At 44.2% G+C, this 540973-nt stretch overlaps 10 protein-coding genes and 1 long non-coding RNA gene across 26 annotated transcripts; 7 read left to right on the top strand and 4 right to left on the bottom strand.

The window, feature by feature from the left end:
• The first annotated feature begins 11431 nt into the window (after positions 1-11431).
• On the top strand, positions 11432-252424 carry LOC129820063 (retinoic acid receptor beta-like). 2 transcript variants are annotated; one of them, XM_055876892.1, is made up of 9 exons: positions 11432-12040; positions 106110-106633; positions 167410-167558; positions 190187-190328; positions 218382-218542; positions 239211-239387; positions 245795-245999; positions 247350-247508; positions 247663-252424. In XM_055876892.1, exons 2-9 carry the CDS (start codon positions 106408-106410, stop codon positions 247902-247904), a joined length of 1461 nt encoding a protein of 486 aa, XP_055732867.1. In that variant the 5' UTR covers positions 11432-12040; positions 106110-106407; the 3' UTR covers positions 247905-252424. The 2 variants fall into 2 exon arrangements, with proteins under 2 accessions (XP_055732867.1, XP_055732868.1); XM_055876893.1 differs by lacking the exons at positions 11432-12040; positions 106110-106633 and adding an exon at positions 147379-148159.
• Positions 252425-252511: 87 nt separating this feature from the next.
• Positions 252512-283961, bottom strand: LOC129820061 (DNA topoisomerase 2-beta-like). 6 transcript variants are annotated; one of them, XM_055876889.1, is made up of 36 exons: positions 283443-283961; positions 278989-279210; positions 278615-278705; positions 273862-273925; positions 271021-271166; positions 270667-270764; positions 269989-270201; positions 269570-269743; positions 269219-269320; positions 268933-269070; positions 268558-268696; positions 268157-268314; positions 267718-267843; positions 267317-267427; positions 266974-267079; positions 266643-266752; positions 266274-266366; positions 265200-265314; positions 264742-264863; positions 263456-263604; positions 262982-263213; positions 262502-262636; positions 262059-262259; positions 261474-261669; positions 261278-261369; positions 261003-261158; positions 260640-260723; positions 260152-260349; positions 259729-259894; positions 259267-259428; positions 258041-258337; positions 257756-257848; positions 254457-254495; positions 253983-254123; positions 253509-253609; positions 252512-253390 (listed from the first exon to the last, which is right to left on the bottom strand). In XM_055876889.1, the coding sequence occupies exons 1-36, from the start codon at positions 283482-283484 to the stop codon at positions 253202-253204; spliced, it is 5001 nt and encodes a 1666-aa protein (XP_055732864.1). In that variant the 5' UTR covers positions 283485-283961; the 3' UTR covers positions 252512-253201. The 6 variants fall into 6 exon arrangements, with proteins under 6 accessions (XP_055732864.1, XP_055732863.1, XP_055732862.1 ...); XM_055876888.1 differs by having other exon boundaries at positions 278989-279213; XM_055876887.1 differs by having other exon boundaries at positions 253983-254120; positions 278989-279228.
• Positions 283962-284119: 158 nt separating this feature from the next.
• On the bottom strand, positions 284120-287913 carry LOC129820064 (uncharacterized). 3 transcript variants are annotated; one of them, XR_008754150.1, is made up of 4 exons: positions 287734-287913; positions 287343-287418; positions 286361-287040; positions 284120-286094 (listed from the first exon to the last, which is right to left on the bottom strand). It is a non-coding gene; the product is annotated as an uncharacterized LOC129820064 (long non-coding RNA). The 3 variants fall into 3 exon arrangements; XR_008754148.1 differs by having other exon boundaries at positions 287343-287912; XR_008754149.1 differs by having other exon boundaries at positions 286367-287040; positions 287343-287911.
• A 251-nt stretch (positions 287914-288164) lies between these two features.
• On the top strand, positions 288165-295812 carry oxsm (3-oxoacyl-ACP synthase, mitochondrial). 3 transcript variants are annotated; one of them, XM_055876896.1, is made up of 7 exons: positions 288165-288296; positions 292400-292481; positions 293140-293222; positions 293541-294116; positions 294318-294550; positions 294739-294966; positions 295218-295812. In XM_055876896.1, the coding sequence occupies exons 4-7, from the start codon at positions 293580-293582 to the stop codon at positions 295618-295620; spliced, it is 1401 nt and encodes a 466-aa protein (XP_055732871.1). In that variant the 5' UTR covers positions 288165-288296; positions 292400-292481; positions 293140-293222; positions 293541-293579; the 3' UTR covers positions 295621-295812. The 3 variants fall into 3 exon arrangements, with proteins under 3 accessions (XP_055732871.1, XP_055732870.1, XP_055732872.1); XM_055876895.1 differs by lacking the exon at positions 292400-292481; XM_055876897.1 differs by lacking the exon at positions 292400-292481 and having other exon boundaries at positions 288165-288243.
• Positions 295813-313398: 17586 nt separating this feature from the next.
• Positions 313399-330078, top strand: LOC129820066 (leucine-rich repeat-containing protein 3B-like). Its single transcript, XM_055876898.1, has 2 exons — positions 313399-313699; positions 325387-330078. The coding sequence occupies exon 2, from the start codon at positions 325586-325588 to the stop codon at positions 326405-326407; it is 822 nt and encodes a 273-aa protein (XP_055732873.1). The 5' UTR covers positions 313399-313699; positions 325387-325585; the 3' UTR covers positions 326408-330078.
• Positions 330079-365573: 35495 nt separating this feature from the next.
• Positions 365574-416321, top strand: LOC129820067 (septin-7). 3 transcript variants are annotated; one of them, XM_055876901.1, is made up of 14 exons: positions 365574-365780; positions 366328-366329; positions 373274-373376; positions 386967-387073; positions 399000-399100; positions 399242-399376; positions 404854-404971; positions 406140-406232; positions 407128-407224; positions 412136-412187; positions 412612-412737; positions 413692-413827; positions 414157-414302; positions 415186-416321. In XM_055876901.1, exons 1-14 carry the CDS (start codon positions 365726-365728, stop codon positions 415220-415222), a joined length of 1308 nt encoding a protein of 435 aa, XP_055732876.1. In that variant the 5' UTR covers positions 365574-365725; the 3' UTR covers positions 415223-416321. The 3 variants fall into 3 exon arrangements, with proteins under 3 accessions (XP_055732876.1, XP_055732874.1, XP_055732875.1); XM_055876899.1 differs by lacking the exons at positions 365574-365780; positions 366328-366329 and adding exons at positions 369608-369700; positions 413100-413120; XM_055876900.1 differs by lacking the exons at positions 365574-365780; positions 366328-366329 and adding an exon at positions 369610-369700.
• Positions 416322-423239: 6918 nt separating this feature from the next.
• LOC129820068 (endonuclease/exonuclease/phosphatase family domain-containing protein 1-like) lies at positions 423240-452622 on the top strand. 2 transcript variants are annotated; one of them, XM_055876903.1, is made up of 7 exons: positions 423240-424510; positions 439431-439482; positions 447666-447776; positions 451060-451188; positions 451364-451508; positions 451598-451861; positions 452101-452622. In XM_055876903.1, exons 1-7 carry the CDS (start codon positions 423660-423662, stop codon positions 452286-452288), a joined length of 1740 nt encoding a protein of 579 aa, XP_055732878.1. In that variant the 5' UTR covers positions 423240-423659; the 3' UTR covers positions 452289-452622. The 2 variants fall into 2 exon arrangements, with proteins under 2 accessions (XP_055732878.1, XP_055732879.1); XM_055876904.1 differs by having other exon boundaries at positions 423241-424510; positions 451667-451861.
• A 9486-nt stretch (positions 452623-462108) lies between these two features.
• On the bottom strand, positions 462109-472402 carry LOC129820069 (putative tyrosine carboxypeptidase MATCAP2). Its single transcript, XM_055876905.1, has 7 exons — positions 472022-472402; positions 469859-470619; positions 467186-467329; positions 466410-466542; positions 465672-465977; positions 464585-464682; positions 462109-463804 (listed from the first exon to the last, which is right to left on the bottom strand). Exons 1-7 carry the CDS (start codon positions 472044-472046, stop codon positions 463646-463648), a joined length of 1626 nt encoding a protein of 541 aa, XP_055732880.1. The 5' UTR covers positions 472047-472402; the 3' UTR covers positions 462109-463645.
• A 985-nt stretch (positions 472403-473387) lies between these two features.
• Positions 473388-499075, top strand: LOC129820070 (anillin-like). Of its 3 annotated transcripts, none has more exons than XM_055876906.1 (23): positions 473388-473574; positions 478218-478371; positions 478807-479298; positions 479500-479858; positions 480744-481332; positions 481544-481794; positions 486332-486439; positions 486565-486754; positions 486957-487171; positions 487373-487524; positions 487772-487919; positions 490322-490457; positions 490634-490813; positions 491096-491222; positions 491338-491386; positions 491491-491544; positions 492067-492093; positions 492351-492369; positions 492553-492665; positions 493427-493513; positions 495288-495395; positions 495616-495788; positions 496165-499075. In XM_055876906.1, the coding sequence occupies exons 1-23, from the start codon at positions 473557-473559 to the stop codon at positions 496277-496279; spliced, it is 3864 nt and encodes a 1287-aa protein (XP_055732881.1). In that variant the 5' UTR covers positions 473388-473556; the 3' UTR covers positions 496280-499075. The 3 variants fall into 3 exon arrangements, with proteins under 3 accessions (XP_055732881.1, XP_055732882.1, XP_055732883.1); XM_055876907.1 differs by having other exon boundaries at positions 480747-481332; XM_055876908.1 differs by lacking the exon at positions 492067-492093.
• A 4262-nt stretch (positions 499076-503337) lies between these two features.
• LOC129820071 (asparagine synthetase [glutamine-hydrolyzing]-like) lies at positions 503338-517790 on the top strand. The gene is made up of 12 exons (XM_055876909.1): positions 503338-503459; positions 504511-504766; positions 511478-511718; positions 512039-512224; positions 512615-512716; positions 512943-513070; positions 513893-514019; positions 514311-514417; positions 514654-514754; positions 514909-514990; positions 515264-515419; positions 515528-517790. The coding sequence occupies exons 2-12, from the start codon at positions 504518-504520 to the stop codon at positions 515735-515737; spliced, it is 1689 nt and encodes a 562-aa protein (XP_055732884.1). The 5' UTR covers positions 503338-503459; positions 504511-504517; the 3' UTR covers positions 515738-517790.
• A 281-nt stretch (positions 517791-518071) lies between these two features.
• Positions 518072-525557, bottom strand: LOC129820072 (protachykinin-like). Its single transcript, XM_055876911.1, has 5 exons — positions 524896-525557; positions 523870-523972; positions 523613-523636; positions 519069-519125; positions 518072-518909 (listed from the first exon to the last, which is right to left on the bottom strand). Exons 1-5 carry the CDS (start codon positions 525004-525006, stop codon positions 518863-518865), a joined length of 342 nt encoding a protein of 113 aa, XP_055732886.1. The 5' UTR covers positions 525007-525557; the 3' UTR covers positions 518072-518862.
• Positions 525558-540973: the final 15416 nt, after the last annotated feature.

Below are 540973 nucleotides of genomic sequence, written 5' to 3' on the forward strand. Positions count from 1 at the left end.
AGAACCATGCAGTTCATCAGGTGTGATGGAGTGCTGTTTTGTGAACTGATAAATTCCCTCATTTATTCAGGTCACCACACAAAGAAATGCTGGTTTAAAAATAACACTGCGCTGGGTAAATAATGGACAGAACACACTTAAGGTTATTTTTAGTTGGGTTATTGAGCTATGATCCACCAGTTCGGATCAGAAGACTGGAGGCGTGGCTTAGTAGAGGTGTAGCTTTCAGATATTATTTTTGACCACCCGTGAGAGTAAATATCATTCCGGTAAATATGTTGTGTTTTATTGTCAACACATCTTAAATGCGCACTGACACTTTGGTAGCAAAATTTTAATTTCTGGTGTAGAAACACAACATGATGAACAGGATTGACATTTACTCTCACGGGTGACCAAAAATACCTATCTGAAAGCCACGCCCCGATAGGCTTCGGCTCCTGAAAATAACCTATGTACTGTATTAAATTAAAAAAGACCCATCTGCTGTGTTAACCCAGCATGAAAGTAAATAAAAACCCAACTGATGGTTAAATTAACCCATGTTTGGGTAATCTAAAGGCATGGCCTATTGAAGGCATGGCTTTCAGATAGTTCTTTTTGGCCACCCATGAAAGTAAGTCTTCATTATGCTAGCAGATACCCATAGGCTTTCAGTCATTAAGCTAACGCTAGTTAGCATTGGCTCGCGAAACTACATCTAACTTCCTTTATAATGGACACAGAGACATAAAAACGAGTTCATCTGACTCTGGGGAGGTAGATAAAGGGCCCTTTAGGTTTGTACACTGCAAATTTAAAATTTCCTTCAATATTTGTGGACATTACATATTTTAATATGATACACTATATATACAAAAGTATGTAGACACCACTTCAAATTAGTGGATTCGGCTATTTCATGCTGACAGGTGTATAAAATTGAGCACACAGCCATGCAATCTCCATAGACAAACATTGGCAGTAGAATGGTCTTACTGAAGAGCTGTCATAAGACTGTCATAAGATGCCACCTTTCCAACAAGTCAGTTCATAACATTTCTGCCCTGCTGGAGCTGCCCCGCACAACTGTAAGTGCTGTTATTGTTAAGTGGAAACTTCTAGGAATGACAACGGCTCAGCCGTGAAGTGGTAGGCCACACAAGCTCACAGAATGGGACAGCTGAGTGCTAGCACCTGCAAAACACCAGTCTCAACGTCAACAGTGAAGAGGCGACTCCGGTGTTTTGCGGGTACTATTTAATGAAGCTGCGAGTTGAGGACTTGTGAGGTGTCTGTTTCTCAAACTAGACACTCTAATTTACTTGTCCTCTTGCGCAGTTGTGCACCAGGGCCTCCCACTCCTCTTTCTATTCTGGTTAGAGCCAGTTTGCGCTCTTCTGTGAAGGGAGTGGTACACAGCGTTGTAAGTGATCTTCAGTCTTCTGGCAATTTCTCGCATGGAATAGCCTTCATTTCTCAGAACAAGAATAGACTGATGAGTTCCAGAAGAAAGTTATTTGTTTCTGGTTATTTTGAGCCTGTAATTGAACCCACAAATGCTGATGCTCCAGATTCTCCAGATACTCAACTAGTCTAAAGAAGGTCAGTTTTATTGCTTCTTTAATCAACACAAGAGGTTTCAATCAATCAATCAATCAATTTTATTTTATATAGCCCTTCGTACATCAGATAATATCTCGAAGTGCTGTACAGAAACCCAGCCTAAAACCCCAAACAGCTAGAATGCAGGTGTAGAAGCACGGTGGCTAGGAAAAACTCCCTAGAAAGGCCAAAACCTAGGAAGAAACCTAGAGAGGAACCAGGCTATGAGGGGTGGCCAGTCCTCTTCTGGCTGTGCCGGGTGGAGATTATAACAGAACTTTGCCAAGATGTTCAAAAATGTTCATAAGTGACAAGCATGGTCAAATAATAATCATGAATAATTTTCAGTTGGCTTTTCATAGCTGATCATTAAGAGTTGAAAAACAACAGGTCTGGGACAGGTGGCGGTTCCATAACCGCAGGCAGAACAGCTGAAACTGGAATAGCAGCAAGGCCAGGCGGACTGGGGACAGCAAGGAGTCACCACGGGCGGCAGTCCCGACGCATGGTCCTAGGGCCCAGGTCCTCCGAGAGAAAGAAAGAGAGAAGGAGAAAATTAGAGAGAGCCAAGATTTTCAAAATGTTCATAAATGACAAGCATGGTCAAATAATAATCAGGAATAAATCTCAGTTGGCTTTTCATAGCCGATCATTAAGCTTCAGTTTCAGCTGTACTAACATAATTGCAAAAGGGTTTTCTAATGATCAATTAGCCTTTTAAAATTATAAACTTGGATTAGCTAACACAATGTGCCATTGGAACACAGGAGTGATGGTTGCTGATAATGGGCCTCTGTACACCTATGTAGATATTCCACAAAAAATCTGCCTTTTCTAGCTACAATAGTCATTTACAACATTAACAATGTCGACACTGTATTTCTGATAAATTTGATGTTATTTTAATGGACAAAAAAAAGAGCTAAAACAAGGACATTTCTATGTGACTGCAAACTTTTGAACAGTAGTGTATATATACAGTGCGTTCAGAAAGTATTCAGACCCCTTGACTTTTTCCACATTTTGTTATGTTACAGCCTTATTCTAAAATTTATTAAAAAACATGTCTCATCAATCTACACACAACAGCCCATAATCACAAAGCAAAAACAGGTTTTTAGAATTTTTTGCTAATTTATCAAATATATATATTTTAAATATTACATTTACATAAGTATTCAGACCCTTTACACAGTACTTTGTTGAAGCACCTTTGGCAAAGATTACAGCATCGAGTCTTCTTGGGTATGACACTACAAGCTTGGCAAACCTGTATTTGAGTAGTTTCTCCCATTCTTCTATGCATATCCTCTCAAGCTCTGTCAGGTTGGATGGGGAGCGTTGCTACACATCTATTTTCAGGTCTCTCCAGAGATGTTCGATCTGGTTCAAGTCCGGGCTCTGGCTGGGCCACTCAAGGACATTCAGAGACTTGTCCAGAAGCCACTCCTGCGTTTTCTTGGCTATGTGCTTAGGGTCGTTGTCCTGTTGGAAAAAGAACCTTCGCCCCAGTATGGAGAAGGTTTTCATCAAGGATCTTTCTGTACTTTGCTCCGTTCATCTTTGCCTCGATCTTACAAGTCTCCCAGTCCCTGACGCTGAAAAACATCCCCACAGCATGATGCTGCCACCATCATGCTTCACCGTAAGAATGGTGTCAGGTTTCCTCAGACGTGAGCCTTGGCACTCAGGTCAAAAAGTTCAATCTTGGTTTCATCAGACCAGAGAATCTTGTTTCTCATGGTCTGAGAGTCCTTTTGGTGCCTTTTGGCAAATTCCAAGCGGGCTGTCATGTGCTTTTTACTGAGGAGTGGCTTCTGTCTGGCCACTCTACCATAAAGGCCTGATTGGTGGAGTGATGCAGAGGTGGTTGTCCTTCTGTAAGGTTCTCCCATCTCCACAGAGGAACTCTAGAGCTCTGTCAGAGTGATCATCGAGATCTTGGTCACCTCCCTGACCAAGGCCCCTCATCCCTGATTTCTCAGTTTGGCCAGTCATCCAGCTCTAGGAAGACTCTTGGTCGTTCCAAACTTCTTCCATTTAAGAATGATGGAGGCCTCTGTGTTCTTGGGGACCTTGAATGCTGCAGACATTTTTTGGTACCCTTCCGCAGATCTGTGCATCAACACCATCCTGTCTCTGAGCTTTACGGTCAATTCCTGCAACCTCATGGCTTGGTCTTTGCTCTGACATGCATTGTCAACTGTGGGACTTTGTATAGACTGGTGTGTGCCTTTTCAAATCATGTCTAATCAATTGAATTTACCATAGGATGCACCTGAGCTCAATTTCGAATCTTATAGCAAAGGGTCTGAATAATGATGTAAATAAGGTATTGTACTTTTTTAGGGTGAATACATTTGCAAACATTTCTAAATACCTATTCTCACGTTGTCATTATGGTTGTATTGTGTGTAGATTGCTGAGGATTATTATTTATTTAATACATTTTCCAATAAAGCTGTAACGTAACAAAATGTGGAAAATGTCAAGGGGTCTGAATACTTTCCAAAGGCACTGTATATATATATGTACTGAACAAAAATATAAACGCAACGCATAAATGTAAAGTGTTGGTCCCGTGTTTCATGAGCTGAAATAAAAAATCCCAAACATATTCCATGTGCACAAAAAGCTTAATTCTCTCAAAATCAGTGTCAGTGCTCAACCTTAACATGTGTTGACAATACAACAGAACAGATTAACCGGAATGACATTTACCCTCACAGGTGGTCGAAAATAACTATCTGAAAGCCACGCTCCTACTAAGCCACACCTCCAGTCTTCAGATCTGACCTGGTGGATCATAACTCAATATGCCAGTGTCAACAACCAAATTTAGAGAAAACAATGTCCCAACAGGCTGAGTCAAAATAACCAAACGTGTATTCTGTTAAATATTTACCAAAAATATGCCGCTGAGTATTGTCCATAGAAATGCAATGACTAAAATGGAAGCATTACTAGTATGTCCTGGCATTTGTACACTCAATATGGCTGCCGGTCCATCCATAACAGAACATTTACTTGAAAGGGAAGCTACGTTCCAATGTCCAAACATTGCTTTATTCTGTGGTATGCTAGTATGGATATTGGAACAGAGCCGGAATGCTGTTCTAGTACTTCTATTTCTATGGTGTTGTTGTCTGCCTGAGGAGGAAGAGGCATGGAGGGATACAGGTAATCCGTCCAGGGTCTTAGAGCTTGTTAATTAAACTCGTACCCCAGATGGCTCACTTCTGTTACTCCCTCATTGTTCTATTGTTTCCCCTCTGTCCGATTTAGATATGTACCAGGATCTCTGGGACACATGGTATCCAACTCTTGTGAGCTGATCCAAGTGCAATGTATGAGTTCCGGCCCTGTACTTGCCAAACCGGGGCGCAAACCCTCGGCAACAACAACACTTGTACTCCCGAATACCTTGCCAAAACCATGGTCTTGGTTGGCCAAGGGTGACACTTTGTCAGATCTGCTACACTAGCACAATTCCCGACAGTCATTCACTCCATTTTGCCTTTGCACTTGTTGTCAATACGGCTGATTCCAGTACTAACTTAACTTCATAGTCTTCTTGGATGTCCTGGTCTCACATCTTCATATGAATGTTTTATTACCCATCAAGACAAGTACTAAATGGGAAATTCACAAGTAGCAGTAGTTGAGTCTTTGAGGCCCTGGGGTCCTTCATTACACACAGAGTGTCTACGAATCTAGACTCCCCACCCTTTCACCTCTTCACCAACGTCTGTCTGCCTAACACAATGTGACAAGTATGAGTTTGAGAGAGAAAGTAGAAGAAACATAAATTCTGCCTGCTGACAAAAACACCATCTCTCTACCCTGGAGACCCCTGACTCCGGTCTAGAAGAGCTTTCCTCTTTGTGTGTGTGTGTGTGTGTGTGTGTGTGTGTGTGTGTGTGTGTGTGTGTGTGTGTGTGTGTGTGTGTGTGTGTGTGTGTGTGTGTGTGTGTGTGTGTGTGTGTGTGTGTGTGCGTGTGTGCAGATTTCAGTCAAAGTGCCATGCAGTAATGTGAAATACAAATAGGCTAATGTGCTGGGGTAGGTGACCTTGTGAACTCTGCCTCTGCCTGATCCACAGTCCCCCTATGAATTAAGGATGGATGCTGCAGCAGCGGAGTACACACACACACACACACACACACACACACACACACACTGAGTGCCCTCTCCCTCTGGTGACCACAACGTTGTCCTGGGAGCTTTTGCCCACCGTTAAAATCAACATGGAGGCTTCTAGACCAATTCTCACACACACACACACACACACACACACACACACACACACACACACACACACACACACACACACACACACACACACACACACACACACACACACACACAATCAATAATGTACGGAGGCAATATACAGTTCACAGTTCACTTGGGTGACCCTACAGGTAAATGGCATCATTACTATATATAATATAATGTCTGCACTTAAAAATGCTATTGCTCACAGTACCTTGCCACAAGTACTATATCATGTCTACTACACTGTAATTACATTGCATGTGCGTATGTAACTACCATATAAATACATCGTTATACAATATTGGAGTACTGTAGTTTTGATATGATTAAAGACTATAAGCAGAGGACACACCCAGTCTTTAGGGCCAACAGAGCTTTGTTTTCAGCCTGGGTCAAGGCTTCTACAAACACACACGCACACACACACCCACTCCAAGTGGAGTTCTGTTCTGATAAGTGGTCACACTGTGAAGGAACTCAGAACACACAGGGCTGGCCGGTTGAGATGAAGAACCAGATCCAGTTTTGCTCTAGATGTCAAAGTCTTCCTCTTTCTCCACTCTGCTCTCCAGACCAAATCCCAATAGCTGGCCAGAGAGTTTCAACACACAAGCAGTCAATTCAGCATTCCACACCGCCTGCTACACTGTCACTAAGGACCTAGGAAGGGATCCTGGTTTTCGACCAGGTGTGTGTGTGTGTGTGTGCGTGTGTGTGTGTGTGTATGTGTGTGTGTGTGTGTGTGTGTGTGTGTGTGTGTGTGTGTGTGTGTGTGTGTGTGTGTGTGTGTGTGTGTGTGTGTGTGTGTGTGTGTGTGTGTGTGTGTGTGTGTGTGTGTTGCTGGCATTTGCTTACAATGGTGAGATGTACTGTAGGAGGGACACTTTATAGCAGAGTTCTACGGCAATGTCTTGTCCTCAAAGCTTGTATTGAGGATGTGAAGGCAGTTGTGAAACATTTGGTCCTGAAAGATTATTGGTAATTTCAACTGTATTATTTAATTGGTAGGGGGCTTTCCAAGGCTTGAAATCCAGCCAAATTATGTAACACGCAACCATCTACTCCCATCTAGTGCTGATATACAAGTACTGCGTCTTCAGTACAACGTGCCTGTGGAATATATTCACAAATATTTGATTCTGTATAACGCAAAACAACAATTTTTCTATAACAATTTCTAGAACGGAATACAACGTATCTATGTCAAGTTCTGGAATTCATACTGGGCCACTACTAACATAATTATTTAGATTTGACCTAACTGATGTCTTGAATGAAGTCGAATTCTTCCAGCTTGAGCTACATTACAGTAACAGCTGCATTCCCTGCTTTCCTGCAAATCCATCATTTAGATAACCTGTACTGTCCTCAGTGACTATATTAGTCTCATTTCATGGATACACCATTTCATCACTAGAGGGAGTGCTGGTATTTCATATGGATCCATCATCATCACAATATATCATTCCAACATGATGACCATGATGATTCTGTTATAATGCTAAAGCTACCGTTTACAGGGACTGTCTGTCTGGTATTATCTGTTCTGTGTTATTGTTCTTCACTCTGCCCTGAGTTTGACCTCAGTAGTACCTTCCAGCTGTGTGTGTGTGTGTGTGTGTGTGTGTGTGTGTGTGTGTGTGTGTGTGTGTGTGTGTGTGTGTGTGTGTGTGTGTGTGTGTGTGTGTGTGTGTGTGTGTGTGTGTGTGTGTGTGTGTGTGTGTGTACTCACAGATGGATTGAACTGTCTCAGGAAGCCTCATGAACATAAATTCAACACTGTCTGCTGTCACAGATAAGAAATCATAGACCTAAAGTACACACACACACACACACACACACACACACACACACACACACACACACACACACACACACACACACACACACACACACACACACACACACACACACACACACACACACACACACACACACACCCACTATGGTTGCTGAACATACAAAGTCATCCATCTTCAATGAGAGGTGTTGTTCTCATCAAAAAACGTTTGAACAATATCATCAACTAAAGGCAGTGTCGGGTATGAGGGAACCTCGCTATAGGGACCAATAGAAAATATAGAAAAAACATTCCTGAATGAATGGGGATGGCTGACGGATGGATGAATGTGTACGTCTAGATGATGAGAATGAAAGATAAATGATACCTGTTTGGAGGGAATATTCCCAGTCAATGCTTTAGCTTTTCTGATGAACTTCATGTTTTGGTCATTTATTGCAGTCCTAATCTCATGGGTTCTTCAGAGGGCGGGTAAGACGTGTGTGTGTGTGCGTGCATATATTGCATTCACTGAGAATGCACGTAGGTCCTAGGATATTCACCTGACCTACTCTCTACAAGACACTGACCCAGTAGGTCTTTCTGCTGACTCCTTACCATACTGTACTCTAACTATGTGTCTATGTTTTCATTTTCTCACAGAGAGAAACCAGCAAGACTCCCATTAACGTCTCACCATTAGACAGTGCTGCCATCCGTCCATCTGTCAACTGAGGTGTGAAATGGGGAAGATAACTTTGGTGTGGTTCCCAGGAGGGGTATGTCTGTCCAGTCGTGCTGCACCATTCCAATCACCAACATAATTACAGAAGGTCTATTTGGAGGGAGAAGATTTCCCTCAGACAGCAGTGGTTTTGATCGAGGTCTTCTGGTGCAGGTCCCCGTCCCCCCCACATGTTGTAAATATGAGTTTGAACACTTATCAGTCAATGTCAGCTCATCTGTTTTTTCTTCTTACTACAGCATATATTTATAAGATCACATCTTTTTTGATCCCTCTCAGAGTGTGAAGTCAGCAAGCTAGCTCTAATGTCTTTCATATTTCAACTTGATGGGCATCTATGGCACACACACACACACACACACACACACACACACACACACACACACACACACACACACACACACACACACACACACACACACACACACACACACACACACACACAGCAACAGAACACTCCCATTCACAGCCTTCTTCTTGATTATTGCACTGAGCCAGTTCCTGCAGATACAGCAACGATGCTGAGGGTTATTTGACACCTGGGGAGATGCTCTCGGTTTAGACCCACCTCCTCCCTCTATAGACCGACTCTCTTCCCTGGTATATGGTTCATTCTGGGCCTTATCTATCCTAACTCTGGACCGCTAACCGCTGAATGATTTACCTTATCTTGTTTGCATTAATGTGTTTATCCAAGCTTACTGTTGTAAGACCATTATGGAACGTGGAAGTAAAACTCATTTTCCTGTGTCTGTGTCTCTGAGGTGTACAGCGTAGTGTATAGAGGTGCCGCACAGTGTGCAGGTTGGTTAAATGATGAAGATAAAGGCACAAGAATGAATGACAGGCATGCATCGTCTACCCCTCCTCCCCCACCTCCCTCACCCCTACCTCTCTATTCCTTGTGGCGATGTTGATTGATCTTCTGAGGCACACACTTTTCTCAGGTTATCAGCTGATCAGGTTGAATCGAGGGGCTTGGCATGTTATTAATATGTTTACATCAGATACACTGCTCACGCACACACACACACAATATCAATGTGTTTGCGTCAGACACACTGTTCAGGATCAATGCCCACTCTGTCATGATGGAGCGCTGAGGGCTCTTATTCTACTCCATTGTAAATACTTCCCCCCCTTACTAGCTCTGACTTAGTTGATAGATACTTTATTAAGGAAAACATTTACTTAATATGACTGTGATATGTGGTTGTCCCACTAGCTATCTTAAGATGACTGCACTAACTGTAAATCGCTCTGGATTAGAGCGTCTGCTATATGACTAAAACTGTAAATGTAAATTGGTTGATGGAGAGGCCAGGACCTAATGGCTAGATGCTGCCAAAGACTCTGCACTCCACATGAGTAATTATTGAGCTCAGATGAGAGGATAAACTGGTGGCTCATCCTGGCTTAGTGAGTGTAGTGGATACTGTAGTGGCTTAGTGAGTGTAATGGATACTGTAGTGGAGGCATGCTATAATGATAACTGTCTGCTCTGACTACCGTAGGAGAACAAGATATACTAAGAGGGTTTTTGTTAAGGAAAGCTTGTATGTGCCAGAGACACCTAGCAGATTCTGTATTTCACACCCACACACACACACACACACACCCCCACCCCCACACACACACACACACACACACACACACCCACACACACACACACACACACACACACACACACACACACACACACACACACACACACACACACACACACACACACACACACACACACACACACACACACACACACACACACACTTTAAGAACCACAGCAATGCAATGGGTCCCCTGTTGGATATTTGGATCAATATAGACGATATACACACAAACACACACACTCTGGGTTGAAATATCACCTTAGTCTGCTCATCTGCATCCCCCAGCGTGTAATGAACCTGCACTGGTCCTGCTGCTGTGGTGTGTGTGTGACAGAGAGTCTAACTGAGTGTCAGGGCTGTGTGAATAAAGCCACTCTGGTAATTGTCTGGTTCAGTTGTGAATGGGAAAGATATAGAGCAGTGAGTTGATATGGTGTCAAAGAGAGGAGTTCCCCCACTTCTCTCTCTTTCCCTCTATCGCTCTCCCTGCTCTCTCTCTCCCTTCATCGCTCTTCCTCCTCACTCTCTATCGCTTTCCCTTTTATCCCTCTCTCCCCAGCAGGCCTCTCCCTCCATCGCTCTCTCTTTTCTCTGCCTGTCTGCAGAGGAGTCGAGAGACAATATCTATGTGAAGAAGAATGTACATTCAGCCCCCGGTGCTGCAGATAACATATTTTTCCACTGAATGAAGCAGGGTAGGGAGAGGTGGGGGAGGAGGCTAGAGGGAGGAGGAGAGGGGGAACCTTAACAAGATAACGAAACACGCTCCAATCTTTCAACCGGACTTCATAATAACGCCATAAGCTTCTTTGGGGGGCGTGTGATGCTGTTACTAAGTAGGATTCCCAGGTTACCCCCCTCTGCTGCAGGGTTAACCCAAACTGAGAATAATATATTACTTTCTGCCCTGCCCTGCAGTTGTTGAGTACACTATACTGTCTAATTCTCTTTGGGACAATGGCTTGTTGCCAGGAAGAAGTGTCTTGGTTCTGTAATTGAGTCAATAACTTATGCTGGTTAGACATGGATGGGCAAAGTTACTGAGGCATGAAATCAGTCTGGGCATCTCAAAATGGCCATCTTGGCAGAAAGATGAATGGCTTTTCTGATTCTAAAAAAGTTGGATAATGTGATTTTCTCATTTGACTTGTGATGGCTATACTATACTATATATAAAAGAATGAAAGCAGATTTATTTAGAACATTTCTGAGGTACACTTAGAAAAAAGGGTTCTAAAAGGGTTATTTGGCTTTCCCCTTAGGATAACTATTTTTGGTTCCAGGTAGAACCCTTTTACGTTCTAGATAGCACTTTTTTCTATGTAAGCTAACTGCCATTTCATACACAGTATGAAGTTTAACCGTTCCTTTGCAAAGTTTTCTGACAAAAACGTAGGAAGTACAGGTTTTCAGACGTATTCCTCCGTGTATCCTTTGGTCCATGGGTGTCCACAGAGGTCGGTGTTGGATAACCCTGCGCGTAAAAGTGTTTAAGCAGTTATTGTCAACAGCCTAACCTATTTTTGAATTGATGCGTTACATACTTTTACAGCCTTTGACTTGCCGCGGATTGAATAAACAGTTCGTAAGAGCCGAGCAACCGTTGTACGCTGTGTCTGGCTGCTGATGCAAGGCATCAGGGAAAGGCGATGAGCGTGCGATTTACAGTCATCTATATAAACGCCCGCGCCCCTAAATATTTATGTCTTAACCGTGTCAACTGAACAACCGCTTGAATCATTAAACTGGAGTTTCCTGTCTACCACGTACAGACTGACTCCAGACAACCTTGTGCACCTGCCCCTGACTCGCAGGAACTGCTGTCTCGCGCTCAACATCAGCAAACCGTCGATAGGTCGGTGCTCGCGCCAGAAATCATAAGCACCAGTTACCTCGTGCTCTAGACTGTGGCTGAACCGTAGGAAGGGTCTTGCTTTCAGGCAAAGGTGAGACCGGAGGTGAACAACGCGCCAACTGACAAAAACAGCCTATTACCCGGAGAATAAATGATACTAGGATGACAGCTGTGGCGGAGGGCTGCCGGTAAGTTATTTAAAACGATGTCAAATGTGCCTTTAGCCTGTGGTCAACGTTCTATAGACTACTATGTTTCTACCATAAATAGCCTTTGTGGACTTACCCCCCCCCCCCCCCCCCCCCCCAGCAAAGTGTCTTTAGAAGGTGAATTAAACAATTCTCTGAAGTTATTTACTGAGGTCATACTGTTTAACAGCGTGTCAGCTGTGAAGATGATGTCTAAATATGCCCGTCGTGGAGAAGTGTGAAGGTGGGTGCTCAGCCTGTCGTGTCCGTCCACACCCGTTGTAGGAAACTGTAGACTGAAGTAGGTCACTGTATGCTCTTGGGAGGCTTTCTTTGATATACCTGATGATATCTGACTTCGATAGTTGCTGCGTCTGGAATAGGCGAATAGCCTATGCCTGGTTTGAGTCCAAGTAGGCTAGTCTGACATTTCTGTTGTTCTTGTTGTTGACATCACATGCAGTTGCTTAGTGTTGTCTGCAGTATGGACATTTTTGTTATGATACAGTTTGTTTTGTTGATGATGATGATGATGATAAGACACAAAGTCTCTTCCAGTTCCTCAGCAGTGGCCAACTGTATAGTTACAGTCATAAATGAAAGAGTAATGATATAGTAATACCATGTAATAACATTGAATGTCTGGCTGACAGCTTCACTGCCTTCCCTTTTTACATGATTCCTGAGCTTTGGAAATCTCTATTGCAAATGTTCCATCTCTATTTGATCTGAGGAGCTTGTTAGATGTTAATCAATCAATCAAATGTATTTATAAAGCCTTTCTTACATCAGCTGATGTCACAAAGTGCTGTACAGAAACCCTGCCTCAAACTGCATCCATGTTATATAATACGACATTAATAAATGGATGTCAGAAAGATGAAAAAATATATCATTTTTGAGGTACTCTTCTAGGTGCTTATCATCAAAGTGTAACTGCCTGTATAAAGGATGCAACCGTGTTAGAAACACAGACATAGAACCCATGTGCGGCATTATCAAAACAGAACATGTGAGATCTCTGACCTGACACAATTCAGAGAGATGTAAAGGCACCTTTGCAACAAGCATCTCTCCCTCTCACCCCCCCTCCCTCTTTCTTTCTCTCACCCTCACTCTCTCTCCATCTCACCCCCCCTCTCTCCCTCTTTTTCTCAGTCTCTGTTGCTCTCCCTGTCTCTCTCTCAACCCCCCTCTATGCCTCTTTTTCGAGGGTCTCTGTTGCTCTCCCTGTCTCTCCCACCCCCCCCCCACCTCTCCCTCTTTTTCTCAGTCTCTGTTGCTCTCCCTGTCTCTCTCACTCTCCCTCTCTCTTTCTTTCACTTCTCTCTCTTTCTTTCTCTCATTTCCCCCTCATTTCTCATCCCCCTGCCTGCCTGCCTGCCTGCCTGCCTGCCTGCCGGGTAAAAACTTCATTTGAGGTAGCAGCATTACTGTACCTGTATCAGACAGCCAGGCAGTCTCTTCCCTCTCTCCCTCTACTCTCTTCCTCTCTTCCTCCTGCAGGCTAGGCATGGCTTGGCGCTAGCTGCTCTCCTTTTCAAAGCTCATTTCCAATGCCTTTCATGCCTGCTGCTGAAACCCTTTGATGTTTCTCTTACTGAAGTGGCACTGACCACACTCTGCAATATGTTAATGCTCTGATTGATTTAGGAATATTTTAATTAACACGCTAAAATGTTAGGATATCTTTCTCAACTGCAGTGTTCTCAGAGTATTGTATTCTGTGGAGTACAACAGAATTAAAGTTCAAAACTTTGGGCTCAAAGAATGATGTGAAATTCCATTCAAGGAGCTCCATGGTGGAATTCTTATTAGAATTCTTGTGTGGTATCATCCAACTTAGTTCTGTGAGCCAAGCAGATTGCAAACCTTGGCAGGTTGGTAATGAAGATATATTGTTTATCTGTGATAATGATTAAGACTTGAGCCATGCAATATTAATGAGATGAAGAAATATATCACAGGAGTAAACCTTGGAGATTAAAAAGACTGGAGTCCTCCCTAACATGAATAATGTTGTTCATTTTATTAGCAGTTCAATGATGGCTTGTTTTTTTTATTCATTACTTTTATGTGTAGCCTTGTACCTAAATCAAAGCTCTGTAATATTTACATTCCTCTTCATTATTTATTATTTACATTATTCAAATATATTCACACTGCATTTTTTATATTAGAGGTAGGGTGCATTTTTCAGACATGACTATATAAAAAAAAATTACGGGAAGAGAAATGTGACATGTATAGATTCTTCATTTTTGTATTCACTCCATATCCTCAATGTATCTCAAAGATACAAATAATAAGAGAGTTATATATTGGTTATAATCTACTACAATACGCATTTTGTCATGTGATAACCAGGAGCAGTCAGTAGGTGGCAAAGTGCTCTCAGGGATAAAAACTGATCCATCAAAAGTTCATGTTTTTCTTCATGACACTTTGTCAAAGGCACCTTTCATTTGTTACTCTGCTGCTCTCTCTCTCGGTCTTGGTTTCTCTTTCTCTCTCCTCTCTCTCTCTCTTTTTGTCTCTGTCTCTCTTTCTCTCTCTCCCCCCTCTCTCTCTCTCTTTTTGTCTCTCGGTCTCTGTCTCTCTTTCTCTCCCCTGACACTTTCTGACACTTTTGTTTTGTTCTGCAGCTTATGTGTTGCCTCTCCTCTGTTGTCTCTTTATGTTAACCTTTATACATATGCACGTGACTTAGACCTCATAAGGAATTTATGTCTCGTCTCTCACACACTACACCCAGGATTGTCAATGCACGAACACCAACTGTTTGTGTCCTTATCTGTAATATGTGTTTGTATTTGACCTTATGTTCATTTTACCTTATTTTGTTGGACGGTGGATCTGTTGTTCACCCACGAACAGGGTTGGATAGGTTACTTTCTAAATGTAATCCGTTACAGTTACTAGTTACCTGTCCAAAATTGTAATCAGTAACGTAACTTTTGGATCGCCCAAACTCAGTAACGTAATCTGATTACATTCAGTTGATTACTTTCCCCTTAAGAGGCATTAGAAGAAGACAGAAATGTATGTTACCAATTGAACAACATCTACTGCAGGATAAATCAATGGAAAAGTTTACATAGCTGGCCATATATGGATATTACATTTTACTTCATGGGTTGGATATGTTGGCTTCTTCTAACCCATCGCTTTCAACTACATATAATAACAAGATTAAATTATATCTTTACATTTAAAACCAAAGTCTATCAGAATTCCAGTCATTCCAATAAATGTTATATCGCTTGATGTTCAAGAATAGGACTTGGAAATATGGAAGTATAGATTAGCCTAAATGTTTATTTTACCTGAGCATGACCCCAAAACGAAGGATTTATTAGCCAGCCATACTCTGTTTATGATTTTGTTGTCATGGAGGACTGATTGGGCTCATTGATTCGTGTAGAAAAATAAATTCTGCGCTCATGGAATGGCATGCTTTGAGCACTACTAAAGAAAAAAAGGCCCACTTGTATTCCATAGGCGGCTTAGATTCACACTGTGCAGCTGTTGCAAGAGCGCAATTTTCACTGGCTGTCCAACTTGTTTCAAAAACAATGATTCATAGGCAGTTTAAACTTCTTGAATTCAACCATTATTGGATTGAAATACACATTTAGATTTGTGAACAGCCATCCACACAACCACAATCCATAAGGGGCAAATAGCTAAATGAGAGAGCAGCAGTGTGATTCACATCAATGCACTATTTAGATATCAATAATAAATCATGTCCGTATCGCCGTAGACTACATCACTGCTGTCATCCTTACCTCCAAGCGTTTATTCAAGTTGGATCATTTTTAGATGCCGACAGCAGTCGCACCATTGGAAGACACAGCTTGGACTGTAGCCTACAAAAGCCTATTCCTGCTCTTTTCCCGCGATCCATCAGTCTCAATCAGGTGGAACAAACTTAAACTTGTGCCTTTTTTCAGTACTGGTTTGAATGTCATTGAGAAAACAGAAGTGTCAAATATTTTTTTATGGATATAAAAGTAATCCTCGAAGTAATCATCTAGTTTTTCAATAGTACCTGTAATCTGATTACAATATTTTAGCTGTTATGTAACGGATTACAGTTAGCGCTTTTTGTAATCCCTTACATGTAACGGATTACATGTAATCCGTTACTCCCCAACCCTGCCCACGATCATAAAGTAAATGGCATAAGTATAATACTCGAAAGCACAATTTATAGTCCAATATTTAGGGGAAGTGGGATTGGGGGGCAAGTTTTTAAATTGTGCAGTATTTAGCATTAATAATAAGAGTCTGGTAGCAGCAGTTGTGATGAGTGTGTAGCATGAATGTGTGTGTGTGTGTGTGTGTGTGTGTGTGTGTATGTGTGTGTGTGTGTGCGTGCGTGCGTGCGTGCGTGCGCGTGTGCGCGTGCGTGTGTGTGCTAAGGTGCGGAGAATTAGAACAGGTGTTCAGTCCAATTCAAGTGTTCAGATGTCTGATGGCTTGTAGTTAGAAACTGTCTCTGAACCTGTTGGTATCAGACCTCATGCTCCGTCTGCCCAGTGGTAAGTGAGTGAACAGCCCGTGGCTGGGGTGTGCGGGGTCCTTGATGATGCTGCGGGCCTTCCTCAGGCATCGTTTCAAGTAGATGTCCTTGATGGGTGGCAGCACGGTCCCAGTGATGTACTGGGCCGTCTTCACCACGCGCTGACGGGCTTTGCGGTTGTGGATGGAGCAATTCCCATACCAGGCAGTGATGCAAACGGTCAGGACACTCTCGATGGTGCAGCGGTACTATTTGGGGAGGACCCGGGGTGGCATGCCAAATTTCTTCAGCCACCTTAGGATGTCCGCCTTAGGATGTAGAGACACTTTTGCGCCCTCTTAACAAGTGTGGTGGTGTTGTTGGTCCATGTCAAGTCCTTGTGATGTGGACAGCAAGAAACTTAAAACTGCTGACTCTGTCTACTGCAGTCCCGTTGATATGGATCGGGGCATGTTCCCTCCTCTGCTTCCTTAAGTCAACAATCAACTCCTTTGTTTTGCTGATGTTGAGGGAAAAGGTTGTTGTCCTGGCACCACAATGCCAGTTAACTTACCTCCTCCCTGTAGGCTGACGTTATAGCCTTATTCTAAAATGGATTTAAAAAAAACAAACACACAATACCCCATAATGACAAAGCAAAAACAGGTTTTTAGAAATGTTTGCAAATTTATAAAAAAACAAAACAGAAATACCTTATTTACATAGGTATTAAGACCCTTGCTATGAGACTCAAAATTGAGCTCAGGTGCATCCGGTTTCCATTGATCATCCCTGAGATGTTTTTACATCTCGATTGCAGTCCACCTGTGGTAAATTCTATTGATTGGACATGATTTGGAAAGGCACACACCTGTCTATATCAGGTCCCACAGTTGACAGTGCATGTCAGAGCAAAAACCAAGCCATGAGGTCGCAGGAATGGTCCGTTGAGCTCAGAGACAGGATTGTGTCGAGGCACAGATCTGGGGAAGGGTACCAAAAAATATCTGCAGCATTGAAGGTCCCCAAGAACACAAGAACACAGTGGCCTCATCATTCTTAAATGGAAGACGTTTGGAACCACCAAGAGTCTTCCTAGAGCTGGCCGCCCGGCCAAACTGAGCAATTGGGGGGAGAAGGACCTTGGTCAGGGAGGTAACCAAGAACCCGATGGTCACTTTGACAGAGCTCCAGAGTTCCTCTGTGGAGATGGGGGAACCTTCCAGAAGGACAACCATCTCTGCAGCACTCCACCAATCAGGCCTTTATGGTAGCGTGGCCAGACGGAAGCCACTCCTCAGTAAAAGGCACATGACAGCCCGCTTGGTGTTTGCCAAATGGCACCTAAAGACTCTGAGACCATGAGGAACAAGATTCTCTGGTCTGATGAAACCAAGATGGAACTCTTTGGCCTGAATGCCAAGCGTCATGTCTGGAGGAATCCTGGCACCATCCCTACGGTGAAGCATGGTGGTGGCAGCATTATGCTGTGGGGGTGTTTTTCAGCAGCAGGGACTGGGAGTCTAGTCAGGATCGAGGCAAAGATGTACAGAGAAAAGTACAGAGAGGCAATGCAGGAATGGCTTCGGGACAAGTCTCTGAATGTCCTTGAGTGGCCCAGCCAGAGCTCGGACTTGAACCCAATCAAACATCTGAAAATAGCTATGGATCGATGCTCCCCATCCAACCTGACAGCGTTTGAGAGGATCTGTAGAGAAGAATGGGAGAAACTCCCCATATACAGGTGTGCCAAGCTTGTAGCGTCATACCCAAGAAGACTCAAGGCTGTAATCGCTGCCAAAGGTGCTTCAACAAAGTACTGAGTAAAGGGTCTGAATACTCATGTAAATGGGGTATTTATTGTGTGTAGATTGTGTGTAGATTGATGAGGGGAAAAAACTATTTAATCAATTTTAGAATAAGGCTGTAACGTAATAAAATGTTGAAAAAGTCAATGGGTCTGAATACTTTCCAAATGCACTGTAGGTTTTCCTTTTGTCCAAATGTGTTACTGCCATGTGAATAGCGATGGAAATGGCATCTTCCATGGATCTGTTGGAGTGGTAGGTCAATTGGAGTGGCTCCAGCGTGCCTGGCATGCTGGCCTTAATGTGAGCCATGACCAGCCTCTCAAAGCGCTTCATCGAGTTGAGTGCAACGTGGTGATAGTCATTTGGGCATGTGGGGCGATGGTGGTCTCCTTGAAGCATGTGGGGACTACAACCTGGGACAGGGACCGGTTGAAGATGTCAGAGAAGACTCTTGCTAGCTGGTCAGCACACACTCTGAGGTTGGCCAGGGATGCCGCCTGGGCCGGCGAATTTGTGAGTATTCAGTCTTTTGAAAGTTTTCCTCCCAGAGATGTGAGAGTAACATGTTAATGTAACAGATTTTTACTGTCAGCCGTGGGATTTGAACCGAGGGGAGAGGAGGGAAGGGGGAGAAGAGGGGGGAGATGAGGGGGGAGGAGATGAGGGGGAGGGGAGGATAGGAGGGGGCGGAGAAAAGAGGAGGAGAGAGAGAATAGAGGGGAGAGGAGAGGGGGGAGGGGAGAGGATAGAATAGGAGAGGAGAGCTGGGGAGATGTTAGACAATGAGATGTCAAACATCAAAAGGTTTGAATTTAGATCTGTGATGGCTTCATCTCCGAACCTATTTCTGCCAGCAGAATGAAAGGAATAGACAAAAGCAATTTTTTGTTATCTTGTTCTGTATCCTAGTTTCCTAAATTAATCCCTTGCCACCTACTGTATAATGTAATGTATTAAAATCACGAGGAGAAGCATCGTTAAATATGGTTCAACTGAACATATATGGAACAGCTATAGATTTTACACTCCCAAGATATATTTGATTGTACATATGCTAATTCATCACCTTAATTACAAATTTTACAAATACCAACGATACTGCAACAGACAGCAAAATAACACTATAATTAAAATCGTAACGAGAAAGGAAAACTGAGTAAGATGAATCATGTAATATGGATAGTCAGTCAGTGAGTGAGCAGAGAGAGAGAGCAAGAGAGAGATGGAGAGAGAGGGAGAGAGAGAGAAAGAGAGAGGAGAGACGATGAGAAAGAGAGGAGAGCAGATTAGAGCGAAGGCTTTGATGCCAGTCCCAGCTCTGGGAATCCTCCTGTGCCTTGAGGGGAAAACTCCCCTCCCCTCCTCTCCTCCCTACCCCCCCCCCCCCCCATCTCACACAGCATCAATAATGAATGGTAGATATCTTGTTCAGTGGAATGCGGAACTGAGCTGGCATACTGATTTCTTTCTTTAACGTTGTCAGTGAGTGAACCTTATGTAAAAATTGCATCAGGGTTAGGGCTGTGGCGGTCACAAAGTTGTGTTCATTCTGTGATTGTCAAGCAAATAACTGCCGGTCTCACGGTAATTGACCGTTAATTAACATAAACACATTTAGCATTTCCTACAAGCCACTGATGCAGTCTAATAAATCCATGTAATATAGCCTACACCTTCACAATAAATCCATTATTTATTTTATACAAGTCTAGAGAAACATGAAGAAAATGTAGCCTATTTCAGAAGAACAGAATAGCATACCCTGAGTTGTCCTTATGTTAGGCCCTGATCAGGCCATGCCATATGGCTGTGGGCGACACTAGTTCATTTAGCAGACAAGATTTTCTTAGAATTCCGTGACATTATTTTATAGTATGAAGAATACAGTTGAACAAAGCTGAATAAAATAGAAAGGATATTTTCTCTAAACGATTTGAGGGAGTGCACACACATGCGGCTATTCTGTGTCAATCTACTTTCTCCCATAGTACAAAAGGTAGCCTATTCTATTCTGTGAAATAAATAAATATTCCAAACATAGTCTGGGACAGTTGTGGGATGCGATAGATCCCACATGAATAGAACCACTAGCATCAAAATAACGTTTTTACGTAATGAGGTTGAAGCAACAGATCAGAAGCTTAAAATGTTGATAAACTAATAGGCTATTTCTTCACATTATAAGAGCAGCAATGCCCACACGGCATTAGGCTATAAGCGCAAAGTGCATTATTATGGTGAAAATGATCTTCCCAAACTTGAAACTCACACGCTGCTTATGTTTGCCAGTTAGGCTCTACACCCATTGTAAAGCGGATTAATGTTATTTGGCCACTTTAGTTGTGATACAAACCTGATCAAAACATATAGGGCTATGGGCTAGGATATATGAGGTGTGCGAATATGAATAGAAAAAGTTGCAACAAAAATGCATTGTTTCTTGACTAATCCTGGGCATCATTTACAAGTCCTAATATATAATTCACAAGTGATAGGCAAATATTGTCACCCATCAGACTATTCTTGATTTAATCTTGTCTTTACATATACTAAATAATATATGTGTGACATTTGTTTTGATTTAGAATGGACCCTTATCCATGTACCTGTCTCGAAACAGGTGCAGGGGAAAAAATACATGTCATCTATGCACTTAAATAGCGAATGGAGGATGCTTTTCCTATGGATCATTTTCATGCCAGCCAGGTAGGCTATACTCCTGTTGTAAAGAGAAGCAATGTGTTTAATATTAGGAAAGTTGAGAAATAAATATAGAAGGCCTAGCATAGAAAGCTGATGGGATCCTCCTATTTTTAATAGAGGCCATCACTCTGTTTTCTCACGCAATTGCAAAGCCTTTAGAAATGTTGCGCAAGTTGAGTTCATGGCTCTCATGAAGTGTTTGATTAGAATTTCTGATTAATCACTCAGACATCAATGCAAATGTGTTTGCTTGGCTCGTTGGTGCATGAGTGTTGCCAATTTATGGAAATTGAACTATAAGAGTGTGTTAAACACAAATAATACACCTTCCGGCCTTGTTTTTTTTTCTCCACGTTTTTCTCAGATGTGTGTTTGTATCAGCTTGTTGACTGTTTCAATTACATAGTTATTATACTGTAATTACATAGTAATTATCAGTGTAAGTACATCATTATTACCATAGCCATTGCTGTGAAATTTAGTTTTTTCAAGGTCTCTGAATCCTCTCATGACCTGGAGGTCTTTCAGCGTTGACTTCTAAATTATTATAATCTACTTTATTTCAAGTGCTTATTGATGACACAAACCCTCTTCTTCAGTTCAGAGTGTAGTCTACACCAAACGATGTGGATGAATTAATCAAACATGTGAAGCATGTTTCTCACCTCTTTACAAAACCATCTATTAAACACTTATGACACGTTTCTCTGCATCTGAGGGGAGAAGAGAAACCAGAGTTAATTCAATGTGATGGTTATGTTAGACGTGGATCCACCACTGGCTCTTTCATGTTCCGCTACTGAGCTACACTCCCCCTCCTCCTGCCTTATAACTATTTTAACAGAGAAGAGAGTGAGAGTGAGGGTTGGGGGAAGGACAGAGAGAGAGAGAGAGAGAGAGGAGAGGAGGTGTGCTGGGATTTCTCCACTCAGCAGATGTTATTTGAAGGGCATGTTATTCTGCTTTAAATACAGTGTTCATTAGCAATGCAAATCATTTCCCATGCTCATCTGAATAATCCTCTGTTACCTAATGCTTTGGCATCGCCGCCACGTGCAACTGCGGTATGGGTACGGGCACGCCACTGGTACTATAGCAAGAGAGCGCTCAATTCCTTCTTTCGCTCCCATCTCTCTCAGCCTTCACCAAGTCTGTCCTGTTCTGTTCAACAAGCATCTTTTGAGAGGATGAGGTCCTCTCAGGTCCTTTTCACACTATAGAGCTGACCCAAACTGTTTGATTCTGGCTCAGCTATACAAGCCAGCACAGTACAGCTCTACTTGGCTTGGCTCAGTGGTTTGAAAAGGGTACACTCTTAGAAAAAAATATTCCAAAGGGGTTCTTCGGCTGTCCCCATAGGATAACTTTTTGGTTCCATGTAGAACCCTCTGTGGAAGGGTTCAAGATGGAACCCAAAAGGGTTCTAAGTGGAACCAAAAGAGTTCTACCTGGAACCATAAAGGGTTCATTTAAGGGTTTTCCTATGGGGAAAGTCGAATAACCCTTTTAGGTTCTAGATAGCAATTATTTTCCTACAAGTTTCTCTCTCTTCAGTCTGTCCTGTTCAACGTCTTTAAAGTTGATTCACCTTGCATGCACATTGATTTCGTCACATTTCACCGTTGTTGTGAGCACAGCGTTCAGTCTGGTTTAACCAGGCTACAAGTTAATGGGACAACAGTTGCAAATACTACTGTGCTGCTTGATGTTGGAACAACTGACTCCACAAATCCATATTTGAATCCCCCTCGCCTAAGGCCATGCATAGAAGGCAGAGAACCATCAATGGAGGAAAAGTAGAAAGAAAATAGTTTGATTTACTTTTCATGTTGTGTAACTGTTTTGATGAGAGAAACGGGATGTTTTTTATAATCAAAGTTTACTCTCAGCAGCAACCAATAGTATGTGAGTATTTAGTTTTGTAACCATGAGTCATATACTGTATTTATATTAGTACGCAAAATGTGTGCTATCTGAGTCATGCATACAGTAGCCTATATCCGTCAGTGGTTTGATTAACACCAAGGATTTACATGTAATACCTGTCACACAGAGGATGTGTGAGTGTGAGTTTGTCTGTGTGTTTGTGTGTGCATGTGTTGTGTGTGTGTGTGTGTTGTATAAAGGGCAGATTTTCTGGCCTAAACCGTATGCTCAGAGTATTTGAGAATATATAGGCCTATATACAGCATATAGATGTAACTTTGCAATCCTGTTCAGAGTGGTCACCCTCCTCTCTTCCTCATCCCTTCCTCCTGTCATCCTCCTCTCTGGGTGTGGAGGAAATTTGGATTCAGAGTTAGGCTAGTCTGATACTGCTGTTGGTGAGACATTCAGAGCAGTGGTGCAATACAGTACTTTAATTTGAAGACTTGCAAACTGAAGACCACTGCAAGAAACTGCTACCACAAACCTCTCTCTCTCCTACTCCCCCATTTCTCTTTTTCTAGAGGTAATTACAGACCTTGTTCAAACACCATCACTTCCCCTCCCCAAAACACACACACACACACACACACACACACACACACACACACACACACACACACACACACACACACACACACACACACACACACACACACACACACACACACACACACACACACACACACACACACACACACACACACAACAACATGCTTCCTTTATTAACCATTATGTAGGCGGCCAGCCTTAATGAACCGAACTGAATAAATCTCGTTAACAACACATTCATCCCACTCGCTCCTCACGCTCCAAAGGTGTTTTTCTCTCTTTGTGGAATAACTGTTTCTGTAGACACCTAGGAGACCGTTAATTACGGCGGGTCTAAGTGAAGCTCAGAGTTCAAACTCCTCTCCTCTTCCTGCTTCACCCTTAGAACTTAGAACTCAATGTTTTCATAATAATTACTGTTACTTGAGATGTTGAGTATCACTTGCATGTCTTTCACTATAATGACAATCACTCTCACAGTTACCTTTGATTTCCAGCGGATTATATTTCAGTCAAACCAGTGTTTTTTCTCCCCAGTTTGCAGTGTGTGTGTGTGTGTGTGTGTGTGTGTGTGTGTGTGAGACGTGTACATATGTGTGTGTGTGTACTGTTGCCTGCACATGTGTATGCGTTCTGTATGTGGGTTGTTGTGCGTGTTGAGAGTTTACTGGTGGCAGTATAAGTGGTGATTCACCTCTCTCTGAACTGCAGGAGTAGGTGGATGCCATTGAGGCTGTTGGTACATCCTCTTCTAGCCCGTGCCAAGCATTTGTACCCATCCACCATCATCCACGTCTGGCACCCAGCCCAGTACCCCCTCTCCTCTAGGCTCGCTCCCCAAAGAAGAGGGGGATGGAGAGAGAGAGAAAATCCTCTTCAGCGATAAATGAGCAGCCTTGTGCATGTGGAGCCAGATCCATTCAATGTGTTTCTGAAAATCTCCTCTTCATTCAGCCAGTCAATGAGGAAAAAACTGGCTGAACATTGCCACTGTATCATCAAGCCATTCTGTGAGCTCTCTCACCCACCCTCCTCTCTCTTGCGCTCTCTCTCTCTCTCTCTCTCTCTCTCTCTCTCTCTCTCTCTCGCTCTCTCTCTCTCGCTCTCTCTCTCTCTCTCTCTCTCTCTCTCTCTCTCTCTCTCTCTCTCTCTCTCTCTCTCTCGCACTCTCACTCTCACTCTCTGGCTTCTTCCTGTTCCCGCACCCGGCTGCTTCCTGTTGGACTTCCTGTATGGTCACATGGCAAGTTCATGTCAGTCTGTGGAAGAAGGCCAGGGTTACGTTCATTAGGGAACACAATGGAAAGCCTTTAACACATTTGCAACAGAAAACATTTGTTTTTGTTTTTTATCTGACAAGTTCAGGTGGTTCTTCCGTGTTTCAGTCTGATTTCTCCTGTTTGGTGCCTATTGAATAGGACTCTGCTTAGCATCCGACACAACTGAGACAGACCAGACCAGTCTTAAATTAGTTCTCATCAATCTGTACGCTGTCAAGTGAAATAGCTTGATTTTGAAAGGTCCAACCCAAAAACCTGAGACAAACAAGTTTGCGCAAATATTAGCAAGCATTGTCGTTGATTAAATAAGAACCTGTGCAGCAGATATACTCTTGCTACCTACATCCCATCAGCAAAACCCTCTCTCTAGTTCTCTGGATTGCTCCAGTTTCTTGGGAAAAGAGGAAAAAGGAGAGTGCCAGAGTCCTCCGTTCGGCTCGCAGAACTCTGGAATGTTAATTAGGCCTGGTCCCTCTAGTCTGGAAAGCCGGGGGAAGATTTGTAACATTCCGGATCATTCTGGCTCATTTTCCGAGAACGGATGGGTTTGAATATGAGGGTGTTATATCATTCAGCAGGAGTGGTCTGGTCAGTCACAGTTTCCGCTGTATGGCTGATTACAACTAACCCTTCCTTCTGGATTGAGCAGTAAATTGCAATATTCAAGAAACACCAACCAACTCTGCATGATTTAACTGCTGACCAGATCAGCTGGCACAGTAGTCTCCATTGACATCCATTGATCTGTTGGAATTGACCTTGATGCTGAAACATATTTGCTACAAACTGATTAACAGATGATGCTGATACAAACCATGGTTGAGGGTTATCACAATCTCATCAGATTATACTGCTGTTGGTGACGACTGGCTAGGAACTGTCTGTGCAGGCTTCCTACTAGGGAGTTTGAGAAATTCCATGCTATTACTTGGGTCTGTAAAGCACAGTATCCCTCCATTTATCTACAGCGCAAATCAAGAATGACGAGGATTTTGCATGAACTCGTTAGTTAAAATTGGTGACAGATCAGTCAACGGGGTGGCTAGTTCAAAGCAGGTCCGTCCCCCTAACTGAGACTGAGACAGCGTTTAGTTTCCAGCTGGGTTGATATCAGACAGACGTCTGAAGACTGTGTGTGTCTCTAGCTGATGAAGGGGTCGGTCATTTGTTTGACTGTGACTCGTAAAGCTGATGTATATTTTCTCTTCTAAGAAGGGTTGCTGCGATGATCAAGCGCGTTAGGAATGACAGAACGAATCGCCTTTGAACATCAGGAGGGAAAAAAACATCAGAGTTTTCAAAATGTCAAACAATTTGTGGAGAGAGAGAGAGAGATTATTTATACAATCTTCAGTCGCTTCTATACAGTATATGACCTGAATCACTCAACTTCCAAGTTAGATTTTATATTTAGTGCCACTCTGTTTAACTTGATGCTCATCAAAGCCAAGTAGATAAAGGAGGTTTTACCTTAGTAGCTTGACCCTGAATAATAGGTTTATGGTTTCCCCATACATTAGTTTAAATGTACAATATTTTCCTAATATTGCTGTGTAGCCAGACCTATACAATAAAATGCAATTCAACGAGCTGTTCTCCCTTTCCCCTTCCAATCAGTAAAAAGTGCTTTCTAGAACCTGTTTTTCGGCTGTCCCCAGGTAGAACCGTTTTGAGTTCGATAGAACTCAAAACGATAGAACTATTTTGGGTTCCATGTAGAACCCTCTTTATAAAGGGTTCTACATCGAACCCAAAATAGTTCTATCTGGAACCAAAATGGGTTTTCCTATGGCGACAGCTGAAGAACCCTGTTGGAACCCTTTTTTCGAGGTGTAGACTTTTGTACTACTAAATCTGTCATTGTAAACTGCCTGTGATAAACTCCATCACCTCTGCAGGTTATAGCTTGTAGCACACACACGCACGCACACACACACACACACACACACGCACACACACACACACACACACACACACACACACACACACACACACACAAACACACACACACACACACACACACACACACACACTCACATACACGGCAGGTAGGTGGGGCGGCAGGTAGCCTAGTGGCCAGGGCGTTTGGCCAGTAACCGAAAGGTTGCTAGATCAAATCCCCGAGCTGACATGGTAAAAATCTGTCATTCTGCCCCTGAACAAGGCAGTTAACCTTGTTCCTAGGCCGTCATTGAAAATAAGAATTTGTTCTTAACTGACTTGCCTAGTTAAATAAAATAAAAAATACACACACACTGCCTTTGACCAGATTTGAGCATTCTAGTCAGGTCTGCAGGCCCTGAGCTCTATCTAAAACGTTACACAGATCATCAGGCTTGATTCTCTTTGATCTCCAGCTCTCAGCCTCACAACCCATAGAGCAACTTCTCTTCTCATCACTGAAATCTATACTGGAGGCTTTGGACTCCACTACGTGTAGGAGGGGGAATCTCAGCAAAGGATACTCAGCTTTGAGAACTCTTTTAACACTGGGAGAGAGAGAAAGCTTCGAATGATGAGTCAAGAGCCGATGCACCCTGTGCTGTCAAAAGAATACAAATGACTTGTCTCATGTTGGCTCTGTGGAAATCTGCTCTCCGTGTGTATCATGCTGCTCTATGTAACCTACAGTATGTATACAGATCTATGTATTTATGGACACTTTGCATTTGCTTTGCTTTTGTCCTAAAGACACTTATCTATCCTTGCTTTTGTCCTATATATTATGTACACTTACATGTGTAGCTGTCCTATGCTTTCAGTGGGTCAGTGCCGCGGTATAAAGCCAGTGTAGCATCACTCAAAGAGGCCGACACACCTGTGCCCTTCTCCAGTGATCCTTTGAAGAAAATATGAGTACAAAGAGAGTGTGATGTGTGTGTTTGTGGGTGAATACATGCAATGTTCTTTTCAGAGGAATTCAGCAACAGAGAACGTCAAACCACCAAAGGTCAGGGTTACCCAGCAGCCTTGGAACAGGTTTCTTTGCTGTTGAATAAATGGTCCTCTGAACCTCTGTGATGACTGTATGCTTCAGTGGGGACATTACATTAACATACCATTGTCTTATACTATAGGGGTATTGAAATGCAATAGTAATTGAATCATATTCATCTCCCGTACACAGACCCTGCTGGGGGAGCACATAGCTACACACACACACACACACACACACACACACACACACACACACACACACACACACACACACACACACACACACACACACACACACACACACACACACACACACACACACACACACACACACACACACACACACACACACACACACACACACACACACACACACACACATACACACGCAAACACCACACACACACACACACACACACACATACACACGCAAACACACACACACACGCACACAGACACAGACACACACAGGCTCCCCCTCTTTCCTCTCTCCCTTCCCATCGCTCTCTCTGCTGTACAGGGTGATGGATTGTGACCTTACGTTCCCCTTAGGCGTTGTCATTGTGCCATACCATGAAGGATGGACATGAGAACACAAACCAATGATCTTTTTCACATCCAGCAGTAAGCCTGAAGTGTGAATAATTGAATTTCTATTGAACCAAAGATGTATTTGTCATACTTGGGCTGGCCGAGGCTGGGGCGCTCTTAGGGTGCGTTCCAAATGGCACCCCATTCGCTATATAGTGCACTACCTTTGACCAGAGCCCTATGGGCCCTGCAGGAAATGTACTTGTAGTGTATGTCACAATAGCATAAAGAGATTCGGGAGACAGACGCAGGAATGCGTAACAGGGATTTTTATTAAGCCAAAATAACGGCGTGCCGTGTAAAGGCACGGGGACAAAACCAAACAAACACGTAACAAAACACAGGGTAGGAACCCAAAACAAAAGAGCGAGGTGTACCTCGAATAAATCACACACACGCACAATGATTATCACACGGGATGAGACCTGTAATCATCTGTGAAATCCACAAGGGCACGAAAGCCCAAAACACACAGCACAGGTACTCACACGCACCAACGGACATAGTAACAATAATCGACCGCCCAATGGAAACCAAAGGGCACATATATACAAATACAATCAGTGGGAATAAGGGCCAGGTGAGCATAGTGAAAGTTCCGGGGGGATCCGTGACAGTGTATTTTAGGTTTAAAAAGGCATCTGAAGTTTAAAATTTCCATTTTTATATTTCAGACTTGTATGTATCAACCCCTACAAAATGTATCAACCCCTACAAACATGTCCATTAATTATAACCCACATAATAAATCACATTTCCTTTTTCGGCAGGATTATTTTCCTGCTGTAGACACCTGGCTCAAATCCTCAATATCCTACATATGTATATTATGTAGGGAATAGGGTGCCATTTGGGACGGAGCCTTTTACCCAGCATGCTCTGCTGTGTCGTGGATTGTGGCAAACGGGTCCTTTGTCTGGTTCTTCTTATATTCTGCCTCTGCAACTCAAAAGATACATTTTTGATGACAGGATGACGCTAGCAGGATGGCGCTAGCAGATGACGCTAGCAGGATAGCGCTAGCAGATGACGCTAGCAGGATGGCGCTAGCAGATGACGCTAGCAGGATAGCGCTAGCAGATGATGCTAGCAGGATGCTTGCATTATAGGGCTGATCAACAACTGTTACGACACAGTAACTTTTAGTCATTGCATTGTATTACTAGTAAAGGCAAATTAATAGCATAGTGCCCTCACCACTCTACATCTTGGCAAAGAGGGAAAAAGATTGAAGCAAAGCACACATATGGATATGGTTTTGTCAGGCTTATTCATTACTCTCTCTGCTTTGAATCTACCGGTTGATTATCTCTCAGAACATATATTCCTTTTATTTATTATAGGTCTAATATTTAGTGTGTAAGTCATTTTGTATAGCTTACTGTTAAAATGTTATTCTGGTCCATTCAACAGTGTGTTTTATCTATCTTTCATTTGTTCACTTTTTGTACCCTGTTAGTGTATGTTCAAAATAGTGAGAAAATAGAAATATAAAATGTAGGTATATAACACCATGGTGCCGTCAGATAACTGTGTGACTGATGGCTGTGACCTCTGTGTGAGCATTGTATGACATCCTATAAAAGGTAATTGTGATGAAAAACAGATCCAGGGACAGATGTTCTCTGTCCATCCATCCACTAAACCTAATAAACATGACCGCTCCATTCATTACTAGTACTCATTATGTAAGGAAAGGCACGTTTATAGAGAAAAAAAACCATGTTGGATGAAGAGATAGACCACAGATGGACACAGTCAGTCAGTCGTCGTCTGGAATCAAGAACTCCAGGGAAAACTGGTGGTGGCTGAACGAGACTGTGGGCGTGTGTGTATCTGTGTGTGCACTATCCATAAAATCTCTCTTTTTAGTTTTGTGTCCTTGTTGCCGACAGTCCCAGGAAGCGAAAGCCACAAACTCTCCATTTAGTCTCAACAGTGTAAAAGAGTTTCTGGATTTACAACTCCTTCAGTCCTTCTCTATATACATTGCCTTCGGAAAGTATTCAGACCCCTTGACTGTTTTCACATTTTGTTACATCCTTACGTTACAGACTTAATCTAAAATTCATGAAATTGTTTGTTTTCCTCATCAATCTACACACAATACCCCATAGCGACAAAGCAAAAACATAAATATATATTTTTTGCTCATTTGTAATAAAAATAAACTGAAATATCACATTTACATAAGCATTCAGAACCTTTACTCTGTATTTTTTTGAAGCACCTTTGGCACCGACTACTAACTACATCCACCGCTGAATACAAGACGTAGACATGGATTATACCTCTCTATCACTCATGTTATGGTGTCTGAGATCACTTTGGATATCTCCCGAATGGCACCCTATTCCCTTTATAGTGCACTACTTATAACCAGGGTCCATCGGGAATAGGGTGCCATTTGGGAAGCAGCCATTGAATAAATCACAACACACTGAGGGTTGGCAGTTCTGATTTGACATGACTACTACGTTCAATTACCCCACTAGGGGCAGTTATGTTTAATTGCCCACCCATGAGTGTCTCTGTTAGCAGCTTAGTGATTTGCGAAAGCAGCTTGGTAGGGTTCTGTTTGGTTGTGACCCCTGAGCTAGCTCAAGGTCAACCCTTGGTATGCCCTTTGTGCACCTTTTGGACATGGAGTTATACAGGTCTTTCAAGAAGTCAGTGCTTGTATTTACTTTCTGTTATTCAAGTAAAAAATGTTACTTGGCGTGTGACTGCAAAGGGCCTTGAGGCCCATCCTTTAGATCTTAGCTGCAGTACAACCAGACAGTTCTTCCCAGAGTTTCTCTGTGTGCGTGTTTGTGTGTGTGTGTGTGTGTTTATGGGTGTGCGCGAGTCGGTGTGTGTGTTGTGTGTGTATGTGAGGAGGTAGCTATCGCTCACACCAAGCAATTACAATTATACTTCTGTAATCGCTCAATTTCATATTTTCAATTCTAAATGTTTCACATGGATATTTTTTTTGTACTCTGCAATTATTATATACATTTTTTCGTTTGGTAAATGATTAACAGATGTAGTAGTTAGAGATATATACTTTTTTTCTACTGTATTATTGACTGTATGTTTGTTTATTCCATGTGAAACTCTATGTTGTTGTATGTGTCGAACTGCTTTGCTTTATCTTGGCCAGGTCGCAGTTGTAAATGAGAACTTGTTCTCAACTGGCATACCTGGCTAAATAAATGTGAAACAAAATAAAATAAAAAATGCACCAATATGACATTTTTTGGCCAATACCGATATCCAATATTTTCCTTGCCAAAAAACCCGATGCCAAATCCGATATAAAAAAAAATTGCGGCTTTTATGCATTCTAGTACAGTTAAATAGTTGAAACACACACACACACCAAAAAGTTATGTCCCCATTACCAGTAAAACATACACAATCAAACACAATCAAAACCTATTTATTTCACTTACTTGCTGTGCTGTTTCGTTCATTTGTTCAGTCGTTTCATTCTCAACCAGGATTTCATCATACATGTCAAGCAGTGAAGTTCAAATCAAATCAAATTCTATTTGTCACATGCGCCGAATACAACAGAAGTATAATTGCTTAGTGTCCTCCTCACACACACAACACACACACCGACTCGCACACACACACACACACACACACACACACACACACACACACACACACACACACACACACACACACACACACACACACACACACACACACACACACACACACACACAGAGAGTTATTCTGGGAAGAGAGTGAAATGACAGTGAAATGTGACTCACATGCCCTTAACCAATAATGCTTAAAGAAGTTAAGAAAAAAAAAAGTTCAGTAAAAAATAGAAAATTAAAGTATCAAATAAACAGCAGCAGTAAAATAACAAGCAAGGCTGTATACAGGGGGTACTGGTACAGAGTCAATGTGCGGGGTCACCGGTTAGTCAAGGTAATTGAGGTAATATGTACAGTTGAAGTTGGAAGTATACATACACTTAGGTTGGAGTCTTTAAAACGATTTTTTTAATCACTCCACACATTTCTTGTTAACAAATTATAGTTTTGGCAAGTCGGTTAGGACATCTACTTTGTGCATGACACTCGTCCTTTTTCCAACAATTGTTTACAGACAGATTATTTCACTTATAATTCACTGTATCACAATTCCAGTGGATCAGAAGTTTACATACACTAAGTTGACTGTGCCTTTAAACAGCTTGGAAAATTCCAGAAAATGATGTCATGGCTTCAGAAGCTTCTGATAAGCTAATTGACATAATTTGAGTCAGTTGGAGGTTTACCTGTGGATGTATTTCAAGGCCTACCTTCAAACTCAGTGCCTCTTTGCTTGACATCGTGGTGAAGGATTAAATTTGATCTTCTAAAGTCTTCTAAAGACCCCCACCATTGATTATGTTGTTATTAATTTGCTTACGTGCCATTGTACTTATACTCACTCTACAGCTGAATATTGAGGCTTCTCTGTGTCTAGCTCTCTGCCAAAACCCACAGCTGTGAGAAAAGGTGAGAAAAGGGACTGAGGGTGATAGCGAGACACAGAGAGACAACATCTGTTTTTCTCTGAAACAAGGGCAGATTTGCATACCGCTGAGACAGGTTCTCAGAAACATTGTGTTAAGAAAAACTTGTTCTTTTAGCTGCACATGCAGGTTTTGGACATAGGAGATCACACCAGAAGGTGTGGGGTATATAAGATCCTGTCTTTATTTTGTTCGAGGCAGAACTAAGGAGAGACATCAGTTGTATGTCAGATGTTTGATCGTTGACTTCTGTCTACAGCTGTATTTTGATTTAAATTGTTATGATTTATAAGTGCACATTTTGAGTGTTCCTTATTTGTTAAGTAAATAACGGAGCCCAAAAAAGTGGAACCAACAATGGGGAAATCAAAAGAAATTAGCCAAGACCTCAGAAAACAAATTATAGACCTCCACAAGTCTGGTTCATTCTTGGGAGCAATTTCCAAATGCCTGAAGGTACCACGTTCATCTGTACAAACAATAGTACGCAAGTATAAACACCATGGGACCACGCAGCCATCATACCACTCAGGAAGGAGACGTGTTCTGTCTCCTAGAGATGAACGGACTTTGGTGCAAAAAGTGCAAATCATTCCCAGAACAACAGCAAAGGAACTTGTGAAGATGCTGGAGGAAACATGTACAAAAGTATCTATATCCACAGTAAAACAAGACATAACCTGAAAGGCCGCTCAGCAAGGAATAAGCCACTGCTCCAAACCCGCCATAAGAAAGCACATGGGGATGGAGATCGTACTTTTTGGAGAAATGTCCTCTGGTCTGATGAAACAAAAATATAACTGTTTGGCCATAATGACCGTCGTTATGTTTGGAGGAAAAAGGGGGAGGCTTGCAAACTGAAGAACACCATCTCAACCGTGAAGCACGAGGGGGGCAGCATCATTTTGTGGGGGTGCTTTGCTGCAGGAGGGACGGGTGCACTTCACAAAATAGATGGCATCATGAGAAGGGGAAATTATGTGGATATATTGAAGCAACATCTCAAGACATCAGTCAGCAAGTTCAAGCTTGGTCGCAAATAGGTCTTCCAAATGGACAATGACCGCAATTAAACATCCAAAGTTGTGGCAAAATGGCTTAAGGCCAACAAAGTCAAGGTTTTGGAGTGGTCATCACTTAGCCCTGACCTCAATCCCATCTAAAATTTGTGGTCAGAACTGAAAAAGTGTGTGTGAGCAAGGAGGCCTACAAACCTGACTCAGTTACACCAGCTCTGTCAGGAGGAATGGGCCAAAATTCACCCAACTTGTGGAAGGCTACCCAAAATGTTTGACCCAAGTTAAACAATTTAATGACAATGCTACCGAATACTAATTGAGTGCATGTAAACTTCTGACCCACGGGGAACGTGATGAAAGAAATAAAAGCTGAAATAAATCATTCTCTCTACTATTATTCCGACATTTCACATTCTTAAAATAAAGTGGTGATCCTAACTGACCTAAGACAGGAATTTTTTGTAGGATTAAATGTCAGGAATTGTGAAAACCTGAGTTTAAATATATTTGGCTACGGTGTATGTTACGTCCGACGATAGACATAGACAGCTGCCTCTGATTGGGAACCATACCCGGCCAACAAAGAAATAGAAAACTAGAATGCCCACCCAAATCACACCATGACCTAACCAAATAGAGGAATAAAAAGGCTCTCTCAGGTCAGGGCGTGACAGTGTATGTAAACTTTCGACTTCAACTGTACATGTAGGTAGAGTTAAAGTGACTATGCATAGATAATAAAACAGAGAGTAGCAGCAGTGTAAAAGAGGGGTCTGGGTAGCCCTTTGATTAGCTGTTCAGGAGTCTTACAGCTTGGGGGTAAAAGCTGTTTCGAAGCCTTTTGGAACTCGACTTGACGCTCTGGTACAGCTTGCCGTGCGGTAGCAGAGAGAACAGTCTATGACTTGGGCGGCTGGAGTCTTTGACAATTTCTATGGCCTTCCTTTGACACCGCCTTATATATAGGTCCTCTATGGCTGGAAGCTTGGCCCCAGTGATGTACTGGGCCGTATGCACTACCCTCTGTATTGCCTTGCAGTCGGAGGCCAAGCAGTTGCCATACCAGGCAGTGATGCAACCTGTCAGGATGCTCTCGATGGTGCAGCTGTAGAACCTTTTGAGGATCTGAGGGGGAATAGGCTTTGTCATGCCTTCTTCCCAACTGTCTTAGTGTGTTTTCCCCATGTTAGTTTGTTGGTGATGTGGACACCAGGGAACTTGAAGCTCTCAACCTGTTCCACTACAGCCCCGTCGATGAGAATGGGGGTGTGCTCGGTCCTCCTTTTCCTGTAGTCCACAATCATCTCCTTTGTCTTGATCACATTGAGGGAGAGGTTGTTGTCCTGGCACCACACGACCAGGTCTCTGACCTCCCCCTATAAGCTGTTTCATCGTTGTCGCGACTGTTGTGTCATCGGCAAACTTGAGCTTTGAGGGCACTATGGTGTTGAACGCTGAGCTGTAGTCAATGAATAGCATTCTCACATAGGTGCTCCTTTTGTCCAGGTGTGAAAGGGCAGTGTGGAGTGCAATACAGATTGCATCATCTGTGGATCTGTTGGGGTGGTATGATGGAGTGGGTCTAGGGTTTCTAGCATAATGGTGTTGATGTGAGCCATGACCAGCCTTTCAAAGCACTTCATGGCTACAGATGTGAGTGCTATGGGTCGGTAGTCATTTAGGCAGGTTACCTTAGTGTTCTTGGGCATAGGGACTATGGTGGTCTGCTTGAAACATGTAGGTATTACAGACTCAGTCAGGGACAGGTTGATAATGTCAGTGAAGACACTTGCCAGTTGGTCAGCGCATGCTCGGAGTACATGTCCTGGTAATCCGTCTGGCCCTGCGGCCTTGTGAATGTTGACCTGTTTAAAGGTCTTACTCACATCAGCTACGGAGATCGTGATCACACAGTCGTCTTGAACAGCTAGTGCTCTCATGCATGTTTCAGTGTCACTTGCCTCGATGCGAGCATAGAAGTAGTTTAGCTTGTCTGGTAGGTTCGTGTCACTGGGCAGCTTGTGGTTGTGTTTCCCTTTGTAGTCTGTTATAGTTTGCAAGCCCTGACACATCTGACGAGTGTCGGAGCCAGTGTAGAACGATTCAATCTTAGTCCTGTATTGACGCTTTGCCTGTTTGATGTTTCGTCTGAGGGCATAGCGGGATTTCTTATCAGCTTCCAGGCTAGAGTCCCGCTCCTCAAAAGCGGCAGCTCAGTGCGGATGTTAGCGCCTACTTGGTAGTGTGTACTGAGGCTCGAGCTGCTCAACCAGTCGGCGAAAACCAACATCATCCACGACAGAGAACGGTTGATGTGTCACGGCCGTCGTAGGGAGGAGACCAAGGCGCAGCGTGGTAAGCGTACAAAACGAACCGTGAAGCTAATATGGATAGTGCAGACAGGCAACTAAACATAGAATAAGAACCCACAAAACCAAAAGGGAAATTGGCAACCTAAATATGATCCCCAATCAGAGACAACGATAAACAGCTGCGTCTGATTGGGAACCAATTCAGGCCACCATAAACATACATATACCTAGACTTCCCAAAACCCCTAAACATACAAAAAAAACTAGATAATACAAAACAAGCATACCCACCCTCATCACACCCTGACCTAACCAAAATAATAAAGAAAACATAGATAACTAAGGTCAGGGCGTGACAGTACCCCCCCCCCCCAAAGGTGCGGACTCCCGACCGCAAACCTGAACTTATAGGTGAGGGTCCGGGTGGGCATCTACCCTCAGTGGCGGCTCTGGTTCTGGACCCCCCTCTTTACACTGATCCCTCCGCCTTTGTAGATCCAGAACGCGGATCATCGCCAGAGGCTCCGGACTGTGGACCCTCGCTGGAAACCCTAGGCCGGGTACCCTCGCTGGAGACCACGGACCGGGGATCGTCGCCGGAGGCTCCGGACCGGGGATCGTCGCCGAAGGCTCCGGACTGGGACCCGCCGTTGGAGGCTCCAGACTGTGGCCCGCCGTTGGAGGTTCCGGACTGTGGCCCGTCGTAGGAGGTTTTGAACTGTGGCCTGTCGTAGGAGGTTCCGGACTGTGGCCCGTCGTTGGAGGTTCCGGACTGTGAAACATCGCCGGATGCTCTGGACTGGGTACTGTCGCCGAAAGCTCTGGACTGGGTACTGTCGCCAGAAGCTCTGGACTGGGTACTGTCGCCGGAAGGACTGGGTACTGTCGCCGGAAGCTCTGGACTATGGAAGCGCACTGGAAGCCTGATACGTGGTACCGGGCTGAGGACACGCACCTCAGGGCGAGTGCGGGGAAGAGGCACAGGCCGTACTGGACTGTGGAAGTGCACTGGAGGCCTGATGCGTGGTGCCGGAACTGGTGGCACCGGGCTGAGGACACGCACCTCAGGGCGAGTGCGGGGAAGAGGCACAGGCCGTACTGGATTGTGGAAGCGCACTGGAGGCCTGATGCGTGGTGCCGGAACTGGTGGTACCGGGCTGAGGACACGCACCTCAGGGCGAGTGCGGGGAAGAGGCACAGGCCGTACTGGACTGTGGAAGTGCACTGGAGGCCTGATGCGTGGTGCCGGAACTGGTGGCACCGGGCTGAGGACACGCACCTCAGGGCGAGTGCGGGGAAGAGGCACAGGCCGTACTGGATTGTGGAAGCGCACTGGAGGCCTGATGCGTGGTGCCGGAACTGGTGGTACCGGGCTGAGGACACGCACCTCAGGGCGAGTGCGGGGAGGAGGCACAGGATACACTGGGCCGTGGAGACGCATTGGAGATCAGGAACGTAGCTGGCTCATTGCGTCCTTGCTGGATGCCCATTCTAGCCCGGCAAATGCGAGGAGCTGGAGTAGAGCGCACCGGGCTATGAATGGGAACTGGAGACACTGTGCGCATTTCTGCAAAATACGGTGCCTCACCAGTCACACGCTCGCCACCGTAAGCACGAGGAGTTGGCTCAGGTCTCCAACCCGTCATCAGACTCACCTGGACTCCATCACTTCCCTGATTATGTCATGTCTGTGCATTGTTCGTGTTTCTTATTTTGTATTAATGTTGTGTTTTTTATTAAAACACTCACTCCCCGAACTTGCTTCCCCACTCTCAGCGCACATCGTTGCAGAATAACGCCTCACCTAAGGGAGCATCAGGAAGTGCTTTTTTGTGTCAGGTGGAATGACGTCGGGTCCGGGAGCCGCTACAGGCTTTCATGCCTCAGCCAGATCGCTAGGCTCCCCTGCCTCAGCCAGCTCGTCGGGCTTTCATGCCTTCGTCGGATCACCAGGCTCCCCTGCGTCCACCGACTCATCAGGCTTTCGTGCCTCAGCTGGATCGCCAGGCTCCCCTGCCTCAGCCGGTCTGTCAGGTTCCCATGTCCCAGCCGGCGACAGGTTCCCGCACATCAGCAGGGGTGACCGGGCCGCTCCTGATCCCCGGGATCGTCCCTTGGGTTGGCGTCCTGCGGCTGGAGCCGAACGCGCCGGGGAGGGGGTACCGTCAGGTATGCTCTCTCTCCAACGCTCTAGGTCGCCATGCTCCTGCGTCTCAGCCGTATTGACAGGTTTCCTGTGCCTCTGCAGAGGTGTCCGCTCCTGATCCCCGGGATCCTGATCCCCAGGTTCATGTCTGTGCGTTGTTTGTGTTTCTTGTTTTGTATTATGTTCCGTTTATTTATTAAAACACTCAGTCTCTGAACTTGCTTCCCGACTCTCAGCACACATTGTTACAGGCAGCCTACTCTGTATATATTTTTGACAAAAGTAGTGCTCTATGTAGGGATTAGGGTGCCATTTCAGGGAGACCCATGGCAGGGCTCCCCTCCAGACTTACATTCTACCCTACCACTACGTTTTTCAGTTGGTAGGACCAACCCATGATTTGGTCGCACCCAAAAAATGTGCACGGTCACGCGATTGGAAAAATGAGTAGGCCCATCATCTTAAAGTCATTCAGTGTAATAGACTACTGAAATGGTATTCAAGAAATAAGTTGCTTCATGTTGTGATTCAAAATATTTGTATTTGTAACCTAATCAAGTGAATGTCTTGCATTTTGGGTTGACAGTTAGGCTTATTATATTTTACTGCTAAAACAGGGCTCAAGAATTTCCAGATGTTTTTTTTTTACTAATATAATTTATTTGTGGCTAATTCACTACCTGGGTAAGTGGAAACTCAAAACACATTAGCTAGATCACTAACTCTAGATATAATACCCACTGCTAGTAGCCATGTATTAATCAAATTAACGGTACTTTTTTTATGTCCCAAAAAGCATTGCAGTTGTAGTCTACCGGCCAGTGAGGCCTATGCAATTACAATGACCAATGCGCATTTTGCAGATTTTAAATCCCATAGTCATTTGCCAGACCGACTCTTCCTTTTCAAGTCAGGCTGACATCACTGGTTCTGTCTACGATCTACGGTTAACCACTGTCTGTGTGTGTGTTTGTAGGTGGGTGTGTGTGTGTGTGTACGTGTCTACGGTTAACCACTGTACCTTTAGGGAACACCCACAGTGAGAGTCAGTCTCCATTTATTTGGACCAAAGAGAAGGACAGGAACTTTGATGTGCATTTCGGCACATATGGAAGCAATCTCGGACATTCCAGCTAGATTAAAGCATGCTTTGAGAAGGCATTTCACTAGCCCTATTTCTGGCCATGGTGAATAGAGTTTCAAAGAAGGTATAGATTCAGTTACTGTTAATACGGGCCTTGGAGAGGAGTGAAACGCAGGTCAGAAGAGAGAGAGCGGGAGACATGGGGAAAGTTAGAGAGAGGGATTCAGAGAGAAAGAGAAAAAGATAGTAATTGTGAAATAAGAGTTTGAAACAGAAAGGGAAAGAGAGTTTTAGTCGTTCGTTTTCTCTTGGGTGTTTTGTATGAATTGATTAAATGTGTCATTTGGGAAGATAATTATTTGCCTCTGACATGAGAATTCACAAAAACATGCTTACTTGCGGTTGGTTGGTTGGCGCCAAGAATGGATTGTGCTAGGAACATTAGAAAATAATAAATAAGAGAGAATGTTCTGAGACACACGTTCAACATGTGAGGTAAGGAAAAGTTCACAGAAACGTCCCGCTGTTTCGAAAATCGAGGATTTTTCTCCCCAAATCCCTCCGAGGTGTTGAGAGAAATATATTCACAGTATTTAAGGGCAGCGAGGACACAGTAGTCAAAAAACAAACAAAGAATTCATGAGTACCAGTATTTGTGTTTTTTGGGGGATATTTTGACCACCCTTCTGAGTATTCATCATTGACAGACATTATTTTACTGTTTACAGACACAGTTATCTTTCAATTTGGTCTGAGTTTCTAATGCATTGCATGGACATTTTGTTTTGTCTATGATCAATACTAACATATTTTTTAAATGCCTGTAAGCATGTTTAGTGCATTTGGAAAGTATAGACTTTTTCCACATTTTGTTACGTTTTAGCCTTATTTTTAAAAAATCCCCTCAATCTACACACAATACCCCATAAAGACAAAGTAAAAACTTATTTTTATAAAAATTTGAGCAAATTTATGCAAATAAATAACTGAAATATCACATTTACATAAGTATTCAGCCCCTTTAATCAGTACTTTGTTGAAGCACCTTTGGCAGTGATTACAGCCTTGAGTCTTCTAGGGTATGACGCTACAGGCTTGGCACACCTGTATTTGGAGAGTTTCTCCCATTATTCTCTGCAGATCCTCTCAAGCTATGTCAGGTTGGATGGGTACAGCTATCGCTGCACAGCTATTTTCAAGTCCGGGTTCTGGCTGTGCCCCTCCAGGACATTCAGAGCAGGTTTTCATCAAGGATCTCTCTGTACCGTTCATCTTTCCCTCAATCCTAACTAGTCTCCCAGTCCCTGCCGCTGAAAAACATCCCCACGGCATGATGCTTCCACCATCATGCTTCACCGTAGGGATGGTGCCAGGTTTCCTCCAGACATGACGCTTGGCATTCAGGCCAAAGAGTTCAATCTTGGTTTCATCAGACCAGGGAATCTTGTTTCTCATGGTCTGAGAGTCCTTTAGGTGCCTTTTGGCAAACTCCAAGCAGGCTGTCATGTGCCTTTTACTGAGGAGTTGCTTCCGTCTGGCCACTCTACCATAAAGGCCTGATTGGTGGATTGGTGTGCTGCAGAGATGGTTGTCCTTCTGGAAGGTTTTCCCATCTCCACAGAGGAACTGGAGCTCTGTCAGAGTGACCATCGGGTTCTTGGTCACCTCCCAGACCAAGGCCCTTCTCCCCTGATTGCTCAGTTTGGCTGGGCGGCCAGCTCTAGAAAGAGTCTTGGTGGTTCCAAACTTCTTCCATTTCAGAATAATGAAGGCCACTGTGTTCTTGGGGACCTTCAATGCTGCAGACATTTTTGGTACCCTTCCTCAGATCTGTGCTTCGACACAATCATGTCTCAGAGCTCTATGGACAATGTCTTTGACCTCATGGCTTGGTTTTTGCTCGGACATGCACTGTCAACTGTGGGACCTTATATAGACAGGTGCAGTTGAAGTCGGATGCACTTAGGTTGGAGTCATTAAAATTTGTTTTTCAACCACTCCACAAATTTCTTGTTAACAGTACTGAAAAAGCGTGTGCGAGCAAGGAGGCCTACAACCCTGACTCAGTTACACCAGCTCTGTCAGGAGGAATGGGCCAAAATTCACCCAACTTATTGTGGGAAGCTTGTGAAGGCTACCAAAAACGTTTGACCCAAGTTAAACAATTTAATGGCAATGCTACCGAATACTAATTAAGTGTATGTAAACTTCTGACCCACTGGGAATGTGATGAAAGAAATAGCTGAAATAAATCATTCTCTCTACTATTTTTCTGATATTTCACATTCTTAAAATTAGGTGGTGATCCTAACTGACCTAAGACAGGGAATTTTTACTAGGATTAAATGTCAGGAATTTTGGAAAAACTGAGTTTAAATGTATTTGGCTATGGTGTATGTAAACTTCCGACTTGAACTGTATGTGCCTTTCCAAATCATGTCAAATCAATTGATTTTACGACAGGTGGACTCCAATCAAGTTGTATAAACATCTCACGCTTGATCAATGGAAACACGGTTCACCTGCGCTCAATTTCGAGTCTCATAGCAAAGAGTAAATAAGGTATTTTATGTTTGTTTAAATGTCTAAAAACCTGTTTTCGCTTTGTCATTATGGGGTATTGTGTGTCGATTGATGAGGATTTTATTTATTTAATCAACTTTAGAATAAGGCTGTAACATAACAAAATGTGTAATAAGTCAAGGGGTTTGAATACTTCCCGAATGCACTGTATTATGCTATTATTTAAAAAGTCATTATGAAGATCAGTGAGTCTCCACTGGGATATTGACGTGCTGTACTGTTGAGAAGGAGGGAGGAGGAGGGAGGACAGACATACACACACACATTAAGGTCTTTAGACTCACAGCTATGCTAACACTTCGAAACAGCCAGTGAAATGGATCCCGTATCTGAACAAATTAGAAGCGTTATTGTCAGAGTATCAGTTCAAGGTTGTTTGAATGTCACATTTAATTGCTCTAGTACTTTACACTCTGAAATGAGTTGATAATGAAATAGCTGTTCATATTCTCAGGATATCTATAAATACTAAAACCCAGGTCTCCTGTGTTTCACAAGACTGCGTTAACCTGCTGAGTTTGGGGAGCTAACTTAAGTCTCTAGGTTTCAGGCAAGGTTACTCAGCGTGGTTCACAAAACATCGTAGGTTGGGTCCACATCATTAGTTCCTACATTGTGTTTGAGATCTTCCAAATCCCTTTCCCTTGCTGTCGTTTGTCTTCTCAGCGAGCTTCTTGTTTATTTGTTTATTTTATGTTTGTCTGAACGTTAGAGAAGAAGATATTTCTCTTTATTCACTTTCAAGATGAACACAGATCTCTGAAAACTCTCTGTCTCTCTTCCTCGCCCTCTCTAATTCACTCTCTCTCACCTTTTTTTACACTGTTCTCTCTCTCGTTCTCTCTCTCTCTCAAAGGCAATAGGAACAAAGGTGTTGAATGTTTAATTGTCCCTATCCTTCCTCTCTTACTTGAGTTAGCTAAAGTTGTAACTCTCTGACACGGGAAATCAGCCTCTTAATGACCCATGTCATCAGCTAGCCGACAAATGATCATTACACTGACATGCTACATAGATTATACAGTCATATCAAAACCACTTAGACCCAGTCACACTTCAATATTGACTAACTGTACATGAACGTCAGTAGCAGACATTTGCAGCTCTGCTCTCTATCATTTGATTTGCTTTTATGTGATGTGAATGAGTGGCCAAAACATTATGGCTCCATCATAGCGTTCTCTGCTCATATGAAATATAAGGTGATCAATAACATGTCAATAGAAATACAGTTGAATTATCTGTACCTGGTATGAGTGGGTGACTGGAAGAACTCTGATCTATTACTCTATGTGAGCTTTTAGATATTTGATGAACATGAATCACCGTTGCCCCTGACGATAAATGTCCTTGTGTGTGTGTGTGTGTGTGTGTGTGTGTGTGTGTGTGTGTGTGTGTGTGTGTGTGTGTGTGTGTGTGTGTGTGTGTGTGTGTGTGTGTGTGTGTGTGCGTGCGTGCGTGCGTGCGTGTGTGTCTGTGTGTGTGTGTGTGTGTCACGCGTGCGTGCGTGCGTTCGTGCGTGCGCGTGCGTGCGTGCGTGCGTGTATGACGTTGATTGTTTTTCCTTCTTCCTTTTCCTATAGATGGATTTCATTTTGACGGTCTCTTCACAATTAGTCTGTTCTTTGGGGTCAAAAAGAGTATAGACTTTTAAATAAATCATTTTTTTGACTGAAGGCCTTCTGATAAGTCACTGTACACCAGTAAACATATGAAGGCCTGGTCAGATTATATCTTGAACACCATCTTAATCACCAAGTCTAAATCATGACAATATACTGTATTACCACTATGTGTACTGAAGGTGATATGTATTTATTTCTGATGTAACTGTAACAAGCCCAAACTAAGTTATCCTGATTGAAATGGCATTGCTGAAAACCAAAACCAAACACAGAAAGAAAAACACAGCACCAATTGACAAAAATTTGCGTCAGAGACATGGGGAAACGAACATGTATATTACAGTAACCTACACCACCCTCCTGAACTGCTTCTGTTGTTACTAATGGACAGCCCCCCGTAAGCCATCTCTATTCAGCTGAGATGAGAGTATTGAAAAGTGGACAGCATATGCTCACCTGAGCCCTGCTTGTCAACGTGAGTCTTAATATTTAAGAGGCTGTGTGTGCGAAACTGCAAGCCACAGCACTTTCTATGGGCTTGTGTGTGTTACTTCAGGCAGCTGGAGCTTACTGGGGCTTCATGAGGGAGTGAAGACCCTTATCGTGTGTGTGTGTGTATTCATGCTTTGAATTTTTCATCAGTCTCTGGGAACAGCTGACAAGTCTTGAGGCATTGCGTATGAGCACTGTAGGAGTGTGTGTGCAGCTCTCTCAGAGATGGGATTTGAACCCCAACCCTCCAGCTGCTGGCTTGCCTCTCTAATCTATAGGCTACATGCCTCCACAGCAGACATTTATGTCCCATTGTATTTTCACACTTTGTATCAAACCAGTGGACTTCCTCTTTCCAAGTTATAAACCTATGACTTATTAATCCATTGTGAAATTCAAACATCTCCCCCAAAAATTATATTTGGAGGAGGATGAAACTGACTCATGATTTCTACTGTATGTGATTGTGCTTTCAATTGAGACAGCAGCTATTAATACATATTTATCTCTTTTAATTTATAATGATTATTATGAAAGCGTCTATCAGTAGCTATCTGGCGTTTTGTAGGAAAGATTACAGGCAAATGAAGGCGGCATTGAATCAATTATTTAGGCTGAAATAAAAAGTACAAAGCATCATACATAGCATGGCAGCAGCCTGCAGCGAGGGAGCGAGCAGCGAAGGAAAATTAGGTCAGTTTCAGAATATTCCAGTGGGATCTCTCCCAGCACTGCAGCTGCACAGTTAAAGGGTAGGTCTGAACAATTCAGAGCAATCAAACCCTATTTTTGCCTAAATAGATCAATGAATATTTTGAGTATTTTGAACAAAAGTGGCTATGAATATTCTCAAGTCTCAGATGGCTTTGTTGTTTATTTATTATTTGTCTGAGAATATTAAAAGTTGTATTTTATTCAAGTTTTGTTGAATGATTGATGATGTATTTCCCCCTCCCCTTTAAATCCAACTTTTTGTTGGCCTGCAGTTCATTTTGGGAGAAGGGTTGAACCAATCGGATGATCCTATGCGTTTAAATCTGGCAAAAATAAAGTTCTGGTTGGGAAGTGGGGGTAACCTCAAAATATAAATTGAACTCAAAATAAACCCACATTCACTAATGTACTGTATCAAAACAATGGTTACAAGAGCCCTACTTTAGTAACTGTCATTTGTACAGTATAATCAAATTTATTCAAGCACTGATTTGAAGATTTTACTGGTCTCAGGATAAAGATATATACAAAAGCATATTTATGACACTGTCTCCAGCATGTACAAGCTAGTCTGTATTGTACTGTATCATAAAGTAGTTGAGGTTTCAAAGTGACTGTCTGAGTGCCGTCAGGTGTGCCCTGCCTGCCCTGCCGTGGGCCCTGTGCTACCCTGTTGCTGAGTTTTAATGAACGCTTGAAGGGTGGATCAGCCTGGCAAAGCTCCAGGGTTCTATCAAAGAGAGGGGGATTTAAAGCATGATTATGCTGTCTGTGAGAGCTCCATCTCCCCTAGACTCCCTGAGACTACAGCCTGATACTCTGGAGCTTACTCAGCACACACATCATACTGCCTGACCTGCAGTATACAGTCTGCACACCGTCTGTCTCTATCTCTGTCTCTTTCTCAAAACTCTTCGGGGACTGATTGAGAACGGTGAGATGAGATGTGGTTAATTTCTCTACTTTTGCCTAAGCTGAAGCCATAACGGTATGACAAAGTTGATGTTTTTCTCGGAGTACAGTACACCCGCCGGCACTTTTGGATAGGTTAAGCCAAGGGAACCTAAAAATACACTGTTGCCTCTTCTTTACTGAATGCCCTGTGATTGTGGTCTACGGTCTTCTGAATGCTGTGTTTCTCATGTCTGAGATGACCGCGGTTCATTCTGTGGTGGAGGAAGTTCACATCTTTGTTTTTTGTTTACCTTTCCTTTATGACCTTGAGTCAGCCGGTCATGTGGTCCCTGTAGATCTCTAAATACATCAACACATGCACAATGTCTCAGTCTCCACCCCGCCTGCCCGGTCAGACAATGACAGACATTGTGGGTTTGTTATTGAAGGGAGACTTACGTAGACAAAGGGCAACCAGTCCCAGGAGAAATTGAAATTAGTTGCTGGTATTTTTTGAACATATACTTCCTTTTTGATTTTAAAGTGCTTTTATTACAATACATTTTACATTTACATTTAAGTCATTTAGCAGACGCTCTTATCCAGAGCGACTTACAAATTGGAATACTTAACCTACAGTCATTTAGCCTGGACCCACATCTGCCAACTTCTTTACAAATGACCAAAGGAGTTGGTAAGATGATATTAACAGATCTGGGTCAGTCATAAATATTTCACCAAAATTGAAAAGTCTTTTTGGGGAACAAAATTCCTCCAGAATAACTTTCTTTTTAAAAGTTGTTGTGGAACTGTCAGTGAAATGCCTCTCAACTCAGTGGAAAGTCTGGTTGGATGGAGTTATATCAACTATATGTTTCAGCCAGCCTGCCAATCCACTACAGGGCTTCATTTTCTTTCTCTCCCTCTCTGGGTTATGTTCAGCATTTTTCCTTGGGCCAATTTTCAAACGCCTGAGCTATTGACTGGTCCAGACAACTTGTAAAATGAATATTAGTTAGCTATCACGTTGATATGTTAAATGATAGTAGCATACTATAATATTGATGATATATCAGCAGACTCATTGGCTTTTGATGTTTACATTTCCTGGTTCAGTAGGAACTGTGCCTGTACTGCAGTCAGCAGTTTTCACTATCATGTATCACTTCATAGAATCATCTGATGTATAGTAGCTGTTTTGATATATCTACTACTGATGTAACCCAAAGTGTCGGATGAGAAGTGTTAACATATCTTTTAAAAGATTTATTTATTAATGTTTTATTTATGTAGCCTAGTTGTTAATGGTGTTAAATAAAATATACCCTACACACAACAGTTCTGTAGCTTTCTGTTAGGGATAGTGCAGGACCATTAGATCTTTTCATTGTAGACCTAATTTTCCCTCTTTGTTGAAGGCATTTTTGTAAGAGAAAATGATATCCATCCCTACCCACACACCTGCCACATCTACAGTTCACTTCCAGGTAGGCTAATTCTGCTGTGACTTCTAAATCACTCTGACAGAGCTGGATCAAATGTAGGAAGCAGATGAAAAGAAAAAGAGAGACAATGATCTTTTTCCTTTTTTTTGCATTTTCATTTCTCGTGTCCCCTCACTGCCTCCACCCCCTGCTGGTTCACCGTGAAAATGGACAAAATATATTGATTCTAGGCTAGCCAGGCGAGTTTGATAAACGGAGTGTATCGTGGTAGAGTGTTGGCAAATTTACCTTGAAGCATTGCTTCCATCCGGTTAATTTCCCTCTTCCTCCCATCCGGTCCTCACACCCGCTGAATGACAATAGCCTAATGTCGTCACCAGGAGAGACAACTCGTCTAACTAGGCGCTCACATCACCATGCCTGGTCAGGAACAGGGAAAGGAAGATGGAGCTTCTCTTCCCTCTGGGATTGATGCGTTTTCCTGGCGCAACGTCCCCTAAACACAATCAGCAAGGTTAGAGAGCAGTCAGAGCAGCCACCAGTATGTGTCTCCACCCCCAGGGCCAGGGGCAATTTACATGGAGATAACATTGATCAAAGCTTCCCATTCTCCCTCCCGGCTGCATCAATGGCAGAACACTTGAAAAGAGTATCATGGTGTTTTAGTGGTAGAGGAGCTATTCTATATCTGTGAAGGGGGGTTGGAGGAGGGTGACAGCCAATACTGAATCCTCTCAATGGGCTCGGTGGCATTTCACCGCATGAGAGGTCGCTACGGTCGCCACAGCCACGCTGTTGTGCTTTGAAGAGATGAAGACATCCAAGTATAAAAGCATCATATCTTAAGGTAGGGTTCGTCAACTAGGTTTGTCCTCGGGCCAAATCTTTTCTGAGCTATTAGTAAACAGGCAGAACGTAATTAGCATATAATATTAGCATAATTAATAGGCCTACACTACAAATTGAACAACAACAATTTTTAACACATCTGATTAGTACATAATACATTCAGTGACAATAACACAATTATTTCGATCTGATTACGCTCATAAAATCACCATTGTCTCTATTCAATTATATTTTTTTTGTCTATTTCTCTGTGCATTGATTGGTGGGGAAAAACAAGTCTACGTAGCCTACTGTAGTCTACACTACTTTTTTTATTGTCAACATTCGTTCAGAAATATTAGCTTGATAGCAAGAGAAAATGTCGCCCCATAGAAAAATGTAAGCATTAACTGCAAACTACACATGGTAGCAAAATCCTCCTTTGTGGGCTGACCCAACAACAGAAGGTTACAAGTGCCTCCCCAGAAGCGTCCTTTTCTCACCAAACACAGCATGCCCTTCACAGACGCGGAGGTATTTAAAAAGTGCATGGTGACAGTTTTGGAGGAATTGGCAACCGACAAGTCTATGGACAGCATAATTGTGTCTGTCAAACAGGTGACCCTGTCTCCCCCCCCCCCCCCCCACACACTTTTTCTCCCCAATTTCGTGGTATCCAATTGGTAGTTACAGTCTTGTCTCATCGCTGCAACTCCCGTACGGACTCGAGAGAGGCGAACGTCGAGAGAATCGTGTGTCCTCCGAAACACAACCCAACCAAGCGCACTGCTTCTTGACACAATGCCCACCTAACCCAGAAGCCAGCCGCACCAATGTGTCGGAGGAAACACCGTACACCTGGCAACCGTGTCAGTGTGCTCTGTGCCTGGCCCGCCACAGGAGTCGTTAGTGCACAATGGGATAAGGACATCCCTGCCGGCAAAACGCTCCCCTAACCCGGACGACGCTGAGCCAATTGTGCCCCGCCCCATGGGTCTCCCGGTCGCGGCCGGCTGCTACAGAGCCTGGACTTGAACCCAGAATCTCTAGTGGCAGAGCTAGCTCTTAGACCACATTGCCACTCAGGAGGTCCCAGGTACCCCTGTCTGCGTCAACAGCTGGCCGCCGCGTCCATGCACTGGCGGATGATGTGCATAGGATTGTTCTGGAGGGGCTCAGTCAGGCTGAGCATTTTTCCCTGGCTATTGGTGAGAGTACTGACAACACCGATGTAGCACAGTTGTGTATTTGTAATTTTTTAATGGAATTGACTTTAAAGAAGAGCAACTGGCACTGATTCCCCTCGAAGGACACACCACCAGGGACATCCTTTTCACAAAGCTGGAAGAATTGTTTACGCAGCATGGCCTGTCATTCGGAAAAGTCAACTTTGTGGTCACCGATGGGGTTCCTACTATGGTGGGCAGACACAGGGGACCTGGTCAGCAGCCCCCCAAATGAATGGCTTGCATTGTCTCATCCATCAGTGTGTGCCAAACTAAACGGTGAGCTAAAGGATGTGATGGATAAAGTAATGCGTATAATCAACTTTGTCAGGGGGACTTCAAACACACAACACCGCCTTTTCCGCAAGTTTGTGACAGAATCAGAGGCCACCAATGATGATCTCCTGTTTCACAACAACGTGCGCTGGCTGAGTAAAGGAAAAGCTCTAGAGTGTTTCTGTGAGCTGCATGACCAGGTTGTGGATTTTCTCAGAAAATGCTAAATGACGGCAGCAGCTGACCACCTTCGTATTCTGGAAATTGAGGAATTCCTCTCCAATGTTGCTTTTTTAGCTGACATATTCTGTCACTTAAGCAAGTTAAATCTGAAGTTACAAGGAAGAGTGACAACAGTCGATCATAGTCTGCTGCTGGAAGAAGGTATGTGTTGGCTTTACACCCCCTGCTATATTGTGGATATGGAGTTACCTGTCTAACAGAACACAGAGGGTGTTATGGCTTTACATCCCCTGCTATATTGTGGATATGGAGTTACCTGTCTAACAGAACACAGAGGGTGTTATGGCTTTACACCCCCTGCTATATTGTGGATATAGAGTTACCTGTCTAACAGAACACAGAGGGTGTTATGGCTTTACACCCCCTGCTATATTGTGGATATGGAGTTACCTGTCTAACAGAACACAGAGGGTGTTATGCCTTTACACCCCCTGCTATATTGTGGATATAGAGTTACCTGTCTAACAGAACACAGAGGGTGTTATGGCTTTACACCCCCTGCTATATTGTGGATATGGAGTTACCTGTCTAACAGAACACAGAGGGTGTTATGGCTTTACACCCCCTGCTATATTGTGGATATAGAGTTACCTGTCTAATAGAACACAGAGGGTGTTATGGCTTTACCCTCCCTGCTATATTGTGGATATGGAGTTACCTGTCTAACAGAACACAGAGGGTGTTATGGATTTACACCCCCTGCTATATTGTGGATATGGAGTTACCTGTCTAACAGAACACAGAGGGTGTTATGGCTTTACACTCCCTGCTATATTGTGGATATGGAGTTACCTGTCTAACAGAACACAGAGGGTGTTATGGCTTTACCCTCCCTGCTATATTGTGGATATGGAGTTACCTGTCTAACAGAACACAGAGGGTGTTATGGCTTTACACCCCCTGCTATACTGTGGATAAAGAGTTACCTGTCTAACAGAACACAGAGGGTGTTATGGCTTTACACCCCCTGCTATACTGTGGATATGGAGTTACCTGTCTAATAGAACACAGAGGGTGTTATGGCTTTACACCCCCTGCTATATTGTGGATATAGAGTTACCTGTCTAACAGAACACAGAGGGTGTTATGGATTTACACCCCCTGCTATATTGTGGATATGGAGTTACCTGTCTAACAGAACACAGAGGGTGTTATGGCTTTACACTCCCTGCTATATTGTGGATATGGAGTTACCTGTCTAACAGAACACAGAGGGTGTTATGGCTTTACCCTCCCTGCTATATTGTGGATATGGAGTTACCTGTCTAACAGAACACAGAGGGTGTTATGGCTTTACACCCCCTGCTATACTGTGGATAAAGAGTTACCTGTCTAACAGAACACAGAGGGTGTTATGGCTTTACACCCCCTGCTATACTGTGGATATGGAGTTACCTGTCTAATAGAACACAGAGGGTGTTATGGCTTTACACCCCCTGCTATATTGTGGATATGGAGTTACCTGTCTAACAGAACACAGAGGGTGTTATGGCTTTACACTCCCTGCTATATTGTGGATATGGAGTTACCTGTCTAACAGAACACAGAGGGTGTTATGGCTTTACACCCCCTGCTATACTGTGGATAAAGAGTTACCTGTCTAACAGAACACAGAGGGTGTTATGGCTTTACACCCCCTGCTATACTGTGGATATGGAGTTACCTGTCTAATAGAACACAGAGGGTGTTATGGCTTTACACCCCCTGCTATATTGTGGATATGGAGTTACCTGTCTAACAGAACACAGAGGGTGTTATGGCTTTACACCCCCTGCTATATTGTGGATATGGAGTTACCTGTCTAACAGAACACAGAGGGTGTTATGGCTTTACACCCCCTGCTATATTGTGGATATGGAGTTACCTGTCTAACAGAACACAGAGGGTGTTATGGCTTTACACCCCCTGCTATATTGTGGATATAGAGTTACCTGTCTAACAGAACACAGAGGGTGTTCTTTAATGGAACCTCTCCAACATAATCCAGGTAGAATCAGGAATTCCCAAGGACAGCTGTCTAGGCCTCTTACTTTTTTTCAATCTTCACCAACAACATGCCACTGGCTTTGAGTAAAACCAGTGTGTCTATGTATGCGGATGACTCAACACTATACATGTCAGCTACTACAGCAACTGAAATGTCTGCAACGCTTAACAAAGAGCTGCAGTTAGTTTCAGAAATGGTGGCAAGGAATAAGTTCTCCCTAAATATTTGACAAATCATTTACTAAACCCTAACCTCAACTAAAACCTGTAATAAATAATGTGGAAATTGAGCAAGTTGAGGTGACTAAAGTGCTTGGAGTAACCCTGGATTGTAAACTGTCATGATCAAAACATATTGATACAACAGTAGCTAAAATGGGGAGAAATCTGTCCATAATTAAGAGCTGCTCTTCATTCTTAACAGCACTATCAACAAGGCAGGTCCTACAGGCTCTATTTTTGTCGCACCTTGACTACTGTTCAGTACTGTGGTCAGGTGCCACAAAGAGGGACTTGCAATTGGCTCAGAACAGGGCAGCACGGCTGGCCCTTGGATGTACATAGAGAGCAAACATTAATAATATGCATGTCAATCTCTCCTGGCTCAAAGTAGAGGATATATTGACTTCATCACTACTTGTTTTTGTGAGAGGTATTGACATGTTGAATGAACCGAGCTGTCTGTTTAAACGACAGGCACACAGCTCAGACACTCATACATACCCCACAAGATATGCCACCAGAGGTCTCTTCACAGTCCCCAAGTCCAGAACAGACGATGGGAGGCGCACAGTACTACATAGAGCCATGATTACATGGAACTCTATTCCACCTCAGGTAACTGATGCAGGCAGTAGAGTCAGATTTTAAAAACTAATAAAAATACACCTTATGGGGACTGCAGGGACTGTAAAGCAACACAAACATAGTCACAGACACATGCATACACACACATGATAACATACGCACTATACACACACATACACATGGATTTTGTGTTGTAGATATGTGGTAGTGGAGTATGGGCCTGAGGGCAAACACTTAGTGTGTTGTGAATTCTGTTATGAATGTATTGTCTTGGCAGCAGCTAATGAGGATCCATAATAAATACAAATGGTGGAAAAACTTGAGGCCTTTACTAGGAAGCTTGAGTTGTTCGATTTGGACTTGTCATCTGGAAGCTAATGCACTTCAGCACACTGAAGAAACGACAGGCAGAGGAACCAGGTCGCAACATTGTCACAGAGGTGATGGAAGATTTCATCAAGCAGCTGAGGAACAACTTCTTCATCAGATTTCAAGACTACAGCATGCCCAAGGATATCATTGTGTTTGTACGTGATCCTTTCACAGTCCGCCCAGGTGTAGAATTTTCCTCTCTGCTAAGAAAACTAAGAAAACTATTCCCTCTCTGGATGAGGCCACAATTCAAACTGGGCTGATTGAATTCCAGATTTTGAGCCAAATCAGGGATGCGCTCAGGATTGCCGAGTCCTTGTGTGCGTTGTGGGTGTTATGCTCAGAGGAATACAGCACAATAAAGAAACTTGCATTTTATGTGCTAACAATGTTTGGATCGACAATGTTTGGATCGATTCCTCATTTTCCTTTATGAACGCAATCAAGACTCATAACAGGAACTGGCTTTCACATAAGTCAACGGAGGACTGCCTGCGCATCAAAATCACATCCATCTGACCCGACATCCACAAGATCGTGTCCGAGGGGAAATGCAACTTTTCCCATTGAGTAAATAACTTGGTATTTAATAATTAGTCATATAGGCTACTAATGTTATTGTGATTATTATTATTAGTGCTTATCCAGGGCTATTTTAGCTCTCATGCTGACAGTATTTTCAGTTTGTTTTGTTGTTACAGGAGCATGTTATCCTGAGAGTCCCGATGCAGACATTCAGACACAGACATCGTCTTTATTTCTTTAAATGATTGTTTTATGTAGGATGCTACCTTTTTGGCCAGTTGCAATTGTAAGTAGACTTTATATACAATTAATTTTTTACTGTGACAGATGCTGTTGAGACACTTTTAACCATTATTTAACTAGGAAAGTCAGTTAAGAACAAATTCTTATTTACAATGACAGCCTACACATTGCCTACATCAGCCAGTGAAGTATTTTTATATGGGCCTTGGCTCGGAAGAAATAGACTTCAGTTTAGCCCTCTTGTTGTTTGTAAAGTCAAATTAAAATGAAGATTATTGTTGAAATGAATTACTTGACTGATGTAGTTGTTCTCCATCTGTTGCTGGTTGCCCCTTGCATAACAAGTCAGCTATATTTTCAGCACCAGGCTCTGTTCATATCCTATTGATTGGTTGCAGCTTTACGTTTCAGCACCACAAAATGGTCCGCTGTCTGCTTTATTAGGTGACTGTCTCCTGTATTCTCACTCTTCATTAATAAAGTTAAAATGTAACTTTTGCATTATTTAGGTAGAATCACTTCATTTTTGGGACATTGCATTTGGGACTTTTTGCATCTCGGGTCCAAGATGATTTGTTATTTTTTTTACTGAAGAATTTATTCGGGTTGTTCCTTGTCATATGGTATGTCATTAACAACATTCTCCCAACCTATTTGCAATGTGGTGACAATGTGATATGTTAGTAGATAACTTGCTTATAATTTATTTTGTCTCATTAACCCCTTAACAAAATGTCCCTCTTTTACTCTCTCTCTCTCTCTGAATATCTAACCAGTAGTTCCTAGGCTACTACACTACCCATTTCATGTCTCTCACTCCAACCCCCCACCCTTCAAAATCTGTCAGCATCTGATATGAAGTCTTTACTTCAACCTAAAACCATCTTGATCAGCAGAAAGAGAGAGGGAGAGGGATTGTGAGCGAGAGAGTGAGAGAGAGAGAGAGAGAGGGGAGTGTGTGAGAGTCAGTCAAGTGGATCTAGCCCAGAAGCCTGTAGTGCTGGTAGCTGGTAGCCTCTGGTTGCTGGTTGTGTGAATCTGCTCCCCTGTGTGTCTGTATGAAATTTTAATGACGGCTGGCGATGGTTTGGTGGTGGGTATGACTGCTGAAATGTCTGTATTAGGAGGCTGGTGCACTCTGTGTGTGTGGCTCAGGGCCTGCCTAGCTTTGATCAGCTCCTCTCTTATTTCTCTCTGTCTCTCTCTCTTTCTACCCCTCGTTCTATCTTCCTTTCACTCTCTCTCTCTCTCTGTCTCTCTCTCTCTCTCTTTCTACCCCTCGTTCTCTCTTCCTTTCATTCTGTCTCTCTGTGTCTCTATGTCTCTCTCTTTTTTCTCTCTCTCTTTCTCTCTCCCTATCGCACTCCCCTCTATCTCTCTCTCTCCCTCTCTTCCCTCTCTCCCCCAGTCTCTCTCTCTTTATAGATAGCTTCTTACTCATCACCAACATCCAACAATATGCCAGCTCAGACTGATATTGTATGTGGTATTTTTGCCCATTGTTTCATTTTATGTTGAGAAGTTATTTAAAGATTTTTACCTTTTTGTGCAGAATACTTAAATACGGTAGATTATCAGATGTTGAAAGTGAACAGTGAACTCATCTAGCTTGCATCTGAAATAGCACCCTATTCCTTATGTAGTGCACTACTTTTGACCTGGGCTCATAGGGTTATGGTCAAAAGTAGTGCTCTTGTCACGGCCATCGAAAGAAGAGGACCAAAGTGCAGCGTGGTGAGTGTACATTTCCTTATCTTTTAGTAAATGTCGCCAACAAAATAAGAAACGTAAAAACAATCATGAAGCTCACAGGGCTTTAGTGCCACTAACAAAGATAACTTCCCACAATGACAAAAGAGGAAAAGGCTGCCTAAGTATGATTCCCTATCAGAGACAACAATAGACAGCTGTCCCTGACTGAGAACCATACCCGGCCAACACATAGAAATACAAAAACATAGAAATCAGAACATAGAATACCCACCCCAAATCACACCCTGACCAAACCAAAATAGAGACATAAAAAGGCTCTCTAAGGTCAGGGCGTGACAGCTCTACTGTATAGGGGATATGGTGCCATTTCTGACGCAGCCCCATAGGCTGTAATTGACTTGGCCTGCTCTCTCAGTTGCCCATGGAAACGTATACAATACCATAATTGATTACAGTGTTTGATATCATCATGATATTATTTTCCATCTATATGGGGTTTGTTTGTTATGATGAGGAGAAAGAAAAAGTGGGGGAGAACAAAGATAATAAGAAGTGGAGGAGTAAGAATGAAAGGTGAGAGAGAGGGACAGAGTTAAGAGTAGCGATAAACTAAGACCAAGCTCTGAAGATCATTTCAACTCATCTTGTGTGTTTAAGAAAATCCCAGTAATTCAGAAAGCCTATGGATTTATTTTCACATTATAGGCCTATCTACTCTTCTGCCAGCTGTGCCTTCAGCTCTATTTTTACATACTGGATATAATGTACTCCTCTAGCTGTGTACAGTATGCTACACACACAAACACACACATCCGGTACTCTTGTCTATATCTCTGTAGCGCATGCATCCTCCCCCCCCCTCTCTATATTAGATGAATTGGCCTCTCGTCTCTGTTGCATTATGTTAATCTTCTTCCTGCTGATTCTGTTTGACTTGTTATTGAGCTGATGCATACAGGCGCTAGCTAGCTATTCCTGGGGGCTTGAGCTTCACCATGCATTGTGTTGCTACTGGCATAAGAGGAAATAAAATAACAAAAGAAGAGAGGGGGAAAATTGCACTGCATGGAGATTGGAGAGGGGGGACAGAGAGAGAGTTAGAGAATTGGAGAGATAGAGTTAGAGACAGAGTTAGAGACAGAGTTAGAGAAATAGTTAGAGAGACAGAGAGAGAGAGAGAGAGATGCAGAGAGAGAGTTAGAGAGAGAGATAGTTAGAGCGTTAGAGATAGTTAGAGAGAGAGATAGTTAGAGATAGAGTTAGAGACAGGGTTAGACAGAGTTAGAGAGAGAGAGTTAGAGAGAGAAATAGTTATACATTTGGAGACAGAGTTAGAGAAATAGTTAGATATTTAGAGAGAGAGATAGAGAGAGAGAGATAGACACGAACCTGACACCCTCAGCACACAGGGGGACAAACACCTGCCTGCAGGGGACAGCATTCCCTCCCCCATATGCCCCCCTAGGCACAACTATGACAACATAACCAACAAAAACGGGTCACAACTCCTGCAGCTCTGTCGCACGCTGGGTATGTACATAGTCAATGGTAGGCTTCGAGGGGACTCCTATGGTAGGTACACCTATAGCTCATCTCTTGGCAGTAGCACTGTAGACTACTTTATCACTGACCTCAAGACTGAGTCTCTCAGAGCGTTCACAGTCAGCCCACTGACACCCCTATCAGATCACAGCAAAATTACAGTCTACTTGAACAGAGCAATACTCAATCATGAGGCATCAAAGCCAAAAGAACTGAGTAACATTAAGAAATGCTATAGATGGAAGGAATGCAGTTTGGAAACCTACCAAAAAACAATTAGGCAACAGCAAATCCAATCCCTTTTAGACAACTTCCTGGGTAAAACGTTCCACTGCAAAAGTGAAGGTGTAAACTTGGCAGTAGAAAATCTTAACAGTATATTTGACCTCTCAGCTTCCCTATCAAATCTAAAAATCTCAAATAGAAAACCGAAGAAAATGAACAACAATGACAAATGGTTTGATGAAGAATGCAAAAATCTAAGAAATAAATTAAGAAACCTGTCCAACCAAAAACATAGAGACCCGGAAAACCTGAGTCTACGCCTTCACTATGGTGAATCACTAAAACAATACAGAAATACACTACGGAAAAAGAAGGAACAGCATGTCATAAATCAGCTCGATGTAATTGAAGAATCCATAGACTCTAACCAGTTCTGGGAAAATTGGAAAACTCTAAACAAACAACAACACAAAGAATTATCTATCCAAAATGGAGATGTATGGGTAAACCACTTCTCCAATCTTTTTGGCTCTATAACAAAGAATAAAGAGCAAAAACATATACATGATCAAATACAAATCCTAGAATCAACTATTAAAGACTACCAAAACCCACTGGATTATCCAATTACCTTGAATTAGTTACAGGACAAAATAAAAACCCTCCAAACCAAAAAGGCCTGTGGTGTTGATGGTATCCTTAATGAAATTATCAAATATACAGACAACAAATTCCAATTGGCTATACTAAAACTCTTTAACATCGTCCTTAGCTCTGGCATCTTCCCCAATATTTGGAACCAAGGACTGATCACCCCAATCCACAAAAGTGGAGACAAATTTGACCCCAATAACTACCGTGGAATATGCGTCAAAAGTAACCTTGGTAAAATACTCTGCATTATCATTAACAGCAGACTCGTACATTTCCTCAATGAACACAATGTACTGAGCAAATGTCAAATTGGCTTTTTAACAAATTACCGTACAACAGACCATGTATTCACCCTACACACCCTAATTGACAACCAAACAAAACAAAACAAAGGCAAAGTCTTCTCATGCTTTGTTGATTTCAAAAAAGCTTTCGACTCAATTTGGCATGAGGGTCTGCTATACAAATTGATGGAAAGTGGTGTTGGGGGTAAAACATACGACATTATAAAATCCATGTACACAAACAACAAGTGTGCGGTTAAAATTGGCAAAAAAAACACACATTTCTTCACACAGGGTCGTGGGGTGAGACAGGGATGCAGCTTAAGCCACACCCTCTTCAACATATATATCAACGAATTGGCACGGGCACTAGAACAGTCTGCAGCACCCGGTCTCACCCTACTAGAATCCAAAGTCAAATGTCTACTGTTTGCTGATGATCTGGTGCTTCTGTCACCAACCAAGGAGGGCCTACAGCAGCACCTAGATCTTCTGCACAGATTCTGTCAGACCTGGGCCCTGACAGTAAATCTCAGTAAGACCAAAATAATGGTGTCCCAAAAAAGGTCCAGTCGCCAGGACCACAAATTCCATCTAGACACCGTTGCCCTAGAGCACACAAAAAACTATACATACCTCGGCCTAAACATCAGCACCACAGGTAACTTCCACAAAGCTGTGAACGACCTGAGAGACAAGGCAAGAAGGGCATTCTATGCCATCAAAAAGAACATAAATTTCAACATACCAATTAGGATCTGGCTAAAAATACTTGAATCAGTCATAGAGCACATTGCCCTTTACGGTTGTGAGGTCTGGGGTCCACTCACCAACCAAGATTTCACAAAATGGGGCAAACACCAAATTGAGACTCTGCATGCAGAATTCTGCAAAAATATCCTCAGTGTACAACGTAGAACACCAAAAATAATGCATGCAGAACAGAATTAGGCCGATACCCACTAATTATCAAAATCCAGAAAAGAGCCGTTAAATTCTATAACCACCTAAAAGGTAGCGATTCCCAAACCTTCCATAACAAAGCCATCACCTACAGAGAGATGAACCTGGAGAAGAGTCCCCTAAGCAAGCTGGTCCTAGGGCTCTGTTCACAAACACAAACACACCCCACAGAGCCCCAGGACAACAGCACAATTAGACCCAACCAAATCATGAGAAAACAAAAAGATAATTACTTGACACATTGGAAAGAATTAACAAAAAAACAGAGCAAACTAGAATGCTATTTGGCCCTAAACAGAGAGTACACAGTGGCAGAATACCTGACCACTGTGACTGACCAAAACTTAAGGAAAGCTTTGACTATGTACAGACTCAGTGAGCATAGCCTTGCTATTGAGAAAGGCCGCCGTAGGCAGACATGGCTCTCAAGAGAAGACAGGCTATGTGCACACTGCCCACAAAATGAGGTGGAAACTGAGCTGCACTTCCTAACCTCCTGCCCAATGTATGACCATATTAGAGACACATATTTCCCTCAGATCACACAGATCCACAAAGAATTCGAAAACAAATCCAATTTTGATAAACTCCCATATCTACTGGGTGAAATTCCACAGTGTGCCATCACAGCAGCAAGATTTGTGACCTGTTGCCACAAGAAAAGGGCAACCAGTGAAGAACAAACACCATTGTAAATACAACCCATATTTATGCTTATTTATTTTAACTTGTGTGCTTTAACCATTTGTACATTGTTACAACACTGTATATATATAATATGACATTTGTAATGTCTTTATTGTTTTGAAACTTCTGTATGTGTAATGTTTACTGTTAATTTGTATTGTTTGTTTCACTTTTGTGTATTGTCTACCTCACTTGCTTTGGCAATGTTAACACATGTTTCCCATGCCAATAAAGCCCCTTGAATTGAATTGAATTGAATTGAGAGAGTTAGCGATAGTTAGAAAGATAGTTCGCAAAATAGTTAGAGAGATAGTTCGCAAAATAGTTAGAGAGAGTTAGAGGGAGAGAGAGAGAGTGGGAGAGATAGAGAGATAGAGAGAGTTAGAGAGAGAGAGAGTTAGAGAAATAGTTAGAGAGAGACAGAGAGACAGAGAGAGAGAGAGAGAGAGAGTGTGTTTTAGAGAGAGAGAGAGTTAGAGAGAGACAGAGAGAGACAGAGAGAGAGAGAGAGAGAGTGTGTTTTAGAGAGAGAGAGAGTTAGAGAAATAGTTAGAGAGAGACAGAGAGAGAGAGAGAGAGTGATAGAGAGAGAGAGTTTGAGAGAGAGATAGACAGTTGGAGACAGAGTTAGAGAGACAGAGAGAGAGTTAGAGATAGTTAGAGTGAGTTAGAGGGAGAGAGAGTTAGAGACAGAGAGAGAGTTAGAGAGAGATACAGGGGGAGAGGGAGAAAGACAGCTGTGACAACTGGGTGACTTCTGCATTAGCAAAAATAGCAGTTAAGTGGCTCGTGTGCTGCAAACGCACACCCACAGCCTACACATTTCCTCCATCTTTGATCATCATGACTATTATTATCTATTACTCCTCTCTGCTGTGTACATTAGATCATGTTAATCTGCATCACATCATGTTCTATTTGTCTCTTAATAGGACAGAACAACAGAACGATGGAACGGAATCATTATCTTTATGTTCCCTCCTAATCTCTCCATGCTCTGACACCTTCAGAAGGATCCTTGCTATGGTTACGGTGCATGATGCTCATTGTCGCTGTGTTTCATCATCACCATCACACTTGGCCCAGTTTACTATGCATCACTAATCACTTACCTTGTTTGTTTGTTTGTTTAAAATGTTTGTGGCTATAATCATCTACTCAGGTGTGATAAATGTGGTAGGGCTAAAGATCATCAGTTGCTCGTTCAATGGGAGAATTAAGCTATTTAACATGATCATAGAAGACCCAGCAAATGTCCCTACCACTGGCCAATGTCATCATCTGCAATGTTAACCACTGTCCATCTGAAATACTTTAGGTCTGAATACCAGCTTTTTTGAGGGGGGGGAGGGGTAAAATCCAATACCACAAAGCACACTTCATAAATAATGGTCAGAATTTCAATATTATATCTAGCTATTGACATGGTTGAAATTGAAGGTGTTCTGGGGAAAATTGTGTTGGACAAAAACCTGGAGCTGTGTTCGAATACTCATACTAACCGCACTAACCATACTATTTGTGATGTCATTTGAGTATGTAGTATGATTATTGGTAATAGTATGGATACAGTTAATATGCCAAAAATAGTGGACACTATTTCCGTGATTTTAGGGCCCATAATGCAATTCTTCCCAAAAATGGGCGTGGTTTCACAACATTTTCAGATTTGAAGAAAATGGTACTAATTGGTACAGATACAAATTGATTGCTTTAACCAATTATGACAAATGTTAAGAAAATGTTAGCAATGTATAAAGTAATGACTTTTCAAGTAAGTTACATTACACGTTATGTTAGCTGACAATACGATATCCTTGCGAACAACATAGCTGTAAAAGGTCTGGGTGTAGCTGGTGCAGAGAAGTCAGGAACAGGACAGCAGAGAATTTTTTTTTTTTTTTTTTTTTTTTTTCACCTTTATTTAACCAGGTAGGCTAGTTGAGAACAAGTTCTCATTTGCAACTGCGACCTGGCCAAGATAAAGCATAGCAGTGTGAACAGATAACAACACAGAGTTACACATGGAGTAAACAATAGACAAGTCAATAACATGGTAGAAAAAAGAGAATCTATATACAATGTGTGCAAAAGGCATGAGGTAGGCAATAAATCGAATAATTACAATTTAGCAGATTAACACTGGAGTGATAAATCATCAGATGATCATGTGCAAGAAGAGATACTGGTGTGCAAAAGAGCAGAAAAGTAAATAAATAAAAGCAGTATGGGGGTGAGGTAGGTAAATTGGGTGGGTAGTTTACAGATGGACTATGTACAGCTGCAGCGATCGGTTAGCTGCTCGGATAGCAGATATTTAAAGTTGTTGAGGGAGATAAAAGTCTCCAACTTCAGAGATTTTTGCAATTCGTTCCAGTCGCAGGCAGCAGAGAACTGGAAGGAAAGGCGTCCAAATGAGGTTTTGGCTTTAGGGATGATCAGTGAGATACACCTGCTGGAGCGCGTGCTACGGGTGGGTGTAGCCATCGTGACCAGTGAACTGAGATAATGCGGCACTTTGCCTAGCATAGCCTTGTAGATGACCTGGAGCCAGTGGGTCTGACGACGAACATGTAGCGAGGGCCAGCCGACTAGGGCATACAGGTCGCAGTGGTGGGTCGTATAAGGTGCTTTAGTAACAAAACGGATGGCACTGTGATAAACTGCATCCAGTTTGCTGAGTAGAGTATTGGAAGCTATTTTGTAGATGACATCGCCGAAGTCGAGGATCGGTAGGATAGTCAGTTTTACTAGGGTAAGTTTGGCGGCGTGAGTGAAGGAGGCTTTGTTCCGGAATAGAAAGCCGACTCTAGATTTGATTTTGGATTGGAGATGTTTGATATGAGTCTGGAAGGAGAGTTTGCAGTCTAGCCAGACACCTAGGTACTTATAGATGTCCACATATTCTAGGTCAGAACCGTCCAGGGTGGTGATGCTAGTCGGGCGTGCGGGTGCAGGCAGCGAACGGTTGAAAAGCATGCATTTGGTTTTACTAGCGTTTAAGAGCAGTTGGAGGCCACGGAAGGAGTGTTGTATGGCATTGAAGCTCGTTTGGAGGTTAGATAGCACAGTGTCCAGGGAAGGGCCGGAAGTATACAGAATGGTGTCGTCTGCGTAGAGGTGGATCAGGGAATCGCCCGCAGCAAGAGCAACATCATTGATGTATACAGAGAAAAGAGTCGGCCCGAGAATTGAACCCTGTGGTACCCCCATAGAGACTGCCAGAGGACCGGACAACATGCCCTCCGATTTGACACACTGAACTCTGTCTGCAAAGTAGTTGGTGAACCAGGCAAGGCAGTCATTAGAAAAACCGAGGCTATTGAGTCTGCCGATAAGAATATGGTGATTGACAGAGTCGAAAGCCTTGGCCAGGTCGATGAAGACGGCTGCACAGTAATGTCTTTTATCGATGGCGGTTATGATATCGTTTAGTACCTTGAGCGTGGCTGAGGTGCACCCGTGACCGGCTCGGAAACCGGATTGCACAGCGGAGAAGGTACGGTGGGATTCGAGATGGTCAGTGATTTGTTTGTTGACTTGGCTTTCGAAGACCTTAGCTAGGCAGGGCAGGATGGATATAGGTCTGTAACAGTTTGGGTCCAGGGTGTCTCCCCATTTGAAGAGGGGGATGACAGCGGCAGCTTTCCAATCCTTGGGGATCTCAGATGATACGAAGGAGAGGTTGAACAGGCTGGTAATAGCGGGTGCGACAATGGCAGCGGACAGTTTCAGAAATAGGGGGCCCAGATTGTCAAGCCCAGCTGATTTGTATGGGTCCAGGTTTTCCAGCTCTTTCAGAACATCTGCTATCTGGATATGGGTAAAGGAGAAGCTGGGGAGGCATGGGCGAGTAGCAGCGGGGGGGGCGGGGCTGTTGGCCAAGGTTGGAGTCGCCAGGTGGAAGGCATGGCCAGCCATTGAGAAATGTTTGTTGAAGTTTTCGATTATCACGGACTTATCAGTGGTGACCGTGTTATCTAGCCTCAGTGCAGTGGGCAGCTGGGAGGAGGTGCTCTTGTTTTCCATGGACTTTACAGTATCCCAGAACTTTTTGGAGTTAGAGCTACAGGATGCAAATTTCTGCTTGAAAAAGCTGGCCTTTGCTTTCCTGACTGACTGCGTGTATTGGTTCCTGACTTCCCTGAACAGTTGCATATCACGGGGGCTCTTCGATGCTATTGCAGTTCGCCACAGGATGTTTTTGTGCTGGTCGAGGGCAGTCAGGTCTGGAGTGAACCAAGGGCTATATCTGTTCTTGGTTCTGCATTTTTTGAACGGAGCATGCTTGTCTAATATGGTGAGGAAGTAACTTTTAAAGAATGACCAGGCATCCTTAACTGACGGGATGAGGTCAATATCCTTCCAGGGTACCCGGGCCAGGTCGATTAGAAAGGCCTGCTCGCAGAAGTGTTTCAGGGAGCGTTTGACAGTGATGAGGGGTGGTCGTTTGACCGTGGACCCGTGGCGGATACAGGCAATGAGGCAGTGATCGCTGAGATCTTGATTGAAGACAGCAGAGGTGTATTTGGAGGGCAAGTTGGTCAGGATAATGTCTATTAGGGTGCCCATGTTTACGGATTTAGGGTTGTACCTGGTGGGTTCCTTGATGATTTGTGTGAGATTGAGGGCATCAAGCTTAGATTGTAGGACTGCCGGGGTGTTAAGCAGCGCTAGCTGCCAGATAAGCTAGCAGTTAGCAGACCGGGGCAGGCAAGTTAGCCTTTGGGGGACGTCGCGATGGGGGGGAAGTCTGTTTTTGCCTCTTCGTGCGGTGACGTCGATAGACCAGTCGTGGAATTAGTAGGGTTCCAGGTAGCTCTAGGTAGCTAACAGGCCTAGTAGGTTAGCAGAATGGGCCTTCAGCGGGCGTCACGCCTGAGGGGCCTGTTGGAGTCCCCGGGCAGATTATGTCGGTATTCCAGTCGTAGTGGATAGGCGGGGTTCCGTGCTCCGTACCGGCAGTAAATGGGTCCGGGTCTTGTAGCCCAGGAGTGGGCTTCAGTGGTAGCACAGGAGCCCTAGCCAATTAGCTTCAGGCTAATTGGTGCCTGCTCCGGTGCCTGCTCCGGGATGGAAACGCTAGCCAGGAGTGGTCACCCGGGATTGTGGTTAGCTAGTTACGAAGATCCAGATGAAAATGTTCAGAGTTTGCGGTAGGAATCCGGGGATATGGAGAGAAATAGGTCCGTTATGCTCTGGTTTTAGTCACGTTGTTCGAACTAGCGAGAGCTTTCCGAGCTAAAGGTTAGCTGATGACCGCTAGCAATGGTTTGCTAACTGATAGCTGGTAGGCAGTTAGCTGGCTATCTTCAGTAGATGGATTCCAGATCAGAAGTAAATAGAAATACTTTAGAAAAAAGCAGATCCACGCCACATTGGGTGAGGCGGGTTGCAGGAGAGTATTTAGAAGTTGAGGTTTAAGAAAGTATTTTTAAAAGATATGCGAAGAAAAAGATGTAAAAAGATATATACAAGGGACACGGGACACGACAGGACAAAGATGTCTACACTGCTACGCCGTCTTGGAAGATTGGGTGAGTAACACACGTAATTTTACTCAATACATGTCGATAATACCGAGCCCACAAAACGGACCGTAAATACAACAAACAAACATGCACAAAAACCATGGGGAAAACAGAGGGTTAAATAATGGACATGTAATTGGGGAATTGAAACCAGGTGTGTAAAACAAAGATAACATAAATGGAAAATGAAAAGTGGATCGGCGATGGCTAGAAGGCCCGAACAAGGAGCGGGACCGACTTCGGCGAAGGTCGTGACAATAGCATTACAGCAGTAGTATGTACTGGTATGTTATCTAGTTACCTGAAGTTAGTTGGCTACTAATACATCAAACTTGCAAGGGAGTATATTAACTACAGTGCCAGTCAAAAGTCTGGACACACCTACTCATTCTAGGGTTTTTCTTTATTTTTACTATTTTCTACATTGTAGTGAAGACATAAAATCTATGAAGTAACACATATTTGTGAGACGCAGGGTAGGTGAACAGATGATCTCTGCATGTGTGGTTTCCACTGTGAAGCATGGAGGAGGTGTGCTGGTTTGCTGGTGACACTGTCAGTGATTTATTTAGAATTCAAGGCACACTTAACCAGTATGGCTACCACAGCATTCCGCAGCGATACGCCATCCCATCTGGTTTGCGCTTAATGGGACTATCATTTGTTTTTCAACAGGACAATGACCCAACACACCTTCAGGCTGTGGAAGGGCTACTTGACCAAGAAGGAGAGTGATGGAGTGCTGCATCAGATGACCTGGCCTCCACAATGACACGACCTCAACCCAATTGAGATGGTTTGGGATGAGTTGGAACACAGAGTGAAGGAAAAGCAGCCAACAAGTGCTCAGCATATGTGGGAACTCCTTCAAGATTGTTGGAAAAGCATTCCTCATGAAGCTGGTTGAGAGAATGCCAAGAGTGTGGAAAGCTGTCATCAAGGCAAAGGGTGGCTACTTTGAAGAATCTAAAATATTTTTCGATTTGTTTAACACTTTTTTGGCTACTACATGATTCCATATGTGTTATTTCATAGTTTTGATGTCTTCACTATTATTATACAATGTAGAAAATAGTAAAAACAAAGAAAAACCCTTGAATGAGTAGGTGTGTCGAAACCTTTGACTGGTACTGTATATGCTATCTAACTAACTACCCAATGTTTATTGACTTGATTTATTTATTGACTTCACGTCATTCTTAGCTGTGCATTCTCAATGGACATTGTTAATTCTGGCTATCTACAACGATTTCAGAGCTCTCTCGTCTGAGTGTGCCAGAGAGCAGAATGACTGATGAATTTACAAACGCTCAACATCCATTGAATAGAGCCGTTGTCAGTAAACATTGTCAAAAAAAGTGTAGCTAAATTGTTGCCAGCAGCACAGTTACAGTCATCTGGATAACATACAAATTGCCTAACCAGCTCTGCTAGGGCGAGTAAAATGGTCAGAGTGAGGTGTTCTCTCATTTGTATCTGTAAGTAGCTAGCTAGCAGTTAGCTTGGGTGCTTGACTGCCATTGTGAGTTCAGAAAGCTCAGATCAACCCTACTCCCCGGCCAGAGCGTCCAGTGTGCTCTCTGAACGCTCTTAGAGCGAAACGCTCTGAATTTACAAGCTGACAATCTGACAACTCTGGATTTACTCTGGCACTCCAAATTGAATTTATGAACACATTTGTTATGTTAACAAGCTAGCAAGAGGTTGCATAGCAACATCATCAACTTCCGGAAGACAGGCTCAGTGCTAGTACGCTCAACTGAAACGGTAGTACTAAAATGAACTAATAGTTTATAGTATGTAATATATACTCATTAAGTATGTATCAGAGGTAGGACCAAGTCATTGTTTTACAAGTCACAAGTAAGTCTCAAGTCTTAGCACTCAATTCCCAAGACAAGTCCCAAGTCAAGACAGGCAAGTCTGAGTCAAGTCTCAAGTCAAGACCGTCAAGTATCAAGTCAAGTCTCAGGTCCTAAACTTTGAGTTTCGATTCCTTAAAACAAGTCATAATGTGCTCTTCACCAAATGTAATACAATTTCAGATTTTTAACAAGAGTAATATTATATTACATTTACGTAAATCATGAATGCTTTTAAAATTATCTATATATTTATTACTTTCCAAATAAACGTTATATTTCCATGGAAATGCATGGTTAGCCATGAGAAAGACCCCCTCCCCCCCAATAGTGATCAACTTCCGATGATCGCTATGGGGCGCAATCGGGCGATGTAGGCTTTTACATAATCGCCCAACCTTAACACACACACTCTCTCTGTGTGGTTACAGTATGTCAATGGTTTTAGGAACAGCAGTAACATCAGGCAGGATTTAGGCTACCAACTGCCTAGCCAGTTATAGCTCAATCTTGGGTGCAATTGTAATGCCTGTCGTCGGAAGGAGTGGACCAAAGCGCAGCGTGAAAAGTGTCATGATTTTATTTATTATCAAAAAACACTCAAACAAAGTAACAAAACGAAAGCGAACAGTTCTGTCAGGTAACAGAGACTAAACAGAAAATAACTACCCACAAAACACAGGTGGGGAAAAAGGCTACCTAAGTATGATTCCCAAGCAGAAACAACGATAGACAGCTGCCTCTGATTGGGAACCACACTCGGCCAAAAACAAAGAAATAGGAAACATAGAATGCCCCCCCTAATCACACCCCGACCTAACCAAATAGAGAAATAAAAAGGCTCTCTAAGGTCAGGGTGTGACAGTACCCCCCCCCCCCCCCCCCCACCCCAAAGGTGCGGACCCTCAGTCGCAAACTTGAACCTACAGGGGAGGGTCCGGGTGGGCATCTACCCTCGGTGGCAGCTCCGGTTCGGGACGTAGCCCCCGCTCCCTGCGCTTATACCTCCGCTTCTGTGGAACCGGACCGTGAATCAGCGCCGGAGGCTCTGAACTGGGAGCCACCACTGGAGCCTCCGGACTGCAGATTGTCGCCAGAGGCTCCGGACTGCAGATCGTTGCCGGAGGCTCTGGACTGGGAACCCCCGCTGGATGGTCTGGACTGAAGCTCGCCACTGAAGACTCTGGACTGCAGATCGTCACTGGAGGCTCTGGACTGTGGAACGTCGCTGAAGACTCCGGACTGCGGACCGCCGCTGGAGGCTCCGGACTGGGGACCGTCGCTAGAGACTCCGGAGTGGGGACCGTCGCTGGAGGCTCCTTGCCCTGGATTTTCACTGCAGGCTCCGGCCATGGATCATCACTGGAGGCTTCGTGCCATGGATTATCACTGGAGGCTTCGTGCCATGGATCATCACTACAGGCTCCGGGCCATGGATCATCACTACAGGCTCCGGGCCATGGATTATCACTGGAGACTTCGTGCCATGGATCATCACTAGAGGCTTCGTACGTGGAGCCGGAACAGGTCTCACATGACTGAGGAGACGTACTGGAGGCCTGGTGCGTGGAGCTGCCATAGGGCTCACCAGGCTGGGGATACATACTGGAGGCCTGGTACGTGGAACTGGAACAGGTCTCACCGGACTGAGGAGACGTACTGGAAGCCTGGTGCGTGGAGCTGCCACAGGGCTTACCAGGCTGGGGAGACATACTGGAGGCCTGGTACGTGGAACCGGAACAGGTCTCACCGGACTAGGAAGATGCACTGGAAGCCTGGTGCGTGGCACAGGCACCGGATACACTGGGCCGGGAAGGCGCACTGGAGGTCTCGAGCGTAGAGCTGGCACAACCCGTCCTGGCTGGATGCCTACTTCCTCCTGGCAAATGAGGGGCACTGTCACAGAGCGCACCGGCCTGTGAATGCTCACTGGAGACACCTTGCGCATCACCGCATAACACGGTGCCTGACCAGTCACACACTCCCCACGGTAAGCACGGGGAGTTGGCTCAGGTCTAAACCCTGACACCACCAAACTCCCCGTCTGCCTCTCGGGCTCCCGTTGTTGTCATGACTCCTGGTCTCATCGCCGTTCCTCTAATTCCTCGTATCTTCGCCGTTCCGCTCTTGCTGCTTCTATCTCTTCCCTTGGATGGCGATACTCTCCAGCCTGCGCCCAGGGCCCTTTTCCGTCCAGGATCTCCTACCATGTCCACTCGTCCTTTTTACCACGCTGCTTGGTCCTTTGGTGGTGGGCAGTTCGGTAACGCCTGTCGCCGGAAGGAGTGGACCAAAGCGCAGCGTGAAAAGTGTCATGATTTTATTTATTATCAAAAAACACTCAAACAAAGTAACAAAACGAAAGCGAACAGTTCTGTCAGGTAACAGAGACTAAACAGAAAATAACTACCCACAAAACACAGGTGGGGAAAAAGGCTACCTAAGTATGATTCCCAAGCAGAAACAACGATAGACAGCTGCCTCTGATTGGGAACCACACTCGGCCAAAAACAAAGAAATAGGAAACATAGAATGCCCCCCCTAATCACACCCCGACCTAACCAAATAGAGAAATAAAAAGGCTCTCTAAGGTCAGGGTGTGACAGTACCCCCCCCCCACCCCAAAGGTGCGGACCCTCAGTCGCAAACTTGAACCTACAGGGGAGGGTCCGGGTGGGCATCTACCCTCGGTGGCAGCTCCGGTTCGGGACGTAGCCCCCGCTCCCTGCGCTTATACCTCCGCTTCTGTGGAACCGGACCGTGAATCAGCGCCGGAGGCTCTGAACTGGGAGCCACCACTGGAGCCTCCGGACTGCAGATTGTCGCCAGAGGCTCCGGACTGCAGATCGTTGCCGGAGGCTCTGGACTGGGAACCCCCGCTGGATGGTCTGGACTGAAGCTCGCCACTGAAGACTCTGGACTGCAGATCGTCACTGGAGGCTCTGGACTGTGGAACGTCGCTGAAGACTCCGGACTGCGGACCGCCGCTGGAGGCTCCGGACTGGGGACCGTCGCTAGAGACTCCGGAGTGGGGACCGTCGCTGGAGGCTCCTTGCCCTGGATTTTCACTGCAGGCTCCGGCCATGGATCATCACTGGAGGCTTCGTGCCATGGATTATCACTGGAGGCTTCGTGCCATGGATCATCACTACAGGCTCCGGGCCATGGATCATCACTACAGGCTCCGGGCCATGGATTATCACTGGAGACTTCGTGCCATGGATCATCACTAGAGGCTTCGTACGTGGAGCCGGAACAGGTCTCACATGACTGAGGAGACGTACTGGAGGCCTGGTGCGTGGAGCTGCCACAGGGCTCACCAGGCTGGGGATACATACTGGAGGCCTGGTACGTGGAACTGGAACAGGTCTCACCGGACTGAGGAGACGTACTGGAAGCCTGGTGCGTGGAGCTGCCACAGGGCTTACCAGGCTGGGGAGACATACTGGAGGCCTGGTACGTGGAACCGGAACAGGTCTCACCGGACTAGGAAGATGCACTGGAAGCCTGGTGCGTGGCACAGGCACCGGATACACTGGGCCGGGAAGGCGCACTGGAGGTCTCGAGCGTAGAGCTGGCACAACCCGTCCTGGCTGGATGCCTACTTCCTCCTGGCAAATGAGGGGCACTGTCACAGAGCGCACCGGCCTGTGAATGCTCACTGGAGACACCTTGCGCATCACCGCATAACACGGTGCCTGACCAGTCACACACTCCCCACGGTAAGCACGGGGAGTTGGCTCAGGTCTAAACCCTGACACCACCAAACTCCCCGTCTGCCTCTCGGGCTCCCGTTGTTGTCATGACTCCTGGTCTCATCGCCGTTCCTCTAATTCCTCGTATCTTCGCCGTTCCGCTCTTGCTGCTTCTATCTCTTCCCTTGGATGGCGATACTCTCCAGCCTGCGCCCAGGGCCCTTTTCCGTCCAGGATCTCCTACCATGTCCACTCGTCCTTTTTACCACGCTGCTTGGTCCTTTGGTGGTGGGCAGTTCGGTAACGCCTGTCGCCGGAAGGAGTGGACCAAAGCGCAGCGTGAAAAGTGTCATGATTTTATTTATTATCAAAAAACACTAGAACAAAGTAACAAAACGAAAGCGAACAGTTCTGTCAGGTAACAGAGACTAAACAGAAAATAACTACCCACAAAACACAGGTGGGAAAAAGGCCACCTAAGTATGATTCCCAATCAGAGACAACGATAGGCAGCTGCCTCTGATTGGGAACCACACTTGGCCAAAAACAAAGAAATAGGAAACATAGAATACCCACCCTAATCACACCCTGACCTAACCAAATAGAGAAATCAAATGGCTCTCTAAGGTCAGGGCGTGACAGCATGATCACGTTCCCGCACTGACTGACTGTGTGGAGGCTCATTGATTTAACGTTACGTTAGCCTACATGATACACCAGTAAAGTAATACAATATATAGCTGTTGGCTATATTAGCCACGACTTACCGTTCTTTGTGCAGCTTCAAATGTCGAACAAAGTTGGAAATTGTTGCGCCGCCGTCTGTAATTTTCTTCCTGCATATTTTACAAGTTGCACTCCGTTTTTGTTGATACAGCGTTGTCTTTATATTCAAAAAGAATAATTTGGGGTATCATCTTTCCAAGGGCTACATCTGAATTCCCCTGCCGACGTTCTTCTGCACTGCCACGCACAACTTTTTCTCAGCTGGCACAATTTGATTGGCTGCTCTCCGATTCAAACTGTACTCCGTTAAATGAAGAGTTGATGCGCTGCACACTTTTTTTAATAGCATAATTTTTTATATTTGGGCTTGGGGAGGGTATCAAGTCTGGTCAAGTCATAAGGCTCAAGTCCAAGTCAAGTTACGAGTCAGTGGTGTTAAAGTCAAAGTGGTGTTGCAAGTCATCATATTTGTGACTCGAGTCCAAGTCATGTGACTCGAGTCCACACCTCTGGTATGTAGTATAGTGTATGTCAGTATGGGTATTTGAACACAAACTAGCACATTTGTTAATGTTGAAAAATAACTCCACACACACACACGCACGCACACACACACAAACACACACACACATACATACATCCTGGACACAGCTTGTTCTACCCACTCCCTCTCTCTCTGAAGCCCAAGCCTAGCTCAAAGCCAGGATGGCCATTAGCTGTCTTGCCAAGGTTGTCTTTTCCCAATTTAAGGTTAGACACTAAGCTCTCACCTCTGACCTAGCTACCTCAGTTAAATCTCTCTTAATATTAGCAGCCTGCTGAGTCCCTGGCTGGTTGGTGTAGGAGGGGTTGGAGGGCACACAGCCCTGCTAAACTGGGACTGAGACTGTGGCAGTATCTTTCTCTCTCTTCATTCTCTCTTCCACTATATTTCTCTTTATTTTTCTCTCCCTCTATCTTTCTCTCTTTCTCTCTTCCTTTATCTATGTCTCTCTTTCTCGATATTTCTCTCTCTTTCTCTCTTCCTGTATCTTTCTCTTTCTCTCTTCCTTTATCTATCTCTCTATTTCTCTATATTTCTCTCTCTTTCGCTCTTCCTGTATCTTTCTCTATCATTCTCTTTCTCTCTCCCTATCTTTTTCTCTTTCTTTCTCTATCTTTCTCTTTTCCTGTATCTTTGTCTTTCTCTCTTCCTATCTATTTATCTCTCACTCACTCACTCTCAATCTTTCTTTCTCTCCTTCCTCCTAGGGATCTCTCTAAGGTGACATGCTTTAGTTATCATAGGATCACCATCTGTTGTTTCAACCCCCTGCAGGGACCTAGCGGTCAACTGGCCAAGAGGACCTCTGGCCAACCATGAACTTCACTTAAAAATGTGCTTGAAAAAGTCAGTGTGTGTGCGTGTATGTGCATTTGTGCGTGCATAGTTGCATGTGTATTTGTTTTTATATTCAAAATCCTCAGGAGAATACAGTGTATTTAGAATTCAGCTGATGGCTTTTCATCTCCGTTAATTTATTTCCACGCTGGTCTCCTGATGATGATTGTGATGTCCTCTCACAGGACAAGACGGGGGGAAAAAAGGTTGGACAATAAGAGTTGTCTGAATAGACAAGCATTCCAGGTGACTACCTCATGAAGCTGGTTGAGAGAATGCAAAGCTGTCAAGGCAAAGGGTGGCTATTTGAAGAATCTCAAATATAAAATATATTTTGATTTGTTTAACACTTTTTTGATTACTACATGATTCCATATGTGTTATTTCATAGTTTTGATGTCTTCACTATTATTCTCCAATGTAGAAAATAGTGAAAATAAAGAAAAACCCTTGAATGAGTAGGTGTTCTAAAACTTTTGACCGGTAGGGTACATGAATAAAAAAGTCTACATAGTGAAGTACAGTGCCTGTTGCACACCACGCATCACCCACCTTGAATCTGAACATAGGCACATAGCATTTTGTGTCACGTTCTTTCAAAATCAAACCCAGAAGCAGACCAGGACAAGGAGCGTAGGAAGAAGGTGAGTATTTATTTACAAGTAAATGTGAATGGGTAGATATATCCAGATGGCGTAGCGGGCAGCGGTGGTGAATTGATGGGAGGAAATAGGTGAATCCAATGGAGTAGCGGAATCCTCCGTCAACCAGGCGGGAATGGGGTGAATGATCCGGGTGAGTAACTGAAGGCAAAACAAACGGATGTAAGTTCAAGGCAAGCAATACGTAAACAAAAACAACAAAACAAATACTATCCAACTTGAGTCTGATACTATGGCACAACATACTGTTCATGGCTAACGATCCGGCAGGGAATGGATGTCAGGTCAGAGCTTTTGAAAGGGAGAGGTGATGATCAGGACAGGTGTGCAGATTACTGATGGGATACAGGTGCGGGTGAACATCAATCTCCCAACAAGCTAATTCGCCCGGCAACCAGACAGGGTGCGTTCCAGGACACCGGAAACACACTCCAGGACAGAAACACAGGCAAACACAGACTCAGGAAGCGGGATTCGTGACAGTACCCCCCCTCCGACGAACGCCACCGGGCGGACTACCTGGAGCGCCAGGGTGGAGGCGGTAGAAGTCACGAAGCAGGTCGTCATCAAGGATCTGACGCCGAGGAATCCAACTCCTCTCCTCTGGCCCATATCCTTCCCAATCCACTAAATACTGGTACCCTCGACCCCGCCGTCTGGAGTCCATGATGCGGCGCACCGTGTAGACAGGACCACCTCCGATCATCCGAGGAGGAGGCAACAGAGGACTGAGGTGAACCGGCTTGAGGCAGGAGACATGAAAGGTGGGATGTACTCTAAGTGTTGCAGGCAACTTGAGTCGAACCACAACAGGATTAATGATTCTCTCCACTACAAACGGACCAATGAACTTCGGTGACAATTTCCTCGACTCAGTCCGTAGAGGAAGATCCCGTGTAGCCAACCAAACCTTATCTCCGACCGTATAAGCTGGGGCAGGAATACGGCGACGATTCGCCTGGATCTGATACCGGTCAGAAACCCTAAGGAGAGCCTTCCTGGCCCGATGCCAGGTCCGGTGGCAACGACGAATGTGGGTCTGGACAGAGGGAACCGAGAGATCCCTCTCCTGAGAAGGAAACAAAGGAGGTTGGTAACCGTACAGGCACTGGAAGGGAGACATCCCAGTAGCAGATGAAGGGAGAGTATTATGGGCATACTCGACCCAGGGTAATTGAGAGGACCAAGAGGTGGGATCAGAGGAAACAAGACAGCGCAGCGTGGACTCCATCTTCTGGTTGGCTCTCTCCGCCTGACCATTAGATTGAGGGTGAAATCCAGAAGTGAGACTGACTGTAGCTCCAATGGCCAAACAGAAGGATCTCCAGACAGCATAGGTAAACTGAGGACCACGGTCAGAAACAATGTCACAGGGCAACCCGTGGACCCTGAAAACCTCCCTAACCAGGATCTCGGACGTCTCAGTGGCAGAAAGCAGCTTGGAGAGGGGAACAAAGTGAGCAAACTTGCTGAATCTGTCCACAATGGTCAGAATAACCGTGTTACCATCAGAAGGGGGCAACCCCGTGACAAAGTCCAGGGCCAGATGCGACCAAGGTCGCCGGGGAATAGGAAGAGGGTGAAGAAGCCCAGAGCTGGGCCGATTGGTACTCTTATTCTGCGCACAAACAGGACAAGCGGCAACAAACCTCCGGGTATCTTCTCCCATAGCAGGCCACCAAAATCGTCTGCGCAGTAGCGCCATAGTCCGAGCAACGCCAGGGTGACAAGCTATCTTGCTGGCGTGGGACCACTGAAGGACAGCAGAACGGACCGACTCGGGTACGAACAACCGACCGGGTGGACCGTTACCGGGCCCGGGCTGCGTCCGAAGGGCCGCCATCACATCCTCCTCAATCCTCCATGTAACGGCTCCCACGACAACATTCTGGGGAAGAATCGTCTCAGTCTTGGCCCCACTCTCCTCCGTCTTAGAGAACATCCGGGATAGGGCGTCCGCCTTCCCGTTCTTCGACCCAGGTCGGAACGTCAGGGAAAAATTGAAGCGTCCAAAAAACAAAGCCCACCTGGCCTGACGGGCGTTGAGACGTTTAGCCGATTGCATGTAAGCCAGATTATTGTGGTCAGTCCAGACCACAAACGGTTGCTCCGCTCCCTCCAACCAGTGACGCCACTCCTCCAAGGCAAGCTTCACAGCGAGAAGCTCCCGGTTACCCACATCGTAGTTTCTTTCAGCTGGAGAAAGACGACAAGAGTAGAAAGCGCAGGGATGGAGTTTACCGTCAGTGGAGCTACGCTGGGACAGGATGGCGCCCACCCCCATATCAGAAGCATCCACCTCCACAACGAACTGACGGGAAGTGTCAGGTTGAGAGAGAATCGGGGTGTTGGTGAATCGGCTCTTCAAATCTAGAAATGCCCGGTCTGCCTCAGGAGACCAACAGAACTTTCTGGTGCAAGACGTCAGTACAGTTAAAGGGGCGGCCACCCGGCTGTAATCACGGATAAACCTCCGATAAAAATTCGCAAACCCCAGGAATCTCTGGAGCTGCAATCTTGTACCGGGCTGGACCCAATCCCGAACCGCCCGAACCTTCTCTTGGTCCATCTTGATCTCTCCCCTGGATATGATGTACCCGAGGAAGGACGTCGTGTGGGCGTGAAAATCACACTTCTCAGCCTTCACGAACAGACGGTTCTCCAATAACCGCTGCAGGACCTGCTTGACATGCAGAACGTGGCTAGAAAGCTCCTTCGAGAAGATGAGGACATCATCCAGGTAAACGAACACAAAAATACCAATCATATCTCTCAGAACGTCATTCACCATACTTTGGAACACAGCCGGAGCGTTGGTCAGTCCAAACGGCATCACCTGGTACTCAAAATGTCCCATCGGAGTATTGAACCCAGTCAACCACTCGTCCCCCTCTTTGATCCGAACCAAATGATAAGCATTACGTAAATCAAGCTTCGTAAAAACCGTAGCACCCTGTAAGGAATCGAAAGCCGAGCTCATCAAGGGCAGGGGATACTTGTTCTTGACCGTAATATCATTCAAACCCCGATAATCAATACACGGTCGAAGAGAGCCATCCTTCTTGCTCACAAAAAAAAATCCTGCTCCCAGAGGTGATGACGAGGGCCGAATGAGACCTGCAGCTAGAGACTCCTTGATGTAGGTCTCCAAGGCCTCACGTTCAGGTCGAGAGATACTGTATAACCATCCCTTGGGAAAGGCAGCTCCAGGAAACAGATTAATCGCACAGTCATAAGGTCGGTGGGGAGGAAGGGACAGAGCCTTCTGTTTACTGAATACTTCACCCAACTCGTGATATGTTTCTGGAACCAGGGACAAATCAGGAGGAGCAGAGTCACTGACCTGACTGGAAACAGCAGGAGAACAGGCAGTCCTAAGGCAGTTAGCATGACACTCAATGCTCCAACTAGTTACCTTACCCGTCACCCAATCAAACGAGGGATTGTGTTCCTTCAGCCAGGGGTAACCAAGAACCAGAGGAACATGGGGCGAGGACAGAATGAAGAAGGAGATAAACTCTGAATGATTCCCCGACACCAACATCTTAACCGGTTCAGTCCTCATAGTGATCCGTGCCAGACTACTGCCGTTCAGAGTGGTTGCTTCAATGGCTTCCGGCAATTGCTCCTTGGAAAGCCCCAGCTGTTCCACCAAGTCGGCATCCATAAAGCTGCCATCGGCACCTGAATCGATAAAAGCGTTCATGTCTAAGCTCTGATCCTTATTCATAAGGGTCGCAGGAAAACGGGGTCTGACAAGATCCTTGAGAGATTGAAACTGGCTCGCTAAAATTCCTCCCAAAACTAGCGAGCCGGGCAGTTTAACGGGCGCCGTGGACAAGCAGAGATGTAATGTCCCGAGCTACCACAGTAGAAACAGCTGTTGGTCTCACGTCTACGTTGGCGCTCCTCCTTAGTTAGCCCGTGTCGCCCCACTTGCATTGGTTCAGAATCTGGTGGCAAGACCCCTCCACTAATCCCGTGTGGAGAATAACGATCAATACGTTCTGGTTCACTTCCTGAACCGAATGGTAACCGAGTTGCTGATTGATTGGATGGGCCCCACTGCTTCTCCCTCCTTCTCTCTCGGACTCTATTATCTACCCGAATAGATAAAGTGACCAAGCTGTCTAGGTCACTAGGCTCTGGATAGGATATCAGCTCGTCCTTGAGTTGCTCCGACAACCCCTTGTAAAAAAACGCTTGTAGTGACTCCTCATTCCAACCACTCTCCACAGCCAATGTCCTGAACTCGATCATAAAGTCTGCCACACTGCGAGCTCCTTGGCGAAGAGAGAACAAACGTTTAGCTGCGTCCTTACCTCGGACTGGATGGTCATAAAGCTTTCTCATCTCTCCCGTGAACTCCTGATATGAAGCCGTGCAGGTTCCCTGTCGTTCCCAAATGGCTGAAGCCCATTCCAGAGCTCTTCCACGCAGCAGTTCAATAACAAAGGCTATCCTAGCCTTGTCAGTGGCGTAATAATGGGGCTGCAGATCAAACACTAACCCACACTGCATAAGAAACGAACGGCATCCTCCCAAATCCCCTTCATATTTATCAGGCGTCGGTACCTTGGGTTCACAGAAGGAAACCGCTCCAGACACGGCAGGTGAGATGGGTGAAACAGGTGGTGAATGAATCGCCGGCAAACTGAGCTGATCCTGGATTTGTGTCAAGCTAGCAGATAAGTTCTCGATTGAACTCGCTATCTCCTGTAGCGCCGTATTGTGTTGTCCCAATGTCTTCCCCTGCTGGGTAATGGCATGGCAAACGGAGTCCAGGTCCGCTGGGTTCATCCTTGGCCGGATCGTTCTATCACGTTCTTTCAAAATCGAACCCAGAAGCAGACCAGGACAAGGAGCGTAGGAAGAAGGTGAGTATTTATTTACAAGTAAATGTGAATGGGTAGATATATCCAGATGGCGTAGCGGGCAGCGGTGGTGAATTGATGGGAGGAAATAGGTGAATCCAATGGAGTAGCGGAATCCTCCGTCAACCAGGCGGGAATGGGGTGAATGATCCGGGTGAGTAACTGAAGGCAAAACAAACGGAGGTAAGTTCAAGGCAAGCAATACGTAAACAAAAACAACAAAACAAATACTATCCAACTTGAGTCTGATACTATGGCACAACATACTGTTCATGGCTAACAATCCGGCAGGGAATGGATGTCAGGTCAGAGCTTTTGAAGGGGAGAGGTGATGATCAGGACAGGTGTGCAGACTACTGATGGGATACAGGTGCGGGTGAACATCAATCTCCCAACAAGCTAATTCGCCCGGCAACCAGACAGGGTGCGTTCCAGGAAACCGGAAACACACTCCAGGACAGAAACACAGGCAAACACAGACTCAGGAAGCGGGATTCGTGACATTTTGAAACAATTTAACCATAAACGTAATTGTTTAAAACCTGGACGTTTTATGTTTTTTTACAAACACATGTCTTACCTTGCTTCAAAGTAGCCTAGCCAAAATACGACCATAGAAATGTTCAGGGAATTATTTTCTAAACACTTAAATGCCATTGAAACCAGCATTTCTCTCATGTTCTATTGGTTTTCAAATCAACGTTCTTTAAGCCTTGTTCACACTGCAGGCCTTAATGCTCAAATCAGTTTTGTTTTTCAAATGCATTTTGGAATACTGACTGTCTCAAACAGCAACCCACTGGGCAGACGTCAGTTCAACGTATATTTTTTATTTACATTTGGTTGAGTTGTCAACTAACCTGAATTCAATGTGAAATCAACAACCATTTTGAATCAAGTTAAAAGTTGGATGAACAAAATAAAATGTTCTGTTACGATTACTTTTTTCAAATACAATAAGTTTCCCACGTTGATTCAACGTCATCACATCGTTTTTCCCCCAAATGACATAGAAACAACATTGATTCAAACAGTTTTAGCCTCTAAGGAATTTACAAGTGATCAAATTGTATTTGAACGTGTTCAGACTGTAGTCATTTGCTGACAATGGCGTGCATTTGTGCAGTGGCGTAGAATGATTGATGGAGGTGCTTATGCTTCCTATCACTCAGAAGTTGTAGTGTAGCAAGCTAAGGTGACAACAATACCTACAATGGAAGTCTCCCAGTTGCTTTGGAATGTTCAAAATCATAGTGTAAGAACACTTTTATAGAGTGACTGAATGCACCGACTCCGAATGCATTTCTCTGTTAATCATGAAGAAATAGAGATTTCAGTCTTGGGGGTGTGATTCGATGTGGCGGTTACTGATGTTTCCCCCATGAGACACCATAGTAACAAAGCCAGTACACTTCCAGAACATTTTCAGAATGAATTTAAGATATCTCAAGAAATCTGTTATTAATTTTGACATTTTTGCCGAGATGTTTTAGTTGCGCAATTTTACATCTAGTGTTTGGTGCAGTATTTGTCAAGTAAAAAAATGTGTGACATGTTGTCTATGTAAACAAAGTCAGATCCGTTGCGCTGATGGTAATACCTGTCTCACTGTCTGTGTGTTCTGGATTGGATAGAGTGCAATCACCACAGCTGTGTATCCTGTGTCAGTGGGCAAGTGAGCACTATCGAAATCAAAACCCAAGCCTCAAGTAAGTCCTGACAAACAGTTGTTCTCAAATCTCACAAAACTCTGTTTTGGAAGACACTGACTTTATGACCAAAATGTACCTACTTACACTTTTTAGAACATTTTGGCATTGGAATAAATGTTTCTGAGTAATATCGATGTCACATATGCTGTTTTCAACTAAAGAAGTTGGTTCCTATGTTCAGTTCTGCTTTAAAGATCTAAATGTCAAAACAAGTTATTTTAAGCTAGCCACAGCAATCAACTAGCTAGCTTGTAGATGTTTAGCTTGCTAGCACATTCACTAATTTGTTTTCAAACAATTAACAAGCTACCTAGCTACCACATGTGCTTGTCAAGCTGTCAACAGAGTAGCTAGCAAACAACAAGGTATGCCAAATAACAGTCTAAAAATACTTAAGGACAAATAAATCAGACTTGAAGATTCAGACACAGGTCAAATGGCCAGGAATCAGATTTCTTTGAAGGTGGTTTGAAATGTGGTTTGAAATATCTGATTCCATGTGCCTTTTGGCTGTTCAAACTGCATGAAAAAGATCAGATTTTAATCGGATATACAATTGTTTTTATTTGAGTCACTTCAATCTGCCAGTCCGAACAAGGCTTTATTGTCCAGCAGCCAAAGGCACAATCCTAGTCATATTAGTGTTCTATGCTAGTTGATGCATCTTTAGATCGCTTCATTTCTACAGATATTTTAATTTCTGTCACATTGAAAACATTTCTGCATGCGGTAAGGTACAGTACGCTTTTGAGAACAGTGTTTTCCCGCTAATTGCATTTTGGAACATTTGCACGTAGCCTACAGCCATGTGCGCATTGCTGAGCTTATAATATGAAGATAAAAATTATGACAATTTTAAGCTAAATGGTCTGATCTGTTAGATCAGCCTCGTTGCTTTTACATTTTTTGGGATGTGCAGTGATTGTATGAATTTTTGATCTATCGCCCCAGAACTGTCCCAGAGTCTGTTTTGAATCATGCTAGGCATATTGTTTTGAGACAGGCTTGAATATGCAAAAAATATTTGTACACTGAACAAAAATATAAAAGCAACATGCAACAATTTCAAAGATTTTACTGAGTTACAGTTCATTTAAGTAAATCAGTCAATATCATCAGTCCTGACTTACCACTCATGTATGTAGTAAATAAGTAGTGAAACACATATTATTGAGTAGAACTTGTAAGGTAGTGATGAATAGTAAGTTAGTTGTTTTTTTTCACGAGGTTGTGGCGATATACTGCCATCTGTTGGCGACTAGAAACAATTGCATAATAGGAACTATTACAAATTGATGGTCTTTGAAAATATATATTAGTGCTTGAACAAGTATTTGAAAGTCCTTGAATTTGACTTGCCACTGTCTGTATGAACCCAGCACAGAGTACCAAAACGTATCTTGTTCATATGAAGAGAAAGACATTTTGATCAATATTTTGATCAATTCAATCTTAGAGTGTTCCCGAGTGTTCCTGAGTGTTCCCGAGTGTTCCCGAGTGTTCCCGAGTGCCCTGATGCCACAACAAAGTAAGGTGCCCCTTGTCCTCTTTAGCACTCTAAATGATGACAGTAAGAGTGCAGGAGACTGACACTTTCTCAATGAATCTTTCCTTGATTCCTTGCCTGCTCATATTGGAGGACAAAGTCCAAGATCCCTCCACTCAGATGCTCTTCTCCATTGCATTTTGAGAAGTAGATGAGTAGAGAGCATACGAGGAATCAAGCAAAGATGAATTGAGTAAGAGCTCCAGTTTCCCACAGTTCATACAATACCTTATGACTGAAGGTTTTCAGATCTTATTTCTCCACGAAGAACAGTATCCACAACATCTTTTGTGGGTGTAGAAGATAAAAGGATTCCTCCTCTGTCCTCAAATCGACCAATCTTATTGAACAAAATACTGATTTCGTTGTGAAAAGAGAGAATATTTTCTGGACAGGGAGCTAGAGGACAGACAATTGCGGTAGACTTTTTGAGAAGGATGACATTGCCGATGAGGATCCACCTTGGACAAGGAGAAATTAGGATTGTTTTGTTCTGCACAGGGGTTTGACTTCGACTTAGTATGTTTTTCTCATGAGAAGAACCACAAGTCATATCATGTCATAGCATGCTGAATCAAAACACAAACTCTCGAGAGCTGTCTATGTACAGTATGTGTGTGTATATATTTGTGTGTGTATATATTTGTGTTTGTGTGTGTGTGCGGATATGCGTGTGTGTGTGTGTGTGAGGGAGATAACGGTCGGCCTCAATGTGCTCCCATGCTCGTGACCATCGTGTGACCTGCTGTTTGCATGGCATTACATTAGGCTTGAGCACCAGCGATCTTTATCTTTCAATACAAATCCCCAACAGAAAACCCTCAGAAAAAGCCCAGTACTTTTCTGCTATAATAAAATCAGTCTTTGAATTTGTCCGAAATGGCACACAATTCCCGATATGGTGCACTATAAATAGAGAAGAGAATGTAAGCACAATGTAAAACGCCTGGCAACGCAGGGAAATTGTCACACCCTGATCTGTTTCACCTGTCTTTATGATTGTCTCCACCCCCCTCCAGGTGTCGCCCATCTTCCCCATCATCCCCTGTGTTTTTATACCTGTGTTCTCTGTCTGTTGCCAGTTCGTCTTGTTTGTTCAAGTCAACCAGCGTTTTTGTTCTCAGCTCCTGCTTTTCTCAGTCTCTCTTTTCTCGCCCTCCTGGTTTTGACCCTTGCCGGTTTTGACTCTGAGCCCGCCTGCCTGACCACTCTGCCTGCCCCTGACCCTGACTGTACCTTTGCCCCACCTCTGGATTATTAAACCATTGTTAATTCAACGTTGTCTGCATCTGGATCTTACCTTCATACCTGATGTGAAATAAGCCCCTTTTAGGCTGGAAAAGCAGCGCTGGAAAGACAAGCTATTACAGTTACAACATCAGGCAGTGTTTTCAGAAACTCCCTGCCACCCGAGTTCTGCGTGCCTGTCCCCTCTGTCACTGGGCTTGGAGCCGTGATAGGCATAATATTGTTTTATTTCTCTCTCTCTCTTCAAGGCTCCGGATGAAAGAGGGCTTATCTGAAAGTTTTACCCCAGCTCTACATACATATGTGTGATCGTACGCTCACAAGCATGCACAAACTTAATGCTTTTTGTCCTCAGAAAATATGTGTGTGCGTGGGTGTGCAAATGTGCATGCTGCTTATGTGCATGTGCTTGTGTTCTGAACATGCTCTCATCACTGTTACTGGAGAGTGTCTGCTTACAGTAATATGGACCTGGGTAATAGAGGGTAAAGCCCTGTCTGTAACGCTACACTCCTCTGAAGTAGTTATCACAGCCAGCCGTACCTCTGTGATTGTGTCCCGAGGCATTGTGTGTGTGTGTGTGTGTGTGTCCTTAGGAGCCATCTGTCTCAGCTGGTTGGTCACACTTAGTATGATTATGGGGAGATTTAAGTCTCACTCACAAAGAGAGAGAGAGAGAGAGAGAGAGAGAGAGAGAGGAGAGAGAGAGGGAGAGGAGGGGGAGAGAGGAGAGAGGAGTGAGAAAGGAGAGGGAGAGAGGAGAGAGAGAGAGAGAGAGAGAGAGAGAGAGAGAGAGAGAGAGAGAGAGAGTGAGAGAGAGAGAGGAGAGAGAGAGAGAGAGAGAGAGAGAGAGAGAGAGAGAGAGAGAGAGAGAGAGAGAGAGAGAGAGGGGAGAGATGAGAGAGAGAGAGGAGGAGAGAGAGAGAGAGAGAGAGAGAGAGAGAGAGAGAAGAGAGAGAGAGAGAGAGAGAGAGTGAGAGAGAGAGAGAGATGAGAGAGAGAGAGGAGAGAGAGCGAGAGAGAGAGAGAGAGACTTTTGACTTTTTGTCTTTCTTTATTGAAACATTCTCATTTCATTTCATTTCAAAACCGCCAATCCCCCCCCCCCCCCCCCTAAAATAAAAAAACTAAATATAGCCTGTACTGCATACATGTACCATACTCACCTTTCTATCTACCACATGATACAAATCACCATACACAAAAACAATACCCTCTCCTACAACCGTATATCCAGAACATCTTCCCCAGCTGTACAGACAGCCCCCCCAACACACCATATCTCCTCAAACATCTCCACACATTTTATCATTTTATAGAACTCAAACTCAACCCTAAGGCGCGCAGAGACCATCCCATTAAACAGTAGTAAAGAGTCTGTTATCCCCCCACCTTTGACCCTGTTTCTCCTTGTTAGCCAAATAGCTAACTTTGCCTGAGCAAACAGAAAATTCAACAACACACATTTCGCTTTCTCCTTACTCGAATACCTGTATCCCATTATAAACATCCCAACAGCAAAAACCACCCCCAATCTCTCACACAGACATTCCAACTGAGACATTAATGGCATTAACCTGGTGCACACAGAAAACACATGAATCACAGTTTCTTTCATTTGACAGAAAGGACACCCCTGCCCAATTCCCGGATCAACCCGTGCCAACCAGCTGTTAGTGGCCAGGGCTCCATGAAGAACCCTCCACTGTAGGTCCCCTGACCTCTTTGGTACTGGGGGTTTGTAGAGCGCCCTCCATCTAAAACCCACCATACTCTCCACCCCACATACCCCCTGCCACTGATGTGCCTTCACTCCTGTTAGGCTTCTAATGTTCCTAACCTTAACGCAGAGGTTGTAGAGGGCTTTACCTCCCACCCCCTCAAACTCCCCCAGGCTCGGAGTGTTAAAATCTAACAAGTCCTCCAGACCCCCTTGCCAGTCCCCAGTCTCTGCCGTCACCTGCAGTGGCGGAAACGTTGGTGGCCCCTCTCCCTTTGGCCTCTCAAACACCCCCCTTACCTGCTCAGACAGTGCCTCCTGGACCTCCTCCAGGAATCTCTCCAGCAGCCTAAGAGACGTTATTCCTGTTTGTTGAGCCAAGACCTCCGGCGTTTTCCACCCCTCCTCTCCCAGCATTCTCAGGTCACCTAGCCTTTGTACACCCCCTGCCATCAGTTGCCTCTGCAGGGTGGCAGACTGAACCGATCTCAAAGGGATGGCTGGGTTGTGGAAAATAGGCTCCTCCCACACCCACTGCCCAGGCTCCACACCCCCTTCTCGTGTGGGCCTTAATAGCTGCCAGGTCCTCAGCACCGCAGAGTAAAACTCTGAGAGACCTGCTGTACTCAGCCTCTCCAGCTTCATGAGGAACAGCTGCCGGTCCAACCCTAATCCGCCAGCTCTCCTCAGCAGTGCGCATGCTGGTTCCCTCCAGCCAACATCAGTATGGTACAGCAGTCTCTGCGCCGCCTTTAGCCGGAAAGCAGCCATCCTGCTCTCCAGTTCCACCAGGCCCTGTCCTCCTTCGTGGACGGTCATGTACAACACTGCTGCCTTCAGCCAGTGATGGCCCGACCAAAAGAAGTCCACCAGCTTGCGTTGCAGGTCTGCAAGCAGACCGGCGGGGGGGTTGAGGACAGCCAGTTTATGCCACAAGGAAGATGCCACCAGGTTGTTAATTATCAGCACCCTCCCTCTATATGACACTTGGGATAGGAGCCACCTCCACCTGGCCAGTCTTGACACCACTGCCTGTGACAGCCCCTCCCAGTTCTTCCTGACCCACCTCTCCGAGCCCAGGTACACCCCCAACACTTTAAGCCCTTCACAACCCCACTGCAAACCCCCTGGAAGCAGAGGAGGAGCCCTATCCCCCCATTCCCCACATAACAGAGCTTTGCTCTTTCCCCAGTTTACCTTAGCTGATGAAGCTCCCTCGTACACCTTCAGACTGGTCTCTAGTTCCTGCATATCTTGCCCATCCCTGACCATCACAGAAACATCGTCTGCATATGCTGAGACTGCTATTCCTGTCACCACACCCATGCCTGTCCAGCACACTCCCTGCAATCTCCTGCGTAGCAGTCCTAAAAAAGGCTCAATGGCTAGTGTGTATAGCTGCCCAGATAGAGGGCATCCTTGTCTAATGCCCCGTCTCACCCAGACTGGCCTACTGAGCCCCCCTCCCACCTTAACCATACATGACGCCCCAGCATACAACAGCTTCACACAGGTCACAAAACTCTTCCCAAAACCAAACACAGACATCACATTAAACAGATACTCATGATCCACTCTATCAAAGGCCTTCTCTTGATCTAAAGAGACCAGTCCAAAATTCACATTAGAACCTCTCGACAAGTCCAACATGTCCCTAATCAAGAACAAGTTGTCCGTGATTGAGCGTCCCGGTACACAATATGTCTGGTCCTTGTGTATTATAGAGTCCAGATGGGACTTCAGTCTGTTAGAGAGGACCTTGGCAAAAATCTTGTAGTCCGCACAGAGTAATGCCACAGGCCTCCAGTTCTTAAGTTCACACAAGTCCCCTTTTTTGGGCAGGAGAGTCAGAGCCGCCCGACGGCAGCTCATCGGCAACTCTCCTACCCCGATGCACTCACGCAAGACGCAAAAGAAGTCCTGTCCAATTATTCCCCAGAATTTTTTGTAAAACTCCACTGGAAGTCCATCGACCCCCGGTGCACGACCGGGGGACATCTGGGTTACGGCCTCTGCCAGTTCATGTGACAACAGAGGAATGTCCATTTCATCCCTCTGTGCCCGAGAGAGCTTAGGGAGTCCTGCGAACAAGACCTGAGCACACATAGGATCACACATTTCTGCCCTATACAATTCAGTATAAAACTCCACAGTCCGCTCCCGCATCTCCCCCACCACAGAGGTCACCCGCCCATCAGAGAGCCGTAAACAATGCATACCCTTGGCTTCACTGCTCTGTCTTTCCAAACCAAAGAAGAAGGAGCTGGGAGCATCCATCTCCTTGAGCATGGAGAACCTAGCTCTTACAAGTGCTCCCTTTGCTTTAACCTGGAAAAAACTGCCCAGGTCCCTACGTAATTCGGCTAAATTAGCCTGGAGGCCTACATTGCCTTGCCCCACCATCTCTACCTCCATCTCACTAATACACCGCTCTAGTTCCCCCAATACTCTCCTAGCCTCTGAGGATGAGAGAGCTGTGTACTGTTGACAGAAAAGCCGAATTTGCACTTTCCCCACATCCCACCATTGACCCAGAGACTCATACTCCTCTCTTCGCTGCCCCCACCTTTCCCAAAAAGTCTGGAAACCTGAGCAAAAAGTGGCATCTTGTAAGAGCTTTACATTGAACTTCCAGTAAGATGCCTGCCGGGGCCCTGGTGAAATAGACAGCCGAGCCATGGTTATGTGATGATCCGAAAACCCCACCGGGAGAATGGTAGCGCCCAGCAGCCTATTGCTCTGATTCCTGGACATGTAAAACCTATCAAGTCGGGCTGCACTCACCCTAGCCCCAAAAACCTTCACCCATGTATACTGTCTTGTGTTTGGATGTTTAGTTCTCCAAACATCCACTAGGTCAAACTGATTAATGATGTCCCTTAACACCCCCACTGACACTGAATGAGGCTCTTCCCCATTTCTATCTGTTGTAAAATCCATTGTACAGTTCCAGTCACCTCCGATCACCAGCATCTCCTCAGGCGCTACTTGTGAGAGTTCCTGTCTAAGACTCCCAAATAGAACCCCTCTTTCTCTCCCTGTGTTAGGCGCATACACATTTATAAAAACAAAACCCATGCTGTTAATTTCTGCTTTAACAACAAGCAACCTGCCCTTACACACCTCCTTTGAGGAGCAAATTTTTACAGACAGACCCGGTGCAAAAAGGACTGCCACCCCTGCACTAAGATTTGTCCCATGGCTCAACACACTTGCCCCTTTCCACCAGAGCCCCCAATCAACTTCATTCACCACATCACTATGCGTCTCCTGCAGAAACAACACATGTACTTTTTTTTGTTTTACATATTCACCCAACACACTCCTCTTTCCCGCATCTCTGGCGCCATTTATATTGAGCGAGCCTACCCGAAGAGTCTCCATAAGAAGTGGGAGAAAAGCCAGCAGAGAAATAGACCAATAGCAAAGCTCAAAAAGCCCCAGTGTCAGAAAGAAATGAACCATTTAAACAGTGTCTGAAGGTAACCCTTTACGCACTGTTGTGACCCACTTCCTCAACCTAAACCGTTTCCTGGGTGAGAGGACACCATGCCCCTCATTTCTCATAGCATGTTGTACTGATCTTACAAACTTTTTAGGATCAGGAAAAAAAGATCAAGATTAACTTTTTTCCCCTTAGTCTCATTCAGGAATCTTGTCAGTTCAATCAACGTGTACTTAGACCCCTCTGGTTGACTGGCTGTCAGCTCTGGGCCAATTGAAGAGGAGTCTGAAAAAAATAACTCCTCATCCTCTTCCTCAGACTCACTTTCCTCCTCTTCTCTATCTCCCACCCTGACCACCTGCTCTTTCTCTCTGGTTAGGGCCTCACCCACAGAAACAGGCAACATTTCCATGGTGCCTTTGTCCACACCCTTTTTCCTTTTCCGCTTGACACCCTCCTCCTCCCCCCTAATCTCTTACACTTCCCCACTATACTCTCCTCATCCACGAGAATAACCTGCCTAGACCCAGTATCATCTACACCACCCTCCATAGCATGACTAGGCCCAGCATCATCTACACCACCCTCCATAGCATAACTAGGGCCAGCCTCAGCTACCCTACCATCCATAGCCTGACTAGACTCAGCCTCTGCTATACCACCATCCATATCCTGCCTAGACCCAGCACCCTTTACACCACCCTCCATAGCATAACTAGGCCCAGCCTCAGCTACCCCACCATCTCTAGCCTGACTAGACCCTGCCTCTGCTTCCCCACCATCTCTAGCCTGACTAGACCCAGCCTCCACTATCCCACCATCTCTAGCCTGACTAGGCCCAGCCTCTGCTGTCTGCATCTCCTTACCCCCTGCACTTTGACCTCGATTTCCCCCACTGGCGCTTGTACCCTCACCTTGTCTATGGCCTTTGTGTGGGCACGCAAAACTCTTGTGCCCCAAATCCCCACATTCAAAACACCGTAAACTATCTGTGCTGGCAAAACCTGCATAGAGCCCCTCCCCATGTCTCACTTTAAAATGCACATTTAGCTGTTGCTCGTTGTTGTTCAGAAACATAAACACTTGCCTCCGGAACGAAACAACGTGTTTAACGGCATCTGCCTGAAATCCTGCTGACAGTACACGGAAACCGCTAGCAAACTTACCAAAACGACTCAGCTCTTTCCTAATTTGATCATCCGTAATAAACGGAGGCAAATTTGCCACTACAACTCTTGTTGAAGGGGTAGAAAGAGGTGAAATTGACACCAACACATCCCTTACAAATATTCCGCTAGCAATTAGCCTACCAACCAAATTAGCCCTTTTCATGAACACAACCACAGCTTTGTTCATTCTAGAAGCAGAATGTATAAACTCAGCTCCTACCTGTTCACCGACCGCGAGCAGAACCTCCTCCACCTTAACTCCGTTCTTAGGAACACACCTGAATCCATGCTGTATAGACAGCGTCTCCTCCGCGCTAGGCTGAGAAGCCATCGCGCACACCACACCTTCCAAACCCCAGGAAAGTTACTCTGTCCTCTTCCACCCTAACTTTGAAAAAAAACTTTGGAGACCGCTAAAACAAAACTTGCATTAACCCTCCACCATAGAAAATAACATTTAAGAAAATAATCAAGAAAGTTAGTTAGGATAGAGCCCTCCACACCAAACACTCAAACTCCAAAAACACCCAGCATGCACTGCGAGAGAGAGAGAGAGAGGGTGTGACAGATGTGTGTAAAGTGTAAATATGCAGTGCACATGTCAAGGACAGTGTGTTTGTGTATCTGTCTGTATTTAAATAGTGCTGTAGTATATCTTTAACAACTGACACACATCCCCTGAAGCGCAGGTTTCTGGATAGGGTTATGCATTGTGCTATGAGATCCTGTTGCTCCCCCAGTCCATTAATCCTCCATGCATGACATGAAACACAATCACACCAGTCATGTCTAGCAAGTTGAAAAAGTGACCTTATTCATTCACATACTATAATGGACAGCTGGCTGGAGGGAATAGAGTCATTGGTCACTAGATGGATAATGAACCCAACGTGTTTGCAGCACAATTTGTTTGATTTGGTGTTTGTGCGGGAGGGCTCCGTGTAGTGTGTGTGCGTGCGGAATGCGTGTAGAGTGTGTGCGTCTACCATATATTAGTCATTAAGGGTGTGACCCAGGGCCCTTTGATTTGCCGGCGGGCCTCTGAAATGATGCGTAAATGAATTGGTAATTGATCCCTAGATGATGAATCTAGGATCCATCATTGTCGTTCTGCTGTCGGGGCCAGAGGCTATTTGATTGATGATGCTGTCGATACCTGTAATGCCATTCACTTCTATTGACCTTTCTCTCCCAGGCTTGTTAGAGGTAGAGAGTAGTTTAGAGCTCTGGTCGTTATGGCTGGGGTCCAGAGGCTAGGGTGTGTGTGTGTGTGTGTGTGGGTATGTGTCTGTGCGAGTGTGTGTGTGTGGTTGTGTGTGTGTGTGTGTGTTTTTTTGTGTGTGTTTGAGCTCGCCAACAGGGGACGTTGAGAGCATCACACTCTGCATGTGAGTGCTACCTCAAACTGCTGTTTTCCCCACAATGCTTTGTTTATTATGTTTGTTATATATTCCATTCTATTTATACTTCTTACTCTCTCATTGTTATTGGGTTGCTATGAGGGTAAATGGAGGCAGAAACTACATATCTAAATGAAACCTCATAAATTATTCCTCCACTAAACTTCCCATTGTGCCTTTCTCTCCCTGCCACTATCTCACTCTCCATCTCTTTCGTTCTCTCTCTCTTTATGGATGCCTACATCTTTCTTTCTCTCTCCCTCTCTCCCTCTCTCGCTCTTTCTGTCTATGTTGCAGAACTTTTTGGACGGTTCTGAGATTCTAAGTGTAGTTCTGAGAGTCTAAAAGAACAGAGATAGAATAGTACAATGGAAAGGGAAAGAATGATAAGTTTTGGGTCTCCTCTGCTACATGGTAAAATCTACTCAGTGGAGTTGTTTTGCAGTTACCATGGGTTCCACTTCTATCCCCTAGGAGTCATCTTGTCAGATAGGAGTTAAAAGCTTTTTTTCATTCCAAGTAGCTCTCTATTTCCCCCACCATTCAGTTTTCAATTTCCAGTCCAGATTGTATGTTTTCTCTGAAAACATTTTAACCAGTATGTTTCTCCTCAGTAATTGCGGGTGCTTTACCAAAGTGAAGTAACCAAGCAGAGATAGGCTAGATGCATTAGCACAGGCTTTTTAGGACTATTTCTGTCATCATGAGTGGTCAATTTGACTGGTACTGTGTGTGTGTAACTACTACAGTAACATGAAATGCAATTACTTCTAAATCTCAGGTACGCTAAAAGCATATCACTAAGTCATTGTCTCTCTGGCCCCCATTGACGTCTTTACTGCTGTGTACAAACATGTGACAGTATCAATTTACCGTACTGTATGTTGCTCTGGAGAAGAAAATCTGCTAAAGAACTAGGGTTGCAAAGGGTCGGAAACTTTCCAGTAAATTTCCGGAATATTTCCGCAATTCTAGGTCTTGTGGTATATTTTGGTTAAACTATTCAACACTCTGCATGCACAGTGCATTCTTCCATCACATGTGCAGTGCACTCTTCTATCACATGTGCAGCTGATTCTCAAGATCTTGTACACTAATGAGATGCTATTGAGCCCACACTACTACACTGTCTGAGCCAAGGACTACATACTTTCTGGTTGGTTTTGTTTACAATACTGGTTGGGGTGAATATATTTTATATGACATACATGATTTTTTGTTAACTAGGAAATAGTAGCCTACAGAAATGTGTGTTTAAATCATTTCTAAGTTAACAATTTCTGCTAGTTAGTTTTTGCTACCATGTGGGTTTAGCTGAGGAGTGTTAATTCACCTGTTTCCATACATGGGGCGGCAAGTAGCCTTGTGGTTAGAGCGTTGGAACAGTAACTGAAAGGTTTCAAGATCTAATCCCCGAACTGACAAGGTAAATATCTGTTGTTCTGCCCCTGAACAAGGCAGTTAACCCACTGTTCCTAGGCTGTCATTGAAATAAGAATTTGTTCTTAACTGACTTGCCTAGTTAAATAAAGGTTAAATAAAACATGTTTCATTTTAAAACAAAACATGTTTCATTTTAAAACATGTATCTTACAAAGGAGTTGTTTAATCTAACTGTTTAAATATTTATCTGTACATGGAATTGTATTTGTTGTTTTTTTTACACTTTTTTTCAAATCTTTACAGGAAAATGCCACGGCACTATCTGACGTGTGGAGACATTTCGCTGCATCTAATGTAGAGGGAAAAGCTGTGTACATTTACAAATACTGTGCCAAATCATATGTGAAGAATGCAACAAAGATGCAAAATCATCTGTCCAAGTGCATAAAGTTCCCTCAGCGCTCACAACAAGCAACCTCTGACAAAAGTCCCTATACTTCTATTCAAGGTGAAAATGATGAATCAGACACCTTATCGATAGCAACAGCTCATGGTCCTCCTGGAATCAGAAGTTGTTTTGACTCAATGGAGGAACGTAGTCAGAGAAATGCTGATGAATGTCTTGCTCAAGCTGTGTATGCAACTGGTTCACCTCTGATGCTCACAGGTAATGTGTATTGGAAGAGATTTCTGAATGTTCTTCACCCAGCATACACCCCGACAGGCTTTACCTACTCATTTTCTGGATGCAGAGTTCAACAGAGTTCAAGTGAAGATCAAGCAAATCATAGAGAAAGCAGACTGCATTGCAATCATCTCTGATGGGTGGTCGAATGTTCGTGGGCAAGGAATAGTTGTCTACATCATTTCCACCCCTCAACCAGTATTCTACAAGAGCACAGACACAAGGGACAACAGACACACCGGTCTCTATATTGCAGATGAGCTGAAGGCAGTCATCAATGACCTTGGACCACAGAAGGTATTTGCACTGGTGACAGACAATGCTGAAAACACGAAGGCTGCTTGGTTTAAAGTGGAGGAGTCCTACCCTCACATCACACCCATTGGCTGTGCTGCTCATGCATTGAATCTGCTCCTCAAGGACATCATGACACTGAAAACAAGGGATACACTCTACAAGAGAGCCAAGGAAATGGTTAGGTATGTGAAGGGTCATCAAGTTGTAGCAGCAATCTATCTCACCAAGCAAAGTGAGAAGAATAAGAGCACCACATTGAAGCTGCCCAGCAACACCCATTGGGGTGGTGTTGTCATCATGTTTGACAGTCTCCTGGAGGGGAAGGAGTCTCTCAAAGAAATGGCCATATCACAGTCTGCAGATATGTACAGCCCCATCAAGATGATCCTCCGGGATTATTTATTTTGGGAGAGAGTGGTAAGCAGCCTGAAACTCCTGAAACCTATAGCAGTAGCCATTGCACGGATTGAAGGAGACAATGCCATCCTGTCTGATCTTCAGACTCTGCTTGCAGATGTCAGAGAAGAAATCTGTACTGCCCTGCCTACTTGACTGTTGCTCCAAGCAGAGGAAACTGCACTTCTGAAATACATCAAAAGGTGTGAAGACTTCTGCCTAAAGCCCATACACACCACAGTGTACATGTTGGACCCCAAGTATGCTGGCAAGAGCATCCTGTCTGGTGCAGAGATCAACAAGGCCTATGGTGTCATCACTACCGCGTCTCGCCACCTTGGCCTGGATGAGGGAAAGGTTCTTGGCAGTCTGGCGAAGTACACTTCCAAGCAAGGGCTTTGGGATGGAGATGCAATATGGCAGTCGTGCCAACATATCTCATCAGCCACCTGGTGAAAGGGACTTTGTGGATCTGAGGCTCTTTCCCCTGTTGCCTCCATCATCCTCCAAATCCCACCAACATCAGCCGCCTCAGAGAGCAACAGGTCCTTGTTTGGGAACACACACACCAAAGCACGCAACAGGCTGACCAATACAAGGGTTGACAAATTGGTGGCCATCCGGGCAAATGTGAAGCTTTTTGAGCCTGATAACGAGCCATCCTCAACAAGGTTGGAAAGTGACAGTGAAGATGAGGCCTCAGAGTCTGATGTTCAAGAGGTGGACATTGAGGTCTTGGGAGAAGACTGGGGCCTGAGAGGAAGACAACCAAAGCTTTAGACTGTCATATTACAGATGTATGTTGAAAACGTTTTTGGGAGATGCGATGGATCATTGGGGATCATTCAATATTCACTTTCTTTTGTTGTTCAGTAAAATCCTCCCATGTGAAAAGTCAACTAATTTAATTAATGTTCAATTCGTAACTAAAATGTTTTTTTTATTTCTATTGGAAGGATTTAATCATTTGCAATTATGTCTACTTATGATGAAAGGTTTTACCTTAAGGTAAAAGGTTTATGTTTCTGTCTCCATATGATATGGTAAATATATCCAATGCAAAAAACATCTACATTTAAATGGTATCTGTAACGGTTGTTTTCCTCCTCTTCGTCCGAAGAGGAGGAGTAGGGATCAGACCAAAAGGCAGCGGGTTTTGAAAACAGAATGAAATTATTAAACGACGAAGACGAACACGAAACAACACTTGGAATGATTACAAAATAACAAAACGAACGAAGACAGACCTGAACTAGAGAACTTACATATAACACGAAGAACGCACAAACAGGTACAGACTACAAACAAAACGCTACAGTCCCGTGTGGTACGAACATACATACAGACACGGAAGACAACCACCCACAAACAAACAGTGTGAACAGCCTACCTTTATATGGTTCTCAATCAGAGGACACGTCAAACACCTGTCCCTGATTGAGAACCATATAAGGCTAATTACCCATTGACCTAAACATAGAAACACAAAACATAGAATGCCCACCCCAACTCACGCCCTGACCAACTAAACACATACAAAAATAACAGACAACAGGTCAGGAACGTGACAGAGCCCCCCCCTCAAGGTGCGAACTCCGGGCGCACCCCTAAAACTCAAGGGGAGGGTCTGGGTGGGCATCTGTCCGCGGTGGCGGCTCCGGCGCAGGACGAGGACACCACTCCACCATTGTCTTTGTCCCCCTCCTTAGCGTCCTCCGAGTGGCGATCCTCGCCCCCAACCCTCGTCTAGGAACCTTCACACCGGTCCCCCCTAGATAACTCAGGACATAGAGGTAGCTCAGGACAGAGAGGTAGCTCAGGGCAGAGAGGTAGCTCAGGACAGAGAGGTAGCTCAGGACAAAGAGGTAGCTCAGGACAGAGAGGTAGCTCATGACAAAGAGGCAACTCCGGACAGAGAGGCAACTCCGGACTGAGTGGCAGCTCCGGACTGAGTGGCAGCTCCGGACTGAGTGGCAGCTCCGGACTGAGTGGCAGCTCCGGACTGAGTGGCAGCTCCGGACTGTAGGGCAGCTCATGACTGGAGGGCAGCTCATGATTGGAGGGCAGCTCATGACTGGAGGGCAGCTCATGACTGGAGGGCAGCTCATGACTGGAGGGCAGCTCTTGACTGGAGGGCAGCTCATGACTGTAGGGCAGCTCATGACTGCAAGGCGGCTCTGGCAGCTCCTGACAGGCTGGCGGCTCTGGCAGCTCCTGACTGGCTGGCGGCTCTGGCGGATCCTGACTGGCTGGCGGCTCTGGCGGATCCTGGCTGGCGGGCTCTGGCGGATCCTGGCTGGCGGACGGATCTGGCTGCTCATGGCTGGCTGACGGATCTGGCTGCTCATGGCTGGCTGACGGATCTGGCTGCTCATGGCTGGCTGACGGATCTGGCTGCTCATGGCTGGCTGACGGATCTGGCTGCTCATGGCTGGCTGACGGATCTGGCTGCTCATGGCTGGCTGACGGATATGGCTGCTCATGGCTGGCTGACGGATATGGCTGCTCATGGCTGGCTGACGGATCTGGCTGCTCATGGCTGGCTGACGGATCTGGCTGCTCATGGCTGGCTGACGGATCTGGCTGCTCATGGCTGGCTGACGGCTCTGGCTGATCCTGTCTGGCGGAAGGCTCTGGCTGATCCTGTCTGGCGGAAGGCTCTGGCTGTTCCTGTCTGGCGGAAGGCTCTGGCTGATCCTGTCTGGCGGAAAGCTCTGGCTGATCCTGTCTGGCGGAAGGCTCTGGCTGATCCTGTCTGGCGGAAGGCTCTAGCGGCTCCTGTCTGGCGGAAGGCTCTAGCGGCTCCTGTCTGGCGGACGGATCTGAAGGCTCATGGCAGACGGGCGGCTTAGCAGGCTCAGTACAGACGGGCGGCTTTGAAGGCTCAGTACAGACGGGCAGTTCATGCGGCGCTTTGCAGACGGACAGGTCAGACGGCGTTGGGCAGACGGGCAGTTCTGGCGCCGTTGGGCAGACGGGCAGTTCAGGCGCCGCTGGGCAGACGGGCAGTTCAGGCGCCGCTGGGCAGACGGGCAGTTCAGGCGCCGCTGGGCAGACGGCAGACTCTGGCCGGCTGAGACGCACTGTAGGCCTGGTGCGTGGTGCCGGAACTGGAGGCACCGGGCTAAGGACACGCACCTTCTGGCTAGTGCGGGGAACAACAACAGGGCACACTGGACTCTCAAGGCGTACTATAGGCCTGGTGCGTGGTACCGGCACTGGTGGTACCGGGCTGAGGGCACGCAAATCATGGCGAGTACGGGGAGAAGGAACAGTGCGTACAGGGCTCTGGAGACGCACATGAGGCTTGGTGCGTGGTGCCGGAACTGGTGGTACCGGACTGGAGACACGCACCTCAATGCTAGTGCGGGGAGCAGGAACAGGGCACACTGAGTTCTCGAGGCGCACTATAGAACTGGTGCGTGGTACCGGGACTGGTGGTACCGGGCTGAGGTCACGCACCTCAGGGCGAGTGCGGGGAGAATGATCAGTGCGTACAGGGCTCTGTAGACGCACAGGAGGCTTGATGCGGGGTGCCAGCACTGGTGGTACTGGGCTGGAGACACGCACCACAGGGAGAATGCATGGAGGAGAAACAGGGCTCTGAAGACGCACAGGAGGCTTGGTGCGTGGTGCCAGCACTGGTGGTATTGGGCTGAGAACACGTATCTCAGGGCTAGTGCGTGGGGCAGTAACAGGACGCACAGGACTCTGGAGAAGCACAGGAGGCTTGGTGCGTGGTGTAGGAACTGTCTTAACCAGACGGCTAGCACGCACCTCAGGACGAGTATGGAGAGCTGTTCCCAGTGACATTAACTCAACAACACGTTCCTTCGGACGGATGCCGTGCCTCATGCACCAAACCAGTACATCCCTCATATCTTTCTCCTTCAATTTCTCCATTAGCTCCTTTACTGTCTCTGTGTTACTCACCTCCAAATCCGCCCTCACCGGCTCCTTATGTAAAGCAGGAGGAGTTGGCTCAAGTCTCCTGACTGACCCAACTACATTCCCCGAAAGCCCCCTCCCAAGAAATTTTTGGGTTTGACTTACGGGCTTCCAGCCTTGTTTCCGTGCTGCCTCCTCATATTGCCCGCCTCTCCGCTTTCGCTGCCTCCAGCTCCGCTTTGGGGCGGCGACACTCCTCTGGTTCTGCCCAGGGTCCTTCTTCGTCTAGGATTTCCTCCCATGTCCATTCCTCCTTGTACACCTGCTGCTGTTGCTGCTGCCCGTTAACCCGCTGCTTGATCCTTCGTTGGTGGGTGATTCTGTAACGGTTGTTTTCCTCCTCTTCGTCCGAAGAGGAGGAGTAGGGATCAGACCAAAATGCAGCGGGTTTTGAAAACATAATGAATTTATTAAACGACGAAGACGAACACGAAACAACACTTGGAATGATTACAAAATAACAAAACGAACGAAGACAGACCTGAACTAGAGAACTTACATATAACACGAAGAACGCACAAACAGGTACAGACTACAAACAAAACGCTACAGTCCCGTGTGGTACGAACATACATACAGACACGGAAGACAACCACCCACAAACAAACAGTGTGAACAGTCTACTTTTATATGGTTCTCAATCAGAGGAAACGTCAAACACCTGTCCCTTATTGAGAACCATATAAGGCTAATTACCCATTGACCTAAACATAGAAACACAAAACATAGAATGCCCACCCCAACTCACGCCCTGACCAACTAAACACATACAAAAATAACAGACAACAGGTCAGGAACGTGACAGTATTAATATTAATTTGCATATATTTCCATTAATTCCCATATATTCCCGTTAATTCCCACGGAAAGTTTCCACCTCTGAATATTCCCCAAAATGTGCAACCCTATAAAGGACTGAAATGTAATGGCAATTAAGTATCCAGCTATATGGACATTCAAAGTTCGTTAGAGAGTAATTAATGAACAGAGTCAGCAGTAACCAACAGAGAACAACAGAGAACATTAGTCAACCTGGGGCGGCAGGTACCCTAGTGGTTAGAGGGTTGGGCCAGAAACCGGAAGGTTGCTAGATCGAATCCCTGAGCTGACAAGGTAAAAATCTGTCGTTCTGCCCCTAAACAAGGCAGTTAACACACTGTTCCTAGGCTGTCATTGTAAATAAGAATTTGTTCTTACCTAACTTGCCTAGTTAAATAAATAAAAACAAGACCTTCAGTAAAACCAATATTCAATTATGATCATTATATTGTATACGAATACAAAAGCAGTAAATGTTCTACAATGCTCTTTGTAATTTGACTTGAGTACGAATAACATTGTTTTTAATTTTTCACCTTGTAAAGAACATTGTAGAATGTTATCTGCTGTTGTATTCATATTGTGTTGACGACCCATTTAAGACAATAGGTTGTCTGAGTGAACATTACCATGACAATGTGACAATGTTGTTTATTTGCTACAAAAACACAGTTGTTGAGGATAGAAAAAACATCTCATTCAGGTCTATGAATGTTGAAATGGAGAAATAAAACCTTGAAACCTTTTTAGAAGCTGTATCAGAGAGGCCCCCAGGGGACAGAGCAGCTTCGTGAACCAGACTGACTGATCAGCAGCTCAATGACTAGGAACTGTCTCTTATCTTATCCCCCCTCTCTCTGTCTCTCTCTCTCTCTCTCTCCCTCGCTCTCTTCAACCTGTTATTGAGAGTGTCAATGATTCCCCTCCTTACCATTGCCAGGGGCCTTGAAGTAGTGGCAGCTGCAGCATCAAACCTCTTAGGATTTTCTACATATTCTGCATTTTCCCCTCCAGCCCTCCAACCTCATATCTCTGCTCTCTCACATGTAATGGCGACGGAGTAAAACGAATGTGACAATATTGATGTTATTTCAACAAAGCTCATTGGAGCAGACAGGTCTCCTCACAGGCCTCTGCTTGCTCTCTCTCTCTTTCTCTCTCTCTCTCTCTCTCTCTCTCTTTCTATATATATACAAAAGTATGTGGACACCTCTTCAAATTAGTGGATTCAGCTATTTCAGCCACTGACAGGTGTATTAAATCGAGCACACAGCCATGCAATCTCCAGAAACAAACATTGGCAGTAGAATGGCCTTACCGAAGAGCTCAGTGACTTTCAACGTGGCACCGTCATAGGATGACACCTTTCCAACAAGTCAGTTTGTCAAATTTCTACCCTGCTAGAGTTTCCCTGGTCAACTGTAAGTGCTGTTATTTTGAAGTGGAAACGTGAAGGATCAACAAAGGCTCAGCCTCTAAGTGGTAGGCCACACAAGCTCACAGAACGGGACTGCAGAGTGCTGAAGGGCATAAAAATCGTCTCAACCAATGTTCCCTCTTTTCTTTTTGGGCACTAGGCAAATTTCAGGTCTGCTGAGCGCAAACTTGAATGTTGAGAAAATTCTGTTCAAAAGTTTTAACAGTTGCCAAGTATCATATCTTTGTACTCCATGACAAAGGCCGTACAGCCGAAACACATTAGAGTTTTTAAACTTTGTTTCCATTGAACATGCTATACAAATAAGGGCATTCTAATTCATTATATGAAGAGTGCCTTGGTCCTCCTTTCTTTTTGAAGGCTACTGTGGCTATTTGATCATAATGTAGGCGTACCATAGTGGCATACCATCTAAAATAATGGAGAAAATGCATCCCATAACATTTTAACATGGAAATAGCTGTTCTATTATTCAGCCTACAGCATCAGCCAATGTGTGGTGTTCAATGTAGGCCTACATTCCATAAAAAACAGGGCATAATACAGGGCTTGACATTAACTTGTTTATCCACTTGTCCTTCAGACAATGAGGTGACTGAAAATGTTGTTGTGTTGTTTGATGCAAGAAACCACTTTACAAAATAAAATGCATTATTATTCCCATACATTATTACAGAGAATCAGACAAATTATGCTACCCTCTGCCTATTGGCAACTTAGCTTATTCAAGCCTGTCTCAAAATACAACACTGCCCCTTTTAAGACAAAAAAAGATCCTTACTTGACTTGCTTTTCAAAGATGTCTAGAAATGTACATGTTTTGTGCTCTTGTAGTAACCAATCACTCCCCGTTTGCTGACTACAAATTATCTATAACTGGGCTAGTAACTTAAAACTATCAGATATGAACAAAATGTGCACACATAGCTACATGCAGCTTTCGGTTTGTTCTGAAAACAAGTGCATCTACTCATGCCCGCTCATGCTGTAAACACTGTCCAGTTCAAAGTAAATGGCACAGATCCATATATGGCAATAGTCTATTTGCAAATAGGCCTACTGCAGCTCTGATTGTTTGTGCCGCACCGGTCTATGTAGAGTACGGGCAGAGTAGTGCATGTCATTGCATACTTAATTTTGTTTTGGTATGTTTTTCTTTTCTTAGTCAACCTTGTTCTTTTTCTTTGTGTTCTTGAACGTAGCCCTGTTTCTTTGTGTTCTGGAACGTAGCCCTGTCTTTCATTTTTGTTAATTGATTTCACCTGTGTTCGTTTCTCACCTTGTCTCATCAGCTCCCTATTTAGTTCAGTTCTTTCTGTTTGTATGGTTGTGAGGTATTGTTTGTTTTTGACTGCCTACCTGTGTTTGACCATTGGCTGCCTGCGACTATGATTACTGCCTTCTGCGAAGGCTTAATAAACATCTGCTGCACTCTGTGTGTGAATCTACACCTTTTTCTCCCTGAGTATTCACTACAGATTGTGCCTGCATCTGATGGTCAGTCTCGGCGGAGGGAGAGAGCAGCAGACTGAGGATCCGCCTCTCAACATCCCTCCGCTGTCCCTTTCCTCCACTGACACTGACCAAAAAGTGACACCGTCCTCCAGCTGTTGGCAAAAGTCGAGTCGCATCGCAATATTTCTGCCTCATGCACAAATTCATGTTGTTACTCCTATGAACAGAAAAAGTGAAATATTTCTTCATATAAAAAAGACCCAAGCCGCTAATAATAACAACAACACAAGCCTATAGATACACTTTCCTATTCATTCATAACTGCTGCAGTGCTTGTTGTAGCGCTGAGTGGAAATAGAAAGAACACGCATTTTATGTGTTATAAAAGTATTGAATACAACGTGTGGGACAGTGCTGTATTCGTTGACAGTCTCTCTCTAGTCATGGTTTTAAATGTTTTGAAATCTCACAGTATCAACTTTGCTGTAGCTTTCTTTTATGCCTGCTACATTACTGCAGACACAGAAATCTGAGCCATCTGATTGGCCAGCGGTTGGCCTATAGTGCTCTTGAATTACTTAGGAACATTGGTCGCAACTCAACAATCATTTAATTGGTATTTGTAGCTAGAAGCTAATGATCCTCTGTGGCCAAATCATACTTTCTGTTGAAGTAGCCTATTTTGAATGATTTTTTAAATGTCTGTATAGACAGGAGGAGTAAGCTAATTAGGCTATATAATTTGGACAATTTAATGAAATGTACTTTAGGGAAAGCTCTAGCCTTATGGACACACCGCCTATGCCTTTTAAGGTGGCATAAACACAACAGAGGCATGATGTTTTCATCTGATTGTCAAACAATCACAAAGGTGCTCCTGTAGACTACTTGTACACATTCGTTCTCTCACTAAATAATGTCAGTATCCAAACCCCAACAGTGCGCTGTACAGCCGCAATGTGATGAATGGAAAGAGACAGCTGTTACAAAACACCATGTGTACTGTAATGACATTCTGTGATTGTCGTTAGGCCTGCACTTGTAGCCTGAGTTGATGCATCCACTGTTGCCCACACGCGCCTCTGTCTTATCTCCGCCTTGTCCACGAGCATCTAGGCCACTCATCTCCGACCTTGAGAAAATGTAAGTGTTCTCCTCAAACCACGTACTGCCGCTGTGTATTTGACAACAGATTATGCCTGTAAAATATACTGCCTCAACTGAAAGGAGCACGCTAGGTTTATTTCATTACAGGCCTAACCCGCTAACCTGTTTGTGTGTTTGTTTGTGTGTGAGTGTGTATGTGTGTAACATTAATCTAACATGAAAAATGCCACAAGGGACCTGCTGGAATCACTCTCTCTCTCTCTCTCTCTCTCTCTCTCTCTCTCTCTCTCTCTCTCTCTCTCTCTCTCTCTCTCTCTCTCTCTCTCTCTCTCTCTCTCTCCTTTTCCCAACCCTCTCTCTCCCTCCCTCTCTCTCTGTCCATCCCCCTCCTCTCTCTCTCTCTCTCTCTCTCTCTCTCTCTTTCTCCTATCCCTCCATCCCTCTCTCTTTCCCCCCTCCTCCCTCTCTCTCTCTCCCTTTCCTCCATCCCTCTCTCTCTTTTCTCCCTCTCTCCTTCTCTCCGACAGTGCAGACCAGGCAGTAAGACTACGAGGGGACATTATCAGTCCGCCAGGTCGTTCATTATGAAGTGTTGTTCTACATCACTTTAACAGTACCCTTACTGTAGATTAGTGTTTTATGACCGCCATTATCCTGCAGCAGTTTATAACTCTGTTAAAGAGGATTTAGCACTAGGGCTTGATGGCGCCTCCACCTCATCGCCGCTCCTCCCAACTTGTTTCTTACAGTACTCCTCATCCAGAGGGAGACAGACTGGGGAGGAGGGAGACAGACTGGAGAGGAGGGAGACAGATTGGGGAGGAGGGAGACAGATTGGGGAGGAGGGAGAGGAGGGAGACAGACTGGGGAGGAGGGAGACAAACTGGAGAGGAGGGAGACAGATTGGGGAGGAGGGAGACAGATTGGGGAGGAGGGAGAGGAGGGAGACAGACTGGGGAGGAGGGAGACAGACTGGAGAGGAGGGAGACAGATTGGGGAGGAGGGAGACAGATTGGGGAGGAGGGAGAGGAGGGAGACAGACTGGGGAGGAGGGAGACAAACATGAGGAGGGAGACAGACTGGGGAGGAGGGAGACTGACTGGGGAGGAGGGAGAGAAACTGGGGAGGAGAGAGAGAGACTGGGGAGGAGGGAGACAGACTGGGGAGGAGGGAGACAGACTGGGGAGGAGGGAGACAGACTGGGGAGGAGGGAGACAGACTGGGGAGGAGGGAGACTGACTGGGGAGGAGGGAGAGAAACTGGGGAGGAGAGAGAGAGACTGGGGAGGAGGGAGACAGACTGGGGAGGAGGGAGAGAGACTGGGGAGGAGGGAGACAGACTGGGGAGGAGGGAGAGAGACTAGGGAGGAGGGAGAGAGACTGGGGAAGAGGGAGAGAGACTGGGGAAGAGGGAGAGAGACTGGGGAGGAGGGGGACTGACTGGGGAGGAAGGAGAGGGCAGGGGAGGAGGGAGACAGACTGGGGAGGAAGGAGAGGGCAGGGGAGGAGGAGAGAGCAGGGGAGAGGAGGGGAAAGGCAGCCTGCAGCCTCAGGACCAGGGCTTTGGGCTGGAAATCAGAGGTTTTAATGGACTAAATATCAAACTTCTTTTGATGTTTTTTCTTGTCCCTTGCCTGTTTAAAAAAAAAGTTATTATTCATCTTACCATCTACTCATAGAATGTGTGCACTTGAAAGTTCTGTACAAACATAGTCTGATATTTTTACATTTAGTTTGAATGAAAAGGTACTCGAAGGTTCACACGATCGGTACTCAATGCTAAATGAATTAGGAGGATATGAAAAGATGAGAGAAACGGTATCACAATTCCAGTGGGTCAGAAGTTTACATACACTATGTTGACTGTGCCTTTAAACAGCTTGGAAAATTCTAGAAAATGATGTCATGGCTTTAGAAGCTTCTGATAGGCTAATTGACATCATTTGAGTCAATTGGAGGTGTAGCTGTGGATGTATTTCAAGGCCTACCTTCAAACTCAGTGCCTCTTTGCTTGACATCATGGGAAAATCAAATGAAATCAGCCAAGACCTCAGAAAAAAATGGTAGACCTCCACAAGGCTGGTTCATCCTTGGGAGCAATTTCCAAATGCCTGAAGGTACCACGTTCATCTGTACAAACAATAGTACGCAATAATAAACTCCATGGGACCACACAGCATTCACACCGCTCAGGAAGGAGACGCATTCTGTCTCCTAGAGATGAACGTACTTTGGTGCGAAAGTGCAAATCAATCCCAGAAGAACAGCTAAGGACCTGGCGAAGATGCTGGAGGAAACAGGTACAAAAGTATCTATATCCACAGTAAAACGAGTCCTATATCGACATAACCTGAAAGGCTGCTCAGCAAGGAAGAAGCCACTGCTCCAAAACCGCCATAAAAAAGCCAGACTATGGTTTGCAACTGCACATGGGGACAAAGATCGTACTTTTTGGAGAAATGTCCTCTGGTCTGATGAAACGAAAACATAACTTGTTGGCCATAATGACCATCGTTATGTTTGGAGGAAAAAGGGGGAGGCTTGCAAGCTGAAGAACACTATCCCAACCGTGAAGCACGAGGGTGGCAGCATCATGTTGTGGGGGTGCTTTGCTGCAGGAGGGACGGGTGCACTTCACAAAATAGATGGCATCATGAAGGAGGAAAATTATGTGGATATATTGAAGCAACATCTCAAGACATCACTCAGGAAGTTCAATCTTGGTCGCAAATGTGTCTTCCAAATGGACAATGACCCCAAGCATACTTCCAAAGTTGTGGCAAAATGGCTTAAGGTCAACAAAGTCAAGGTATTGGAGTGGCCATCACAAAGCCCTGACCTCAATCCTATAGAATATTTGTGGGCAGAACTGAAAAAGCGTGTGCGAGCAAGGAGGCCTACAAACCTGACTCAGTTACACCAGCTCTGTCAAGAAGAATGGGCCAAAATTCACCCAACTTATTGTGGGAAGATTGTGGAAGGCTACCCAAAACATTTGACCCAAGTTAAACAATTTAAAGGCAATGCTACCAAATACTAATTGAGTGTATGTAAACTTCTGACCCACTGGGAACATGATGAAAGAAATAAAAGTTGAAATAAATCATTCTCTCTACTATTATTCTGACATTTCACATTCTTAAAATAAAGTGGTGATCCTAACTGACCTAAGACAGGGAATTTTTACTAGGATTAAATGTCAGGAATTGTGAAACTGAGTTTAAATGTATTTGGCTAAGGTGTATGTTAACTTCCCACTTCAACTGCACATGCGTATGAGAGGCGTTGGTTGACCCATTAACATTGGTTTGAGAGAACATTCATTTTCTTTCACTAAAATCTCAACTATATCCTTTCAAATGAAAGCAGAACTACAAATGTTTGAGAGAAATGGGAGGATGAAAATTAGAGAAACCGAAAAGCGGAAGTATATGCGTATGAGGGTCCATTAATATTGGTTGGACAGAACCTTGGGGAGAGGCTTTTGTTGTTGTTGTTGTTGTTGCTGTGTGTTAATTCCGCTGCATTGGTTGGTATTGAACAGAAAAATAAACTCGCTATTCACAAGTCAAACTATTCAATCATGGCATATTGGATGTACAGTATTATATCGTTTTTTCTAGGGCCCATAGGCAATTTGTCCAAGTAAGTACATTTAATAGGTTTTAATGCTTACATTGAATGCACCTACTTTACAGACGTTTCAGTAGGAGTTGGATTCAATCAGTGCCATATGTATACCATAAGAGATTTTGCAGAAGAATAGTCATTTTCTACACGTGTTGTGTATTTCTACGCTGACTGCATTTCCTGTTACCTCTAACAGTTTTCCATCATTTGTGTCTCTATTCCAGATCCTTGGTGGATTAATGGTTAAACGGCTCGGACTGTGAATGAACCAGACGTGTGCCTCTAGTCTCCTTCATCATCCAGAATGCATCGTAGGAGGACCTTGAAGGGGCTTGCCCCACAGACCCCAGCCAAGGAACAGTAACCTCCGTCTGGGTCCCACCCCACCCGGATGGCCTCCCAACCCCCCTGTGAGGCAGCTCGCCCCCGCCCAGCAGAGGAGCAGCCGAGGCTCTTCACCCCCATCTCTCCCCTCGCTTCAGCCGTAGCTCCAGCCCTCGCTCTGCCCTGTCCATCTCTGGAATGAAGACAGCCAGTAGGGCCAGGCCCCGCTCCCCTAGCCCCCGGCCCCGACCACCACGCTCCCCCAGCCCTGGCCCTCAGCTCGTCCAGATGAGACGCTACAGGCCTGGGGTTGGGGTGTACCCCTTCCTGTTCCCCTCAGTCATCAGCGCTCTGCCGCTGGCTAACCGGTCGGGTTCTCCCCCCGCACAGCCCTCCAGCAGTATTAATACTCCGTCGCCTGCAGGTGAGTCCTGTCTGCAGACTGCAGCGCGGGGTCCTGTTCGGTTTGGGGCTTTCAGTTAAGAAGCAGCCACTTAAGTGGAATGGATTGAGGTAGTTTAGATAGTTTAGTTGATGAAGTAGTCCCATATGAATGCCTTCCTCAGCTTCTTCTAAATTATACATCAGTCTATTTTTCTGAATTCAATGGTAAACTAAAACACCCAGGGAGTCAGTCAGCTGTTCTGAGGTAGGAGTTGAACGAGAAGAGAGAGTAGAGGAAACCAGGCAGACTGATAAACATATCAGCAAGTAGATAATTAAGCAATACGGCCTGAGGGGGTGTGGTATATTGCCAATATACCACGGCTAAGGACTGTTCTTATACACAATGCAACGCGGAGTGCCTGGACACAGCCCTTAGCCGTAGTATATTGGCAATATATCACAAACCCACGAGGTGCCTTATTGCTACTATAAACAGGTTACCAACGTAATTAGAGTGGTAAAAATACATGTTTTGTCATAGCAATGATACGGTCTGATATACCAAGCTGTCAGCCAATCAGCATTCAGGGCTCGAACCACCCAGTTTATAATCCTGATTTAGACGCAGAGCCGTAGAGCAGCAGATTATATTCACACTGTAATTGGCCCCTAGTGTCTCTCTGCACCACACCGATGAGACACAATCTGTGTGTGTGTGTGTGTGTGTGTGTGTGTGTGTGTGTGTGTGTGTGTGTGTGTGTGTGTGTGTGTGTGTGTGTGTGTGTGTGTGTGTGTGTGTGTGTGTGTGTGCATGCGAGCGTGGGTGTGTCAAAATATCACAGCTGCAGGGACATTTTGACAGTCAGTTTCCTTGCATTGTGTTCCCCACCTTTGTGCCACTGTTTCCTAAACCTTCTCCTCCACTCTGATCTTCTGAACCCATAACCCTGCTCCAACATTGAAAACATCTGGCAGCTCCAGCAGCACCACCCCAGGGGGAAGCTCACTCTGCCAACCCAGAGAGGAGGCACTCTGAGGCAGCCTGAGCCCGCTCTTTTCTCCCTCTGGGGTGTGGAGCTCCAGTGAGCTCTGACTGTAGTGTAAATAATAATAACAGCATGGGAATGTCATGTCACTGCAATTATTTGGAGTTCATTCTCATACTCTCTCCATCTCTCACTTTTTCTTTATTTCTCTCTCTCCCTCTCACTTTCCATCTCTCTCTCTTTCTCAGTAGCTACCGGTACATGTTCTGTTTGTCAAGCTGTTCATACTGTTACGTTTCTGCTAGCCAAACAAAGGCTTTTTAGACAACTGTTTATTCACCGTATCTGTATTCAAATGTAATGGTCACCTGTGCAGAACTTGATAATTAAATCCTCAAAATGAAATATCCAAAAATGATTGAAAGCAGCATTATGTTATGTACAGGGACAGCAAGTTAGGAGATGTAGGCCTGTATGAAACTCATATAACATTCAAAGGTAAAGTCGATGGTCAGACAAAGTTGAGATGAAGAATGGGGCAACAACAAACATCAAACCATGAAAAATAAAGGACGTAACAGATTAAACAGCTCTAACTCTGGAGTCTTCCTTTATGTCAGTGATTGAAGCTCAAAACTGTTTTCTTAGACACCGTTTGGAGAAAAATTAACATACACATCAACTTCTTTCTGATATAAAATGGGTCTGAACTTTTGACGTTGAGTGAAGTGAGATGAGGTTCTACTGTCATCAGTCTAGTTGTTTATTGCCAGACTCCCTTGGGAGGGTCTCCAGATCGACATATGCTGTTGTTTGTACTGTTGTTTGGTGGTGGTCAGCTACTCCCCCTGAACCTCCTCTCTCTATCTCATGTACCCCTACACTACACCCCCCTCTCTATATCTCATGTACCCCTACACTTCACCTCCCCTCTCTCTATCTCATGTACCCCTACACTACACCCCCCTCTCTCTATCTCATGTACCCCTACACTACACCTCCCCTCTGTATATCTCATGTACCCCTACACTTCACCTCCCCTCTCTATCTCATGTACCCCTACACTACACCCCCCTCTCTCTATCTCATGTACCCCTACACTACACCCCCCTCTCTCTATCTCATGTACCCCTACACTACACCTCCCCTCTCTATATCTCATGTACCCCTACACTACACCCCCCTCTCTCTATCTCATGTACCCCTACACTACACCCCCCTCTCTCTATCTCATGTACCCCTACACTTCACCTCCCCTCTCTATATCTCATGTACCCCTACACTACACCTCCCCTCTCTATCTCATGTACCCCTACACTACACCTCCCCTCTCTATCTCATGTACCCCTACACTACACCCCCCTCTCTATATCTCATGTACCCCTACACTTCACCTCCCCTCTCTCTATCTCATGTACCCCTACACTACACCCCCCTCTCTCTATCTCATGTACCCCTACACTACACCTCCCCTCTGTCTATCTCATGTACCCCTACACTACACCCCCCTCTCTATATCTCATGTACCCCTACACTTCACCTCCCCTCTCTCTATCTCATGTACCCCTACACTACACCCCCCTCTCTCTATCTCATGTACCCCTACACTACACCTCCCCTCTGTCTATCTCATGTACCCCTACACTACACCTCCCCTCTCTATATCTCATGTACCCCTACACTACACCTCCCCTCTCTCTATTTCATGTACCCCTACACTACACCTCCCCTCTCTATATCTCATGTACCCCTACACTACACCTCCCCTCTCTCTATTTCATGTACCCCTACACTACACCTCCCCTCTCTCTATCTCATGTACCCCTACACTACACCTCCCCTCTCTATCTCATGTACCCCTACACTACACCTCCCCTCTGTTTATCTCATGTACCCCTACACTACACCTCCCCACTCTCTATCTCATGTACCCCTACACTACACCTCCCCTCTCTCTATTTCATGTACCCCTACACTACACCTCCCCTCTCTCTATCTCATGTACCCCTACACTACACCTCCCCTCTCTATCTCATGTACCCCTACACTACACCTCCCCTCTCTATCTCATGTACCCCTACACTACACCTCCCCTCTGTCTATCTCATGTACCCCTACACTACACCTCCCCTCTCTCTATTCCATGTACCCCTATACTACACCTCCCCTCTCTCTATCTCATGTACCCCTACACTACACCTCCCCTCTCTCTATTTCATGTACCCCTACACTACACCTCCCCTCTCTCTATCTCATGTACCCCTACACTACACCTCCCCTCTCTATCTCATGTACCCCTACACTACACCTCCCCTCTCTCTATCTCATGTACCCCTACACTACACCTCCCCTCTCTCTATCTCATGTACCCCTACACTTCACCTCCCCTCTCTCTATCTCATGTACCCCTACACTACACCTCCCCTCTCTATATCTCATGTACCCCTACACTACACCTCCCCTCTCTCTATCTCATGTACCCCTACACTACACCTCCCCTCTCTCTATTTCATGTACCCCTACACTACACCTCCCCTCTCTCTATCTCATGTACCCCTACACTACACCTCCCCTCTCTATCTCATGTACCCCTACACTACACCTCCCCTCTCTCTATCTCATGTACCCCTACACTACACCTCCCCTCTCTCTATCTCATGTACCCCTACACTTCACCTCCCCTCTCTCTATCTCATGTACCCCTACACTACACCTCCCCTCTCTATATCTCATGTACCCCTACACTACACCTCCCCTCTCTCTATCTCATGTACCCCTACACTACACCTCCCCTCTCTCTATCTCATGTACCCCTACACTACACCTCCCCTCTGTCTATCTCATGTACCCCTACACTACACCTCCCCTCTGTCTATCTCATGTACCCCTACACTACACCTCCCCTCTGTCTATCTCATGTACCCCTACACTAAACCTCCCCCTCTCTCTATCTCATGTACCCCTACACTACACCTCCCCTCTCTCTATCTCATGTACCCCTACACTACACCTCCCCTCTGTCTATCTCATATACCCCTACACTACCTCTCCCCTCTCTCTATCTCATGTACCCCTACACTACACCTCCCCTCTGTCTATCTCATGTACCCCTACACTAAACCTCCCCCTCTCTCTATCTCATGTACCCTTACACTACACCTCCCCTCTCTCTATCTCATGTACCCCTACACTACACCCCCCTCTCTCTATCTCATGTACCTCTACACTAAACCTCCCCTCTGTATATCTCATGTACCCCTACACTACACCTCCCCTCTCTCTATCTCATGTACCCCTACACTACACCTCCCCTCTGTCTATCTCATATACCCCTACACTACCTCTCCCCTCTCTCTATCTCATGTACCCCTACACTACAACTCCCCTCTGTCTATCTCATGTACCCCTACACTAAACCTCCCCCTCTCTCTATTTCATGTACCCCTACACTACACCTCCCCTCTCTCTATCTCATGTACCCCTACACTACACCTCCCCTCTCTATCTCATGTACCCCTACACTACACCTCCCCTCTGTCTATCTCATATACCCCTACACTACCTCTCCCCTCTCTCTATCTCATGTACCCCTACACTACACCTCCCCTCTGTCTATCTCATGTACCCCTACACTAAACCTCCCCCTCTCTCTATCTCATGTACCCCTACACTACACCTCCCCTCTCTCTATCTCATGTACCCCTACACTACACCTCCCCCTCTCTCTATCTCATGTACCCCTACACTACACCTCCCCTCTCTCTATCTCATGTACCCCTACACTAAACCTCCCCCTCTCTCTATCTCATGTACCCCTACACTACACCTCCCCTATGTCTATCTCATGTACCCCTACACTACACCTCCCCTCTTTCTATCTCATATACCCCTACACTACACCTCCCCTCTCTATATCTCATGTACCCCTACACTACACCTCCCCTCTGTCTATCTCATATACCCCTACACTACACCTCCCCTATGTCTATTTCATATACCCCTACACTACACCTCCCCTCTCTCTATCTCATGTACCCCTACACTACACCCCCCTCTCTCTATTTCATGTACCCCTACACTACACCTCCCCTCTCTATATCTCATGTACCCCTACAATACACCTCGCCTCTCTCTATCTCATGTACCCCTACACTACACCCCCCTCTCTCTATTTCATGTACCCCTACAATACACCTCCCTCTCTCTATCTCATGTACCCCTACACTACACCTCCCCTCTGTATATCTCATGTACCCCTACAATACACCTCCCCTCTCTCTATTTCATGTACCCCTACACTACACCTCCCCTCTCTCTATTTCATGTACCCCTACAATACACCTCCCTCTCTCTATCTCATGTACCCCTACACTACACCTCCCTCTCTCTATCTCATGTACCACTACACCTCCTCTCTCTCTATCTCATGTACCCCTACACTACACCTCCCTCTCTCTATCTCATGTACCCCTACAATACACCTCCCTCTCTCTATCTCATGTACCCCTACAATACACCTCCCTCTCTCTATCTCATGTACCCCTACAATACACCTCCCTCTCTCTATCTCATGTACCCCTTCACTACACCTCCCCTCTCTATCTCATGTACCCCTACACTACACCTCCCCTCTCTCTATCTCATGTACCCCTACACTACATCTCCCCTTTCTGTATCTCATGTACCCCTACACTACACCTCCCCTCTGTCTATCTCATGTACCCCTACACTACACCTCACTCTCTCTCATGTACCCCTACACTAAACCTCCCCTCTCTCTCTCTCTCTCTCTCTCTCATGTACCCCTACACTAAACCTCCACTCTCTCTCTATCTCATGTACCCCTACACGAAACCTCCCCCTCTCTCTCTATCTCATGTACCCCTACACGAAACCTCCCCCTCTCTCTCTATCTCATGTACCCCTACACGAAAACTCCCCCTCTCTCTCTATCGCATGTACCCCTACACGAAACCTCCCCCTCTGTCTCTATCTCATGTACCCCTACACTAAACCTCCACTCTCTCTCTATCTCATGTACCCCTACACTAACCCTCCGCTTTCTCTCATGTACCCCTATACTACACTAAACCTCCCCTCTCTCTATCTCATGTACCTCTACACTAAACCTCCCCCTCTATCTATCTCATGTACCCCTACACTAAACCTCCCCTCTATCTATCTCATGTACCCCTATACTACACTAATACTCCCCTCTCTCTATCTCATGTACCTCTACACTAAACCTCCCCTCTCTCTATCTCATGTACCCTACACTAAACCTCCCCTCTCTCTATCTCATGTACCTCTACACTAAACCTCCCCTCTCTCTATCTCATGTACCCTACACTAAACCTCCCCTCTCTCTATCTCATGTACCTCTACACTAAACCTCCCCTCTCTCTATCTCATGTACCTCTACACTAAACCTCCCCTCTCTCTATCTCATGTACCTCTACACTAAACCTCCCCCTCTATCTATCTCATGTACCCTACACTAAACCTCCCCTCTATCTATCTCATGTACCCCATATACTACACTAAACCTCCCCCTCTATCTATCTCATGTACCCCTATACTACACTAAACCTCCCCCTCTATCTATCTCATGTACCTCTACACTAAACCTCCCCTCTATCAATCTCATGTACCCCTATACTACACTAAACCTCCCCTCTCTCTATCTCATGTACCTCTACACTAAACCTCCCCTCTCTCTATCTCATGTACCTCTACACTAAACCTCCCCCTCTATCTATCTCATGTACCCTACACTAAACCTCCCCTCTATCTATCTCATGTACCCCATATACTACACTAAACCTCCCCCTCTATCTATCTCATGTACCCCTATACTACACTAAACCTCCCCCTCTATCTATCTCATGTACCTCTACACTAAACCTCCCCTCTATCAATCTCATGTACCCCTATACTACACTAAACCTCCCCTCTCTCTATCTCATGTACCCTACACTAAACCTCCCCTCTCTCTATCTCATGTACCTCTACACTAAACCTCCCCTCTCTCTATCTCATGTACCTCTACACTAAACCTCCCCCTCTATCTATCTCATGTACCCTACACTACACCCCCTTCTCTCTATCTCATGTACCCCTATACTACACTAAACCTCCCCTCTCTCTATCTCATATACCCCTACACTACACCTCCCCTCTCTCTATCTCATGTACCTCTACACTAAACCTCCCCTCTCTCTATCTCATATACCCCTACACTACACCTCCCCTCTCTCTATCTCATGTACCCCTACACTACACCTCCCCTCTCTCTATCTCATATACCCCTACACTACACCCCCCTCTCTCTATCTCATGTACCTCTACACTAAACCTCCCCTCTCTCTATCTCATATACCCCTACACTACACCTCCCTCTCTCTATCTCATGTACCCCTACACTACACCCCCCTCTCTCTATCTCATGTACCTCTACACTAAACCTCCCCTCTCTCTATCTCATATACCCCTACACTAAACCTCCCTTCTCTCTATCTCATGTACCTCTACACTAAACCTCCCCTCTCTCTATCTCATGTACCTCTACACTAAACCTCCCCCTCTATCTATCTCATGTACCCTACACTACACCCCCCCCCCCTCTCTCTATCTCATGTACTCCTATACTACACTAAACCTCCCCTCTCTCTATCTCATGTACCTCTACACTAAACCTCCCCTCTCTCTATCTCATGTACCCCTACACTACACCCCCCTCTCTCTATCTCATGTACCTCTACACTAAACCTCCCCTCTCTCTATCTCATATACCCCTACACTACACCTCCCCTCTCTCTATCTCATGTACCCCTACACTACACCTCCCCTCTCTATCTCATGTACCCTACACTACACCTCCCCTTACCTCATCTCTTTCTCTCTCCGTCCCTCCATCTCTCCATCCCCACTCCACCAGGCTGACAGGTGGGTTACCTCATCTCTCTCTCTCTCCGTCTGTTTACTTTCTTATTCAACTGAAATCTCTATCTTCTGAATTGCACCACAACACCTATTGGTTGTTGACCTGGACTGTTTGGAAAGGGTTTTGTCACACTGCGGTAGTCTGTGGTAATAGCCCAAGGAATAAGAATGACAATCAGTTAACATTGAGGAATGCTCAAGGTTAAAGAAGCATTTTGAAAAGGAGATTTAATCATGTAGAAGAATGCCTCGACATTAGCAATTCATAGTTCAATCATCTAAGCATTGTGTTGAGTTACTTCTCAAATCAATGTTTTCTAGATTAGAAAGTGCATGAACAAAATACACTTTGTGATGCTATTACAAAAGAGGGCCTTTTTGAAGGATATTATCTTTTCTTCAGACAAATGAAAAGGCTTTAATTTTCTTATAAAGAAATGTCCCTACACAGCGACCTCTGGCAACATTATATCCTTCATCACGGTTTCCGTCCTTGATGGACTTAGTATCTCTCTTCTGATCGAGCCCTGGCCCTGAATTCATAAAGCGTCTCAGAGTAGGAGTGCTGGGATCAGCGCTAGGATCAGTTTTGCCTTTTAGATTATAATGAATAAGATTAAATGGACAGATAGGACCTGATCCTAGCACTCCTACACTGGGATGCTGTATGTTCAGGGCCCTGGGCCTGTAGCTGTGATCGTACTTCTTGACTCAAGCCTCCACTGACTCCTCTGAATCACTGCTTTGACTCTCTTGATTAACACATCCTTCTGTGTGACTGTCTTGCCTTCTCTTGTCTGATCAGGGCCCCAGGCCTGTGGCTATGCTCTGTGATCTCTCTCCCAGAGACTCAAGCCTCCTTGGCTCTCTGACTCATTGCTTTGGCTCAATTAAAACACCCTGCCACAGTCAGTTTAAAGTAGCCAGACTCCAGACTCTAGCTAGGATGACTCATTCACCCAGAGATATGTGTGTGTGTGTGTGTGTGTGTGTGTGTGTGTGTGTGTGTGTGTGTGTGTGTGTGTGTGTGTGTGTGTGTGTGTGTGTGTGTGTGTGTGTGTGTCAGACAGAAATACTGTGCATAACTCATAATATATTTACATTCAGAAGCAGCCTGCTCAACTCTGTGTTTCACCATAATGTAGTACATCTGCACAGCACAGTCGCACACACATGCACGCACACACACACACACAGATGCAGGAGTCTCTTTGAGTGCCTCGCGCAGTGCCAATCCCTCCACACACATGCACAGTCTTGTATAACTAACCTTGTAGAGACACACAATTCAGTCCCATTCAAAATCCTATTGTCCATAAACCCTAACCATAAACCTAACCTTCTAAACCTAACCCTAACCTAACCCTAGTACGTAACCCTAACCTCAAAATGAACCCTAGCTGCTAACCCTACCCCTAATTCTAACCCTAACACTGATTCTAATGTTTGTTTACTACTCTTGTGGGGACTTTGTCCACACACAAACAAACACACACACACACACACACACAAACGGGCAGAGCATGAATAATGTAAAGTTCCCTCATTACACCGCCGTGCGGTACAGCTAGCTAACCCTCTGTATTGAAAATCAATGTGCTCTGAAGTTACTGCAGATGGCTGTGAGTAGAGAGAGAGAGAGAGAGAGAGAGAGAGAGAGAGAGAGAGAGAGAGAGAGAGAGAGAGAGAGAGAGAGAGAGAGAGAGAGAGAGAGAGGAGAGAGAGGAGAGAGAGAGAGAGAGAGAGAGAGAGAGAGAGAGAGAGAGAGAGAGAGAGAGAGAGAGAGAGAGAGAGAGAGAGAGAGAGAGAGAGAGAGAGAGAGAGAGAGAGAGAGAGAGCAATGTCTAAACACACCTACAGAGAATAGTGTCCATGTGGTTCTTCCTTCACCTTGTAGAAGAAACTCTTGCGCCTTTGCGTCAACTATTGTTGTCTGTCTGTTTGCACAAGGCTCTTACTCAGCCTCAGTAGGCAAACAACAACAGGCTAGACCAGTTCAGTTCTCTGCAAACAGAACACACTAGCTTCTCTTGAGAGAACAGAACAGCTGTGGTCATAATGCTCTGTGTATGCTGTGATTGTATGTACACTACCATTCTTTCCTCATGAAGTTGGTTGAGAGAGTGTGCGAAGCTGTCATCAAGACAAAGGGTGGCTACTTTGAAGAATCTCAAATATAAAATATATTTTGATTTTTTTAACACTTTTTTGTTTACTACATGATTCCATATGTGTTATTTCATAGTTTTGATGTCTTCACTATTATTCTACAATGTAGAAAATAGTGAAAATAAAGAAAAACCCTTGAATGAGTAGGTGTGTCCTACTTTTGGCTGGTACTGTAAGTATTAAGTATTGCTATGAGACTCGAACTTGAGCTCAGGTGCATCCTGTTTCCATTGATCATCCTTGAGATGTTTCTACAACTTGATTAGAGTCCACCTGTGGTAAATTCAATTGTTTGGACATGATTTGGAAAGGCACACACCTGTGTATATAAGGTCCCACAGTTGACAGAGCTGGCCGCCAGTCAGTTAAGAACAAATTCTTATTTACAATGACGGCCTACCCCGGCTAAACCCAGACGATGCTGGGCCAATTGTGTGCCGCCCTATGGGACTCCCAATCACGGTCGGATGTGATACAGCCTGGAATCAAACCAGGAACCGTAGTGACACCTCTTGCACTGAGATGCAGTGCCTTTTTAAAACAATTTAATCCATTTAGAATGAGACTGCAACGTAACAAAATGTGGAAAAAGTAGAGGTCTGAATACTTTCCGAATGCACTGTTGTCACGTTCCTGACCTGTTTTCTGTTATTTTTGTATGTGTTTAGTTGGTCAGGGCGTGAGTTGGGGTGGGCATTCTATGTTTTGTGTTTCTATGTTTAGGTCATTTGTAATTAGCCTTATATGGTTCTCAATCAGGGACAGGTGTTTGACGTTTTCCTCTGATTGAGAACCATATAAAGGTAGGCTGTTCACACTGTTTGTTGGTGGGTGGTTGTCTCCTGTGTCCGTATATGTTACCACACGGGACTGTATCGTTTGTTTGTAGTCTGTACCTGTTTGTGCGTTCTTCGTTATATGTAAGTTCACATGTTTTAGGTCAGTCTAAGTTCGTTTGTTATTTTGTAGTTTGTTGAAGTGTTTTCGGTTTTCGTCTTTACTTTAATAAACTTCATTATGTCAAATTATCACGCTGCGCTTTGGTCCAATCCCTACTCCTCCTCTTCATCCGAAGAGGAGAAGGACAGCTGTTACAGAACCCCCCACCAACCAAGGATCAAGCAGCGTGAGAGGAACCAGCAGCAGCGGCCAAAGAACCAGGACTCGTGGACATGGGAGGAGATATTGAATGGAGAAGGACCCTGGGCTAAGGCAGGAGAATATCACCGCCTCAAAGCTGAGCTGGAGGCAGCGAAAGCAGAGAGGCGGCGTTTCGAGGAGCTAGCTCGGAAGCAGGAGAAGGATCTGGGCTACACTACGTGGGAGGAGATCGACAGGTGGGCGATCGACCCAGGGCGAGTGCCGGAGCCCGCCTGGGATTCTCTGGCGCAGTGCGAGGAGGGATACCGGCGAATGGAGGCAGCACGACGACGCAGTAGGAAGCCTGTGAGTAAACCCCAAAAAGGGGGGGGCTAAGAGGGAGAGTGGCGAAGTCAGGTAGGAGACCTGCGCACACTCCCTGTACTTACCGTGAAGAGCGAGAGTACGGGCAGACACCGTGTTACGCAGTAGAGCGCATGGTGTCTCCTGTACGTGTGCATAGCCCGGTGCGGGTTATTCCACCTCCCCGCACTGGCAGGGCTAGATTGAGTATTGAGCCGGATGTCATGAAGCCGGCCCTACATATCTGGCCACCAGTACGTCTCCTCGGGCCGGCTTACATGGCACCAGCCTTACGCATGGTTTCCAAGGTTCGCCTACATAGCCCGGTGCGGGTTATTCCACCTCCCCGCACTGGTCGGGCGACGGGGAGCATACAACCAGGTAAGGTTGGGCAGGCTCAGTGCTCAAGGGAGCCAGTACGCCTGCACGGTCCGGTATTTCCGGCACCACCTCCCCGCTCCAGCCCAGTACCACCAGTGCCTACACCACGCACCAGGCTTCCAGTGCGTCTCCAGAGCCCTGTTCCTCCTCCACGCACTTTCCCTGTGGTGCGTGTCTCCAGCCCAGTGCCTCCAGTTCCGGCACCACGCATCAAGCCTCCTGTGCGTCTCCAGAGCCCTGTACACACTGTTCCTTCTCCCCGTACTCGCCCTGATGTGCGTGGCCTCAGCCTGGTACCACCAGTGCCGGTACCACGCACCAGGCCTATAGTACGCCTTGAGAGTCGAGTGTGCCCTGTTGCTGCTCCCCGCACTAGCCTGAAGGTGCGTGTCTTTAGCCCGGTACCTCCAGTTCCGGTACCACGCACCAGGCCTACAGTGCGTCTCAGCCGGCCAGAATCTGCCGTCTGCCCAGCGGCGCCTGAACGGCCCGTCTGCCCAACGGCGCCTGAACTGCCCGTCTGCCCAACGGCGCCTGAACTGCCCGTCTGCCCAACGCCGTCTGAACTGTCCGTCTGTCAAGCGCCGCATGAACTGCCCGTCTGTACTGAGCCTTCAAAGCCGTCCGTCTGCCATGAGCCTGCAAAGCCGCCCGTCTGCCATGAGCCTTCAGAGCCGTCCGCCAGACAGGAGCCGCTAGAGCCGTCCGCCAGACAGGAGCCGCTAGAGCCTTCCGCCAGACAGGAGCAGCCAAAGCCTTCCGCCAGACAGGATCAGCCAGAGCCTTCTGCCAGACAGGATCAGCCAGAGCCTTCCGCCAGACAGGATCAGCCAGAGCCTTCCGCCAGACAGGATCAGCCAGAGCCTTCCGACAGACATGACCAGCCAGAGCCGTCAGCGAGCCATGACAAGCCAGAGCCGTCAGCGAGCCATGACCAGCCAGAGCCGTCAGCGAGCCATGACCAGCCAGAGCCGTCATCCAGCCATGACCAGCCAGAGCCGTCATCCAGCCAGGATCCGCCAGAGCCAGCCAGCCAGGATCCGCCAGAGCCAGCCAGCCAGGATCCTCCAGAGCCAGCCAGCCAGGATCCGCCAGTCATTCTGGTGTTGCCCCTCATTCTGGTGTTGCCCCTCATTCTGGTGTTGCCCCTCATTTTGGTGCTGCCCCTCATTCCGGTGCTGCCCCTTAGTCCGGTGCTGCCCCTTAATCCAGTGGGGTTAATTTGGAGGGTGGTCATTGGGAGGAGGCTAAAGAAGCGGGGATGTATTATGGTGGGATGGGGACCACGCCCAGAGCCTGAGCCGCCACCGTGGACAGATGCCCACCCAGACCCTCCCCTAGACTTTTGGTGGTGTGTCCGGAGTTCGCACCTTGAGGGGGGGTTCTGTCACGTCCTTGACCTGTTTTCTGTTATTTTTGTATGTGTTTAGTTGGTCAGGGCATGAGTTGGGGTGGGCATTCTATGTTTTGTGTTTCTATGTTTAGGTCATTTGTAATTAGCCTTATATGGTTCTCAATCAGAGACAGGTGTTTGACTTTTCCTCTGATTGAGAACCATATAAAGGTAGGCTGTTCACACTGTTTGTTTGTGGGTGGTTGTCTCCTGTGTCCGTATATGTTACCACACGGGACTGTATCGTTTGTTTGTAGTCTGTACCTGTTCGTGCGTTCTTCGTTATATGTAAGTTCACATGTTTTATGTCAGTCTACGTTCGTTTGTTATTTTGTAGTTTGTTGAAGTGTTTTCGGTTTTTCGTCTTTACTTTAATAAACTTCACTATGTCAAATTATCACGCTGCGCTTTGGTCCAATCCCTACTCTTCCTCTTCATCCGAAGAGGAGGAGGACGACCGTTACAACTGTATAAATATATTATTTTTTAAATGATTTTTTACCGGGTATTACTATTTTATACATTAACCCTTTTGAGAGTCTATAGACTGTTTCTCTATGCAGCCCTAGCGGTACACTATATATACAAAGCATGTGGACACCCCTTAAAATTGGTGGATTCGGCTATTTCAGCCACATCCGTTGCTGATATGTGTATAAAATCGAGCACACAGCTATGCAATCTCCATAGACAAACATTGGCATTAGAGTGGCCTTACTGAAGAGCTCAGGGACGTTCAACTTGGCACTGTCATAGGATGCCATCTTTCCAACAGGTCAGTTCGTCAAATTTCTGCCCTGCTAGAGCTGCCCCGGTCAACTGAAAGTGCTGTTATTGTGAAGTGGAAACGTCTAGAAGCGAAACAGGCTCAGACGCGAATGGGTAGGCCAAACAAGCTCACAAAACGAGACCGTTGAGTGCTTAATAGCGATGCAAGTAAAGATCAGCTGTCTTTGATTGCAACACTCACTACCGAGTTCCAAACTGCCTCTGGAAGCAACATCAGCACAATAACTGTTTGTCGTAGCTTAATGAAATGGGTTTCCATGGCCGAGCAGCTGCACACAAGCCTAAGATCACCATGCTCAATGCCAAGCGTCGGCTGGAGTGGTATAAAGCTCGACGCCATTGGATTCTGGAGCAGTGGAAACACATTCTCTGGAGTGATGAAACATGTTTCACCATCTGACAGTCCGATGGACGAATCTGGGTATGGCGGATGCCAGGATAACGCTAACTGCCCGAATGCATTTTGCCAACTGTAAAGTTTGGTGGAGGAGGAGTAATGGTCTGGGGTTGTTTTTCATGGCTAGGCCCCTTAGTTCCAGTAAAGGTACATCTTAACTAGTGGTCGACCGATTATGATTTTTCAACGCCGATACCGATTATTGGAGGACCAAAAAAAAGCAGATACCGATTAATCAGACGGTTTTTATATATATATTTGTAATAATGACAGTTACAACAATACTGAATGAACACTTATTTGAACTTAATATAATACATAAATAAAATCTATTTAGTCTCAAATAAATAATGAAACATGTTCAATTTGGTTTAAATAATGCAAAAACTAAGTGTTGGAAAAGAAAGTAAATGTAACGGGTGTCGTAATCCTCCTCCTCAGACGAGGAGAGGAGAGAAGGATCGGAGGACCAAAACGCAACGGGTGTTGAATACATAATGATTTATTAGACACGACGAAACAATGACACGAACTATACTTGAATAAACTACAAAATAACAAAACGAATGTGTAGACAGACCTGAACAATATGAACTTACAAATAACACGAAGAACGCACGAACAGGGAAAATAGACTACACAAAAGAACGATGTACAAAACAAACCGAAAACAGTCCCGTGTGGTGCGCAGACACAGACACGGAAGACAATCACCCACAAACAAACAGTGTGAACACACCTACCTTAATATGACTCTCAATCAGAGGAAATGAAAAACACCTGCCTCTAATTGAGAGCCATATCAGGTCACCCAAAACCAACATAGAAACAGAAAACATAGACTGCCCACCCAAACTCACGTCCTGACCAACTAACACATACAAAAACTAACAGAAAACAGGTCAGGAACGTGACAGTAAAAGTGCAATACTTGCCATGAAAAAAGCTAACGTTTAAGTTCCTTGCTCGGAACATATGAAAGCTGGTGGTTCCTTTTAACACGAATCTTCAATATTCCCAGGTAAGAAGTTTTAGGTTGTAGTTATTATAGGACTATTTTTCTCTATACAATTTTTATTTCATATACCTTTGACTATTGGATGTTCTAATAGGTACTTTAGTATTGCCAGCCTAATCTCGGGAGTTGATAGGCTTGAAGTCATAAACAGCGCAATGCTTGAAGCAGAGCGAAGAGCTGCTGGCAATTGCAGTAAAGTGATGTTTGAATGAATGCTTACGAGCCTGCTGGTGCCTACCCCCGCTCTGTCAGACTGCTCTATCAAATCATAGACTTAGTTATAACATAATTACACACAGAAATATGAGCCTTAGGTCATTAATATGGTCAAATCCGGAAGCTATCATTTCGAAAACAAGACGTTTATTCTTTCAGTGAAATACGGAACCGTTACGTATTTTATCCAAAGGGTGGCATCCCTAAATCTAAATATTGCTGTTACATTGCACAACCTTCAATGCTATGTCATAATTATGTACAATTCTGGCAAATTAATTACGGTCTTTGTTAGGAAGAAATGGTCTTCACACAATTCGAGCCCAAACTGCAGCCCAAACTGCTGCATATACCCTGACTCTGCATGCACAGAACGCAAGAGAAGTGACACAATTTCCCTAGTTAAAAGAAATGAATGTGAGCAGGAAATATTAACTAAACATGCAGGTTTAAAAATATATACTTGTGTATTGATTTTAAGAAAGGCGTTGATGTTTATGGTTAGGTACATTGGTGCAACGACAGGGCTTTTTTCACGAATGCGCTTGTTAAATCATCACCCGTTTGTTGAAGTAAGCTGTGATTCAATGATAAATTAACAGGCACTGCATCGATTAAATGCAACGCAGGACACTCTAGATAAACTAGAAATATCATCAACCATGTGTAGTTAACTAGTGATTATGTTAAGATTGATTGTTTTTTATAAGATACGTTTAATGCTAGCTAGCACCTTACCTTGGCTCCTTGCTGCACTCGCGTAACAGGTAGTCAGCCTGCCACGCAGTCTCCTCGTGGAGTGCAATGTAATCGGCCATAATCGGTGTCCAAAAATGCCGATTACCGATTGTTATGAAAACTTGAAATCGGCCCTAATTAATCGTCCATTCCGATTAATCTGTCGACATCTAATTTTAACGCTGCAGCACACAATGATATTCTAGACAATTCTGTGCTTCCAACTTTGTGGCAACAGTTTGAGGCAGGCCCTTTTCTGTTTCAGCATGACAATGCCCTCATGCACAAATCGAGGTCCATACAGAAATGGTTTGTCGAGATCGGTGTGGAAGAACTTGACTGGCCTACACAGAGCCCTGACCTCAACCCCATCGAACACCTTTGGGATGAATTAGAACGCCGACTGCGAGCCAGGCCTAATCGCCCAACATTAGTGCCTGACCTCACTAATGCTCTTGTGGCTGAATGGAAGTATGTCCCCGCAGCAATGTTCCAACATCTAGTGGAAAGCATTCCCAGAAGAGTGTAGGCTGTTATAGCAGCAAAGGGGGGACCAACTCCATATTAATTCCCATGATTTTGGAATGAGATGTTCGACAAGCAGGTGTCCATATACTTTTGGTAATGTAGTGTAGCTATAGCCTGCTCTTCCACAGACCGGACAGTCTTCTCACACACACACATCTGACAGACATCTGGCTCGGGCTAATGAGAGGGGCTCAGTCTTTTCACTTGGCCATCAATCTGCTCTCTTCACCACTTGTCAAGTGACATCAACTTGTTATTTTTTATTCATCATTAAACTTCACTGACAGGGGTACTGTAAATGATAGCTAACGTGATGAATTCATAAACAAAAGATGTGAGAAGCATTTCAAAACTCAATAAACAAACTGAATATGAATGGGGAGCAACAAGCTTTCAGTCTCTCCACAGATAAATCCTCTCTGTGTGATTTATATTGCTACTGTATGATGACAGAGACTTAACATCTCTCTGAAGCCATGTAAATAAACGCATTGGAGATTCCTGGCAAGTAGCATTCCTGCTTCCTCTACGGTTGGTTAATGTAACATTGTTGTCAACAAAAAAAGACATAATTAGTTGTATTTCTCTTTAGAAACATGGACACCCCATCATCTCATTCATCAGAAAACAAGTCTCAAACTCATTGGAGATTCCTGGTGTGTAGCGTTGGCTTCCTGAACTGCTGGTTATCAGATATTGTTATATTTCTCTCAAATGAGTTGTATTCCTCTCTACAACACTGACACCAGTATGGTCTCATTAGTCTCTCAGTGTTAATGGTGTCAGTTAGTAAAACAAGCTGTGTCAGTGTTAATCTATAGCTCCTAACCCTGGCCTGTCCTGGCCCGTCCTCTCACTAGGATCACCATGGTAACCACACATAAATCACTAAAATGGACTCTTTTGTCCGTTCGTTATTAGGCACAACATGCATGCATACAAAAGCCCTAACTATTCTCTGAATGGACGTTGATTGAAAGCCGGCACTTTTTGTGGGCAGTATTCTTATTCTGGCCCTGTAGCAGCTTGTCTGCCTGTCCCACCTCAGATGTATGACCCCTTGAAGATGAGACCATGAAAAAGCATGTATTGAGTGACTCACGGTTACAAAGCTGACTAGTCCTAGCAGGACAGAGAAGAGAGAGGCTGTGTGTGTGTGTGTGTGTGTGTGTGTGTGTGTGTGTGTGTGTGTGTGTGTGTGTGTGTGTGTGTGTGTGTGTGTGTGTGTGTGTGTGTGTGTGTGTGTGTGTGTGACAGATAGATAGAAAGAGAGAGGCCTGCTGTTACAACGTAGTCCGGAGAGGAAAGGGAGCATCACATCTCTTTGTTTGGCTACGCCAGAGATGAGGCTCACTCTCGAAAGATTGTGCTTTTAGGTGTTGCGGGGAGGTTTGAGGTGGTGGGAGAGTAGCTGGGGGGAGGAGCGGGTTCTAACCTAACCATAAGAGTATATTTCATCAGGGAAGGAGGAGGAAAGGAAGGCTTAAGAATTAAGAGAAAGCTGAGTCAAACACAGGACAGCGCTTGCTAACTCTAGTTGATGGGTTGATATCATTGTTGGTGTTATTTTAGGATGTATTTGGCATGTATTGGCATTGTCCTTGAATAAATAAAAATGTAATTAAAAGGATATAATTTTGGCTACATACATCTGCATTTAGCTAACTCTGTATTAGTAGGTCATACTGGTTTTCTACTGGGTGTTAATTATTGAATTATGGTTATGGTTCAAATAGAGTTTAATCATCAGTGGTGATTTCAGCATGTAAATCTTGGTGTGGCAAAAACAAAATGTGGGATGCATGCCAGCAAAGCCGTTACACAACACAACACATTAATTGCACTATAACAGTGACTAACAGTGTCCACAAACTGTTAGGGCCTACATTAAGCTGTTCCAACAGCAGTCCCAACATCTTACCTCTGTTACACCTGGCTATCAGCGAAGCCTTGTCTGGCTAAGAAACAGTTCATTCAGCCTCATTTACTACCACTCATTGATGAATTTGCATTTTTCCAACTTGTTGTGTAATGTTTACGTCCAATGGCTGATGAGCACCGATACGTTTGATCTATTATTTCTCTTAATGTGACAAGGATTAAAAATAATTTGCCAGTAGATTGTTGACTTGATTGATGATGATGACTGCTAGCTAAGATTTTGAAAGTATGATGTTGATGATGTATGATGTTGTCCAATCAAAGCTACTGTAGATATAACGTGATTTGATGTAATTTTATCGGTGGCCAATGACCTTGAGCCTTCTTGGATGGGCACTTCTACTGTAACTCTATGGCAGCATCCAAGGGGCTTGAATTGTCGAGGTCTGCCCTTAGACTTGATGTTGACGTAGTGTCCCCATGAGTGACAGAACACTGAGCCAATCACCGCGGGAACTAGAGAACATTATCAACACCTACGCTCTGTATTTTCCGCTGGCTTCCCCACCAGCACAGAAAGCGCTGAGCTAGGCTGAAACACCTGCATTTTGGAGCTGCCTAACTCAAGAAAGCAAAAAAGAGACCATGTTTGTATGTGCCTTAATTAACTCAGTTATTATTCTTTCTTTTTTTACATTGTTTGCAAACTGATATGTGACACGTATTAATGCCAAAAATAACATGCAAAACAGGCCTGCCCCACATTCAGGGCTCTGCCCCACCTGCCCTGAATCACGGGTCGCCACTGTTGATCATTACTGTAAAATAACCTTTAGCTTTATGTGAGGTTTTACCTGATAAAATATAGCTATAGGCCTCTGAAGTGGCACCACAAATAGAACCCTGTTGTTATGGCACTGTATATACGGTGTGTGTGCTGTTACAGACAGAGAAAAAGCTTCTGTTGTGAAGAGCCTCCTTCACCCTGTTTTTTTCTGCATTTGATCTAAGAAATGTAAAAAGGTGGCATATAAGTAGTATTCCTAAGCTCCTCACAAAATAGATTTTAATGCTATTTTCTGTAGATGAAACCAGCAGCCAAAGTGTGTGCGTGTGCGTGTGCGTGTGCGTGTGCGTGTGTGTGTGTGTGTGTGTGTGTGTGTGTGTGTGTGTGTGTGTGTGTGTGTGTGTGTGTGTGTGTGTGTGTGTGTGTGTGTGTGTGTGTGGAGAGCCTCTGTAGGTCTGCTCTCAGAGATAAGTAGGGGAGATGTTTCCCCTCATTCAGAGAGGAGGAGTGGGATTCACTTTGATTTGAATATAGTGAATAGCCCTGATACACAGAGAAAAAACACACTAACCAAACATGCAAGCACACATTTGAAAATACACTCATCAATGTTTATGTGCATAAGGTGGACACCTACTGTATGCACGCCAAACACCCCCCCCCCCCCCCCCACACACACACACACTCATTCTTTCTTCCCAGTGCATCAGTCATACAGATGTCATATGCCCAGTGTCTGTTCCAAATAGCTAGTTCCCACAGACTGTCTAAGCCCTGCTGTCTGTCATGTGATTGGTCATGGTGGGGCTCACACACACACACACGCTGTGTACACCTCCGCAGGCCCTGTCAGAACCTTGAATACATACTTGGCAGACACACACTCACACAAACACACACCAACCACAGTCAGCTATATTTAGCCTCTGGCCACACTGGGAGTTTAGCTCATCAATTAGATGCCTGTGTAACTGTGCGTGCAGTGTGTTCTTTGCTCAACAAGGCTGTGTGTTGTGGAACTGGCCTGGAGACCGTTGGCAAGAAGCTGAAAAGGAGAACGGCTCAGGGTTATCATGGCTGCTGTGTATGGGCACATACACTGAGTGTACAAAACATTAGGAACATCTTCCTAATATTGAGTTGCACCCCCAACAAGGTGTCAAGCGTTCCACAGGGATGCTCACCCATGTTGACTCCAATGCTTCCCAAAGTTGTGTCAAGTTGGCTGGATGTCCTTTGAGTGGTGGACCATTCTTGATAAACATGGGAAACTGTTGAGCATGAAAAACACAGCAGCTTCGCAGTACTTGACACTCAAACCAGTGCGCCTGGCACCTACTACCATACCCCGTTCAAAGACAATCAAGTTTTTTCCCTTGCCCATTCACCCTCTGAATGGCAAACATACATAATCCATGTCTCAATTGTCTCACTGCTTAAAAATCCTAATTTAACCTGTTTCCTTCTCTTCATCTACACTGACTGAAGTGGATTTAACAGGTGTTATCAACAAGGGATCATAGCTTTCACTTGGATTCACCTGGTCAGTCTGTTATGGAAAGAGCAGGTGTTCCTAATGTTTTGTACATTCATTGTATATAGAGGCTATTTTCTCAACATTCCTTTTGCTGGATTTCCACCAGCACACACATAGGATGAACAGACCCTTGTAATTGAGTGAGTTAGTCTTGGTTGGAGTCCAACTGACTGTGGAGCTGTGTTGGGGGAGCGGGACGAACAAAAGACTGTTTGTGTTGGTGTGTGTGTGTCTCTGTGTGTGTCTGTGTGTGTGTGTGTGTGTGTGTGTGTGTGTGTGTGTGTGTGTGTGTGTGTGTGTGTGTGTGTGTGTGTGTGTGTGTGTGTGTGTGTGTGTGTGTGTGTGTGTGTGTGTGTGTGTGTGTACAGCAGTACAAACAGAAGGATTTAGGCAACAATGGCTAGATGAATGAAACAGTGTTGGACAATAACAACTTAAATAAAAGACAGACAGAGGAATGACAAACAGCTTGGTAACATATTGATGGGTTGGCTCTATAACAACCACGCCAGCAACAGAAACATTGATTAATCCAACCTTTAACTAATTTGTTGTAAATGTCACTAAACAAGCAAACCTCCATGAGTGATGAATAGCAGAACACTGTGAATATCACAACAAATGTTGTATTGATTGAGTTGTCTGTGTCTCTGTATCACCATACCTTCAGACCTTCAGTACACAGTACAGGCCATACAGGTCAATATGATATTCAGAATACAATTCATAATTCTGCCGACTGAAGTTAAACTCATTTACGTAGCTGGATCTCTCTTTTTGTTTCAATCTTTCTCTCTCTTGTCTCTTTTTCTCTCTGCCCCCCCCCCTCTCTCTGCCTCCCTCTCCCTATTTCCCCTTCTCTCTCTTTCTCTCTCTCTCCCTCCTTCTCTCAGTCTGCCTACCCCTTCCTGTCTCTCTCTGCACCTCGCTCTCCCCCTTCTCCCTCTCTCTCTCTCTCTCTCTCTCTCTCTCATAAAAAGACCTGACCTGGTGCCCTACACCAGCTGAGCAGTGAGAACGCTCTAACAACACATTTACTGGGTCATTGGTGTAACCTGCAACAGTCATAGAATGAGCTGAGAGCTCTGTGCTTTTCAGCCCCTGATGTTTGTTGTTATAGTAAATTACAGATAGATAGGGCAGCATAAGTGGATGTGTTGGGGGAAATGCTGAAGAAAAACAAGGTGGGGGAGATGCTGAAGAAAAACAAGTTGGGGGAGATGCTGAAGAAAAACAAGGTGGGGGAGATGCTGAAGAAAAACAAGGTGGGGAAGATGCTGAAGAAAAACAAGGTGGGAGAGATGCTGAAGAAAAACAAGGTGGGGGAGATGCTGAAGAAAAACAAGGTGGGGGATGGAAGAGAAGATGAGCAGAACAAAAGAGGGGAGTTGAAAGTAGGGTGGGGTTGGGGAATACAAAGTGAGAAAGACTGGAAAGTAGAAGGGGAGCTGGAGGGAGGAGGATAGAGGACAGAGCAGGGAGAGAAAGAGGGAAGGAGTGAGATTGAGAGAAAAATGGGGAGAAAGAGAAAAGCCTCCCCTCCCCTCTCCTCCACTCTTCCCCTCCTCTCATTTCCTCTCCCCTCTTCTCTTCTCCTCTTCTGTCTAGACAGAATCATGGTTGACCCACAGAAAGTAAAGAGAGAGAGAGAGGGAAGAGCAGTGGACAGGGTATTACCTTCCTCTCCTCCTGGGCAGTGGGCAGGTTGCTTGGCCCACAGGAAGGAATGGCCTCTTGCCTCCTCCTGTCTCCTGCTTCCCTGTCCTCTGGGTGACCTCCAGAGAGGGTATACTAACTAGCAGGAGTTATTGGTAAATCAGCCGCTGTCAGCACCGTGGTTATGCTGCATGGACACAGGCCAGTAATGAGAATGGGACTGGTAATAGCACCTGATGGAAAGTAGGAGAAGAGGGAGCCTGACTTTTTCTTTCTCTCACTTTTTTCACTCTCCTTTATTTGGGCCCTTCCCTCCTTCCTGAGGAGGTTTGTATTCTGTTTACGTTCTGTCGATCATCAATGCTGTTACCTTAAATTCCAAAACACAGGACAGCAAACTCTTTCTTTTGTCTCTCTCTCAGACCCCTCCCTTTCTTTCGCTCTCTCGCTGTCACTCGTACTCCTCTTCTTTATTCTGTCACCTCTCTCTTTTTATAGTTATCACTTTTGTTTTCTGTCAGGGATGGTGAGAGTGGCTGACTAACTGACTCGGGCGATGAAAAAGCAATAGCCTCGGACCTGTTTGTGTATGTATGCACCCACGTATGTGTGCGTTCGTGTGTATGTATGTGTACAGTATGTGTGTGCGTGCATGCAAGCGCACGGCTGCCTGACATGTATTGATTCTCTGGCACCAGCCTGCCTAGATTTAGAAATGCCAATACTAGCAACCCCCCAACTCTCTGGTTCATGTTGAGTTCACTTGTCATTTTCTATAATTCTGATAAAATCAAGATGCTTAACAATGATGTAGTTATCCAGCCAGCCAGGCAGTCAGGCTGTCCATGAGCTACCTAATATCTGATGGAATTGTTATTTTCCTTTTGGACGTTAAGCTGTATGATCAGTTACAGGCTGTGTCCTAAATGGTGCCCTATTGCCTATATAGTGCACTACTTTTGACCAGAGGCATATAGGCTCTGCTCAGAAGTAGTGCACTAAAGGGAATAGGGTGCCATTTGGGAGGCAGTGGGGGGGATCTATTTTCCCTTTCTCGGATGTCAGACTTTAAATTAGTGTTCTAGAACTAGTGTTGTTATTGTCTGGAAATGAAGTGTGTCGGTTGTTTGCATCTTTGTGAGGTAGAGTAACCATTTCTGAGTGCGTGGGGTGTGTCTTATCTTGTTAGTGTGTGTCTAAAGGATCATTCAGAGTCCACAGACGCAGAGACACGATAGTCCGGCGCCACATTGTGACATAGCAACGCGGCTCTGAGACCACCATCCTGCGGGGAACGCACAGCCCTAACCTCCCCAAAATCCCCAGACAACGCGGCTCTGAGACCACCATCCTGCGGGGAACGCACAGCCCTAACCTCCCCAAAAGCCCCAGACAACGCGGCTCTGAGACCACCATCCTGCGGGGAACGCACAGCCCTAACCTCCCCAAAACCCCCAGACAACGCGGCTCTGAGGCCACCATCCTGCTGGGAACGCACAGCCCTAACCTCCCCAAAATCCCCAGACAACGCGGCTCTGAGACCACCATCCTGCTGGGAACGCACAGCCCTAACCTCCCCAAAACCCCCAGACAACGCGGCTCTGAGACCACCATCCTGCGGGGAACGCACAGCCCTAACCTCCCCAAAACCCCCAGACAACGCGGCTCTGAGACCACCATCCTGCGGGGAACGCACAGCCCTAACCTCCCCAAAATCCCCAGACAACTTGGCTCTGCGTACGTGTCCTTTATTCATTTGAATGTTTTGACAGTTGGAGAAATAGCTTTAGCTGCGCTGAGAATTAGAAAGAATGAAAGCCAACGGTACAATATTCTAGAACACTGCTGTGCAGACGCGTACACATTTTGGACTCTGATAGACCCTCAAGTGTGCGCCTGCGTTTGAGATGACCATCGATACAGGGAGTACTGAAGGAGAGCTTAGGAGACTTTCAGCGCTAATCTGTGTGAAATCACAGGCCTCAGGGGCGTTGCGGGGCGAGATGAGGTGTAGAGAGGTGTAGGGAGGTGTAGAGAGGTGTAGGGAGGTGTAGAGAGGTGTAGAGAGGTGTAGGGAGGTGTAGATAGGTGTAGGGAGGTGTAGGGAGATGTAGGGAGAGGTAGAGAGGTGTAGAGAGGTGTAGAGAGGTGTAGAGAGGTGTAGGGAGATGTAGGGAGAGGTAGAGAGGTGTAGGGAGGTGTAGGGAGGTGTAGAGAGGTGTAGGGAGGTGTAGAGAGGTGTAGAGAGGTGTAGAGAAGTTTAGGGAGGTGTAGAGAGGTGTAGGGAGAGATGGGGTGATAGTAATGCTACTCTCTGATCAGAGGGTCCGGGGCTCACTGTGTGAAGCCGTCTGAACACCACTAATCCCCCCAGAGCCAATCAGAAGCTTGCTGGGCTGATCGTGAGGCTGTCTGGCTGGAGGATGGGGAGACTGAGGCTCCTTCACACCTCCACAGCAAACAGGGGGAGGATGGAGGGGAGAGAGGACCTGGGAAGGCAAGCGGAGGGAGGTTAAGAAGGAGGCTGGAGGGTTTCTCTGTGGAGGAAAGGCTCAGGTGTGTCTCTAAGTATTTTCCCGTAAGGAATATTTATTTCTAATATTATATTACAGCCTTTTTTGAGGGTAGGCTCAAGGAAAGAAAAAGTTATCTTTTATTTGACCGATTCCAGAGAGGAGACTGATTAGGTTTGGATGAATGCTTTGCTTCCTGCCTCTTCTCTTTCTCTACCTTTTTATACTCTTTTCTATTGAGGTAGTTCAGAGAGCTTTGTTAGTGTGATGAATTCACAGCCTTTTTAACTATTGAAAATGACATTTAGAGGTTTTTTCAAAGTTACAATATCGTTGATAGCAGCACATTCACGGTTAATTGGTCATTCACCTTATCCTCGCCTCTAATTGTACTCTCTCTTTTCTCTTTCTTTCTTTGAACTTATCTTCTTCTCCAATCCCCTCCCTCTCCCTATCTCCCCTTCTCTCTCTATCTCCCCCCTCTATTTCTCCCTCTCTCTCTCCCTGTCTCTCTCTGCCTACCCCTCCCTATCTCTCTCTGCTTCCTCCTTGAGGAAACGAAGGAGGATTTGATTGTTTCTGCTGAGCTCCACCATCACTTCCTCTGAAATGTAATGATTTCCCTCTGGGGAGAAAGGTTATTTTCTCTAAGAGGCTGAGGGATACAGGTGTATTATTATACTGCTACTGTACTCTCTTAGCATGATGTTAGACATTTTTTTTTAGATTTTTTAGATTATTTTTTTTGTCATTTAGCATCGGCTTTTATCCAGACCGACTTACAGTAGCAAAGTCACCAAGAGAAACAAGAACAGCCAAAAGACAGTGTTTTCCTGTTCTATGTGGTCAATGAGTGGAAGGTAGCCTTATAGTTACGAGTGTTCGGCCAGTAACAAAAGGTCGCTGGTTCGAATCCCTGGGCCGACTAGATTAAAAATCTGTCAATATGCCTTTGAGCAAGGAACTGCCACTAGAATAAAAGTGTGCGTTTCTGCTACTAGAAGCCATTTGTGAAGGTTTGAAGGTTCCCCTTAATTTAAAACTGAATTGACCCCAACCCTGGTGGGCTGGGATGTAAATATGACTTTTGCGGGTATTAGGAACATAGCTAATCGGAATAAACAAATGTTTGTAATTAAAGTATGCGTGTGTATCATTCTTTTTATTTACTGCATTTAACACGTTACGAGGACTAATAGCAAAAATACTCATTTGTTAAACAAATGCTCTTATTAACTGTAATGACCTCTAATGGTGTACACACACGCGCGCACGAGCTTGTGCGCACACACACATGTTGCTTACTGCTGATGAAAATGAGTCCAGCGGCACTGCCAGTTCTTTGTATGGGAGAAGTGTGTAAACAATGAGTGAACTCACATTAAGACACTTAGTGTAATTATACCATCTATATTGACCCTAATATCCAACAGGGGACCCATTGCATTGCTGTGGTACTTAAACTGCTTTCTCTAAATGAGCGTGTGTGTGTAAAGGAGACGACTTTATTGCCTGTTAGTTTGTAATGTAATGTCTCTCTCCTCCCTCTCCACCCCTGGCCTCTGCTACACTGCTAAACGTCCTAATAAACCAACCAAGCTCACCCGCACAGATATCAATGTTTATTAGCTATTGTCCTGAGAGGAACAAGGTTGTAATGTGATACTTGAGGTCCCAGAATGATCTCCAATGAGGTGGGAAATTTTAAGTGCTCAGTTATACATTTTACAATCACAGTGATTCCCTGTCTGTCCACTGTTCTGTTCTGTTTTTATCATATATCATTCTCTCTCTGTCTCTCATTCGGTCTCTCGCTCTTCCTCTGTCTCTCTCTCTCTCTTTTTCTCTCTGTCTCTCTTTCTCTCTGTTTATTGTGTGAAGTCATCCATTGTGAAGCTACAGTGCACTACACAGTCTCAGTTCATCTAAGGAGAGTAAAGAATGTTGATACTGTGAGATGCGTTTCTATAGACATTGATCCATGCTTTGGATCGTAGGGTTGAACTGAGACGTTGTCGTCAAAGCAAGAAAACTTAGAGAATGCAAGAATGCAAATGCAAATAGAATGCAACTACTCAATCAATGTGTCAGTGTCAGACAATGCATTCTCCATTGTTTCCTTACAGATAGCCCTCTCACATGGAATTAAACAAGTCCCATTGCGTGTACAGTATTATCTGTAGGCTATGTAACGGTTATGAAACAACTTCCAAACATCCCACTATGGTTGCATCCCAAAAGGCATCCTATTCACTATTTAGTGCACTACTTTTGACCAGTGCCCATAAGGCTCTGGGCCCTGGTGAAAATAGAATACTAAATAGTGAATAGTTTCCATTTTGGGATGTAGCCTATATTTTTAACAGTTACAGCATACAGAGCACTTGAACGCTGATCGGAAAAACATTTTACTTGTATTTTAATATTGTTTTCTTGGGAAGTTTGTTGTAAATAAGAATATTTGTGCGGGAAAGGTTTGTTGTAACCGAATAGATCATAAAGTAGGGGGCAGTTTGGTTTATTTAACGTGTGTGGGGTTTTTGTTGAGTGAGCAGGAGGAGAAAACAGAATGCCCCAAACTGTGTCAGAGTCACAGAGAACTGGAGAATATCAGGCTTCAAAACGCTTCCTTTTTTTCCTTATAGATGACGGATACTATTTAGACCACCATCACGGCCACACATTGCAAACTAAGACACAAACTGTGGAAAGACATGTACTAGCAGAGGGAATGAAAACATGTTGCCTGAACTGTGCAAAAAAGAAAGAAGGAGAGAAGGTGTCAAAATAAGTGGCGAAAAGAGAAGGGGAAAATAAATGTATCTTTCAGCACTTTTGGGGTTTGCGTGGTTTTGTTTCTCTGTTGGTGTGTTCTGTTTGCTCTTTCCACACTTCTCTCCTTCTCTCCTTGTATCCGTCTCTCCTTCCACACCTCCATCTCTCAGTCATTCCACCTCTACACCCCTCCATTTCCCGCACCCTTCTCCCCTCCTCTCCCTCTATTCCAGCCACCTCTTCACAACGTTATCCACCTGGAGTCCAATACATTTTCTCTCTTCTTTGTCAGGGAGCTCAGAATAATAGGATATCGTATGAAACATACTCCTGTATTTGTTTCCTTAAGGGTATTGGAGATGAAAATATCATTGTATCATTGACATGAAACACAAACGTACTTTATCTCCAATCTATTGAGAAATAATATTATCTTTGGCTATTGGTCAAGATTTGAAGTCATAAATAGGTGTGAAAATGTAACACATTATCATGTTTCAGGTAAGACCCAGATGCAGACAACGTCAAAGTAACAACAGTTTTGTCACGACTTCGACCGAGGCAGGCTCTCTTTCCCGTTCGGGTGGCGTTCGGCGGTCGTCGTCACCGGCCTATTAGCTGCCACTGATCCTTTTCTCCCCCTCCCTATGTGTTTATTGGGTTCACCTGTTTTGTATGAGGGGTAATTATTTGGGCTTATTTAATCAGCCGGCATTCACGTTTCTTTGTGCGGGATTGTTTGCGTGTAAGTAGTGGTGTGCTACATGTTTCTGGACTGAGTTCTTTTACCCCGTGTCTGGGGTTGGTTATAGTGTACACCCAGTGTGTTAATAGGGTGGACTAGATGATCCGTGTTCATTAAAGAACATTTTGGATTTGGCACCTGCTGTTTCCTGCGTGTTGACTCCACACTCTGACACCCAGGCCTTACAGAATCCCGCACCAAAAGAAATGGAGTCAGCAGGAGCAGCAGCCAACGCTCTCCCATCGATAGAGGAACGGGTGCTCCAGCATACCACTGTTCTCCACCGTATTGGAACAGCGATGGATGCGATGATGGAGCGAATGGATCGATGGGAGAGGAGTGGTTTCCTCTCTCCACCTTCGGCTCCTCCAGCCCAGGACTCTTCATTCCTCGGCTCCAGCGCTCTCCGTCTGACACTCCCGAGGGATTATGATGGATCGGCGGTGGGGTGCCAGGGGTTCCTACTCCAACTGGAACTGTACCTTGCCGCCGTAAGACCCACTCCCTCGGGAGCGGAGAGGGTGCGTGTCCTCGTCTCCTGCCTCACGGGTCGTGCTCTGGAGTGGGCCAACGCGGTCTGGAATGGTCCAGACTCGGCGAAGGAGCATTACCCAGAATTCACCCGCCGTTTTCGGGCCGTATTCGACCATCCTCCAGAGGGCCGAGCGGCGGGAAAACGACTGTTCCACCTTAGGCAGGAGAGGAGGAGCGCCCAGGATTACGCGCTGGAGTTCCGGACCCTGGCTGCAGGATCTGGGTGGAACGACAGGGCCCTTATTGATCGGTACCGGTGTAGTCTCCGGGGGGACGTCCGCAGGGAGCTAGCATGTCGGGACACCGCTCTTTCTCTGGATGAGCTGATTGACATGTCCATCCGTCTGGACAATCTGCTGGCTGCCCGCGGGCGTTCTGAGAGGGTCCTGTACGTTCCACCACCCAGTCCCTCCGCTCCTATTCCGATGGAGGTGGGAGGGGCTGGGCAGAGGGGTACCGGAGGAGGAGGCTCTCCCTGCACCAGCTGTGGTCGGAGAGGACACACGGCCGATCGGTGCTGGGGGGGTCCGTCTGGGAGTCGAGATGGCAGGCGGAACACTTCTCGATCACCCCAGGTGAGTCAGCACCAAACTCACCCAGAACCCCCTGTTAGTCACATGTTTGTCTTGATTTTTTTTCTTAAATTTTTCCCCTCTTCCCAGCATAGGGCGCTAGTCGATTCAGGCGCAGCTGGGAACTTTATGGATCGCGGACTCGCTCTTAGGTTAAGGGTTCCGCTTGTGCCGATAGATTCTCCCTTTCCCGTGCACTCCCTAGATAGCCGGCCATTAGGGTCAGGGGTGGTCAGGGAGACCACGGTTCCCCTGGACATGGTGACGCAGGGGAATCATAAGGAGCGTATCAGCTTTTATATTATTGATTCGCCTGCGTTTCCGGTGGTACTAGGGATTCCCTGGCTGGCCCGGCACAATCCTAAAATTTAGTGGAAACAGGGGGTTCTCCAGGGGTGGTCAAAGGAGTGTTCTGGAAGGTGTTTGGGAGTTTCCATCGGTGCCACGTCGGTGGAAAGTCCAGACCAGGGTTCCACGGTGTACATTCCCCCCGAGTATGCCGATTTGGCAATCGCTTTCTGTAAAAAGAAAGCGACTAAATTACCACCTTATCGACCGGGAAGGGATTGTGCGATAGATCTCCAGGTAGACGCTGCGCTTCCCAAGAGTCACGTGTACCCATTGTCCCAAGAGGAGACGGTGGCTATGGAGACATATGTCACTGAGTCTCTGGGACAGGGGTACATTCGGTCCTCCATCTCACCCGCCTCCTCGAGTTTCTTTTTTGTGAAGAAAAAGGAGGGAGGTTTGCGTCCGTGTATTGATTATAGAGGTCTAAATGCCATCACTGTGGGGTTTAGTTACCCACTACCTCTCATTGCTACGGCAATGGAATCATTTCACGGAGCGCAGTTCTTCACAAAATTGGATCTCAGGAGCGCGTATAGTCTGGTGCGTATTCGGAAAGGAGACGAGTGGAAAACCGCATTTAGTACCACATCGGGCCATTATGAGTACTGCGTCATGCCGAATGGGTTAAAGAATGCTCCAGCCGTTTTCCAATCCTTTGTAGACGATATTCTCAGGGACCTGCACGGGCAGGGAGTGGTTGTTTATATCGATGACATTCTGATCTACTCAGCCACTTACGCCGCGCATGTGTCTCTGGTACGCAAGGTGCTTAGTAGACTGCTGGAGCATGACCTATATGTCAAGGCTGAGAAGTGTGTGTTCTCCAAACGAGCCGTCTCTTTTCTGGGTTATCGCATTTCCACCTCGGGCGTGGTGGTAGGGAGTGACCGCATTAAGGCCGTGCGTAATTGGCCGACTCCGACCACGGTAAAGGAGGTGCAGCGGTTTTTGGGTTTTGCCAATTACTACCGGAGGTTTATCCGGGGTTTTGGCCAGGTGGCAGCTCCTATTACCTCACTGCTGAAGGGGGGTCCGGTGCGTTTGCAGTGGTCAGCAAAAGCGGACGGAGCTTTCAACAGGTTGAAGGCGCTGTTCACGGATGCGCCCGTGTTGGCACATCCGGATCCCTCTCTAGCATTCATAGTGGAGGTGGACGCGTCCGAGGCTGGGGTAGGTGCCGTGCTATCACAGCGCTCTGGTACGCCAACAAAACTCCACCCCTGTGCTTTCTTCTCGAAGAAACTCAGCCCAGCGGAGCGTAACTATGATGTGGGGGACCGGGAGTTGTTAGCAGTGGTCAGTGCCCTGAAGGTGTGGAGACACTGGCTTGAGGGGGCTAATCACCCTTTTCTCATCTGGACCGACCACCAGAATCTGGAGTATATTCGGGCAGCTAGGAGACTGAATCCACGTCAAGCAAGGTGGGCCATGTTCTTTACCCGATTCCAGTTTACCTTAACGTATAGACCGGGCTCCCAGAACGTAAAGGCGGATGCACTGTCCCGTTTATATGACTCGGACGATCGGCCCACCGAACCCACTCCCATCCTTCCCGCCTCTAGGCTGATAGCACCAGTGGTGTGGGAAGTGGACTCGGACATCGAACGGGCGTTACGGGCGGAACCCGCTCCTCCTCAGTGTCCGGTGGGGCGGAAATACGTGCCGCTTGGTGTTCGGGACAAATTGATTCGGTGGGCTCACGTTCTACCCTCCTTGGGTCACCCTGGGGTGAAGAGGACAGTGGGGAGCCTTCGGGGGAGGTATTGGTGGCCTACCTTGGCGAGAGACATTAGGGTTTATGTTTCCTCCTGTTCGGTATGCGCCCAGAGTAAGGCTCCTAGGCACCTTCCTAGAGGGAAGTTACAACCCCTCCCCGTTCCACAACGGCCTTGGTCGCACCTGTCCGTAGATTTTCTGACCGATCTTCCCCCGTCTCAGGGGAACACTACGGTACTGGTGATTGTGGATCGGTTCTCGAAGTCCTGTCGTCTCCTCCCGTTGCCCGGTATTCCTACAGCCCTACAGACTGCGGAGGCATTATTCACCCACGTCTTCCGGCACTACGGGGTGCCGGAGGACATAGTTTCTGATCGGGGCCCCCAATTCACGTCCCGAGTATGGAGGGCGTTTATGGAGCGTTTGGGGGTCTCGGTCAGCCTTACCTCCGGTTATCACCCTGAGAGTAATGGGCAGGTGGAGAGAGTGAACCAGGAGGTGGGTAGGTTTCTGCGGTCGTATTGCCAGGACCGGCCAGGGGAGTGGGCGAGATACATTCCCTGGGCCGAAATGGCCCAGAACTCACTACGCCACTCCTCTACTAACGTGTCCCCCTTTCAGTGTGTATTGGGGTACCAGCAGGTCCTGGCACCATGGCATCCGAGCCAGACCGAGGCTCCTGCGGTGGAGGAATGGGTGCAGCGCTCCAAGGAGACATGGAGAGCCGTCCAGGAATCACTTCAACAAGCTAGTGGACGGCAGAAGAGGAGTGCTGACCGCCACCGCAGTGAGGCCCCCGTGTTTGTACCGGGGGACAGGGTCTGGCTCTCGACCCGAAACCTGCCCCTCCGCTTGCCCTGCCGGAAGCTGGGTCCGCAGTGTGTAGGGCCCTTCAAAGTCCTGAGGAGAATAAACGAGGTGTGTTATCGATTACAACTCCCTTCCTATTATCGTATTAACCCCTCGTTTCATGTGTCTCTCCTCAGGCCAGTGGTAGCTGGTCCCCTGCAGGACGGTGAGGTACCGGAGGTCCCTCCTCCCCCTCTGGACATTGAGGGGACCCCGGCGTACAAGATACGGGCCATTCTGGACTCGAGACGCCGGGTGAGGGGCCTGCAGTACCTCGTGGACTGGGAGGGGTACGGTCCGGAGGAAAGGTGCTGGGTACCGGTGGGGGACATTTTGGATCCGTCTATGCAGAGGGATTTCCATCGCCTCCATCCGGATCGCCCTGCGCCTCGTCCTCCGGGTCGACCTCGAGGCCGGTGTCGGCGCGCTGCGGGAGCCGCGCGTCAGAGGGGGGGTACTGTCACGACTTCGACCGAGGCAGGCTCTCCTTCCCGTTCGGGTGGCGTTCGGCGGTCGTCGTCACCGGCCTATTAGCTGCCACTGATCCTTTTCTCCCCCTCCCTATGTGTTTATTGGGCGCACCTGTTTTGTATGAGGGGTAATTATTTGGGCTTATTTAATCAGCCGGCATTCACGTTTCTTTGTGCGGGATTGTTTGTGTGTAAGTAGTGGTGTGCTACATGTTTCTGGACTGAGTTCTTTTACCCCGTGTCTGGGGTTGGTTATAGTGTACACCCAGTGTGTTAATAGGGTGGACTAGATAGTCCGTGTTCATTAAAGAACATTTTGGATTTGGCACCTGCTGTTTCCTGCGTGTTGACTCCACACTCTGACACCCAGGCCTTACAAGTTTATTAATCGAACAGGGGCAGGTAAAAGGCAAGTCGAGGTCAGTAACCCAGAAAGGTGGGGCAAAGGTACAGGACGGCAGGCAGGCTCAGGAAACTAGGAAACAGGAACAATCGAGAGACAGGAACAGAGGGAAAAACGCTGGCAGGCTTGACGAAACAAAACAAACTGGCAACAGACAAACAGAGAACTCAGGTATAAATACATAGTGGTTAATGGAGAAAAGGGCCGACACCTGGAGTGGGATGGAGACAATCACAAAGACAGGTAAAACAGATCAGGGTGTGACACACATTTAATATTGAGTGTTGGCAAATGCTTTTGGGCAAGACTTGAGAGACAAGTTTAAAAATATACTTCCTCTCCAATGAGCTTCTAAACAAACATGGACATAACGGTCATGTTCATCCTAATAAACACCTTTTCAAATACATTATATACATTATTTTCATTATTTTCTCAATAAAATAAAAAATAAGGAAAATTAAAGTGGCAAAAAGGTATCTATCAGACAACGTGATAATTGAATCATTAAAGCTCAGGCACAAAAACTGAAAAAAAACTCACTATCTTTAGCATAGAACAAATTCATCGTGATCTTTATTTTCTGCATATCACATTACTTCCTAACCAGAGAATACTGAATGTGTGCATTGGCATGATCTCTAATTCCAGTGGAAAATGAGCTACCCGCTATATTCCTCTTTAGTCATGCGGCTTCAATTAAAAAAGCAGAATGCAACTAAATATACCTATCTGAACGCTGAGCGACCCAAGCAGGATTTACTGCCAGCGCTATAAACAGATCCTCCATCCTCCCCATTAATATCCTATCAAAAGTTTTTTCATTAAAAATAAATGGGAAATACTGTAAAAGATACCTGAAGTTGCTCTCTCTCTCTCTCAAGCGCACGCGCACTTTATGCAATGATTGAAAGTCTCTTTCCAGAGCTCAAACTAGATAGCAACAATGGCTACTACCTGCTACCTGTCCTGCATATCCCGAATGTGTAGCCTAAACGTCAAGCTTTGCTGCTTTGTCCGACCTTATTAAATTATGTGCTGTAGGACTTTTTTATGGTCTTGGCCTGCTGGGTTTTTGGCAGCGAGCTACAAGAGCTGCAGGAGCACTGATGCCAGAAAGTGTCTTATCTTGATAGACAGGTTCATTTTCACCTTCTAATTACAGATGGATCTAATCCAGGTGGATTCATTACATGGAAGGGCCTGTCTTATGGGGTAGATGGGGGTGGGGTGAGGGAGAGTTGGGTGGGTGGGAGTGCATGTGGGTTATTTTTACAGTGGGGTGAGCCAGGCGTGGGTGGCAGATGGTTGGTGCAGCTAGGTTACTGTTACAGTGGGGGGTGCAGGTGGTGTAACAGGGAGGGGGGCTGAAGGGTTCCTAATGTGGTATGGGAGGGAGGGGTGTGTGTGGAGAGGGAGGGAGGGGATGCAGGCACAGGTGGGTTACTGTTACAGTGGGGCGAGCTGTAGGGGGGCAGTTGGTGTATCCTGTACGTGGAGGGGGGGGGGGTTCTTTTTCAGCTCTCCGCTCTCTCCAGTCTCTCGGCTCTGCTACATTATTCATCAGCATCAAGGGGATAAGTCTCTCCTTCTCTGTAAAAGAGAAGAGCACAGCTGAGCCTTCCTGAAACGCTCTGTAAAACATGTTCATCCCATCCACGCAACATAATCACAAGTTATGACAAGAACTCATCAAGTCTTATTCAGTGTTTGCTGTTGAAGCCTTCAGTGTTTGGCTACTTTGCCAAGTACTTTCAGTAAGACAATAGCTATTATGTTGTTATTGATACGCACCCAGTATCAGTGGCAGGCTGTTGACTTTGACTGTTTCTAAACATACAACAGAACATGTAATCAGTGCTGAAGTCTCCTTGGGGTTGTGGAAGGGTTGGGGGTCACTTCAGTTTTCATTTTAGTCAAGCCAGCTGGTGAAATAAAGTTCACCCATTTGTCACTTAGGATTTTTCAATTTATGAATTAAGTAAATTCAATTCACTTCACGTCCTCAATTGAAAAATGAATTTAATAATGAATTGACCCCAAACCTAGTTTTAATTGAGCTTATATTGTAGTTGAAATTACATGTAAAATAGAAATACTGACTTTTTTATGGTGCTTTAATATGATAATCAGGCACATTTTAAGTCAGGATATTTTAAGTCACCAAGTTGAAGGAATGACTAATGAGCTAATTATTATTTTGGAGGGGCTGCGGATCTGACTTCTCTAGACCTCTCTTTCCGACAGCTAGGTCCAAAGCTTCTGCGCATGTGTGGGATTCTATACTTCATGCACAGTCTCTGCTCCACACGTTCGACTGCCCAGAAAACAGGCTACTCTGGCGAATGGCATTTGTTTAATAAAGTTAGGTCAAAGCTGAATCATTGGCTGCAAGAGCACATAATGATAGTATTCTACATAACAGAACGGAATATAATAGCATTGTATAACGTTATGATTCTACCACAACGGATCACCCACCCACTAGGGTAGTACTGTATAATGGGCTCATTAACAAGCTACACCTCCTCCCTCAACATTCAAGGAAGTAAAGCTCAGAAGTGGCCTATAGCAGGATAATGAATTAGACCCTAAGCAACTCTGGTACAACAAGGAAATCATTATATTTTTATAACGATATCAGCTTAAAGGTGTTATCTGCAATAGTTACTGCTGTTCAATGGCTATTTCTATACATGATTTATATTCACGGAAATATGAATTACGGATTGTAGCTCTAAAAACAGAGAGAGACGTGGGGAGCAGGGATATTAGTTATGTTGGGTCTCTGAAGGAGTTGGTGTATGTGTGTGTCACACATACACCAACTCCTTCAGAGGAGGTTAGTGGCACCGTAATTGGGGAGGACGGACTCGTGGTAATGGCTGGAGCGGAATGTGTGGAATGGTATTAAACACATGGTTTCTATGTGTTCATTGCCATTCCATTCACTCCGTTCCAGCCATTATTGTGAGCCGTCCTCCCCTCAGCAGCCTCCACTGTGTGTTTGTGTGTGTGTTGGGCATATTTCATGTGTGGTCATTAAGCATATTTGATGAGAGGAAATGAGAAGACAGGAAACACTGTGAGGAAGGGTGCATGGACACAATATAAAGAGATGATCAGAGAGATAGCAGGATTAAGTGTGTGTGTGTGACACATGCAGGGTTAGAGAGATGGCTAATGGGATGTTTAGATAGTCGTTGTGAGGTTCAGACTCCTACTGCTCACGATTTCATGACAAAGAGAAGAGAGAGAGAATTTGAGACAAAAGGAGAGAAAGGAAAACTTCAAACTGACTCTCATTTTAGGATCCATAGTGCACCCCTTCCCCAAACAACCACAAAGGACCAATATTTCTTATTCTTCCTAAAGATTTTTTCTGAACTGTAGGATGAGTTATTTCAACGCACATTGGTCATTTTGAAAAACATAAATTCCATAAATGTCATAGTTGAGTGTATCCTCTTCTTTTGATCACAAACAACATAACGTGCCAAACACTCAAACTACAGTATTATTCATATTTTATCAATTACAAACTTATTTTATGCAATGATAGGATTTAGATGAATGTAAAAGTCCCTGCCTGTAACAGTGCACATAATGCATACATTAAGTACCCGAGAAACAAATAGAGTCATAAAGATTCAGATTTAACTTTCCTAATTCTACTACGGATTTCAAATGGTAGTTCAATCATTCTTATTGCTGCACTAATGCACATGTGAGATAAACAACTGACACTTTACTTTATCAGTTCTGTTACCCACATGCCTGTTGTTTTCATGTCAACATAACCATTTTTCAAGTAACTATTTGTCATAAAATAATAATTTAAAAAACAGCAGGAGCGAAGTCGGCTTTTTGCTTTGCAGTCAAAAAAGCCTAGGCTCATAGCCTACGGTAAGTAGTTTTGGGGCTGTGGTGGATGCAGAAAAAAACCATTGCCCGTGCTGAAGACGTCTATATGGGTTCTGCTAATACAGAACTAGTAAAGGCCCAGCGCCCTACTTTTGTTCATTTTTTTTAAACAAAATATATTTGAGTGTTTACCAGCATTTGTAACTTGAGTCTGACAATTATCTGTACAAAACAGTTAATCTGATAATACTTGTGTAATATAAAAATACTTGCTCGATATATGTTTTACAGTTTCTTGAAATACTTTGCAAATGCAACTTATTTCTATGAAAACTGAAATGGTCCATTCATTCCTTTTCCATTTTAGTAGATGCTCTTATTCAGAGCAACTTACAGTAGTGAGTGCATACATTTTCATACTGGTCACCCGAACCCACAACCCTGGCATTGCAAGCACCGTGCTCTACCAACTTAGCCACATCATCACAAACCACATGATGTCTCAATGTACTCAATTACTGGACTGTCCATTGTTTTTCTTCATGGTGATGGAAAGTCTACATGTACAACCCTAGATGACAAGCCTATGTACAATACAGTAATGTATATTTACATTAAGTGGTTTGTAAGGATGGTAAATTAATACTGCACAAAAAGTGGCTGTTTTCCATGTTATTTGATCAAGAAAAATATTTACTTTGATGTGGATGTTTTGTGTCTTTGCCCATAACTTTGCGCCTTTTGATGTAAATGTTTGATGACAGGGTTTTGTTCTTACGGGATTATATTAGAATGACAATCGCAGAGAAAGGGACAGGGCAACAACTCTTACAATTCCAACTATTGAATCCTGCAAGATATTGTTCTTAATTATACAGCTACCTTTTTTTGCCAAAGTGGAGATGCTGAAAATATGTTTTTTCCCATGCTACAGACAGGGTTTTTCTTTATTTTCACTATTTTTTACGTTGTAGAACAGTAGTGAAGACGTCAAAACTGTGAAATAACACATATGGAATCATGTAGTAACCAAAAAAGTGTTAAACAAATCCAAATATTTTTTATATGTAGCCACCCTTTGCCTTGATGACAGCTTTGCACACTCTTGGCATTCTCTCAACCACCTTCATGAGTTAGTCACCTGGAATGTATTTCAATTAAGGTGTGCCTTGTTAAAAGTGAATTTGTGGAATTTCTTTCCTTAAGGCAATCAGTTGTGTTGTGACAAGGTATGGGTGGCATACAGAAGATAGCCCTATTTGGTAAAAGACCAAGTCCATATTATGGCAAGAACAGCTCAAATAAGCAAAGAGAAATGACAGTCCATCATTACTTTGAGACATGAAGGTTAGTCAATGTGGTACATTTCAAGAACTTTGAAAGTGTCTTCAAGTGTAGTTGCAAAAACCATCAAGCGCTATGATGAAACTGGCTCTCATGAGGACCACCACAAGAAAGGAAAACCCAGAGTTACCTCTGCTGCAGAAGATAAGTTCATTAGATTTACCAGCCTCAGAAATTGCAGCCGAAATAAATGCTTCACAGAGTTCAAGTAACAGACACATCTCAACATCAACTGTTCAGATGAGGATGTGTGAATCAAGACACGAGCAATGGACATTAGACCTGTGGAAATCTGTCCTTTGGTCTGATGAGTCCAAATTTGAGATGTTTGGTTCCAACCGCCATGTCTTTGTGATACGCAGAGTAGGTGAATGGATTATCTCTGCATGTGTGGTTCCCACTGTGAAGCATGGAAGAAGAGGTGTGATGGTGTGAGGGTGCTTTGCTGGTGACACTGTCAGTGATTTATTTAGAATTCAAGGCACACTTAACCAGCATGGCTACCACAGTTCTGCAGTGATATGCCATCCCATCTGGTTTGCGCTTAGTGGGATTATACTTTGTTTTTCAACAGGACAATGACCCAACACACCTCCAGCCTGTGTAAGGGCTATTTGACCAAGAAGGAGAGTGATGGAGTGCTGTGTCAGATGACTTGGCCTCCACAATCACCTGACCTCACATTGAGATGGTTTGGGATGAGTTGGACCGCAGAGTGAAGGAAAAGCAGCATATGTGGGAACTCCTTCAAGACTTTTGGAATAGCATTCCTCATGAAGCTGGTTGAGAGAACGCCAAGAGTGTGCAAAGCTGTCATCAAGGCAAACTTTGAAGAATCTAAAATCTATTTGGATTTGTTTAACACTTTTTTGGTTACTACATGATTCCGTATGTGTCATTTCATCGTTTTGATGTCTTCACTATTATTCTACAATGTAGAAAAATTCAAATAAAGAGAAATCCTTGAATGAGTAGCTGTGTCCAAACTTTTGACTGGTACTTTTTCTCTGTTTGGGAAAAAATATTTTTTCCCCCAAATATATATATATTAAAAAAATATATATAATTATTTTTCAGGGGGTGCTGCAGCACTCTCAGCACCCATACTTCATGCGGCTATGCCTAGGCTACATAGCTTTGCACTATATGGAATTTCTATAATCACATACTTCTTCACCATGTATCCCCCTTTCCCCTTCCTTTCATGGTTCATGCCCTTTCTGAAGTAGGCTAGGACCAAACAAGTGCATGAGACTTGACTTGAGTTACAATGCAAGGTTCATGCCCTTTCTGAAGCTGGCTAGGACCAAACAAGTGCATGAGATTTGACTTGAGTTACAATGTAAGATGTGTTTGTAATACTCGAAATGTCGAAATGTTATTCAAACATTGTTACAATGTTGCAATTACCCATAGTTGATCGCAGTAAAATTAAACACAATTTGTGTTTTTTAAATATTTTTCTTTATCAGATTGCTTAGTTTCGTTTTTATTGACACATAAAATGTATTGTCTTTGAAACATTTGTAGACTATAATTTTGTTCTGATACACTGTAATAGCCTAGGTGGTAGGCTAGATTGTGAACAAATCGAAGTGAGCTACTTGGACGCTTCATTTGAGATTCATAAATCAAATGAAACTTTTCATGAATTTAGACATGTGTTTTTATCGCAAGAAAATATAGTGTATATCGTTCTTTCGAGGGAAAAGAATGTTATGCGCTGTGAGCTCGAGCTGCCTGCCTTTTATCTTTCTGCCTGGCTCGCGCTGCTGCGCTGCTGCTGGTTGTGAGGCTCGCGCTGCACGGTGTGTGAGAATCCTGGGACTTGGTGATGTCAAACTGGTTGGGTCATTTGAAGGTTAGCTGCCTCGGATGGGTTCATAGAAAGTTCACTCGCATATATTAGGCAATTCAATCTTTCATTCCCTGTGTCCAAACTAGTAGGAAATGAGCTGCATGGAGGCAGGATAACCCATTCGTTTTCCGAACGGGGAGACGTGGTTTTAAAACGCGATCTGTGATATTTATAAGAAAAATATTTTCAATACGGCGGGCTCGAGCGAGGACGGTGTTGTTAATGGCACCGCACGGGACGGGACCGTGCAAAACATTTATACGATAAACACGTTGGGACGTTACGGAGCTGACTGACACCTTCTCATTACAACAACCGGACTCCGGAGGAAAATGGCAAATCATAATTTAGGTCAATTACAAGCTTTTAGCGGTGTTGTCTGTCATAGTTCTTGATTGTTTTAGTCTAGGAAGAAGACCAAGATTTTACGTGCCAAAAAAGGGTCGAATTTGATGGAGTTGTGTGCACTTATGTTTGCGATTCTTACCCACACCTCAATGACCCTTTAAAGGCACACAATAACAGGGTGACTGTTGCGACTAAGGGACATCATGTTTGACTGTATGGATGTGCTAGCGGTGAGTCCGGGACAAATGTTGGATTTCTACACTTCGCGTCCCTCTTCGTGCATGCTGCAAGAGAAGGCACTGAAAGCGTGCTTCAGCGGGCTCGCTCAGAGAGACTGGCAACACCGCCGGAGCGCACAGTGTAGGTTCACTTTTGTTCCCTTCCCTTTCATTTCATGTGTCAACAGCCTAGTAGCCTAATAACTGTAGCCTATCATAACAATGACATAATCAAATTATAATAGCCATGATGTGCCTGGCTTGTCCGATTGATCCCGCTATCTCTCTGATTATCTCTTTATATTGTGTCCATGCACCCTTCCTCACAGTGTTTCCTGTCTTCTCATTTCCTCTTGTCTAATATGCTTAATGACCAGACATGAAATATGCCCAACACACACACACACACACACACACACACACACACACACACACACACACACACACACACACACACACACACACACACACACACACACACACACACACACACACACTTCACTTGTGACTCCCACACCCCCATCATTGCCTCCTAAATCACCCTAATGTGCCATAAAGAGTGTTGTAGGGTGTACCTTTCTCTGAGTGTTAAGTGACTAGTTAGAAAACTTCTTCAAGAATTAAACAATAGAAGAGAATAAATACTTTATTGGCCATAATTTATTTTACAGAAATGTTCTCAAATGACTTGTAGAGCAGCCATTGAGTTAATTTGTAACAACTCACTTTTTTTTGTCCTGTCACTGTGACATGGCCCTATGCTTGAAGTGTTCCTCCTAGTCCTAGCCTTGTCATATTTCATCTGTACCCACTTGGTTAATACATTCTGGATGTGGAAACAGCTCCCTACAGCAGGCTGATGTATGTTCAGGTGCGATGTCTCAAATGCCACCCTACTCTCTACATTGTGTATTTATTTTGACCAGAGCTCTATGGGGAATAGGGTGCCATTTGGGACACAGACAGTATGTGATCCCCAGGTCCCTACATGGGGTTGAGGAATGTACAGAGTAAACATGGGCAAGCTGTGCCTTGACACCTCCCTCCCTCTGCCTTGACACATCCCTCCCTCTGCCTTGACACCTCCCTCCCTCTGCCTTGACACCTCCCTCCCTCTGCCTTGACACCTCCCTCCCTCTGCCTTGACACCTCCCTCCCTCTGCCTTGACACATCCCTCCCTCTGCCTTGACACCTCCCTCCCTCTGCCTTGACACCTCCCTCCCTCTGCCTTGACACCTCCCTCCCTCTGCCTTGACACCTCCCTCCCTCTGCCTTGACACCTCCCTCCCTCTGCTTCGACACCTCCCTCCCTCTGCCTTGACACCTCCCTCCCTCTGCCTTGACACCTCCCTCCCTCTGCCTTGACACCTCCCTCCCTCTGCTTCGACACCTCCCTCCCTCTGCCTTGACACCTCCCTCCCTCTGCCTTGACACCTCCCTCCCTCTGCCTTGACACCTCCCTCCCTCTGCCTTGACACCTCCCTCCCTCTGCCTTGACACCTCCCTCCCTCTGCCTTGACACCTCCCTCCCTCTGCTTCGACACCTCCCTCCCTCTGCCTTGACAAGTTTATCAAGATTGGAATTGTTGGGCAGTGTTTTTACAGCTAATGCTGGTTTGCCTGAGGCTTATGCTGTGCAGGTGTTTGTACACATGCATATACACACACTCTCATTCAAATAATTCATTCAATAATTCAATAATTCAATAATTCATTCAAACACATACAAGAACACACACATACATGTAATAGTGCCAGACATGCACACAAACATATACATTCGGCATTACTGTTTTGATTTGAGTTGTCCTTGATATCCTTGGTTTTTTCCTTTTTTTCTTTTCTTTTTTCCCTTGGTTGTTGGTGCATTGGGGGGTTCTTGGGGGTGGGGAATGGAATTAATTGTATTTTTTATAGATGTTTTTTCTTCTGGGGGGACTGTGGGAGGGGTCTCGAATGGTTGAGGGATAGCTATTGGGGAACTGTGCGGGAATCTTGGAGGGTTCGGGTTCACGTTTTTTGGCCTGGTGGGAGATCTGTCATCGTGCCCTTGAGCAGGGCATTGACCCTGGATGCTTCTGTGTGTCGCTCTGAATGGGAGTCTGTTGGATGACTGGTGTGGTGTAGTTGTTGAGCGGCTTCACTGCAAGTATATTGTATGTTTCGGATATTCAATAAAATATATATTTTTTTAAATGATTGGATTTGTTTTCAAAATTCATTGTGGGTCTGTGTAATCTGAGATAAATATGTGTCTCTGAAATGGTTTCTCTCTCTCAATTCAATTCAATTCAAAGGGCTTTATTGGCATGGAAAACATATGTTAACATTGTCAAAGCAAGTGAAATAGATCATAAACAAAAGTGAAATAAACAATCAAAAATGTATTCTCTCTCTCTGACACTGAATTAGATAAATGTCCTTTTCAAAAAGGTTAGCTGGCTACAATTGGAAAATGTCAACCTGTGCATTCTGAACGGCCTGTTCCATGGCTATAGACAGACCTGTTTTATACGGTCTATGAGAGACCCTTTTTTTCTGACAAGAATGATGGCACACAGCACACACTCTTTTTATACACTTCATATACAGAACATTGCTAAAAAAGCATTTTTTTACACACTGACTCACAGAAGCAGGCTAGCCTGTCTATCCTATCACACATTCAAGTCAGTGGTTTGCAGCTAGATAATAACCTTAGGTTATGGAATACTTAGCTTATCTGTGTGTGTTTGCCTGAGCCCCCTCCCAAAAAGCACGATCGCCGGCAAGTCAAGTGTTTGTTTATGCTCTCTCCCTGGCCCAGCCCCTACACTTGATTTATTTTGATAGTTTAATGACCAGAGAGCAGATAATGTTAAGCTGCCATGCTGTCTGTCACTTCACAACACTTCCCAGGACGTGTTTGCTAGAGGCACAAATCACAGCGAAGTGGCCCTTATCAGTAGCAGCGAAAGTGGAAAAGGTGGCTACTGCTACTCACCCCACTTCCCTGCGCTCCTACAGTAGGCTACTCTCTCCATTGTTTAAACTAAGCAATTCATCTCAACAATATGAATAGCCTCTCTTTATTTGTTTAATTAGATTTGTTTGTATTTTGTCTTTTTATGCCATATCAAGTATTGATAATTTGTTTATCTGGCAAAACAGATTTAATCCCACGTAAAATATATTCCTATTTATAAAACAATAATCACTGTAAGAATACATAATGAATGAAATGATAATAAATCAATACATCATATTTAAAATAATAACCATCATTTACAATTTTTCTTCATTTTAAATGGTTTGTAGATGCAAATTTCAGTTCTACATTTGCACCATCAAATTTGTCTGCAGTGAAAACCGTAGGTATGGCTTTGCTTTCATGACATTGTTGTTAAATCCTCATATTTCAGTTTTTACCTCATTTTGATCATCTCAATTGATGGTTTAGCTGAACTGTTATATGTGCAGACTGCATATATCGTATGAAAGGTTTGTGTGTGTGTGTGTGTTTGTCTGAACACCTTACATGAGAGAGAACAGAGAATGCTGTAACTGTATTCCATGGATTTATACTATTCTCCAGGTGTAGTAGCTAGGGCAGTGTACCCTTTGTCATTGATAAGACTTATCTGTGGTGTGATCACTAATAGAAAAGGTCATAAGTGAGTGTGTGTACGCGTGTGTGTGTGCTACGTAATTAAATCATCTTGAACATTAAAGTATAAGTAACTCATCACGGTCATTAATCACCACACACAAGGTGCATTTGATTAGCATTTCAATGCAATTAGAAAACCATTTGCCATTCATGCACAGAGGGTGTGTGTGTGTGTTGCAAATTACCCCGATAACAGACTCGCTTGAATTCATCACCAAGGCAATGGAGCGAAACAAGATAGAACCGATTGTGGTTTTCTTTATCTCCCCCACTATTTCATATGTATAGACTGCACATTAGCCTTGTGGCATTGGACTCATCTTGCAACACTTTGCCCTCTCTCATGTTTAAATAAGGACCTGTTAAAATTGGACTTTGATTTGATGAGCTTCCCGAAGAGGTCCTTGAAACTTTGTTTTTTATTAATTAATTTATTCAGTACAATGGAACCCACAAGGATTTAAATTAAATCTATTCACTATGAGCTGCGCTCCATACACACACACGCACACTTGTGCAGGCATGCACAAGCACATACACACACACACACACACACACACACACACACACACACACACACACACACACACACACACACTTGTGCAGAAATGCGCAAGCACGTTAGCACACACAAGCCTTCTTATTTTAGAATGAGCGGGAATACTAATTGTTGTGCGAAGGATACAATGAGAAGGGGTTGGTGTGCATGTGTACTTGTGTGTGTGTGTGTGTATTTGTGTGTGTGTGTGTATTTGTGTGTATTTGTGTGTGTGTGTTAAAGTAGAGGGATCAGTGGCATTGTGTTGAACATGAGAGGATGAATACAGAAGTGATATTATGATGTGCAATGCAGGCTCTAAAAACATAGACACACAGATAAATCTTTTCAAAATGTATAGCTTAGTTTTATATTAAGGACATTGTTATTTTTATTTGTTGGTTTTACATCATATAATAGACATCCAGGACAGTAATGTACAGCTATTCGTTACCATAGGTACTACTGTATTATGTATAGGCCTATAGATTTCAAGGTTATTGGAAAATGCCATTACTTTTTTCTATTAACTGAAAATCACAATATGAGGATCATCTTTGAGAAACTTGAGAATATTGTATGGATTCAGTCCTTTGAAAGGAATAGTAGTCATAGAATTCTAACAGTTCACGACAGTACAATATGACTGTTTTCTTTTTCTGTAATCGATATTGCTGTGGCTTTGGAAGCTGTAATCCCAAGGGCCGATGAAACATTCAAACGATTCACACGTTCACTTAAAGGGTCTAAGGGCTAGCCATTGTCAAATAAGTAAAGCACAATATTGATGGTAAAAAAACTTCTTCAGATATTGCTAAGGAGGTTAGTTGACTCCCATCCTATTGTCCTCTTATTCTTCTAGTGAAGTAGGTTATACAAAGAATTGCTGATTTGTATTGCATGGATTGTATATGACTTGGGCAGGCATAATAGTTCCTAAAGATTGTGTGTGTGTGTCTTTGTGTTTGTGGGTGTGTTTACGTGTATGTGTGTGCGCACTCACGTGTTTGTGTGTGTGCCTGCCTACTTAAGTGTGTATATTGTGTGTGTGTGTGTGTGTGTGTGTGCTTCCATACACATGTATCAACAGTCTCATGTTTTCTCTGCAGTTTCATCCGTGTAGCTGAATAACAACAATACACATCTTTCCAATGCATTGTTCTCCCTTTGTTGTAAACAGTGAGCAGACAGTCAGACCATGCTTCACATAACATTGTGATATAATATACAACTACAGCCTGTCATATGTATTCATTAGGGCCTGTCCCTGTTTTTCTCTTAATGTGATTCAGATAGGGACATGAAAGACCATGGTACAGCTTTCACACCAAGCTGATTCAGCGGGCATGTGAAACGACGTCGGAGGGGGATGGATGGATGGGGGGATAAAATGGAGGGTAGCAACTATGAAACGAAAGGGAAGCTGTCGGATGCTGGGTTGTGTTTAATAGAGATGAGTAGGGAGTTTTACTGGACCCCCGCTTTGAGACAGGAGGGACAACAGTCAGCACCGCATTCAGCACGCCAGCGACGGGGACAGAGGCTGCAGTGCTGGAACACCACACCACTGCCTGCTGGTTCCAGATCTGTCAGGCCATTCTCAATGTTTGGCACTGACAATGACCATAGGAATTGGCTATACAGCACAAACAGATCTGGGGCCATGCTATGCCACCCAAGGGGCCAGGGTTCCGGTTTGGAAGCACGGTTTCGACTGATCCTACAGTCTTGCTTCGGTACTGTAGTTTAACTGACATCTGGCCCAGAAAGACAATTTCCATAGACATCCCCATAGAGTCAAATTTGAACATTTCTAATAAGTCACTTTAGTCATCACCTTTGTGCACAAAACATCCATTTAATTATTCATATAATTGTCGCTGAGGACGATTTTAAATTTTCTATTCATCCAATCTCTGCCATGATGACATGAGCCTGCTCGCGCTGCTCCCTTTGTGCACTCAGTGTAGTGTGCATGTGAAGCTGGGCCATATAAACCTGATGGAACCCAGATATACCGTAGACGGTCCATGAATCGTAGATTACCTAGAAAAATGGTCGGAAATCTTGGATGCAGTTCACTTACTCTCCCGAGGAAGAAACTCCCATTATTCTTGAAGAGGGTTGAGAGAAGGCTGGAAGGCTGCATTTATTTGATTTCACTCGTAACATTTGTCAGATGTCACTCTGACATGATGGATGGTGACGCACTTTTATATGGCTGCTAAAAATGAAACAATTAGCAATAAATTAATTTTGACATTTGTGACCGACCGGCTCAATTTGGTTTTATGCAGCAAAATTTGCAGTTGTGTTTTTTTTTACATTGGATCAAAGTAGAGACTCAGAGCTAGAAAATGGTACATCATACACTACCGTTGAGGAACAATGGGAAAGTAATTCTGCTTTGAAAGTTTATCAACTTGTAACCTCACTTTTGAGAAAATGGCCCCTGAATATTTGGGACCTACAGGAGAGCTTTTCTTGGTCTACACCCATTCAGCATCGTTCACACCTTCTTAAGCTTTAACCTCACCCATCTCTTTAAGGATTCACATGTGAGGCTATGTACTAAACAACCAAAGATTTCAAGACTAAAGGCTGGTTTATACTACGTGTGTGTTCGTAAATTTAATCTGGAGTGCCAGAGTGTGCTCGGGCATTCAGAAATTCAGATCATTGTCAGATAGTCTGTTCGTAAATTCAGAGTATTTCGCTCTCTGAGCATTCAGAGCGCACACTGGACTATTTCGCCGAGAGGTAGGGTTGATCCGAGCGTTCTGACCTAACAACAGCAGTCAAGCACCCAAACTAACTGGTTAACGTTGGCTAGCTTGCTAGCTACTTCCAGGCACAAATGAGAGAACAGCTCACTCTGACCATTTTACTTGCCCTAGCAGAGCTGGTTAGGCTGTAATGTTATCCAGAGCGTTGGTGACTGCAACTGTGCTACTGGCAAACATTTTATTACACATTTTTGCCAACGTTTACTGACACTGGCCATATTCAACTGGTGTTGAGCGGTCGTAAATTCATCAGTTCCTAAGCCAGGCCTTTTATCCTTTGCTCCACCAAGAAAGCTCTCTCTTGTGACCCACCACCTGGATTCAGTCCTATGGAGCAACATTTGAAATTTTGTTTTTTACATTGGATAAAAGTAGACTGAGGGCTAGAAAATAGTAAACAACCAAATATTTCAAGACTAAAAGTGGTAAAAGTAGTAGCCTACAATAAGGGAAAACTCCAGGTAAAAATATACTTTATCTATTCCTTGGCCTATATCCTAATCTGACTTTGGTGCAGATCATGTTGTTCTTCACATTACCGTCTGTCATAAACACACACTTTATCAAATCTAAGTGTATTTGTCAAATGCACAGGATACAGAAGGTGTAAATGGTACAGTGAAGTGAAGATACAAATATTTGATAATTATTAGATGACTCTTACCTGACACGCTGGTCTAAATGGATGGGTCATGTGAAGGAAATGTTATAACCACCCCCCAGCAACATCTAGCGAAGTGGATGGGTCCCTATTGTCTAGACATGTACACATGTTCATAAAATTATCTCATCAAAAAAAGAAACAGCCCCTTTTCAGGACTCTGTCTTTCTAAGATAATTCGTAAAAATCCAAATAACTTCACAGATCTTCGTTGTAAAGGGTTTAAACACTGTTTCCCATGCTTGTTCAATGAACCATAAACAATTAATGAACATGCACCTGTGGAACGGTCGTTAAGACACTAACAGCTTATAGACGGTTGGCAATTAAGGCCACAGTTATGATAACTTAGAACACCAAAGAGGCCTTTTTACTGACTCTGAAAAACACCAAAAGAAAGATGCCCATGGTCCCTACTCGTGAACGTGCCTTAGGCATGCTGCAAGGAGGCATGAGGACTGCATATGTGGCCAGGGCATAAATTGCCATGTCCGTACTGTGAGACGCCTAAGACAGCGCTACAGGGAGACAGTATGGACAGCTGATCGTCCTCACAGTGGCAGACCACGTGTAACAACACCTGTACAGGATCGGTACATCCGAACATCACACCTGCGGGACAGGTACAGGATGGCAACAACAACTGCCCGAGTTACACCAGGAATGCACAATCTCTCCATCAGTGCTCAGACTGTCCTCAATAGGCTGAGAGAGGCTGGACTGAGGGCTTGTAGGCCTGTTGTAAGGCAGGTCTTCACCAGACATCACCGGCAACAACGTCGCCTATGGGCACAAACCCACCGTCGCTGGACCAGACAGGACTAGCAAAAAGTGATCTTCACTGACGAGTCGCGGTTGTCGTCGAATTCGGATTCGCGTTTATCATCGAAGGAATGAGCGTTACTCCGAGGCCTGTACTCTGGAGCGGGATCAATTTGGAGGTGGAGGGTCCGTCATGGTCTGGGGCGGTGTGTCACAGCATCATCAGACTGAGGTTGTCATTGGAGGCAATCTCAATGCTGTGCCTTACAGGGAAGACATCCTCCTCCCTCATGTGGTACCCTTCCCGCAGGCTCATCCTGACATGACCCTCCAGCATGACAATGCCACCAGCCATACTGCTCGTTCTGTTCGTGATTTCTTGCAAGACAGGAATGTCAGTGTTCTGCCTTGGCCAGTGAAGAGCCCGGATCTCAATCCCATTGAGCACGTCTGGGAGGGTGAGGGCTAGGGCCATTCCCCCCCAGAAATGTCCGGGAACTTGCAGGTGCCTTGGTGGAAGAGTGGTGTAACATCTCACAGCAAGAACTGGCAAATCTGTTGCAGTCCATGAGGAGATACACTTCAGTACTTAATGCAGCTGGTGACCACACCAGATACTGACTGTTACTTTTGATTTTGACCCCCCCACCCCCACCCCTTTGTTCAGGGACACATGATTCCATTTCTATTAGTCACATGTCTGTGGAACTTGTTCAGTTTATGTCTCAGTTGTTGAATCTTGTTATGTTCATACAAATATTTACACATGTTAAGTTTGCTGAAAATAAACGCAGTTGACAGTGAGAGGACGTTTCTTTTTTTGCTGAGTTTACAATAGATGACTGTAATCACCCCAAACACACCTGTCTATCTTGATGGGTCATGTAATCATTTGGCGAAGTGGAGTCTTTTGTTTAGACATGTAGCTAGCTAGCTAATCAATGAACCGGAATAATCCCAACTCATACTACTACCAATACAAACATTGTCATATAAAAAATAAAAAAAAGTTATTTAACCTTTATTTTACTAGGCAAGTCAGTTAAGAACAAATTCTTATTTACAATGACGGCCTACCGGGGAACAGTGGGTTAACCTCTACCGACCGACCCACCCTCCCGGATCCGGGATCCTCCTCATCAGAAACGCTGACTAGCATAGCCTAGCCTAGCGCCACAGGGAATATCATATAATATAATTTCATGAAATCACAAGTCCAATACAGCAAATGAAAGATAAACATCAAATCAAATCAAGTTTATTTTATATAGCCCTTCGTACATCAGCTAATATCTCGAAGTGCTGTACAGAAACCCAGCCTAAAACCCCAAACAGCAAGCAATGCAGGTGTAGAAGCACGGCGGCTAGGAAAAACTCCCAAGAAAGGCCAAAACCTAGGAAGAAACCTAGAGAGGAACCAGGCTATGAGGGGTGGCCAGTCCTCTTCTGGCTGTGCCGAGTGGAGATTATAACAGAACATGGCCAAGATGTTCAAATGTTCATAAATGACCAGCATGGTCAAATAATAATCAGGAGTAATTGTCAGTTGGCTTTTCATAGCCGATCATTAAGAGTATCTCTACCGCTCCTGCGGTCTCTAGAGAGTTGAAAACAGCAGGTCTGGGACAGGTAGCACGTCCGGTGGACAGGTCTGTGTTCCATAGCCGCAGGCAGAAACTGGAACAGTTGAAACTGGAACAGCAGCAAGGCCAGGTGGACTGGGGACAGCAAGGAGTCATCATGCCCGGTAGTCCTGACGCATGGTCCTAGGGCTCAGGTCCTCCAAGAGAGAGAAAGAAAGAGAGGAGAGAATTAGAGAGTGCATACTTAAATTCACACAGGACACCAGATAAGACAGGAGAAGTACTCCAGATATAACCAACTGACCCTAGCCCCCCGACACATAAACTACTGCAGCATAAATACTGGAGGCTGAGACAGGAGGGGTCAGGAGACACTGTGGCCCCATCCGATGATACCCCCGGACAGGGCCAAACAGGAAGGATATAACCCCACCCACTTTGCCAAAGCACAGCCCCCACACCACTAGAGGGATAACTTCAACCACCAACTTACCATCCTGAGACAAGGCCGAGTATAGCCCACAAAGATCTCCACCACAGCACAAACCAAGGGGGGTCGCCAACCCAGACAGGAAGATCACGTCAGTAACTCAACCCACTCAAGTGACGCACCCCTCCTAGGGACGGCATGAAAGAGCACCAGTAAGCCAGTGACTCAGCCCCTGTAATAGGGTTAGAGGCAGAGAATCCCAGTGGAGAGAGGGGAACCGGCCAGGCAGAGACAGCAAGGGCGGTTCGTTGCTCCAGAGCCTTTCCGTTCACCTTCACACTCCTGGGCCAGACTACACTCAATCATCTTGTGAATCCAACCAACATGTCCGATTTTTAAAATGTTTTACACCGAAAATACAACATATATTTATATTAGCTCACCACAATAGCGCAACACACAACGCCATTTTTTCACCGCAAAGATAGCTTTCACAAAACCCACAAATAGAGATAAAATTAATCACTAACCTTTGAACAACTTCATCAGATGACAGTCTTATAACATCATGTTATACAATACATTTATGTTTTGTTTGAAAATGTGCATATTTATAGCTACAAATCCTGGTTTTACATTGTGAACATGGCGCAAAAATGCTCCAAATTGTCCGGAGAAATTTTGGAGAGTCACATAATCTAACAGAAAAACTCATCATAAACTTTGCTGAAAAATACATGTTGGACATATAATAAAGATACACTGGTTCTTAATGCAAACGCTGTGTTAGATTTAAAAAAAAAAAACTTTTGTAAAAAGCACAGCATACAATAATCTGAGACATCGCTCAGCCATTCTCCACCATGTTGGAGTCAACATATTCAACAAAAATACGAAATAACATCATAAATATTCTCTTACCTTTGATGAACTTTCATCAGAATGCAGTGCCAGGAGTCCTTGTTCCACAATAAATCGTTGTTTTGTTTTAGAATGTCCGTTTCTTCTGTCGAATTAGCAACTTTGGCTAGCATAATGGTGCTCACGTGTCCATGAAAGTTTCGCGCATGGAACGAAAAATTCCAAAAGTCATAATAAAAGTCGAATAAACTGGTCAAACTCAGTTGAAAATCCATCTTTAGGATGTTTTTCTCGTATGTATCCAATAACGTCCCAGACGGAGCATTTCTTCGTGTCTACCTAACGCATTGCAGAAAACTATATGGTGCTCCCAGGTGCGCAGCAAAATACTGCCAATATGGCTGACCTGTCACTCCAAAAGCTCTCATTCGGTCCCACATCAGGCTAGACACCTCATTCAATGTTCTACTGCCTGTTGACATCTAGTGGAAGGCGTATGAAGTGCATACATATCCATAAATACAAGGCAATTGAATAGGAGCAGCCCTTCACAGAGACCCATTTCAGAATTTTCACTTCCTGTTTGGAAGTTTGCCTGCCAAATGAGTTCTGTTTTACTCACAGATATAATTCAAACAGTTTTAGAAACTTCAGAGTGTTTTCTATCCAATAGTAATAATAATATGCATATCATATGATCTAGAACAGAGTACGAGGCTGTTTAATTTGGGCACTATTTTTTCCAAAGTGGAAATGGCGCCCCCTATTAAGGAGAAGTTAACTGCCTTGTTCAGATTCATAGCTATAGTATGAATCTGCAGGTAGCTAAAGCTAACCACCTAGGTTCAATGTTAGCTAGCTAAAATTAGGCCATAACTAGCAATACAAATGGATTTCTGATTCAAATAATATTACCACACAGATCATGCGTGTAATGTTAGCTAGTGAGCCAGCAAGCTAACGTCCGCTAGCTAGCAAACAGTACGCTTTAAATTAGAAACTTATAGTGTTTGAAAATGTTGCTAGACTCTTACCCGTATACATGTATGAACGCTTTACAGCAGACTGGAACAATTTAACTCAGTTTTGTTTGTATTTACATCTTATTTGGCCATTGTTGTGTCAAGTCACTCCGGTTCACACTGACTGTGGCATGTGCAGAAAGTAGCCCATCAGAACTATTTGCAACTGATTTGTCGATAGCACCTAATAAATTCAATGTTGTTGAGAAAAGTAGCAAAACGTTTGTAGTTCTCGGTGGCTAACGTTATATATTTCAAAAATGCCGTAGTAGAAAGGACTGTCAACACATACTGAGCATGCTACATGGCAGACCAATCCAACCTCATCTCCCGGCATGTCCAGCCCATCATTTATCTCAGCCAATCATGGCTAGCAGGAAGGTTCCTGACTTTTTCCATGGCTAAACCAACTAGGTGTGAAATGTAAAAAATTGCAATACAAGTTTGTTATTAAGGCACCAGTAAGTTCACATGTTCCAGAAGGCATTTCTTTCAAAAAATGCCTTTTGATTTAAAAAAAGTTGTTGAAATGCCTCTCCTGTGAAGTAGTGACATGTGACATACACCTAGCTTCCTGAAATAGGTCACACATATTTTTTCAGTAAATAGCCATGGCACTATGGTCTATCAGGAATTCCATCATGCTTCCTTTTTAAAGCACATGTATGTCTATATCACCTTGTAGAATGCCAATTGCCATTAAATCTGGAGAGAAACATAATGGGGATGTATTCCAATCTGCTTTCTTATGCTTTAAGGAACTAGACATTTGCATGTTGAGAATGTGGTAATATTAGGTAAAACTTGAATATAACATGTTCTAAATGTTCTTGAAATGTTGAGAGGACCTCAAAGACAAGGTAAACATGTATACTGTCTGAAAGTCAATGAAATATTATGTTAAACCTAAAACAAATATTCTATGAACGTCATAAGAACTGACTTATTTGGAAAGTGGAAGGTGTTCTGGGTTACTTCCAGAGAGACACTTTCGATTTTTGGAGGGAGCATTTTAGTGAATGTTAAGAGAATAATAATATGTAATAAAAAAATATATGTATTTGAATGTTTTTGAGATGTTATCATCCTAATGTTAGATTAAACCCTAACTAGAACTTAATGGGAATCTTAACTAATGTTCTGGGAATGATCCCGGTTTGCTGGGTTGTCTATAGCTCAGAGATGTTTAATGCAGGTCTAATGCAGGTCTCCTTTACTGCTAAGAGCTGACGTCCGGACCAAATGACCTCTTAAAGTGCTTGCCGGGGAGTGGAGAATCATAACAACGTCGTCAGGCTCTTAGGGAAAGCATCTCTAAAGATTAAAAATAAACTTGTCACATTTATTCCTCTCTCTATTTGAAACCTTCTCTTTCCCTCTCTCTCTTCCTCTATCCCTCTCTCTCTCTCTTTCCCCCTCGTCTCTTTTTTTTCTTGTTGCACTTTAAGCTTTGAAGTGTCTCACACCTGTTGCGTTGCTCGGTCCCTGGTGTAGAGCGTAGCAGTGAGAGTTCTGGCTCTTTATACGCCCTCTGTCTCCATTTGACCTTTGACCTCAACAGATCACAGGGGGTCGCACAGAGCTCAAGGCAGGGAGGGCGGCTTGGAGGATAGCCGCAGTCACATAACTGGTATGAACCATGAACCTCTGAACCAAACTCAAAGTGCCGTTCAGTGGTTCAAACCAAGGTCCAGTTCCACACCCTGACACCTCTGGATAATCCCCTTTAGAAGCTGTGTCCCTTTAACAAATCTGTTTCAGCGGCTCTTCTAGCTGCAGTTTGATTGATTCCCCCTACTGGGAGACACTTTCGCACTTGATATGTGTCGTCTTGAAGACTGACTAGACAGACTGTTTCCCTGTGAGTTTTCAGCACCACCCCCCCACCTCTCAGCACCCCATGACCTCAGTCTGCCGGCAGTTTCCCTCGGTCTCTCTCCTAATCAAAAACAGACCAGCAGCACAAGTAGAACTTTTTCCTCGTCTTTCTCTAGACAATACATACAGTTAGATGACTGTTTTTTTATTGTTTCTATCTTCTCTTCCAGTTAGTGTTTAAAGAATTGAATTAAATGTGTACTACAGCCTACAGCCAGTGCTGTTCCCTCTCTCTCTCCCACCACAAAGCTGCTTCTAATTTGGAGTACTTTGGGTGAACTTTGACCGTTTCCTATTGACTCTCTATCTCCTCCCGCCTGGTGTATGTGAGCTGTTTGTCTCAGTGTGTGTGTGTGTGTGTGTGTGTGTGTGTGTGTGTGTGTGTGTGTGTGTGTGTGTGTGTGTGTGTGTGTGTGTGTGTGTGTGTGTGTGTGTGTGTGTGTGTGTGTGCTATGTGCTCCCTGCTCCTGCAAATAACCCAGAGGAAGAAGGGGAGAAAAACACTTCCAGCTTCGATAAACTGTCAGAGGAGAGGTGGAGTTGTGAAGGGAACTGGCGCTAAAAGGCTGTACTGTGGTATTGGCAGGACAGTTGCTGCACTGTGCAATACGGCGCTGTAGTGTCTACTAGCGATAGTAACCTGCTGTCTCGTTCTACCTGTTTATTCTCTCTCTGTTTGTTGAAGGTAGGGTTGGTGTAAATGGATCGCTGCAGTACAACAGTCATTTGGACATAACTGTGGTCTCATGATTACAGGGTAGAAACAGTCCATGTCCTGATTCTATGTCATTGTGATATCATTGTACAGTGTGTGTGTGTGTGTGTGTGTGTGTGTGTGTGTGTGTGTGTGTGTGTGTGTGTGTGTGTGTGTGTGTGTGTGTGTGTGTGTGTGTGTGTGTGTGTGTGTGTGTGTGTGTGTGTGTGTGTGTGTGTGTGTGTGTGTGTGTGTGTGTGTGTGTGTGTGTGTGTGTGTGTGTGGAACAGATCTTGCCTTAGGTACCTCCCTGCTAGCCATCTGTGAGGTTTGTGGACATCACAGATTGTTTTGTTTTCATGTCACTGGTCATCTAGCTATCTGACCCTCAGTGTGGGGACAATGTGGTGAACAGGGGGTAGGGACAGGTGGACACAGTGAGGATAGACATGGTTGACTGGCCCACAAATTATTTTTAACTGCCCTATAGGACCCTCCTCACTTCTAAAGAGTTCTTCTTCTACTTCTACTTCTTCTACTACTTCTACTTCTACTACTTCTACTTCTTCTTCTACTTCTTCTACTTCTACTTTTTCTTCTACTTCTTCTACTTCTACTTCTTCTACTTCTACTACTATTTCTACTTCTTCTTCTACTTCTACTTCTCTTCTACTTCTTCTTCTACTTCTACTTCTTCTTCTACTTCTACTTCTACTTCTTCTTCTACTTCTACTTCTACTTCTACTTCTTCTACTTCTACTTCTTCTTCTACTTCTACTACTACTTCTACTTCTACTTCTCCTTCTTCTTCTTGGGGCGGCAGGTAGCCTAGGGGTTAGAGCGTTGGCCTAGTAACCGCAAGGTTGCTAGATTGAATCCCTGAGCTGACAAGGTAAAAATCTGTCGTTCTGCCCCTGAACAAGGCAATTAACCCACTGTTCCTAGGCCGTCATTGTAAATAAGAATATTTTCTTAACTGACTTGCCTAGTTAAATAAAGGTTAAATCACCACCACCCACAGCAAGCCATAGCCATAACAAGGCTCCTTCCTAACTCAGCCTGTGTGTTTTCCATTAGTCTTTCCCCTCATTCAGAGATTGCCCCCCCTTCCTCCTCCTCCAGGCCGGGTGTGTTTTCCTGTCTGACCCTGCTGGCTGGTTTAGCAGGGGGTTAAGAGTTCAGCAGAATAAGCTTCGAGACATTTTTTTCATACACACACACACACAATCACACGCAAACACACACACAGAGTATACGCACACTGACACACACTGCTCCCACCCCTTGGCTCGCCTGGTCTGTCGCTGGTCTGTAGTCTCTGTAATGGTGCTGGTTTATACCTATGTTAACATGCGGTGAAGTCAGTTTGCTGCAAAGCCAGCGCCAGAAAATGGAGCAAAGGCTCCCCAGCGCCCGATAGGGCCTATACATCGCTCTAGACACACAGTTACACACACAGTTACACACACACACACACACACACACACACACACACACACACACACACACACACACACACACACACACACACACACACACACACACACCACCAAAGGGGGGAAATGCATCTGCCTTTATGTGCTCCATCTGTCTGCAGGTAGCCACACTCCCAGAACCAACCATGAGTTTCAAATGGGCAGCGCTGGGCAGAAGTGTGTTGTTTGCCTGTGTGTGTGTGTGTGTGTGTGTGTGTGTGTCTACTGCTCTCCCTCTTTCCCATGTGTAATGATCCAAGGCATTGGAAACACTCTGAAGGCCTATTCTATCAGTTCCAATGTGTTGTATTCTACACAACATGTAGTTGCATCTGTAGTGTTCAGTACTGTACCAGCTGGGAAGACTTGTATACATTTCTATCATGGTCGTTGTGCCACATCTCCCTGATGTGAACACGCCACAGCTTGTTTTACATATTACACGTCATATTCCATGTGATACATGTCCCTTGATGTCGCCATCCACACACACACACACACACACACACACACACACACACACACACACACACACACACACACACACACACACACACACACACACACACACACACACACACACACACACACACACACACACACACACACACATACATACTTTTACATATTACATCTGATACAACATATGATACAGGTCCCCCCACTGTCTCTGGCTCTGCACGGCTTGTCTCTCTCCCTCATGTTACATATTAAAGTGGTAGATCGTATCTCCCTCCCTGTGACAGTGTGTGTGTATGTGTGTGTGTGTAATCTGTAGTCTGTGGCTTCTGCATTTTGTAGGCTATAGTGAGCTAGTTCACACACACACACACACACACACACACACACACACACACACACACACACACACACACACACACACACACACACACACACACACACACACACACACACACACACACACACACACACACACACACACACACACACACACAGCTAGCTGACCTGACTTAAAGTAAAACAAATATCTTTCTGTCCTGGTTAATTATACCGGGTTCCAGGAAGAGGGTGTTTGTAAGTCAGAGAGAGAAAAAAATGTTTTAACCCTTTTTCTCCACAATTTTGTGATATCCAATTGATAGTTACAGTCTTGTCTCATCGCTGCAACTCCTGTACTAACTCGGGAGGTCGAAAGCAGTGCGCCCTCCAAAATACAACCCAACCAAACCGCATTGCCCACATAACCCGGAGAGAGCAGCCGCACCAATGTGTCGGAGGAAACACCGTACACCTGGCGACCGTGTCAGCGCGCACTGCGCCCGCCACATGAGTCACTAGTGTGCGATGGGACAAGGACATCCCTGCCAGCCAAACCCTCCCCTAACCAGGACGATGCTGAGCCAATTGTGTGCCGCCCCATGGGTCTCCTGGTCGCGGCCGTTTGCAACAGAGCCTGGATTCGAACCCAGAATCTCTAGTGGCACAGCTAGCACTGCGATGCCTTAGACCACTGCACCACTCAGGAGGCCTGCGAAAGTGAACATTACTGCAAGTTGACTGTTTTAATTTATTTACGCTCAAGCGATTTAATGACTATTTGGACTAACATACAGTCTGTGAACAAGCACTATTGAAATTCTAAAGATCCATCAGCGATGTGTGCGTAGTACGATATTGATTACTGTCAGCATCAAACTGCATACAGATGATAGCAAAGTGACTCACTCCAACTGACTAGCCAGTTGCACTAGTTTCTGTTTGCTTTGGGATTTGATTGACGAATAACACGCACGTCTGTTTGATTCACCAGAGGGGAAGCAGAGGTCACTGTGAATCATGCAGTAGCACTAATATTCACCGTCATGGCAGTTCTACACTCACACTGTCCTTTAATACCACAAAGAGATTGGCAATATACTGTAACAGTTAAACAAACACACACACACACACACACACACACACACACACACACACACACACACACACACACACACACACACACACACACACACACAATGAGTCAATTTGACCCATTTTTGACAAATCTACTGTAATGTGTCAAATTGACCCAGGACACCTTTTTGAACATAATACAAGGGTAAGTTGAACCTCAGGGGAATTCTGCATGGGGTCAAGGGTCAGGAACAGATCACGGGGTTGCTCTCTAATAGATGTATAATTGAGCTTGAGCTGATGAAGTATGGAATAATGTAATCTAATCAACCAACCAACCTGCTGCCAACCAACCAACACTGCTCTGCTCTGCTCCCTGCAGATAGATCTATAGATGGGCAGGCCCTGGACAAGCCACATATATTCCTGAGTTCAGTTGCAGAATTCGGGGAATTTTCAATACGTTTTCTGATTTTCTCTAAATCCCGGTTGGAGGATTCTCAGAAACAGGGAGGAACAAGCAGGAAATCCGCATTCCTCCACCCAGGATTTCTGGAAAAGCAGGGGATTTATTGAACGTTTTGCAACCCTACTCCAGAGCTATATGGGAGCAAGGCGCTAGATAAATTGGTTGCTGGTAGGCTATAACATGATGTCATCACAGCCTATTTCCACTTTAATATAAAAACATTTTGATCAACCTTTTAACTTTTGTGTTAAAACTCAGTCAAGTCACAGGTGGACTTTTCAAAACCTATTAGAAAGAAACCCACTGGCTGAAAAGTTTGTTTTTGTTCACTCTGAATGACCGCTGTCAGGCCAGAGATGTAGTTCTGAGAACTCATTCCAGGGTTCTGGAGGTTCTATATCAACTCATTAAATATCACAATGTTTGTGTTTCCGTTCCAATAACATCAAAATAGAAATAAAGTGGCCACTCAGACCCACTGTTGGATGAGTATGTGGACACAGTAATTGTATGCCAAAGATTTGCAACTGTCTGCCCTGATTTCAGTTAATTCAGTACCTTTAGTTCACTCACTCAGGAAATGGGTTTTGAATGCCCTATCATTACCACGTATCTTGTCCCATACTAAAACTTGAATCATCTTCTTCATTATGCAATTTTTCTTCCAATTGGGATGAATAAAGAACTACTACATCTTCTTCATCATCTTCTTCTGTTGTGTCTCTGCAGCCATCGAGACCCAGAGCACCAGTTCTGAGGAGCTGGTCCCAAGCCCCCCGTCCCCCCTGCCCCCGCCCCGCGTCTACAAGCCCTGCTTCGTGTGCCAGGACAAGTCCTCGGGGTACCACTATGGTGTCAGCGCCTGCGAAGGCTGCAAGGTAAGACATACACACCAAAACCAGCAACATTCACACCAAAACCAGCAACAGTCACACCAAAACCAGCAACATTCACACCTAAACCAGCAACAGTCACACCAAAACCATCAACATACACACCAAAACCAGCAACATACACACCAAAACCAGCCACATATACCAAAACCAGCAGCATATACACCAAAACCAGCAACCTACACACCAAAACCAGCAACATACACCCCAAAACCATCAACATTCACACCAAAACCAGCAACAAACACACCAAAACCAGCAACATTCACACCAAAACATCAACATTCACACCAAAACCAGCAACCTACACACCAAAACCAGCAACATTCACACCAAAACCAGCAACTTACACACCAAAACCATCAACATTCACACCAAAACCAGCAGACCTCTCGAGCCAGACGTTTTCCTCACAACTTGACCTAACCAGAAATGAAGGTCACTTCGTGAGGAATAACCTCTGATTGATGTTGTACACAGTCTATCAATGCAGCTGTACCTGACTGTGCATACTGGATGTACCAGTGTACTGTACGTACAGAACATACAACCTGTTGGTTCAAACTCCAGTCCAGTGTGGTTTTGGAGGCTGAATATGCATCTTCATTATCACTCTCCTGCTGCAATTAGAATGCTGGAATCTCAGGAATCCTTTGGAGTTTAGGCCTGGGGGGGAGGGGGGGGTTGAATAAGACGCTATAAGTCCCAGTGTGACCCCGTACCTACAGCCCTGTGACCTGCGAATACCACCTAGAGTCAGACATACTGCAAATATACACAGTACCATGGAGGTATAGTTAAGCAATAAGGCCCGAGGGGGTGTGGTATATGGCCAATATACCACAGCTAAGGCCAGTACGAAAACACGATGCAACGCGGAGTGCCTGGACACAGCCCTTAGCAGTGCTATATTGGCAATATATCACAAACCCACAAGGAGCCTTATTGCTATTGTTGCTTATTGCTGATATACGGTCTGATATACCATGGCTTTCAGCCAATCAGAATGCAGGGCTCAAACCACCCAGTTTATAACAGACCATATACCACGGAGATGACAAAGCATGTCTTTTTACTGCTCTAATTATTTAATTAGGCCAAACACATTCCTTCTATTACTGCACCCTGACTGGACTGCAGATGGTATTCCTTCCTTTCTGTTTCTCTTTCTCCACTGAGTGGCTGGTAGCAGGATTTAAATATAGCAGAATTCATGCTAGAATAGCTTTGATTTCTGTGACATCTTGCCTCGGAAGGGATTAGACCAGGGATTATGCTTTTTCTGTGTTGTATTCTTCTCCATGGCGAGGGCATTGTTGTCATGGGGTGTGAGGGCCGAGCCCCTCCATTGGACAGAGTCAATTGAGCATTTTTTAAATTTTTTTTTTATTTTACCGTTATTTTACCAGGTAAGTTGACTGAGAACACGTTCTCATTTGCAGCAACGACCTGGGGAATAGTTACAGGGGAGAGGAGGGGGATGAATGAGCCAATTGTAAGCTGGGAATTATTAGGTGACCATGATGGTTTGAGGGCCAGATTGGGAATTTAGCCAGGACACCGGGGTTAACACCCCTACTCTTACGATAAGTGCCATGGGATCTTTAATGACCTCAGAGAGTCAGGACACCCGTTTAACGTCCCATCCGAAAGACGGCACCCTACACAGGGCAGTGTCCCCAATCACTGCCCTGGGGCATTGGGATATTTTTTAGACCAGAGGAAAGAGTGCCTCCTACTGGCCCTCCAACACCACTTCCAGCAGCATCTGGTCTCCCATCCAGGGACTGACCAGGACCAACCCTGCTTAGCTTCAGAAGCAAGCCTGCAGTGGTATGCAGGGTGGTATGCTGCTGGCATGCTCGTTCTCTCAAATCAAATCAAATGTTATTGGTCACATACACATGTTTAGCAGATGTTATTGCGGGTGTAGCGAAATGCTTATGTTTCTAGCTCCAACAGTGCAGTAATATCTAACAATTTCACAACAATACACTCAATACAAACAAAAATGGAATTAAGAATATATAAATATTTGGATGAGCAATGTCGGAGCGGCATAGACTAAAATACAGTAGAATAGAATGGAATACAGTATATACATATGAGATGAGTAATGCAAAATATGTAAAACTTATTAAAGTGACTAGTGTTCCATTATTAACGTAGCCAGTGATTTCAAGTCTATGTATATAGGGCAGCAGCCTCTAAAGTGCTTCTGATGTCTATTTAACAGTCTAATGGCCTTGAGCTAGAAGCTGTTTTTCAGTCTCTCGGTCAAAGCTTTGATGCACCTGTACTGACCTCGCCTTCTGGATGATAGCGGTGTGAACAGGCAGTAGCTTGGGTGGTTGTTGTCCTTGATGATCTTTTTGACCTTCCTGTGACAGCGGGTGCTGTAGGTGTCCTGGAGGGCAGGTAGTTTGCCCACAATGACGCATATGCCCACATACGCTCATGCGTTTTGCAGACCGCACCACCCTCTAGAGAGCCTTGCGGTTGCGGACCGTGCAGTTGCCGTACTAGGTGGTGATACAGCCCGACAAGATGCTCTCAATTGTGCATCTGTAAAAGTTTCTGAGGGTTTTAGGTGCCAAACCAAATTTCTTCAGCTGTTGCGCCTTCTTCAACACACTGTCTGTGTGGGTGGACCATTTCAGTTTGTCAGTGATGTGTATGCCGAGGAACTTGAAGCTTTCCACCTTCTCCACTGCGGTCCCGTCGATGTGGATAGGGGGGTGCACCCTCTGCTGTTTCCTGAAGTCCACGATCAGCTCCTTTGTTTTGTTGACGTTGAGTGAGAGGATATTTTCCTGGCACCACTCTCCCAGGGCCCTCACCTCCTCCATGTAGGCTGTCTCATCATTGTTGGTAATCAGGCCTACTACTGTTGTGTCATCTGCAAACTTGATGATTGAGTTGGAGGCGTGCGTGGCCACGCAGTCATGGGTGAACAGGGAGTACAGGAGGGTATTTAGCACGCACTCTTGTGGGGCCAGTGTTGAGGATTAGCGAAGTAGAGGTGTTGTTTCCTACCTTCACCGCCTGGGGACGGCCCGTCAGGAAGTCCAGGACCCAGTTGCACAGGGCTGGGTTCAGACCCAGGGCCCAGAGCTTAATGATGAGCTTGGAGGGTACAGCGGTGTTGAATGCTGCTCTATAGTCAATGAACAGCATTCTTACATAGGTATTCCTTTTGGACAGATGGGATAGGGCAGTGTGCAGTGCAATGGCGATTGCATCGTCTGTGGATCTATTGCGGTGGTAAGCAAATAGAAGTGGGTCTAGGGTGTAAGGTAAGGTAGAGGTGATATGATCCTGAACTAGCCTCTCAAAGCACTTCATAATGACAGAAGTGAGTGCTACGGGGCAATAGTCATTTAGTTCAGTTACCTTAGCTTTCTTGGGTACAGGAACAGTGGTGGACATCTTGAAGCAAGTGGGGACAGCAGACTGGGATAGGGAGAGATTGAAAATGTCCGTAAACACTCCAGCCAGCTGGTCTGCACATGCTCTGAGGACGTGGGAGGAGAAAATGGAGTCGTGATCAGATTTGCCGAAGGGTGGAGGAGAGGCTTGTAGGCATTTTGAAAGTTGAGTAGCAGTGTTCCAATGGTTTTCCAGAGCGAGTACTACAGTCAATGTTTTGGTAGAACTTCGGTAGTGTTTTCCTCAAATGTACTTTGTTAAAATCCCTAGCTACAATAAATGCGGCCTTAGGATGTGTGGTTACCAGTTTGCATGAAGTCCAGTGTAGATCTTTGAGGGCAGTCGTGGTATTGGCTTGAGGGGGAATATACACGGCTGTGACTATAACCAAAGATAATTATATTGGGTGGTAAAACGGTTGGCATTTGATTGTGAGGTATTCTAGGTCGGATGAACAAAAGGACTTGAGTTTCTGTATGTTATCACAATCATACCATGAGTAGTTAATCATGAAACATACACCCCGCCTTTCTTCTTCCCAGAGAGTTCTTTATTTCTGTATGCGTGATATACTGAGAACCCAGATGGCTGTATGGACGGGGACAGTATATCCCAAGAGAACCATGTTTCCATGAAACAGAGTATGTTTCAATCCCTGATGTCTTTCTGGAAGGAGATCCTCGCCATGAGCTCATCTATTTTATTATCCAAAGACCGAAAATTAGCGTGTAATATACTCGGAAGCGGTGTATGGTGTGCACGCCTCCTGAGTCGGACTAGAAGTCTTCACCGAATACCTCTTCTCCGCCGGTGGTGTTTTGGACCAGTCTCTGGAATAAGTTAAATTACCCTGGGGGTACAAACAAAGGATCCAATTCGGGAAAGTCATATTCCTGGTCGTGACGCTGGTGAGTTACCGCTGCTCTGATATTCAAAAGTTATTTCCGGCTGTATGTAATAACACAAAAACATTTCTGGGCCAATAATGTAAGAAATAACACATAAAAAAATAAAATACTGCAAAGTTGCTGTAACAGTCCTGACCTATTTATGTTAGTTTTTATGTGTTTATGGTCAGGGCATGTGTTTTGGGTGGGCAGTCTATGTTACCTGTTTCTATGTTGGTTTCGGTTTGCCTGGTATGGCTCTTGATTAGAGGCAGGTGGTTTGCATTTTCCTCTAATCAAGAGTCATATTTAGGTAGGGCATTATCACTGTGTGTTTGTGGGTGATTGTCTCCTGTGATGTTTCGTGTTGTTCGATATATATTCACAAACGGGACTGTTTGGCTGTTCGTTTTGTTTCGATGTCGTCTGTTGCCTGTTCGTGAGTTTACGTTTCAGTTATGTAAGTTTATGTTCAGGTTTTCGTTCTATGTCGTTTTGTTATTTTGTAGTTTGAAAGTGTTTTGTTTAGTTTTCGTGTTGCCATCTGCATCGTTTGTAATTTATAATAAAGATGGCATATTTCCCAGACTCCGCATTTTGGTCAGAAGATCCTTCTCTCCTCACCTCATCTGAGGATGAGGAGAGCGACAGCTCTTACAGAATCACCCACCAACCCAGAGCCAAGCAGCGGAGTCAAAGGAGAAAGGGACAGGAAAAGAAGGAGCAATGGACATGGGACGATGTTTTGGACGGAAAGGGTTGCTACACTTGGGAGGAGATCCTGGCTGGGAGGGATCGCCTCCCATGGGAACAGCTGGAGGCACTGAGGAGAGCGGAGGCTACCGGAGAGAGGAACCGGAGCTATGAGGGAACGCGTCTGGCACGGAAGCCGAAAAAGCCCGTGAGTAACTCCCAAAAATTTCTTGGGGGGGGGCTAAAGGGTAGTGGGCCAAGGGCAGGTAGGAGACCTGCGCCCACTTCCCAGGCTTACCGTGGAGAGCGGGAGTACGGGCAGGCGCCGTGTTACGCAGTAGAGCGCACGGTGTCTCCTGTACGAGTGCATAGCCCGGTGCGGGTTATTCCACCTCCCCGCACTGGGAGGGCTAGATTGGGCATTGAGCCAGGTGTCATGAGGCCGGCTCAACGCGTCTGGTCTCCAGTGCGTCTCCTCGGGCCGGCATACATGGCACCTGCCTTACGCATGGTTTCCCAGGTTCGCCTACATAGGCCGGTGCGGGTTATTCCACCTCCCCGCACTGGTCGGGCAACCGGGAGCATTCAACCAGGTAAGGTTGGGCAGGTTCAATGCTCAAGAGTGCCAGTACGCCTCCACGGTCCGGTATTTCCGGCACCACCTCCCCGCCCCAGCCTAGTACCTACAGTGTCTACACTATGCACTAGGCTACCAGTGCGTATCCTGAGCCCTGTTCCTCCTCCACGCACTCTCCCTGTAGTGCGTGTATCTAGCCCGGTGCCTCCAGTTCCGGCCCCACGCACTAAGCTACCAGTGCGTCTCCAGAGCCCTGTACACACTGTATATTCTCCCCCTACTAATCCTGATGTGCTTGTCCTCAGGCCGGCGTCACCAGTCCCGGTACCACGCATCAGGGATAGAGTAGGCTCTGAGAATACAGTGTGCCCTGTCCCTGCTCCCCGCACTAGTAGGAAGGTGCTTGTCATTAGCACGGTGCCTCCAGTTCCGGCACCACGCACCAGGTCTACAGTGCGCCATATCCGGCCAGAGCCATCCGTCTCCCCAGCGCCATCTGAGCCATCCGTCTCCCCAGCGCCATCTGAGCCATCCGTCTCCCCAGCGCCATCTGAGTCATCCGTCTGCCAGGAGCCTGCAAAGCCGCCCGTCTGCCATGAGCCTGCAAAGCCGCCCGTCTGCCATGAGCCTACAGAGCCATCCGCCAGACAGGAGCCGCTAGAGCCATCAGCCAGACAGGAGCCGCTAGAGCCGTCAGCCAGACAGGATCTGCCAGAGCCGCCAACCAGACAGGATCTGCCAGAGCCGCCAACCAGACAGGATCTGCCAGAGCCGCCAACTGAGAGCCATGAGCAGCCAGAGCCGCCAACTGAGAGCCATGAGCAGCCAGAGCCGTCAGAGAGCCATGAGCAGCCAGAGCCGTCAAAGAGCCATGAGCAGCCAGAGCCGTCAGTGAGCCATGAGCAGCCAGAGCCGTCAGAGAGCCATGAGCAGCCAGAGCCGTCAGAGCGCCATGAGCGTCGAGAGCCGTCAGCCTGCCATGAGCGTCGAGAGCCGTCAGCCTGCCATGAGCGTCGAGAGCCGTCAGCCTGCCATGAGCGTCGAGAGCCGTCAGCCTGCCATGAGCGTCAAGAGCCGTCAGCCTGCCATGAGCGTAGAGAGCCGTCAGCCAGCATGGACCTGCCAGAGCCGTCCAAACAGGACCTGCCAGAGTCCTTCAGCCGGGATCTGCCCCTTGTCCCGGTGTTGCCCCTTGTCCCGGTGCTGCCCCTTGTCCCGGTGCTGCCCCTTGTCCCGGTGCTGCCCCTTGTCCCGGTGCTGCCCCTTGTCCCGGTGCTGCCCCTTGTCCCGGTGCTGCCCCTTGTCCCAGTGATGGTCCTTATCCTGGTGCTGCCCCTTGTTCTGGTGCTGCCCCTTGTCCCGGTGCTACCCCTTGTCCCGGTGCTACCCCTTGTCCCGGTGCTGCCCCTTGTCCTGGTGCTAGCTGTTTATTTAGGGGAAGGTAGTGTTAGGGTGGGCATTAGAAGGGGTAGAAAGAAGAGGGGAGTGACTATGGTGGTACGGGGACAGCGTCCTGAACCGGAACCACCACCGTGGTCAACTGCCCACCCGGACCCCCCCCTGGACTTTGTGCTGGTGCGCCCGGCGTTCGCACCTTGGGGGGGGGGTACTGTAACAGTCCTGACCTATTTATGTTAGTTTTTATGTGTTTATGGTCAGGGCATGTGTTTTGGGTGGGCAGTCTATGTTACCTGTTTCTATGTTGGTTTCGGTTTGCCTGGTATGGCTCTTGATTAGAGGCAGGTGGTTTGCATTTTCCTCTAATCAAGAGTCATATTTAGGTAGGGCATTATCACTGTGTGTTTGTGGGTGATTGTCTCCTGTGATGTTTCGTGTTGTTCGATATATATTCACAAACGGGACTGTTTGGCTGTTCGTTTTGTTTCGATGTCGTCTGTTGCCTGTTCGTGAGTTTACGTTTCAGTTATGTAAGTTTATGTTCAGGTTTTCGTTCTATGTCGTTTTGTTATTTTGTAGTTTGAAAGTGTTTTGTTTAGTTTTCGTGTTGCCATCTGCATCGTTTGTAATTTATAATAAAGATGGCATATTTCCCAGACTCCGCATTTTGGTCAGAAGATCCTTCTCTCCTCACCTCATCTGAGGATGAGGAGAGCGACAGCTCTTACAGTTGCTTAGGAGCTAGAAGCAGAGCTGCCATATCTGTCGGCGCCATGTCAATCTCAATGTGTCTACTCTGGTTTAAAAAAGGATACAAAATATACATGCCTGTTGAATTCCCCTTGAAAATAAATGCCCTTAGATACACCCTTTTGTCACGCTGCGCATCGGTCATTAGATGACTACCCTGAATACATATACATGTAATGAGAGAGATGAGAGAGAAACACCAGCAGATGAGGAAGAGAGACACAAGAAGAGAAAACAAAGACTAGGGCAGATGTGATCCGCGTCTTTTAGACGTTTTCATGGCAGAACACACTCAACTCATTTACATCATCTGACACCAGCAACGCTCGCCTTTGTTTGATATCTGGAGGAAAGCTGATTTGAATTGGTAAATCAGTGAGCAGACATATGGGCTTCCATAAGTACATGCATATGCAGTAGTAGTGGTGCGCTAGGGGGGTTACTTGTTATGGGTATTCGGTGAAAGTCAAGACGTCTCAAACCGAAGGCAGCCTCCTCTACTGTTCAGAAGTGACAGTTGTGTCCTACACCTTTGTGACATCACCCCTCTGGGGGTTCTGAAACTGTTCCCACAGAGAGCGATGAGGACCAACTCAACACAGCACACAGCATTGAACTAGACCTGGGTCAAATACCTTTGAGTACTTGAAACAGTGAAACTTGAAACGAAAACAAAAAAACTTCAAACCATACAGTTTCTTAGAGTTTGCACTTTGGGGAACTATTCTGATGGTTCCTTAGTGGGGAAACCAGATAAAAAGTAACTTGAAGTATTTGAAAATGTACCAGTCAAAAGTTTGGACACACCTACTCATTCCAGGGTTTTTCTTTATTTTGACTATTTTCTACATTGTAGAATAATAGTGAAGACATCAAAACTATGAAATAATACATATGAAATCATGTAGTAACCAAAAAAGTGTTAAACAAATTCAAATACATTTTAGATTCTTCAAAGTAGCTTGATGACAGCTTTGCACACTCTTGGTATTCTCTCAACTAGCTTCACCTGGAATGCTTTTCCAACTGTCTTGAAGGAGTTCCCACATATGCTGAGCACTTGTTGGCAGCTTTTCCTTCACTCAGCTGTCCAACTCATCCCAAAACATCTCAATTGGATTGAGGTTGTGTGTTTGTGGAACTCAAGTCATCTGATGCAGCACTCCGTCACTCTCCTTCTTGGTCAAATAGCCTTTACACAGCCCTCACACAGAAGTGTGTTGGGTCATTGTCCTGTTGAAAAAAAAATTCTAGTCCCACTAAGCGCAAACCAGATGGGATGGCGTATGGCTGCAGAATGCAGATAGTGTCACCAGAAAAGCACCATCACACCTCCTCCTCCATACTTCATGGCAGGAACCACACATGCAGAGATCATCCGGCTACTTTGAAGAATCTAAAATGCGTCTCACAAAGACACGGCGGTTGGATCCAAAAATCGCAAATTTGGACTCATCAGCCCAAAGGACAGATTTCCACCGTTCTAATGTCCATTGCTTATATTCCTTGGCCCCAACAAGTCTCTTCTTATTGGTGTCCTATATTAGTGGTTTCTTTGCAGCAATTCGACCATGAAGGCCTGATTCACACCGTCTCCTCTGAACAGTTGATGTTGATGTGTGTCTGTTACTTGAACTCTGTGAAGCATTTATTTGGGCTGCAATTTCTGAGGCTGGTAACTCTAACTAACTTATCCTCTGCAGCAGAGGTAACTCTGGGTATTCCATTCCATTTAGTTGTGTCCAAACTTTTGACTGGTACTGTATGTATTTTACTTATATCTGTAGAGCACACACACTTTAGGCTATAATCAACATAGTGTACCAGAGTTCCCAAGGCCAATAGACTAGGCCCAGGGCCTCTTTCGCCCTACAAACCCATAAGATTAATAAAAAATCATATTGTCTGCTCTCTGTCAATAGAATGGATAGATTCACTGCCTGTGAGAAAAGAAGAATAACCCATAGTTAAGAGAAGAAGAACAGAAGAATACACTATAGGGCTTAGATACATAGAGAAAGCTTTACTTTGTGGCCCAACTTTAGTTCAGTGTACAGCGCAGGAGGCTGGTGGTGTACAGTAAGGATAACAAAAAAATTTACCTTTTGAATCTAGAGGACATCATATAACATGTGGTAGAGAACCACAATCACGTCATCTCTGGCCTCAATTTAGGATATTGGGTTTTGTGAATGTCCATGACAACGGCTATAGATTTTTCAAGTAGACTCAAATATCTCTATGGCTATAAAAACGATGGCTTTTATAGGTTAGACCTTGTCCGCATCTTCTTTGTCACGTTCTGACCTTAGTTCCTTTTTTATGTCTTTATTTTAGTTGGTCAGGGCGTGAGTTGGGGTGGGCATTCTATGTTGTTATTCTATGTTTTGTTCTCGGTGTTATATTTCTATGTGTTTGGCATAGTATGGTTCTCAATCAGAGGCAGGTGTCGATCGTTGTCTCTGATTGAGAATCATACTTAGGTAGCCTGTTTTCCCACTATGGGTTGTGGGTAGTTATTTTCCGTTTCAGTGTTTGCACCATACGGGACTGTGTTGGTTTTCATTTATTCTCTTGTTCTGATTAATCGGTCGACCTCTAGTCTACAGCAAAACATCTGGTGAACAATACAAAGTAGTAACCTAAATCTACCCTATATTGTAGCGAACAAATCAGAGGTTGGGTGAGGTGTAAAGATACATATAGTACATAAGGTATAATCAACAAGATGTGTTCTCTGGAAAATAATGTAACCTTCCACGGAGTTGCATTATTTTCCAGAGATCGCATAGAGTCCTGAGTTGATTATCCCTTTTAACATATTTGCCACTAGAAAGGTATTCATTTGCCAGTAGAATGAACTTCATAGCCATTGTCACGGCCATCGAAAGAACTGGACCAAAGTGGTGTGGTGAGCGGACATATTCCTTTTTATTAGAATGACGCCGACAAAACAATAAACAATACAAAAACGACCGTGAAGCTTAAGGGCTATAGTGCCACAAACAAAGACACACAGAAAGGAGGGAAAAGGGCTACCTAAGTATGGTTCCCAATCAGAGACAACGATAGACAGCTGCCCCTGATTGAGAACCATACCCGGCCAAAACAAAGAAATACAATAACATAGAGAATGGAACATAGAATGCCCACCCAAATCACACCCTGACCAAACCCAAAATAGAAACATAAAAAGCTCTCTACGGTCAGGGCGTGACAGCCATTGAATTATACCTTGCAATTATACCGTGCGTTATATGGAATTATACAACGGGTGGGTCTAATCCTGAATCTTGATTGGTTAAAACCGCATTCCAGCCGGTATCTATTCCACAAGTTACCACGGGCTATATCTATGATGTTAAAATCCCTATTTACTCTGTGTAATCCACTGTCTCATCAGCCCAGCCAGGCAATTTATAAACCTGATCGCCACTATAAAAAGCATCTAGACGTTATATCACATTTCTTTTAGACTAACATTTAGTTTTCAACAGCGAAGATTTTTATAAACCTTGCTGTCTGTCTCTCCGACATTTGCAACATTGTTTCAATATTCAATCTCCAGCTGTCCCATAGTAATGAACGTGTAGGGAATCGGCATGAGACAGACAGACAGGCAGCTTTTCTCAGCCAGTCGAAATCATGAATCAGCATCATTTTTATGGATATATACACAGAAATATCAATAGAAAACAGATCAAACGAAATGAAGTGCCGCTAGTTTGCTGTCTTTCCAGCTTCAGTTTGAAGTGATTGTGTTAGCTGTGTTGTTGGCTAGATCCTATGAACAGTGTCCTGACGAGAGAACACATTTTCTATGCCAGGCGAAATTTCGCATCATTAAATCATTGTTATGGATGTATCCAAATAAATGTCACTAGAAAACAGCTTAAACAAACGCAAATGCAGCTACTTTGCTATTATTTGACGTGACTGTAAGTTAGCCATAGTTGGCTAGCTAGCAAGCAAGGGATACGAATGTTGCCAGCCAGTATGGCAATGGAAGATATAGAACGAACGACTGGGTCGCGTCTATAGATACAGAATAAAAAGACTGAACGACTGGGTCGCGTCTCTGTCAACCGAACCGATAGAACGACCAGCCGGCTTGCGTAGCAACCCTAGATTTGTGTCGGGACTATATCTTGTGGAGGGATGAAATAGTATGAATCAATTAATCAAAATAACTTTTATAATGAAAATATGTCAATCATTATTTGAATATGTTGGTAACCCGTTGTATGAAAGTGATAATGCCCTCGAAGGAGGTGTTTGGAGGATATATTGGCATGGTTTGCCGGTCCTCGACTTCGTCTCAGGCCTAACAACACCCATGCCAATATATCCTCCAAACACCAGGCTTTGAGGGCATTATCACTTAAATAATGCACGCTCTAGAATGCCCTTAAAGCCAATCAGAAACAAGTATTCAACAATGCCAGGGTATCATGTGTTCTAATTATATTTCTATGAGGTAAGGATTATATTATATCACTTAACCCCACTTAATAACATGTATAGAATGTTCACTCCAATGTTCCGCCCCAACATTCTGATTCAGTGTTCCGCCACAGGGATGGAACCTTTTAACGTGTTGTCATATCTGACAGTTCTTTGGCAGGGATGTGAATTGGTTTGGAATTAACGCTTTTCCTCTCTGTTCTGGTCTTTTCTTCTCCTTAGTTCCGTAGCATTCTGCATAACAGGATTCGTTTGATTGAACCAGTTTGATGAGCAGAGAGATGTAGAGCAGTAGTTTTCAACCTGTGGTCTGCGGGGGGTACTGCAGGTGGTCCGCAAATGTGTATTCTTTGTATGATTTTTTCCCTTCTTCCAAGAATAATACCAGTTGGGGGTATTAAGGGTATTATAAGCAATTTTACGTTACTTTTCACAATGCAAATTGTTAATACTAATATTAACAATAGGCTTTTACATTCAGTGATCAAATGTACTCTAAATTTGACCACCAAGATATTTAATGTTAAAAAATTCTGTGATTCCGGGATGGTGGTCTTCGAGAGCTTTTGACGGTAATTTGGTGGTGCCCAGAACAGACGATTGGGAACCGCTGAGTTAGAGGAGGTAGACAACATACACTCTGGATGACACACACACGCATGCACTCACACACACACACACAGTGTGCTGCTCCAGTCTCCCCTGGTCTCCCAGGGTCCAACTTGTCCTCTATGTGTTTTTAATGTCTTTATTTACCTCCAGCTGTCTGATGGTAATGTTAGGGAATGATCTAAAGACCTGTTAGGATGACAGTTCACTTCAGAGGGAGAGAGAGAGGGGAGTGGGAGAGAGAGAGAGAGAGAGAGAGAGAGAGAGAGAGAGAGAGAGAGAGAGAGAGAGAGAGAGAGAGAGAGAGAGAGAGAGAGAGAGAGAGGACATGGAGCTGTGTAGCCCTTAGTCTAAACTACCCTCAGAGCTGCTAACACACACACACATACACACATACGCAAACATAAACACACACATGTTCAGACACACACACACACACACACACACACACACACACACACACACACACACACACACACACACACACACACACACACACACACACACACTGCTCACACACACACACACACACACACACACACACACACACACACACACACACACACACACACACACACACACACACACACACACACACACACACACACACACACACATACAAACATGTTCAGATACACACACACACTGCTAACACACAGTCCGTAATGTGATTTGTCAACGTTCTACAACATGAAAGTGCTTCATTTCTAATAGAGGCAGGAAAGCAGGAGGTCAATGTGGCTCAGCACACAGAGAGGTGTGACCGGAAATTGATCTGATTATGTTAAAGGATGAAGGGATGCCATTTTCTCTTCCTTTTTCCTTTTGAAATCCCTCGTTCCCCTAGTTGAGTTGTTTTGTCTCTTTTGTTAGTGGATTATTATGTGTTACTTCAAGTGTACTTTAAGTCGATTATCTGCCTGTCTGTCTTTGTCTAGGTGTGTGTGTGCGTGCGGGTGTGTGTGTGTGTGCATGCGGGTGTGCGTATGCGTGTGTGTGTGTGTGAGTGAGTGAGTGAGAGAGTGAGTGAGTGAGTGAGTGAGTTAATGAGTGAGTGAGTGAGTGAGTGAGTGAGTGAGTGAGTGAGTGAGTGAGTGAGTGAGTGAGTGAGTGAGTGAGTGAGTGAGTGAGTGAATGAATGAGTGAGTGTGTTGGAAAGTGTGAAGAACAATCTATTGAAATGAAGTGTGTGATTTGATACATACTGGAGTGGAAATGAGGAGTTTCCTTTTCTACTGAGAAGTGAGATTTGATTCTGCAGACTGTATTTCCTTGGTTTATTTGAATAACTTGGTGAATGATTTAGCTGTTGGATTTACATAGGAGTTTTAGATTAGTTCATTGCTTGACAATTCTTTCAACTAAACTGAAATACAAAAAAAACCACAAAGGTAGCTTGTGTAATGCAAAAAAGGAAGAATATTAAGTTATAAGATGAAATGCATGTAACTAGTCATTCAATCACTGTATGCAAATGTCTAAATGTAGTCCTCATCCAAATTCTTTGTACAATTTTCCCTTCACAAATACAGATATAGTGTCTTAATTTGACAGTGTTGCCATAGCAAATTATTCCTGCAGCAGCAGAATTTGAACGTTTAGTCCATAATGTTGCTTCATCGGTGTTTAGGATATTATATAAGCTGGTCAAAAGTAGGCTGCATGAAAAGTGAAATACTGTTAATTTAATCGTGTGTTAATGCAGGTTCTCTGTGAATTTATGTAAATCACGAAGCTCATCTGCATTTCCTGCAGTGCAGGAAAATAATTCTCGGCAACTAAAGATCCTACATCTGTACATTATTCACAACCTCACTACTGTGTTCCTGCGTATATAATGACAGTCTTCCAGCTTACAACTCATCAGGCCTGTTAACATGCATCCTGTGTCTGAAATGTAGTCAGACAGGAGTTGCCTCCGGCCTCTGTCTCTGCCTAGGGAAGATGAGAACACAGCACTACTGTCTGACTGTCAGAGAGTTGGAGAACAGTTCAAAATACACTCCACTATGTTGCTATTCTTGAATATTCCACAATCAATCGCACGCATGCACACACACACAAACACACACACACACACACACATTCACACAAAGGAACCCATTTCCCTGATGTGTCTGTCTACCCCAGCTGGCAGTCATCATAGCTCCAATTCTAATGATAGTCATTACACTCAGAAACAGAGAACATGACCCAGATGAGCCTGCGTGTGTGTATGTGTGTGTGTGTGTGTGTGTGTGTGTGTGTGTGTGTGTGTGTGTGTGTGTGTGTGTGTGTGTGTGTGTGTGTGTGTGTGTGTGTGTGTGTGTCCATGCATGCATGCGTATGCTTTGTGTGTGTGCGTGCGTGTGGTATGTGTGTGTGTCCATGCATGTATGCTTGGTGTGTGTGTGCGTGCGTGTGGTATGTGTATGTGTGTGTGTCCACGCATAAGTATGTATGGTGTGTGTGTGTGTGCGCATGTGTCCATGCACGCGTGCGTATGCTTTGTGTGTGTGTGTATGGTATGTGTGTGTGTGTGTCTTGGTTGGTTCTTCTATCCTTGTGGGGACCTAAAATTCCCATAAGTCCCCACAAGGATAGTAAGGGACATTTCATACATCCCCATGTGGACAAAGGCTAATTTAAGCTTAGTGGTTAGGTTACAATTAGGGTTAGTGTAAGGGGCTAGTGGTTAGGTTGAGGGTTAGGAGTTAAGTATAGGGTTTGGGTTAGGGTTATGGGATGAATTAAATATTTTTTAGGTCCCCACAGAATAGAAGAACATAACGTGTGTGTGTGTGTGTGATTCACTTTGTAGTTGCTTTGCTTAAAAAATAATCATACATTTAAAAAAAAATTGCATATCTGCTTGAAATTTGTTGGCTTAACGTTGGCTTCCATTTAAATCACGCATCAATGACAGATGCACTAAAACAAGCTATGAACACAGATCTCCAGTTATAATTCAAAACAGTACAAGGCTTCATTGAGATGTCAGCCTCTGTCTCCACTGTCCAGCCTGGTTAAGAAGTCTGCTGCTTTTCTTGAATAGGGACGGTCAGCCGATCCTGTATGTACGTCAGAAGCTTAGTGGAGCAGAGTGTTACAATCTGCTGAGAGAGAAGAGAAGACTGAAGATATATGCTGGGTGCCCCCAGGCCAGCGCCAAGACTGGGCCAGAAAGACAAGGGCTGAATAGGAGAGAGAGAGAGAGAGAGAGAGAGAGAGAGAGAGAGAGAGAGAAGGGGGAGGAGGTGAGATAGGTTGGAGAGAGAGAGATAGAAGGGGGGGGTGAGATAGGTTGGAGAGAGAGAGATAGAAAGGGGGGAGGGGAGATAGGTTGGAGAGAGAGAGATAGAAAGGGGGAGGGGAGATAGGGTGGAGAGAGAGAGATAGAAAGGGGGGAGGGGAGATAGGGGGGAGAGAGAGAGATAGAAAGGGGGGAGGGGAGATAGGGTGGAGAGAGAGAGATAGAAAGGGGGGAGGGGAGATAGGGTGGAGAGAGAGAGATAGAAAGGGGGGAGGGGAGATATGGTGGAGAGAGAGAGATAGAAAGGGGGGAGGGGAGATAGGTTGGAGAGAGAGAGATAGAAAGGGGGGAGGGGAGATAGGGTGGAGAGAGAGAGATAGAAAGGGGGGAGGGGAGATAGGGTGGAGAGAGAGATAGAAAGGGGGGAGGGGAGATAGGGTGGAGAGAGAGATAGAAAGGGGGGAGGGAAGATAGGGTGGAGAGAGAGATATAAAGGGGGGAGGGGAGATAGGGTGGAGAGAGAGAGATAGAAAGGGGGGAGGGGAGATAGGGTGGAGAGAGAGATAGGAAGGGGGAGGGGAGATAGGGTGGAGAGATAGATAGAAGGGGAGATAGGGTAGAAAGAGAGAGATAGAAGGGGGAGATGGGGTAGAAAGAGAGAGATAGAAGGGGGGAGGAGGGGAGATAGGGTGGAGAGAGAGAGAAATACAGTGAACATAGCCTTGCTATTGAGAAAGGCCGCCAAAGGAAGACCTGGCTCTGAGGAGAAGACAGGCTATGTGCACACTACACTGCCCACAAAATTAGTTGGAAACTGAGCTGCACTTCCTAACTTCCTCCCCAATGTATGACCATATTAGAGACACATATTTCCCTCAGATTACACAGATCCACAAAGAATTCGAAAACAAACCCGATTTTGATAAACTCCCATATCTACTGGGTGAAATACCAGTGTGCCATCACAGCAGCAAGATTTGTGACCTGTTGCCACAAGAACAGGGCAACCAGTGAAGAACAAACACCATTGTAAATACAACCTATATTTATGTTTATTTATTTTTCCCTTTTGTAGTTAAATTTTTTGCACATCATTACAACACTGTATATAGACATAATATGACATTTGAAATGTATTTCTTATTATTTATTATTTTGTAATGTTTACTGTTCATTTTTATTATTTATTTCACTTTTGTTTATTATCTATTTCACTTGCTTTGGCAATGTAAACATATGTTTCCCATGCAAATAATGCCCCTTAAATTGAAATTGAATTGAAATAGAGAGATAGAGAGAAAGGGGGAAGACGGGAGAGAGGGGGGAGGGAAAGAGAGAGAGAGAGATAGAGGGAGGAAACCTGAAGAATGGGGCCACAATGGGTCATCTGTGGATGGTGTGTGATCTGAAACCCATCGGGGGGCTCTCCTCATTCTCTGCTCCATCCTCTCTATCCAGTCTCCCTCTCTCTTTTTCCATGTTCTCTACCCCTCTGTCTCTCTCTCTCTATCTATTCAGGCCATGCTGGCTGAGTTGCTTCTCGTTTGAAAGGCCTCGACTCACTCACTGTCTTTCTTTCTCCCTCTTTATTTGAGCCTCTCCTGCTGCTGTGGTAGCACACTGGTAATTCACCTAATAGATATGGGAGTCTCTCTCTCTTTATCTCTGCTCTCTCTTCTCTGTCTGTCTGTCTCTCCTATCTTCTCGTTCTCTCTTCTCTCTCTCTTCTCTTCTCTCTTTCTCTCTCTTCTCTCTCTCTCTCTGTCTCTCTCTCTCTCTGTCTGTCTGTCTGTATCTCTCTCTCTCTCTCTCTCTCTCTCTCTCTCTCTCTCTCTCTCTCTCTCTCTCTCTCTCTCTCTCTCTCTCTCTCTCTCTCTCTCTCTCTCTCTCTCTCTCTGTCTGTGTTATCTGCTGAGGTTTCATGATCACCAGGGCAACAAAGCCAGTCTTTGTGCCATGCGGAGCTCCTTTCTTACTCTCTTATTTACTCTGCCTTTTCAATGTCACCCAACCCTGGTCCAGCCCGCTCTGCTCCTCACCTCTCCCATGTTCTACTGAGGAACACAAATCTCACACAATGGTGAACCAAAAACATTATTCTCTCTCATCCTTGCACCTTGTAACACAACTCTGTCCCCCTCACTATCTCTCCATCGGTCCCTTCATCCCTCCCTCCCCCCATCTCTCCTCTCCTCTCCACTCCACTCCACTCCACTCCTCTCTCTCTCTCTCTCTCTCTCTCTCTCTCTCTCTCTCTCTCTCTCTCTCTCTCTCTCTCTCTCTCTCTCTCTCTCTCTCTCTCTTCTCTCTCTCTCTCTCTCTCACCATCTATCACCCGCTCTCCCGCTCTGACCCTCCCCCATCCATCCATCCATCTATCTATGCCTCACTCTCTCTTGCTCCCCCCCTCTCTCTCTGTCTCTCACCTCTCTGGTGAACTGCAGGTGTAAGTAATAGCCAAGGGTAATTGTCCCCCCACCCCCTCTCCTCCTCTCCTCCTCTTCTTTCTGGAACCCCCTAGGGTCTCTGGTGTCCTCTTGGCTTTCCGCCGCAGTGATAAGATGTCCATGCTATTAAGAATGAAAGCTAATCCCTCTCTCTACCTCTCTTCCTCTCTTGTAGTGAATACTCAGGCAGCACAAAACACCTCAGTCACAGGGAAGGGCAGGGGGTGGAAGAGGGGAGGCTGGTAGAGAGAGGGGGGGGGTAAATGAAGAGTGGGAGATGAAGCGAAGGGGTTGAGTTGTGTGGGTAAATAATTGATGTTCGGCACTTTCGTTTTTTAATCTGTAAATGAGACGTCCACTAAGATGCCTCTAGGGTCCTGGACTCAGTGTGTGTTACAGCCTATCAGTGTTAGTGTGTGTGTGTGCGACACCCTATCCCTCCTCCCATTAAGGATAACAAGATGGAGGATAATGATCCGGTTGAGAGAGTGTCTGTCCTGTCTGTCTCCCAGGTGGATCACATCATGTCCCCTGAGTGGTGTCTGCCTGTGTGTGTGTGTGTGTGTGTGTGTGTGTGTGTGTGTGTGTGTGTGTGTGTGTGTGTGTGTGTGTGTGTGTGTGTGTGTGCGTGCGTGCGTGCGTGTGTGCGTGCGTGCGTGCGTGCGTGCGTGCGTGCGTGTCTGAGAGAGACAGAGAGCCTTTAGTCTGTAGAGACCAGACTGGGGTCAGTGTCCACTCCTTTAATGTATTTAGCCACCAGAATTGCCCCCCCCCCCCCCCCCAGCTGGTGTGTGTGTGTGTTAGAGCTGAGCGATATGGAGCTGGGCAAAAAAAAATGTGGATATGGACAAAAATCCATATTGCGATAAATTGACACATTTTTTGCGATAAAGATAAATCAGAGTTAAATTATTTTTAGGGGGAGGTGGGCGATATGGACGAAAAGTGATATCACGATATACTGTATTAGTGTTTTATTAGTTAGAATTGTTCTTCCACTTTAACATTACAGAGTATTGTGTGTAGATTGCTGACAATAAATGACGATTAAATCAACTTTAATCCCACTTTGTAACACAATAAAATGTGGGAAACATCAAGGGGTGTGAATACTCTCTGAAGGCGCTATTCACCAACTGAGGAAGTGGGAACTCAAAACACTTAGCTTCGAATGCTGTGACTCTCCTCTCCTCTCTCTCATGTTCGGTTTATCGTCACCTGCTGGTGGTTAGATAAACACCTTTGTAAAATGCCTTGCTCAAGGCTGTGCTGTGATATCTCATTATGAGTTTCAAACAGACTCAACAAGCATCATAGTGGCTGCTGTGAAATATCACATGGACACCAGTGTCACAGGCCAGCTCTGTACACTGAAATGCAAGAGAGAGATCGAGAGAGAGAGAGAGAGGTAGGTAGAGAGAGACCGATTGGTAGAGAGAGACAGGTAGGTAGAGAAAGAGAGAGAAAAGGGAAGAGAGAGAATGAAGGAGCAAAGGAATCCGTTTGGTAGAGATAGAGAGCGAGGGAGAGAGGAAGAGGAGAGAGAGGGCAGATGTGATGATTAAGTCTGAGTGTGTCAGGGTGTGTGTGTGATTGTGCTTCCCTGGAGGAACGCAGAGATGAAGGTCTCCCAGAGTCATGGCATCTGTTGACTGCTGCTACTAGTGAAGAATCGCTTCACAAAGACTCTGAGGCAGACACACACCGATGCATGCACACACACACACACCGATGGACGCACACACACACACACACACCGATGCACGCTCACACAACACACCCCGCTCCAAGGGCAGCCAGCTGCCTCTAGAGCCTGTTATCCTGGCATGCACGGTCACATGTGTGTGTGTGTGTGTTACCTATCTATTAGAACAGACAGGTCATTTATAAGAATTCTCTCTGCTCAGATCAGGTAGGATGAAGACACACACAAACACAAACATGAAGACGTAGATTAGCCAAGAATAAAGACCTCTATTAAGAAAATGAATAACACCAGTCGAGGGGAGGTGACCCCCAACAGGTCACATGGTGTTGAGATCTTAGACATGATTGGCTAGTTGTTGTGGTTGCCATGGCACCAAGGGGCGGTACCGGTATGTTGACGGATGTTACACACACACACACACAAGCTACAGCGTCAGCCGTTTCAGCCCTGTGTGGGCGCGACCTAATCTGTTACCCATCATGCATCCTGCTCCCCTAATGAAAATACAAGGTCCCATCCGTCACAGGAGCATATGGCAAATAGAAATTGAACCACACACACCTTCTCAGGCAGAGCGAGGGACGCCCAAGAGGGTCTGGATGATGGAGGATCATTGAGAAGGACCCCAGAGCCATAACAAATGAATAACAACTGAAACGTCTTGAAGGAAGCTGCTTGAATTCCTCCTTTTCTCCCTCGGATACCTCTCATCTCTCTCCTCCTGCTTTGACTGTGTTGATAGGCAAATGCTGTGACTTATTGTATGGAAGCAACAGGTACAAAACAGTGACAGCATAGTTATTTTTGGACACACTGTAAACTTAAACCATGTTTTTTTTGGAGGGGGGGGTTCATTCTCCTATTATATTCAATTACACCAGCATTCATATAAAGTCACGCCACTTCACCGAACATCACTTAGCTCGGCTTCACTTAACATTCCATGTTAACATCCTCTAAGACTCTCCCTCTGATTATCTCTCACTCTCACACACGTTGCTCTGATTCACTGTCACTATGTCACTTGGTGCACCCTGAGCTGAATGCAATCAAGCAATATTTCAGTGGAGGCTCCTCAGAGGAGGAAGGGGAGGACCATCCTCCTCAATAATTTTTTTTTGCTAAAACTATACTAAATATAACCAAATCATTTATTAAAACACACTATTTTGCAAAGAACGTCTATAGTAGCCTCAGCAGCACTCTGTAGGGTAGCACCTTGGTGTAGCCGGAGGACAGCTATCTTCCATCCTCCTCTGGGTACATCTACTTCAATTCAAAACCTAGGAGGCTTATGGTTCTCACCCCATTCCATAGACTTATACAGTAATTATACCTAGGAGGCTTATGGTTCTCACCCCATTCCATTGACACACACTGAGTCCAGTAATTATAACTTCCGGAGGACGTCCTCCAGCCTATTAGAGCTCTTTTGCCAGGTCACAGGCGCATTGAAGTCCACAAGCGAAGGGAAGAGGTGAGAGGAGGAGAGCGTGTAGATGCGAGAAGGAATACAACGTGGCTGATATGAAAGTGAACTGTGTTTACACGTGATCAGGGGTGTATTCATTCAACCGATTCTGTTGAAAAACCTTTCTGAAACGGAAGCAAACGGAACAAAATAGGGATAAACATACCTGAATTTGTCCAATAGAAACTTTCGTTTGCAACTGTTGGACTAATAATTACACCCTATATCAGCTAGATTCAGGCAAGAGTGTGCAAGACGCATTGAATGTCACTGTCTGTCTTTAAATATGTCTCGACCTATCTGACCTAAGTTGTAAACTTTCCTTCATAGGCTGTATGAGGTTAGAGAGGTTGTAGCAACCTCATGATGGTTATAGGGAAAATTAGAGTATCATGTAGTAGCCTAAACCTACCAATGTTACATTGAACTGGGTGACTGGAATATGAATGACAGTCATCCAATATGCTGTAATAGAAATAAGGCCAAGCTCATAAACAAAAATCGTCCTCCCTCATATTAAACCGCACCAACTGCCACTGGGCAGTCTTTAATTTACCTTTTATCCGGTGTGAGAAATGTAGACATGACTCATGTAACCTTGTTTAACCAGAAAGACTGATACCTCTCTCTCTCTCTCTCTCTTTCTCTCTCTCTCTTTCTCTCTCTCTCTTTCTCTCTCTCTCTCCACTCTCTCTCTTTCTCTCTCTCCACTCTCTCTCCACTCTCTTTCTCTCTCTATCTCTCTCTCCACTCTCTCTCTCTCTCTTTCTCTCTCTCTCTCTCTCTCTCTCTCTCTCTCTCTCTCTCTCTCTCTCTCTCTCTCTCTCTCTCTCTTTCTCTCTCTCTCTCTCTCTCTCTCTCTCTCTCTCTCTCTCTCTCTCTCTCTCTCTCTCTCTCTCTCTCTCTCTCTCTCTCTCTCTCTCTCTCTCTCTCTACCCCCCCCCTCAGGGTTTTTTCCGTAGATCCATCCAGAAGAACATGGTCTACACGTGTCACCGGGACAAGAACTGCAACATCAACAAGGTGACCAGGAACCGCTGTCAGTACTGCCGGCTCCAGAAGTGCTTTGGCGTGGGCATGTCCAAAGAGTGTGAGTCTCAATCTCACACACACATGCACACGCATATGCGCACACACACACACCATTGTTAGTACTGCCGGCTCCAGAAGTGCTTTTCTATGGGAATGTCCAAAGAGTGTTAATTAGTTTGTCTAAACCCACAAATGAATACCAAACCACACCGCTATGTAAGTTTCCTGGAATAAGAGGGAGCGAGGGACCCCTAGTCTTGATCATAGGTCAAATGCTACACCCACCATCCTTTCCATCCTCTAGTGGATTTAAATACACACAGACACACACACCATCCTATTCATCCTCTAGTGGATTTAAATACACACAGACACACACACCATCCTATTCATCCTCTAGTGGATTTAAATACACACAGATACACACACAGCATCCTATTCATCCTCTAGTGGATTTAAATACACACAGACACACACAGCATCCTATTCATCCTCTAGTGGATTTAAATACACACAGACACACACACCATCCTATTCATCCTCTAGTGGATTTAAATACACACAGACACACACACCATCCTATTCATCCTCTAGTGGATTTAAATACACACAGACACACACACCATCCTATTCATCCTCTAGTGGATTTAAATACACACAGACACACACACCATCCTATTCATCCTCTAGTGGATTTAAATACACACAGACACACACAGCATCCTATTCATCCTCTAGTGGATTTAAATACACACAGACACACACACCATCCTATTCATCCTCTAGTGGATTTAAATACACACAGACACACACAGCATCCTATTCATCCTCTAGTGGATTTAAATACACACAGACACACACACCATCCTATTCATCCTCTAGTGGATTTAAATACACACAGACACACACACCATCCTATTCATCCTCTAGTGGATTTAAATACACACAGACACACACACCATCCTATTCATCCTCTAGTGGATTTAAATACACACAGATACACACACACCATCCTATTCATCCTCTAGTGGATTTAAATACACACAGACACACACAGCATCCTATTCATCCTCTAGTGGATTTAAATACACACAGACACACACACCATCCTATTCATCCTCTAGTGGATTTAAATACACACAGACACACACAGCATCCTATTCATCCTCTAGTGGATTTAAATACACACAGACACACACAGCATCCTATTCATCCTCTAGTGGATTTAAATACACACAGACACACACACCATCCTATTCATCCTCTAGTGGATTTAAATACACACAGACACACACACCATCCTATTCATCCTCTAGTGGATTTAAATACACACAGATACACACACCATCCTATTCATCCTCTAGTGGATTTAAATACACACAGACACACACACCATCCTATTCATCCTCTAGTGGATTTAAATACACACAGACACACACACCATCCTATTCATCCTCTAGTGGATTTAAATACACACAGACACACACCATCCTATTCATCCTCTAGTGGATTTAAATACACACAGACACACACACCATCCTATTCATCCTCTAGTGGATTTAAATACACACAGACACACACACCATCCTATTCATCCTCTAGTGGATTTAAATACACACAGACACACACACCATCCTATTCATCCTCTAGTGGATTTAAATACACACAGACACACACAGCATCCTATTCATCCTCTAGTGGATTTAAATACACACAGACACACACACCATCCTATTCATCCTCTAGTGGATTTAAATACACACAGACACACACAGCATCCTATTCATCCTCTAGTGGATTTAAATACACACAGACACACACAGCATCCTATTCATCCTCTAGTGGATTTAAATACACACAGACACACACACCATCCTATTCATCCTCTAGTGGATTTAAATACACACAGACACACACACCATCCTATTCATCCTCTAGTGGATTTAAATACACACAGACACACACCATCCTATTCATCCTCTAGTGGATTTAAATACACACAGACACACACACCATCCTATTCATCCTCTAGTGGATTTAAATACACACAGACACACACACCATCCTATTCATCCTCTAGTGGATTTAAATACACACAGACACACACACCATCCTATTCATCCTCTAGTGGATTTAAATACACACAGACACACACAGCATCCTATTCATCCTCTAGTGGATTTAAATACACACAGACACACACACCATCCTATTCATCCTCTAGTGGATTTAAATACACACAGACACACACAGCATCCTATTCATCCTCTAGTGGATTTAAATACACACAGACACACACAGCATCCTATTCATCCTCTAGTGGATTTAAATACACACAGACACACACACCATCCTATTCATCCTCTAGTGGATTTAAATACACACAGACACACACACCATCCTATTCATCCTCTAGTGGATTTAAATACACACAGACACACACCATCCTATTCATCCTCTAGTGGATTTAAATACACACAGACACACACACCATCCTATTCATCCTCTAGTGGATTTAAATATACACAGACACACACACCATCCTATTCATCCTCTAGTGGATTTAAATACACACAGACACACACCATCCTATTCATCCTCTAGTGGATTTAAATACACACAGACACACACACCATCCTATTCATCCTCTAGTGGATTTAAATACACACAGACACACACACCATCCTATTCATCCTCTAGTGGATTTAAATACACACAGACACACACACCATCCTATTCATCCTCTAGTGGATTTAAATACACACAGACACACACACACCATCCTATTCATCCTCTAGTGGATTTAAATACACACAGACACACACACACCATCCTATTCATCCTCTAGTGGATTTAAATACACACAGACACACACAGCATCCTATTCATCCTCTAGTGGATTTAAATACACACAGATACACACACAGCATCCTATTCATCCTCTAGTGGATTTAAATACACACAGACACACACCATCCTATTCATCCTCTAGTGGATTTAAATACACACAGACACACACAGCATCCTATTCATCCTCTAGTGGATTTAAATACACACAGACACACACCATCCTATTCATCCTCTAGTGGATTTAAATACACACAGACACACACAGCATCCTATTCATCCTCTAGTGGATTTAAATACACACAGACACACACCATCCTATTCATCCTCTAGTGGATTTAAATACACACAGACACACACAGCATCCTATTCATCCTCTAGTGGATTTAAATACACACAGACACACACACCATCCTATTCATCCTCTAGTGGATTTAAATCCTTCAGCTCTCTGCTCTTGCACTTTTTAACTTTTTAAGTGGATTGCATTTCTCACTTTTAATGATATGGTGTGTATGTGCGTGCGTACGTGCGTGGGTGCGTGTGTATGCGAGTGTGTTGTTGCTAGGCTCAGCAGGGTTATATCCAACATGCTGTATCAGGTGATTAGCGATCCAGCAACAGCAGAACTTTTCTCAAGTCCGTTGAAATTAAAGTAGAACTTGTTTGATTCCTCCATCTTACCTTGATTTCTGACAGAAATCCCCCAGCATCCACACACTGTACCCTTCAAGAGGGTTGATCCTATAGTGTCTGTGCCTGTATGTGTCTGAAGTACAGAACTGGCTGGTGGGACTCTCTCCCAGGAGAAAGATGGATGGATGAGAGGAACTAGTGCAGGTGAATGATAAAGAGATTTCTTTGGTGGTTAAATTCTCAAACACGATCCGCGTACTTCCTACACACTTTAAGGCCCTTTGAAACACATCAGCGTCAGATTTACCCTTGAATACGTTACAATTACAAAGATTCATTCATTCTGAAAGGTGACATTTAAATTGTAATTTGCGATATACATTTTGCAATTCCATCCCATTGAGAAGGGTATCCTTGACGACCTGATTAGAAGACACCTCCACACATAGTACACTATCTCCTTTTTTATTAAATGATCAAAGTATTACAGTTTGACACGAGGACATGAGAACGGTTGCAGGTGTTGCACATGGAAAAGGTAACAGTAACATGATAACCACTGGTCAATCATGCTGTGAAGGTAACAAGTACTCTCTTGTCCAAAAATGGTAAAACCACTGTCCTTGAAATCAACGACTTGATGTGAGTGGCATGCATCATCACCCAACCCACTAAAGAACCGAGTGTGTTCAACCGTTGGAGTGTGTGTGTTTGTATTTGTGTGTGTGTGTGTGTCTTAGCGATCATGTTGCTCCATTCCATTGTCAGCGACGGGAACAGTTTGCATTTCACAGGTTATTGCCGCTTTTTGATTGCATCTGCAGTTCGGGTGCCCGTCCGCTTCACGCTCCATTAGCCCTGAGGGAAAGAAGACATTGCTCTCCTCTTTTGTTTTTTTCTCTCCTCTTTCTCCCCCATACTCACAGAGAAGGTGCTGCCTCTATTCTCCTGTACACCTGGTCTGGCTTCCCCATAGAGATGGTGTATAATGTATATAGTGTTCTATTTAATTCTGTATGTCTCCCCCACTGAGCACAGGAACCATTCCCCTCCTCCGTGTGTTGCTGTGATGAGGTTGTGTACCTTAGCTTACTCCACTCCTGTAGCTGCTAGCTAACCCCAGCAGGTACCTTGTCCTTCCTATAAAGTGTGCTAATGTAGTGTTTACTGGTGTGTTATTGAAGAGGGAGCGAGGTACTGTGGGTTTGTAGCACTTTATTTCACGATACTGCTTCTGTTGGTATTTACATGGTTTTTTAGAGGAACTTCTCTCCTCAGACAGAGGGAACCAGGCTCAGGAGGCCCATGCTTCATCTTTTGCCTTGCAGATACACTTACAGAAAAAAAACGAATGAAAACCACAAAAACACGTTTTCATGTGATCTTATGTGAAGTTAATGTGATAACGTGTGACAACATGGAAACCATGAAAATGCACATGTGAAGTTAATGTGATAACGTGTGACAACATGGAAACCATGAAAATGCACATGTGAAGTTAATGTGATAACGTGTGACAACATGGAAACCATGAAAATGCACATGTGAAGTTAATGTGATAACGTGTGACAACATGGAAACCATGAAAATGCACATGTGAAGTTAATGTGATAACGTGTGACAACATGGAAACCATGAAAATGCACATGTGAAGTTAATGTGATAACGTGTGACAACATGGAAACCATGAAAATGCACATGTGAAGTTAATGTGATAACGTGTGACAACATGGAAACCATGAAAATGCACATGTGAAGTTAATGTGATAACGTGTGACAACATGGAAACCATGAAAATGCACATGTGAAGTTAATGTGATAACATGTGACAACATGGAAACCATGAAAATGCACATGTGAAGTTAATGTGATAACGTGTGACAACATGGAAACCATGAAAATGCACATGTGAAGTTAATGTGATAATGTGTGACAACATGGAAACCATGAAAATGCACATGTGAAGTTAATGTGATAACGTGTGACAACATGGAAACCATGAAAATGCACATGTGAAGTTTTCTAAAAACACGTGTTTTCACATGATTCCACATGAATTTTCATGTGAAATCATGTGATTTTCTGTATGTGATATCATGTGTTTTTTCAGTAAGGGTAACCAGCCCATGTTCAGAGTTCAGGCACAAAGGAGTGTGTGTGGGTTTGTATTTTGTGTGCGGGGTGTATATGTGCGTGCATGCATGCGTGATCTGCGTGGGGCCAGTTAGTGATGTTAGAGAGTATGATATGGAGAAGTCATTTCAGGTCACTGGCCCCTACAGTCACATTTCCCCTGCTTTGGTGTCTGACGTAGAAAGCTGGCTGGCATAGCATCAGCTGTGTTTCTCTGGTGTCTGACGTAGAGAGTTCAGAAAGCTGGCTGGCATAGCATCAGCTGTGTTTCTCTGGTGTCTGACCACACACTATCTCCACTGGGGCATGGTATGAGTTTGTATGTGTGTGTGGAGGGGCATGGTATGAGTTTGTATGTGTGTGTGGAGGGGCATGGTATGAGTTTGTATGTGTGTGTGGAGGGGCATGGTATGAGTTTGTATGTGTGTGTGGAGGGGCATGGTATGAGTTTGTATGTGTGTGTGGAGGGGCATGGTATGAGTTTGTATGTGTGTGTGGAGGGGCATGGTATGAGTTTGTATGTGTGTGTGGAGGGGCATGGTATGAGTTTGTATGTGTGTGTGGAGGGGCATGGTATGAGTTTGTATGTGTGTGTGGAGGGGCATGGTATGAATTTGTATGTGTGTGTGGAGGGGCATGGTATGAGTTTGTATGTGTGTGTGGAGGGGCATGGTATGAGTTTGTATGTGTGAGTGGAGGGGCATGGTATGAGTTTGTATGTGTGTGTGGAGGGGCATGGTATGAGTTTGTATGTGTGTGTGGAGGGGCATGGTATGAGTTTGTATGTGTGTGTGGAGGGGCATGGTATGAGTTTGTATGTGTGTGTGGAGGGGCATGGTATGAGTTTGTATGTGTGTGTGGAGGGGCATGGTATGAGTTTGTATGTGTGTGTGGAGGGGCATGGTATGAGTTTGTATGTGTGTGTGGAGGGGCATGGTATGAGTTTGTATGTGTGTGTGGAGTGGCATGGTGTGAGTTTGTATGTGTGTGTGGAGGGGCATGGTATGAGTTTGTATGTGTGTGTGGAGGGGCATGGTATGAGTTTGTATGTGTGTGTGGAGGGGCATGGTCATATATCACAAGCTCCCAGAGAAGAGAGGGGGAGGTGGCGCGTTGGTTGGTGCGTCCCATGGGTCGAGTATGGGGGGGTGATTAAGGAAGAGAAGGATATTCAAGGTGAGGTGAACACTAGGAGAGAACGCCCCCAGGACAATCAATTACCCAGCATTCCAAACAAATGACCAGGAGCAGATACATCCCAGTGATGCATCAGACAACAGGCCTGGGAAATAGATGGGCTTTTAATAATTCCAGACGGATGGCGGGAGGAGGAGGGAAGGATGGACGGAATACATCTAGTCTATCCTCCATCTCATCATCACCTCCTCCAACTAGAGATATTATTGCTTCTCTTTACTCCCAAATGAAAGACAGAAAAATAATCCCTCATTCTATGAATAAGTATTTTCCTCTTGAATAACTTTTGATTTGATTGACCCTGTAGGTCAGGTGTTATGTAAAGGACTGGGCCTTGGGGGCTCCTTTTAGAAATAACAATGTATTAACATGACAACACTTACTTCTATTGCCAGTTAAAGACACAGACTGTGTTTACACAGGCAGCACAACTCTGATCTTTTTAGTCACTAATTGGTGTTTTGACCAATTAAGTCAGCTCTTTTGTCACTAATTGATTAAAAGATCAGAATTGGGCTGCCTTTGTAAACCAAAAGACACCATAGACTGTAGTCTGTAGTAGAGTGTGTAAAATATGGTGGTGTACACTACGCTCCTGAGGGGCACGGCGGTCTAAGGCACTGCATCTCAGTGTTAGAGGAGTCACTACAGACACCCTGGTTCCATTCCAGGCTGTATCACAGCGGTCTAAGGCACTGCATCTCAGTGTTAGAGGAGTCACTACAGACACCCTGGTTCCATTCCAGGCTGTATCACAGCGGTCTAAACCACTGCATCTCAGTGTTAGAGGAGTCACTACAGACACCCTGGTTCCATTCCAGGCTGTATCACAGCGGTCTAAACCACTGCATCTCAGTGTTAGAGGAGTCACTACAGACACCCTGGTTCCATTCCAGGCTGTATCACAGCGGTCTAAACCACTGCATCTCAGTGTTAGAGGAGCCACTACAGACACCCTGGTTCCATTCCAGGCTGTATCACAGCGGTCTAAACCACTGCATCTCAGTGTTAGAGGAGTCATTACAGACACCCTGGTTCCATTCCAGGCTGTGTCACAGCGGTCTAAGGCACTGCATCTCAGTGTTAGAGGAGCCACTACAGACACCCTGGTTCCATTTCAGGCTGTGTCACAGCGGTCTAAGGCACTGCATCTCAGTGTTAGAGGAGCCACTACAGACACCCTGGTTCCATTCCAGGCTGTATCACAGCGGTCTAAACCACTGCATCTCAGTGTTAGAGGAGTCATTACAGACACCCTGGTTCCATTCCAGGCTGTGTCACAGCGGTCTAAACCACTGCATCTCAGTGTTAGAGGAGTCACTACAGACACCCTGGTTCCATTCCAGGCTGTATCACAGCGGTCTAAGGCACTGCATCTCAGTGTTAGAGGAGTCACTACAGACACCCTGGTTCCATTCCAGGCTGTATCACAGCAGTCTAAACCACTGCATCTCAGTGTTAGAGGAGTCACTACAGACACCCTGGTTCGAATAAAAGTTCAAATAAATGCAGTATGACCCTGTTGGTAATCTAGGGTGGAGTGTGTACTACTATAGTAATCTAGGGTGGAGTGTGTACTACTATAGTAATGTAGGGTGGAGTGTGCACTACTGTGGTATTCTAGGGTGGAGTGTGCACTACTGTGGTATTCTAGGGTGGAGTGTGTACTACTATAGTAATCTAGGGTGGAGTGTGTACTACTATAGTAATGTAGGGTGGAGTGTGCACTACTGTGGTATTCTAGGGTGGAGTGTGCACTACTGTGGTATTCTAGGGTGGAGTGTGTACTACTATAGTAATCTAGGGTGGAGTGTGTACTACTATAGTAATGTAGGGTGGAGTGTGCACTACTGTGGTATTCTAGGGTGGAGTGTGCACTACTGTGGTATTCTAGGGTGGAGTGTGTACTACTATAGTAATCTAGGGTGGAGTGTGTACTACTATAGTAATGTACGGTGGAGTGTGTACTACTATGCAGTTTTCAGCTGAAGTAATCTTGGCCTCTGTGTGAAGAAGCTGTTAAATTAAGACATTTAATGGTCGGGCCCTGTGCCATGCTGCCACACACACACACACTCTCACACACCCTTCACTTTCAAGCACGCTTTATAGGACCACTGCTCTCCAGGACACTCAGCTAATCCTCATCTGGTCAATGAGCTATGTCCTGTCCTCCCTCTGTCCCTCTCTTCTTCCCACCCTCTCTCCCTTCCTCTTTATCCCCCCATTTCTCCTTCCCTACTGTCCTCCCTCCGTCTCTCCCTCCCTCCTGTCCTCCCTCTGTCTCTCCCTCCCTCTTGTCCTCCCTGTCACTCCCTCCTGTTCTCCCCCCTCCCTCCGTCTCTCCCTCCCTCCCTCCCCCCTGTTCTTCCTCCCTCTCTCCTGTCCTCACTCTCCCTCCCTGCTGTCATCCATCCCTCCCTCCCTCCTGTCCTCCCTCTCCCTCCCTCATGTCATCCCTCCCTCCTATCTGCCCTCCCTCCCTTCTGTCATCCCTCCCTCCCTCTTGTCCTCCCTCTCCCTCCCTCTTGTTCTCCCTCCCTCTTGTCCTCCCTCCCTCTCCTGTCCTCCCTCTCTTGTCCTCCCTCCCTCTCTCCTGTCCTCCCTCTCCTTCCCTCCCTCTCTCCTGTTCTCCCTCTCCCTCCCTCCCTCTCTCCCTTCCTCTTTCTCCCCCCTCTCTCCCTCCCCCCTCTCTCCCTCCCTCCTGTCCTTCCTCTGTTTCTCCCTCCCGTCCTCCCTCCCTCTCTCCTGTCCTCCCTCTCTGTCCCTCCTGTCATCCCTCCCTCTCTCCTGTCCTCCCTCCTGTCATCCCTCCCTTCCTCTTGTCCTCCCTCTCCCTCCCTCTTGTCCTTCCTCTCTCCCTCTCCCCTGTCCTCCCTCCCTCTCTCCTGTCCTCCCTCTCCCTCCCTCCCTCCTGTCCTCCCTCTCCCTCCCTTCTGTCTTCCCTCCCTCTCTCCTGTTTTCCCTCTCCCTCCCTCTTTCTCCCCCCTCTCTCCTGTCATCCCTCTGTCTCTCCCTCCCTCCTGTCCTCCCTGTCACTCCCTCCTGTCTTCCCTCCCTCTCTCCTGTTCTCCCTCTCCCTCCCTCCTGTCCTCCCTCTCACTCACTCCTGTCCTCCCCCCTCTCTCCTGTCCTCCCTCATCTCTCCCTCCCTCGTGTCCTCCCTCTCACTCCCTCCTGTCCTCCCCCCTCTCTCCTGTCCTCCCTCCATCTCTCCCTCCCGCCTGTCTTCCCTCTCACTCCCTCCTGTCCTCCCCCCTCTCCTGTCCTCCCTCCGTCTCTCACTCCCTCCTGTCCTCCCTCCCTCCTGTCCTCCCTCTCACTCCCTCCTGTCCTCCCTGTCACCCCCTCCTGTCTTCCCTCCCTCTCTCCTGTTCTCCCTCTCACTCCCTCCTGTCCTCCCCCCTCTCTCATGTCCTCCCTCCTGTCCTCCCTCCCTCCTGTCCTCCCTCCGTCTCTCACTCCCTCCTGTCCTCTCTCCCTCCTGTCCTCCCTCTCACTTTCTCCTGTCCTCCCTCCTGTCCTCCCTCCCTCCTGTCCTTCTCTCTTTCTCTCTGGCTGCTGAAGTAGCTGACAGACAGTTTTCTGGGCTGGTGGATGCCCGGGATAACAGAGAGAGAGCCGCGGGCTGGACCATCTGTGTCATCCCAGCCTCCACCCGGCACCATGGCAACCTAACAGATGCACCAGTAAATAAACAGAATATTTCTCCTGGCGACCAGTTGCCACATCCCATAATACCATGGCAGCCTTTAACACCCACCAGGTGGGGAGCGATGAACGACACATAACTCTACCCACGCTAGCAGAGAGTTGCAGCTAATGGTGTGTGTGTGTGTGTGTGCGCGCGCGTGTGTGCGCGCGTGTGTGTGTGTGCACGTGTGTGTGTGAGTGTGTGTGTTTGCATGTGTGTGTGTGTGTATGTGTGTGTGCATGCATGTGTGTGTGTGTGTGTTTGTGTGTGTGTGTGTGTGTCCTGGCTGGGAGACACCTGGACAGTGATGTTAGGTATGACCTTGCAGCAGGGTGGATGCTACAGTAGTTATGCCAGCTGAGCTACCAGCGGTAACACAGTGGTACTGTATATAGCAAGCAGTGGTACTGTATACAGCCAGCAGTGGTACTGTATACGGCCAGCCGTGGTACTGTATACGGCCAGCAGTGGTTCTCTGTACGGCCAGCAGTGGTACTGTATACGGCCAGCAGTGGTACTGTATACGGCCAGCAGTGGTACTGTATACGGCCAGCAGTGGTTCTCTGTAAGGCCAGCAGTGGTTCTGTATACGGCCAGCAGTGGTTCTGTATACGGCCAGCAGTGGTTCTCTGTACGGCCAGCAGTGGTACTGTATACGGCCAGCAGTGGTACTGTATGCAGCCAACAGTGGTTCTCTGTACGGCCAGCAGTGGTACTGTATACGGCCAGCAGTGGTTCTCTGTATACGGCCAGCAGTGGTTCTCTGTATACGGCCAGCAGTGGTATTGTCTACGGCCAGCAGTGATTCTCTGTACGGCCAGCAGTGGTACTGTACACAGCCAGCAATGATACTCTGTATACGGCCAGCAGTGGTACTGTATACGGCCAGCAGTGGTACTGTATACAGCCAGCAGTGGTACGGTATACAGCCAGCAGTGGTACTGTATACAGCCAGCAGTGGTACTGTATACAGCCAGCAGTGGTTCTCTGTATGGCCAGCAGTGGTACTGTATACAGCCAGCAGTGGTACTGTATACGGCCAGCAGTGGTTCTCTGTATGGCCAGCAGTGGTACTGTATACGGCCAGCAGTGGTACTGTATACAGCCAGCAGTGGTACTGTATACGGCCAGCAGTGGTACTGTATACAGCCAGCAGTGGTACTGTATACGGCCAGCAGTGGTACTGTATACGGCCAGCAGTGGTACTGTATACAGCCAGCAGTGGTACGGTATACGGCCAGCAGTGGTACTGTATACGGCCAGCAGTGGTATTGTCTACGGCCAGCAGTGGTACTGTATACGGCCAGCAGTGGTACTGTATACGGCCAGCAGTGGTACTGTATACTGCCAGCAATGATACTGTATACGGCCAGTCGGGGTTCTCTGTACGGCCAGCAGTGGTACTGTATACAGCCAGCAGTGGTACTGTATACGGCCAGTCGTGGTTCTCTGTACGGCCAGCAGTGGTACTGTATAGAGCCAGCAGTAGTCTCTGTACGGCCAGCAGTGGTTCCCTGTATTGGCAGCAGTGGTACTGTATACGGCCAGCAGTGGTTCCCTGTATGGCCAGCAGTGGTTCTCTGTATGGCCAGCAGTGGTACTGTATACCGCCAGCAGTTGTATTGTATACCGCCAGCAGTTGTATTGTATACGGCCAGCAGTGGAACTCTGTACGGCCAGCAGTGGTTCTCTGTACGGCCAGCAGTGGTTCTCTGTACGGCCAGCAGTGGTTCTCTGTACGGCCAGCAGTGAAACTCTGTACGGCCAGCAGTGGAACTCTGTACGGCCAGCAGTGGTACTGTATACAGCCAGCAGTGGTTCTCTGTACGGCCAACAGTGGTACTGTATACAGCCAGCAGTTGTTCTCTGTACGGCCAGCAGCGGTTTTGTAAACAGCCAGCAGTGGTACTGTATACAGCCAGCAGTGGTACTGTATACAGCCAGCAGTAGTACTGTATACAGCCAGCAGTGGTACTGTATACAGCCAGCAGTGGTACTGTATACAGCCAGCAGTGGTACTGTATACAGCCAGCAGTGGTACTGTATACAGCCAGCAGTGGTACTGTATACAGCCAGCAGTGGTACTGTATACAGCCAGCAGTGGTTCTCTGTGCGGCCAGCAGTGGTACGGTATACAGCCAGCAGTGGTACTGTATACAGCCAGCAGTGGTACTGTATACAGCCAGCAGTGGTACTGTATACAGCCAGCAGTGGTACTGTATACAGCCAGCAGTGGTACTGTATACAGCCAGCAGTGGTATTGTATACAGCCAGCGGTGGTACTGTATACAGCCAGCAGTGGTTCTCTGTGCGGCCAGCAGTGGTACTGTATACAGCCAGCAGTAGTACTGTATACAGCCAGCAGTGGTACTGTATACAGCCAGCAGTGGTTCTCTGTGCGGCCAGCAGTGGTACTGTATACAGCCAGCAGTAGTACTGTATACAGCCAGCAGTAGTACTGTATACAGCCAGCAGTGGTACTGTATACAGCCAGCAGTGGTACTGTATACAGCCAGCAGTGGTACTGTATACAGCCAGCAGTAGTACTGTATACAGCCAGCAGTAGTACTGTATACAGCCAGCAGTGGTTCTCTGTGCGGCCAGCAGTGGTACGGTATACAGCCAGCAGTGGTACTGTATACAGCCAGCAGTTGTACTGTATACAGCCAGCAGTGGTACTGTATACAGCCAGCAGTGGTACTGTATACAGCCAGCAGTGGTACTGTATACAGCCAGCAGTGGTATTGTATACAGCCAGCGGTGGTACTGTATACAGCCAGCAGTGGTACTGTATACAGCCAGCGGTGGTACTGTATACAGCCAGCAGTGGTACTGTATACAGCCAGCAGTGGTACTGTATACAGCCAGCAGTGGTTCTCTGTGCGGCCAGCAGTGGTACGGTATACAGCCAGCAGTGGTACTGTATACGGCCAGCAGTGGTTCTCTGTACAGCCAGCAGTGGTACTGTATACAGCCAGCATTGGTAATGTATACGGCCAGCAGTGGTACTGTATACAGCCAGCAGTGGTACTGTACGGCCAGCAGTGGTACTGTATACAGCCAGCAGTGGTTCTCTGTGCGGCCAGCAGTGGTACTGTATACAGCCAGCAGTGGTACTGTATACAGCCAGCAGTGGTTCTCTGTGCGGCCAGCAGTGGTACTGTATTCAGCCAGCAGTTGTACTGTATACAGCCAGCAGTGGTACTGTACGGCCAGCAGTGGCACTGGACGGCCAGCAGTGGTACTGTATACAGCCAGCAGTGGTTCTCTGTGCGGCCAGCAGTGGTACTGTATACGGCCAGCAGTGGTTCTCTGTACGGCCAGCAGTGGTACTGTATACAGCCAGCAGTGGTACTGTATACAGCCAGCAGTGGTTCTCTGTACGGCCAGCAGTGGTACTGTATACAGCCAGCAGTGGTACTGTATACAGCCAGCAGTGGTACTGTATACAGCCAGCAGTGGTTCTCTGTACGGCCAGCAGTGGTACTGTATACAGCCAGCAGTGGTTCTCTGTACGGCCAGAAGTGGTACTGTATACAGCCAGCAGTGGTACGGTATACGGCCAGCAGTGGTACTGTATACAGCCAGCAGTGGTGCTGTCCAAGCATAATCTCTGTTAACCCAGAACTAAAGTGTTGCGTAATTGATCAGATGCTCAATTAAGTTCTGGGTCCAAACATGTTAAGAGAAGAGATGACTGCTCATTCAGCCCAGGGTTCCGGTCTAGAAGCAGCATTCCACTGTGGTCAGAGGGCACTTTCGATGCTGCAATTTAGCTGCAGCCGAGCCCAGAAATACAATTCTCGTAGACGGACCCAGAGAGAAGTTCCTAAAATTCCAAAAAAGATCCTTTCGTTATCACCTTTGTACCAAAAATATCCACGGAATATATCCAAGATATATTTCCCATCGTTTAACATTTTATATGAATCCAATGTCGGACATGCTTCTGCATGACGTGATGACGCTGACGCTGACGCTGATGACGTTGTCGCTGCTCAGGCTTGCTCCAGAGAACATGAGTAGACTACGTTGAAGACAACGGGCGTCCATCTTGGAAGCAGTTATTTTATACCTCAGTGATTTATACCTCAGCCAGCCAGATTACTCTCTTTTTTTCATCATCAGTGTGCACCCTTTTGGTTATTAAAGCCCAGACAGATTCCTCTCTTTTTTTCATCATCAGTGTGCACCCTTTTGGTTATTAAAGCCCAGACAGATTCCTCTCTTGCTTTCATCATCAGTGTGCACCCTTTTGGTTATTAAAGCCCAGACAGATTCCTCTCTTGCTTTCATCATCAGTGTGCGCCTGTTTGTTAATTAACACCCAGGTAGAAGATGAACCTAAGCACCACATTCGTCCTGGAATTCTCAGGGGACTTCGTAAAAAGCCCAAATATCCTTGTGCTCATGCATTAATTATCCTTTGTGTGTTTGGATTAGTGTTGCACGGTATACTGGTACCAAGGTAATATTACAGTACCAAAATGTCATGATACCGTAGGGCCGTTTCATATGATACTTCAAAATGTTTCCGCCCTACGAATCTAAAGAACCCACTGGCGCCTTATATAAAATGTTAATAAAGTTAGTTTTGTTTATAAATTCAGTTGAATTTTTTAAGCAACAGCCACGAGTTGCTTGTAAGCGCCACTCCAGTAATGTCCACTTCACTTCCATGTGCATATCATATCTATTATCCCTAACCTGGCATCACTCACTTGGTTCTATCCATGAGCTCTTCCTGCGCATTGACTCCTCAATCAGTTTTTTAAATATCATTTAGCCGTGATGGCAAGCGGGAATGCAGTCCCTGATGCGTCTTCTGTTGTTACATTGAATACATTGGAGCAGCTCACAGAGCTGATATAATAACCAAGAGCACAGGCCAGTCAGAGTAGGCTTTGCAAGTTCGTTGTCACGCAGCATTCATATGCCAGGGAGAACAAATGGAGCACAGCTTTGAAACATGCTTACAGCTTTACAGCGAAGAACCTAACAACCTGGTAACTTGACAGTAGGTCTAGGCTAATTTCATTGGCCCAGGAAGAAAGGAAAAGGGTCTGCTACTCATGAGATGTGCATCAAAGGGTAGGATTCATATAGGCATAATGTAGGCCGAAACTATATCAAACATGAATTTATTTCTGTTGCTCCTTAAATTTTGTTTGGTGCCTAACATTTTTAAAGTTGGGAGCCGTGTGTTTGTGGGAGAGAGAGAGAGTATGGTGTGTGTGTTTATGAGAGTGAGGGAGAGAGAATCTGTGAGGAATGGTGGTAGAGTGTGTGTGTGTGCACGCGCTTACTGAAGAGTAAAGAATGTTTCATGCAGTGTTTTCCCCTTACTGCCACAATGAGATACAGATCATTCTGCATGTACAGCATATTCCTGCCTCCTATTCCAGCCAGATCACAGGTAGGCCTTTGCAAATAGGAGCAAATCAGCCATTCTATGCAGTATCTATTATGCAGTGTAAAGTTAAATTCAATATGTGTTGTATTGAGTATATATTGAGTATATATTGAGTGTGAATATCAGTGACAGGTTGTTTTGTGTAGCACATGCGCATAACATTTAGAAAACACGAACAAGCGTCGGTGGGACAAGGCAAACAGGACGCTAGATGATTTGTCACCGTGGTATCGCAATACAATGTTTTTGTTTATTTAACCTTTATTTAACTAGGCGAGTCAGTTAAGAATAAATTATTATATACAATGACAGCCTACCAAAATGCAAAGGACCTGCGGGGCTGGGATTAAAAACAAAAATATAGGACAAACACACATCACGACAAGAGAGACTCCACAATACTAAATAAAGAGAGACATAAGACGACAACATAGAATGGCAGCTGTAACAAGTGCGCTGAGAATCGGGAAGTAAGTACAGGGAGTGAGTGTTTTAATAAATAAACAAAACAATAAACACGAAACACAAACAACGCACCGACGTGAAACAGAGTCAATAACACCTGAGGAAAGAACCAAGGTGAGTGACAGATACAGGGAAGATAATCAAGGAGGTGATGGAGTCCAGGTGAGTGTCACGAGGCACAGATGCGTGAGCCGATGGTGACAGGTGTGTGGGATAATCAGCAGCCTGATGACCTAGAGGCCGGAGAGGGAGTGTACGTGACAGTACCCCCTCCCCGACGCGCGGTTCCAGCTCCAGCCGTGACAGCAGCAACACATGACAACACAGCATTGTAGCAACACCACATGACAACAAAATGGTAGCAACACAACATGGCGGCAGCACAACATGGTAGCAGCCCAAGACATGGTACAAACATTATTGGGCACAGACAACAGCACAAAGGCAAGAAGGTAGAGACAACAATACATCACGCGAAGCAGCCACAACTGTCAGTAAGAGTGTCCATGATTGAGTCTTTGAACGAAGAGATGGAGATAAAGCTGTTTGTTGCAGCTCGTTCCAGTCGCTAGTTGCAGCGAACCTAAAAGAGGAACGACCCAGGGATGTGTGTGTTTTGGGGACCTTTAACAGAATGTGATACTTGGTATGGTATCGTAAGTCAAATTTGGGTATCGTGACAACACTAGTTTGTATACATTAAACCCATGCAGAACCCAACAGATGGCCTGTTACAAAGCTGTAAAAGGTTGGTAGTCCTGCTTCTACCCAGACTGGCTTTATACCATTACCCCCCTGCCTCCCCAAGGCCCAGCCTTAACACAGCCTAGCCAAGTCATCCTTGAGTCATTCAGTTTGGTTCAATCACTGGGCAACCGTCTGCCGCTCCGACCCTAACCTCCGACCCCGGCTTTTGATCACTACCGTTTCAGTCTCTGAGAGAAGAGGAGAGAAATAGAGCGAAGCCAGACAGAGCTGGCTGCCACTAGTCTTTGTTCCTCAAAGTCCTCTCCTATTGTTCCCCAGAAGAACGTCCCTTTTGTTTACTGTTGTTTACTGTTGTTAATTACAAATGCCATCCATTTTTACATTTACATTTGGGTCATTTAGCAGACGCTCTTAACCAGAGTGACTTAAACTCAGGTTGACCATTCCAGCCAGCAAGAAATGTTTAGGGGTTTTCTTTGTCTTTTCCTTATAGAAATTTAACCCACAATCTTGCCGTTACTATCGCTACGCTCTTACCAACTGAGTTGGTTGAGAATAGAAAAGACTTTGAAAATATGTCCTTTTCTGGGAATGTATTTTTGTTGGTTTTGGTTGTTCTGCTATTGCTCTGACAAGGCCAAATTTAAGCCAACTCATCCTCCATGACGCACCATGTCATCATCCAGAACGTCCTCCAGACCTTCGGAAGACATTGCAGAATTATCCCTGACATTTGTGTGAAAGGAAGATTCATAAAACAAACCTTCACAAAACAGGAAAAAGTGCCCTTATTTAAACTGGCTTGTATTCGTTTAAGTTCAGCAGAACTGTAGATCATATTCAGAAAGCCCTTCAGTTGATAATGGCCATGTTGTTTTCCCCCCACATAGCAGACCCAGGTCTTATAGCTACTAACTGTCATCAGGATTATTGTTACGACCCCCTGCCCTCTGTTTCCACACGTACACACACACACGCACACCACACAGCTTACACTCATGTTAATTGTTATTCTATAGAGCTGTGAGTGTCTATGGAGGTCAAAGTTGACGTATTGTCATCCTGCCTCTCCGATTGTCTCTCTACTCGTTAGTGAAATTACCATCAACAGTGTTATGTGTGTGTGTATTTCTTGATTTAATGACCTTAGCAGCTGATTAAGTTGAGTGTTTATATATTTTAGGGCTCGTTACTTACACGTGATGTCACATATAGGGCAGCAAATCAACGTTTATTGGTTGAGTATACAGATTTGCAGATGTTATCACAGGTGCAGCGAAATGCTTGTGCTTCTATCTCCAACAGTGCAGTAATAATACCTAGCAATAAATAAATAAAAACAATACACACATTATATAGGGTGAGCCGTGATTAGAATACAGTATGTACATATAAAGTGGGTGAAACAGTATGTAAACATTATTAAGGTGACCAGTGTTCAATGACTCTTATGTACATAGGGCACCAGTCTCTAAGGTGCAGTATAGAGTACCGGGTGGTAGCCGGCTAGTAACGGTCTCTAAGGTGCAGGGTAGAGTACCTGGTGGTAGCCGGCTAGTAACAGTCTCTAAGGTGCAGGGTAGAGTACCGGGTGGTAGCCGGCTAGTAAGAGTCTCTAAGGTGTAAGGTAGAGTATCGGGTGGTAGCCTGCTAGTAACGGTCTCTAAGGTGCAGGGTAGAGTATCGGGTGGTAGCCGGCTAGTAAGAGTCTCTAAGGTGCAGGGTAGAGTACCGGGTGGTAGCCGGCTAGTAACAGTCTCTAAGGTGCAGGGTAGAGTACCGGGTGGTAGCCGGCTAGTAACAGTCTCTAAGGTGCAGGGTAGAGTATCGGGTGGTAGCCGGCTAGTAACCGTCTCTAAGGTGCAGTGTAGAGTATCGGGTGGTAGCCGGCTAGTAACAGTCTCTAAGGTGCAGGGTAGAATACCGGGTGGTAGCCGGCTAGTAACAGTCTCTAAGGTGTAGGGTAGAGTATCGGGTGGTAGCCGGCTAGTAACAGTCTCTAAGGCGCAGGGTAGAGTACCGGGTGGTAGCCAGCTAGTAACAGTGACTAAGGTTCAGGGCAGGGTACCGGGCGGAGGCCGGCTAGTGGTGGCTGTGGTGAGACACGCACAGCGGGTTAGTGACACCACGAACCCAACCAGACGGTTTAATTCCCTTTAATAAACCCTGTTTTACCCTGCATGCTGTATGCTATCATTATGGTGGGACCTAGGATTGAATTGATTGGACATTAATGTCACTGGACTGGGGAGGAGGGGGGGAATGGAGGTGAGAGGACGCCTACTGTTGTCCTAAGAAGGAATCCTTCAGTTATATAAGAAATTCTTGGAATTGATGTTTGGATTGTTGTCTGTATTTCCCCGTACTCAACGAGCTGAAGATCGAAGACAGACAATCAGACAGATAGCAGACAGATGTGGAGACAGACACATAGTGTGCATCTCAAATGGCACCCTATTCCCTTTTAACCAGAGCCCACCAAGGGAATACGGTGCCATTTGGGACAGAGCCATAGAACATAGAAGCAGACATCCTGTCTGTCAGTAAAAATAGAGGTACAGTAGATGTAGTTTATAATCTTGGTCAGGCTGTAAAGGACAATTACTCTTCCACATAGACTTAACACAACGCGACTTCAAGGATGCTGGCAGGAAGGATACAAACTGAACAAACAAACGATTCTGGAAACTTCACGGTCTCTTTGCACAAAATTGACCCTCTGGGTTGTGATCATCAGGCATCAAACAGAAAAAACAGACTGGAACAGGGAGAGACTTTCTGAACTTGCTGGTCCAATATGAAACACTCTGTTGCATGCCCGAATGAACATGGCCCTGTATTGAGTCAACACCTGTCTCCTCTAGCTGGTATGTTTGAGGATTCTCAGAACCTCAGAATCTCCCTCTGTGTCAGACATCAAACACCAACATCTCCTCCAATCGCAGAGCTCCATCACAAACTAGGGTTTTTCCAGGACACCACACAGGGGGTCCCGGTGTTCACTCTGGTTTCATTCTGTACTTCCTGTAACAAAACCTCTATTTCCACCTTTGTCATTAGAGTTTCTATGAGACAAGGGAAGTATAGCAAGGTGAGAATCTCTTATGTCAGAATGGACAGTTAAAGCATTCTGGTTTACTGCATTCTATATGCTCTGAGGTTTATATTCAATAGATACAGACAATGACTCACTTCTCTTTCATAACAGTCAATACAGTAGAACAAACTGCAATTTTTTTTTTTGTTACGTTTTTAAAAACGCATACACAGCTCGAGCAAGACATTCATCAGCATTTCTCTGACTAGGTTCCTCCATTGAGTCAAAAAAAACTTCTGATTCATAATTTTCACCTCGAATAGAAGTAGAGGGACTTTTGTCAGAGGTTGCTTGTTGTGAGCACTGAGGGAACTTAATGCACTTGGCCAGATGATTCTGCATCTTTGTTGCATTCTTCACAAATGATTTGGCACAGTATTTGCAAATGTACACAGATTTTCCTTCTACATTAGCTGCAGTGAAATTTCTCCACACATCAGATAGTACCGTGGCATTTTCCTGTAAAGATTAGAAGGAAAAAATTGTCAAAAAAACCCAAATACAATTCCATGTACAGAATTGTTAGATTAAACGACTCCTTTGTAAGATAAATGTTTTTAAATGAAACATGTATGGAAACAGGTGAATTAACACTTCTCAGTTAGCAGGCTCAAGCAAGCTAAAACCCACAAGGTAGCAAAAACTAACTATCAGAAATTGTTAACAAGTTAAAAATATTTTAAACACACTTTGCTGTAAGCTTGCAGCCTACTATTTACTAGTTAACAAAAAAAAAATGTATGTCATATAAAATACAGTTGAAGTCGGAAGTTTAAATACATTTTCACACTTCCTGGCATTTAATCCAAATAAAAATTCTGTCTTAGGTCAGTTAGGATCGCCACGTTATTTGAAGAACGTGAAATGTCAGAATAATAGTAGAGAGAATTATTTATTTCAGCTTTTATTTCTTTCATCACATTCCCAGTGGGTCAGAAGTTTACATACACTCAATTAGTATTTGATAGCATTGCCTTTAAATTGTTTAACTTGGGTCAAACGTTTCGGGTGGCCTTCCACAAGCTTCCCACAATAAGTTGGGTGAATTTTGGCCCATTCCTCCTGACAGAGCTGGTGTAACTGAGACAGGTTTGTAGGCATCCTTGCTCGCACAAGCTTTTTCAGTTCTGCCCACAAATTTTCTTTAGGATTGAGGTCAGGGCTTTGTGATGGCCACTCCAATACCTTGACTTTGTTGTCCTTAAGCCATTTTGCCACAACTTTGGAAGTATGCTTGGGGTTATTGTCCATTTGGAAGACCTATTTGCGACCAAGCTTTAACTTCCTGACTGATTGAGATGTTGCTTCAATATATCCACATAATTTTCCTCCCTCATGATGCCATCTATTTTGTGAAGTGCACCCGTCCCTCCTGCAGCAAAGCAAACCCACAACATGATGCTGCCACCCCCGTGCTTCACGGTTGGGATGGTGTTCCTCGGCTTGCAAGCCTCCCCCTTTTTCCTCCAAACATAACGATGATCATTATGGCCAAACAGTTCCATTTTTGTTTCATCAGACCAGAGGACATTTCTCCGAAAAGTACGCTCTTTGTCCCCATGTGCAGTTGCAAACCGTAGTATGGCTTTTTTATGGCGGTTTTGGAGCAGTGGCTTCTTCCATGCTGAGCAGCCTTTCAGGTTATGTTGATATGGGACTCGTTTTACTGTGGATATAGATACTTTTGTACCTGTTTCCTCCAGCATCTTCACAAGGTCAGTTGCTGTTGTTCTGGGATTGATTTGCACTTTTCGCACTAAAGTACGTTCATCTCCAGGAGACAGAAGGTGTCGTCTCCTTCCTGAGCGGTATGACGGCTGCGTGGTCCCATGGTGTTTATACTTGCGTACTATTGTTTGTACAGATGAACGTGGTACCTTCAGGCGTTTGGAAATTGCTCCAAAGGACGAACCAGACTTGTGGAGTTCTACGATTTGGCTGATTTCTTTTGATTTTCCCATGATGTCAAGCGAAGAGGCACTGAGTTTGAAGGTAGGCCTTGAAATACATCCACAGGTACACCTCCAATTGACTCAAATGATGTCAATTAGCCTATCAGAAGCTTCTAAAGCCACAGTCAACTTAGTGTATGTAAACTTCTGACCCACTGGAATTGTGATACAGTGAATTATAAGTGAAATAATCTGTCTGTAAACAATTCTTGGAAAAATTACTTGGGTCATGCACAAACTAGATGCCCTAACTGACTTGCCAAAACTATAGTTTGTTTACAAGAAATTTGTGGAGTGGTTGAAAAACGAGTTTTAATGACTCCAACCTAAGTGTATGTAAACTTCCAACTTCAACTGTATATTCACCCCACCCAGTATTGTAATCAAAACTTACCAGAAAGCATGTAGTCCTTGGCTCAGACAGTGTAGTAGTGTGGGCTCAATAGCATCTCATTAGTGTGCAAGATCTTGAGAATCAGCTGTACATGTGATGGAAGAATGCACTGTGCATGCAGAGGGTTGCAATTCCATTGAATTGGGGATAGTTTAACCAAAATATGCCACAAGACCTAGAATTGCCTTATGTGTATCCCATTAAAAAAAAGGTTCACTGTAATAAGCTAACTATTTTGATGAATTTAAGCAAAATTCCAGGGATTCTCCCATGGAACATTTCCGGGAAAATTGCTCTTTCTGTTTTTCTCTGTCTCTCTCTCTCGTTGTGTCTCTGTCTCTCTCTCTCTCACTGTGTATCTCAATTCAATTTAAGGGCTTTTTTGTCATGGGAAACCTATGTTAACATTGCAAGTGAAGTAGATAATAAACAAAAGTGAAATAAACATTAACAATGTACAGTAAACATTACACTCACAGAAGTTCCAAAAGAATAAAGACATTACAAATGTCATATTATGTCTATATACAGTGTTGTAAAGATGTGCAAATAGTTGAAGTAGAAAAGGGAAAATAAATAATTATGGGTTGTATTTACAGTGGTGTTTGTTCTTCACTGGTTGCCCTTTTCTTGTGGCAACAGGTCATAAATCTTGCTGCTGTGATGGCACACTGTGGTATTTCACCCAGTAGATATAGGCATTTATCAAAATTGGTTTTGTTTTCGAATTATTTGTGGATCTGTATAATCTGAGGGAAATATGTGTCTCTAATATGGTCTCTAATATGGCTCTAATAAGTTTGGGTCAGTCACAGTGGTCAGGTTTTCTAACACTGTGTACTCTCTGTTTAGGGCCATATAGCCTTCTAGTTTGCTCTGTTTTTTGTTAATTCTTTCCAATGTGTCAAGTAATTATCTTTTTGTTTTCTCATGACTTGGTTGGGTCTAATTGTGTTGCTGACCACGGGCTCTGTGGGGTCTATTTGTGTTTGTAAACAGAGTCCCAGGATCAACTTGATTAGGGGACTATTCTCTGTAGGTGATGGCTTTGTTATGGAAGGTTTGGGATTCGCTTCCTTTTAGGTGGTTGTAGAATTGAATGAATCTTTTCTGGATTTTGTGAATTAGCGGGTATCGGCCTAATTCTGCTCTCTGTCTCTCTCTCCATGTACGTGCCTCAGTGGTTAGAGAGCTGGCCTCGATGTTGATGTTTCTCTCCTGCTCTCTGATTTAATGAGAGAAGATGAGGAAGGAAAGGAACATCTCAGTGGTTAGAGAGTTGGCCTCGATGTTGATGTTTCTCTCCTGCTCTCTGATTGAATGAGAGAAGATGAGGAAGGAAAGGAACATCTCAGTGGTTAGAGAGGTGGCCTCGGTGTTGATGTTTCTCTCCTGCTCTCTGATCGAATGAGAGAAGATGAGGAAGGAAAGGAACATCTCAGTGGTTAGAGAGGTGGCCTCGGTGTTGATGTTTCTCTCCTGCTCTCTGATTGAATGAGAGAAGATGAGGAAGGAAAGGAACATCTCAACCTCCTTTGTCAGAACGCACAAGGAATCCCAACAGCCTCCACACATAAACACGCCATCACATGGAACTGCCCTCGGGGTTCCCACAGCAATCACCAGTGGGCACTACTCCGAGACGATGCCAGGGCCGTCAGAAGATCAGTCTCTTTCATCGTGTTGAGATAACGCCTGGCCAAATTAAACACTGTTGTTCTGAAGCTCTAGCTGCCTTTTTTTATACACTTTGATGATGCACTATGCAAAAATCCCTCCTCCATTTCCTGGTTGCTAAAATGTCAGTTTATGTGACAAAAAAAGCAAGTATAGTGTAGAGAATCATTGTACCATCTAAACTGCTGTGAAATATATTTTAAATAACCTAAAAGATTGTATTTACGGCTTTGAAGCTGGTGTACCAAACCAAAATGTAAAAACTAAACTTAAGAATGGGAAGCATAGAAATAGTGCACATATCTACTGTAAAGGCTGTCGCTCTCCTCATCCTCAGATGAGGTGAGGAGAGAAGGATCTTCTGACCAAAATGCGGAGTCTGGGAAATATGCCATCTTTATTATAAATTACAATGATGTAGATGGCAACACGAAAACTAAACAAAACACTTACAAACTACAAAATAACAAAACGACGTAGAACGAAAACCTGAACATAAACTTACATAACTGGAACGTAAACTCACGAACAGGCAACAGACGACATCGAAACAAAACGAACAGCCAAACAGTCCCGTTTGTGAATATACATCGATAACGACACGAAGACATCACAGGAGACAATCACCCACAAACACACAGTGATAATGCCCTACCTAAATATGACTCTTGATTAGAGGAAAATGCAAACCACCTGCCTCTAATCAAGAGCCATACCAGGCACACCGAAACCAACATAGAAACAGATAACATAGACTGCCCACCCAAAACACATGCCCTGACCATAAACACATAAAAAACAACATAAAACAGGTCAGGACTGTTACAGTACCCCCCCCTCAAGATGCGCACGCCGGGCGCACAAGCACAAAGTCCAGGGGAGGGTCCGGGTGGGCAGTTGACCACGGTGGTGGTTCCGGCTCAGGACGCTGTCCCCATACCACCATAGTCACTCCCCTCTTCTTTCTACCCCTTCTAATGCCCACCCTAACACTACCTTCCCCTAAATAAACAGCTAGCACCAGGACAAGGGGCAGCACCGGGACAAGGGGTAGCACCGGGACAAGGGGCAGCACCAGAACAAGGGGCAGCACCAGGATAAGGACCATTACTGGGACAAGGGGCAGCAAAGGGACAAGGGGCAGCACCGGGACAAGGGGCAGCACCGGGACAAGGGGCAGCACCGGGACAAGGGGCAGCACCGGGACAAGGGGCAGCACCGGGACAAGGGGCAGCACCGGGACAAGGGGCAACACCGGGACAAGGGGCAGATCCCGGCTGAAGGACTCTGGCAGGTCCTGTTTGGACGGCTCTGGCAGGTCCATGCTGGCTGACGGCTCTCTACGCTCATGGCAGGCTGACGGCTCTTGACGCTCATGGCAGGCTGACGGCTCTCGACGCTCATGGCAGGCTGACGGCTCTCGACGCTCATGGCAGGCTGACGGCTCTCGACGCTCATGGCGCTCTGACGGCTCTGGCTGCTCATGGCTCTCTGACGGCTCTGGCTGCTCATGGCTCACTGACGGCTCTGGCTGCTCATGGCTCTTTGACGGCTCTGGCTGCTCATGGCTCTTTGACGGCTCTGGCTGCTCATGGCTCTCTGACGGCTCTGGCTGCTCATGGCTCGCTGGCGGCTCTGGCAGATCCTGTCTGGTTGGCGGCTCTGGCAGATCCTGTCTGGTTGGCGGCTCTGGCAGATCCTGTCTGGTTGGCGGCTCTGGCAGATCCTGTCTGGCTGACGGCTCTAGCGGCTCCTGTCTGGCTGACGGCTCTAGCGGCTCCTGTCTGGCGGATGGCTCTGTAGGCTCATGGCAGACGGGCGGCTTTGCAGGCTCATGGCAGACGGGCGGCTTTGCAGGCTCATGGCAGACGGATGGCTCAGACGGCGCTGGGGAGACGGATGGCTCAGATGGCGCTGGAGAGACGGATGGCTCAGATGGCGCTGGGGAGACGGATGGCTCAGATGGCGCTGGGGAGACAGATAGCTCTGTAGGGAGGAGAAGGAGAGACAGCCTGGTGCGTGGTCTAGGCACCGGCTGCGCTGGAGAGGAGGAAACAGCAGGAGAGAGAACCCGGAGAGACAGCCTGGTACGGGGGGCTGCCACCGGAGGACTGGTACATGGAGGTGGCACCGGATATACCGGACCGTGAAGGAGGACACGTGCTCTTGAGCACCGAGCCTCCCCAACCCTACCAGGTTGAATGAACCCCGTAGCCCTGCCAGTGCGGCGAGGTGGAATAGCCCGCACTGGGCTATGCAGGCGAACCGGGGACACCACCTGTAAGGCTGGTGCCATGTACACCGGCCCGAGGAGACGTACTGGAGACCAGCTACGTTGGGCCGGCTTCATGGCACCCGGCTCGATGCCCAACCTAGCCCTCCCAGTGCGGCAAGGTGGAATAGCCCGCACTGGGCTAAGCACGCGTACTGGGGACACCGTGCGCTTTACCGCATAACACGGTGTCTTACCAGTACGACGCCTACTACCTCCACGGTAAGCACGGGGAGTTGGCTCGGGTATCCTACCCGGCTTTGCCACACTCCTCGTGTGCCCCCCCCCAAGAAATTTTTGGGTCTTACTCACGGGCTCCCAACCGCGTCGTCGCGCTGCCTCCTCATACCAGCGCCGCTCAGCCTTCGCTGCTTCCAATTCCTCCTTTGGACGGCGATATTCCCCTGGTTGAGCCCAAGGTCCTCTACCGTCCAATATCTCCTCCCAAGTCCAGAAATCCTTATTGCTCCGTCGAGCATTCCCATACCGCTTGGTCTCTGTATTTTGGTGGGTGATTCTGTAAAGGCTGTCGCTCTCCTCATCCTCAGATGAGGTGAGGAGAGAAGGATCTTCTGACCAAAATGCGGAGTCTGGGAAATATGCCATCTTTATTATAAATTACAATGATGTAGATGGCAACACGAAAACTAAACAAAACACTTACAAACTACAAAATAACAAAACGACGTAGAACGAAAACCTGAACATAAACTTACATAACTGGAACGTAAACTCACGAACAGGCAACAGACGACATCGAAACAAAACGAACAGCCAAACAGTCCCGTTTGTGAATATACATCGATAACGACACGAAGACATCACAGGAGACAATCACCCACAAACACACAGTGATAATGCCCTACCTAAATATGACTCTTGATTAGAGGAAAATGCAAACCACCTGCCTCTAATCAAGAGCCATACCAGGCACACCGAAACCAACATAGAAACAGATAACATAGACTGCCCACCCAAAACACATGCCCTGACCATAAACACATAAAAAACAACATAAAACAGGTCAGGACTGTTACATCTACCGCTTCTTAGACTTGCTTTCAATTAGAATGACAGATCTATAACGTTTCTATGTACATTTGGTCAGGTCGCCCAAAAAGTTACATATTGTAGCTTTAATGTTGTACAGTGATGACACTAAGCTGACAGAGAAAGACTGAGTGACAGAGAGTTTAACCATTTGTGTTCTGTGGCTGGTGGTGCTGAAGATAGATAATGTGTGCTTAAATACACAGTTGTCATGGCAGAAGTTAGTTACTGCATGGACTCAGTCTCCTTGTCGTAAGTGGTGTTGTATATTTTAGTACAGTGTGCAATTCCAGACTCACATCTTAAATCACACACGTTGTGAATATGAGTAGCTCACTAATAACTGCCTTTAACTGCCTTCATTTTGCTGGACCCCAGGAAGAGTAGCTGCTGCTTTTTCAGGAACTAATGGGGATCCATAATAAATGCAAATACAAATGCAGCCTAACGCCAACACTGTGCTGAATTGTTGATATGTCCAAAATGTGTAGGATGCTTTTTAGGCTTCAATTAACATTTTATTGTTGACATTTGTTAGTTAACCTTTTCCCATTCCTTTCTTTTCCCCTCTCTCAGCTGTCCGGAACGACCGCAATAAGAAGAAGAAGGAGAGTCCCAAGCCAGAGCTGACAGAGAACTACGAGCTGAGTGCAGAACAAGAGGCCATCATAGAGAAGATACGCAAGGCTCATCAGGAGACCTTCCCATCGCTCTGCCAGCTGGGGAAATACACCACGGTTAGTAATGTAGCACACAGACACACACAGAGACACACACACACAGATAATAGAATAGAGGTATACTACAGGATATTGTCATTTTCAGATCACAGAAATGCGTAACCAACCCCTCGAGAAATTCTCACACAGACCCTGAGGGGTTGGAATCCAGGGTCAGCCACTGTGCAGTTTAGAGGTTTGCTCAAGGGCACAACGACAGGAGATTAGCATGCACACAGACACACTTATATTTAGTTGTAGTTAATTCTCCAGACACAGTTTGCATCAATCTCAGTGTAGTGAGGTCTGGCTAACTCAGACATCGATAGATCATTGTCTACATGTCCCACTGACGCACACCACAAGCATGTATCTCTAACCCTCTGTTGACACACTGTCTGTTTCATTTTGTGTGATAATGTACTTCTGACTGGCGGAGCCCACAAAGGAAATCGATCCTATGTACTGTACTCCAAATCCCCCTCTAATGCAGTAGCCAGAACTCAATTATAAGGTAAATCCTCCCCAACACAACTCAATAACCTCTCCTGTCCATGCAATTCCAGGACAGTTGGATAGATTTAGAATGGAAATCCATGACAATCAAAGGAGGTTAGGAGCAGTCTTTAGGGCAGGTGCTTCATGTCAACTGATGATCAATATCTGGAGAGTGTCATGAGAAGATAGACATTCTACACTAGTCTTTAGAGAGCCTTGAAAGGTTCCACAACTGAACAGTGGTCCTGTGCTCTGCTGCTGAGCCTCTGATGCTTCCAGACTATTTATTTTATTTTACTTCACCTCTTTTTAATTAACCAGGTAGGCCAGTAGAGAACAAGTTCTCATTTACAATTGCGACTTGGCCAAGATAAAGCAAAGTGTCACGTTCCTGACCTGTTTTCCTTTGTTATGTATTTGTTTTAGTTGGTCAGGTCGTGAGTTGGGTGGGTTGGTCTAGGTTTGATTTTCTATGTTGGGATTTTGTGTTCGGCCTGGTATGATTCTCAATCAGAGACAGCTGTGAATCGTTGTCCCTGATTGAGAGTCATACTAAGGCAGCCAGGGTTTCACTTGTGTTTTGTGGGTGTTTGTTCCTGTATCAGTGTTTGGGCCACACAGGACTGTTTCAGGTTAGTCACGGTTGTTGGTTGTTGTATTTTGTAGTGTTTGTTGTTTTCCCATTAAAACATGAATACTTACCAATCCGCATCTTGGTCCGATCCATGCTCCTCCTCGTCTGAGGAGAACGACTACGACAGCCGTTACACAAAGCAGTGCGACAAAAACAACAACAGAGTTACACATGGGATAAACAAATGTACAGTCAATAACACAATAGAAACATCTGTAAACAGTGTGTGCAAATGAAGTAAGGAGGTAAGGCAATAAATAGGCCATAGTGGTCAAGTAATTACTAATGAGCAATTAACACTGGAGTGATATATGTGCAGATGAGGATGTGCAAGTAGAAATACTTGTGTGCAAAATAGCAGAAAAACATAAACAAATATGGGGATGAGGTTGGTAGTAGAGGTCGACCGATTAATCGGAATAGCCGATTAATTATGGCCGATTTCAAGTTTTCATAACAATCGGAAATCGGTATTTTTGGACACAGATTTGGCCGATTTTTTTATATTTTTTATTTATTTTTTACACCTTTATTTAATCTTTATTTAACTAGGCAAGTTAGTTAAGAACACATTCTTATTTTCAATGACGGCCTAGGAACGGTGGGTTAACTGACTCGCTCGGGGGCAGAACGATAGATTTTTACCTTGTCAGCTCGGGAGATTCAATCTTGCAACCTTACAGTTAACTAGTCCAACGCTCTAACCACCTGATTACATTGCACTCCACGAGGAGCCTGCCTGTTATGCGAATGCAGTAAGCCAAGGTAAGTTGCAAGCTAGCATTAAACTTATCTTATAAAAAACAATCAATCAATCATAATCACTAGTTAACTACACATGGTTGATGATATTACTAGTTTATCTAGCGTGTCCTGCGTTGCATATAATCGATGCGGTGCGTATCGTTGCTCCAATGTGTACCTAACCATAAACATCAACGCCTTTCTTAAAATCAACACACAGAAGTATATATTTTTAAACCTGCATATTTAGCTAAAATAAATCCAGGTTAGCAGGCAATATTAACCAGGTGAAATTGTGTCACTTCTCTTGAGTTCATTGCACGCAGAGTCAGTGTATATGCAACAGTTTGGGACGCTTAATTTGCCAGAATTTTACGTAATTATAACATAACATTGAAGGTTGTGCAATGTAACAGGAATATTTAGACTTATGGATGCCACCCGTTAGATAAAATACGTAACGGTTCCGTATTTCACTGAAAGAATAAACGTCTTGTTTTCGAGATGATAGTTTCCGGATTCGACCATATTAATGACCTAAGGCTCGTATTTCTGTGTGTAATTATGTTATAACTAAGTCTATGATTTGATAGAGCAGTCTGACAGAGCGGGGGTAGGCACCAGCAGGCTCGTAAGCATTCATTCAAACAGCACTTTCGTGAGTTTTGCCAGCAGCTCTTCGTTGTGCTTCAAGCATTGAGCTGTTTATGTCTTCAAGCCTATCAACTCCCGAGATTAGGCTGGTGTAACCGATGTGAAATGGCTAGCTAGTTAGCGGGGTGCGCGCTAATAGCGTTTCAAACGTCACTCGCTCTGAGACTTGGAGTGGTTGTTCCCCTTGCTCTGCATGGGTAACGCTGCTTCAAGGGTGGCTGTTGTCGATGTGTTCCTGGTTCGAGCCCAGGTAGGAGCGAGGAGAGGGACGGAAGCTATACTGTTACACTGGCAATACTAAAGTGCCTATAAGAACATCCAATAGTCAAAGGTTAATGAAATACAAATGATATAGAGAGAAATAGTCCTATAATTCCTATAATAACTACAAACTAAAACTTCTTACCTGGGAATATTGAAGACTCATGTTAAAACGAACCACCAGCTTTCATATATTCTCATGTTCTGAGCAAGGAACTTAAACGTTAGCTTTCTTACATGGCACATATTGCACTTTTACTTTCTTCTCCAACACTTTGTTTTTGCATTATTTAAACCAAATTGAACATGTCTCATTATTTATTTGAGGCTAAATTGATTTTATTGATGTATTATATTAAGTTTAAATAAGTGTTCATTCAGTATTGTTGTAATTGTCATTATTACAAATACATTTAAAAAATTCGGCAGATTAATCGGTGTCGGCTTTTTTTGGTCCTCCAATAATCGGTATCGGTATCGGCGTTGAAAAATCATAATCGGTCGACCACTAGTAGATAGTTGGTTGGATGGGCTATTTACAGATGGGCTGTGTACAGCTGCAGCAATCGGTAAGCTGCTCTGACAGCTGTTGCTTTAAGTTAGTGAGGGAGATATAAGTCTCCAACTTCAGTGATTTTTGCAATTCATTCCAGCCATTGGCAGCAGAGAACTGGAAGGAAAGGCAGCCAAAGGGGGTGTTGGCTTTGGGGGTGACCAGTGAAATATACCTGCTGGAGCGTGTGCTACGGGTGGGTGTTGCTATGGTGACCAGTGAGCTGAGATAAGGCGGAACTTTACCTAGCAAAGACTTATAGATGACGAATATGAAGTGAGGACCAGCCATCGAGAGCATACAGGTCGCAGTGGTGGGTAGTATATGGGGATTTGGTGACAAAACGGATGGGACTGTGATAGACTGCATCCAATTTGCTGAGTAGAGTGTCGGAAGCTATTTTGTAAATTACATCGCCGAAGTCAAGGATCGGTAGGATAGTCAGTTTTACGAGGGTGTGTTTGGCAGCATGAGTGAAGGAGGCTTTGTTGCAATTTACAAAGCCGATTCTAGATTTAATTTTGGATTGGAGATGCTTAATGTCACGCCCTGACCGTAGAGATCCTTTTTTGTCTCTATTTTGGTTGGTCAGGGCGTGAGTTTGGGTGGGCATTCTATGTCTAGTGTTCTATGTTGTCCTTGTTTTGTATTTCTGTGTGTTTGGCCTGGTATGGTTCTCAATCAGAGGCAGCTGTCTATCGTTGTCTCTGATTGAGAATCATACTTAGGTAGCCTGTTCCCACCTGTGTTGGTGGGTGATTGTTTTCTGTTTAGTGTATGTCACCTTGCAGAACTGTTCGTTTATCGGTTTTGTTGTTTTGTTCTAGTATTCGTATTCATTAAAAGGAATTATGAATACTTACCACGCTGCACCTTGGTCTTCTCCTTCTCCTCTATACGACGATCGTTACACTTAATATGAGTCTGGAAGGAGAGTTTACAGTCTAGACAGACACCTAGGTATTTATAGTTGTCCACATATTCTAAGTCAGAACCGTCCAGAGTAGTGATGCAAGTCGGGCGGGCGGGTGCTGGCAGCGATCGGTTGAAGAGCATGCCTTTCGTTTTACTAGCATTTAAGAGCAGTTGGAGGCCACGGAAGGAGTGTTGTATGGCATTGAAGCGCGTGTGGAGGTTTGTTAACACAATGTCCAAAGAAGGGCCAGATGTATACAGAATGGTGCCATCTGCTTAGAGGTGGATCTAAGAATCACCCGCAGCAAGAACGACATCATTGATATATACAGAGAAAAGAGTCGGCCCAAGAATTGAACCCTGTGGCACCCACATAGACTGTTATGATATTAGGACCTTCAGCGTGGCTGAGGTGCACCCGTGACTAGCTCGGAAACCGGATTGAATCGCGGAGAAGGTACAGTGGGATTCAAAATGGTCGAAATCTGTTTGTTCACTTGGCTTTCGAAGACTTTAGAAAGGCAGGGCAGGGTGGATATAGGTCTGTAACAGTTTGGGTCTAGAGTGTCTCCCCCTTTGAAGAGGGGAATGATCGCGGCCGCTTTCCAATCTTTAGGAATCTCAGACGATTCGAAAGAGAGGTTGAACAGACTAGTAATAGGGGTTGCAACAATGGCGGCAGATAATTTTAGGAAGAGAGGGTCCAGATTGTCCAGCCCAGCTGATTTGTAGGGATCCAGATTTTGCAGCTCGATCAGAACATCAGCTGTCTGGATTTGGGTGAAGGAGAAGCGGGGGGGGGGGGGGGGGGGGGGGCTTTGGCCAGTTGCTGCGGGGGGTGCAGAGCTGTTGGCCGGGGTTGGGGTAGCCAGGTGGAAAGCATGGCCAGGTTGGGGTAGCCAGGTGGAAAGCATGGCTAGCCATAGAGAAATGCTTATTGAAATTCTCGATTATCATGGATTTATCGGTGGTGACAGTGTTTCCTAGCCTCAGTGCGGTGGGCAGCTGGGAGGAGGTTCTCTTATTCTCCATGGACTTTACAGTGTCCCAAAACTTTTTGGAATTAGTGCTGCAGGATGCACATTTCTGTTTGAAAAAGCTTGCCTTTGCTTTCCTAACTGACTGTGTATATTGGTTCCTGACTTCCCTGAAAAGTTGCATATCGCGGGGACTATTCGATGCTAATGCAGTACGCCACAGGATGTTTTTGTGCTGGTTAAGGGCAGTCAAGTCTGGAGTGAAGCAAGGGCTATATCTATTCTTGGCTCTACATTTTTTGAAAGGGGCATGTTTATTTAAGATGGTGAGGAAAGCACTTTTAAAGAACAACCAGGCATCCTCTACTGACGGGATGAGGTCAATATCCTTCCAGAATACCCGGGCCAGGTCGATTAGAAAGGCCTGCTCGCAGAGGTGTTTTAGGGAGCATTTGACAGTGATGAGGGGTGGTCGTTTGACCGCGGACCCTTAACGGACGCAGGCAATGAGGCAGTAATCGCTGAGATCCTGGTTGAAAACAGCAGAGGTGTATTTATAGGGCAAGTTGGTCAGGATGATATCTATGAAGGTGACCATGTTTATGGATTTGGGGTTGTACCTGGTAGGTTCCTTGATAATTTGTGTGAGATTGAGGGCATCTAGCTTAGATTGTAGGACTGCCGGGGTGTTAAGCATATCCCAGTTTAGGTCACCTAACAGTACGAACTCTGACGATAGATGGGGGTCAATCAATTCACATATGGTGTCCAGGGCACAGCTGGAAGCTGGGGGGGGGGTCTATACCAAGCGGCAACAGTGAGGGACTTATTTCTGGAGAGATAGATTTTTAAAAGTAGAATCTCGAACTGTTTGGGCATAGACCTGGATAGTATGACAGAACTCTGCAGGCTATCTCTACAGTAGATTGCAACTCCGCCCCCTTTAGCAGTTCTATCTTGACGGAAAATGTTGTAATTGGGGATGGAAATCTCAGAATTTTTGGTGGCCTTCCTAAGCCAGGATTCAGACACGGCTAGGACATCAGGGTTGGCGGAGTGTGCTAAAGCAGTGAATAAAGCAAACTTAGGGAGGAGGCTTCTGATGTTAACATGCATGAATCCAAGGCTTTAACAGTTACAGAAGTCAACAAATGAGAGCGCCTGGGGACACACAGGGCCTGGGTTAACCTCTACATCACAAAGAGGAACAGAGGAGGAGTAGGATGAGGGTACGGCTAAAGGCTATAAGAACTGGTCGTCTAGTTCGTTGGGAACAAAGAATAAAAGGAGCAGATTTCTGAGCGTGGTAGGATAGATTCAGGGCATAATGTACAGACAAGAGTATGGTAGGGTGCGAGTAAAGCGGAGGGATACCTAGGCATTGAGTGACGATGAGAGAGGTTGCATATCTGGAGGCGCCAGTTAAGCTAGGTGCGGTCTCCACATGTGTGGGGGGTGGGACAAAGGAGCTATCTGAGGCATGTTGAGCGGGACTAGGGGTTCCACAGTACAATAAAACAATGAGAGCTACCCTAAACAGAAGTATACAAGGCATATTGACATTAGAGAGAGGCATAAAGCAATCACAGGTGTTGATTGGGAGAGCTAAGATAACAACGGGTAAGACAACAACGGGTACACAGCTAAGACATCAACAACGGGTAAATGGCGATGAATGGGCAGAGAGGGTCAGTTAGCTACACACAGGGCCTGAGTTCGAGGTTGGGGCCGACAGATTAAGAAAATGAAGTACTGTGTTAATGAACAGTCCAGCAGGCATCGGCTGGGTAGCCGGGTGATCATAGGGTCCAATGAGAAGCAATAGATGAAACAGGGAGCCGTTCGGTAGTCGTTACTACGCTAGGCGAGCGGGAGACACGGCATTCAGGAAGCAAGCGGGCCGGGGCTAGCAGATGGGTCTTCACCAAAATCCACGACGCAGAGGCCGGTTGAGAGCACATCGGCCGAGTTACGTCAGCAGACCAGCAGACCAGTCGTGATGGATCGGCGGGGCTCCGTGTCGACAAAGGGTCCAGGCCAATTGGCAAGTGATGTATTGTAGTTGGTGTACTTCGTTTGCTAGCCGGGAGATGGGCCTAGCTCGATGCTAACTGGTGCTTGTTTCTGGAAAAGGGCGTTAGCCACAATAGCTACTCGGTAGCAGCTAGCTAGCTGCTATGATCCGGTGTAATGGTCCAGAGCTTGCGGCAGGAATCCAGTGATGTAATGGAAAAAAGCAGTCCGATATGCTCAGGGCTGATATCGCGCTGTGCAGACTGGCAGGTATTATTTCGGGCTATCCGGGCTAAAGCGGCTGCTGTCTGAGCTTAAGGTAAAAACCGCTAGCAGTGGCTAACAATGACTAAATAGCTAGTAGCTAATTAGCTAGCTAACTTTTGATGGCTAGCTTCTGATGGAGGGTCCAGTTATAAGGTCTAAAAAATAGCAGATCCTTACCACATTGGGTGAGGCGGGTTGCAGGAAGGTATATTTAATCCAAAAATTGAAAAAAAGAGATGAAAATATATTGAAATGTATACAAAAAAAGAAGAAAAAAATGAATATTTACACGGGACAAAACCAAACACATCTTACTGCTACGCCATCTTGGATTTATCTGTTCACTGTGTGCATTATTCTACTCAATCTCTACTACGTTACCTTGTGAGCATGTATGTAGTATGCACTTCTACAGATCAGATGTTTGTTTGCACATTCATAATGTCTGTTCTACAACGCGCGGATAGACCATTCATAATGTCTGTTCAACAACCAGGGGATAGACCATTCATAATGTATGTTCAACAACCAGGGGATAGCCCATTCATAATGTCTGTTCTAGAACCAGGGGATAGACCATTCATAATGTCTGTTCTAGAACCAGGGGATAGACCATTCATAATGTCTGTTCTACAACCAGGGGATAGACCATTCATAATGTCTGTTCAACAACCAGGGGATAGACCATTCATAATGTCTGTTCTACAACCAGGGGATAGACCATTCATAATGTCTGTTCTACAACCAGGGGATAGACCATTCATAATGTCTGTTCAACAACCAGGGGATAGACCATTCATAATGTCTGTTTAACAACCAGGGGATAGACCATTCATAATGTCTGTTCAACAACCAGGGGATAGACCATTCATAATGTCTGTTCTACAACCAGGGGATAGACCATTCATAATGTCTGTTTAACAACCAGGGGATAGACCATTCATAATGTCTGTTCTAGAACCAGGGGATAGACCATTCATAATGTCTGTTCTACAACCAGGGGATAGACCATTCATAATGTCTGTTCTACAACCAGGGGATAGACCATTCATAATGTCTGTTCTACAACCAGGGGATAGACCATTCATAATGTCTGTTCTACAACCAGGGGATAGACCATTCATAATGTCTGTTCTACAACCAGGGGATAGACCATTCATAATGTTAGTACAGGGGCCTCTATTCAATTCGTATCGCTGAAGCAATACAGACTCTGTGATAGAAATGTAGAGGTCCTTTCCCATTGAGCTGACATATGCAGTGTGAATGCAGTCTCTGCTAACGCCTTTAAATCACACTGTAATGCTGAACTTCTGCGATACGGATTGAACAGAACTCAATAATGTTGGTACCAGACCTTGTTGGTTAGGAACATCCATAATGTTGGTACCAGACCCTGTTGGTTAGGAACATCCATAATGTTGGTATCAGACCCTGTTGGTTAGGAACATTCATAATGTTGGTATCAGACTCTGTTGGTTAGGAACATCCATAATGTTGGTACCAGACTCTGTTGGTTAGGAACATTCATAATGTTGGTACCAGACCCTGTTGGTTAGGAACATCCATAATGTTGGTACCAGACTCTGTTGGTTAGGAACATTCATAATGTTGGTACCAGACCCTGTTGGTTAGGAACATCCATAATGTTAGTACCAGACCCTGTTGGTTAGGAACATCCATAATGTTGGTATCAGACCCTGTTGGTTAGGAACATCCATAATGTTGGTACCAGACTCTGTTGGTTAGGAACATTCATAATGTTGGTACCAGACCCTGTTGGTTAGTAACATCCATAATGTTGGTACCAGACTCTGTTGGTTAGGAACATCCATAATGTTGGTACCAGACCTTGTTGGTTAGGGACATCCATAATGTTGGTACCAGACCTTGTTGGTTAGGAACATCCATAATGTTGGTACCAGACTCTGTTGGTTAGGAACATCCATAATGTTGGTACCAGAACCTGTTGGTTAGGAACATCCATAATGTTGGTATCAGACCCTGTTGGTTAGGAACATCCATAATGTTGGTACCAGACTCTGTTGGTTAGGAACATTCATAATGTTGGTACCAGACTCTGTTGGTTAGGTACATCCATAATGTTGGTACCAGAACCTGTTGGTTAGGAACATCCATAATGTTGGTACCAGACTCTGTTGGTTAGGTACATCCATAATGTTGGTACCAGACCCTGTTGGTTAGGAACATCCATAATGTTGGTACCAGAACCTGTTGGTTAGGAACATCCATAATGTTGGTACCAGAACCTGTTGGTTAGGAACATCCATAATGTTGGTACCAGACCCTGTGGACATCCATAATGTTGGTACCAGACCCTGTTGGTTAGGAACAGAGTCATCTCTGCCCGTAACGCTACATTTTGTTTACGCCAGTTTGTTTCATGTGCAGCAGTAGCAAACCTAATGGTGGGAAGAGTAGAAAATACAATGGGGCAAAAAAAGTATTTAGTCAGCCACCAATTGTGCAAGTTTCCCACTTAAAAAGATGAGAGAGGCCTGTAATTTTCATCATAGGTACACTTCAACAAAATGAGGGGAAAAAATTCAGAAAATCACATTGTAGGATTTTTAATAAATTTATTTGCAAATTATGGTGGAAAATAAGTATTTGGTCACCTACAAGCAAGCAAGATTTCTGGCTCTCACAGACCTGTAACTTCTTCTTTAAGAGGCTCCTCTGTCCTCCACTCGTTACCTGTATTAATGGCACCTGTTTGAACTTATTATCAGTATAAAAGACACCTGTCCACAACCTCAAACAGTCACACTCCAAACTCCACTATGGCCAAGATCAAAGAGCTGTCAAAGGACACCAGAAACAAAATTGTAGACCTGCACCAGGCTGGGAAGACTGAATCTGCAATAGGTAAGCAGCTTGGTTTGAAGAAATCAACTGTGGGAGCAATTATTAGGAAATGGAAGACATACAAGACCACTGATAATCTCCCTCGATCCGGGGCTCCACGCAAGATCTCACCCCGTGGGGTCAAAATGATCACAAGAACGGTGAGCAAAAATCCCAGAACCACACGGGGGGACCTAGTGAATGACCTGCAGAGAGCAGGGACCAAAGTAACAAAGCCTACCATCAGTAACACACTACGCCACCAGGGACTCAAATCCTGCAGTGCCAGACGTGTCCCCCTGCTTAAGCCAGTACATGTCCAGGCCCGTCTGAAGTTTGCTAGAGAACATTAGGATGATCCAGAAGAAGATTGGGAGAATGTCATATGGTCAGATGAAACCAAAATATAACTTTTTGGTAAAAACTCAACTCGTCGTGTTTGGAGGACAAAGAATGCTGAGTTGCATCCAAAGAACACCACACCTACTGTGAAACATGGGGGTGGAAACAACATGCTTTGGGGCTGTTTTTCTGCAAAGGGACCAGGACGACTGATCCGTGTAAAGGAAAGAATGAATGGGGCCATGTATCGTGAGATTTTGAGTGAAAACCTCCTTCCATCAGCAAGGGCATTGAAGATGAAACGTGGCTGGGTCTTTCAGCATGACAATGATCCCAAACACACCGGCCGGGCAACGAAGGAGTGGCTTCGTAAGAAGCATTTCAAGGTCCTCAACCCCATAGAATATTTGGAGGGAGTTGAAAGTCAGTGTTGCCCAGCAACAGCCCCAAAACATCACTGCTCTAGAGGAGATCTGCATGGAGGAATGGGCCAAAATACCAGCAACAGTGTGTGAAAACCTTGTGAAGACTTACAGAAAACATTTGACCTCCGTCATTGCCAACAAAGGGTATATAACAAAGTATTGAGATTAACAAAAGTTTTTGACCAAATACTTATTTTTCACCATAATTTGCAAATAAATTCATAAAAATTCCTACAATGTGATTTTCTGGATTTCTTTTTCTCATTTTGTCTGTCATAGTTGAAGTGCACCTATGATGAAAATTACAGGCCTCTCTCATCTTTTTAAGTGGGAGAACTTTCACAATTGGTGGCTGACTAAATACTTTTTTGCCCCACTGTAGATGTCAGCAACAGCTGACTTTGCTTTGATGCTCCTGAAAACATCAAAAGCACATCAGAGAAATGTTTCAGAGCTCGGGTGCCTGTGTGTGTGTGTGTGTGTGTGTGTGTGTGTGTGTGTGTGTGTGTGTGTGTGTGTGTGTGTGTGTGTGTGTGTGTGTGTGTGTGTGTGTGTGTGTGTGTGTGTGTGTGTGTGTGGAGAGAGAAGGCAGAGGCAGCGGCGGACGGAAACATCAATCTGGGTGAGAGACGAAGACGTGGAGACTTTGGGGACGACCAAGTGCGTCTTCTCTTCCGTTTCCTTGCCTTCTTTCCTGACACTTGTGAAAAGTGGAATAAATGTGGCGTATATTAAAGGGTTGGGAGGAGGAATGGTCGGCACACACACACACACACAGATACACACACACACACACACACAGAGATACACACACACACACACAGATACACACACACACACACACACACACACACACAGATACACACACACACACACACACACACACACACACAGAGACACACACACACACACACAGATACACAGATACACAATGCGACAGGGCTTAGCTTAGTATTGTAAATGACTGTCAGTCTGTTTGAGGGCTTTATTTACACCAGTCATCTATCAGGTGTCAAGGTTGATTTGGAGGCTGGAGCCTTTCCTCTTTCTCTCTCTCCCTCCTTTCTTTTCACCGCTTACACTCCCCACTGCCTCCATCCCTTCCTCTCCCACCCTTCCTCCCCCTCGGGTCCTTCCCCCACCCTCATGTTAACAGCCAGCCAGACAGACATCGGAGGACCTGCTGGTTTGGTTCTCTACACTGAGAGCCTTCCCTCCAGAGAGTGAGAGAGGCCCTGCCCTGACGGATAAACTCTGACATGGACAGAAATTCAACCACTTTAGATCAATTCGTCACATCGCTGTTCTGGTTTCACAGTCTTCTAAAGCCTGACCTTGAGTGTTTGGTATTGAGCTCTGGCTTCTACCTGGCTTGTACAGGGATAGATTATAGGGTATTTGGGCATTGCCAAAGATAATAAACAAATTTTTTAGGATATAATCTTGATCCATAAAGTTGATAAACAGAAAGGCCGAAGACAGGGTTCAACCTTCAGTCTCTAGAAGTCTAAAAAAGCATTGTGCACACCACAACAAAAGAGAGAGAGAGAAAGAGAAAGAGAGACAGAATTGAAAGAATTTCATGTTGTAATGTCATATGCACAAAGTACAGTGAAATGCCTTGTAAACTCAAAACCCAAAGAGAGAGACAGAGCGACAGACACAGAGAGAAAGAGAGATATGGAGGCAGCTCTCTGCTCCCAAGCATCCCTCTGAGCAGAGGTTAAGGTTCACAGAAACCCGGAGCAGCAAAACCTTCTGAGCCAAATAGCAGAATCAGATATGTACTGAGCTATGGTATGTAGATAGACTGCCGTGCCAGATAGATAGAGCTTAGCTAGTTTTGGGACATTTTGACAGGTAAATGTGAGATAGTAAATGTGGGATAGTGAAATTGTTCTTGAGTGATTGATAGTTTTATAGCAGGTTGATATAGGGATTTGTTTGATTGACAGCTAGGCATAGCAACGTTGTACAGGCAGTTTGACAGTGTCTAACACTGTTTGTTTTTAGACTGATAGACTGACTTACATATAGATAGAGCTCGGCATGAGGTAGTGGGTGATTGACACCGGAGCTTTGCGAACGACGTACTGTTGGGAGGGTTGTGGAGCAGAGCAAGGGAATATTTGTGGTAGACATGTAGGAACTCACACACATACACACACCTCAAACTTATCTGGAGGCTTGGGGGAGTTTCATGTCACCTATCAATCATTCTGGCTTAATAAATAAACAAAGTGGAAGACACCACAGCACTGGCACACCCTCTCTTAAAAAACTAAATATATAACAACGGTAACAATCGTTACAATTTTTTCCTATGGTGGATGTTTGACATTGAGATTATAACTAAAGCTAATCAGTAGTGATTTAAGCCTTCCACATTCTAAGTATTTGTAAAAGCTTTCCCTAGTTAGCAACAGCTCTGAGGGAACAATTACCATCAGTTCACGGTTTGCGCTACATTATCTTGAAGATTACTTGTCCTATTTCTGTACAAAACACAAGTTTAGGAATGTCCCACAATGTCCCACTACCAAGTAGTAGTACAATTTACTTTCAAATTCAAATAGAAATGCCCCTCTCCTTAAATATACATTTGAAGTCAGAAGTTTACATACACCTTAGCCAAATACATTTGCAGTTTTTCACAATTCCTGACATTTAATCAGAGTAAAAATGCCCTGTTTTAGGTTAGTTAGGATCACCACTTTATTTTAAGAATGTGAAATGTCAGAATAATAGTAGAGAGAATGATTTATTTCAGCTTTTATTTATTTCATCACATTCCTAGTGGGTCAGAAGTTTACTTAATTAGTATTTGGTAGCATTGCCTTTTTTGGGGGGGGGGGGGGTGGATCAGCTTAATATTGCGGAAAGAATGTTGCTTCCATCAATGTAATTGTCTGTATAATTTCCAATCCCCGATATATTTTTTTTGTAAATATATCAATACACGCATGCATACATTTACACATATATACATACACATACCTATATAGACATACATACTTTTTTAAAGAATATACCTTTATTATTATTCCCTGCAAACCCTAACACCGATCCCCCAATTGGAGTAAACTAATAAACATTTCGGCTTTTACCTTCAATTTATACATCTTATACACATTTTACAGACGCAGTCTACTTTACAATAGTTCTCTCTTGTTTGTTCTTAGTCCTTCCTCTATTTCTGATGTCCATCCAGTTTGATTTCTATTTGTAACTGTGCTATTTCACAAAAGTTCTGAACCTATATACATTTTACAGACACCGTATGTTTTACATGTGTTATCTTGTTGCTGTTAGTCCCACCCTTCAGCTCCATTCAACCCCTCCCATCTATCTCTCAACATCATCCATTTCGGATTTCTATTTGGCATATATTTTTCAACTGTGCTGTGATGCTTCACAAAATAATTGAACATTTCTATTCTCATAGCTTCTATAGATTGTAAATAAATTAAAAATATTTTTTTTTGCTAAAATAATTATTATATTATTGATTGATTGACTATGGCTTTTCAAATCACCCAGTATTGCCATCTGTAGCGTTAGTTCTAGGCAAATGTTGCAATTCTTCAGCTATTGGACCTGTAACCAAAAACGAGCTACATATGGACAATACCAAAATAAATGATCTAATGACTCTGCCTCCTCAGAGCAGAATCTGCAGAGCTGGGAAGATTGTATCCCCCATATATATAACATTCTATTAGTTGCAAGAATTTTGTATAGTAATTTAAATTGAAAAATTCGAAGTTTTGAATCCGGCGTTGTTTTGCATATCAATTCATAAACCATGTGCCATGGAATGGGTACATCGAAAATCTCCTCCCAACTATTTTGCAATTTATATGGCACAGCTGTCAGTTTTTTGGTCCTTAAATGAAATTGGTATATGTTTTTATTTATCACACTTTTTCATCACATTCCCAGTGGGTCAGAAGTTTACATACACTCAATTAGTATTTGGTAGCATTGCCTTTAAATTGTTTAACTTTGGTCAAACGTTTTGGGTAGCCTTCCACAAGCTTCTCACAATAAGTTTGGTGAATTTTGGCCCATTCCTCCTGACAGAGCTGGTGTAACTGAGTCAGGTTTGTAGGCCTCCTTGCTCGCACATACTTTTTCAGTTCTGCCCACAAAAGTCAATACCTTGACTTTGTTGTCCTTAAGCCATTTTGCCACAACTTTGGAAGTATGCTTGGGGTCATTGTCCATTTGGAAGACCCATTTGCGACCAAGATTGAACTTCCTGAGTGATGTCTTGAGATGTTGCTTCAATATATCCACCTAATTTTCCTTCCTCATGATGCCATCTATTTTGTGAAGTGCACCAGTCCCTCCTGCAGCAAAGCACCCCCACAACATGATGCTGCCACCCCCGTGCTTCACGGTTGGGATGGTGTTCTTCGGCTTGCAAGCATGTCAAGCATAGAGGCACTGAGTTTGAAGGTAGGCCTTGAAATACATCCACAGGTACACCTCCAATTGACTCAAATTATGTCAGTTAGCCTATCAGAAGCTTCTAAAGCCATAACATCATTTTCTGGAATTGTCCAAGCTGTTTAAAGGCACAGTCAACTTAGTGCATGTAAACTTCTGACCCACTGGAATTGTGATACAGTGAATTATAAGTGAAATAATCTGTCTGTAAACAACTGTTGGAAAAATGACTTGTGTCGTGCACAAAGTAGATGTCCTAACTGTCTTGCCAGAACTATAGTTTGTTAACAAGAAATGTGTGGAGTGGTTGAAAAACGAGTTTTAATGACTCCAACCTAAGTGTATGTAAACTTCCGACTTCAACTGTATATATTTGTAAATAATAACCAGTTCCCACAGTCAGTCAGTAATGTAATATTTATAAATCATTCTTCAAAATCAAGATATACTTCATTATTCAAAATGACAGCAAACTGTTGCTTTAAATAAGAAAAAGAGTTAGTCAGTCATGTAGGCAAGATGCGTACTGCTGTGCTGCTGTCAGTTCCGTCACGGCAGTAGCAGTAGGCCTGTAGTTAGATAAAGCCTTAATCTGCATCACTAGTAATTATGTTGGCTTTCAGACTGAGAACTTCCTCATTATTACAAGCAATTGGTTCCTGACGCGCCTTTTGAACGTTGCTCCTCCTCAGCTCTCTCTCTCTCCCCCTCTCGCTTTCTCTCTCTCAGCTTCCTAGATTAGGTTAAAGCTCCAATTATGTGGTGAAATATTCCAATCCTAGTCCTGGGTGATTTAGGAGTTCACTGCTGGGTGAGGGGAGATAGTGGAGAGAGAGAGGGTGAGTGAGAGGGCTTAAGGCGTGACAATGAATAAGGCTTCATTGACAGTGATGGTGATGAAAAATGGCCCTGGCACTTTAAAAGACAAAATAAAACATTAGGGATATGTGGCCCTCAGCTTCAAGGAGGATAAGTTTGTGTGTGTGTGTGTGTGTGTGTGTGTGTGTGTGTGTGTGTGTGTGTGTGTGTGTGTGTGTGTGTGTGTGTGTGTGTGTGTGTGTGTGTGTGTGTGTGTGTGTGTGTGTGTGTGTGTGTGTGTGTGTGGGGGGGGGGGGGGGGGTGCATGTGTGTGTGTGTGTTATATAGGCCAGTCAACCATTGACTAAGAGCTACATCATTACTGCTATACTCTACTGCCATTGTCCTTCACAGGTACTGGATGATAATACTGCCAAGAGTCTTTTATTCTTTTGTTATGCCTACACATACACACACCCCGGCCGGTGAGGAATACGGAGCGTTGGTTTCTTCATTGGCAGCTTATTTTCTAACGTCGCAACTTGTCTAATTTGTTTGGATAAATGCCTTTAAAGGAAATTAGAAGTCCCAGGCCACTTCCTTGTTCAGCTCTATTGAATTATAGGACTGAGGTAATTGACTGAGATTGCAGTGTGAGAGGGGGATGGGGAAGGAGAGGGAATCAAACTGTGAATCTACCTCTTCTGCCCTCTCCCCTCCTCCCTTCTTCGCCCATGGGAGGAACAAGATGAGTGGCTTTAATATCAGAGACTCCGTCTTCATCCCCAATCCCTCCATCCATCCATCCATCCCTCCATCCCCATCCCTCCATCTCCAACTCATCTCCTCTGTCCTCCCCCCATCCACCCGTCAGAAGCGACACACAGTACAGTACTATGTATTTTCAGTGACACAGTACATACAGTAGTAGGTATTGTCAGTGACACACAGTACAGTAGTATGTGTTGTCAGTGACACACAGTACAGTAGTATGTATTGTCAGTTACACATAGTACAGTAGTATTTGTTGTCAGTGACACACAGTGCATACAGTGGTATGTATTGTCAGTGACACACAGTACAGTAGTCTGTATTGTCAGTGGCACACGGTACAGTAGTGTGTGTTGTCAGTGAGAAGTGAAATGTGTGTCTGTAGTGGCTGCTGCAGCTTTTTTTGTATGTTGCACTCTGTCACTCTCTCTCTCTCACTCTCTGTCTCTCTGTCACTCTCTGTCACTCAGTGTGTCTCTCTCTCACTCTCTGTCTCTCTCACTCTCTCTGTCTCTCTCTTTTTCTGTCTCTCTCTGTGTCTCTTTCTCTCAATTCAATTCAAAGGCCTTTCTGTCTGTCTGTCTGTCTGTCTGTCTGTCTGTCTGTCTGTCTGTCTGTCTGTCTGCCTGCCTGCCTGCCTGCCTGCCTGCCTGCCTGCCTCTTTCTTTGACTGTGAAGTGAATAAGGACAGAGACGTCTGTGTTTCCTTTATTTTCTGAACTGTGAAAGTCATACAGTCATGTAGTTTTCTCTGAACCGTCAGTGACGACATATGGAGGAATACAATTAAAGATGTATTTATGCAGCGTTTTGGGGGGCGATAGTTTAACTTTTTTATGGATAAAGTTCACAGTCAAACAGAATGTTAAACACTTGTGCACACCTTAACACACTCACACACATGCGTTACACACACACAAACATGCACGCAAACACAGACACACTTCAACCTGTGTGTGTGTGCCCTTGCTGTGAGTACAGGCAGGCCGGCTGGGGAGGCCCAGTCATCCAGAACAGATGGGCCATTTCATGTTAACTATCTAAAAACAAACAAATGATCATCAGCTTCTCCATCCACAGTAATACTGAACACACACCTCCTGCACGCACGCACGCACGCACACACACACACACACACACACACACACACACACACAAACACACCTCTGTAAGGTAAGCAATTCCCCAAATGGTGCTTTGTCTGCCTCTTTTTTCTCTCTTTCTCCCACTCGTCTCTTTATCCCTCCCTCCCGCTCTCCCTCTCTCTCCCTCCCTCTCTCTCTCTCTCACTCTCCCTTTGCCTCTCTTTCCCTGACTCCCCTGAGTCTCACTTATATTCCTCCATCTCACATTCCATCCCTTTCTCACCTCTTTTCCACATTCCATCCCTCTCTCCCTCTCTCCCTCTTCCCCTGTCTCAGCCTATTCTCTGTTCTGAATCAGTTTATTTTCTTGTCTGCTGACTTTGGACTTTCCTCCTCCTCCTCTCTCTCTTCCTCCCCCCCCCCCCCCCTATTCCTCCTCTTCCTCTCCCCCTTCCTCCTCCTCCTCTCCCTCTCCCTCTTCCTCTCCCCCTCCTCCTCTCCCCTTCCTCTACCTCCTCTCCCTCCTCCTCTCCCTCTTCCTCTACCTCCTCTCCCTCTTCTTCTCCCTCCTCTCCATCTTTCTCTCCCCCTCCTTCTCCTCTCCCTCTTCCTCTCCCCCCTCCTCCTCCTCTCCCTCTTCCTCTACCTCCTCCCTCTTCCTCTCCCCCTCCTCTCCCTCTACCTCTCCCTCTTCCTCTCCCCCCTCCTCCTCCTCCTCTCCCCCCTCCTCTCCCTCTCCCCCTCTTCCTCCTCCTCTACCTCTTCCTCTCCCCCTCTTCCTCTCCCTCCTCCTCTTCCTCTCCCCCTCCTGTCCCTCTACCTTCTCTCCCTCTTCCTTTCCCCCTCCTCCTCTCCCTCTGCCTCTCCCCCTTCCTCTCCCCTCCTCTTCCTCTCCCCCCTCTTCCTCTCCCCCTCCTCCTCCTCCTCTCCCTCTTTCTCTCTCCTCCTTCTCATCTCCCTCTTCCTCTCCTCCTCCTCCTCTCCCTCTTCCTCTCCCCCCTCCTCCTCTTCCCCCTTTTCCTCTACCTCCTCTTCCTCTACACCTCCTCCTTCTCTCCCTCTTCCTATCCCCCCTTCTCCTCCTCCTCACTTTCTCACCAAAGACAAACTACTGCTGATGAAAACAACTTTTTTTGCATATATTAATTCAGTATTTAGAGATGATCTGACTGTCAATACGTGGGAGATGATTATATAAAGCTGTAGACGCTGTCAGATCAGGACTGAAGAGGAAGTTGTTTATGAAAGTCTTTAGAACAACTTTATAACAAGGGCAGGGAGTGAGATGTTTCCACACCCACGCCTCATCATCCCCAAGTTTCTTTAGACAAAGACTGCTTATGGTCTGCCTGCCTGCTTGCCTGCCTGCCTGCCTGCCTGCCTGCCTGCCTGCCTGCCTGCCTGCCTTCCTACCTCCCTCAAACTCACTTTCTCTTTATGTTTCTCCTCCTCTTCCTCCCACATTGTCTCTCTTTCTCTCTGCATCTCTTCTTTCATTCCTAGCCCTATCACTATTCTCCTCTCCCTAATGGCTTGCCATTTTCCTGTCTCTCTCTCCTCTTTATTCCTTTTATTTCCTTCTCCTTTACATGTCTCTACTTTCTCCCTCCTCTCTCTCCTCTCCTCTCCTCTCCTCTCAGTGTGTTAGTGTAGGGCCTGGTACATAGAGATACTTCACCTCTATTTCTCTCACTTTAAAGTGTTCCCTGCTACCTGTCACAGCTGTATGGCTGATTCCTGTCCTCCTCCCACTCTCGCTCTCCCTCTCTCTCCCACTCTCTCTATCTCTCTCTCTCTCCCCCTCCCACTCTCTTACTACCTCTCTCTCCCTCTTGTGCTCTCACTTTCTCTCTCTCTCCCTCTCTCTCTCCCCCTCTCTCTCCCTCTCTCTCTCCCTTGCTCTCTCTCTCCCACCACTCTCTCTACTGCTTTCTCTCTTCCCCCCCACTCTCTCTTCCACCCACTCTCTCCCCCTCTCTCTCCTCTCCTCCTGCTCCCTCTCACTCATTACTGCGCCCTCAGCTCAGCTCTATTTACGACAACAACAACAACCTCGGCTATAGATATATAGTGTCATGGTGGAGTGTCTATTATTTATATACAGTGAGATAGAGGGTGTGTGGGTGAAGACAGGATCTGTGTCTCATGATGACGGTGCCTCAGCCTCTCGCCTTACTCTCTGTTTGTCTTTATTTCTGTCTGTCTGTCTGTCTGTCTGTCTGTCTGTCTGTCTGTCTGTCTGTGTGTGTTTGAGTGTGTGTGTGTGTTTGAGTGTGTGTGTGTGTGTGTGTGTGTGTGTGTGTGTGTGTGTGTGTGTGTGTGTGTGTGTGTGTGTGTGTGTGTGTGTGTGTGTGTGTGTGTGTTTAAGTGTCTCTGTGTGTTGGCATGCTTGCTAATGCATGAGTCTGTGTTCTCTCTCTCCCCTCCAGAAGTCGAGTGCGGAACAGCGCGTGAGGCTGGACCTGGGCCTGTGGGATAAATTCAGTGAGCTGGCTACTAAGTGCATTATAAAGATCGTGGAGTTTGCCAAACGAGTACCTGGTTTTACAGGACTCACCATAGCTGACCAGATCACGTTGCTTAAAGCTGCCTGCCTCGACATACTGGTAAGGACTGACTGTCACACACACACACACACACACACACACACACACACACACACACACACACACACACACACACACACACACACACACACACACACAGATCACACACACACACAGATCACACTGATCAAAGCTGCCTTCCTTGACATACTGGTACGTATCAGTAGTTTGAAAAGCAATACATCTCTTATGTACATAGTTAGTACATTCATTCCTATGTAGTAAGACTAGTTTTATTCCTTCATATCAGTGTTCCTCAACCTCTGGTCCCTAATGGTTAACTGACACTGATTAAGTCACTTCTACAGGGTAGTTATAATGTAAGTGGACATCCAAGGAGGGATAATATAGTAGTTTACCAATCTGTGGTACAGGAAGAGTTGAGACACAGCCCTACTACCCAAGGTTCATTTTTGCAAATGGAATCACAGCAGTAATTGTGTTCGCCTGACGAATGACAAAGATTAGCACTGTGAATCACAGCAGTAATTGTGCTCGCCTGACGAATGACACAGATTAGCACTGTGAATCACAGCAGTAATTGTGCTCGCCTGACGAATGGCACAGATTAGCACTGTGAATCACAGCAGTAATTGTGCTCGCCTGACGAATGACACAGATTAGCACTGTGAATCACAGCAGTAATTGTGCTCGCCTGACGAATGACACAGATTAGCACTGTGAATCACAGCAGTAATTGTGCTCGCCTGACGAATGGCACGGATTAGCACTGTGAATCACAGCAGTAATTGTGCTCGCCTGACGAATGACACAGATTAGCACTGTGAATCACAGCAGTAATTGTGCTAATTGTGAATCCATGCAGAAACACATAGCGTACCTTTACCACATGAACAGGTTTCTATTTAATGACAAAAGGTTTGGCCTAATTCCATATGTACTGTTTAGTGTGTAAAGATCACTGATAACTGGGTTTGCTCTCTCCACTGAGGTAGCTAGGCAATACGCTAGGCAATAGGCTAGGCAATACGCTAGGCAATACGCTAGTCACACTAGTCAATACGCTAGGCAATACGCCAGTCAATACGCTAGGCAATGCGCTAGGCAATACGCTAGTCAATACGCTAGGCAATACGCTAGGCAATCGGCTAGTCACGCTAGTCAATACGCTAGTCAAATACACTAGGCAATACGCTAGGCAATATGCTAGTCAAAACACTAGTCAATACGCTAGGCAATATGCTAGTCAAAACACTAGTCAATACGCTAAGCAATACGCTAGGCATTCGGCTAGTCACGCTAGTCAATACGCTAGTCAATACGCTAGTCAAAGACGCTAGGCAAATACGCTAGTCAATACGCTAGGCAATATGCTGGGCAATCGGCTAGTCACGCTAGTCAATACGTTAGTCAATACTCTAGTCAAATACGCTAGGCAATATGCTAGTCAATACACTAGTCAATACGCTAGTCAATACACTAGGCAATACGCCAATCAATACGCCAGTCAATAGGCCAGTCAATACGCTAGGCAATACGCTAGTCAATACACTAGGCAATACGCTAGTCAATACGCTAGGCAATACGCTAGTCAATAGGCTAGTCAATACGCTAGTCAATACGCTGAAACCTCTGAACTTCCTCCCTAGAGTCCGGTCCTTAGACCTTATTGGTCGGTTTGCACAGCCAGCCAATTGAAGAGAAGGTTAATTGATCCTGACAGTCGATCAGTATGTGGAGGAGCCATCCTTAATCAGAGGACATTAGGTTAGTGTTTCAGATGTAACTCGGCTCCAAATCTAATAAAGGATTGAAATGCTTGTGTCTTTCTGCAGTGGAGTTGTTTTTGTTCATATTTGTCTGGGTTGCTGTATGTTTTTCTGGAGCAGGGCTCTGAAATACGGGGGAGCACATTGTTAGAAGATCGCCCCTGGCTGAGTGCTGTTGGTTTATATATTTGTTTATTTAGGAGTAGTGCAGTCACGTGCTGGGATAATATTGCCTCAGTAATGAGAGAGAGAGAAGAGATTGAAGAGGCGGGAGAGAGAGAAGGGGAAGGGAGGGGGAGAAAGAAAGAAAGAAAGAAAGAAAGAAAGAAAGAAAGAAAGAAAGAAAGAAAGAGAGAGAGGGTTGGATTGTGTCAAGCTCCAGAGTCATGTGTCTCTCTCTGTCTCCACGGGGCTATCCTCAGTCAGCTCCTTGCCTCGCTCTCTGTCTCCACGGGGCTATCCTCAGTCAGCTCCTTGTCTCTCTCTCTGTCTCCACGGGGCTATCCTCAGTCAGCTCCTTGCCTCGCTCTCTGTCTTCACGGGGCTATCCTCAGTCAGCTCCTTGTTTCTCTCTCTGTCTCCACGGGGCTATCCTCAGTCAGCTCCTTGCCTCGCTCTCTGTCTCCACGGGGCTATCCTCAGTCAGCTCCTTGCCTCTCTCTCTGTCTCCACGGGGCTATCCTCAGTCAGCTCCTTGCCTCGCTCTCTGTCTTCACGGGGCTATCCTCAGTCAGCTCCTTGTTTCTCTCTCTGTCTCCACGGGGCTATCCTCAGTCAGCTCCTTGCCTCGCTCTCTGTCTCCACGGGGCTATCCTCAGTCAGCTCCTTGCCTCTCTCTCTGTCTCCACGGGGCTATCCTCAGTCAGCTCCTTGCCTCGCTCTCTGTCTCCACGGGGCTATCCTCAGTCAGCTCCTTGCCTCGCTCTCTGTCTCCACGGGGCTATCCTCAGTCAGCTCCTTGCCTCTCTCTCTGTCTCCACGGGGCTATCCTCAGTCAGCTCCTTCTCTCTCTCTCTCTCTCTCTGTCTCCACGGGGCTATCCTCAGTCAGCTCCTTGCCTCTTTGTATCCACGGGGCTATCCTCAGTCAGCTCCTTCTCTCTCTCTCTCTCTCTGTCTCCACGGGGCTATCCTCAGTCAGCTCCTTGCCTCTTTGTCTCCACGGGGCTATCCTCAGTCAGCTCCTTGCCTCTCTGTCTTCACGGGGCTATCCTCAGTCAGCTCCTTGTCTCTCTCTCTGTCTCCACGGGGCTATCCTCAGTCAGCTCCTTGTCTCTCTCTGTCTTCACGGGGCTATCCTTGTCACGATCGTCAACGGGACTGAGAGAGGACCAAGGCGCAGCGTGTTGAAAATACATCTTCTCTTTTATTTTAAGAAGAAAAATGAAACAAAACAACAAACAGACGACCGTGAAGCTATAAATCTAGATAGTGCTGACACAACCACTACACCTAGACACAGACAATTACCCACAAAAAGCTAAAGCCTATGGTTGCCTTAAATATGGCTCCCAATCAGAGACAACAATAACCAGCTGTCTCTAATTGAGACCCAATTCAGGCAACCATAGACTTTCCTAGACACCTACACTGAACACTAAACCATCTCCTCTACTAAACCCCCTAAAACATACAACACCCTAGACAATACAAAAAACACACAAACTTCCCCATGTCACACCCTGACCTAACTAAAATAATAATGAAAACAAAGATAACTAAGGCCAGGGTGTGACAATCCTCAGTCAGCTCCTTGCCTCTCTCTCTGTCTTCACGGGGCAATCCTCAGTCAGCTCCTTGTCTCTCACTCTGTCTCCACGGGGCTATCCTCAGTCAGCTCCTTGTCTCTCTCTCTGTCTCCACGGGGCTATCCTCAGTCAGCTCCTTGCCTCTCTCTCTGTCTCCACGGGGCTATCCTCAGTCAGCTCCTTGCCTCGCTCTCTGTCTCCACGGGGCTATCCTCAGTCAGCTCCTTGCCTCGCTCTCTGTCTCCACGGGGCTATCCTCAGTCAGCTCCTTGCCTCGCTCTCTGTCTCCACGGGGCTATCCTCAGTCAGCTCCTTGTCTCTCTCTCTGTCTTCACGGGGCTATCCTCAGTCAGCTCCTTGTCTCTCTCTTTGTCTCCACGGGGCTATCCTCAGTCAGCTCCTTGCCTCGCTCTCTGTCTCCACGGGGCTATCCTCAGTCAGCTCCTTGCCTCGCTCTCTGTCTCCACGGGGCTATCCTCAGTCAGCTCCTTGCCTCGCTCTCTGTCTCCACGGGGCTATCCTCAGTCAGCTCCTTGCCTCTCTCTCTGTCTCCACGGGGCTATCCTCAGTCAGCTCCTTGCCTCGCTCTCTGTCTCCACGGGGCTATCCTCAGTCAGCTCCTTGCCTCGCTCTCTGTCTCCACGGGGCTATCCTCAGTCAGCTCCTTGCCTCTCTCTCTGTCTCCACGGGGCTATCCTCAGTCAGCTCCTTGCCTCTCTGTCTCCACGGGGCTATCCTCAGTCAGCTCCTTGTCTCTCTCTCTGTCTTCACGGGGCTATCCTCAGTCAGCTCCTTGTCTCTCTCTCTGTCTCCACGGGGCTATCCTCAGTCAGCTCCTTGTCTCTCTCTCTGTCTCCACGGGGCTATCCTCAGTCAGCTCCTTGCCTCTCTCTCTGTCTCCACGGGGCTATCCTCAGTCAGCTCCTTGTCTCTCTCTCTGTCTCCACGGGGCTATCCTCAGTCAGCTCCTTGTCTCTCTCTCTGTCTCCACGGGGCTATCCTCAGTCAGCTCCTTGTCTCTCTCTCTGTCTCCACGGGGCTATCCTCAGTCAGCTCCTTGCCTCTCTCTCTGTCTCCACGGGGCTATCCTCAGTCAGCTCCTTGTCTCTCTCTCTGTCTCCACGGGGCTATCCTCAGTCAGCTCCTTGTCTCTCTCTCTGTCTCCACGGGGCTATCCTCAGTCAGCTCCTTGCCTCTCTCTCTCTCCTCTCATCCTCAGATCAGCCCCCCCCCCCCCCCGGGTCAGCCTGATCTGAAAAGGTCCTTCTCTCTCTCTACACTGGTAGCTCACAGCACAGCAGCAACAATAGTCTCACTGTTCAGTGCCCAGGGTTAGAATCATATATCACGGGGGTGGTATTTAATAAAGTAGTATTAAATATTTAATAGATTTAGTCAAGTAAATGTCATGATGAATGTGATCATAATGTGACGTCTGTATATATGTTGTTCTGTCCAGAGACTGCAGTGTATTCTGTAATGGATAGATCCTACATATCAGTAGTGTTATTGGGGTTTCTGGTGGTCTAGATTAGTAGTGGCTGTATCACACTATCACTTCCTGGTGTGATGAGAGCTGCTGCCACACTGTCCGGCTGTGTGAGCAAGATAACAGGACGTGCTACTATCCCTGTGCTCTTAGCACTGATTAGATGGGTGATTTGCAGTAATGCTGGATGGATTTGTTTGTTATGACTAAGTGGTATTTGTCAAATGTGACAAGTCACTGGGGTTGAAGAGGTGAGAAGTTCAAGTCCTGCTCTCACAGATACACACACATACCTGGGTCAACGAGTGTGTGGGGAAGGAACAAACTGTGTGTGTGTGTGTGTGTGTGTGTGTGTGTGTGTGTGTGTGTGTGTGTGTGTGTGTGTGTGTGTGTGTGTGTGTGTGTGTGTGTGTGTGTGTGTGTGTGTGTGTGTGTGTGTGTCTGTCTAATGAAGAGACAGACAGTGTCAGGCTTTGAAGCCAGTTGAGTGTGCTGGCACTGACAGCTAGTGAGTGGTGTGTGTCTGTACGTGTGAGTGCGCGTTGACAGTGAGTGGCAGGAGCGTCCGCAACATGAAACAGAATAAAACATGGAGGCTGGCAGAGATTCAAATGCCGGCTGACCAGACACACACACACAAACACACACACACACACACACACACACACACACACACACACACACACACACACACACACACACACACACACACACACACACACACACACACACACACACACACACACACACACACACACACAGTATAGTAGAATCCAGCAGCAGGCATACAGAAACACTGTGAGGTTCCTCCTCAAGGTCATGATCATAGAGGTGGTTTCTCTCTTTAGTCTTTGTTGGCTGTGAAACTTGTCAGTCCTAGCTACAGGTATATAGTATAACTAGTGCATGGCCTTGTCCCTAGCTTCTCTCAGTGGGCTTCACTTTGAGTTTGTCTACTCTTTCCCTCACTGTCCCTCTCTCCTCTTCTCCCCTCACTGTCCTTCTTCTCTCCCTCACTCTCCCTCTCTCCTCTTCTCCCCTCACTGTCCCTCTACTCTCCCTCACTGTCCCTCTCTCCTCTTCTCCCTTTACTGTCCTTCTTCTCTCCCTCAATGTCCCTCTCTCCTCTTCTCCCCTCACTGTCCTTCTTCTCTCCCTCACTCTCCCTCTCTCCTCTTCTCCCCTCACTGTCCCTCTACTCTCCCTCACTGTCCCTCTCTCCTCTTCTCCCTTTACTGTCCTTCTTCTCTCCCTCACTGTCCCTCTCTCCTCTTCTCCCTTTACTGTCCTTCTTCTCTCCCTCACTGTCCCTCTCTCCTCTTCTCTCCCTCACGGTCCCTCTCTCCTCTTCTCCTCCTCACTGTCCCTCTCCTCTCTTCTCATCTCCTCACCCATACTGCGTGCATACATAATGTCTCCTCTCCTTTCCCCTGTCATATAGATTCTACGTATCTGTACCCGGTACACTCCGGACCAGGACACCATGACGTTCTCAGACGGGCTGACCCTGAACCGGACTCAGATGCACAACGCAGGCTTCGGCCCGCTCACCGACCTGGTGTTCACCTTCGCCCACCAGCTGCTGCCCATGGAGATGGACGACACAGAGACAGGCCTGCTCAGCGCCATCTGCCTCATCTCTGGAGGTACACTAGACTTTCTTCACTTTCTTTCTGCAACACATCTGCACCACATCTGATACAGTGGTCAGTGACAGAGACAGAGAGGTGATTTAAGAAGTGGTCAAAGTTGCCCAGTCTAAGGTGGCAGATGTGAAGCTTTAACAAGTTATTAGAAAGGCAATACAACTCCGAACACATTTGATACAGACTTAGACTGACAGGCAGACTGACAAACAAATACAAAGTCTGTAATCAGGTCCTACACAGGTCCATCTCTGTGTGTGTGTGTGTGTGTGTGTGTGTGTGTGTGTGTGTGTGTGTGTGTGCGTGCGTGCGTGCGTGCGTGCGTGCGTGCGTGCGTGCGTGCGTGCGTGCGTGCGTGCGTGCGTGCGTGCGTGCGTGCGTGCGTGCGTGCGTGCGTGCGTGCGTGCGTGCGTGCGTGCGTGCGTGCGTGCGTGCGTGCGTGCGTGCGTGCGTGCGTGCGTGCGTGCGTGCGTGCGTGCGTGCGTGCGTGCGTGCGTGCGTGCGTGCGTGCGTGCGTGCGTGCGTGCGTGCGTGCGTGCGTGCGTGCGTGCGTGCGTGCGTGCGTGCGTGCGTGCGTGCGTGCGTGCGTGCGTGCGTGCGTGCGTGCGTGCGTGCGTGCGTGCGTGCGTGCGTGCGTGCGTGCGTGCGTTCAGCCTGTTTCAGCACACAACACACCAGACAGTAGTTCTCCCTCAGCTGGGACAGGGCAGGCAGACATTAATTCAAACACACACACAGTGATCTCTGCATAAATACAGTCTGACACACGCTCCTCCCCTGCAGTGTATAACTGGTGTATTGGGGAAGGTTTCCATTCCAAGGTGTGAATCCCCAGAGCCTTGCCATATATTGCATGCTGTTGTATAATCCCCAGGGGAAGAACTAAGCACTCTGCTGTGTCTCTCAGTAATATGACTCTGTGACTGGCAGGCCTCAGGTCCTACAGCAGGAGCTGGTGCTTTCAACGCACTCACACACTGACCCCGAATGGACTGAAGTGGTACTGCAAGCTTTTCAAGTCATAATGTCAAAATAAAATGATACAAATGTCATAAAGAACTCCTGACTTTAGAGAACTGTGCAATATTGAAAAAAAAGAAGGAATTTGATTTCTTTTTCGTACTCCATTTTTGACGCCCTTTTATAATGTTCCTTTTAATGTTCCATGGAACATAACCAAGTTTCTAGACATTCACAGCACAACTCCTTTTATGCCAAACTATATCAAAGTGCAAGCTCATGGGGCCTATGGCCTGGTAAAGTCCCGGCTACGTGTTGCCCTACTCTATGACTCTGCTGCGTGTCTTTCCAACTTTTTGGTCATACATAGCCTATCTGTCTCTCTCTCAGACCGGCAGGATCTGGAGGAACCCTCTAAGGTCGACCAGCTCCAGGAGCCTCTACTGGAAGCTCTGAAGATCTATGTGAGGAAGAGAAGGCCCAGCAAGCCACACATGTTCCCCAAGGCCCTGATGAAGATCACTGACCTCCGCAGCATCAGCGCCAAAGGTACAGACAGAGACTCATATACTAATGCAACTGAGTAGAAATGAGCACACTATAGATTCAATAGCATTTCAGTAGGCAAACTTTGTACACAGATGCCCTATAAATCGTTTTGCAATATGTTTGTTTTACAATATGTCCTTTCCTCTCCCTCCAGGTGCGGAGCGGGTCATCTCGCTGAAGATGGAGATCCCTGGCTCCATGCCTCCTCTGATCCAGGAGATGCTGGAGAACTCAGAGGGACAAGACGGCCAGAGCAGCACCCAGGGCGAGGATGGCAGCAGCCCCAAGAAGGGCACCCCTAAGGGGGGTACGGGGGGTAAACCCTCCCCTGTGTCCCCTGACCCCTCAGATAGCGATGGGCCCACAGTGGCCCCTGAGGAGGAAGAGGACCCGTAGGTCCCCGTGGAACTCAAGGGCCTCTCAGACAGACAGACACTCTCTCTATCTGACATTCCTTTGCACAAAAAAAAACAAAAAATAGGTTGACAGCCAGGCATGGTGGACCCCCTCTCCTCCTCCCCTCAGGCCTTCGGTCCCTTGGTGACCACCACCACCTTTGCTTGTTCTTATGTTTTCCTTTACGTTTGTTTTTTCCTTCTCTCTCTTTATCTCCTCATCTCCCCTTAAAAAACGACAGCACTAAGGCCTAAAAGACCAGTTGTTGGTTTGTGTATAATTCTAAATTGATTGAGGTTGTGTTTCAGGACTAGGGTGTGATTGGTCGAGTTGGGTTTGACCCCGTCTGGCCACACCCACTTACCTGTACACAAAGGTCATAGGTCATCCTCCTCAGGTCTCCTGTGTAAATTCACCCCTGCATGACGGGCTTGCCGAGTTTAATGCGTGGTTTTGATCTCCCTCTCTCTCATATTGTTGAATACATTGTACATACCATTTTATGGTTAGAAATCTCTGTTTCTATGATGAATTTTGTGGTGCTTTTTTCATTGTCTTAAATATAGTTTGAGGCAAAACAGTACATACATGACAAGGTTTAAAGGGGGCCTAAAATATAAAGTCCTTTACAAAAACAGTTACATAGAATGTTCTTGCATATAGACAGTCTGGAAGACTAATACTTTATAATTGTTCCTATATTTAATGTTTGTTTTTTGGTCTTTTATGACTCTTTATGTTGATGTCTCGTTGAGTGTACATTGCATTCACCATAAAGCCAGTGCTAGAGGCTTCTCTCCCGTATCAGCGGCTGCATCTCTTCAGCTGTTTCCTCAAGGGGGAAGCCAGAGGCCATAGATATACAATGACTAGATTGAATCTAGATGTTCAATTACTAGATTGGATCTGTCTACCGCAGATAACAGCTTGTAATGTAATGTACAGGTTTCTGAGGCTAAAAGGCTTCTGAGATTTTATCAGAAAATGACATTCTAAGAGACAAACCAAGCAGGGAAATCTCTCTGCTTAAAGATAAGGGTTGAGCAACACTCATTGACAAAGACTTTATTTAACCCAAACTTGCGCCACTGAGAAATTGAACTGTTGTTTTAAAATGAATTTGTTTATACAGTATATTTGAAGATCCCTCGCAATTCTCTTGAAAATTCTCCACCATCTGTGCAGAGAAATGCATTCTTATTATAGTAAAATCTCAATTGTTTCTCTGATGCAGTTTCAATCTAGTAAGTGTACATTTATGGCTAACGACAACTACAAGCATCTGGGCAACACAAATCGCACATTGGGTTATGGGCCAGGGTTTCATAGGAGTCCTGTACCCCCAGAATCACTACCTACCCCTTATATACATACAGAAGTGTCTTGCTTTGATAGTAAACCACAGGGATGTTGCAATCCTTAAAATACATATTCATGAGCTAACCACATGGCCGAGAAGATTGTACACTAGACTGTCTGGGATTCTAGACCCCACTACGCATTCCTAGTTCTAGAGACAGAATGACTGACTGTTGCCTTGTTCCTCAGACGGTCTCGTGCAAAACCACAGTGATGCAAATGAGATTCTTTACACATGACCCTTAGCCCCTAAAACGTGCAGTAAGCTCGGATAGTGTTCAATCGGGGTGTTCAGATAGAGATATATTATGTAGACATGCGCTTCTCTGTCATGTAGAATAGGGAATCATGTCAGTTCTGTAACAAGACATTTCTATCTGTAATGTTACCTCCTGCAGCACTGTTTTCTGTTTTGTCCCACATCGGCCACTGCAACGGCCCTCCTGATCTTATGAATATATTCTTAGTAAAGCTGCTTTTCTTCAGCGCCTAAGGGATAGATTCAATCCATAGCGCTGAAGATCTGCTGTATACTGGGATTCAAATTTAAAGGCAATGTTCCCGCGTTTGCAGAGACTGCATTCACGTTAAACGCTGCATATGTCGGCTCAATTGGAAATTACCTTTAACTTTCAATTGCGTTGTATACCGCGGATCTTCACCTCTATGGCTTGAATCTAGCCGTAAATCACTGAGTAGAATTGGGACACTATTTAGAAAGTTAAAAGCCTAGAATACACATTGAATATTGCTCAGTTTGTTCCTTTGTTGTGAAGTGAAACAGTGATATTCAGTGTGGAAGCCAGGCTAGGAAGTTAATACTACAGCTAGGAAGAACTAGGACCTCTTCAGTCCCTTATCACCTGTCCTAGCCTGGTAGCACTTGTGGTTGAAAGGATAAGGATTGATAATATTGTTTACTCAGATGTTGACTCGTTACTCAACTGTAGCACAAAGGCATTACTTCCCATAGCACTTATAAATCTTGAATTTTGAATATGTAGCCAATACAATGTTAAGGGTGATGGTAATATACAATATTCTTTCTCACTCTTACGGGTAATAATTTGGCATAAACTATGGGTGATTATTGAGTCATTCATCACAGAGGTATACTGATCAGAAGGTTCTTTATTCTGAATGGAGGCAAAAGTCATTGTTGAACCACAAGGGAATAGATGACCACTATAGTCAGTCAGCTAGAACCAAGGTCAGGGTCAATTCCAATTGAATTCTTCCAGTTTAGGAATGGACTGACTTGATATGGAATTGACCCCAACCCTGGCTAGAACCCTCCAGAAACATCTCACACACAACCATCTCCTCCATATCTGTCCCACACATACATATCTTAAGGGGAAAACAAAACTGTCTCAGTTTACCATGTTTGAATGTGAATATGTTGTCGAGGAGTTACATAGGAATGATATGCAGTGTTAAAGGAATACTTACTTTAAAGCAGCGTTTCGTCAAATTCATTGCATCTCATAGTATGTATGGAAAAAAGGAAATGCTCTCTTTCCCTCTCTCTGTAAGGGAGAGAAGGATGTAGGGGGAAACAATCCTGGTGGCTCATCACAAGAGCAGAGTGGGTGAATCTCAATAGTCTTCCCTACATTCCTATCCAACTTCTCAAAACACATTGAAGGAAAGGGTGCAGAACCTCAGACCTTCTCCGCCAATGTGTGTTGTTGAGGAGGTGAGGAATCAACAAAAGACTTTTTGAGTTTTACCCTGAGTGTCTTTGAAGCTGGAAAAGTTATTTCACAGCTGAAGAATGTCTACATCCAACTCCCTAAAGTGTCCACAGCGCTGCCTACAGGCAGGTGACACGGCAGGGAACTCGATCCATTCCACAATACTGAATTTACTATGTTGATTTCTGTTGAATGTCGTACCGATGTAACTGTTAATATTTACTACTACTATCTCACTGCAGACTCCATGTATTAGATGGTGTGTGTGTGTAGTGTGCATTGCTTTTCAATGAATGGCAGCGCTTAGCTACCTGACCTCTGAGCTTCATCTCATAGCCAGCCCCTCTTGGGTAGCAGCTGCTCACCTCCACACCATTTAGGACCAAGTGGTCTCAGAACCTGAGCATGGTTTGCAAAATTCCAGAAATGTTCCCAAAATGCCCTTTTTTTTAAAGGAATCATGGTTGGAGGTTTTTCGGAATCTGGAGGTAATAAGCTAAAGGAAATTCCAACGTGGAACATTTTGCTTTGTTTTTTTACGGAATTTTGGAAACATTTCCGGAATTTTGAAACCCTAGTTGCCCCCAATGTCATCGATGATCAAACGACAGAGATGCTTTCCACGCTTTAGTTGGAATGCCAAGCAGCTGTCACAATCAACCAATCAACTGACAGCAATTTGGTTCAGTCATTAACGGAATAAGATCAATACATGTGGATCGCGTTCAGGAAGGGGGCAATTTACTAAACATCGCAGATAGAAATACACTGAATAGAGCTAGCATGATGATTCCATACTTTTCAAATCAGTGGTGTATGTTCTACGCAACATATTTCTATCCGAATGTACCGCAATGCTGTGTGCCCTACTGAACGGGGCTCATGATCCAACTATTCCGTAGAAGCCAGAGAGAACATGATTGTGAACCTAAAAAAATGTCACCAACGAAAGCAGCTCTGTTGTTATGCCTGTTCAAAAAAGTGTCAATGTTCAAAAGTTTAACATTTACAGATAATGCCATTGGTATGAGAAAAATATCATTGTCATCATATATGCAGTGTTGTATAGTTATTATGAAGAGACATGATCAAATTTTGGTTGAGGTTTCTTTGGCTTACTGGACTTGAGGGTGGGCAGGGCAGCAGGGAGGGGTTGTCATGGTGATAATACATTTACCCAGAACTTCCTGCTGGCCTGGTGGGAAGAGGGCAGGAAGTCCTTATAAAGGAGGTTTACAGTGAGCTTCTATCTTGTTTTCATTCTCCATTTTCAATATTGTCTGTACATTAACAATGCTTTTTATGTTAATATACTGTTTAACTTTACCATGAAATGTCCTGGCAAAGTAATACAAATATATTTATTTTAAAATACATAATGCGTGGATGTATTATAACCTGAATATTTTGATTTACTGTAACCTCAAAGCCTTGAATACTGTGTGTGTTTGTGTATATATCATGTTCCTAAGGTTCTGCTCTGCAGGAAATAGAGTGAAGTTAATTAAGAAAATCACATTCAAAAGGACAGAAAACCCAACGGCCAGAGAATAATTTACATTTCATTGTTTACTTCCAAGTTCTTGTTCAAAAAGGTACATTGTCTCTTTGACTTTTTAACAGTTAAAATGTGCTGAAGCACCGCGTTCCTAACTTCTAAAAGCTGCTTAGGACAAATACAGAACATTTCCATGGTAATAATAAAAAACAAAATTGTATTGTATGTATAATAAAAAGTGTAAAACACCTACACAGTAGAAAGCATTAAACGTCACCATTAAAATAAAATAAAAGAGAGGGGGGGGGGGATGTACAAAAGTCTGCAGCACGGGTATTTCCACGAACGTGTATCTTGTCCTGGTTGAATACTTCAAAACGAAATCCTTCCTTTCTACATTGAAATAATCACTGATCGGACATGACTGGATAGGTACACCACCACTGCTTCCACCTATCCCCCACCTCTCAGATGATTTCTTCTAGGAAGTGAAGAAGGAAGGATGCACGTTAAAATTACTCAAGTGGTGTGTAAATAGCTCTGTTCAAATTGTTTAAAAATCCATCCTTCCTGATTTCCTAGAGGTGGTCACAGAGCATAAGTGATTGGATAGGTGACAGCAAGGGTACCAACCTATTACTTTCCCCAGTCCAACCAACGAAGATCTGTGATTACTTCAAGGGAGGGAGGAAGCATTTAAATAGCACTGGAACAGAGCCTGTGTGTGGGAGGGATTCCACGGTCTAGTCGAACATGTCGTACTGATCATCGTCTGACCCTGACTCAGCAAAGTACTTCACTTCCTTCTTGGCCCTGCCTCTGCCCGGTCGTTCTCGGGACGCCACGCTGGATTGGCTGAAACGGTTGGAGTCCACATCATCATAATCATCTGCCATGGGGGGCGGGGTCACGGCTACTTTCTTTGATGGCTTCTACACAGGGGGAAGACAAGAGATGACATTTAAGTATCTTGTTGTATGGTTACTACAGTCTTTGTTTTTTCAGTATCTTCCTATATCCTACATGATTCAATGACACACAATCTCTTACCCTGCTGGCAGGGGTTTTGGGTGATTTCCCAGGTGTCTTCTTGGGACTGAAATCATCCTCTTCAGATCCAGACTGCTTCCTCTTCCTCCCTCCGCTTTTACCTGCACAGGTCAGGAGAAACACACCCAGGTTACACTCAGCGCACACCCAGGTTACACTCAGAACAGATATGTTCAGAGAACAAGCTACAGTCCAGGGTTTTTCAACATTTTGGTCCTGAAGAGCTACTGGGTATGCAGGCTTTCATTCAATCCCTGCAGTAACACACCTGATTCAGACTGAAGAGGAATAGATGACTATTTTAAAACAGGCGTGCTACTGAAGAACTGGATTATAAACCTGCACAGCCAGAAGCTCTCCAGGATCGGAGTTGGAGACCCCTGTTAAAGTCAGTTTACACTGTCAATCTTTTATATTCATCGAGAATTGTACGGTGACTGATTCTCCACTGGTCATTGTGAGGTAAGCCTGTACCTTTGAGTGCTGGTGAAGGCTTCTTGGAGCCGGTATCGGAGTCAGAGTCCCAGACAGATGTGTCAAGCTTCTGTTTTGGTGGCGTTTTGGGTGCTGGTGTTTTCCTGGGTTTGGGAGCTGCATCCGACAGCTTCTTAGCTGCTGTGAGTAACAGAGTGAGCCAATCAATATCAGCAAGACACCATGACTACATCTAAAAAGGCACCCTACTCCCTATATAGTGCACTACATTTCAGCAGCATCAACATTATCAGTAGCTTTTTAACCCCTCTTGGTAGTGAGATTTACATTAGTGCTCCTTCTAGTGGCAGATGGAGTCATAGATCATAGAGTCATAGATCAACCTCAGGGAAATTCGTAAGATCTGAGTCCCTCCATTTAGTATATAATATGTTACGTTAAGAATGTAATAGCGGCCATAAAATATCGTACGAATTGGAGGACGTAATGTATCATACATCTAGGAGGACTTACAGTATTGTGCTTCTTGTTGAGACCGGGCTGCTTCTTGTCCTAACGACAAAGGTTAGGAGAATTTCCGTAGAAGGTAATGAGAATTAGGTTATGGTTAGGAAAAGGGCTAGGGGAAGGGGTAGCTAAAATGCCACAGTTGTCCCCGACGTGACTCAAAAACACCACCTTTGGATTGCTAGACAGTCGCAGTATACACCCACCCATCCTCCCCGAACAACCTCCCCATCATTCTGTTTTAAGTAACCAGACCATTATTTAATATGAAATGTAACATTACATACAGTTGAAGTCGGAAGTTTACATACACTTAGGTTGGAGTCATTAAAACTTGTTTTTCAACCACTCCACACATTTCTTGTTAACAAACTATAGTTTTGGCAAGTCGGTTAGGACATCTACTTTGTGCATGACATGTAATTTTTCCAACAATTGTTTACAGACAGATTATTTCACTTATAATTCACTGTATCACAATTCAAGTGGGTCAGAAGTTTACATACACTAAGTTGACTGTGCCTTTAAACAGCTTGGAAAATTCCAGATAATTATGTCATGGCTTTAGAAGCTTCTGATAGGCTAATTGACATCATTTGAGTCAATTGGAGGTGTACCTGTGGATGTATATCAAGGCCTACCTTCAAACTCAATGCCGCTTTGCTTGACACCATGGGAAAATTTAAAAAAACAACTCAGAAAACGAATTGTAGACCTCCACAAGTCTGGTTCATCCTTGGGAGCAATTTCCAAATGCCTGAAGGTACCACGTTCATCTGTACAAACAATAGTACGCAAGTATAAACACCATGGGACCACGCAGTTGTCATACCACTCAGGAAGGAGACGCGTTCTGTCTCCTGGAGATGAACGTACTTTATTGTGAAAAGTGCAAATCAATCCCAGGACCTTGTGAAGATGCTGGAGAAAACAGGTACAAAAGTATCTATATCCACAGTAAAACAAGTCCTATATCGACATAACCTGAAAGGCCGCTCAGCAAGGAAGAAGCCACTGCTCCAAAACCGCCATCAAAAAGCCAGACTATGGTTTGCAACTGCACATGGGGACAAAATGTCCTCTGGTCTGATGAAACAAAAATAGAACTGTGGGGGTGCTTTGCTGCAGGAGGGACTGGTGCACTTCACAAAATAGATGGCATCATGAGGGGGGACAATTAGGTGGATATATTGAAGCAACATCTCAAGACATCAGTCAGGAAGTTAAAGCTTGGTCGCAAATGGGTCTTCCAAATGGATAATGACCCCAATCATACTTCCAAAGTTGTGGCAAAATGGCTTTAGGACAACAAAGTCAAGGGATTGGAGTGGCCATCACAAAGCCCTGACCTCAATCCTATAGAACATTTGTGGGCAGAACTGAAAGTGTGTGCGAGCAAGGAGGCCTACAAACCTGACTCAGTTACACCAGCTCTGTCAGGAGGAATGTGCCAAAACTCACCCAACTTATTGTGGGAAGCTTGTGGAAGGCTACCCAAAATGTTTGACCCATGTTAACTTATGGCTGCGGGGGCAGGATTGAGTAGCTTGGATGAAAGGTGCACAGAGGTGCCCATAGTAAACTGAATGCTCCTCAGTCCCAGTTGCTAATATATGTATATTATTATTCGTATTGGATAGAAAACACTCTGAAGTTTCTAAAACTGTTTGAATTATGTCTGTGAGTATAACAGAACTCATATGGCAGGCAAAAACCTGAGAAGTTCCACTTCCTGTTTGAATTGTTTCTGAGGTGGCAGATTTTCAACCAAGCTCTCATTGAAATTACAGCGAGATATTGATGAGTTTTCACTTCCTACGGCTTCCAGATGTCAAGTCAATAGAACTTTGTCTGATGACTAATGTGAAGGGGGGCCGAAGGAGACAGGAATTAGTAATCACTGCCATGAGGTGACCACGCATTGAACACGCGCCTTCACATGAGGAGGACCTCCGTTCCACCGCTCTTCTGAAGTCAATCTAATTCTCCGATTGGAACGTTATTCAAGATGTATGTTAACAACATTCTAAAGATTGATTCAGTACATCGTTTGACATGTTTCTACTGACTGTTACGGAACTTTTGGACATTTCGTCACGTTATAGTGGATGCGCTTTGTGACTTTGGAATTGTTTACCGCTAACGCGCTAACCAAAGTAGCTAATTGGACATAAATAACGGACATTATCGAACAAATCAAGCATTTGTGCACCTGGGATTCCTAGGATTGCATTCTGATGAAGTTCATCAAAGGTAAGGAAACATTTATCATGTATTTTCTGGTTTCTGTTGACCCCAACATGGCAGCTAATTTGGCTATTGTTCTGAGCTCCGTCTCAGATTATTGCATGATTTGCTTTTTCCGTAAAGTTTTTTAGAAATCTGACACAGCGGTTGCATTAAGGAGAGGTATATCTATAATTCCATGTGTATAACTTGTATTATCATCTACATTTATGATGAGTATTTCTGTTGAAACGATGTGGCTATGCAAAATCACTTGATGTTTTTGGAACTAGTGAATGTAACGCGCCAATGTAAACTCAGATTTTTTGTTATAAATATGAACTTTATCAAACAAAACATGCATGTATTGTGTAACATGAAGTCCTATGAGTGTCATCTGATGAAGATAATCAAAGGTTAGTGATTAATGTTATCTCTATTTCTGCTTTTGTGAAAGCTATCTTTCGCTGGAAAAATGGCTGTGCTTATTGTGGTTTTGTGGTGACCTAACATAATCGTTTGTAGTGTTTTCGCTGAAAAGCATATTTGAAATCGGACACTTTGGTGGGATTAACAACAAGATGACCCTTAAATTGATATAAGACACATACATGTTTGAGGAATTTTAATTATGAGATTTCTGTTGTTTGAATTTGGCGCCCTGCACTTCCACTGGCTGCTGTCATATCGATCCCGGTAGCGGGATGCAGCCATAAGAAGTTAAACAATTTAAAGGCAATGCTACTAAATACTAATTGAGTGTATGTAAACTTCTGACCCACTGAGAATGTGATGAAATAAATAAAATAGGAAATAAATCACTCTATTATTCTGACATTTTACATTCTTAAAATAAAGTGGTGATCCAAACTGACCTAAGACAGGGAATTTTTACTAGGATTAAATGTCAGGAACTATGGAAAACTGAGTTTAAATGTATTTGGCGTGTATGTAAGGTGTATGTAAACTTCCGACTTCAACTGTACAGTATCATACTTAATGGAGGTAGACAAATACGTCTGTTTAATGTGGCCAGGCTGTAGATGGAGATTTTGATATTATATTGTTCTGTGTGTTACCTTTCTTAGCTGGGACAGGTTTGTCGAAGGCCGAGCTGCTGGAGTATGAGGAGAAGGCCTTGGCTTCCTCGTCACTGTCCAGCTTCAGATCGTCTGGAAGAGAAGAGTAACAGACATTAACCCTCAGATGAACACTGAGACTAGGAGCTTATGTACAGACAAAGTCCTTTTTCATAGACAAACAAACAAGACTGGCAATAACGACAAGATGGTAAACATCTTTAACCTTTTACTAAAGAAAGAACACGACAAGGCAAACATGCTGATCTTGTTGTGTGAACTCACCACTGTCATTGCTCTTTTCAGAGGAGAAGGCTGATTTGGAGGAAGAGAATATACTCTCTGGTTCCTTCTTTGCTGGTGAGACGGTGGTGGTTGCCTGTTTGGGCGGGGGGAAGATATCTTCATCATTCTCGTCATCGTCGCTGTGGTCGTTGTATCGGTCTTTAGTCTCGGAGGAGGCAGTGAAGTCGTCTTTGCAGGGCCGGACGGGTGAGGACGCAGCATCTTCATCATCCTCCTCCTCTTCCTCTCCTCCATCCTCTTCCTCACTGAAATCAAAGGTGTACTTGGGCTTGACCGCTGAGGAACAGACAAAGTTCATTATAAGTGTGTGTTTATTGCAGAAGAACCAACGCATTTCGGCTTTTGGCATTATTCAGGGGTTTTACAGAAAGAAGAGAAGGAATGAGGCTTTTAAACATTCCAAAAATCACAAAAAAGATGCAAACAAAAACATGATGCCATTGGTTAAAACAGTTGTAGAAAGATCAGCCAATCGACCATGTGACCAGACCAGGAAAAACTCTGGGCCCAGTTAATCTCTCATGGAAAGATCTACGTCAACATGACTGGTACCGTACAATCTGTCGGGAAACAATGGGACGAGCAGCAGTAGTTCCGGTGTTTGGGTTTTCGCCACTGGTTATTTGGACATTTCACAATTTTGTAGGTTTAAGAATCTTTCAGATTTCAGAAGGGGACATTCAGCAAGTAACTTGCAAAGAGAGAGAGCGAGCTACTCGTCCCGGTTCCGCTCCTCTTTCTAGCATCTCTTCATCAAATCAAATTGTATTTGTCACATGCGCCGAAAACAACAGGTGTAGTAGACCTTATCGTGAAATGTTTACTTACAAGCCCTTAAGCATTTCACTGTAAGGTCTACTACACTTTGATCTCTTCTCTTAACATGTATTCACCCAGAACTTAATCGAGCAGCTGGAGAATTATGTAAGACTTTAGCTGGGTTAACCGAGATTAGGACCTAGTTAATAACGACTGTTAACTGATGTGGTCAAGAAAAATGCCTGTCCCTAGTCCTAACAGGTCAGTGTACATGAAAATGAAGAAAACACCCCAAAACAGAGTGAAACAGGGAGCTACCGACTTGCCTAGTTAAATAAAATAAATAGAAATAAAACTGTCTGAACTTATCCACAAAAAAAACACTTGTTCACGCTTTCCATTTTAAATGGCGTGCCCTAATGAACCCAATCCAGGAAAGTGGTTACCTGAGGCCCGTTGTGACTTGGTGTCTCGGGGGATGACAACAGGTTCACTGTCCTCCAGGTCGCTCTCTGATTTGGACTCGTCCTCCGACCAGGGGTTACGCTTCTTCACCTTCTTACCAGACGATCCTTTGGGTGTGGGGGGTTTCCTGGATCTGGGAGTACCTGGTATAGAGAAAAAGGCTTATTCATTGTGATTTTTAATCTTTCATTTAATAGCCATGAATTCCCGAAAATGTGTCGATGTTTGAGAGTTCATGTGTGATTAAAATAAATGAATGAGTTCGGTGTAGTGGCACTTCTGACTCCCATATACAAATTGCCCCAAGAGGGGGGGGATAAAATCCTTGGGTCCACCAACTTCCTCACTGTGTATCCCTCTGTCTCCCCTCTCTCCTAATTCATGACTGAACCCATCTCACTAAGATGACAGACACATGAAAGGAGAATGGAACATCTGCTGACCTGGCTCCTTCTTCTCCCGTTTGACCCGGGGGGCCTTGGGCTTGGCTGGGGTTGGGGCTGGTGTATTAGAGGAGGAGTTGAGGGAGTTCTCCCCTGTTCCTCCATCTGATCCCAGTACTCCCATCTCATCATCAAACTCCAGCTTCATCACCAGATCCGCATCACCCTGAGAGGACAACACACAAACAGTGATATGTCATGTCTACAGCCTGAAAACACACTGAGACCAGCGCAAACAATGGAGTTTTATTTTGTGATGGAGTTATACAGTTTAACTATGGTCATAAGGCATTGATAAGTGATATTCTTCAAGAATCAATAGGTATGAATCAAAAAATTAAATTATCGAAATTGTCATAAAATACTACAGACTGGGCCTTTAATAATGAGGCATAATCCATTTTAAAAAACAAAATGTGTTACCTTCTTCTTCTTGGTCATCTTCTTGGAGGCGTCAGTCTTCATGGCCTGTGTGATGGTGGGTACAACCCTGCGGCCGTACGGCGAGGGTAACGTTTCCTCCAGGTGGAGTTTCTTCACCTTGGGCTTGCCCACCTTGCCCTTCACCAGCTTGGTGCCTTTACCTGCACATATGTCTGCCTGCTCCTGGGCCTCGATTTTCTGTCGCACAGACGGGGAGAGAATACACCCGTCACCTTTTGTAAATCGTGTAAGTCACTTATATTGAGGTGACATCAATGTTGACGGTTTACAATGAAAGAAGATAATAAAACCCAAACAAAATAAATGACTTTTCTACAAATAGAACTGGCTTTAGTAAGGCCAGGAGAAAGAAACCCTGAAGGTAACCGACCTCCTCAACAAAAGCAGGTATAAATCACAGTGGTCTCTTCTTAAACAGTGACTCAGAGATGAGTGGCACCACTGCATGTAGAGCTAGTACCACTCACATCCAGTTCTTCAATGAAGACAGCCAGGTCTTCCTTCCACAGGTCCTCAGGAGACTTCCTCTGCAGCTCATTCAACTCTCCTTTCTGTTGAACAACACACACTCAGTTGATTAAAGATATGGTGCTTGCAACAATAAGGTTGTGGGTTCATTTCCCGCCAGGACCACATACACATACTAAAAAAGTACTGATATGCCTCAAGAACAGAACGCACACAACCGTTAGAAGACCTTGCCTACTTGTGTAATGGTGTGTAATGTTGCTGCAAATTAATAGCCTTTTGGGGACGATAAAGATATTTTGAATTGAAGTCCTTGACAGTCGGGTGTCTACACGCTTCCTCTCGGAGTCAGCAGTCAGTACCTTGATGTCTCTCTGTCGGAGCAGCTCGTCCACCTTCTCCTTGGACAGGCACCACAGAGGCATGTTGAGGATGTAGTTGAAGTTTGGTCCCGACGACGACCCAGATTCCACAGAGCTGTCACTGTTGTTACCATCACGATCGTCCTCCTCCAGAGCCTATAGAGAGAGACCAGGAAGACACATAGTCCCAATAAGAATACAGGGTATTGAAGCGTCAAGCGGTCTCAGCCAATCAGAGGGCTGAATGATGGACAGTGGCAGGATGCTAACAGTACCTTTTCCTGTGCCTTGGTCCATGCCGCCACCGGGTCCGACTCAAAGCCTTTCTGCACCAGCATCCTGATCAGTTCCCTCTTAGACTTGTTCTCTGTAGACAAACAGTAATATATCAGTATTCTATACCAAATTGCAAACTGAAATAAAGAATCCTTCCCTTTGAGAGAGAGAGAGACATGCAGGTAAAATTCTCACCGATTGTGATCTTTCCTTCGATCTTCTCCAGCACAAATCGTGCCTGATTGGACAGTTTGGAAGCCTCTGCCCCCAGGCTCCCCACTAGCCAATCCTTCCTCAGCTTGTAGTAGTGCAACCGCAGCTCAAAGAACTCCTTGAGAATGTCCTGGACCGAGTCATACCTCTTCAGACAGCCCATGTGGTCAAACAACACCTGAGGGGAGAAACTTCTTCAGACACCTCTCCTTTCCACAATAGAAACACTAAAACTGGCTAAAACCATGGAACACTTCAAAATGTTCTTCACTTTAAGATGAAAGATTCATTCCAAAGAATCCCATCATCCCAGACAGATGTGATTCCTATAAGAGGAGTCCTCTATATACACACAAAACAGCACTTCATCCAAAGAGGTGTGAGTCAATACAGGTATCAGTTCAACTCAAATACAGAGTAGGGACTCATATAGGGCACACCGTAGCAAAACCTTTTGCAACGGATAACGAAAATAAGCATTTATGATTGGACAAGCTCAGGTAGTTTCTCCCCGTTTCAGTCCATTTTCTTAGTGAATAGGACCCAGATTTGAGGAGGTGTACTAACCATGGAGTTGCAGGTGAGGCTGGACTGTAGCTTGAAGACTTTGTGTAGTCCAGCAGCCTCGGCCTGGGCCAGCTTCTCCTCTGACATGCGGACTACAAACTTGACGGTTTGGTCCGTGTGGTACTCCTTATAGTCATTAATCAGAGCTGGAGTCTTCTCTGTCCCCTGGAGCATGGGCTCTAGTACCGACTCCTTGTAGGCCTGGGAGGAGGGAGGGAGAGATAGAGAGAGGGAGGGAGGGAGAAGGAGAGGGAGGGAGAAGGAGAGAGAGGGGAGGAGAGAGAGGGAGGGAGGGAGAGAAAGTCCATTACAAAAACTAACAAAACAATATCACAGCACAGAAACAACATGTCAATATATCCTTCATTCATTTATGAATTCAGTCAAAGCAACAAGATGACCAGAAGTGCTGGACAGGTGTGATGTATCCTGCAATAGTGTACCTGTGTCCAGGTGCGAACGGGCAGCTCAGTGATCTCAATGGTGTTCTTGTCCAGCACAGAGATCTCGCCACTGACCATGTACTGGTTCTGACCCAACTCATGGATCACTCCTTTAAAGTTCTTATAGCTGGGCAGCTGGGAGAGGAGAGAGGTAGGAATATTCAGTCAGCCGTTATTATGATACAGTACATGACCTACTCATTATAGGATTACATCTGATTATAACTGACCTACAGCAGACACAGAAAGTTGGTGGTTTATCCAATTCTACTCAAAAATGGGTTTTAGCTAAATGTTTTAATGTATAACGGTATCAATCTACACAAATATTATCTGAGTTGATATGTTTTTAGCAATAAAATCCTTACACCAAATGGACAACAGTGCTGCTTGTATGTCCAAGACACATTTCCCCTCTGGCACAATAAAGTTGATCTTATCTTATGCAATCAATTAAGTTTCAAACTTCCAAATGTTCACCATGGGCAGAGGGTCCTGCATGTTGAGCATGCGGTACAGGTTGTTGACTATCTCTCTGTGGTCGTAGTTGGGGATCTTGCAGGCCCAGCCCGTCCCGATGCCCTCGGCCCCGTTCACCAGCACCAGAGGGAGGATGGGGATGTACCACTCTGGCTCCACCTTCTGGTTGTCATCGAACAGGAACTTCAGCAGGCTGGAGTCCACCGCCGGGAACAACATCTTGGCCAGGGGACTGAGGAAGTCACATTACTTCATAATAAATACATGTTTTAAGCATTTTGAGTGTGTTTTATGAAAGGTGATGTATAAAGAAAGTTGACATTAAATGTATCATTAACCTTTTTTTCTCTTCTTTTGTTTTAATCAAACAGGTATTACTGCACTTCAGGATGGCCCATACAAATCATACAAGTAGTAGACTTATCAAATTGCTAGCACAATTATGTTTTGACCTTTGACCCTGGGAGGCTTTACCTGAGCATGGTGAAGATGTAACGGGGGCTGGCAGCGTCCTTGCCCCCGTTGATGCGGGTACCAAACTGACCCAGCGGCTGCAGAATGTTCACGTTGTTGCTGCCCACAAAGTTCTGGGCCAAGTTTACAATCGTCATCAACAGGGATTGCTGGATGATCACACAGAGGCACACGTGTCAAAACAATGTTTTTGTACCCATTATCTGTAAACAGTATTGATTTAAAGTGGAAGATAGTTAAGTATATTTCCTATAGCTGTGTAAATATATTTCCTATAGCTGTGTAAGTATATTTCCTATAGCTGTGTAAGTATAATTCCTATAATTCTGTAAGTATATTTCCTATAGCTGTGTAAGTATATTTCCTATAATTCTGTAAGTATATTTCCTATAGCTGTGTAAGTATATTTCCTATAGCTGTGTAAGTATATTTCCTATAATTCTGTAAGTATATTTCCTATAATTCTGTAAGTATATTTCCTATAGCTGTGTAAGTATATTTCCTATAGCTGTGTAAGTATATTTCCTATAGCTGTGTAAGTATATTTCCTATAATTCTGTAAGTATATTTCCTATAGCTGTGTAAGTATATTTCCTATAGCTGTGTAAGTATATTTCCTATAATTCTGTAAGTATATTTCCTATAATTCTGTAAGTATATTTCCTATAGCTGTGTAAGTATATTTCCTATAGCTGTGTAAGTATATTTCCTATAGCTGTGTAAGTATATTTTCTATAATTCTGTAAGTATAATTCCTATAATTCTGTAAGTATAATTCCTATAATTCTGTAAGTATAATTCCTATAATTCGGTAAGTATAATTCCTATAGCTGTGTAAGTATATTTCCTATAATTCTGTAGGTATATTTCCTATAACTGTGTAAGTATATTTCCTATAACTGTGTAAGTATATTTCCTATAATTCTGTAAGTATATTTCCTATAGCTGTGTAAGTATATTTCCTATAGCTGTGTAAGTATAATTCCTATAATTCTGTAAGTATATTTCCTATAGCTGTGTAAGTATATTTCCTATAATTCTGTAGGTATAATTCCTATAGCTGTGTAAGTATATTTCCTATAGCTGTGTAAGTATAATTCCTATAGCTGTGTAAGTATAATTCCTATAGCTGTGTAAGTATAATTCCTATAGATGTGTAAGTATAATACCTATAGCTGTGTAAGTATATTTCCTATAGCTGTGTAAGTATATTTCCTATAGATGTGTAAGTATAATTCCTATAGCTGTGTAAGTATATTTCCTATAGCTGAGTAAGAGTGTAGAACCTCTCCATGATGGTAGGCGGACATCTCTGCCACTGAACCAGCCAGCTGAGCCACCTTCACCTCCCTCTTATCATTCCTCTTCATACAGGTGAAAAGTACCTTTCTCTGACCTGGCTTCATACCTGCACACAAGATATCATCAAAAGGGGACCCCCCCACACACACACACCCATTCAAAAAGGGATCACAAGTGGACCGCAGGAGGAGTGGGTGTTGCAACAAAACAGCTAATGGGGATTGAAATAAACAAATAATTCTACACGCCATCATCAAAAGGAGACCACATCACACACATAAACAGAGCAGCCAGAGGACAGTGAAGAATTCTGTTAATGACAAGTTTCCAGGCATTTCAGTTCCCTTAAACTTCAAAAGCCATTTGACAACAAACACAACAAAAGCTAGAAAGACAGAACATCCAGGGAGATAGCTAGTCTAGTGCATCGCTGCATACCTACCGTCCACTAAGGATGGGATGGATCTCTCGTTGTCAGAGTTGGAGAAGAGGATGAGTTCTTTGTTGATGAAGTCGTTGTAGGAGAGGTGTTTCGCCTGTGTGCCGTACAGGTATTGCTGAGTGGGGATGATAAAAGAGATTGAGGACTTGAAATCAGGGCTATGATGTTGTTATGGTCTATCAGTACCACGTGGTAGAGCGGTGTCTACTTTGCATCAGCGACCGACAGCAACAGAGTCAATTACAAAACGGTGTTCCGTACAGGTATTGCTGTAGGATGAGAGAGAAATGAACAGCGCTGTGATGTTATCAACTTCAGACCTGGCTATGATGGGATTCCCATGGGGAAAGCAGCTGCTACTTTACATCAGTGATAAACAGTAAAGAGAGTCATTTTACTAAACGTCAACAACATAACTAGGCTGATTGGCGTGTTTTTGGGGAATATTTCCATTTCAATGCTTAGGATATGTGAGGAACGCTGACAGCAGAACTCATCAGATGCTTGTGAATCAAAGGAGCCAGCTAGAAGACTCTAAACAAGCTGTGATACATCATGGTCCAAGTAACTCCCATGGTGGAGAGATGCCTGTTTGACAGACAGACAAACAGACAGATCTAAAACAGTCTACGTCCTCTTCCTTTCATCAAACTCCAATATCCAACAGTCTCTCACAGGGTGCATCTCAATAGTCTGTTGCTTCCTCTCCACGCCTCCTTTCCTTCATCTGCCCTGATGTGAATGATCTGGACAGTCTCTCACAGCGCAGATGGAACCTAGCACACTCGTGTGCCGAGAAACCACTGTAGAGACGTGAAGATTTACTCTATAAGAGGTATGCAAAACGTGTTATAGTGGCTGTATGTCAGCCTGCTTGAATGGTAAATGGCACAGATACACATGAAAACATAAAATGACCCCGGGAATCGACAAAATATCCCTCAGAGATGCACAAATATGATCTAACATTAAAAATGGGTGAATCTTTTCTTTAAGCAAGGTGGGCTAACAGTATTCTGGTATGCAGGAGACCCAGGTTTCAACCCAGTCGGTCACACAGTCAGTCCCACTCACCTCTGGCAGGCCGTGCATCCTCCTCTGTCTCCTGTCCTCCATGAAGTTGGTGAGCCACTCCTTCCTGTCGTCAGTCTTCTTCTTACTGAACGCCTAAAGACAGACAGCAATGTCAGCCCCCCCTCCATTTGACAAGGATTTCCCAAGCAGAGCATAGACAAATAAAGTCCAAAACCATCTTGTGTAAGTTGATAGAAGGTTGGGTAATACATTTTGTACAACAGCAAAACTAGCTTGATGAATACATTCGTCTAGCCATTTTTCAGTTAACTTTAACTTTTCTATCTATTTTCTGTATATTTAATGAGAAACTATTGAAAGACCATGATAGGGAAAAAGGAGAGAGAGTGGTGTCCATGGTAAACCCACCAGTGTGATGGCAGCATCGTCCTCTGTCCCGGCGTATCTAAACATGATCCGGTGTTTCTCCATGTCTGCAAAGTACTCCTTGGCCTCCTTGCTTGTACTGGTACCCAAACCTGGAACACAAATAAACACAAACCTTTTTCACACTATCATGCCAACCCAAACTGTACTGAGCTGGCTCAGATATGTTCAGCATGGTCCAGCAACTATGGTGGACGTATATTCAGGCCAGCACAGAACAGATTGGCTCGAATTGCCTCGGTAGTGTGGAACCGAATAGCTTGGTTAACAATAATGGTTAGTTTGGAGGATTATCCACATGTGATGAACAAACCTTTGTAGTACTTTATATGCCAGGTTTTAAAGTTGACCGTCTGTTTCTTCCATTCGTCAAACTCTGGAATGCTGTAGAAAGCATGCTCCTGTTTATTCTTGTTCACCTGCAGGAAAGAGTTAAAAGCAGCATTACAACCATGCTTGCTAGCTTTAAGCCAAGCCCATCTAAACAGTGTCCGCTTATGGCAACTGACTTCAAACATCGCCAGTCACGACTGTGTCATGTAGTCCTATGATGGAGGTTTCAGCCGGTGTATATTTGCAAACAGTGAAGAGTTTGGGCCAAGGGGAAGTGGTAGGGGGAAAAATTGGGACCAGCTGTACCAATGTATGAGTCTTACTTTGACGATAGGCGTGATGAACTCCTCCAGAAAGGTGTGTTTGAGCAGGGACGGCCAGTTGTGATGGAAGAAATTGATGAGCAAACCCTTGATATGGGAGCCATCCTGATCCTGTCAGCAGATCATCAACACAAAGAAACATTCTATTAGGATGGATTGTTATGACCCAAGGGTACATCCAAAATGATACCCTACTCCATATGTAGTGCACTACTTTTGGAGCACTACACCATACTATATAGGGAATAGCACGCCATTTCAGATGAACCTTAAGAGCATGGATAATGTATGAAAGATGCTTTACGCTCATAGTTATTACAATTATTGATTATGATGATAATTGCAAGACATGGGTCAATTGTAGATGTCGGGCGTTGGTGGGATTGATTAAGTGTTAGAACCTGATCGGTCATGATCATGATCTTGCCGTAGCGTAGGGATCTCAGAGACTCTGGGTCTTCGTAGCTCTTCTTGTACTGCAGACCCACGATCTTGATGATGTTGTTGATCTCTGCGTTCTCCATGATCTGGTGGGAAAGAGAAACATGGCTGTGTCAGTGTTTCCCCTACCTGACTAAGGCAGGATGGGCCACCTTGGCTCTGGTGGACTCAACCCAAAAGAGTTTGGCTTCAGCTGATCTTAATAAAACAATTATGTTGATCGGAAAGGTCCTTGCGCCACTTTTGGCAAACGATCTACGTAAATCCCTTGAGTATTTATTTGTCTACAAGATTTATCATTTTGGTGTACGCTCGAGACATTAATCATGTCGATTGTAATCACTCATACACAATCCCAGCCCAATCTGACCACTCGTTAGACACTAACCTGACACTAACCTGTTTGTGTGTAGCCTCTCGTACATTCAGGATCTTTCCTCTTAGTGGGAAGACACCATAGCGATCTCGCCCAATGACACCAAGGCCGGAGACGGCCAGGGACTTGGCCGAGTCTCCCTCAGTCAGGATCAGAGTGCATTCTGACGAGTGTTTACCACCTGGGGGTGAAGACGGGGGTAAGACGCGCAGCTCAGTGTGTGTTTAAACAATTTAGTGTTTCCCCTCATTTTTTATAAAAAAGGGATGGGCCCAACAACCTAGCTCTGTTCCCCCATCCTAATTTAAAGTCTTCAACTAGTTTCAATATAAATATTGTCAAAAGAGGCCCTCTTGGTGGATAAGTAGATTAGCAACATCGTAGGGCTTATGCACAGAGAGCAGTGTAGTTGTGGTTGTCTTACCGGCATCGTTGGCGTCGTCAAGCTTGGGGATGCCTTTAATCTTGCTGTACTTCACTGAAGAACACTTCTTGTTGAGTTGTGTCTGGGCCTTGAACTTCACCCAGTTCAGGATACTCTCCACAATGCCACAGTTGGTCGCCTGCAGACAAAATAAAGAATTGAATATGATATATCATTGTTTAATATTCCAGGTGAACCGAGAACACAAGAACCTGGAACTGATTTTACAGATCATATGATATCAACTCAATGTAAATAACTTGACTTTCTCTGTGAGGAAACAGTGTATGTGAAGAGTGAAGGCCCAACATCACACGAGGTAGTGATATTTCATTGTGGTAAAGAACAGACATTTATGAAGAAGCATCTCCTTACTGCTCTGATGAACTTCTCAGACAGAGGACACTTAGAACCAAAGCTCTTGGTCTGGAGGGTCATGTTCTCCTTGGTCTGGGAGTCAAAGGTCGGGTTCTCGATCAACGCATTCACAAACACCCAGATGTGGTTCTTCACCTGAGTCAGACAAAAGTAAAGCACTAAGATTGTAGCTGAACGTTACATTAAGTTGCTCTTATCCCAGTTCACTAACAATGGAATTACTAGTAACACTATTGTAGTAACACGATAGTAATAACACATTAATAAGATGGTAATAACTAACCTGGAAGGGTTTGACTGAGACACCAGCTTTGTTCTTCTTCTTCACCACTTCTATCAGCTTGGCTACGATCTGGTCCACCACGTAATCAATGTGTCTGCCACCCTGAATGACACAAAACAAGCAGTATAGTACATAAAACATCTCTTGTGTCGTTAATTGATTCAAGTCATACTACAACATGTGAATAGCATCAAAATGAACATGCATCCCAGTATATTTACACATGAAAAAACACACTTAATTTGTCCATTATTCCTAGATTGGTCAAGTCGTAGTTTTCCAAATCAAAGGGTGTAGTTCTGGTAATATAACAGACTATTTTAACAACATAATTCCCTGAGGGGATGTTACCTTGGTGGTGGCGATACTGTTGACGAAGCTGATCTGTTGGAATCCCTTCTCACTCATAGTGAGACAGACCTCCCAGCGCTCGTTGACCGACTCGTTGACCACCTTCAGGGCCACGCCCACCTCGTCCAGCTTGTCCTTCACATACAGGTCCACATAGCTGCGGAACCCTGTCACCTGGGAGGAGAGGGAAAGGACAGGTGAGAAGAGCCTACACTGGGTTTGGATTGTGGCTAAGGTTCTGGAAAAGTTATTAGCAAATGACACTGTATTGAAACAGGTGTAGTGAAATGAGCCGTTTTATTTCCTTTCAAAATGTTTTGCCCAGGGTCTTCCAAGACTTGGCACCTTACGTACAGCATGTATTCTGTGTATATGGGACAGCCCATCTTACTATGTGTGGTTAAATGGGTCGGACTTACAGGGAGTTTCTTCCCGTTGAGCATGACTTTGATGCCCTTGCAGGACCCAGCGATGTCATAGGCCCTCTTGGTGAGCAGAGCCACAATGTCCTTGTCCAGCTTCTCCATCTTGAACTTGGACAGGTCCGGCTGGAAGGTCACGCACGTGAAGTCGTCCCCGTCAAAGAACTTGATCTTGGGGTCGCTCGTTTTCCCCATGTTGTTCTGCCAAGTCTAGGGAGAGGGAGAAAAAGGGGGAGAGAGATTGTCATGAAATGTACTACATTCTTCACATGTTAAGGAAATTAGAATGAATCATGAGTTTGTATTGTGAAATTCCATCAAAGAGAGAAGAGTTAATAAAAAGCCATGTGCAACTGATTAAACAAACTATCACTATTTTGATTAGTAATTTCACTGAAAGTGACAATTATAGGACAATTCACAAAAACCATCTGGTTTATAAGAAATTACAGAAATCCCACAAAACTATGTAGAATCCTACAATATCAACGTAGAATCCTGAGAGACCACACCTGACAGTGAGAATCAACTCATACTCACCCCCTCACATGTTTACAAGTCACATACTGTACTCCTACAAAACATCAACTGGTACTTAGCTGTTTGAAGAACACTCTTTTCAAGGTTGACTAAACAACAGATGTCAATCACGCTGTGCTTTCTGGTCGTCTGTACCTGTTTGAAGCTGTGTTTGTACTCCTTGCATGCGGTTTCCACTGTGAACTTTGTGCTGAAGATGTTACAGAGTTTAGCGCCGTACCCGTTCCTTCCACCTATAAGGAAAACAGAAGGGAGACGTGCTTTCATCCGTGGAGAGATTGACCTATAGTCATTCACTAATTCCAGTGTAGTGTTACTAAGCACTGCAAGGGGAACTACAAAACTATTCACCTATTCAGTAGCTAAACATTTCAGGTTAGACGTTCTGTCTAAAGCTTTATTGAAACCATATGAAATGTTATTACATAAAGGGACAAAGAATAATGAATAAATGAATTAGATTCTCGTTTTCAGAGTGATTTTTTCCACCTGTGACTTTCTTCTGCTCGTCGTCGTAGTTACTGGAGGTGAGGAGGTGTCCGAAGATGAGAGCGGGAACGTACATCTTCTCATCTTTGTGTTCCACCACGGGGATGCCTTTACCATTGTTCCAGATGGTGACGGTGTTGGACTCACTGAAGGAAGAGAGGAGGAGGAACGTAGGAATAAACAAGGAGGTGGAAGAACTTCACAGGACAGCCAGAATAAGCTGTACTAATCTTTACATTAAGATCATAAATAAAATATTTGTAAATTAAAAATAAATAATAATAAGATTAAGATGTAAAATTATATTTAGTTCAATAAATATAAATTTAGCCAGACCTTTCTGACATATAAACATCAACATTTTACAATACTGCAACCAATCCCCATTTGCCAAACCAGTGGATTTAGGGTTGTGATTTTAAACACACTGTAGAGCAACACAGCAAAACTAAATAAGCCCAACGTGTGATGATTTAAGCTCTGGAACGGGGCTCCAACATTCATATAAAACCATTAGAAATTTCAGCCCTTGAGAGCAACAGAGGAGAGGAAAGGAAAAAGCACAGAGAGATATGAAAGGGCAGGGTACATGCAGACAGGCCTGGCCTCACAGGGAGGAGACAGGGAAGCTCTCTGAAGGACACTCTGACGTTCAGCAGTCTGCTGTGTGTGCAGATTGCTGTGGATGTCGTGCCGTAGGTGAACAGCATGTTAAATGAGCTCCCTGAATTGCAGAGCCGACTGTTCATTAAGACCTCTCTCCCTCTCCCTCCCCAGAAATCTATCAGCCTCCACCACAACTCCCTGCTGCTAGCTAACACTGTGCCTAAGATCAACGTACGGCTAAATACCCCGCAGAAGCATGCACAACGCTGGCTTTAAAACACACACACATCACAGTGGGCATATCACTTAAACAAAATGGATGCTCCGCATTCTTCAAATACATTCTCCCACAGAAAAATCTGCATGCCTTGAGAGTGCTTTCAGAAAGTATGCACACCCCTTGACTTTTTCCACATTTGGTTGTGTTACAGCCTGAATTTAAAATGTATTAAATTGAGATTTTAGTCACTGGCCTACAAACAATATCCCATAACGTCAAAGTGATGTGTTTTTTTGAAAATTGTACAAATCAATAAAAAATGAATTGCTGAAATGTCTTGAGCCAATAAGTATTCAACCCCTTTGTTATGGCAAACCTAAATAAGTTCAGGAGTAAAAATGTGGATAACAAGTCACATAATAAGTTACAAGGACTATGTGTGTAATAATAGTGTTCAACATGATTTTTGAATGACTACCTCATCTCTGTACCCCACACATACAATTATCTGTTAGGTCCCTCAGACGAGCAATGAATTTCAAACACAGATTCAACCACAAAGACCAGGGTGGTTTTCCAATGCCTCGCAAAGAAAGGCACCTATTGGTAGAACAAAAAGCAGACATTGAATATCCCTGTGAGCATGGTGAAGTTATTAATTACACTTTGGATGGTGTATCAATACACCCAGTCACAACAAAGCTCCAGGTGTCCTTCCTAACTAAGTTGCCGGAAAGGAAGGAAACTCTTAAGGGATTTCACCATGATGCCAATGGTGACTTTAAAACAGTTAAAGTTTAATGGCTGTGATAGGAAAAAAACTGAGGATGGATCAATCACATTGTATTTGCTTCACAATACTAGCCTCCTAACTGACAAGTGTACAGAATAAAAAATATTCCAAAACATGCATCCTGTTTGCGACAAGGCACTAAAGTAATACTGCAAAAAATGTGGCAAAGCAATTGTCCTGAATACAAAGAGTTATGTTTGGGGCAAATTCAATACAACACAAGCATAGTGGTGGCTTTCCACCAGACACTGGGAGATGAATTCACCTTTCAGCAGGACAATAACCTAAAACAGTTGAGTTGCTTACCAAGAAGACAGCGAATGTTCCTGAGTGGCAGAGTTACAGTTTTGACTTAAGTATGCTTGAAAATCTATGGCAAGACTTCTAATTTGACAGAGCTTGAAGAATTTTAAAAAGAATAATGTACAATCCAGGTGTGCAAAGCTCTTAGAGACTTACCTAGAAAGACTCACTGCTGTAATCGCTACCAAAAGGTGATTCTAACATGTATTGACTCAGGGGTGTGATGTGAATACCTATGTAAATGAGATATTTCTGTATTCCATTTTCTATAAATGTGCAAAAAAAAATTAAGCATGTTTTCACTTTGTCATTTTGGGGGTATTGTGCGTAGATGGATTACATTGTTTTTCAATTCAGGCTATAACAAAATGTGGAATAAGTTAAGTTAAAGGGTATGAATGCATTCTGAAGGCACTGTATATTTAGAAGGCTACTTAGTGAGCTGAACTACTGGGCTGCAGGCTTATTTTATTGGTCAACCAGAACCATTTCCATACTAACTAACTCCGCAATTTTATTTTATCAATCACTGAAAAGCCAGTCTAAAAGCCAGTCTAGAGAGACCTACATTCTAACAGCAAAAAATGGTATTTGGCTGGGGGAGCCATTGTTTTCCAATGAAGAGAAGCCGCTGCACCTACCTAGACAGCATGCACTGCACAATTTTTAGGGGGGCGGTGCTGCTATGCTCAAATGACTTTTCCAACACTGCTACGCATGAACTCCAGGGGAGCATACGGCTTTGCCGTCATAGAACAGGACTGTTAAACAGAACTTATGATAATGACGGATAGACGACAACTAACTGCAACAGAGGGAAGCTACTGTGCCTACCTCTGCAGCGTGCACAGTAGGGGTTTTGGGCTCAAACTGGACTTGACTAATGATCGACAACTGCTGACTGTGCATGTGTACTTACGGATCAATGGAGATCTTTATGGTTGACATGCTCTTATCCCGTTGTTTGTTGTCGGCCGCGTTGACTGTGGAGTAGAGAAAAACATGTTCAAATGAGAAGTAGACTGCAGGGATTCAATTGTGTCGATAGACTATCGAGAAGATACTCACATTTTCATCAAGAGCTTTAGACACACTTGAGAATCAATAGCCTAAATGTTGCCTGGCCTATAAAATCCAAAACCACATCCTTTCAAGTCTCTCATACTGGAAACATATTGAAAAGTCAAATTGACTCAGTCAATTCTCCTGTCGGTTATACGGTTTGGTTGGCCTGTTTCATTTCAAGCTTTTGCTTGGGTTGTAAGGTGACATTATGTGTGGACTGATCCTGTGTGAGTTATGTCTAGTCAGTAATTATATAGACGTGGTAGGAACTAGTGAACATTTGAGCAGCGAGGACAGACTGCTGTCATTACCTTATCACCACTATAAAACAGCTAAATTAACACTGTGCGGAGCAAAAAACTCTAATCTCATGTCTTCTTCCATTGCATATGACTGGATTTCCAGTTGCTTGATCACTCAAGGTAGTGCCTGGTATAAACATACTATTTCAGGACAGGGTATTCATCAATGCAGAAGCCTGACATTTTGCAATACAATAATTGGTTGTACCCCATATTGAATGTGCCAGTCAGCCAAACACATAACATAGACCAGATGCTGCTGCCGCTTGTCTTAATCAGTGTGTAACTGACAACCAATAAAAGATTTCATCAGACGGCTCTTCATTCCAGACAAATGGCTACATGAGTAAGAGCAAGGAGGGGGGGACAGGCTGTCCACAGAACACACAGGAACAAGCAAGCTCCTCTACACAACAGGTTAAATGTAATAGATGTTTCAGATATATTGTCGGACAAGATAAAAGGCTCGTTTTCATCTCCAGTCACTGGGCAGGAGTACAAAAATGATATCATCCTACCTACAACAATAGATTTACTGAATGTACTGTAAGTCTGTCTGCTAAATCAGGGGTTCCACTGTTCATGACACAAACTGTTCACACCCCTCTTGGCGGTGGGGAGAATTTTGTAGGTTTAAAGCTTATTTCTTGCAATTCTATACATTTTGCCATGTCTAATGTGTATGTGTGTGATTTGAGTGTCAAAAAAATACAAAAATATCTATGGGCTAAAAACCTAAATAAAAAAACGTTAGCTGACATGGACTAGTTGATCTGGACATTTCTGACAAGTTATAAATAGCTCTCGAAGGTATGCAATGACTAACATGACAAGAGGAACTGATGAAGCACTACCCAATTTCAAAATTGCACCTTGTGCATTGTACTATTACAATTTCAAAGAGAGTAAGTTTAAAGCAGGACGGAGTTCCTTTAAAAAATTATATACCCTAACAATATACACGACCGTTCAAAAGTTTGGGGTCACTTAGAAACTCTTGTTTTTGAAAGATTTTTTTGTTTTCCATTAAAATAACATCAAATTGATCAGAAATACAGTGCAGACATTGTTAATGTTGGAAATTACTATTGTAGCTGGAAACGGCAGATTTTTTATGGAATATCTACATAGGCGTACAGAGGCCCATTATCAGCAACCACCACTCCTGTGTTACAATGGCACGTTGTGTTAGCTAATCCAAGTTTATCCTTTTAAAAGGCTAATTAATCATTAGAAAACCCTTTTGCAAATAGCTGAAAACTGTTGTCCTGATTAAAGAAGCAATAAAACTGGCCTTCTTTAGACTAGTTGTATCTGGAGCAACAGCATTTGTGGGTTTGATTACAGGCTCAAAATGGGCAGAAACAAAGGACTTTCTTCTAAAACTCGTCAGTCTATTCTTGTTCTGAGAAATGAAGGCTAGTCCATGCGAGAATTTGCCAAGAAACTGAATATGTCGTACAACGCTGTGTACTATTCCCTTCACAGAACAGCGCAAACTGGCTCGAATCAGAATAGAAATAGGAGTGGGAGGCCCCGGTGCACAACTGAGCAAGAGGACAAGCACATTAGTGTCTAGTTTGAGAAACAGACGCCTCACAAGGTCTCAACTGGCAGCTTCATTAAATAGTAGCACTATAGAAGCAATAGTTTATTGCTTCTATAGTCAGGACAACAGTTTTCACCTGTGCTAACATAATTGCAAAAGGGTTTTCTAATGATCAATTAGCCTTTTAAAATGATAAACTTGGATTAGCTAACAACGTGCCATTGGAACGAAGGAGTGATGGTTGCTGAAAAATTGAGATATTCCATTAAAATTCCATCCAGCTACAATAGTCATTTACAACATTAACAATGACTACACTGTAGACATTCTGATCAATTTGATGTAATTTTAATGGACAAAAAATGTGCTTTTCTTTCAAAAACAAGGACATTTCTAAGTGACCCCAAACTTAGAAATGGTATTGTATTATTACACACACAGTACCAGTCAAAAGTTTGGACACTCCTACTCACTACATTGTAGAATAATAGTCAAGACATCAAAACTATGAAATAGCACATATGGAATCATGTAGTAACCAAGAAAAGTGTCCAACAAATCAAAATATATTTTATATTTGAGATTCTTCAAAGTAGCCACCCTTTGCCTTGATGACAGCTTTGCACACTCTTGGCATTCTCTCAAACAGCTTCATAAGTTAGTCACCTGGAATGCATTTAAATTCAAATGGGTGCCTTCTTAAAAGTGAATTTGTCAAATTTCTTTCCTTCCTAATGCGTTTGGGCCAAACAGTTGTGTTGCGAAAAAGTATGGGTAGTATACAGAAGATAGCCCTATTTGGTAAAAGACCAAGTCCATATTGTGTCAAGAACAGCTCAAATAAGCAAAGAGAAACGACAGTCCATCTTTACTTTAATACATGAAGGTCAGTCAATCCAGAACATTTCAACAACTTTTAAAGTTTTTTCAAGTGCACTCGCAAAAACCATCAAGTGCTATGATGAAACTGGCTCTCATGAGGACCGCCACAGGAATGGAATACCCAGAACTACCTCTGTTGCAGAGGATGAGTTCATTAGAGTTACCAGCCTCAGAAATTGCAGCCCAAATAAATGCTTCAGAGTTCAAGTAACAGACACATCTCAACATCAACTGTTCAGAGAAGACTGCGTGAATCAGGCCTTCATGGTCGAATTGCTACAAAGAAACCACTACTAAATGACACCAATATGAAGATACAAGAACATCCCTGCTGGCCAAACCCTCCCCTAACACGGACGATGCTGGGCCATTTGTGCGCCGCCCCATGGGTCTCCCGGTCGCGGCCAGCTGCAACAGAGCCTGGACTCGAACCCAGAATCTCTAGTGGCGCAGTGCCTTAGACCACTGCACCACTCAGGAGGCAAGAAGAAGAGACTTGCTTGGGCCAAGAAACACGAGCAATGGACATTAGACCGGTGGAAAGACTGAAAAACAGCTTCAATCTTAAGGCCATCAGACTGTTAAGACAGCCATCACTAACACAGAGAGGCTGCTGCCTATATACAGACTTGAAATCATTGGCCACCTAAATAAATGGATCAATAGTCACTTTAATAATGTTTACATTTCGTGCATCACACATCTATGTATATACTGTATTTTATACCATCTATAGCATCTTGCCTATGCCGCTCTGTCATTGCTCATCCATATATTTATATGTATATATTCTTATTCAATTCCTTTACTTAGATTTGTGTGTATTAGGTAGTTGTTGGGGAATTGTTAAATATTGCTGCACTGTCGGAACTAGAAGCATAAGCATTTCGCTACACTCGCATTAACATCTGCTAACCATGTGTATGTGACCAATACAATTTGATTTTCACTTGGGACTATCATTTGTTTTTCAACAGGACAATGAACCAAAACACACCTCCAAGTTGTGTATTGGCTATTTGACCAAGAAGGAGAGTGATGGAGTGCTGCACCTGACAACCACAATCACCCGACCTCAACCCAATTGAGATGGTTCGGGACAAGTTGGACCGCAGAGTGAAGGAAAAGCAACCAACAAGTGCTCAGCATATGTGGGGACTCCAAGACTGTTGGAAAAGCATTCCAGGTGAAGCTGGTTGAGAGAGTGCCAAGAGTGTGCAAAGCTGTCATCAAGGTAAAGGGTGGTTACTTTAAAGAATCTAAAAAATATTTTGATTTGTTTAACACTTCTTTTTTGGTTACTACATTCCATATGTGTTATATCATAGTTTCAATGTCTTCACTATTATTGTACAGTGTAGAAAATAGCAAAAATAAAGAAAAACCCTTGAATAAGTAGGTGTGTCCTAACTTTGGACTGTGTGTGTGTGTGTGTGTGTGTGTGTGTGTGTGTGTGTGTGTGTGTGTGTGTGTGTGTGTGTGTGTGTGTGTGTGTGTGTGTGTGTGTGTGTGTGTGTTTATATATATATAAAATTGGTCGACTGACATAGCAAAGTACACCTAAAATAAAATCTAACTCAACCAAAAACATTTTAGTCAATTAGCAGATGCTCTTAATCATAGCGACTTAAAGGAGCAATTACGGTTAAGTGCCTTGCTCAAGGGCACAGACAGATTTTTCACATAGTCGGCTCGGGGAATCAATCCAGCTGCTTTTTGGTTCACCGTTATTCTACCTTGAGGGAAGGCCCATCAGAGGCCATCACAGTAATAACATATAGCTTAATAAAAATGAACTGAGGGCTTTAGCTAGTTCATAATGACCACTTTGTCACCTGTGTATGTTCTGTTTTAAAAGATCCTGATAGACTTACCAAGAATTTCATCAAAGATTTTGTATAATCCAGGGACATAAGTGATTTCTCGTAGATTCATCCCAAGGTCTTCATCGAAAACCCACATTTGCTGAAAGGGGAGAAATAAATATCTTTATTGATTAACCATTCATAATACCTCACTACACATCAACAACAAAGAGCAACACCAGATTTCTCTGTTAGATCTAGGTACAGAACTGGATGTTGTTGTGACTAATGTTGTTTAGAAAATGAGTCTTCTGTAAGCACAAAACAGGAGTGAAACAGGAAGACGTTACGCGCCCCCCAATTTTTTTTTGCACAATTTTGTTTTCTGTTGCACCCTCCTGAACACAAGCTAGACGTCTACAGACATGATGAACCTAACCCACCTGGGTGACAGGTTCCACAGAGCCGATGTAGGTGTCTGGCCTCAGTAGGATGTGCTCCAGCTGGGTCTTCTTCTGGTACACCCTCTCCACTGACATCTTATCTCCTCCCTTCTTCTTGGCTCCTCCACCTCCTCCCTCCGCCTTGCCCCCATCACCCCTGCCGTTCGCAGCCGCCGCTGCCGCGGCTGCCGCTGCCTCCTCCTCCCTCTTTTTGGCAGCATTCTTCTTATCAAAGAGGGTCTGGTATTAGACACATGTGCACAACTTTGTTAAAAATTACACTAAAGATAAATAATTGAACTCTGTGTCTGCAGGCACTAGCAGCTGATTATCAGAGCTGCCCATTAGAAAAGGCACAGCAGTAGCCGTTTCCCCCCCACTTCTACTGTTTGGATAGTCCGACTAGTCCAGTGTAGCCTCAAATTTTTCCTTCAATGCTCCTTTACGATTTGGTTGGTTGCTCGATTAGTGGGTTGGTTGCAACTTGGAAGGTTTACTTGGGAAGGCTAGTTGCCCAGCACACACAAGACACCATTGTTTAAGGCAGTGGATCTCATTGTTAAATACTTAGGAATGCATCTAAGGAGAGGCCATAAAAGTGACAGTACCTGAGGAGTAAACTTTATCAAATAAAAATTTAAATATTGCAAGCATGGGAAAATAGAAATCAGGGTTCCCCAACTGGCAGCATGCGGGAACAATTTGGGCTGCAGGGGATTTTATATCCCGGACCCAAGTTCTGAGCAAAAAAACGGCTTAAAGAAAATATATATTTTTGTAAATTGTTGGTCATAAAAGACTAAAAACACCAGCTCCAAGTATTCCCACGCATAATAGAGATACTGTATATGTGATCGTATACACATGTTAGTAAGGTTTGAAATGATTATGTTTTAGTCAAATATATCTGTTTGGGCTTATTGCGGTCAATTGTTTTGTATACAAATGATTTGTAATTATGTTCCGGCCCCCTGACCATCCGCTCAAGAAGAAAGAAAACGTCCCGCGGCTGAATCTAGTTGATGATCCCTGATCTAAAGTGTATTTGTGTGGTAAGGTATACAATTGATCCAGAGCCCTTGAGCATGCAATAGGCATATATAAACTGTGCAATAACAAACACAGTGGTTGAGAATAATGCAGTCCCTGTCACCTGTGGCCCCTGAGACCAGTTTACATTTCTCTATGGGGAGGTATCTGAGCAACAGACCCTCACAATGCTCATCAACCTTTTAGTAACAAACAGTGAACCAAAGAAAGTTAACCCAATATAGTCCATGGCTCACCCCAACTCTCCCAGTAAGTCATAATCATCTTATCAAGCCAAAGCATCCATTTAACTCACATGATAGTCCACCACTCAGGGATAGTTGCTTTGATAAGATAACGACAAAAAAGCAATATTGAGAGAATGAAATACTAGGTCTGCTAAGAACCTAATCTTGGTTGCTTAAACGATCTGAAAGAATCCTGCATGACCTCGAGATGGCATCCCTGCCTGCATCTCACAGAGGATGTGAAGACTCCAGGCATTAACTCACGAAGTAGGGTGTAAAACGTGTTTTGATTCAACTAATTTATTAGATTGAATGTAGGCTACCTATTCTGTGTGTCCATGTGTTAAAAATTGCCTTGGCTGAGAGGGTAGGCTACCGGCAGCGGTGTAAGGCCTAGTGGAGGGTAAATGCCTTGTACACACCTTTTTCAGAAAATGCATTGAAATGATAGGGAGCGTTACTTTTTTCACCGAGACCGGGAATCAGAGTTTACCCACCTATTTCTTTTACCACTAACTACCGGTAGGCCTATGTGAAGTTCATGGTAATACACATTGTAGCCCAGTCTAGTCAGTTGACCATCCCGTCTTACCCGCAACAGTTTCAGCAATTTGTCAGCAAGACGCACCAATTAGATGCACGATTGGGCTCAAGTCCGGGCTCTGGCTAGGCCACTCAAGGACATTCAGAGACTTGTCCCGAAGCCACCCCTACGTTGTCTTGGATGTGTGCTTAGGGTCATTGCCCTGTTGGAAGGTGAACCTTTGCCCTAGTCTGAGGTCCTGAGCACTCTGGAGCAGGTTTTCATCAAGGATCTCTGTTCTTTGCTCCATTCATCTTTCCCTTGATCCTGACTAGTCTCCCAGTCCCTGCCGCTAAAAACATCCCCACAGCATGATGCTGCCACCACCATGCTTCACTGTAGGGATGGTATTGGCCAGGTGATGAGTAGTGCCTGGTTTCCTCCAGATGTGATGCTTGGGATTCAGGCCAAATAATTCAATCTTGGTTTCATCAGACCATTCCTTCAACCTCATGGCTTGGTTTTTGCTCTGACAACTGTGAGACCTTATGTAGACAGGTGTGTGTCTTTACAAATAATGTCCAATCGATTGAATTTACCACAGGTGGACTCCAATCAAGTTCTAGAAACATCTCAAGGATTATCAATGGAAACAGGATGCACCTGAGCTAAATTTCACATCTCATAGCAAAGGGTCTGAATAATTATGTAAATAAGGTATCTGTCTTTTATTTTGAATACATTTGCAAAAATATCTAAAAACCTGTTTTCACTTTGTCATTATGGGGTATTGTGTGTCGATTGAGGAACATTTTAATTTAATCAACTTTAGAATAAGGCTGTAACGTAACAAAATTTGGAAAAGGTGAAGGAGTCTGAATACTTGGGTGTCACAGAGAAGACTGATAGCGCATTTCAGGGGTGCACAATCTCTATTTTAGGTTGTACAGTCCAATATGAAGGTTCAATATGCACAATAGGCTGTATAGTAAGCTGATTTCCCACAGTTAAAGTTCTCTAATAAGAGCTTCATATTTGTGTGAACTACACAGTTGTGTTCTGTGAGTGACTACCCATTTTGTGGGTGCAACATCCATAGGTTAGGCTGTACAGTGCAATATGAATGTCTGGCATGCTGACCAGACCGCTCACGCGCATGTTGATTTTGTCTACCCACACCAGACGCGATCAGGACATGCAGGTTGAAATATCAAAACAAACTCTGAACCAACTATATTCATTTGGGGACAGGTCGAAAAGCATTAAACATTTATGGCAATTTAGCATTTTACATGAAATGCACCCGGTCCTCTACTCCGAAAATTAATTCACAGATATATGGGTAAACTGAGTTTGTTTCTAGTAATCTCTCCTCCGTCAGGATTCTTCTTCTTTGGACTTTATATGCCAGCTGGCAACCAACTTTAAGGTGCCTTACCACTACCAACTGGACTGGATTGTGGACCTCAGTTAATCTTTCATCACCCACGTGGGTATATACTCCTAAAAACCAATGAGGAGATGGGAGAGGCGGGACCTGCAGCGCATCAAGCGTCACAAATAGAAACAAGTTGTATTATAGCGCCTGGCTACGCAGACGCTCGCGAGCAGTGTGGGTGCAATGATTGTATAACATGCATGTGTACATTTATTTTGGAACGCCAGCGGTGTGGTCAGCATGTAATACACAAAATAGACTTACTGGAAAGGTGATTTCCCACAAAGTCCTGCCATAAGAGCGAAGATGCTAATATTTGTGTAATCTCTAGACAGTTGTGTTCTGTGAGTATCACGGAGTAGGCTGATTCCCCATTTCATGGGTGCAACATCAATAGGTTAGGCTGTACAGTGCATGCGGGTATGCCCCCAATGCAATTCTAAAGTCAACCAAAAACATTTGTCAAATTAACTTTATCTTTTGTTTAATTTCTAGACCAAATATGGCATGATTCCACTATTTGTATCCGTTTGAATCACTTATTTTGAAGCCGAACCGCAAACTCCACTATTGTCGCTAAATCCTTATTTGACTAGCTTCGCACAGGTCCCAAATTGTGTTACTGCATTTACGGGCTGGAAGCTGCTATAGCTAGCTGGTCAAATGTTGTGCAAATACATTTAAGGAATATGTAAGCATAGTTTTTTTTTATATAGATTAGGCTACCTACGAATAACTGTATTTTGAGACACATTTAAGATTCTATATTCAAACGGCGTGCATGCAAAATATGCAAACTGACTATCAATCACACTTGACGTGTATTGCAACAAAGAACTTTTTGGGGCATTGCCATTGGCCAAGTGGCTCATTCACCCGTGCCTTGCAGGAAAGCAATGTTGCCTAATGACATCATCATGTTTACAAAAAACAATGTATCTTCTGACGTTGTTGGACCAATCTGTGACTGTATTTGTGCCGGGCAATCATAGCTAAATTAATATACCAACGTATGGCCCGTCTTTAAAAGGCGCATGCTAGTTTAAAGGGGTGTATTAGCTGCTGGCTAGTTAGCATCATCACTGGCCATTTTAGAATGTCCTGCTCGTGACAAACTGGAATTTCTCTCGTGCATCGTGGCAAAATGATGAACGCTACCTGGAGCGATAAAGTAAGTCTGTCCAGTAATCCAACATTTAACAAAATAGTAACTTACCACCCAAGTCAGACCCCCGCTTCCTGCTGCGCCGTTGGACATCTTCCTTTTGTTTCCCTAAATTTTCGTGATACTACTAGCAGATAAAATACTGAAAAGTCCTGCATACAATATAGTCCATAAACTCAGGAATTATTTCAGTCAACGGACCACATTGAGATATTTTCTGTGTTCGTACCAGTTGAAAAATGTCTTGTCAAAATAGTTCCGGATGAGGGAGTGTATCGCGGCTATTGTTAAAATCGACGAGCGGTGGTTAGAACTAGGCCTGAAATCCTCAACAAAGCTTGCTTGCTACTTGACTAGATTTATAAATTACTGTACAAATTCCAAACGTTAAATCGTTTCACAACATTTCATGTAGTACAAAATCAATTGAAATAATGTATAAATAAAATTGTTTTTAATACGGCTGTAATTTAATACCCTAAATGTTCATTCAGAAATAAAAACACCGCCGCCTGCCTCCATCCGGCTCCACCATCCGCACGGCGACAATCCCAACAGCGTAACCCACCAATCCGGTGCTCGCTTTTCGAGGCACCGGTAATTCAGCCAATGAAAAAATACATGTACTTGCAATTTGTAACCAGTAGGTGGTAGTAGAAACACACCAACCGCAGTACTTTCTCTAACCAATGCACCCATGTAGTCCAGGCAAACTGTATGAAACCACATTTAATCTGTAAAAAATAAACATTTATTATAACGATTGCACAATTTACATATTTGAACAAGAACATATTAACTCCAACAACAAACTATCCCTCAATGTGATCAAGACTAAGGAGATGATTGTGGACTACAGGAAAAAGAGGACTGAGCACGCCCCCATTCTCATCAAAGGGGCTGCAGTGGAGCAGGTTGAGAGCTTCAAGTTCCTTGGTGTCCACATCACCAACAAACTAACATGGTCCAAGCACACCAAGACAATCGTGAAGAGGGAACGACAAAACCTAATCCCCCTCAGGAGACTGAAAATATTTGTCATAGGTCCCCAGATCCTCAAAAGATTCTACAGCTGCAACATCGAGAGCATCCTGACTGGTTGCATCACTGCTTGGTATGGCAACTGCTCGCCTCCGACTGTAAGGCATTACAGAGGTTAGTGTGAACGGCCCAGTACATCACTGGGGCCAAGCTCCCTGCCATCCAGGACCTCTATACAAGGCGGTGTCAGAGGAAGGCCCTAAAAAATTGTCAAAGAATCCAGCCACCCTAGTCATAGACTACTCACTACTCAAAAATCTCTCTGCTACCGCAGGGCAAGCGGGATCGGAGCGCCAAGTCTAGGTCCAAGAAGCTTCTAAACAGCTTCTACCCCAAGCCAGAAGACTCCTGAACACCTAATCAAATGGCTACCAAGACTATTTGCATTGGCCCTCCCCCTCTTTTACACAGCTGCTACTCTCTGTTGTTATCATCTATTCATAGTCACTTTAATAACTCTACCCACGTGTACATATTACCTCAACTAACCAGTGCCCCTGCACATTGACTCTGTACCGGTATCCCACTGTATATAGTCTTGCGCTTGTTATTTTACTGCTGCTCTTAAATTACTTGTTATGTTTATTTCTTATACTTATCTGTATTTTTTTTTAACTGCATTGTTGGTTTGGGGCTTGTAAGTATTTCACTGTCAGGTCTACACCTGTGGGATTCGGTGCATGTGACTAATACATGCATTCACCACAAATAAATGTAGAATACTAGTATATCCATAACCATATGTGGATACAGACATAAAAACCTATCAATAGTTACATGGCTTTCTGGTGTCCATTCAAACATTACATTTAACAATTACACATATAATATTGGTTTCTTCAAAAAATGAGTGGAAATTCCATAGCAGATGGACTTTAGGCTCACAGGTCATATATCCCTATTCTGTGTCAGGAGCCAGAACCTTGTTATGGCAGGTTGTTGCAGCCAGGCCATACTGATCCATAGTCCCCTTTGAGTTGGAAAGCCATGGTGGATGCCATGTGCTCCCAAAGGCTCAAAGAGGATTAAGTCAAGTAAGTAACTCCTCTTTTGGCAGAGACAGTCTAGATAACAAAGGCTTTTGTGTCATACAGAAGCTGGGTCTGGGTCTCACGACATTACTGGTAGTAAATATCCAAGCAGCATCATTACAAGATCTGTAATCAATACAAGATTATTGATTCAAGACACACAGATCCCGAATAATTATTGGACTATCTTACCATCCATCCATCCATACCCACAAACAATATCACCAAACTACTACTCCTCCGTTTATCTCATAAGCACCAAGATGCCTATGAATATACACACTATACATGACTATGCACAGAGTCGGTGTATTCAAGGTGATTATCTTAAGCAAGGCACTGAGCAGAATCACTGATCTATACATCATGTTGCATCCCAAAATAACTACGCATTGCTTTATTAAGATCAGCAAACCAACGTAGCGCCTTGCTCAGAGCGATCGAACACACTCATTAAGCGTAGTCCTCCTCCATCTTGACAAGGATTTCAAATCAGGATTCCTTCGGCTCATTCAAAGCCCGCCAGAACATCTGGGAGTGTTGCCATGACGACTATCCCTCTCCTCCATCTAGCTCCGCCTCCTTGACCAGCTCCAAGGATCAAGAAAGACCCGGAACAGAATGCATCTCCCTGTTTGTTCAAAAATGTGACAAAACATTAAAACTGTTTAGCTGTTGTTATGCAAGATAAGGAAGAAAACAATGTTGATCAGTTAAGTGCACATGCAAATCAATGTCACAGCTCTCTGACTATCAAATCATAATATATCTATTACATTTACAAATCACTAAGTACCAGTTTACAATTTGCACTTTAAATTGATTTGAAAAAAGGCTTCCAACTTAATCCTGAAAGGTATGTGTCACATAAACCAGACAAAAATCTATCAATCATACATCCACCTCCTGAGAACGATGTTGTGTTCTGTCCAGACTGCAGACCCCAGCGGCCGGTTCCAGAGTGAAAGGTCTGGCTGCATATTCTGACTGAGACAGTCTTTATCTTCATCCCTACAGGAGCACAGTCCAACTTCCAACTGATGTTCCCTGACGATGAGCCCTCTGTACGAGCTAGATACACCTGACAGGACATAACGTGCATTTACTGACAGGAATAAGACAGCATAAATATGGAACATTTACAGTTGATATACACATATCCTATAGAAGCAACATATCCAAGTTTGGATAGATTGATAAATGCTCAATAAATAATAGATTATTATTTCTGCTAAAAAGTAATGCCATTGCTTTAACAATCACAAAGACTGACCAACAGAAAAAAGACAGAAAAGTAGCACAAAGTATTCCCATTGATGTGTCAATATAAGAACTGCATTGAATCATTAAGAGCATGGCATCTTATCGTTTATGACATGGAGGAAAACAAAGCATCTGCCAGTCATTCTTCAGCTTCCTGAACAGACTCTTTCCTCCACACAGGCTTGTCCCTGGATGTCCTCATTGTCACTGGACACCCTGCAGTAGTGATCCTTGGTGGAGTTGTACTGCAGATGAAATAATCTCCCACTCTTCACCTTCTCAGTCGGAACAAACACAAACTCTGCTGCAGCATCCTGGGAGAGAAAGAGAGAGGAACACAAACCCATTGTTTAAAAAAAGCAGTTGCCCCCATTGAACCCAAAGATCAAAGACTCCAAGGACCATTAAAGTGAATAATAAGATACAGTAATAATGTATGCAATTTACACTATCATCCAAAACAACTATAGTCAAAGCGAATACAGTCAAAGCGAATACAGTCAAAGCAACTACAGTCATGCGTGCAAACATTTTCGTATCAGTGGTCCCAGTCGGTCCACAAACACGCAATGAAGTAAGCAGTTATTTGACTTAGTAAAACGGCTGTATATCTCACCAATGGGGCAGTCCGTGGTCCTGTCCCCCGTCTCTCGAGCTGACCGGCAAATTCAAGGCCATTAAGCAAAACAAATCTATTTAAAAAATACATTTAACATGCCTCTTGAATGACAGTTATTGTATGTTTACAATCTAACGTACCAGGTGAGAGGTCTCTACACACATTTCAGGTATATGCTCATAACAAGTGAAGCATTATACATGTTTTCATACAGTGCATTCGGAAATTATTCAGACCCCTTGACTTTTTCAACATTGTTATGTTACAGCTTTATTCTAAAATTTATTAAATATTTTTTTCCTCGAATCACAATAATGACAAAGTAAAAACAGTTTTTGGACATTTTTGCAAATGTATTAAAAATAACAAATTGAAATATCACATTTACATAAGTATTCAGACTCTTTACTCGGTACTTTGTTGAAGCATCTTTGGAAGCGATTACATCCTCGAGTTTTCTTGGGTTAGAAGGGAGGTCGATATTCCTTCTTAACTCGTTCGACTACGTTATTGGAAAAAGGGCCTAGTTTTCAGGCCTTATGGGCGGGTTTTGAGTAGTCATTGGGCTACAAATATTAACCAAACCTGGCAACCCTGAGCAACAGCAACTGCCAATCAAAATAGATGCCTTTGCAATGCCTGAACAAATCATAACTATTCAATAATCAAATTTACTGCAAAATCAACTAATGATATTTAATAAAATGCACTATTTCCTTGAATCTATGTATACATTGATAATATTCTGTTATGGAAAGCAGGCAATGCTTGGGAGCAGGCAATGTATGGGAGCAGGCAATTGGATAGTACCCCCCTGAAATGAACTCAGTTAGTTAGTTGCAAGGATTTTGTGAGCGTGTGAAGGAGACTTATTTTTTATTTGCAGAGGATTTCAGAGGTATAATGACTATATTCGTAATCACTTGAGCTATCTATAATAGCGTTCACAAGGTAAGTGGCAAATAGATGATTCAAGGAGGTTTATTTCATAGTTAGACAAATTGGACGCTTGGAGTTTGTTGTCATGTGGTGAGGAATCAGTTATAAAAACAATAAGAGTCGCACACTATGCATAAACTCCCAGTAATTTATTGGGTTAACCACCAACGTTTCAGCGTCACTGTGTCTTCTTCCTGGGTATTGTCGTTCATTCTTGAATCAGGTTATGTGGACAAAACAGTACAATTAGTGAAATCAAATCAAACTATTTGTCACATGCGCCGAATACAACAAGTGTAGACTTTACCGTGAAATGCTTACTTACAAGCCCTTAACCATCAGTGCGGTTCAAGAAGAGTTAAGAAAATATTTACCAAGTAGACTAAAATAAAACATTTATTAAAAAAATAAGAATAAAGTAACACAATAACGAGGCTATACACAGGGGGCACCGGTACCGAGTCAGTGTGCGGGAGTACAGGTTAGTTGAGGTCATTTGTACATGTAGGTGAAGTGACTATGCATACATAATAAACAGCGAGTAGCAGCAGTGTACAAAAGGGAGGAGGTGGGGGGAGGTTAATGTAAATTGTCCAGTGGCGATTGTATTAGTTGTTCAGCAGTCTTATGGCTTGGGGATAGAAGCTGTTGAGGAGCCTTTTGGTCCTAGACTTGGCACTCCAGTACCGCTTGCCGTGCGGTAGCAGAGAGATCAGTCTATAACTTGGCTGACTGGAGTCTCTGACAATGTTATGGGCTTTCCTCTGACACCGCCTGGATGGCAGGAAGCTTGGCCCCAGTGAAGTACTGGGCTGTTCGCACTACCCTCTGTAGTGTCTTATGGTCAGATGCCAAGCAGATGCCATACCAGGCGGTGATGCAACCGGTGTGGATGCTCTCGATGGTGCAGCTGTAAAACCTTTTGAGGATCTGAGGGACCTATGCCAAATCTTTTCAGTCTCCTGAGGGGGAAAAGGTTTTGTCGTGGCCTCTTCACGACTGTCTTGGTATGTTTGAACCATGATAGTTTGTTGGTGATGTGAACACCAAAGAACTTGAGACTCTCGACCCGCTCCACTGCAGCCCCGACGATGTTAATGGGGGCCTGTTCGTCCCGCCTTTTCCTGTAGTCCACAATCAGCTCCTTTGTTTTGCTCACATTGGGGGAGATGTTGCTGTCCTTGCACCACACTGCCAGTTCTCTGACCATCTCCCTATAATAGGCCGTCTCGTCTGTGATCAGGCCTACCACTTGTGTCGTCAGCAAACTTAATGATTGTGTTGGGGTCGTGTTTGGCCACGCAGTCGTGGGTGAAAAGGGAATACAGAAGGGGACTAAGTACACACCCCTGGGGGGCCCCAGTGTTAAGGATCAGCGTGGCAGACATGTTGTTGCCTACTCTTAACACCTGGGGATGGCCCGTCAGGAAGTCCAGGATCCAGTTGCAGAGGGAGGTGTTCAGTCCCAGAGTCCTTAGCTTAGTGATGATCTTCGTGGCACTAAGGTGTTGAACGCTGAGCTGTAGTCAATGAACAGCATTCTCGCATAAGTGTTGCTTTTGTCCAGGTGAGAAAGGGCAGTGTGGAATGCAATTGAGATTGTGTCATCTGTGGATCTGTTGGGGCGGTATGTGAATTGGAGTGGGTCTAGGGTGGATCCTGTTGATGTGAGCCATGACCAGTCTTTCAAATCACTTCATGGCTATCGAAGTGAATTCCATGGGGCGGTAATCCTTTAGGTAGGTTACCTTTGCTTCCTTGGGTACAGGGACTATGGTGTTCTGCTTGAAATGTGTAGGTATTACAGACTCGGTCATGGAGAAGTTGAAAATGTGAGTGAAGACACTTGCCAGTTGGTCCGTGCATGCTTTGAGTATACGCCCTGGTAATCCGCCTAGCCCAGTGGCTTTATGAATGTGAACAAAACCTTTAAACAGGTCAACATCGGCTACCGAGAGCGTTATCACACAGTCATCCAGAACAGCTGGTGCTCTCGTGCATGCTTCAGTGTTGCATGCCTCGAAGTGAGCATAAAAGCCATTTAGATCGCCTGGTAGGCTCGCGTCACTGGGCTGCTCGCTTCTGGGTTTCCCTTTTGTAGTAATATTTTAAGCCCTACAACTTTCGACGAGCGTCAGAGCCGGTGTAGTAGGATTCAATCTTAATCCTGTATCGATGCTTTGCCTGTTTGATGATTCAACGGAGGGCATAGCGAGATTTCTTATTAGCTTCCGGGTTAGAGTCCCGCTCCTTGAAAGCGGCAGCTCTACCCTTTAGCTCAGTGCGGATGTTGCCTGTAATCCATGGCTTCTGGTTGGGGTATGTACATACAGTCTCTGTGGTGATGACGTCCTCGATGCACTTATTGATGTAGCCAGTGACTGATGTGGTGTACTCCTCAATGCCATCGGAAGAATCCCAGAACATGTTCCAGTCTGTGCTAGCAAAACAGTCCTGTAGTTTAGCATCTGCTTCATCTGACCACTTTTTTTTATAGACTAGGTCACTGGTGCTTCCTGCTTTAATTTTTGCTTGTAAGCAGGAATCAGGAGCATAGAATTATGGTCAGATTTGCCAAATGGAGGGCAAGGGAAAGCTTTGTACACGTCTCTGTGTGTGGAGTTTATTTTTATTTATTTTTTGCACATTTAACATGCTGATAGAAATTTGGTAAAACAGATTTAAGTTTCCCTGCATTAAAATCCCCGGCCACTAGGAGCGCTGCCCCTGAATGAGCGGTTTTCTGTTTGCTTATGGTGGAATTCAGTTCATTGAGTGTGGTTTTAGTGCCAGCCTTGGTCTGTGGTGGTATGTAGACAGCTACGAAACATACTAGAGGTCGACCGATTATGATTTTTCAATACCGATACCGATTATTGGAGGACCAAAAAAGCCGATACCGATTAATCGGCCGATTTTAAAAAAAAATAATAATAATAATGTTATTTGTAATAATGACAATTACAACAATACTGAATGAACACTTATTTTAACTTAATATAATACATAAATAAAATCAATTTAGCCTCAAATAAATAATGAAACATGTTCAATTTGGTTTAAATAATGCAAAAACAAAGTGTTGGAGAAGAAAGTAAAAGTGCAATATGTGCCATGTAAGAAAGCTAACGTTTAAGTTCCTTGCTCAGAACATGAGAACATATGAAAGCTGGTGGTTCCTTTTAACATGAGTCTTCAATATTCCCAGGTAAGAAGTTTTAGGTTGTAGTTATTATAGGAATTATAGGACTATTTCTCTCTATACGATTTGTATTTCATATACCTTTGATTATTGGATGTTCTTATAGGCACTTTAGTATTGCCAGTGTAACAGTATAGCTTCCATCCCTCTCCTCGCTCCTACCTGGGCTCGAAAGAGGAACACATCGGCAACAGCCACCCTCGAAGCAGAGCAAGGGGAACAACCACTCCAAGTCTCAGAGCGAGTGACGTTTGAAACGCTATTAGCGCGCACCCCACTAACTAGCTAGCCATTTCACATTGGTTACACCAGCCTAATCAGAGTTGATAGGCTTGAAGTCATAAACAGCGCAATGCTTGAAGCATTGCGAAGAGCTGCTGGCAAAACATGCGGAAGTGCTGTTTGAATGAATGCTTACGAGCCTGCTGGTGCCTATCATCGCTCATTCAGACTGCTCTATCAAATCATAGACTTAGTTATAACATAATAACACAGAAATACGAGCCTTAGGTCATTAATATGGGCGAATCCGGAAACTATCATCTCGAAAACAAAACGTTTATTCTTTCAGTGAAATACGGAACCGTTCTGTATTTTATCTAAAGGGTGGCATCCATAAGTCTAAATATTCCTGTTACATTGCACAACCTTCAATGTTATGTCATAATTACGTAAAATTCTGGCATTGATGTTTTTGGTTAGGTACACATTCGAGCAACGACAGTCCTTTTTTGCGAATGCGCACTTCATCGATTATATGCAATGCAGGACACTCTAGATAAACTAGTAATATCATCAACCATGTGTAGTTATAACTAGTGATTATGAATGATCGATTGATTGTTTTTTATAATATTTAAGTTTAATGCTAGCTATTAACTTACCTTGGCTTCTTACTGCATTTGTGTAACAGGCGGGCTCCTCGTGAGGCAGGTGGTTAGAGCGTTGGACTAGTTAACCGTAAGGTTGCAAGATTGAATCCCTGAGCTGACAAGGTAAAAATCTGTCGTTCTGCCCCTGAACAAGGCAGTTAACCCACCGTTCCTAGGCCGTCATTGAAAATAAGAATGTGTTCTTAACTGACTTGCCTAGTTAAAGGTGTAAAAAAAAATATATATATATAATAATAATAAGCGAAATCGGCATCCAAAATTACCTATTACCGATTGTTATGAAAACTTGAAATCGGCCCTAATTAATCGGCCATTCCCATTAATCGGTCGACCTCTAAAACATACAGATGAAAACTCAAGGTAGATAAGCTGTAGACCACACTATCATGAGATACTCTACCTCAGGCGATCAAAACCTTGAGACTTCCTTAGATATCGTGCACTAGCTATTGTTTACAAATATGCATAGGCCCCCCGCTCCGTGTCTTACCAGAGGCTGCTGTTCTGTCCTGCTGATAGTGTATAACCTGCCAGCTGTATGTTCTTAATGTTGTCGTTCAGCCACGACTCGGTGAAATATAAGATATTACAGTTATTAATGTCCCGTTTGTAGGGTATATGTGCTTTCAGTTTATCCCATTTATTTTCCAGCGATTGAACGTTAGCTAAAACGGAAGGCAAGTGCAGATTAACCACTCGTCACCTGATCCTCACAAGGCATCCTGATCTCTTTCCGCAAAACCTACGTTTCTTTTTTCAGCGAATCACGGGGATCTGGTCGGGTGTCCGTAGTATATCCCTCGCGTCCGACTCATTGAAGAAGAACTCCTCGTCCAATTTGAGGTGAGTAATCCCAGTTCTGATGTCCAGAAGCTCTTTTCGGTCATAAGAGACGGTAGCAGCAACATTATGTTCAAAACAAGTTACGAACAACGTGAAAAAACAAACAAAATAGCATGGTTGGTTAAGAGCCGATAAGATGGCAGCCCTCTCCTCCGGCACCATCTTGTCAGCTAATCAGCATTCAGGGCTCGAACCACCCAGTTTATAAAAGCATTTGTACTATGTACATACCATACTGTATTGACATGATTGGTGGTATGTATGGCTCAAGAAGGAGTTATGCTGCTAAACTGTTTATTATTTTTCTCTACACCACAGGATCCACTGTGGTAGATAGCAGAGAAATAAAACAACAGCATGTCATCGTGTTGGTCAAAGCTGCTGTTATATTTGGCTTCACAGCACACAACCAGAACACTTCTCAACAAGAGCACTTCTGTTTGTTCAACAATCCCCAATCTGAGACACTACACCTGTGGAAAGAATCCGTCCAGGAGGAGAGTAGCAATCACTGGAATAGGACTTGTCTCTCCTCTCGGCACAGGGACTACTCTACCTTGGAACCAGCTGATTAGTGGTGCCAGTGGGATCGTCGCCCTTGACTCTGAGATGTATAAGACAGTTCCCTGTAAAGTGGCAGCCCTGGTGCCCCGAGGGGATGGAGAGGGCCAGTTCAAGGATGAGAGATTTGCCACTCGTGGGGAGATCAACAGTATGTCACCAGCCACTGTCATGGCTCTCGGTGCCGCCCAGCTGGCACTGGAGGATTCTGGGTGGTATCCCAGCAGCCCTGAGGAGCAGCTGACCACAGGGGTGGCGGTGGGGATGGGCATGGTTTCTCTGGACGAGATCGCCAAGACGTCGGCCATCTTCCAGGCGAAAGGTTACAGTAAGGTTAGTTATGGGTTCCGCTGAAGTGTGCTGTGGTGCTTCCAAACTCTCAGATGTGTGTTTGTGCGTGTGTGTGTGTGGCAGGGTTGGTAGGTAGGAGTGTGTCCTATTTGCAGTGCAGGGTTGAGAACTTGGGATTAAATAAGAACAGACTGCAAATAAAACATTTTGATAGATTTTATAAAAGTTGTATTTGTATTCAAGGTCAGCCCCTTCTTTGTGCCTCGTATCCTTGTCAACATGGCTGCCGGTCACATCAGCATCAAGCACAAACTGAAAGGTCCCAACCACGCTGTTTCCACCGCCTGCACCACTGGAGCCCATGCCCTCGGTGACGCAGCCAGGTTCATCGCCCACGGAGATGCCGTCGCCATGGTAGCGGGTGGGACAGAGGCCTGCGTGGGACCTCTGTCAATCGCGGGGTTCGCCAGGGCGAGGTCAGGCTTGACGATCCTAGGATAATATTGTTTGTTTGTGTTATTGTTGTTAGTATAGATCTAGTCTGTCCTTTGATCAATTTTTACATATGTATTAAGACTTATGTCTATGCTATTTGTATGTTCATGGATTTCAGTTTGTACTGACTACTATGTGAGTGTAATTCAACTTGAACTTTTACTTGCAGGGCTCTGAGTACCCACTGGAATGACCAGCCCAGGCTGGCATCGCGGCCCTTCCACCCAGAGAGGGATGGGTTTGTGATGGGTGAAGGGTCAGCGGTGGTGCTCCTGGAGGAGTGGGAGCATGCTGTGAGGAGGGGGGCCAGGGTGTATGCTGAGGTGCTGGGTTACGGCCTGTCAGGGGACGCCAGCCACATCACAGCCCCCACTGCTGATGGAGACGGAGCCTTCAGGTAGTAGTCATGAATGGGGTTTATAGCACTCTTTCACCAGGTGCTTACTATTTGTGTTAGGATTTAAGGAACCATTGATGTACTGTAGGTTGTACCATTATCTATCTATCAACTTGACCATGTGATAAATATTTGTAACAAATGTTAGCCTATTTCACAACGGTTCTGACTTTTTAAAATGAAATGGTGAACATATTTGAAGTCATGACATTTTTGCAGTCCATTTTCATTTCCCTCCTGATCTCTTCCAGGTGCATGTCTGCAGCACTCCGAGACGCTGGTGTGGAACCAGCCCATGTGACGTACGTGAACGCACACGCCACCTCTACACCACTAGGTGACGCTGCAGAGAACTCTGCCATCAAGAGACTGTTCCAGCAGCACACCGCCTCCCTGGCTGTCTCCTCCACTAAAGGGGCCACGGGGCATCTCCTGGGGGCTGCCGGGGCCCTGGAGGCAGCCTTCACTGCCCTGGCCTGTTACCACAGCACTTTGCCACCCACCCTCAACCTGGACCGCACCGAGCCAGAGTTTGACCTGAACTATGTGCCCTGCACAGCACAGCAGTGGAAGACAGAGGGCAGGCGGGTAGCTCTCACAAACTCTTTTGGGTTTGGGGGGACTAACGCGTCGCTGTGTCTCGCCAGTGTCTGAAAAGCTTGTCTGAAGGATTCACTTCTTACTGGTTTTGTATTGATTTCAGATTCTTTTATAGATTCCTAGTATTTCAGTTTCAAAATGTTCTCAATATTATATTGGGACATGTAATGCAAACATCGATCATACAATTCTGATCGAAGTTTCCATTTTCATCATTCAAATACAGATATGCTTTGTGTACTTGAATACAGCAGTATGTTTATTTATCACCAGCAGGTGGCACTGTCTCACATGGAGGCTACACTGGAGAGGCTATGGGTTATTACCTTTTATACAGTCTACACAGGCAGTTCAGCTTTAGCCCCGAGGCCTTTATTGTAATAGAAGGCTGTGCTGGTTGGTCATAAAGTGTAATTTCTCAAGATCCACCATGAGCATAAACATCAGTCACTCATTTGGGTCTCAAAAGCCCTGGTTTGCAATTTCTGTCCTCCAAAACAGGGTTTTTATTGGTGGAATTCAGAGGTTCTCAATCTGGGGTACGGATAAACCAGGGGATACTTGGGAAGACGTGTAACGGATGTGAAATGGCTAGCTAGTTAGCGGGTACACGCTAGTAGCATTTCAATCAGTTACGTCACTTGCTCTGAGACTTAAGTAGGGTTTCCCCTTGCTCTGCAAGGGCCGTGGCCTTTGTGGAGCGATGGGTAACGATGCTTCGTGGGCGACCGTCGTTGATGTGTGCAGAGGGTCCCTGGTTCGCGCCCGTGTCGGGGCGAGGGGACGGTTTAAAGTTATACTGTTACATTGGTGCCGTGACCCGGATGACTGGTTGCTGCGGAAAAGGAGGTTGAAAGGGGGGTGAGTGTAACGGATGTGAAATGGCTAGCTAGTTAGCGGGTACACGCTAGTAGCATTTCAATCAGTTACTTCACTTGCTCTGAGACTTAAGTAGGGTTTCCCCTTGCTCTGCAAGGGCCGTGGCCTTTGTGGAGCGATGGGTAACGATGCTTCGTGGGCGACCGTCGTTGATGTGTGCAGAGGGTCCCTGGTTCGCGCCCGTGTCGGGGCGAGGGGACGGTTTAAAGTTATACTGTTACAGACGCATAGGAACATAGGCCTACTGGTATATTGCACATGAGGGGGTACTCACGGGTTACCCCAGGCTGAGCAAAATGTCATTGCGGATACAGTAACTAAAGAGCCACTGGTGTAATTCTACAGACCCATTTAGCACTGTTTATTGGAGTGATGATCTAATGTTTCTAATCATCTTCTCTCTCCAGGACCTATATGTGTGTGGACCTACCCAGGACCTATATGTGTGTGCTCTATAGGGAATAGGTTGCCATTTAGGACATGTCATACATTATCTCAAGGGAGACATAGAGGTAATGGGTAAAACATGGGGGAATAAGCTATCACATTTTGTTACTCTTCTCAACTCCGATATGTAAAAGCAATAAACAGTGCTAGTCGCTCTTCTGTGAAAAAGAAAAACAGTTCTTGAACCAACCTGAGGGAGATGTGAAATGATTGTGTATGAAGGGTGATTTGGGGGGGATCTCTTATCCTCTTAATATTCCCTCGGGCTCACTGGATGTGGATTAATCAGTCTGAGGGAAAGCTACTGTAAGTGTGATTGACTTGAAGAATAGAAGCAGACGAAGACGTTCCTTTTCGCCGCGTTCAAAACAACTGGGAACTGAAAAATACGAGGTGAAAACATGACGTCAGTGATCTTAAGGTTTGAAAGAGGCGGTAATACCCAAATTGGAATTCCGAGTTGGATGAACGTTCAAATCGATTTTTCCCAGTCGGTGCTAGTTTTTTTCGCTGAGTTCTTAGTTGTTTTGAAAGTGGAAGTAGAGTGGTATACTCCATATGAAGTACTAGTAGTGTATTTCACTGAAAATAGTGACTGGTAAGAACGTCAGTTAATATGAACAAATGCAGGCTTTCTATCAATTTATTGGAAACGTACAAAACACTTCAGTGTATGAATTCTTGAATACTTGACTCACGAGTCATGACTGAAGTGAATAGCAGATGCAATATGTGAAAATAATTAGCATGATGAATTACAGGGGGATGTCTCTCTCAAGGCCATTTTTAGAGATTAAGTTTTATTAACTCTTACAGGATGTCATCTTCCACTAATGAATAAATCAATTATTAATTTGCTTTTTAATTATAAATATTTTTATATGGATAAATGAGATGGGAAGCTTTTTTCTAGTTCGAAGGAAGGATATCCCTTATCTGTGTCTTGAACCTTTTTAGAGTTTCGTTTTTTAGATTTACAACTGATCTAACCCAGCAGCAAGTGCTGTTCTCAAAGTTATTTGTGGAAGTTAAGCCCATCCCCTGTCTATTGCTACGCAATGAATTTGGGCGACAGTGTCTGGGAACGAGATTAGTGGAAAGTGGACATAATGCAGGCTATCAGACAACACAGTAAGAAAAGATTCACTGTAGGCAGTCTCATTCAGTGATGACCTGACGTCCCCCTCAACGGCTGCCATTGCATTGCCATCCATCATGTATAAAAAGTACTGACACACTGCAGTATTGTGCTGTTATGACTGATTGTTGATTAAGAGATGCTAATGATCTATTCCAAGTATAGTATAGACATAGAAATGTGAGATCACAAACATGGTTTCCAATCGACTTTCTCTAAGGTCCATTTGTTGTTTGTTGGTTTTTCTGACAGAGCAGAGCGGCAGCAAGTTTTAGGTCTCCTCATTCCATTCTGCAATGCTGCTTTTTGGTGCATGAAATTGGAGATTGACATTTACAGTTCCATTTGTTTATACAAAAGGCTAGCTCCCGCCTACTGCCAGAAGTAGGTGCCCCTGCTTTCCCACCTCACGGCACTGGTACTGTAATGCACTCACACTGCCAGTTATTTCACAGAACGGGAGGTGTTAAAACATTGACAGCTAGAGGGAGGACCCAGAGTATGTAAATGATCTGTGGCGTACAGTACGTTCAGCTTCCAAGGATTTCTCTGCCTAGCCTTTCTACTGTGAGTGGCAATCTAAGTGAGCTGCTCCTCCATTGATCTGTATGAACCCCCTCCCTCCACACTGTCACAAGCCTCTTCTGATTCTCCCCCCCCCCCCCAATGATGATCCGATTCATTTTTTCTCTCTCTTTTCTCCTCTCCGTCCATGCTTTCCAATTAGAAGACATCCAAGCTGAATTGCGCTCACCATGGCAACAGAGTCGGCATGTATTCCCTTTGATATCAGGCGGAGCAGACTGACCGTCCCACAGGAGAGCAACTGGTTTTAGTTCATCTACAGACACACGTACGCATGCTAAAATTACAGCTTCTCTCTCGGCTATAACTTGATGGCCGTTCATTGGAGCCTATTGCTGGTTTAATGAGGGTCAATATACAGTAGCACCTGGTGTAACCGAATCACACAACCACAGGCAGAGCCGTTTATATTCGGGTTAAAAGGCTCTGGAATATTATGACGAACTAGAGTGGACACAGGGAGGGTGGAAGACCATGCACATTCTTCAAAAGGCATAGTTCAGATTATGACCTTTGTGTTAGCCTAGATTTTTACTACAGCGTGGTAATATATAAAGAATGGCCAGAGATGTGTTCCACTAACCTCATACAGACACTAATGAACCGGGGTCTAACGAGTGGCACAGCGGTCTAAGGCACTGCATCACAGTTTGAGGCATCACTACAGACCCAGGCTGTGTCGCAGCCGGTGGTGACCGGGAGGCGCACAATTGGCCCAGCGTCGTCCGGGTTAGGGGAGGGTTTGGCGGGGCGGGATCTCCTTGTCCCATTGCGCTCTAACGACTCCTTGTGGCAGGCCGGGCTCCTGCAAACGGACTGTGGTCGCCAGCTGGACGATGTTTCCTCCGACACATTAGTGCGGCTGGCTTCCGGGTTAAGTGAGCAGTGTGTCAAGAAGCAGTGCGGCTTGGCAGGGTTGTGTTTCGGGGGATGCATGGCTCTCGACCTTCGCCTGTCCCGAGTCAATAGGGGAGTTGCAGCGATGGGAAAAGACTATAACTACCAATTGGCTATCACAAAAATTGGGGAGAAAAAAGGGAAGAGGAAAAAAATGGTTTTACAGTATAGTGTGAGGCTCTGTTGCTGTGTCCCTGGGCAGTGTTTCCCAAACAGTAGGCAAGAACCCGTTGGTGTCAGTAAGTTATTTTCCTGGTTTAATTAACAATGGCTTGGCTACAAACACTGGTTTTGTTGACTTGATTCATTTTTGTTAGTCTGTTAAAACACACACAGTACAGACATTTTAAATACATGACAGGTGTAACGGATGTGAAATGGCTAGCTAGTTAGCGGGTACGCGCTAGTAGCATTTCAATCAGTTACGTCACTTGCTCTGAGACTTAAGTAGTGTTGCCCCTTGCTTTGCAAGGGCCGTGGCCTTTGTGGAGCGATGGGTAACGATGCTTCGTGGGCGACCGTCGTTGATGTGTGCAGAGGGTCCCTGGTTCGCGCCCGTGTCGGGGCGAGGGGACGGTTTAAAGTTATACTGTTACATTGATGCTGTTGACCCGGATCACTGGTTGCTGCGGAAAAGGAGGAGGTTGAAAGGGGGGTGAGTGTAACGGATGTGAAATGGCTAGCTAGTTAGCGGGTACGCGCTAGTAGCATTTCAATCAGTTACGTCACTTGCTCTGAGACTTAAGTAGTGTTGCCCCTTGCTTTGCAAGGGCCGCGGCTTTTGTGGAGCGATGGGTAACGACTGTGCTTCGTGGGCGACCGTTGTTGATGTGTGCAGAGGGTCCCTGGTTCGCGCCCGTGTCGGGGCGAGGGGACGGTTTAAAGTTATACTGTTACATTGATGCTGTTGACCCGGATCACTGGTTGCTGCGGAAAAGGAGGAGGTTGAAAGGGGGGTGAGTGTAACGGATGTGAAATGGCTAGCTAGTTAGCGGGTACGCGCTAGTAGCATTTCAATCAGTTACGTCACTTGCTCTGAGACTTAAGTAGTGTTGCCCCTTGCTTTGCAAGGGCCGTGGCTTTTGTGGAGCGATGGGTAACGCTGCTTCGTGGGTGACTGTTGTCGATGTGTGCAGAGGGTCCCTGGTTCGCGCCCGTGTCGGGGCGAGGGGACGGTTTAAAGTTATACTGTTACACAGGGATATTACAAAAAAACTCAGACTTATTGCCATTGTGGTCCCTGAACATTACAACATTACATAGATACAGATAGATTACATATATAGATACAGACATTTATTTTATTGCCCGATCATTATCCAGCTTTTACCATTATTTTTAAATTAAGTTATGGTCTGCGTGGCTTTGAGTGACTGTGGTATTTGTGCAACTCAACATCGCCTTTATATTAAAAGGTGTGACTTGCAGGGTCACATGGAAACTTCAGAGGTGTTGCTCTATTACCTCAGTGTTTCTCAACCCGTTTTGTACCAGAGACAGGCAAACTATGTAATCCTTCCTCCTTGGAGCACTACTGACTTAAACTAGTACAAAGCTGGTTGAGAAACGCTTGTCTACCTCTGCAGCTCCAATACTCCCAATGACCAGCCAATGAGAAGTCCCTATGTGAGTTAGTGTAACATAAACTGTAATTCATGTCCTGCAAAACATATGATTGGCCAAACAGACGGCTGAACAAACCGTGCTCTCACGGGGCTATAGTGAATAGTGTCCGACACGTTGTTGAACATCTGTTGAGTAGCATTACAAAGCAGTATGTTTCCCTGACGTAGACTAAGCCTACAGTGTTTACTCTTGGAGGTTCTCCAGCGAACAACCCACAACGATGATATTAAGCATATTTGTATCCCCACGTAATGATCTGTGTTATATTTAGAACTGGATGTGACTGTGGAAGTGTTTAGTTTAACTGGTAAGAGCATCAATTAAGGAACATATATTATACTGTGCATTTATTCTATGATCATTCAGTAGCTCTCTCTATCTTGTGTTCCTCAGAAACAGAGGGGTCCTTCCAACAATTCTGTGCCTTCTTGAGAAGTATAACTTGGACATTTTTTTGTTTTGTTGATTTTACTTAATTTTAACATTCTGTCATAAAGACCACATGTTCAACTTAATAAAAAAACATGTTTTCCCATCTCAAGAGGTTAAATTTAAAAAATACTATAGTAAGTGCCTATTAAGTGCCATATAAAGTAACACGGTAGACTGTAAAAGGGTTGACAATTTCTTCTTAAATCAGCCATAGATCCCCTTGTGACAGGGGAAATGGAAACTTGTAGTGTGCAACAGGGAGTGGCAATTGAATGCAAGCCTCACCTAACAAATGTAAATGTTAAAACATTTCTAGCCTGTCTATCTATGGTAACAGGGTTGACATGTTATGCTCGACCCTCTGTTTTCCACCACAAAACACCAGAAATTGTCCAAAAAGAGTAGAACCAGCTCACCCGCTTTTACTCTATGATTTGACTATTAGATGTTCAATGTTTCTTTTGAATATATATATATTTTTTTAAATAAGGAATAGTTTCACCATATTAAAACGAGAGTTCAGTTCACATAACAGGGTTGACCTTAAAATGAGGGACAGATGCAGGGCTGGATTAAGAAATCATAGGCTCCGGGGCTTTGTTTTTTTTATTGCCAGGGTACGAGGTTCCAAAACCCTTCTATGGATTATACTGTATGTCTATGGCCACAATGCAACAAGCTGTATATTTGGTTTGCATGATGCCCAAACTGGCTTATCTGACTGTAGGCATACCGGTAACTGCCAAAATAAAGGAAACACTTACGTAAATGAGAGATACAAAGCATATGTTATGGTGTGGGGTACATTTTCCTAGCATGGTTTAGGTCCACTTGTAGAATCTATGCCAAGGTGCATTGAAGCTGTTCTGGCAGCTCATGGTGCCCTTTTAAGAGACGTTATGTTTCCTTTATTTTGGCAGTTACCTGTATGTGCTTGTGATAACTTAATGCATGGTTATTTTTTTTAAACTATTTATCCTCTGTGGCTAAATTATGCTCTCTATGTATACTCCTGTCCTGTTCAATGTAGTTCTCCTGTGTAAATTGATGTTGTTTCTGTCCTCTCTGCATGTTCTGATGGGTTCCACTGAAGGTGTTTATTTCACAGAATCAACAATCTGAGAGTCTGTCTCCCCCCTCACCCCCGTCGTCGTTGTGCTGCTGTAGATTACGAGGTTGATCTAGCAAATAATACATTCAGACCTATTCTGTGTATTATAATGACTGCACAGGAGGATAATTTTCTGAATTGATTTCTAAGAACTGCCCACATAGGTTTCTCCAGATGTAGGATCTTAATTTGATCACTTTGTTGCAGGAAAAAACATGTGTATTTGAGGTTTAAAAAGGTTTCTGAAGTTTAATTTCCACTTTGAAATTTCAGACTTGATTGTCCCTTTAGAAAAATGAATCAACCCCTTCAAAAAAGTCCATTAATTATTAGCCACATAATAATATACATTTCCTGTTGCTGCAGAATCCTTTTCCTGCTGTAGAAAACTGGCTCAAATTAAGATCCTACATCTGTAATTCAAACCTCTTCATTCCTATGAATACATGACTTCCACACACAAAGCTGCCCTTCTAGATATTGTGTTCAATGGCAGGCCACAGACCTTCACCTGCCTCCACTATTCCCCTCTGTTTCCTTAATTTGCTTCTCCACTATTCTACTCTGTGTTTCCTTCCTTTTAGGACGGCTAATGACCTTTGCTCTGTTAAGTGGCGTTATTAATAGCCTCGAGGTAGGAGGGTCTATCTCCATTCACTGTGATTTAGCGGGGATCAAAAAGTTCAAGTTCCCCCTGAGCATTAGAAGCAATTTCCTGTCAAGCAGAAACCTCTGTTTTTCCACACCGCACAATGGTCTTTGTCTATGAAGTGTAGGTGGCTATTCACAAGTTTCTCAACATTCAAGGTTGTTATAGTTATATGGTTGTACATTTCCTCTGTAGCCTTCTCAGCTGTGTTGTTATGAAACTCTAAAATTACATGAAACTTCTTGGTCAACAGTGATGTTTCTGTCTCCAAACCATAAAGTTGGAGTGCATTTTTTGTGTTCAAATGTCTGACACATTGTCACAGTTTTTTGTTGTTGTTGCAATATAGCTACCATTTCTGCCTTTATTTTCCCCAAGAACAGGAAAAGGTGTTGACTTTACTGTTAGTACAAAAAAAGAGGGGAGAGAGAGAGTTTCTTTAGAGGAGCAGAGAGCTGTTTCATTGCGTGTTATTTTTCCTGGAAAGTGTGTTGCATCTCATTCCCTCTGCATATCTCATTCCAAACTTTCCCCACTTGCCTTATCCATCTTTCCCATCACTTCACAATCCATTACCTGTGTCTCCTTTCCCTTTCAATGTCTCATTCATTCCCCTCTCCCTCATCCTCTCTGGGACAGTTCCAATGATTGTGTGTGTGAGTGTGAGAGAGCGAGAGAGAGATGGATCCTTGGTCCCTGTTGAGATGTTCAGCTCATAGAGAGGCTGTTTAGACTTGTTGCAGAGTTTGTGTTCGGTTTCAATGTGAATCGAATCATCTACATGGACAACCAGGCCACAAGGTCCCCACTCACTCCTCAGCTAGTTAATAATAATATTTTGTTTGGCAGATGCCTTTTAGGACACTAGGCCTACAAGTCCAGTTCATAAAATCAAGTGCATATTTGTATGTGTAACTGTTAGGATTAGATCCCGCCAGGTCTGTCACTGGTCAACTGACCAACAAATCACCTCTACACATGCACCTAGGAAACATGATAGCAGAGATTAAGAGCACCTATTTCCATGCATATTCCCTTTCCAATCTAGCCATTGGAGATTCATATGAGATCCATTGGAAAAATTGTCCCATGGCATTTTAATGACCTGAGACTAGAACAGCAGTTCTTGACTTGAGCCGGTGCTCACTGGTACAGAGTATACAGACACTCTGAGGTTTCTACGGCTTGAGTACCGGCACCTCATAGAACATTGCCACTAAAGTTAAAACGAGTAGCCTACCGGCACCTAAAATGAGTACCGTACACCTTTTTCATTCCATCCACTTGAAGCCCTTGCTAACAGGGAGAAAGGGTAAGGCTGGAGGGGGTGTGGAAGAACAGAGGGGCAGAGTACAGAGAGAGAGGGACAATGAGAAGTGAGAATAAAGAAGAATCTTGGAGCTCCTGTGGATTCTGGAGTCACAGAGCGGTTAGATAAATGTCCTCATCCCTGTTAAGTCCTTTCTTAGTTGGATGGGAAGAACTTCCCCAAAAGAACTCATGGACAATTATGCTATCTCCTTAAAGATTCCTGGAATCCTTCTCTCTAATATACAAGAGCTTTCCAGAGTTGGAGTAATTACCCTCAAATGCCATGTTTTCTGAATATGTGAAATATGGATTTTGACAGATGAAATTATGGAGAAATGTGGAATTACTAGCCATTTTATGAATTCCTCTGGTGGAAGGCATGAGAAGGAAATGTAATATTCTGAGTCAGAATGCTACTGGTCCTGTATAGTGGAGTATCCCTCTCCATCCATGTCTGTGGCTGTATCTAGACTTCTATGTTTTATACATGAGAAGCCTGGCTTGGATGAAGGATTCTACTTATAATGAAGAGAACAGCAAAATGCCGACATTTAAAGCAGAGAGACCTTTCAAAGCCCTGTGTTCTGAGAGAGGGTGGCATGGGACTTGCAATGCATTCCAGGGAAGAGAGAGAGACCAAGGCATCAACCCACTCTATCCCCGTTCCCCTCGTTGTTAAAAGAGCACATCGTGATTCAAACCTTACGTTACAAAGAGGCAGAAACACCCAGTGGATGAAAATGTGATGGACAATATCTTGGTTGTTCAGCTCCAACATAGTTCTCTGCATTGACTGCCTTTATTATTCCTATTTCATGCTGTGTGGTTCAAATGGTATTTCACTACTCTGGTCTGTGTGTTTCGAACGCTCTGTATGTTATGTCGGGTGTCCACAATGCAGTATAGATTTTTTCTGTGTATATCTGGCACATTATTCGATAAGGCTTGTTTCTCCAAGAGAGAAAGAAAGAAAGAGGCAGAGAGAGAGAGAGACCATCAGACTTCTTAAAAAGATACAGGAGCAGGCACATCTCCTGAGCTCAGGCAAACCCCACAACCTTCATTTTGGGATTCAATGCATGGGAACAGATTTTTGATCTGAGTTGATTTGCAGAAAATCAATTACATATTGTAGTTATTAGTGAGTGCAGTACTGTTTATGGTTTGATTGATTAAACAATTGTGGCAGACAGCTGTGAGGGTGAGAGACATGACCTCACTATTGTTGTGAATAACATAATATTGAATCTGTATTGAGCATATGTACATTTGTTTGACAGGCAGACAATAAGCAACTTGAGGTCTCTACTGTACATACGATCAACTGGACACGCGAGGTTAGGTCTATATGGGGCTGCTGATGCTACTGCTATTAACTCTGGTCCATTTAGTGCCATTGATATTTACATCTTCTGTAGTCATCCTCTCCTTCCTCCTCACTCTCTTCCTCCTCTCTCTCCCTCAACTACTCCTCCTTCTCCATCCACCTCTCTCTCCCTCCCTGCTCATCCTCCTCATCCATTTTGACACCACACTCCACAAAGCAAGTCCTGTAGGCTCTAGTTTTATCTTATCTTGATTATTGTCCAGTCATATGGTCAAGTGCTGCAAAGAAAGACCTAGTGTAGTTAAGCTGTAGCTGGCCCAGAACAGAGCAGCACGTCTTGCTCTTCATTGTAACCAGAGGGCTAATATTAATACCATGCATGTCAATCTCTCTTGGCTAAGAGTTGAGGAAAGACTGTGTCACTTCTTGTTTTTATAAGAAACATTGTGTTGGAAATTACAAATTGTTTGCATAGTCAATTTACACACAGCACTGACACACACTTACCCCACCAGACATGCCACCAGGGGTCTTTTCACAGTCCCCAGGTCCAGAACAAATTCAAGGAAACACAGTATTATACAGAGCCATGATTGCATGGAACTCCCATCTATAGCACAATTGAACAGCAAACCTGGTTTCAAAAAACAAATAAAGCAACACTTCACGGCACAACGCCTCTCCCCCATCTGACCTACTTTTGTGTGTATGTACTGACATGTGTAACTGATACATGTACACAAACTACATGTTAATGTTTTTAAATGTATGGAAATTGTTACGTTTGTCTGTAATGTCTTTTTTCGTTATGTGTCAGACCACAGTAAGACTAGCTGTCTCCATTGGCGTTGGCTAATGGGGATCCTAATAAATCACATGAAAATCTCCACACTTCACACTCAATGTGACATTGACAACAGTGAGGACCCAAGGGCATACAGCTGTTGGTCAATTCAAAGACAGTAATTGGCTGATCTAACGAACACATCTCAACATTGAATGTATCAGTGAATATGATTATAAAGGGATGAAAGGACTGAGGGATGGAGAGAAGGAAGAATAAAATAAGGTGGGATAGAACGAAGGGGTGTTTTTAGGGATGAGGGATGGAGAGAAGAATGAAATGAGGAGGGATAGAAGGAGTGATGGAGGGATGGAGGAATGGGGGAAGAAGATGTGGAAGGAGGGATTAAAGGAACGAGTGATCCCAGCTGCAATTTACAGTGCACTCAGTCAATGCAGACAGAGATTACAAAATGATATCAAGTCAAGAGAACGGCCCAATCCTGGCAAACTCCAGAAACCGTCAAACATGACACCGACAAGTGGCTACACAAACACACAGCGACAAGTGGATACAATCTAGGGTTATGATTCCAAGGTCAGTGATTCTCTTCATAATGTCCATAAGGTCCCAGACAGACAGACTGGGGATGAAGATGTTTAAAAGAAGAGGCTTCGGAGTCACTGACCACATCCCAAATGGCACCTTATTCCCTATGGGCCCGGGTCAAAAGTAGTGCACTATAAAAGGGAATAGGGTACCATTTGGGACGAAGCCGGTGACTCAATCTGATGTGGCCCAGAGGAGGGAGAAAGAGGCCATTTGAACTGATCTAATACAAACGCAAAACGGTAATTACCTTATCCACTGAGATTAGATAGCACTCTGCCATGCAGATTAGGAGGAGAGATAGAACGGCCCATAGTTTTTATGTCAATTCAATTTGATCCTCTCTCTGGCTAATGGAGTAGATCCAGTGTATTTAATTTAAGTGTATGCTTTCTAAGTCATTAGTTAAGTTCTGTCTAAGCACTTCAAAGGCTAGCTTTCAGGCTTTCGAGGAACCATGCATAGAGATTGGGTTTGTTCTTAGCTGTGCACACAGAAATGGGTTCTCTTCCACCCCTGTTAGAAGGTATAAATTGTTGAGGTCATAATTTGAGCCAGCCACAGAGTTCTTCTCAACAGGAGTACTGCAGCCCATCGTCCACCATTAAGTGTAACGAAGATGTTTCATCTTATTTAACTACACGTCAGTTGAGAACAAATTCTTAATTACAGTGGACGGCCTACCCCGGCCAAACCCGGACAACGCTGGGCCTATTGTGCTCTGCCCTATGGCACTCCCAATCACGGCCAGATGTGATATAGCCTGGATTTGAACCAGGGACTGTAGCCTCTTGCGCTGAGATGCAGTGCATTATACCGCTACGCCACTTGGGTTTAGTGAACAAAACTCACGTGAATTACTTTGCCTCACATGTGAAGACTTCCCTTAGTTCTCCAAGCTAATACCTATCCCATTCTGCTGTGGCATGCAGATCACCCAGGTTATTGAATGGACTTGTAGAACAGTCTTACTGTACAAAATGCATCAACTCTCCCTCTACGCAGATGTTCTTGCAGCTTACGCTGGCACCGGACCTTTGAGCTGGATAGGAAAATTTGCCACATCTATAGGGATTTCCCCTCCTAGTGTAGAGGCATGAAGAAGAGGAAGAGGTCTTTCCACTCCCTCCACATGAGGAATCATAGGACATTTCTCCAATTGTCACGTCTACTCCCAGTTTATTCATTATTACGCACACCTGCCACCATCGTTACGTGCACCTGCGTTTCATGAGACTCACCAGGACTCCATCACCTTCCTGATTACCTCCCCTATATCTGTCACTCTCTTTGGTTCTTTCCCCAGGTGTTATTGACTCTGTTTCTTGTTTTGTTCCATGTTCGTTTATTTACTGAATTCACTCCCTGTACTTGCTTCCCGATTATTAGTGTACACGTTGCACCAATAAGTCTCCCTTAGTCACTTACTATTGCTAGGTATGTATTGGCTCTACAAATAAAGTGAATATCACTCTAGATGTTTCAGATTCATTAGAAAAGTCCCCACACCAATTTCAAACACACAGTATCATCATATTAGTCTGTATCTGGTATGAAAGCCAGAAGACCCTAATGGAATATGTTGTTAACGTTTATTGTGTTAACTTGATTGCGTATTAACCCATTATCACACTCTCAATGATGAGCTTCTATATTGAGTTCAAAGGCACTTAAATATTCTGTCTTGCCCATTCACCCTCTGAATGGCACACATACACAATACATGTCTCAATTGTCTCAAGGCTTAAAAATCCTTCTTTAACCTGTCTCCACCCCTTCATCTATAATGATTGAAGTGGATTTAACAAGTGACATCAAGAAGGGATCATTGCTTTCACCTGGATTCACCTGGTCAGTCTACAACGTCATGGAAAGAGCAGGTCTTCCTAATGTTTTGTACGTGCAGTCTATATGAAATGACAGGCTTGAGAAAATTATTTATTGTAGGCTTAAACATTGCAATTGAGGAATTCTATGTATTGGTAACCATTACATGGCAATTGAGGAATTATAGGCCCATCTCATTACATTTAAATAAACATTATCTGTGTTGCGGGCAGAGTTTGATCGCTGTGGTTACCCAGAAAGGCTAATGGCCTGATAGATATGCTTAATAGGTAATATACCTAACCATTCATCATTCTTTCCTCTCCAAATCATCCATCAGATAACTTCTTATTGGCTGGAAATAATGAAATACTTAGTATGCAAATAACCGTAACAAAACATAACCTTTTAATGGCGAAAAGGAAAATGTCTCTTGTCGTGGAGGCAGCTAGACCCAATCAAATTAATCACCGGATGATTTGTGTGTGGTTGATATAACTCAGCTTATCACTAACTGCTTAATATGAGTAAAGGACTGTTGCATGTAAATACAGTGCCTTTGGAAAGTATTCATACCCCTTGACTTATTCCAAATGTTGTTGTGTTACAGTCTGAATTCAAAATGGATTAAATAATTCTTTTCTCTCACCCGTCTACACACAATACCCTAAAATGACAAAGTAAAAACATGTTTTTAGAGATTTTTACAAATTTGTTGATAATGAAATACAGAAATATCTCATTTACATAAGCATTCACAACCCTGAGTCAATGCACCTTTGGCAGAGATTACAGCTGTGAATCTTCCTGGGTAAGTCTCTAAGAGATTTCCACACCTGGACTGTGCAACATTTGCCCATTATTCTTTTCGAAATTCTTCAAGGTCTGTCAAATTGGTAGTTGATCATTGCTAGGCAACCATGTTCAGGTCTTGCCGTAGCACTTTAAAGTAGATTTAAGTCAAAACTGTAACTCGGCCACTCAGGAACATTCACTGTCTTTTTGGTAAGCTACTCCAGTGTAGATTTAGCCTTGTGCTTTAGGTTATTGTCAGTGAGTGGACTGAACCATGTTTTCCTCTAGGATTTTGCCTGTGTTTAGCTATATTCCATTTCTTTTATATCCTGAAAACTCCCCAGTCCTTAATGATTACAAGCATACCCATAACACGATGCAGCCACCACTATGCTTGAAAATATTGAGAGTGGTACTCAGTAATGTGTTGTGTTGCATTTGCTCCGAACATAACACTTTGTATTCTGGACAAAAATGAATAACTTTGCCACATTTGTTGGAGTATTAGTGTCTTGTTTCAAACAGGATGCATTTTTTGGAAAATTTCAATTCCGTACAGGCTTCCATCTTTTCACTCTGTCAATTAGGTTAGTATTGTGGAGTAACTACAATGCTGTTGCGCCATCATTAGTTTTCTTCTATCACAGCCATTAAACTATGTAACTGTTTTAAAGTCACAATTGGCCTCATGGTGAAATCCCTGAGAAGTTTCCTTCCTCTCCGGCAACTTAGTTAGGAAGGACTTTGTAGTGACGGGGTGTATTGATACACCATCCAAAGTGTAATTAATAACTTCACCATGCTCACAGGGATATTGAATGTCTGTTTATTCTTATTTTTACCGATCTACTAATAGATTTCCTACTTTGCGAGGCATTGGAAAATCTGTCTGATTTTTGTGGTTGAATCTGTGTCATCACAAGGGGGTTGAATACTTATTGACTCAAGACATTTCGACTTCACATTTTTTATTATATTTTGTAAAAATGTCTATAAACATAATTCCTCTTCGACATTATGGGGTATTGTTTGTAGGGCTCTGGCTGGGCCACTCAAGGACAGTCAGAGACTTGTCCTGAAGCCATTCCTACGTTGTCTTGGCTGTGTGCTTAGGGTCGTTGTCCTGTTGGAAGGTGAATCTTCGCCCCCAGTCTGAGGTCCTGAGCTCTCTGGAGCAGGTTTTCATCAAGGATCTTTCTGTACTGTGCTCTGTTCATCTTTACCTCGATCCTGACTAGTCTCCCAGTCCTTGCCGTGGAAAAACATCCCCACAGCATGATGCTGCCATCACCATGCTTCACCATAGAGATGGTATTGGGCAGGTGATGAGCGGTGCCTGGTTTCCTCTTGACGTGATGCTTGGCATTCAGGCCAAAGAGTTCAATCTTGGTTTCATCAGACCAGTGAATCTTGTTTCCCATGGTCTGAGAGTCCTTTAGGTGCCTTTTGGCTAACTCCAAGTGGGCTGTCATGTGCTTTTTACTGAGGGGCTTCCATCTGGCTACTGTACCATAAAGGCTGTGCTGCAGAGATGGTTGTCCTTCTGGAAGGTTCTCCCGTCTCCTCAGAGGAACACTTGAGCTATGTCAGAGTTAGCATCTGGCGGCCAGCTGTCAGAATAGTATTGGTGGTTCCAAACGTCTTCCATTTAAGAATGATGGAGGCCACTGTGTAGTTGGGGACCTTCAATGCTTCAGAAACTGACAATTCCTTTTTGCTCTGACATGCACTGTCAACTGTGGGACTTTATATAGACAGGTGTGTGCCTTTCCAAATCATGTCAAATCAATTGAATTTACCACAGGTGGACTCCAATCAAGTTGTAGAAATATCCCAAGGATGATCAATGGAAACAGGATGCACCTAAGCTCAATTTCGAGTCTCATAGCAAAGGGTCTGAATATTTATATAAATAATATATTTCTGTTTTTGTTTTTTTATACCTTTGCTAAAATGTCTGAACCTGTTTTCGCTTTGTCATTATGGGGTATTGTGTGTAGATTGATGCGGAAAAATATTTCTTTAATCGATTTTATAATAAGGCTGTAACGTAACAAAATGTGTAAAAAGTGAAGGGGTCTGAATACTTTCCGAAGGCACCGTAACTCTTGAGTCCTAAATGTCATTTTAAACTCTACACATGGTAGCCTGGCCAGGCTATGACCAAACTCAGAAGTCACTTGATGTCATGTGGTGTCTGGCCCCCAGGGAATCTCTAGGGCCCCTCATGCCATCGTCACAATTGGGTGTCCCCAGTCCTGACCATCCAGTGAGTGAGTGCCTGCCTGTTATGTGAGAGAGTGAGGGAGATCCTGCCTGTTATGTGAGAGAGTGAGGGAGATCCTGCTTGGCCAACATGGGCATGGTTGCTGGTGGCCACCATGGCCATTTTACAAATACAGTTCCCTTCAGATTCCCCTGACAGTCACGTGGCAGTGACAGCTTCATGTGACTCATAAATACCATGGTAAATGTGGGCTACACAGTAAGTACCATGGTAAATGTGGGCTACACAGTAAGTACCATGGTAAATGTGGGCTACACAGTAAGTACCATGGTAAATGTGGGCTACACATTAAGTACCATGGTAAATGTGGGCTACACATTAAGTACCATGGTAAATGTGGGCTACACATTAAGTACCATGGTAAATGTGGGCTACACATTAAGTACCATGGTAAATGTGGGCTACACATTAAGTACCATGGTAAATGTTGGCTACACAGTAAGTACCATGGTAAATGTGGGCTACACATTAAGTACCATGGTAAATGTGGGCTACACATTAAGTACCATGGTAAATGTGGGCTACACAGTAAGTACCATGGTAAATGTGTGCTACACAGTAAGTACCATGGTAAATGTGTGCTACACAGTAAGTACCATGGTAAATGTGGGCTACACAGTAAGTACCATGGTAAATGTGGGCTACACAGTAAGTACCATGGTAAATGTGGGCTACACAGTAAGTACCATGGTAAATGTGGGCTACACATTAAGTACCATGGTAAATGTGGGCTCCTGATCACATTATGTAGGCTACCTGTACTTGCTGTGTGAGCAGACTAATAGTCACAGAAAAGTCTTTAGTATAGGGTATTTTCAAATGCGGACCAATGTGATAGACTACAATTCAAACGTGAATCACTGAAAGAGCAATATTTTGGATAATATTTCTACCATTGACTGATTGAAGTGTTATGCAGATAGAGTGGGATGACTGACCGCGGACACAAATCAAATCCAATTTTATTAGTCACATGCTTGTAAACAACAGGTGTAGACTAACAGTGAAATGCACCTACAATTTGTCTTAACTCAACAGCTCTCCTTTTAGTTTTACGACGATGCAAAAGACCGAACGTATGTGATGATATATTATAAATGGATTGAATTAGTCAGAAGAACCCAACAGACACTGGGGCAACACCTACTGTCTGTCTGACCGTTCATCCCCGCGCGCGCTCCGGGTGAACACTGTCGCCTTCAATGCTCGTCTCGCAAACCCCTCCCTTGCCAGCTTGAGCTCAGTCACACTCCTTTCACGTTCAATACTGAGCAGCAACAAGCAATTGTAAAAATGTGAATTTCAACTGCGCTATTCCAACATTTTTGACGAGGATAGGAAACTACTGGAGAAGGAAGATTGCGTTGTAACGATCCGTTTAGAATGTCAAAGTCTGAAATTGAGAGACTGACGGTTGCTTCTATTGCAGGTGAGAATGGAAACATATGTCGCCTGTTGCTCCTCACCTCCTCTACACGCGCAGCACACACACATACGTATGTATGAGCTCATTTTCATGCTGGCTTTCCACCTTTCTTTTTCTTTTCAGTTGGTGATTGTTGTTAGTCAGATATGATTGTTGTTAGTCAGATATGAGGGGAAAAAATGAAAATAGATGGGTTTGGGGTCGTCATATATCATTTTTGGGGGTTATTTCAAAATCCACCATGTTTTAAATTAATATTATTATTCATGTGCCATGTGACGATTGAATGTGTTGCTTCACAGCTACATTGATGTTCTCTGATCACTCAAATACTGTTTATTGTAGGTAGCTATATCGAATGTATTGTTATTACTCTATTAGAATAATGGTATTATAGGATACCTGCAATAACATTGCTGTTATGTCCTTGGTAAATACTTGAACAGGACATTGTTCCATGGGTGACATCTTTACATGAATGCCGCAATGAAATACTGTAGTTTAATCATGGCAGTGATTTTTTTACATGTATAAAATAACAGCTGCGCGGGTCAGAAAGGGGAGCCGGGTACCCTGTAGTACGTCGCATTCAGGCGCCGAGCTCGAGAGCAGGGTTAACGGTTGATGGTTGAGCCACGGAGTGCGCAATAGGAAGAAATTCACCTTGATGACGAGCAGGCTCACACTGCGGGGTGTCCTCCTTATCATTAGTGTTTACTCATTATATCATATCAAAACTCATACTATAATAATGTAATGTAGGAATATCATAATGATAATATATAACTGATAAACTAAAGGCGTACATGCAGACCTATAGGCCTACCTAAAAAAGTTTACGACTTTGTGTATGCTTGGCTACTCATAAATCATATTCTTTACCATGGGGCATGGTCTATTTGTTTGGGAAATGCTATGCCATGCCGTTTATAACACTTGCAGACTAGTCTGTTTGAGGAATAGCTTGGCTATCATTTGCTCAGACCCATTTCTATTGTAATTCGATATCCCCAGATCCAGCTCAAGACTATTTGCATAACATTTACATTTACATTTAAGTAATTTAGCAGACGCTCTTATCCAGAGCGACTTACAAATTGGTGCATTCACCTTATGATATCCATAAATAGTTAATCCTTAATAATGATGTTTATTTAATTATCACAAAATGTATCAAGTGATGTAGTACTATATGGGTCAAGAAAACACAGTAGGCAAGTCCGCTTTAGGTCTAAATTTGCATCCCAAATTGCACCCAATTTCCTATGTAGTGCACCACAGCTATGGTACAAAGTAGTGTACTATGTATGGAATAGGGTGCCATTTTGGATGCAGTCCACATCTTGGTTGAATTTCATGTTGATGCTAACCCATAAATATGGCCTTGACAGGAACATGCAACTTAAGTAATAGAATGGCCATATGCTATGATAAATGATAGAAATAGGGTCACCGTTGTGTCAATATACATTTAAACTCCAAGTCTTGAACCAATCAAATTACTCTGCCTTTTAATACAATGATGGTGTACATCACATTTCTCTAATACCTGTGTAGTAGCACTAATTATTACAGTCATAACATTGATGTTACATTATATTCTAGTGATTGTTTTGTAAATGTATAGTAATGAGACAATAGACATCATTTATTCTCTGACCTTATGGTGGGGTCATATCCAAGAGATATCTTATTGAACTCTGGACCATTCATTTGACTTCAGGCTAATACTTCCAGTCTGACAGTGTTTTGCGATGGATGCCTTTATTTTTCTTTACTTCATGATTCATCCTTACTGCCATGTTGAGATTTGTCATAGGAAATAGCTTCACATGTAAGCTTTGGTTGACATCCCTGGAAGTCAAAGCTCTTACAAATCAAATCAAATGTTATTTTTCACATGCGCCGAATACAACAGGTACATCGGTAGACCGCATCTTGAAATGCTTACTTACAAGCCCATTGGGGAGAAAATGATTGAGCAGCCACTACATAGCCTAAGTGCTATTTACAAAGCCCATGCATGATTGTAGTTGATTGGGAGTCCATCCCAGTTCTAGAGTGCCTGCTAGATTGTGATTACAGACCAATTTACACTGAACAAAAATATAAATGCATCATGTTTACATTTTTGTAATTTAGCAGACATTCTTATCCAGAGCGACTTACAGTAGTGAGTACATACGTTTCCCCCATACTGGTCCCCGATAGGAATTAAACCCACAACCCTGGCATTGCAAGCACCATGCTCTACCAACTGAGCCACACATGACCTTTTTTCATGCTCTAAAACAAAAGATCTCAGAAAATGTCCATATGCACAAAAAGCGTATTTCTCTACAATTTTGTGCACAAATTTGTTTACATCCCTGTTGGTGAGCATTTCTCCTTTGCCAAGATAATCCATCCACTTGACAGGTGTGGCATATCCAGAAGATGATTAACCCCCTAGAGTCGATTGACGCACCGGTACGTCAATCTAAGTTACATAACAACAAAATCCCCATCAAAATCCATCAGTTTAAATTAGAGACATCTGCTTTTATTGCATTGGATGCATCTCAATCCACTGCATCCACCAGTGTAACACTTCCTCATCTGTGGTGAAAGGTGGCAGAGCTATAGTGGTGTTTGTCAGACTATGAGACATCCCGAAATTGGTAAATCATGTAAACGACCCCCGCAAGTGTCACGGGACTCATCTGAAGGTAACCGGTACTGTTTTTAAAAAACTAATGGAAGTACAGTACATTTGGGCAGTATTCAGACCCCTTGAATTTTGTTAAATTATTTGTTTTGTTAAATTACAGCCTTTTTCTATAATGTATTAAATCGTGTTCCCCCTTATCAGTCTACACACAATACCCCATTATGACAAAGCAAAAACAGGTTTTTAGACATTTTTGTAAATGTATTAAAAAAGTTTTTTTTTCAATCACATTTACATAAGTATTCAGATCCTTTACTCAGTACTTTGTAGAAGCACTTTTTGCCAGCGATTACAGCCTCGAGTCTTATTGGGTATGACGCTGCAAGCTTGGCACACCTGTATTTGAGTTTCGCCCATTCTTCTCTGCAGATCCTCTCAAGTTCTCAGGTTGGATGGGGAGTGTCGCTGCACAGCTATTTTCAGGTCTCCAGAGATGTTCGATCGGGTTCAAGTCTGGACTCTTATCCCGAAGCCACTCCTGCGTTGTCTTGACTGTGTGCTTAAGGTCATTGTCCTGTTGGAAGGTGAACCTTCGCCCCAGTCTGAGGTCCTGAGTACTCTGAAGCAGGTTTTCATCAAGGATCTCTCTGTACTTTGCTCCGTTCCTATTTCCCTCGATCCTGACTAGTCCCCCAGTCCCTGCCACTGAAAAACATCCCCACAACATGATGCTGCCACCACCATGCTTCACCGTAGGGATGGCATTGGCCAGGTGATGAGCGGTCCCTGGTTTCCTCCAGACGTGACACTTGGCATTCAGGCCAAAGAGTTCAATCTTGGTTTCATCAGACCAGATAATCTTGTTTTTCATGGCCTGAGAGTCCTTTAGGTGCTTTTTGGCAAACTCTAAGCGGGCTGTCATGTGCCTTTTACTGAGGTAGTGGCTTCCGTCTGGCCATTCTGCCATAAAGGTCTGATTGGTGGAGTGCTGCAGAGATGGTTATCCTTCTGGAAGGTTCTCCCATTTCCACAGATGAACTCTGGAGCTCTGTCAAAGTAACCATCGGGTTCTTCGTCACCTCACTGACCAAGGCCCTTCTACCCAAATTGCTCAGTTTGACTGGGTGGTCAGCTCTAGGAAGAGTCTTGATGGTTCCAAACTTGGAGGTGGAGGTCACTGTGTTCTTAAGGACCTTCAATGCTGCAGATCTGTGCCTCAACACAATCCTGTCTTGACACACAACACAATGCCTCAAGTTGAATGTTAATTTCTCTAACATAAGTCGCCTAAAACATAGTTTTAAGAGAATTTGGCAGTATGTCCAACCAGCCTCACAACCGTAGACCACGAGTAACCACACCAGCCCAGGACCTCAACATCCGGCATCTTCGCATGTGGGATCGTCTGAAACAAGCAACCCAGACAGCTGATGAAGCTGTGGAAGTCAACGTTGTGAACAGAGTGCCCCATGGTGGCGGTGGGGTTATGGTATGGGCAGGCTGAAACTACGGAGAATGAACACAATTGCATTTTATCGATGGCCATTTGAATGCACAGAGATACCGTGACGAGATCACCTCATGTTTCAGCATGATAATGCATTGCCGCATGTCGAAAAGATCTGTACCCAATTCCTCAAAGCTGAAAATGTCCCAGTTCTTCCATGGCCTGCATACTCACCAGACATGTCACGCATTGAGCATGTTTGGGATGCTCTGGATCAACATGTATGACAGCGTATTCCAGTTCCCGCCAATATCCAGAAACTTCACACAGCCATTGAAGAGGAGTGGGGCAACATTCCACAGGCCACAATCAACAGCCTGATCAATTCTATGTGAAGGAGCTGTGTCGCGCTGCATGAGGCAAATGGTGGTCACACCAGATACTGACTGGATTTCTGATCCACGCCCCTACCTTTTTATTAATGTATCTGTGACCAACAGATGCATATCTGTATTCCCAGTCATGTGAAATCCATAGATTAGGGCCTAATTTATTTAATTTAGTTGACTGATTTCCTTATATGAACTGTAACTCTGTAAAATCTTAGAAATTGTTACATGTTGCATTTTTATTTTTGTTCATGGGTAATTGCATTTAAAAATCAGATTTTTGTAAAGGATTGCTCTTTTTCCAGTAATGGTAAAAATATCCATTGCCCAGCCTCTACCCCTTAAAATCATTAGATGACAGAAAACTGAAAACAAAAATCTAAGTTGACATTGATGACATGATACACTACATGTATGGACCTCACTTTGTGCACGGTAGCAGGAAAGGGCCTGCCCCAAACTGTTGCCACAAAGTTGGAAGCACATAATCATCTAGAATGTCATTGTATGCTGTAGCATTAAGATTTACCTTCACTGGAACTAAGGGGCCTAGCCCGAACCACGAAAAATAGCCCCAGACCATTATTCCTCCTCCACCAAACTTTACAGTTGGCAGTATGCATTCGGGCAGGTAGTGTTCTCCTGGTATTTGCCAAACCCAGATTTGTCCGTCGGACTGCCAGATGGTGAAGCGTGATTCATCACTCCAGAGAATGCGTTTCCACTGCTCCAGAGTCCAATGAAGGCAAGCTTTGCCCGGTAGTGAGTGTTGCAACCGAGGACAGACGATTTTTACGTGCTACGCGCTTCAACACTCTGCAGTCCCATTCTGTGAGCTTGTGTGGCCTACCACTTCGCGGCTGAGCCGGTGTTGCTCCTAGACGTTTCCACTTCACTATAACAGCACTTACAGTTGACCGTGGCAGGTCTAGCAGGGCAGAAATTTTACAAACTGACTTGTTGGAAAGGTGGCATCCTATGACGGTGCCACGTCGAAAGTCACTGAGCTCTTCAGTAAGGCCCTTCTACTGCCAATGTTTGTCTATGGAGATTGCAAGGCTGTGTGCTCAATATTATACATCTGTCAGCAAAGGGTGTGACTGAAATAGCTAAATCCACTCATTTGAAGGGGTGTCCACATACTTTTGTATATATAGTGTAATTGGTCAGATTTTTCACAATTTTCAAAACCATACTGCTAACCAATATGATAATAGAAAGACTGCATGTATAAAGTAAGCACTTTATTCAATTTATGAACGTTTTAATGGTTCCACTGAATCTGAATAACAGGGCAATCATGTTCTTCTTGATTTGTGAAATGAAAATTTCAGTGGTGCCAAAAATAGAAATGGTCGCTGCCTCGCGGCTGAGTTCACCGGTGCCTATTTTAACCCAGTATGTGAACAACCTTGTACACTGTGACCAGAGACAGGAGAGGGCCACCAGCTGAATTCAGCCAGGTCATTACTGGCTGAATTGAAAATGATGGTATGACTTCAGTCAGTCAGTCATTGGACTTGAAAGGACTCAAAGCTCACACGCTCCCAGTGACACACAGCCTATATTGTCCCCTCCAGGGGCCTCTGAAGATGATGCATTCAAAATCCCTCATCAATGTGGATACCAACTGTCACTTGTGTTGCTTTGCCATTTTTCTAGTCGTCGATGATGGATGACATGCCTGCATGCAATTCAGCTTTTTGGCAGATGACATTTGAACCTAGACTCACTTGAGCCCCTGTGCCTGGTGCTCACGGGGGAGACGGCCTCATACAGACAACACAGATGCTTCCCTATCTCCATCACTCTGTCTCTCTCTAAACCTTTCTCTCTCTCCCTCTCTCTCTCGCTCTCACTCTCTCGCTCTTTCTCTTTCTCTCATCATCATAGGCTCTATTAAACAACACAGGCTGTGGGGAGAGATAGGGCTGCTCCCTCAACCTACATAGGTTATTATTATTTCTATGGTTATCAGTATCTCTTTTTCCCAGAAATGGGCAGACGCCCATGTCCATTAGCAATCACTGCATTCTGGAGCGTTCTACAATGCCTCCCATCAAGCTGCTGGGCAGTATAGTAAAGCTGTACATAATCTGATGCAGAATTGATCATATGTCTTAAGTGGATACATTTTTCATGATCTTATCCTGTTCAAGCTCGGTAATTAATGTGTTTTTATCAACACCTCAGGGAGATCTGACAGACACATGTTAGCAGTGCTTAATTTGAGCCGGATCCTGCCGGAACAGGATCCGGCACCTCTCAGATTTGACTTTGTTCATTCTGGCACCTATTTGCCCAGATCCGGTACCTCTATCGGCATGATTTATTAATTGTTTCACTGTTCGCACTGTAAACATTCTAATAAAGCGATCAGTGTTAAATCAAGTTGCCTTGTTATTTCTCCCGCTCCCCAGAAAGACCATCGTGTAAAAGCGTGGTGATCCTTCTGTGTAATCATCCTATCCTGACACACTGATTCCAGACCTGCTCTCCTATTTGTACATAGAGGTTATGGGGAGGCCGGTGGAGTAAGTAACTGATCTTACTTACACAGGTCTTGGTAGTGGTGGTCAGCTAGTGGAGAGGTCCCTACGTAATCACGTCACGTAGACTAGGCTAGTTGTCTCCCTACTGAATTTGAAACGTGGGAAAGACAAATAAAACATTTATAAAAAAAGGCAATCAAGTTTGATGACATTTTTCAAGTCCAAAAATCCTGAGAAAGATGGTGAATCGAACCCAGAACGAGCCAGAGAATTGTCAGTGCTGGAGGAGAGGAGTGAGGGGCAAACTGTTCCTAATGGGGATGCCTGAGCTATCAGCGCTGCTAATCCTGCCAGTTCAGCATCACCACCGGCACCTCCACTATCTAGTAGGCCTACTAGCGAGTCAGACTCAGCGGGAGAGGGAGACGGGAGCTGGGGGGGACAGTGCCTCATCCACAGACGAAGTGCTCGAAGCAGGTGCAATTTGCAGTTCAAGAACAACAAACGTATAACCAAGGGCTTGTCATGCAGAATTCAAAGCTGGGCTGTACAACATGCAAAAAGGTAGGGAGCTTGGGTCTACAAACGACTGGAGTGATTAAACTAGCTAGCAAAAGAGAGGGTGGAATGTACAGTAACATCCTCTGCCTTTGACATAAAAACAATAACAAAGAGCCCTCAGAATTATTATTTTTTGAATATGCCTGAACCAATGCACATTTGGTGTCAGCAGGCCTTGTAGATGAGGCTAAAGAGGACACCCAGGTTATAGTTAACCCTCGAAAGGAAAAAATAGACACTACAGCCAGAGTCTTCAAAACAGCCTTAGAAGGAGGCTAAACGTCTCTGCCACAGGCCCGCTCATGGCTTTGAGCAAGACATTGACTGTCAGGAGTTAAATGAACTTGACATGGGGAGAGTCATTGTGGGAGGTTTTGAAAACTAAGGTAGGAAAATTGTTTTTCTTTACAAACTTGTTCTGTACTGTGAAGGTAATCTGAACATGTGCTTCATATTATCACATAGTCAGGAAGCCTATATATTCTCATATGTGTGTTCTGCTGTAGTCTACAGTAATTCATTTTATTTGAAGTTATATTCTGATATTGTGATATTTGTTCTACTGCTACATTGATGTCGTGAAAATGATATGACATATGGTTCTTGTAAGCCCCACAGCTGACTATGTGTGCATTTGCATATGGCGGGTGTTCTTCAGTGACGTCTAAAAATGTTGCTGTACACTGCTTCTGACTTGTGTAAGCCCCGCAGCTACACTCATATATGTGGGCATACTGCAATGACGTCTAAAATGTTGCTGTACACTGATTCTGACTTGTGTAAGCCCCGCAGCTACACTCATATATGTGGGCATACTGCAATGACGTCTAAAATGTTGCTGTACACTGATTCTGACTTGTGTAAGCCCCGCAGCTACACTCATATATGTGGGCATACTGCAATGACGTCTAAAATGTTGCTGTACACTGATTCTGACTTGTGTAAGCCCCGCAGCTACACTCATATATGTGGGCATACTGCAATGATGTCTAAAATGTTGCTGTACACTGATTCTGACTTGTGTAAGCCCCGCAGCTACACTCATATATGTGGGCATACTGCAGTGACGTCTAAAATGTTGCTGTACACTGATTCTGACTTGTGTAAGCCCCGCAGCTACACTCATATATGTGGGCATACTGCAATGATGTCTAAAATGTTGCTGTACACTGATTCTGACTTGTGTAAGCCCCGCAGCTACACTCATATATGTGGGCATACTGCAGTGACGTCTAAAATGTTGCTGTACACTGATTCTGACTTGTGTAAGCCCCGCAGCTACACTCATATATGTGGGCATACTGCAATGACGTCTAAAATGTTGCTGTACACTGATTCTGACTTGTGTAAGCCCCGCAGCTACACTCATATATGTGGGCATACTGCAGTGACGTCTAAAATGCTTTGAATGAATCAGCACCTTGGAGAGTGCTGTCCGTTTAACCACCATAGACAGTAGGCCACATGGCTGTTTACTCTGTCTGCTGAGCTGCCACATTGTGTTAGTCACTTTTTTTCTCAATGTGTTCCAGTACCTTAAGAGCCCCTCGGGTAACCCACCCTCTCGCGCTCACTTTGTGTTCCGGGTCCTCCCAATTTACAGATTAAGCACTGCATGTTAGCATGTGTTTATAAACATGATAGGTAGGATCTCGATATGGGGAAAGTTATATGACAGAAAATAATTGCATAGCATTTTTATGATTGAATAGGGTTGTATTGTACAGTTTGGTTAATGTAGAGTTCCTGTACTGTAAGTGAATTTCTTCCCTATGTGATGTTCTGCAGACAAAGATCTGTTATGAGAAGGTGACATTACAGCGTGACAGAGGGAGAATGAGGGGGGCTTGATAAAACCAGCCTGCTGCACTCCACTGTACTTAGCACTTACCAGACAGAAGCCCAAATAGCACCTTTATTCCCTATGGACCCTAGTCAAAAGTAGTGCACTACATAGGGAATAGGGTGCCATTTGGAACCAATGTGGTGTTGTTATCCACAGTACACAAGCTTACAATAGAGTAGGTGTGTGTTTGTTTTACTAACGATACCAATCATATGTCATGAATGGGAACATAAGTAAACATTGCTTCCCTTGTCCTATATAACTGCCCATTACTGTGTACTTACTATATTCTCACTCTTACACAGATAATAAAATGTACATGTTTGACAGGTCCTCATTGTAAATAAAAATCTGTTCTTAATTGACTAAATAAACAACATTGTTTGTAGCTGGCTAGTGTTTGATTGACAGGGGGATTCACAGGTCCATGCTTATTGTCAAGTCTCAGTAAAGAGTGTGTGTTCATAAGGATGTGTTGTTGTAGCCCTTTCCTGCAGTTAAATCACCCTCTAGTGGCCTCATGGGTGGAATGTTATTCATATTTTTATAATTTCATAATGAGTAAACATATTTCTTAAATAAACGCCGAAAATCGTTTCTATGTCAAACGGTTTTGTTTAAAATTTCAGTCTTCTGTGATGTACACTACATGACCAAAAGTATGTGCCACCTGCTCGGCAAACATCTCATTCATGAGCATTAATATGGAGTTGGTTCCCCCCTTTGCTGCTATAACAGCCTCTTCTGGGAAGGCTTTCCACTAGATGTTGGAACATTGCTGCAGAGACTTGCTTTCATTCAACCACAAGAGCATTAGTGAGATCTGGCACTGATGTTGGGCAATTAGGTCTGGCTCGCAGTCTACGTTCCAATTCATCCCAAAGGTGTTCGATGGGGTTGAGGTCATGGCTCTGTGCAAGCCAGTCAAGTTCTTCCATACCGATCTCCACCAACCTTTTATGTATGGGTCTCGCTTTGTGCAAGTGGGCATTGTCATGCGGAAACAGGAAAAGGCCTTCCCCAAACTGTTGCCTCAAAGTTGGAAGAACAGAATCGTCTAGAATGTCATTGTATGCTACTGCATTAAGGTTTCCCTTCACTGGAACTAAGGGGCCCGAACCATGAAAACAGCCACAGACCATTAATCCTCCTCCACCAAACTTTACAGTTGGCACTATGCATTCGGGCAGGTAGCGTTCTCTTGGCATCCGCCAAACCGAGATTGGTCCATTGGACTGCCTGATGGTGAAGCGTGATTCATCACTCCAGAGAACCCGTTTCCACTGCTCCAGAGTCCAATGGCGATGAGCTTTACACCACTCCAGCCTGCATTTGGCCTTTGGCATGGTGATCTTAGGCTTGTGTGCGGCTGCTCGGCCATGGAAACCCATTTCATGAAGCTCCCGACAAACAGTTATTGTATTGACGTTGCTTCCAGAGGCAGTTTGGAACTTGGTAGTGAGTGTTGCAACCGAGGACAGATGATTCTTACGCACTAAGCGCTTCATCACTCGGTGTTCCCGTTCGGTGAACTTTTGTGGCCTGCCAATTTGTGGCTGAGCCGTTGTTGCTCCTAGATGTTTCCACTTAACTATAACAGCACTTACAGTTGACAGAGGCAGCTCAGCAGGGCAGACATTTGATGAACTGTCTTATTGGAATGGTGGCATCCTATGATGGTTGAAAGTCACTGAGCTCTTCAGTGAGGCCATTCTACTGCCAATGGCTGCGTGCTCGATTGTATACTCCTGTCAGCAAAGGGTGTGGCCAAAATAGCATAATCCACTCATTTGAAGGGGTGTCCACATACTTTTGTATTTATAGTGTATATAAAGTGTAATATTGGGATGCAAACTCAAAATGTAATACATTTCAACTCTATATCTGACATGGTACAAGTGTCTTCTTTTTCTAAGCCCATAACCATGTGTGTGAGGTGTATACTTTTGTTTCAAAACCGTCTGTGTGACCCTGATTTAGCCCACTGCAGTAAAAGTTTATTAAGGTATTAAGGACAGTGATTCATCTAACCTAGATTTACCTTATCATGTAGCCTAGTTTGCCATAAATATAACAAGTTGTGTAATATCGTTTATATCAAACAGAAGTCGGTTATGATGAGATTATGATGATGTGAATATAACAGAGTGGTTTGTTTTCACTTACACACCGTGGTGCTCCTGTTTTGTCTTTTTGACTTCAGCTAAAACCGAAAGTTACACACTAAAAAAGTAGTTCAAAGAACATACAGTACTTCATTAAGCAGTTTTTATATTGTTTAATGCTTCTATCTGTTTTATTTCAGGTGTGATTACAGCATGAGTCCAACTGGTGACAGGCCCTGCTAGGCCTGAACAGACGGAGTGTGTTGGTGGAGGCTCATCAGTCTCCAGTATGGAGTTTTTGGTATGAGCTGTGGCCGGTCCGTTGCTTCTTGGGTCGGTCCAGTGGTGTGGTGTCCCTGTCTCTTGGCGGGATGCTGAGGGCTGGTGGTCCCCACCAGTATGACTCCCCTGGACATGTGGCTGTCCCGCTCCATCCCCATGTGCCTGCTCCTCCAGAGCCTGGTCCTCATGGCCCTGTGCTTCCCTTCCGCCTCCATGTGTCCCAAGGGATGCGTCTGCCAGCGGGCCCGACCCGACCCTGGCCTCCACCTCGGCCCAGGGCCCCTGGGGCTCCTCCTTGGCCTCAACGTCACCTGCACCGGGTCCCGGCTCAAAGAGATCCCCCCGGACCTGCCTCCAGACACCGCCGTGCTCCGCCTCGACCACAACCAGATCATGGCCGTCCCTGACCACGCCTTCCGGGGCCTGAGGCTGCTGCGGGAGCTCAATCTGTCCCACAATGCTGTGGAGACGCTGGGGGAGGGCGCCTTCAGTGGCGTGGAGGCCACACTGCAGGTCCTCGACCTCTCACACAACCGCATCACTAGTGTGCACAAGGATGCGTTCGCCCGGCTCAAAGCGCGGGTCCTGGTGGACGACAACCCCTGGCACTGTGACTGCACCCTGCAGCAGGCACTGGGCGGCATGGCCCACAACCACGAGGCGGCTGCACGCGTCCTCTGCCGGAGCTCCGAACTCCAGGAGCAGGAGGGACGCCATTTCCTGGCGGTGGACACAGACCTGTGTAACCTGGCCAAGAGGACCACGGACTACGCCATGCTGGTGACAATGTTCGGCTGGTTTGCCATGGTCATCTCCTACGTGGTGTATTACGTACGGCAGAACCAGGAGGATGCCCGGCGACACCTGGAGTACCTCAAGTCGCTCCCCAGCAAGCCTGTGAAGCCCAACGAGGTGGAGGACATCAGTACTGTGGTGTAACATGATATCATCACTACTGGATACTATAGGACATCAGTAGTCCGGTGTGACATCCCTATAGTGAGAACTGACTGTATACCATAGAATTAGATTGTCTAATTAGCTCTAGAATTAGAATGACTAATTGATTCTAATTCTATGCATGAACAGCAGAAGTTCCGACCTAAACACGGAGATAGGACCCATATTTCTAGTTTTTACAACTGGTTCCAAATTTCAAGATGGATGTAATGTCTTCTGTTGTGAAAATGTTTTTATTTTGTCCTACCTGTGATGTACTTAAAATAAATCATGATAGATTAAACCTGGATCCTTATATTTGAAGCTTCACACTCAATATGTGTAAAATACAAAGGTAAACATTGAGAAACCCCAATTTTTAAAAGAGGAGAGGAGAAAGAGGAGAAATGCAAACGTTAGCGTTTGTCTGTAGGCATCAATCTAAAGTCAAGCATTTTGGAATGCACAGTGTAGATGTCAGAATATAGACAACGGTAGTTAGTTCAGATCAGAGCAACAGAAAGGTATAGACTATGGGTGTAACACAGATGGCTTCATTGAGATCTGTTCTGAGATCTGTTCTGAGATCGTTTAAAAAAATCTGAATCTCAGGTTAAAATTTTGATAGGTTGATAAGTCTTTTTTAGAGCAAAATCTGTAGAAATGGTTTGTTGGACTAAACTTTTGTAAGGTAATCTGAAGAGTGTTCTGTGTTTGTGCATCCAACTGCATACTTTGTTTCATTTTATTTGAAAAATAACAGGCCCCAAACATCAATCATGAAAATGACCTTTCATTTTCATATGTGAAATAATGGAATCAATGATTTGTTCAAATGACCACGACATCACACTGTTGAAAGACTACTGATGTGCTGTAAAAATACTACAAATTTCTTCATTCATTTTGTCAAGTCCCTGTACTGTATGTTGTTGTTGTCTTGAAACGACAAAGTTGATACATTGCATCTTAGTAGATTTGTGATGGTCAGATAACGTAGCACAATGTTTTTTGGGGTAGATATCAAATGACCCACAAAAGACTCGGTAGATTCAAGTGATTCGTATGTGTGTCATGTGATTTACCAGTACACTAGTAGTGTCCAAGTTCTCATGTCCTGAGTCCGAACAAGCTTTTCGTGTTACGTGTTAACACAACACCCAACAACAATACTGTGCATTTGGTTTTTCTATAAAAAAAAACGTTTGCTATGATTTTTTATGACTCAGTCTATGCTTCCTGAAATAGAATACATATTCATATTCAGAGGAATGTATCTCACACAAAGCTTCCTCTCTCAGCCAAAATGTACATATAGTTTGTGTCCCAAATGCCAACCTATTCCTTACATAGTGCATAAAGCCCTATGGACCCTGGTGGAAGTAATGCACTATGTAGGGAATAGGGTACAGTTTGCGACGCACCCTCAGCGTCACAAACCTGGCAATGGGAAGACTGTAATAATTTCAACACAAACATCCCCTTTCTGTTCAACCTCATGCTGCGTTCAGAATGCAGATAGATGCATGCATCATTTACCTTGCCTTTAAAAACACTGTGTGTACAGTTATACCCCCAGCAAAGTTAGAAGAGCAAATTGCAGCTGTCATTCATTTAAATGGATTTCACTTCCACCACAGTGACAAGGGTTCACTAAAATATCCCATGGAGAGAGAGGGGAGGGCTGGTCAGAGAGGGAGAGAGAGGGAGAGAAAGCAAGAATTGAAGAGAGACGAGAGATAAGTGAGGGAATGAGCAATATGTGCAGGAAAGTGAGAGAATGAGAAAAGTTAAAGTTTCTTTCCATATTCAATGCAGATAAAAATAATATATTTTGAAAAGGAATGTTTACAAAGTTACGTTTTTTTTCCCAGAGCTGCAAGGTGGTCAGTTAATTTGGGAGGATTTGATGATACGATGAGCACAGGCTGTTACAACAGGTAGTTACAACAGGTAGTTACAACAGGCTGTTACAACATTTAGTTACAACAGGCTGTTACAACAGGTAGTTACAACAGGCTGTTAAAACAGGTAGTTACAACATTTAGTTACAACAGGCTGTTACAACAGGTAGTTCCAACAGGCTGTTACAACAGGTAGTTACAACAGGTAGTTACAACAGGCTGTTACAACAGGTAGTTACAACATTTAGTTACAACAGGTAGTTACAACAGGTAGTTACAACATTTAGTTACAACAGGCTGTTACAACAGGTAGTTACAACAGGCTGTTACAACAGGTAGTTACAACAGGTAGTTACAACAGGCTGTTACAACAGGTAGTTACAACATTTAGTTACAACAGGCTGTTACAACAGGTAGTTACAACAGGTAGTTACAACAGGCTGTTACAACATTTAGTTACAACAGGCTGTTACAACAGGTAGTTACAACAGGCTGTTACAACAGGTAGTTACAACATTTAGTTACAACAGGCTGTTACAACAGGTAGTTACAACAGGCTGTTACAACAGGTAGTTACAACAGGTAGTTACAACAGGCTGTTACAACAGGTAGTTACAACATTTAGTTACAACAGGCTGTTACAACATTTAGTTACAACAGGCTGTTACAACAGGTAGTTACAACAGGCTGTTACAACAGGCTGTTACAACATTTAGTTACAACAGGCTGTTACAACAGGCTGTTACAACAGGTAGTTACAACAGGCTGTTACAACATTTAGTTACAACAGGCTGTTACAACATTTAGTTACAACAGGCTGTTACAACATTTAGTTACAACAGGCTGTTACAACAGGTAGTTACAACAGGCTGTTACAACAGGTATTTACAACATTTAGTTACAACAGGCTGTTACAACATTTAGTTACAACAGGCTGTTACAACAGGTAGTTACAACAGGTAGTTACAACATTTAGTTACAACAGGCTGTTACAACGGGTAGTTACAACAGGTTGTTTAAACAGGTAGTTACAACAGTAAGTAGGCCTAGTCACATCAAACTAAATGCAAATAGGTACATTGTTGTTGTGTGTGAGAAGGAACTTGAAATCCCTTTAAATTGTTGTATTTGAATGTTGTGCTACTGTACAGCCTTTTGCACTATATTGTCCTGTAGAGCAGAGGCCATGAGTTCATGTCTCATGGATTTGTAATGGGTTTAGGAGAGGAGACTTTTTCTTTCAATACATGTACCATACTGCAAATGAAGAAAGCACAGTGTAGCCAAGCCAAGGAGTCTGGAAGAATGTTTAAGTGCCTGAAATACATATCTCACATTTTCTGTTTCTCATTTTAACCAAATTATTTCACATTCAGAGTCGGTTTCTGGACATGAAAGAAGAAAGCATAGCGTTTCACAGACAAAGGTTTATGTGTTTTGGAATCCTTTCATGTCCAGGATAGTGTATATAGAACCAACACAAAGGAGAAATTAACTCTTTACTGTTTGCTTTGAAAGAGCTGATAGAAGTGAAATTGACTTTGATATCCTAGTTTTTCACTGTCTCACTAAAACGAAGATGTGAAAGTAACATAAAACAGAGAGAATGTGGTTGTTGTCTTTCTTCTCTGCCTGTCAATTTTCTTTTCTTTTTATTAGGGAAAAAAGCTGAAGCTTTGTGATAAAACTCAAGACCTAGCACTGATTAAACCATCCATACATTGTAAAGGCATGTCATAAATCGAAATAAAGGAAATATGGACACTCTCCTCGTGATTTATTGCCATTTAGCTTTGGATGGTCACCACCGTTCAAAAGTTTGGGGTCACTTAGAAAATTCCTTGTTTTTGAAAGAAAAGCAAATTTTTTGTCCATTAAAATAACATCAAATTGATTCTTATATACAGTGTAGACATTGTTATTGTTGTAAATGACTATTGTAGTTGGAAATGGCTGATTTTTAATGGAATATCTACATAGGCGTACAGAGGCCCATTATCAGCAACCATCACTCCTGTGTTCCAATGGCACGTTGTGTTAGCTAATCCAAGTTTATCATTTTAAAAGGCTAATTGATCATTAGAAAACCTTTTTTCAATTATATTAGCACAGCTGAAAACTGTCGTCCTAATTAAAGAAGCAATTAAACTGGCCTTCTTACGACTAGTATCTGTTGAGTATCTGGAGCATCAAATCAAATCAAAGTTTATTTGTCACGTGCACCGAATACAACAGGTGTAGACCTTACAGTGAAATGCATACTTACAGGCTCTAACCAACAGTGCAAAAAAGGTATTAGGTGAACAATAGGTAAGTAAAGAAATAAAAACAAGCGTAAAAAGAGTGAAAAATAACAGTAGTGAGGCTATATACAGTAGCGAGGCTATAACAGTGGCGAGGCTACATATAGGCAGCAGTTAGTCGGGCTGATTGAGGTAGTATGTACATGTAGATATGGTTAAAGTGACTATGTATATATGATGAACAGAGAGTAGCAGCAGTGTAAAAAGAGGGGTTGGGGGTGGCACACAATGCAAATAGTCCAGGTAGCCATTTGATTACCTGTTCAGGAGTCTTATGGCTTGGGGGTTAAAACTGTTGAGAAGCCTTTTTGTTCTAGACTTGGCACTCCGGTATCGCTTGCCATGCGGTAGTAGAGAGAACAGTCTATGACTGGGGTGGCTGGGGTCTTTGGCAATTTTTAGGGCCTTCCTCTGACACCGCCTGGTGTAGAGGTCCTGGATGGCAGACAGCTTAGCCCCAGTGATGTACTGGGCCGTACGCACTACCCTCTGTAGTGCCTTGCGGTCGGAGGCCAAGCAGTTGCCATACCAGGCAGTGATGCAACCAGTCAGGATGCTCTCGATGTTGCAGCTGTAGAACCTTTTGAGGATCTGAGGACCCATGCCAAATATTTTTAGTTTCGTGAGGGGGAATAGGCTTTGTCGTGCCCTCTTCACGACTGTCTTGGTGTGCTTGGACCATTCTAGTTTGTTGGTGATGTGGACACCAAGGAACTTGAAGCTCTCAACCTGCTCCACTACAGCCCCGCCGATGAGAATGGTGGCGTGCTCGGTCCTCCTTTTCCTGTAGTCCACAATCATCTCCTTAGTCTTGGTTATGTTGAGGGATAGGTTGTTATTCTGGCACCACCTGGCCAGGTCTCTGACCTCCTCCCTATAGGCTGTTTCATTGTTGTCGGTGATCAGGCCTAATACTGTTGTGTCATCTGCAAACTTAATGATGGTGTTGGAGTCGTGCATCAGCATTTGTGGGTTCGATTACACGCTCAAAATGGCCAGAAACAAATAACTTTCTTCTGAAACTCATCAGTCTATTCTTGTTCTGAGAAATGAAGGCTATTCCATGCGAGAAATTGCTAAGAAACTGAAGAACTCGTACAACGCTGTGGGTAACAGATAGCCAGTTAGCGGGTACGCGCTACTAGCGTTTCAATCAGTTACGTCACTTGCTCTGAAACCTAGAAGTAGTGTTGCCCCTTGCTCTTGGGTGACAGTTGTTGATGTGTGCAGAGGGCAAGGCCGCGGCCCTTGCAGAGCAAGGGGCAACACTACTTCTAGGTTTCAGAGCAAGTGACGTAACTGATTGAAACGCTAGTAGCGCGTACCCGCTAACTAGCTAGCCATTTCACATCCGTTACATGTGTACTACTCCCTTCACAGAAGAGCGCAAACTGTCTCTAACCAGAATAGGAAGAGGAGTGGGAGGCCATGAAGCACAACTGAGCAAGAGGACAAGTACAATAGAGTGTCTAGTTTGAGAAACAGATGCCTCACAAGTCCTCAACTGGCAGCTTCATTAAATAATACCCGCAAAACACCAGTCTCAACGTCAAAAGTGAAGAGGCAACTCCGGATGCTGGCCTTCTAGGCAGAGTTGCAAAGGAAAAGCCATATCTCAGACTGGCCAATAAAAATAAAAGATTAAGATGGGCAAAGAACACAGAGATTGGACAGAGGAAGATTGGAAAAAGGTCTTATGGACAGACGAATCTAAGTTTGAGGTGTTAGGATCACAAGGAACATTCGTGAGACGCAGAAAAAATGAAAAGATGTTGGAGGAGGGCTTTACGCCATCTGTCAAGCATGGTGGAGGCAATGTGATGGTCTGGGGGTGCTATTGTGGTGGTAAAGTGGGAGATTTGTACAGGGTTAAAGGGATCTCGAAGAAGGAAGGCTATCACTCCATTTTGTCTATAATGGAGTGACCAGCACAGTCACCGGATCTCACCCCTATTGAGCTGTTGTGGGAGCAGCCTGACCATATGGTACGTAAGAAGTGCCCATCAAGCCAATCCAACTTGTGGGAGGTGCTTCAGGAAGCATTGGGTGAAATCTCTTCAGATTACCTCAACAAATTGACAACTAGAATGCCAAAGGTCTGCAATGCTGTAATTGCTGCAAATGGAGGATTCTTCAACAAAAGCAAAGTTTGAAGGACACAATTATTATTTCAATTAAAAATCATTATTTATAACCTTGTCAATGTCTTGACTATATTTCCTATTCATTTTGCAACTCTTTTCATGTATGTTTTCATGGAAAACAAGAACACTTCTAGTGACCACAAACTTTTGAAAGGTAGTGTCCCATGTGCTCCTTCTCAGGCCTCTAGGTCACCAGGCTGCTCGTTATGGCGCAGGCCTGTCACCATTGTTACCCGCATCTGCGCATCGTCAGACTCACCTGGACTCCATCACTTCCCTGATCACATTCCCTATATATGTCACTCCCTTTGGTTCCTTCCACAGGCATCATTGTTTCTGTATCTTGTCGGTGTGCTGTTAGTTTTTCTTGTTTTGTATTATGGTCTGTTTTTTTTTTTTAAACACTCACTCCCTGAACTTGCTTCCCGACTTTCAGCGCATATCGTTATAGGTAGTGTATGTTGTAGCCTTTCTTCCCAATACTAGGAGAGAGTGGAGAGGGTTCCCACATCCCTGTCAAGTCAACTTTATTTAAGTGTCATAAGGTTTCAATACACTTTACAGAGGGACATTTGCCACATGCTGATAACATTTTCACACAACATGCAACCTATAGTGCTACATCAATGACTCGTTCACGTTTTAGCTAAAGAAAATGTTTCTCTTTGAATAATGAGCTTCAGTATTCATACAGTATGTTCATTTCATTTGCTTTTGTCCTTAAGGCTGGAATCCTTAATGGTGAAACAGCCATGTCCGTTTGCGATATTACAACAACAAAGAAGTTACTGCAAACAACAAACACATTTTTTTCCCCTCTGACCGCGATAGAAGAGCACGATATGTACTGGCATTTTTTTTAACCATGCTGCATGTTGCTCCGTCGCTAGGCAACAAAAACAATAGCAATGGTGGGGCGGTCAGTGGCACTGTTTCCCCCTACTATGAATTCCATCTTTAAATGCAAGGTATGACAGATCATGATAAAGGCATATTCAGAATAAACACACACACACACACACACACTCACACACACACACACACACACGCGCGCGCACACACACACACACACACACACACACACACACACACACACACACACACACACACACACACACACACACACACACACACACACACACACACACACACACACATACACACACACACACACAGACAGACACACACACACTGACAGGGAGAAAATCAGGGATAAATTGAAACAGACAAACAGTGTTTGAAGTTGAGACTAGAGGCGGCTTATCAACGGTTTGCTAAAAGCACAGATGAACAAACGGTGACTGCCATACATGAGTGCTTCTATGTCTCAAAGCAATTCCTCGCTTCTTTCTTCCCTCGACACCACGGCTAAATCTGTTCAATGGCTCTCCCCTCCCTCCCTCCATCCTTCCATCCGTCTGTATTTAAGGCTGGGATAGGATGGATGCCCAACTGTTCTGAATTGTCTTCTGAATTATAAACTGACACAGACTAAAATTTGATCCTAAATTAGATCTATTTTTAAACTCAAGGTAGACCCAGAGTAATATCTCATGGTCTCTGGCAACACTCCTCAACCCTTGCAACCTCTCCCCACCAACCACCTCCTCCGAGCTGTCGCCCGACCATCCCCCAACTCTCCCAGCTACACCACCACACTCCCAGCTACACCCCTACTCTCCCAGCTACTCTCCCAGCTACTCTCCCAGCTACACCCCCACTCTCCCAGCTACACCCCCACTCTCCCAGCTACACCCCTAGCTACACCCCCACACTCCCAGCTACACCCCCACTATCCCAGGTACACCCCAACTCTCCCAGCTACTCTCCCAGCTACTCACCCAGCTACACCCCCACACTCCCAGCTACACCCCCACACTCCCAGCTACACCCCAAATCTCCCAGCTACTCTCCCAGCTACACCCCAACTCGCCCAGCTACTCTCCCAGCTACACCCCCACTCTCCCAGCTACACCCCCACACTCCCAGCTACTCTCCCAGCTACACCCCCACACTCCCAGCTACACCCCCACTCTTCCAGCTACACCCCCACTCTCCCAGCTACACCCCCACACTCCCAGCTACACCCCCACTCTCCCAGCTGCACTTTTATTTATGACCGGTATACACGCAAACCATTCTGTTGATGGAATACGCCCAGTTGGACTGTTTTTCGTGCCCAAAGTCGACCGTTAATGCTAATTTCATGCAATTCTACACATTTTGACGTTGCTTATGATGTGTTCCTATGCTATCTGGGGACCCCCCGATACTTCAGGGGGCCCCCAACCATTTTGAAGAAATTATTGGGGGGGACGAATTGACCTGTTCTAACATGTCCCCCCATTCCCGTGGTAATTTAGCCTATGGGTCAACTTACTGTACACATTGAAACTGCTCAGACATATGTGGCTCAATGGACCAGTATAAGAGGGTTTGATATATTATTGAAGAGTGCAATATAACTACTGTCTCAGATGTGAACTTGGAGAAATTCAAAGAAGGACTTCAAAAGATACAGAGAAGTACTGTTTCTCTAGAGGTGTTGGGTTTGTAACGGCAGCCTTCCTCCTCTTCGTCTGAAGAGGAGGTGTAACAGGGATCGGACCAAGAGGCAGCGTAGCTCGTGTTCAACATGTTTAATTACAATCGAAACTGTGAACACTTACAACAATTACAAAATAACAAAACGTGGCAAACCGAAACAGCCCTATCTGGTGCAGAGAAAACACAGAGACAGGAAACAACCACCCACAATCCCCAACACAAAACAAGCCACCTATATATGATTCCCAATCAGAGACAACACAAAACATCTGCCTCTGATTGAGAACCATATTAGGCCAAACATAGAAACGGACAAACAAGACACACAACCTAGAATGCTCACCCAGCTCACGTCCTGACCAACACTAAAACAAGCAAAACACACAAGAACTATGGTCAGAACGTGACAGGGTTAGACACTGGGTCCCAAGGTGAATCCTGACTTCCACTTAGTCTAACACTGGCATCAATGCGTGACTACAGGAACATTGAACATTTGCGTTTGCCTTTTAGTGATTGGATCAGCTGCCCCTTGACAATCAAAATACTCAGACAAGAATGTCCCTGTTTAGCCTGGTCCCATACTGAAGGCTATGTGTTGTAGCCAACTCTTCTATCATCGTTGAAGCATACACAAAGGCATCTTTGGTAAAGCAATTGGAACACAAAGAGGAGTTGGCTAATAGCACACACAGGACCACCAGGTTATAGTGCCTGTCCATCCAGTGAGGCACCAGGCTTGTAGTGTAACGGATGTGAAATGGCTAGTTAGTTAGCGGGTACGCGCTAACAGCATTTCAATCAGTTACGTCACTTGCTCTGAAACCTAGAAGTAGTGTTGCCCCTTGCTCTGCAAGGGCCACGGCCTTTGTGGAGCGATGGGTAACGATGCTTCATGGGCGACCATTGTTGATGTGTGCAGAGGTTCCCTGGTTCGTGCCCGGGTTGGGGCGAGGGGACATGCGTAAAGTTAAAACTTTTACAGTTGCACCACAACTCAGACAGAGACCAGAACAGACTGAGCCTGTTAAAACAGACCGTGAGCCAGCTAAAACACTGCCTGAGGGTGACGTGTTTTAATTTCCTCCTGGTGTCTGAGGGAGGGAGCTGGCGATGATTTCTTACCTGTCTCTGCATATTGCTCAGCATTAGCCATGCCAACAGTACTAGTTGGACCTGCAGTTATCACACTTAAGACTCAAGACTCATCTTGAGTTTATAAAGTCAGAGCCATTGAAAGTGATCTTTAGGGGCATCAATTTATGGTAATTCAAGGCACTGTTCTCAGGGACAAGATCTCTGTTTCTGTCTGAGTTTTATACAGAAAACATCAAGGGATGATATCCCTGACTCAGATTAAACCTCCAACTGAAATAAAAAGTATATGGAAAATCTTAATTGAAAGTGCCCAGGAATAAGCTTCATCAGCTTCATATTCTCGATAACATATATTTGATTTCTGCTTTGGCAATCAGAAACATTGTCCCTCCATTTTCTGTTTTGACTAAATGATTTCCTCCTTTTTAGACTAATCCTGGTATCTCCTTAGAGTTATTACAGAAGATACTGTATCTCTTGTCTTCCTGTTTTATCATAATAGTCTGGTCTACCGTCGTCTGGTCTGATATGGGTGATTAATGGGCCTTTTGCCGATGTTCATTATTGAATTGAGTTTGAATAAACTAAGAGATTAATATTGAATGATAAAATGGGGACTCGCTCTCTCTCTTTCCCTCTCTCTCTTTCCCTCTCTCTCTTTCCCTCTCTCTCTTTCCCTCTCTCTCTTTCCCTCTCTCTCTTTCACTGTCTGTCTTTTCCTTTCTTTGAACACAGAGTAACGTACAACAGACAGACAGTGTATGCCACACTGTTGTGATTTGTTTACCTTTCTCAGGGTGCACTAGCACACACACACACACACACACACACACACACACACACACACACACACACACACACACACACACACACACACACACACACACACACACACACACACACACACACGTACGCACGAACATACACATACACCTCTATCACCTGCCTGCCTAGTGAGCCCATGACCTTTGGTTGCCGTGGTTTCCTTCCTGGGGTTGCCTTAACTCTTTTTCTATCAGTGGAGGCTCCTCGGAGGAGGAGGAAGGGGAGGACCATCCTTCTCAGTGAATTTCAGATACAACTATACTAAATATATTCACGTCACGAAATCCCTTATTAAAACAGACTGTTTTGTTATGAAGTTCTACAGTAGCCTCTGCAGCACTCTGTAGGGTAGCACAAGGGTGTAGCCGAAGGACAGATAGCTTCTGTCCTCCACTGGGTACATTCTCACCCCTTTCCATAGACTTATGACAACTTCCGGAGGACTTCCTCCAACCTCTTGCAGCATGAACTGACATGTTGTCCATCTGATCAAATGATCAGATAATTAATCTAGTACTGAAAGCATGAAGGTGAAGCAAACACAACCCAAACAAGCCGCACTGCTTCTTTGACACAATGCCCACTTAACCCGGTAGCCAGCCGCACCAATGTGTTGGAGGAAACACCGTACACCTGGCGACCATGTCAGCATTAGCTACCTGGCTGCATTTAAGGTAAGGTAACTTTTGGTTTAATGAATTTTTGCTACCGGGGCCACAGGTGTAACTGCTAAACCGATTGCTGCTGACTACTGTCACATCTGCTCCTGCTACGCCCTCTGGTGTTCATCCGGTGTCTTCTTGACCTGCAGTTACTCCCCCTGTACACTCTCTCTCTCTCCCTCTCCCTCTCTGTGTGATTGTGTGGTTGGTGTGCTGCAGTCAGAGCAGATCCCTACCAGCTGGAACTCGTTCCATAATAAAGACCTCTACAAATACTCAGTTCTGCCACTTCCCCTCTGCCAGATTGGAATCTTTGCTCAGTCAGTTCCTGATTCTAGCCATTTATGATTATTTAAGATCCTGTTACTCTGCCGTACCTGTTTCCCTGCCTGACACCGTTTATCCTCTCATTGCAGTTTACCGCTCTGTCTCTGGCTCCTGTCTCCTGTTCCACATCTCACCACCCAACTATATTGCTCTGGATTTTACTCAACACCACTACCTTGGATTCCCCTCAGGACCTGTTTACCCTTTTCTACTCAGCTAACTCCAACCTCAGTCTCCACATCTGTTTTTTCTGCAACTTGTCCGAGCTTCCCCGGATCTGCACACCATATCTCCCTGTGTAACAATAAATATTTTGGTTCATTCATCCCTGTTTCCTCATCTGAGTCTGCTCTTGGGTTCCCCTGTGTCGCTCCGCTTAACAACTACACTGTACTGCATGATTGTACCGGGTTTACGAACCCCAGTTAATTCTATTAGCTATGTTGACTATGACGTGACAACGATGGAGGCTGTGTGTAGCGGTTAGCAGGTTTGGCTTGGAAACTTTTTTTTCTCCTAGTCACAGATAGCTGATGTGTTGTGCACTGAAGTCCACAAGCAAAGGGAAAAGGTGAGAGGAGAAGAGCGCGTAGATAGATGTGAGAAGGAATTATATACACAAGGAGCTGTTTGTATGTGTCTGGTATGGCAGTGAACTTTATTAGCATTTGATCAGGGGTGTATACATTGTGCCGATTCTGTTGAAAAACGTTTCTTAAATGGAAGCAAACGGAACAAACTATTGTTTCCAACTGGATTAATGATTACACCCTAGATCAGCTAGATGCAGGCAAAAGTGTGCAAGGCGGTATTGAATATGTCACTGTCACCTTGATTACTCCAAATTCCCTTGACCTGTGCACTTACGTTGTAAACTTTCATTCATAGGCTAGGTTCTAGCAACCTCATGATAGGCACAGGGAAAATTAGAGTATCATGTAGTAGCCTAAACTTAGCGATGTTATATTGAGCTGGGTGAATGGAATATGAATGGCAGTCAACCAATATGCTGTAATAGAAATAAGGCCATGTTCATAATCCTCCCTCATCTTATACGGCACCTACCGCCACTGCTTTCTATATACAGTGGTGGCCAAAAGTTTTGAGAATGACACAAATATTATTATTATTTTATTTATTTATTTTTCTTTTTTTTAATCCCCTTTTCTCCCCAATTTTCGTGGTATCCAATCGCTAGTAATTACTGTCTTGTCTCATCGCTACAACTCCCGTACGGGCTCGGGAGAGACGAAGGTCGAAAGCCATGCGTCCTCCGAGGCACAACCCAACCAAGCCGCACTGCTTCTTTAACACAGCGCGCCTCCAACCCGGAAGCCAGCCGCACCAATGTGTTGGAGGAAACACCGTGCACCTGGCCCCCTTGGTTAGCGCGCACTGCACCCAGCCCGCCACAGGAGTCGCTGGAGCGCGATGAGACAAGGAACCCTCCCTAACCCGGACGACGCTAGCCCAATTGTGCGTCGCCCCACGGACCTCCCGGTCGCGGCCGGCTGCGACAGAGCCTGGGGGCGAACCCAGAGACTCTGGTGGCGCAATTAGCACTGCGATGCAGTGCCCTAGACCACTGCCCCACCCGGGAGGCCCCTAACAAATATTAATTTACACAAGGTTTGCTGCTTCAGTGTCTTTAGATATTTTTGTCAGATGTTACTATGGAATATTGGAGTATAATTACAAGCATTTCACAAGTGTCAAAGGCTTTTATTGAGTCAATATTCGCAGTGTTGACCCTTCTTTTTCAAGACCTCTGCAATCCGCCCTGGAATGCTGTTAATTAACTTCTGGGCCACATCCTGACTGATGGCAGCCCATTCTTGCATAATCAATGCTTGGAGTTTGTCAGAATTTGTGGGTTTTTGTTTGTCCACCCGCCTCTTGAGGATTGACCACAAGTTCTCAATGGGATTAAGGTCTGGGGAGTTTCCTGGCCATGGACCCAAAATATCAATGTTTTGTTCCCCGAGCCACTTAGTTATCACTTTTGCCTTATGGCAAGGTGCTCCATCATGCTGGAAAAAGGCATTGTTCATCACCAAACTGTTCCTGGATGGTTGGGAAAAGTTGCTCTCGGGGGATGTGTTGGTACCATTCTTTAAACATGGCTGTGTTCTTAGGCAAATTGTGAGTGAGCCCACTCCCTTGGCTGAGAAGCAACCCCACACACGAATGGTCTCAGGATTCATCAGAGAAAATGACTTTACCCCAGTCCTCAGCAGTCCAATCCCTGTACCTTTTGCAGAATATCCGTCTGTCCCTGTCCCAAAGAAGTGGCTTCTTTGCTGCCCTCTTGACACCAGGCCATCCTCCAAAAGTCTTTGCCTCACTGTGCGTGCAGATGCACTCACACCTGCCTGCTGCCATTCCTGAGCAAGCTCTGTACTGGTGGTGCCCCGATCCCGCAGCTGAATCAACTTTAGGAGACAGTCCTGGCACTTGCTGGACTTTCTTGGGGGCCCTGAAGCCTTCTTCACAACAATTGAACCGCTCTCCTTGAAGTTCTTGATGATCCGATAAATGGTTGATTTAGGTGCAATCTTACTGGCAGCAATATCCTTGCCCGTGAAGCCGTTTTTGTGCCTTGTCCTCGTCAACACTCACACCTGTGTTAACGAGAGAATCACTGACATGATGTCAGCTGGTCCTTTTGTGGCAGGTCTGAAATGCTGTGGAAATGTTTTTGGGGGATTCAGTTCATTTGCATGGTAAATAGGGACTTTGCAATTAATTGCAGTTCATCTGATCACTCTTCATAACATTCTGGAGTATATGCAAATTGCCATCATACAAACTGAGGCAGCAGACGTCGTGAAAATTAATATTTTTGTCATCCTCAAAACTTTTGGCCACGACTGTACAGTACCAGTCAAAAGTATGGACCTATTCACAACAGGATTTTTTTCTTTATTTAGACTATTTTCTACATTGTAGAATGATAGTGAAGACATTAAAACTATGAAATAACATATATGGAATCATGTAGTTAGCTAAATATATTTTATATTTGAGATTCTTCAAAGTAGCCACCCTTTGCCTTGATAACAGCTTTGCACACAGTGTCAGAGTATCACAGAAGAGATAATCCTTCCTGAAACCTCCTCAGAGGACTCTGACCAGGAGGTAGATATGTCAAATGTTCCCCCTCCATGGTTAAATTGGTCCCCTTTGACACTCTACTTCCCCCTGTGAGCAATGTTCAGTTTCATCGAGACAAAATTAATTAACATTGTGGCACAAATGGCACCCTATTCCCCACATAATGCATTACTTATGCCCAGGGCACATTAGGGTGCCATTTGGGGTGCATACTATGACTACCGGTAGAGGAAGTCCTTATTTTAGCCCAAAGCCGCTTCTTATGGTGGAAGTGCACCTCTTATGATCAGAGGTACTGGAGAAGGTTAAGTGGTTGGCTGGCTCATACGACAACCATTACTGTGGCTTTGGTCAGGATTATGGTCATATAAAATAACACAACCCAGCCACCAGACAAAGCTTTTTAGACTTTCGGAGTGGATTTGGTGCAGGTTTAATGTCTTAGGCAAAACCATCAACAAAACATTACACTTCTCCACCTTTTTTACCCAGCATACAGCTCTTTCTGATGAGGCTGCTTTCCTTTACAATGTATGTATGATGATATCAAATGAGGATCTCCTGTCAATCTGTCTTCCTATGATTATTATTATGATATCCTTTTACGCAAGCTATGAGCTCATCCACAGGCTAAATTGCTAATTGAATAACGCTTAATAAAGCAATGTGTTCTTGTGTGCTATTGTAAATCAGTAAATAAGACACAAAAAAACAGTGAAGCCATCAGGCTAATGTAAGGAATTATCTGGAATATGTGTTGGCAGACCCCTACTTTTATTTACCGTAATTAAGTCTTTGTTATGTTTTTATTTGTTGCTGCAAATTGGGAATGTTAAAGTAATGTCCCCTGTGTTTGGTTTTGATTCCTAACATAGTTATTTTTGTTCAAGTCCACCATTTTGAAATAACACCAGTAAGACCATCACCTAAGATGGACGTGCCATCTAGAAAGCGTATACACAGGTTTTATAAACAGTTAACAAATCATGAAAAAGTAATTCACAGATCATGAATTTAAGCAATGAATAACATCATGTATCTTGCTAAAGAGTGAGACTGATAAATGACTGCTGTCCATGTGAAAATGTCACACATTATATTACTCAGACAGTCCTTTATGGAAAAAAGCATGCTAAAAAATGATCAAATCTGAGATATTAACAGTCGTTATTACACCTTTGATAGCAAAGCCAGTAATGCATTGATGAGACCATAGGACAATTATTTAACTTCCTGTGTCATCCTCTGTGATGCCAGTGGCCCGGCCCTGTGATTATCAAAGGTCGAAGGTCACAATGAATGCCAGAAAGGTCTTCAATGAAAACCCTATCTTTTTTGGGTCCAAACATAGCAATAACCCACTCAATGACACCACAAGTTATGTTACCTGGCCATTTGCAATTTCTCTTTCTGTCTATTTTACTAATGTAACCATGCAAGGTGTATTAGGTATTAGGTACGAACCAACACAGCCATTAAGCTGATGATAGCACAGGCAGTGTGAGCGTAAATAAAACCATAGGCAGTGGCGGTTGGTGCCGTTTAGGATGAGGGAGGATGCAAAAAAATGTTGTGCATGACCTTATTTCTATTACAGCATATTGGATGACTTTCATTCATATTCCATTTACCCAGTTCAATGTAACATCGATAAATTTAGGCTACTACATGATACTCGAATTTCCCTATACCCATCATGAGGTAGAGAAGTCGAGAGAATTTTTTAAAATCAAGGTGACAGATAGTAACACATTCATTACCGCCTTGCACACTCGTGCCTGCATCTAGCTGATCTAGGGTGTAATTATTAGTCCAACAGTTGCAAACAAGAGTTCCTATTGGACAAATTCAGGTATGTTTACACCCGTTTTGCTCCGTTTGCTTCCGATTAAGAAAGGTATTTCAATAGAATTGGCAGAATAAATACACCCCTGATCAAGCGCAAACACAGTTCACTTTCATAGCAGCCACATACTGTACAAACAGCATGATCACTTTGCTCATTGTAATTCCTTCTAACATCTACACACTCTCCTCCTCGCTCACCTTTTACCTTTGATTGTGGACTTTAGTGCACAACACATCAGCTATCTGTGACCAGGCGATAAAACCTTCCCATGCCAAACCTTCATATCATAATCGCTAACCGTTACACACAGCCTACATCATTGTCACCATATTATCTAACGTCATCGTCAACATAGCTAATAGAACTAACGCATTTGTAAACCTGCTACAATCATGCAGTACAGTGTACAGTCAACAAGCACTTGAGAGGTTACACCGGCCTCCAATGAATGTATAAAAAAATAAATGTATAAATCCAAAAGCTTAACTTGGCTTGAGAGTTCCAGTGTTGGATAGCCATAGCCAGCTAGCTAACATAGCATCCCTCTCTGTTTGAGTTGGGTGTTTGAGTTAGCTAAACTAGTTAGCTAGCTAGTCAACTAAGTAAGTGAAAGTAAAAAAATACTATGATATATACAGTGGCTTGCGAAAGTATTCACCCCCTTGGCATTTGCCCTATTTTGTTGCCTTACAACCTGGAATTAAAATAGATTTTTGGGGGGTTTGTATTAATTCATTTTCACAACATGCCTACCACTTTTAAGATGCAAAATATTTTTGGATTGTGTAACAAACAATAAATAATAAAAAAAAACAGAAAACTTGAAAGTGCAGAACTATTCAACCCCCCCAAAGTCACTACTTTGTCGAGCCACCTTTTGCAGCAATTACAGCTGCAAGTCTAGCCACTGGGATTTTTGCCCATTCTTCAAGGCAAAACTGCTCCAGCTCCTTCAAGTTGGATGGGTTCCACTGGTGTACAGCAATCTTTAAGTCAAAATACAGATTCTCAAATTGATTGAGGTCTGGGATTTGACTAGGCCATTCCAAGACATTTAAATGTTTCCCTTTAAACCACTCGAGTGTTGCTTTAGCAGTATGCTTAGGGTCATTGTCCTGCTGGAAGGTGAACCTCCATCCCAGTATCAAATCCCTGGAAGACTGAAACAGGTTTCCCTCAAGAATTTCTCTGTATTTAGTGCCATCCATCATTCCTTCAATTTTGACCAGTTTCCTAGTCCCTGCAGATAAAAAAACATCCCCACAGCATGGGATGGTGTTCTCGGGGTGATGCAAGGTGTTGGGTTTGCGCCATACATAGCGTTTTCCTTGATGGTCAAAAAGCTCAATTTTAGTCTCATCTGACCAGAGCACCTTCTTCTATATGTTTGGGGAGTTTCCCACATGCCTTTTGGCGAACTCCAAACGTGTTTGCTCATTTTCTTCTTTAAGCAATAGCTTTTTTCTGGCCACTCTTCCGTAAAGCCCAGCTCTGTGGAGTGTACAGCTTAAAGTGATCCCATGGACAGATACTCCAATCTCCGCTGTGGAGCTTTTCAGCTCCTTCAGGGTTATCTTTGGTCTCTTTGTTGCCTCTCTGATTAATGCCCTCCTTGCCTGGTCCGTGAGTTTTGGTGGGTGGCACTCTCTTGGCAGGTTTGTTGTGGTGTCATATTCTTTCAATTTTTTTATAATGGATTTAATGGTGCTCCGTGGGATGTTCAAAGTTTCTGATATTTTTATAACCCAACCCTGATCTGTACTTCTCCACAACTTTGTCCCTGACCTGTTTGCAGAGCTACTTGGTCTTCATGGTGCCACTTGGTTGGTGGTGCCCCTTGCTTAGTGGTGTTGCAGACTCTGGGGCCTTTCAGAACAGGTGTATATATACTGAGATCATGCGACACTTAGATTGCACACAGGTGGACTTTATTTAACTAATTATGTGACTTTTGAAGGTAATTGGTTTCACCAGATCTTATTTAGGGGCTTCATAGCAAAGGGGGTGAATACATATGCACGCGCCACTTTTCTGTTTTACAGTTTTGATAATTTTTTAAACAAGTACTTGTTTTCATTTAAATTCACCAATTTGGACTATTTTGTGTATGTCCGTTACATGAAATACAAATACAAATCCATTTAAATTACAGGCTGTAATGCAACAAAATACAAAAAACGCCACGGGGGATGAATACTTTTGCAAGGCACTGTAGCTCTCTCTCTTTCTTCCTTCTCCTTCATTTTTGAAGACCTTTATTTGTTCAAAACTGTTCTACTATTGTCTTTCTCTCTCTTTGAGTCAACTACTCACCACATTTTATGCACTGCAGTGCTATCTAGCTGTAGCTTATGCTTTCACTACTAGCTTCATTCATTGATTCTTCGATTGGGTGGACAAAATGTCAGTTCATGCTACAAGAGCTCTGATAGGGTAGAGACGTCTTCTGGAAGTTCTCATAATTACTGCGTAAGTCCATGGAAGGGGGTGAGAATCGGTGAGCCTTCTAGGTTTTGTATTGAAGTAGATGTACCCAGAGGAGGATGGAAGCTAACTGTCCTCTGGCTACACCATGGTGCTATCCTACAGAGTGATGTTGAGACTATTGTAGACGTTCATTGCAAAACAATGTGTTTTAATTAATTATTTGGTGACATTAATGTATTTAATATTGTTTTATCAAAAAATTGTAGTTTTTAAAAATGTTTCACTATTTTTATTTTTATTAAATTAACTTAGGACGATAGTTCTCCCCTTTCTCCTCTGAGGAGCCTCCACTAACCGCAGGGGAAGTTGGTGGGTGGAATTAGAAGGAGAAAGCAACAGACTATTAATTGGCGTTAATACTGTTGAAGTCGGATGTTTACATACACCTTAGCCAAATACATTTAAACTCCGTTTTTCACAACTCCTGACATTTAATCCTCGTAAAAATGTACCTCTCTTAGGTCCGTTAGGATCACCACTTTATTTTAAGAATGTGAAATGTCAGAATAATAGTAGAGAGAATTATTTATTTCAGCTTTTATTTCTTTCATCACATTCCCAGTGGGTCAGAAGTTTACATACACTCAATTAGTATTTGGTAGCATTACCATTACATTGTTTAACTTGGGTGAAACGTTTCGGGTAGCCTTCCACAAGCTTCCCACAGTAAGTTGGGTGAATTTTGGCCCATTCCTCCTGACAGAGCTGGTTTAACTGAGTCAGGGTTGTCGACCTCCTTGCTCGCACACGCTTTTCAGTTCTGCCCACAAATTTTCTATGGGATTGAGGTCAGGGCTTTGTGATGGCCGCTCCAATACCACAACTTTGGAAGTATGCTTGGGGTCATTGTTCATTTGGAAGACACATTTGCGACCAAGCTTTAACTTCCTGACTGATATCTTCTTGAAATGTTACCTCAATATATCCACATCATTTTCCCACCTCATGATGCCATCTATTTTGTGAAGTGCACCAGTCCCTCCTGCAGCAAAGCACCCCCACAACATGATGCTGCCACCCGTGCTTCATGATGCTGCCACCCGTGCTTCAAGGTTGGGATGGTGTTCCTTGGCTTGCAAGCCATCCTCTTTTTCTTCCAAACATTATGATGGTCATTATGGCCAAACAGTTCTATTTTTGTTTCATCAGACCAGAGGACATTTCTCCAAAAAGTACGATCTTTGTTCCCATGTGCAGTTGCAAACCATAGTCTGGCTTTTTTATGGCAGTTTTGGAGCAGTGGCTTCTTCCTTGCTGAGCGACCTTTCAGGTTATGTCGATATAGGACTCATTTTACTGTGGATATAGATACTTTTGTACCTGTTTCATCCAGCATCTTCACAAGGTCCTTTGCTGTTGTTCTGGGATTGATTTGCACTTTTCGCACCTAAGTCCGTTCATCTCTAGGAGACAGAACGTGTCTCCTTCCTGAGCGGTATGACGGCTGCGTGTTCCCATGGTGTTTATTTGCATACTATTGTTTGTACAGATGAACGTGGTACTTTCAGGCATTTGGAAATTGCTCCCAAGGATGAACAGGACTTGTGGTACACTACAATTTTTCTTCTGAGGTCTTAGCTGATTTCTTTTGATTTTCCCATGATGTCAAGCAAATGCCAGAAGCCTGCCAGAAGCTTCTAAAGCCATGACATAATTTTCTGCAATTTTCCAAGCTGTTTAAAGGCACAGTCAACTAAGTGTATGTAAACTTCTGACCCACTGGAATTGTGATACAGTGAATTATAAATTAAATAATCAGTCTGTAAACAATTTTTGGAAAAATTAATTGTGTCATGCACAAAGTAGATGTCCTAACCGACTTTCCAAAACTATAGTTTGTTATAAAGACATTTGTGGAGTAGTTGAAAACGAGTTTTAATGACTCCAAGTGTATGTAAACTTCAGACTTCAACTGTAAGCCCTTCAAATGGCAAGGAGATGAAAGCCACAGTGTAATACGTCGACAGGACCGCTCCCTGTGTGTGTGTGTGTGTGTGTGTGTGTGTGTGTGTGTGTGTGTGTGTGTGTGTGTGTGTGTGTGTGTGTGTGTGTGTGTGTGTGTGTGTGTGTGTGTGTGTGTGTGTGTGTGTGTGTGTGTGTGTGTGTGTGTGTGTGTGTGTGCGTGCAGTCAGGACAGCTCTCTTCTCCACCTTATCGGAGTGAAGCAGCAAAGGCTCAGTTTTGCTAAGCCAGCCTTGAAGAGACGTCACATGAACCTGTATGCGTTTGAAGACAGGTGTAGTGCAGGTGATTACAAACCTGCTTTGGGTAGCCCTATAAACCAGCTTGAACCAGGTATTACTGTACCTAGCTAGGTTCTGAAACCTGGGTGTTTTACATGAAGCCTCATTCTGTTTGCAAATGTAGCCTCATACCAATGATTTTCTTGGCATGGTCAGACATACCTACCCAATGCTAGATACTACAGTATGTGAGTGAGTTTTATATTAATCAGGAATCAAGAAACCTTTAGCTGGGAGTTCCTGGGATTCTTGATAACTTTAATCATACCAAACCAGACCCCTGAAACTCCAAATTCATACCACGATCCAGTTCCAGGGTCAGACACCCCTATACACAGAAATACACCTTACAGGAGCAGTTAAAGCAACAGTCATGTATGCGTAGCAACATATTCCCTCTCCACAGGACTGGATATACACAATAGTATATGCTTCTTTGTCCACCGCTATAGAAATATCACAAAGGCCCAGACTCTCTTTTCTGCTTAAATACCAGACTGCTTTTGAAGAGTTTTTTTTGGTCTGAATACTCAGAAATTCGTACTGGAGTTATTGCCCTCCCTCCCTCCCTCCCTCCCTCCCTCCCTCCCTCCCTCCCTCCCTACCCCCTCCAGTTATTGTAACTCTGTCACTAACCCTAAAATCTCCAGCTCACCACAAATGTTGCAAATTGCATAAATCTCTTGCAGGCTACTTGTAAGATGAAGGCATTGCCTGCTTTTCAGGGAGTACATCTTTTAATCTTTCTTATGGTTCACCAAAAATAAAAAATAAACATTTTAAATCTTACTAACTGTACATTACTGTATCACAGCTGACCTGGAAGAACCTCAGAATGGCACGGCTGTGCAGGGATTCTGTTTTTAGTCTTCTCTCACACCATGTTCCTTCCTTCCATCCCTCCCTCCCTACCTCCCTCCATCTCTCCTGGTTTCTTTCACCCTCCCATGTTCATCTTCACAACCTCTCCCCAAGGCTCTGGAGGAAATCAAAGGTGTGAAACCTCATTACAATAATCAGCTCAATTTAGCATGACGGAGATGGTACTCTCAAGATGGAGCTGTGATATAGGAGAAAGCAAACATGAGAAAGCGAATGACCATTCACAACCATATGATGGTCCTTGCTGTATGTAGGGATGCTGACAACTATAAGGTAAGTGATTTCTATGGAAAAGAGATGTGCATGGTGAATTTGGCGAAGAGGAGTCTAAGGTAAGTTTTGGAGTTCCTCAGGGCTCTGTTTTCGGACTACTGTTCTGATGACATACACTGATTATACCAAACATCAGGAACACCTTCCTAATATTGAGTTGCACCCCCCTTTTTTCCCTCAGAACAGCCTCAATTCATCAGGGAATGGACTCTACAAGGTTTCGATAGTGTTCCACAGGGATGCTGGCCCATGTTTACTCCAATGCTTCCTACATTTGTGTCCTTTGGGTAGTGGACCATTCTTGATACATACTGTTAAGCAGTGAAAAACCCAGCAGCGTTGTAGTTCTTGACACAAATCGATGCGCCTGGCACCTACTACCATACCCCGTTCAAAGGCACTTTGACATCAATAAGGGATCATAGCTTTCACCTGGATTCACCTGGTCAGTCTATGTCATGGAAAGAGCAGGTGTTCTCAATGTTTTGTATTCTCAGTGTATGGTGCTACCTCTCTCTCACTGACTTCTAGGAACTTGTATCCTTCGGGAAACTCATCAGCTGATCCATTATGGGGTAATTAGACTTGATCTTCTGGAACATATTCTGAGTTGAGGTTTTTAGTGCTAATGAATGCCTCAAAGCACCATCTTTTAAGTTTTATTTTGTTTCACATTTTCAAACCAAACACCATTCCGTCAAACACCATTACTTCCCTGTGAAGTCATTTATATCAGATAATGCTATTTTAAAGTGAGGAACAGGTGGTGTCAAAGTCAGTAGAAGCCCCAGTCTCAGTCTTTCTCTCCCTGAATAACATTAACAAGGTTCAGCTTCTTACAAAGTCATAGTGATGTGGAAAATGCCAATTCCTCTCCTATTTGAAAGCAACATACAAGAAGCATTTCCCATTACTGAAAGCAACATACAAGAAGCATTTCCCATTACTGAAAGCAACATACAAGAAGCATTTCCCATTACTGAAAGCAACATACAAGAAGCATTTCCCATCACTGAAAGCAACATACAAGAAGCATTTCCCATTACTGAAAGCAACATACAAGAAGCATTTCCCATTACTGAAAGCAACATACAAGAAGCATTACCCATTACTGAAAGCAACATACAAGAAGCATTTCCCATTACTGGCTCTGGCAATGTTATTGACAGCTGAACGTTGTCCTCCTCAACATCTGGACAAGACTCATATATTCTTCTTTGTAGTTTTTGTGGTCTCGTTTCAGGGTGTTGATCATTCGTTTCTCGACAGACTTTAGGGTCTCTTCTCATCCAGAGAGGCTGGAATATGTAAATGCAGCCAGCTAGCTAGGGCCATGGTCTGTCTGTTTGTTTTTATGTGTGATTTGGGCTTGTTAGCGGTGTAGAGCTTACACATCACAAAATAAAACTTCAGCAGGCAGTTGGCAAAGAGGTCTCTCTGACAATACAAGGCTTTTTGCTTAGGAACGTAATTCTCATTCTGATTATTTTCCCTATACTGGGTGTATTGTGTTGAGTTGTATCTTCTTTGCTGTCTCTTGTTTGGAAGGGAAGCCACAGTTAATTATTTCTCAATGACAAGTAGATGTCAGCCTCATTTGGAAGGTAAATGTAAAACATTTGGGAGTTTGTCATGTATAACACTACGTCAGGGTGACAAGAGAGCAGACAACAAGGGTACAACAATGTTAGATGTGAAGACATTAAATAAATGAAATTAGCTGCCTACCTCCATATGCACGCTTCTCATGTGTGACACTGTCGATAGGGATATTAGCATACTGCCTATTGACATGTTGGCAATGTAATCTATTTGTTTTTTCTCATCATTTGATGTCTCTAATCTAATCCATTTGTATGTTTTTCAAGGATGTATAGGATATTATAGGACACATAGTATATACTGTTACAGTCTTAAAGTCAAATGAGAGACAGCAAAGAAAATACAACTCAACACAATGAACACAGTATTGGACCCCAGGAGGAGTAGCTATTGCGACTGTATCAACTAATGGGGATCCAAACAATTGACAATATTACTGTAGTAGCACATCAGCAGGCAGATATAGCAGACTGATGTCCAGAAACGTGTATCCTATAGGAGCATAACCTCTCCTCTCCCCTGGCCTGCGACTCTCCCCGGGTTGATGTAAATGAGAATGGGTTCTCTTCTTTGTTAGGTTAGGATAAGGGTTAAGGTTTGGGTTGGGGTTAGTAGATAGTTAGTTGAAATGTTACTGATCGTCTGTAGATAGTCTGTCGAGCATCTACAGATGAACTATTCAAAGAAAGTGTTACCAACTTACGTAGTAAAATAAAGGTTAGATAAACCTTGTGTTCAGTTTGTGTGATCGCACTCCTCATTACCATACTCACATGATTTCCTCTCATAGGGCCAAATGAGACATGTGTTGCCTATGTTTCCTATAAAAAGGATCATGGTAAGCTGTGTTTATCCTTGTTTCATCATGGAGCTTATGCCCTGATGCTATCTCTACTCGCCCATGTAGGATAGAGGCCAGGTGAGGGAGCATAGGCTAGGCTGCATGAAGATAGTCAGTTCTCCAGAGAGAGAGAGAGAGACTAAACCAATGTCCTGTTTGCTCATACAATGGATAAAGACAAACTGAAGAAATTAAGACTTAAAAACACAGGCAATGCTTACTTACTCTTTGTGGAGGGATTGCAAAACATTTCTTTATATGTTAAGTTTTCTTAAACATGTGTAGCTATTGATGCCAGTGAATCACAACTAATTTGGTGTTGAATATGAGGAGGGCCTTAACAACACAACATCTGGAGAAATAGGAACTTTTTCACTTGGATGGCCTATAACCCTAACTTTCCAGTATCCATGCCCATCGATGACTTACAGGCCCTCTCTCCCTACCCACTGCACCCCCTCCCCTATATTCCAAAGCGTCTAAAAAGGTATTTAATTCAGATGAAGAATGGTTATATGCAATTATTCTTTAAAGAAGATCTGAATATGCTAATGGTTTTCCCAGGACACCTCTGGGTCTTTAATCACACTGAAGAATGTGGAACACCCCCGGGCATCTAGGATCCATGTCTTTCCTGGAACACCCACAGGCATCTAGGATTCATGTCTTTCCTGGAACACCCCCGGGCATCTAGGATTCATGTCTTTCCTGGAACACCCCCGGGCATCTAGGATCCATGTCTTTCCTGGAACACCCACAGGCATCTAGGATTCATGTCTTTCCTGGAACACCCCCGGGCATCTAGGGTTCATGTCTTTCCTGCAACACCCTCGGGTATCTAGGATCCATGTCTTTCCTGGAACACCCTCGGGTATCTAGGATCCATGTCTTTCCTGGAACACCCCCGGGCATCTAGGATTCATGTCTTTCCTGGAACACCCCCGGGCATCTAGGGTTCATGTCTTTCCTGCAACACCCTCGGGTATCTAGGATCCATGTCTTTCCTGGAACACCCTCGGGTATCTAGGATCCATGTCTTTCCTGGAACACCCCCGGGCATCTAGGATTCATGTCTTTCCTGGAACACCCCCGGGCATCTAGGGTTCATGTCTTTCCTGCAACACCCTCGGGTATCTAGGATCCATGTCTTTCCTGGAACACCCTCGGGTATCTAGGATCCATGTCTTTCCTGGAACACCCCCGGGCATCTAGGATTCATGTCTTTCCTGCAACACCCTCGGGTATCTAGGGTTCATATCTTTCCTGCAACACCCCCGGGTATCTAGGATTCATGTCTTTCCTGCAACACCCCCGGGCATCTAGGATTCATGTCTTTTCTGGAACACCCCCGGGCATCTAGGGTTCATGTCTTTCCTGCAACACCCTCGGGTATCTAGGATCCATGTCTTTCCTGCAACACCCTCGGGTATCTAGGATCCATGTCTTTCCTGGAACACCCACAGGCATCTAGGATTCATGTCTTTCCTGGAACACCCCCGGGCATCTAGGATTCATGTCTTTCCTGGAACACCCCCGGGCATCTAGGATCCATGTCTTTCCTGGAACACCCACAGGCATCTAGGATTCATGTCTTTCCTGGAACACCCCCGGGCATCTAGGGTTCATGTCTTTCCTGCAACACCCTCGGGTATCTAGGATCCATGTCTTTCCTGGAACACCCTCGGGTATCTAGGATCCATGTCTTTCCTGGAACACCCCCGGGCATCTAGGATTCATGTCTTTCCTGGAACACCCCCGGGCATCTAGGGTTCATGTCTTTCCTGCAACACCCTCGGGTATCTAGGATCCATGTCTTTCCTGGAACACCCTCGGGTATCTAGGATCCATGTCTTTCCTGGAACACCCCCGGGCATCTAGGATTCATGTCTTTCCTGGAACACCCCCGGGCATCTAGGGTTCATGTCTTTCCTGCAACACCCTCGGGTATCTAGGATCCATGTCTTTCCTGGAACACCCTCGGGTATCTATGATCCATGTCTTTCCTGGAACACCCCCGGGCATCTAGGATTCATGTCTTTCCTGCAACACCCTCGGGTATCTAGGGTTCATGTCTTTCCTGCAACACCCCCGGGTATCTAGGATTCATGTCTTTCCTGCAACACCCCCGGGCATCTAGGATTCATGTCTTTCCTGGAACACCCCCGGGCATCTAGGGTTCATGTCTTTCCTGCAACACCCTCGGGTATCTAGGATCCATGTCTTTCCTGCAACACCCTCGGGTATCTAGGATCCATGTCTTTCCTGGAACACCCACAGGCATCTAGGATTCATGTCTTTCCTGGAACACCCCCGGGCATCTAGGGTTCATGTCTTTCCTGCAACACCCTCGGGTATCTAGGATCCATGTCTTTCCTGGAACACCCACAGGCATCTAGGATTCATGTCTTTCCTGGAACACCCCCGGGCATCTAGGGTTCATGTCTTTCCTGCAACACCCTCAGGTATCTAGGATCCATGTCTTTCCTGGAACACCCCCGGGCATCTAGGGTTCATGTCTTTCCTGGAACACCCACAGGCATCTAGGGTTCATGTCTTTCCTGCAACACCCTCGGGTATCTAGGATCCATGTCTTTCCTGCAACACCCTCGGGCATCTAGGATCCATGTCTTTCCTGGAAAACCACTGGGCATCTAGGATTCATGTCTTTCCTGGAGCTTTTCATGTGAATGCTGCCTGGGTCTCGTGACTCCCATAGTTAAGTTAGTCCATGGAAGGTATTGGAGTACAGAGTACAGGATCAGACATATCTCAGCTTACTGTAACTACAATGGTTAAATGTCACTATTATGACATACAGTATTCTAATGAGAACATGTTGACAGGATAACTGTGTTACTGTGGTTGTGACTGTGTGCTATTTGAAGTCCATGGAAGTCGTGGAGTATAACTGTATGTTACTGTTGTCACTGAATGCTCCTCAGTCATCTCATCTTACTACTCACGTGTGCCAGCCTACTGTCGCCTGGAAGATGGCACATAAAAGAAGCCTCAGCCTTGGTGTGGATCAACGTCTTAACAGTGTATGAAGCACCAAAACTCCCACTGATGAAAATCAATAATGACAACAGGACTGTTTTATGTCCGACTCAAGGGAAACTTCAAAGCCATCGAGGATGCTGGAACCAGGTATACAGAAGCCAACAAGCTGCTGCAGTGACAGAGACAAATGTATTCACATATAGACAAAGTGGTGTCATGTGATGGGAACAAAACAGAGCGCATATTTCTTCCAGAAAAAACAATGGAAACGTGTTAAAACACCTGCAGGCCCCAAAACAATGCTTGTTCTCTCTCGACTAAGACTCTCATTTTTAAAAACTTGATTGATTTTCTCATGCAGCTTTTCAAGTCGACACTTTTGAGAAATCCAGGATGATCTTGATTTGTTATTATGGAGGACGCCATGAAGACAGACAAACAGACAAACACACAGACACACAGACACACAGACACACAGACACACAGACATACACAAGGACACACGTGTTGGAATTAACAGTGTACTGAAGGCCTATCACTCCCAGTGCCCAGTCCTCGGGCAGCAGCTTATTCAAATTAAGCTTCTCAGAAGGCATAGTGGGTTTTGATTCCCATACAGCCCTTTCTGCTGGTATAATAAGCAGGGCTATGTATATCTCGTTAACAGGACTACTGGCAGGCTCCATAGCTTCCTTAGTCATGGTCTGTCTGCAGCACTTCCGTACATTAAAACACTCTGTAGGATGGACACAGACCACACACATCATAGCTACCAAAGTACCAGTTCGCTCCTGGGCAAATAAACCCACTTTCTTTCTCTCTCTTTTCTCTATCTTGAGCTGTGAGCTTTCTTTCTTTAGGCTCCCTAATGAGCTATGGCTTCTATGGCTAAAGATGACAAGCAGTGTATCTAATGGCTTGTATTATAATACACAGATGCACTTGCACACACACACACCCCCCATGTTCATGCATGCATTACACCGATATACACGCCCACGCTAACGCCCACCACATAAATCCATATTCAGAAGAGGATACATGTTTCCTGATTTGATTTGACAATTTAAAATACATAAACATGTTACACCCGGCAACAGATATTGTAAATGTTCACTCGGAAGGCAACTGCTCAAACCATCACTACACTGGCAATAGTGACATTGGTTTGTGACAAAAGGAGGGTATACAGTAGAATAATTATAGACTAAGACAGTTTTGCAAGGGCAAGTACACACATGACATGCTCTGAATATCATTATTTCACTGACTACCAAAATTCTGTACTACGTTGACTTAAATCTCAAAGTCAGTTTAAATAACATAGGAATGTAGCCTACATGTACAACTTGCAATAAACTTGAAACTAAATAAATGAAAGGGTCCATGTGAAAGAATGAATGAATCCTCTCAGTTCTCTTTCTTTGAATGAGGGAATATAAAGCTTATGGAAATCCTATCCATATAAACATACTACACACACACACACACACACACACACACACACACACACACACACACACAAACACACACACACACACACACACACACACACACACACACACACACACACACACACACACACACACACACACACACACACTGTAATTAGCATTCAGATGTTTTAGAACTACTATGTGAGTGGAGGATATTGACTGAGCTCTGCTATGAGATGCTGTGGAGGGTTTCAGAAGAGTCTGAGTCATTACATTCATTACTGCACTTAGATCAACTGTGAATGAATGGCGATTCTCTTTATGACTCAGACATAAACAGTCCTCTACAGGAGAGCCCATTCCCAGGGCCTAGATCTGATTATACAGACAATCCCACTGCTGTTCACTGCTATGAGAATACATACTGAATCACATGGCTGTATGGTTGCATTTGATATCACCAACACTGACACCTTGTGGTCGTTTCATGCCATAACTAGTACTGTTTAATTGAGTGCTATATTCATTGAGAATATGTAATATACAAATGACAGGGTGTGTCTCTTAAGGCAAATTATAGTGTGTGATAATGCAAAAGAAAAATACTGTGTAACTAACCCAATACATTTGTCTACGTTACGTCAGGTGTAACCTTTAACAAGTCATTCCTCAATTACATCATTGGGCAGCCCTGTCATTTGTCCGTTTTCTCACAGTAATAGACTCAGACTTCTCTATAATTGGTCAGAGTATTTGTTTATTTCCATGCCACAATAATAACACACACACACGCAGGTGGAGCAAAGTCAGTCATTCAGCCGATCATCTCTTTCATATCAGATATGTGAAGCGACATTCTCATTCCCTCATCCCATTTCATCTCAACACAGAGGTTGTCATGTGGTTAGTTGGTGTATTCAGGGTTTCAAGGCTGTTTAGGGCTCAATGTTACAGTCCAATTTTCCTCCTCTGTGTTGGTTATGATTTTAACAAAAGCCTGAGGGACTGTGGTATCATCCCAGGGCTGCCACCAATGTAGTTTATGTGTGGAACTTAGAAGGAAGTAGGCAAGATGCTTGATCCAGCGACACTATGGTGATAGGGAAGGCATGCTATCTCGTGTGCCATAGATGTCAAGATCTCTTGGACGAAGATCTTAATGTGTATATCGCAAAGTCCTTTCAATAAAGATGGGCCAGTTGCCTCCTGATTATGGTTTATTTTTCATACTGTAACCGCTAGGTGGCACCATAGGTCATATGATCAATCCATGAACGAATCATTCCATCATAGATGGTATAGGATTCCATAAACCAACCATGGTTTGGTGTGGTCCTAAAATCTTGCCATATGTTCCTCTCATTCCGTTCCATTGTTATTCACCAAGGGTACGATAGACATAGAAGATGCAACATTGTATCTGTCCCATTTTGGTGTCTGTGCAGCATGGGGAGCGCCATTGAGGCCATCTCCATTTTGAAGTAGTCAATTTTCTTCTTGTACTACTTCTATGAGTTGGTTAACAAACTGAAATGTTGAATACTGCCGCCTGGAGAGTGTTGGTTTAGCAGGTATAAAGCCAAGTAGTGTAGTGGAGGTACACGCCGCATCAATTGATACGGCTGATGGAACAGATCACAATGTTTAGCTTAAAATGTTGATAAACTATAAAGCTATTTCTTTACATTTTAGGCACAACAATGCGCACACGGCGGTAGACCTACAGCACAGGAGGTTAGTGTCACCTTAATTGGGGAAGACGGGCTCGTGGTAATGGCTGGAGCGGAATAGTTGGAATGGTATCAAACACATAAAACACATGGTCTACATGTGTTTGATGCCATGTGTCGTGTCTTTGGCATCATTAAAAGTGAAGATTTGTTTTATCAAATCAATTCTCTGAAATTATTATTACGTGATTAAAATAATCCTGTAAGTGTAATTAACCTGGAAGTCGGGCACCAAGGAAAATCTTCAGATTACAAAATTATAATTTTCCCAAATATAACTCTTCAGATATTTTAATATCTGATCAATTAGTCTTCTATTAATGAATTCTCCTTTACCTCACGTCAGTCTCATTCCAAATGTTGTAAATTGTTGGCTATCTGCACGAACCCAGCATTTACTATGAATCATCCATACGCCAATTGGCTTAATCATTTATTTACTAACTAACTAAATAATCACAGAAATGCATAAACAAACAACAGTAGACATATGTTACTAACAAGGATAGGGAAGATTCCCTAGTGTGCTAAGCCGATATGACGGCTTGGTGGACAAAGGGAAGTGGGTGTGGACTGAGAACAAGCGGTAAAGACAAAAGGGATCTCTACACACAGATGATAATTATATTAATTGAAGTGCTAATCCTTTGCACATGAACGCTCACTCATTCGGGAAAAATTGCAATCGATATATATTTACGTCCATGTGTCGTCGTGATCTCTGTTGGAATTTTCAGTCCGTCTGCTGGACGGGTTCATCCGAGTCTCTCGCACTCTTTCTGTTTCCCTGAAGATCAAAGTCTTTCACGGTTAGAATGGATACTTCAGAGTACCATTCAGAAATGTACTCATAGATAGATGTTACGGCGGTTGTCAGTAATCGCATCCCAGGTTTACATAATTTCTAGCTGCAGACTAGTAATTAGTATCTAAGATTTTCTCTTATTCTGTAGGGATCAATAGTCTCAGAGTTTAACCATTTCCAGCTGTGTAGTCAATGCTCCACGTGGTATGGTTAGGAATTCAATAACTATTCGCAATCACAGCTCACGCTGTGGGTTTGCTTAGTCTTGGTACTCAAACCTGTGCCACCCCAGTTTACACCGAGGTATGTGTGGTCTAAAGAGGATTTCCTCTGGAGGGTTTTTTATTTGTGACAGTAGTAAAAGCGGTTCCATGACGCCAGATCATGTATGTGCTCACGACTTAGTTAAACTTTAAAGGGAATACAATTCTCTCACATTAAAGGTTTAACATCACATTACATCATTTCACAAATAGTTTAATCTTTACTCATTCATTTTATACAATAATTAGATGCAAACCTCATAACAGAGCACCTGTATAAACAGAGTTATGGTAATGTGGCTGTAGTGTCTTTCATTAGGTCACAAACATGAAACAAAACGGACCGGGTCGTAGCTGGCTTCTCCACCGACCGTTTCCACATTCTCCTAAATATGGATATTGTTCCAGTCTCAAATTCTGGAATGTAGTAGAATTTGGCGGGAGTTCCTTTGTTCTACTGTGGAACTCTCTCTCCACACTGCAGAAAAAGGGGGAGAGAGTCTCCGCTAGGAATTTACGACCTGAGATAACAGAACCTGTAGGAGAGAGTGATAAGCCATGATCTATACCCAGAAACTGCCACGTCATGACACATGCCATTTGCTCGGTTCCAATCATTATTTTGAGTCCTCCTCCTCTCAGCAGCCTCCACTGGCCTACACGCTAATGTTCCAAAATGCAATTTGCAGAAACACCTTTCTAAAATTTGCAGGCGGTTTTATGGACAGAGACAAAAATATTAGTTAGATATTAAGAAAGAGGGGAAATCTAAAGATGCATGGATTATAATTTATAGATATTTTTTGTAGGGGCTCATACAGTTTTTGCTAGGGCAAATAAAGTCTGACCTTTTAAAGTAGAAATTACAAACTTTAGAAGACTTTTTAATCATTGAATACACTACAAGTTTGCATTTCCTGCTGTGCAGGAAAATCTCATCAGCAAAAGGGTGATCAAATTAAGATCCTACATCTGTATGAAGTAAAACGTCCTGGTTTTAAACAATTAAGGAACAGGAAAAATATAGCGATGGTAATGATAGGCCTAACCATCTTCTAGATGGAAAGGCTTTCCCAAAAACCTTCTCAATTAAACGTTAACTAGTTACAAAGTAGCCTATGCCTACCTGGCAGAATTATAATAAGTATTGGCATCAATCCAATGGCCATTTCTTTTGCATGTGCTACAGAAACACTGCTAAGCAAACATCAGTGCTAGGTCCCTGTGCACATGAATTAAAGGGTAGCTACACTCAAAATCTAAAGAGATTTTCCCCAGACCTTAAAAGAGGTCTCCTGATTTGGTTTAAGCATTGTTATGGACTTAGAACGTCCACTTGTATTACATTACTCTATAAAAAAGTGTGAACCCCTTTTTTTCCAAATCTGAAACCTGTGAATTTCGCACTTAGTTGACAGCCTCATTTATCTTATTTATCAACAGTAGGCCTACTATTAGCATACTTGCACAGTACAGCTTGGGGTGGCCTAACCGTGAAAGACCAATATGGCATTCATCATTCAGAGTGTATGTCACTGTTTCTCATAGAAGTTTTCACACAGGGAGCCTTTCCTTTTTTGGGAGGGTCGTTGGGGAAATGTTTTGCAAAATTAGAGTATACCCACTTCTCCAGGTATCACTACACCTCTGGTCCCACCCAATGACTACTTCAAAATGGTGAAAGCAAAGATGGTAGATGGGGCGGCAGGTAGATTATTGGTTAGAGTTTTGGACTAGTGACTGAAAGGTTGCAAGATCAAATCCTTGAGTTGATAAGGTAAAAATCTAACGTTCTGCCCCTGAACAAGGGAGTTAACCTACTGTTCCTAGGCCGTCATTGAAAATAAGAATTTGTTATCAACTGACTTGCATAGTTAAATAAAGGTAAAATCTATATATATTTTTTAATGTCCCACTCGGGCCGTTTATCATTTTGAAAAATGGTCACAGTTCCAGTCTGCTTAAGGATTGGCTCTCCCATAGACACCAATGCATTAGCAACTGGGTCTGGTCTGCTTAGTTCATTGACTGTATATGAACCAGAAAAAAGGAGAGAGTGAGATGTCTCGCTTCCTTATCTGTCTCTGAAAGTTCTCAATGTTGCTGGCCAGGCTTTTGGGCAGTGCAGATGGGATATGTGTACTATCCTGTCAGAGCTTTCGTATACCCACCTTTACAATCTTCTTGCTGTAAAATGTTTGGACGGGAGAAGTCGAGATGTGGGACATGTGGGAAAGATCCCTGTGAAGGAGATGTCGAATGTTTTGTAGAAAACAGTGGCAAGGAGCAAAGTGCTGTAACTGTGGTGGAGAACCTGAACTGAAATCCTTTGAATGCCCGATTAAGGTGAAAGACACTGAGGTTGCCAAAATCAGGGCAGTTGAGTGAGAGAGTCTGCTATGCGGAGGCTGTCAAAGGGGTAGAAAGGTCAAGTATCTCTGAAGGACCGGTGGTAGTGAATACCGGTAGGCCAACATACCAGTAGTACCCAGAAATTCTTCATGTGAAGAAAGTGGACTTTGTGTCATTTATAACAATGGTGGTAAACAGCAGTGCACAAGCTGAAAAGAAGTCAAGAAAGATCGACACCATTGTTTATGCAGCTGAACTCTTTCTGAGATTCAAATATTTTATATCTGATGAGCTACTGTACATGTATTAGCAGGGTACTTTATTTTTCAAATCGCTGAAGGAGTGGTGGTGAAGGTAGGCAACAACACCGGGTCCTCGCAAGGGTGCGTGCTCAGCTCCCTCCTGTACTCCCCGTTCACCCATGACGGCGTGGCCACGCACACCTCCAACTCCATCATCAAGTTTGCAGATGACACAACAGTGGTAGGCCTGATTACCAACAATGACGAGACAGCCAACAGGGAGGAGGTGAGAGCCCTGGCAAAGGGGTGCCAGGAAAATAACCTCTCTCTCAATGTCAACAAAATGAAGGAGCTGATCGTGGACTTAGGGGACAGCAGAGGGAGTATGCACCCATCCACAGCGACAGGGCTGCAGTGGAGAAGGTGAAAAGCTTCAAGTTCCTTGGCGTACACATCTCTGACAATCTGAAATGGTCTACCCACGCATACAGAGTGGTGAAGAACGTGCAACAGAGCCTCTTCTACCTCAGGAGGCTGAAGAAATGGTATGGCAACTGCACCATCCGCAACCACAGGCCTTTCCAGAGGGTGGTGCTTTCTGCCCAATGCATCACCGGGGGCACACTGCCTGCTCTCCAGGACTTCTACAGCCCCCAGTGTCAAAGGAAAGACAAGAAGATCATCAAGGTCCTCAGCCAACCAAGCCACTACCTGTTCACCCTGCTATCATCCAGAAGGCGAGGTCAGTACAAGTGCATCAAAGCTGGGACCGAGAGACTGAAACAGCTTCTATCTCAAGGTCATCACACTGTTAAATAGCCATCACTTGCCGGCCTCCACCCAGCACACTGCTCTGAACTTAGTCACTGTCACTAGCCGGCTACCACCCGGTTACTATTGCTGTACATAGTGTTGAAGTCGGAAGTTTACATACACTTAGCCAAATACATTTAAACTCAGTTTCACAATTCCTGACATTTAATCCTAGTAAAAATTCCCTGTCTTAGGTCAGTTAGGATCACCCCACATTTTAAGAATGTGAAATGTCAGAATAATAGTAGAGAATGAATAATTTCAGCTTTTATTTCTTTCATCACATTCCCAGTGGGTCAGAAGTTTACATACACTCAATTAGTATTTGGTAGCATTGCCTTTATTTGGTAGCATTGCCTTTAGCATTGCCTTGTTTAACTTGGGTCAAACGTTTCAGGTAGTCTTCCACAAGCTTCCCAAAATAAGTTGGGTGAATTTTGGCCCATTCCTCCTGACAGAGCTGGTGTAACTGAGTGCGGTTTGTAGGCCTCTTTGCTTGCACACGCTTTTTCAGTTTTGCCCACAAATTTCTATAGGATTGAGGTCAGGGCTTTGTGATGGCCACTCCAATACCTTGACTGTGTTGTCCTTAAGCCATTTTGCCACAACTTTGGAAGCATGCTTGGGGTCATTGTCCATTTGGAAGACACATTTGCGACCAAGCTTGAACTTCCTGACTGGTGTCTTGAGATGTTGCTTCAATATATCCACATAATTTTCCTCCCTCATGATGCCATCTATTTTGTGAAGTGCACCAGTCCCTCCTGCAGCAAAGCACCCCCACAACATGATGCTGCCACCCCCGTGCTTCACGGTTGGGATGGTGTTCTTCGGCTTGCAAGCGACCCATTTTTCCTCCAAACATAACGATGGTCATTATGGCCAAACAGTTCTATTTTTGTTTCATCAGACAAGAGGATAATTCTCCAAAAAGTACAATCTTTGTCCCAATGTGCAGTTGCAAACCGTAGTCTGGCTTTTTTATGGTGGTTTTGAAGCAGTGGCTTCTTCCTTGCTGAGCGGCCTTTCAGGTTATGTCGATATAGGACTCATTTTACTGTGGCTATAGATACTTTTGTACCTGTTTCCTCCAGCATCTTCACAAGGTCCTTTGCTGTTGTTCTGGGATTGATTTGCACTTTTCGCACCAAAGTACTTTCATCTCTAGGAGACAGAACGCGTCTCCTTCCTGAGCGGTATGACGGCTGCGTGGTCCCATGGTGTTTATACTTGCGTACAGATGAACGTGGTACCTTCAGGCGTTTTGTTTCTGGTGTCCTTTGACAGCTCTTTGGTCTTGGCCATAGTGGAGTTTGGAGTGTGACTGTTTGAGGTTGTGGACAGGTGTCTTTTATACTGATAACAAGTTCAAACAGGTGCCATTAATACAGGTAACGAGTGGAGGACAGAGGAGCCTCTTAAAGAATAAGTTACAGGTCTGTGAGAGCCAGAAATCTTGCTTGTTTGTAGGTGACCAAATACTTATTTTCCACCATAATTTGCAAATTAATTAATTAAAAATGCTACAATGTGATTTTCTGGATTTTTTTTCTAATTTTGTCTGTCATAGTTGAAGTGTACCTATGATGAAAATTACAGGCCTCTCTCATCTTCTTAAGTGGGAGAACTTGCACAATTGGTGGCTGACTAAATACTTTTTTGCCCCACTGTATATATACACTGCTCAAAAAAATAAAGGGAACACTTAAACAACACAATGTAACTCATAGACCATATGCTGACACATGCACATTTGTGGCCTGCTGGAGGTCATTTTGCAGGGCTCTGGCAGTGCACCTCCTGGCACAAAGGCGGAGGTAGCGGTCCTGCTGCTGGGTTGTTGCCCTCCTACGGCCTCCTCCACGTCTCCTGATGTACTGGCCTGTCTCCTGGTAGCGCCTCCAAGCTCTGGACACTACGCTGACAGACACAGCAAACCTTTTTGCCACAGCTCGCATTGATGTGCCATCCTGGATGAACTGCACTACCTGAGCCACTTGTGTGGGTTGTAGACTCCGTCTCATGCTACCACTACAGTGAGAGCACCGCCAGCATTCAAAAGTGACCAAAACATCAGCCAGGAAGCATAGGAACTGAGAAGTTGTCTGTGGTCACCACCTGCAGAATCACTCCTTCTTTTGGGGGTGTCTTGCTAATTGCCTATAATTTCCACCTTTTGTCTATTCCATTTGCACAACAGCAATGGAAATTTATTGTCAATCAGTGTTGCTTCCTAATTGGACAGTTTGATTTCACAGAAGTGTGATTGACTTGGAGTTACATTGTGTTGTTTAAGTGTTCCCTTTATTTTTTTGAGCAGTGTATATACATATACACGACCGTGTCCTTGTTTTTGAAAGAAAAGCACATTTTCTGTCAATTAAAAAAACATAAAATTGATCAGGAATACAGTGTAGACATTGTTAATGTTGTAAATGACTATTGTGTCTGGAAACGGCAGATTTTTAATGGAATATCTATATAGGTGTACAGAGGCCCATATTAGCGACCATCACTCCTGTGTTCCAATGGTACGTTGTGTTAGCTAATCCAAGTTTATCATTTCAAAAGGCTAATTGATCATTAGAAAACCCTTTTGCAGTTATGTTAGCACAGTTGAAAACTGTTGTGCTGATTAAATATGTAATAAAACTGGCCTTCTTAAGACTAGTTGAGTATCTGGAACGTCAGCATTTGTGTGTTCAATTACAGGCTCAAAATGTCCAGAAACAAATAACTTTCTTTTGAAACTCGTCAGTCTATTCTTGTTCTGAGAAATAAGGGCTATGTGAGAAATTGCTAAGAAACTGAAGATCTCATACAACGCTGTGTACTGCTCCCTTCACAGAACAAACTGTCTCTAACCAGAATAGCAAGAGGAGTGGCAGGCCCTGGTGCACAACTGAGCAAGAGGACAAGTACATTAGAGTGTCTAGTTTGAGAAACAGACGCCTCACAAGTCGTCAACTGGCTGCTGGCCTTTTGTATTTCTGATCAATTAGATTTTTTTTAATGCACAAAAAAATGGATTTTCTTTCAAAAACAAGGACATTTCTAAGTGGACCCCAAACTTTTGAACTGTAGTGTGTGTGTGTGTGTGTGTGTGTGTGTGTGTATATATATATATATATATATATATATATATATATATACAAACTTCGGACTTATTGCTGGTCCTCTTAGATTTGTGCTTATTGTTGTATATTGTTCGATATTACTGCACTGTTGGAGCTAGGAACACAAGCAATAAAACCTGATAAATATGTGTATGCAACCAATAACATTTGATTTGAGTCGGAATATATTTTATTTTGTAGTTTGTGTGGATTTATGTTATTTTCCCCTTCCCTGTATGGAATTTAGTTGCATTTTGTGATTTATTTTCACCCTTGTCCAGTTGGCGGCGACAAGACACTTGCGTGTAGTTCGCCATAAAGTATTTTGGGGACTAGAGTCCTCTATCTATTTCTATGTCTCCACCACATGCAGCAGACAGTGGACATTTTTGACATTACGCGAAATAAGTTGGATACGACCTTTACAGTTTTGTGTTCTCCTGTGAGTACGTGAAAGGGAATGTCGAACGGTGCAAGATCGGTTAATGAGGTGCATCGGAACGGCAATATTATGGGTGAGTTCTCTTACTCTGTCCGTTTTGATTCATTCGGGAACTTTTGCCATCGTTTATTTGCGTCCTCGAAGTTGTTACTAAAGAACTTTGTCAGAATTAGCTAACAAGTTAACTAGCTAGAAAAACGATAGTTAGTTGGCTCATTGAAATACATTTACACACCGCTCGAGAATGACCGCGAGTAACGTTACTTTGGCATTTCCTTAGTTTTTTTCCGACTGAGTGGCTTTGTTACCTGGCACACAGTCGGCTAGTACAGTACCAGCAAACGATAGCTAACATGAGCTACCTATCGTTAACATGTTGAGATACAGTCAGAGAAGTTCATTACTGGCCAAATAATATGCTGTGTGAAGAATGTCAAATGAGTTTAGTTACTTCGTCAGATGCCAGTTGTGATAAGTTGGAAAACCCAACAAACGCGCATCATAAATAGTTACGTTTCTAGCTAGTTAACTACTAGCGCAGAGAACAATTGCGTTATAAAAACCTTTACTACTAGCTAGCAAGCTAGGTTGTAATGGAATAGTTGACGTCACTTGCTAAGCTGTGAATGCCTGCTATTCCAAAAAGTCAACGTAGCTTGCTTAGTTTGATGTCAGAAACTGGCAGTGTTGATCACATAACTACTCATTAGTTAATTAAAGTGGATTGAATCAATGGTAAAGTCAATGCGGGGGAAACCTGGAGCCAAGTTGTTATGAACCAAAACTTCCTCAAAAACACCAAGCAAGTTACGTCATCATTCGTTTGTCTGTCAAAATGTCAATCAAAAACTGTCATCTATCAGCATCAACTATGTTTTACTTGGAGTGGGAGGACTGCAATATCTCCTTTAGAATACTATGTCCTGTATTGGTTCACATGAGACTGGATTAATACTGTGGTAATAATGTTGTAAATGTATGGCGGATGCTCTTACTGAGTTACTCTGCCTGTCAGTTATTCCTCTGACCTGTAGCTGTAGAATCTGTCATGAAATGGTTTGCTGTGAGTATAGAGACCGGCATAGATCCTCACCCTAGCCATTCAAACCCAACAGTCTACCTACTGACAGACCATGTGAATGTTTTCTCTAGTACCTATGGAATGCATGCAATGTTATTACTTTAGTTTGAGTAAATACATTGTTTTCCACCTTCTCTCTCAATTGTTATTGAACAATTGCTGTCTCTCCATTATTGTTACTAACTTTTTGTGTGTCAGATGGTGTGGCCTGGGAATGCCAGGATGTCTGTGATGACACAGACAGCCCATAGCCTTGGCAGAGTTTGTTTAGGTGCCCATAAAAGTCCCATTTTGGATTATTCCCCATCTTGGTGTAGTTTATTTGTTCACTCCCCTTCAACGATTTAAAATCATTGGATTGGTGTGTGAAATACGGTAGACACTCATTGGGAGAGAATTGGAATTTGGCCTTCAATGAACTGGGTACGCAGGTATGTAGTGAAGGGAGAGTCGATCAGCTTTCCATGTAGACCACTGCTTGTTATTCACCTCACTCTCAGGACTGTTTTACTCACACAGACTTAACATTATTCCTAAATTACAGTTTAGCAATACAAAGTGACTGTGATTATGACACTAAAGCATGTGTGGCAGACACAGACAGACTCTGATGGAGAGGTTTGCAAAACTATTAGTCTGGTGAAGAACGATCTGGGAAAATGAAGAAAGGTCGTGGGAGGGGTCAGACTTTCCGAAGTAGAGCAACATTCTCTACCGTGTATCCTCCTCTAGTATTTGCAAGACTACATCAGTGTACTGTGCTAGGCCTTGCTCTAGGGTTAGCTGAACACTCCTCTTTCTAACCTCGGGCTCTCTGTGGCAGACTAGCCTCAATCCCACCACTTCTTTTCTGGCAGTTTACCAAACACCAGCAAAGAAGAATAACACATCTACCCTGCTTGAAGGGAGCATGTAGCAATGAGAGCGGACACCTACTGTATCGATGCATTGAAAAGCATTGGCAAAGAATGGTGGTAGGGCCTAAAGGAGGAAGCAAAGCTGCTTTCCTGGAGGTATGTAGTGGCCTTTGTTAAAGCCACTGTGTAAAGGTTGAGGTGAACATCCAAGACACAGATGTCCACCACGCTGGGCCCTCTCTCCAACCTTGACAATGGTATTAGAAATATGTCATGGGTGTTGCCTTGAAAAATACTTGACTGACTTAAGTAAATTTCAACAAGCCGCTTATGCCTGCTATAAGTCAGGAAGTTGCAGTAGATGTAGCATATGTTTCACTTTTTCTTTTTTCATAAGCTGATGTTAACTTTTATGACCTTACCCTTGGACTAGTGGAAAAGTAGGGAAGGCTCTGAAGTGCACATCAAATGTTTCTCTCCTCAGTGGGAGCTAGCTAAGAGATCAGCAGTATGATCATGATGCTGCTGTCTCAGCTATGTGCTGTGGTTGCCATGAAGTGTTTGATCAGCGACAGGCACCACTGACAGTCAACTGTGTACGTGACAGATGCTTCTGCTCCAGAGCAGACTGACAGACACATAACATCAGGAGGAAGTGGCTTGAGCGGTGATGCATGCTACATCTGTCTACTTCTACACCTCCCCCCTTCCTACACACACACACACACACACCTGGCATTTGAACATTGAAACCCTCAAAGACGATGAGCTGGAGTGTAGGCTAGGTGGGGCAGATCCTCTGTGGAAGTGGTTCGTTAATAGCCAATGAGCTGAAAAACTGTCTATCTGAAGCTGCTGGAAGGAACAGCCTCCTGCTATGAGTTGTGCTTTACACGTTTATGGGCTTGTAGCCAATAGGATTTCATTTTCACATCAGTCTCTGAAATGATGTATCAACACCTCTAAACTCCTGGATAAACCAATGACAGCTCTCCTATACAGATCTAAAATACTGTAGGAAGTTTGAGTTAGTTGTAACTCCTCAAACTGAAGCTCAAGTGAGTTGTAGGAGTGAGGATTAGGCAATTTGAATGCTAGGTAGGTTGATTTGCAGAATTATAAGTATAATTTTCTGTCTTATTGCTTTAGCCTAACTTGTTTGTCATTACAGTTGGCAAGTACATGATTGTTCTCCTCCTAACTGAGGAAATTGTTTGGCTGCTGACTCCACACTCCTCTTCAGTAATGGCTGCTATCCTATTTAGGGAAAGACTCATTTTGGGTGAGCTTTCATGTCACTTTACTGGCAGCCAGAGAGCTGTAAAAGAAGCTGAGGCTACAACCCCGTTCCAGACTAGACTGCTCGTAAATCTTGATCCATCTCTGTGTTCTTCACCCTCAGAGAGCTATATACATACACACACACACAAAAGGATATCTGAGACGTTTATGCATGGATTTGACGACAAATAACCTAGCCCTATAAAACAGGTAAAATCCCTTCAAATAGAATGAAGAAACTGAGTAAGAAAATACTTTTTCATACCTGTGGCGGATCGAATTGAATTTTTGGTGAAAGATGCAGGAACTAGCATTAACCAAGCAAACAAAGTATGCATACCACTACCACCAATCATCTTATCTGATTGAGTGCTATAGGAAAAATATAATAGCAAGACCTATCAGTAAAGGCTAGAAGTTAGGCTAGAAATTACACAAGTAAGTTAAACTGTACCTCAGAAGCTATGCCTTTCTGACTACTAAATGAGTAGGGATATTTATTGGTCATGATGGCACTTGCACATTGAAACGATGTCAAAGTGAGTTAGTCCTTCTGGGCTTTTATCTGCAGGCAGGCATGAATGTGTTATTCTGACACATGATGAATGGTGGACTCATTTGTCTGTGTTAGCTGATTTGACTGTATTTCTCATTTCTTTCCTTTATGGTGTGGTGCTCGTCCTGTGTACCGTGGACTGTGAATCATTCTGCATCTCCTCTCTTCCACCACCACCCCACTATCAACCATCCTGATCTGCACTCTCCAACTAAGCTGTAAGTATTATTGAGACTGATGGCCTAGCGTCACTCCACTGTACCATACCTTTAGGCTATAATATGTACTTATTTGATGATGTTAGGAGATGAGAATGTTAGATTGGGCATATGAATTCAATCAATTATCTAAGAAATGATTGGGTCCATGTTGTAAGGCTGGGCGGTATACCGTGTTTGACTATATACCGGTATTGATGCACAGACAGGATTGGGTTTATAATTTACCTTCTATAACGGTATTTGAATGTTTGGTTTGTTAAATGTGATGCGCCGTGTGTAACATTCATTTTTATAGGTTACTCGGCTACTTGAGTCATCTCAATTCAAGGGGCTTTATTGTCATGGGAAACATATATTAACATTGCCAAAGCAAGTGAGGTAGATCATATACAAAAGTGAAATAAACAATAAGAATGAACAGTAAACATTACACTGACAGATGTTCCTAAAGAATAAAGACATTACAAATGTCATTATGTCTATATATAGTGTTGTAATGATGTACAAATGGTTAAAGTACAAAAGGGAAAATAAATAAGCATAAATATAGGTTGTGTTTGTTTTTCACTGGTTGACCTTTTCTTGATGCTGTGGTGGCACACTGTGATATTTCACCCAGTAGATATGGGAGTTTATCAAAATTCGGGTTTGTTTTCGAATTCTTTGCGGATCTGTGTAATCTGAGGGAAATATGTTCCTCTAATATGGTCATACATTTGGCAGGAGGTTAGGAAGTGCAGCTCAGTTTCCACCTCATTTTGTGGGCAGTGTGCACATAGGCAGATCTAGCTCTCAAGAGAAGACAGGCTATGGCGGCCTTTCTCAATAGCAAGGTTATGCTCACTGAGTCTGTACATAGTCAAAGCTTTTTTCTTCTCTCTCTCTCTGTCTCTCTCATGCTGCTTTCCACACAGACCTAGCCCTGCGCTCTGTCACTCCAGGAGCGCATTTGTTGTTCGTCAACCACGATACACTTAAGTTCAATCTGCATGGTCAATACAACAATGTTGATCACAGCGATGCTGTTTTCACTTTACTTAATATAAATCCACTAGCGTTCTATAATTACACTATTAGTTTGTTTCTTACATCTGCAAACAGCTAGTTGGTCTTAGCAAGTTGGGCCTAAACTTGTTAGCTGCTAATCGCTAGCTAGCGTACTGAGTAATAGCAAACGTAACTTGCTCTACAGCCTGGTAATACCGTAGACCTAAATCAGCATGTTTGTGCAACAGTATCTTCTAAATCAAAGAGGAATATGCAAAGCATGAGTATGTTAGCTAGCTAGATGAAGTAGCTAAGAGAGAACATTCAATGTAGTCAAAGATTATAGATCCCCTAGGAAACACTTAACACTTTGTTTCCTACCTTGCCACAATAACTTCCCCCGGGGATTTTCATTCGTTGTCATGTTAAAAAACACTGTATTCAAAGTGCCCACTATTATATTCTAACTATAGAATTAGAATAATCATTCTATTTCCATTATTCCAACAGTTCACCCAAGTGTTTTGCTCTAAATTGCAAGTCAAATCGCAATTGCCACATTTGGTTAAAAATAAGGCCTAGATTGTTTGCCCGTAACGTGCAGCCCTACCTGGCAGTGTGGAAATGATCTCAAATGAGTGCAGGAAATGGATAAATGCTAAACATTATTTTTGGTTGAATTGAACAGCATAAAACAATCAGAATGGAGAAAGACCCATTGAAATCAGTTAGAATGTACACTACTGGTCAGAAGTTTTAGGACACCTACTCATTTAAGGGGTTTTATTTGTACTATTTTCTACATTGTAGAATAATAGTGAAGACATCAAAACTATGAAATAATACATGGAATCATGTAGTAACCATGCTACAAATCAAAATATATTTGAGATTCTTTAAATAGCCACCCTTTGTCTTTGACAGCTTTGCACACTCTTGGCATTCTCTCAACCAGCTTCACCTGGAATGGCTTTCCAACAGTCTTGAAGGAGTTCCCACATACGCTGAGCCCTTGTTGGCAGCTTTTCCTTCACTCTGCAGTCCGACTCATCCCAAACCATCTCAATTTGGTTGAGGTCGGGTGATTGTGGAGGCCAGGTCATCTGAGCACTCCATCACTCTCCTCCTTGGTCAAGTAGCCCTTACACATCCTGGAGGTGTGTTGGGTCATTGTCCTGTTGAAAAACAAATGATAGTCCCACTAAGTCCACACCAAATGGGATGGTGAATCGCTACAGAATGCTGTGGTAGCCATGCTGGTTAAGTGTGCCTTGAATTCTTAATGAATCACAGACCGTGTCACCAGCAAAGCACCATCACACCACTTCCTCCATGCTTTACGGTGGGAAATACACATGTAGAGATCATCTGTTCACCCACCTCTCACAAAGACACAGCGGTTGGAACCAAAAATCTCCAATTTGGATTCCAGACCTGAGGACAGATTTCCACCGGTCTAATGTCCATCGCTCGTGTTTCTTGGCGCAAGCAAGTCTCTTATTGGTGTCCTGTAGTAGTGGTTTCTTTGCAGCAATTGGACAATGAAGGCCTGATTCACACAGTCTCCTCTGAACAGTTGATGTTGAGATGTGTCTTTTACTTGAACTCTGAGGCATTTATTTGGGCTGAAATTTCTGAGGTATGTATCTCTAATGAACATATCTTCTGCAGCAGAGGTAACTCTGAGTCTTCCATTCATGTGGCGGTCCTCATGAGAGCCAGTTTCATCATAGCGCTTGATGATTTTTTTTGCGACTACACTTGAAGAAACATTCAAGGTTGTTGAAATGTTCTGGATTGACTGACCTTCATGTATTAAAGTAATGATGGACTGTCGTTTTTCTTTGCTTATTTGAGCTGTTCTTGCCATAATATGGACTTGGTATTTTACCAAATAGGGCTATCTTCTGTATACCACTCCTACCTTGTCACAACACAACTGATTGGCTCAAATGCATTAAGAAGGAAAGAAATTCCACAAATTAACTTTTAACAAGGCACACCTGTTAATTGAAATGCATTCCAGGTTGACTACCTCATGAAGCTGTTTGAGAGAATGCCAAGAGTACGCAAAGCTGTCAAGGCAAAGGGTGGCTATTTGAAGAATCTCAAATGTAAAATATATTTTGATTAGTTTTTTTTGGTTACTACATAATTCCATATCTGTTATTTCATAGTTTTGATGTGTTCGCTATTATTCTCCAATTTAGAAAATAGTAAAATAAAGAAAAACCCTTGAATGAGTAGGCATTCTAAAACTTTTGACCGCTAGTGTATGTGTTGCCACTGTAGGGTCACCAGCAAATGTTCAACTTTTATTATTTAAAAACATAATAGTCACACCGTAATTATAATTTTTAATACTGTGATATGATATTTTGTCCATATCGCTCAGCCTTAACATGTTGCTGTTTTTTGATATACCCTGTACCTGTCAATTCATTAACTTGAAATTGTTTTTTTTATAGGCCAGTGATATCACAGCTACTGTGGCGAAGTCAACAGTATATCCAGTCTTTAGTTTAGCCTTGTTACCTGCCCGGACAGTTGAGAAAAGCATTCATGTTTGGTTTTTGTCTACAGCAAGAGAAGCTCCTGGAAGGTTATGTGGGCTTTGCCAATCTCCCAAACCAAGTGTACAGAAAGTCCGTCAAGAGAGGCTTCGAGTTCACTCTCATGGTCGTGGGTGAGTAGAGAGATATTTGCAGCTCATTTTATGTCCTTTTTTCTAAATAAGACCCCACCGAACAGAAAAAATGACCTGTTATTTATCTGGGAAAACAGATGGTTTTACTGCTGTGTAAAAAGCTGTTTGCATATTACTTTATGATTCAGTGAAGTATGCATGAAAATTGCCGTTAGAGGCTCCTCTGCGTCCCAAATAGCACCGTATTCCCTATGTATTGCACTACTTTTGACCGGAGTCCATAGTGCTCTGATCAATATTAGTGTAATATGTGGGGAATAGGGTGCCATTTGGAATGCAGTCTGTTTGAATGATGTGGACACATCTGTGTAAGAAATGTATGTGGATATGTAATATAGCCTACATATGGCTGTCTGCCATAGACGTTCATGTGTCCAGTCCAGCAGTATTACATTTCAGTCAGGATCTTTATCATGCTACAGTGCTGGCAGTTGGCTGTTAAAATCCATTAGCGATGCTTTCTGTTGAGTTAGGATAACTTGCCTTGCATGTAAAGCGGGACTCATAGAAACCATATTTTAAACAAATGTGCTTCAGCGATGGAGGGTAGTCAGGGTTTATTTCCTCCATGGTGTGTGTGTGTGCGCGGTGTGTGTGTGTGTGTGGTGTACCTTTTGGATTGTGGGTGGGAGGTTTCCTGTAATTCCATTCACGCAGCCAGAGTTGGAGCCTGAACAGCTGAAGGGAGAGCGGGATGGAGGGAAAGAGAGAGACGCAGGATGCAGGCACCATTACAACCCTGCCATTCTCCACTCCACTGTTCTCTCTGTTCCATAAGTCTTGCCCAGAGTACAGCGCAAACTGGCTCTAACCAGAATAGAAAGAGTGGGAGGCCCCGGTGCACAACTGAGCAAGAGGACAAGTACATTAGTGTCTAGTTTGAGAAACAGACGCCTCACAAGTCCTCAACTGGCAGCTTCATTAAATAGTACCCCCAAAACACCAGTCTCAACGTCAACAGTGAAGAGGCGGCTCAGGGAACCAGTTTGCGCTGTTCTATGAAGGGAGTAGTACACAGCGTTGTACCAGATCTTCAGTTTCTTGGCAATTTCTCGCATGGAATTGCCTTCATTTCTCAGAACAAGAATAGACTGATGAGTTTCAGAAGAAGATTCTTTGTTTCTGGCCATTTTGAGCCTGTAATCGAATCCACAAATGCAGATGCTCCAGAGACTCAACTAGTCTTAAGAAGGCCATTTTTTAAATGTTATTGCTTCTTTAAATAGCACAACAGTTTTAAGCTGTGCTAACATAATTGCAAAAATATTTTCTAATGATCAATTAGCCTTTTAAAATGATAAACTTAGTATTGGTGAAGCTGAGCTGATATCATGCTGCAGGAAGGAGATACACAGTATCTGATTGTGCATGTTAATTAAGAAAACACGCACACACTCACATTGACAGAGAAACACACCACATTATCAGGTACTGAATCTCCTGCAGCATGACAGAAGCTCAGCTTCACCAATTACTCTGCCATTCTAATTAAATGCTCCATACAAAATTGCACTTACAACCATATTCTTCCTGAGAGCGCAGCAGAGGGGGAAACTCCAGCAAGGAACCACTTGAATGCTGCTCAACTCTACTCAGACTGACATCAATGGGTCGGGAATACCAGGCAGGCGTTCCCTCTCCTCGCTCATTGTTTCTCTAGTTCCCTCTCTCCTGGCCCGGAGACATGTGGGTTGACTCGACAGCCCGCCCACCACAGGGAGCAGCAGAGGGTTAACTTCTTAGGGATAGCCCCCTTTAATTTTTGCCTAAAATGACATCCCCAAATCTAACTGCCTGTAGCTCAGGCCCTGAAGCAAGGATATGCATATTCTTGGTACCATTTGAAAGGAAACACTTTGAAGTTTGTGGAAATGTGAATTAAATGTAGGAAGATATAACTCAATAGATCTGATTAAAAACATACTTTATTTTTTTCCTACCACCATCTTTGAAATGCAACAAAGGTCCCACTTCTAGCCATCACTCTGGTTGTAATTCAGATGGTGTCCACAAGATGGCAGCAGTGTATGTGCAGATTCAGACGGATATCTTGAAGTATGAGCGAACTACATGACGTTTAGTGTGAAGTCACACAGGTACATTTGGGCAAATCGTGAAGGAGACATTGCATTCATATTACATATTATTTTACAAATGATATAATTTTTCTGAAAGAATATCGTTAACTGTATAGTTGAACTTAGCTTTTCCAGTATTAGCCGTATTTTAAGTTCAACATTTGCAAAACAACCAGTTTTCATAACTCTGAATATTCTTATAATTGTTGTCCAAAAGGAAAAGGCATGCTGTCGCACAAGTTTAGCAGCTACATTTTGCGACAGATACAGGGTTTCCGGATACTCCCGTGAAGCCCAGGTTAGCAGCTACATTTTGCGACAGATACAGGGTTTCCGGATACTCCCGTGAAGCCCAGGTTAGCAGCTACATTTTGCGACAGATACAGGGTTTCCGGATACTCCTGTGAAGCCCAGGTTAGCAGCTACATTTTGCGACATATACAGGGTTTCCGGATACTGCCGTAAAGCCCAGGTTAGCAGCTACATTTTGCGACATATACAGGGTTTCCGGATACTCCCGTAAAGGCCAGCTCATTGGTTATCTAGCTAGCTTTGTTTGACCCCGATTTGATGCTTATTTGACAAAGTTAGTCGATCAAAGTTGGTCGCTCTCTGACCCAATTTGGTGTCCTATAGGATATACTACACCTAATGATATAAAGTCTGGTTACGTTCTAGAAGAGGAATACATACGAACGTGATTTGACTGGTTGAAACAACTTTTAGGGTTAGATTTAAACAGATTCCTTTCTTTGCAAATTGAAAGAGTGGAAATACAAAATCGATCGTGCATGCTATATGGACCCTAACCCTTTTTAGGATATGAAAAAGGATTTTATCTAACAAAATGACACTTCATGTTATCTTTGGGATCCTATGGATGATAAATCAGAGCAAGATTTCAGAATGTAAGTACACATTTCACCTTCAGAGGTGAATTTATCAAACCTATCGCGGTGAAAAAAGTGTTTTGTTAGGAGCTCTCAAACAATAGCATGGCATTTTTTTGCAGTAATAGCTACTGTAAATTGGACAGTGTAGTTATATTAACAAGAATTTAAGCTTTCAGCCTATATGAGACACTTATGTACCGACATTTGTTTCTCTAAAATCTGCGATCGTGACACAAGGTGCTGCATGATTACAACTGTCCCTTTGACAGGACGCCGATCCGTAAGATTAATTACCAGGCAACTTATGTAATGTCCCTGTTTGCATTGTGAAGTGTGCCAAGGTATTTCAAAGTCACCTGCATACTAGGTTCAGTCTTCTCATAGCAGAACTCGGCGAGGCGACACAATCGTCTGTGCCTTATACTTCATTAAAAGACCTTCACTTGAAAAACGAGAACCATTTAGTACTGTTTGCCCCTCTTGAGATACCTTATTAATAGCATAGCCAGTATATACTTAATCAAAATAGTCCCAATTAATCTAAGATAAATCCGGAATCAACTTTGACGTTTGAAGAGGGCTTAGTTGTGCAATTTTACATATACAGTTGAAGTCGGAAGTTTACATACACTTTAGCCAAATTCATTTAAACTCAGTTTATAATAGTAAAAATTCCCAGTCTTAGGTCAGTTAGGATCACCACTTTATTTTAAAAATGTGAAATATCAGAATAATAGTAGAGAGAATGATTTATTTCAGCTTTTATTTTTTATCACATTCCTAGTGGATCAGAAGTTCACATACACTCAATTAGTATTTGGTAGCATTGCATTTAAATTGTTTACTTGGGTCAAACGTTTCGGGTAGCCTTCCACAAGCTTCCCACAATAAGTTGGGTGAATTTTGTCCCATTCCTCCTGACAGAACTGGTGGAACGGAGTCAGGTTTGTAGGCCTCCTTGCTCGCACACACTTTTTCAGTTCTGCCCACAAATCTTCTATAGGATTGAGGTCAAGGCTTTGTGATGGCTGCTCCAGTACTGTGACTTTGTTGTCCTTAAGACATTTTGCCACAACTTTGGAAGTATGCTTGGGGCATTGTCCATTTGGAAGACCCATTTGCGACCAAGCTTTAACTTCCTGACTGATGTCTTGAGATGTTGCTTCAATATGTCCACATAATTTCCCTTGCTCATGATGCCATCTATTTTGTATAGTGCACCAGTCCCTCCTGCAGCAAAGCACCCCCACAACATGATGCTGCCATGCCCGTGCTTCACAGTTGGGTTGATGTTCTTCGGCTTGCAAGTATCCCCCATTTTCCTCCAAACATAATGATGATCATTATGGCCAAACAGTTCTATTTTTTCTTTCATCGGACCAGAGGACATTTCTCCAAAAAGTACGATCTTTGTCCCCATGTGCAGTTGCAAACATTTTTATGGTGGTTTTGGAGCAGTGGCTTCTTCCTTGCTGAGCGGCCTTTCAGGTTATGTCGATATAGGACTCGTTTTACTGTGGATATAGATACTTTTGTACCTGTTTCATCCAGCATCTTCACATGGTCATTTGCTGTTGTTCTGGGATTGATTTGCACTTTTCACAACAAAGTACGTTCATCTCTAGGAGACCGAACGCGTCTCCTTCCTGAGCGGTATGACGGCTGCATGGTCCCATGGTGTTTATACTTGCGTACTATTGGTTGTGAACGTGGTACCTTCAGGCGTTTTGGAAATTGCTTCCAAGGATGAACCAGACTTGTGGAGGTCTACACATTTTTGCTGAGGTCTTTGTTGATTTTTCTTTTGATTTTCCCATGATGTCAAGCAAAGAGGCATAGAGTTTGAAGGTAGGCCTTGAAATACATCCACAGGTACACCTCCAATTGACTCATAATGTCAATTAGTCTGTCAGAAACTTCTAAAGCCTTGACATAATTTTCTGGAATTTTCCAAGCTGTTTAAAGGCATAGTCACCTTAGTGAATGTAAATGTCTCACCCACTGATATTGTGATACAGTGAAATAATCGGTCTATTAACAATTGTTGGAAAAATGACTTGTCATGTAAAGTAGATGTGCTAACCGACTTGCCAAAACTATAGTTTGTTAACAAGAAATTTGTGGAGTGGTTGAAAAACACGTTTTAATGACTCCAAGCTAAGTAACTAAGATGTTTCGTGCAGATTTTCTCATCCGGTCATAGACCGGATGTAAAACAAACTTTTGTATACCATCCACTGTGGCAGGTAGATTAAAAATAAAGAATCTACCAGCCTAAATGTTTTTGTGTTCCGTAACTACACAAAGAAACACAAACTGAGCATGCTTAGTAAATTTTCTAAAACAATACATATATTACTAGTCAGAAGTAATGTGGTATATTGCTCAATTTAATATTCTGTGACCCTGAGTATTTAAAATAAATTCCAGATACAAAAATGTTTAGTTGTACATTTTGGGGAATATTCAGAGTGGACACTTTACGTGGGAATTAACGGGAATACAGTGGCAAGAAAAAGTTTGAACCCTTTGGAATTACCTGGATTTCTGCATAAATTGGTCATAATCTGATCTTCATCTAGGTCACAACCATCAATAAACACAGTCTGATTTAATCTAACACACAAACAATGATATGTTTTATGTCTTTATTGAACACACCGTGTAAACATTCACAGTGCAGGGTGGGAAAAGTATGTGATCCCTTGGATTTAATAACTGGTTGACCTTCCTTTGGCAGCAATAACCTCAGCCAAATGTTTTCTATACTTGCGGATCAGACCTGCACACCGGTCAGGAGGAATTTTGGACCGTTCCTTTTTACAAAATGGTTTCAGTTCAGCAATTTTCTTGGGATGTGTGGTGTGAACCAATCTCGAGGTCTTATCACAGCATCTCAATCGGGTTGAGGTCAGGACTCTGACTGGGCCACCCCAGAAGGCGTATTTTCTTCTTTTGAAGCCATTCTGTTGATTTACTTCTGTGTTTTGGGTCGTTGTCCTGTTGCATCACCCGACTTCTGTTGAGCGTCAATTGGTGGACAGATAGCCTAACATTCTCCTGCAAAATGTCTTGATAAACATGGGAATTCATTTTTCTGTCAAAAGCAGCCCAAACCATGATGCTACCTCCACCATACTTTACAATTGGGATTAGGTTTTGATGTTGGTGTGTTGTGCCTATTTGTCTCCACACACAGTGTTGTGTGTGTGTGTGTTCCAAACAACTCAACTTTAGTTTCATCTGTCCACAGAATATTTTGCCAGTAGCGCTGTGGAACATCCACGTGCTCTTTTGTGAACTGCAGACGTGCAGCAATGTTGTTGTTTTTGGACAGCAGTGGCTACTTCCATGGTGTCCTCCCATGAACATCATTCTTGTTTAGTGTTTTAGGTATCGTGGACTCAACAGAGATGTTCGCATGTTCTAGAGATTTCTCGAAGTCTTTAGCTGACACTCTAGGATTCTTCTTAACCTCATTGAGCCTTCCTGTACTGTGCTCTTGCAGTCAACTTTGCAGGACGGCCACTCCTAGGGAGAGTAGCAACAGAGCTGAACTTTCTCAATTATAGACAATTTGTCTTACCGTGGACTGATGAACATCAAGGCTTTTAGAGATACTTTCTTACCCCTTTCCAGCTTTATGCAAGTCAACAATTCTTAATCTTAGGTCTTCTAAGATCTTTCGTTCGAGGCATGGTTCACATCAGGCAATGCTTCATGTGAATAGCAAAATCAGATTGAGTGTTTTTTTTATATTGCAGGGCAGCTCCAACCAACATCTCCAATCTCATCTCATTGATTGGACTCCAGGGTAGGAGACTCCTGACTCCAATTAGCTTTTGGAGAAGTCATTAGCCTAGGGGTTCACATGCTTTTCCCAACCTACACTGTGAATGTTTTTAAATTATGTATTCATTATAGACAAGAAAAATACAATTATTTGTGTGTTATTAGTTTAAGCACTCTGTTTGTCTTGTTGTGACTTAGATCAAGATCAGATTACATTTCTTGACCAATTTATGCAGAAATCCAGGTAATTCCAAAGGTTTCACATACTTTTTCTTGCAACTGTATATGGGAATTAATGGAAAAATCTGCAAATATTAATACCATTTAAATGTAGATGTTTTTTTTTTTTACATTGGATATATTTACCATGTCATATGGAGACAGAAACATAAACCTTGTACCTTATCATTATTATGATTAAATCCTTCCAATATAGAAAAAAAAACGATTTAGTTACGAATTGACATTTAATTAAATGAGATGATGACTCTTCACATGGGATGATCTTCACTGTCACTTTCCAACCGTGTTGAGGATGGCTCGTTGTCAGGCTCAAAAAGCCTAAAATTTGACCTGATGGCCACCAATGTTTCAACCCTTTTATTGGTCAGCCTGTTGTGTGCCTTGGTAGGTGTTCCCAAACAAAGACCAGTTGCTCTCTGAGGAGGCTGATGTTGGTGGGATTTGGAGGATGATGGAGGCAACAGGGGAAAAAGCCTCATCCACAAAGTCCCTTCCACCAGGTGGCTGATGAGATATGTTGGCACGACTGCCATATTGCATCTCCATCCCAGAGCCCTTGCTTGGAAGTGTACCAAGAACCTTGCCCTCATCCAGGCCAAGGTGGCGAGATACGGTGGCGATGAAGCATAGGCCTTGTTGATCTCTGCACCAGACAGGATGCTCTTGCCAGCATACTTGGGGTCCAACATGTATTCTGCGGCGTGTATGGGCTTTAGGCAGAAGTCTCCACACTTTTTGATGCATTTCGGAACTGCAGTTTCCTCTGCTTGGAGCAACAGTAAAGTGGGCAGGGCAGTACGGATTTCTTCTCTGACATCTGCAAGCAGAGTCTGAACATCAGACAGGATGGCATTGTCTCCCTCAAGACGTGCATAGGTTTAGGTTTCAGGTTGCTTACCACTCTCTCTCAAAATAAATAATCCAGGAGGATCCTCTTGATGGGGCTGTCCATATCTGCAGACTGTGATATGGCCAATTTCTTGGAGAGACTCCTTCCCCTCCAGGAGACTGTCAAACATGATGTCAACACCACCCCAACAGGTGTTGCTGGGCATCTTCAATGTGGTGCTCTTATACTTCTCACTTTGCTTGGTGAGATAGATTACTGCTGTAACTTGATGACCCTTCACATACCTAACAGTTTCCTTGGCTCTCTTGTAGAGTGTATCCATTGTTTTCAGTGCCATGATGTCCTTGAGGACCAGATTCAATGCATGAGCTGCACAGCCAATGGGTGTGATGTGAGGGTAGGACTCTTCCACTTTAGACCAAGCAGCCTTCGTGTTTTCAGCATTGTCTGTCACCAGTACAAATACCTTCTGTGGTCCAAGGTCATTGATGACTGCCTTCAGCTCATCTGCAATGTAGAGACCAGTGTGTATGTTGTCCCTTGTCTGTGCTCTTGTAGAATACTGGTGGAGATTATGTAGTTAATTATTCCTTTCCCACGAACATTCAACCACCCATCAGAGATGATTGCAATAGTCTGCTTTCTCCATGATTTGCTTGATCTTCACTTTAATTCTGTTGAACTCTGCATCCAGAAAATGAGTAGGTAAAGCATGTCGGGGTGTATGCTGGGTGAAGAACATTCAGAAATCTCTTCCAATACACATTGCCTGTGAGCATCAGAGGTGAACCAGTTGCATACACAGCTCGAGCAAGACATTCATCAGCATTTCTCTGACTACTTTCCACCGTTGAGTCAAAAAAAACTTCTGATTCCAGGAGGACCATGAGCTGTTGCTATCGATAAGGTGTCTGATTCATCATTTTCACCTCGAATAGAAGTAGACTTTTGTCAGAGGTTGCTTGTTGTGAGCGCTGAGGGAACTTTATGCACTTTGCCAGATGATTCTGCATCATTGTTGCATTCTTCACATATGATTTGGCACAGTACTTGCAAATGTACACAGCTTTTCATTCTACATTAGCTGCAGTGAAATGTCTCCACACGTCAGATAGTGCCGTGGCATTTTCCTGTAAAGATTTGAAAAAAAGTGTAAAAAACAACAACAAAAAACAAATAATTCCATGTACAGATAAATATTGAATTAGATTAAACAACTCCTTTTGTAAGATAAATGTCTTAAAACGAAACATGTATGGAAACAGGTGAATTAACACTCCTCAGTTAGCAGGCTCAAGCAAGCTAAAACCCAGATGGTAGAAAAAACTAACTAGCAGAAATTCTTAACAAGTTAGAAATGATTTAAACACACTTTGCGTTAGGCTTCCATTTACTAGGTAACAAAAAATCATGCATGTGATAAAAAAAACTATTCACCCCACCCAGTATTGTAATCAAAATTTAACAGAAAGCATGTAGTCCTTGGCTCAGACAGTGTAGTAGTGTGGGCTCAATAGCATCTCATTAGTGTGCAAGATCTTGAGAATCAGCTGTACATGTGATGGAAGAATGCACTGTGCATGCAGAGGGTTGCAATTCCATTGAATTGGGGATAGTTTAACCAAAATATGTCACAAGACCTAGAATTGCCTTATGTGGCTCCCACAAAAAAGGTTCACTGTTATAAGTTAACTTTTTTTCCAGAAATGTACTATTAAGTTTCTGACCCTTTGCAACCCTAAGCTGCTCTTTTTAAGACTACCTTGGTAACCGGGCCACTTGAGTCATCACATGTGCCTCTGAGAATGTCTAGTAGAGGCTTTTCTAGCATTAGGAACAAACTCAAAGATTGAAAAGCAACCTAGCTTTTGAACAAAACAATGTAAATAGCCAAGAAACATGAGGACAATATCTCACTTTAGTAGACTTTCAAGTAAATTAGGGCAACTTTTATGACTGTGCCCATTGCTTCTAAAAACCGATCTTTCAGCAGTGGTGGAAAAAGTACCCAATTGTCATACTTGAGTAAAAGTAAAGATATACCTTTTTAATTGAAATAATTCAAGTTAGTCACCCAGTAAAATACTACTTGAGTAAAAGTCTAAAAGTATTTGGTTTTAAATATACTTAAGTATCAAAAGTAAATGTAATTGCTAAAATGTACTTATTTCAAATTCCTTATGTTAAGTGAACGGCACAAATTTTCATTTATTTTATTTAGGGATAGCCAGGGGCACTCTCCAGCACTCCGACATAATTTACAAACGAAGCATTTGTGTTTAGTGAGTCCACCAGATTAGAGCCAATAGGGATGACCAGGGATGTTTTGATAAGTGCATGAATTTGACCATTATCCTGTCCTGCTAGCTATTCAAAATGTACATACTTTTGGGTGTCAGGGAAAATGTATGGAGTAAAATGTACATTATTTTCTTTAGGAATGTATGGAAGTAAAAGTAGTCAAAAATATTAAAAGGAAAGTACAGATACTCAAAAAAACGACTTAAGTAGTTTTTACTAAAGTACTTTTCAGCACTGTCCTCCAGACAGGCAGTGTTGCTGCGCAAGGTGGGATAGCTATAACTTTAGGATTCAGATTTCTTTGTGCATTACCAGATATTAAACAAAACGGCAGAAATACTTTGAAAACAACTATAAACGAATGCTCTCACTTGTGCCCATACTTGACCATTTTTATTAAATTCTCACACCTGGAGAGTTACCACTCGCCAACGTGGCTGGTGAATTGGACATTCTTAACCGCCAGTGCCAAAATCTACCCACGTTTGGCATGTGGCGGGTGTTTTATTTTAGGCCCTGGTCGTACTTTGGCTACCAAACTTCGACAGCCCAAAAATGGAAATAGAACCCTGCCAAACTCCTAAATTAACACAAACGTCTCAACTTTGTCTTAATATATGCTCGAACTGTTTCAACTTGGAAGCAAAGCGCTCGAAAGGCTAAAGGCTCTCTTGGTCAGAACTGATTGTCCAGGGCCAAGTTGGTGACAGTGGGCTGCAGCAGTCGGACGCTTGCGTCCATCTGTAAAAGTAAATATTTGCCAATGATTTACCACGTTTGCTCAGGATTGACCTTGATCTTGGCTAGAATGGCTACCGCAGGAAACCCTAGTTCAGTTCATTGTGCTTGGCCTCGGTTAACACATACTTTTTAATGCGTTTCGGTTTTTATCTTCTCTGGAAACTATGTCCCCCACATAAACACATAGGATTTCAGGGTTTTGACTCGCTCTCTGACTTTCTAAAGGAAATTGATGTGTTTGCCACAAGATATTTAAAGATTGTCACGTGGTAGCCAGACATGTACTGTTTTTATAGTCATTTTTTATGTATTCTGTATTTGAAGGGGAAATAACCCCTTTTCAACACACACACACACACACACACACACACACACACACACACACACACACACACACACACACACACACACACACACACACACACACTTTACCTGCACGTTAAATACAGTGAAAGCAGAATAACCTCAGCCAGTTTCTGCTGTCCCCCTCCTAAAAGAACAGAACCACTCTTCATTTCACCAGTCGGTGTACTATTTCTTGCCCCGTGTCACTGCAGTAGAAGGCAGCACCATCAAATGAACTGTCTCCCCTCTCCAATACAAACTTTTTCCTGCTTCCCCCTTCTATCTCCAGCTAGCCCCTCATCTCCTTGCATGCGGAGCAGTGTAAGGCTCCTCTGAATAAGCCCCCATGGTTTACACAGCTGCTGAACATTTCCTTTAAAGGAAGTGTGCTGCTGGCTGGGCTGCTCACTGACCGAGAGGGGGCCACTGGCAGGGATGGGCCATGCAGGACTGCACCGAGAGGGGGCCACTGGCAGGGATGGGCCAGGCAGGACTGCACCGAGAGGGGGTCATGGTCATGCTCTGGTCTGGTGGAACTTATGAATGCTACTTTCTAGGACAGGTCACATAAACCAGCTTAGCTTCCGTTTCTAGCTGTATGACCCTGAGACTGACCCTTCACCTACTACTGTTAACGGAAGTCTTGTCTGGGCTCCATATTCCCAGTAGCATCCATACCAGTGCTGATGATACCATCCCAGTGTAGGGAGATCCCTTCCCAGGCCCCAGCTACAGGCCTGTATTACCAGTGTAGGGAGATCCCTTCCCAGGCCCCAGCTACAGACCTGTACTACCAGTGTAGGGAGATCCCTTCCCAGGCCCCAGCTTATAGCCCAGTATAGGCATATCCCCCATTTCCATGACATAAGGATTTAAGAGGCCTCTCTCTCTGCTAACATTTTGCAACTCCAGCTCTGCATAACCTACATCAGCTCTTATATCCCTCCCTCACCCTTTTTCCCATCCTTTCTTCATCTCTCCCTCTCCTGCAAAGAAGCAAACCCGGCTCTGTAGTCTGACTAGCCAACTTGTTCGCTGGTATCCCGCCATCCTTCTTTATCCTCCCGCCATCCCTCGCATTCCCTTCCTGCCCTCTATTCCTCACTCCATACTCCCACAAAGAGAGATGTGTAATGTCGTGACCAGAGCTAAGCTCCCTCTCTGCTCATCATTGCTGCTGCTTCTGACTTTGTATCTGGACCAGCTTTACAGACATTGAGTGCTGAATCCCAACTCACTGTATCCGCTTGAGCCTGCCATTCTGTCAGTTTATAGTTTCCCTAATGCAAGCTGCCATTTGTTTAAGACCGGCGTATTTCAGTTTGCTGTTTTCACAAGACCACAACCCGCCCCTTCACCACCCAGCTCTCAGCGAGAGGAGTAGGCCCTAAATCCTGACTTACATCCTGAAGAAATATCCACTTGGATGATCATATCCACATCATTCCTCATAACAGCTCGACCGCTTAAACTTTTCCATTGTGAGGTCAGTGTGGCTCTAGCCCTGGCTGGAAACATTTACCCTGTGTTGAGAACCTCTTTCTAAAAGGTTTGAGGGAGAAAGAGGGTTCTCCTTTTGTCTGGTGTACACAAAGCGTTTAGTAGCTGGTTAATTGGCAGTAGTGAGTGGTTGATCGATGCTGGGCTGAACAGCACGGTCGATGCGCACACACACAGCAGTGAGCTGCGGTTCTCTGTGCCAGCCCAGCATGTGTCTCCAGCCACGCCCCGTTCCATCACACTGTTCCCTTTGTTCAGAGTCTCTCATTGGCCCCCCCGTCCCCACACCAACCGTTGCTATGTATACTGTTGATGGTGTTGCATTACCTAGAGGCACCTGGGATTGTTCTCTGAAAATCTGAATCTTTCCATGAGAGATTATTGAGCTGTTATTTTATCTAAGACAAATTTCCTAAATTAGTTTGTGGTGAGACGGTCACTGTAAAGGTATGATGACTATGCCAGCCTTTAAGGCTTTCCTTATCATAGTCCCTGATTTAGATTCCTGAAATGCAAACAGGAAAATAATTTGACTTGGGAAGAAAGATATTCAGCCCCACCCGTCCTCGCCTGTCTCTCTCCATCTCATGTTAAAGCTTGTCACTTCACTTGAGGCAGCTCAAATGGATTGATTTCGTGTTGGAAAAAGTTTGAATGTGAAGCATTTTAAAGAATTCTAAACATTGTGCAGGGCTTAGGAATACATCTGGAGATGTCATGTTGTGACTGTCTAGTGTGAAAACAAAGATTAGAAAGACATGTACAGTGTGAAATATACCTCTTGAAATTAATCTCTCCCTCGCTCTACCCCCACTTCTTTCTCTAGGTGAATCTGGTTTGGGGAAGTCTACACTGATCAACTCCCTCTTCCTGACAGACTTGTATTCTCCTGAATACCCTGGTCCCTCCCACAGAATCAAGAAGACAGTACAGGTAAGGACTATGATACCCTATTTAATTGGTTTATTTGAATGGGAACAGATGGAAACGCAATGAATAAAAGATCATCTGATGTGCTTGTTGCACCATAGCTTGAGCTCATTTTCATCACCCTACTTGTTTCTCTCTTGGAATACACTATCATACGTCTGTCCCTTTTGTAACCTTAAGCAAATGAATAGGCTCACCCCTTCCCCTCCCTTTTAACAGGAAATCACTTTTTTATTTTCCCAAAGGAGTTAAATATTTCAGTTCACTCGCCACATTAAACAAGCTGTTTCCCCATTCTGTTGCTTTAGGTGCAGGGTGATAGCTAGGTAATGTGTGTCCATCCTGTCTGACTACCCATAAGTCCCTCTGTTGGCCACAGAACTGCCCTCCTAGTCTGGTATATTATCTGATGTTGAGGCACTCTGCCAAGTCAGCCTTTTTTTATCATGCTGGAGCCTAAAGGAATTCATACTAGTAGGTTTGGCCATAATCTGTCTGACGCAGAGCTGGGTCATGTTCAGCCATGACATATTAAATCCTTGTTTCGGACTGTTTTCTTCTATCTGAACGCTCCTTTTCTTTTTCCGTTGTAAAACATTTTGCTACTGTGTGCCCTAATGAACAAGTCCCTGTAATAGATGTTTCTATGGGCTCTACTTGAATAATTTAACCCTGACATTGGGCTGGTTAACTGCTGGTGCCCCAGGCTGTGGTATCACAGGTGTGCCACAGTCAGCTCCTACCCAGCCCTTTTGTGTTGTTTTGGGTCATTGATGTCACAGCCCTGGCCCTCCCTCTATTACATACCTGCTCTCTGAAATGCTGTTGCTGAGGCTTCAGGCCACTCTTAAGAGTAGATGCACGGACAGGATAACCTGTTACCACCGCTGTCCTGTCGTCTGTTTATGAATAGCAAGACACCTGCAACCAGTTTATCTACTTAGACTAGGAGGAATGTCTAGAACTGCTGAAACCATACAGAATATCAGGTGTGGGCGACTGACTCATCCACTGGGAAAAGCAACTGTGTGCAAAACAAATAGCAACAGGGAGTTTTTGGCTGGAATAGAGAACTAGTACATGACTGGAGTCATGCTCCTCTCCTCTCTGTGTGTGTGTACTGACTACTGAGCCAGAAGTTAATGTTCCGGTCAGGGGAAATGCACTAACTGGGCCCCGCTGCCTGATGGCCACTGCTGTTAAACTGTAGCCAGAGGCGTGTGTGTGTACACACACACACACACACACACAAACACACACACAGGGCTGTAAAGGTGCAGAGCCAGAGGTTGACATATTTGTTTTCTAGCCTGCAAGGAGGAAAATAGTCCACGCTGATGATGGATGAGCCCCAGTCAATCTGGGAAATCAGTTGACAACCAAGGGGTTAACAACCAGAACACCACACTACCTGTGATTTATGACACACACAGTGTCATTCTCATAAAGAGAAGCAGTGGAGGGGTTGAGAGAGATTATAACAGAACATCTGCTATTAGGGAGTTTCCTATACTTGTGCTGTATGACTAGATATTCCCTCTACTACTTTGTCTAACCTCTATATTCCCTTTACAGGGTTAATATTCTGTAGTATCTGGTTTAAGCTGCTATGGCAGAGAGTTGATCTAGTTGTAGCTATGGGGGTGTACTGTATCACCAACCAGAGCCGTGCTGTGTGACTGAGCCATCTGCTCTGCTCTCACCGCTATGAATCTCCAACCAGGAGAGAGACACTACCACCTCCTCTCACTACCACCTCTCATCCAGGGCTCTCTTGAAAAAGAGATTTCAATCTGTGTGACTTCGCTGGTAAAATAAAGGATAAATCAAATCCCTTCTCCTTTTAGCTAATCCTTGGTTACCTCAGTGTTTCCCTCTGTGAATCCCTCAGTCCTTAAGAGCCCTTAGTCAGGCTTAGTGTTGACCAAGCCTTTAAGGTCCTGACTCACAGAACCGTGGCATTTCACCAGGCACGGAGTCAGAGTTAGAGAACAGCTCTCCAACTCTCCTCTCCCACGCTTGCTTGGCCGTCTCCACTCGCTGACACTGATTTCCAAGAGGAAGTTGTGCTGTACATGTAGGCTGGGGTGTCACATTGATTTGTTTCTGAAAAAGAGAGGGACTAAACCAGGGGTGGGGGCAAGATTCAGCCCGCGAGCCCATTCAATCCAGCCCACGGGAGGTAAAAAAAAAAAAAAAAGTGCAATTAGAATGGGTGAGTAGTGGTGCGCAAATGAGTCTGTCTGTGTGTGATTTGAGAGGCATGTGAGCATAGATTCGTTTTTTTTTGTGTGTGTATACTGTACATGGGCCAGGTGTGTGAGAACTCTGTCACACAGAGGATTAGATAGTGATGGACTGGCTCCCTGGCCGGGGACGGCAGCAGTATAGCAGAGAGAGACTGAGCCTGCCAACACCTCATTCATGTCTTGGAACATCTCTGCACCGCAGTATTTCTGCCCTAGTTCAGCTCCATCAGTGATAATGTAAGCACTGGCGAGACTACAGTGGGCAGGGTAACCGCCCTCCAACGGCCCTGTTAGATGGGGGGCCTCCTCAACCACGTTGAGAAACACTTTTCTTCTCACGTCCACTTTTATCACTCACACTGATATGGAATATTCAAACATCTGTGAAACAAGTGTCTCTAAAACATCCATTTTGCAACATGTCTACACCACTGCAGACATCTATTTGTAAAGGCCTGTTTTGCTGAGAGAGCTGCCTGTTATCTGTTTTGCTGAGAGAGCTGCCTGTTATCTGTTTGCTGATCTGAGCCCAGGTTTCAAAGAGACAAATGTCAATAAGAGGATTCCCAATAATGTCCCGTCCTGTTGGTTTATTCTGTTTGGCTTGCAGCTGCTGAATGAGTTACCCAACTCTGGCCCCACACACACACACACACACACACACACACACACACACACACACACACACACACACACACACTGGCTGAAGAGCTCTGTCTGTCGTTGGATCTCATTTAATGTCAAGTATGGCCTCCAGGCCAATTCCTGGTGTTGAAAGCCCAAAACAGCCTGCAGTGCGTGTTCGTTTGTGTGTGTGCCAAAGGATTGGCCGTGCACACACAGCACAGAGGGGTGCTCCAAACAGACTGTTTCCTGTGATGATTGAACGGGTGATAAAACCATGGGTCTCTTATCAGAGCTGGACTACATGCCTCTGACACACACACACACACTGTTCCTCATATTATGACGCCACACCTATCCGATGACAGAGCACTATTAGTCACACATTCTACCTGGCTTGAAAGTTTCTCAATAGGAGAATGATTTGTCATTGATGACAGTTTATAATGTTGTGTACAGGCCAGCGTGGCGTAGCCTGGGGGCCAGTCTCTATCATGCCAACAATTCCATAAGGCGTTGGCAAGCGAGCAGAAACAGACAGGCACCCAGGCTAAGGTAGGTGAGGATCATGTGTTAATAGTGCCGTAATGATGTCATTGGGCTGGTCCTGGCTTGCCTGTGGAGGCTGTGCCAGGATAATGTACTCCTACCAGCCTATTGCTTCAGAGCTGTGGAATCCTGGTGAGTCAGTTTTAGTATTTGTAGTATTTTACTAGGATCCCCATTGCCTGCTGCTGACGCAGCCGTTACTCTCCCTGGGGTCCACACACAACATTAAAAATGGCATGTAATACAGAACCTCATGGACCGTAACTCAAGGACCGAGCTACATTGATTTAAAATATGAATTCACACTTTCATACACGTAAGACTTAACAGTCCATTCTTAATAACATTCCACACAGGCCAGCACGTACATACTCTTTAGTTCATCTAAGTACCACCCAGTGGCTCTCTTGTGGTGTAATGGTAACCTTGGTGGAGTTGTTTGTTTAAAAAAGGCACATAGACACACAGGATTGGTGCCGTTCACCCATTGAATGGAGTCCCATACATATGTTGCCTCAGCAACTGTGACAGCCTTGACTTTTTGTTATATTTTAATCACCTCCAGATATAGTGGGTTGCAGTGAAGTTAACTTAGTGGAACTGAACAGAGTCAGAGCCATTCATGAAATGGTTCCCGTACATAAAATACTGGACTTTCGTTATACGTTATAGTCACCACCAACTGTGAAGTGTGACTTGGTGGAGCTGCATAGAAAATGAAGAGACACACCGGGGCAGAGCCTTTAATAAAGGAACAGGGTACATCAGGTTCTTCCAGCTAAAGCCTCCTCTAGCTAGCGTCATGTGGTAAAAAAGACAGAGACCTAAATCTAATATCTCTCTGTTCTTTTCTCTCCACTGTTTCTCTTCGAGCCTGTTTGAGTTCAGTGCCATGGGAACATCTAATCTTTAACCCAGACACCAGATGTTCTCGGAATGGAGAGGACGAGATTGATTTATTTGATTATTATTTGGTCAGTAAGGAGAGGTTTTGTTAAAGCTAATTCTGCTGATTGCTTGAGTGATTTTGACATGGCAGAAAGTTCCACGCAATCATGGCTCTATATAATACTATGCCTTGCATTGACCGCGTTTTTGCTTTTGGGACTGTGAAGAGACTTGATGGACGTTTCTTAGGGTACGACTGTCTGTCAGAACTGTATGTTCGCTGATTGAGTAGACAGTTTTGGAATTGAACACATTCATATTTCTTACAAGAACAAGAAGTGACACAGCCAACCTTTTCTCTATTCCTGGGTTGACTTCCCAGGGTTGGTTGTTTGTTTGTGCAGCACTGTCAGTAAAAGTCCCAAGTCCTTACTGAGGGTTCTGGATCTGAAGGTTGAGGGAGGAAGAGGGGAAGGAGAGAGAGAGAGAGAGAGAGAGAGAGGGAGGATCTGATCTCTGAGCATCACTACCACTACATCCTAGCATGCCAGTTGAAGAAGAGGTAGTACTGAAGGTGCCAGACTTGTGGTTTACCATCTCATGAAGACGACATCACTTGATCAATGGTTAGCCATCTACTTTGACCTGCTTCCTCTCCTGGGCACTCGGCATCAGGGTATGTGTGCAGCAGGAGTGCTATCTAGTTTTCAGACTTCATAGAAACATCCTCCATGGAGGATTAACCACATTGTATTGTACCTCCCTTTTTGAAGTTGCATGAAAGTGATCCTGTTTCTGTGATTCACTGCCAATAGAAACATAGCCTCTGCCTCATCCCTCCTCTGACTGGGTGTGTGTGGTATTCTATGTAGCTAGCTTACACCCACAGAAGCTTGGGCATTTTAAGGGGCTTCTCTTGACTTGTTTCATCTCGCGTGTGATTCCTCTCAACACTACAGTCTAAATCTCCACTAAGCCCAGCACCCACCAATTTGTTTACCTGTGGATTGCACATCCTTAAGTACTTAAAGTTTAAATGAGATTAGAGCGTGTGAGTGTCTGTGTTTACTCTGCATCGTTTGGCTTCAATAGTGAACATTATTCCAGAGGTTTCCTGATAAACTTGGCTGGGTCAGGATCCCAGAAGGGAAGAGTTGCTGGTGGGAACTCTACGCTTGTTTATCTTAGAGGAGGAGGGGAAGAAAGGAAGAATGAATAAAGCCTTCTTTTTTCCATTTTTCTTCTCTCCAGGAACCACAAACGGAGATTTCACATAATTGTGGTGTCTTTTGTTTCCCAGTCGAGCCAGAGTGATGTGATGAAACCCAATGGAATGCATTGGTTGGGTAATGAACAACACACCCTCCGGGATCCATCCAGATCTGTTTGGAGGCCTGAAGACCTTGGGGTGATGAGGGCTATGCTATATTGTTTGTGTTATTGAAGGGACTGGGCTACCCAAGTCCCAGATGTGTTCGTGCTGCTCAGCCAACTTTAGTGCTCATTGCCACCGACCTTCATAGGAATTGGCTGAACAAATCTGGACCAGGCTAGGGCAGGCGTCTGTGTGGGTAATTAACAGATGTAGAGGGTACGGGAGGAGGAGACTAGGCAGGGGAGGCTAGCGCTTAGCATGCTAATGTCTGTCTGTGCCAGCCTAATGTCATATGACACTGCTGAGCCAACCAACCGTAGCAGAGAGGAGTGTGGCGGAAGCGGTCAGTGTTGGTTTCCTCTTCCATGTCTGTCTGTGAGGTCATTGTGGTCAGTCGCTTAGAGGCATGACTCACTCTGTTAAGGAGAGAGGGAGGTACAGAGCGGGAGCAAGCGAGCAGTGGGATAAGAGGGAAAGGGAGAGAGGGGGTAGGGAGAGCGAGAAGGAAGAGAGGAGGGAGGGATTAAAAGTCTGTTTGCAGATTCTTTCCTAGCTGTTTACTCAGCACTGATCCTTCTCCTACCATTAAACTGTTTAGTAACATCTCTAACTCATTCCAGACAGGGAGTGGTCCATGTCGGTTGTTTTATCCATTCAGCATTTCACACTAGCATCGTTCATGACACTGTAAAGGGTGCAGTCGGTTGAACAGCATGAATGAAACGTATTATTAAAAAAAAATGTAATGCCACTGTCAATGAATCGATGCTATGGTGGTGCCTAAGAAGATATCTGTAACCTGTTTTAGTTACAACAAGACAGACTAGAGGAGTGAGAGAGAGTAGGGAAGGAGAAAGTCCTACTCTGGTGATTAGAGGACCTGGTTGAGGTTTATGTATCTCCACCAGTAGCCAGCAGCAGCTGGGGTTAGAAGTCAGAGGTCAAGAAAAGAGACGGGAGGATCTCAATGTGCCGTCTCGATTCCTGTGACAGAAGGTCACGGAGCTCAGGGACCGCAGCGCGCACACACACACACACACACACACACAGTGTGAGCTGGAATGAACAGCTGCATTCTAGCAGGGTTTAATGGATGAGGAGGTCAATGTCTCACACACCGTAAAGAATCCTCTGGCCCACCAGCTCCAGGTGTCAGTGTCTGGCTAGGGTGGGGGGACAGACGTGTCATCACGCTGCCCTATAAAAAAAGCTGTGTGCATTCCAGCGCTAACGATTGAGTGACTCTTGTCAACCGACTCTGTAGATTTATTGCCTGGACATTTATATTTTCAAGCCGTTAAAAAAAAAATATATATATATATATATACACTGCTCAAAAAAATAAAGGGAACACTTAAACAACACAATGTAACTCCAAGTCAATCACACTTCTGTGAAATCAAACTGTCCACTTAGGAAGCAACACTGATTGACAATAAATTTCACATGCTGTTGTGCAAATGGAATAGACAAAAGGTGGAAATTATAGGCAATTAGCAAGACACCCCCAATAAAGGAGTGATTCTGCAGGTGGTGACCACAGACAACTTCTCATTTCCTATGCTTCCTGGCTGATGTTTTGGTCACTTTTGAATGCTGGCGGTGCTCTCACTCTAGTGGTAGCATGAGACGGAGTCTACAACCCACACAAGTGGCTCAGGTAGTGCAGTTCATCCAGGATGGCACATCAATGCGAGCTGTGGCAAAAAGGTTTGCTGTGTCTGTCAGCGTAGTGTCCAGAGCATGGATCTCATCAAGATGAAGAGGGTTGTCCAGAACTTTACTCATGTCCATATCAATGGATGGGATATCCAAGTCATCTAAAAAGTTGTACATAGCCGTATTATCTGATGGGGGTTCGGATTGGTGAAGGTTAGAATAAAATGACATGAAAGTTGAATTAATATTAGAGGGATCACTTTAGGATTACAGGAGGAGTCATATGCCTGACAGATAAGATGAGATGCTGACTGGTGTTTTAAGTTGGTATGCCAAAAGGCGGCTGGCCTTGTCACCATATTCGTAGTACGTCCCCTTTGTTTGTTGCAACAGAAACTCTGCTTTATCAGTGGAAAGCAGATTAAATTGAGTTTGAAGTTTCTGCCTCTTTGCATATAATTCAGGTGATGGTGAAGTTGAAGATTGCCGGTCTATTGCCAGGATTGAGTCCACCAGTTCCTGATGTTTCAGTTTTCAATGTTTGACATAATGAGCGTTGTAAGAAATGATCTTTCCCCGTAATACAGCTTTGAAAGTCTCCCAAAGAAGAGAATGGGAGGTGTCATAATTTTTATTTGTTTGAATGAATACATCTATGTTGGTCAAAATTAAGTTACAGAATTCTTTGTTCGACAATTCAACTGTTGTTTTTTAGCACTTACTCCGAATGCTAAGTCCAGAATGTGGGGAGAATGGTCCGAAATCACTATCGCTGAATATTCTGTAGTTTTAACTGAGGGGAGAAGGACTCTATCTTAAAAAAACAAAGTAGTTTCAATGAAAGTATTGTAACGACCCTGGGTTTATAAGCGCGGAAATTTACTCTGCCGCTGGAGCATGCTTTTGCGGCACAGTCGATAGCGCGCCGGACTTCGGGCTAGAAGGTCGAGGGTTCGAGACCTGCTCCCTGCCTGTTTCATTACATTGGCGTCAGAAGTGGGATCGGACCTCGCATCCACGACAGTGCGTGTGCTTGGCCGGTGAGCGCGTTCCTGTAAGACGGAAAGTCGCAAGCTAGCGTGAGGATGTGCTCTTTGAAAGGAGGGAGTAGTGTAACGACCCTGGGTTTATAAGCGCGGAAATCGACTCTGCCGCTGGAGCATGCTTTTGCGGCACAGTCGATAGCGCGCCGGACCTCGGGCTAGGAGGTCGAGGGTTCGAGACCTGCTCCCTGCTGTTTCATTACAGTATACAAACGGACAATTTAGCATTTTGGATATGTACAATTAAGCTAGCGAACCGTGGGTCTAAACTCTTCAGCTAGTGCAACAATTAAACAAGAGTACAATTTGGACGAGAGGAGTGATAGTATTACACTCCAATGTCGTAGTGGAGTCCAAGATAAAGTGAATGTAACTGAGGACCTGTCAGTGACCAACATCACCAATCATGGCCAACGTAAACCACAGTAGTTCAGAGTGTCCATAAAAATAAAGAGTAAAGAATACAATTTGGGAAAAAAAGGTATATCAAGCAGACCCCAGTGAAAAATGTATATACACAAATATTGGTGGACAGGATCGGTGTCTAACTAGCTAGTAACATTGGTATCCAAAATGACCTAAAGGCTGCCAAACTGCAATGTAGGCTGTATATTAGTGGAGCAGCAAGTTCAAAGCCTTAGTAAAAGGAAAGATATCATAAGGCTGCACTTTTACCAGCAATTGTCTTTGATTTAAGAAACTAAACAATATCAAATGAAAGTTTTAAAGAGCAGTGAGACAGTATAGTATGTCATTGTCAACAACAGAAACAAGTTATCTGCTGCTTCAAACATACCTACTATAGCCAGCGAGCTTTAGCATAGGATTGTTTCACAGAAACGGATTTGATAGATGGCCATAGATGTATGTAGCCTAGTGTCCACACTGTCACTAGAACTAACGTTACTCACATAATACAGGCAGGTGAGAAATCATCCCAATTCAGGGATTCAATGTATTTCAGGCATTCAATGTATGCGCTGTCGGTAGGACTCGGCTTCTTCAGGGGGGAAAAAAAAAAAAAACGGAGCCGGGCAGGATAAATCAGCCCAAAGCTGAGTCCCTTGTACAGAGTGGACTTGATGTCATTGAATGCGGCCCGTTTCTTTGCCAGGCTAGAACTGAAATCCTCGTAGAACTAGAACTTGATCTTGTGGCCTTGGAAAGTGATGTCGCCATGTTCCCTTGCCCACCGAAGGACAAGCTCCTTTTCTTTGTATCGATGGAACCGCACTATGATGGGACGCGGTCGGCCGCCTAGGCGAGGTTTCGGTGCAAGGAGGCGGTGGGCTTTATCAAGTTCAGGGTGATTGGGATAAGCCTCATCGCCCAAAACTTCCTTGAACAGCTCCACAATGAACTGGGTTGGATATCCTGTCACAGAATCCTCTGGCAGTCCAATCACACGGATATTCTGTCATTTTGAACGTGAAATCAAATCTTCCACTTGTAGCTGCAGAGACTTGTTGGCGGCGGCCACATCCTCAAGCCTGGTTTCCAGCGTAGTGAGTTGGTCGCTGTGGCCAGAGAGCCCGGCCTCAACTTCGGCCAGTGGGAGATGCCACAGAACCCCGGATCGTTTCCACGGTTGCCTGAATTGGATCCAGTGCAGCCGCCAGTGAGTTATTCAGCAATTCAGTTTGGCAGCAGAACTCACCTTCACGCGATTTCGCCAGCTCTCTGACAAGGATCTCCAGTGTTATCGGGTTAGCCGTATCACCCAGAGTGGCTATTGAAGCCTTCAATGAAGGTGGAGTGGTAGCCATTTTAGCTGAAGCGTGTGACTGGTTTGTTCATGCCAACTTAGGTACGCTCTATTACTGGGTAATTAAAATAACCTTTGAAGTCATGAAAATTATGAATTTAGGAGAAATTTAGGATTATTTACAAAATGTTGTCGGAGAAGAGACCTCGTGCGACTTATTTCTACATTGCTCAACAGGAAGCCCGAATTAGTCATATTTGAATAAGGTGCATGCATAGGGATGTCCACGTCGCCCAGAGATATGCCCATGCTATAGAGATACACCTAGCAGACTGAAACTTCACTGTTGTAGGCATAATACAGCTAGTGCTGTCTAGACTTGTGCTGGCAAACAAATCCATTACATTAGCTACCTAAAGGTGAAGTAAACTCAACTGAGGAGTAACAGAGACTTTAAACCTGAAAACGTGCAGGATACCTCTCCGGTTTCCCTGACTTACGTATTTTTTAATACTATGTTATTCTTGTTCGCGTAAGCACTCCTCATAGGCCGCTGTACATTTTTTTGTTAGTGACATGAAACTGACAAAACTCTGAAAGGTATTATTGTAGGTCAGAATTGCAACACAATATTTGTTAAAAATGTTATTCCATAATTTGTTCCCATAGGGGGAGAGGAAGCCTTTAGCTAGGGCCCAGCGGGTGGGGTGGAGGTAGAGCAGCCGTAACCCAGCCTCAGGCCTAAACCACAGGCATTCTACGTGCTTTCTAAGTGGAAGGTGACGGCTCAGTTTAGCTGCTGAGGTTAAACTCAAATGTGCTGCTCTTTGAGAAACTATGGGCTGCTGGCTACGCTGGCCTTCTCAAACTGGTCCTACAGCAATGAAGTATGTCATTAAGTAAACAAAAGGATGCTAAGGCCGTTTATATCACCAAGTACATCCCTGTGTGTGTGTGTGTGTGTGTGTGTGTGTGTGTGTGTGTGTGTGTGTGTGTGTGTGTGTGTGTGTGTGTGTGAAAACAAATGAGGTATAGTAGTGTTTTATGTTGGTCTGTGTACAACTGCTGAAGCAGAGCTTGCTTACTGTACACAGAGCTGCTTTAACACACACACAATGCCTTCCATTGTGATCTGAGTGGAACACTGCAGGCCTTCATATGGTTCCTCCTGATTAAATCATTGAAGTGCAGCTCATCTGCTAATCACAAGGTTTGGTCTGGACCGCCTGCTGGTTAAAGCTCTCTGGTCAGCTAAGAGGCCACTCTGCAATCTGCTATGTACACCCTGTATTGGACACTCCAGGTAGGCAGCCAAATATTACTAGAGCTCTCTCTGGGTCTAAGGTCAAATATCGTCTAACACCCTGTTGATGGATTCATCCACAGTCTGCCTGGCTGTCAACCCTCAACAAGTGTATCTCTATCTGTGATTTATATTTGGCAAAACCACATTTCTTGTCACCTGGGCTTTTGTAGTTTGATGGTTAGCTAACTTCTCCAAACAGATACTTTCTAGATAAAGATGAAAGGACTGTGTCAGACCCCCTAACCAAGCCCCTGAATCTGAGCCCATCTCCTCAATAGAGGAGTGCTCGGAGGTGGCGAGACTGCAAACTGTCATGATTAGCATAAATTAGCGCAAGTTATACACACACTATGGTGCAACGCATCGGAGGATTCTTTTTTCAATGCGTCTGTTTGTACATGTCCCTATTCAAATTAACTGTAAATGGAGAGAAATTGATGTCATGGTGTTTTCTTTTTATAGCTCACCATGATTTGTGCTGATTTTCTAAATGTCTTTGTTCTAATTATTTAGTGTTCTCTACAATCTCAGGTGGAACAGTCCAAGGTGCTGGTAAAGGAAGGAGGAGTTCAGCTGCTTCTCACCATCGTTGACACGCCAGGGTTCGGGGACGCTGTCGACAACAGTAACTGGTACGTCTGACTAGCTAGCTGGCTGACCTTCTGATCTGCTTGCTGACTGGCTAGCCTGCCCTATATCTCTATCTGAATGTGTATATTCTACATTAAATATAGAGTAATTGAGTAATGTCTGTGCTCTGCTCTCCTATAAAGCTGGCAGCCAGTTATCGATCACATCGACAGTAAGTTTGAGGATTACCTCAACTCAGAGTCCCGGGTCAACAGACGGCAGATGCCTGACAACAGAGTGCACTGCTGCCTCTACTTCATTGCCCCCTCTGGACACGGGTAGGTACTGCAGCTGGAATGGTGCCATTTTTGAAACACTATGGTAGTTTAAATTTAGTCCCTGCCGCTTCTCAAACTGTGAATAATTCTTCTCCACGGGAAGAGAAGTGTTTTCCTCCTCATTTGAGATTGAATATGTTCTTGATGCTCTTGACCGTTCCCTTTCAGGGCAGACTAGACGGGGTATTGGTCACGGGAACAAATCAGTAGTACAACTAATGTGTAGCCTAAGACTGTTTACATAATGCTAGCTGGTCATCCACCCTCCTGGCCCTGGTGAGGAGTAAAGCTGTCAGTCTTCATTTAGGCATAGCTGCCCCCCCCCCCCCCTTACTGGGGCTGCTGAGACGCACACTGGGACAACATTTAAGTATCTCTCTTCTCCTGGGTTCACTTTGTTGGAGGCTGTTTCTCATCTCTGTATCTCCTGTCTGTCCTCTGCTCCACACAGCTGGCCCTGCTGTTGCATCTCTGTGGGCTGCGCTGTGCTCCCCATAAACAAAGGGTGATTTGACAGGCCTGTGCTCTCTCATTTGGATGCTGGTGTTCCTCACTGTCTTGGCCCAAAGTGTGCCTATATCTCTGACCAAGTCCTTGTTCTGGTCTCTATTGTGCCTGGCTGGCTGGTAACAGTCTGTGGTCATCCAAGAGGACTAGCACCGTATGGCTCCATTGATAGTTAACATCTGTCTCTTCCTCTGTGTCCCCACGGGACTCACAGCACATTACCAGCACAGCTGGACTGAGGGCAGTGTGGGGGTGGGTGGGTGTGTAGGCAGGCCGGGTGTGTGGGTGGGTGGGTGTGAAGGCAGGCCGTGCGGGGGTGGGTGTGTAGGCAGGCAGGCCATGCGGGGGTGGGTGGGTGTGTAGGCAGGCCGTGTGTGTGTGTAGGCAGGCCGTGTGTGTGTGTGTGTGTGTAGGCAGGCCGTGTGTGTGTGTGTGTGTGTGTGTGTGTGTGTGTGTGTGTGTGTAGGCAGGCCGTGTGTGTGTGTAGGCAGGCCGTGTGTGTGTGTAGGCAGGCCGTGTGTGTGTGTAGGCAGGCCGTGTGTGTGTGTGTGTGTAGGCAGGCCGTGTGTGTGTGTGTGTAGGCAGGCCGTGTGTGTGTGTGTGTGTGTGTGTAGGCAGGCCGTGTGTGTGTAGGCAGGCCGTGTGTGTGTAGGCAGGCCGTGTGTGTGTGTGTGTAGGCAGGCAGGCCGTGTGTGTGTGTGTGTAGGCAGGCAGACCGTGTGTGTGTGTGTGTAGGCAGGCAGGCCGTGTGTGTGTGTGTGTGTAGGCAGGCAGGCCGTGTGTGTAGGCAGGCAGGCCGTGTGTGTGTGTGTGTGTGTAGGCAGGCCGTGTGTGTGTAGGCAGGCCGTGTGTGTGTAGGCAGGCCGTGTGTGTGTAGGCAGGCCGTGTGTGTGTGTGTGTAGGCAGGCAGGCCGTGTGTGTGTGTAGGCAGGCAGACCGTGTGTGTGTGTGTGTGTGTAGGCAGGCAGGCCGTGTGTGTGTGTGTGTGTAGGCAGGCAGGCCGTGTGTGTGTGTGTGTGTAGGCAGGCAGGCCGTGTGTGTAGGCAGGCAGGCCGTGTGTGTGTGTGTGTGTGTGTAGGCAGGCAGGCCGTGTGTGTAGGCAGGCAGGCCGTGTGTGTAGGCAGGCAGGCCGTGTGTGTAGGCAGGCAGGCCGTGTGTGTAGGCAGGCAGGCCGTGTGTGTAGGCAGGCAGGCCGTGTGTGTAGGCAGGCAGGCCGTGTGTGTAGGCAGGCAGGCCGTGTGTGTAGGCAGGCAGGCCGTGTGTGTAGGCAGGCAGGCCGTGTGTGTGTGTGTAGGCAGGCAGGCCGTGTGTGTAGGCAGGCAGGCAGGCCGTGTGTGGGTGTGTAGGCAGGCAGGCCGTGTGTGTGTGTGTGTGTAGGCAGGCAGGCCGTGTGTGTAGGCAGGCAGGCCGTGTGTGTGTGTGTGTGTGTGTAGGCAGGCAGGCCGTGTGTGTGTGTGTGTAGGCAGGCAGGCCGTGTGTGTGTGTGTGTAGGCAGGCAGGCCGTGTGTGTGTGTGTGTAGGCAGGCAGGCCGTGTGTGTGTGTGTGTAGGCAGGCAGGCCGTGTGTGTGTAGGCAGGCAGGCCGTGTGTGTGTAGGCAGGCAGGCCGTGTGTGTGTAGGCAGGCAGGCCGTGTGTGTGTAGGCAGGCAGGCCGTGTGTGTGTGTGTGTGTGTAGGCAGGCAGGCCGTGTGTGTGTAGGCAGGCAGGCCGTGTGTGTGTGTGTAGGCAGGCAGGCCGTGTGTGTGTGTGTAGGCAGGCAGGCCGTGTGTGTGTGTGTGTAGGCAGGCAGGCCGTGTGTGTGTAGGCAGGCAGGCCGTGTGTGTGTAGGCAGGCCGTGTGTGTGTAGGCAGGCAGGCCGTGTGTGTGTGTGTGTGTGTAGGCAGGCAGGCCGTGTGTGTAGGCAGGCAGGCCGTGTGTGTGTGTAGGCAGGCCGTGTGTGTAGGCAGGCAGGCCGTGTGTGTGTGTGTAGGCAGGCAGGCCGGCCGTGTGTGGGTGTGTAGGCAGGCAGGCCGGCCGTGTGTGGGTGTGTAGGCAGGCCGTGTGTGGGTGTGTAGGCAGGCCGTGTGTAGGCAGGCCGTGCGGGGGTGTGTAGGCAGGCCGTGCGGGGGTGGGTGGGTGTGTAGGCAGGGTGGGTGTGTAGGCAGGCCGTGTTTGTGTGTAGGCAGGCCGTGTGTGTGTGTGTAGGCGGGCCGTGTGTGTGTAGGCAGGCCGTGTGTGTGTGTAGGCAGGCAGGCCGTGCGGGGGTGGGTGCGTGTAGGCAGGCCGTGTGTGTGTGTGCGTGTAGGCAGGCCGTGCGTGGGTGTGTAGGCAGGCCGTGCGTGGGTGTGTAGGCAGGCCGTGCGTGGGTGTGTAGGCAGGCAGGCCGGCCGTGTGTGTGTGTGTGTGTAGGCAGGCAGGCCGTGTGTGGGTGTGTAGGCAGGCCGTGTGTGGGTGTGTAGGCAGGCCGTGTGTGGGTGTGTAGCCAGGCCGTGTGTGGGTGTGTAGGCAGGCCGTGCGGGGGTGGGTGGGTGTGTAGGCAGGGTGGGTGTGTAGGCAGGCCGTGTGTGTGTGTGTGTGTGTGTGTGTAGGCAGGCCGTGTGTGTGTGTGTGTGTGTAGGCGGGCCGTGTGTGTGTAGGCAGGCCGTGTGTGTGTGTGTGTGTAGGCAGGCAGGCCGTGTGTGTGTGTGTGCGTGTAGGCAGGCCGTGTGTGTGTGTGGGTGGGCGGGCGGGCGGGCGGGCGGGCGGGCGGGCCGTGCGTGGGTGTGCGTGCGGGCAGGCCGTGCGTGGGTGTGCGGGCGGGCAGGCCGTGCGGGGGTGGGCGGGCGGGCAGGCCGTGCGGGGGTGGGCGGGCGGGCAGGCCGTGCGGGGGTGGGCGGGTGTGTAGGCAGGCAGACCGTGTGTGTGTGTAGGCAGGCAGGCCGTGTGTGTGTGTGTAGGCAGGCCGTGTGTGTGTGTAGGCAGGCCGTGTGTGTGTGTGTAGGCAGGCCGTGTGTGTGTGTGTGTGTAGGCAGGCCGTGTGTGTGTGTGTGTGTAGGCAGGCCGTGTGTGTGTGTGTAGGCAGGCCGTGTGTGTGTGTGTGTGTAGGCAGGCCGTGTGTGTGTGTGTAGGCAGGCCGTGTGTGTGTGTGTAGGCAGGCCGTGTGTGTGTGTGTAGGCAGGCCGTGTGTGTGTGTGTAGGCAGGCCGTGTGTGTGTGTGTGTAGGCAGGCCGTGTGTGTGTGTGTGTAGGCAGGCCGTGTGTGTGTGTGTAGGCAGGCCGTGTGTGTGTGTGTAGGCAGGCCGTGTGTGTGTGTGTAGGCAGGCCGTGTGTGTAGGCAGGCCGTGTGTGTGTGTGTAGGCAGGCCGTGTGTGTGTGTGTAGGCAGGCCGTGTGTGTGTGTGTGTGTAGGCAGGCCGTGTGTGTGTAGGCAGGCCGTGTGTGTGTGTGTGTGTGTAGGTAGGCCGTGTGTGTGTGTGTGTGTGTAGGCAGGCCGTGTGTGTGTGTGTGTGTAGGCAGGCCGTGTGTGTGTGTGTAGGCAGGCCGTGTGTGTGTGTGTGTGTGTAGGCAGGCCGTGTGTGTGTGTGTGTGTAGGCAGGCCGTGTGTGTGTGTGTGTAGGCAGGCCCTGTGTGTGTGTGTGTGTGTAGGCAGGCCCTGTGTGTGTGTGTGTAGGCAGTCCCTGTGTGTGTGTGTGTGTAGGCAGGCCCTGTGTGTGTGTGTGTGTGTAGGCAGGCCCTGTGTGTGTGTGTAGGCAGGCCCTGTGTGTGTGTGTAGGCAGGCCCTGTGTGTGTGTGTAGGCAGGCCCTGTGTGTGTGTGTGTGTGTAGGCAGGCCCTGTGTGTGTGTGTGTGTAGGCAGGCCCTGTGTGTGTGTGTAGGCAGGCCGTGTGTGTGTAGGCAGGCCGTGTGTGTGTGTGTGTAGGCAGGCAGACCGTGTGTGGGGGCAGGCTGTGTGTGTGTGGGGGCAGGCTGTGTGTGTGTGGGGGCAGGCCGTGTGTGTAGGCAGGCAGACCGTGTGTGTAGGCAGGCAGACCGTGTGTGTAGGCAGGCAGACCGTGTGTGTGTAGGCAGGCAGACCGTGTGTGTGTAGGCCGGCAGACCGTGTGTGTGTAGGCCGGCAGACCGTGTGTGTGGGGGCAGGCAGACCGTGTGTGTGGGGGCAGGCAGACCATGTGTGTGTGGGGGCAGGCAGACCGTGTGTGTGGGGGCAGGCAGACCGTGTGTGTGGGGGCAGGCAGACCGTGTGTGTGGGGGCAGGCTGTGTGTGTGTAGGCAGGCAGGCCGTGTGTGTAGGCAGGCAGACCGTGTGTGTGGGGGCAGGCTGTGTGTTGGGGGGGGGGGGGGGGGGGGGGGTGTAGTCCGTGGGTGTGTGGGGGGGTAGTCCGTGGGTGTGGGGGCAGGCCGTGGGTGGGGGGGCTGGCCGTGGGAGTGTGTGTGTGTGTGTGGGGGGGGGGGGGGTGTAGGCCAAGTATGTGTGTGTGTGTGTGTGTGTTTGCACAAACTGATCTTTCAAAATGGAGACTGAAACAAACACAATAATTTTTCAAAGTGCGATGATTCATGCTGCTCTCTTGATCTAACTTTCTGAACATACAGTTGAATCTAGCCACAGCCAAGGCAGAGCATAGACTTGTACATGTTGTCTGCGTGCCAGGATTCGACGCTGTTTAGATGTCCAAGGATCTACTTTTACAGACTGGAATCTGTAACTCTGGATGAAATACCAACTTGATGGCTGTTTAAATGAAATAGTTTTCAGGCAGAACAGAAGAGTGCTGTTCAGTAGATTTACAGTGTATTGTGGGCCAGATGCTGCCATGGAGAGGGAGATTCATTCTGAACAGGAAATTGTTTTTTCTTTAGTCCCGAGGTCAGCCAAGCTGTGAAATCTGAGTTTTTCTACCCCTCTTCCCTCTCTCCATCCCTCTCTCCATCCCTCCGGTGTAGCTCCAACAAGCTTCACCTTGACCATGTTAAATTAAAGGAACTTGTTGAAACTCAAAACCTCTCTCTCTCCAGGTTGAAGCCTCTTGATATAGAGTTCATGAAGCGGTTACATGAAAAAGTGAACATCATCCCCCTCATCGCCAAAGCGGACACAATGACTCCTGAGGAGTGCCAACAGTTCAAGAAGCAGGTGTGTATGTGTGGGCACTGTGTACACACAGGACATGGTGTGTATGTCTTTCTCTGAATGCAGATGTAGACTGTGTGATGTTAGTAGTGTATTCAAGCTATTCCTGTGGGAGAGAACACATGCAATAAGTAAGTGATGCATAGTTGTTGCATGTGACTCAACGAGTGTGTGTACGTGCTGCGCACAGTTCCCTCATCCTGTGTATTGACTGCCCCTTCAGCCTGAGTGAGTATTGATGTTTGTGGCTCGTTGGCCTAGATGGAAACATAACCAGAGGGAAGCACGACTCACATTAACTCTACCACCTCCCCTTTCTCTCTCTCTCACCTTTCTCTCTCACCTTTCTCTCTCTCTCACCTTTCTCTCTCGGTCTCCCCCTCTCTCACCTTTCTCTCTCTCCCCCTCTCTCTCACCTTTCTCTCTCTCCCCCTCTCTCTCACCTTTCTCTCTCTCTCTCCCCCTCTCTCTCACCTTTCTCTCTCTCTCTCCCCCTCTCTCTCACCTTTCTCTCTCTCCCTCCCCCTCTCTCTCACCTTTCTCTCTCTCCCCCTCTCTCTCACCTTTCTCTCTCTCTCTCCCCCTCTCTCTCACCTTTCTCTCTCACCTTTCTCTCTCTCTCACCTTTCTCTCTCGGTCTCCCCCTCTCTCACCTTTCTCTCTCTCCCCCTCTCTCTCACCTTTCTCTCTCTCTCTCCCCCTCTCTCTCACCCTTCTCTCTCTCTCTCCCCCTCTCTCTCACCTTTCTCTCTCTCTCTCCCCCTCTCTCTCACCTTTCTCTCTCTCTCTCCCCCCTCTCTCTCACCTTTCTCTCTCTCTCTCCCCCTCTCTCTCACCTTTCTCTCTCTCTCTCCCCCTCTCTCTCACCTTTCTCTCTCACCTTTCTCTCTCTCTCACCTTTCTCTCTCGGTCTCCCCCTCTCTCACCTTTCTCTCTCGGTCTCCCCCTCTCTCTCACCCTTCTCTCTCTCTCTTTCCCCCTCTCTCTCACCTTTCTCTCTCTCTCTCTCTCCCCCTCTCTCTCACCTTTCTCTCTCTCTCTCTCTCCCCCTCTCTCTCACCTTTCTCTCTCTTTCTCTCACCTTTCTCTCTCTCTCTCTCTCTCTCTCTCTCTCTCTCTCTCTCTCTCTCTCTCTCTCTCTCTCTCTCTCTCCCCCTCACTCTCTTTATAGATCATGCGAGAAATCACAGAGCACAAAATCCAGATCTACGAGTTCCCAGAGACCAACGATGAGGAGGAGAACAAGATGGTCAAGAAGATCAAGGTTTGGACCCCCCCCCCCCACACACACACACACACAGTATTCTCCACACCAAAGATGGAATTGAATAGGAGAGAACACAACACTGTCTTTATCCTGATCATGAAATGTAATGTTTACAGCCCTGCTGAAGGCATAACATAAATCTAACACTACTGAGTGGTTAGTTGGCTGCCCATGAGTGGTTAGTTGGCTGCCCATGAGTGGTTAGTTGGCTGCCCATGAGTGGTTAGTTGGCTGCCCATGAGTGGTTAGTTGGCTGCCCATGAGTGGTTAGTTGGCTGCCCATGAGTGGTTAGTTGGCTGCCCATGAGTGGTTAGTTGGCTGCCCATGAGTGGTTAGTTGGCTGCCCATGAGTGGTTAGTTGGCTGCCCATGAGTGGTTAGTTGGCTGCCCATGAGTGGTTAGTTGGCTGCCCATGAGTGGTTAGTTGGCTGCCCATGAGTGGTTAGTTGGCTGCCCATGAGTGGTTAGTTGGCTGCCCATGAGTGGTTAGTTGTCTGCCACTGAGTGGTTAGTTGGCTACCGCTGCCACTGAGTGGTTATTATTGATTAGGTCACACAATCACATGTCCTCTACTGGTCCAGCACACTATGCACTTGTCACACACACACAGGAGCGAATAATCAAACACACACTCACTAAAGGTACACACAGAAACACACAAGCATACAGACACACACACAAACCACTGTTCTCAACTGTCACTGCCATTAGAGTTGCTGTGTTCCCAATGCACTACTTTAATTCCAGTCAATTCTCCATCCAATTTGAACAAAGGAGTCTTGGTAAACATACTTCACCGCAGCAGAATGTGTGTGTGCATAGCCTTGTCTAACAGGTTATTTGAATGAGTTGTGTGTCTGCTGTGTAATGTTTATCTCCCTCCCCTGCAGGATCGCTTGCCCCTGGCTGTTGTTGGTAGCAACACCATCATCGTGGTCAACGAGAAGCGGGTGAGAGGGAGGCAGTACCCCTGGGGCGTGGCGGAAGGTGAGGGGCCATGGGTCAGAGGTCACAGTCAAGACACTGGCCTGGATACACACACCACAGCCTCTGGGTGTTATTTGATATTAGCACTAAGGTTTCCCCACACGTCGATTTGTTTAACTTTGAAAGGTTTACGTGTGGAAGTAATACAATCTCTCACCCTACTATTGGGGTCAATATATTATGTGTGTGTGTGTGTGTGTGTGTGTGTGTGTGTGTGTGTGTGTGTGTGTGTGTGTGTTGGGGAAGTGCGTCTGCAGGTCATGTTTGACTTAGAATGACCGTTATGCTTTTTCCCTTAGGCCCTCTCTATCTTAATTCAAATGCTGACATTTCTAGTTCCATCTAGTTGGGACTTGCCTGGTTAAATCAAATAAATCTACATTTCCAGTTTCAGCTCAAAAAGAGTATTAAAATGTAACCTTATTCAACACTATTCCTATAATAAACATTATACTACTAGAACCAGGGGAAGTTCAGTAGCCTCCTGCCCAGCAGTTGACATTTAGTTATGCTGTGTTATCAACATTCACTTGCTATGTTATCTCTGGCCCTGAGTGATGTGTGTTCCTGTCTGACCAGTTACGTCAGTCCTGTATATATACTCAGCTATATCTACTGGTGACTTAATGACCATGGAATGTTCTTAACAAATAGAGTAGTACTTAAGTCATTTTGCATACGACGAAAATGACATTTGTTAATGTCATAACAAAAGAAAAGCTTTGAGATGAAATGACCATTGCTATGTATCAACTCAGCATATAACAGGCCCTTTTAGATGGAGGGTGTGTTTTGAGTAGAGTCCTGTATATAGCAGACAGACGTGTTCTATTCAACAGGATATGTATTCAGTTCTCTTTGACGACAGACAGACCGACAGGATATGTGTTCAGTTCTCTTTGATGCCAGACACAGACCGACAGGATATGTGTTCAGTTCTCTTTGATGCCAGACACAGACCGACAGGATATGTGTTCAGTTCTCTTTGATGCCAGACAGACAGATGGACAGGATATGTGTTCAGTTCTCTTTGATGCCAGACACAGACCGACAGGATATGTGTTCAGTTCTCTTTGGTGCCAGACAGACCGACAGGATATGTGTTCAGTTCTCTTTGATGCCAGACACAGACCGACAGGATATGTGTTCAGTTCTCTTTGATGCCAGACAGACAGATGGACAGGATATGTGTTCAGTTCTCTTTGACGCTAGACAGACAGACCGACAGGATATGTGTTCAGTTCTCTTTGACGCCAGACAGACAGACCGACAGGATATGTGTTCAGTTCTCTTTGATGCCAGACAGACAGACCGACAGGATATGTGTTCAGTTCTCTTTGATGCCAGACCGACAGGATATGTGTTCCGTTCTCTTTGATGCCAGACAGACAGACTGACAGGATATGTGTTCAGTTCTCTTTGGTGCCAGACAGACCGACAGGATATGTGTTCAGTTCTCTTTGGTGCCAGACAGACAGACAGGATATGTGTTCAGTTCTCTTTGATGCCAGACCGACAGGATTTGTGTTCAGTTCTCTTTGACGCCAGACAGACAGACAGGATATGTGTTCAGTTCTCTTTGACGCCAGACAGACAGACCGACAGGATATGTGTTCAGTTCTCTTTGGTGGCACACAGACAGACAGGATATGTGTTCAGTTCTCTTTGACGCCAGACAGACAGACAGGATATGTGTTCAGTTCTCTTTGATGACAGACAGACAGACCGACAGGATATGTGTTCAGTTCTCTTTGATGACAGACAGACAGACCGACAGGATATGTGTTCAGTTCTCTTTGGTGCCAGACAGACCGACAGGATATGTGTTCAGTTCTCTTTGACGCCAGACAGACAGACCGACAGGATTTGTGTTCAGTTCTCTTTGACGCCAGACAGACCGACAGGATATGTGTTCAGTTCTCTTTGACGCCAGACAGACAGACAGGATATGTGTTCAGTTCTCTTTGACGCCAGACAGACAGACCGACAGGATTTGTGTTCAGTTCTCTTTGATGCCAGACAGACAGACCGACAGGATATGTGTTCAGTTCTCTTTGATGACAGACAGACAGACCGACAGGATATGTGTTCAGTTCTCTTTGATGACAGACAGACAGACCGACAGGATATGTGTTCAGTTCTCTTTGACGCCAGACAGACAGACAGGATTTGTGTTCAGTTCTCTTTGATGCCAGACCGACAGGATATGTGTTCAGTTCTCTTTGGTGCCAGACAGACCGACAGGATATGTGTTCAGTTCTCTTTGATGCCAGACACAGACCGACAGGATATGTGTTCAGTTCTCTTTGGTGCCAGACAGACCGACAGGATATGTGTTCAGTTCTCTTTGATGCCAGACACAGACCGACAGGATATGTGTTCAGTTCTCTTTGATGCCAGACAGACAGATGGACAGGATATGTGTTCAGTTCTCTTTGACGCTAGACAGACAGACCGACAGGATATGTGTTCAGTTCTCTTTGACGCCAGACAGACAGACCGACAGGATATGTGTTCAGTTCTCTTTGATGCCAGACAGACAGACCGACAGGATATGTGTTCAGTTCTCTTTGATGCCAGACCGACAGACCGACAGGATATGTGTTCAGTTCTCTTTGATGCCAGACAGACAGACCGACAGGATATGTGTTCAGTTCTCTTTGACGCCAGACAGACAGACAGGATTTGTGTTCAGTTCTCTTTGACGCCAGACAGACAGACAGACAGCATATGTGTTCAGTTCTCTTTGACGCCAGACAGACAGACAGGATATGTGTTCAGTTCTCTTTGACGCCAGACAGACAGACCGACAGGATATGTGTTCAGTTCTCTTTGGTGCCAGACATACCGACAGGATATGTGTTCAGTTCTCTTTGGTGCCACACAGACAGACAGGATATGTGTTCAGTTCTCTTTGACGCCAGACAGACAGACAGGATATGTGTTCAGTTCTCTTTGATGACAGACAGACAGACCGACAGGATATGTGTTCAGTTCTCTTTGGTGCCAGACAGACAGACCGACAGGATATGTGTTCAGTTCTCTTTGGTGCCAGACAGACCGACAGGATATGTGTTCAGTTCTCTTTGACGCCAGACAGACAGACCGACAGGATTTGTGTTCAGTTCTCTTTGACGCCAGACAGACCGACAGGATATGTGTTCAGTTCTCTTTGACGCCAGACAGACAGACCGACAGGATATGTGTTCAGTTCTCTTTGGTGCCAGACAGACAGACCGACAGGATATGTGTTCAGTTCTCTTTGGTGCCAGACAGACCGACAGGATATGTGTTCAGTTCTCTTTGACGCCAGACAGACAGACCGACAGGATTTGTGTTCAGTTCTCTTTGACGCCAGACAGACCGACAGGATATGTGTTCAGTTCTCTTTGACGCCAGACAGACAGACCGACAGGATATGTGTTCAGTTCTCTTTGACGCCAGACAGACAGACCGACAGGATATGTGTTCAGTTCTCTTTGGTGCCAGACAGACAGACCGACAGGATATGTGTTCAGTTCTCTTTGACGCCAGACAGACAGACCGACAGGATTTGTGTTCAGTTCTCTTTGACGCCAGACAGACAGACAGACAGGATATGTGTTCAGTTCTCTTTGGTGCCAGACAGACAGACAGGATATGTGTTCAGTTCTCTTTGATGACAGACAGACAGACCGACAGAATATGTGTTCAGTTCTCTTTGGTGCCAGACAGACCGACAGGATATGTGTTCAGTTCTTTTTGGTGCCAGACAGACCGACAGGATATGTGTTCAGTTCTCTTTGGTGCCAGACAGACAGACAGGATATGTGTTCAGTTCTCTTTGGTGCCAGACAGACCGACAGGATATGTGTTCAGTTCTCTTTGGTGCCAGACAGACGACAGGAAGCTGCTTTAGCACCACTCCCTCTAAATGATTCTAGACTCTACAGCACTTGTCTTAGTAGAGTAGACCTGTAGCTATTTTGAACTTTAACCTCATGACCCCAGAGCTCAGGTCATGTGTACACACACACACACACACACACACACACACACACACACACACACACACACACACACACACACACACACACACACACACACACACACACAAGAATACACTCCAACCCCAGAAGTTAATTAATGTCTCCCCTCTGCTCCCCACTGTTTTGTACCGCTGCAAGAGTAGATGGGGGGGAAAGCTGTACTCTAAACTCTACCATTCAGATACAGCTCTTTATCTCTGTCTATGATCAGATTACAAGTCAACATCTTTGGTCTGTAGTGTATGTAAGATGCTGTCATTTTGGTATAAAATAGTAAAGTTGTGTTCTCTCGACTGGATGAATTGTGCGGTTACTACGACTACAGTACCTCTGTGGCGGTTGCATGAAACCCGCCCATGGGGAGTGAGTTTTGGATTACCAAAAATGTTTCTGGCACCGTGTAAGTGTATAAATATAGAGAGGGAGAGGGGAAGGCCACACTTCAGCTATGTGATCCACTCCCTACACACAGCAGTCAGGCAGAAACCTCAGGGGAACTAGTGTATGTGGGAGTATACATGGTGTCTGGCACCACATTGTGGCTGCTGACAGTATTACACCCAGACTCTCCTTCCTGTCTACTCCACGCAACCTCTAGGGGAAGATCTTAATTGCATACTCCTCGCATCCTGTCTTGTCCCCTTCTCAAAACTCATTGGATGAGAAAGCCAGAGGCCCCTCCCCTGTGACCTTCTCCCATGTTTTACAAGGAGAGTGGACGTGAGGTCTTCCCTTCAGCAGTGACTAGCTCTCGATCTCCCTCCTGTGACTGTCACACCCCCTTGTGGTAACTGACAAATCTGACTCTTTCTCTCTGTCTCTTCTGTCTCTTCTCTGTCTCTTCTCTGTCTTTTGTCTCTCTCGTCTCTCTCTCTCTCTCTAGTGGAGAATGGAGAGCACTGTGACTTCACCATCCTGAGGAACATGCTCATCAGGTACTGTTCTAACACAAACACATTCCTCTGCATGATGGTCATGCACCACTGGGTGTCCTGTTTTACACTCTGCATGATGGTCATGCACCACTGAGTGTCCTGTTTTACACTCTGCATGATGGTCATGCACCACTGAGTGTCCTGTTTTACACTCTGCATGATGGTCATGCACCACTGAGTGTCCTGTTTTACACTCTGCATGAGCATCAGCAGATGGCAGAGACATTATGGTGCCAGTTCTCAGTGCCATATCGTTCCTCACTGCTCTCTCGGACTGTTTTAGTGTCACAGTTTTTTTACTGTAAAGTTTATTGCTGTGGTTAATTGTAGTTTAAATAAAGTTGTATTTGAGTGGTTCTGTTCTGTCTTCTTGTTCCAGAATCTATATGCAGTTTAAATAAAGTTTTAATTTGATTTGATCCAGAACCCACATGCAGGACCTGAAGGATGTGACCAACAACGTCCACTATGAGAACTACCGCAGCAGGAAGCTAGCAGCCGTCACATACAACGGAGTGGACAACAACAAGAACAAGGGACCAATGACCAAGTGAGTACTAACCAACAGTCGACCAACGGGCTTTGTAAGTGGTTCTGTTTTTAATTACTCTCCATTTCTGTATCCGTGTGGATGAAGGGAATGAGACAAGACCCTGCACTACTGCAATCCTCTCCCCTGATCACAGGGACTAACAGTCACCCACACACACAGCCCAGAATCTGAGCTGGATCTAACAGTCTAATAAGCCTTAACCATTGCTAATTCACAGCCAAGCACGGAGAACCTCACTAAAATAATGCACCGTAATGCCAAAGTAACCAACAGCATTCGTTCTCATTAGCTAGGTAATAGCTCTCTAACGCATGGTCATCATATCAGCATGCTAAGTGTGTGTGTTTCTCTTTTTTTAGATTTGACACAAGTGAAGGCATGTAAGTGTCATTTCAGTTCTTCAAGTTAGCTCCGTTTCTACTTTCTCTCCTATCTGTTTTTCCATCTGCCTCGTACATTCCCTGTGTTTGTATAGAGGTGCAGCTCTTTATTATAAGCTAGAGGCCCCTACCAGGTCACAATATAGATGAAATCATTCTACAGCATTAGCAAACTGCCCAGAAGTCTTCATTGAATACTTGTTGGTAGAATAGTCTCCAATAGTCTTCCAGGAAAATCATTTTTGTCCTATGATTAGGCTCATGCTTTTTTTTTGTGAGCTTCACTTAGCAACTGTACCAATAGAGCTTTTTGGTGGCTTGGCGTTCACTAACTCAGCGACGCAATGGCTTTACTAACATAAATGAATATTATCCTCTCACTGAATTGCTGGGTCTTCCACATCCAAGGCCTTCCTCTCCCCTGCTCCTCCTCCAGGCATAAGTGTATGCAGGAGAAATCGTGACAGGAATTTCCATCCTGGCCCAAAGTCTGAGTTTGACTACTCTTGACTAGTGCTGGGGTTTAAGGCCTCAGACTGGAGGATGATGTGTGCGTGCTTTAACCCTGCAGGAGTCCCCTGGCCCAGATGGAGGAGGAGAGGAGGGAGCACGTGACCAAGATGGAGAAGATGGAGATGGAAATGGAGCAGGTGTTTGAGATGAAGGTCAAGGAGAAGATCCAGAAGCTCAAAGACTCTGAGCTAGAGGTACAGGAACCTAACAACACCTTCACACCAATAAAACTCACTTACTCACTCGCCCCTTGTTTATTTATTAATGGAGCAATATCACTTAAAAAAGACACCAGTTTGAATGGTTACATTTGTATGTTTTAATTAACAATGTATTCATAAAAAATAGATGCATCTAACACACTCACACAAACACACGAATATATCTCACACACACACACACACACACACACACACACACACACACACACACACACACACACACACACACACACACACACACACACACACACACACACACTAGACTCCAGCCATGCAAATGGTGCTAACTGTCCTGTCTCCAGCTCCAGCGGCGCCATGAGCAGATGAAGAAGAACCTGGAGGCCCAGCACAGGGAGCTGGAGGAGAAGAGACGCCAGCTGGAGGACGAGAAGCACAACTGGGAGGCACAGCAGAGGGTGCTGGAGCAACAGAAACTAGACGCATCCAGGTACAGCACACAACAACTCACATGAAGAAGAAGGCCAACACGTACATTCCTATAGAACTATATTACATGGAGTCAACCATGTTTTTTTTCACTGTCATATAATGCAGTATGTGTTTTTCTACACAAATCAAATCTAACTTTATTTGTCACATGCGCCGAATACAACGTGTAGACCTTGCCGTGAAATGCTTACTTACAAGCCCTTAACCAACAGTGCAGTTCAAGAAGAGTTAAGACAATATTTACCAAATAAACTAAAGTAAAAAGTAACACAATAATATAAAAATAACGAGGCTATATACAAGGGGTGCGGAGGTACAGGTTAGAGGTCATTCGTACATGTAGGTGGGGGTGAAGTGACTATGCATAGATAATAAACAGTGAGTAGCAGCGGTGTAAAAACAAATGGGGGGGGGTGTATGTCAATGTAATAGTCCTGGTAGCCATTTGATTAATTGTTCAGCAGTCTTGTGGCTTGAGGGTAGAAGCTGTTAAGGAGCCTTTTGGTCCTAGACTTGGCGCTCTGGTACCGCTTGTCGTGCGGTACCAGAGACAACAGTCTATGACTAGGGTTTTCCTCCTCACCTCATCCTGTACCATCATAGAATATGATGGAAGGTTATTATTTTGGGAGAAACAAATGTGTCTCAAGGGTTGGGAAAAGGCAGAGCACAAAACACACTCCCTTTGAGACAATACACACCGTTGAAAGGCTGTAAATGGCACCGGGCGCAGCCATAGTGCTGTTTGGATTTCACACAAGTAGACAGCGCAGCATATACTGCACACACAGCTCATTATGAAGAGCTCTGCCTCATAATCAATTTAGTAATGTGTCTCTCTTCCCTCTCCATCTCTGTTCTCCTCTCTCTCGCCCCTACAGGACCCTGGAAAAAAACAAAAAGAAGAAGATATTTTAAAAGTATTTCGGGAAGACCACCGTGTGACAATGTACTGGTTGCCAATTTACCAACCCGGACTGTCAGTTTGTCTGTCGACCAACAACCTGTTACTGTGTGTATGCATGAAGGAGCAGTGTGTTATGTCTGGGGGAAGTGGGTTCTACCTGGGGTCCTACATTAGACCCACTGTCACAGACAGTCCTGGAACATGTCTCCTTTCTGTTCTCTCCTCCCCAAAGACCTTTCTTATTCTTCCTGAAATGGGCATGTTAGACTGTTGTACAATCATGTTTTTTGGTTCGCAGTTCTCAAGCACACACGCAGTCCCACGCACAAAAAACTACCCAGGTATGAGCTATTTCATGATTTCAGAGAAGATTTCATTTTCTTTTTGAAACCCAGAATGCCACAAGACTTCTTGCTTTCTTATCCTCTTTCTAGTTAGATGACCTTGGAGACTGCACGACTTTGTTGTAGTGTTCTATTTAACGCCAAATGACCAAACTGCGGAGTAGGAAGCTACACACCAAGCTACACACCTCAGGCGTTTTTGTTTTTATAACAATTTTTGTTATTTAGTTATCATTATTTTTTGGCCCTCATCCAAAAATATTATCCTCTTCCATTTCTTGTCATTTAAATAATCTAGCCATGGACCGCAGTGTATAACTTCAGTCATGTTAGAACGTTTCATTGCTGGTTATTTTGTCTTTTTTTTTCTCTCTCTATTATATTGGCCCTGCTACAGTAATCATTACATTTTTCATTTTATGTTTGTAGGCATTTCTCCATTCTGGTCTTTGAGGTTTACTGTGCATACTGGACTGCACTCCAGCTGCTACACAGTAGGCCCCCTTGACCAGGGCTGGGAAACCCTGTTTTTGAAGACGGTGGGGGAGGAAAGTTTGGTTGTTAAAACTCAACCCATTAACATAACCCTGTTGTTGTTTACTTACAATGACCAATGACTGTAAACAAGTCTGTATTGACTGTAATAAACAACGATGGAGTTCCCTTCCCTTACATCACATTTAACTCTGTTCATGTAATGCATCTCTGTATTTCTTTTATTTTATTTTGTTTTTATTGTAGTCATAATAAACTTGTGATGATACAACCCCAGTTGGTTTTATTGAAATCAGGTGCATCAAATAAGTTTTTGTTGAGATGGAAGTGAATTAGTGTGATATGATGCTGCTTAGCTTTCCTTTTGATTCCAGTTACAAGCCAAAAGCTGTCGTCAGCGATATGTCCCCCACACCAAGAAGCATGCTATATTTCACCAGCAGGGGGCAGTGAATAACTACTGACTCCACCATATCCCATACAACAGGGATCATCAACTACATTCAGCCACAGGCCCAATTGTTTTTGTTTTTTCTTGAGCAGGTATTTGGGGGTCCGGAACATAATTCCTATTAATTTGTAGACTGCAAATTAACCACAAGAAGCCCAAGGAGATATTTGACATTATTTCAAACCTTTCTTACATTTTGTATATGATCACGTATCTCTATGCGTGGGAATACTTGAACAGAATTCCACCATTTTAAATCACTTGGAGCTGATTTCCTGGTGTTTTTAGTCTTAGGGCCAAGAATGATATGTATATTTTTTAAATAATAAAATAAAATAATTGGGCTCCGAACTTCGGGGGGTGCCAAATACAACGACTGGGCTGTCAGTTGGGGAACCCTGCCCTGCAGTCATAGGGCATATCTCAGGAGTTTCCAGGCTGATTGATCAGTCTTATCACACACACACTCTCTGTGCCCCTTGAACATTCTGCTCTTTAGACCTGATCATCTTGTCATGGTGTACTCCAAACCTGAATCCTCCTGAATAGAGAAATGCACTCAGAGTTCATTGGGGGAGATGGCTGATTAGAGGACTGGCCACCCCTCAGCCTGGTTCCTCTCTAGGTTTCTTCCTAGGTTTTGGCCTTTCTAGGAAGATTTCCTAGCCACTGTGCTTCTACACCTGCATTGCTTGCTGTTTGGGGTTTTAGGCTGGGTTTCTGTACAGCACTTTGATATATCAGCTGATGTAAGAAGGGTATATAAATACATTTGATTTGATTACCTTTGATGCCTTTTACCCACTTCAGGTGAAAGAGACTAAAGGTAAAAGTAGGTAGTCTCTCACCTGATGTAAGTGGCAAGCAAGAATTCCTTGGTCGATGAAATATAGTGCTTACTTAGCACATACTAATAGGCCTACAAGCTAAACTCAGTTGTGACTTCCTCTCGGGAATTTGAATAAACTTCGGAACCATCTGTTGGGATGGATGATTTTGAGACAAAATAATGAATTATAGGTAAGGTTTGACCTAAAACGGAGCAAGAGACAATGGTGATCTAGGAATTAGCTGATCGTAATAGTTAAGCAGTAAAAGCCTGTCAATCGATATTAGGTGAAATGTAGACCGACACCCTTTGACACAGAAAGCTGTGTTGGCGTTGGTCCTTGGTGTCTGTCAGACCACATCATCCCAGCCAAGTCAAACTGGACAACGGTCAAGGTTCATTTCCTCGCTCTGCTCAGCATCCCTAGAGCCATGCGGTCCAGACTGAACATCCCTACTAACCAGGTTTTATTAATGGCCATTGCACTAAGGGTAACGCTCAATTACTCAACTCAAAGTCATTGGATATAAATTCAGTTGTGCCATAGTGCATTTTGATCACATATTGTATTGACCTGCTAGGGAGCTATGAAGAAACTGACAAAGAGCTCTTCCTATCATCTCTATGTATTGTCACCTTGAGTCCTGCCTCAGCTGTGAGCTTTCTCTAGACACTGCATGCATCGCTCAGCCCACTTAGTATATGGCTTCCTGACTATTTACAGTGCCCCATTCAGCTCTATGCCTCAGTGGAGTGGTTACTAATGCTAAACCACTCTCATCAGCAGTCTCTTGCTGCCTGGTCCATGGGAAGCTGGATCCAATCTTTCTTACATAACACTACGAAGCTTCGATTTATTTTTGCTGTCCACACCGCTCAGTGCTTTTCTCTAGTCTATCACCCCTGAGACCTCCTTCCTGCCAAATACTGTTCCATAGCTGGTGAAACACGGGGGGCTCTTGCTAAATGCAGTCCTATGACTTGGCTTGTAGTGTCTGTTCTGCTAAATTGCTCATTTTGACAATGACCTTTGTGTTTTTGGAGCTCTGTGTGTGTGCTATGCTGGAGTGGGTCCAAGCAAACAGACTGCGGAGGGAGAAGATTTGCCACTGTGGCTGTCAACATGTTTTAGCTTTTTTCTCTGTTTGGCTTGGACAAGGCAACACAAACACACACTGTGTGATACACACTCGCTGTTCCACACACACAGTATACACACATTTTTACATATTACATTTTAGTAATTTAACAGACACTCTTATACAGAGCAACTAGCATTTTTTTAAATCCCCATAAAAATCTGTCAATTTAAGCTATCTATTTTTTTTTGCTTTGTATGCAAAAGTGCGACATCAGCCTACAGTATGTTGCACTTCCGCACCTGCGGTGAAAGGTGACGGAGCTAGAGTGGTGTTTGTCAAACCATGAGACATGCCAAAATGTGGTCTTCTCATAAAATCGTATGTAGCGTCCCAACGGTTTGGCCTTTAAACTACCCTGAACAACAATATAAACTCCACATGGAAAGTGTTGGTCCCATGTTTTATGAGCTGAAATAAAATATCCCAGAAATTGACCATACCAACAAAAGCTTATTTCTGTCAAAAGTTGGTGCACAAATTTGTTTGCATCCATGTTAGTGAGCAATTCTCCTTTGCCAAGACAATCAATCCACCTGACAGCTGTGGCATATCAAGAAGCTGATCAAACATTATGATCATTTCACAGGTGCCCCTTGTGCTGGGGACAATAAAAGGCCAATTTAAAATATGTAGTTTTGTCACACAACACAATGCCACAGATGTCAATTTTGAGGGAGTGTGCTGACTGCAGGAATGTCCACCAGAGCTGTTGCAAGAGCTGTTGCCTCCAACGTAATTTTAGAGAATTTGGCAGTATGTCCAACCGACCTCACAACCACAGACCACGTGTAACCAGTCCAGCCCAGGACCTCCACATCCGGCTTCTTCACCTGCTGGATCATCTGAGACCAACCACCCAGACAGATGATGAAACTGTGGGTTTGCACAACCTGATGAATTTCTGCTCAAACTGTCAGAAACCGTCCCGGGGAAGCTCATCTGCGTGCTCGTCGTCCTCACTAGGGTCTTGATCTGACTGCAGTTTGTCGTCGTAACCAATTTCAGTGGGCAAATGCTCACCGATGGCCACTGGCAAGCTGGGGAAGTGTGCTCTTCACGGTTGAATCCTGGTTTCGTGTGGGTGAGCGGTTTGCTGATGTCAATGTTCTGAACAGAGTACCCCATGGTGGCGGTGGGGTTATGGTATGCATAGGCATAAGCTACAGACAATGAACACAATTGCATTTTATCAATGACAATTTGAATGCACAGATTACTGTGACGAGATCCCGAGGCCCATAGTCATGCCATTCCTCCTCCACCATCACCTCAGGTTTCAGCATGATAATGCACAGACCATGTCGCAAGGATCTGTCCACAATTCCTGGAAGCTGAAAATGTCCCAGTTCTTCCATGCCCTGCATACTCACCAGACATGTCACCCATTGAGCATGTTTGGGACGCTCTGGATCGACATGTACGACAGCGTGTTCCAGTTCCCACCAATATCCAGCAACTTCGCTTAGCCATTGAAGAGGAGTGGGACAACATTCCTCAGGCAACAATCAATAGCCTGATCATCTCTATGTGAAGGAGATGTCGCGCTGCATGAGGCAAATGGTGGTCACACCAGATACTGACTGTTTTGCTCTAGGACGCCATCAGGCCTCACAATACTCGTCTGAAGGTCCCCGGTACCATTTGAAAAAATTAATGGCGGTACAGTATATATGGAGACTGTTTAGTGCCAAAAAATAAGGGTTTAACTACGTCAAGATGTTTTAATGTTTCCTCATCTTTCTTATATCTATCAGATATAGGACAGATACTTCAGAACAAACTTCCTTTCGATGTTTTTGGGGGGGACAATCTGTTGTTCCATGTAGGGAATCTGTTTTTCAATGTGTTTGTATGGGCTAGCAGCAGTAAGGTACCCCAAAAAATGTCATAAAATATTTGTATTATATTTTTGGGATAATTCAAGGGGTCTTACAATTCAAAATCAAATAGCTAAATAATCATTGGTCTGACCTTCTTAAAACAATCCCATATAGCTTAGTAGACCCCCCCCTCCCGAAAGGTGCTGTCCCACCTATGCACTCACACTGGTCCCTTCTAGTGCTGATGGCTTGTCAACCAGTACAAAGTGAAGATTAGGGTTCTGCCCGAACACTAGTTGGTATGGGCTGTAACTCTGCTGACAGAGAAGAGCTTTGACTGGGCTGAGAGCTGCCATGACTGGGAGCTGCCCTCTCGTAGGTGTGGGAGGGCCAAGAGACCAGAGGTGGCAGAACGGAAGTGCTCGTGTTGGGGTGTCAGGTTTTAGCATAGCCAGAAGGCAGGGAGGGACAGTTCCTCTTGCTGCTCCGTAGGCAAGAACAGTGGTCTTGTAGGGGATGCGAGATTGGAAGCCAGTGGAGTGTGCGGAAGAGTGGGGCGACATGGGAGAACTTTGGAAGGTTGACCACCCAGCGGTCTGCAGCGTTCTGGGTAAGTATAGGGGTTTGATGGTACAATCAGGGAGCCCGGCCAACACACACAGTGCACTCGCTTGGTGTGCCACACTCTCGTTGTGTCACGCAATAGGGTTACACAGCAGTACGTTAGTCTAACGGGCCTCTCAGTTTTGGACCCACTAAGGAATCAGGGGCCAGATTCTATTTTGTACGTGGGTCTGCACTGTTTCACCACCTGTGGTCTCTGCCACCATGGAGACGTGCCTTTTGTTAGCCAGAATCCCATTACGTCATTGGACCACAGCTGTGTCTGTGTATCTTTGTGCATCTATGGCTACGTTTACATAGGCAGCCCAATTCTGATTTTTTTTTCTGAAAAAAATCTTATGTGAAAAGATCTGATGTGATTGGTCAAAATACCTATTGGTGGGACAAATATCAGAAATGGACTGCCTGTGTAAACAGCCTATATGTGTACCTGTCTCCAAAGCCACTTAGTTGGTGAGTGCATACATTTTTATTATGTTGATCCCTGCGGGAATTGAACCCACTACCTTGGCAGTGCTAGCACCAGTCTTGCATACTGAGACACACTTCGTATACGTGTCTGTGTCCACATGGGCAAGTTAGTTTATGTGGTGATATGATCAGAGTAATTGAGAGAAGTTGGATAGGGGTCAAGAAGAGAAAATGTTGGTTGTTATCTGGTCACGCTACAGCTCCATGCTCAACAGGTCAGAGCCTTGGCTGCCACAACTAGAGTATAAGTGAGTCAATATTGGCAAAGAAGTGGCATGGAACAGAGCACAGGGTTACTGGTAGGAGAAACCGGATCCTCGACATGTCTGTCATATCACTGTGTGATAGCTAAATCTTTACAGCTGTTTTTGGCTGTGATCACTTTATTCTTTTTTTTTTAATTATCCCCTTATCCTTTTGTGAATTCATAGTGTTTTGAGACATCTTGTTTTGTGGTTTTTATCCATCTGTAGACATCATACAGCTTTATTACCTGTTGGTGTTTTCTCAGTGATTACGACCTCCTTGGTATTGTGAAATAAGAACAGGGTTCAAGTAAAGGTGGAAGTGTTTTGACTTTGAACCATGAAACACTCCGATGCTATATAAAGAGGTGTGATGGGAACACAGCATGCATGGCTTTCCCCATCAGTACTGGTGGTGGAACCATACCGGTGTATGCTGCATGGCGCTCAGATATCTTCCTGTCTACAGCTTCCAGGGGTGGCCTACATTTGCTGAATAAGGTGTGCTTAGAGCAGGGCTAGAGCAAAAGCCTGCATACACAGTTCCAAAAGGGAAGTCCACTGCTTTGTTATGCTGAACCCTCACAGCATAACATCCACATTAATTTTATTAAGACTTCTAACATTCTAACAAAACACAATAAGTGTTGTACAGCTCTGTTACATAGTTCAGAACTTGTTATACAGTTTGATAGCTTATCTATCACCACCTTTATGTAGCCAGAGATGAAATCCAACATAATCCCCTTTTGGCTAATTTAAAATGCTAATGAGATGCTAATGAAATCAGAGGAGAAAAAACCTGTCGTGTAGAGAACCAGAATGGTATTACTTAGCCTGGTTGTCCATTTAAACTGGCCACAATGCATCATGTTATGTAAAACTCTGACCACCTTCAGCACCTCTCTCTCATTGGTCGTTCTGTTGTCTGCATATTTCTATTTGACCGGAGAGGGAAGAAATGGGGCCTAGCTAGAATGAGAGAGCAAGAGAGCCTGGAAGCTGTGGGTTATATGAAGCTTTGAAATACACATTTATATTCTATCCCTGCTTGCAGTGCAACCATATCTGTGTATTTTATTTACTGAAAATAAATTAAGTGTTGTAACACTATTTGAAATGCAAAACTGAGAACACATAGGGGCTTCTGTGACCAGCATGGAGACACGTTTGAATATTATTTGTTGAAAAAAAATGATATTACACATATTGTTTTAAATTATTATAGTCATCTATTACATCTTACATCTCAACTTTAGTTTTAATAATAGCTTATTTTGTAGAAGAGAAAAGATCAATCTCATCATCATCATCATCATCATCATCATCATGCACACTTCTCCTTTTCATAAAGAGCACCTACATGTGAGTTGCTACGGTGTTTGTGTTTTTTCACCAACTCAATGAAAAGAAATCCTGTGTACCACTTGTGTAACCTTCTGACCTGTTTCAGACGTGTCAAACATAAACCAATAGATCAGGAGTTTTAATAGAAAATGCATCAGATCTGAAGTCCTCTTCAAGGACACAGTAGAACATGTGGACTGAAAAAAGGTTAGAGCCACGCCCCCCTGGTGTGATGACGAGACCAGCTGGCGTTTAACGCGAACACTGCTGCAGCACCACCACGCCACCGGCCAGTTCCTCTAGGCAAGCTGACCTGTGTGGACGGCACCTGAATATTCAGCAAGGACCTAACACCAGTAGGCTTCATGATAAAAATGGAGTGAGAGAAACAGCTAAACGACTAAAGAATTGGACCTGCTGTTTTGTGCGTATTTTCTATCTATTTTACTCACAAAAAAACAAACACACGGTACAACATACTACGACTCATATGTCTGTAAATTAGTAGAACTGTCACATCTACAACGGTCTTGCATGTCTGAGCAGGAGTCGATCAATCACACTGTAGGCTACTTTTACACGTTGCGCGCCTGCTACTGCCTTCGCCGCTCTGTCCGGTCTACCCGTGGTCTAGACTGTTCCAAGCCCCGGTGCATTGACCAGCCAACTAAGCCGCAGTCATGGGAGGGAATTTGGGGTGCCACCGCTCGATCCCCAAAGACCCGACGGATTTCAGCAACAGCAAGCGCAAGTTTAGCGCCGCGTGCAACTTCAGCCACATCCTCGTGAACCAAGAGCGGTTGAATATCAACACGGCCACCGAGGAGGAGCTGATGACTCTACCAGGAGTGAACCGCACGGTAGCGCAGAATATCGTGGAGTACCGGAACTGCATTGCGGGGTTTAAAAAGGTAGAGGACTTGGCTCTCGTGAGCGGAATCGGTGCCGGCAAACTGGAGATTATCAGACTGGAAATATGCGTCTCGAGCAGGACGGGTTCGTCCCAACACTCGCCGTCGTCTCTGCGTAAAGACTTCGAGCCCCACCTGTCATGCACAGGTATGAACATCAACACCGCCACACCGGCGCAGCTCATGAGCATCCGTGGCATCACGGATAAAATAGCGAAGAACATAGTAGAATACCGGATGGGAAATGGTCCGTTTAAAAGCATCGAAGACTTGGTGAGGGTCAATCACATAAACTCCTCTCTATTGGACAAAATTCGCTTTCAAGTGTTCGTAGAGCGTTCCAGAACACCTTCCACCAATACTAACGGGGGGTTGGCATACACTACCAAGTCTCACCCGAGCCCCACATCATTCAGTCTCCGGAGTGAAGACATGGAGCTTCCACCCGGGGGGCCGACTCGGATTATGTCTGTGCGGCCCAACGTGGAGCCTCCGTCGGGGATGCGGGACGGGAAAGCGGTGGTCAGGGTGGCAACCTGGAACCTCCAGAACTGCTCTTGTGAAAAGGCCAACAACCCGGGCGTCAAAGAGGTCGTGTGTATGACATTGCTTGAAAACGAGTAAGTATTGATCTGTACACTACTGACAAACGGTCAATGTTATAGACGTTAATTGTCCATTAGACATTGTAGATTATATGCCAATGTATGGTGATCAAATCACATTTAATTTGTCACTTCCACCGAATACAACAGGTGTGTGTACCTTACTGTGAAATGTTTATGCCCTTAACCAAAATGCAGTTCAAGAAATAGTTAAGAAAATATTGACTAAATAAAATGAACACAAAATAACAGTAACGAGGCTATGTTAGTTAAGGTAATTTGTACATGTAGGTAGGGGTAAAGTGACTGTGCATAGATAATTAACAAAACGTAGCATCAGTGTAAAAACGTGTTGTGGGGTGGGTGTCAATGTAACCAGTCCGAGTGGCCATTTGATTCATTGTGGAGCAGTCTTGTGGCTTGGTGGTAGGAGCCTTTTGGACCTAGACTTGGCCCGCCGGTACCGCTTGCCCTGCGGTAGCAGAGAGAAGTCTGACTTGGGTGACTGGATGTTCCATCTGTGCTAAAAACAGTGTACATGTGAAACATGGCCATAACATAACACCTGTAATCCAAATAGATTTGTTAGATAAGGGAAGTGCTTGTCACTTGTTTTGTGTCCCTGGGGGAAAACACCTCTGCAGGTGGTAGAGAACAATCACACTGTTGGATCAACTAATGTAGCCTGTCTGGACTCTCAGGGTGGTTCCTAAATGAGGTACTGCCAGGTGAACACCTATCACAGACCAGGTAAACTGTGTTAAGGGATAGAGCTGTCTGATCAGTAGTCTTGTTAGAAAGCCAGACCCTCACCACTGTGTTCAGCTTTATCTATCAGAGACGATGAGTCGTTGAGTGTTTGGTCTTCGGTGGCTTTGATTGTCTCCAAGGCTACTCACAGAGACATTCATGAACTCACACTCTCTCCCTCTGTGGGTGTGACTTCCCCAGTCGACTCAGTGCCTTAGCACTGTGTGTGTTTTACACTGAACACAAATATTAACGCAACATATAAAGTGTTGGTCCCATGTTTCATGAACTGTAATAAAAGATCAGATGTTCCATATGTACAAAAATATTATCTGTAAAATTTTGTGCACAAATTTGTTTACATCCATGTTAGTGAGCATTTCTTCTTTGCCAAGATAATCCATCCACCTGACAGGTGTGGCATATCAAGAAGCTGATTAAACAGCATGATCATTACACATGTTCACCTTGTGCTGGGGACAGTAAAAGACCACTCTAAAATTATCGGTTTTGTCACACAACACAATGCCACAGATGTGTCAAGTTGAGGGAGCATGACATTTGCCTGCTGACTGCGGGAATGTCCACCAGAGCTGTTGCCAGATAGTTTAATGTAAATTTCTCTACCATAAGCCGCCTCCAACGTCTTTTTAGAGAATTGGGCAGTACATCCAACCTCCCCCCCATGCGGGCCACGTGTATGGTCAGGTCGCAATTGTAAATGAGAACGTGTTCTCAATTTGCCTACCTGGTTAAATAAAGGTGAAATAAAAATAAATAAATAAATGGTGTCATGTGGGCGAGCGGTTTGCTGATGTGAATGGAGTGCCCCATGGTGGCAGCGGGGTTATGGTATCGGCAGGCATAAGCTATGGACAATGAACACAATTGCATTTTATCGAAGCCAATTTGAATGCACAAAAATACTGAGATCCTGAGGCCCCCTTTAAAAAAAAATTTATTATAAAATTATGAAAGGAATCTGTGATTGACAGATACATATCTGTATTCCCAGTCATGTGAAATCCATAGATTAGGGCCTCATTAATTTATTTCAATGGACTGATTTCCTCACATGAACTGTAATACAGTAAAATCAATGAAAATGTTGCATTTATATTTTTGTTCAATATAGTTCAATGGGTTGTCTTATATAATCCCCAGATCAGGACAGTGTGATGCAGCAGTGAGTCTGTCTTTCTGGGCCTCCTCATTGAGAGGGGGACACATTCCGCCTGGTGGTGTCAGGACACAAACACACTGCGTGTGACAGACTGAAACTATCCCTGGTGTTAAGACTGAAACGCAGTGGCGGCTTCTGATTGGCTGAATACCCGCGGTGCGAGGTGGTTGCAGTGTTAACAAAGCAGCATGACAGAAATATGATGCCAAGTTTTCAAACTACTGCTAGTTTCTTTGAGAAGATGTGTGTGTATAAAGTGATCTGTGTATTTGAACAACACCATATAATAACCTATTTCACTTTCATGTCAAACCAAATGACCATTGCAGCACATGCTGACACTGTTTTGAACAGATTAGATTATACTATTATGAACGAACAACCAGTTTACGAACGAGTGCACCAAGGAGAAAGCAATACGCATGCAGATGCAATAAGTGAAAACACATGCTCTAACTGGGGATAGCTAGCTAACATGTTACAAAGCATGATGTGCTAGCCAGTTAACTTTCATTCTGAAATAACTCCAAATTCCCAAGTTAGTCAGATATTAGATTAGGATGCTCCCATGCCAATTTCAAGTCTAACTAGCTAGTAAGCTACCAGCTAGCTACACTGAGTGTACACAACATTAAGAACATTTTCCTAATGTTGAGTTGCACCCCCCCTTTTGCCCTCAGAACAGCCTCAATTCTTCAGGGCATGGACTCTATTGAAAGCATTCCACATGGATGCTGGCCCGTGTTGACTCCAATGCTAACCACAGTTGTATCAATTTGTCTGGATGTCCTTTGGGTGGTGGGCCATTCTTGATACACACGGGAAGCTGTTGAGTGTGAAAACCCAGCAGCTTTGCAGTTCTTGATACAAACTAGTGCGCCTGGCACCTACTACAATACCCCCTTCAAAGGCACTTAAATATTTTGTCTTGCCCATTCACCCTCTGAATGGCACACATACACAATCCATGTCTCAATTGTCTCAAGGTTTAAAAATCCTTCTTTAACCTGTCTCCTGCCCTTCATCTACACAAATTAAAGTGGATTTAACAAGTGACATCAATAAGGGATAATAGCTTTCTCCTGGTCTGTCAAATAAATAATTCCTCAGTGTATCTATTTTTTTTTAAAATAAAAGATGTTTACAATTGGTATAAAAAAAACAATCACAGGTGGTGCGCCGCCCCTTGTGGGCGGGTTGCCGCTACTGAAACTACTTCCGACAGTCAAACATGTTATGGTAATTTTGGCACCTAGAGTCAAATCTTCCACGCAGTCCCAAATCCAGTCTCACAAGAGTACTGTCATCATGCATACAGCACATGATCCTCGTGTCTGTCACTTAATGCAAGAAAGAACACCAAATAAAATGCTGCCCCACCCTAGTCTCAAACAGTACAGTCTCTCTCACACGCACACACACAGTTGTGTTTTATTCACCTTGTGGGGAGACGATTGGTTCCCATTAAATCTTTTTTTTCTGTGACCTTAACCCCAAACCCTTAAATTTATCCCTAATTCATAACATAACCCCTAAGCCTAAAAATAGCAGTTTTCCTTGTGGGGACCTGCAAAATTTCCCCACTCAAATTAGTTTGATTACTATTCTTGTAAGGACTTCTGGTCCCCACAAGTATAGTTAAACGTGTGTGTGTGTATATATATACACACACACACACACACATGCATGGAAAAGTCCTACAGGCACAGCAATCAGAGAAAACAAAGCCCTTTCCAATGATTGACCACCTTTAGCACAGTACTTTGACCCCAGGTACTTCTTCCTCTGTACTGGTTTGTATGTGAAAGTTCTTTCTAATGCGGTGATACTTCCCCTGGCTGTCCCTCCCTCTTCCTGTGTTCTGTCAGACCTATAGGTAAGTGTTCTGGCTGGGGACATTGAGGCACAGGGCGGGAGGAAGGTGGAGGGAGAGGGATAAGAGGGGAATGGGAGAAGGGGAGGGGTGTTGTCTGTTTGCTTAGCGCTCAGCTGTGGAGCAAAATATCACAGGCTATCACATACTTGAGTTTACAGTACAAGCTGGGGCGTGTTGTCTTGGCCTGCCTCCAGCTAGCACAGGGAGCGAGTTACTGGAGTTCAATGAACTCCGCTCTGCACCACACGGAATCAAAGGTTAGACTGACAGACAATTGGCTACCAGTCCCGCCAGCCTGATGCAGTCTTGGGGAGAAAGGAACCCCCCCTCCAGTTATTTGTAATGAGTCAGTTGAGCTGTTGGTCTCCCTACTGCCACTCCCATCCCCTAGCTAAGATGTCGACAGAGGCTAAGGGAACAAGGAAGCGGTCTCACCACGCTGACTAGCTAGCTGCGAGAGGGAAGTTACTCTTGGCGAGCAGGGAGTTTGGTTATAACAGATCAACAGTACAGGGAATGTGTAGACTAGACCTCCTGACACACAGTTGACTAATATCTCTGGAAGGAAAAACAAATGACTCCAGGGATAGTACACAGAGAGGTTATGTTGTCCGTGAACGGTAGGAAAGGGAACGGTAGGCCACATTCTAATGTCGGTTTTGCAAGATCAGTAGTGTGCCATGCTACGCGATATCTATTGTGCAATTGTTTAACCTTGGCTTTCATGAGCGGCAACTTCAGGGACATAGACTAGGGTGACCAGACGTCCCCGTTTTAGGTGGCCTGTCCCCGGCTGGAGCTGTCCCCGGAAATGTCCTCGTTTTTAACTGTGCATTAAAAACAGACCTCAAAGTGAAATATTTTCCATGGCAAGAAAGACCGGGCAGCAGAGCCTAGCGGTTGACGTCTCAAACACGTTGTGCTTGTTTAGGCCAACAGAGGGGGCTGCTCGCTATAGCAGCTTCATTCACTCTTCTTCTACTAACTACTTGCTCGCGATAGTTTTAGCAAGAACTGCTGTGGAAAACTCGGCCAGAAGCTAGCAAGTATCAAGTGAATCCACAACATCACCAGAAACTTATTTTCAAGCCAGTTTGAGATACTAGCTAGTGATGTTGTCACAATTTATTATATAGATAGGTGATCTGCTCTAAGGTTTTAAATAGGTTATGCTAGCTAACGTTAGCTATGTAGACTAAGTTAGCTAGCTAAGTTATATGGCATTATAATAAGTAGTGTGAAAATATAGTAAGAAATGTTCATGGATAACATTAGTAGTGGAGAGGAGGAAGACTGGATAGGAAGAAAAGTGAGAGACAGAGGAAAGATACAGATATGGTTACAGAGCCTGCCAATTTATTATTCCAAATAATTTTTTTGAGAAAAAATACAAAAATGAGACAAGCAATGGGAATCTGTTAACCAAAGTATTTTATCTAATAGTAAGCTGTTTATTAATACAGATTGGAGAGAAGGGAGAAGGAAAAAGTAAGGGAGTAAAAAGAGTGAAGCAAGGAGAGTGTAGAAGAGTGAGGTGGAAAGGTGAAGAGAAGGAAGGAAGACGAGTGAAGAAAAGAGGAGGAGAAAGATTGGAGGAGAAGAAAAAGTTAAGAGTAATTAAGAGTGGCACAAGGAGAGTGAAGAAGAGCAGACAGAGGAGATACAATGACTCTTTCCAAGAAATGGAAATGCACTTTTAATGATAAACATGATGAGAGAATTTCCATTTATACGCTCAGGTCAAGACGATAGAATGGTTCACTGCACCCTTTGTAATTCCTCTTTCAATTGGCAGCCGGAGAAGAACGGCAGTGGTAGAACATCAGCAGATGAAAAAGCATAAAGCCTCTCTGATTGGCCGTGTTGGTATGCCCTCTGTCACCACGTTCTTCAAGAAGGTAGAGCCTTCCCAAGAAGAATATGGTTTAGCTGTGCAGGAGGGTGTCTTTGCATACCACACTATGTGACACAATCATAGTTACAGATCTCTGGGCTGCACAGCACAACTGACACGTAAACTTCGGCTCATAAACCTTCCATGTGCTAGGACAAAATGTGACGCCACAGTGAGTAACGTGTTAGCACCATGGGCAACTACTTTGGTAACACCGGACCTAGACCAGGTTGAATTTGTGTCCCTGTCCATTGATGCGTCCAATCATGGACATGTAAAGCTGCTGCCAATACTAGTCAGATATGTAAGATATATGATGGCAGCACATCTATGGAAACAAAACTGCTTGATTTTGTTGAATTGAATGGAGAAACAGCAGAGGAAATTGCAGCTGAGGTCCTGGTGGTCATCCAAAAAATGTAACCTGGAAAACATTCTCTGCCGACAACAAATACCAACTTTGGAGGACTGAATAGGCTGGGGAGGGTCAATGTCCATACCAAAGTTAAATATGCTCTGCAGTGGGAGGTGATTGGCTTAGGTTGTCCTGCCCACATCATTCATAACACGGCCAGAACAGCTTTGGATATGATGTTGAGTACCTGCTCACAAAGATATTTTCACCGTCAGAGTAGAAAGACTGAAGAGCTTTTGTGAGTTTGTTGGCCAGGAGTACCATACCATTTTAGGACACAGCAATGTTTGCTGGCTGTCCATGCTCCCTGCTCTAGAAAGAGTGCTGAAAAGGTATGTGCCACTGAAATCCTTTTTTATTTCTGAAGACAAATGCCCTGTTGTCCTGCGCACAATGTTCGAAGATCCACTGACTGAACTTTGGCTGGACTTTGTCCATGGAAACTTGACCGTATTCAGTGACACGATCAAGATGCTTGGAGGCCAGGACCACTGTGCTGTGGAGTCAGCTGCTATTCTGAGGAACGTTGAGGCAAAATTCACTGCAAGACGTGATGACAACATCATTCCAGTTTTGGTCAGAGGACTTCTGAGAGAGCTAGAGCAAAATGGAGCCATGTCTAAAGAGAGCTTTCTCAAAACATCACAATCATTCTTCACTATGGCTCTGAACTACTTGCAAGCATGGGAAAGCACACAGATAATCTAAAATATTTACATTGTCTCCTTTTAAAAAGGCAACCTCTGCGTGAAGAGATCCAGAAGGTAGCAGCCACACTGCAGGAAAAATGCCCCCATGTGACCATCAATGAGGATGCATTGTTTGACGAGGTTACTGGCCTGCAAGAGTTCCTAAAGGGGGATCACTTGAAGAATGGAAAACATCGGAGACACCGCTTAGTCAGAGATGGAGCACGGTGGTTACCCACTTCAAAGAGAACGACATCCCACACACTAACCTGGCTAGATTAGCATCTGTTGTCATGTGCTTACCTGGAAGTAATGCACCAGTCGAGAGAGTGTTCTCCCAAATGAGTGATATATGGACAGCAGCAAGAAATAGGTTCACTGTTCCTACCATCAAGGCCATGCTTATTGTGAAGACCAACTTCAACCTCCCCTGCCAGGAGTTCATGGAGAAGCTGGCCAAAGACTGAATAAGATACATTCTTCTGAGAAATATACAGATTAGGTTGGTATAACTATATTATGTAGTTACCAATCTCATCAGCATCTTATTTCTTTATGTTAAGTATTTCACATATACTATTGTCTGTTTTTTCAATTTTTTTCATGTTCTCTTCTGCTCTTATTCTACCCAGACTACCAGGACCACTGAATGGCTGTTCAGATTGGACAGTTCTGTCTTGTCTGTAGTGTTTCTGTAATATAGTTGTTTTCTCTATCACAGTGTGCCTGTTAGACTAAATACATGAAACCGGAATTTCATAGTTAATATAACATTGGCTATTTTAATTATATATTGACCACCGAACTGGAAATTTCCCCGGTTTTCCTTTCAGAAATCTGGTCACCTTAACATAGACCGATGCTAAGTGACCAGGGAAGGCTGACTAGCTAGCAGGGAGTAAGGTTACTACGGGATTTTGTCTTGTTCAGTGTTGTGTAAAACCTACTGTACTGTGGAAATAAGATTTGGATGTAAATCAGTCAAAACTGTTGAGAAACCGCCGGTTAACCGTGGACGTGCAGCGCTAGCGAAAAGCAACCCACCTGCCACCCTAAACACATTCTCTCACCCCAGGTCAACCGCTACAGGGTTAGTGGAAAAGGGCTTCCACGGTTTAAATGGGTCTGAACTGACTTGATCTACTGAGTAAACCACTCTTGTTTTCCCTATAAAAAAAACGAACTCCCCCACCCCAAGACATATCTGACACACTCAGGACGGGTGTGGATTAGAGACCTGTTGTAATGTGTTCTAATCTTCATCATTAATGAGGTTTGCCATTAGAAATACTGTCAGGGTTCTATCTAAATTCATTTGACCAGACTGACCCGATAACAGAAACAATGTGTTCTGTGTTTATCTGTATGGATCTGATAAAGGAAAATCAGATCAGCGTAGCTAGTTAGCTGTTCTAAGGTCAATCGATCAATTTCGTAATGCAATCATCCAATGATTCCATTCACCACACAATCTCTGGACAATATCTTCTCGAATCCTAAACAGATTACCGGTATTACAGATCAACTGGGTTTTCTCGCTTCTAATGTTGTAGAAGAATGTTCTGTATTGGGTCATTCCATTTGATTTTTAAGCACTTTTTGACTGCACCCCTTTTTGAATTGAACAACTTTCCATATACACTGCTCAAAAAAATAAAGGGAACACTTAAACAACACAATGTAACTCCAAGTCAATCACACTTCTATGAAATCAAACTGTCCACTTAGGAAGCAACACTGATTGACAATAAATTTCACATGCTGTTGTGCAAATGGAATAGACAAAAGGTGGAATTTATAGGCAATTAGCAAGACACCCCCAAAAAAGGAGTGATTCTGCAGGTGGTGACCACACATCTATGGAAGGGGGTGAGAACCGTGAGCCTCCTAGGTTTTGTATTGTAATCAATGTACCCAGAGGAAGACGGAAGCTAGCTGTCCTCCGGCTACACCATGGTGCTACCCTACAGAGTGCTGTTGAGGCTACTGTCAACCTTCATTGCATAATAGTGTGTTTTAATCAATTATTTGGTGACGTGATTATATTTAGTATAGTTTTATCTATAAAGGATAACTTTTTAATGCTTAAATATTCATATTTGTATGAAATTCACTGAGGATGGTCCTCCCCTTCCTCCTCTGAGGAGCCTCCCACTGCTTTTAACGGTAATTATCTATCTGTTTCAATTTTGCGTATGTTGTAGCTTAGACCCTATTTTACATAATCTGAGGTGTTTGTTGTTCCCGCCATCGGTTAAGACACAGCATGCTCTTAAATACAGGGTGGGTGTCATTTCAATCATAGAAATATAATTCATAGAATGGACATGACCATTGAAATGTTTATTGAATAAAAATGCACACTTCTAATTACTATCACAAAGATGCCGGACCACCCACCGTCAAATGTCAACTTAAATGTGAATATCTGTCTTTCTATTTCAGTAGATTTCCTATGGAAGATTGACGGTATTTAAAGCAACTGATATTCCCATTCAAGTTAACATTCTCTGTGTGGTTCTCCAACTGTCTTTTTGCCACCATTTTGAAAGTTAAAATATCAACTTTCTCATTTTAGTACAGCCAAAACATGACACTCACCCTGTATTCAAGCATGCTGTGTCTCAGCCGATGGCGGGAACAACAAACACCTCGATGTAAAATAGGGTCTAAGCTACAACATATGCAGAGTTTACGCGCTTTTAGATCATTTACGTTAAAAGTTCAAAAATGTATTTTCTCTCAAGAAATTATAGAATAGTTTGATAAGCGTTTTAAATGATATCATTCTCAACCTTTTATATTTTCCAGTGATGAAGACATGGAGGTCTCGTGGTAGGGTGGGTAATGGAAAATTGGTAAACTTTTAAGACTTCTATATCCTAATTGCTTTGGCATTCAGGTCCAAAAAGTCATTTTCTGATCTTCTCCCATGGGCAAATATGTATGGCAAGTTTTGTTTAAAACAAAAGGGATTCTGTCAAGTGATTGAAATCAAATGGTACGAGCCCATTTAGCAGGCCTGTTCTAGCTGACATGCCCTTAACCCAGACGATAAGGGTATGATGTTGGTAAATGGTACGAGCCCATTTAGCAGGCCTGTTCTAGCTGACATGCCCTTAACCCAGACGATAAGGGTATGATGTTGGTAAATGTGTGCATGCCTGAATGACATGGCTAGTATAGATCTCACCTACTGAAGCTCCTTTGTTAACCGTCACAACACTCGCATTTCTCTCTCTACCAATCTAGCTGTCCAGCTTTTCCAGGTGTGTGTGTGTGTGTGTGTGTGTGTGTGTGTGTGTGTGAGAGAGAGAACATTTACAACTTCCAGCCAGCTGCAGTGGTTGAGATTTTACCTCCCCAACCCACACCTCAGTCCTGACCCAGCAGGTCTGAATTCCAAGCAGTGAGGCGGGTGTTCAGCGCCCGGGGGGTGGGTGGTGTTGGCGCTGCCTACCTGCCACTAACCATGTTAATCTCTGTCCTAGTGCATGATGGGAAGTTCTCATCTACATCTCACCCGCAGCAGCAGGTCTGTTCCCCCGACTCACAGAACTGTCAGAATGGAGCAGACTGACTGCCAGAACAGACATTGTGACTATGTCCTGGACTCTGCTACTATGGTACAGAGTCCAGACTCTGTGTATCCCAATGAAATCCGGAGCTATCAGAGAGGCACAGTTTCTCTCTCAGCCCTGTCAGCGTATTGTGTGTGTGTGTGTGTGAGAGTGACTCGGGATTGATGCTGAGGTCATGTGTGTTGTTGGGAAAGTTGTGCTCTGTGTGTGTGGCTGACGCTGAGTGTTAAGAGCACAGAGGGAGAAGGCGCTCATGTGGAAAATTCCATTAGGACAGCAGTTTGTGACCGACAGAAGGACAGACCGTGAGTGAGATGCATTACCCAGAAAACACTGCTTCCGTCAGTGCCAGTCCCTCTAACTGTAACCAGTTAGCCATTTACACTGGAACACACTAAACTGGTTCTCAATTGATCCAAAACCAATCTACACTGATACACATCTCACAAACCAGCCTGCACTCATACACCACTATCTAGTACAGTACCCTCTGAGACAGGATTAGTCCAAGGTCACCTTGTGCTCATTACTTTTAGTTTACACAATTAAAGTATGTCTTATCAGACTTATAAGTCCAGACTCTCTGTTTCCTTCATTGTGTATTCAGTGTGTATGTGTAGTTTTCCTCACCTGGTAAATCATCAAGTGTCTTCCTGACATTGATTTTCTTCATTGTAATGATGACATTGAGGGATTACAGTTTCTCTGAGTCACATATAGTGTGGCTCTGCTATCTCTCTGTTTCTCTGCGGCAGTGTGGATCTTTGTATGACCTTTGCTGCAAGCCCCCTCCATCCTTTTACGTGTGTGTGTGTGTGTGTGTGTGTGTGCTCGCGGTCTCTCACTTTGTACATTTGCAGTAGAGCTTTTTTTTCTGTCATTCATTTTTTTTTTTTTTTCAGTGCTTGCCTTCGTTTGTTAACCTGCCCATCCTGTCGAGCTGTGAGGAGGATTTGAGGAGTTTGAACAGGCTATCCTGTCTCACACACACACTCTCCTGTATGGTCATGGTCACATCAGGCCCTTTCTCTGCACTGCGGCCAGGTCACCTGTGGTCAGTGCAAGGGAGGCAGTGGAGCCTCTGATTGGGAGATCACACCTACAGTGGGGAAGGGGTGTCGTCACCCTCCTACAGAGCTCGGGCTCCAGACCACAATCACTGATTCCACAGTTCCTGTTTTGATAAGAGACCACATTTATCTCTCACAATCTATTATGAAAGAATTAATGTGTTAGGGTAGGGTGGAAAACTAGTGTGGTGGGTAAACAAACGCATCAAACCATTTTGAAGATGGCAACAAAAGCATCTGTGTTTGTAGGATAAAATAAATGCTTCTGAACTGCTGGATTTGGAGTGTTCCTTTTTGCAAGTGGGTCCGTTGTACATTGTAATAATTTGTCTCCGTTTACTATCAGTCTATATACCACTGTGAAATAGTCTCATCTCCGGGTGGACTCTTGTCTGTTATCAGTTTAGTCTCGTCTGTCTTTTTATGTTCTTCATTTCATTACCTATTTTTATGGACGAGGTGCTCCAGTGAACCTCCTCCAGCTAATCATTCCCGCGCAGAGCAGACCAGGAGGCTAACGTTGACTTGTGCATTGTTTCCATTTATATTAGCAGATGCTCTTATGCGGCGTGGCATAAAGGGTCAAAGTCCGAACAGACTCAGCAGCAGTGTTGCCTAATGTCCTGTAATAACCACTGACCTACTGAGACGCGTTGAGAGTAGAGGGTGGCAGGGCACTGATCCTGCTATTCCCAAGGTCACCAGTCCATTCTCCATTCACATCCACGGTGACTGAGCTGTATGCTGGAATTAGAATCAATCTAGGTGTCCTGTCTGCTGATACATATTCATGTACTAGACCCCAGGTCACCATACCCTGGCTCAAGACCAACAAATGGAGAAGTAGGCCCCAAAAAAGTAGACTAAAATCATTACAATCACAATTAAAATGCAACGGTTGTTTAGCGTGTTGAAAGGATTACTTGAGGACAATGCGGCGCATCGCTCGGACAGAAGTTGCCAGCACGCATGTCTCACATTTTTCACAAAGCAGAAGCAGAGACGGTGCCAGACAGTTTGTTTGTCGGTGTTGTGCCGAAAGCGACTTGCTTGCTAGTTGAGATTTCTGCTCTTCGCTCTGTCAGTTTAGCCTACATTTCACTGATCTTAGTAGCAGAAAGCATTTTTTTCTTTTGTCTTTCAAGGCAGCTGTCAATGATCACCTTAGGCTGCGTTTCATTTAATATTTTTATGGCGGTTTGATCGCGGGGGAGGCACTAGTAATGTCTGCAGTTTTCGGTTTGGCTATTTGTTTCAACTGTATTAGTCTATAAATAAATCTCTTTGCCAAAATGTGTCTTCTCTCCCATGTCTTATTTGACTAGTTCTGAAATGTTTGCTTGCCTACATTTTACTCCCTCTGTTTAATATAACACACAAACATGAATTATTCATTTTGGTTGCCTATCCTGACGTGAAGTTTGTTCTATAGAAATTATTTTACTCTAGAATTTCAGAATCATCTGTCAGTTGTTTAGGCCGTGAGCCGATTGCTTTGAATTTGATGTCGCCATTTGAACTCGGCCTTGTAAACCTACTAGCCTAACAGGCAGCTGTTTTATGCAGCTTCATCTGAAGTAAATTGAATTGACCAAAACTATCAAATTACTCCTGTCTAGACTAAAAACACCAACAGAGAGCAGGATGTAGGCCACAGAGGATCATTAGCTTCTTTAAAAAAGGCTATAGATTGTATGAAAATCACAAGGCCAGGGAATAATCTAGTCGGGTAGTGTGCAATTTGGGCAGTGTTTCAAATGGCTGACTTGTTGATTTGCGGCTGTCAGTGAAAGCATCTTAAATAAGCCTATCACAATATTTCACAATACAATCGCTAGAAAAACAAAGAGACCAAGAAAACTCAAACCTGTCTCTTTTTCTTTAGGCTATCAAAATCCTCAACTCCCAATAGGCTACTGTTCGCTCAATAGCTTATTTTATTGGCACTTATTCTCAACTGGCCTACCTGGTTATATAAAGGTGAAATAAAAAAAATATCCCCGGTGAGTGCACCTATTCACGGTGTTCATTGGGTGAGGCCCTCCTCCTGGATTTTTTTGGGTGACAATTTCCTCCAGGCTAGATGGACGTCATACCCAACAGTATGTGTCTCCCCTTTTCATAGGCCTCGATTAGATTGACTGCATTCTAGACAAGGCCGTTTCTCTATTGATCCCAGTTTGCCGGTGTCAGCAGAGCAGCCCACCCTGTCATTTGTTTTGGTGTTATAGATTCTGCTGGATTCACAGCTAAGCGGCGCCAACTCATTTTGGGCCGTTACTAGCCCCTACATATGTCACATACCTTTATTGTGTCTGACTGCATAACTGTTATACCAACAGGTTTTATTCATTCATGGAATACATGTGGGCCACAGCAACCTCGTTTAGCTGCCTGCTTTTTAGTGGGTGGGGGGGTTATCACCTAGCACATAGAGAGCCTCATCACAATAGGCATAAAATACACTAGTCTACATGTTTTTTAGCCCGGAGAAAAGTCTCATTTTTCACTGCCTTAGATTTAATTATCTAATTAAAGTTAATCAGCCTTGATCAATACTGTGGACAGAGGATCATAAGACACTGTACTTGGTTGCTATGGTGACCGAGGATGTGCAGTTATGTGTGAGGAGACATACCCACACAGGTGGAAGTGTGTGTAATCCCACCTGTGAAATAGGCCAGTGTTTTTACCTCTTCTGTTACAACTGTAGTCCATAGTCTAAGCCCTCTGAAGTTACCTTTTTCTTTTTTTAAATGCTATTAACAAATTAGGTTTCTCTGGGGTTCATTTAAAAACAAGTCTGAGTCAGTGAACCAACGAGGAATATTTTGTTTGCTCATTTAGTTAATAGCCAGCAGTTGTGTGGATCTGAGTGTGTTAGGGAGAGTTGAGAACAGTGTGCGTGTGCAGCAGGATGGAGCGAAAGGAGGACCAAGACGGGAGAGAGAATAGTGCTTATGCTTTGCCTTTTTTCTTTTTTATCACGCTGACTAGTGGGCTGGAAAAACAATTAGAAAGTAAACAGATGAATGTTTATGGGCTCGTAAATTAGGTTCCACCCCATCTCTGCACCAATGTGTTTGTATGTACAATCTCCTGGGCTTGAAGTCCAAAGTCTACTCTTCCCTCTCTGCTTTTCTCTGCATAATAACTGTTGTATGCATCCGAAATGGCACCCTATTCTCTAGTGCACTACTTTGGATGAGAGCCGCTGTGTATAGTGCACTATGCAGGGACAATAGTATTCCATTTAAGACACAGGGAAAAAACTGAGTCATGTTATGTGTTGTAGAATCAGGAGGACCCTGAATGTGTAGGGAGGCCCTCTGTGTTAATAATGCAGTGGCCTCTCCTCTCTTACCAGAACTGGTGTGTATATACTACCCTATCATATGGCTAATAACACAAAAGTCAGCTTCGATAACAGAGACGAATCTCTGTTTTATTGATGCATCCATCTCTCTCTCTCTCCAGCATCAAGTTACTGGCAGTCCAAGACCTGGTAGATCGGGAAGCCCTTGACAAGGTACGGTGTAGCAATCCCTTTCTTCACCTACTAGAACAAATCACTTATTGATTTGGGGAGCAAAGTTCTGTGTACCGATTTAGTCCACCAGTACAGAATCTTTATGTTCGTGATAATTATGAGATGCTCTTGTCATTAAAAACATGTAGAGAACCTCCATTGTTCTCTCTCTCTCGCTTACCCACTTAACCTTCTGTTCTTTCTCAACTATGCACAATTCTTTCTCGCTCTCTTTCTTCCCCTCTATCTCCTCTCTCTCTCTCTCTGCCTCTCTCTCTCTCTCTCTCTCTCTCTCTCTCTCTCTCTGCCTCTCTCTCTCTCTCTCTCTCTCTCTCTCTGCCTCTCTCTCTCTCTCTCTCTCTCTGCCCCCCCTCTCTCTCTCTCTCTGCCCCCCTCTCTCTCTCTCTCTCTCTCTCTGCCCCTCTCGCTCTCGCTCTCTCTCTCTCTCTCTGCCCCTCTCGCTCTCTCTCTCTCTCGCTCTCTCTGCCCCCTCTCGCTCTCTCTCTCTCTCTGGCTCCCTCGGTGTAAACTATATTCTATTTCCAGGCTTATATTCAGAGTGAACTTGTGAGGCCAGTCTCCTGTGCTTCCACCGCTATAAATAAGTCGGTGGTTGCTACGTGTAGAGAGAGGGAAAGGGTGTCTTCTTTATGAGAGTGAGGAGATAGGGGACACTGCCCTGGAAGAATAACCTGCTTCTCTATTACTGAATGTTATGTAATGTCCTCAACCCATTAGGGGTTCTATATGTATGTCTGCGCTCTACTTTGGTCATGAGGTTAGGATAATGTAGCTGTGGACAGAGTCAGAGAATGTCCTCTCTAAGGACTGCCTGATGTACGATAATGAAGCAATATGAGACTGTCTGGTGAACATGCACTCAATTAGTTAAATAGATATATAGATGTCAGATCTAGTCTGAAGATCATTTGTGTGTTCACAAGTATACAATGCGTTTCAGAAAGTATTCAGACCCCTTGACTTTTTCCACATTTATTCATGTAATGTTAACATAACATCAATCGACACACAATGTTATTCTAAAATTGATTAAATGTATTTTTTTCCGTCATCAATCTATACACAATACCCCATAATGACAAAGCAAAAACGTTTTTTTAAACAATTTTGCTAATTTATAAAAAATAGAAACCTGAAATATTACATTAACATAAGTATTCAGACCCTTTACTCAGTACTATGTTGAAGCACATTTGGCAGTGATTACAGCCTTGAGTTTTCTTTGGTATTTAATTGAAACTTTTTAAAATTTAACCTTTATTTAACTAGGCAAGTCAGTCAAGAACAAATTCTTATTTACAATGACGGCCTGCCCCGGCCAAACCCGGACGACGCTGGGCCAATTGTGCGCCGCCCTATGGGACTCCTAATCACGGCCGGTTGTGATACAGCCTGGATTCGAAACAGACGCAGTGCCTCAGATTGCTGCGCCACTCGAGTATGACGCTACAAGCTTGGCACATCTGTATTTGAGGAGTTTCTCCCATTATTCTCTGCAGATCCTCTTAAGCTCTATCAGGTTGGATGTGAAGAGTTGCTGCACTGCTATTTTCAGGTCTCCCCAGAGATGTTCAAGTCCGGGCTCTGGCTGGGCCACTCAAGGACATTCAGAGACTTGTCCCGAAGCCACTCCTGCGATGTCTTGGCTGTGTGCTTAGACTCTGTGTCCTGTTGGACGGTAAAACCTTTGCCCCAGTCTTAGGTCCTGAGGACTCTGGAGCAGGTTTTCATCAAGGATCTTGCTGTACTTTGCTCTGTTCATCTTTGCCTTGATCCTGACTAGTCTCCCAGTCCCAGCCGAAAAACATTCCCACAGCATAATGCTATAGCACATATCCAAGATAGAACAAAGCCATGAGGTTGACGGAATTGTCTGTAGAGCTCCGGGACAGGATTGTGTCGAGGCACAGATCTGGGGAAGGGTACCAAAATATCTCTGCAGCATTGAAGGGCCCCAAGACCACAGTGGCCTCCATCATTCTTAAATGGAAGAAGTGCTGCCGAAATGGTTCCCCAGACCTGTGCCTCGACACAATCCTGTCTTGGAGCTCTACGGACAGTTCCTTCCATCTCATGGCTTGGTTTTTGCTCTGACATGCATTGTCAACGTGGGACCTTATCTAGAGAGGTGTGCCTTTCCAAATCATGTCCAATCAATTGAATTTCCCACGGGTGGACTCCAATCAAGTTGTAGAAACATTTAACAATGATTAATGGAAACGGATGCACCTGAATTTCGAGTCTCATAGGAAATGGTCTTATTGCATTTACAAAAATGTCTAAAAACCTGTTTTCACTTTGTCGTTTGGGGTATTCTATGTAGATTGCTGGGGATTTTGTGTTATTTAAGCAATTTTAGAATAAGGCTGTAACAAAATGTGGAAAAAGTCCAGGGGTCTGAATATTTTCAGAAGACACTATATGTTGGCATTGGAGATTATTATGAACCGTGTCTAGGTCCTAAGCCAGTGTCTGTAAATTATATTTAAGTAATAAGGCCCGAGGGGGTTTGGTATATGGCCAATATACCACAGCTACGGGCAGTTCTTAGGCACGACACAAAGCCATATACGACAAACCCCCGAGGTGCCTTATTGCTATTATAAACTGTTCACCAAAATAATTAGACCAGTAAAAAAACATGTTTTGATATACCAAAATTGGCTGTCAGCCAATCAGCATTCACGGCTCGAACCACCCAGTTTATAATGTTTATATCAGTGCTGGAGCAGACTTTTAGTAACAGCTGTAGGAGTTGTTTGGGATGAGAGAGATGAGCCGCCCGTCTGTCAGTCTGTCTGGTACAGTATGTGATGTGAATGTGAGGCGCTCCCGGGGAGAGAACTAGGTCGACAGAGCAGAGCTGCTGTCTCTCAGAGAGCGAGAGAGAGTTATAGAGTGAAAGCTCCTCTCTGAAGAGGAAAGGAGAGAGAGAATGGAGGTGAGAGGAAGATATTATTTGCTAAGGCAGAGAAGAGAGCTGGATTGGAGGATGCTTTATAAAGAGAAATGATCCATCTCGTTCTTTCTCTTTCCTCATCTTCTACAGATAAAATATTCCCTCCCTCTATCGCTGTAGTACAGGCAGCCAGTGAGTCACGAAGTGTGAGTGTGAAATCAGAACCATTATGTCCAAACCCACAAGCTCCTCAAGCTCCCAGAAATGGTCTCAATCACGACTCCAACATCACACCGGTCTTCCTTGTCTTTCCCCTCCATTCCTCAACTCCCTGTAGAGATTTCACTTCCCACTGGAATTTCACGACTTGGAATATTCCGTAAAATTCAAAAACTGAAATGACCTTTTCTGGTTTCATAACTTGCAGTGGAGAGTTCCCCCCATGATAATACAACACAATATATAACTGTAAATACAGGCCTACATGGGAGTAACATTAAAATGTCAAAATACATACACTGAGTGTACAAACATTAACGGAACCTAATCTTTCAATAACAGACTGATCAGGTGAATCCAGGTGAAAGCTATGATCCCATATTGATATCACCTGTTAAATCCACTTCAATGTAGAGGAAGGGGAGGAGACAGGTTAAAGAAGGAGTTTTAAGCCTTGAGACAATAGAGACATGGATGCTGTATGTGTGCCATTCAGAGGGTGAATGGGAAAGACAACAGATTTAAGTGCCTTTTGAATGGGGTATGGTAGTAGGTGCCAGGCGCACTGATTTGTGTCAAGAACATTGACCGATAAAGATTTGAAAATGAGATGGGGAGATGAATGAGAGGGATAAAGTGAGTGGTGGAACGGGGGATTGAACTGGCCTCCAGGACAACATGTGCTTCAGGGACGGCAACACTACCACTAGACCAGCCCCCCATAATGTTTACCTTTAATCTCTATATGGTCAACACATCTAAGGTCTACATCTGTGATGCTGCATCATGCACCACACACTGACTAAACCAACAGTTTGAGTTGCTATGTTTACTAACAGTTGACATTTTTCACTGTTTAGTCACTCTAAGCACGTGAAGCAGTATTAGTCACTTTTTCCCCCTGTTTTGTAGCTAAGAAACCTTCTGTGGTTTGGTGAATCACTGAGCGATGAGGAGTCTTTTCTCCCAAAATATCAGTCTTTGTCTTATTCTAGTTGTTTACCAGCCTTCGCTAGTTTGAAGTTCAAACCCCTTGACTTTGCCCACCTGAGTGACATTAGGGCTGATTCTGACTGACAGTAGGGACTTTCACTCACACACACATTTTCTTATGTTATCCATAACCCTGGGTTAAACCTGACCCAGAGGTAGCTTAAACAACATGCAGGAGTAGAGTAACATGGTGGGGTAGCCATCATCAGGAGTAGAGTAACATGGTGGGGTAGCCATCATCAGGAGTAGAGTAACATGGTGGGGTAGCCATCATCAGGAGTAGAGTAACATGGTGGGGTAGCCATCATCAGGAGTAGAGTAACATGCTGGGGTAGCCATCATCAGGAGTAGAGTAACATGCTGGGGTAGCCATCATCAGGAGTAGAGTAACATGGTGGGGTAGCCATCATCTAGCAAGTTGGTTACATCACAACACACACCCACACTATTTACCATTTCACTCTCACACACACTAATATACACCCACAATTTCTCTCTTCCCGTTTCACACTCCTACACAATTCCTTTGTATTATTTCCCTCATACCTATATTATCTACTATTACTTATATTATCTATTGACGCAACATGGTGGGCAATGGACATGTATATATTTGCCACAGCGATGATTCCTTATTTCCATTAAAACTTGTAATGATTGGAAATAAAGCTTTATTTCCTCTTACTCACTGCTGCTAAAACAAGCCTGCCTGGAAGTGTGTGTGTGTGTGTGTGTGTGTGTGTGTGTGTGTGTGTGTGTGTGTGTGTGTGTGTGTGTGTGTGTGTGTGTGTGTGTGTGTGTGTGTGTGTGTGTGTGTGTGTCAGCCAGCCATCTGGACTGTTATCCATACCAAGAGGATTCTGGCCACTGGAAATCTACGTCAGTAGCAGCATATCGGTTAGAAACAACAAATCGACAGGGTTTGGAAAATCTGAACTGTTATGCTTTGAATCCCAACCCTTCTGAGTGTGTGAATGTTGTCTACTCATGTTTCAGACGTTGCTGCAGAGTAGAGACTGAGGAACAATAACTGAGCTGGAGAAATGGACTGTCAGTCTGCCTGTGGTTGTAGGGAGTAACCTGTTATTGTTTTCCGAACCAATTATATTCACAATAAACACATTCAGGAGAGATTAAGAAATACTTCACAGCGCCTCACTATTTACTGCACTACACATCTGTGGTCTCCATGGTGACCCGAAATAATGTTATGGCCCCCATTCACAGTATTGATCATCACCGATCAACTTCAATTAGATAATTACATTTACGGAATTGAAAGATTTTACTCCATTTTTTCCCGGGATAAAACATTTAGTTTACTGTATATGGCTATCTCCATCTATGTGCTAGCTAGGTGATTACACACACACAGTACCAGTCAAAAGTTTGGACACACCTACTCATTCAAGGGTGTTTCTTAATTTTTTACTGTTTTCTACATTGTATAATAAAGTGAAGACATCAACTATGAAATAACATATGGAATCATGTAGAAACCAAAAAAGTTTTAAACAAATCTAAATATATTTTAAATTTGAGATTCTTCAAATAGCCACCCTTTGCCTTGATGACATCTTTGCACACTCTTGGCATTCTCTCAACAAGCTTCATGAGGTAGTCACCTGGAATGCATTTCAATTAACAGTTGTGCCTTAAAAGTTAATTTGTGAAATTTCTTTCCTTAATGCGTTAGAGCCAATCAGTTGTGTTGTGACAAGGTATGGGTGGTTTACAGAAGATAGCCCTATTTGGTAAAATACCAAGTCCATGTTATGGCAAGAAGCGATCAAATAAGCAAAGAGACGACAGTCCATCATTACTTTAAGACATGAAGGTCAGTCAATCCGGAACATTTCAAGAACTTCAAGTGCAGTTGCAAAAACCATCAAGTGCTATGATGAAACTGGCTCTCATGAGGACCGCCACAGGAAAGGAATACTCAGTTACCTCTGCTGCAGAGGATAAGTTCATTAGTTACTAGCCTCAGAAATCAGCAACTAACTGCACCTCAGATTGCAGCCCAATAAATGCTTCAGAGTTCCAAGTAAGACACATCTCAACATCAACTGTTCAGAGTGAATTGCTACAAAGATTACATTACTAAACGACACCAATAAGAAGAGACTTGCTTGTGCCAAGAAACATAAGCGATGGACATTATCCTGGTGAAAATCTGTCCTTTGGTCTGATGAGTCCAAATGTAAGATTTTTGGTTCCAACCGCCGTGCCTGTGAGACACAGAGTAGGTGAACGGATGATGGAGGAGGAGGTGTGATGGTGCTTTGCTGGTGACAATGTCAGTGATTTATTTAGAATTTAAGGCACACTTAACCAGCATGGCTACCAGAGCATTCTGCAGCGATACGCCATCCCATCTGGTTTGCGCTTAGTGGGACTATCATTTTGTTTTTCAACAAGACAATGACCTAACACACCTCCAGACTGTGTAAGGGCTATTTGACCAAGAAGCAGAGTGATGGTGCTGCATCAGATGACCTGGCCTCCACAATCACCTGACTTCAACTCAATTGAGATGGTTTGGGATGAGTTGGACCGCAAAGTGAAGGAAACAAGTGCTAAGCATATATGGGAACTCCTTCAAGACTGTTGGGAAAGCATTCCAGGTGACTACCTCATGAAGCTGGTTGAGAGAATGCCAAGAGTGTGCAAAGCTGTCAAGGCAAAGGGTGGCTACTTTGAAGAATCTAAAAGAAATATTAAAAATATATTTAACGTTTTTTTCTTTGGTTACTACATTATTCCATGTGTTATTTCATAGTTTTGATGTCTTAAATATGATTCCATAATGTAGAAAATAGTCAGAATAAAGAACCCCTGGAATGAGTAGGTGTCTCAACTTTTGACTGGTACTGGGTGTAAGAAATATCTGTAGCACGCGCGCACACACACACACACACACAGGTTTTGGGAGCTGTGCCAAGGCCGCCTCTATACCCACGTCTTGGTTCATCACTGGTTGAATTATGGCTGTGGGTTTGTTCAACCTAGGAATAGCTGCCTTCCATCCATCCTCATCTCTCTCCGCTTCTGCCGGATCCAGGCGTCATGACGATATTAAATTGTTTGTTTTCTACCGGCTGCCATTTTGAAATGTTATTAGCGTCCTTTATTATAGGCTGCTTGGCACTGTGTCAGCTTGAGTTGGTGCTTGACATTATTATAGGGCCTGCAGGAGAGAATGATTGGGTATTTATTGGTGATAGTCACTGGTAAAGGTAGCTTTCCCTTCCCCAGTCAGAGAGATGGTATTAGCAGACAGTATGAGGACACACCCCTTAGTAGGAGAAAGTGGTCAGACTGACAATAGGAGCAGTATGAGAGACAGGGGACTGACCTGATCAATGACAGTTGCTGATGTGTTTCTTTCTCTCTGAACAGGAAGACAGGGAAGTGAGTGGAAATGACAGCTGTGCTATAGGTTAATTCATGTCACTGTCTTCAACACGCTCCCTGAGCGGGGTGGGGGTGAGGTAAGAGGGAAGGGACCCTCTTCTTATGCACCCATAGGGAAGCTCTCCCTTTGGGACCTGGTAGCAGGTCAGTCAAGGAATGCAAGACAGACTGTCTCAAAACCAAGTTCTCTTCTCCATCACTGCCAACTTCTTCAGTGACCTTTCACATTACAACACTGCTGGTGTCTGTTGCACACTAAAAGACATTTGGTCACTTTTTTTCTCTTTACAAATCATATGGTACTATTTTAGGTCATTTCAAAAGGTATCATTTGACGAGTCATTTCACTTCATACCATAAACGGTGCTAATTTCAAGTTGTTCAATATCTGCTGTGGCTATTTTAAAAGCAGATTGTAGCGGATAAATAAACGCAGAGACAAAAATAGTGTGTTGACAGTAGTTGTGATCTACTACTGCTATGTCCAGTCAGCTGCTGTGTAACATGCCCCCTACATCCATTGCATTGCCCACTGCATAGAAATAGAATGACTGAATGACTACTACACTATTTCTATGGTCTTCTGTCCAGTCTGGTGTTGTGTAATAATACAAACCCCTCTATTGTGTTGTAGTTCTGTGTGGAACTGAACCAGGGCTCGTTGGACAGCGTGAGGAAGTGGAGAGGACCACGGGGGGTCTGGAAGAGTACCGTCTCTGAGAAACCCACAGGACTGTCCAACAAGGTAAGGATACTGATGACCTCACTGCACGAAAAACTATTTTCTTCTCTCTGTCTTTCTTGCTGCTCTCCCCCTCTCTCTCTCTTTCCGTCTCTCTCCCGCTCTGTTTCTTCCACCCCAGCCCCTCTTACAATCTCACGTCCCATCTGAAACAGACCACCCATCTCAATTAGTTCACACAGCCCAGAAGTAAACAGACATTATTACTGAAAAATGTGCTAACCCTTTACGCTCAAACATAACCTCTCTACTAAGGGTCTGTTAACAGTGACCAGATGTAGCACAATAGATCCCTTGATCGAAGGCTTGCTGTAGTGGTCAAAGGTCAGATGGTCTAGTACAGTATGATTTAAAGCTGGTTGATTTATGGGACCCTTAGAGAGGTGCTTTCTGTTCCCATAATGTCTGTCCAACACCATAAAGAATCTCTGAGGGCACACACACTCTGTCTTCCCAAACACCACAGGGACTAGAAAGCAGTGTTTAATCTCCGAGGAAGCCAGTCTTGAAATTGACCCTTGAAGTAAACTTGAGCTTTATTCTGTGTCTCTGTGCCTGATGGCTCCTGTCAAGTAAGATGGATAGTACAGATAATGTGGAGGGGGTTCAGTCAACCATCCCTCCTAGTCCTCCCCTCTGACCTCAAGTACTGTCAGCCTCCCAGCCCTGTCCTCCCCTCTGACCTCTAGTACTGTCAGCCTCCCAGCCCTGTCCTCCCCTCTGACCTCAAGTACTGTCAGCCTCCCAGCCCTGTCCTCCCCTCTGACCTCTAGTGCTGTCAGCCTCCCAGCCCTGTCCTCCCCTCTGACCTCTAGTGCTGTCAGCCTCCCAGCCCTGTCCTCCCCTCTGACCTCAAGTACTGTCAGCCTCCCAGCCCTGTCCTCCCTCTGACCTCAAGTACTGTCAGCCTCCCAGCCCTGTCCTCAAGTATTGTCAGCCTCCCAGCCCTGCCCTCCCCTCTGACCTCAAGTACTGTCAGCCTCCCAGCCCTGTCCTCCCCTCTGACCTCTAGTCCTGTCAGCCTCCCAGCCCTGTCCTCCCCTCTGACCTCAAGTACTGTCAGCCTCCCAGCCCTGTCCTCCCCTCTGACCTCTAGTGCTGTCAGCATGAAATCCCTCCCTCTCATAGTCCTGCCACTGTCAGCCTTCCAGCCTCCCTCTCCTAGTCCTGCCACTGTCAGCCTTCCTGCCACTGTCAGCCTTCTAGCCCTCCCAGCCTCCCTTTCCTAGTCTTGCCACTGTCAGCCTCCCTGCCACTGTCAGCCTCCCTGCCACTGTCAGCCTCCCTGCCACTGTCAGCCTCCCTGCCACTGTCAGCCTCCCTGCCACTGTCAGCCTCCCTGCCACTGTCAGCCTCCCTGCCACTGTCAGCCTCCCTGCCACTGTCAGCCTCCCTGCCACTGTCAGCCTCCCTGCCACTGTCAGCCTCCCTGCCACTGTCAGCCTCCCTGCCACTGTCAGCCTCCCTTTCCTAGTCTTGCCACTGTCAGCCTCCCTGCCACTGTCAGCCTCCCTGCCACTGTCAGCCTCCCTGCCACTGTCAGCCTCCCTGCCACTGTCAGCCTCCCTGCCACTGTCAGCCTCCCTGCCACTGTCAGCCTCCCTGCCACTGTCAGCCTCCCTGCCACTGTCAGCCTCCCTGCCACTGTCAGCCTCCCTGCCACTGTCAGCCTCCCTGCCACTGTCAGCCTCCCTGCCACTGTCAGCCTCCCTGCCACTGTCAGCCTCCCTGCCACTGTCAGCCTCCCTGCCACTGTCAGCCTCCCTGCCACTGTCAGCCTCCCTGCCACTGTCAGCCTCCCTGCCACTGTCAGCCTCCCTGCCACTGTCAGCCTCCCTGCCACTGTCAGCCTCCCTGCCACTGTCAGCCTCCCTGCCACTGTCAGCCTCCCTGCCACTGTCAGCCTCCCTGCCACTGTCAGCCTCCCTGCCACTGTCAGCCTCCCTGCCACTGTCAGCCTCCCTGCCACTGTCAGCCTCCCTGCCACTGTCAGCCTCCCTGCCACTGTCAGCCTCCCTGCCACTGTCAGCCTCCCTGCCACTGTCAGCCTCCCTGCCACTGTCAGCCTCCCTGCCACTGTCAGCCTCCCTGCCACTGTCAGCCTCCCTGCCACTGTCAGCCTCCCTGCCACTGTCAGCCTCCCTGCCACTGTCAGCCTCCCTGCCACTGTCAGCCTCCCTGCCACTGTCAGCCTCCCTGCCACTGTCAGCCTCCCTGCCACTGTCAGCCTCCCTGCCACTGTCAGCCTCCCTGCCACTGTCAGCCTCCCTGCCACTGTCAGCCTCCCTCTCCTAGTCCTGCCACTGTCAAGCCTCTCTCTCCTAGTCCTGCCACTGTCAAGCCTCTCTCTCCTAGTCCTGCCACTGTCAAGCCTCTCTCTCCTAGTCCTGCCACTGTCAAGCCTCTCTCTCCTAGTCCTGCCACTGTCAAGCCTCTCTCTCCTAGTCCTGCCACTGTCAAGCCTCTCTCTCCTAGTCCTGCCACTGTCAAGCCTCTCTCTCCTAGTCCTGCCACTGTCAAGCCTCTCTCTCCTAGTCCTGCCACTGTCAGCGTCTGCAGTTTGTCAAGGAGCCGTATTGTGAAGATGCTCTGGAATGGAGCTATAACTCTTCTGCTGCTGCTCTGACCTGTTCACTATAGAGCAGGATCTCCGTGTACGATTCGATTAGTTTTTATAATGGCTTTTGGGGGGGTGTGTGTGTGTACAATTTGATTCGGGTTTTTTGTGCAAGTGTTTGTCTGCTTTCTGCACACGGTTTAGAAAGCTCCATTGAATTAGCAGCAGGAGGATGTAGCCAGTGGGTATCATATCTGTCTGAGGCTCTGCTGCATTGGCCTTGTTCTCTGGCCTTAATTATCTATGACACATGTCTGTCTGTGTCTGTCTGTCTCTCTGTCTGTGATGCTGACCGTGTCTCACCCTCCTGTTAATCCCCCCCCCCCCCCCCCATTACCCCAGCACATGATCCCCTCCTGCCCCAGGGGCAGACCCACCAGAACTCAGAGAGGCTTATACTTCCCTAGGTGAGATCTCATTTAACTAACAGAGGAGAACTGAAGATACAGCCATGCCTTCATCTACAGTATACAGGTCAGACATCCCCAGGCTCTCTATATTTAGAGAGGGCAGATCAGGAAACACTTAGCCCCCCCCCTTCTCCCTAGTGATATAGAGACTGAGCTCAGGCTTTGGGAGTTGACTCCAATTCTGGTTCAAGGGTTTTCTGGAAGTTTGACTAGTCTCCTTTCTTCACTGCTGTCTGTCTGTTGTCCTCTCTCCCATCAGGGAGTCAGTTATTCTGGGTTCCTGTGGGACAGCTCTTCTGGGATTGACCTGAAAGATGCTTCCGTCCTGGAGAGTCCTGTTGTCAACGGCAATGGGAAACACGCCCGGCCGTATCTTGCCCACTTTTATGTAAGTCAACAGGGAGTGTGTGTGTTTTGTGGGATCTCCCTATGCTGAAATGATGATCATAAAATGACTGTAACAGAACGCATTACTCATTTTATTGCCCCTATCAATACCATTATAACCATATAATGTCCTGCCGGAGAGACTAAAATAATGTTAATGGTTAATATGTGACTAGATTGGATCGTCTGAGCTGACGATGGTCAATGTCCACATGAGAGCTCCGGCTGTGTCTGGGGCTGAGGAGTCCAACGTTAGGAACCACCACTCTGAGGAAGTCAAGGCCCACAGACTGACCTCTAGTATCCAGAAGGCACTGAAAGGTCAGTAGCTAAAGGTCACCCTATTCTGTCTTTTCAAAACATATGTCTTCTTTCTCTTCCATTATTCTTACCCTCTTTCTCTTCCTCAGTGGGTTATTGCATTCGGTTATTTGACGTCGCTACATGGCTAATGTCCATCTGTGGTTTCTGTGTGACAGTTCAGAAGGGCCTGGTGGTGTTGGGGGACTTTGGCCTTTCCCCCCAGAGCAGTGAGCTAGACCAGCTGAGGAAGGAGCGGCTGAGCCCCCTGGTGCCCCCCAACATGTTCACCAACATCAGCACCCGCTTCCCCCAGGGCTCCCTCTGTCTGGACAACATCTGGGTCAGCAAGTCACTGAAGAAGATCTACGCAGGTACGTCTGTCTGTCTACAGATGTAACTGTGCGTGTCAGAATATGTAGCATTCATACCATTCTAGTTATGCCCACTGCAATAAGATACCAATCTAACCATTGGCACATGAATGCTCGATTTGCATGTCTGTTACTGTGATGAGCTTGGCAATGGAGTGATTTGAGTGCCACCAGGAATTTTATCTGAATGTTTCACCTCTGACCTGAATGTATCTCCATGTATGTGCTGCCCCCTGCAGGTCACTGCGTGGTGGTGCGGGAGGGCCTGACCAACCCCTGGATACCTGACAACTGGTCATGGGGCGGGGTGGCGTCCGACCATTGTCCTGTCATGGCCGAGTTCTTTGTGGACGTGGCGCTGAAGGAGCTGAGAAACAGAGTTGCCGTGGTAGAGAGAGGAGAAAGTATGTCGAAACACGAACGGTGACGACCACTCGCGGTCACCACGGACATACAGATGTGGCGGGAGATTGTGACATCATGACATGTCAAATTGACCTGACTGTGCTCTGGACTGGATCCTGCTTTGGTCTGGTTTTGCAGTGGATCAACGGGTGGATTTACCTGACGAATGTGAATTGAAGCACCGAGATTGCCTTTTTAGTTTCCTTTATCAATGTACAGTCGAGGCTACCATGACATTGATTTGGAGTAAATCATTTAAGCGGTGTGTGTGTATATATGTATGTTATAGACAGACATGAGTGTGCCAAAAACATTTTTAATATGTATATGAAATAAAAGGAAATGAATAGACATTCCCTTTGTGTCCAGTCGACTGATCTTATATATGAGATCCAACCACCAGAGCCCTAGCTTGTTCAATACAATATGATACAAGCAAACACAACTAATGTGAATTTCACATGATTCTGTTGTACGTGTGCCTGTGACCTACCTAAAGTGGCTGTAGCTTATAGCTTGCACACTGCTGCACAGTAATACTGGTACATTTAAGTCATAGTGAAATGGGAGGTTGGAGCTTAGCTGTTGAAGCCATTTAAAGCTGTTCTATGAAATTGTGTAAGTGGGCACTGTGTGTGTGTGTGTGTGTGTGTGTGTGTGTGTGTGTGTGTGTGTTTGGAAGTGAGGAAACAAGGAAAATTGGCATGGAGCCCAGCAACCAATTACTAGCTCCTTTCAACACAGTCTGACCAGATGAAGATAGCATACAGTATGTGTATGCATACACACACAAACAACTCTGAACTACTGTATACAGTGCCTTCAGAATGTATTCACACCACTTGACGTTTTCTACATTTGCTGTGGTAGAGAGAGGAGAAAGTATGTGGATTAAAATAGATTTAAATGTCATTTCTTGTCAATTACACAACATACTGTTTTCTTTTTAAATGAAAAATAAAACCCTAATCTTATTAGGGTTTTATTTATTAGGGGGGTTGAACACGAGTCAATACATGTTAATCACCTTTGGCAGCGATTACAGCTGTGAGTCTTTCTGGGTAAGTACCTCACAAAATGTTTACAGATGCACCATTGACAGCATCCTGTCAGGCTATATCACTTCCTGGTACGGCAACTGCACCGCCCGCAAACGCAGGGCTCTCCAGAGGGTGGTGCGGTCTGCACAACGCATCACCAGGTGAACTGCCTGCCCTCCAGGACACCCACAGCACCTGATGTCGCAGGAAGGCCAAAAAGATAATCAAGGACATCAACCACCTGAGCCATGGGCTGTTCACCCCGCTATCATCCCAAAGGTGGACAGTACCAGTGCATCAAAGTGGAGACTGAAAAACAGCTATCTTAAATAGCCATCACTAGCTGGCCTCCACCCAGTACCCTGCCCTGAACTAGTCACTGTCAGTAGCTGGCTACCACCCGGTTACTCAACCCTGCACCTAAGATGCTGCCGCCCTATGTACGTATATAGACATGGAATCACTGGTCACTTTAATAATGTTTACATACTGTTTTACCAATTTCATTTAGTACCAGTCAAAAGTTTGGATACACCTACTCATTCAAGGGTTTTTCTTTATTTTTTACTATTTTCTACATTGTAGAATAATAGTGAAGACATAAAAACTATGAAATAACACATGGAATCATATAGTAACTGAAGTGTTAAACAAATCAAAATATATGCTTTAGATTCTACAATGTAGCCACCCGTTGCCTTGATGACAGCTTTGCATACTCTCGGCATTCTCTCAACCAGCTTCACCTGGAACGCTTTTCCAACAATCTTGAAGGAGTTCCCACATATGCTCAGCACTTGGCTGCTTTTCCTTCAGTCTGCGGTCCAACTCCTCCCAAACCATCTCATTTGGGTTGAGGTCGGGTGATTGTGGAGGCCAGGTCATCTGACGCAGCACACCATCACTCTCCTTCTTGGTCAAATAGCCCTTACACAGCCTGGAGGTGTGTTGGGTCATTGTCCTGTTGAAAAACATATGATAGTCCTACTAAGCGCAAACCAGATGGGATGGCGTGTCGCTGCAGAATTCTGTGGTAGCCATGCTGGTTAAGTGTGCCTTAAATTCTAAATAAATCACTGACATTGTCACCAGCAAAGCATCATCACACCTCCTCCTCCATCATCCGTTCACCTACTCTGTGTCTCATAGACACGGCGGTTGGAACCAAAAATCTTACACTTGGACTCATCAGACAAAAGGACAGATTTCCACCAGGATAATGTCCATCGCTTATGTTTCTTGTCCCAAGCAAGTCTCTTCTTCTTATTGGTGTCATTTAGTAGTGGTTTCTTTGCAGCAATTCGAACATGAAGGCCTGATTCACACAGTCTCCTCTGAACAGTTGATGTTGAGATGTGTCTGTGACTTGAACTCTGTGAAGCATTTATTTGGGCTGCAATCTGAGGCTGGTAACTCTAATGAACTCATCCTCTACAGCAGAGGTAACTCTGTGTCTTCCTTTCCTGTGGCGGTCCTTGTGAGAGCCAGTTGAGACTGCACTTGAAGGAACTTTCAAAGTTGTTAATGTTTCCGGATTGACTGACCTTGATGTCTTAAAGTAATGATGGACTGTCATTTTTCTTTGCATATTTGAGCTGTTCTTGCCATAATATGGACTTGGTCTTTTACCAAATAAGGCTATCTTCTATATACCACCCCTACCTTGTCACAACACAACTGATTGGCTCAAATGCATTAAGAAGGAAAGAAATTCCACAAATTAACTTTTAACAAGGCACACCTGTTAATTGAAATGCATTCTAGGTGACTACCTCATGAAGCTGGTTGAGAGAATGCCAAGAGTGTGCAAAGCTGTCATCAAGGCAAAGGGTTGCTACTTGGAAGAATCTCAAATATAACATATCTTTGCTGTAAAAGATGCTGCAAGAAAGTGCTACGCTAAATGAAGCAATCCTCTTGAAAAATAACTACAGTTGAAGTTGGAAATTTACATACACTTATGTTTGAGTCATTAAAACTCATTTTTCAACCACTCCACAAATGTCCTGTTAACAAACTATAGTTTTGGCAAGTTGGTTAGGACATCTACTTTGTATATTACACAAGTGATTTTTTCAACAATTGTTTAGAGACAGATTATTTCACTTATAATTCACTGTATCACAATTCCAGTGCGTCTGAAGTTTACATACACTAAGTTGACTGTGCCTTTAAACAGCTTGGAAAATTCCAGAAAATTATGTCATGGCTTTAGAAGCTTCTGATAGGCTAATTGACATCATTTGAGTCAATTGGAGGTGTACCTGTGGATGTATTTCAAGGCCTACCTTCAAACTCAGTGCCTCTTTGCTTGACATCATGGGAAAATCAACAGAAGTCAGCCAAGACCTCAGAAAAAAAATTGTAGACCTCCACAGGTCTGGTTCATCCTTGGGAGCAATTTCCAAATGCCTGAAGGTACCACGTTCATCTGTACAAACAATAGTACGCAAGTATAAACACCATGGGACCACGCAGCCGTCATACAGCTCAGGAAGGAGACACGTTCTGTCTCCTAGAGATGAACATACTTTAGTGCGAAAAGTGCAAATCAATCCCAGAACAACAGCAAAGGACCTTGTGAAGATGCTGGAGGAAAAAGGTACAAAAGTATCTATATCCACAGTAAAATGAGTCCTATATCGACATAACCTGAAAGGCCGCTCAGCAAGGAAGAAGCCACTGCTCCAAAACCGGCATAAAAAAGCGAGACTATGGTTTGCAATTGCACATGGGGACAAATATTGTACTTTTTGGAGAAATGTCTTCTGGTTTGATGAAACAAAAATATAACTGTTTGGCGATAATGACCATCTTTATGTTTGGAGGAAAAAGGGGGAGGCTTGCAAGCCGAAGAAAACCATCCCAACCGTGAAGCACGGGGGTGGCAGCATCATGTTGTGGGGGTGCTTTGCTGCAGGAGGGTCTGGTGCACTTCACAAAATAGATGGAATAGCAAAGTTGTGGCAAAATGGCTTAAGGACAACAAAGTCAAGGTATTGGAGTGGCCATCACAAAGCCCTGACCTCAATCCTATAGAAAATGTGTGAGCAGAACTGAAAAATCGTGTGCGAACAAACCTGACTCAGTTACACCAGCTCTGTCAGAAGGAATGGGACAAAATTCACCCAACTTATTGTGGGAAGCTGGTGGAAGGCTACCTGAAACGTTTGACCCAAGTTAAACAATTTATAGGTAATGCTACCAAAAACGAATTGAATGTATGTAAACTTCTGACCCACTGGGAATGTGATGAAAGAAATAAAAGCTGAAATAAATAATTCTCTCTACTATTATTCTGACATTTCACATTCTTAAAATAAAGTGGTGATCCTAACCAACCTAAAACAGGGAATTTTTACTCGGATTAAATGTCAGGAATTGTGAAAAACTGAGTTTAAATGTATTTGGCTAAGGTGTCTGTAAGCTTCCCGACTTCAACTGTAACTAGGCCTGCTGTAATCGACGGGGGCAGTGCAGCGTAATTAGGTGCCGAAGAAAGTAAATGCAAAAACATTATTTAATTCAAACGATCTGTTAACAGGTCCACAGCAATTTGCAATTGTTTTTGTGTTTCAGAAACGGTCAGATACAGAAATGTCACTGGAAAAAAATACATTCTGCCAACATCTCCAAAGACATTTGATGAAGTGTAATAAATACCATTTAAAATAACACAAGCATATTGCTATTACGTTGTTATAACTAACTTCTTTCTAAACAGGGTTTCTCACAAACTCATGAGCAGACACTGAGACCCACACATACCCAAGGACAGAGGGCTGGCACAGACATTTCATAAACACTGATAAGATAGGAACATCTGCGCACACACCTAATCTCCTGTTTTAGCTGAACATTTGGTAACAAAGAACTTTTGCTGCAAGACTCAGAAGGATGACGCCCAGCTCATCAGGACCAATCTGAGAAGACAACAATCTGATCAGGACCAACCAGAAAACCAGATCTACCAGACTCAACCTACTTTCTGTGCTGTATAAAATGTCTATGTATTTCTGTTATCTGGGCTCTGTCTGCAGGTTCCTTACGAGCTGAATGAACGAGTCCATGCACGCTTGTATCAGATATTTTTACCTCTGAATAAAACTGCTTTTTATTATACGAATATCCACCCTGTCCAGAGTCTCTACTTCGTCTCAGTTCTCCAGTAAACTTGTGACATCAACAAATGTTCGCCTTTTATATTTCCTTTAGATATACTGGCTTGGTTTCATTGTGATACATCCAAGGTATACAGCAAATAATAGCGTTATTGTAACCATGGAAGGTGCATTAAGGGCGTTATTCAGACGGAGATAAAATGCTCGTTCACGCGCGCACAGTTTTATAGCAGATCTGCGTTATAACGGGAAACAGGTATGTATTGCGTGAGCCAAGTTTCTAAATCTCAATATTTTTGTGCGTTTGGAGTCTTTTCAGAAATAGCGCACGCAGATATTTAGTATAAAATGTTATAAATGAAGCCCCTGATGACTGGGTCTCTATACTCTGCCTCTGGTCACGTTCACATTACACTCTGCCTCTGGTCACGTTCACATTACACTCTGCCTCTGGTCACGTTCACATTACACTCTGCCTCTAGTCACGTTCACATTACACTCTGCCTCTGGTCACGTTCACAATACACTCTGCCTCTGGTCACGTTCACAATACACTCTGCCTCTGGTCACGTTCACATTACACTCTGCCTCTGGTCACGTTCACAATACACTCTGCCTCTAGTCACGTTCACATTACACTCTGCCTCTGGTCACGTTCACATTACACTCTGCCTCTGGTCACGTTCACATTACACTCTGCCTCTGGTCACGTTCACATTACACTCTGCCTCTGGTCACGTTCACATTACACTCTGCCTCTGGTCACGTTCACAATACACTCTGCCTCTGGTCACGTTCACAATACACTCTGCCTCTAGTCACGTTCACATTACACTCTGCCTCTGGTCACGTTCACATTACACTCTGCCTCTGGTCACGTTCACATTACACTCTGCCTTTGGTAACGTTCACATTACACTCTGCCTCTAGTCACGTTCACATTACACTCTGCCTTTGGTAACGTTCACATTACACTCTGCCTCTGGTCACGTTCACATTCAGAACGAAAAACAGGGTAATAACCTCATCCGAGGACAGTAACCTCCTTGAATTGTTATTGTTTTGCAACCAGACAGACAATGGTGACATTTAGCAGATCAAAGCTGCTCTGTAAAAGCCAGAAAGAGGGACTGTTTTTCATATAAGTGATCTTTTGAAACCCGCTGAGTTTGATTTGTTAACTTTTATTAATCTTGATCTGAGTGATAGGGATGGAATGTAGCCTCTTAGCGTGCCAGTAACCAGAGGTTAGAGAAGCGTGCCAGTAACCAGAGGTTTCGAATCCCATGTCTGACTGGCATTATAACACTTCAAAACACACATAAAAAAATACTGTAAACACAATACTGTAATACTGTAGTGTTTTTCTGGAATTTACTGTAGTATTCACTGTAGTCCTCAAAAACACTAGTATTTACTCCGGTATACTGTAGTATATTGTAGTATTTACAATAGTATTTACAATATTTACAGTTAACTATAGGGAAATTACTTTAGTAAAAGAAAACTGTAGCATATACTATAGTAACGAAAGTATTGTTTTTGCGGATTGTAGTATTCTGTATTATTTACTGTAGTGTTTTCAGCCAGGTCACCCTGGATACAAGTCAGAAACGACTTTCATCCATGTCTGAGGACGTTGGGAGATGACATGGAAACCTGCCACTAGGGGCAACAGTGAGCACTATTACCTTCAAGTAGGTTGCGGGCGGCAGCCGGGGATTCTTTAGCTAACCAGCCCGGACTTGTGTTTGAATGGATAATTCAGATCTTCTGCTCTTTTCTATAATCTGAAGGGAACACAATATATGATCCATACTTGGCATGTACGTTTTTCACTTATTGGTGGCTCAAATTGTGAGGGAATGGGCAGGGTATTTGCAAATTGAATACCGTAGTATTTACTATAGTTAAACAATTTGAGTGTTTTTGCAGACCTTATTGTACTATTTACTACAGTGTTTTTTTGCAGATAATACTGTAGTATTTACTATTGCATTTTACAATATATTACAACATTCTATAGTAAGTCCTACACATGATCAAGGGATACTATAGTGTGTAGTATAGTATTCTACAGTATACTACAGTTTACGATAGAATTTTATAGTAAGTAAAGTAAGTAAAGTTAAGTATCTTTTCATGTGGGCAGACATTGAAGAGTATTCTTTATCAGTCTCCTAAAAAGGTAGACCTGGCATTCCAACCATATGAGTAATGAGTAATGGTAAAAGACATTACTGTGCAGTCGTCTTCATCGACCTGGCCAAGGCTTTCGACTCTGTTAATCACCATATTCTTATCGGCAGACTCAGTAGCCTCGGTTTTTCTAATGACTGCCTTGCCTGGTTCACCAACTACTTTGCAGACAGAGTTCAGTGTGTCAAATCGGAGGGCATGTTGTCCGGTCCTCTGGCAGTCTCTATGGGGGTACCACAGGGTTCAATTCTCGGGCCGACTCTTTTCTCTGTATACGTCAATGATGTTGCTCTTGCTGCGGGCGATTCCCTGATCCACCTCTATGCAGACGACACCATTCTGTATACTTCCGGCCCTTCCTTGGACACTGTGCTATCTAACCTCCAAACGAGCTTCAATGCCATACAACACTCCTTCCGTGGCCTCCAACTGCTCTTAAACGCTAGTAAAACCAAATGCATGCTTTTCAACCGTTCGCTGCCTGCACCCGCACGCCCGACTAGCATCACCACCCTGGACGGTTCCGACCTAGAATATGTGGACATCTATAAGTACCTAGGTGTCTGGCTAGACTGCAAACTCTCCTTCCAGACTCATATCAAACATCTCCAATCCAAAATCAAATCTAGAGTCGGCTTTCTATTCCGCAACAAAGCCTCCTTCACTCACGCCGCCAAACTTACCCTAGTAAAACTGACTATCCTACCGATCCTCGACTTCGGCGATGTCATCTACAAAATAGCTTCCAATACTCTACTCAGCAAACTGGATGCAGCTTATCACAGTGCCATCCGTTTTGTTACTAAAGCACCTTATACGACCCACCACTGCGACCTGTATGCCCTAGTCGGCTGGCCCTCGCTACATGTTCGTCGTCAGACCCACTGGCTCCAGGTCATCTACAAGGCTATGCTAGGTAAAGTGCCGCCTTATCTCAGTTCACTGGTCACGATGGCTACACCCACCCGTAGCACGCGCTCCAGCAGGTGTATCTCACTGATCATCCCTAAAGCCAAAACCTCATTTGGACGCCTTTCCTTCCAGTTCTCTGCTGCCTGCGACTGGAACAAATTGCAAAAATCTCTGAAGTTGGAGACTTTTATCTCCCTCAACAACTTTAAAAATCTGCTATCCGAGCAGCTAACCGATCGCTGCAGCTGTACATAGTCCATCTGTAAACTACCCACCCAATTTACCTACCTCACCCCCCAAACTGCTTTTATTTATTTACTTTTCTGCTCTTTTGCACACCAGTATCTCTTCTTGCACATGATCATCTGATGATTTATCACTCCAGTGTTAATCTGCTAAATTGTAATTACTCGATTTATTGCCTACCTCATGCCTTTTGCACACATTGTATATAGATTCTCTTTTTTTTCTACCATGTTATTGACTTGTTTATTGTTTACTCCATGTGTAACTCTGTGTTGTTGTCTGTTCACACTGCTATGCTTTATCTTGGCCAGGTCGCAGTTGCAAATGAGAACTTGTTCTCAACTAGCCTACCTGGTTAAATAAAGGTGAAATAAAAAAATAAATAAAAAAATGTGAAAATAAGGATTATTAGTCTCTGAGATATCTATTTGGAAGCGTTCACATCCTGAAGATAAGTGTGTCTGGAAAGTGTGGAGTTCTGCTCTGGCGACAGCTGATCTGTTTCAGTTCAGCCAAGTCCTTCTTTCAGTGGCACCTGTCTGAGTGAACTGTACTTGGGGGAAGTTACATCCTCTATTTTCTATGGTTACGTCACTGTCAGCATCATGTATTGCAGGTTGAGGAAGTTCAGCGATAACCTTTGGTCTGTGATGACATATATACAATCATATCCTCAGTATGACTATGGTTACTATTGTTCAATACTGGCGGTCACATTAGGATTGAATGTGTTCAAAGTAAAATGCTCCTTTTGTAATATTCATGATTCTACTTTCATCATTGACATGATGTTGGGGGTTAAGTTTACGCTTTTTCCCGTTTTTAAGTGATTCTTCACATATCAGTCAAATCATATCTCTCCCTTATGGAGTTGTGGAGAAAGTAGTAGATGTGACGATCCTCTAGTGGTGAAAAATGTGGACAACAGAGGCCTCCCCTCCATCAGCCCACCCACACTTCAGCTGTCACCCCTGTCCTATAAACATCTATCCCACTTCGACCAAACAAGCCTCTAAAACAAAATGTCTCTGTGAAATATTTATGGTTGGCTTCCAAGCCATGTGAAATACACTTCACGCCCTAACAAAATGAAAACTCTTAACTGGAGCAGAGTGGACGCCCAGGATAAGAGGCCCTGTTCTTCTGGGTCGTCTCCGTGTGGACAGAGGCCAATTGTCCAGCATGTCAGTGCTTGTAGGTGCCTTTCAACATGGAGCCCCAATGGAGTCGTTTCACAGTGAAACCTGAGAGGAATGAATGGGACAAGGCGACTTCAACACCTCTGGCCCCAGATTAAGAACAGACAGAGACACAAAGCCACGTCTCCAAGGTGATGGATCCGCTTTATTAGGGATTCCCAGGGCTTCAGTGACCATCAGGAGGCATTGAAATACAGTACAATACAATACATAGCGCAATGTCACTTATAAACACTAGTGCTCATCATACAGTTGGATCATACCCAGGGCCATTTGTGGTGAAGTAGCGGCAGCAAACATGCTACCTACATCAGGTCAAAGTTATCCTGGTCCCAGATCAGTTTGTGCTATCCTGTCAACTGCTATGGTCATTGTAAATAACTATTGGCAAGAGAGCACAAACTGATGTAGGACCAGGCTAGTTGAAAGTGTCAATTGAACAATATTTATCAAATATCACAGTGTTCAGTTCTCAAAACAGGTACCAAAAGCCAGAACATCAACAACCTGTTAATCATGTTTGACAAAAAGGAGAAAAACATTACAGTACAATATTACTGTTACACCGTGCCTTTAAAAACACTAGGCCTATTGGTTAGTTTTAAAATGCAGAAAGGAGAGTTCATCAGTGTAAGGTTATAAGGTTATCTCTAAGGAAACTGCCAGAAACAAAGCAGTTCAACGCTGGAGAGAAAAGTGCAAATCATAAGAAAGTGGGTGTTCTGGAGGGATTGCTGCGCCAAGGTAACCTCTTGCAGGATATGTCAACTGGGCACAAATACATATGATTCCCAATGCATTTCTATGCTGTCCCAATCCTACTATCTCAGCACTATGCTGCCGTCTTGTGCTTCGTTAGGTTTCCTCTTCCACATGCCTTTCTCCACTGCGACCTGGCACATCATGAGTCAATGTTGTGCTTTTATGATACCATAGCCGTCTTTTGTTTGTCTCTCACTGCAGCCCGACCCTGACAAACACACACACTCTCTGGTTCATGGGTCATTACCTGAACATCAACTATAACAACAGCAACCAACCAGTACGACAAAACTCTGTTTAGAAACATTAGTATAGGAACCCCTTAGTCTTTGGAACAGGAGTTTGAAAAAAGAACTACACTTGGCTTTGGGGTGCAAGAGAGAGATAGAGAGATGGAGAAATGGAGAGAGATGGAGAGAGAAACCCTACATACAATACAGTACGCTGCACAAGTCATGTCACGTCACACAGCTACCATATGTGGTGGAACGCGAGTTTACAACCAAGAAATGACATCATCATGACATCACATGCAATTTTGCCTGTTGGGGATGGTACTGATGGTGAGAGATGCAGGAATGTCACTGTGAATTATGCCACTGACTTTAATGAGGTTCCGGTAGCTCATTAGCTCGGTGGAGGTAAGGTGTGCTGGAGGGTCAGGGGTCACCTCTTTCTGGGCATGCTCAGATGAGGAGTGTATCGTCACTTCTCATGGGGTACACGGGCCAGAAGGACCCGCACATTCACTTACTCCAACACATACCTCATAACAACCTCTATGTCTTTGTTATATACATAACATTTCAATCCCAAATGGATCTTGGTCAGGTTGCTGTTAACCTGTACAAGCTATGTGTTGGAGTAACTGAGTGAGCAGGCCCTCTACTCCTCTATGTCTCAGATGAGCACCCTGAGCTCCTCGTCAGTCAGCTGGTTGACCTCCATGATCTTCTCCAGCTGTTCAGCGTAGCACGCCGTGTCCTGCAGGAAGTGAGGTATCCTCACATGCTCCATCAGCGCCAGGCCTTTCAGACGATCCACATCCTCGTACGACACCTGGGCAGGCAGGCAGACAGGAACAATCAAGATGGAAATCATGCGAATGTATTTTAGAACAAGCAAAATAAAACAGACAGACAGAAACAATCAAAATGGAATTTGTGCTAATTTAATAAAATAAGGTTTCTATTAAGCAGGGAGTGCCACTGGCCATCCCTCCTCCTGGCAGGCTTTTGTTCCAGCCTTACTCTAACACAACTGGAACTGCCCTGATGAGCAGCTCATTGATGTGTTCGAGCAGGGCAGGAACAAAAGCCTGCATACCAAGTAGCTCTCTAGGATGGTTGGCCACCTGTGCTATACAGATAAGCCTAGGAGGACAGACAGCAGTAACACTGGAAGCCCATCTGTGTGAAACACATTGTGAGTCATGTGTTCCCTCCCTATGCCTGAAGTCATTCTTCTCAGCAGAATAACATGGTCTGCTCTGCTCTCTCATACAGCTGTAGTTACATAAGCTTATTCAACCTGGCATCTCATTCAATTTCATGTGCAAATAAGCATTGTCGTTATGGTGAAGGAGAGAGGAAGAGAGGAGAATAATATGAAAGCTGTGCAGTCAAACACATCCAACGTATTGCCTTTGTGTCTCCTGTCTGCCGTTTAATGCAAACCCTTTGAAAAATAATCATTATGCACAAAAAGGCATAGGATGCAGACCATAGAATAAGAATTGGTTACCTTGTTAGCCGGTTAATCAGCCTCCTGATAAACCAACTCTTGCTATGTGTGTCTACGGGTTCTAGTCTGACACATTAAACAGACCCCGTTACCCACCTTCCCCAGGGACATGAGCAGCTGGAAGTTAATCCTCTCTCTGTGTCTTAGGATCTTCAAGATGCCGTCCAGGTACACCTGGTCCTTCCTGAAACAACCTGAAATATACAAAAAGCCCATCAAGATGACATCAGTACGTCCTGAAACAACCTGAAATATACAACAAGCCCATCAAGATGACATCAGTACGTGCTGAAACAACCTGAAATATACAACAAGCCCATCAAGATGACATCAGTACGTCCTGAAACAACCTGAAATATACAACAAGCCCATCAAGATGACATCAGTACGTCCTGAAACAACCTGAAATATACAACAAGCCCATCAAGATGACATCAGTACGTGCTGAAACAACCTGAAATATACAACAAGCCCATCAAGATGACATCAGTACGTCCTGAAACAACCTGAAATATACAACAAGCCCATCAAGATGACATCAGTACGTCCTGAAACAACCTGAAATATACAACAAGCCCATCAAGATGACATCAGTACGTGCTGAAACAACCTGAAATATACAACAAGCCCATCAAGATGACATCAGTACGTCCTGAAACAACCTGAAATATACAACAAGCCCATCAAGATGACATCAGTACGTCCTGAAACAACCTGAAATATACAACAAGCCCATCAAGATGACATCAGTACGTTCTGAAACAACCTGAAATATACAACAAGCCCATCAAGATGACATCAGTACGTCCTGAAACAACCTGAAATATACAACAAGCCCATCAAGATGACATCAGTACGTTCTGAAACAACCTGAAATATACAACAAGCCCATCAAGATGACATCAGTACGTCCTGAAACAACCTGAAATATACAACAAGCCCATCAAGATGACATCAGTACGTCCTGAAACAACCTGAAATATACAACAAGCCCATCAAGATGACATCAGTACGTCCTGAAACATCCCAAGTTCATTACATCATAACTCATAACACCCAAGGCCTGGTAGAAAATGCTGACTCCAGTAGGATAAAAGGCTAAAGCTAGAGATAAGTGTGTGCCTGCATGTAGGAATGCCTATGTATGGGCATGTGAACAAACATGTGTGTCTGTGTTAGTTACCAGGCTGTGCGGTGTCGGTCTGCCCCCTCTTGGCTCGTACACAGTAGTCCCAGCGTGTGTTGGGGTCCTGAACAAAGCATCCCAGGCTGTGGAACAGCTGAGAGAAGGACATGCGGCTGGCATGGTACACAGTGTAGTAGAGCAAGGCAGCCCTCCACAGGGTAGGGTCCTTACGGAACAGGACAGAGTGGATGCTGGCCAGCCCCTCCTCAGTAGGGTTCAAAGGTCGGAGGTTGTGCTTTTTCCTGCCGACTCCGCTGCTCCACGGCTGCTGGGCGTTGTTGATTCCCCGGAAGTAGTGTGTGCCTGGGGAGAGGGCACAGACACAGGAAATGACCACAGTGGCTATATTGCACCAACAGGGTGAAGAGACCCATTGACAATGTGCATGGAAGCTGACCTCATCCTAGAAAAAATAACAGTGCTGCTGAGTACAGCAGAGCAGAGTAGTGGGCCGAGGCAGCACACAGCAAGTTCAGTATTGAGTGGTCCAGTACCATGAGTAATGATTGTGTTAATTTAAATGTGCTGTGGTTGCAGATGTGCTTCTTATGAACCAAGACATGTTTTGAACATAACACTCCTGACCCATTCTCCGTGATCCAGGAGAAACTGTGTGCATCGAAAGACCCTTGAAAGACATTACTGTGTGGCTGTAATACTGGAAAAACACTGAGATTTGTGCACCTCTTGACAAAACTAAGCATGATAGAGGTATAATGGAGTTATACTACCCACTGATCTCATGTCGTAGCATGCCCTCCAGCCAGTGTTCCCGGGCTGTGGCAATGTTGATGGTCAGAGTAGGCCGGCTGTTCACCACCGTCATGGACGCTCTGGAGAGGAGGTCGTCTGTCACATTGACCACTATCTGACAACAGACAGAGAGAGTGATGTTGAGACTCACTTCATATGGAGCACTATCTGGCAAAGACACCACAGAGAGATATGTAGTTAAGGAATGTGTACCTTAATAAGCGCTACGGTACCAAAGCAGGATATGGGGTTACTATGTGGGGAGGGGACTGTGTGGCGGTTACGTCATATGAGGGAATTGTTCTGATTGGGGTGTGCAGAATTTTAATTATAGTGATTTTTGGGGGGGAGATTTAGGAGGAACATGGCGAACCAGCCCGTCTTGGCAGCCTGGTAGTTTATTCTGGCTGTTTCCTGTATTCTCTATGGCCTTCATGGCTCAGAACATGTCAGAGGTTATTATTCATCTATTCAGCAAAAACGACAGGGCCAACAGAGGGGTCAGGAGGATGTGCTAAGGGAAACGGAAACCTTGTACAAGCTGCCTGTCACCGCGGGGATGTCAGCCTTCTCCTGTATCTGTGTGGCTGTTCTTTTATATCCAGGTGTACCTGGGAACTGCTCTCTGGCATAGCCATTAGATGGTTAAAACATAGCTGACCCAGGATCTGTGTTAAGGGGTACCTTCTACCTTTCTCCAGGTAAAAGTTGCCCTTGACCACAGATCTAGGATCAGATTACTCAAGATGCTCTCTCACCTCCCCAATACAGCCCTCCTTTTCCATGTACTTCTTGACCAGGTACCAGATCCGGCCCTTGGTGAGCAAGTTGCCCCCTGTGGCCTGCTCAAACTTCTCATAGTTCCCATACTTCTGGAGGGCCAACTCCATGATACGCACCGCCTGTAGGGAGAAACACAATGCCATGCCATCAACTAACAGACAGCATTATGTTCAAATCTAATGATGGACTGCGGTATTATCTTGGTAAGGATACAGCTATAAAGGCTTGATTCCATTCCAGTACAACTTGTGTTCAGATGATATTGAGGAAAATAACAAGAACTTGTCTCATCCTTCAGTTGATTTGTTTGAAGGGATATACTGCATAGAAAACAGCTCCCTATAATTAGGCTCTATCAGGGATGGGCAACTTTAATGGGGGTTGGGGACTCCAAAAACCAAGTTTTAGAGTTAATTTTGTGCAATGCCACACATTTTGCCATAGGGTGTAGAGAAAATGAGCAATTTTACAGGTAATTTCCTACAATTCTACACATTTTGTCATAGGGCTTTAATTTGCCCTTGATTACTTCACATTTAGATAGCAGTCCGCTAGAATAACTTAACAATCGACAAATGTTTTGCTGACATGGGCTAATTAAGTGACTATCAGTGACTGACATAACAATAGAAAAACTGTTGATGCACAACCAAATTTTGAATTTGCACCTTGAGCAGGGCCCCGTGGGCTGCCAGTTGTCAATCCCTGAGCTATATAAATAGCTCCCTATTGGGAATAGCACTTGGAGTCATTTTGTCGCCAGGTCAGGGCAGAACAGGTCAGTGCTTTCTCCATTCTCTCTAGTGTGTGTTCAGGGCTGTGGACTAGGCCTAATAGACAGTCCCTACTCTCTACAGGTCACTAGAGATCATCCTCTCTCTCGCCCCAGCACACACGCCACAGAGATCAAGTAGAGACCAGAAATCAAGTCAGTTCTGTGAAATGTACAGTAACTGGAGTTGTTATGCAATACTACAATTACCTGTTCACGTCACATAGAGTAAATCAGTTCCTAAAGTTGGGCAGATAGCCTAATTTGTGTTTCATCGTTTATTTAAGTTTAATAACAGTTAATTCTGATCATGGAGTATCTAACAAAAAAGGTGTCCTTTTCTACATTAAATCTACATCAGTAGAATGAATGGACACACAGTTGTACACACTGGGAGTGTGTAAAACAAGACTGGTGCCAGGAGTGGAAGAAAGAAAACATGATAGCACAAACTGCAATGTCCTCCACAGGATCACTTTACAGTGCATTTCCTGTAGTCTTCACTCAACTAAAGAGGCTGCCATATGTTACTATCAGTATACTAGTGTTACCCAGGTAGTTAGCATGCAACAGAACACCTGAGGGGATGCTACTAAGTTCAAACCGCACTCAAAACACTAGACCAGACTACATACTATTAATTCTACTGAACTATAATTTAGACAGTGGCCTATCTAGTACAATACTTGTGATTTACAGTAGTATTCATTACTTTAAAGCATAAACCTCTGGCCTTTTATTGGAAACGTATTTGTCCCTCAATTCATTCTTGTAGCTCCGCTAACTATCTATGTATCATACAAAGATGTGCATTCCTATTCATGTATCCATTAACCTTTACGGTGTCTGATTTCTCTTGTCTTTCTTGTTGGGGTAATCACAACATGACTTTTAACATACTCAACTATTGATCTGTCGGTAGAGTAGCTTGTTGGATATCTGCCCAGAATAAGGTCTAATGTGGATATCCATTTGATACATACTAATGTGGATAGATATTTTCTGCCCTCAACCCTACAGCTCAGACTGAGAGAGCACTGGTATCTCTTTCTATCTCCTGACTGGTGTGTTAAGCTGGAGTTTTAAAGCAAGCTTTTCCCAAATAATCCATCCAATCTTGTCTGACAGGATTTGTCTGCTACCTGGTTGCGTGGCTTTCACTGAGTGGCCAGATTTACTTCAGCTCAGTCTACCTCTTGCCTTTGCTGAAAATAGTTGTATAAAACCTGTCTCCCGTTCCTGGCCTTTCTGTAACGGTTCTCCTCTTCCTCTTCATCCGAAGAGGAGGAGCATGGATTGAACCAAGACGCAGCGTGATACTTAGACATGATATTTATTTAGACACGACAAAACAACGAAGACAAAAAACGAACTATACTTGATTAACTACAAAACAACAAACGACGTAGACGCACCTGAACATAAGAACTTACATATAACGAAGAACGCATGAAACAGGAACAGACTACATAAACCGAAAAAAACAAACCGACAACAGTCCCGTGTGGCGCAACGACATACACAGACACAGGAGACAACCACCCACAACCAACAGTGTGAAAACACCTACCTTAATATGACTCTCAATTAGAGGAAACGCCAAACACCTGCCTCTAATTGAGAGCCATACCAGGCAACCCTTAAACAAACATAGAAACAGAAAACATAGACTGCCCACCCAAACTCACGTCCTGACCAACTAACACATACAAAACTAACAGAAAACAGGTCAGGAACGTGACACTTACACTTACCTGTGACAGTAATTGACATGGTATTTCACTCCTCACCTCTCAACTGTGTTAGCTGATGTGTAGGTAAATTTCTGTTTTAAAATGGCCGAAAAGTGCTATTAATAAATTGACATGGGTCTCACCTGTGTCAGAAAGCGGTCGGAGGCGTTGTTGTGGCGAGCAAGCACCAGCGGAGACACGGGGTTGCTGTACTCAAACTGAGGATTGTAGCTGAAGTCCGACTTGAAGAACTTCACCTTCTCCTTCTCCACGTTGGACGGCTTGATGGCAGTGAGGATGCAGAGCTTCTTGACCCCGGCATTCTCCCCTTCCCGCATCACCCCTCCTCTTTGCAGAGAGGGCAGCTTGGTACGGGGTGAGCTGGTGAAGCAGGTTTTCCGGGGCCGGGAGACAGGGCGCGGGGACAGGCACATGGTGCTACCCAGGACCTTGGTGCTGTGGGCTGGCTTGGGCCCGCTGGGGAAGCTCCCTGAGGCAGAGGAGAAGACATGGTGGTGGGAGGAGAGCCTGGTGTCTCCGCTGCCCTGCTGGCCCAACAGTAACAGAGGAGTTACAGACGGACAGTGGTGGCTGTCGTGTGACCTGCAGGTTGTAGAGGCACATCTCACAGTCTTCTTGGGCCTGTGGTACGGGGAGTGCTTGGGGCTCTGTCTCTCCTCCTCCTCGGCCTGCAGGAGTACATTGTAGCTGCTGGTTCCCGTGGTGAAGAGGTTCTTGAGGATGCTGGATGACAGCTTCTCCAGGCACACCTGAGTGGGGCTCACAGGCCGCTTGTCTGGCACCGTGGGGCTCGAGTACTTCTTAGAGATCTCCATCTCTACCGGCACCATCGAGCTAAGGAGGAACTTCTTAGACTGCTCCATCTCTGGCCAATGGAGCCTTTCTGAAACAACAAGTGATGATGACTGACAGAGGGTTGAGTCAGTAATGCTGACGCAGCAGCTTACTTATTTTAGATTCTCTCACTCACTCGCTGAACAGTACCTACATAGAATAATCCTCTTACAGAACAAGACACAGAGGAGTGTCTTCAGTCTGCAGCCAGTTCAGCTCTAAAGCTGTATGCGTGCGTTGTTCAGAGAAACCTAACAGAGGTTTATTCAATAGCTCAGAAGGTGATATCATCAGTTTGGGTTTGCAGTGCAACACTGACTCAATCAGCCTCGGGCAATAAAGGCTGCTACTATCCTTCTCCCCTTCATACAATCACAGTGCATAGACCTCATATGGACATATCCGACATACTCTGCAGTTACAGCCTAATAGCAATTGTATCAGCAGTCCTTAGTGGGACTAGCAACTATGCTTCATTGATTTCTCTATGCACAAAGCACTGTCAGTTATGATGTAGGCCTAGTCACCTAATTATTCCAATCATGTCTCCAGAGTCTGAAAGGGTAGCAGCCCTTGTGCAGAGCCTTGTGTCCTGAGCTCCAGTGGGATGGCTGGATGACCAGGAGCATCATCACACTCCGTATAACCACTCTGTTCAGACAGGAGCGCTGATGTGGAAGTTATGCAACCACTGCACTAACAACACAACCACTTCAGGGCTTCAGCAGATCACATGGCAACAACAGATTTGAAAACAGACCATTCCAGATAACATTGCCAAGCTGAATCATTCCAAAAGATAAGGGAGTCAGTAGCTGGTCACGGAACAAATATATTAAGAATGGATAAATATCCCTTTTGACCATGTCAATGTTTTCTGCTATATTACAGCAACAGGTGTCTTTTGCAGTTCTTCTACAAAATAATTGTCGTGCTGCACTGCAAAATAGCTTCATTTAGATTTTTGAGGAAGTATAGTACTGACAAGTAATGCAGTACAATAGCTACTGGAAGTTAAAATGCATATTTAGACTTTTATAACAATTTGGCTGTACTTTAATATAGCTATTTATTTGAAAGTGTGATTTTATTTAAAGTGACGTTGGGTGTCTTGAAAAGCGCTTAAAATAAAATGCATTATTATTATTAAGCATGTAACTACTTTATGACAGCTTTGTAATTATGTCTAAAAAACATTCCATTACTGATAAGTTAGTGTCAAAACATTTGCAGAATGATAGGAAAATGGAGCATATATGCAGCACAACTGTTATAAACCTAATAACGAAGACACTTTAAAATCATCATAAAGTATGCTCAGCTACATAACAGTAACCAATAAAGCATTGTATCTGTTTGAAGTTCAGTGTGTTTCTGTTGTTGCTGGCGTTCTGACCAGGTTGGAAATATTCAAGAAATTCAAGGCATACACAGATAAAGTGCATACATACCAGTGACATTTATTGATTCGAGCATCCTCTGAGACTTTGTTCTGCGGTCAACCTCTTGACAACGTCTTCCAAGCAAAAAACAAGTAACGTTAGCTTGCTATTATAGCTAGCTAACAATTAACGTTAGTTAGCTAACAAGCTTGCCAACTGTCAGTAACCTAACCTAGCTCGCTAGTTAGCGAGATCAAACTGAACAATACTAGCTGGCTATGGTCAATTAACGATAACAACAGCTAACCAGCTAGCAGAGAATGTCCTATTTTGAGCCCCTCAGCATCAGTCGTGTCGCTGTAACGTTAGTTCTGCAGCTGCAGAGACACCAGATACGAGCTGTTTCCATGGTGCCCGGGCAACGTCACACAGAAACACTTGTGCTTCTGTGAGATTGTTATTTTCAGTAAAAAATAAGAGATACGAATTTTTGTGTCACAGTTTATACATAGTTTATACTAATGTATCGCTGAAGGTAGGGCCTTGAATGTCCAGTATACAGCTGAGTAAGCTGTCTCATTGGCTTTGTGTGGTTGAGAGAAAGTACAATAGACAGACACAGACAGACAAACCATTCTGTTCTATTCTAGAGATATGTATAGAAAAATTCACATTTTGGTTATTATTATTCAGCTGATCAGATTCAGAGATATTTCTCTACATGTGACATCGGCTCTAAATTGTCTCTATGTACTGTGTGTGTGTGTGTGTGCGTGTGTGTAATGTTTACTGTTCATTTCTGATTTAAAATCAAATCAAGTTGTATTAGTCACATGCGCCGAATACAACAGAACCTTACAGTGAAATGCTTACTTACGAGCCCCTAACCAACAGTGCAGTTTAAAAAAAATCAAATAAGGACAAGAGATAAGAGATAAAGAGATCAAAGTAACAAGTAATTAAAGAGCAGCAGTAAAAAAATAACAATATATACAGGGGGGTGCCAGTACAGAAGTCAATGGGCACATTGAGGTAGTATGTACATGTAGGTAGAGTATTTAAAGTGACTATGCATAGATGACAACAGAGAGTGGCAGTGGTGTGGAGAGGGGATGGAGGGGCAATGCAAATAGTCTGGGAAGCCATTTGACTAGATGTTCAAGAGTATTATGGCTTGGGGGTAGAAGATGTTTAGAAGCCTCTTGGACCTAGACTTTGTTATTTCACTCTGGCTTATTATCTATTTCACTTGCTTTGGCAATGTAAACATATGTTTCCCATGCCAATAAAGCCCTTTGAATCGAATTGAGAGTGAAACTTGAATCTGATTGGCTATACTGCGTCTGTCTACGCCCATTGTGTTTATCATTGGCTGTTTCGTGAATCCTGCGCGATTCCAACCGTCGGAGTCTGCGCGGTGAAGAAAGCGCTGAAATTCAAATCTTGAACAGATGTTTCTTTAATAAAAAACAGGAACGGAGGCGACTGGTTTGGAGAAACGTCGGCTCATAAACTTTCCGCGTTTGTGGAATTAGGATAGATAAACGATAATTATTTAATATAGCTAAGTCAGTAGATTTGAACAAAGATAAACTATTATCGGAATGGATCCGTTTACCGAGGTGAGTGCACATGTTCTACTATAGCTAATAAGTAATGGGTAACATTTGCCAGCTAACGTTAGCTACCATGCCATGGCCAGCTAATGTTAGCTATCAAAAACAATTTGCTTGTTGCGTTGCATTAAGATGTTAAACTTGTTTGATAACCAAAATACTCAGTGACTGTCATTAAATAATTCTGTAAAACCTGCATGCAAGCTGACGTTAATCACGTGTTAACTTAGTGGGCGTTAGCTAGCTGTTAACTATCTCCTCGTTCATTTGCTCTTCAACAAAAGGGAATTAAAATATATATCTTTTAAATAGCTAACTTTGGCTGATTTCAAATGTTTAACCTTAACTGAAAGTTGTTGGAAACGTTGCTTGTTAGATAGCCAAGTCAGCTGTTATAGAAGTTACATCTAAACCCCGACACCTTCCATATCGTAGCTCCTGTTCTAAAGGTATTTTTCCTCTTCATAATTATAATGCTGTACGTTACATGCCTGCATAAAGCAGTCGGATGACTGTCTTCTTGTCAACAACCCCAGCCCCACCCTTAACGTGCGAGCAGGGAGAGCGAAATCTACAATTCCCTTATTGGGAATGAATTAATGGATTCCAGTCTCCCCAGGACAAGTTGGAGCTTGGAATAGTTCCAACCTTTGACTGTATTAGTCAAAACTACAGTATGACAAAATTTAAGAGTATGAATACAGGAGTTAACTTTAGTGTTTTCATTTACACTGGGTGTTTTCCCCTTAATTTCCATACAGCAACTGCCTGACAATTGGTTGTGTTCCATGACAAATCAGATATAGAAAAAGCAGCGGCCATCAGCAGTACACAAAATCCCTCAAATTTCCACTCCAACCAATAGAAAGCCCTCGGGACATTTCAAATCCAGTAGCCACAACATGACAGGAGTGGCTCATTCCTAAGGAATGATGACCACTTTAACAAGTTTTCCACACGTCCTAGCCGGGTGAGAGCTGCTCAGGCAACTCTGAAACAGGCAGGAATGTGTTGTCTTGCACTGTAGCAGCCAGGGCTCTGTCCCAGGGCAATACATCATGCCTTAGGACTGTTTGCCTTGGACTGGGAGGCCAGCTAGGGTTTTAGTGTACAGATGAGAAGAACAGACAGGACATGAGGAGGCCAGGGAGAAGGATTTTAGAGGCAATGGCAGCCTTTTATCTCCTTCAGACCCAGTAGTTTTTGTTGACCCTGTGATGTGGACGAAAACGTTTTCACTATTTGAAAGCCATAGACCCCCCTCCATCCACTGTTCCCTATGGGTTCAATAAAATAGAACAGAAAGGAAAACATACTAAAATAGCACCAACTTAAAGGGCAACTCCAAAACTTTTCAACCATGTTTATTATCTCCAGCACCAAACCAATGTCTACATATGTGAAAGCAGTGCGTTTCTGATCTGTGGTTAAAAAGATGAGAAGGACATAATCAATGTTTATCTGATATCAGTGTAGAATTTAAACGTAAGAAAGTCATTTTCAAAACCTGCAATGAGTTTCTAGCCAGAGGGAGTGTATTTTCTTGCCCACCACGTCACCGCAAATCTGTGTTTGAAAATCACTGTCATTGGGTAGAACTTTTTAACATTAAATTTTTCTAGAAATTTGAAACTTTAACTTACAGTACCAGTCAAGTTTGGACACACCTACTCAAGCGTTTTTCTTTATTTTTTTTTACTATTTTCTACATTGTAGAATAATAGTGACGACATCAAAACTATGAAATAACACACATGGAATCATGTAGAAACCAGAAGAGTGTTAAACTAATCAAAACGTATGTAATATTTGAGATTCTTCAAAGTAGCCACCCTTTACCTTGATGACAGCTTTGCACACTCTTGGCATTCTCTCAACCAGCTTCATCGGGCGCATCAGGTTAAATGCATTTCAATTAACAGGTGTGCCCTGTAAAGTTAATTTGTGGATTTATTTTCCTTAATGCGTTCAAGCCAATCAGTTGTTGTGACAAGGTAGGGGTGGTATAGAGAAGATAGCCCTATTTAGTAAAAGACCAAGTCCATATTATGGCAAGAACAGCCAAAATAAGCAAAGAGAAATGACAGTCCATCATTACTTTAAGACATGAAGGTCAGTCAATCCGGAACATTTCAAGAACTTCAAGTGCAGTCGCAAAAACCATCAAGCGCTATGATGAAACTGGCTCTTATGAGGACCACCACAGGAAAGGAATACCCAGAGTTACCTCTGCTGCAGAGGTTGAGTTCATTAGTTACTAGCCTCAGAAATCGGCAATTAACTGCACCTCAGATTTCAGACCAAATAAATGCTTCACAGAGTTCAAGTAACAGACACATCAACATCAACTGTTCAGTGTGAATCAGCCTTCATGGTCAAATTGCTGCAAAGAAACCACTACTAAAGGACTCTAATAAGAAGTGACTTGTTGGGGCCAAGAAACATAAGCAATGGACATTAGACCGATGGAAATTTGTCCTTTGTTCTGATGAGTCCAAATTTGAGATTTTTGGTTCCAACCGCCGTGTCTTTGTGAGATGCATTTGAGATTCTTCAAAGTAGCCATTATTTCCCTAGATTACACCTTGGCATTCTCTCAACCAACTTCACCTGGAATGCTTTTCCAACAGTTTTGAAGGAGTTCCCACATAGGCTGAGCACTTGTTGGCTGCTTTTCCGTTACTCTGCTGTCCAACTCATTCCAAACCATCTCAATTGGTTTGAGTTCGGGTAATTGTGGAGGCCAGGCCATCTGATGCAGCACTCCTTCTTGGTCAAATAGTCCTTACACAGTCTGGAGGTTTGTTGGGTCATTGTCCTGTTGAAAAACAAATGATAGTCCCACTAAGCGCAAACCAGATGGGATGGCATATCGCTGCAGAATGCTGTGGTAGCCATGCTGGTTGTGTGCCTTGAATTGTAAATAAATCACTGTCACCAGTAAAGCACCCCCCACACATCACAATTCCTCCTCCATGCTTCACGGTGGGAACCACACATACAGAGATTATCCGTTCACCTACTCTGCATCTCACAAAGACACAGCGGTTGGAACCAAAAATCTAAAATTTAGACTCATCGGACCAAAGGACAGGTTTCTACCGGTTCCTCGCTAGGTTTCTTCCTAGGTTCTGGCCTTTCTAGGGAGTTTTTCCTAGCCACTGCTTCTACACCTGCATTGCTTGCTGTTTGGGGTTTTAGGCTGGGTTTCTGTATAGCACTTTGTGACATCGGCTGATGTAAGATGGGCTTTATAAATACATTTGATTAATGAAATACATTTGATACTGTATGTAGACATAGGGCTGGGCGATGTGGCCTAAAATCATCTAGATTTTTTAATTGTTTTATTTTTTACTTATGGGCAATTCAAAATATCAAGATTTGTGCAATTTTAAATGTAAAATGCACTGCATTCAAACAGTCAGCAATAATCAAATTAATTCAGGTCTTGTGAAATTATGCCTAGGTTAAAAGTAAGCCTCCACAACCATGCAACCCACTAATAATTTGTTGTAATAATCACTGATCTGACTTTCAAGTACCCTTTTGTTTACACATTTTACCAGAACCATGCATAACGGACCAATTTCTTGTAGCAGGCATTATGGAAAACTAACACAGGTCTCATAAACAATCTCTCAAGCAACAGCCCACATGCTCGTGAGTAGCAAGCATGCTTTATATTTAAAGTATAGCTAACTTGGATCTATTTGCTAGCTAACAAGATAGAACAGTTGAATTGTTATGAACACACCGTTCTGTCTCCAACTGTTTGACCAGCATGTTGGCCTGTCCACTTTGTTCAGATGTTGAGGTCAAGTGGCCTACCTTATTTCTCAGAATGAGTTGCCAATTCCTTATGTTTTTTATGCTTATTGCACATTTATTAACAGACTAGACAGCTACTGTAACAGTCTGTGGCTAAAATGCTTCTAGTGGTATGTTGGACTGAGCATCAGAAATGTTGCATTAATTTTCCAGAATCTGTGTTCATTGATACTCCCGTTTTAGTGTGGTCTGCTCTGGAGGAGTTGGAATTTGAGGAGTCGATACATAAAAAGGCTGTTAGTAATGTTAAATTCTCCTTTATTACAGTAAAATATCTTCATGTGTTTGTGTCCATATGACCGATTCTGTTGGACCAAACGTCAAATACAAATAGCGAGTTGAAAGAAGTGATCTTTCATATTTGTTACTGTGAGTGGGAGGGGCTTTGTGTGCATGTGTAAATGGGAAGATGCTCAGTAACAGTGGAAGGAGAGGAGACCAAAAGACATGAGAACAGGCGAACATAAACGCTCATCAAAAATGTTTACAAAATATGGAATATCGCACAAAAACATGCATTCGAATTAATCAAATTAATTTGATATCGCCCAGCCCTATGTAGACACTGGTTGGGTGTTGAAGATAATGAATGAGGTTGAAAAGTGGCGGAGTTGCACTTTAAGTTTACAATGGTGTGGAATGTCCCTCAGGATGTCACTTTTATGTGCTAGTCAATGCTGGCTGGACAGTACAGCGGGCTACTACTAAGTCCTGTTCTAATTAGATTCAATCAAATTAGAAAATAGGAGAAAGTGCACACAGTGCTCTAAATGTAAATGTTATGTCATAATGAAGTATTGTTTTTCTTCCCTTTTCAGAAACTCCTGGAGAGGACCCGTGCTCGCAGGGAGAACCTGCAGAAGAAGATGGCAGAGAGGTCCACTGCTTCCAACAGACAGATGGCCAAGAGAGCTAGGGAGCCTCTGGCTGAGACTTGCAACAGCCTGGTCACAGAGCCTGTCGTCGACAAAGGTAAGGAAGGCCTTCCTACAAAAAGATCATACACTTTTTTTCTCAAAGGGATACAACATAAAATACATCAATTATTATTTGCGAGCACAGTGCTCCCTCTGGTTGCGATAGTGAATATGGTGTAGATTAGTTTTGTTTTATTTGAAACCCCAGATGGTTCCATTAGCCTTCAGAAAGTGGTTGAACTTCCTGACCTGCATGTGCAGAGCTTTCCGTACAGGAAGCTTGACTGTTGAAACTGCTCAGAGAATGATCTGATCAAATCAGAGTGGGATGGGTCTAGTCTTGCAGCTTTCCCTATGCTGTGTACAAAAATAGACAAAATGGTGACTTTTCAGATTGTCTGTATATCAAATACTTATATTCATTTTGTGGATTGGAAATCTCCCAGTGTGTAAACTTAACTCGTGGTGTGTTTCTTATTTGTCCCCCCAGCCCCCCAACATTCCACCAAGCCCTCTCCCTCCAAGCGGAGTCGTTCAGGTGAACTTGACAAGCCCACCATTATTGGTGAGGAGAACAGGGAGCCTGCAATGCCTCCTCGCACCCTGACCCCTACTCAGTCAGATCCCCAGACTGACAGGAAGCCCCCAACAGGCCCAGCCAGCATCCTCTCTGCCTCTTCTCTAGAGAGGGTGGATGTCTGCCCTGCTCCTCCCATTCCTGAACCAGGGGCCATGGTGGCAACACAGCTTGTCCCAGAGCAGGTCAGGACCAGGGAGGTAGCGCGCCCTGCCCCAAAACCAGAGAAGGTGGCTGTGAGTACTGCTCCACGGAGGACCAGGGATGTGGAGGTGGTGCCTACTAGCCCAGTTCTTCAGAGGAGCAGAGAAGAGCAGAGGGAGGCTCCCACCTCCTCCACCCCGGCTGCCATGAAGTCTCGCCTGGCCAGACTAGCTGAACAGAGGCAGTACTGGGACTCTGAAGGTAAGGAGCATGGTCTTTTGACTAGCTCGATCATTTCATTTGTACATGTAGCACCTGCTTAACCATGTATAGAAGACCTGGATTTATTTATTTATTACGCAACTTCTAATATTAGTTTTGAATTATACTACAACAATCAAATTAAACACATGTTAGTATTTTGGGCTGACAAATTTGAGTATCTATGTTTTCCCCTCCAAGGTACATCTGAGGTTCCAGACATCTCAGCAGCTCTGTCTCCAGTGAAGAACCAGACACAGTCGAGGCAGGCTGTAGCCCCAGTCCCCACACCCGTCCATGCTGCTGCGTTCTCAGAGGCCCCTGTAGGCAGGAAGGGTCGGCTGGCCAACCTCGCAGCCACCATTGGGTCCTGGGAGGATGACCTCAGCCACGCGGACACTCGCAGCAGCAGAGACAATGCACAAGGGAAGCCTGGTAGTGTCAGTACCGCCACCCCTGCTTGGAGGAGACAGGCTGGAGCCAAACCCACCTCTGCTGCTGCAGACCGTCCACAAATGAGTCAGTCATCAAACAGAAAGCCTGCTCTGGATTCCAACCAGGTGAGTCACCAATCAATCAAATGTATTTATAAAGCCCTTTTTACATCAGCTGATGTCACAAAGTGCTATACAGAAACCCAGCCTAAAACCCCAGCAGCAAGCAATGCTGATTTAGAGGCACGGTGGCTTGGAAAAACTCCCTAGAAAGGCAGGAACCAAGAGAGGAACCAGGCTCTGAGGGGTGGCCAGTCCTCTTCTAGCTGTGCCGAGTGGAGATTATAACAGAACATGGCCAAGATGTTAATAGATGACCAGCAGGGTCAAATAATAATAATAATCACAGTGGTTGTAGAGGGTGCAATAGGTCAGCACCTCAGGAGTTCATGTCAGTTGGCTTTTCATAGCCGATCATTCAGAGTTTGAGACAACGGGTGTGGTAGAGAGAGAGTCAAAAACAGCAGGTCTAGGACAAGGTAGCACGTCCGGTGAACAGGTCAGGGTTCCATAGCCGCAGGCATATCAGTGAAAATTGGAGCAGCAGCACGACCAGGTGGACTGAGGACAGCCAGGAGTCATCAGGCCAGGTAGTCCTGAGGCATGGTCCTAGGGCTAAGAGATATAAAAAAAAATCTCGCACCGGATAAAATGGGAGGAATAATCCAGATATAACAGACTGACCCTAGCCCCCAGACGCATAAATACAACAGTTGACTTAGTTACTCGTCATAATGTTCCTAACTGTATATCAATATGTCAATGCATGGGAGAAACTGATTCTATACAGCCATTTTGAATGTGAAAAATAAGAAATTAAGATATGAATTGGTGATACTTTGCAAGAAAGCGGTGTGCAGTAACTTATTTTAAATAGTTATGTTTCGACGCACAAGACTTTGAGATTTACTGAACAGTTTGGTTAATAATTTCCCTCTTGCATTTCTTCAGCAGCCTGTCCACTCCCCAGTCAAGTCCACCAGAGCGTTCCCCCCCAGCCCTCAGAAGACTGAAGTACCTGAAGCCAGACCAGCTCTACGGACAGGCAGAGGTCTCCCCTCTCCTGTATCCAGTCCCCAGAGGAGTTACCAGGGGAGAGCCTCAGCCTTCACCCCCAGCCCCCAGAAAGGTGCTTTCTCCTCAGCCTCACCTGTGCCTCAGAGCCCCCTGAAGAACCAGGCCCTGTCCCGAGCCCTGGAGGTCAACGGTAGCCCCGAGAAGCCAGAGCTCCCCACACAGCCCTCCACCATCGGGCCCACTGGACCCTCTGTCCTGCAGACCAGGGAGAGGTTCACCAAGGAGACCACCCCGGCCACTCCCCTGCAGCAGAGAGGCACCGCTGGAGCAACTGGACCATCTGTCTTGCAGACCAGGGAGAGGTTCACCAAGGAGACCACCCCGGCCACTCCCCTGCAGCAGAGAGGCACCGCTGGAGCAACTGGACCATCTGTCCTGCAGACCAGGGAGAGGTTCACCAAGGAGACTACCCCGGCCACTCCCCTGCAGCAGAGAGGCACTGCTGGAGCAACTGGAAATCCAGGTGAGCGAGAATGAGCACTCAACTTAGCTTTGTTGTGTTTCCTACACTAAAGTCAACAGCTTATTAGGATGTTCTGAAATATCAGATGTTTTAATACACAGTCTCTGCTCATTTGACAATTGCTGGTCAAACCGTTGCTGGTTTCAAACATGTGTATGTCCACTTCCATTGTCCTCCAAGAGTTACTGAATATTTTCTATTCTATTTCCAGCAGGTGTCAAGTCGTTCATGGAGCGTTTTGGGGAGAGGTGCCAGGAGCGTTCTGGCCTGAGTTCCCCTGCTACCTGCCATGGAGCAGCCACTCATAACCCAAATGTAGTGAACCCGTCTCGGGCAGGCCTGGCTGGTCGTACCCCTGTAGTGAGCCAGTCTGTGACCCCCAACACCAGGCTGGTGCAGGAGAGGCTGAGAGCTGCCCAGGCTGCCAACACTGCCACCGCCCTTGCACAGAAACAGAAACTGGTACGTACAGTTCACTTTATTTACCTAGACCATCTACCTTAATGTCTTTAGTTTTGCCTTTGTACAGCACTTAGGCGTTTCTTTTTGTAATAAATAGCTTTTTAAATTATTTTATTAAAAGTATTACATTTATTTTTTTCAATATTTTTTTTCCACCTTTATTTAACCAGGTAGGCTAGTTGAGAACAAGTTCTCATTTGCAACTGCGACCTGGCCAAGATAAAGCATAGCAGTGTGAACAGACAACAACACAGAGTTACACATGGAGTAAACAATAAACAAGTCAATAACATGGTAGAAAAAAGAGAATCTATATACAATGTGTGCAAAAGGCATGAGGTAGGCAATAAATCGAGTAATTACAATTTAGCAGATTAACACTGGAGTGATAAATCATCAGATGATCATGTGCAAGAAGAGATACTGGTGTGCAAAAGAGCAGAAAAGTAAATAAATAAAAGCTGTATGGGGGGTGAGGTAGGTAAATTGGGTGGGTAGTTTACAGATGGACTATGTACAGCTGCAGCGATCGGTTAGCTGCTCGGATAGAAGATTTTTAAAGTTGTTGAGGGAGATAAAAGTCTCCAACTTCAGAGATTTTTGCAATTCGTTCCAGTCGCAGGCAGCAGAGAACTGGAAGGAAAGGCGTCCAAATGAGGTTTTGGCTTTAGGGATGATCAGTGAGATACACCTGCTGGAGCGCGTGCTACGGTTTTATTTGGTTTTACTAGCGTTTAAGAGCAGTTGGAGGCCACGGAAGGAGTGTTGTATGGCATTGAAGCTCGTTTGGAGGTTAGATAGCACAGTGTCCAAGGAAGGGCCGGAAGTGTACAGAATGGTGTCGTCTGTATAGAGGTAGATCAGGGAATCGCCCGCAGCAAGAGCAACATCATTGATATATACAGAGAAAAGAGTCGGCCCGAGAATTTAACCCTGTGGTACCCCCATAGAGACTGCCAGAGGACCGGACAACATGCCCTCCGATTTGACACACTGAACTCTGTCTGCAAAGTAGTTGGTGAACCAGGCAGGGCAGTCATTAGAAAAACCGAGGCTACTGAGTCTGCCGATAAGAATATGGTGATTGACAGAGTCGAAAGCCTTGGCCAGGTCGATGAAGACGGCTGCACAGTAATGTCTTTTATCGATGGCGGTTATGACATCGTTTAGTACCTTGAGCGTGGCTGAGGTGCACCCGTGACCGGCTCGGAAACCGGATTGCACAGCGGAGAAGGTACGGTGGGATTCGAGATGGTCAGTGATCTGTTTGTTGACTTGGCTTTCGAAGACCTTAGATAGGCAGGGCAGGATGGATATAGGTCTGTAACAGTTTGGGTTCAGGGTGTCTCCCCCTTTGAAGAGGGGGATGACCGCGGCAGCTTTCCAATCCTTGGGGATCTCAGATGATACGAAGGAGAGGTTGAACAGGCTGGTAATAGGGGGTGCGACAATGGCGGCGGACAGTTTCAGAAATAGGGGGTCCAGATTGTCAAGCCCAGCTGATTTGTATGGGTCCAGGTTTTCCAGCTCTTTCAGAACATCTGCTATCTGGATATGGGTAAAGGAGAAGCTGGGGAGGCTTGGGCGAGTAGCAGCGGGGGGGGTAGGGGCTGTTGGCCAAGGTTGGAGTCGCCAGGAGGAAGGCATGGCCAGCCATTGAGAAATGTTTGTTGAAGTTTTCGATTATCATGGACTTATCAGTGGTGACCGTGTTACCTAGCCTCAGTGAAGTGGGCAGCTGGGAGGAGGTGCTCTTGTTTTCCATGGACTTTACAGTATCCCAGAACTTTTTGGAGTTAGAGCTACAGGATGCAAATTTCTGCTTGAAAAAGCTGGCCTTTGCTTTCCTGACTGACTGCGTGTATTGGTTCCTGACTTCCCTGAACAGTTGCATATCGCGGGGGCTCTTCGATGCTATTGCAGTTCGCCACAGGATGTTTTTGTGCTGGTCGAGGGCAGTCAGGTCTGGAGTGAACCAAGGGCTATATTTGTTCTTGGTTCTGCATTTTTTGAACGGAGCATGCTTGTCTAATATGGTGAGGAAGTGACTTTTAAAGAATGACCAGGCATCCTCAACTGACGGGATGAGGTCAATATCCTTCCAGGGTACCCGGGCCAGGTCGATTAGAAAGGCCTGCTCGCAGAAGTGTTTTAGGGAGCGTTTGACAGTGATGAGGGGTGGTCGTTTGGCCGCGGACCCGTGGCGGATACAGGCAATGAGGCAGTGATCGCTGAGATCTTGATTGAAGACAGCAGAGGTTTATTTGGAGGGCAAGTTGGTCAGGATAATGTCTATGAGGGTGCCCATGTTTACGGATTTAGGGTTGTACCTGGTGGGTTCCTTGATGATTTGTGTGAGATTGAGGGCATCAAGCTTAGATTGTAGGACTGCCGGGGTGTTAAGCATATCCCAGTTTAGGTCACCTAACAGAACAAACTCTGAAGCTAGATGGGGAGCGATCAATTCACAGATGGTGTCCAGGGCACAGCTGGGAGCTGAGGGGGGTCGGTAGCAGGCGGCAACAGTGAGAGACTTATTTCTGGAGAGATTAATTTTTGAAATTAGAAGTTCGAACTGTTTGGGCATAGACCTGGAAAGTATGACAGAACTTTGCAGGCTATCTCTGCAGTAGATTGCAACTCCTCCCCCTTTGGCAGTTCTATCTTGACGGAAAGTGTTATAGTTGGGTATGGAAATCTCAGAATTTTTGGTGGCCTTCCTAAGCCAGGATTCGGACACGGCGAGGACATCAGGGTTGGCAGAGTGTGCTAAAGCGGTGAGTAAGGCAAACTTAGGGAGGAGGCTTCTGATGTTGACATGCATGAGGCCAAGGCTTTTTCGATCACAGAAGTCAACAAATGAGGGTGACTGGGGACATGCAGGGCCTGGGTTTACCTCCACATCACCCGAGGAACAGAGGAGTAGCAGGATGAGGGTGCGGCTAAAGGCTATCAAAACTGGTCGCCTAGAGCGTTGGGGACAAGGAATAAAAGGAGCAGATTTATGGGCGTGGTAGAATAGATTCTGGGCATAATGTGCAGACCAGGGTATGGTGGGGCACGGGTACAGCGGAGGCAAGCCCAGGCACTGGGTGATGATAAGAGAGGTTGTATCTCTGGACATGCTGGTCTCAATGGGTGAGGTCACCGCATGTGTGGGGGGTGGGACAAAGGAGGTATCAGAGGTACGGAGAGCGGAACTACAGGGTCCATTGCAAACCAAAACAATGATAACCAGCCTGAACAACAGTATGCAAGGCATATTGATATTTGAGGGAGACATGCAGTAAGGCGTAAAGTGATTGCAGGTCTTGATTGGGAGAGCTAGCTAAAACAACAGGTGATATAACAGCAGCTAGTCAGCTAACACAGCAACAGTAGGTAAAAATGGCGACGGCTAGGCAGAGAGGGTCAGATTAACTACACACAGATCCTGAGTTAAAGCACAGAGCCGACAGATAAAACACAAATAAACGGAATGGAGTACCGTGAATTAATGGACAGTCAAGCAGGCATCAGCTATGTAGCCAAGTGATCATAGTGTCCAGGGGGCAGCCGTAGATGGGGCAGTGAGGCCTCCACTAAACTAGCCCGCGGCGTTTAAAGTTAGTAGCCCGGGGGGAGGTCTGCTCAGACGGAGGGGGTCTGCTCAGACGGGGCCGGTTGAGGGCACAGCGGATGGGCTATTCGTCTGCAGACCAGACGTGGTCGTGTCGACAGAGAATCCAAGCCGGATGGCGATGGCGAAAGAGAGGTTGTCTGTTCAGATAGCAGCCGGTATGCTCAAGACAGCTAACGATTAGCGTGCCGCAGTTAACATATGGGCGTTCAGGTTACGTCGCGATGGAGGGGCCAGTTGAATAACTCCCTTGGGCAGATAACGTCGGTATCCCTGTCGTGAAGGCCCGGTGGGGCTCCGCATCGGCAGTAAACGGGTCCGGATAGGTGATTGTAGCCCAGGAGTGGCTGATGGAACTCTTCAGCTGGCTAGCTCCGGGATAATTGGTGTTTGCTCCAGAATTGATGTTAGCCAATAGTCACTCGGATAGCAGCTGGTTAGCTGCAAGATCCAGGTGTAAATGTCCAGAGCTTGCGGTAAAAATCCGGGGATATGGAGAGAAAAAAGGTCTGGTATGCTCTGGTCTGAGTCGCGTTGTACAAAACTGGCAATAGTTTTCCGAGCTAAAGGATAGCTGATGAGCGCTAGCTGTGGTTAGCTGAACTACTAACGTTAGCTTGTGAGCTGGCTAACTTCTGGCTAGTTTCTGTTGTTGATTTCGGATACGAGGTGAATAATACCTTTGAGGAAAAAAAACAGATCCGCACCACTTTTGGTGAGGTGGGTTGCAGGAGAGTGTTTTGAAGTTGAGTTTTTAAGAAGAAAAAAATATATATAAAAAGAAATGCGAAGAAAAATATATAAAATATATATACACGGGACAGGACGAGGACAAAGGACATCTTGGATTCGAATTTATGACATTTGTTTTGTGACCAGACTGATGGAAAGTAGTCCTTTTCTTGTTCTTTATTGCAGGAGCGTGAGTCGGAATTGGCTCAGATTCGTAACCGTTTCCAGAAAGGGAACAGCATTTGGAAGAACAAGGAGGAGGTGGCAGACACGAAGAAACTCACACAGGCCAAGGTTGGTGGGGAAATATATTTCGGTCCCGCTTGGACAAAACTTCATATCTGCAGACTGGTGTATGATGGACGACTGCAAATCAGTTATGAAGGAAATGTTATTGAGCCTGTAATAATTTTTCTCAGGATCTGATTGAGCAGCCTGAGGAGAGGGGGCCTGTTGTCTCCCAGCCTGATGATGAGCCAACAGCTTCCCCTCTGGATAGCCTGAATGCTGCTCCCAAGAAACCCACCACCCCAACCTCCATCCCTGTGAAGAGAGTAGAATTCTCAGCGGAGAAGCCTTCTGAGGAAGAAACACAGGAGGAGGAATCAGGTACTGTATTTACTGAGTACACTACTTGATCATACTAACTTGGCTTTCTTAAGATTACACTAATCATAGAGGTCTTCGGATGCAAATTTCTGAATTTTTGTCTGAAGTTTTCGGTCATTAACAAACTTAGTCAGAGCAGTCCCCCTTATAATTTAAGTGATGGCGTCACTGTAACATTCCACTCACTATTGTCTCACTGCAGACGAAGAAGAGAGTCATGAGATGGAGATGAACGTGGACCAGTCCAACAACTCTGAGATCAACAACTTTGACGGGTTCCAGGACCAGAGTGAGGAGCTGAGTGGTGAGGAAGGAGAAGAGGAGGAAGATAAACTGAACATCTCCTCGATGTCCATCCTGGCCCCCTTCTCTGAGTCTGTGGCTGCTGTGATCAAGAGCCCAGTAAGGAAGATGATGGTGAGTTACAGTACAAAGCTGGAAACAATGGGGGGAAAATGCTAAGCATACAAAGCATAATAATCTTTCAGCTATTTAATGTATTGGACTGCTTTTGAATGGAAGCTTGTCATATTTTTTTTGTGCTCATGGACTAATGTCATGGCTAGTAATGACATTTTTGGGCCAACCTAATACATCTTTATGTATATCCCTGCCTAGACGTCGACCCCAGCCAGTTCATTCAACGCTAAGAGCCAGACTCCTGACATTGTTTCCAGACCCAGTAAATTCCAAAGGGCTCGCTTGCTCCGGGCTGGATCATCAGACAGCCTAGAGACAGACGAACATGAGGACCACAACCTTCCCTACAGGTAACCAACCACTCAACGCCACATATCCTAACTGGTGCCTTACTGAATTGATGGTATCTAATGTAACTGGCTGAGGTTCAACCCTTCAAATGATACGTCAACAACATTTTTATTTGTCATTTTAGTTTCGCTGAGTTCAAGATACGACCCCTAACTATTTTCTCTTCGGTTATTCAGACTCTTGTATCCAATTAACACTCTGTTGATACTTGTTCACCCTCTACATGTGTTTTCCTTTCTCTTCTAGTATTGATGCGTACAGGTCGACCAGGATCAAGGAGAGTACCGAGAGGCCCTGTGTGAAGCAGGTCATCGTGAAGAAGGAGGACGTGTCTCGGAGAGCAGCAGAGGAGCCTAGGAGCCAAGGACACACCAGCATCAAACAGAAGATGAAGGTAAAGGCACGACAGACCGGTAGGATTGTTGAGCGTCTGCCGGCCGAGAGTACTTAACACCTCAGAACAGAGTGCTGCTGTAATTTGCAAACTGATTCCACATGTAGAAAACGGACGGAAATTACGTACGTCAATCGCCAATGGCGGGTGGTCCTTATAACACACTGTGCCGACAGCAAGTAAACGAATGGCCCTGTACTGTTCAGACCAACAACTGAGTTTTCTCCTGTTGTGTCGTCAGTAAACTTAATGATGGTGTTGGAGTCGTGCTTGGCCACGCAGTCATGGTTGAACAGGGAGTACAGGAGGGGACTAAGCACACACCCCTAGAGGGCCCCTGTGTTGAGGATCAGTGTGGCAGATGTTGTTGCTTAGCCTTACCACCTGGGGGCGGCCCATCGGGAAGTCCAGGATCCAGTTGCAGAGGGAGGTGTTTAGTCCTAGGGTCCTTAGCTTAGGAATGAGCTTAAAGGGCACTACGGTGTTGAACGCTGAGCTGATGCTAATGAACAGCATTCTCTCATACAGTTGAAATCATAACAACTTGTTTTTCAACCACTCCACAAATTTCTTGTTAGCAAACAATAGTTTTGGCAAGTTGGTTAGGTCATCTACTTTGTGCATAACAAAAGTAATTTTTCCAACAATTGTTTACCGACAGATTATTTCACTAACACAATTCCAGTGGGTCAGAGGTTTAAATACACTAAGTTGACTGTGCCTTTAAACAGCTTGGAAAATTCCAGAAAATGTCATGGCTTTAGAAGCTTCTGATAGGCTAATTGACATCATTTGAGTCAATTGGAGGTGTACCTGTGGATGTATTTCAAGGCCTACCGTCAAACTCAGTGGCTCTTTGCTTGACATCATGGGAAAAGCAAAAGAAGTCAGCCAAGACCTCTGTGAAAAAAAATTGTAGACCTCCACAAGTCTGGTTTATCCTTAGGAGCAATTTCCAAATGCCTGAAGGTACCACGCTCATCTGTACAAATAATAGTACGCAAGTATTATCACCATTGGACCACGCAGCCGTCATACCGCTCAGGAAGGAGACGTGTTCTGTCTCCTAGAGATGAACGTACTTAGGTGTGAAAAGTGCAAATCAATCCCAGAACAATAGCAAAGGACCTTGTAAAGATGCTGGAGGAAACGGGTACAAAAGTATCTATATCCACAGTAAAACGAGTCCTATATCGACATAACCTGAAAGGCCGCTCAGCAAGGAAGAAGCCACTGCTCCAAAACCAACATAAAAAAGCCAGACTACGGTTTGCAACTGCACATGGGGACAAAGATTGTACTTTTTGGAGAAATGTCCTCTGGTCTGATGAAACAAAAATAGAACTGTTTGGCCATAATGGCTATCTTTATGTTTGGAGGAAAAAGGGGGAGGCTTGCAAGCTGAAGAACACCATCCCAACCGTGAAGCATGGGGGTGGCAGCATAACGTTGTGAGGGTGCTTTGCTGCAGGAGGGGAAAAATTAAACAATTTAAAGGCAAATCTACCAAATATTAATTGAGTATGTAAACTTCTGACCCACTGGGAATGTGATTAAAGCTGAAATAAATAATTCTCTACTATTATTCTGACATTTCACATTCTTAAAATAAAGTGGTGATCCTAACTGACGTAAGTCGGGGAATTTTTACTAGGATTAAATGTCCGAAATTGTGAAACTGAGTTTAACTGTTTGGCTACGGTGTATTTAAACATCTGACTTCAACTGTAGGTGTTCTTTTTGTCAAGGTGGGAAAGGGCAGTGTGGTGTGCAATAGAGTTTGCATCATCTGTTGGGGCGGTATGCAAATTGCATTTTGGTCTAGGGTTTCTGGGATGATGTGAGCCATGACCAGACTTTCAAAGTACTGCATGGCTACAGACGTGAGTGCTACTGGTCGGTTGTCATTTAGGCAGGTTACCTTTGTGTTCTTGGGCACAGGGACTATGGTGGTCTGCTTAAAACATGTAGGTATTACAGACTCTGCCAGGGACAGATTGAAAATGTCAGTGAAGACACTTGCCAGTCGGTCAGTGCGTACTCGGAGTACACGTCCTGGTAATCCTTCTGGCCCTGCGGCCTTGTGAATGTTGACCTGTTTAAAGGTCTTACTCACATCGGCTACCGTGAGCGTGATCACTTCAGAGTGAATTTCAGAGGTGGCCCTGTCCTACTGTTGGGAATAGTAAGAGATGTAGTAGTAGAGTATAAAATGTCACTCTGTACAAAAACCAGACTTCATAGATTCAAGGTGTAAGTGCTCTGAGTGCAAAATATGTTACTTCTTATAAGTACATCCCTTGATCTATTCCCCCTCATTCCATGTAGGTTCTTCTGACCACTGATGATGATTTCCTCGTTCCATGTGACCAATAAGATGTCATCTTTCTGATTACTTGTAGGTTCTGACCTATGAGATGAACCTGCAGCAGACTGTGATCAGCCAGGCTAGCCAGGCCCTGAACTGCTGTACTGATGAGGAGCATGGGAAAGGCTCGCAGGTGGAGGCAGAGGCTGAGAGGCTGCTGCTCATAGCCAGTGAGTTCCCCTTCCACCCCTACAACATCAGTGCACACACTGATAGCCAATCCCAATTTGCTCCATACCCCTTGGGGATGGGCTTTTATATCTTACGACTATCGACATGCATTTCACACAAACATTGCATTCTGTTTTCTTCAGTCTTTCTTACGTTTTTTCTTGTCACCCTCCAGCGGAGAAGCGGGGGGCACTGAAGGCAGAGTTGGACCGTCTGAAGGGAGAGGGTCCTAGCGGTCATAGGAGGGGGCAGGGTGGGGACATGGGGGTCTCCGCCTCCAAGGGATCCATCTCTCTCCTGGAGCTACGATTGCCCCTCAAGGCTGACTTTGTCTGCTCTGCTGCTAACAAGCCAGGTAGAGACCCAACACCCAACAATTATTACTTAATTATTTCTTCTAACCATGTTTTTTTATTTGTATTTTTGCTGGTGAATGATGTATGTCTTTAGTGTGTAATGTGCCTTCAACCAAATTGCCTTTGTGGACAATGCAGTTATATTGATCTCCTGTTTTCCACATTGTACTGTCTAAAACAAGATACAAGTAGATTGTTCAATCCAATTGTAATATACTTCATGTATAGTGTGTTAGACTGAACTCATGACATTTTCCACTTTATGTATGTGTTTATTCCAGAGTGGTCCAGCCATTACTTCTTCATCATGATCCGTGCTGGAGCTGAGAATACAGTTGCTACTCCACTAGCCAGCACAAGTAGCGCTATCAGTGGAGATGCAATCACCTTCTCTACCAAGTTCACCATGTGAGTTAAACTGCACCAATTGTCTCTCTGAAATGCTGTAGAATAGTACCACTGTCATGTCATGCCCTCTCTGTCATACATGTTCTAATGCCTTTCTCGCTCTCTTCCATTTTAGGCCTGACGTCTCTAACGACTTTGCAATTGATATTGAGGTTTACTGCCTGGTGAGTTCTTGCTGCTTTTTGTAAATGCAGATGTGATGATTGTTATTGTTTGACGAGGACTTGAGCTGAGATATTACTCACTCTAACCCTGGTTATTTCTTCAGGTGCAGAAGCGCGAGTTGAACCCTGACAAGAGGAAGAAGCCCAGCAAGTCAAAGGTGTGATTTAATCAAATATAGTGTAACAAACTACAATTCAGTTTATTGAATATTTGAACTTGGAATATTCTATCTTTCCTTCTAGTTTCTACTTGAATACAGTGCGATTGTTATGTATCAGAAAATGCATTTATACCATTGCATTTAGAGATATGTTTAAACAACGTCCTGTCTCTAAGATGAGATTTGGTAGAGCTGTGTTCACGAGGCCCACAACTTGTGCTTGTCAGTAGGGACTCATTTTCCAAAAAAACGACTCACCTTTTGGTGTGGGTGTACTGTAATTTTACTGCTCGGTAGTAGAACAGCTAACACTAGGCATACCTGGGCCTACTGCTTCCCAACACACATTAGGCTCCACTTTCCATTCCAACACAAGGTGAAGGGTCTCTTTTGAAAGGCTTTGTTCACAGCTCTCAATGGTAGGGTTGGTTTAGTCAGTGTTTTGAATTACCCATTCATTCACTTGTCTATGTCCTGACGTAACCACTTCTGAAACTGAATCACCTTTTCTCTTTCTAGGCCATCACTCCCAAGAGGTTCCTCTCTGTAAGCTTTCATTCTTACCGTCCTTCTCTAATACACTACTACCTACTGGTCATATACAGAATGTTTGTTTGAACACTTATCGTATCTGTTCAGGGGGATTGGTAGGAATGATCGCCACATGGAAAATGTAGAAATGCATTATACTATTATTCTGTTACTGTTGTCATATATGATGTTTGCAATACGTAAAGTCAGCGATCTTGTAAATTATTCTAAACATGCCTCTCTTCGTAACATCTCTCTCTTTGCCCCTGTAGAAGAGCAGTTTGACTCCAGGTAAGGATACGTTTTAAATAACTGCTGATAGTGGATAATTTTTATGGTTTTACTTGCAGTAATTGTGATGTGTGGTTCAGTTGATAATTCTTATTCATTTTGCAAGTCTCTCTGGATGATAATGTCTGCTAAAACACTTTTTTTTTATAGCTTAAACAAAAAAATCCTCTTCTCTCTTTTCAGTGGTGGCCAGTCCTGGGGGCCCTAATACAGTCCGCACCAGTAACTTTGTCCTGGTCGGGTCTCACAAGCTGACTCTTGCGTCAATTGGGAAAAACAAGTTTCTATTGGAGAAGGTAAAATCCAAAGACTTTTGTAACATTTTAACTTTTTTGTTCTGACTCTTCACTTCCATTTCTGTCCTGAATTCACCCTCTATTTCCACTTAGGCTGACCTCTGCTGTGTCTGCACACAATACCAGTTAATGTCCAGGGTAATCGTAGGGTAGGGGGTAACATTTGTTGAAGTTAGAACTGACTGTTGTCCTGATAGAGGCCGGAGCAGGGAGACAGGCCTGCAAATCTGAAACACAACGCGCACACACAGACAGTCTTTGTTCTCCCGCCTGCACTGTCTGTGTGCTGCCTGCCCGCCTCGTACGCTCATTCACTCACACTCCTTGTTTCTCTCTTTTAGATCAAATATGAAGGCATTGAGAGAGAGCTTCTTAGAGACATGTTTCACAGCAAGGTTGCTACTCCATCCATAACCACTAATATTTTGGGGTGTGTGTGGTGGTTTGTGACCAAAATAATCTGTTTCTGTTGTGGCACTAACATTTCTAACCTCAATCTACAAGTTGGTTGGTATTGTCGTGAGGAAAGTAAGTTGTGCTGGATGTCTTTTGTATGTTTTTTTTTTAAGTGGGTGTTTCAGGCACAGCATCCAGTTAAGTTCTCACCATCTAGCCAACTGACTCTTATTAGAAGACAACAGGCTTGCAATTCTACCTAAAACCTCGTTAACCCCATCTGTCCTGTCACCCAGCATTTTGTGGAGGTGTTGGTTGTTTTTCAGCTGAGGCCTGTGTTACATGTCCTGTGTAATCTGTTCCAGGTGCCTTTCCTGTGCCCCATGGAGGGCCATATCTACCTGAAGATGCAGTGTGAGGTGGGCTCCCTGGTGGAGGAGAGAGGCTTCCTGGTGAGTACACGCATGCATCAGATGCAGTGTAGACATACAGTGGGGCAAAAAAGTATTTAGTCAGCCACCAATTGTGCAAGTTCTCCCACTTAAAAAGATGAGAGGCCTGTAATTTTCATCATAGGTACACTTCAACTATGACAGACAAAATTAGGGGGGGAAATCCAGAAAATCACATTGTAGGATTTTTATGAATTTATTTGCAAATTATGGTGGAAAATAAGAATTTGGTCACCTACAAACAAGCAAGATTTCTGGCTCTCACAGACCTGTAACTTCTTCTTTAAGAGGCTCCTCTGTCCTCCACTCGTTACCTGTATTAATGGCACCTGTTTGAACTTGTTATCAGTATAAAAGACACCTGTCCACAACCTCAAACAGTCACACTCCAAACTCCACTATGGCCAAGACCAAAGAGCTGTCAAAGGACACCAGAAACAAAATTGTAGACCTGCACCAGGCTGGGAAGACTGAATCTGCAATAGGTAAGCAGCTTGGTTTGAAGAAATCAACTGTGGGAGCAATTATTAGGAAATGGGAGACATACAAGACCACTGATAATCTCCCTCGATCTGGGGCTACACGCAAGATCTCACCCCGTGGGGTCAAAAATGATCAAAAGAACGATGAGCAAAAATCCCAGAACCACACCTAGTGAATGACCTGCAGAGAGCTGGGACCAAAGTAACAAAGCCTACCATCAGTAACACACTACGCCGCCAGGGACTCAAATCCTGCAGTGCCAGACGTGTCCCCCTGCTTAAGCCAGTACATGTCCAGGCCCGTCTGAAGTTAGCTAGAGAGCATTTTGATGATCCAGAAGAAGATTGGGAGAATGTCATATGGTCAGATGAAACGAAAATAGAACTTTTTGGTAACTCAACTCGTCGTGTTTGGAGGACAAAGAATGCTGAGTTGCATCCAAAGAACATCATACCTACTGTGAAGCATGGGGGTGGAAACATCATGCTTTGGGGCTGTTTTTCTGCAAAGGGACCAGGACGACTGATCCGTGTAAAGGAAAGAATGAATGGGGCCATGTATCGTGAGATTTTGAATGAAAACCTCCTTTCATCAGCAAGGGCATTGAAGATGAAACGTGGCTGGGTCTTTCAACATGACAATGATCCCAAACACACCGCCCGGGCAACGAAGGAGTGGCTTCGTAAGAAACATTTCAAGGTCCTGGAGTGGCCTAGCCAGTCTCCAGATCTCAACCCCATAGAAAATCTTTGGAGGGAGTTGAAAGTCCGTTTTGCCCAGCAACAGCCCCAAAACATCACTGCTCTAGAGGAGATCTGCATGGAGGAATGGGCCAAAATACCAGCAACAGTGTGTGAAAACCTTGTGAAGACTTACAGAAAACGTTTGACCGCTGTCATTGCCAACAAAGGGTATATAACAAAGTATTGAGAAACTTTTGTTATTGACCAAATACTTATTTTCCACCATAATTTGCAAATAAATTAATTAAAAATCCTACAGTGTGATTTTCTGTTTTTTTTTTCTTCATTTTGTCGTTTTTCTCATAGTTGAAGTGTACCTATGAGGAAAATTACAGTCCTCATCTTTTTAAGTGGGAGAACTTGCACAATTGGTGGCTGACTAAATACTTTTTTGCCCCACTGTAGCCTAAACATAGATTTACAGATTTAAATCACCCATGCCCTCAGGTTGTCAGACTAACATTTTGTTATTTAGAGGGGAGACGTTTGAAATTTCACCTTGGACAGGCTTGAACGCTTTCTTAATCTGTATATTTTTTGTTTTACAGACTATGTTTGAGGATGTGAGTGGATTCGGAGCATGGCACAGGAGATGGTGTGTCCTGTCAGGATACTGTATTTCCTACTGGACCTACCCTGATGATGAGAAACGCAAGGTAGGGGGATGTTGAAGCCAACTATTGGAGTCTTTAGTTTTGAATGATGAGCCCTGTGAGTAATTTTTCAGGACCAGTGGGAATAGGCATTCAGGTTTTGTGGTTATTCTTGACGGTTTTAATGTACTAGTATGTCAATTCATGTTGCTACCAATTAGAGTAGCTTTTAATGTATTTTAATTGTCATTACATTTCTTTGGGTGGGTTCATGTCTTTCTAGAACCCAATGGGTCGCATCAACTTGGCCAACTGCACCAGTCGTAAGGTGGAGCCAGCCAACCGAGAGTTCTGTGCCAGACCCAACACCTTTGAGCTGATCACCGTCCGGCCTCAGAGAGAGAACGACAGAGAGACGCTCGTCAGCCAGTGTGAAAACACCATGTGTGTCACCAAGTAAGTCACTGGTCGAAGTTGCTATAGTACCCTGTGTTGTTTTGTAGGCAAATACCTTGGGTGGAGCAGTTATTTGAAGTCTTGAAGATTGATGGCTTATTTTATGACATTTGACAGACTGAAGACCAAGTTTTCTATTTTCTGCACTCTACTCCCTGAAGTGAGCACTTGTTCACTCCCCCTCAAAGATTTAAAAACAATTGGATGTGTGTAGGCAGTGTCTAGTGTTACCATATTTCTTAAAACAATCCAATGCTTTTAAATCATTCAGGGAAGGGAACGAGTGCGCGCTTCCGGGAGAAGGGAGGTAAACTGACTTGGGTCTCCGGTCCAGTATACTGAAACGCATAATATGACTCTTTCCGTGTACCTGCAGGAACTGGCTGTGTGCTGACACAAAGGACGAGAGGAACCTGTGGATGCAGAAGCTCAACCAGATCCTGGTGGACCTGCGCATGTGGCAGCCAGACTCCTGCCACAGGCCTGTGTGAGAGCACAGCTCCCCTGCCTGGACTAGAGGGCTAACAACACCCTGCATGGTTCTGGGTCTTGCATATGGACTGTCACGATCAGTGACACTTACGATGACTAAGTGCAATACAGTATTAAAGTTATTAAATAGGATTTACAGGTGTATTATATTTTTAGAGATGCTTTAGTGGACAGTCAAGACAATTTTTAAGTCAGGGATGGGCAACTGGGGGCCCCCTTTTGTAGCCCCCCATTCTCCAACTCAGTCTGGGTCTCAACCAGGGTTTTCATTAGGAAAATGGACGTTTGACCAGCCACATTTTAATTTACAGGACATTTGAGAAATCTGCCGGAGCCATATGTATTGGCTGCGTAATCTGATTAGGGTGTCCACCCACAGTGCTCAGAATGACAGAAATCACATTTTGATTATGGTAAAGTCATATTAATAGAACATTCAAGTCGGCTGCAGCGATGTGCGGTCCTGATTCTGATGGCCACTTTGAAGTTGTTAGAATCACTGTCCACATTTACCTTTCCTCGGCCAACAACACGAGCCACGGACAGCAAAACCACTAGCTATGTCAATCTACTATCCTTCATAGTAGAAAAGTTGACCTATTCTATTGGTCAGCTTGTTGAGAAATAGCCTATTCCAAACAGACTCAGACTCTGCCCAAATTCATACAATCAGTAGGCCTAGGCAACATAATAAATGACCTTAAAGCAATGAATCTGATGCAACCAATCCAAACGTTTAGCTTAATGTTGATAAACTATGATCCCATGGTGCTTGCAGTGCCAGGGTTGTGGGTTCGATTCCCACAGGGGACCAGTACGAAAATATATGCACTCACTACTGTAAGTCGTTCTGAATAATAGCGTCTGCTAAATGACAAATGTAAATGTATTGACATTATAAGCTCAGCAATGTTCACAAGGCAGTAGGCTATGTGCAAATGTTTGTTCCATAATACAGTTACTGGGAAAAGACCAAAAGAGCACCGCACCTGCAAGCAGTTTCATGTGATAGATGAAAATATCTGTTAGACATTTAGAAAGAGGAGATCTAATAAGCTAGGTTCAGGTTTCAAACAATGAAGTATATGTTTTCAAAATGCATAGCCTACTGCCTCCAAAGTGGTGTGTGACACGCTGATGAAGCCTGTCTTCTGTTGCTGTTTGAGATGCTGCAGCAGCTCTCACTGTCTTACATATTTTCCGCTCTCTGTATGCTGTAGGGGTGTGATAAATAAGATGCATAAAGAATATACTGTAGCCTACGCATGCGCCAATTTAATTCCACTAAATGATGCAAATGAACCTATAGACCGATAAGCATGACAAGTCAAATGTATTTCCATCAATGAATAGGCAACAACAAAAAACATTTCACAATGGGATTCCCCCCCGGACAATTTGCAGGTGCAACTTTATATCGTCTTTTCAACTTACCGTTGAGAGGTAGAATTTAGAAATGTGGTTGTGCATCAGCAGTTTCTGTTAAGGCAGTCACTCAATTATCCCATGTCAGCAAAAAAAAAATTTGATTGGTAAGTTAGTCATGGTCGAATTACAGATGGGGGCCCCATTTAGTCCGCTGTCAAGGGGGGCCGTTTAAAATGTTTTTCTCGGTCACTGCATGTGTGTTTATGGATGTGGGTACTCAGACCCACAAGCCACTGGGGCCCCTCATGATGAGTTAGGATTTCGTGGGCCCCACCCTTATCAACGTTGCTTATTCCTGGTTTAAGTTATGAGTGTGAGAGAAATATCAGTAAAGCCATACTTGTGTAGATATTTCAGTATTGACAAGGGCTGCTTTTACACAGTCCACACTGACCCTGTATTTTATACGCACGTCCAAAGTGTTGGGAGGCCATACCCTCAAATATTTGAGAGAATTGAGAAAGTAGCATTTTGGTTGTCTATGCTTATACTCCCACGATGCATCTTGCTGACGAGATATGGCTTCATAGGTTGACTTTGTTTTGTCTAATTTAACATTTTGAATCAATATTTAAGTTGATGTGTCACAAAACCAATTCTAGAATTGTCGGTGCAAAGGTTATGCACCAGAATATTGTGTGTGAATGCTCCACTTTTTCATAGTATTGGGAGAATGGCATGATTGAAAGCACTGTTGAACAACCGTAACACCTATCTGATGATTTTAGATTTAGCCACACAATTCTCTACTTCAATACCCTTTTCCTTTTTTGCTATTCCCTTTTTTCCCCCTTTGCAATCTTCGCTAACCTTATATTTATCATGTTGCGCCCTGTGGGTAGAAACTTCTAGGCTGTCGAGACTACCGAACAAAAAGGCCTTTAATATGGTTTGTTTTTATGTCAATGTTTTATATTTTTGTGTCCAGGTTTTAAAGGGTTACAGTTAAACAGGGGGTGTGGATCTGCAGGTATTGGTATATTATACCACCATTCTATTGTAATGGAAAACTTTGACAGTTGAGATTATTGCAAATCCTTTTTTGTATGGGCAGATTTCTATTCTCATTTTAAGTATAGCTAGCTCTACACTGTCATTAAGTTAAAAGCTTATTCTCAGTTCAAGTTTTAAGCATGTGCTTGGAGGACTGAAGATGCTATTCGCTCTTGTGATTTTTACAGTGATGTTTTGGGGAGGGTAATATGCCTTATCTAACCTTCTCCAAATGTTGGCAGTTCTATCATATCCCCTGATCTGTCCTGTCTAAATGCCAGTCTTTCATTGTAACAACAAGCACTCCAAAGATTCATTGGATGTACTGGTATTTCTAAAAATGAGACTTAAATAAAAGCCAGCTTTAACCAAAATAGTTGGGTTTCTTTCAAGCTGATCAGAGTTGCAGTTTCATGTTATTTAGGGTACTTTTTCTTGTTTTTAGACCATGTAGAAGAGCATGTCAATATAAAATAGGCTGGAACCATGTACAATTGAACTAAATAGAATGGCTAAATTTAAACGTAATGTCCTTGATAGAATCATGCCGAAACCACACAGATTCTGTAAACAGTGTCGACATTTGCGTGAGAGTAGAGTGCGTTACAACACATGGCTTAAGCTAAGCAGTGTGTGAATTATGTGGACACCCCTTTTTTTAAATGTGTGGATTTGGCTGTTTCAGCCACACAAGCATTGGCAGTAGAATGGCCTTAGTGAAAGCTCATTGACTTTCAACGTGTCACCGCCATAGAATGCCACCTTTCCAACAAGTCAGTTCGTTACATTTCTTGCCTCCCATTGGACTCTGGGGCAGTGGAAACGCGTTCTCTGGAGTGATGAATAGTGCTTCACAATCTGTCAGTCCGACTGACGAATCTGAGTTTGGCGATGCCGGGAGAATGCTATCGGCCTGAATGCATTTTACCAACTACATTTTGGTGAAAGCAATAATGGTTCGGGCTAGGCCCTTTAGTTCCAGTGAAAGGAAAACTTAACTCTACGAAATGCACAGTGACAGAATTCAGAACATGGCCTGTTCTTAGTGTTCTCCCTGTACATTAAATCAGAACAGTAGGTGAAATTTAAGAGGGGCAAATAGACCAGATTATTAGGGTGAGCCACATGGGCTGCAGCTTACTGCATAAAATACACTTATGTATACTGTAGCTAAGAAAGTAATACTATCTCTCTGGCATATTACATAATTTATGCTGCGGCATACAAGACATTTTTGGACTGACCTTGTGCTCTCCTCACTTGAACAGGAAGGTGGCACGGTGGTCCTTCATGGGAAAATTTTATCAGTCGGGCATTCTCTGGATTTGTGGTGCTTTCAAGACGAAGTCGAATCATGATATCATTGATCTTCAGGTCGTAGCTCTAGAAAGAAGCCTGAGTTCCTGAATTACGTTTTGAACAGTCATCCAACTCAGAATTGTATTTCCCAGTCTGAACAATTTTTTTCAGGAATTCCCTGTTGTCTTGAAGTCACGTTTTCACAGTTCCGAGTTAACAGTTGTTTTGAGCGTGGCACAAATCATGCTTCATTGACAGCATGGCCAATGTTGAATGTTTATCATTTTAAACTTGGAAAAGAGACACTTAATCCCAGATTTGGGACCACACAGCAACTCCACTGAATAGCAGGCTAGTGCTTGCTTTTCAATGCTTGCAGTTAGCCACTCACTGATTCCTTCCAAACCACTCATTGTTGAATTAGCGATTGCCAATTTGTGTAACGTTTATGGCAAATGAGAACCGATACATTTTATCTATAAAAGGTTTTGCCAGTAGATTTGTCAACTTGATTCATGATGATGACTGCTAGCTAAGATTTTGAAAGTATGTTGTCATGATGTACTGTCCCCATGAGTGACAGAACACTGAGATAATCATGGCGCAGCTAGAGAACATTACCAACACCTACGCTCCGTATTTTCCACTGGCTGCCCCACCACCACAGAAAGCACTGAGCTAGGCTAAAACACCTGCATTTTGGAGCTGCCTTAGTCAAGGATGTACCCGTGACTAGAACCATTCAAAACTGGTCTGACCAATCGGAATCCACGCTTCAAGATTGCTTTGATCATGCAGACCGGGTAGCCTCAGAAAATAGCATTTGATTTATACGCTGACTGGGGGAGTGAGTTTATAAGGAAGTGGGTTGATGTTGTGACTATTAAAACCTACCCTAACCAGAAATCGTGGATAGATGGCGGCATTCGTGCTAAACTGAAAGCGTGAACCACAGCATTCAACCATGGAAAGATGTCGGACAATATTGCAGAATATAAACAGCGTAGTTATTCCCTTCAAAGCAATCAAACAAGTGAAATGTCGGTATAGGGTCAAAGTGGAGTTGCAATTCCACGGTTCAGACACGAGACGTATGTGGCAGGGTCTACAGGCAATTACAGACTACAAAAAGAAATCTAGCAAACGTCACGGACACCGTCTTGCTTCCAGACAAACTAAACACCATCTTTGCCTGCTTTGAGGAGAATACAGTGCCACCGACGCGGCCCGCTACCAAGGACTGCGGGACCCCCTCCTTTTGGTCCTAGACTTGGCGCTCTGGTACCGGCCTCTCCCATCTCATTGCTTTTTAGGAGCATATACCCACGTGGGGGACTGAAAGATGAACTGAGGTCCACACTCCCGTTGGTAGTTGTAATGCACCTTAAAGTTGGTTGCCAACCTCCATATGAAGTCCAATGGCTCACTGAGGTATAATAAGAATGGGACTGCTTTGCTGGATGCTCTTCTTGCCCTGCCTGTCAGGTGGTAGTCATATGGCTTTACAATGCACTTTTGAGCGCTACATCCCGAGGGGTTTGTGCTGATTGATAGCCGGTTAAATGGGGTCCCTTGACAAGGCAAAAACGTGATGTCAGGAGAAGTGCAGTATTATCATAAGGAGAGTTATACTTGGAATACGGAGGAGGTATGGACGGAAAAAGAGGCAGAGAAGGTCGAAGGAGGAAGAGGGTGAGCTTGAGTCGGTTAAACATTGTGGGAAATAAGGAGATGGTTTGTTAAAGTGTAACCCTCTCACCAGGTTCGAATTTGAAACTCGCGATATTGCCTTACATAGAATATCTCAACAGCATGGGATGTTAGGAGAGAAGGACATCTCCAATAACAATCCCTATTGTAAACTATCTAGGGTGATGACAAATAGGGTATTAACTTCAGATTAAAAGATTATAGGTTTCTGTTATTGTATCCGGATATACTTTCCCATACATTAAATTGAAACAGTAAATGACTCCACCAAGGCAACGTGCATAAGGTTCAAAGGGCATGAGACAAAGGAATGTGTAGCATTGGGGAAAGTAGGGGTATGTGTTAATTGTCGGGGTGCCCATTGGGCTGGGGATCAGAAATGTCCCATGCAAGAGAGGCAGGTTGAGGTTTCCAGGGTTAGAGTAGTGCAGAAGTTGTCATATGCTGAGGCAGTGAAGAAAGTAGAGGAAGATGGGGAGGAGGGATCCTGAGAGAAGTGGTGTGAGTTGTAGATCTGTACTTGTACAGAGGGATAAATCAACAAGTGATATGTTTCAGTAAGATAAGATTTTTTGCATTTATAGTAATGGTTATCAACTGTACTGCAAGGATGCAAAGTAAGTCGCAGAAAATAGAGGTTGTGGTGGCAGCTGCAGAAAGGTATTTGGGTGTGCGAGACTTGACATCGACGAGTTACAGGGTGTGTTAAGTGGTGGTGTCCCATCCTTTCAGGCTGTTAGCCTGAAGTAGGACTAAATAGATTTAAATAGTGAAGTATGGTATTTCTTTTTTGTGAGAGTAGTGTTAGATGGTAGGGTATTTGTTGAATTTAAATTTCTTGTTTTAGAGAAAATATAAATAAGGGAGTTGTACTCCAGTCTAGTTGGTTGTGGTAATGCAACATTTATTGGATGCCAACCGCCGTTAAACATCATCGAAGAAAACAAAGACCGAAGAAGCCTGAAGGAGGTGATTAACGTTACTGGAGACGAACTCGGTTTGCCCTTTATCTGTGGAGTAGTAGAGGAACTTGTATTTCAGGTAAAACAACAACCCAATGTTTATATCCCAGGACAAATTAGCTAGCAACAGCAAGCTAGCTAAATTTCTATAATGTTTAATGCTTTTCGACCTTCTTCCAAATGAACGTAGTTGGTTCAGAGTTCTTTTTGATATTTCCACCTGCGTGTCCAGTTCGCGTCTGTTGTGGGTGGACAGAATCAACATGCGCGCGATGACGGACGCACATGCGTGAGCGGTCTATCTGACGCGCGATAGAAGCTCGCGGCCCGTCTGTTTTCGCTCATTCACCACGGTGCATTTTAATTCACGTTCGTTCACGTGCGTCATTCCCCCCACCAATTAGAGGAACAAATATCAGAATTGGTCTGCCTGTGTGAACTCAGCCATATGAGATGCACCTTTTTTATTACGTTGACCCCCTTTTGCCATGTTGAAATCTAATACCATTCACATTCTATATGTATCTATGTTTATATATGAACATATGTCTATAGTCACATGTCACCTTTGGCTGGAAAACTAACTAGAATGTATGTGAAAACTGATTATCTCAAATGTAAGCGTAAATTGATGCAATCTTAACCTGATGTTGCAAGTCACGCCCATCTTCCAGTTCAGGAAGTACGTTGTCAGTGTACTCGTTTGTTCTCTCGTTGCATCATTCCGCCGCTGAGGAGAATAATATTGCTTCACCCTTTTGTGTCCACGAAATAAAACGAAATAAAGGTATGTCTTTCAGTAAACTATCTGCCATGCCTTTTAATCGAATGTGTCTTTCATTTCTCATATGGAGATAACTGTTACTCGTTCTTTCTATTGCCGGGTATTGTTGTGCGTCATGACAAAGCCACATGGAATATACCTTTACACAGTATTTGTTTTATTAAATGTGATGGGGACTCACATTATGAAACAGTTTCCGGTATGGAACTTGCCTAAACGGTTTATTTTTTTATTTTTTTGTATCGTTAATGATCTGGATCAAACTTTTTTTGTGTGTGTCACGAATCGATAAATAATACTTCGTAAATTGACGTCAATGATACTGTAAAGAAACAGGCAGGGAGCTGGTCTCGAACGCAATCGACTGTGCCCCAAAAGTATGCTCAAGCGGTGAAGTCGATATTCGCGCTCATAAACCCAGGGTCGTTACAATACAGTGTATCGTGGGGCTTGTCCAATTCTATCATCATCTTAACTGGATGTGATTCAGCACTCAAGCAGGTGTCAATCTGCCAATGCTGTAGTACAAAGTTTGGAAAGCTATGTTTTAAAATCTCACTTACTGCTGAATTATATTAAATCCCCAGCATAATACTTTTTTGACATTAATAGTTTAGTAATAAAGTATGATAGTGGTATTTTATTGAACCTTTATGTAACCAGGCAAGTCAGAACATTCTTATTTACACTGACGGCCTACACTGGCCAAACCCGTACAACGCTGGGTCGATTGTGCACCGCCCTATGGGACTCCCAATCACGGCTGGTTGTGATACAGCCTGGAATCAAACCAGAGTCCATAGCAGGGTCTCTAGCACTGAGATGCAGTGCCTTAGACTGCTGCGCCACTCGGGATATAGGAAACTATAAGAGTGGCTATCTGATTTGCAAAGGTACAATATGTCCAATAGTCCGTTGTATAACCCTTAAGGTTATACAAAGTTGTAAAGAACAGTTGCTGAAGGGGCACTAGTCTCTTGTTGCATGTATTTATTAACCCCCCTGTCTATTTCTCCATTTTTCCTTTCCCTTCTCCTCTCTCTCACCTCTCCAGCTCCAGGATGTGTGGTATTTGGGCCTTGTTTGGCAGTGATGAGTGCCTGTCGGTTCAGTGCACCAACGCTATGAAGATCGCTCACCGGGGCCCAGACGCTTTTCGTTTTGAGAACGTCAACGGCTTCACAAACTGTTGCTTCGGCTTCCATCGCCTGGCTATCGTAGACCAGCTGTATGGCATGCAACCCATCCGCATCAAGAAGTTCCCCTACCTGTGGCTCGTCTACAACGGGGAGATCTACAACCACCACACGGTATGTCTAGCCTGGAATCCACATTGTTTCACAAATCCCAGGATCAATAGGTCTACAATCCCCACAGTAGTTATGGCCCATAGACACATAATGTATAGCCTGGAATCCACATAGCCTGGGAATTGTGATGTGAAACTATGTGGATTCCAGGCTATACATTATGTGTCTATGGGCCATAACTACTGTGTGGTTTGTAGATCTCCTACCATAGCCTGGAATTTGTGCCGTGAAACTAGGGTAGGAGATCTACAAACCACATAGTAGTTATGGCCCATAGACACATAAGGTATAGCCTGGAATCCAAGCTTCTGGACCCCAGGCAACTGTAGGTATGGAGATGGGACTAGACCTCTGGGAACTGGACAAGTTTTGGTGTGGAACATATTCAGTTTCTACTTGCTAGTTACGAAGCAGGGACATACTAACGTCAGTGGGGTGATGGCTTTAGGCTAGGCAACTCCTCTTTTCTTAAAAAGGCACTATCTTTTTGCCAAAGGTACTTAAAGTACCAGTCAAAAGTTTGGACACACTTACTCATTCAAGGGTTTGTCTTTATTTTTAGTATTTTCTACATTGTAGAATAATAGTGAAGACATCAAAATATGATATGACGTTTTTGGCCTATATGATATCCGATATTTTCCTTGCCAAAAAAACATACCGATTACCAATATGAACATTTTTAGGGGCCTTTTAAGCGGTCTAGTACAGTTAAATAGTTAACACACACACATGAACACAGCGGTCTAAGCCACTGCATCTCAGTGCAAGAGGCGCCACTACAGTCCCTGGTTCAAATCTAGGCTGTATCACATCCGGCCGTGATTGGGAGTCCCATAGGGCGGTGCACAATTGGCCCATCGTCGGCCGGGGTAGGCGGTCATTGTAAATACGAATTTGTTCTTAATAACCTCTTAAGGATTGGCCCCTTTTTAAAAAAAAAAAAATAGCCTAAAATGACATACCTAAATCTTAACTGCCTGTAGCTCAGGCCCTAAATAAAGGATATGCATTTTCTTGGTACCATTTGAAAGGAAGCACTTTGACGTTTGTGGAATTATGAATGGAATGTAGGAAAATCGAACAAATTAGATCTGGTAAAGATAATACAAATAAAATAAAATAAACTTTTTTTTGTTCCATCATTTTTGAAATGTAAGAGAAAGGCCATAATGTACAGTCGTGGCCAAAAGTTTTGAGAATGACACAAATATTCATTTTCACAAAGTCTGCTGCCTAAGTTTGTATGATGGCAATTTGCATATACTCCAGAATTTTATGAAGAGTGATCAGATGAATTGCAATTAATTGAAAAGTCCCTCTTTGCCATGCAAATTAACAGAATACCAAAAAAACATTTCCACTGCATTTCAGCCCTGCCACAAAAGGACCAGCTGACATGTCAGTGATTCTCTCATTAACACAGGTGTGAGTGTTGACGAGGACAAGGCTGGAGATCACTCTGTCATGCTGATTGAGTTCGAATAACAGACTGGAAGCTTCAAAAAGAGGTTGGTGCTTGGAATCATTGTTCTTCCTCTGTCAACCATTGTTACCTGCAAGGAAACATGTGTCGTCATCATTGCTTTGCACAAAAAGGGCAAGGCAAGGATATTGCTGCAAGTAAGATTGCACCTAAATCAACCATTTATCGGATCATCAAGAACTTCAAGGAGAGCGGTTCAATTGTTGTGAAGAAGGCTTCAGGGTGCCCAAGAAAGTCCAGCAAGCTCCAGGACGTCTCCTAAAGTTTTTCAGCTGCGGGATCGGGGCACCACCAGTACAGAGCTTGCTCAGGAATGGCATCAGGCAGGTGTGAGTGCATCTGCACGCACAGTGAGGCGAAGACATTTGGAGGATGGCCTGGTGTCAAGAAGGGCAGCAAAGAAGCCACTTCTCTCCAGGAAAAACATCAGGGACAGACTGATATTCTGCAAAGGGTACTTTTATTTTTTTATTGAACCTTTATTTAACCAGGTAGGCTAGTTTGCATTTGCAACTGCGACCTGGCCAAGATAAAGCAAAGCAGTTCGACACATACAACAACACAGAGTTACACATGGAATAAACAATCATACAATCAATAATACAGTAGAAAAATCTATATACAGCATGTGCAAATGAGGTAGGATAAGAGTGGTAAGGCAATTAATAGGCCATGGTGGCGAAGTAATTACAATATAGAAATGTAACACTGGAATGGTAGGATGTGCAGAAGATGAATGTGCAAGTAGAGATACTGGGGTGCAAAGGAGCAAGATAAAAAAATAAATACAGTATGGGGATGAGGTAGATTGGATGGGCTATTTACAGATGAGTTATATACAGGTGCAGTGATCTGTGAGCTGCTCTGACAGCTGGTGCTTAAAGCTAGTGAGGGAGATATGAGTCTCCAGCTTTAGAGATTTTTGCAGTTCGTTCCAGTCATTGGCAGCAGAGAACTGGAAGGAGAGGAAGAAGGAAGAATTGGCTTTGGGGGTGAACCAGTGAGATATACCTGCTTGAGCTTGTGCTACGGGTGGGTGTTGCTATGGTTACCAGTGAGCTGAGATAAGGCAGGGTTTTACCTAGCAGAGACTTGTAGATGACCTGGAGCCAGTAGGTTTGGCAACGAGTAGGAAGTGAGGGTCAGCCATCGTGAGCATACAGGTTGCAGTGGTGGATAGTATATGGGGCTTTGGTGACAAAACGGATGGCACTGCATCCAATTTGTTGAGTAGAGTGTTGGAGGCTATTTTGTAAATGACATCGTCGAGGATCGGTAGGATGGTCAGTTTTACGAGGGTATGTTTGGCAGCATGAGTGAAGGATACTTTGTTGCGAAATAGGACGCCGATTCTAGATTTAATTTTGGATTGGAGATGTTTAATGTCAGTCGAAGGAGAGTTTACAGTCTAACCGGAAGGAGAGTTGTATGGCATTGAAGCTCATCTGGAGGTAAGTCAACACAGTGTCCAAAGAAGGGCCAGAGGTATACAGAATGGTGTCGTCTGCGTAAGGGTGGATCAGAGAATCACCAGCAGCAAGAGCGACATCATTGATGTAATACAGAGAACAGAGTCGACCCGATAATTGAACCCTGTGGCACCCCCATAGAGTCTGCCAGAGGTCCGGACAACAGGCCCTCCGATTTGTCATACTGAACTCTATTGGAGAAGTAGTTGGTGAATCAGGCGAGGCAATCATTTGAGAAACCAAGGGATTAGACTGCTGGGGACTGGGGCAAAGTCATTTTATCTGATGAATCCCCTTTCCGATTGTTTGGAGCATCCGGAAAAAAGCTTGTCCAGAGAAGACAAGGTGAGCGCTACCATCAGTCCTGTGTCATGCCAACAGTAAAGCATCCTGAGACCATTCGTGTGTGGGGTTGCTTCTCAGCCAAGGGAGTGGGCTCACGCACAATTTTGCCTAAGAACACAGCCATGAATAAAGAATGGTACCAACACATCCTCCGAGAGCATCTTCTCCCAACCATCCAGGAGCAGTTTGGTGACGAACAATGCATTTTCCAGCATGATGGAGCACCTTGCCAGAGGGAAAAAGTGATAACTAAGTGTCTCGGGGAACAAAACATCAATATTTTGTGTCCATGGCCAGGAAACTCCCCAGACCTTAATCCCATTGAGAACTTGTGGTCAAACCTCAAGAGGCGGGTGGACAAACAAAAACCAACCACAAAAACTAAGCATGGATTATGCAAGAATGGGCTGCCATTAGTCAGGATGTGGCCCAGAAGTTAATTAACAGCATGCCAGGGCGGATTGCAGAGGTCTTGAAAAAGAAGGGTCAACACTGCAAATATTGACTCTCTGCATCAACTTCATGTAATTGTCAATAAAAGCTTATGAACACTTACACTTATGAAATGCTTGTAATTATACTTCAGTATTCCATAGTAACATCTGACAAAAATATTCTAAGACACCGAGGCAGCAAACTTTGTGAAATTAATATTTGTGTCTTTTGGCCACGACTGTATTATTCCAGCCCAGGTACAATTTAGATATAGGCCACTAGATGGCAGCAGTGTATGTGCAAAGTTTTACTCTGATCCAATGAACCTTTGCATTTCTGTTCAAAGATTTACTGCCCAATGTGCCTCATTTGTTTATTAATAACTTTTCTTGTTCAAAACTGTGCACTCTCCTCAAACAATAGCATGGTATTCTTTCACTGTAATAGCTACTGTAAATTGGACAGTGCAGTTAGATTAACAAGAATTTAAGCTTTCTGCCAGTATCAGATATGGCTATTTCCTGGGAAATGTTCTTGTTACTCACAACCTCATGCTAATCACATTAGTCTACGTTAGCTCAACCGTCCCGCAGGTTACCCACCAATCCTGAAGAAGTTGTTCAACTGACTTGCCTAGTTAAATAAATGTTACACACACACACCACACTGACCAAAAAGTTATTTTGTTGGTGTTTACTTATGTCCCCATTACTAGTCAAACATAATCAAAACCTATTTCTTTCACTTACTTGCTGTGCTGTTTCATTAATACTATTCATCATACTAATACTGATTCATCATACTATGGAACGCCGTTTGGGTCTTTGCGTGTCAAATAACACTGTTTGACATGTCAAATGAGCTTGTTGACCAATTAAGACCTGAATATGACTGCACGTCACAATTTTATGCATTCCTAATTTTTTTACGTAGTTATTACACTCCCTCGTATTTCATATGTCACAACTATTCATCAATACGTAATCTATGATGCTGGTAAAGTTGTCTCGTGCATCTACAGTGCTGGTCATTAAAAAAAAGCTATCTAGCTCTTGGATGCAAACAATGTTCTTCTCCAAAAACATAGCAACATGACATCTGTTTCAGTAGCTATAGTTAGCTAACTTTTAACAAGGCACACCTGTTAATTGAAATGCATTCCAGGTAACTACCAAGAGTGTGCAAAGCTGTCATCAAGGCAAAGAGTGGCTAATTTGAAGATTTTCAAATCTAAAATATATTTTGATTTGTCTAACACTTTTTTTGGTTACTACATGATTCCATATGTGTTATTTCATAGTTTTGATATCTTCACTATTATTCTACAATGTAGAAAATAAAGAAACTCTTGAATGAGTAGGTGTGTCTTAACTGTTGACTGGTACTGTGTGTGGCCAAAGAAGTTTAGGCCATCTTTTGTTCATGTGAGTTTGAGAACCAGGAGCGAAGATAGAGAATACCATTATCAATATGATCTTCCTACTGTCTTTAAATCAATGCACTAACTTATTATATTGCACATCTTATGTACCCTGCATTTGTTGGATTTGATTGTGCATACCCTTCCTACAAACCATTGTGAATATCAGCATGTATGTCATGAGCATGTACACTCCCCTATGTATTTATTTGGACAGTGAAGCTAAAACTTTTAATTAGGCTGTATGCTCCAGCATTTTGGATTTGAGATCAAATGTTTTATATGTGGCGACAGTACAGAATGTCACCTTTTTATTTGAGGCTTTTTTCATACATATCTGTTTTAGCGTTTAGATAATGAAGAGTGACCGCAATTACATTTAATAATACCTGGCAACCTTTCCTATCCTTTGTAGGAGACATGGACCCAGCTAATTTCACAACTCCATAAACCAACCCAAATTACAATTTATCACCTTTTTTTTTTAAACTATTGGTTTGATTAAATCATTGTTTTTTTTTGTTATTTGATTATATTACTGAAATTCTATGTAACGCCTGCTTTCATTCTGATATGGGGTTGGGGCTCTGTTGGAGCATGGGGGGGTTGGAGGGTGTTTGAGTTGGTAGGGGATCTGTGTGTATTCTGTTGGAGCATGGGGGGGTTGGAGTGGGTTTGATTTGTTAGAGGATCTGTGTGTATTCTGTTAAAGCGTTGGGTGGTTGGAGTGGGTTTGAGTTTGTAGGGGATCTGTGTGTGTTCTGTTGGAGCATGGGGAGGTTGGAGTGAGTTTGATTTGGTAGGGGATCTTTGTGTGTTTTGCCTTCTACCTGTGCTGTCTTATCTGTATAATCATTCAAAATGCCAAATGAAAAAAACATTTGAGAGAGAACTAAATGAGAAAGTAACAGAAGCATAAATAGCATACCCCCCAACTGAAAATGCTAACCTCCCCTCTTTATTTGTAGTCGTGAGAGGTGTTCTGGTGACATGATCTTTGTCTCATCATTATTCAAGATTTCAATCAGGATTATCTATCAATATGGTAGCATCCACATTAATGTAGAAGTGTTCCGAAAAAATTCCATTGTTATTTGCAATAAAAGTGATTCCAAAATGACACTACATTATTTACTATTCATTTCTATTGGGCACAAACTGCAAATGCATTCAAGTTTGTAGTCACAAGCTTGATGTAGTCATTACGTGCTAGGAATATGGGACCAAATACTATACTTTTGACAATTTAATAAACTATAAGTGAATTTGTCCAAATACATATGACACCTTCAAATGGGGAGACTAAATACATAAAGCGCATTCATTTCTAAACGGTAAAACAGATATGTATGAAAATACCCTCAAATAAAAGGTGACATTCTGTCGCCTCATAGAAAACATTTGATCTCAAATCCAAAATGCTGGTGTATTGAGGCAAAAAATTTTGCTTCACTGTACAAATAAATATGTTTGGGGAGTGTGTCATGAGCATGTATGACCACTTGTAATGTCTTATCTCATAATAATTCTGATACTTCATCTTTTTCCTTCTTTAGCTGAAGAAGCAGTTTGAGTTTACTGACTACCAGACCAAAGTAGACGGTGAGATCCTGCTTCACCTGTACGAGCGCTTCGGCATTCAGAAGATGGCGTCCCTATTGGACGGAGTGTTCGCCTTCATCCTCCTGGACACAGCCAATAGGAAAGTGTTCCTGGGGAGGGATACGTATGGCGTGCGGCCCATGTTCAAACTACTGACCGACAACGGCTTCCTGGCTGTGAGCTCTGAGGCTAAAGGTGAGGGGGGACTACTTACTTGACATCTCATTTGGGGTTGAGTGGTTTTAGTTGCTACACAAGTGGATTAAAGAACAATCCCTATTCAGAATAGAATGAACTTTAATGTTTGAGTAAAAAATCTATATATTGTGTAATTACAAAAACTGCTTAACTCGATTGCTATGCAACTGAAATTCAATTTGAAAAGTACAATGTAACAGCTTGTTAATAAGATGATAGTAGTAGTGTATAATGATGTTATACATGTGTAGTAACACTAACGTCATGTAAAGTCTTACCATGTTATTTGTTAAAATGTTTTGTGTGTTTGTTCCCAGGTCTGACTGATATCACCCACTCCATGTCTTCTCCTCCTAAGATCACTCCGTTCCTCCCGGGGCACTTTGAGGTGTTTGACCTGAAGCCCACTGGGAAGGTGGAGTCTATTCAGATGGACCGCTTCCACTACTGCACCCAGGAGCCCAGCCACGCTGTCTATGACACGGTAGAAATGCTACCCTCCGGTACGCATACACACACACACACACACACACACACACACATCCATAGTATTTCCATAACGTCAGCATCTTGATTGACAGCGGCCATAATGTGGGTCAAGGTTACTGATTATGTAACAGTACCACTACCTGTAGCCAGCTATCAGTGAATGGTGATAAATGTTGTTTGACACCTAAGATGAAGGGAGGAATGGCTTACTGATTGTTTCAGGATGCAGTTTTTGGTGTTGAGGGCATTGCCATGAATGAAGCCTCTTGTCCAACTGAAATCATTGTAGTCACTGACAATAGGAGTTGGATGTGTAGTATGTCGGAGTTGATTTGCTGGTCTTTAACTATTCAGTTGACCGGTCCCTGTGTGATGACAGTAAGATCTCTTGCTGTCCTCTGTAGGTTTTGTCCCAGAGACAGTGAAGAGCAACATCCGGTCTTTGTTTGAGAACGCTGTCCGGAAACGACTTATGGCCCACAGGAGGATCGGCTGTCTTCTCTCAGGTACAAATAATGGCTATTGCAGAGTATTTTTTTTCTTCTTTGTGTATTGTCACACATGAACTCTTGCGTAAGTAATGCTTGAGATCTGTTACTTTTTCACTTACGGTATGCTTGTCTGTGCAAATAAATTAGAATACTTGCTTATTGTCATTACACCATAGGTCAAATTGCACGTTTGATAAGCTAGTAAATCATGTTCATGACTGTTACTGTATCTTTCTACCAGGTGGTCTGGACTCCAGTCTGGTGGCAGCTATGCTGGTCAAACTGGCCAAAGAGGAGAAGTTGAAGTACCCCATCCAGACCTTCGCTATCGGGGCTGAAGACAGCCCAGACATCCTGGCTGCTCGCATGGTGAGAGGCTACATAGAGAGACTGCATTATAATAATGATGATTCTCATATTGTTATGGAACAGTTTGGGTAGGTTAGGTCTTAGGAGCATGATTCGACACTTCCACACTCCATCCCCCAGGGGGCAGCAGCAACCGCGTCTAGGTGCTCTGCCAAACCTTGATAAAGCGCAATCAGGTGCTGGCGGGGATCCTTCAGAGGTGGCCGTAGAGCCTGCCAGTCTTTGTTTTTTTGTTTGATATCTTTAGTTTTGGAGCGGCTTTGGAAGTTTATTTTTGTAAGTATCTATGTTTGTTACCCTTTTCAACAACAAACAATAATCCTCTTGGGCTAGCCAACCCATAAGAGTCAGGACGGAGCTGGCCCTGGATCCTGGTAAGTTTGCTGTCTCCTGGGCAGATGTACATACAACACGGTCCTCATACGCTGATTTCTCACATAGATGCACACCTTAAATCAGGTGACAGACCAGTTAACTAGGCCTAAGTCTAGGACTCCTAGACTTAGCTAGTGCAACAATATTAGCAGGCTAGTCAATTCGTTTCATAACAGTATAACTTCATAATCAGTAATAATCCAACTTTATTTTTGTAGCATCTTTTACCCAGTACATTACAGCTCACAGGCCATTACAAATGAGAGTTTAAAATAATACAAAAATAACAGAATAGAATAATACAAATATAATGATAAATACTCCTTTGTGAAGACGCCTGTGAATTCACTGCTCCCTCTTGGTCAGGTTGTAATTGGAAAAGAGAATTATCTTAAGTTGAAGGCAATAAGTAGATAATACGTGAATGAATGTCTTGTGGTGTTCCAGGTGGCGTCGTACATCGGCAGTGAGCACCACGAGGTCAACTTCACCCCTGAGGAAGGTTTCAAAGCCGTGGAGGAGGTCATCTTTCACCTGGAGACCTATGACATCACCACCATACGCGCCTCTGTCGGTGAGAGTACACTATCCCGTCTTACATCAGCCTAGATCTCCAAACACCAAGCAGAAGTGGTATCCCACTTAAGCTAAATGAATAGGCTATGAGGGTGACGCATTTGTGAAATACCTTGACACTAGACAGTTTTGTTGTACCTTCTCAATGTACCCACTGACCTGGACAAAGGGAGTCTGGTCAGGCTGCATACCTTTTCCTTCTGATTGGCTGGTTTGAATCCTGGGAGATTAGTGAGTGTGGCCTACTTCAACTCAATTCTGTTTCCAATAATCCTTTCTCATTCTGCAGGAATGTACCTAGTGTCAAAGTACATCCGTGAGAAGACTGACAGCGTGGTGATCTTCTCTGGGGAAGGCTCTGATGAGCTGACACAGGGGTACATCTACTTCCATAAGGTAAGTTTGTTCCACATCAGAGATGTCATTCTCTCTCACTCACCAATTTCCATGTACCAGTCAGGGTTGTGGTGAATGCAGTAGTCAATTCAGGAAGTGCATGAGTAAAAAAAAAAATATGGTCTTAGAAATCAATAGGAAATTTGTGGTTAGACTTAGAAAATGGAATTGAACCCAACCCTGGAACCAGTTGTTATGTCTGGGAATATGAACTGAGTTGTTGCTTCCTGCTCCAGGCTCCCACGCCCAAGGCAGCAGCAGAGGAGAGTGTTCGTCTGATGAAGGAGCTCTACCTCTTTGACGTCCTGAGAGCCGACCGTACAACCGCTGCACACGGGCACGGGCATCTTTTTCAATACAGTCATTCCTTTTTACATCCTTTCCTCAAACTCATCTGCTCTCTTCCTTCTGTATTTTGTGAAGATGTAGATAATTACAGAAGATGTACGTTTTAAAGATGGCACCGAACTGACTTCCTCTTCTCTCTACAGTCTGGAGCTGAGAGTGCCTTTCCTGGACCACAGGTTCACAGCGTACTACCTTTCCCTGCCTGAGGAGATGAGGCAACCTAAGGTCAGTCTCCTTAGCTCCAATCACCATATCCTCACTATCCCTATATCCCTATCCTGTAGATGTGGCTCTGATGAGATAATAGACCTGAGATAATAGAGTATGAAATTAATGTATTATTGCAAAAGTGTCTCTTGAGGGATTGTTGTCAGTGTTGTGTATCCAAATCAGAGTCCTTGAAGCAAATATCAGTTTCCAAACATGTAAAGGATTCCGGTGCTATAATTCCAAACACAGTTCAGTTTCACTGAGGGATGTATGTGTGTGTGTAACCAGGATGGAGTGGAGAAGCACCTCCTCAGAGACTCGTTTAAAGGTCTGAACCTGATCCCAGACGAGATCCTATGGAGACGCAAAGAGGCCTTCAGCGACGGAATGACTTCTGTCAAGAAGTCCTGGTACAACAGCCTGCAGGACCAAATGGAGTCTGAGGTACACACACACACGCATGCAGCAGACACGCCGTACACACACAGGCACGCTGGCATACATGACATATGCACACCCGGACATTCTGACTCCTTCTTTCTCTCCTCCAAGGTGAATGACTACGATCTGGAGAAAGCTCCTAAGACATTCCCGTTCCTCCCTCCCAGAACCAAAGAGGCGTACTTCTACCGCCAGGTGTTTGAGAAGCATTACCCGGGCCAGGCTAAGTGGCTCAGCCACTACTGGATGCCCCGCTGGATCAATGCCTCCGACCCCTCAGCCAGAACCCTCTCCATCTACAAGCCTGACAAAGACCAGTGATACAGCAACAACAGTGGCTCTTTTCCAATACCCTCACTAGCGTAGCACTTATACTGCATGAATGCTCAATAGACTACTTCAGTGGTATGCTAGTATGGATATTGGAACGTAGACCTTGTCAGCTGTCAATCACCTTTGTCACCATTACTACAACTCCCCTTCACAACATACCTATCTAGAATTTGTCTCATGCTAGAGTTGTGACGATTGTGGGATTTTAGGGTAACAAATTGTAATTTTTGTTGAAAAAGTTTTTGACCTTGTAATGCATCATAATGCATCTTTAGCTACTACATACCTAATGAAAACAACACTACTTTGGTGACACCCCTGTCTTAAACTAATGGAGTTGATCACTTGGAACTTTGGAAATTAAGCTTCTCCTACCGACCGTGCTGCTTGCAAAATGCTATCGGATAAACTATTTCTACTTGAATATAAAGTTGAATCCCCTCGTCTCCTAAAATAAATGCAGTAAGACTATGATGAAAATTATTATTATTTTTTCACAGTTATTGTCAGTTCGATGATTATACGATAATTGTGCCAGCCCTATGCAGGAATCATCTAGTTCTTGGGATCAGTGTGAATTACAGTTACAGGGTCAGTTCGGATTTGGGGAAACTGTTGTTTCAGTAGGAATAGTCAATAATATTAGAAGACTGGGATGATGCTTAGTTAAATAAACAATGCTGCTGGTTATCTCACTGGGATTCGGTAGCACTACTACTGAAATACTTTCATACATTATAGTACCATACCTAGATATGATTACGTAATACAGAGATGTAATTGACATATTTTAACAGCTTCAGACATAAGACAAACCTTAACACAATTCTTAACATTTCCTAATGAGTTCTGTTGGCAAAATAGGCCTTTTCCTCTCATTCACATTGTTATGAAGTTGGATGCATATAACAGGTAATGTAAAGATGTTTTTTTTTTATATAGCCTCTTACACAGAAGTTAGATATAACAGGAAGGAGGCAGCTTTAAAATAAAGGATATTTTTCTTTCCTGTCTGCTGTAATAGGTGACATTTGTCAGGTTCAGTTCCATGCAGATGAGGCTGGGCTAATTTTAATGGCTGGAATGGAATAGAGTCAAACGTGATTGCCATGTGTTTGATACTGTTATGTTTATGCCATTCTAATGAGCCTGTCCTATAACTCCTCCCAAACTGACAGAGAAGTACCCTAATTTAACTAATTTACCTTTTAAACATATTTTAAATGTCAGAACAGTTATGATGAAACTAAAGCTTTCATGCATTGATCAAGCCCAAAGTTTTCTTTCTTATTGAAAAGGAAAAGGCACAACGTTCACTCACCATTAAAAACACATTTTATTGAATCAACTATTGAAAGCTTGGTTATTTGGCCTTCATCAGAATAGGAATTTGAACATTTCTTACTCTTTGTCTCTCCCCTGTTTTTGTTTTAACTTGTCATCATACTCATGTCATATGAGAAAGTCTAATGCCTCTGATATGACTTAGCCATTCTGTACTTAATAAGTGGCCACACAAACTGATAATGAATCTATCTGGAATAGCGATAACAAAAGCACGAGGTGTTTGTTGCCCGTTACATACCGTCCTTTACTGGAGTGTGTTGTGTTTTGACTACCAATTAAAGAGAGCAAGACCATGGAATGGCGTAATAATGGTCTATAAATCATAATTCTCACAAACGTTTACGTAAAGTGTGCTATGCGTCTGTTCTTGCGTGACTGTCATTAAATAATGATAGAATGTGTAACAGATTGAATATCACGCTGGGAACAACATGAATCAATTGAAGACGAAACATGACTGAGACAGGCTGGTATAATGGGTTACATAAGGAAGCCACTCAGACCAAAACAAACACACTGCAGGTTGGATGCTAACCATAGTGCATTGATTGCACTTTGTTTTCTGAAATGCAATCCATCTAGAGTCCAGATGGAAATGTATGAAACTATAGCATCACATGTCTAAAGTGATAGACACAGTGTCTATCTACTCTATTTACACTGCTTCGGAAATAAATGTGCTTTATACCCTTGACCATATCTATCTGTTGTTATTGTTTTGTGTGTTCATGATCATACGTTTGCATTACAATATTCACACTGGTATACCACTTAAGTACAAAGTAATATATTGGGCATGCATTCTAAGTGGCATGGATATTGGATCATATGCACTTGTGTGAGAGGGAGGGGTTGCCCAATTTGACAACTTTGTGCTACTTACTTTGTCCACTACAGGGTGGACCACTCCACATTATCAACACCCTCTACACAGCATAGTCCACCAGTGAAAATAAGAAATTAAAGTTCCACCAATAAAGAAAATAGTTTTAATATGTCAAGCCACAATTACATACAAGTATTCTGTCATACCATACGTTTTGGTTTCAGAAACATGACAGTTTGATTTACAGTCAATTTAAACGAGAGCATGTCCTGATGGAGCAGCATGTCTGTAGTGTACCAGAGTATTTCGTTTATTTACAGCACAATCAGTTGTGATTAAAACAGTTGAGGCACTAGACAGTGGGATTGGCAGTGCAATTTTCTACATACCCTGGGGTAGAGCTTTGCTTTGATGGTCCACGACAACAGTATTCTCTGGAACCTATGACATGGTGATGGTACTAATACTTTGACATACATTAAATAACATAATGTTTCTGTAAGGTACGGTAGGGGTATCAGTTCACACCGAGGGTGACAACAGTCCACTAGCTTTCACAAATTTACCCGGTTTTCCCAGAAATCCTAGTTGGAATATTCTGGAAATGTCCTTCTTATGATTTCCCTTCTAATTCCAATCTTCCAACTGGAATTTCTGGAAAACCTGGGAATTATTAGGAAAACGAACAGAATTTTGTAACCCTATTCAGATCACACTCCTGCATTCTTCCTGAACAAATCAATTTGGCACCGTCAAGTACAGTACAGCTACATCATCACGATGTGAAAACAGACATTTTATTACGGTAATTTACAATAAATTTGACTACACATATTTTGGAGGAAACAAAACTACGCATCAGACACGCCTTCCAATCTTCTGTAGGGATGACTTGTTGAGAAGCGGACCAATAGCAGAGGACTGAATACAGATTAACTGGTTAGCGGCGCTTGTTGTAGTTCTGTTGTGTGTTCCACTCATATGAATCTATAGTGGAAGAGAAAGCTTGTAAACAACACAGCACAGATTATTTTTAGATTGTCATTTTTAGCACAGTTCCAGCAATTACTGTGGATTCGTAACCAGGCCAGCTAAGAACAGCTCGGTTCGACTCAGTAGTGTAAAAAGATAATATGAGGCCTGTACCTGGTTCGTCTTGGCTCCTCTTGCCCATCAATCCAACAAAGGAGTTCATTTTATGCCCTGAAACAGAAGACAGCCAATACCATTGACACTGCAATTATAGACAATGAGTGATGCAGTGACTAGTGTGCAGAACAAAAAGGTGTGAGTTTTTCCAGTAACTGACAATATTATTTACACCCTGACCCTAAACTTAACCCTAGCCCTAACCTTAACCCTTACCCTTATTCTAACCCTAAAGGTAACCTTAGCAAGCAGTTGCTTATCAACAGATAGTGTGTTGACAGTATGACCATCTGTAGAACATCTATCTGGACTATCCAAATAACGTGTGACCAATCATTTTAGTCAGTGATGCAATGAATAGTGTATAACCTAAATGGTGAGAGGAGAGTGTGTAGAATAATATCTACACTCCCCTTACTCTGGCAGATATCTAGTCTTGTGCAAATTGATGGATGGACTCAGTCCCCGTCCCCTTTTCCTAGTGACTGAGAAATATAGTGGCGGCCACCCACACATTTTGGAAGGAAGGGTAGTGGTTGGAGATTGTTTTTCCTAGGAGGGCGGGATAGGATGCACGTACTGAGGGGACACTTGCATCACAGACTGACGGACGTCTCTGTCAGACTCTGTCAATCACACTAATGGAATAGAATACAGTATAAGGGTGGAGGGAATGGGGGAGACGGGAGGATGTGGGGGAGAAGGGGGAGTGGTGGGGTTATAAAACTCTGCGTGAGACCCCTGGGATAACCTATCTGTCAACATACCCTATCTGGCAACACATCAGGGGTTTGGGAATCATGATGATCATAACGGGCGACGACATCCGGTGCAACTTCCATTGGTGGTCTAGTCACGAGTCACTTGCAATTTTCTTCTCAGTTTTCCCTCCGGACGTCATAAGTGCATAAACACAACTCCATTGTGTGTTATATACTGTAATATATTATAATGTATATATTATATTATATGTATACTGTATAATGTATATATAATATATATATATACTGTATAATGTATATATTATATTCAAAAGTTTGTGTGAATGGAAGGGTGAGATCATCGGGTCCATCTTTCCATCATCCGCGTAACCAATCTAATTTAATGCCTAAATGTCCTTGGGGCATTGATTGAAGCACTCTCTCTCTCCCCCTTTCTCTGCCTCCCTCTCTCGCTCACCTTTGCTCTTTCCACATCTCTCTCCTTCCATTCCTCTCTCTCCTTTGTTATCTCTCTCTACCTCTCTCTCTCTCTTGCTCCTTCTATCTCCCTCCCCTCTCTCTTTCTCTCTCCTTTCCTCTAATGATGACTGACGTACAGTCATGCCTGCATCAAATCTCCTGCAACACATACCAGATATTCAGTAAATTCAAAAAATATTCAGACCCCTTGACTTTTTCCAAATGTTGTTACGTTACAGCCTTATTATAAAATGTATTGTTTTCCCTCAACAATCTACACACACACTACCCCATAACGACAAAGCGAAAAACAGAAATACCTTATTTACATATTTGTATTTTATTTTAAATCAAATCAAATTGTATTTGTCACATGCGCCGGATACAACAGGTATAGACCTTACCATGAAATGTTTACTTACAAGCCCTTAACAATGCAGTTCAAGAAATAGAGTTAATAAAATATTTACAAAAAAAACTAAAGTTTTTAAAAAAATCATAAAATCAAAAAGTAACACAAGAAAATTACACAACAATAACGAGGCTATATACAGGGGGTACCGGTCCTTCAACATTTTCTAAAGACCCCATGGGAAATATCACATTTACATAAGTATTCAGACCCTTTACTCAGTACTTTGTTAAAGAACCTTTGGCAGCGAGTACAGCCTCGAGTCTTTTTGGGTATGAGGCTACAAGCTTGGCACGCCTGTATTTGGGGAGTTTCTCCCATTCTTCTCTGCAGATCCTCTCAAGCTCTGTCAGGTTGGATAGGAAGCGCCGCTGCACAGCTATTTTCAGGTCTCTCCAGAGATGTTAGATTGGGTTCAAGTCCGGACTCTGGCTGGGCCACTCAAGGACATTCAGAGACTTGTCCCGAAGCCACTCCTGCGTTGTGTCTTGACTGTGTGCTTAAGGGGGGTCCTAAACGCCTCTAGAGCAGGTTGTCATCAAGGATCTCGCAGTACTTTGCTCTATTCATCTTTCCCTCGATCCCGACTAGTCTCCCAGTCCCTGCCGCTGAAAAATATCACCACAGCATGATGCTACCACCACCATGCTTCACCGTAGGGATGGTCCCAGGTTTCCTCCAGATGTGACGCTTGGCATTCAGGCCAAAGAGTTCAATCTTGGTTTCATCAGACCAGAGAATCTGGTTTTTAGGTGCCTTTTGGCAAATTCCAAGCGAGCTGTCATGTGCCTTTTACTGAGGAGTGGCTTCCGTCTGGCCACTCTAACATAAAAGTCTGATTGGTGAAGTGCTGCAGAGATGGTTTTCCTTCTGGAAGGTGCTCCCATCACCACAGAGGAACTCTGGAGCTCTGTCAGAGTGACCATCGGGTCCCTGACCAAGGACCTTCTCCCCCGATTACTCAGTTTGGCTACGCAGCCAGCTCTGGGAAGAGTCTTGGTGGTTCCAAACTTCTTCCATTTAAGAATGATGGAGGCCACTGTGTTCTTGGTTTTTGCTCTGACATGCACTGTCAACTGTGGGACCTTATATAGACAGGTGTATGCTTTTCCAAATAATGTCCAATCAATTGAATTTACCACAGGTGGACTCCAATCAAGTTGTAGAAACATTCCAAGGATGATCAATGGAAACATGATGCACCTGAGCTCAATTTCGAGTCTCATAGCAAAGGGTCTGAATACTTATGTAAATAAGGAATTTATGTCTTTAATTTGTAATAAATGTGCAAAATATTCAAAAAATCAGTTTTTGCTTTGTCATTATGGGGTTTTGTGTGTAGATTGATGAGGATTATTATTTTTAAAATCCATTTTGGAATAAGGCTGTAACGTAACAAAATGTGTTAAAAGGGATTGGTTCTGAATACTTTCTAAATGCACTATATGTATTTATGCTGAACTTGCTGCCTCCTTTCGCTGATTAGGGGAGTCATTTACGAAATGCTGGGATGTGGGATATTCCTCTCTCTCGCCCACTGGGCACAGATGTCAGTTTTGATTTACATTTGGTTAAGTTAACGACAGTAAATTCAGCGTCAAAAAAAATATGATATCACCATGTCATTGGATTTAGGTTCAAAGTTGTTTGACAAATTTCCTTTCTTGGATGACTTTTTCCATGTTGATTCAACGTCATCACATTGTTTTACTCAGTCGGGGTCTCAATTTACTGTTGAGAGTTAGAATAGTTGAATACACAAGGTGCAATTTCAAAATTTGGTTGTGCATTAGCAATTTTTCTCTTGTTATGTCATCACTGAGTCGCTCAATTAGCCATGTCAGCTAACAATTTTTACATTGGTAAGTTAGCCAGCTATCTAAACTTGTAGTAATCATGGACGAATACTGACTGACTCCAGGGGGGCCCCATGGATTTCGTTAGTCACACTCAGATGTCATTAACATGGCATAAGTCGTGGCAAAATGTGAAGAATTACCGGAAATTATCTTTAAAACTGAAAAAATTATCTCCACCCCATGGCAAAATGGTTAGAATTGCTGTAAAATGTATATAATATTTAAGAAAAATAATCTCTCTGCCCCATGGCAAAATGAGTAGAATTGCATGGAATATGCTAGATATTTCTATAAACCCCATGGAAAAATGTGTGTGTGTGTGTGTGTGGGGGGGGGGGGGGGGGGGGGGGCGGGAGACGAGACGACATAACAAGGGGTCAAGGGGTCTTGAAGGCAGAATTAACACTACCATCCTAGCGAAGAAATGGAGTGGTCTTCAAGGCAGACTTAAGACTACGTATCCTAGTGAGGGAATAGAGGTCTTCAAGGCAGAATTAAAAGGATGTACCCTAGCGAGGGAATTTTGGGGTTTTCAAGGCATTGAAGACCACCTACTGTCTCCTTAAATCCCTCAAACGACCTGTTAGCTGTGTGGGTTGTGATTTAATTAAAACATCTAACACTTTTTTTTCTCTCTCTCCCTCTCTTTCGTTTGACTTTTACTTACCATTATGCAAAATAAATATCATTATTCAACCCATGCATTTTCTTATTTTGCTGCTGGGCAACATTTGGTGTGTGTTCTCCCTCCCACGCAAGGTTAGCACGAACCTCTACAACCCACATGGTGAATGAAGTACAGGTGAACAGTACTCATGGAGTCAACGTCATCAAACGTCATAACTTGTAACACCTGACCTGATGTGCAAATAATCCCCAACCTTGCCTGATACCAGCGCCTGCCTAGCCTACACACTTGTGCCTCACTTGCTCAGTTATGCACAGTCCTTGTGCCTTTGTAACATGTCAGTAAAACTAATTATAACTGAATAAACCATGGCTTCATATTTTGGTATGCAAGGACAATTATTGGGAAATCTTCTCCAATATTAATTAAAAAGATGAATTAATTATGAGTTTGTCACTTACTTTTTCGGGTTATCTGTGCATTCGCTGTTGGAAGAAAGGGGGGAAAACATCAATCAATGTAGACCTACAATAATGTCTTTCCTTTATGAATAGGCAAAAAACGTGCGTAAAGATATTGATATACAGTTTGTAATTATGAATTGCAATAATAATGCATAGCAATTACTGTGATTCATTTTAATGGCAATAAACGGGAAAGTGTCTAATAGAGACTGAAGAATGGGAACAGGGCGAGGCGCGAGGAGGCACGGTCTTACCGGAGGAGCGTTTCCCCATCAGGCCAAAGAACTGATGAGGCCGCGGTTTCCGCGTCATCCTCCGCAGTATCTCTTTGAACGGGTCAGACGACAGCCACTCGCCCTGCACGAGGGAGGAAATCAAATTAACGGAACATTAGACATAGGGTATAGGAGGAGGGGGAGACAGACTCCCTTATAGCCTACAAGCCTATAGCTCTGCGTAAAATATCGTATATTTTTTTTAGCTCGAGATCTAATCTCGCAGGGCAATCAATATATTACACTAAAGACACCCGGTGTGAACTTTCATATCCGATCCTATTTTTATCTGACTGGGTAGCCTATATTTCTAGAGTCAACATTAGTCTAAAAGCAGGGGCCCGCTGCTAATGGCCACGCGCTCATTAAAGTGTCCATCACTTATCCAAGACATCCCAGGTCCTTTGGTTCCTTCCTTATTGAATAATATAACCCACCCGCCTTGTTACAACGCTCTGTGTTGCCTCAATGGCGAGGCAATGATCACATAGGCCGACCTGCTGAATGTTCCCAATCTGACTGAAGTTTATGAGAAATATGCCCCAAGAGCCGCCCAGAGACTTGGCAGTCGCCCAACCCGCAATGTCAAAGGTTGAACGTGCGCTACATGTGAATGAAGCTTCAATCTGGGACTAAAGTAATGATCGCTGTACACTGAGCTAAGAGCTCATAATTTACGCTCAATGAATCATAACAAATCTTTCACCCGATATATAAATTGTGTTGGTTGATGTTTTGTCCCTATACATACTTAATTACGCATCACCAAACTCTCCGAAACAGGTGAAATATTTTATAACATGTGTGATAAAAAATAGGTTTAAACAATTTTGGTAAACAAAACACAAGGCTGTGCCATTAAATTAAACAATATTTTTTCCAATAGTTAAGCAATCATACATTTTTACATTTTTACATGTCCATTTTTTTATTCTTTTTTTAGACGATTCTAACAAAACATATATATAATTGTCTTGTTATGTCAAATCATTAAATCATTCCTACCGTAATTTGATCGTTTGTCCAATAATCAAGATCTTCTTTTGGACCAATTTCTTCACAAAAAAATTGGGCAATAGCAATAAAAGCTATCACAAGCGGTAGAAGTAATTTCATGATGCAGCTATTTGTTGCGCGCAACTCTTCCGCCCTAAAACTATTCTTTCTTCTTTTGTTTCTATTTTCAAAAGTAGAAATAGGCTATTAAAGCACTTGTAAACTGAGTTGAAATGTTTTTCAACCACTCTCTATGACTTTTGAGAGCTCAATGTTTACACCTGCGAAAATTGGTATCGTCTCCTCTCCATATAATTGTCTTAAGCGTGCGCAAAAATGAAATGTTCCCTCCTTGGTTGAAACCTCCGCTCAGTTCCCTCTCTGCTCCAGTCCGCGCGCTCTGTCTCTCTACCGCGCCTACACCTTGGTCCTGTTGGGTCTTTGTGACCACACTGTGGTACTGCACTAGGTTATATAGCAAGGGGTAGAAGTGCGACAGGTATCTTAATTCGCTTTAAATCAAGTAAATTTACTTGACATGTACTTGAGCTGTGTGATGACTAACATCCGTCGTGGTATTTTGCATATGGTCGATATTACTTTCAAACGTTCCCCTATGACCCTCCTTAGCACTCTGCTTATTGTTCCCGTTGTAATAGGAATGTCCAAGTGAAGCGAATGGAGTAGGTGAGTCTGATGACGCACTGAAGTTCAAGGTTTCTACGTAAGTCCTTACGACTGTCCTACGCCAAAGCAACAAATTCATCATAAAACGAAAGTTGATTTGCATCTTATATATCAGTGGAAGATGTTTTCAACAAACATTCCAGAATCTTCACATTGCAGTTGACAAGTTTGGATTCTAAAAGTCTCTTTTCTAAACTTTTGTAAAAATAAATAGTTGTAAATTGAATAATTAGAATTGCTAAGGCATGTTAACAGGAGTCATATCTTTTTTCTGATTTCATATGTTACTTTACAAAGTAAACATGTTTTTAAAAATCTTAGATAGGCCTACAGAACCTCAATTTGCAGTGACCTTGGTCTTAAAAAAATAAACATTTTGAACCCCCTAACCCCTCTAAAATCACACAGATAAGGTCCCCCATCACTTATAGGCACTATAGACTTCTCTCAGAAGAGGATGCTGTGTGCTTTCTTCCTTTCTACCCAGATATATTTGACAATGGTTCTGGACACATAGTCCTGTAGGCCTACATGACACTCACACAGGGCTTTTAAACAAAGTCTAAATCATGGAGGTTGAAAGAAAGAGAAAGCGAGAGAAAGAGAGCGAGCAAAAACATATACAGTCCCTCAACTTTTTCCACATTTTGTTACATTACAGCCTTATTCTAAAATTCATTCAATAGTTTTTTTCCCTCTTCAATCTACACACAACACCCCATAATGACAAAGCAAAAACAGGATTTTAGAAATTTTAGCAAATGTATTGAAAATAAAAACTGAAATATGACATTTACATAAGTATTCAGACCCTTTACTCAGTACTTTGTTGAAGCACCTTTGGCAGCGATTACAGCCTTGAGTCTTCTTGGGTGTGACGCTACAAGCTTGGCACACCTGTATTTGGGGAGTTTCTCCCATTCTTCTCTATAGATCCTCTCAAGCTCTGTCAGGTTGGATGGGGAGCATCGCCGCGGAGCTATTTTCAGGTCTTTCCAGATGTTAGATCAGGTTCAAGTCCGGGCTCTGGCTGGGCCACTCAAGGACATTCAGAGACTTGTCCCGAAGCCACTCCTGCGTTGTCTTGGCTGTGTGCTTAGTGTCATTGTCCTGTTGGAAGGTGAACCTTCGCCCCAGTCTGAGGTCCTGGGCGCTCTGGAGCAGGTTTTCATCAAGGATCTCTCTGTACTTTGCTCCGTTCATCTTTCCCCCGATCCTGACTAGTCTCCCAGTCCCTGCTGCTGAAAACATCCCCACAGCATGATGCTGCCACCACCATTTCTTTTAATTTTTGAATTTATTTATTTGACCTTTATTTAACCAGGTAGACTAGTTGAGAACAAGTTCTCATTTGCAACTGCGACCTGGCCAAGATAAAGTAAAGCAGTTCGACACATACAACAACACAGAGTTACACATGGAATAAACAAACATACAATCAATAATACAGTAGGAAAATCGATATACAGCATGTATATCTGGAATGGTAGGATGTGCAGAAGATGAATGTGCAAGTAGAGATACTGGGGTGCAAAGGAGCAAGATAAATAAATAAATAGAGTATGGGGATGGGGTAGATTGGATGGGCTTTTTACAGATGAGCTATGTACAGGTGCAGTGATCTGTGAGCTGCTCTGACAGCTGGTGCTTAAAGCTAGTGAGGGAGATATGAGTCTCCAGCTTCAGAGATTTTTGCAGTTCGTTCCAGTCATTGGCAGCAGAGCTGGAAGGAGAGGCGGCCAAAGGAAGAATTGGCTTTGGAGGTGACCAGTGAGATATACCTGCTGGAGCACGTGCTATGCTTCACCGTAGGGATGGTGCAAGGTTTCTCCCTGATGTGATGCTAGGCATTTGGGCCAAAGAGTTCAATCTTGGTTTCATCAGACCAGAGAATCTTGTTTCTCAAGGTCTGAGAGTCCTTTAGGTGCCTTTTGGCGAACTCCAAGCGGGCTGTCATGTGCCTTTTACTGAGGAGCCAGGCTCCCCAGCATTGCGCACTCCTGCCATCATCATTACGCACATCTGCCTTCCCCCGTCACGCGCATCATTGATTATTGGAATCACCTGGACTCAATCACCTCTATCATTACCTTCCCTTTATCTGTCTGGTTCCCCGCTCTGTTCCCGACTTCTGCATTGATTGTCTTATGTCCTTGTGTACCCGTGTGCTGACGCTGTTCCTGTCTTGTTTTATGTGTGTTTCCTGATTATATGTTTGACTCCCCGTACCTGCTTCTCATCCCCGGCGTCGGTCCTTACATGTGGTGTTGATGGTAAATTTGACCCCAATAAATATAGCGGGAGATGCATCAACAGCAACCTTGGGACAATCCTCTGCATTATCATTAACAGCAGACTCATACATTTCCACAGTGAAAACAATGTAATGAGCAAATTTCAGATTGGCTTTTTACCAAATTACCGTACGATAGACCAAGTATTCACCCTGCACACCCTAATTGACAAACAAACAAACCAAAACAAAGGCAAAGTCTTCTCATGCTTTGTTGATTTTCGTATGAGGGTCTGCTATATAATTTGATGGAATGCGGTGTTGGGGGAAAAACATACAACATTATAAAATCCATGTACACAAACAAGTGTGCAGTTTAAAAAAACACAGCCCTGTAACGGTCCTGACCTGTTTTCTGTTGTTTTTGTATGTGTTTATGGTCAGGGCGTGTGTTTTGGGTGGGCAGTCTATGTTATCTGTTTCTATGTTGGTTTTGGTTGCCTGGTATGGCTCTTAATTAGAGGCAGGTGTTTTGCGTTTTCCTCTAATTAAGAGTCATATTTAGGTAGGGTGTTCTCACTGTTTGTTGGTGGGTGATTGTCTTCCGTATCTGTGTTATGTCTTGCACCATACGGGACTGTTCGGTTGTTCGTTTCGTTTCGATGTAGTCTGTTCCTGTCCGTGAGTTTTACGTTTTAGTTAAGTAAGTTCATGTTCAGGATTTTTCGTCTACGTCGTTTTCTTGTTTTGTAATTTTGAAAGTGTTTTGTTTTTTGTGTTGCCATCGTCGTGTTTAAATAAAAGATGGCTTATTTCCCGAATGCTGCATTTTGGTCTGATGATCCTTCTCTCCTCTCCTCGTCCGAGGATGAGGAGAACGACAGCCCTTACAAGCCCATGACAACAAATCTTAGTAAGACAAAAATATAGGCTTGCTAGTTGCCAGGACCACAAATACAAATTCCATCTAGACACTGTTACTCTAGAGCATACAAAAAACTATACATACCTCAGCCTAAACATCAGTGACACAGATAACTTCCACAAATCTGTGTGAACGATCTGAGAGACAAGGCAAGAAGGGAACATAAAACGCCATCAAAAGGAACATAAAATTCGACATAACAATTAGGATCTGGTAAGAAATACATGAATCCATTATAGAACCCATTGCCCTTTATGGTTGTGAGGTCTGGGGTCCGCTCACCAACCAAGAATTCACAAAATGGGACAAAGACCAAATTGAGACTCTGCATGCAGAATTCTGCAAAAACATCCCTCCTGTACAACGTAAAACACCAAATAATGCATGCAGAGTAGAATTAGGCCGATATCCGCTAATTATCAAAATCCAGAAAAGAGACGTTCAATTCTACAACCACCTAAAAGGAAACAATTCCCAACCTTCCATAGCAAAGCCATTACCTACAGAGAGATGAACCTGGAAAAGAGTCCCCTAAGCAAGTTGGTCCAGGGGCTCTGTTCACAAACACGAACAGACCCCACAGATCCCCCGGACTGCTACACAAAGGAGCCAGGTGATTTGTTTAGCAGAAAGTTGTTGGCTGTGAAGAGAGAGATACACCGACAACACACAGTCCACAGTGTCCACGCAGATCAATTAGTGCTTGACAACTCAAGTGCCTTTATCCCCGCAATAATGGACTCCTTTATTTCAATCAATGGCAAAATGCTAATGTTAATTTTACCGAAAAATAACACGTGAGGTGCAAAGCCTGTCTGTCATTCGCAATAGATGGAATGTCATTGTCATGTACGTGTACTGTATCTATAGTCTATGGATTATATAATAGGTCACCCAGTCACTATTAATCACATAGTGGGATGTGTACATTTCTAAAACATAAACCATCATGTAAATAGTCCTGAGTACATGTAGAGACAGAGATACAATGATGATGTTATGTCTTAACTGAAATCCACAGGTTACCAATGTACTTTAGGATTGACCCAGTCAGAATGTGGCCATCTTACAGAGATCCAACCTATAGGATGTGTTGTAATGAAACCTGAATCTACTCCTCTTTTCGACATTTGACCTTTTGCCACGTCACATTGTGCCTGTGAGCACATGCATATATTATTAAAACGTTCAGTTTATGAATAACAAATGTTACATTTATGGATCAGGATGAATAAATCAGCAGTGACTTAAAAGTCCCTGCTGCCTGGCGGGTCTGGAGACAAAGTTATGGTGGATCGATTTATGCTGCTGCTAATAGTAATGACATTATCTGTGCTGCCATGGTATCGGTGGTCACCAAGACGCTTTAGATGGATATTAATCATGTCACAACTGGGATTGGTTATCTCTGATTAACAGAGGGAAGAGGAGAGGTAGTGAGGAGAGAGAGAGGGAGGGAGATGGAGTGGAGAAGGCTATTTAATCAGAAGAAGCGGGTATCCTGTGGGAGAAAAAAATGGGAGATGGAGACTGAGAGAAAGAGAGTATGAAAGAGAGAAGAGGAGAGGCAGGGGGTAGAGGGGGAGGGGTGGGAGGTAGAGGGAGGTAGAGGGGGAGAGGTGAGAGGTAGAGGGGGGAGGTAGAGGGGGAGAGGTGGAAGGTAGAGGGAGGTGGAGGGAGAGAGGTGGGAGGTAGAGGGAGAGAGGTGTTAGGTAGAGGGAGGTAGAGGGAGGTAGAGGGGGAGAGGTGGGAGGTAGAGGGAGGTGGAGGGAGAGAGGTGGGAGGTAGAGGGAGGTAGAGGGAGAGAGGTGGGAGGTAGAGGGAGGTAGAGGGAGAGAGGTGGGAGGTAGAGGGAGGTGGAGGAAGAGAGATGGGAGGTAGAGGGAGGTAGAGGGAGAGAGGTGGGAGGTAGAGGGAGGTGGAGGAAGAGAGATGGGAGGTAGAGGGCGGTGGTGGCAGAGAGGTGGGAGGTAGAGGGAGGTAGAGGGAGAGAGTTGGGAGGTAGAGGGAGGTGGAGGGAGAGAGGTGGGAGGTAGAGTGAGGTAGAGGGAGAGAGGTGGGAGGTAGAGTGAGGTGGAGGGAGAGAGGTGGGAGGTAGAGGGAGGTAGAGGGAGAGATGTGGGAGGTAGAGGGAGGTGGAGGGAGAGAGGTGGGAGGTAGAGGGAGGTAGAGGGGGAGAGGTGGGAGGTAGAGGGAGGTAGAGGGAGAGAGGTGGGAGGTAGAGGGAGGTAGAGGGAGAGAGGGGAGGTGGGAGGTAGAGGGAGGTAGAGGGAGAGAGGTGGGTGGTAGAGGGAGGTAGAGGGAGGTAGAGGGAGGTAGAGGGAGGTAGAGGGAGAGAGGTGGAAATTAGAGGGAGGTGGAGGGGGAGAGGTGGGAGGTAGAGGGAGGTAGAGGGGGAGAGGTGGGACATAGAGGGAGGTAGAGGGAGAGAGGTGGGAGGTAGAGGGAGGTGGAGGGAGAGAGGTGGAAGGTAGAGGGAGAGAGGTGGGAGGTAGAGGGAGGTAGAGGGAGAGAGGTGGGAGGTAGAGGGAGGTAGAGGGAGTATAGACATAGATAGAGGGGGAGGCAGGGTGAAGACAAAGAAGACAAGGGCAGCAGGGTGGAGAGGCAGAGAGAAACAGACAGAGATATGCTTATTATGTAGAGAACTGTGGTGATACGATGGCATGATACGACACAGCATGGCAGGTGACCGGGGTGAGACTCTATGTCACCACCATGTGGATAACAGAATCAACTTGATCCCCAGCAGGTATCACTCAACATGTCTCTATCTCCATCTGATAACAGGACAAGGGATCGAATGGGACTCTGAGATTACAGAATCACAACCAATCATCATCAAGTTGACTACCATGTCAGCAAACCTGGTGGAAAAAAACATTTCATATTTCTGTGTTTGGGCTTTAATTATACAAAATCATGTTTTCTCGCTTTTTTTATCATTCTACCTCTCTTTCTCGCTCTTTCTTTTTTCCTCTCCCTCTCCCTCTCCCTCCTTTCAGAGACAGAGACTCTCCCACAACAATGAATCATAAAATATATACAACATGATAATGTCTCTTGGCTAGGATCATATTGTGGTTTTTATACCATATTGAACACGTCAGTGGATTTGAAGTGCAAGCCATTATGTGGTGCATAAAATGTGTAATTAACAAGTCAGCCTGCTGCAGATAGATACAAACAGCTGGTAAGAATAGAGGACAGTCTTATTGTGTGGACATTTTTACATATCCCATAGTGATGCTGTTTGGCAAAACGGAGTGAATTCTGAATGAGGCCACAGTGCGTCAACACGTAGAAAATGAGAGAAATAACATTATTCTGTCAAAAAAGACTGAATCCATCAGATTGAGTTAACAGCTTTGTACGACATCCGCATAGCAGATGTTTAGGCAGCTTTGCAGGTGTAACTACGGTATGAACTGACATATCGGTGAGCAGCTGCTCTAGTGAGTCACAAACCACTCCCTTCCTTATTATCCCTACTGCATTAGAAGTTCAAAATGGCGCTAGAAAGTGCAGGCTCTATTGATGTGAGAAGTAATGACTCTCAAATGTCAAACCATTGATGTTAGGATAATGCATGTCTGTGTTTGTCCTGTGGTTTTTTCATACGACATGTGGGAATTGAAACAAATTCAGCTCCATGTGTCCATGATAACTAGGGTTGTGTCTGAAAGGGCACCCTATTCACTATATAGTACACCACTTAGTGCACTATATAGGGAACAGAGTACCATTTTGGATGCAACCTTGGGTCACAGCGGGGGAAACTGCTCTCTATTCATGTACGTGGTCTCTTCTGTCACTTGATTCATTGTAACAGTGTTGAATAATGAGTTTGAGTGAGATGATTGACGACTGGGCTCAGTTCAAACAAAATGGCGTCTCCGTCACGAACGGATGATAGCAGTGTTCATGCTAACAAGGTGACCAATCACACCGGACTGGTGGTCCGACCACATTGGAGTGGTTGACTCTATATTTAACAGTAGGGTTATTTAGTCTGGTCGGGGCTACACATTGGTGGAGGATGAGGTGACTTTATCCAGTATTATGTAAAGCACTTTGAGGTATATAAAGTTTTATTTTAATTTCATTTCCAATAACTTTCCATCTTGACCAACTGAATTACAAACATGAACCGGCTCCTGTCATAATCTTCAAGCAATAGTTTTCAGTTTATTAACAGTTTTGGTTTTCAACTATTTCACCTGTTTCTCCTATTCATTTCAACTTCAGTCCAGGACTGACTGTCCTGCCATCAGACACCTTATATGGGGAACACAAGACAAAGATCCCATTAGTGTATGCCTGTTTCTCAGAGGGAGCCTCATCATCATTCAGACTGTGGTTGGTGAGTCACAGACAACAACACTACATTGGCTCCGCTCCAGTGTTGTCATTGATGATGTGTCTGTGTGTGTGTGTGTGTGTGTGTGTGTGTGTGTGACAGGTTGTGTGTGACGGAGTGTGTGTAAGAATACAGAGGAAGAAAAGGAAGTTTGCTGAGGGATATAAAGGTTGAGGACAGTCCATAGACACACACTGTGTTGAATATCGAGTTCTTTGTTTCCATCCATAGATTGTTAAAGCCTCAAGTCTCTTTGAAAGGCAAGTCAGGAATATTCAGCTTTAGGGAAGCAAATACTTATTGGTTCTTGTTTGAATCCCAGCAGATATCTGAAGAGTGACCAACAACAGAGACAATCCTCTAAGTTGCCAATTAATTCAACCTTCACATGAATATTTATGAGTTAGAGGGGTCGATAACACCTGATTTGGAATGTGGCCTACAGGTGGTTTGTAGATGTTCAACTAACTATCTAGCTACCTTTACCCTAACCCTACACCAAAAAGCTTATTTTTTGTGTTCATATATTTTCATGATGAAGACAATTTTGTCTTTGCAGCTTGCCATATGGGACCTCAGTGAGAGAGGGATGAATGGAGGGCTGGCTACAGAGGGAGGGGATGAGAGTGACTGAGTACCGTGCTATACCTCCATTAGACTTGGCAAGCCCGCTGGCGACGTTTCACCGCCAGCCTAAGTTCCACCTCCAGCCTAAGTTCCACCGCCAGCCTAAGTTACCCAACCACCTTAATTAAAAGCACTCCACTAATATAAACTCTGTTATCAATGATCCTGAATGGAATGTGATGCTGAGCGGAATGCTGTCCAAAAACCACTTCCTAGTGTCTTTTATCAATATTTCCTCCACAACAGCATATCCTCCAGCTACAGACTAGACTGACTCCTTCAGATGTATCTCAGAAGACCATCGGAAGCAGAAGGTCACATCATTATCCAGGTAGAAGAGGAGCAGACAAGTGCAGAGTGGCAATATTGAGCTTGTCTGAAAGGCCATTGTATACCACTAGCCCACCTGACACCCTCCTCCTACTTATTCCCACAGATCTAGTCAAAGAGACAAACTTGAAGACCCGCTAGAATACACTCTGGAGAGAAATAGAATATGAATGAAACAAAGACTCCACCAACCAGTGCCTTGGCTTTACTATTGATCTATGCCACCACAAATAGACCCTCCAGGCCATGTTTAAGAGCCTGAGGAACAATAACGTTTTTATCTCTCTCATTAGTTTTACAGCCAGTGTTATAAGTTAATGTGAGGAAGAGAGAATGCTGTGTAAGTGTATATTTGATAAGGTTATTGATCAGAAGGGATTGATTAGCTATGCCTGAAGCTGTGTGGTTTAGTGCCATATTTGTTCCTTGATTCTTCGTCTAGTACAGTCTTCTAGTCAACTAGTTCTGGATCCACCAGCAGCAATACTGAGACATAAAGTGTATCCTCTCTGTCCTATCCATTCTCCTGAGCTGTATGCATTTGTCCAGAATTAATCTAACCCGACCATTACATTGTATGTAGCTTATTGAGAGACCAGAGAAGGAACTTTTAGACGTCAGGGAATCCAAACGGTGGTGGATAAAGTAAGTAGAACGTTGTAAGAGATGTCCTCCTCATGTCAAGAGAGAAATCGGATACACCTTTGATGGGAAGGCCTGTGCACCTGGCCCCAGACATCATCACTTACTCTCAGACACACGTTGGAATATGCAGGATCTCCCCTTGGTAGAGGGAGAGAGAGAGGAGGGAGAGAGAGATAGGCGGGAGAGAGGAGGAGAGTGATACAGAGAAATAGAAAGAGAGGTTTGGGGACTGGTTATAGGAAGGGAAAGAGAGCGAGAGAGAGAGAAAGAAAGAAAGAACGATAGAGAAAGAGCGCGAGAGAGAGAGGGGAGAGAGAGAGAGTAGGATTAGGGGGAGAGAAGTTGTGAGGATGGAAATAGAAAGGGCCGTGGTAGAGGGTGTTGCACTCAGTAGGTTTGCAGTAGTAGGCTGTATAGAATGGACGTATGACATGCCCACTTGTGTCAATAGAGGGGAAAGAGAGTACTCTGAACGTCAAACTACCCCAATTATACTAAAGAACAACAGTAAAGACATGTTCTACCTTACTGGTTCTTTTGTCTTCTCTCTAAAGATACTGTAGCTGTTCCACTTCAGATTGAATATGAGTGACCACTACTGATCTCCTTCATGTTTCTTTTATGCCTCCTTTGTTGCATGTTTGCTCCTTCTCAGAGCCAGATCCATACATATAGATTCCCTATATAAAGAGATGTCTATAGATATACACTGAGCATACCAAACATTAGGAATGTTTTGCTCCTTCACCCTCTGAATGGTAGACATACGCAATCCATGTCTCAATTGTCTCAAGGCTGAAACATCCTTCTTTAATCTCCTCCCATTCATCTACACTGATTGAAGTGGATTTAACAAGTGATATCAGTAAGGGATCATAGCTTTCACCTGGATTCACCTGGTCAGTCTGTCATGGAAAGCGCAGGTGTTCTTAATGTTTTGTTTACTCAGTGCACATAATGCACAGTATGTGTGTATAGAGAGAGACGTATTATGGCTCTGGTACTATTCATGTGCTCTTCATGCACGTCAGTTCAGGTGGATTGGATTTATAAAATCCCCAATAGACAGACATTGATGTCCTCTCATTTCTCTGGAGCTTTGGCAAAGTAATTAGATTCACAGATTGTCTGTCAGAGTGAATCAGGTGTGGGACTGCTTGATTGCTTTATAATATGCAAACTAGACAAAAATAGAAAATATATTCTGAGCAAAATTTTACAGCCTGAACGTTTGTGGTCCAATAAGAAGGGTTTTGGACCATGTTGGAGGGATTGTTGAACCAGATCAACCGAGACGTGTGTGCGGTTGCTATCTTTTTTTAGGTGATTCTAGACTCTATAAGACTGTAAGACTTAAGCAAACAAAAATCCTGTCACTGTACATGACTACAAAGTACCTACCAGAGTGCATTAATGCTTGATAATAGCTACTTATTTCTGCTTGTCTACTTTTTCTATAAACCCCCAGCCTAAGCGTCTGAACCACAGAATAACCTTTTGGTTTCTCAACAATGCTCTTTGTAGAAAACAGTTGACAAAGCCCATTAACAAGAAATGAATGTCTATTTAACTCGTCACTTGTCTCTGTTCCATTGTCTTTGTTATAACTACACTGCAATTATGTGATGCTTGTGGAATTCTGTTGCTCATTTTGTGTTCACAAGGCTGTGGCGTCATTGACTAATATACAGTATTATCCGTAGTACACAATATGCAGTATTATGCTACACTTTACATGCTACTGATCACTTTTATTGTTATTGGCTTATGTCTATGCTATTGTAGGGTGTATGATTGGTGGCTGGTTAAGCACATGCAGTATATTGTGCTTTAGAACAATGGAAACATGTGTAGCATCCTTAGCCTGTTGACTCCTCTTTGACCCTGTAGTGGAGAAGTGCCTGTGATACAATGTCAGTTGTGTCAAATGAAATGTCTACCGCCATGAGTCTCCTGACCGTTTTCACTGCTTTCAATTATCTGAACTCTGTTTCAATTTATTTGCTGAAACAATATGCATCAGAGAAATCCCAATCAGAAAGAGATACAGTAAATTGCTCTGTGCAGTGCATCGCTAGTAGGTATGGAAGTCCATGGAGTGTTAACTCAATAGAGTACCGTGAGGAGATTGTTTTTCAACCGAACACAATATTTGCATATGACACCATTTTATGAGATATTGACGAAACTCTCCCGAACACTCCTTGCTAATGATGCCATCTATTTTGTGAAGTGCACCAGTCCCTCCTGCTGCAAAGTACCCCCACAACATGATGCTGCCACCCCCGTGCTTCACGGTTGGGATGGTGTCATTTGGCTTGCAAGCCTCCCCGTTTTTCCACCGAACATAAAGATGGTCATTATGGCCAAACAGTTCTATTTTTGTTTCATCAGACCAGAGGACATTTCTCCAAAAAGTACGATCTTTGTCCCCATGTGCAGTTGCAAACTGTAGTCTGGCTTTTTTATGTCGGTTTTGGAGCAGTGGCTTCTTCCTTGCTGAGCGGCCTTTCAAGTTATGTCGATATAGGACTCGTTTACTGTGGATATAGATACTTTTGTACCTGTTTCCTCCAGCATCTTCACAAGATCCTTTGCTGTTATTCTGGGATTGATTTGCACTTTTCGCACCAAAGTACGTTCATCTCTAGGAGACAGAATGCATCTCCTTCCTGAGCGGTATGACAGCTGCGTGGTCCCATGGTGTTTATACTTGCATACTATTGTTTGTACAGATGAACGTGGTACCTTCAGGCATTTGGAAATTGCTCCCAGGGATGATGCAGACTTGTGGAGGTCTACAATGGTTTTTCTGAGGTCTTGGCTGATTTCTTTAGATTTTCCCATGATGTCAAGCATAGAGGCACTGAGTTTGAAGGTATGCCTTGAAATACATCCACAGGTACACCTCCAATTGACTCAAATTATGTCAATTAGCTTATCAGAAGCTTCTAAAGCCATGACATCATTTTCTGTAATTTTCCAAGCTGTTTAAAGGCACAGTCAACTTAGTGTATGTAAACTTCTGACCCACTGGAATTGTGTGAAATAATCTGTCTGTAAACATTTTTGGAAAAATGACTTGTGTCATGCACAAAGTAGATGTTCTAACCGACTTGCCAAAACTACAGTTTGTAAACAAGAAATTTGTGGAGTGGTTGAAAATTTTGTTTTAATGACTCCAAGCTAAGTGTATGTAAACTTCTGACTTCAACTGTACACATGTGGGGGAACATCCTTGACTCAAGGGTAGGTTGTAATTTGTAATTTCTCTGTCACTGAATGGATTACTTTATATTGCTTTGTGAAATATAAGACTACACTAAACCTAATGCCCATGATAAATCGACTGAAGAAGGAAGAAAAATCATAAGTAAGAGTGAAAGTTTTCTTTTGAAAAGGACCTTGAAAAGGGTATTCTGTGAAATAATTGTTTTTCTTAGGTCATGACTTTTCCAGGAATTCCAATAAGGAAATATATGCCTATTGATAAAAGATAATGGCAAACATGTCCAGTGAAATAGTTGTTAAGGTTTCTCTGAGTATCAACATCAACATCCATGTTGTAATGAAGTAGAATTTCAACTTCATTGAATTGAATTTGTGGTCTACTACGTTTATGAATTGAGCTGTAGTGACATTTGTCTCAAGAGTAAAACTTCCGATGTTGTTTAAACTGTAATAGCGACAATAGGAGATTCAGCACCATTAAAGCGGACAGCGATGGAGTCGGATTTCTGAAACTCACCACATGACACTGGACAGCGACACGACAGTCCAGGTCAGGTGTACCCTGCAGCCAATCCCCACTGGGAGAAAGGAGCCCTGGAGATCAATCCAGGAATGTCCAAAAGCCTGAAAGAGGACGGCTCCCCTACAAACATCTGTTTACTATTCAGCCAGATATTGACTTTACAAAACCGAACTTTAGAATTGTTCAAAATAGACCTCTCTGTTTATGATTTTTTTTAAAATCCCAGCTACATAGGCCTACAGGTAGGCAATAACGTAGTATTAGAATTAAATCCATGAACACACACACACACACACACACACACACACACACACACACACACACACACACACACACACACACACACACACACACACACACACACACACACACACACATACATACATACATACATACATACATACATACATACATACATACATACATACACACACACACACACACATACATACACATACACACACACACACAGCTATCTTTAGCACAGGCCATATCTTCCTCCTGTGTCCACATAAAATATCAAATTTCCTGGTTGCTGACATTGTACACACAAACTCACATTGTACACACAAAGCTGAGCCAGAGTCATTCAATCGATATTGGCAGATTTTAGGGCGAGAGATTAAACTATTGAAAAACGTTTTTTTTAATGGGGCTCGGCATTAAATGTACTATTTATAGAAAGTTATTTGATCTTATTGTTGAAAGATTGTGAGTCTGTCAACGGAAATTACCTGTCTTACTGTATTTACTTTACAGTACTTCACTGGTTTAATGTATTTGCGGACGTGTCTCGTTACTGTTTAGTCTAGACTGTATACCCCTGTCTACAGCCACAATGTAAGCCACATATTTTTCTATATACCAAACCATAAACGGTAGACTATTAAGATATAAAAAAGATACTTGACATGTTATTGGCATGGTTTAGACAGCTCTACAAATAAGGTCATGTTTTAGTTCTTTAAGAGGTATCAGAGGTGTATGTACAGTTTGACTGACCCTTCTTCACATCAGTGTTCATTATCTGACCCCCCCCCCCCCCCACTGTAGCTGACAGAGTACAAAATAATTTACATGTGACAGTCAGTACACAATCATTTACATGTGATTAGAACGGCAGACAGCACACAATATCCCTTTTACAGCATTAGCCTATGAGTTGTGTGTTGAAGACCTCACTCTGTTTTAATAGCTCAGGTGTTTGGAAAAGTGTTTTATCTGAAAGGTTATTTCCAGTTTTCTTAGAACTCAACCGTGTAGATGAAGTGAACAGCAGTGCAGACAACTAAGCTACAATGCACCTGCGCCAACTACTACACAGAGAAGGGTTTGTGATCTGTGATCATGTGACATCTTAACCTTCAAGTTCTCGATAAGTCAAATACATGTTCTGTTCCAATTTGAAGATAAGTCCTATGACCAAAGTCAATGTCACAACCTCCTCTATTGCCTAACGTCACAACACATTATACATCATTGGTCACACTTCAAGAAAGGTTGCAAGTGTGATCCCTTGTACACCTCTGTGTTCTGTGAGTCAACGATCCATCGTTTGTAAAGGTGGCAGGGATTAACCTGGGATAGCTGTGTCTAAAGAGGCCTCTTTCTCCTCATACTATTTGACTTGGTTATTTGACACGTACGTACATTGGCCTGTAAAGAAACCCAACGACTCTATCGTTCATCAGAGTCACATTAATATGGATCAGTACAATAGGTTAGGATAATGCTAAACGTATGCTGTTGATCATGGCCTTGATGTGACCTCTTCTCATCCCTTGAATGAAATGTTTTAGTGTTCTGTGATGGATGGCTGTTGTAAATAAAGATTTGTCTCGTTTGGGAGGGTGGAAGGGGGATGGTATGAAGAGCTTTAGCTGCTTGTAATGGATTGGACAGGGACATGGGGTATGTGTCAAAATGCTACAGTGTTATACATTCCCAGAATACGTGTAATGCTTGTTGATGGTATACCCAGTACTGTGGCAGATGTGACACCATGGACGTTAACATAACATATGCAAGTATATGAAATATGTTACACTTACAATAAAGTGGGATGTGGCCTACAATACAATATCATCTTGAACAAGGATTTTTCATTATACAGCAATGTATCACTACCAATGGAGTTCAGAGAAGCAGTGACTAAGAATGATTGCATGTTGCTTTCAAGAGACGATTTTGAGCTTCACCCAATTTGAGTGCTGCAAGTCTGAGCACAGCTAGTTAGTCACGAAGCACCTGACACATAGGTTGTGTCCCAAATGGCATCCTATTCCATATACGCACTAAATTTACAGAACGACATAGGGAATAGGGTGCCATTTGGAATGCAGACATCTTTAATCCAGTTTTTCCCATTTCTGAGTAATGTTATTCCCTTACGAAGCGAAGCCGCATCTGAGCAGTTTTTTGCATCCATTCTCCCCATCCTATCTTTTCATTGTTACACTAATGTTGTTGGTATAAATCATTGGCATCGCCATAGACAGTGTCATCCACCAAACAATTTAAGCCGAG

The sequence above is a fragment of the Salvelinus fontinalis genome, chromosome 22 (genome assembly GCF_029448725.1).
Source record: "Salvelinus fontinalis isolate EN_2023a chromosome 22, ASM2944872v1, whole genome shotgun sequence".
Lineage (NCBI taxonomy): Eukaryota > Metazoa > Chordata > Actinopteri > Salmoniformes > Salmonidae > Salvelinus > Salvelinus fontinalis.

What these genes read in the sequence shown, in the direction of transcription:
- LOC129820070 (XM_055876906.1), top strand. An exon ending in CTCTGCTGCTAACAAGCCAG is followed by an intron (nt 490,814 to 491,095) that starts GTAGAGACCCAA and finishes TGTTTATTCCAG; the next exon opens with AGTGGTCCAGCCATTACTTC. An exon ending in AACACCATGTGTGTCACCAA is followed by an intron (nt 495,789 to 496,164) that starts GTAAGTCACTGG and finishes GTGTACCTGCAG; the next exon opens with GAACTGGCTGTGTGCTGACA.
- LOC129820072 (XM_055876911.1), bottom strand. Translation starts at nt 525,006, where the DNA reads ATGAAATTACTTCTACCGCTTGTGATAGCTTTTATTGCTATTGCCCAA. An exon ending in GATGGGGAAACGCTCCTCCG is followed by an intron (nt 523,637 to 523,869) that starts GTAAGACCGTGC and finishes TTCTTCCAACAG; the next exon opens with CGAATGCACAGATAACCCGA. An exon ending in GAGGAGCCAAGACGAACCAG is followed by an intron (nt 518,910 to 519,068) that starts GTACAGGCCTCA and finishes CTTCCACTATAG; the next exon opens with ATTCATATGAGTGGAACACA.
- LOC129820067 (XM_055876901.1), top strand. Translation starts at nt 365,726, where the DNA reads ATGTCGAACGGTGCAAGATCGGTTAATGAGGTGCATCGGAACGGCAAT. An exon ending in GCTGTCGACAACAGTAACTG is followed by an intron (nt 399,101 to 399,241) that starts GTACGTCTGACT and finishes TCTCCTATAAAG; the next exon opens with CTGGCAGCCAGTTATCGATC. An exon ending in AGATGGTCAAGAAGATCAAG is followed by an intron (nt 406,233 to 407,127) that starts GTTTGGACCCCC and finishes CCTCCCCTGCAG; the next exon opens with GATCGCTTGCCCCTGGCTGT.
- LOC129820066 (XM_055876898.1), top strand. Translation starts at nt 325,586, where the DNA reads ATGACTCCCCTGGACATGTGGCTGTCCCGCTCCATCCCCATGTGCCTG.
- LOC129820068 (XM_055876903.1), top strand. Translation starts at nt 423,660, where the DNA reads ATGGGAGGGAATTTGGGGTGCCACCGCTCGATCCCCAAAGACCCGACG. An exon ending in ATGACATTGCTTGAAAACGA is followed by an intron (nt 424,511 to 439,430) that starts GTAAGTATTGAT and finishes CTCTCTCTCCAG; the next exon opens with CATCAAGTTACTGGCAGTCC. An exon ending in CGTATCTTGCCCACTTTTAT is followed by an intron (nt 451,189 to 451,363) that starts GTAAGTCAACAG and finishes ATATGTGACTAG; the next exon opens with ATTGGATCGTCTGAGCTGAC.
- oxsm (XM_055876896.1), top strand. Translation starts at nt 293,580, where the DNA reads ATGTCATCGTGTTGGTCAAAGCTGCTGTTATATTTGGCTTCACAGCAC. An exon ending in GCGGGGTTCGCCAGGGCGAG is followed by an intron (nt 294,551 to 294,738) that starts GTCAGGCTTGAC and finishes TTTTACTTGCAG; the next exon opens with GGCTCTGAGTACCCACTGGA. An exon ending in GATGGAGACGGAGCCTTCAG is followed by an intron (nt 294,967 to 295,217) that starts GTAGTAGTCATG and finishes GATCTCTTCCAG; the next exon opens with GTGCATGTCTGCAGCACTCC.
- LOC129820063 (XM_055876892.1), top strand. Translation starts at nt 106,408, where the DNA reads ATGAAGACAGCCAGTAGGGCCAGGCCCCGCTCCCCTAGCCCCCGGCCC. An exon ending in GCGCCTGCGAAGGCTGCAAG is followed by an intron (nt 167,559 to 190,186) that starts GTAAGACATACA and finishes CCCCCCCCTCAG; the next exon opens with GGTTTTTTCCGTAGATCCAT. An exon ending in AGCTGGGGAAATACACCACG is followed by an intron (nt 218,543 to 239,210) that starts GTTAGTAATGTA and finishes TCTCCCCTCCAG; the next exon opens with AAGTCGAGTGCGGAACAGCG.
- LOC129820069 (XM_055876905.1), bottom strand. Translation starts at nt 472,046, where the DNA reads ATGCTCGAATCAATAAATGTCACTG. An exon ending in AGGAGGGCTGTATTGGGGAG is followed by an intron (nt 466,543 to 467,185) that starts GTGAGAGAGCAT and finishes GTCTGTTGTCAG; the next exon opens with ATAGTGGTCAATGTGACAGA. An exon ending in TGCTCATGTCCCTGGGGAAG is followed by an intron (nt 463,805 to 464,584) that starts GTGGGTAACGGG and finishes CTGCCTGCCCAG; the next exon opens with GTGTCGTACGAGGATGTGGA.
- LOC129820061 (XM_055876886.1), bottom strand. Translation starts at nt 283,484, where the DNA reads ATGTCCAACGGCGCAGCAGGAAGCGGGGGTCTGACTTGGGTG. An exon ending in GCGGGGGTCTGACTTGGGTG is followed by an intron (nt 279,229 to 283,442) that starts GTAAGTTACTAT and finishes GTCTAATACCAG; the next exon opens with ACCCTCTTTGATAAGAAGAA. An exon ending in TCATCACGCCTATCGTCAAA is followed by an intron (nt 267,080 to 267,316) that starts GTAAGACTCATA and finishes TCTTTCCTGCAG; the next exon opens with GTGAACAAGAATAAACAGGA.
- LOC129820071 (XM_055876909.1), top strand. Translation starts at nt 504,518, where the DNA reads ATGTGTGGTATTTGGGCCTTGTTTGGCAGTGATGAGTGCCTGTCGGTT. An exon ending in CGTACAACCGCTGCACACGG is followed by an intron (nt 514,755 to 514,908) that starts GCACGGGCATCT and finishes TTCTCTCTACAG; the next exon opens with TCTGGAGCTGAGAGTGCCTT. An exon ending in AGGAGATGAGGCAACCTAAG is followed by an intron (nt 514,991 to 515,263) that starts GTCAGTCTCCTT and finishes GTGTGTAACCAG; the next exon opens with GATGGAGTGGAGAAGCACCT.